The sequence below is a fragment of the Hyla sarda genome, chromosome 3 (assembly GCF_029499605.1).
Source record: "Hyla sarda isolate aHylSar1 chromosome 3, aHylSar1.hap1, whole genome shotgun sequence".
In the NCBI taxonomy this organism is placed as follows: Eukaryota; Metazoa; Chordata; class Amphibia; order Anura; family Hylidae; genus Hyla; species Hyla sarda.
This window is the reverse complement of record NC_079191.1, coordinates 120,316,903-120,893,618: the sequence shown is the minus strand read 5'-3', so window position 1 is coordinate 120,893,618 and position 576,716 is coordinate 120,316,903. Positions and strand designations below refer to the sequence as shown.

General features: G+C 44.0%; 6 protein-coding genes and 2 long non-coding RNA genes across 19 annotated transcripts; 3 read left to right on the top strand and 5 right to left on the bottom strand.

Moving 5' to 3' along the window:
- Positions 1–34,059: 34,059 nt before the first annotated feature.
- Positions 34,060–40,930, bottom strand: KCNE4 (potassium voltage-gated channel subfamily E regulatory subunit 4). The gene is made up of 2 exons (XM_056563165.1): positions 40,810–40,930; positions 34,060–35,891 (listed from the first exon to the last, which is right to left on the bottom strand). Exon 2 carries the CDS (start codon positions 35,867–35,869, stop codon positions 35,378–35,380), a length of 492 nt encoding a protein of 163 aa, XP_056419140.1. The 5' UTR covers positions 35,870–35,891; positions 40,810–40,930; the 3' UTR covers positions 34,060–35,377.
- Positions 40,931–101,693: 60,763 nt separating this feature from the next.
- On the bottom strand, positions 101,694–197,906 carry ACSL3 (acyl-CoA synthetase long chain family member 3). Of its 2 annotated transcripts, none has more exons than XM_056564918.1 (15): positions 197,753–197,906; positions 160,063–160,455; positions 153,863–154,040; positions 139,330–139,439; positions 134,462–134,594; positions 130,288–130,438; positions 129,962–130,085; positions 127,900–127,971; positions 124,476–124,615; positions 121,327–121,499; positions 118,563–118,637; positions 116,299–116,490; positions 110,843–110,957; positions 105,651–105,808; positions 101,694–104,314 (listed from the first exon to the last, which is right to left on the bottom strand). In XM_056564918.1, exons 2-15 carry the CDS (start codon positions 160,411–160,413, stop codon positions 104,157–104,159), a joined length of 2,130 nt encoding a protein of 709 aa, XP_056420893.1. In that variant the 5' UTR covers positions 160,414–160,455; positions 197,753–197,906; the 3' UTR covers positions 101,694–104,156. The 2 variants fall into 2 exon arrangements, with proteins under 2 accessions (XP_056420893.1, XP_056420895.1); XM_056564920.1 differs by lacking the exon at positions 197,753–197,906 and adding an exon at positions 197,671–197,741.
- A 150-nt stretch (positions 197,907–198,056) lies between these two features.
- Positions 198,057–221,929, top strand: LOC130361662 (uncharacterized). Of its 2 annotated transcripts, none has more exons than XR_008891102.1 (3): positions 198,057–198,086; positions 221,290–221,568; positions 221,819–221,929. It is a non-coding gene; the product is annotated as an uncharacterized LOC130361662 (long non-coding RNA). The 2 variants fall into 2 exon arrangements; XR_008891103.1 differs by lacking the exon at positions 198,057–198,086 and adding an exon at positions 198,581–199,247.
- Positions 221,930–221,993: 64 nt separating this feature from the next.
- MOGAT1 (monoacylglycerol O-acyltransferase 1) lies at positions 221,994–336,080 on the bottom strand. 5 transcript variants are annotated; one of them, XM_056564908.1, is made up of 8 exons: positions 335,994–336,063; positions 328,728–328,843; positions 321,594–321,772; positions 319,655–319,859; positions 312,196–312,370; positions 307,836–308,035; positions 303,707–303,872; positions 221,994–222,003 (listed from the first exon to the last, which is right to left on the bottom strand). In XM_056564908.1, the coding sequence occupies exons 1-7, from the start codon at positions 336,059–336,061 to the stop codon at positions 303,718–303,720; spliced, it is 1,098 nt and encodes a 365-aa protein (XP_056420883.1). In that variant the 5' UTR covers positions 336,062–336,063; the 3' UTR covers positions 221,994–222,003; positions 303,707–303,717. The 5 variants fall into 5 exon arrangements, 4 of the variants coding, with proteins under 4 accessions (XP_056420883.1, XP_056420884.1, XP_056420887.1 ...); XR_008891100.1 differs by lacking the exon at positions 221,994–222,003 and adding an exon at positions 302,239–303,369 and having other exon boundaries at positions 303,477–303,872; positions 335,994–336,062; XM_056564909.1 differs by lacking the exons at positions 221,994–222,003; positions 335,994–336,063 and adding an exon at positions 333,502–333,609 and having other exon boundaries at positions 302,239–303,872.
- LOC130361659 (diacylglycerol O-acyltransferase 2-like) lies at positions 243,654–278,446 on the bottom strand. 5 transcript variants are annotated; one of them, XM_056564914.1, is made up of 9 exons: positions 278,248–278,446; positions 267,805–267,915; positions 266,587–266,677; positions 262,451–262,558; positions 257,522–257,592; positions 256,876–257,080; positions 252,679–252,853; positions 249,219–249,421; positions 243,654–243,990 (listed from the first exon to the last, which is right to left on the bottom strand). In XM_056564914.1, exons 2-9 carry the CDS (start codon positions 267,859–267,861, stop codon positions 243,836–243,838), a joined length of 1,065 nt encoding a protein of 354 aa, XP_056420889.1. In that variant the 5' UTR covers positions 267,862–267,915; positions 278,248–278,446; the 3' UTR covers positions 243,654–243,835. The 5 variants fall into 5 exon arrangements, with proteins under 5 accessions (XP_056420889.1, XP_056420890.1, XP_056420891.1 ...); XM_056564915.1 differs by lacking the exon at positions 278,248–278,446 and adding an exon at positions 269,092–269,256 and having other exon boundaries at positions 252,679–252,823; XM_056564916.1 differs by lacking the exon at positions 278,248–278,446 and adding an exon at positions 269,092–269,255 and having other exon boundaries at positions 252,679–252,772.
- On the top strand, positions 290,489–321,821 carry LOC130361660 (uncharacterized). The gene is made up of 3 exons (XR_008891101.1): positions 290,489–290,620; positions 321,444–321,506; positions 321,619–321,821. It is a non-coding gene; the product is annotated as an uncharacterized LOC130361660 (long non-coding RNA).
- A 25,609-nt stretch (positions 336,081–361,689) lies between the features above and the next one.
- On the top strand, positions 361,690–446,301 carry FARSB (phenylalanyl-tRNA synthetase subunit beta). Its single transcript, XM_056564907.1, has 17 exons — positions 361,690–361,882; positions 365,856–365,911; positions 366,640–366,794; positions 372,116–372,188; positions 372,370–372,485; positions 375,980–376,130; positions 376,305–376,413; positions 378,259–378,329; positions 378,413–378,474; positions 384,484–384,535; positions 386,412–386,473; positions 400,875–401,082; positions 402,614–402,694; positions 402,822–402,914; positions 409,946–410,063; positions 423,796–423,948; positions 444,023–446,301. Exons 1-17 carry the CDS (start codon positions 361,825–361,827, stop codon positions 444,172–444,174), a joined length of 1,770 nt encoding a protein of 589 aa, XP_056420882.1. The 5' UTR covers positions 361,690–361,824; the 3' UTR covers positions 444,175–446,301.
- Positions 446,302–452,827: 6,526 nt separating this feature from the next.
- Positions 452,828–494,293, bottom strand: SGPP2 (sphingosine-1-phosphate phosphatase 2). 2 transcript variants are annotated; one of them, XM_056563163.1, is made up of 5 exons: positions 494,227–494,293; positions 478,554–478,706; positions 460,996–461,175; positions 459,040–459,129; positions 452,828–454,335 (listed from the first exon to the last, which is right to left on the bottom strand). In XM_056563163.1, the coding sequence occupies exons 1-5, from the start codon at positions 494,272–494,274 to the stop codon at positions 453,793–453,795; spliced, it is 1,014 nt and encodes a 337-aa protein (XP_056419138.1). In that variant the 5' UTR covers positions 494,275–494,293; the 3' UTR covers positions 452,828–453,792. The 2 variants fall into 2 exon arrangements, with proteins under 2 accessions (XP_056419138.1, XP_056419139.1); XM_056563164.1 differs by lacking the exons at positions 478,554–478,706; positions 494,227–494,293 and adding an exon at positions 464,263–464,360.
- Between the last annotated feature and the right edge of the window lie 82,423 nt (positions 494,294–576,716).

The following is a 576,716-nucleotide window of genomic DNA, read 5'->3' as shown; positions in this document are numbered from 1 at the left end:
GCCCGGTTTTTCCTTCCTAATCCTTTTTGGGGAGGAAAATAAACAAAGGAGGAAGCTTTTGACTTCATATGCAGTCCTCATATATTGTTGTCATATCCCGACCCCACATCCCGACCTCCTATCCCGACCTCCTATCTCGACCTCCTGTCCTGACCTCCTATACCGTCCTCCTATCCCATCATCCTATCCCGACCTCCTATCCCGACCTCCTATCCCGTCCTCCTATCCCGTCCTCCTATCCCCTCCTGCTATCCCATCCTCGACCTCCTATCCCGTCCTCCTATCTTGACCTCCTATCCTGTCCTCCAATCTCGAGTTCCTATCCTGACCTCCTATCCTGGCCTCCTATCCCGACCTCCTATCCTGACCTCCTATCCCGTCCTCCTATCCCGACCTCCTATCTCGACCTCCTTTCCCGTCCTCATATCTCGATCTCCTATCTTGACCTCCTATCCCATCCTCCTATCTCAACCTCCTATCCTGACCTCCTATCCAGACCTCCCATCCCGTCCTCCTATCCCGACCTCCTTTCCCATCTTCATATCTCGACCTCCTATCTTGACCTCCTATCCCGTCCTCCTATCTCGACCTCCTATCCCAACTTCCTATCCAGACCTCCTATCCCGTCCTCATATCCCGTCCTCCTATCTTGTCCTCCTATCCCAACCTCCTATCCTGACATCCTATCCCGACCTCCTATCCCGACCTCCTATCCCGACCTCCTTTCCCGTCCTCATATCTCGACCTCCTATCTTGACATCCTATCCCATCCTCCTATCTCGACCTCCTATCCTGACCTCCTATCCAGACCTCCTATCCTGTCCTCCTATCCCGACCTCCTTTCCCGTCCTCATATCTCGACCTCCTATCTTGACCTCCTATCCCGTCCTCCTATCTCGACCTCCTATCCCAACCTCCTATCCAGACCTCCTATCCCCTCCTCATATCCCGTCCTCCTATCTTGTTCTCCTATCCTGACCTCCTATCCCGACCTCCTACCCGACCTCCTATCCCGACCTCATATTTCGTCCTCATATCCCGTCCTCATATCCTGACTCATAATATGTGTACCAGGTAATGAAATAGCTCCAGCCTAACAGAAATTATATGGGAACATACATTTCCCATTGATTTGCATGGGACTTTAAAAATAAAACCCTGACCCTCACAAATGGGGGTAGTTAAGGGTTAAATTAACTATCCTATATTTTAAGTGGACATTTAAGTAACATATGACCAAGTATTATCGAAATATCTCCAGCCGTTTGGAAGTTGTGCAGTAACATATATTTCCCATTGACTTGCATGGGACTTTAAACATAAGCCCCGCCCCTGTCAAATGGGGGTGAGTAAGGGTTAAATTATCTATCCTATTGTTGTTGACATATAAGTAATATGTGTGCCAAGTTTCATGTTAATATCTTTAGCCGTTTGGAAGTTTTTGTGGAACATACATATATACATATATACACACACACGTTGAGTTTTATATATATAGATGATATAGAGGATGGTATTAACAGCTCTGTTTCTATCTTTGCAGATGACACCAAGCTTTGTAGCACAGTACAGTCTATAGAGGATGTGTATAGGTTACAAGATGACTTGGATAGACTAAGTGTCTGGGCATCCACTTGGCAAATGAGGTTCAATGTGGATAAATGTAAAGTTATGCATCAGGGTACTAAAAATTTGCATGCATCATATGTCTTAGGGGGTTAAACTGGGAGAATCACTGGTAGAGAAGGATCTGGGTGTACTTGTAGATCATAGACTACAGAATAGCATGTAATGTCAGGCTGCTGCTTCCAAAGCCGGCAGGATATTGTCATGTATAACAAGAGACATGGACTCAAGGGACAGGGACATAATACTCCCCCTTTATAAAGCATTGGTACGGCCTCACCTGGAATATGCTGTTCAGTTTTGGGCACCAGTTCATAAAAGGAATGTTGTGGAGCTGGAGATAGTGCAGAGACGCACAACTAAACTAATATGGGGCATGGAACATCTCACCGATGAGCAAAGATTAAAAGAATTACATTTGTTTAGTCTTGAGAAGAGACATTTAAGGGGGGGACATGATCAATGTATATAAGTAAATGGCCCATACAGAAAATATGAAGAAAAACTGTTCCAGGTTAAACCCCCTCAAAGAACAAGGGGGCACTCCCATCATCTGGAGAAAATTTGGTCTCAAGGGGCGACATACCTTCTTTACCATAAGAACTGGGAACTTATGGAACAGTCTACATCAGGAACTGGTCACAGCAGGAACAGTTGAAACATGGTTAGATAAATTCCTGGAACAAAATAATATTAATGTTTATGCAGAAATATAAAATCACATCCCTTCCTCTTCATCCCACCATACCCCTCCCCTTCAAACCCCTGGTTGGACTTGATGGACGTATGTCTTTTTTTCAAACATACTAACTATGTGACTGTGTAAAATTGAGATTTTGAGTTTTCTCCTCCACTTTGCAGTTATTCCTGTGAAACACCTAAAGAGTTCAATCAAACTTTCTGAATGTCATTTTGAATACTTTGAGGGGTGCCGTTTTCATAATGGGGTCAATTACGGGGGATTTCTAACATAAATACCCTCAAATTCACTTCAAAACTGAGCTGGTGGCTGAAAAATTCAGAATTTGGAATACCCATTTAACAATGATGCTGTGATGCTTAGGTTCTCTTTGGTTATTTGCTCTGTGATAAAACTAAGCAAATGTCAGGAAATCCTCCTAGAACAGCTAAACTTTCTTTGTGATTATTCAGAGTCACTTTAAATGATGGCAGGTGTGTAATGAATTCTATGTGATTGGTTTATTTTCAACACAGGCATATACAGTTATAAGAGGGTGTGCACACTTATGCAACCAAGTTATAATGTTATTTTTTTCCTTTCTCCCTCATAGATTTCAATTTGTTTTGCAATTGAATTGTTCACAGATGATCTTTGTTGTATTATTTAACATCGCAAGAACCTGGCATTTTAAAAAGGGTGTGTAGACTTTGCCTATCCACTGTATGCATGCACACATGTAGTGTACCATGCAGTTTTGTGTGTGCATGTGCAACATATAGTGCAAAGCCCACATGTGTGTACAGACCAGCTGTTAAGGTTAGTCTTATTCATTGGTAATGAATTTATCAACTGCAAATTTTTAAAAGAAAGTCACAAAAAAGTTGCAAAAACCACAAAAAACGACACCAGCCCAGACATAACTTAGCTTTTTTGTGTATGTGAAGAGTGAAATTTCAGAAAATGTGTATCCTCCACAAAATTTATAGTGAAGAGCGGCATGGGCCATATTCGAATTCAAGATATTTTTAGAATATATGGACGAATATTCGTCCTATGTTTGCGAAATTTGCATATTCGCTATGATCGTCCTCTTTTTTTTCCCATGCTTAAATTCGTAATGAAATTCGCATAGTGCACATGCACAATTATATCTCACCTAAAAGAAGGGAGGGATCAGTGTCCAGTCTAGAAGTGCTGATATTCGCATAAATATTCACATACATATTCGCATAAATTTGCATAAAAAAACTAATATATATATAATCTCAGAGGGCTGGACCAAAAACCAATGTGCTCAGGTTAGGGAAGTAGGCTAACCTGCTCCTGCTAGGAATATCAGTTTGATCAGAGTTTAAAGAGGTTACCCGGCCAAAGACATCTTATACCCTATCCCCTATCTATGCAGCGCCTGCATTCTATGGGAGGCTGCGCCGACCGTCACATCCCCTCCCATAGACATGAATGGAGGGAGTGTGGCATTACATCACGTCTCCAGTCCCAGAAATAAGGAGCTTTCTGAGACTGGAAATGCAGCAGGTGCTGCTCTTTGGCTGGATAGCCCCTTTAAACTGCTAGGCCCATTCAGTAAAATGTAGGCCTTGTCAGTAACCTGTAAATCCTTCTTCACTCAAAACAACCATAACTTGTCTACATGAGTGAACCATGTACTGTTTCAGTTGTAAGAATCTTCTCACCAGTGCACGTCTCTTAGTAGTTGTAAGCTAGCTGTTATGTCTGGTTGACCTTCCACACTAATATGACTGAAAGTTCTCCAGATGTTTATTTATTTACATAGCGCCTACAGATTCCGCAGCACTTACAATTATGGGGTACAAGCAAAGACAAGTATCAGACATAAAATTACACAATAACTATTCAAACAAGTGGTTCGGGGATATATTGAGGATATGTTGGGGATATGTTGAGGATATGTTGAGGATATGTTGAGGATATGTTGAGGATATGTTGGGGATATGTTGGGGATATGTTGAGGATATGTTGAGGATATGTTGAGGATATGTTGGGGATATGTTGGGGATATGTTGAGGATATGTTGAGGATATGTTGGGGATATGTTGAGGATATATTGAGGATATGTTGAGGATATGTTGGGGATATGTTGGGGATATGTTGGGAATATGTTGAGGATATGTTGAGGATATGTTGGGGATATGTTGAGGATATGTTGAGGATATGTTGAGGATATGTTGGGGATATATTGGGGATATGTTGAGGATATGTTGGGGATATGTTGGGGATATGTTGGGGATATGTTGGGGATATGTTGGGGATATGTTGGGGATATGTTGGGGATATGTTGAGGATATGTTGGGGATATGTTGAGGATATCTTGAGGCCAATTAGAGACTGTTGTAGGCCTGTCTGAAGAGATGTATTTTTAGGCCACGTTTGAAACTATGGATGTTGTTGTTGAGTCTGAGGGTTTGAGGGATAGCATTCCAGAGAACCGGTGCAGCACGAGATGTTCTACTGTTCTGGTGATAACCAATTGGTATGTACTGGGTGCAGTTGTTTCACGGTCTTGGTTGTCTTATATTTCCATGTACCCTCCCAGCTTGATGGGGTTTTGTCCACATTGATACATGTCTGATGATTTAAAACACTTTTTGTATTGCAGATGAAGCCACATTTTGAAGGCCAAATGTGTTTTGGAAAATAACCCTGAACTTGATTTACAATAAGCTGGCAGGATGTGATAATGCCTATGTGGCATGTTTGCCTTTAAGAGCTAGCAATTTGCTGGCAAAACAAATGATCTTTTTATGTTGGGTCTGCATTTTCTCATATATATTGTTTCTCCTTTTATACTCACAAATATTTCTCTAGATGTTTATCATAACCTTGACTGTTTTTCCAACAGTTTTGCTGCAGCAAATATAACCAATTTCTAAATCTTGTTAAACCATTATTGTCTTGTGTCAAGTACAGTGCCTTGCATAAGTATTCATCCCCTTGGACTTTTTGCCCACTTTTTCACAGTTACAAACTGGAATTCGAATAGATTTAAAAATAATTTTACTGTTTGATCAACACAAAATGCATAGTATTTTGAAAGATCAAAATACCCTTTATTCTGACTCAAACAATAATAAAAACAAAAAAGTTGACACCCCCCCCCCATCCCCTATATGGGCACAGTGTGCTCAGAGTGATGAGCAGTGATGGTTTTCCTCCACACTTAGCATTTTGCACTGAGGCAACGAAGTTCAATTTTGTGCTCATCTTACCAGAATGCCTTCTTTCACATGATTCGTGTGTCTCCCACTTGGCTTTTGGCATACTCCAAAGATTTCTTCCAGCTCTTCTATAACAACAGCCTTCTTCTTGCCTCTCTTTCATAAAGGCTTGATTTGTGGAGTACACGACTAGTATTTTTCCTGTGGATAGATTCTCCCACTTCAGCTGGCGATCTTTGAAGCTCCTCCAGAGTTACCATGAGCTTCCTGGTTGCTTTTTGCCCAGCTTGTCAGTTGGATGGATGGCTTTGTGGAATGCAGTTGTACCATATTCTTTCCATATTCTGATGGATTTTATGGTGTTCTGTGAAATGTTCAATGCTTGATATAGTTTATTTAAACCTGTTTGGAGAGCTCCCTGGTCTTCATGCTGCTGTTTGTTCAGTAATGCTCTCTAACAAACTCTGAAGCCTTCACAGAACAGGTGTATTTGTACTGAGATTAAATTGCAGACAGGTGGACCCTATTTAATAATTTTGGGACTTGTAAATGACTTGTGAAGGCAATTGGTCACACCAGATGTTTATTAGGGGTTTGAAATATGTGTAAAATCCCCCCTACTTCCAAATAATGGATTATCTTGTGTTGGCCCATAACATAATATTAATAATACTAATGCAAGTAACTATAGCTGAAGACTTTTTTTTTTTCTTTTTAAAACAGGACATATCTGGAGAAAAATACTTCTTTTTTTTTTTACCTCCCTCAGCCAGCAGGAAAATAAAAAATTAGAAGTTATCTACTGTAAGGCTATCTTCACACATAGTATTTTGGAGTATTGCTAATCAAAATACTGAGCAAAATACCATATGTGAACATAGCCTAAGAGTATGTACGACGTTAAAATGTTTCAATGATACAGTGGTGTATCAAGTAAATATGAGGCACCCAACAATATAAATAAGGAGAAACTGCAAACAAGAACATGGATCAGAAGCAATGTGAAAAAAATATTATTTACTGAAAGAGTAGAAGTGGTTGACAATTTCACAGTGATTTAAAAAATGTCTGGGATTTAATATATCTATCCTAAGATAAAAAAAATAAAAAGGAAATAATATATAGGCAGACTATGTGATCTTTTTCTGCTGTCAGTCTTCTATGTTTTTTATGACTTCTGTGGATAAGAATCTCTGGACAGTGCACATCAGCCTCGATGGTACCATAAAAGACGAAGCTGCATAAAGTGGGTTGTATATTTCAGTACTTGGCTAGCAATCTTCAGCGAGCTTACATAAATATTGTTTTATGATTTTCCCATTTTTAGAAGATAAGAAACAGTTGTAAGTAACATTGACTATCAATCCTTTATAATGCCCACACATTGTGCTTGTGCCAGCTTATGTATTCTGAACTTCATCAGCTATTAAAACACTCAGCATTTTTTTTTATTTTACCCTCACTCGTATTTTTAGTCTAGTGTAGTCTAGAATTTGTAGCAATCCTTGGATTTAATATACAATATTCAAAGCAGGCAACAAGCTCAAAGTTTCCTGCAATAAAACCCATGACTGATCATGAATTATACAGTAATTCTTCACCTAAGCTTACTTTACTTCTGTAGTGTTATTTAAAAGAAGTAAAAAGTCCAACTTGATAAATAGTCCTTTCATGGTCCCCTTTTACTTTGTTAGCTCCATTTTGTGATTCATCTGTCCACATAATAGTAATACCAAAAGCTTTAGGACATAGTAACATAGTTTGTAAGGCTCAAAAAAGCCATACTCCATTCAGCCTATTACCCCTTAGTGTTGATACAAAGCATTATCATCAAGGATAAATTTTTTCCACGTATTGTTTTGCTCTTGGGTGGGAGTGATCTCTGCCTTGCCACACTTGCCGGCCTGATGTTTTTGGACATACGTTTGGCTTGAATCTTGACCCTGGATGAGTTGACGCTACTACAGCCTTGGAGTTATTTATGCAGACCAGCCACATCTGCAAAATATTGAATATTTATTTGCAAATATTTATATTTTAATATATTTTGTTAAATTTACCCTCTAACTTTTATTGATTGCAGTATAGTGTTTTTACAGGTTTAGTTACCAAAGCACACAGCTTTGTTCTATTAGCAGAATTGAAAATAAAATTGAATTTGCTAACTAACAGGGCAGTTACTATATCCCCTGGGAGATACTGGTGGTGTTTCTTAGGCTCTGTTCACACTAGCATTAAAGGGGTACTCCACTGGCCAGCATTCAGAACATTTAGTTCCGAACGCTGTGTGTGCTGCAGGGGTCGGTCATGCCCCCTCGTGACATCAGGTCGCGCCCCTCAATGCAAATGTATGGGAGGGGGCGTGGTGGCCATCACACCCTCTCCCATAGACTTGCATTGAGGGGGCTTGGTGTGACATCACGAGGGGGCGTGGCCGACCCCCGCAATGTGCACACAGCGTACAGAACTAAATGTTCCAAACACTGGCCAGTGGAGTACCCTTTTAAGGCTTTTGCATGTGTAACTTATATTTTTAAACACTGGGTTCATCAGCAGTCTGTTTAACAAAAATTACTCCTGTCCTTCCCCAAGAAAAGAAGTTCTAAAGTCTTGCCCCAGTAAAATACTGTTCACATCTGCCACCACACGTCAGCTACAGTATACTGAAAATTAACCCCCAGCATAGTGCCTATATTTTCAGCCCAGTGCCTTTCCCCCAGCACTATGTCATGGCGCAGCATAGAGTTATGTGTGCTTTGTTGTGATTGGTCACTGACATACGGGAAGAAGTGACTGTACTCATGAAAAGAAGAGAATGAGAAATAGCTGTGCACCTTGGAGGGGACTCTCAAGAGTTTAAAAGATACTCTGCCCCTAGACATGTTATTCCGGTGGAACCCCCTCCGATCTCCGGGCCGGCGCTGCGGCGTTCATGAACACAGAAGCAAGCAGCTAGTACACAGCCGTCACGCCCCTTCCCATAGGCTTGCATTGAGGGGGCGGAGCGTGATGTCATGAGGGTCGGAGCTGTGACAGCACAATACTCCGACCCCTGTATCGTGAGTCATCACACACGGAGCAAACTTAGCTGCAGAAGAGATTACAGGGTCCCCAGCAGCAGGACTCCCGTGATCAGACATCGTATCCTTTGGATAGGGGATAAGATGTCTAGGGCGGAGTATCCCTTAAACCCCTTAAGGACATGGCACATTGTGGCCAAAAAGGGGTACTCCGGTGGAAAACAATTTTTTTCAAATCAACTGGTGCCAGTTTAACAAATTTGTAAATTACTTCTATAAAAAAAATCTTAATCCTGTACTTTCAGTACTTATTAGCTGCTGTATACTACAGAAGAAGTTGTGTTGTTCTTTACTGTCTGACCACAATGCTTTCTGCTGATACCTCTGTCCATGTCATGAGCTATTCAGAGCAGGAGAGATTTGCTTTGGGGATTTGCTCCTACTCTGGACAGTTCCTGATACAGACAGAGGTGTCAGCAGAGAGCACTGTTGTCAGGCTGAAATAACAACAACTCAGCTTTCTCTTGAGCATACAGCAGCTGATAAGTACTGGATTAGGATTTTTTTTTAATAGAAGACATTTACAAATTTGTTAAACTTTCTGGCACCAGTTGATCTGAAAAAAAATAGTTTTCCACCGGAGTACCCCTCTAAGGACCAGGACAATTAAAATGTTTCCGTTTTTGTTTTTTCCTCATCTCCTTTTAACCCCTTAAGGACCAGGGGTTTTTCAGTTTTTGCACTTTAATTTTTTTCCTCCTTACCTTTAAAAAATCCTAGCTCTTTCAATTTTGCACCCAAAAATCCATATGACGGCTTATTTTTTGCGCCACCAATTCTATTTTGTAATGACATCAGTAATTTTACCCAAAAATCTACGGCGAAACAGAAAAATAATCATTGTGAGACAAAATTGGAAAAAAAACCCGCCATTTTGTAACTTTTGGGGGCTTCTGTTTCTACGCAGTACATTTTTCGGTAAAAATGACACCTCTTTATTCTGTAGGTCCATACAATTAAAATGATACCCTACTTTTATAGGTTTGATTTTGTCGTACTTCTGAAAAAAATCTATATGTTTAAAATTGTAATTTTCTGACCCCTATAACTTTTTTAGCTCATTTTTTGTGCCGTGATCTGAAGTTTTTAGCGGTACCATTTTTGTATTGATCGGACTTGTTGATCACTTTTTATTCATTTTTTCATGATATAAAAAGTGACCAAAAATACACTATTTTGGACTTTTTTTGCATGTACGCCATTGACTGTGCGGTTTAATTAATGATATATTTTTATAAATTCGGACATTTCCGCACCCGGCGATACCACATATGTTTATTTTTATTTACACTGTTGTTCTTTTAATGGGTAAAGGGGAGTGATTCAAACTTTTCTTAGGGGAGGGGTTAAATGATCTTTATTCACTTTTTTTTTGCAGTGTTATAGCTCTCATAGGGACCTATAACACTGCACACACTGATCTTTCACATTGATCACTGGTTTCTCATAAGAAACCACTGAACGATGATTCTGCTGCTTGACTGCCCATACCTGGATCTCAGGCACTGAGCAGTCATTCGGCGATCGGACACCAGGAGGCAAGGTAGGAGACCCTGCTCGTGTCCCAGAGCTGTTCGGGATGCCGCAATTTCGCCACGGACATCCCGAACAGCCCCCTGAGCTAACCGGCAGTGATTTACTTTCACTTTAGATGCGTTCAACTTTGAACGCCGCATCTAAAGGGTTAATAGCGTGCGGCACTGCGATCATTGTCGCGCGCTATTAGCCACGGGTCCCGACCAGGCCCGACCCGCTATTATAAAAAAGGGAAAGGACTCAGGACGTTCCGGTATGTCCTTGGTCCTTAAGAGGTTAAAATCCGTAACTCTTTAATTTTTTCACCTACAGACCCATATGAGGACTCGTTTTTTGCCTTTGTACTTTGTAATGACATCTTTCACTTAACCATAAGATGTACCTTGAAACCAAAAAATGTATATTTGCGGGAGGAAATTTATAAGAAAACTACAATTTTGCAACTTTTGGGGGGGTTTGGTTTTTGCGCAGTGCACTTTATGTTAACAATGGTACATTATCTTTATTCTGAAGGTCAATGTGATTAAAACAATACCCAATTTATATTATTTTTCTATTATTGCTCTACTTTTACAAAATGCAAACTTTTTTAAACAAAATTTATATGCATGAAATTGTCCTATTCTGACCCCTATAACTTTTTTATAATTGCTAATTATTTGCACTGTGATCTGTAGTTTTTATTGGTACCATTTTTGCTTTGATGGCACTTTTTGATCGATTTTTTTTCTAATATATAAGTTTCTAAAATCAGTATTTTTGGTGTTTGATATTTTTTTATGTTTACGCCATTTACCGTGCGGGAGCATAAACATTATTGTGGTGTCTGGGGTGTTGCAATGGTGTAGCAAGGTCTGGTGGTATTAACCCTGTGGGGTAAGGTGTTAATAACCCCTGATTAGTCATGACGCCAGGATGTGGTTGTTTTCTGTATAAGGCCCTGCCGACAACCAACCCAAAACGGCAGGCAATAAAGGAATGTCCACTGCGGGAATTATGAGATAACTAGAACTTTAACTTAAACGTCTTATGGAACAGTCTTTACAATTATGCAGTTTCTCTAGAGGCCACCGGGATGCAGGATACTTCACAGGCTTTCTGGGACTTGTAGTATTTAGATGATTTATGCAGGCCACTGTGCTAATAATTGTATACATAAGTTGAGTAGTAGTCACTAGAATTGTAGATAGAGCTTGATAACTCACGTTTTGAAGTGGCTGCAGGTTCCTTAGGCTCTGGCCTAGCTGAGATGAATTTAGATGGTACAGGTATTGTGCTTGGCTGAAATCCAGGAGATAAGAGAATGAATTTAGAGACTACAGCCCCTTTTATACTAAGGAGGCTGGACTAAAGCCCATTGGTTGCAAAGCCTGTAGGTCCTGTACCCAGGGAACTCTGGGTAATGTCACATGACGGTAGATCACATGACCCAGGAAGGTCCTATACATTTGTACAACTTTATATACAAAGAACAATATGCAGGTAAGCAAGGGGTGAGCCCTGCTTTTGGACATTTACGCATGCAGCGATACCAATTATGTTCATTCTTTTTATTTCATTTTTGTACAATGTGAAAATAAGGATCATTTCATTTTTTATTTAGGGGAGGGCGATTTATATAATTTGTTAGAAACTTTTTTTTAAATACTTTTTAAGTCTCTAAAGGGGATTTTATATGCAATCATTAGATTGCATTTACTGTATAATGCTATGCCTATGGCATAGAATTATACAGTGTGATTGGCGATCCACTGATATAGGCTGGCTAAGCGCAGGTAGCAGGTAAGGGGACCCATTTTAGCTTACAGAACCCCTGCAATCATGTCACGAGGGTTCCGTGAGCCCCTCTGAGTTACTGATGATCTTTCACTTTCACGCTTTCACGTTAAAGGCCGTGATCAGCATTGATCACAGCTTCTAAAGGGTTAATGACTGGCAGCGGCAGGATCGTCTCTGCCTGTGATTTTATGTATAAAGCATCCATGCAGTAGATTCTTTACATTATATAATTTACTCAATCTACTGCATGGATGCTATATACATAAAATGTAGTCTATACTTTCTAGCTGTAGGACATAAGGAAATTGTAATTATTTAATCTACAACCTCTGGCCAGATGGCTACAGGTATCCAAATATAAAATGCTGTAAAATAAAAGACAGGTGAATTGGCCTCTGGAACCTAGGAAGCCCCAAAGACCCCTGGAAGAAAATTACAACGCAGTATCATTTCAATGGACTTGTCACTTTTCTGTGTCTGTTCTCCCTAAGTAACTTCGGTAATGCATGCTTGCCTCAGCCATGAATGAACAATAGAATGAACAAAGAGCACATTTCCCCCTATCTCTTGCACAGACTTTGGACTCCTGCTGGCCTGGCAGAAGTCCAAAATCAGGAAATGCAGTGTGGAGTGCTGAGGGGGGTGTAGCCTTATCCAATCAGAGCTCACCTCACTGCTCTGGGCTGTGTGTAGCAGAGTGAGGGAGATAGTTCTCCCCTGTATGGCTTCAGATGATGTCACGTCTGCTGGGGAACGCCCCTTCCCAGTCTGTGAATCTGTGAGACTGAGCAGAAAATACAGAGCAATATAAAAGTAGAAAACTAACAAATAATAAAAATAAAGGCAGGGGGTGGTTTATCATGATGGGGGAGTGAACTGGTAGGATTATACAATCTAATAAGATCATGAGAGATACTCTTTAAGGACCAAGGGCGTACAGGTATGCTCTTGTGTCTTGGTACTTAAGGACCATGGGCATACCTGTACACCCTGAATCCTTAAGTGGCTTTGAAACGAGCACAGGAGATATGCTCACTTCAGAACAGTGAGTGCCGTCTACTATCAGTAGCCGGACACTCACTGCTAATCACAGGCAGAAACGATCCTGCAGCTGCCAGCCATTAACCCTTTAGATGCCGTGATCAATGCCGATCACGGCCTTTAAAGTGAAAGTGGCTTGTTACTTAGGCTACCCATGCAGCAAGATTGTAACCTTTGGAATGCTCCAGCAGCTAGAGGGAATATTTTAGTTCATGGAATACATTAAAGAAGTTGGCCAGTTGCTAATAAATTGCCATCATATGCCATAAAATGCCCTATGTTAGTAAATACTGCTTTCTTTGCCTGTTCTGTAACATGTGCTGTTAGACATATAAACAACTATGATGGCAGTTGTTTAATGGATCGTGTAACCAAAGCATTCCTACTGCATAGAGGCAGCGGTTAAATAATAGTTACTATATGTGTGCACATTTACAGAGAGGAGACACAATGTATGCGGCAGTCATCTAAAACATCACAATACTGCAGCTTCCATTATTTCCACCTGAATTGTTGACATCCATCCTTCCACATGCACGTGTTACAGTCCAAGTATAGAAAGCTCATTTTACTGTCACTAAGCAATAATTAATGCTACTGCTATTCATTTTTATGCATATCATAGCTATTAATTAGAAATTGGTCAAGCTTAGAAATTCCCTTTGTTGGTCCGCAGTAAATGGGTGGGTGATCTGGAACCTCTGTTGGAGGAGGAGTGGGCTACTGCTCTGTCACATACCCCATTGCTTTCTCTTTCTGAGGCCAATTGCTTGTCAGAGTTGTTGTTGGTACACAGGGTGTATAAAACGCTGGTGCTCTTGCATAAGATTGATCTTAGACCTGATTCCACCTTCCCGCGGTGTGACTAGTCACAGGCCCACCTATTTCACATAGTGTGGGATTGTACTTGTTTAGTTCCTTACTGGAGGGATGTGCTCTTGTTCATTTGCACAGTATATGGGATTATCTTACCATTGGAGCCTAAACCATGCTTGTTAGGTCTTATAGGAGGTGGGACGGAGCCATCTGGGGTCAAACTGGGGGTTTTACGTATCACAGTATTGGATAAGAGTTGGTCTAACTGTTCGGGTCTCATTCATTGTCCGATTGGAGAGAAGCGAAAAGTATTTATGAGAAGAGCGAAAGGTGATTTGTAAGTTTCAGACTGTTTGGGGCCCCTGGGTGCATGCTTACAGATTGGGGTCAGACAGTTCAGAACAGGCTTTCTTCTCCTTTATATAGTGGGGCCTGTGGGGGGTTTCTTGGTACACAGATGTTTCACTAATTGTTTCCTAAGCACCACTGAGTTATTTTGTGTTCAGTGTTGTCTGTTGTCTTCCCAGAACTCTGGGAAATGTTTACTTGGTTGTGAAGGTGAATAGTGGCCAGTTTGCTTTGGCCAAACCTGGTAACGTGCCCCAATGCCATGAGAGAATAGGAGGATAAATGAGGAACACGTGGCTTTGCTGCCATTTGAGCATAGCAGCAGGAATTTGGATCATGTTAGGATATCCCAGTATACTTTACAATGAACAAGATAACAGTTAGCCACTAATGGCTTGCACACAGCTTCCAACCAATTAGAAGGCAATATAAGATTGGCTCAAATGCAGAAGAAAAGTCTTTGTACATAGCTGCGGATGCCTTTGTAGAGAGGGGAGCTGATAGAAGAACATTGTGTCTTTAAAGAGCCTAGAAAATACCAGACAAAGCACTATAACAGCTGCATTGGGCTTGTGGGTCGCATTTGCCTTCTTAGTTCAGGGTCAGTAAGTTTGAGGGATAGTAAGTGTGTTTTCAAGGCCCAAAGTACAATTTCTCCAGTTCTTGCATAATGCCACGGCACTATAGCAACTGCATTATGCTGGTCCGGGCTTGTGGGCTGCTTTTGCCACGGGCAGGCAAAAGGGTAAAGCTTTTTGGTTACTTTGCCGAGGGCAGGCAAAATCTGCAGTTTTAGGTGTGGCACACTATGGGAGAAAAAGGTGTGCAAATAAAGGTTTTATGTAACATTTGTAATTCAAGCCTAGATTCAAGTGCTGATTGAGATTAACCATGCCATTTTGTAGGGCACATGTATAGTTGATGAAAAATCCTCCACACTGCTTTTTCACTTGACATGTGTATAACCTGTTGCCACTCCCTAGAGGGAATCATTTTTGGACTATTTGGAAAAAGCCCTTACTTATAGCACTGCCTCCATGTGCGTTTAAACACCCGCAGGCATCTGCCAACGAAAAATAATTATTTTGGCACCTTTATTTTAGTGTTAAAAAGCATGCATAATCACAGTGTATTTTTAAAACAAGCTGTTAGTTACCATGGGTTAAGGAATGTTATCTTACCGTTGACATTAACTCAGTCTTTAAACCAGTTCAAAAGTACTTACCGTATATACTCGAGTATAAGCCGACCCGAATATAAGCCGAGGCCCCTAATTTCACCCCAAAAACCAAGGAAAACCTATTGACTCAAGTATAAGCCTAGGGGGGAAATACATCATCCCCCCTCCCCTGTCAACATACAAATTCCCCCTGTCATCATCACCCCCTGTCATCATCCAGACCACCCCCCTTTGTCATCATACAGACCCCCCTTTCATTGTCTACTCACCTCTCCAGTTGTTGCTCTCTCGGTCCTTTCCTTAGCTGCAGGGACCGTCCACATTCCGTTGGGGAGAGCGAGCTGGGCCGTCCATCTTCACCAGGATGCCCTCTTCTCCGCTCCAGGCTGGATCCGACTAATGATGCTGCATTGACGACGACGCGCAGGGACGTCCGTGTGCAGAAGACATCAGTGTGCACAGACGTCCCTGCGTGGCGGCGTCAATGCAGCGTCATTAGTCCGGGGCCAGCCCGGAGTGAAGAAGAGGGCATCCCGGTGAAGATGGACGGCCCGGACTGCCTCGCCCTCCCCACCGGAATGTGGACGGTCCCTGCAGCGTGGATGGGTGAAGATGGACGGCCCGGACCACCTACCCAGCCCACCCTCCACCCCACTGGTACGCCTGAAGCATTCTTTTTTTTTTTTCTGTTCACTCGAGTATAAGCCAAGGGGGACATTTTCAGCACGAAAGATCGTGCTGAAAAACTTGGCTTATGCTTGAGTATATACGGTAGATACATTTATAGTGACCTATCTTTGTTCTATAGGACTTTAGGGCTCTTGTTATAACTGTGTTTTAGGGTTATTGCTGATTTCTGGACTGAAATTTTTGACCATATATGGCAAATCAGACAAAGTTATTTTTTGAAAAGTTCACTCAAATCTAGTGGTCAGTGATAATAGTATGTTACTAATTAGAGGTGCACCGAAATGGAAATTTCAGAACCGAAACGAAACCGAAATAAAAAAAATGTCCGGCCGAAACCGATACCGATAACGAAAATGACTTCTCCCCGTCTTCGGGTAAAATGCAGCGCTCCGCTCATCAGATTAGATTCCCCCACATTAGATTGCCAGCTCCCCCACATTAGGTCGGGAGTTCCCCCACAATAGTAGGCAGCTCCCCCACAATAGTAGGCAGCTCCCCCACAATAGTAGGCAGGTTCCCAAATTAGGTCAGCATTTCCCCCACAATAGTAGGCAGGTTCCCCACAATAGTAGGCAGCTCCCACACAATATTAGGCAGCTCACCCCAACAATATTAGGCAGCTCCCCCCACATTAGGTCAGCAGTTCCCCCACAATAGTAGGCAGGTTCCTCACATTAGGTCAGCATTTCCCCCACAATAGTAGGCAGCTCCCCCCAACAATAGTAGGCAGTTCCCACACAATATTAGGCAGCTCCCCCCAACAATATTAGGCAGCTCCCCCCACATTTGTAGGCAGCTCCCCCCCCACAATATCAGGCAGCTCCCCCCAACAATATTAGGCAGCTCCCCCCAACAATATTAGGCAGCTCCCCCCACATTTGTAGGCAGCTCCCCCCCACAATATTAGGCAGCTCCCCCCACAATATTAGGCAGCTCCCCCCAACAATATTAGGCAGCTCCCCCCCCCCATAATATCAGGCAGCTTCCCCCCCCCCACAATATCAGGCAGCTTCCCCCCCCCCACAATATCAGGCAGCTCCCCCCCCCCACAATATTAGGCAGCTCCCCCCCCCCCACAATATTAGGCAGCTCCCCCCCCCCCACAATATTAGGCAGCTTCCCCAACAATATTAGGCAGCTCCCCCCACATTAGGTCAGCAGTTCCCCCACAATAGTAGGCAGGTTCCTCACATTAGGTCAGCATTTCCCCCACAATAGTAGGCAGCTCCCCCCAACAATAGTAGGCAGTTCCCACACAATATTAGGCAGCTCCCCCCAACAATATTAGGCAGCTCCCCCCACATTTGTAGGCAGCTCCCCCCCCCCCCCCCCCCACAATATCAGGCAGCTCCCCCCAACAATATTAGGCAGCTCCCCCCAACAATATTAGGCAGCTCCCCCCACATTTGTAGGCAGCTCCCCCCACAATATTAGGCAGCTCCCCCCAACAATATTAGGCAGCTTCCCCCCCCCCATAATATCAGGCAGCTTCCCCCCCCCACACAATATCAGGCAGCTTCCCCCCCCACAATATCAGGCAGCTTCCCCCCCCCCACAATATCAGGCAGCTCCCCCCCCCCCACAATATTAGGCAGCTCCCCCCCCCCCCACAATATTAGGCAGCTCCACCCCCACAATATTAGGCAGCTCCACCCCCACAATATTAGGCAGCTCCCCCCCCCCACAATATTAGGCAGCTCTCCCCCCCCCCACAATATTAGGCAGCTCCCCCCCCCCCACACACACACATTTGTAGGCAGCTCCCCCCCACATTAGGTCAGCAGTTCCCCCACCCCACAGACATACAGCTTCCAGCCATATACAGTGTATGGCTGGAGGCTGTATGTCTGTACTGCTGCCCCCACAGTGATCCGGTCATCGCTCCTCCGGCCCGGGGTCACATCTACTGCTATGGCCTATGGACCATAGCAGTAGGTGCCGATGCCGGGACCGGAGGAGCGATGACCGGAACACTGAAAAGATGATGCGGTCACTTACCAGGCCCCGGCCGGCGTGCGTTCTCCAGCGATGATCCTGCGGTCCTCCTACGTCTCTATGGTTGTACGCACGGGACGTCAGTGACGTCCCGTGCGTACGACCATAGAGGCGGAGAAAAGGACCGAAGGAGGATCGCGGGAGGATCGCAGGAGGACGCTGGGGAATGGTGAGTGACCGCCGGACATCCTTATGTCCCGAAAAGATTTTTCGGGACACAGGGATGTCCGGGATAGGATTAGGAATACTTCTTTTTATGTGCCCGGGCCGGCTCCCGTGTGTGGCTGCAGGCGGGGGCCGGCCAGAGCATATAAAAACTAATACTGTACACTAAAAACCAGGGGGCCTCCAGCTGTTGTGAAACTACAACTCCCAGCATGCCCGGACAGACTTTGCCGGTCCGGGCATGCTGGGAGTTGTAGTTTCACAACAGCTGGAGGCCCCCTGGTTTTTAGTACACAGTATTAGGTTTTATATGCGCTGGCCGGCCCCCGCCTGCAGCCACACACGGGAGCCGGCCCGGGCACATAAAAAGAAGTGTTCCTAATCCTATCCCGGAGAGCGCAACCCCCCCCCCCCCAGATGTTGCGGCCTGCCCCCCCTGCACCGCCCACGAGTACCTCTGCCACTGGCAGTGTTTGTAACTTGTGCTGTGGGCGGGCAGGGGAGGTGGTCATTATCGGCAGATTTTTAGTTGCTTCGGCATTTTGCCGAAATAGCTATTTTCGGCCGAATAATGTATCGGCCACCGATATATCGGTGCATCCCTATTACTAATAGTAAGTTCTCTTTTATATAAAGCCTATTGGAACAATATACAAGAACTAAAATCACAGATTTACTCTATAGTTTTCTATAGAGTAAAGAATACAACCAAGATTGATAAACCACTAGCTAAAAATAAATATCAAACACCGATATATTCACTTTTTTCTACAACTGCCAATTACTTTGAGTTCATTTGCATTTATTCATAACATTTCAAGAAGATGAGAACTGTAATAAGCTTTTTAGATAGGGAACAGAGGACAAGCCTGGCACTGTTCCCAGTAATATTCCATTGTAAATCTACAAAAAATGTAGATCCTTGCCCTTGGTAGGTAGGAGAATGAAATCTCTAAATGTGCACACAGCCTGTTTTATTTCAGTTAGTGAGACATGATCTGAACATGTTGTTTCCTTTATTCCATCCTAGACCATCTTCGGTAAAAATATCTATAAAATAGAAGCTTCATAAAAAAAAATATATTATTTTTCTGCTTTTCACTTTTCCAAGTACACTCCCATCCAATAAGATTTCAGTTCTGTTGGATAAGGAGTACTTTTTCAAGTGGGAACACCTTTAGGGTATGTTCACACTGAGGAATTGGAGAGGAATTTCCACGAGTAATTCTGCTCGCTTTTTCCTCTCCAAATCATTCAGCAGTGAAAACCCCTATAGAGCTGTGCAGAATTTCTGCCCCTCAGTTCACACTGAGGACTTTCCTCAAGCAGAATTCTGAAGAGGAAGTCTGTTCCGCTTGAAGAAAGAACATGTTCTTTCTTTAAGGCGGAATCAGCGTCTTACTCCCATAGAGATCAATGTTAATTTTATTTTTCAGTCAGAATCATTTCCACGCGGAATTGGCGCGGAATTGGTGTGGAGATGGCGTGGAATTGGCACGGAATTGGTGCGGAATTTCCGCATGAACAAAAAAAAAAAAAGAGGATAATATATATATATATATATATATATATTATACTCTTCTCCTCCTCCGCTTGAAATGTTCATTTCTGCGTGTTGAATTCCGCTCGAATCCCACGCCAATTCCGCACCAATTCCGCTCCAATTCCACGCGAAATTCCACCCAAAATCTCTTTGAGTTCTTGTGGAAAAGTAACAATATTTTGAGGCAGAAAATTTCTGCTTGATTTCTGCCCCAATTCCTCAGTGTGAACATACCCTTACATGTGAACTATGCAGAAAATAGAAAGAAGAAACATTTTGCGCTCAGTTGCCACACTATGACTAAGTGCAAATGAGAGTGAAACACATCAGGTACAGCACTGCTCCTCTGTATGTTCTGTCTGTAGCTTGAAATCCTAATCAAAGAAAGAAAATTTTACTTTCCACCTTTGTGCCAGACAAGTCTTTGTTTGCTGTATGTTACCAACATATTACACTCATACTGTATCTCCTGCTTCTAACCAGGGCCAGATTAACATAGGGACTGATGGAGCTGCAGCTCCAGGCCCCTACCTGAAAATAGGTCCGGCCGGCCCCCCCCCCACTCAAAAAAAAAAATCTAAAAAAAAAGGGCGGGGCTTGCTATGAGCACGTCTGGAATTTTCAGCGGGCTAGACACTTGTTGAGGTTAGTCAGGGCCGGTTTTAGACTAAGTGTGGCCCTGGGCAAAATTAAATATGGGGCCCCCGAAATGCATGACCAAAGATTTTCCTGGTTTCCTCTGTTTTGTGATACAGAATACACAGCACTAGGCTAATGATCACGCACCATGTGAATATGGCCTGAGATGCCAATGAGGGAAAAAGCATCTAAGGCCGATTCAACACATTTTTTGAAAAAATTAGTTTGAGGTTGAATTTATTTGCAGCGAATCTGTATTAAAACGGCTATTTCTGGCCTACAGAGAGCCTCAATAGGGGTGTAGAACAGTTTGCTTTGTTCTAACACGCATAGGGAGTGTGCTGTATTAGTGAAATAATACTGTTATACAGTATGACATGCAGATTACAGGCATCGCTATTAGAATCACTGGCTCAGAGCATCTGAATGTGGCAGCAGGGAGACCATATGGTGTCAAAATTGAAGAGAGTAAATATATTTTATTAATGTAACTTTTGTTTAATTTAATTTGAATTAATTTACCTTTTTTGAGTACTTACTCTTTTGTGGAACTGCAAATGTTCCATTTAATCAGTAATGGTTCATTGTTATTGCCCCAACTTGTTTCATTGGATTCTTGTGGTAATTCCACAGCTACTATATGATGTCGACGACCATAGTCTTGAAAAGATTACATCGATTTTTTCAAATTGAAATTTAAGATTTTTTCATTGAAATTTAAGATTTTTTTAAAAAGAAATTTTAGCTAACACTCAAAAGTTTTAGTGTCCCGGGCCCTGGCGTTTTGTTACAAAGGACCAAATCTAACAAGGAGTCACATGTCACATGGCGGCACAATGACAGAGCTTGGAGTTGGCATCAGTATGAGGAGACCATATAGTGGCTGAATGACCACCTGGAGTTTGTGGCAGCATGAGGAGACCATATAGTGTCTGAATGGTACAGCCTGGAGGTGGCTGGAGCATGAGGAGACCATATAGTGGCTGAATGGCACAGCCTGGAGGTGGCTGAAGCATGAGGAGACCATATAGTGGCTGAATGGCACAGCCTGGAGATTTATAGTAGCTAGTGCTACCATAAAATATTTTTAGGTAATGTCCTAGGCCCAGCTGCATCAGTAAACCATATAGTGGCTGAACGGCACAGCCTAGAGGTGGCTGAAGCATGAGTAGACAATAGGGCTTCACAATCCCTAAGATTAAAAGATGAATTTTAAAATTGAAATTGAAGATTTATGGTAGCTAGTGCTAACATAAAATATTTTTAGGTAATGTCCTAGGCCCAGCTGCATCAGTAAACCATATAGAGGCTGAATGGCTCAGCCTGGAGTTGGCTGAAGTTTGAGGATACCATTTTGTGGCTAAATGTGACAGCCTGGAGATGGCAGCAATATCAGGAGTCCTGAAAGTGACCCTAATGCAAAGCAATTTCTGAAACTGGGGACCAGCACCTTAATTATGTTTTGCAGTATCCATGGCAGCACAATGAGAGAGCCTGTAGGTGGTAGCATCAGCATGAGGAGACCATAGAGCTGCACAATTAGAGAGCCTGTAGGTGGCAGCATCAGCATGAGGAAACCATTGAGCAGCACAATTAGAGAGCCTGGAGGTGGCAGCATCAGCATGAGGAGACCATATGGCAGCACAATGACAGTGCCTGGAGGTGGTAGCATCAGCATGAGGAGACCATATGGTGGCAAAATGACAGAGCATGGAGTCGGTAGCATCAGCATGAGGAGACCATAGAGCAGCACATTTAGAGAGCCCCAGCGGTGGCAGCATCAGCATGAGGAGACCATATGGCAGCACAATGACAGTGCCTGGAGGTGGTAGTATCAGCATGAGGAGACCATATGGCGGCACAATGACAGAGCATGGAGGTGGTAGCATCAACATGAGGGGACCATATGGTGGCACAATGACAGAGCGTGGAGGTGTTAGCATTAGCATGAGGAGACCATAGAGCAGCAGAATGAGAGAGTCTGGAGGTGGCAGCATCAGCATGAGGAGACCATATGGCAGCACAATGACAGAGCCTGGAGGTGGCGGCAGCATGAGGGCCATGCCAAATGAGGGTTGAGTCTGAGGAACCCACCGACTGTTGACTGGGGGTGTTGGATGTCACTTGGGATGAAGTGGATGACCGAGTGAACCGATCAATCACGGCTGCTGGGTTGCTGGTCGTGACACGACCCCCAGCTGACACCGGGAGTTCAGACCTCTTGCTTCAACTCTGGCTGGCACAAACCCCTACTCTGCTGCAACCTCTGCCTGATGAATTTAGGCCTCTGCCACTCCTCTGTGCACATCCTGGCACTACTCTGCCTGACATACTTATTGTGTATATGAGGGGAGTACAAGACGCTTCACTATGCTTAAAACAGTATTTGTCTAGAACAGCAGCAGGTGTGTCCTATTGGCTGTCCTTTAACAGTATCTAGGCCCTTGATCGGTTCACTCGGTCATCTCATTAACAGGTACAAAATAGTACACTACTTAGCTGTAGGTATGTGGTATGCACTTATGAGAGGAGAAAATGCACTACAGTATGCTTAAAAACACATTTTAGTAAAGCACCAGCCGGTGATTAGTTTTCCCTGGCCTTTCACAGTATCTAGTCCCTTGAGAGTGTAACAGGTACAAAATAGTACACTACTTAGATGTAGGAATGTGGTATGCACTTATGAGGGCAGACAAATGTGCTACATTACGCTTAAAAATAAAAAAAAATTGCACAACACCAACAGTACAGAGTTGTTGTGTACTAAACGCAAAATTGCACTCTCTCACAGACTATTAGTAATGGACTGCTGGGTATGTATTATACCGTCTACAGACTAGTATAACCAGTAGATGATTTGTTGTGGAACAAAGAGGGCAGAAAAATGCGCTACAGTACGCTTAAAAATACCTATTGTAGTAAAATACCAGCCGGTGATTACTTTTGCCTGGACTTTGACAGTATCTAGGACCTGGACAGATTAACAGGTACAAAATAGTACACTACTTAGATGTAGGTATGTGGTATGCACTTATGAGGGTAGAAAAATGCGCTGCAATACGCTTAAAAAAGTATCTGAGTACAGTACGCTTAAAAATACGTATTGGAGTAAAATACCAGCCGGTGATTACTTTTGCCTGGACTTTGACAGTATCTAGGCCCTTGACAGATTAACAGGTACAAAATAGTACGCTACTTAGATGAAGGTATGGTGTATGCACTTATGAGAGCTGAATAATGTGCTACAGTACGCTTAAAAAAACTTATTTGAGTAAAACACCAGCCGGTGATTACTTTTGGCTGGATTTTCACAGTATCTAGGCCCTTGACAGATTAACAGGTACAAAATAATACACCACTTAGATGTAGGTATGTGGTTTGCACTTATAAGGGCAGAAAAATGTGCTACAGTAAGCTTAAAAAACTTATTTTTGCACAACACCAGCAGTACGCAACAGTGCTGCAGCACAAAGTCGCTGTGTACTAAACACAAAATTGCACTTTTTCACAGAGTATTAGGAATGGACTGCTGGGTATGTATTATACCATCTACAGACTAGTATAACCAGCAGACCATTTGTGGCGAAACAAAGAGGGCAGAAAAATGTGCTACAATACGCTTAAAAACATATTAGAGTAAAACACCAGCTGGTGATTACTTTCGCCTGGACTTTCACAGTATGTAGGCCCTTGACAGATTAACAGGTACAAAATAGTACACTACTTAGATGTAGGTATGTGGTATGCACTTATGAGAGAAGAAAAAGATCTAATATAAAGGGGGGCTGGAGAGGGGAGACCTGTTATAAAGGGGGGGCTGGAGAGAGGAGACCTGTTATAAAGGGGGTGGGGGGCTGGAGAGGGGAGACCTGTTATAAAGGGGGGGGGGTCTGGAGAGGGGAGACCTGTTATAAGGGGGGGGGGCTCTGGAGAGGGGAGACCTGTTAAAAAAGGGGGGGCTGGAGAGGGGATACCTGTTCTAAGGGGGGGGGGGCTGGAGAGGTAAGATCAATTATAAAGGGGGGAGGGCTGGAGAGGGGAGACCTGTTATAATGGGGGGGGGCTGGAGAGGGGAGACCTGTTATAAGGGGGGGGGGCTCTGAAGAGGGGAGACCTGTTATAAAAGGGGGGGCTCGAGAGGGGAGACCTGTTATAAGGGGGGGGGCTCTGGAGAGGAGAGACCCGTTATAAAAGGGGGGGCTTGAGAGGAGAGACCTGTTATAAGGGGGGCTCTGGAGAGGGGAGACCTGTTATAAGGGGAGCTCTGGAGAGGGGAGACCTGTTATAAGGGGGGGCTCTGGAGAGGAGAGACCTGTTATAAGGGGGGGGGGTCTTGAGAGTGAAGATATGCTGTTACTACTGTGTTAGGGAGGGAGCACTTTGTTTCTCTTTTTCTTTTTGCAATTCAAGTTGTTTATTGTCTTTTAAGTATATTTTAATATAGTTACTTACAGTTAAAGGGAACCTGTAATCAGTCTTATGCTGCCCAAACGACGGTCAATATAAAACAGGCATTGCGATTGCTATGATATATATCCTGTGTACAGGGAATAAGAAGTAAGGTAGGGGAGTACCCCTTTAAGCTCTGTAGTATACAGGATTTGATCAGTAATAATATGATGGTAATATGTATGGTGACATTTTCTCTTTCCTTCCTTCCTCATTGAACTCACGGGCTCTTGTTTTTCTTGTCCTGTGTTTAAAACATTTTTTTTATATGGATGATGGGGAAGATGGCAGTCATGCCGTGGGGTGGCTACAAGAGGTTGGGACCCAGGCTTTGAGCTGTGTAAGGGACCCCAAAATTTCTGATGGCAGCCCTGATAGTAGTTATAGTTGTAGTGTGTGGTGACTGGGTGAGGCAATGATGTTACAGGGTCTGGTATTAACCCTTGATCTGTCGTGACGCCGGGTGGGGTTGTTTCATATAGAAGGCCCTGCCGATAACCGGCCCAAAAACGGCAGGAGATAAATAATGGAATGTCCACAGCAGGATTTACGAGATAACTGGAACTTTTACTTAACTTCTTGTGCAACAGTCTCTACAGTTAAACAGTTTCTCTTGAGGTAACCGGGATGCTTTGCTGAGACTAGTAGTCTTGAGATTTGAGCAGGCCACTGTGCTAATTCTGTGCTTAGAGTTTAATAGTAGTCACTAGGAATTGTAGATAGAGCTTGGTAACTCACGTTTTTGTAGTGGCTGCAGGTTCCTTAGGATTTGGCCTAGGTAAGATTAATTGAGATATGCTGATTGGGCTTGGCTGAAATCCAGGAGATAAGAGACAAGAGCAGGAACCAAGAGAGAGAATTTAGAGATTACAGCCCCTTATATACTAAGGAGGCTGGACTATAGCCCATTGGTTGAAAAGCCTGTAGGTCCTGAACCCAGGGAACTCTGGGTACATCACACGACAGGATCCCATGACCCAGGAAGGTCCTATACCTCTGAACTTTATACAATATATCACGTGACCTAGGAAGGTCTTATACATTTATATTACCTTTATATACACAACTTTATACATAATTAACAATATGCCTAATACACTTATATGAGATGAGCAAGGAGAAAACCCTACAGGAGAGCCCTGTGGAATGGAGGAACTCTAACTGAGGGGACTTAGGACAGGGACAGGACAAGGTCCTGTACCGGGACACCACAAGTGCAACATGCTAAAAGTTGTAGTTTTGGTTTGAGACAACTACAGGCTGTATCAGGGCATTTTGGGAGTTGTAGTTACCTGCAGCAGATTTTTGGCAGCGGAATCTTCGCTGTTGAAAATCCGCCGCAGACTTAATTGAATTCAATTGGGTCTGCGGTGGATGTTAAATAGCAGAGATTCTGCTGCCGAATCTGCTGTGGGTAGCATGCGTAGATCCTGCCCCTTTCCAAACTCGCAGAGAGAAGTCCGCTGCAAGTTTAAAAGAAATACGTTCGTGTGAACGAGCCCTAAGGGTGCGTTCACACATGCATATTTTCTGCAGCAGATTTGCTTTAGCAGATTTTGCAGCCCATAGAATTTTCTATGTACGTATTTTTTCTGCTGCAGATTTTTCTGCCCATTGACTTCAACGGGTAGCAAAATCTGAGGAAGAAAATCGGCAGTTGATCTGCAGCAGAAAATATGCAAGTGTGAACTTACCCTAACGGCTCATAACATGAGCGGATTTTTGTGCTGATTTTCCACAGCTGATCTCATGCTTTTTATTTTATGCTGCTTACAGTGGGGATCAAAAGTTTGGGCACCCCAGGTAAAAATTTGTATTAATGTGCATAAAAAAGCCAAGGAAAGATGGAAAAATCTCCAAAAGGCATCAAATTACAGATTAGACATTCTTATAATATGTCAACAAAAGTTAGACTTTCAAAATAATAGAAAACCAAAAAAATGGCGTCTGCAAAAGTTTGGGCACCCTGCAGAGTTAATATATTGTACTGCCCCCTTTGGCAAGTATCACAGCTTGTAAACGCTTTTTGTAGCCAGCCAAGAGTCTTTCAATTCTTGTTTCAGGTATCTTTGCCCATTCTTCCTTACAAAAGTCTTCCAGTTCTTTGAGATTTCTGGGCTGCCTGTCACGCACTGTTCTTTTAAGATCTATCCATAGATTTTCAATTATGTTGAGGCCAGGAGATTGTGAAGGCCATGGCAAAACCTTCAGTTTACGTCTCTTGATGTAATCCCCCGTGGATTTCGAGGTGTGTTTAGGATCATTATCCATTTGTAGAAGCCATCTTCTCTTTATTCAGTGACCATATAGAGGTAGATACCAGGATCTATATGCCATATAAGTGGTTAAATACAGGACCAAATAAGGGTAGATATCAGCTGCACACAGGATTTGTACACCATATACAGGAAGTGATTATATACAGGACCATAGTGAGGTATATATCGGTTGTACACAGGATCTGTATACCATGAAAGTGATTATATACAGGACATATAGTGGTAATTACCAGCTGTACACAGTACTGTACACAGTACTCCCTTAAAGGAGATATCCAGTGGTGAAAAACGTATCCCCTATCCTCACACAGGGGAGGAGCTGCTAAAATTAATTCATCAAGAAATGTAATCCTGGCTTACTGCACGAAAACTGAACTGAACTGGAAGAGGAGGAGGAGGGGGAGGGGAAGGGAGACAGTGGAGCACAGTTTAGGATTCACGAAATGGGCAATTTTTATAGTCATCTGACAGGAGAGGAGGAGCAGGAGGAGCCAGAGGAGCTAGTGGGTGATGAGGAAGACAAGATAGAGGACACAGACACACCGTAGAAGTATGCAGTAGAGATGGAGGCAGGGAGTCCCTCCGAGTCATTTGAGCAAATGGCACGATGCATGCTCACTTGTGTAGTGACCGCCGAATTTTCACCATTCGGCAGCGGGATGACTTCTGGCTCTCCACCTTATTGGACCCTCACTACCGGCACAAAGTGGGGGCCTGTTTTACAACTACTGAGAGGGAGGACAAACTGACCTACTACGGAGACATCCTACATAGTCAGTTGGCCAATGCCTATCTGCACCATTGTCCATCCTCTCGCAGGTCTGACTCGAGGGGGCCCTCTGTGCTCACCTTCCACTGCCATGGCTGCTGGAAAATGGTGGGGTGACCTGAGCAGTACCAGCTCCATCAGCAGCAGCCTGGGTCTACAGTCGCTGATTAGTTCCTTTCTTCACCTGCATAGTGAAGCAACTCCTCAGCAGCAGGAAGACCTGGAGCAGGACCTGAACCAGCAGGTGGTGGCATACCTTGACATGACTCTGCAAACACACCTTGAAGATCCACTGGACTTCTGGGGAGCCAAACTTGATTTGTGGCCACAACTAGCAGAGTTTGCCCTGGAAAAGCTGTCCTGCCCGACCAGTAGTGTGCCATCAGAGTGGGTGTTTAGTGTGGCGGGGGCCATAGTCACCCCAAGGAGAACTCGTCTGTCCATGAAAAATGTGGAGAGACTGACCTTTGTGAAGATGAATCAGGCATGGATCAGCCAGGATTTCCACCCACCAATACCTGATGCATCAGAGTAGATTGACCATGGTGCCACACCAACACTTCACAAATATGGATAGAGCTAAACATATTTAAGGTGCTGCTCCCCGGTTAAAGACACTCATCCGCATCAGACCACAAGTAATTATTGAGGATATGCATTAGCTAAACCTTAACTTTTCTTAAGATAAAATATATGGACCTTGATTTTTTTTTTTCATATCTAAGAAAAGGAAAGGTGTACAAAAAACACCAGGTGCCACCTACACCAAGTATTGATGTGATGCAAAGACCTTTAAAAGGTAGAAGGGAACAACGTATGGTCCATTGTAACCAGTGGAGGTAAAAACTTCCCCTGTAAGGCCCTGCTCCCGCATTATTAATTCCCTTCTTAGCAAATGTTACTGGCCCTAAAAAGGGCTGCCCCACACAGGGACCTCTCCCTATTTCCATCTACAAACACTGCCATTTCCCAGGGTTTTTTGGTGGAAATAGGGAGAGTTTCCTGTGTGGGGCACTTGCCAAGAAGGGAATTAATAGGGCGAAAGTAGGGCCTTACAGGGGAAATTTTTACTCCCACCTGCTACAATGGACAATACATTGTTCACTTCCACCTTTTCGAAGAAAGTGTTACTCGTCTTAAACAGGGCGGCCCCACACAGGAAGCTCTCCCTATTTCCACTGAAAAACCCTGGGAAATGGCAGTGTTTGTTGGTGGAAATAGGGAGAGGTTCCTTTGTGGGTCCACCCTATTTAGGGCGAGTGACACTTGCCAAGAAGGGATTTAATAATGCGAAAGTAGGGCCTAACAAGGGAAGTTTTTACCCCCACCAGTTACAATGGACCATAGGTTGTTCCCTTCCACCATTTAGAGGTATTTTCCTCACATCAATACTTGGTGGTGTAGGTGATACATGGTGCTTTTTGCATTATTTTGCAATATTTGGGGTATATTATTTACTAAGAATATTATTAAAAGTTAAGTTTTATGTAATGCATATCCTCAATACTTACTTGTATTACACTAACGCTTTTACAAAAAAGACCATTTTCTTCTGCCTACCTGCCTCAGCTACTATTCTGATCCTGCCACCTGCCTGATGACAAGTTCTTTTTTCACCCATCTTCGTCACCGGGCACTGGTATTGCCACCCACCGCTCCATTCTGTCACCGTGTCACTTTCAGGACTCCTGATGCTGCAGATGCCACCTCCAGGCTGTTTCATTCTTCCACCATATGTTCTCCTCATGCTGATGCCAGCTCCAGGCTGTGTCATTCTGCCACCATATGTTCTCCTCTTGCTGCCGCCAAGTCCAGGCTGTGTCATTCAGCCACTATATGGTCTCCTCTTGCTTCTGCCACCTCCAGGCTGTGTCACTGTACTGCCATGTGGTCTCCTCATGCTACTGACACATAAAGAAAACTTTTCAGGTTCATCTATTTGAAATCATCAATTTAAATGTTAAAAAATATCTTTAATCTTTTCAATTGTGAGACCCTATGGTCTTGTCAGGCTGTTGTCACCTCCAGACTGGCCCATTCAGCCACTATATGGTCTTCTGATGCTGCCGCCAACTCCAGGCTGTGTCATATAGGCACTATATGGTCTCCCCATGTTGCCGCCACCTCCACGCTGTGTCATTCAGCCACTATATGGTCTCCTCATACTGATGCCACCTCAAGTGCCGCTCTGAGTGATTCTAATAGCGACGCCACTAATCTGCATGTCATACTGAATACCAGTATTATTTCACTAACCCAGCACACTCCCTATGCATGTTACAGCAAGGAAAAGTGTTCTACACCCCTATTGAGGCTCTCTGTAGGCCAGAAATTGCTGTTTTTAATAGCGATTCACTGCTAATAAATTTGGACCGAAACAATTTTTTGGGGAAAACTCGGCAAATTGGCCAAATCGAATTTTTCTAAAATTCGCTAATCTCTACCCTTATCCTTTCTATAGGGGAGTTTAGGGGGGTATAGGGGAGTTTTGCAGTACCCCTCTAAAGGCCCTTTAGTGGGGTTTCCATAGTAAATGTTTAAATGAGTGAGGGTGCAAGTAAGCATGAAACCATAGAGAGTCCTGGCCACTCCATGCAAAAGAGGACTAAAAGGTTAGAAGGGGAACCACCCCATAGAAGAGTTTTCCCCACAAGTTCAGTCCACAGACATTGCTGATCAGACACTCCACTTGTCTCTCACTACTGTACCTGTAGCCTTTCAGTCACACAGTCCAGCCCTTCTCCTTCAAAGGGAGCCAGTGAGTCTAGTGCTCCAGACTATCTGAGCATTTCAGGTCTTTTTGTCTTTAGTACACAAATGCACCTGTCAAACACACATGGAACCCAGACTTACGCATGTATACACCTTAAAGGGGGCTTCCCAGTTTAACTAAATATTGAGAGGGGCAAGGAAATGGGAAGGAAAATAAAAACTACTTATATTTACCCCTTGATTTCCTCCTAATCCAGCACTACTACTGCAATAAAGTCCCCGGGGGAAGTGCCGTGGTGATTTCATTGTACACTCTCCATGGAACGCTGCAGCCAATCCCTACAAGTGCACTGGGACTTGGAGAAAACAGAGTGGTGAATATAACTTTTTAAAATGTTTTCTTCCAATCCCTGCCTCCTGGCAATATTTGGTAAAACCAGAAAAACCCTTTAACTAATGTCACACACTTCACCCCCTAGTGACAGACACTGCAGTGTTCAAGGCTGGAATCTACTTGCCACACTAATGACACATGACACGCCATTAACAAACATTTTTCAAAAGATAAATAAAAAAAATTATAAGGCTGGGTTCACAAATATCAGGTGTCCGGCATTGTTTCCCTCTGGCATGCACCAAAGGGAAATTCGTGCTAGAACTAATCCCATTCATTTGAATGGGACAGTTCACAACCATTCAGCATCTCAATTTTGACACTGGATGGTTGGACATGCCAGAGGGCACTGGACAGGGGAACGCCGCTTGCAGAAAAAATGGACGCCGGATGCCATACAACAGATGACAACTTGTCATCAGTTGTGGCATCAGTTGTGTCGAGCTCACCTATGTCGGATGCGGGACATATGTGAACCCAGCCTAAATCTTGCTCTTGCTTTTTCACACTCATTAACTCTTGATCCGTGCAAAGAAAAAACATGTTCATTCTTTGCACGGAAGTTTATGTTGACGGCGCAGGGCCACATGGTCCTACCCCCAAAGTATTTTGGCGATGGCCAACAGATGTAAACTCTGCTTCCAGAATTCGTTCACATTACTCAATGTGAACGTACCCTTAGAAAATGAAGTCCCAAATAAATGAAGTGTGATTTTGTTCTAGCAAAGTAGTTATAGCAGTGTATAAATGTGATAAGACAAGTGTGTGGGGCTTTTATCTCTTTTTGTTGTCTCCAGATAACCCATTTAAAGTGGTATTCCCATTTACACAGGATATGTCATAAATATCTAATGGATGCGGGTGCCACCTCTGGGACCTTCACCTGCTTGCAGCAGACAGAGGTGGTTAGTTTCAAAGAAACAGCCAAGAGTGCTGTTTTACTCAGTTTACCTTACTCCCATAGAGGTAACTGGGAGTTAAAGGGTTACTCCACTGGAAAACATTTTCTTTTAAATCAACTGGTGCCAGAAAGTTAAACAGATTTGTAAATTACTTCTATTTAAAAATCTTAATCCTTCCAATACTTATCAACTGCTGTATACTACATAGGTAGTTCTTTTCTTTTCGCATTTCCTTTCTGTCTGAAGTGCTCTCTGCTGACACCTCTGTCTACTTTAGGAACTGTCCAGAGTAGGGACAAAACTCCATTGCTCTGGACAGTTCCTAACATGGACAGAGGTGTCAGCAGAGAGCATTGTGGTCAGGCAGAAGGGAAATTCAAAAAGAAAAGAACTTCGTCTGGAGCATTCAGCAGCTGAAAAGTACTGGAAGAATTAAGATTTTTTAACTTATTTCTGACCCCAGTTGATTTAAAAGAAAATGTTTTCCAGTGGAGTACCCCCTTTAAAGTGAATCTGTCACCTGGAAATTAAAGAAGCACTCCAGGTTTGTTTTTTTTGTTTTTTTTTTCCATGTCACGCACACTTACCATCATAGATAGTGCCATCAGTTTACTTCCAGCACAGCGGCATCCAAGCTTTTAATCACTGTAACTGGGTCATTCTGCTGCTATCTCTATGGTATCAGGATAGTCCTTATACACCTCCCCTGAAACTGTGTTCACATGTTGCGTTTTTTCTGCTCTTTTTTGCTATGATTTTCCCAAGCTCACAGGAAAATTGTGCGATTTTACTGCCACTGCATATTTCAGGCGATTTTGGAAAATCACAGCAAAAACATGGCCAGAACACAAAAACATGATCTCAATTGCTATTATAGGTAAAATCTTTTTCCTGCATGGCAATATTTTTTGTTTAAATAATGCAGTTTGAATAAGAAAATGCATCAAATCTGCATATAATGTGAACTGCCCCCCAACTTATAAGTCTAATCAATTCACCTGGCTGGACTCCAGCAACAGCAGCCTGATTAGGTTAACTGTAGTGAGGAGACTCCACCCTCTTTCTCTCCAAAGCCAGGGGCCTTTGGATAGGGGATACAATGTCTAGGGGCAGAGTTCCACTTTAATGGTCAATGTTGGCAGCTTTACACAATCATAGAGTTAAAAAAAAAAAAAACAACAACAGTTAAAGGGGTACTCCAGTGGAAAACATTTTCTATTAAATCAACTAATGCCAGAAAGTTAAACAGAATTGTAAATTACTTCTATTAAAATATCCCAATCCTTCCAGTACTTATCAGCTTCTGTATGCTCCACAGGAAGTTCTTTTCTTTTTGAACTTCCTTTCTGCCTGACCACAAGTGCCCTCTGCTGACACCTCTGTCTATGTCAGGAACTGTCCAGAGCAAGAGCGGTTTGGTATGGGGATTTGCGCCTACTCTGGACAGTTCCTAAAATTGACAGAGGTGCCAGCAGAGAGTACTTGTGGTCAGACAGAAAGGAAATTCAAAAAGAAAAGAACTTCCTGTGTATTATACAGCAGCTGATAAGTATTGGAAGGATTGGGATTTTTTTTATAAAAGTAATTTACAAATCTGCTTAACTTTCTGGCACCAGTTCATTTAAAAGAAAATGTACCCCTTTAAGCATAAAGCATAGCCTATACTGCACTATATAAGCACAAATAAATAAATAAAAATCTGGAGCCTAAATGACATGTCAAAAGTTGTTTTTAATAAAGTTAACACTTAAAATTTTAAAGTAGAAGTACATTTTATGTGGCCCTGGCTGGTACTACACAAATTGCACACAAATGTTAGCATAATTATTATCTTTAATTTACATAGCACCAATAACCTTACAAGTGCTTTACAAATCAGCATCACCAAGTGTAACACGAGACAACAAGACACTAAGTAATAAGGAAGGGGGCCGCTCTCTACACTATGTATACTCTAAAATAAATACATATGCAGCAATGTTATGTGGTTTTATTAGATCACATTTTACATTTTGTCCCAAATATTAGTAATTATACATTTATTGTAAATTATCCAAAAGTGTAATTAGTATTTTGCCTCTTAACGGGGTTGTCTAATTTTTATAGGAAATTGCCAGCTGTTTTTTTTTTCCCAGAAAAGCACCAAACCTTCCTGGAATATGTCTGGTACAACTCAGCCCTATTGAAGTGAATAGGTATGAGCTGCTATTCCAGACTCAATCCATGGCATGCCATCATTTCTTTTTATCTCAACACCATTAATAGGTAGGTTGAGGTGCCCAATAATGGCTTAGTGCATATTTTCCTAAAACTTTCTTTATCTTTGTAAAAGGCTGGCAATCCAAATGGTAATGATACATTTTGAGAGCCGTAGAGCAATGGTGGTTACATGGAGTCCTCCGGATAGTTTACTAGTATACCTCTTCACACCAGCCAGGAGGTGCACAACAGTATTATCTAGTATTCTGTAATAGAGAAGAGTGCTATATTCTCAACAATACATCTATGATAAGAACTCTAAGAACATGATAAATCTTGAGGACCAAGTTTCACAATCACTGCCATAAAGTAACAAAATGGAAATGTTTTTGTTTTCTGGGGAACTTATCTCTTTTTCCTCCATATATTTCACTATTTAGATTTTGGTCAGGTCAGTATTGTAAAAATCACTAGAAAAAAAGTATTTAGTAAGTGAATGAAAATTTACATGTCAAGTATAAGCTCTTCCTATGAAACATTTGGAATACTTTAGACAACTCCCAATTAAATGTCTTACTAGCAAATATAGCAACATTTGCAAAAAAGTGCTATACATCGGGATTTATTTTGTGTCATGAAATATGAAACAACAAAGTAAACTTAGTTTATATAACATCAGTTAATATACAACCTTTTTTCTTAATTCACAGTCTTTAATAAACCAGATATCCTAACAATACCATATAACCCTATCTACTGTACAACCCATAGCGATCTCTAGTCTCCAATAGCCATATTCCAACAACATATAGACTACTAGCAGAGTTGGGCAAATGTACAGTAAGATTCATTAAATGTCATGAATCTGCCATTGATTAATTTTGTAAACGTTGATGCTATTTCCTTGAGGAGTCTAGAACATTCTAGACTTCTCTAGGGAATCAGAACACTTGGAAAGCGGAACAACCTTTACAATATTTGCTCAACTCTACTAGCAGTAAAAATAATGCCATCTGTATCTTCGATGTAGTAACTCTGGTCTTGCTTTGTTATTTCTCTAAGCTTGTACCAAGCCATGCTATAGACTGTCTAAAGTACAGGACCAGCTCTTTCTTTGCTTCGAGGGCCAACGTCTATGCTAAAGCCTATGAAACCTTTTAGTTCACTGTATCTGAAAGGAAGATAATGCTATCCCTCTATATACAACAGTCCATCTTTCCATGCCCCACCTATAACATTTGCACTTCCTTTCCCTAAAAGGAGCTTTTTGGCAACACGACCCAAAACACAAGACTACAGTCTCATAAGCAGAGATCCTATAGATTCCAAAGCTTATGCTGTCTCTTTAGTTCATCGCTAGGAAATCTGTGTTGCTTCTTCAGGTTTTTTCTCATCTGCCCTCTCTTGGACAAGTCCTTCTGTAGGTTCTTCTTGGATGGTTAAGTGCACCTCAGAGGAGGAAGATTCTGAGCTTAGGCTACTGTCTACTATGTTGTAGTCAGTGCAGAATCGGCTTGAACCAAAAGTGTCCGGTAGGATTGTGAACATAGTGCTCTGCTGGGGAGGCTTGGACACAGACAGAGAAGATGTGCTTTTCCTGGTCTCCGTCCAAAGTTTCTCCTCATCCTGATAGAGTAGAAATAGTTTGGACTCTTTCTCCCTCTTTTTTGATCGCATGTAGACCAGCATGATGCCCATCAGAAATATTCCATAGAAGGACATGACGATCAGAATGTAAAAATACTCGTTGTTATCCTTCCCGTTGTTCACCTGGCTTGGTGGTTCCTGATGCGAGCCGAAGTCTTGGCTCGTCAGGGTCCCATTAGCCATATTTTCCATCCTCAACATTGAAGCAGAATTTCAGCTCGATCTACAAAGAAAAAAAAAACATTTTATTAAGATTTTTATACCACAAAGCAACATTCAGCTGCAGAACAGTTCAGAAGTCCACTCATATAATTTGTGTTTCAGAAAGATTTTCCTTTAAAATCAAACGATAAGGTGTCCTCTCCTGTAAACCATGCATGTGTTATCTAGAATGCTGGATAACCAAAAGACTGAATGTTTTTTTTCACAGACCCTGGATGGTATATAAGTCTCTATTGCTTTGGTAGAAACACAACCCTTATGGGCATTGGCATTGTTGCCATTTGGCTTTGTCACGTAGCTTATGTATACTAAGGTATTGGCTGAAAATAAAATATTGCACACAAGTGGACCACTCAGAGCCAAATATTTACAGGAATTAACCCCTTAAGGACCAAGCCCATTTTAACCTTAAGGACCAGGTCAATTTTATTTTAGCGTTTTTGTTTTTTCCTCCTCGCCTTCTAAAATCCATAACTCTTTTATATTTCCATTTACAGACCCATATAAGGGCTTGTTTTTTGCGAGACCAATTGTTCTTTGTAATTAAACCTCTTATTTTACCATAAAATGTATAGCGAACCTCCCCCAAAAACATTTTAGGGGGGAAATTTAAATGAAAACCAAAATTTTGCACATTTTGGAGGGTTTGGTTTTCACTCTGTACACTTTATGCTAAAAATGACATGTGTTCTTTATTTTGCGGGTCAATACGATTAAATGATAGCCATGGCTAGATACTTTTGTACAAAATCAATAATCTAAAATCCTATTTTGACCACCTATAACTTTTTCATTTTTCCGTATATAGGGCAGTATGAGGGCTAATTTTTTGTGCCGTCATCGGTACTTTTTATCGATACTACATTTGCATATATAAAACTTTTAGATAATTTTTTATAAATTTATTTGGAATAAAATGTGACAAAAAAGAAGCATTTTGGACTTTCTTTTTTTCCATTTACAACATTCACCGTACAGGATCATTAACATTATATTTTGATAGTTAGGACATTGACACACGCGGCGATACCAAATATGTTTATTTAAAAAAATTACGCTTTTTGGGGGTAAAATGGGAAAAACATACAATTTTCATTTTTATAGGGGGAGGGGATTTTTCTAATTTTTTTTAACTTTTTTAAAACTTTTTTTTTACATTTTTCAACTTTTTTTTTAACACTTTTTATGTCGCCATAGGGGACTATCTATAGCAATATTTGATTGCCAATACTGTTCAGTGCTATGCATAGAGCATAGCACTGATCAGTATTATCGGTGATCTTCTGCTCTGGTCTGCTCAATCTCAGACCAGAGCAGAAGACGCTGGGAGACGGACGGAGGCAGGTGAGGGAACCTCCGTCTGCCAGCGGCAGCGCTGCGGGGGATCCGATCCTCTATTTTAACAAGCGCATTGCTGCAGATGCTGTGATCTGTAGTGATCACGGCATCTGAGGGGTTAATGGCGGACATCCGCGTGATCACGGATGTCGGCCATTATCGGTGGGTCCCCGGCTGCTGCTAGCAGCTGGAACCTGCCGTGTATGACGCGAGCATAGCTCTGATGCTCGCGGTCATACACATGACGTAAATGTATGTCCTGGTGCACGAAGTACCGCCAAATCAGGACGTACATTTACGTCCGTGGTCTTTAATGGATTAACATTATTATTTTTGGGGAAAATGCTCTAGAAATTAAAAGATTGGCCCAGATTTATCAAACTGTGTGAGAGAAAAAGTAGAGGGATTTTTCCCACAACAACCAATCACAGCTCAGCTAACGAGCTCTGGTAAAGTGAAAACTGAGCTGTGATTGGTTGCTGTGGGAAAAATCCCTCTACTTTTTCTCTCACACAGTTTGATAAATCTGGGCCAATGTTCTCATTTATATTCATGGAATATTTCTCCATAGGAAGTGGTAAGTGTGGTTAGTAAGTAGTCCAGTTGTCACAGCTGCACCCCAATGTCACACAGGCTGCATTGTGTTATGACAAGAATTATCATATTATCATGCTATGCAATAAGTATATCTAACTATTATAATAATATAGTCAGATAACAATCATTATACTATAACAAAAGAGAAGTAGTCAGTGAAAGCCCTTGAACAATTTCTCCTTTTTCCCTTTCTCCATTACAACCCCAGGCCCGATTACACATTATAACTCTGTCATATCATTACAACTATAAGATGGATGTATATACCATTACTACTATATTACTAGTGAATGACTTTAATAAAGGTTTGGATAACACAGTACAGAGGGAGGAGGATGACAATCCCATTGCTGATACAGTGATCCCTCAACTTACAATGGCCTCAACATACAATAGTTTCAACATACAATGGTCTATTCTGGACCATTGTAAGTCGAAACCAGACTCAACATACAATGATACAGACAGTCCAGATCTGTGAAACGTGTCAATGGCTGGAAGAACCGACCAATCAGAATGGGCATTCACTGGTAAAACCCCTGTATTACTGAAGTGTATGCACTGACTGGGTGTCTGGTAGCGCCCCCTACAGTACAGGGAGGTACAACAGGTTCTTTACTCTTTACCTGTACCAGGGTTAGCTGCTCCTTTGAACACCAGGTGAGGGCGACTCCATGTTACTTTTTTGGGACATTGTGTGTACTGTACAGGACCCCGAAGAAGCTCCTGTCCTCTACATAGACCAGTGTTTTCCCAAGCAGGGTACCCCCAGCTGTTGCAAAACTACAACTCCCAGCATGCCCGGACAGCCTTTGGCTGTCCGGGCATGCTGGGAGTTGTAGTTTTGCAACAGCTGGAGGCTCCCTGCTTGGAAAACACTGACATAGACAATGATTTATGGCTCCCAGCAGATCTTTATTACTTTTATATGAAAGGATTTGCTTTATCTCTATTAGTTATCTACTTATTTTTCTTTAATCCTCACTTTTTCCTATTTTTGGATGACATCTTGGTGGCTTTAGAACCAATTACCAGGTTTCCATAGAGTTATTGTCTCAACATACAATGGACTCAACATACAATGGTCGTCCCGGAACCAATTAATATTGTAACTTGAGGGACCACTGTATATACAAGGACAGACAATTTTAAAAGTTTGAAATTTTTTGTAAAATTCTGCATACTGCATTACGATGCACTAAAAGATCTAATAATACCCTTTCACTGGTATGGATCGTAATTCATCAGTTTATTTCTTATTTTATACATCTCATTTTCTGTTTCCTGTCTGTATCAGATTCCATATAAACATAATTGAGATTGTGAACATGTTAGCGCAGTGGTCTCAAACTGTGGCCCTCCAGATGTTGCAAAACTTCAACTCCCAGCATGCCCGGACAGCCGTAGGCGGTCCGGGCATGCTGGAAGTTGAAGTTTTGCAATATCTGGAGGGCCACAGTTTGAGACCACTGTGCTAGAGGGAGACATTTTTTCTTCTAAAATAAGGCAATCGGCATCTATCTCATGAAGTTTTTTTTTTGTTTGTTTTTTTTTTTTGCCTTTTTCTGGGACTTAAAGGGGTACTCTGGTGGAAAACATTTTTTTAGGTCTTTTTAAGTCAACTGGCTCCAGAAAAATAAACAGATTTGTAAATCACTTCTATAAAAAAAATTTTTTTATCCTTTCAGTACTTATTAGCTGCTGTATACTACAGAGGAAATTCTTTTCTTTTTGGATTTCTTTTCTGTCTGTCCACAGGGCTCTCTGCTGACACCTCTGTCCATGTAAGGAACAGTCCAGAGCAGGAAAAAATCCTAATACAAAAACCTATCCTGCTCAGGACAGCAGGTGTCAGCAGAGAGCACTGTGGACAAACAGAAAAGGAATTCAAAAAGAACAGAATTTCCTCTGTAGTATACAGCTGCTAAGAAGTACTGGAAGGATTTTTTTTAATAGAAGTCATTTACAAATCTGTTTAACTTTCTGGCACCAGTTCTTTTAAAAATTTTCCACTGGAATACCCTTTTTATTGGAACCTTGTCTTTTTTTCGGCCGTCCTAACAATGTACAAGTGTACAAAATCAGTAACATTGACCCATTCAGCATTTTGAGTAGTGTAGTTTATATTGGTATTATGTAGTGTTGAGCAGCATAGGCCACATTCGAATTCGCGAATATTCGCGAATATATGGACGAATATTCGTCATATATTCGCGAATATTCGCATATTCGTAATATCCTCGTTTTATTTTCGCATGCGCGAAAATCGCGTATGCGAAAATTTGCATAAAAATTGCATAAACGAAAATTCACATATGCGAAAATTAGCATATGCTAATATTCGCATGTGCGAAAATTCGCACGCCAGTTTCACACAGTACTATTAGAGCCTTCTTCACACCAAACAAGCTAGAAGGAGAGAGGGATGATCACTGTGATGTGTACTGTGAAGAAAAAAGAAAAAAAAAAACGAATATTCGTAATTACGAATATATAGTGCTATATTCGCGAATAAAATTCGCTTTGCGAATATTCGCGAGCAACACTAGTATTATGCAGCGGGCCGCATATTTTTCAAATTATTTTGGAGAAAAGTATATGGTATATGTAAACTTTCAATAGGTTTATTAAAGTTGCAAGGTTTAAAAATTCTGCACATTTTTTACAATTTAAAGAAAAATTTTTTTTAAATGTAAAATGTTATTTGCATATGTATCTACAATGTCTGAATAGGGCACTACTGAAAAGGATGGTGCAATGTGCATATAGGCTGGAGAAGTAGCTAATAATTGTGACCTTATATACAGGGAGTTTGTCCTTTATATTACACATCATTGCCATATGCTATACTATGCTATACTGTACCTCAGCGTCACTTTTTAAAGCACTTACAGAAAGTAGTCCAGTAGGGCTACCATTAAGTAACATGATACTAAGTATACACGGAGATAAATGGCGTGGGATATTGTTTGATATCGACTTACGTGGGAGAAGGACTTGGAGTTCAATGAGTTCTGCAATTCTTGTTCTTTATATCTCTGGGAAGCTGTACTTGGTTTCCAGCTGATGTTCTGGGATCTGTCTGAGCTGCAGGGTCATATATAGCCGGCTGTGGACGTCTGCGTGACATGAGATAGAAGGGGGAGGGGGGGAGGCTTGTGCTAGAAGACACGCAGAACATCCCCCTGAACTTAAGAGGGGGGGGGGGGGGGGACAGAACATAGAGAAGTAGAAGAATGAGAGACTTCTGCGTCTAATTAAAATGAGCAAAGTAAATAAAGCCAAAAACGAATTATTACACAGGGTTATCCTCATATATTAGGGTGCGGACAGTAATGGTTCAGTCATGGAACACTTACATAAGTCATGGGTCACAAGTAGACTGCAAACGAAACGCTCATTAGAGAAGCTGAAGTTATTCCCTAAACTATCAAGTATTAACATAGAAAATTTGACACAAAAGTTGCTTGTTGCCATTGGTAAAAAACAAACAAACCCTTCTTCTACTTGCAGATATAGAAGCTGAAGAGCAACCTGAAGCATGCATCTCCCTCCATTGGGAATATCACAGCAGACGATAGTTAGGATAGTAACCAGGGACATAGTTAGAATCCCGTAGGCCCTTATGCTAATTTGAATACAATACAGGAATATGGGTGCACTACTGTGGTAGATGTATACAATGACATTGGCTAATCCCTCAACACTGATGTTAAAATTGAGACATTCGCCAGTGTATCCTTATATGAAGGACACACCAGAGCCCGCACACCAACGCCAAGGTTTCTCAAGATGGTGCGGGACCTACGCTAATCCTACCTGTGCTTGATAAGCAAAACAGGGGCCAGTGGGCAATTACGGCAGCATTCGGTCGACTCACAACTTCCTCCCAGATACCCTCCAGCGTGACTGAGCACACATGCAATGGGAGGAGGGAGGCAAGCTGCAAGCCCCACCTGAGTTGGCTAATATGGGGGCCTGGCCTCACAGGTGCTACCTTAATGCTGCCTTATGAGCCAACTCAGGTGGGGCTTGCAGCTTGCCTCCCTCCTCCCATTGTATGTGTGCTCAGTCACGCTGGAGGGTATCTGGGAGGAAGTTGTGAGTCGACCGAATGCTGCTGTAATTGCCCACTGGCCCCTGTTTTGCTTATCAAGCACAGGTAGGATTAGCGTAGGTCCCGCACCATCTTGAGAAACCTTGGCGTTGGTGTGCGGGCTCTGGTGTGTCCTTCATATAAGGATACACTGGTGAATGTCTCAATTTTAACATCAGTGTTGAGGGATAGCCAATGTCATTGTATACATCTACCACAGTAGTGCACCCATATTCCTGTATTGTATTCTAATTGTTACACATCCACACCGTTTATCTGGTGTAGGATTCTATTGTGGCACTTGTAGTCCGCTGCAGGCATCCTCCATTGTATGCATTTTTATGCTGGGGATTGCCCGTAGCAACGGACTACAAGGGCAGGATCTGCTCCCCCAGTATAAATGCACAACCGCATTTGGGGTTGAGCACCTCCAGCCATTTGAGACCACGTTTTTTGTTGTTTGCCTTATGCAAATTTACAGCACAGTCTTGCGTGTAAATTTCAGCTGCATGACTGGCAATGCCACGTGGAAGGATGGATTTTACTGGGTGAAAATTGCCACTGTATATGCACTATAATGTTATGTAATACTGCAGCAGGTTGAGGTATCTGCCTGAGATTTTCAGGAGTGGGCCCAGTAAATTTCGGGCACACTAACAGATTTAAACTGCATTAATTAATCAATAACCTGCATATGATATTTTGAAAAATGTTCTTGTGATGCATTGATAATATCCATACAGAGTGCTTTGTGTTATAACAGTACTGAACCCTATGCGCCAATTGTTTTTCATTGGTAGATCCTGTCTGTAGAGCTCTCTGTTTTATGATAATTATGCTTAATAAAATTGGATATTAATTTATCTATTTGGGTGTAAGCTCTACATTTTCCCAATCACAATCCTTGAGTGATGAATCCCCCATTTCATTAGGTCCAGATCAATGAAAAGTGGTTGGAGGAACACAAAAATGAATTATCAGACTGTCATTCCCTTGAGCATGTTTAGGACACGCTAGAACAGGCTGGGAGATCTGTTTCTATATTTCCAAAAAATATGCACTAACTGATAGAGCTGCTGCAGCAGGCGTGGGTCAACTTGAGTATGGAGGATCTTCGCCACCTTATGGAGTCTCTCTCCGGACATATTGAAAGGTGTCCCTACCTAGTAAGTAGGTATTCCTAATGCAGTGATTGTTCAGTGTAGTTGTCTTATAATGAGAATGAAAAGGGGACAAAGGTTTGTCGTAGAAAGGAAACTGAATATTAAAGAAATATCATTTCTATGGTAGGTCCTTCAAACCATAATTTCATATAAAAGTAAAAGATTGTAACAATCGACAGTTTGGGACTAGAGTTCCTTAACCCCTTAAGGACGGACCCCTTTTTTACCTTAATGACCAGGCACTTTTTATTTTTTTATTTAACATGTGTCTCTTTTTCTGAGCGGAAGGATTCTGAGATGGTTTTTTTGTGACATATTGTACTTTATATCAGTGGTGCATTTTTGTTGACACATGCAGCATTTTTTATGAAAAACTTCTGCCGTTTTTTTTATGGTGTACACTGTGCGGTACAAGTGATGTTATATTTATTCTGTGGGTCAGTACGATTATGGCGATACCCATTTTATAGAGCTTTCTATGTTCTTTTTCCTTATCTGAGCAAAATTATTTTTCTGCCATTCATTTTCTAACAGCCGTAACTTTACATGCCTCGGAAATTAAGTAATTACCTGTGCCTCAGTTACAAGTTCCTCCACCTCCAACACTTCCCTGCCGGATCTTCAGTGCCCCTAGCCAGAGATTAAGTGTTCCTATTGTCTGTTTGCCTTTCCCGTGTATTTTGACCCTTCTGCTACATTATTTTACTACGTACCTTTGCCGCCAGCCCTGACCTTCTGCTAAGTCTGACTACGCCTGTGTCTCATCCTTCTGTACCTCGTCTTGCCCGGTTACCTGTGTGGTCGAGTCGTATCGGGGGTAGCGACCTGGGTGTCCCCTGCCGCAGCAAGCCCATCCTGCCTGCGGTGGGCTCTAGTGAAGACCAGCGGCACCTTAAACTCCGCTCCCCGATATCGCCCGTTTGATCTGCCACACAGGAAGAAGAATCCACATCCAGCAGCGCTACTACTACTACCGTGAGCTATACAGGGGCATTTTTTTATTTTTTTTTTACACTTCATACTTTTATTAAATAACTTTTTATTTAATTTTTTACACTTTTTACAGGTTATACTATGCTGCAATGCATTTGTACTGCAGCACAGTATGACCCAATCAGCTGCACACAGTGCAGCCTGTGTGATCCAGCCTCTGGCTGGATCTCACAGGCTTCCATAGCAGGCAGGATCTGACCTCCTTCTGCCATAGCAACCAACGGCGACCCACAATTGTATCGAGCGCGCTCCCCCTGTCCACACAATAGATGCGTGATCAGGATTGATCACAGCATCTATGGGGCTAATGCTGTCGGGACCGGCACGATCGTGACCCCGGCAGCTGCGGCAGTGAAAGAGATTGCTAGAACGTATGCATACGTCCCAGCACGCAAACGTGTTGGATGCCAGGATGTATGCATACGTCCTATAGCGGGAAGGGGTTAAGCCCCTTTTCCACCTAAACAGTACATGTGACGTCCACTTGTAATAGCATTACAATCTTTTTATTACTATTGTGCACACAGGACATAGCATTAGTAAGATCTAATGGGTTATTTGTGGATTAACCCAAAATAATTAGAGGTTAGTGATTACCGTATTTATCGGCGTATAACACCCATTTTTTAGGCTAAAATTTTTAGCCTAAAGTCTATCTGCGTGTTATACACCGATAAGCTGATGCAGTTCAATGATTTAAAGCGGGCGCTTTAAATCAATGAACTGCAGCGGCTTTTGCCGGTCCAAAGACATGCCGTCACTGCCCGCTTCTCTGCCCCTGCCTATCCTGGGGTCCAGAGACTGCCGGCGCCACTGTCTCTTCTCTCTCTTAGTTCCTGAGTCTTTGCTGAGGTGCAGTTGAGCCTAAGAGTTTGTCCAGAGTCATAGGAGACTCAAGTCGTCTGCAGCCACAAGCTACAAGTCTACATGTAAGCTAAAGTCACAGCTTAGTCTGTCTCCAGTTGAGTCAAGTCAGTCTCTACATTGGTGTGTGATATGGTGTCTTAGGTAAATTAACAATATGTTAAGTTACTTTACATTTATATAGTCTTATGTGGTGTCCCAGTACAGGCTGTTGTCCTGTGGGCTTAATGTTGCTTCAGGTACATATGGTGTCTCTGTTCTGGACCCACTGCCCAGGGTATACTTTAATGTGTTATACTGCCATTTTGTGTTAGATGATCATTCCCAGTGTTACTCTTACTTTAATGTGAAGTCTTGCAGAATTACCAAGTGATCTTGATGCCTCAATGGGAGCCCCCTACCTTAGCCCTTATGTTGTGTAAGATGGGAGGAGTTGTACAGTGTTGTGTGAGGAGTGGAGGAGAACTAAGGTACAGTGTGGAGAAGTGTGAATAGTCTGAAGTGATGTGAGAAGGCTTTAAGAGAGGAGAAGAAACCTAAAATCTGCAGCCTGGCAATTCTCAGGAACCCCATCGCACAGGTGAAAGTCAAACCTGGTGGTAAACTCAAAGCTCCAGGATAACAATAATCTTCAGTCAGTCAGTCTACAGTCTCAATGTTAGAGTGAGTTGCTATTTCAAGCCAGTCACCATTCAGTTCAGTGCAAGCAACTACAAGTCCCAGCAAGGCTTCAATAGGCTTCCAGGGCTCACTCTGCACTTCCCCTGCACACGTCTGTACTGTGGAGGAATTATCATCTATTCTGCCTCAGTAAAGATAGTTTTCCATAACCCTGCATTGTGGTCCTTATCGTCCCAGCGTTTGGCCCAGGTGAACTATCTCAACCTTGGAGCGTGGAGATTAACGTTACCCTGGCGTCACAAACTGTACTGTCCTTCAGACAGTTAAGCACCAAACTTACAATTAGAAACAACCCTTTTAGAAAAACCATGAGGCTGATGTTGCCCTTGAAGAAAATGAGTTTGACACCCCTGGCCTAGGCCCATCAGAGGATATTATGGAGAGTCAGACCCTGCACAGAAGGAAGGAATCATTGTCTGCCCAACAATGTTAATCACCAAACAATAAGGGTCAATAAATGTTATAGGGAAGTACTGCAGCTAAAGAGAATGTACATTAAATGCTGACATTCTGCACACTAATATATACTGTATATATAACACATATACATCTCAGATAAGGATCACAGTAAAACCTCTTACTCAGTGTAACAACCTAAAGTAGTTTTCTTTATTAAAAACATCTTGCACTTTATAACCCATATGTTGTAAACAGACAATATAGCGGAAAATAGATTTATCATTAAACAGGTTTTTTTTTAGTGTGGATAGAGAAGTGCTTCATGGGGATGGATCATATGTATGGCTTGGTGTAGGTGGAGGTGAAGTATTTTAATGCTGCTTATTCAGCAATATATTCTGACCCCAATATGTTTTAATATGATGAAATACGTTTATGCTGCTGAGAAAGTGACAGATGTTCTCTTCTGTAGAACTTCTCATATGGTTTCAAGAGAATTTAGTAAGCTGACATAATCCCCAAACATAAAAGACTGATATCACGGCTAGATGGACCAGGTGCTCTTTCGCTGACGTCATTCTTCGATGTTTATAAAGCCAAAATGTAAATGGAAGAAGGGAGCATGGCACACTTTTCTGTAACTATTTCTACTTCAACAAAATCAGCTTTATGGATTCCATCCAGTTCACACATTATGGCTGGACGCTATCCATCTGCTCAAGTGGAATGAATCAGCACATTTCATTTGTATTCAGAAGTCACATTTGTCTAATACATAGTGTCAGTTTCCCACCAAATTGTCTCTGACAACGTTTTTCTTCTCTCAAATATCAGCACTGATATATTTCTACTGCAACCTGATAACAGTGTCATGGCTGGTGGGAAAACCCCCAAGTAAAGGACCACTGGAAAAGTGTGCATAGTACTGACCAATGGTACAGAGGGGGGAGGCTATTAAAGGGGTACTCCATTGGCCAGCATTCGGAACATTTAGGCTATGTTCACACTGAGGAATTCAAGAGTAATTCACAAGGAATAATTTCGGTCAGGAAATTGTTTCCTTCTCCATCAAGCGGAATTCGAGCAGAATTCAAGCGGAATTTTCATGCGGAAATGAAGAGGAATGAAGGAGGAGGCTATTTAATCTACTTTTCTGAATTCCTCTTGAATTCCGCTCGAATTCCGCTTGAAAACGATGTCGGGCAGAATTTTTTTTTACCATTGACTTCTATTGGATTCTGCTTGGGGATTCCGCTTGAAGAATGAACATGTTCTTTCTTCAAGCGGAAAGGAATTCAGTGTCGGAATTCCGCTAGCAGAATTTCTGCAGTGTGAACAGGACAGCAGAAATAACATTAAAGTCAATGGGCAGAGGAGATGTGCATTAATTTGGAGCGGAGAATTCAAGAGGAATTACTCTAGTAAATTCCTCTTGAATTACTCTGTGTGAACGGGGCCTTAGTTTATCATTTTATTATAATTAAAATTATGTAATGATTCCTATAATCAATATTCAAAAGATACAGGTTCTAAAGGGCTCAATATAACTGTATATTTATCTCATTCAGAGATTCATATAAAGAAGCACCAGCAGTGTGCTTTCTATAGAGACCTCAGGACCTAATTTAACCACTTAACGACCAAGGGCGTAAATTTACGTTCTTTTGCTGCAGTACGTATATTTATGTCCTGTACATGACCATGAGCATTGCAGCGATGATCGCAGCCAGGAACCCGCCAGTAATGGCCAACATCCGCAATCGTGCGGATGTCTGCCATTAATCCCTTAGATGCCGTGATCAATACAGATCCGCAGCGATCCGATCATCCAGAATGGCGCCGTCCTCCATGAGTCTTCTGCTCTTGTCTGAGATTGAGCAGACCAGAGCAGAAGATCACCGATAACACTGATCAGTGTTTGCCCTATGCATAGCACTGAACAGTATTAGCAATGAAATGATTACTATAAATAGTCCCCTATGGGGACTATTAAAGTGTAAAAAAAAAGTAAAAAAAGTTTTTTAAAAAAAAAAGTAAAAAAAATGTGAAAAATCCCCTCCCCCAATTAAAATGTAAAATGTCTTTTTTTTCCCATTTTACCCCTATAAAGTGTAAAAAATAAATAAATTAATACACAAATTTGGTATTGCCACGTGCGTAAATGTCCAAACTATTAAAATAAAATGTTATTGATCCTGTACAGTGAACGGTGTGAATGTAAAAAAAAAAAAAAAAGCAAAATTGCAGCTTTTTTGTCACATTTTATTCAAAAAACATTTATAAAAGTTTTATATACACAAATGTGGTATCAATAAGAAGTACAGAACATGGCACAAAAAAAATTGCCCTCATACCGCTGCTTATATGGAATAATGAAAAAGGTATAGGTTGTCAAAAGAGAAGGATTTTAAATATACTATTTTGGTTAAAAAGTTTGCAATTTTTTTAAGCGCAACAATAATAGAAAAGTACGTAATCATGGGTATCATTTTAATCGTATTGACCCACAGAATAAAGAACACATGTCATTTTTACCTTAAATTTTACAGCGTGAAAACGAAACCTTCCAAAGTTTGCTAAATTGCGGTTTTCTTTTTAATTTCTTAATTTAGTATTTTTTTTGGTTGCGCCATACATTTTATGATATAATGAGTTATGTCATTACAAAGGACAACTGGTCGCACAAAAAACAAGCCCTCATACTGGTCTGTGGATGAAAATAAAAAAGAGTTATGATTTTTAGAAGACAAGGAGGAAAAAACGAAAATGCAAAAATAAAATTGGCCCAAAGGATAGGGGATAAGATGTCTGATTGTGGGGGTCCCGCCGCTGAGGACCCCCGCATTATTGTATGCGGCACCCATGCTGAGGTTACGGACTTCCATTCCCGAAGTCGCGACTCAGGCCCTCCAGCGGTTCCGGTGAGAACACAGGTGGGTGCCACATGCAATAATGAGGGGGTCCCCATTGGCGGGACCCCCGCGATCAGACATCTTATCCCCTATTCTTTGGATAGGGGATAAGATGTCTAGGGTGGGAGTACCCCTTTAAGGTCAAAATGGGCTTGGTCTTTAACCCCTTAACGACGCAGGGCGTAAATGTACGTCCTGGTGATGTGGTACTTAACGCACCAGGACGTACATTTACGTCCTGAGCATAACGGCAGGCATCGGAGCGATGCCGGCATCATGCGCGGATCGCAGCCAGGGACCCGCCGGTAATGGCGGACACCCTCGATCCCGCGGATGTCCGCCATTAACCCCTCAGATGCCGTGATTAATACAGATCACGGCTTCTGCAGCATCGCGGTCACTTAACAGGATGATCGGATCGCCCGCAGCGTAATAAAAGTTTTTGTAAAAGCAAATATGGTATTAATAAAAAAGTACAGATCACGGCGCAAAAAATGAGCCCTCATACCACCGCTTATACAGAAAAATGAAAAAGTTATAGGTCTTCAAAATAGGGGGATTTTAAACGCACTAATTTGGTTAAAAAGTTTGTGATTTTTTTTTTAAGCGCAACAGTAATAGAAAAGTGTATAATCATGGGTATCATTTTCATTGTATTGACCCAGAGAATAAAAAACACGTCCTTTTTACCATAAATTGTACGGCATGAAAACCAAACCTTCCAAAATTTGCAAAATTGCGGTTTTCTTTTTAATTTCCCCACACAAATAGTATTTTTTTGGTTGCGCCATACATTTTATGGTAAAGTGAGTGATGGCATTACAACGGACAACTGGCCCTCATACTAGTCTGTGGATGAAAATGTAAAAGAGTTATGATTTTTTGAAGGGGAGGAGGAAAAAACGAAAACGTAAAAATAAAATTGTCTTAGTCCTTAAGGTCCAAATGGGCTGAGTCCTTAAGGGGTTAAGGGGTGAAAATCACTAAGTGTTAGCCTCCCCTACATGTTTCATGGTATCTGCCACGTTTTCAGGGGTGTTGACGTTTACTGAAAACTCCTTACAGTATTGCACTGGTTCCAGGAGCTTCAGGTTGAGAGTTACATAAATGAAAAGGTAAAAATCCATTGTCAGCAGGTGCAATCCAAAAAGAGGAGAATCTGTGATCTCCCTGAGTTTCCACCAGAAAGCTATAGACCACCATTAATGGCAGCCCGCCAGTAAGTATTTTTCTGGAATGTGGATCTTCAGGCCTCTCAACAGTATATTTGTACGTTCTGTAATAGCATCCAAACATCTTTGTGCTAACTTTCGTTCACTTCTAAACATACATTTTTTTCAATCTACTCATTGTTTTAATAGAATTGTCATAATAGGAAAGTAGACCTATTTATCAACCATTTTTCACTTTCATAAAGATACTTTTTCAGATCAGTTTGTCTATTTTTTACAAATTACCCGACATAGTTAGAGTACTTTGTCTTTTAATCAAACTGCCACAGTACCAGTACCGAAACACCAAAAACCATATGGATCCATGTCATTATGCTCTTTAAATAGGTTGTTTATTATTTTTTTTTAAACTGAGAAATCCACTAAAAACTTATGCACTAAGTTTTATTTTTCCAAAGGAAAAATAAAGCAACTTTCTAAATAATCGTCATTAAGAAAACATTATGGTTAAACATTGTGAAATCAGCACAAAACAAATCCCCCAAAGACTTTTAAAATGTCAAAAACATAGTTAGAACATGAAGGACCTTTAAAAAATAACAATGCAGAGATGGTCACTAAAAGAAAAAGTAAAAATCCATATATGGACTGTAATCTACAGGGTGGGGCCATTTATATGGATACACCTTAATAAAATGGGAATGGTTGGTGATATTAACTTCCTGTTTGTGGCACATTAGTATATATGAGGGGGAAACATTTCAAGATGGGTGGTGACCATGGCGGCCATTTTGAATCCAACTTTAGTTTTTTCAATAGGAAGAGGGTCATGTGACACATCAAACTTATTGGGAATTTCACAAGAAAAACAATGTTGTGCTTGGTTTTTACGTAACTTTATTCTTTCATGAGTTATTTACAAGTTTCTGACCACTTATAAAATGTGTTCAATGTTCTGCCCATTGTGTTGGATTGTCAATGCAACCCTCTTCTCCCACTCTTCACACACTGATAGCAACACCGCAGGAGAAATGTTAGCACAGGCTTCCAGTATCCGTAGTTTCAGGTGCTGCAGAATGGGAAAAACAAAAATTGGAACAGGACCCTCAGTTTACGCAGAAGATTTTGTTCAGTGATGAGGCAAACTTTTATGTGAATGGTGAAGTTAACAAACAAAACCACCGCTATTGGTCTGACACTAACCCACATTGGACAGATCCCTCCAAGACTGTTGGAACACAAAAATTGATGGTATGGTGTGGTATATGGGGTACAAAGATAGTGGGGCCATTCTTCATCAATGGAAACCTCAAAGCCACTGGATATGCGAAATTGCTACATGATGATGTGTTTCCCTCTTTATGCACTGAAGCCGGCACGTTCCCTGAGTTTTTCCAGCAAGATGGCGCACCACCACTTTATGGGTGTCAGGCCCGAGCATTCCTAGATGAACAGTTTCCTGGAAAGTGGATTGGTCATCGTGGGCCAGTTGAATGGCCCCCAAGGTCTCCCGATCTGACCCCCTTAGACTTTTATCTTTGTGGTCACCTGAAGGCAATTGTCTATGCTGTGAAGATACAAGATGTGGAGCACCTGAAACTACGGATACTGTAAGCCTGTGCTAACATTTCTCCTGCGGTGTTGCTATCAGTGTGTGAAGAGTGGGAGAAGAGGGTTGCATTGACAATCCAACACAATGGGCAGAACATTGAACACATTTTATAAGTGGTCAGAAACTTGTAAATAACTCATGAAAGAATAAAGTTATGTTAAAACCAAGCACATCATTGTTTTTCTTGTGAAATTCCCAATAAGTTTGTGTGTCATGTGTCACATGACCCTCTTCCTATTGAAAAAACAAAAGTTGGATTCAAAATGGCCGACTTCAAAATGGCCGCCATGGTCACCACCCATCTTGAAAAGTTTCCCCCCCTCACATATACTAATGTTCCACAAACAGGAAGTTAATATTACCAACCATTCCCATTTTATTAAGGTGTATCCATATAAATGGCCCACCCTGTATTTAAATGCCACATATTAGTTCACTACTGATGAGTTTGTAGGGATTTTCACATTACCCAGGCCTGCCTGCTCTATTTTCAGATTACCAATAATGTTTAAGTCTGTGTTTAGAAAGTTTGTGTTAATGGCTCTGGGCAATTTTGCAGTGAAATTTCTTATATGTTTCCAAAAAGCCAAACAATGTCAAGTTTTTAAATAATCTTCATAAAAAATTCCCTACTATTTAGTTGCTACTCAGTGTTGAGCACCATCAAACTAAATTTTCTAAACTAACGTAGATTGTATTCCCTAACTACTCCTAACACCCCTTCTGCCCTTGAATTTTTTTTCCCACCTTTAAAAAGCTTTGTATCATACCTTTCCCCATGCCCCGCATGCCAGGACAGGAGGAAACCAAACTAACAGTTTGACTTGCAGCAGGGAACAGAACAGAGCCACCTAGTGACCGTTTCTTCAATCCCATTAATAACAAAGTGTCTTATAATTACATAAGGAATAATATATTAAAAGTTTAGTTTAGGTGACAGGTACTGTTTAAAGATGGCAGCGGGGGGAGTGTTACACACCAGCTCAGACCTATGACCAGTTCCCAAAGGTAAAAGTGTACCTGTCATTAGCAAAAACTTTTTATACAATGTAGAAAATAACATTATATGTATATTTGTAATATACATTGGTTAAAAAAGTGTCCTTGCAGCTATTGCATGTGTGTCACTGTAAAAAGACCAAATACAGGAAGTGTGGGTGTACAAGCAGGACCCTCTGCACTAAGGACAAGCAGGACTCTCTGCACTAAGGACAAGCAGGACTCTCTGCACTAAGGACAAGAAGGACTCTCTGCACTAAGGACAAGCAGGGCTCTCTGCACTGAGGACAAGCAGGGCTCTCTGCACTGAGGACAAGCAGGGCTCTGTACACTAAGGACAAGCATGGCTCTGTACACGGAGGACAAACAGGGCTCTGTACACAGGACAAGTAGGGCTCTTTACACTGAGGACAAGCAGGGATCTTTACACTGAGGACAAGCAGGGCTCTGTACACTGAGGACAAGCAGGGCTCTGTACATTGAGGACAAGCAGGGCTCTGTGCACTGAGGACAAGCTGGGCTCTGTACACTGAGGACAAGCAGGGCTCTGTACACTTAGGACAAGTAGGGCTCTGTGTACTGAGGACAAGCAGGGCTCTGTGCACTGAGGACTAGCAGGGCTCTGTGCACTGAGGACAAGCAGGGCTCTGTACACTGAGGACAAGCAGGGCTCTATACACTGAGGACAAACAGGGTCTGTACACTGAGGACAAGTAGGGCTCTGTGTACTGAGGACAAGCAGGGCTCTGTGCACTGAGGACAAGCAGGGCTCTGTGCACTGAGGACAAGCAGAGCTCTGTACACTGAGGACAAGTAGGGCTCTGTGCAGTGAGGACAAGCAGGGCTCTGTGCAGTGAGGACAAGCAGGGCTCTGTGCAGTGAGGACAAGCAGGGCTCTGTGCAGTGAGGCTCTGTGACACGCTCCCGGCTCACACAGCAGGATGATTGACAAGCTAGGAGCCTGCACAGAGCCCTGCTTGTCCTCCCTCACTTCTTGTATTTGGTCTCCTAACAGAGACACGCAGGCAATAGCTCCAGGGACAGCATTTTTTCACCCAATAATATACAAAATGTTAACCAATGTATATTACAAATATGCATATAATGGTATTATCTTCATTATATAAAACGTTTTTGTTAGCGACAGGAACACTTTAAATAAAGGGTGGGAAGAATGAAAAGGCAGATAGCTGGGGAGAATCTCACACAGAAACTGAAAAGAAACTAAGTAATTTTTTTTTACCAAAGACCTATAGAGAAAATGTTTTTTTTGCACCATATTAACTACAAAGCAAGAATAGCAAATGCTTTTCATAGGTTTCCATAGTCTTTAAGAACTATTCATAAGGGATTTTGTTTATTTAGTTCTCTAACATTTTATGTAAAGTAAAGATAAAAAAAATTGTATTTCCATCCAAAGCTGAAAAAGGACATAAGCAATTAAAACAAAAGTTATAATTTTTACCTTTCAGAAATTTTTTATTATATTATACCTATGAAAAATAATTTTTAAATTTGACCTGCCAGATGCTGATTCTGGCCCTGAATGTAACATTTTATGTAATTCTATGAGTTGATTTCACCAGCAGTTTGGAGATTTACGTAATAACATTATAAATCTAAGGTTCCTGTTTGTTTAATTTTGCTAAATTTCCAGTGTTTTGGTGATTTGTGAATCTGACGCTTCACACTGCCGTATTATAGTCATGGAACAGACCCAGACTCCCTCTTTATTTATATCTGGCTGGCTTGTGGCTATATCGTAAGAAGCACAAGCGCTGTCATGGAAAATGTGAGCTGTTTTCAACATAAAAGAACAGATGAGTCCAGACAGGAGGCAGCAAGAACAATACACACTTCTCTTTATCGCACTGATTTTAAGGTGCCATATGACTGATCCTCCAAGAATACCCAGACGTCTTAGTTGAATCACAAATATTTAATGTCTTATAATCCGAGAGAACAGAACACAAGATACTGTATATACAGTATATTTACTAGACCCTTGTTGGTTCAGTGCTTATTTTCATATATTTGATAAAGCTTAATTGTGCCATAAATGAAGTTCTGCTGTAAAATGAGAGAACAAATATATGCTGCAAAATTACTGTAGTATTTCACCTGATAAACCAAAAATCACAAAATTCCAATGCCAAATCTGTAATGTACGCTCCCCAAGGTAACATTCAGTTTATCTGGTATCCTCTTATGTGGCAGCAGTACTGTTAGGCCACCTCAGACTCCATTTATCAGGTGCTGCATTAATAATCCCATTAAAGGGGTACTCCGCTGTTAGACATCTTATTCCCTATCCAAAGGATAGGGGATAAGATGTCTGATCGTGGGGGGGCCTGCCGCTGGGACCCCTTAGATCTCTTCTGCAGCAGCCCGGTACCTCAGGAGCCCGGAGCTAAGTTTTCTCCAAGGCTGATGACGGGCGGTGCAGGGGACAGAGCATCGTAACATCACGGCCTGCCCCCTTGTGACATCATGCCCCACCCCCTCAATACAAGTTTATGGGAGGGGGCGTGGCACCTCTTCCATAGACTTGCATTGAGGGGGTGGGGCCGTGATGTCACAGAGTGATGTCACAAAGCAGAAATAGCAAAAGCAATGATGTCAGTGTACTGTCATAGAAAAGAGTTATTGCACTCAGTGATGTCACAGTACAAAAATCATAGTCAAAGTGTACAATAAAAGCAATAAGCAATGTCACAGAACACAAATAACAAACAGTGATGCTACGGTACATGGAGAACAATCAATGTGAAATGGTAATTGCAAACAGTGATGTCACAGTATAGGAAACTATAGTATTGTCACAGCAGGGAGATAATACACAGTATCAAAATGAAGTGCAACATTTTACAGAACAAGGGTTAATAAGCGTAGTGTCGTCATAGATTATAAGTAAGAACTACAGTGATGTCAGCACAAGGGATAATAAACTCGGCAGCATAATACAGTGAGAATGCACACAGTGATGTCCCAGTAAAAAGGTTATGAACACTACTTCCAGATATGGCAGAAACAATAGCCAGGCATTTGCCCCTTATATTTATTCCAATTCCGAGAAGAACTCATAAAAAAAAATCCAAATGTAGCTTTTCTCCAGAATCACTAGGTGGTTTGTTGTGTTAACATTTAAGACATGTGGTTCATATCTGAGCGTTTCTAGACAGTACATGAAGGGATGAGGAAAAGCTATGTGTGGCTGCTAATGACCTGCCACATGTCCTGGGAGATCCCAACCAGATGTCCGTTTTAGAATATTTTAGTCAATACGAAAATTATATCTGTTCTGTGGTTATAATGATGTACATTCTAGAGTCACCCTGCTTTACTATTATAGTACTATTCCACCAATAGATCTACATGGAAAAGGATCGTCTTGGGATAACATCCTATCAATTTTACTGGTTCTACACTGAAATTTATCTTTAGAAAAACTGACTTAAAGGGGTAGTCCAGTGGTGAAAAACTTATCCCCTATCCTAAGGATAGGGGATAAGTTTGAGATCGCGGGGGGTCCGACCTCTGGGGCCCCCTGCGATCTCTCTGTACGGGGCCCCGGCTCTCCGCCGAGATAGCGGGTGTCGACCCCCGCACGAGGCGGCGGCCGACACGCCCCCTCAATACATCTCAATGGCAGGGCCGGAGATTGCCGAAGGCAGCGCTTCGGCTCTGCCATAGAGTTGTATTGAGGGGGCGTGTCGGCCGCCGCTTCGTGCGGAGGTCGACACGCCCCCTTCCCGCGGGCTGTCGGGGCTCCGTACAGGAGATCGCGGGGGGCCCCAGGGGTCGGACCCCCCGCGATCTGCAACTTATCCCCTATCCTTAAGATAGGGGATAAGTTGTAAACCACTGAATCACCACTGGACTACTCCTTTAAAGGGGCACTCCAACCCTTTACATTTGCATTTTGGTTTTTTGCTCCTTGCCTTTAAAAAATCATAACTCTTTCAATTTTGCACCTAAAAATCCATATGATGGCTTATTTTTTGCACCACCAATTCTACTTTGTAATGACATCAGTCATTTTGACCAAAAATCTACGGTGAAACGGAAAAAAAAATCATTGTGCGACAAAATTGAAAAAAAAACCCGCAGTTTTGTAACTTTTGGGGGCTTCCGTTTCTACGTAGTACATTCTTCGGTAAAACTGACACCTTATCTTTATTCTGTAGGTCCATACGATTAAAATGATACCCTACTTATAAAGGTTTAATTTTGTCGGACTTCTGGAAAAAATCATAACTACATGCAGGAAAATTAATACGTTTAACCCCTTAACGACGCAGGACGTATATTTACGTCCTGCGCCGGCTCCCGCGATATGAAGCGGGATCGCGCCGCGATCCCGCATCATATCGCGTCGGTCCCGGCGCTAATCAACGGCCGGGACCCGCGGCTAATACCACACATCGCCGATCGCGGCGATGTGCGGTATTAACCCTTTAGAAGCGGCGGTCAAAGCTGACCGCCGCTTCTAAAGTGAAAGTGAAAGTGACCCGGCTGCTCAGTCGGGCTGTTCGGGACCGCCGCGGTGAACAGCTGATCGGACACCGGGAGGGCTCTTACCTGCCTCCCCGGTGTCCGATCGACGAATGACTGCTCCGTGCCTGAGATCCAGGCAGGAGCAGTCAAGCGCCGATAATGCTGATCACAGGCGTGTTAATGCACGCCAGTGATCAGCATTAGAGATCAGTGTGTGCAGTGTTATAGGTCCCTATGGGACCTATAACACTGCAAAAAAAATGTTAAAAAAAAGTGTTAATAAAGGTCATTTAACCCCTTCCCTAATAAAAGTTTGAATCACCCCCCTTTTCCCATAAAAAAAATAAAACAGTGTAAAAAAAATAAAAAATAAACATATGTGGTATCGCCGCGTGCGGAAATGTCCGAACTATAAAAATATATCATTAATTAAGCCGTACGGTCAATGGCGTACGCGCAAAAAAATTCCAAAGTCCAAAAAAGCGTATTTTGGTCGCTTTTTATATCATTAAAAAATGAATAAAAAGTGATCAAAAAGTCCGATCAAAACAAAAATCATACCGATAAAAACTTCAGATCACGGCGCAAAAAATGAGTCCTCATACCACCCCATACGTTGAAAAATAAAAAAGTTATAGGGGTCAGAAGATGACATTTTTAAACGTATAAATTTTCCTGCATGTAGTTATGATTTTTTCCAGAAGTGCGACAAAATCAAACCTATATAAGTAGGGTATCATTTTAACCGTATGGACCTACAGAATAATGATAAGGTGTAATTTTTACCGAAATATGCACTGTGTAGAAACGAAAGCCCCCAAAAGTTACAAAATGGCGTTTTTTTTTTCGATTTTGTCGCACAATGATTTTTTTTTCCGTTTCGCCGTGCATTTTTGGGTAAAATGACTAATGTCACTGCAAAGTAGAATTGGCGACGCAAAAAATAAGCCATAATATGGATTTTTAGGTGGAAAATTGAAAGGGTTATGATTTTTAAAAGGTAAGGAGGAAAAAACGAAAGTGCAAAAACGGAAAAACCCTGAGTCCTTAAGGGGTTAAAATTGTCATCTTCTGACCCCTATAAATGTTTTATTTTTCCGTGTATGGGGCGGTATGAGGGCTCATTTTTTGCGCCGTGATCTAAAGTTTTTAACGGTACCATTTTTGCATTGATAGGACTTATTGATCGCTTTTTATTCATTTTTAAATTATATATGGAAAAGGGGGGTGATTCAAACTTTTAATAGGGGAGGAGTTAAATGATCTTTATTCACTTTTTTTTTGCAGTGTTATACCTCCTATAGGGACCTATAACACTGCACACACTGATCTCCTATGCTGATCACTGGTTTCTCATAAGAAACCAGTGATCAACGATTCTGCCGCATGACTGCTCATGCCTGGATCTCAGGCACTGAGCAGTCATTCGGCGATCGGACAGCGAGGAGGCAGGTAGGGGCCCTCCCGCTGTCCTGTCAGCTGTTCGGGATGCCGCGATTAGCCACGGCTATCCCGAACAGCCCGACTGAGCTAGCCGGCCACTTTCGGTTTCGCTTTTAGCTGCGCGGCTCAGCTCTGAGAGCGCGGCTAAAGGGTTAATAGCGCGCGGCGCCGCGATCGGCGCTGCGCGCTATTAGAGGCGGGTCCCGGCTTCACTATGACGCCGGGCCCGCCATGATATGATGCGGGGTTACTGTGTAACCCCGCGTTATATCAGGAGAGCAGGACCAAGGGCGTACCTGTACGCCCTTGGTCCTTAAGGGGTTAAGGATAGGGGATAAGGTGTCTGATGGTGGGGAGGTTTGGCCGGTGGGATTCTCCTTGATCTCTGACCGGCAGCCGGCGTTCTGAACAGTGGTCATGCCCCCTCCCTCCATAGACATGAATAGAGGGAGCTTAGCATGACATCATGAACATGGCCGCCCAAAGACGGCGTTTTGAACATAAATATTCAGAATGCCGGGGTGTTGGCAGGGGTCCCAGCGGCCGGACCCCAATGTTCTGACATCTTATCCCCTATCTTTAGGATAGGGGATAAGATGTGTAGGGGCAGAGTACCCCTTTAATAAGAAAACACAAAAACAGGCCACAGATGCAAATTTAGGCTACTATACTGCAGCACACTGAGAAGATGGTGATGTTATGGCGATGTTACGTGACAGGGTGATATAGCTAACTCAAAGTTACCCTGTGAGCCTAAGTAATTTTTTGTCAAAGGTACTGTCCCCATGGCATGGACTGCAAGAATGTTAACACTTGGATAACGTGGAAACAAGTTGTAAGTTTATTGAACCTTCTATGCAAATCCATACAAAATACAGTCTTTTTAGCCCATGGTATGCTACGTTTTTTTAAGCAGATGAGCCGTGAATTATGGTCCCTTTAACCCCTTAACAACTTTGGACGTAAATGTATGTCCTGGTATGGTGAAATGTAACGCACTAGGACGTACATTTACGTCCTATACATAATGCGAGCACCGTATGGGTGCTCGCATCATGTACGGCGGGACGCGACTACTATCAGAAGCCAGGGACCCACCAGTAATGGCGGACATCAGCAATTACGCTGATGTCAGCCATTAACCTCTCAGATGCTGTGATCAATACTGATCAAGGCTTCTGGGCAGTGCGGCACTTTGAACGGGTGATCGGATTGCCTGCGGCGCTGCAGAGGTCTCCGCACCTGCGTCCGGCCGTCATCCTGTTGTCTTCTGCTCTGGTCTGCAATTGAGCAAGCTGTTCAGCGCTATGCCTATGCATACAGTGGGGATCAATTTGGACACCCCAGGTAAAAATGTTTATTGATGTGCATAAAGAAGCCAAGGAAAGATGGAAAAATCTCCAAAAGGCATCAAATTACAGATTAGACATTCTAATATGTCAACAAAAGTTAGATTTTATTTCCATCATTTACACTTTCAAAATAACAGGAAAAAAAATGGCATCTGCAAAAATTTGGCCACCCTGCAGTATTTATAGCACGCACTGCCCCCTTTGCAAAGCTGAGACCTGCCAGTGTCATGGATTGTTCTCAATCATCATCTGGGAAGACCAGGAGATGTCAATCTCAAAGATTTTAAATGCCCAGACTCATCTGACCTTGCCCCAACAATCAGCACCATGGGTTCTTATAAGCAGTTATCTAGAAATCTGAAACTGAAAGTTGACGCTCACAAAGCTGGAGAAGGCTATAAGAAGATAGCAAATCGTTTTCAGATGTCAATATCCTCTGTTCAGAATGTAATTAAGAAATGGCAGTCATCAGGAACAGTGGAAGTTAAAGCAAGATCTGGAAGACCAAAAAAAATATCAGACAGAACAGCAAGCAGGATTGTGAGAAAAACAATTCAAAACCCACGTTTGACTGCACAATCCATCCAGAAGGATCTGGCAGACACTGGAGTTGTGGTACACTATTCCCCTATAAAGAGATACTTGTACAAATATGGTCTTCATGGAAGAGTCATCAGAAATAAAATCTAACTTTTGTTGACATATTATAAGAATGTCTAATCTGTAATTTGATGCCTTTTGGAGATTTTTCCATCTTTCCTTGGCTTCTTTATGCACATTAATACAAATTTTTACCTGGGGTGCCCAAACTTTTGATCCCCACTGTAGCACTGAACAGTATTAGCAATCAAGTGATCGCTATAAGTAGTACCCTATGGGGACTATATAAGTGTAATAAAATTTGAAAAAAGTTTAAATGTATAAAAAAAAATTGAGTAAGCCCCTCCCCCAATAAAAATTTCATTTAAAAAATAAATGAACATATCTGGTATCGCCACGTGCGTAAATGTCCAAACTATGAAAATGTAACGTTAATGATCCCGTACGGTGAATGGCGTAAACATAAAAAAAAATTAAAAAGGTCAGAAATTGCTGCATTTTGGTTACATCACATCCCAGAATAATTTTATAAAAGTGATCAAAAAGTCCCTAATACAGCCTCGTATACATAAAAAATGAGAAAGCTATAGGGTCATAATAGGTAGATGATCCCATACAGAAAGAAATAGATGGCACTTCGCAGTGTGGATAAGGTAAGGATTTTATTCACTTATGTGAGACAGGACAGCGACAACGGTGCAGGGGGAAGGAGCAGACAGGTTGGAACAATGGCCGTTTTGCAGCTACCTGCTAGGAACCAGTAGAAGCAGCAGGTAGCTGCAAAACGGCCATTGTTTATATTTCTGTATGGGATCATCTATATTCGTTAATTCCTTAAATTGAGCACCGCTACCAGTGGACTTTGCCGAAGTCACATACCTGTACCTCCTTAGGATTCACATACCCCATATTGAAGTCAGTAGTGCCTGCCCCCACTTCTTTTTTGTCTTTGTCATAATAGGTAGGCCTAAAACATACAAATTTTGTTTAAAAAAGTTTGAGATTTTTTTAAATTGGTACAACAATAGTAAAGCGTGTTAACATGGGTATCATTTTAATGGTATTGATCCACAGAATATTTAAAGTGCACTGCGTTGAAATGAAACCCTCCAAAAATGGCAAAATTCAGGTTTTCTTTTTAATTTCCACACAAAATAAATTATTATTGGTTGTGCTGTACATTTTATGGTAAAATAAAATGTGTCATTACAAAGTACACTTGGTCATGCAAAAAACAAGCCCTCTATTGGTCTATGAATGGAAGAATAAAAAAAGTTATATGGATTTTAGAAGGTGAGGAGGAAAAAATGAAAACACAAAAATGACAGCAGCTTATAAGTACTGGAAGGATTCAGATTTTTTAATAGAAGTAATTTACAAATCTGTTTAACTTTCTGACACCAGTTGATTTAAAAAAAAAAAGTTTTCCAGTGGAGTACCCCTTTAAGACCTAAATGGGCTTAGCCCTTAAGGGGTTAAGGGTACCTTCACACATGCAGGATCTGCTGCATATTTTCTGCAGCTAATTTTGCTAATCATTTAAGTTAATGGGTCGCAAAATCAGCTGAACAAAATATGCAGCAGACGCTGTATGCTTGAACATACCCTAAGATTTACTTTTACAGCAGATATATTTGTGGTAGCTTGGGGGTGATGGATACATGGGGTGTAGCTGTGCGGTGACTAAAGGGCGTCTGGTTAACCCTTTCTATTTGTGACGCCAGGGTGAGGGCTCCTCTGTAATGCTTTTCCTACCGCCACCCTTCCCAAGAGCGATAGGGAAGTATAGAATAATTGAATGTCCATAACCGGAGAGTTCGCTGAAAACAGTTGGAATTTTACTGAAGATTTTATGCAAGCTTCATAACAGGAACAGTCTCTATACATGCATAGTCTCTCAGAGATTGACAAAGGTTGGGACCTTAAGCGTTTTAGAGGAATTAACACAGTCACATGACCGAAGGTAAGCATACTATACATTATATTAAATATGAATTATTATTATTATTATTATTAAATATGTACATATAGAACATTATAGAATAGAAGAGAGGTCGACTAGGGCTGTCCCACCTGGGGGGCCCTACCTGAACGTAGTAACTCTGACTTTGGGGACCACCATACAAGGTACGGTATGCAATACGGTACCAGGACACCACATATTGACTCTGCTGTAGGTCACTGAAGAGATTAGTGTTCGCAGTGGGGACCCTGTTTAGCTTTCTCCTGCTCTGGCTAAGCAATACTGTTTCTTAGTGAGCATGATGCCTTCACAGTGTGAACTGCAGAATACCTTTTCTGTAACATCCTCTAAACTCTGTACAGTACCACGACCACTGCACACACAGGCCAGATCTGTTTTAGGTGTGATAGGAATTGCAAGCAGAACAGAATTTGGGACTTGCTTGAAGAAGACTTTTATCAGAATACTGGGCAATGGAGAGGCTTGAGCATGCCCCATGAGTTCCATTCAACTAGTTGTCTCTCTCTCTCTCATCACTTTACAGTACACTATATTCCTACCTATGAAGGAAATAAATTGCCACTGTTTTTCACTATATTGGAACCATTTTACTTTTAATATATATATATATATATGTGTCAATTTTCCATGCATTATAATACTGTATACGTCTAAATAAGTTATACATTTACCAAGTAGGATTAGTATAAGGGGGAAATGAAATATTACCACCATACTGTTACTGAGCAAATTCTTAATACTAAGCCCAATATTACCAATAAAACCAGTATACAAGGAGGAATATTACCATACATATTAGTATCAGTACTCCCCCTTTAGGCAGTATTATCAGCAACCCACTTTAGTTAGTAGTGGTAGCAGCCTCCTTTAGTTAATAATAGCAGTAGCCCCAAACATTTTATAGTATCAGTTCCCTTTTAGGTAGTATTAGCAGCCCCCCTTCTCCTTCCCCTTCGTAGGTAGGCAGGCAGACAGTTTTACCCCCCATAATATCTAAATAGGTTAAGTGAAAATTAAAAACAAATAAAACTCACCTTCCCACTGCACACACACAGAGCCGCCTGCTTCAGGAACATCCCCGCCATGCCGCACAGAAAGTCACGCCGGCTCAATGATATGATGTCAACGTGCCACCAGCGCCCTGACAGACATTCTGTGTGGCCTCCTGGTAGGTACTGGTAGGGCTGGGAGCTTATAGCTCTGCCACTCTGTACCCGCTGCACACAAGGTTCTGACACTAAATTCACCACCTTGAGTGCTAATGTAAGTCAGCTGCTGCTGGGTGGTTGGCCTATCAGGAATTTTCCCAGTATCCCCATAGGCCAGTCTGGCCCTATCGCTGATGGTTCTTGCCCCAGCTACTCTGCTCTAAACAAGAGGGGAGCCCTGTGGATGTCTCTGTCGGTGCTAAGACTCACTGACTGTCACAATGAGGGACCCCAGAGGGGGACATAGGGGTCTGGTGGTAGACAGAGGAGCCAGGAGGAGGAAAAGCCCCAAGGGGACACAGAGGATCCTAGAGGTGGAGGAGTTGGGGTTTGGGCGGATAACGACAGAAAATCCTTAAGCAGAACCTAGGGGTCAATGGTGGGGAGGAACCTGGAAGAAGACTTAGTAGTTAGGGGGTATAACAGAGGAGCCTGGAGGAAGACTTAGGAGTTTAAGATGCAGTTATGTGATTGGTCAGTCTGGGGTTAAAAGCACAGCTGTTGCACCTTCCAGCATGCCTTGACGCAGCATCACATGACGCAATACTAACGTGTGTTGGACTTATGACTAGTCCTCCTGTATTATTCTGCTATGGAGCAATAAAAGAACTGTTTTATTTGCAATAAACATCTGAGTGCCGTGGATTCTTTTGATGTAAGTGTCCGGCATTTCTGCTTTTGCGATCTCAATCAGCACCAGAGGATTTTGCTACATTGTTTGGTGTCTGTCTATGAGTGATCTCCTGAAGGGATTGCCGGCAGTGCGGTGCTGATCGTTCCTTTTTTTTTGCTTCTATATAGACCTCAGTGTATGCTATTATGGCAATGCAACACACAAAAACAATTATGCAAGTGAACTCATAGAACACCATACACAGATCTAAGCAGCTAGCAGAGGGGGTTTTCAGCCCCACAACAACTTCTTACATACTGTAGCTGTACAACAGGCAGGGCCAGACTGGCCATCGGGTACACCGGGCATTTAAGAGCTGTGGCCGGCAGTCGCCGATTTAGGAACTGCGGCCGGTGGTCGTTACTTTAAGAGCCGCAGGCAGTGGTCGCCGCGCAGGTACGTCTCTCTATACACAATGCTCACATCTGACATGGAGGGGTCTAGAGGAGAGGGACAGAGGGGTCTGGACAAGGGAACAGAGGGGTCTGGGGAGGAACAGAGGGTATCTTGGGGGAGGGGCAGATTGGTCTGGGTGGGCATAGGGGTCTAAAAGAGGGGGATAGATGAGTCGGAGAGGCAAAGGAGTATGGTGAGGGGGACAAAGGGGTCTGGGGGCATATGTGTCTCGAGGAGGTGGAGAGATGGGTATAGGAGGGCATAGAGGTCTAAAAGAGGAGGACAGAGGGGTCTGGGGGGCATAGGGGTCTGGAGGAGGGGGACAGAGGGGATGCCAATAACAGCTTTATGGAGGAGTACAGTACAGGGGTAGCAGTTATATTTTTAGGGCACAGTGTGTGGCAGGGTTATATTCAGGGGCGCAGTGTGTGGCAGGGTTATAATGATTATTATCTTCATATAGAGTAAATAATGTCTGGGCCTCAAAATCTGAAGAGGGAAGATAGTAGCTGGAAGAAGTCCTAGTGGCTGTACAAGATGAGGACTACAGGGGAGTATTCACCTGTGAGTCACTGATATCATTGTGTATTCTACCTGACTGTTCCATCACTGATGTAGTCAATTGTAAGCTCTGCAGCTGCCAATCTGTAGCTCTCCAGCTGTTACAACACTACAATTCCCATCATGCCTGAGGCTCTTCAGGCATGATGACAGTTGTAGCTTTGCCACAGCTGGAAAGCCACTTGAACCAAGGTGATTGGTGGGGGTCCCAGAAGTAAGACCTTACATAAAAAATAAATGGGCTGCTCAGTCTAAAATGTAAAATGCCGGGCATATTTTTGGACCCTGTCCAGGCTTGGCAATAGGTACCAGGACACTGTTATACAATGAGTATTATCTATATTTTTTCCCATTGAAATACAGATTAGGAAGATATACCAGAAAAGACATTTCTCAGGATGATTTATGATGTGTAATTTTGGCATGTGCATTGGGCTACATGTATCTTTCCCCGATAATGGTTAGAGCATATGACTGTGGTGTTTATTAGAAAAACATTTAAGGTTATGTCATTGATGATAAAATTGTAGAAACCCCCCTGTTCTAAATACTCAGGTCTTAACCTCCAAAAAATGGTTTCATTCTATAGAATCATCTAGCATTAGGTTTACTGCGCTTACTTAGACCTAATGGATAAGGCTCCCATAGAGTTTATGCAGTTTCATACCAGGGAGTGAATTACCATACAGGCTCTGTTTACATGCCTAGTGCATGCAATCTAAGGTGGTAACCATGCCTAGTGCATGCAATCTAAGCTGGTAACCATGCCTAGTGCATGCAATCTAAGCTGGTAACCATGCCTAGTGCATGCAATCTAAGCTGGTAACCATGCCTAGTGCATGCAATCTGAGCCGGTAACCATGCCTAGTGCATGCAATCTAAGCTGGTAACCATGCCTAGTGCATGCAATCTAAGCTGGTAACCATGCCTAGTGCATGCAATCTAAGCAGGTAACCATGCCTAGTGCATGCAATTTGAGCCGGTAACCATGCCTAGTGCATGCAATCTAAGCCGGTAAATGTGCCTAGTGCATGCAATCTGAGTCGGTAACCATGCCTAGTGCATGCAATCTAGGCTGGTAACCATGCCCAGTGCATGCAAACTTAGCCGGTAACAATGCCTAGTGCATGCAATCTAAGGCGGTAACCATGCCTAGTGCATGCAATCTGAGACGGTAACCATGCCTAGTGCATGCAATCTAAGCTGGTAACCATGCCTAGTGCATGCAATCTGAGACAGTAACCATGCCTAGTGAATGCAATCTAAGCTGGTAACCATGCCTAGTGCATGCAATCTGAGCCGGTAACCATGCCTAGTGCGTGCAATCTAGGCCGGTAACAATGCCTAGTGCATGCAATCTGAGTCGGTAACCATGCCTAGTGCATGCAATCTAAGCCGGTAACTGTGCCTAGTGCATGCAATCTAAGCCGGTAACCATGCCTAGTGCATGCAATCTGAGCCGGTAACCATGCCTAGGGCATGCAATCTAAGCCGGTAACCATGCCTAGTGCATGCAATCTAGGCCGGTAGACATGCCTAGTGCATGCAATCTAAGCTGGTAACCATGCCTAGTGCATGCAATCTAAGCCCGTAACCATGCATAGTGCATGCAATCTAAGCTGGTAAAGCTCTAATCCTGCCAAGAATGATATATCATTTGGGAACACTGGGTGGGGTGGGGGTGTTTGTATTTACAAATAATGGCTGTGGTATGTGTTTATTTACTCCTTTTTTAATGGGTGGCTTTTAACTCACTGCACCAAATTTACAAAAAGGTATACATTTGGTGCAATTTCATATGTGGGAATTTACCAACCTCTCGGGTGATAATTCCAGGAAGCTCTTTATGAGGTAATTCCTTGTATGTTACTGCAAGGCAGTTTAGTAGCTTCATTGTGAATGTCCTTTATTTTACATTTCATTTTACATCTTTTCATTAGTTCACACGGCTATAAATCCGATGAGGGGAAGAGGGCTTGTCCCTTCCTTGTGGTGGTGGGATGTGATTGGTGCACCTTCTCATGCAGCCTTGTCCATGAGTCATCTCTTGTCCATGACTCATGGACAAGCCTGAGGCTAAGTTTCCACTTGGTTTTTTACTGCAGTTTTGAGCCAAAGTCAGAAGTGGAACCATAAAGGAGGAGAAGTGTAAATCCTTCCATTATATGTCCTATTTATTTTTAATACACTTCTGGCTTTGGCTCAAAAACTGCACTGGCAGTTTTCCAAAAACTGCCAGAAAAAAAACAAGTGGAAACTTAGCCTGAGGCTGCTGCACGACTGGATAGTGTCCCAATAGGTATGGGGATCCCTAGTGGTGGGATTCTGATGAGCGTTTTGAACACTACTAGAACATTTTGAAACAAACATATTACAAAAGGTGTCTAATTTGCATCCGTAAAAACTTACAAATAACAAGGTGATCTGCTTATATTAATGAGTAATTTCAACAAATTTTTCTAATGTGTGTTTTTTATGGCACTTTTTTAAGGTGGTGATTAAAAAAAATCCCATTTTCAGAAATTCCTGATCACTGCAAAAAATGAACTAAAAACACGCGCGTACCACAGCCAAACACAGGAATGTGCGCATATGAAGTCACTAAAAAAGTTGCAAAAAACACACTGCGCTAAAATATTGAGACGATTTTACCCAAGAAAACAAGGGTAAAATTCCTCATAAATACCCCCCCCCCCTAGTCTTTTTTTCTTAGATAGAATCCTTAATCTAACTTAGATCATCTAAAGAGAACCTGCCAAGGAACTGATAATAGCAGCACAACTCAATGTTCAAACACTTCACCCTTCACAAATATGTACCCTTCTGTTCCAACGTTAGTTACTATGCACTTACCTATGCCTCATTGAGGCCTACTATAAAGTTGCTTGGGACCTCCTGTGTTCTTTAATATGTCCCTGATTTTAAATTGAACCATAGAAGGGTTTTGATTGTTCTTCTATGAATCATGGCATGCTCTGAGATGCCTTTCATCAAACGTTGCATTTAGGGGAGAATATCTCTTTACAGGTGGTATACCCTATGGACCCTATAAGGCTGCAAAGAGATGCTGGACATAAATGTACTCGAGAGACATTCCGCCTCCGTGCACTGCCCACAGGCTCCATTCACATGCTCTGCCTTGTGCATCACTTCTAAGTCTCTAAACTTTAACTAATAAATAGCTGCCCTAAATACAGGAATAGGGCAATGAACTGGATCTTTACCTAATTATGACATATTTTATGTGAAACCACTTACACCATTTCTCAGTCCTATTTCTCAATAGAATAAAAAATCCCCTATACTCAAGAGCATGAACATTCAAAACAAGAATAATACTTGCATTATACAAGAAGAATAGCCTCCAGAGGTTACCAGAATGTGTTAATAAAATGTCATATCCTGAGGGACTCAAAGTCTTAATAACAAGAATCAATAAAGCAATGCATGTTTTCTTAGGGAGAACCTTCTGCACAGATCATAAAGTTGGCCACCAAAGGAAATTTCTGGCCACTGTGCTATCCTATTTACCAAACTCCTATTTAAAGGGGTACTCTACAGTACTGTATACTGTATACTACAGGGGAAGTTGTGTAGCTCTTTCCAGTCTGACCACAGTGCTCTCTGCTGACACCTCTGTCCATGTCAGGAACTGTCCAGTTCTTCACACAGACAGTGGTGTCAGAAGAGAACACTGTGGTCAGACTGGAAAGAACTACACAACTTCCTCTGGAGCATACAGCAGCTGATAAATACTGGAAGGTAGAAGTAATTTACAAATCTGTTTAACTTTCTGGCACCAGAAAAAAAAAAATTCCACCAGAGTACCCCTTTAAAGGGACCTGTCACATTGAGTAAGCATATATACATAGTCCGCCCACATGACTACTCAGTCTGGAAGCAGAGATTTGCATGAATAAATGACAAGGTATCCTGGAACTGGTGATTTTATAAGATGCACTTTTGGGACGGAAAGGGCTAGCATAGACTTCTAGCTGTAAGTGTCTCCTGTCACTTCTAGGAAATTTGTCCCTTGTTTAAAGACTCCACAAAAAATTTGGTTCTAGGAAAATACACATAATTGTTGTTATGAACTATATATATATATATATATATATATATATACTTGTGGTAACTGCCTTGGGGTGTAGTGTAGTTGGGGTGTTGCTTCTGTATATGAGGGGTTAATTTCACCTCTGTCACTCGTGACGCCAGGGTGAGTGTTAATACGCTGAGGTAAATCTTCGGCATATCGCCACCCTTCCCAGAAACGATAGGTGCGTGCTTAAATGAATGAAGGTCCACAATAGAGATCAACTTGAACTTGCATAAACTTTACTGAGGTACTTGCGGTACATCCAACTAACAGCAACAGTCTTAGCAATACAGTCTCTATACAGCACGGCAGTGATTGACAGATGCTGAGGACCATTGACTTATCCAAAGGATTTTTAGAATTAGTGCAGAGATCCGTCCGGATTTAGGGGTCTATTTAGGTCCGGTGATCTTGCAGAGTTAACAGGGATTGAGATAACTCACAGTTTTGTAAAGATGGCCGTTGCCGCAAGGCTTGGGCCAAGTCACTGCTGATGACAGCTGCACAGATCATCCTTCATCAGAAGCCCACGAGCAAAGAGAGCGAGTAATGGCCGCCGCTCCCTTATATTGGCAGGGGCAGGGCCGTTTTGGATTGGTCCGTGTCAGCTGTCACTCACCGTTACAATGCATGGTGGGCGATCACCTGACTTCCTCCAAAGGTCCTTGAACCAGAAAACTAGAGTTTTTGGAACGCATCACATGACCCGCAGGTCCTGCGATGCCACAACAAGGTAAGTACACTTTATTTACATATTTACACATTGAATTTGAATAATTTTAACTATTAAAGGGGTGACAAGGGGCTAACTATTGATGAGGACCCCACCGGTACCTAGGGACTCTGACTTTGGGGACCTCACCACAAGGTAACAGATGTAATCCAGTACAGGGACACCACAAACCCCCTTACTTAAAACAAGTCGACCACGACGCCTGTCCCCTAAGGCAGAGGGACTAGGTCAGGTAGAACAGGATTGCTAACTAGATAGAATCTATATCCTGACAAAACTTTTATACACATTAGGTACTTTTAAACCTACTAGATATTTTTCTAGGCATTTTAAACATTTTTAGACTAGTAATTCTACTAGACACTTATAAAGGCTTCCAAGACATTTATGAAGCTACGTGGACAATTAGGAAGCTATCTAGACCTTTAGTTTCTAGCTTCTAAGACATTTTTATTAAGCTCACTATACATTTTAAAGCTTACTAGACAATTAGGCAGCTATCTGACATTTAGTTGCTAGCTCCTAAAACATTTTTATTAGCTCTCTACACATTTTTAAGAGGCTAACTAGACAGTAGCACAGCTCTTTATACCTTTAATTTCAAGCTGACAAAACATTTTTTATTATCTCAAACATTTTTTTTGCCAACAATGAGTTACCTGTTAGTACACGAAAGGTATCCTGGCTAGCCGGAAGCTAGGTCACAGTAAGATTGGCTACTAGGGTCTATCGGCTACACGCTACTTACCCCTAGAGCACTTCAAAATAACCTACCTATGTTACCTTTAGAACTAAGTGTTTCATTTTTAGCTCGCAAGAGAACCTACTGGTCAGGTAGAGCATCTCACACACGTACGGAAGAGAAAAGAGAAGCGTACCTAACAGTGGCAGGAATTAAATGACAATAGGCTACAATCCCTAAAGCGTTTTCTTAAATGAGATATATTCTGTTTTTGTGTATGTACTGAAGTAGACTGAAGTAGTACATTTAAGTGGGTAGTTGAGTGTACTGAAAAGATATAGGTAGTACATTGAAGTGAGTCATTGAAGGTACTATGTAGTGCAGGTACTGAATGTGAATCTTGGTACCTTAAGGGTAGTTTACCCTGTGTAGTCCTTTGAGACCTACTATTTTTTTCTTTGAGACAGGTGCTAGCGATTGGCGACAGCAGCAATACTACCCTCGGAGGAGCCGGGGTGTCACCTATTTAGCAACTACTAAACACCTTTAGCATTTTTATACATTTGTATGTACAAACTCTTACTTACTTTTTATGTACAGAGACATTAGATTTTTTTTTTCCTATGTGCAACCTTTACCTGTTTTTTATTTTTTATTTACACAGACACGAGGATACCTTCCTGTGTACATGAACCATATACATATTTATAATACAAATTTACTCAATTATAAACACTCCAACAGGGTTCAGGCGCATTCACCTGATAAGTGCAACATTCAGCATAAGAGTCCTTATGAAGCTGCTGGTGTATACATAAAACAGACGTGTAAGGATCAGCAGTCCACCTACACTAAGGGGAAACATGGCCTTACCACAAATCAGCCGGGTACAGTCCTTATGAATCTCCTACTGGCTAGGAGTCTCTTGACTTAATAGTCAGGCACAAAGCTTAGTGGTTACGTTGCTGAACTTTGAACTGGAACAGTCTTAGCACAGTCCTGCTAGGCACAATTCTTGAACTTTTCTGTTAGTGAAAAACAAAAGTGGTTAACAAGAGAAACAACAGGACATTACTTTAAAGTCTCTTTAGAGGATGGTCTTCCTCACTCTTCTTGTGCCTCTCTGGGTTCACTCCACATTGGTGAGGGTGGAGTGGTTAATGGTGGGATTCAAAGAGGCTATAGGCTTACTAGCCGGAATGTATGTGGGCAATAGGGCTTGAGCACCATCTCCAAATTAGGAGTGGGGCAAAACACTTTCGTCGGTACCCTGGAAGCAGGCAAACTCTCCATGTCAGAAGAGGGCCTTGGTACATACGTTGGTACCTGTGCAGGAGGCAAACTCTCATTGCTCTGAGAGGGCATAGGTACGTGCGTTGGTACCTCTGGAACAGACAAACTCTCATTGCTCCGAGAGGGTCTAGGTACGGTCTTTGGTGCCCGCAATTTAGGCTTACTTTCTTGAACTTGAGCAGGACTTGGCACTTTACTGTACACAGAAGATGATTGATGCTGTAGAGGCTCCTCCTCCTTGAGTACATTGGTGGAGGCATCAGGAGCAGACCATTTTGGCCTCAGGTTGAAGGGATCCGATTCCCAATCTGTAGATGGAAAGTATTTGAAGGGAAGCTGTGTTGGGGCTGTTGGTCTTGCAACCCCTGCAGCCCATTCTCCACAATTTCACCCACCTCGTAGAACCGCGTGCATATACTCGATGAGTCCCGGCTCGTCCCCGAAGATCCACTGGGTCAAACCAGGTGGGCACGGTCGCACTTGGCAAACTTGATCGGGGTATAGCTTCAGGGCTGGAGGAGGAAGAAAAGTCCGCCTCTGGTGGGGTACTCACTGCAGACTCCTCCGATGGGATCTCAGACCACGAGCCCCAAATTCTGTGGTGAGGGGACAGTCTCACCGGTGATGCACCTCCAGGTGTCCCTGCGCTCTCCGCTGGTGTCTCTGGCCAATCGTCGTCATCATCAGGCAGTGGGGGAAGATTGCAGGCCCCCTCTTCGTCCAATGACAACCACTGCAGACGGTCAGCAAGTTCTTGGAAAAGTCGGGCTGCGACTGCCACAACTTTCCGCTGTTCCGGCGCCATTTTGCCATCTTCACCACGTGGAACACTGCTCTCCGCCATGTCTGTACTCTCTGGCTCCCTGTGCCGACTGAAGAGGTCGCTGTGCATGGGGTCTTTTATAGTGGGCTTCCCCAAAATGGCGGCCGGCAGGAAGGATGCCATCGGTGCACCCCCGACCTCCGGTCCTTCCAGAGACGACTCCTGTATCTCCAAGTTCCCTTTCGGCTGTGACACAGCAACTTGGCAGCCACGCCCAGGGGAGGGGCGTGGCACAGCACGGGCCTTCTTCGCGCGCTTTTCCGGCAGCAGTTTAGCTCCACCTGTGCTGACCGGACAAGAGGATTGCAGCATGAACTCATTGCGCAGTTTACACATCTTAGTTGCAGATACATTTTTGCCTCCCCCCTTACTTTTCTCGTGGCCCCTTTGTATGGCACACCACGGACACCGCTCCCGTACACAACAACACGGTTCACAGCACATGAATAAAGTTTGTTACTTGGGGGGGGGAGTACACTTTCACTAGTGGCAATAGCAGAAGCACACACCCGAATCCTGTTCATGACGCCCAAAAAGGCTTTGTGGTAATGGCCGCCGCTCCCTTATATGGGCAGGGCCGTTTTGGATTGGTCCGTGTCAGCTGTCACTCACCGTTACAATGCTTGGTGGGCGATCACCTGACTTCCTCCAAAGGTCCTTGAACCAGAAAACCATAGAGTTTTTGGAACGCATCACGTGACCCGCAGGTCCTGCGACGCCACAACAAGGTAAGTACACTTTATTTACATATTTACACTTTGAATTTGAATCATTTTAACTATTAAAGGGGTGACAAGGGGCTAATTATTGATAAGAACCCCACCGGTACCTAGGGACTCTGACTTTGGGGACCTCACCACAAGGTAACGGATGTAATCCGGTACCGGGACACCACACACTGCTCAAAAAAAATAACAGGGAACACTAAAATAACACATCCTAGATCTGAATGAACTAATCGTATGAAATACCTACATAGTTGAATGTGCTGACAACAAAATCACACAAAAATTACCAATGGAAATCAAATGTATCAACCCATGGAGGTCTGGATATGGAGTCACACTCAAAATCAAAGTGGGAAACCACATTACTGATCCAACTTTGATGTAATGTCCTTAAAACAAGTTAAAATGAGTCTCAGTAGTGTGTGTGGTTTCCACGTGCCCTTATGACCTCCCTACAACGCCTTGGCATGCTCCTGATGAGGTGGCGGATGATCTTCTGAGGGATGTCCTCCCAGACCTGGACTAAAGCATCTGCCAACTCTTGGACAGTCTGTGGTGCAATGTGGCTTTGGTGGATGGAGCGAGACATAATGTCCCAGATGTGCTCAATCGGATTCAGGTCTGGGGAATGGGCGGGCCAGTCCATAGCATCAATGCCTTCCTCTTGCAGGAACTGCTGACACACTCCAGCCACATGAGGTCTAGCATTGTCTTGCATTAGGAGGAACCCAGGACCAACCGCACCAGCATGTGGTCTCACAAGGCATCTGAAGGTTTCTTCTCGGCACCTAATGGAAGTCAGGCTAACTCTGGCAAGCACATGGAGGGCTGTACGCCACCCCACACCATTTCTGACCCACCACCAAACTGGTCACGCTGGAGGATGTTGCAGGCAGCAGAACGTTCTCCACGGCGTCTCCAGACTGTCAACTCGGTCACATGTGCTCGGTGTGAACCTGCTTTCATCTGTGAAGAGCAAAGGGCACCAGTGGCGAATTTGCCAATCTTGGTGTTCTCTGCACAAGCACAACCCCCAACTTTGGATGTCAGACCCTCATACCACCCTCATACTACCCTCATGGAGTCTGTTTCTGACCATTTGAGTGGACACATGCACATTTGTGGCATGCTGGAGGTAATTTGGCTGGGCTCTGGAAGTATTCCTCCTGCTCCTCCTTGGCCAAAGGCGGAGGTAGCTGTCCTGCTTCTGGGTTGTTGCCCTCCTACAGCTTCCAAGTCTCCTGATGTACTGGCCTGTCTCCTGGTAGTGTCTCCATGCTCTGGACACTACGTTGACAGACACAGCAAACCTTCTTGCCACAGCTCGCATTGATGTGCCATCCTGGATGAGCTGCACTACCTGAGCCACTTGTGTGAGTTGTAGACTCCGTCTCATGCTACCACTAGAGTGAAAGCACCGCCAGCATTCAAAAGTGACCAAAACATCAGCCAAGAAGCATAGGAACTCAGAAGTGGTCTGTGGTCACCACCTGCAGAATCACTCCTTTATTGGGGTGTCTTGCTAATTGCCTATAATTTCCACCTGTTGTCTGTTCCATTTGCACAACAGCATATGAAATTGATTGTCAATCAGTGTTGATTCCTGAGTGGACAGTGTGATTTCACAGAAGTGGGATTGACTTGGAGTTACATTATGTTGTTTAAGTGTTCCTATATTTTTTTGCCATTGGAGTGCCGCTTTTCTTTTTTGGAGGTGTTTGAAGACGGGTTTAGAGTTTGAACCTGTGAAAGCTGAGCACCCGATTTGGACTTTAAGTCCTATTTTACAGTGCTGGTTCCCTTATTCTTTACTATATATATATATATATATATATATATATATATATATATATATATATATATTACTGTTTGCTGCACATCTATTTATACACTTCTCTAATGTTTCAGCCAATGTTTCTCAGGATCAGTCATGATAAATTGGGGTAACTGGAGATACATTGTAATGTAATGTTCCTACTTTGGCAGATTTTAAAAGAAAAAGAAAAGAATAATTCTCTCTAGATGGGAACTATTTGTTCTTTCTTTTAGTTGTCATGGAGAAGAACGTAATCTAGAGGAGATGAGCGCCAAAAATATGGTTGGATGTTACATACCTGATCAATTTTGGTTCCATACTGGATTTGACTAAACTTAAAGTTGCTGTACTTCAATAAGCTATTACAAGTTTACAACTATATATAGAAATGTTCACATATTTAGAAAAAACATGAGCTGCACTTTACCGGATTGAGTTTTTAGTAGGAGATTTATAAATACCAGTGCACCATATGAACAGTGCCCCAGTCTCCTCCCCAGTGCCATGCACAACAGATTCACAGGCTCAATACATTTCTCCAAATGCCATTTCCATATTCTTCCTGAAATGTGAAAAAAATATGTGGTTCCCCATTTTATATGTTGTATATTAAAAGATGTGTTATACCTTTAACCCCTTAATGACGAAGGACGTACATTTATGTCCTAAGCATAACTGCTGGCATCGGAGCGATGCCCGGATCATGCGCGGCAGGTCCCGGCTGTTGATCGCTGCCAGGGACCCGCCGGTAATGGCGGACATCCGCGATCCCACGGATGTCCGCCATTAACCCCTCAGATGCCGTGATCAATACCGATCACGGCATCTGCACCATCACGGTCACTTAATTGGATGATCGAATTGCCCGCAGCGGCGATCCAATCATCCAGCACGGTAGGTGGAGGTCCCCTCACCTGCCTCTGCTGCCTTCCCGGCATCTTCTGCTCTGATCTGCCTTCCCGCAGACCAGAGCAGAAGATGACCGATAACCTTGATCAGTGCTATGTCCTATACATAGCACTGAACAGGATTAGCAATCGAGTGATTGCTTTAAATAGTCCCCTATGGGGACTATTAAAGTGTAAAAATAAAAGTAAAAAAAGTAAAAAAATAAAGTAAAAAAAATGTGAAAACCCCCTCCCCCAATAAAAACGTAAATTGCCCCACTTTCCCTATTTCACCCCCAAAAAGTGTTAAAAAAATATTTTATATACATATTTGGTATCGCCGCGTGCGTAAATATCTGAACTATTAAAATAAAATGTTAATGATACCGTATGGTGAACGGCGTGAACGTAAAAAAAAAAAAAGTCCAAATAAACATTTTATTCCCCAAAAAATTTATAAAAAATGTATTAAAAGTTTTATATAAGCAAATATGGTATCAATAAAAAGAAAAGAAAATGAAAAAGTTATAGGTCTTCAAAATAGGGGGATCTTAAAAGTACTAATTTGGTTAAAAAGTTTGTGATTTTTTTTAAGTGCAACAGTAATAGAAAAGTATGTTATCATGGGTATCATTTTAATCATATTGACCCAAAGAATAAAGAACACATGTCACTTTTACCATAAATTGTACGGCGCGAAAACGAATCCTTCCAAAATTTGCAAAATTGCAGTTTTCTTTTTCATTTCCCAACACAAATAGTATTTTTTGGTTGCTCCATACAACAAGTGAGTGATGGCATTACAATGGACAACTGGTCGTGCAAAAAACAAGCCCTCATACTAGTCTGTGGATGAAAATACAAAAGAGTTATGATTTTTTGAAGGAGAAGAGGAAAAAATGAAAACGTAAAAATAAAATTTTCTGCGTCCTTAAGGCCCAAATGGGCTTAATCAAATGTACCATGTGATTGTTACCCAGGAGGTACCAGTGACCAGCTGACCCCCAGAGTGAGCTATGGACTCCCTGCTAGTCTCCCCCATATAAACCCTGGGTGGAACTCGCTTCTCTCTCTTGCTTCCTGCTGAGGTCAAGTACTGTCGTGCCCAGTGTGTGTGTCCAGAGTTGTGGAGGTCTCAAGTAAAGTTTTTTTTTTCCAATGGCACATGGCAACTTTTCTGCCAGATAACCTTATTAAGTAGATATGTCCCACAGTAGCTAGTTACCTTTTTAGCCAGCATAACCCCCCACCACCACCTCCATAAGCAGGTATGTCCTCAGGTAGGTATTCCTCCTCCCCCCCCCCAATAGGTTGGTAGGTTGGTGGATAGATAGGGGTAGGTAGTTAGGTAAGTAGGTAGGTGGGCGGGTGTAGTACCATAATAGTCATATGTGCCCTTACGTGCCCACTGCTTCTGGCGGTGGATCAGTGGAGCAATGTGCACGGAAGGCCGGGCAGAGTGTTCTAAGTGTTAAGTTACTGGACCAGAGAGTGACTTACCATTAGGCAGGATATTAGGAATTGACTCTTTAATAAAGTTACATGATGAGCGACACCCTTTTGTTCTGTTCTCCTGGATCCTGGTTTAAGCACAAGCTTTCACAAAGAGAACATTCTCTATTGTTTTCTTGAAAGTTGTGGTTTGTTGTGGTATTGAAGTTTTGCAACAGCTGGAATGCCATAAATTGGAGGCTATTTACAGCACAGAACATGCTGTCTTATTACAGTTAATATATGTCTAGGTACACTCATTGACAAAAAAACAACAAATCACCAAGAAGAGTTATTGAAATTGAATAATACTTTATATGTGAATGCAATGATGATTTATGTAAGTGAATACAATATTAGAGTGAAAGGACACGTTTATTGGAGAAAAACTGTTGGACCTCCTTTAGCCTTGATCCAGAAGGAGATTGGTTGTTTATGGACGTATACGAGTTCTGTATGGTATCCTATGGCACATTTGCTCACAGATGTTGCAGCTGGGCCTGTACTGTCTGCACACTTTTAGGTTCCTGAAGCTTTCTTGACATTATTGCTTGATTGGCAATAAATATGGTGGCTGGGTATGCCAAGGAAGAGTTGCAACCTGGCAGTGAGATGGGAAACAATTACTGTGTGGGGGTGAGCATTATTCTGCTGAAAGATGCCAGCTGGAAGCCCTGCCATGAGAGGTAACACATGCCTACAGGATGTCCTGTACAGTGAGCGTGTCCCTGTGTCCATCCTATTACTACTAGGGGTGACCGGCTGTCGTATACGATGGCTCTAAAGATCATTACACCGGTAGTTGGGACAGTGTATCGCTACACAACCAAGGCAGGATTAAAGCACTCACCACCAGACTGCCATACTCAAACCTTACCACCCAGGTCAGATCCCAAACAGAACCTGAATGTATGCAATAGAGAAGGAATATAGGGGAGAGCACTCCTATATGTACACAACTCGGAAACAATGGAACAAAAGAATATGTGCGCTGAGCTGTATGTGGATCCAGTGATGCAAATGACACCTGTGGGGTGCACACAATCAAGTTGAAGTAACAAGTAACAAACATACAAATGAACGATAGCAAGATAGCGACCGGAAGAAGCGCGCACTCTCGCGTATAATGACCGGCGTAGCCTCTGAGTGCTTCAGCATTACCTGCTATGCTGTCCCGTGATCCCGGACCTCCGGATGCCTAAACACTAGTTGAGCGGTGAGTGCATGCTATCGTTCTTTTGTATGTTCAGAACCTGAAAGTGTTGCCAAAGATGCAGATGCCATCTGCGGCCATTAAGATAGTAGATGCCACCTGTGCCTTTGATAGTGGACAAGGAAACTTGTGGGCAGGTTAAGTGATCCTGCTTTTTAGTGGTCTGTCTGGGTAGTCCGGAGGCTATTTGCTGTGTGTACGTGCCCTTACATAACCACTGCTCCCAACACCCCTTAACAGATTGGTCGAATGACCTAGTTGGCCGGCAGTTCATGAAACAAACATCCTGCTTCTCTCAGTCTAATGATGCCCACTCTCAAAGTCTGTCACCTGGGCAAAATGTGTTTGAGTGTGTCATAGAGGCATTGCTAGCAGTCAATGATCTCTCATCAAGAGATACACCACCCTAGAGTAGCCTCTGAGAGCCTTTTTATAGAGCAGTGAGGAAAGCTCTTGTATTCCCTCTTGTGGCAAGGCCCAGTGTCTTATTAGACCACTTACATATCTGCCTGAGACACCTGGATGCATTCAATTAGTGTGAATTCTAAGAAACGCTTATTTAAAATCTTTTGAAGGAACAGGAAAAGTATCTTTCGCATTCTGTTCTTCCTCACAGTTACAGCTACTGGAATAGGATTCTAAAGATTTGTTACTGGAAGAATGAACTGCCCTGAGTGACACATGGTTACAGACCGCCTGTCCATTGCTCCTGATGGGGTGAATAGAAGACATCTGCGGCCATCACTGCACGTGCTATGGATACGATCGCTGAATGACCTGCCATAATAGAGTGCTATGTCCCAAATGTCTAAATCTTTTGTTGAAACAGCTCTGGTAATAAACATTAATAAACATTTTTAGTGGTGTGATACCAGAAACAGAAGAAGTCTGGAGCTGCCACTGTATGTTACATTGTCTCAAAACTTTATAAGGCGCCATTCACATCTCCTCTCAGACACTGGTTAATGTCAGATTACCATCAAACAAGTTTTCAATTGTATACCACAGCAAAGCCATTGCCTTTAATAGACCAACATAGTCTTCTTGTGACTATGTTTGATCTGCTTTATGCTTGATTACTTATTATTTGTGGGGCAGAAAAGCATAATCTACTAGATGGTAATATAGTAACATAGTTCATAAGGTTGAAAAAGACCACAAAGTTCAACCTATAACCCTAATGAGTTCCTACTGAGTTGATCCAGAGGAAGGCAAATAAACCCTCATACTAGAGGTAAAAATTCCTTCCCGACTCCAAATATGGCATCAGAATAAATCCCTGGATCAACGTGCTGTCCCTATAGATCTAGTATACATAACCAGCAATGTTATTACTCTCCAAAAATGCATCCAGACCCCTTTTGAACTCTGTTACAGAGTTCACCATGACCACCTCCTCCGGGAGAGAATTCCACAGTCTCACTGCTCTTACAGTAAAGAACCCCCGTCTGTGCTAGTGTAGAAACCTTCTTTCCTCTAAACGTAAAGGATGCCCCCTTGTTATACATACAGTCCTGGGTATAAATCCAGAGCGCTGCCTTCGGCAATCTCCGGCTCTGCCATAGCGATGTATTGAGGGGGCGTGTCGGCCGCCGCTTCGTGCCGTGGTCAACATGCACTCTCTGGCCAGCGAGATGGGCCCCGTACAGGAGATTGCGGGGGCCCCAGCGGTCGGACCCCCTGCAATCTGAAACTTATCCCCAATCCTTAGGTTAGGGGATAAGTTTTTTCAGGACTGGACTACTCCTTTAATGTTTTATATTGGATTACAAATCTGTCCTCTCAAGGATATTCACCAGGGAGCGTTTCTGAAAGCAATATAATTCATAGCTCTTTGTGATGTCACTTGGAGAGCTGGAGACCCGAAACTCCCAGCCAATTGTAGGGTAATTACAGATCCCCAGGACAATATTGTGTTAACATTCAGGGAAAACAAAAAAAATCCTTTTAGTCTCATAAATAGATCTAAGAATGTTGTTAAAGGGGTACTCCAGTGGAAAACAATTTTTTTTTTAAATCAACTGGTGCCAGAAAGTTAAACAGATTTGTAAATTACTTTTATTTAAAAATCTTAATCCTTCCAGTACTTATCAGCTGCTGTATACTACAGAGTAAATTCTTTTCTTTTTAAATGTATTTTCTTTGTGACCACACTGCTCTCTGCTGACACCTCTGTCTGTGCCAGGAACTGTCCAGAGTAGGAGAGGTTTGCTATGGGGATTTTCTCCTGCTCTGGACAGTTCCTAAAATGGACAGAGGTGTCAGCAGAGAGCACTGTGGCCAGATAGAAAATACATTTTAAAAGAAAAGAACTTCCTCTGTAGTATACAGCAGCTGATAAGTACTGGAAGGATTAAGATTTTAAAATAGAAGTCATTTATAAATCAGTTTAACTTTCTGACACTAGTTTATTTAAAAAAAATATATATATATATTCCATCGGAGTACCCCTATGAGGTTCGACTCAATGCCAAAGTGAGAAGTATGAATTCCTAGTCTCTATGGCATAACTATAACTGAGTATGCCATCTTGACACTGATGTTGTCCCATAGAGCTAAATCTAAATTTATCAAGAGCCGTGCGCCATTTGATAAATTAGGCGCACAATAGACCAGACTAACCCTCTGTAGTTTGATCCATATTGATGCGGGACATAGACAACTTTGATAAATATCCCCCAATGAATGAATGCCATAAACTTTCTAAAACTGGCATTCATCGGTTCATAGCTGCATCTATAGTTATAATTTTAAATAATTTTAGCCACACACCAGTCAATCATAACATTTCCCCCTTGAGGGGTACTCCGCTGCTCAGCGTTTGGAACAAACTGTTCCGAACGCTGTTGCCGACGCCGGGAGCTCATGATGTCATAGCCCCGCCCCCTCAATGCAAGTCTATGGGAGGGGGCGTCCCATAGACTTGCATGCATTGAGGGGGCGGGACGTGAAATCATGAGGAAGGGGGGGGGGGGGCTATGACATCACAAGCTCCCGGCGCCAGCAACAGCGTTCGGAACAGTTTGTTCCAAACACTGAGCAGTGGAGTACCCCTTTAAAGGGGTACTCCGGTGGAAAACGTTTTTTTTTTAAATCAACTGGTGCCAGAAAGTTAAACAGATTTGTAAATGATGGACAATAGGATGTGTAGCTCACTTAAAGATAAAGGTAAGGAGAGTGTTCGTGGTTAAAGGTGATGCCTTCACCCAATCAGGCCTAGTCAAAAAATGGGAAAATATATGTATATACCAGTCCTCAAGAACACTAGGGATGTGTAGAATAAAGAGGAAAGAAAATAGTGGATCTAATAAGGATTTATTAATATATGTATATATGTAAGTAAATGCAAATAAATCACCAATCACTCTGCAGGGCCCTTGCAGGAATGAATTGGTAATAATCAATATATAAATAAAAATGCAAATGAAAATGCAGATAAAAATGCAGATAAAAATAATATAGCAGAAATGCACCAATGAATGAGCTGCTCCCAGATCTCCATTCACAGCCCCGGACAGCAGAGTTCCTGGACACATTCTCCCTAGGCCGGACGCCTCCCCGTGCCAGCCCAGGATACTTACAGCCTACCGGAGAACCACACACCTAGGCTACGATCCAGACCGGCAATACAAACAGCTTTTATCACCTACAGGACATCGCGGTCTGCCGAGATCGCTACCTGTGAACATCATTGCTTGCCGGGATCGCTAACAGCCGAGAAGAAGGGTGAGTGGTGCTGTGCACCGATACTCTACAAACTACTGCCATAATTGCTACAACTGTTGCTATTATCGCCACTATTGCTATATTTGGCTACAGTATCATAGGAGTTGATTACTGAACTGTGACTCTTTTAATTGGATATCCTTGGACTTAACTGTGACCAAGAGTGACTACTAACCAAAAGGGACACGTTGCTAACCACCGGAGTGGACATTGGTGCATTTCTGCTATATTATTTTTATCTGCATTTTTATCTGCATTTTCATTTATATATTGATTATTACCAATTCATTCCTGCAAGGGCCCTGCAGAGTGATTGGTGATTTATTTGCATTTACTTACATATATAATTATATTAATAAATCCTTATTAGATCCACTATTTTCTTTCCTCTTTATTCTACACATCCCTAGTGTTCTTGAGGACTGGTATATACATATATTTTCCCAGATTTGTAAATTAGTTCTATTAACTAGTACTTATTAGCTGCTGAATACTACAGAGGAAATTATTTTCTTTTTGAAACACAGAGCTCTCTGCTGACATCACAAGCACAGTGCTCTCTGCTGACATCTCTGTCAATTTTACGAACTGTCCAGAGCATCATATGTTTGCTATGGGGATTTCCTTTTACTCTGGACAGTTCCTAATATGGAGAGAGATGTCAGCAGAGAGCACTGTGTTCCAAAAAGAAAATAATTTCCTCTCTAGTATTCAGCAGCTAATAAGTACTGGAAAGATTAAGATTTTTTAATAAAAGTAATTTACAAATCTGTTTAACTTTCTGGCACCAGTTGATAAAAAAAAAAAGTTTTCCACCGGAGTACCCCTTTAACACCATCCACTGCACATTATAGTGTTAGTGCTATGCAGTTAGCACCAAGGATGGTGCAGCCACTGGAGCTAAGCCACAGTGGGTTTAGCCAGGATCAGAAATAACACCCATCCCAGCCATGTAACCCCCTCCTCCTTGCCATGTTCAATAACAAAGCAATTGGTTCCCATTCTTTGCTGTGTCTTTCAGCAGCGCAGTTTGCTCTGGATTACATGCATTCTCATATGCATTTTATATGTTTTTAAATGTATTCTGTTTGTATACATGTTTCAATAAAAATATCACTCACAGAGGGGACATCATAAATTACTCCTCCTTTGGCAAGTGCACAGTTGAACAGGAATATGCCAGGCCATTATGTGTCAGCTCTCATGTCATAGATAAAGTAATTGACTCGTAGCCAATAAATATGAGCGTAACATCTCATGACGGATGGTTGGAATGTTGACCGGGAGTTAGGCTGGCATTGGGCCACTGTGATTTTTGTTAGCGTATCTCTCAGAACCTACAAACATCTGCTGACAATCTATCTGGGATAGCCAAACTGTTCCCCACTTCTTTTGTTGGCAAAAACAAGGATTGTACAAGTTGGATTTTAACGTCAGGTAGGTCCCCCCCCCCCCCCTTAATAAACAGTTCAGAATGGAGGAGGGGGGGGGGGGTAGCTGTAGCCAAACAATCCTTATGTATGTGGCTTGTCAACATGGGCTCCTACTGACTAGAAAACCTATTCCTAAACATTGCAATTTTTTGGTTCTTTAGGAATTCAAGACATTTAGTAAGTTGCTAGATTTCCTGGATATTTCTAAACAATAGAATTTATAGAGGTGGAGTTTACAAGCTACTGTAGAGTAGAGTAGTATGGAGTCTCCCCGGAAGGGAAGAGGACCAATCTGCCCCTCGTCGGTACAGTGCAGGGTAATCTGGCTTGGCTGGAGAGAGGCCTGTTGTCTAAGCAAAATGGGTAAGTACCCTCCTTATGGAGACATCAGTTCTGGTGTGTGGAGATTCAAACAGTAATTTGGTACACTATGTCATGCACCCTATAGAAGCCTTTCCTGTGTGTAAGCAAGATAGTGAGTAGCTACGTTCTTCTTGTATATTGTGCATGTAAGTGGCTGATAAACAGTATTTTGATCACCTGAGTGATCTCCCTCATATAGCATTGGGGCCTGTATCAGTAAGTATGCCCCTCTTTTGTGATTTTAAAGGAAAACTGTCAGTAAACTCCCCCCCGCACTAACCAGAGGCACTGGCTGGTAGTGCAGGGGACGCTGATCAATTTGCTGCCTACCATGCCCGGATCTGTCCAGCCGTTCGTCTGTTATCATTTTTGTGGATATACAAATTAGCTGCTAACATGGGCGGGGTTACAAGGCTCCTGCTAGCACTCTGACATCAGAGCCGCTCATCCGCAAAACCGGCCGGCTTATGACTATTCATCCCCTCCCTTCTCAGTGGAGTCCAGTAAAGAGCGGGGAGGAGGGGGACAGTCGGAGGGAATGGATTTATAATCATAAGCCAGGCCCTGCAGCGCTGACGTCAGTGCCAGAAGGAGCCTTGTAACCCCACCCATGTTAGCAGCTCATTTGCACAAAAAAGAAGATAACGGGCAAACGGCGGGACAGATCCGGGCATGGTAGGCAGCAAATTGATCAGCGTCCCCTTCCCTACCAGCCAGTACCTCTGGTTAGTGCAGGGGATGTTTACTGCGTTTTCCTTTAAGTACATTTCCTGTGATGTGATTAGTAGTACAGTAAAAACTTATTTGGCCTACCGCCACCTTAACAATAAATAAATAAAGAAAATATATATTTCCTTTTCATCCAGAAGAGCATTTGTGAGAGGAGACACTGATGTTGGATGGAAGGGCCTAGCACCATCTCTGTTTTAAGTGTTTGGTGAGGTTGAGGTCAGGACTCTGTGCCAGCCAAATTCTTCCACACCAAATTCACCCAACTATGCCTTTATGGACCTTACTTTGTGCAGGCATGCTGAAACAGAAAAGAGCCTTCCCCAAAGTGTTCTAACTAAATTAGAATACAATGTCTTTGTCTGCTGAAGCATTAGTATTTTACTGGAACTAAGAGATCGAGGCCAACCCCTAAATAAACCCATAGAAATATCCCTTATATACTAAACTGTACAATTGGCACCATGTGTAATATCCTTCTATTACCTCCATGTCTTACTTTGGGACCCACTCCCTGAAGTGCTGTAGTGCAACTCTTTTTACTTAAAGGGGTACTCCGGAGCTTAGACATCTTATCCCCTATCGAAAGGATAAGGGATAAGATGCATGATCGCGGGAGTCCCGCTGCTGGGGACCCCCGGGATCTTGCACGCGGCACCCCATTTATAATCAGTCCCCAGAGCGTGTTCGCTCCGTGTCTGATTACCAGCGACCACAGGGCTGACGGCGTGTGACGTCACGCCTCCGCCCCCGTGTGATGTAACGCTCTGCCCCTCAATGCAAGCCTATGGGAGGGGGTGTGATAGCTGTTACACCCCCTCCCATAGGCTTGCATTGAGGGGCGGAGTGTGATGTCACACGCCGTCAGCCCTGTGGTCGCCGGTAATCAGACCCGGAGTGAACACGTTCTGGGGACTAATTACAAACGGGATGCCACGTGCAAGATCACGGGGGTCCCCAACGGCGGGACTCCCGCGATCAGGCATCTTATCCCCTATCCTTTGGATAGGGGATAAGATGTCTAAGCACCGGAGAACTCCTTTAACTGTTGTCTCTGGCCAATTTTATCATTTCATGCAGCCAGAGACAATACGTCATAAGTCACATGGTGTCCAGGTGCCGTGGGTATGCTGCCACATTGCTATCCACCCACCCACTGCAGCATAACCACATCCCCTGGAGACCATGTGACTTATGACATTGTCACATGGAATGCTGAGAAAGGTCAGAGACAACAGTAAAATAAATTCTATAAAATAAATAAAAAAACTTGCACTACAGCACTTCCAGGTGTGAGTCATGTAAATGAAAATGGGACAAAATGAAGATCTTGAGGGAAGAAATATCAAACTTGTGGCAGTGGTGGCGTTCTATTACAGTACCACACTGGAATTCACTGAGCTCTATGGAATGATTTATTCTTTCACAAATGTTTGTACAGGTAGACTGCAATGGTTGGAGAGGGTTTTACACACCTGTGGCAATGGAAACTGAATTTAAAGATTAAGGTGTGTCCCAATACTTTTTGTTCATATCGTGCAGTTAAGATGTGAACAACGATGAAGGTTGTGATTAAGGTTTCCATCTGCGAGTAAGGAAAAGGGATATTCCAAATAAAAAAAAAATTTATTCACATATACAATATGTCTACTTTATGTTTGCATCATAAAATTGACATGTTTTTACTTTTGGAAGACATCAGAGGGCTTCAAAGTTCAGAAGCAATTTTCCAATTTTTCACAAAATTTCCAAACTCACTATTTTTCAGGGACCAGTTCAGGTTTGAAGTGGATTTGAAGGGTCTTCATCTTAGAAATACCCCACAAATGACCCCATTATAAAAACTGCACCCCCAAAGTATTCAAAATGACATTCAGTCAGCGTTTTAACCCTTTAGGTGTTTCACAGGAATAACAGCAAATTGAAGGAGAAAATTCACAATCTTCATTTTTTACACTCGCATGTTCTTGTAGACCCAATTTTTGAATTTTTACAAGGGGTAAAAGGAGAAAATTTATACTTGAATTTGTAGCCCAATTTCTCTTGAGTAAGCACATACCTTATATGTCTATGTAAATTGTTCGGCGGGCGCAGTAGAGGGCTCAGAAGCGAAGGAGCGACAAGGGGATTTTGGAGAGTACGTTTTTCTGAAATGGTTTTTGGGGGACATGTTGCATTTAGGAAGCCCCTATGGTGCCAGAACAGCAAAAAAAAAAACACATGCCATACCATTTTGGAAACTAGATCCCTCGGGGAACGTAACAAGGAATTAAGTGAGCCTTAATACCCCACAGGTGTTTCACGACTTTTGCATATGTAAAAATAAATAATTTTTTTTCACTAAAATGTGTGTTTCCCCCCAAATTTCACATTTTTGCAAGGGTTAATAGCAGAAAATACCCCCCAAAATTTGTAACCCCATCTCTTCTGAGTATGGAGGTACCCCATAAGTTGACCTGAAGTGCACTACGGGCGAACTACAATGCTCAGAAGAGAAGGAGTAATATTTGGCTTTTTGAGAGCAAATTTTGCTAGGGGGACATGTCGCATTTAGGAAGCCCCTATGGTGCCATAACAGCAAAAAAAAAAAAAAAAAACACATGGCATACTATTTTGGAAACTAGAAATTAAGTGAGCCTTTATACCCCACAGGGGTTTCACAACCTTTGCATATGTAAACATTTTTTTTTCCACTAAAATGTGTGTTTCTCCCCAAATTTCACATTTTTTCAAGGGTTAATACCTTACTACCCCACAGGGGTTTCAAGACTATTCCATATGTAAACATTTTTTTTTTCACTAAAATGTGTGTTTCCCCAAGGGTTAATAGCAGAAAATACCCCCCAAAATTTGTAACCCCATCTCTTCTGAGTATGGAGGTACCCCATAAGTGGAGCTGAAGTGTACTGCGGGCGAACTACAATGCTCAGAAGAGAAGGAGTCACATTTGCAAACTTTGCTGAAATGGGGGGGGGGGGGGGGGGGGCATGTCGCATTTAGGAAGCCCCTATGGTGCCAGGACAGCAAAAAAAAAAAAAAAACACATGGCATACCATAAAGTAAGCCTTAATACCTCACAGGGGTTTCACGACTTTTGCATATGTAAAATACATTTTTAAAAATTCACAAAAAGTGGGTTTCCCCAAAATTTTACATTTTTACAAGGGTTAATAGCAGAAAAGACCCCACAAAATTTGTAAATACATTTCTTTGGAATAAGGACATACCTTAATTTTTGATGATTTTCGCTCCGCGGGTGCACACCAGGTCTTGGAGTGGGAGGTCAGTCAGGGGCCTTGAGCTTATTATAGCAGCCAGGATGTGGGACCCCCCCCCCCCTCAAGGAGCATTAATGGGGGGAGCACTGAGCCCTAAAATAGGGGAACACTATGGGGGACAATGGGCCGTAACTGGGGTAGACAGGTGGGGTACAGTGGGCCAGAAAACTAAATCATAAAATAATAAAACAGGATATGTTCCCAGAATGATGACCCAGAGCATAGCCAAAACTATAAAAAAAAAATATATGCCCGCCCCAAACCCTATGCTCATCATTCATCATCATTCATCAGTCATCATGTGTGTGGCCGTCCCTAACCTGTTGCCTCAAATGCGCACCCGCTCAGGTGGAGAAAGAGCGCTGCACATTTGAGGCAACATAAAGCCCCCATGATAGTGACTCAGTGACCTATGACCCATTATTGAAAAAACACCCCCAGAGGTCTTATCAGGTTTTTTTTTTTTCAGGTTTTTTTGGGCAATTTAGTGATTTATGGGGGTTATATTTTGGAATGTACTCTGGACTTGGTACATTGGTCAAATTATGGAAAATTCAAATGAAAGGGAAAATTTAGTGCTCCATGTAAGTGTGATACTCCCTGAAGCAGCCTATGCAGAGGCCCGGATTATCTGGGCAAGTGTCACATTGGTACCTGGTGTCCCTCCACATCCCCTTCCTGTAACACACACTGCATTTTTTTCTGGGATCGCCCCTTCTTTCCACTGTGGGGGACCTCACCTGGAAAGTGTTGGCCTGGGACGATCCTGGCGCCTATAACTCCAGACCCTTGGGAAGTCCGGCCTGATCTTTCCCGGTCAGCAAAGATCAGGAACCTTAGGACTTCTTCTTGGTACTGGAGGAATGTCCCTGTGTTGCCAGCGTACTGGGATAGTACAAAAGCGTTGTACATGGCAACCTGTACCAAGTAGACCGCAACTTTTTTGTACCAAACCCGTGTTTTCCGCATGGCGTTATATGGCTTAAGGACTTGATCCGAGAGATCAACTCCCCCCATATACCGATTGTTGTCCAGAATACAATCGTGCTTGAGGACCGGTCCCACGGTACCTCGCACAGGGACAGGGGTGCTGCCGTTCCCATGAATAGTGGTGAGCACAAGGACATCCCTCTTATCCTTATACTTCACCAACTACAGGTTATCATGGGTGAGGGCACGGGACTCACCCTTGGGGATAGGCGTCTTAACAAAATTTAGAGGGAGGCCTCTCTGGTTTTCCGCACGGTCCCACAAGCGGACGTGGATCTGGCGGAAAGGGATTTGAACAGAGGGATGCTGGTATAAAAGTTATCCACGTACACGTGGAAACCCTTATCCGGCATTGGGTGCACAAGGTCCCAAACGATTTTCCCGCTAACACCCAGAGTGGGGGAGCAATCTGGGGGTTTAATACGGGAATCACGTCCCTCATATACCCTAAACCTGCAAGTGTACCCGGAGGTACTCTCACAAAGTTTATAGAGCTTCACGCCATACCGTGCCCGCTTCGAGGGAATATACTGGCGGAAGATGAGTCTCCCCTTAAAACTGATGAGAGTCATCTACCGAGAGGTCCCTGAGCGGTATGTAGGCCTCCAAAAATTTGGCCCCAAAGTGATTGATGACCGGCCTCACTTTGTAAAGCCGGTCATGGGCGGGATCACCTCGGGGCGGACATGCCTCATTATCTGCATAATGCAGGCATTTCCGAAGCGCCTTGTACTGCTTCCGTGTCATCGCCATACTGTAAAGCGGGGTCTGGTAGAGGACGTCCCCGCTCCAGTAATGACGAGCACTTGGTTTTTTGTCCAGGCCCATATGCAGCGTGAGGCCCCAAAATGTCCTCATTTCCGCTGCATCAATGGCGCGCCATTCATTGGACCTGGCCAAAAAGGAATCTGGGTGGTGGGCAATGAACTGCTGGGCGTACAAGTTCGTTTGCTCCACCATGTGATTGACCAGGCTGTCACTGAAAAAAAACTTTAAAAAGTCAAGATCAGATCGGATTCCTGAGTCGCCAACAAACTCAGGAATCCGTGGCTGATAACCCTCTGGGGGGCTCCAGACAGGGTCACCGGAAGGGGGCTCTGGTGCACTTGTCTGAGGGGCCGGACTCCTATTACGAGCGGCATTGCCACTCGTACTAGTAAAGGAATGAAGAGAGTCCAGCTCACCTCCCGTGTCGTGCTGTGCACGGACCGATGCCCGGCCAGGCGCCCCGGATACTGGAAATGAAGAAGGAGTCCAGCACTGCAGTGAACGCAGCTTTATTATGTGAGGAGCAAGCATTAAAAGCACACTAGTCAGACATGTTTCAAGCGCGAACGCTCTTCCTCGGTGACGTCAGTGTAAGCACAGGTGAGCCATTATATACCCAATTCAAAGGGTGGGGCAAGGTGAAACAACGCCCATGTACCTGACATCACACTGATAGACAGGGATCGAGGTATACAGGTAAAATGCACATGCAGGATACAAAATACAAAATACAAAAAGAAGTATATATATGAAAGTGTATCAAAATACATAAGTAAAATGTATAATACCACATACCAAAAAGGCTAAAAACTAACAAAGGGTAACAGGACTAACAGGAAAAAATATGTGAAATTAATAATGGAACAACAGTTCCCGTCGGATATTTAAACCTGTGGGACTACGTGTTCCTAAAGTGAACTGCCAAAAAGCTTCTCTGTCAGCTAATTTTTTCCTGATACATCCTCCTCTAATGTTAGATTTAACAAGTTCGATAGCATAGATGGTAAAGCCACTCGTATTACCATGATGCACAGTTTGAAAGTGAGCAGATGCAGCTGATCTGTGTCTGCTCGATGTGGTAGTACTGTCATTCAAATGCTCTAACGCTCTGGTTTTTAACTTTCTGGTTGTGTAACCCACATACTTGAGTTGACAGAGTGAGCATTCTATGATGTACACCACATTGGTATAATTACAATTAATGTATGACTTTATGAAAAAAGTCCTGGTGCCATCGGCAGAGGTGAAAGTTTTTGTGGGTTTTGCATAATTACAAGTGCGGCATATTCTCTGTCTGCACTTGAAAAAACCCTTTTGGGCTAACCAGTGTGAGTGACTGGATCTTTCACTCACCACCACACTTGGCGATAGCTGATCACCAAGTGTGGGGGCTCTTTTGGACACTACTTGGCATCCCTCACTCAGAAGGGATGATAGCGTTTCATCCCTCCTGAGGAAGTGAAGGTGTCTATTAATAATTTGTTCGATGTTATTGAAATAGGGTGAATAAGTGAGTGCCACAATGGGTTTTTTACTTTGTTTTGTTGGTGCGTGTTGTGGATTAACAAGAGCACTTCTATCCTTGTTGGCTACAATACCTTCAGCCCTATTTAAGGTATGATGGGAATAACCCCTATTAGACAACCTATTCTTTAATTCCTCGGCCTGAGATTTGTATGTGGTCATGTCGGAGCAATTTCTCGAGTCTAGTGAACTCCCCTACTGGTATGGATCTGGTGGTGTGTAATGGATGATTGCTGTCAGCTCTGAGGACAGTGTTACCGGAGATGGGCTTGCGGTGAGTTGAGGTGGAAATTTGACTTGATGAGTTGGTGGTGAAGGTTAAATCCAAAAATGCCATGGTCTGTGAATCAAACTGGTATGTAAATTTAAGATTGTATGGATTATCATTCAGATATGCAGCAAACAGTGGTACGGTCGCGACATCCCCCCTCCAAATGAGGAGGTTGTCAATGAAGCGACCGTACCACTGTATGCTGTTGGCAAATGGATTATCAGTGGTGAAGATGTAATTAGACTCCCAAAAGGACATAGTCAAATTGGCCAGGGATGGTGAGTGTTTGGCTCCCATGGAAACACCACTAGTCTGTACGTAGAATGTTCTATCAAATATGAAATAGTTGCGGGACATGAGGAACCAGATGACCATTTTGATAAATTCTTTAAGATCTGATGAATATTGGCTGTGGGTGTTAAGGTGGAATTCAAGAGCAGTCATGGCAACTACCCAAGGTATATTAGTGTACAGAGACACTACATCACAGGAGAGCCAATATGCGCCTGATGTCCACTGTACATTTTCCATGGCCCTCAAAACGTCCCTAGAATCCCTGAGATATCCCGGAACACGTTGTACCAGAGGTTGCAGTAGTAAATCAACCCAATTGGACAGTCGCTCCAACAAGGACCCACTGCTGGAAACAATGGGCCTCATGGGTGGAGGGATCGTCCCTTTATGGGTTTTGGGCAGCGCATACATAACCGGAATGACTGGTTCATTCACGAAGAGATAATCTCTATCCCTCCCAGTGATGACCCCCAGTGCAACACCTTCATCTAGTAGTTTGGATAGCTCAAGTTGAAATTTCATGGTGGGATCATCAGTAAGTTTTTGGTATGTGGTGTGATCCCGCAACAGGGTATTGATTCCCTCAACATACATATCCTTATTCATAACCGTTACCAAACCCCCTTTGTCAGACATCCTGATGATAATATCATCATAAGTGGTTAATTCTTGTAGAGCAGTACGCTCCTTACGAGTAAGGTGGTCTGACCTGGGGGGGAGTGGCTGAAGCGGTGTTACCAAGGGAGATGAGATCCTCCTCTACCGCGGCCTGGAAAAGATCCATACCGTCAGTGCGGGAGGATAGGGGGTAAAATGAGGGATTTTTGTTGACATGCATGAAATTTTTGGATACAACCTCAACTTGTTGAACATTATGAACATTCAGCTCAGTGAGTTGACTCAAAGTAATCTGGTCAGGAAATGATTGTCCCTGAAATTCATTATTAGCATGCATATGGGAATGAGAATCAACTATTTCAATAGAGTCCTCCTTTTTGGATTTAACCTTCACCACCAACTCATCAAGTCAAATTTCCACCTCAACTCACCGCAAGCCCATCTCCGGTAACACTGTCCTCAGAGCTGACAGCAATCATCCATTACACACCACCAGATCCATACCAGTAGGGGAGTTCACTAGATTCAAGAGAAATTGCTCCGACATGACCACATACAAATCTCAGGCCGAGGAATTAAAGAATAGGTTGTCTAATAGGGGTTATTCCCATCATACCTTAAATAGGGCTGAAGGTATTGTAGCCAACAAGGATAGAAGTGCTCTTGTTAATCCACAACACGCACCAACAAAACAAAGTAAAAAACCCATTGTGGCACTCACTTATTCACCCTATTTCAATAACATCAAACAAATTATTAATAGACACCTTCACTTCCTCAGGAGGGATGAAACGCTATCATCCCTTCTGAGTGAGGGATGCCAAGTAGTGTCCAAAAGAGCCCCCACACTTGGTGATCAGCTATCGCCAAGTGTGGTGGTGAGTGAAAGATCCAGTCACTCACACTGGTTAGCTCAAAAGGGTTTTTTCAAGTGCAGACAGAGAATATGCCGCACTTGTAATTATGCAAAACCCACAAAAACTTTCACCTCTGCCGATGGCACCAGGACTTTTTTCATAAAGTCATACATTAATTGTAATTATACCAATGTGGTGTACATCATAGAATGCTCACTCTGTCAACTTAAGTATGTGGGTTACACAACCAGAAAGTTAAAAACCAGAGCGTTAGAGCATTTGAATGACAGTACTACCACATCGAGCAGACACAGATCAGCTGCATCTGCTCACTTTCAAACTGTGCATCATGGTAATACGAGTGGCTTTACCATCTATGCTATCGAACTTGTTAAATCTAACATTAGAGGAGGATGTATCAGGAAAAAATTAGCTGACAGAAGCTTTCTGTCAGTTCACTTTAGGAACACGTAGTCCCACAGGTTTAAATATCCGACGGGAACTGTTGTTCCATTATTAATTTCACATATTTTTTCCTGTTAGTCCTGTTACCCTTTGTTAGTTTTTAGCCTTTTTGGTATGTGGTATTATACATTTTACTTATGTATTTTGATACACTTTCATATATATATATATATATACTTCTTTTTGTATTTTGTATCCTGCATGTGCATTTTACCTGTATACCTCGATCCCTGTCTATCAGTGTGATGTCAGGTACATGGGCGTTGTTTCACCTTGCCCCACCCTTTGAATTGGGTATATAATGGCTCACCTGTGCTCACACTGACGTCACCGAGGAAGAGCGTTCGCGCTTGAAACATGTCTGACTAGTGTGCTTTTAATGCTTGCTCGTCACATAATAAAGCTGCCTTCACTGCAGTGCTGGACTCCTTCATTTCCAGCACTCGTACTAGTGTCGGCCACTGGGTCACTCTCATGGGGGGGGTGTGTGGCCTCGCCTGGCGGCGTCTCTGCCGCCATACAGGGTACTCATCATCACTGCTAGATGATGAGGAGGGCGAGGAAGAACACAAAAAAGTTGGATCTTCCTCGTCCTCACTGGCAGATTCGGAGTCGGAGGCTAAAAAAGCGTAAGCCTCCGCTGCCGAAAATGCCCGGCGAGCCATCACCTTTTTTCTACGGGGGCGGGGGTGGGGGTTAGTGGCGGGGGGAGGGGGTGTAGTATGTGGTTTAAAAAGTGTAATACAGTAATAGAAAGGATAAAAAATAAAAGCTGCGGCCAAAAAATAAAAAATAAAAAAAGGCGTGGTGCTCACAGCTCCCTGAACCCCTAATAGGACCCTGGGGGACCTATTAGGGGGGGGGTTCTATCAGGGAGCACCTGATAGCTGAACTAATTTATGCAGGATAAGTCATCAACTGAGGAGCCGAGAAGTTTGTGACAAATCAAATTTACTGTAAGTTCGCTCATCTCTAGAACCATTACTCAGAGTATCGGAGTGTGGATACAGTGATACATCAAGTGGCTGTGTACTCATAATTCACTTTTACACACAGTCATAATACTAACAATTCCTATGTATTGCACATTGTTTATAATGTATGGTAACGTCTATAGCAAGGGCCCTGCTTAGACACTTAGTATTTATTATAATTATAACACAATAGGTATCTTTATTATATACAACCAGCCATTTATTAGTCACATCTCATAAACATACTAGGTAAGTACCCGGCGGTGCCCAGTTTTTCCTTCCTAAACCTTGTTTGGGAGGAAAATCAACAAAAAGGAGGAAGCTTTTGACTTCATATCCCGTCCTCACATATTGTTGTCATATCCCAATACCATATTTCGACCTCCTATCCCGTCCTCTCTACACCTAATTTCCTGTCCTCCTATCTTGACCTCATATCCCATCCTCAGGAGGGACTGATTTGTGATGAAGATATTGTAAGCTGAAAATAGAAGGGGACGTGGCTTTGTGGGACTGGGCATGATTTGCAAGCCAGACCGATGCACAAAAAGGGTAGATAAAAGGGGTGTGGCTTAAAATGTGGGCGTGGCTTTGTGAGATTGGGTGTGGCTTGCAAGCTGGACTGCCACATTCACCGGGAGATGCAGAGCTTGTGGCGTAAGGTACTGGAAGTACCATATACTTGCAAGGGACTTGAAACAAAAACCCATGTTTTATATAAGGGTGTAGGTAACGGTTAATTTAACTCATTTTTGACATATATGTAATATGTGTACCAGGTATTATTGAAATATTTCCAGCCATACGGAAGTTATGTGGGTACATACATTTCCCATTGATTTGCATGGGACTTAACACAAAAACCCCGATCCTCACAAATGGGGGTAGTTAAGGGTTAAATTAAATATACTATATTTTTAGTGGACATATAACATGTGCCCAAGTATCGAAATATCTCCAGCCGTTTGGAAGTTATGCAGTAACATATTTCCCATAGACTTGTATGGGACTTTAAACAAAAAACCCAACCCTGGCAAATGGGGGTGAGTAAGGGTTAAATTATCTATCCTATGTTTGTAGTTTACATACAAGTAAAAAAAAGAAAGTGTATTTTTAAGTTTTATTTGTCTTTTTTTGGCACGAAGGGTTACCTGCAAAACAAGTACATATGTACACACACACACACACACACACACACACACATATATATATACACACATATATATATATATATACACACATATATATATATATATATATATATATATATATATATATATATATATATATATATATATATATATATATATATATACACACATACATAAATATATATACACACACACAAAATGGAAGTTGGATATATACACACACACACACACATATATATGAGTCCACCCAACTTCCATTTGTATTTAATAAAACACTAGCGATTCTCCTTTAAGCATCCAAGGAAGAACATAACAGGATAGGATGAAAAAGGTACAAAACATGTTCCCGCCACACTAGTACTGTAACACTGCCAAGTGGTAACAATAGGGCTGGGAATAGTAATGTTCTGTACTGTACTGTGCAGGACAAAAGTTCTGCATGGTTATAAACTTCCACGTGATAGAAACAAATGACAATGATACAAATGAATGTTAATTCACAGAGTTTATTTGAAAACCGCAAACCATTTAGATTAACCAATAAATAAACAACTTAATCCAAAAGTGACATTTGCCTCAATTCCTAGCAGAGCCAACACCTTCATATTCCTATGTTGTAACAAAAGCTCTGAAATCAGGTAACGATGGGGCTCAACTAAAAACACGAGGCCATACACAAAGATCAACAGGTAAAATGGGTCACATTTAGGTTGTGCACAAATATAAGGAAGATGTTTCATATAAAAAGATTTATTGGTTTCATAGAAAGAGACATCACACCATGATCCTTGTCTTATAAAAACGCCACTCAATGTCATTTATCAGCCAGGATATCGGACCTGCTTCATAGAAGCATAAAGATAATCATAATAGAATATACAGAACCAAGAATATATACTATAAGGGTGTACTGGCAAAATAGTTTGCTCTAAAAAGGAGAGGCACTGAACAAGGGAAGTTCTGATCCATGGAGAGGTAGGATACTCATCAATATGGAGATCGGGGAATTGTATGTTCCTGGGATTATATTAAAGAGGACCAAATATAGGTCCACAAATCTGCTAAGGTTTGCATTGATTTATGGACTTAAATACTTTAAAGGGATTTCCAAGGAATAGAAAGTTTTTTTATTTTTTTTATTTATCTACAAACAGCTCCAGTGTAGTCCGTTGGGTGTGTCTGGTATTGTGACTTATTCCCAATACAAGCTGCAATATCCAATACCACCCAGGGACAAAAGTGACACGGTTTCTGGAAAATAAGTAGACACTTTTTCTAATACCTTTTATAATTTTAATTAAATATTACAAAGGCTGGGTTCACATCACGATTTCAGCCATACGGGACCGCATACGTCTGGGGGGAGCTAAAACCTTGCGCTCCCGTATGTCGCCTGTATGTAATTCATTTCAATGAGCCGACCGGAGTGAAACGCTGACTCCGGTCGGCTCATTTTTGCCCCGTATGCGGTTTTCCCACTGGACCTAAAACCGTAGTCGACCGGAGTCAGCGTTCCCCTCAGGCAGGGCTACGGGAGCGCAAGGTTTTAGCTCCCCCCCCCCCAGCCGTATGCGGTCCCGTATGGCTGAAAACGTGATGTGTACCCAGCCTAACCCTGCATACATCCACATTACTAAAGTGAACAGTGTGATAATACTATGGTGTCTTACCGATAAAGTATGACGACACTAAACGAATGTCGCCGTATTATAATAGCCTTGGTTTGAACTGACTGAAGATTCACATTTGGCATCAAAGGATTCTTTAAACTACTCTATTATCTTTTCACCATGGATGTCCCTTGGATTGCTTATAAGACACAAAATACATCATGAACACACACAAAGAGGAAAAGCAAACAGTCAACCATTCACAGCATACAACTACTCCGATACCACTAGTGCTATAGAAGCCTGGAATACAGATCTCTCAACCAGGTATGAAAAGGTCTAAAGATTTAAAAATAAAAGCCGTCATGCCAGGAATGATTATAGTCCATCAAGTGTCTTGTGGTAGGCAGACATGTATGCAATCAAAAGGTATATTGGGGGTTTTAACCATTAGTAGTAATCTAGTAATCCTTATCTGTCATTAGCAATAAAGTGAATAAATTCTGCAATTTTAGTGTAGATTTTTAATGTGAATCTACAGGTGAATATGGCCGCAATGTGAGGAGCCTGCTGGATTAAAGCTATATATTATGGAAAAGCCTTAAAAGTCATCCGGGTTTTTAATGCGCCAACATTGTTATAGCCTACAAAACAAGCCCCATGTCCCATACTCCCTTGACCCCACCCCCTATGTTTTCCTAACTTTCCATTTATAATACAGCGTAGTAAGGAATAGAAGAATATGACTGCAGAATCTGACTACACAGGGCTGATTTGTAGTCTGTAACCATAGTGACATACAGCTGTAGACATAAATGGACCATTTTAATCACAGTAATCCCAAAGATTACACAAATTTGCTCAACATCACAGCAGATACATTAAAGCAATACATGGTTGTTGGTGTGGCCTTTATACTTTCTTGCATCAAATGGTTTATACTTTCAAGAGATATACTCCTACATATACAAGTCATCGGGACCTGCTGAAGTCAGCAGTTATGGTTGACTTGACTAGTCTATGGAAACCATTTGGTGCACATCTTTGCTTAGTGATCCCTTTCTAGCTTAAAAGTTTTGAGCAGATGATGAAAAGCCAAAACTCTGCTCCACTTGATTGGATTTACATCGCTCTATAGCTTAAAGGGGTTCTCCAACTTAATTGAAAAACAAAAACTAGTCTCACCCATGTGTATAATAATAAAATACAGTATATTCACCTCACCCAGTCCAGTCCCATTTGCTCCTGAGGACACTGCAGCCAATCACCGAGGCCAATCACAAAGAGTTAGGGTGAGTAAACAGAAGGACTGGTGGGGAGGCAGAGTAAAGTATTTCCTAATTTTACACCTAAAGCCATGCTGTATTTAATTTAATTTTTCTTTTTTATTAATAGGGAGGAGAATCCGTTTAAGTGCTAATGTGTACTTTGTAATTCTTTCTCTCACTTTAAACCATTATAAACACTCACTGCAGGCTCCTCTGTAGTGCATGAAAATCACAGATCTTAGTCACAGTATTTGCTAAAAAACAACATCTGAAAAAAACACAGGGAGGGGGAGGGGTCTTCAAAAAGTGTCATTTGCTCATGGTTATACCTCTCAAGTCATCATACATTTCATTTATAATCTCAATGTAACCATTGTTGCCCAATACTATACCTCAAGGCAACAAAAAAGGTGAGCAATCGCTGGAAGTATACATATTTGTAGAATGGGAATGATACAACTGGAGATGACCCACAGATGAGTTGTGAGAAGTTAAGTAGACTTGAGTTGTCTCAATGGGAAAACAAGTTCTGTGGATTTAGTGAAATTCTATCTGCCATGAATACGCACTGGATATAGGCACTCTGCAAGTAATATGAACTAGTGACATGTAGTGTAGCATGAAAAGCAATCTTAAAAGGGTACTTTGCCCCTAGGCAATCCAAAAAGGATAGGGGATAAAGTGTCTAATCCCCGCGATCTGGTCTGCAGCACCCCAGACATCCGGTGCATGGAGCGAACTTTGACTGGTGATGCGGTGACTTGCATTGAGGGGGCGTGGCTGTGACTTCACGAGCCACCGGCGCTGCACACGACGCTCTAAAGCCTGCCGGGTGCAGCAGGGAGATTGCAGGGGTCCCTAGTGGCGGGACCCCCCGATCAGACATCTTATCCTCTATCCTTTGGATAGGGGATAAGATGTCTAGGGGCGGAGTACCCCTTTAAGAGATCATTGCTTTAGCTATTGGATCAAGCATGCCTAAGTCCATTTACTATATATATATATATATGATCTGTTTCTATACACCTGTAACAAACCAATGACAATGGCAGACCACTACCGTATCTATGTACATAAATAACGTCTCGAATACAATTCCAGCACTCATATAGCCATATAAAATCCTGCAGCACTAAAAATACAGGGAAGAAGGCAGCAGTCTATATAAAGGGTAGATTTGGTGAAGGAGCATTACTTGGATGGGTTTTATTTTAATACCCACCTGACGGAACAAAGTATCTAGTAGACACAATCAAATGCAGTTACACACTATACAGTACAATTCTTGTTCACACGGCCTTGGAGGAAATTACCTAGAACCCTTAGTGGGTTTAATAAATTACACATCATTAGGAAAAGGTTTCCAATGAGTCTGGAACAAAGCTCATGTTAAGCACTTTACAAGTCATGTACAAAACAGGTTTGGACTGAAATATTAATTCGGAATTATTTAAAGCGGAAGCAGAAGATGCCTGATATATGTTATATGTAGTGTAAACATGGAACCTAACAAAAGAACTAAACACCGGGCCATTAGTATATTAGACTGATAGAATCAGACATACTAACAGTGGCCTTAAAGGGGTACTGCAGCGGAAAACTATATTATATTTATTATATTATTTATATTTTATTATAATAAAAAAATATATAAAAAAAAAAAACACAAAAAAAAATATATATACACCGTATATAAATTAATAAATATATATATATAAATATATATATATATATAAATATATATATATATATGTGTGTGTGTGTGTGTGTGTGTGTGTGTGTGTGTATTTTTTTTTTTAAATCAACTGGTGCCAGAAAGTTAAACAGATTTGTAAATTACTTCTATTAAAAAAATCTTAATCCTTACAGTACTTATTAGCGGCTGTATACTACAGAGGAAATGCTTTTCTTTTTGGATTTCTCTTCTGTCACAACCACAGTGCTCTCTTCCAACACCTCTGTCCATTTTAGGAACTGGCTAGAGCAGGAGAAAATCCCCATAGCAAGCCTCTCCTGCTCCGAACAGTTCCTAAAATGGAAAGCAGAGGTCAGCAGAGAGCACTGTGGTCGTGACAGAAGAGAAATCCAAAAAGAAAAAGCATTTCCTCTGTAGTATACAGCTGCTAAAAAGTACCGGAAGGATTAAGATTTTCTTAATAGAATTAATTTACAAATCTGTTGATTTAAACAAAAAAAAAAAAGTTTTCCACCAAAGTACCCCTTTAGTAAGGTCATATAACCAGGCATCCAGAGAAATAAAGGATAACATATTCACCATACTAGTACTCCTATATTGTAGCAATCTAGGTCGCGCTTCCATTTGGCTATGCCATGGCTTTGGGCCGTTCTCATGCACAATACTCCGCAGCAATCCTGGATCTGATGAAGGTCAATGTTTGACCGAAACGTTATCGGTTTTGGTTTGCGTATGAAAAAACTCACATTGCAATATTTGAGTGCCAAGTGTTTTGTTCTATGAATTTAGGGCGTGGAATTCTACTTGAGCACCATTGGGAGGATTAAGTGTGCCATTATCTACTATATAGAGGCTTTTTTTTATGTCATCACACAACCTGAGTAAAATTTTGAAAGAAAAAAATATATATATATGTTTTGCTGTATAACCGTTTAAGAAGGATTTCACTTTTTTGGGGGGGTATTTTTTTTTTCACAAAAAAAAATCCTACAAAAATGCGAAAATCCACATGGCATTTTTTTCGCAACTTCTATGGGAGAGAAATGACAAAGTCTTACCATGTTACAATATGGAAAACTGCCACTGAGTCAAAAATTGACCAAGAAGAGTGAAAAAACGCATTTCATAATTACCTATTGACTTACAGCTAAAATCTGGCCTCAGCATTTTTACTTCAAAAAAAAAATAAAAAAAAAGACGAAGTGAATGGGCATTTTTTAGTGCGTGTTTGCAAGATAAAGTGGAAACCTAGCCTTAAAGGGGTATTTCAGGATCATTTTTTTTTTTTTTTTTTTTATATGCTACAGGGGCTGTAAAGTTAGTGTAGTTCACAATATAGTGTCTGTACCTGTGTGTGACTATTTTCTCACAATTATTCTGTGATTTTCGGCCCAATATTTATTTTTAACAGCATACAAAATTACTCATGTCTCAGATTTCCCAGATTGCAGTGCGTTGAGACCTGACATCACTAGTCAGGTGATCAGAGGGAGTCTGTCTGCTTCAATGGGTGGAGTGACCGCTGGGTGGGAGAGAGTTCATTTTGCAACAGCTGTAGGCACCCTGATTAGAAAACACTGGTGCATTGCATTGAAGGGATCACAGGTGTGTTTCAATTGGTGGGGTGGATGATGTGTGGGAGGGAGGAAAGTGACCTCTTACTTACAAGCATGGTACTTTGGGATGTGTAGTTTAGAGAATGAAATTCAACAGGAAATACCCAGTTCTGGCAGGTACGTACTACTAAAATCACCTTATAGTGGATAACCCCTTTAAAGAATAGTAATGAGTTAATGGGCCTTCAAATCAATTGCAGGCAGGGCCACATGAATGATCACTGGATTACTGTGCAGCCCTTTAATGTCATTATTGTAGGCCGGACATCGCCTCTTCACATTGATCAGCTGACCAATGAGAATGAAGGTTTTCTCAATCTTCAGCTGATTGCTTGCCATTTTACAAGGGTAAATTATTTGAAACAAGTGTTCTAATGGGCGCTTATTTGCCCAAAAATCGACCTATGTAGATGAGGCCTTATAACAGAAGCTGACCGCTTAATATCTGCCAAGAAGATATTGCACAGAACAATTCTACAACAAGTTTGGGTTAAAAAGATATAAAAAACTTGACCTCATCTTAAAAACTTATTTTGTGATTTCTAATGTTTATCTTTCCAGTCAGTTTAGTGGAGCAACTACCTTATAAACTGGGTCTACATAGACTTATTGTAGCGCTAGTTCGTTGACTTCTATGTATCTTGTGGACAGTAGCCATCACTTGGAAGATAAAATCAAGCAGTAGTGCTACCAAAACAAAAAATAATCCTATTAAGCCTAAAGTTGTCTGTCACCTTCAAGTACCTTACGCAAACAAATGAAGCACATCAGCTGACCTGAGACGCCATATAAAATACTTTACAGAGAACTAGATTACTACAAATATATGACTGTATTGGCTGCCGCTTTAAATAATCCACTTAAAAAAAATAACATTTAACAAATCTATATATATATTATATACACACCCACATATACTAAAGACATCTCCCACACCACATAAAATAGGCATAAAAGGGTATACAGCATGGAGAGTTACCGATGTATGTCATGGGCAGAGGCCGCGTTAGCTCATGTATTCTCCCAAAAAAATGTAAAACATTCATTCCAACTGCATGGCCCAACCGCTGGGTGGAGAATCAGATCTGTACTATAACACTAGATCTACTGGCAACAAAAAAAAATATTAGATCAGAGTCCCATTTTGTCTTGTTTGTCCTGTATCTCGTAAATATAGGGATTTTCAAGATTTTCCATTGATCCCAGGTCTTGTTGCAGACAGACTCTTAGTCCAATCTACTGCAGCAAGGTCTAGAACTAACTGTTTGTTCCAAAGGAAGGAAGGACGGAAAAAAAGCGGGAGGAGGAGTATTGAAGAAAGGCGCCCAAGGTTTTATTTCCCCCCATACATCCTCTCAATATCTTCCTGGTAATGACTTTTAAGCTCTTTGCGTTTCAGCTTGAAGGCATCTGTAACCAATCCAGTCTCAGGAGTCCAAGGTTCAGAAACAAGGCGGATTTTAGCAGGGATCTCAAACTTTTCAAGGGTTCCTTAAAAAAATAAAAAATAAAATAAAAAATAAAGGATAAATAAAAATAAATTACATTATATAACTATACTACTAGCAATAATAATAATAATGCTAGCAATACTACTACTAGCAATAATACTAGCAATATTAGTAATAATTCTGGAATATTTGATATTGATATTTGACCGGCTCTGTGGAAGATTGGTAGACAATAGTACCATATGGAAGAAAGTGATCAGTACTAGGAAATGGTCTTGAAGACCGGGTTTGTGTAGCCACAACAATTGCATGGACTGGTCACGCATTTACTCCACCTAGAAAGGGAATATTGAGAGATGCACAAGCAAATGTATGCATCTTAGAAGGGGGAAATGCGAGTAGTTATATAGCTGGACAGTAACAACCTGCAACATAAGCAGGTATCTGTGTACCCAGCTATAAAGAGCCTGGGTAATTGGAGCAGACATAGGGAGTAGGTGAGAAAGCAGATGAGTTTCTCTGAATACCGCAACTAGTCCACCCATGGAGCATATAATATGGTGCTGGTGTAGCCAAGGCAGAATTAAATGTAGTAGAGGAGGGAACCTCTGTGTAACAATTTCACCAGGAGAGCGAGTAAAACGGCTGCTCACATAGCATGTCAGAAACTACATATAGCTGGAGGCAGCCTCTCTACCAAATAGAATTCTTGCGGAAATGTGGTTGCTGGTGCAGCATGTAATGTAATGCTATTATATGCGTAGAATACCAGGTACTATGGGAAAGGACACCTGTGGAAGAAGCAAGCATGGAATAGGTGACCAGCAGAGCAGGAAAGGCAGCAGAGCGCTGGCATTCTCCGGGGTAATAAGGACATTAAAGTGTCCCATGCCAACAACTTCCCCTGATCTGTACCTCTGCCAAAGTCAATTACTTCTCTTAATGAGGAGAATATGTGACTCCAAAAAAACAGGGTGACCTACAGAAAGGTATTCAATGAGAATGTCATCAAAGGCCAAAGACAGTAAATTGCTCCTCCAGCTACTAGGGGGAGCTAGAGTACAGCTCCAGTATGGCTAGGACACCAGCGGTGTTCACGCGCACTGCTGCTCTGGACATTCTGCATGGAGCTGCCGGCAGCTCAGTTGACACAGTGTCAGTGCGCATGTGACTCTCAGCTCTGGTCTAAAACAAGTCTTTGGTCCCTGTTCTTGAAATCGAAAGGGTCTTCGCAGTCAGACCACCCCACAATCTGACACTTATCCCCAATCCTGTGGATAGGAAATGTGCTGTAAGTTTGAATACCCCCTTTGAAGATGGCATAAAGAACATTCATGATTTTTCCCGGCATAGTTTCCTAAATATTATTCACATACCTGCAGCAGGAGATTCTGCCAAGACTCTCTGCACTTCCTTCTCCATTACTGGATTATTGCACAGAGATTCAAAGCTTCCTTGTAGTCCTTTCTTCTCTGCTAACTTCAATAGCTCTTTTTGGTTTGGCACCACAAAGCCAATAACATATGACTGATCGCTGGAACAAAAATGAAGCAAGAGAAGTTGGTAAATAAGTGGTTTTCACATTAGTCTCTGACCACCATTACCTACTAGGGCTGCACACTTTGGGGAAAATATGCGATTGCAATTATGGAGATTAATATTGTGATTTCAATATGCAGTCACAAAATGTAATAAACAATCGTATAATCTCCATTTCATGTGCAATCACCCCATTTCATAAAGCCATTCCCCTCATTTCATATAGCCAATGTAAACTGGAGGGGACTGGATATCAAATGGGGAGAAGTGAGTTTTATTCCTCCCCCACATTTCATGTGCCTGGTATAGTCCGCACACTCTCCGGTGTAGCCGCGTTGCTCCCTCCCACATGGCTGCGCTGCACCATGAACTGTTGGGAAGAACTGACTACCCATAGACTTCCCAATTTTTGCTGAGGAGGGTTTCGTTTTTTTTCTCCCTGCTCTCTCATAGCCATAACGCTTTCAATTTTCCACCTACAGAACCATATTTGTGAGGACATCACTCATTTTACTACAAAAATATATATTTTTCTGTATGCAGATGTTTGAGGGCTAATTTGTTTTATATTTTAATAGTTTAGACTTTTATGCACGCAGTAATACCAAATATGTTTATTTTTGCTTATATTTTATTTGAAAAAAATAAATAAAAATGGGGTAAAGGGGGGGATTTAAACTTGGTTTAGAGAATGGGTTTATTCACATTTATTACCTTATTTACTTTTTCTTCCACAATTTTTTTGACTATTACAATTTACATGCAAACACTAAACAATGCTGTGCCATAAAAGCCTATCATGGCAAAGCATTGATCAGTGTCATCAGCACTCCATTAGCTGAGGCTGAGCGCTGAACAGGTAGGGGCACTCCGCCCGCCCTAACAGCTGATCGGGATGTCGAGCTTGCCACTAGAGCCGCATAACCTGCCGCATGCAAACACATCCTAAAGTAGTTCTGACTAAATCAATGTGTGTATATATGTGTGTGTTCCAGCATCACGTCCAAACGGCTAAAGATCCCATATAAGATGTATATTCTACTGAAAAGAAATGACTCATCTGTAAGCAAGAAGAAAAACATGACAATACTAGCACGAGGATGATATCCAGGACACGATTCTAGATCATTACTACTGGGAAACATTCCAGACATTATTAAGTCAATGGAAAGGATGACTCTTCCACCAGGAGGGATAGTGTGGAGGAGAAAACACACAATAAGTCGAAGAACTATGCAACCTAAGAGCTACATTTTCTACACGGTAAAGCATACAACTGCGACATTTATGGCTTTGATGGTCATGATGCAAAATGTACAACAATGACCCAGATTTAAAACTATTGCAAAGTTCTTAGAGAAAGAAACTAGAAAAGATAGTTTTACTATATTCTGTTACCAAAACAAGGATTAACCTCTTAATGACACTGTATGTCCTGGTAATTAACTCACCAGGACGCACATTTACATCCTTTCCATGAAACAAGCGCAGGAGCTGATAACAGCTGGGGACCTGCCAGTAATGGCGGACATCAGCGATCATTTGCTGGAGGTCTCTCTATCTTGTGTGTTTTCTACATATTTTAAATAAATCCATAATATGTTCTTTTACAGAAAGCTGGTAACTGGAACCAACCCCTATCTGTGGATGGGGTCACATGTCAGTCACACAGGGATCAGTTTTTTTTTTTTTTTTTTAACTGCCCCATACATCAGTTGTCACAAGCTTTTTCTGATGAATAGGATAACGTTGCAAAATTATTCTCCTACATGGAGTCTGCACCAACCCAGCACCCACTGCATGTCTTCTTGGATGATCCCACTAACAATGGGATACGCTTTGGCACCAGCTTCCATCTGGTTTTCACACCATAGAGAAACGAAGTGTGGAGGACGCTTTAGTAGAATTGCATGGTTTTTAAATCAACTGGTGCCAGAAAAATATACAGATTGGTAAATTACTTCTATTTAAACATCTTAATACTTCCAGTCCTTAGCTGCTGTATGCTACAGAGGAAGTTGTGTAGTTGTTTCTAGTCTGACCACAGTGCTCTTTGCTGACACCTCTATCCATGTAAGGAACTGTCCAGAGTAGGAGCAAATCACCATGGCAAACCTCTCCTACTCTTGACAGTTCCTGACATGGACAGAGGTGGCAGAAGAGAGCACTGTGGTCAGACAGAAAGGACTACATAACTTCCACTGGAGCATACAGCAGCTGATAAGTACTGGAAGGATTAAGATTTTTAAACAGAAGTAGTTTTTTTTTTAGTATTTATTTGTAGATTTTTTTGGCAACAGTTCATTTGAAAAACATTTTCTTCTTCTTCAGGACTTTTAATGGGGTGGTCTCTCCCCATATGGTCTCTCTCTGCTGCTGCTGTCAACTCACACTCCTGGTGGAAGAGGCTGGGGTGAAAGACAGACCAGTCATTTAACCCCTTAAGGACTCCACCCATTCGGGCCTTAAAGGGGTATTCCAGGCAAAAACTTTTTTTTATATATATCAACCGGCTCCAGAAAGTTAAACAGATTTGTAAATTAGGAAAAAAAAGGGTGCAAGTGCAGCTCACAATTAATGTGTAGACACTACCTGAGGTCAACAGGGCATGCAACTATACCACAGCTGCAAAAAATAACGAAATATGTATAGAAAAATATTGCCCGGACCAAGATTTGTAAATTACTTCTATTAAAAAAATCTTAATCCTTTCAGTACTTCTGAGCTTCTGAAGTTAAGGTTGTTCTTTTCTGTCTAAGTGCTCTCTGATGACAAGTGTCTCTGGAAATGCCCAGTTTAGAAGAGGTTTGCTATGGGGATTTGCTTCTAAACTGGGCGTTTTCCGAGACAGGTGTCATCAGAGAGGACTTAGACAGAAAAGAACAACCTTAACTTCAGAAGCTAATAAGTACTGAAAGGATTAAGATTTTTTAATAGAAGTAATTTACAAATCTGTTTAACTTTCTGGTGCCAGTTGATATATATAAAAAAGTTTTTGCCTGGAATACCCCTTTAAGGACTCATATTTTCATCCACAGACTAGTATGAGGGCTTGTTTTTTGCGCGACCAGTTGTCCTTTGTAATGACATCACTCATTTTACAATAAAATGTATGGCGCAACCAAAAAAAAAATAATTTTTTAAAAACTGTGGGGAAATTAAAACCGGAAAGAAAACCGCAATTTAGCAAATTTTGGAAGGTTTCTTTTTCACACTGTAGACTTTATGGTAAAATAGACATGTTTTCTTTATTCTGTGGGTCAATACGATTAAAATGATACCCATGATTACATACTTTTCTATTGTACCACTTTATAAAAAAATTTTTTTTGCTGACCTATAACTCTTATTTTTATGTGTTCGCAGGGGTATGAGGGCTAATATTTTGCACCATAAACTTTTAATACATTTTTTTTTAATAAGCAACAATTTTGAACTCTTTTTTACATTCATCGTACAGGATCATGAACATTATATTTTAATAGTTCACGCGGCAATACCAAATGTTTATTAAACAAAATAGCTTTATAAAAAAAAAAATATATATATATATATATATATATATATATATATATATATATATACACACATATACACTTTTTTGGGGGTAAAATGGGGAAAAGGAACAATTTACATTTTACTGGGGGGAGGGGATTTTTCACATTTTTTTTACTTTTATTTTTACACTTTAATAATCCCCATAGAGGACTATTTATAGCAATCATTTGATTGCTAATACTGTTCAGTGCTATACATAGGGCATAGCACTGATCAGTATTATCGGCTATCTACTCTTCTGGTCTGCTCAATCTCAGACCAGAGCAGAAGATGCCGGGAGACGGACGGAGGCAGGTGAGGGAACCTCTGTCCGCCATTATGGATGATCGGATCCTCGCGGCAGCGCTGCGGGCAATCCGATCTTCCATTTTAAGTGACCGCACTGCTGCAGGTGTTCTGATCTGTATTGATCACGGCATCTGAGGGGTTAATGGCGGACATCCGCATGATCGCGCATGTTGGCGTTTACCGGCGGGTCCCTGGATGCAATCAGCAGCCGGGACCTGCCGCGCATGACCCGAGCATTGCTCTGATGCTCGCGGTTATGTATAGGACGTAAATGTACATCCGTTAAGTACCACCGCACCAGGACATACATTTACGTCCTGCATCGTTAAGTGATTAATTCTGTGTGACTGCTCCTAGGCTAAAAGTTTTGTACCTGCAACTGTCAGACATGATTAATGTGCTGAGAAAAGCCAAGTAGAGAGAGCAGAGAGCCTGATGCATGCTCAGCTAACAAGCCACTGTATCTAAAGCAGAGCTGGTGGATGGGAACCATGACAACCAGCTGTCAATAAGAGGGGAGATAAGAAGATATATCTACATAACCATGCTAAACTTGTTAATGCTGCCATGCTCTACAGAGAGGCATGATTAAAGAGTACCTGTCATGATCTTCGTAAATTTTATAGTCCTCCCATAGTACATTGCCTTTATTATTATTATTAGTTTTCTACCTTGATACTGCACTGTATTTTCTGCTCAGTCAGATTCATAGACTGGGAAGGGGTGTTCCCCAGCAGGCGTGACATCATCTGAAGCCACACAGGGGAGAACTTCCTCCCTCACTCTGCTAGACACCGCTCAGAGCAGTTCAGTGTGAGATAAGCTATGATTGGCTAAAGCAGCACCCTCCAACTTAGTTTTTTTTAAACAAAGTACATTAGAAAGATTTTTTTTATATACCATAAAGGAGTGAAATATAAAAAATAAGTTTTAATGACAGTGCCCATTTAAGAAAGTGGGAATAACCATTTAGGACACCAGAGTCATGCACATTTTGCCATCTTACAACCTTTACAGAATGGAAGGCTAATATATAGCACCGTTACTACTTCTACAAAAGAGTTTGATATTAGCTCCCATTATTATAATTGATATGAACAATTCTCTGCTACATCATTTATGAGAGCCTAGCTGACCTAGTACCCCCAATAATCTTAGATTTTTAACAAAGAGATGCTCTCACCTGCTAGCATATGTACAAATGTTGTCCACAATAGAGAGATTCTTCAAAGCTGCCTCCACTTTACCAAGGGAAACATATTCTCCTGCCTGAAGCTTTACCAGGTCTTTTTTCCTGTCTGGAGAAAACATCAAAGAATATTAAAGCTATATCGACAAGCCTTGCCCCTGAAACAGTTATACTGAGGCACGTGTGGTGGTTTCAGTATATAACAGGAACCATGACACACTGCCAGATGCCTTGTAAGACAGACACCACTGACTTACAATGGGGTCCTGAGGTTCTGTCTTAGTGTCCATCTTTTTGATGCGGAAATTAGTATTGTATGCAAAGATATTTTGCTCAAGAAATATGATTGAATCTGCAAAAACAGGCTCCAAATAAAGCCACTTGTGCAGATGTGAACATAGTCCAAGTACTGATAAACTATAGGGCAAGTTAGGAGCGCCATTCTGAAACACATAGACCTCTAATGTTTTTTCTAATGCTGTCGAAATGAATTGAATCTAAGAAAAGAGACAACGTTTATATCAGGAACCAATGTCTAAGGGAAACTTCAAATTTCCATCGCAATGACAGCCGATCTTACTAGGTGTAAAGGGGTACTCCGCCCCTAGACATCGTATCCACTATCCAAAGGATAGGGGACAGAATGTCTGATCACGGGGGGTCCCTGCAATCTCCCTGCTGCACCCGGCGTTCGTTTAGAGCGTCGGAGGCTCGTGACGTCACGGTCACATCCCGCTAGTGACATCAGGATCACGCCTCCTCAATGCAAGTCTATAGGAGGGGGCGTGACGTCCATCACGCCCCCTCCCATAGACTTGTATTGAGGGGGCGTGGCTATGACATCACAAGTGGGGTGTGACCGTGACATCACAAGCCTCCCAAGATGTCTGGGAAGCCACAGCAGAGATTGCGGCAGGACTCCTGCGGTCAGACATCTTACTCCCTATCCTTTGGATATGGGATAAGATGTTTTTCGCCGGAGTACCCCTTTAATATCATTGTGTAGAGGCTCCGCATCCTCCTTGCTGTACAGGAGAGGAGGACGAGTGTTCAGGGTCAGTGTGTTAAATGGAGCGCTCCGTTAGTAATGACCGTCATCTTCTCAGTACAGAGCAGCTACTATTAAGAGACAGTAAAGAGGAGATTATGGGAAATCTACGATTGGATTCTTTAGTAGTACACAGACTACAGGAAAACGTAGTTATTAAAAGGCATCGGATAATAACTTTGGAAACTAGTACCTTAAAGTGTCACCGTATACTCGAATTTATTTTTTGGGGGGGTTTAACATTTCATGCTAAAAACAAAAGAGAATCACCTTATTGAGTTAAACGCCATGTTAGTTTGTATATTGCACATCACTTGTTACACAATGGGAAAGATTTATCAAAACATGTGCAGACGAAAAAGTGGAGTAGTTGCTCATAGCAAATGCTCCGGCAAATTCGTCCGTAACATTTATTTTTTTTGCTACATTTTGCCGGCTGTAATTTTGCCGGAGCATACCGGCATATAATGGGTCCCGATGGACCCCATTGTATTCAATAGCAGCCGTTTTTTTTGGAGAGAAAAGCCTTGAAAAATAATTAAAGGGGTATTCCAGGCCAAAACTTTTTTATATACATCAACTGGCTCCGGAAAGTTAAACAGATTTGTAAATTACTTCTATTAAAAAATCTTAATCCTTCCAATAGTTATTAGCTTCTGAAGTGGAGTTGTTGTTTTCTGTCTAACTGCTCTCTGATGACTCACGTCCCGGGAGCTGTGCCGTTCCTATGGGGATATTCTCCCATCATGCACAGCTCCCGGGACGTGACATCATCCTTGAGCAGTTAGACAGAAAACTTCAGAAGCTAATAACTATTGGAAGGATTAAGATTTTTTAATAGAAGTAATTTACAAATCTGTTTAACTTTCCGGAGCTAGTTGATATATATAAAATAAGGTTAAAGCACCAATCTGTAGAAATTATAAATAAAAAATATTTATGTGAACCAGTCCTCAAAAGCACAGGGGAGAGAAAAAGGAAAAGACTAGTGGAGATGGGATCCAAGAAATGGTCTTTATTATATAAAAAGGATATATATGACCAATCGCCTAGCAGGGCCCTTGCTAAAGGCGAATAGAATATACTGGGTAAAAAATAGATATAATAAAAAATACAGAATATAGTAGGATTAAAATGAGATAAATATGATGGGTAAGTAGCACCAAAGAAAATTCATTAATTAAATATCTGCTGCATATATCAGGAGAAAACGTTCTCAGTCCATATAATTCATAGGGATATTTCAATGAAAAATCCACAAGAAATGTCCAGAATGAAAAGTCCCAATTAGTTTGGGTGTGTCCGGAGTAACGGTATATGGTAGTGAATGTAGCGACAATAGCTACAATAGGAAATTCATGGACAGGTAATGCAGACAATGTGGCAAACACTGTCAGCGATGAAGATGTCAAGTCTCGGTGCACAGCACCACTCACCCTCCTTTGTAGTCCTCAGGTCCGGGCTGGCACGGCTGAGTCCGGCACTCTGGATATCGATGCCCGCCTGGGTGGTATGCTGGGTGAATGGCTGAATCTCCGGGGGTCCGAGTGTCCTGGGCTTCCCACACCTATAGCTACTGAAGAAAAGGCCCGCGGCCTTGAAACGCGTCTAGCCCATTATCTGCACCTTATCCATAAGTGTATATCACTTCAAATAGACTGTATCTGCCATACTCCAATTGCAACAGCTGGATGCCCGCGATTCCGGGACCACTGCTGCATGCGCGCTGTTAGCACCTTATTCATACGTGCAATCCGCACCACCTGTTACCTGCATCCTCTCACAGCCCCGGTCGGCAGAGTTACTCCTGGACATCATCCTCCCCAAGGCCGGACGCCTCCCGTGCCAGCCCAGGACACTCGGACCCCCGGAGATTCAGCCATTCACCCAGCATACCACCCAGGCGGGCATTGATATCCAGAGTGCCGGACTCAGCCGTGCCAGCCCAGACCTGAGGACTCCAAAGGAGGGTGAGTGGTGCTGTGCACCGAGACTTGACATCTTCATCGCTGACAGTGTTTGCCACATTGTCTGCATTACCTGTCCATGAATTTCCTATTGTAGCTATTGTCGCTACACTCACTACCATATACCGTTACTCCGGACACACCCAAACTAATTGGGACTTTACATTCTGGACATTTCTTGTGGATTTTTCATTGAAATATCCCTATGAATTATATGGACTGAGAACGTTTTCTCCTGATATATGCAGCAGATATTTAATTAATGAATTTTCTTTGGTGCTACTTACCCATCATATTTATTTCATTTTTATCCTACTATATTCTGTATTTTTTATTATATCTATTTTTTACCCAGTATATGCCATTCGCCTTTAGCAAGGGCCCTGCTAGGCGATTGGTCATATACCGTATATACTCGAGTATAAGCCGACCCGAGTATAAGCCGAGACCCCTAATTTCAACCCAAAATCCCAGGAAAAGTTATTGACTCGAGTATAAGCCTAGGGTGGGAAATACCTCATCCCCCCCTGTCATCATCCAGACCCGTCATTAACATCCTCATCATCCCCTTGTCATCATCCCACACATCCCCTTATCCCACACATCCCCCCTTCATCATCCCCTTGTCATCATCCCACACATCCCCTTATCCCACACATCCCCCCTTCATCATCCCCTTGTCATCATCCCACACATCCCCCCTTCATCATCCCCTTGTCATCATCCCACACATCCCCTTATCATCCCACACATCCCCTTATCATCCCACACATCCCCCCTTCATCATCCCCTTGTAATCATCCCACACCCCCCCCTTCATCATCCCCACCCCCCTTCATCATCCCCACACCCCCCCCCCCCCCCCTTCATCATCCTCTTCTCATCATTCGCCCTCAGTGGTCTTCAACCTGCGGACCTCCAGAGGTTTCAAAACTACAACTCCCAGCAAGCCCGGGCAGCCATCGGCTGTCCGGGCTTGCTGGGAGTTGTAGTTTTGAAACCTCCGGAGGTCCGCAGGTTGAAGACCACTGCGGCCTTCAACCTGCGGACCTCCAGAGGTTTCAAAACTACAACTCCCAGCAAGCCCGGGCAGCCATCGGCTGTCCGGGCTTGCTGGGAGTTGTAGTTTTGAAACCTCCGGAGGTCCGCAGGTTGAAGACCACTGCGGCCTTCAACATCATCCAGCCCCCTCTCACCCCCTTTAGTTCTGAGTACTCACCTCCGCTCGGCGCTGGTCCGGTCCTGCAGGGCTGTCCGGTGAGGAGGTGGTCCGGTGAGGAGGTGGTCCGGGCTGCTATCTTCACCGGGGGCGCCTCTTCTCCGCGCTTCCGGCCCGGAATAGAGCCGTTGCCTTAACAACGACGTATCTGCGTCGTTGTCAAGGCAACGTGACTATTCTGAGGCCGGGCCCGAAGCGCTTAGAAGAGGCCTCCCCGGTGAAGATAGCAGCCCGGACCACCTCCTCACCGGACCACCTCCTCACCGGACAGCCCTGCAGGACCGGACCAGCGCCGAGCGGAGGTGAGTACTCAGAACTAAAGGGGGTGAGAGGGGGCTGGATGATGTTGAAGGCCGCAGTGGTCTTCAACCTGCGGACCTCCGGAGGTTTCAAAACTACAACTCCCAGCAAGCCCGGACAGCCGATGGCTGCCCGGGCTTGCTGGGAGTTGTAGTTTTGAAACCTCTGGAGGTCCGCAGGTTGAAGACCACTGCGGGTGGGGGAGTTCACTCGAGTATAAGCCGAGGGGGGTGTTTTCAGCACGAAAAATCGTGCTGAAAAACTCGGCCTATACTCGAGTATATACGGTATATCCTTTTTATATAATAAAGACCATTTCTTGGATCCCATCTCCACTAGTCTTTTCCTTTTTCTCTCCCCTGTGCTTTTGAGGACTGGTTCACATAAATATTTTATATTTATAATTTCTACATATTACATTAGGCCTTTTGGGTGAAGGCAACACCTTTAACCTCAAGCACATTATTTCTTTTATCCTAAGTGAGCTACACATATTTTACATTTCCTAAAGCACCAATCTGTTTGGTTGCTATTGGCAACTGGTCAACTTACCTTTGCAAAATGTCTTGGGCATTAAAACTTTACAAGCATCTTCTACAGAGATTATCGCTAAATCACAACATGACCTTTAATATGAAGGTCAGGCCCATAATAAACTGATCGATACACGTTGGGCCACATATAAGCGGTAGTTGTTGGAAGATACAGCTAACCGTACAAGTAAGTAGCCATCTATGAAACCTATGGATGGGCAAGTCTCCTAAGGCTAATAGAGGGGGAAACCGCTGACAGCCATATTATCTTCAAGAACAGACTACTAATAGTACAAATAAAATAATGCAAACTGCAAGTCTTCCGCTTTTATGTAGTAATAGGTTTTTCATGTTAAATACAATGGTCTTCAGGTAATACTCACCAATTATTTTTAAGCAGCCATCATGGTGGAATTCTCCAATATCCCCAGTACAGAACCAACGCTGGCCATTTTTGTCCACTAAAAAGTCTTCTTTGGTCTTCAGCTCATTTTTGTAGTATCCCATGGTCACATTGGGGCCACCGATCAGAATCTCTCCCCTGGGAAATGGTTTGTCAGTGTTGAAGTAGCCGCCTGAGTGATGAGTGGAGTTGTATGTTAGAAACTTGTTCCTAGTATGACCTTTAACCTCAGCACATAGCAGAAAAAGAAATTAGGAAAAATGACTGCAATGGGAATGAACATTTAATAGCTCCCACTGAGACTAATCTGCTCAAGCCTACACTTAGCAGGCTAACATGGGAAACTGCAATAAAGACATTAACAGTAGGAAGTCTTATGGCAACGAAGAAAAAAGGCAAGGAGACTGAACGGGGGGGGGGGGGGGGGGGGGATTTAGTGTCAGAGCCATGCCTAAAGAGGTCAGGAAAAACTCATGCAACGTGTTCGCAATACGATGATCCCGCAACTTACAATGGCCTCAACATACAATGCTATGGAATCTACGAAACGTATAAATGGCTGGAAGCGCCGACCGATCAGAATGGATATTCCACTGGTAAAACCCCTGTATTACTCAAGTGTATGCACTGACTGGTGTCTGGTAGCGCCCCCTACAGTACAGGGAGGTATTACATGTTCTGTACACTTTACCTGTACCAGGGTTAGCTGCTCCTTTGGACACCAGGTGAGGACGGCTCCATTTTATTATTTTTAGGATATTGCGTGTTCTGTACAGGACCCTGAAGAAGCTTCTGTCCTCTACATGGACCAGTGTTTCCCAAAGAGGGTGCCTCCAGCTGTTGCAAAACTACAACTCCCAGCATGCCCGGACAGCCTTCGGCTGTCCGGGCATGCTGGGAGTTGTAGTTTAGTAAGAGCTGGAGGCACCCTCTTTGGGAAAAACAGAAATAGACCGCAGATCTTTCTTACTTTTATATGTAAGCATTTGCTTTATCTATATTAGTCATCTACTTATTTTTCTTTAATCCTCACTATTTCCTATTTTTGGATGACATTTTGGTGGCTTCAGAACCAATTACCAGGTTTCCATAGAGTTATGGTCTCAACATACAATGGATTCAACATACAATGGTCGTCCTGGAACCAATTAATATTGTAACTTGAGGGACTACTGTATAATAAAGATTTCTGACTCCACATTCTCAGGCTAAGCACTAGGCATAACACAGAGCACTTCTTTAAAGAGAAACAGTTTCACCCGCACTAACCTGTTATACAGGATTGACACAGATAACAATACTAACCTACTCCCAATCTGTGGTCCTGTCTACCCGTTATCCCCCTCGTTCGGCTGGCAGGCTTGTTGTGCAGGCAGAGTTTCAGGAGCACGCTGATGACACTGCTGCTGCTTCTTCACTTGGCGCGGCTGGTAGCAGCCTTGGGGAAGCAGCAACAAATACGCCAGTGTACTAATGAAGCTACGCTTGTGCACCACGCCTGCCACCTATATGAGTTGGGTAAAAGGAGAATAGTTGAAGGAAAAAAGTTGGTTTTACAATCATTGTACTCATCGCTTAGTTATTCCCCACATGAGAAATTTTAAGTCTTTAACCCCTTAAGGCCCAAGCGTTTGATTTTGCCCTTTCATTTTTTCCTCCTTACCTTTTAAAAATCATAACCCTTTCAATTTTGCACCTAAAAAAACATATGAGGGCGTTTTTTTTCCCCCACCAAATACTTTGTAAAGACATCAGTAATTTAACCCAAAAATCTACAGCAAAATGAAAAAAAAAAAAAATAAAATCATTGTACAACAAAATTGAAGAAAAACCACCATTTTGTAAATTTTGGGGGCTTCCGTTTCTATGCAGTAAATTTTTAGGTAAAAATGACACCTTTTCTTTATTCTGTAGGTCCATACAATTAAAATGGTACCCTACTTATTGGCTTGATTTTGTTGTACTTCTGGAAAAAATCATAACTACATGCACGAAAATCAATACATTAAAAATTGTCCTCTTCTGACCCCTATAACTTATTTTTTTTTGCGTACGAGGCTGTATGAGGGCTCATATTTTGCACCGTGATCTGAAGTGATTATCCGTACCATTTTTGTTTTGATCAGATTTTTCGATCACTTTTTATAAAAAAAATTATGGCATAAAAAAATAAAAATAAAAAATAAAATTACCAAAAATACACTATTTTGCAATACTACAAAAATTCTAGGTGGCTTCAATTACCTTCTTCCCAGTTCTTAAGCTTTATCTCACAGCAGACCAAAGGAGCTCCCACTCTGCCCGTACTGTAGTCCCACACTAAAAAACAAATAAATATGATTGGTTAAATAAAACAAAAGATTTTTTGCAGCATAAAACCACAATGACGCCACAGATTATCAAAAGCCTACTGAACGGAATCATTTGACTAAAAACTCCAGATACTCCCCAAACACATGCACCTTTTTCAGGGCTGAACAGTTATGTGTTCTCTATGGAAGGCGGATGGGTAAACTACTGTCAGGCAGATAAAGTCCAATAAGACCAACCCTTCTCTTCCCCGACATCAGAAAAACCTCAATTAGCCAAGTCAGACCATCCCAACTACTTTTAGACTTAAAAGGGGTACTTCGGTGAAAAACTATAATTTTTTTTTTTTTTTTAAATCAACCGGTGCCAGAAAGTTAAATCAGATTTGTAAATTACTTATATTTAAAGATCTTAATCCTTCCAGTAGTTAATACATAAATCAGTATATCCTTAGATGAAGGACATACCTGAGCCCGCACACCAACAACAAGGTTTCTCAAGTGGCACGGGACCTAACACTAAACCTACATGTGCCGTATGGGCAATACCAGGGGCCAGTGCACAATTACAGCAGCATTAGGTCCGACTCACAGCCTGTTCCCAGTTCACTCCAGTGTGGCTGAGCACACATACAATAGGAGGAGGGAGGAAGGGTATGAGCCCCACCCAAGTAGACTGATATGTTGCCGCTGTAATTGCCCACATGGCACAGGTAGGTTTAGTGTTAGGTCCGGTGCCACTTGAGAAACCTTGGCGTTTGTGTGCGGGCTCCAAGTATGTACTTCATATAAGGATATACTGGCTAATGTCTAAATTTTAACATTTTGAGGGTTAGTCATGTTACTGTTTACATCTATCACAGTAGTGCACCTAAATGTATGTATTATTCTATATGTTACACATCCACACTGTTTATCTGGTGTAGGCTTCTATTGTGGCACTTGTGGTCTGCTGCAGGCATCCCCCCATTGTATGGATTTTTATGCTGGGGATTGCCCTTCGCAATGGACTACAAGGGCAGGATCTGCTCCCCCCGTATAAATGCACAACTGCATTTGGGGCTGAGCAGCTCCTGCCATGTGAGACCACATTTTGTTCTTGTTGTTTAAACTTCCAGTACTTATCAGTTGCTGTATACTACAGAGGAAGTTCTTTTCTTTTTGAATTTCTTTTCTCTGACCACAGTGCTCTCTGCTGACACCTCAGTTTGTGTCAGGTACTGTCCAGAGTAGGAGAAAATTTCCATAGCAAACCTATCCTGCTCTGGACAGTTCCTGACATGGACAGAGGTGTCAGCAGAGAGCACTGTGGACAGACAGAAAAATTAAAAAAAGAAAAGAAGAAGTGGAGCATATAGCAGTTGATAAGTACTGGAAGGATTAATATTTTTAAATAGAAGTCATATACAAATCGGTTTAACTTTCTGGCACCAGTTAAATTTAAAAAAAATTGTTTTCCACCGGAGTAAAATGGATGAGGACCTAAACTTGGGTTTATTTATGAAAGAGCTGTGTCCTCAAAAGTGAAAGCGCCCCCCTCACCCAGTAACTCAATTCTCTATGAAGAACATTTTATGCAATTCTTCCAACCAGCCCATCAGATACGACTAAGGCCATGTTCACACGACGGAATTTCAGAGCTTAATTCGCAGGTAAACTCTGCACAGAAATTTTATTCCAGCAGAATCCCATTGCTTTTAACAGGATTCTGTTGCACTGTGCATATGGCGGAATTGCAAGATTATGGCCACTGCAGAAAGAATTGACAAGTCGATTCTATTGGCAGAATCCGTGCCATCCCCATTAAAGGCATTGCCTTTTATGGAGAAGGAGCATTTCTCAGCAGTCCTAGCACCGGTGGAACATGCTATTAGCGGAACGTCTGCTTGTATTTCGTGGGTGGACATTTTGCTAATTTTTTGCTGCGGGAATGAGGCCTTATTGTTGATGCACAGAATAATCTATTAATCATATTCTCTGCTTTACCCAATAACACACTACCATAATTCTGCAGTGAACACCTAGGTTGGTGGTCTCCAAATTTTGGTGCTCCAGATGTTGCAAGACTACAACTCCCAGCATGCCCGGACAGCCAACGGCTGTGCGGGCATGCTGGGAGTTGTAGTTTTGCAACATCTGGAGATACACAGTTTAAAAGACCTAGGTTAAAGGGGTACCACACCCCTAGACATCTTGGATAGGGGATAAGATGTCTGATCGCGTGGGTCCCGCCGCTGGGGACCCTGCAATCTCTGCTGTGGCACCTCAGACATCAAGTGCATTGGCTCCGTGCCGGATGACTGACGATGCGGAGGCTTGTGACGTCCCGATCACGCCCCTCTCGTGACGTCACGGCCATGCCCCTTCAATCAAAGTCTATGGGAGGGAGCGTGACGGCCATCACACCCCCTCCCATAGACTTGCATTGAGGGGCGGCATGGCCATGACTTCACAAGCGGGGCACGGCCGTGAAGTCACGAGCCTTTGCTCTACACCCGACGCTCTAGACGAATGCCGGTGCAGCAGGGAGATCGGAGGTCCCCAGCTGCGGGATCCCCACGATTAGACATCTTATCCCCTATAAAAGATATCTAGGAGTGGAGTACCCCTTTAAGCTGTTTTACTAATAACTGCAAGTAAAGGCATTCCTAAAAGTAAACTGAGTACTATATGTCTTTTCTTAGCAAATCCACACTTACTTTCTGTGATTGTGCCGGCACCGCATGTTTCGGTAAGGCCATACCCTTGACCGACTGGGCAGCAGAAGCAGATGTTCATGAAGCGTTGGGTGGCAGCTGAAAGGGGTGCACCGCCAGAAAGCAGGACTCTCATCTTTCCTCCTAGTAACTTTCTCACTTTCCGAAACACGATCCTGGAAAGACAGGGAATTTACCAGAAGGATAACTCAGACTTCCTGATTTGATGAAGAAACAATGCGCTGGCCTGTACTACAACTAAAATGACAGACAGTAGTAAACGAAAACATTTAGTTGGCTCAGAACTCCTGATCATTTCCTTTAGAAGAGGCAGGTTAACAAGTATATACATTATACAGTGCTGGGAATGACTGATCTGTTTGCAACAACGTATAGAGATATATAACAGAGGATTTAGCAGATCCTAATGCTGGAAAAGCTTTATTTACCCAGCAGGGTCACTCTTCCTCTGAACAATGAGATTCTGCCAGACAACAGCTGCAAGAGGCCATTGCCTTGTAGAAGATACACAAGCAAATGCAGTTGACCACACATGCTCCATCTTGTGAACTCTAGACTCAACATTAAGCAATTAGGAGCTCCAGGATGAGAGATCCCGCTTCCCGAGAATACAAATGATGGCTTTTAGGCTGAAATCTTTGCTTATAATCTATGTCACGCCATACTCTACCGCACTGTGGCCTCATTTTTCCTGGCTTAGCTATACCGGACTTACAACCCCCTAACATTAACTCCCTCCAGGTCATACAAACTTCTCTTTTCACAGCAGAGAAAACATGGTCTGCTAATTTTAATTAAAAAAAAAAAAAAATGTTCCATATAGGTAAGCGGAGTAGAATCCAAATTGGCTGTAAAAAGGTGGATGAGTTGTCCCGAGATTGTGCCAACAGAACATGTGCTGTTTATTAAAGAGATTGTGTCAGTTCTAGATAATGCTCAGGGTGCAAGAGTCAAAAGAGGTGGTGCAGAGATGCAGGATGTATGCCTCCTCCCTCCCCCATCCTTCATTGCTTTGACTGATTGTACAGGGAGGGGTGGTGGAGGGAGGACGTATGCATCCTGCATCTCGGCAGGGGGCTTGGCCGTGATGTCAAGAGTGGGGCATAAGCATGACGTCACGAGCCTCCAGCGCTGCAGCCGACGCTCTAAACAAATGCCAGGTGCTGCAAGGAGATCGCGGGTGTCCCCAACGGCAGGAGCCCTGCGATCAAACATCTTATCCCCTATCCTTTGGATAGGGGATAAGATGTCTAGGGGCTGAGTACCCCTTTAAGCCCTAAGCATGATCTAGAGCTAACAGATTCCCTTTAAGTCTACTGACAGGCTGACATAGTATCAGTTAGGAATTTTAACTCCATTTGACTGCCACGCATTGTATTTCGAAAGGATGGAAATATCAATGGAGTTTGTAACTGCTTATTATCCAATAATATATTATGATGGCTTCACACCTCAACTGTGTCATCCGTGGCATGTATAAGTCTGCATGCTGTCAAATGGGATGTTGACGGAGTACGGACAGGGCCCAATAGTAATCAGCTATTTAATATGTTTGGATAATTTTCCAAGCATATACGCATTTGCACTCAAAGCCAGCACCATGCTTTAAGTACAAACATACAGAAAGTAGTCACTAGCTGACTACATTTAGGCCAATAACTGCTACAGAGCCCATGCTTTTCCATGCCAAGATAAGCTGGCATGCGATTTTAACAGGATGCTGACATATGTGTGGTCCAATCGTAACGTGGACCCTGGCCTTATTGAGAATGCACAACATGATGTTTTCAAAATGCATAATGCAGAGACCCAAGAGTGAATTTGACTACTGGCTCTTAACCCCTTAACGACCACAGACGTAAATGTACGTCCTGGTGCGGCGGTACTTAGCGCACCAGGACTTACATCTACGTCCTGTGTATGACCGCGAGCATCTGCCATTAACCCCTCAGATGCCGTGATCAATACAGATCACTGCATCTGCGGCAATGTGCATGTTAAAATAGATGATCGGATCGCCGGCAGCGCTGCCGTGGGGATCCAATCATCTGTAATGGCGGCCGGAGGTCCACTCATCTGCTTCTGGCTGTCTTCCGGTGTCTTCTGCTCTGGTCTGTGATCGAACAGACCAAAGCAGATGATTACCGATAATACTAATCAGTGCTACGCCCTATGCATAGCACTGAACCGTATTAGCAATCAACTGATTGCTATAGATAGTGTGTAAAAAAAAAAAAAAAGTGTAAAAAAAAAAGTGAAAAATCCACATCCCCAATAAAAACGAAAATTGTCCCTTTTTCTCCCATTTTAGCCCCAAAAAGCGTAACAATTTTTTTTTTTATAAAACATTTGGTATCGCCACGTACATAAATGTCCGAACTATCAAAATATAATGTTGATGATCCCATACGGTGAACGGCATAAACTTAATAAAAAGTCCAAAAATGCTGCTTTTTTTGTCACATTTTATTCCCAAAAAAATAAAGTGATCTAAAAGTTTTATATATGCAAATGTGGAATCAATAAAATGTACAGATGACTGTGCAAAGAAGGAGCCCTCATACCACCCCATATATGGAAAAATGAAAAAGTTATAGGTGGTCAAAATAGGTCAATTTTATATTACTGATTTTGTTTAAAAAAAAAGTTTGAGATTTTTTTAAGCGGTAGAAAAATAGAAAAGTATCTAGCAATTTTAATCGTATTGACCCACAGAATAATGAACACATGTAAGTTTTACCAAAAGTGTACAGTGTGAAAACGAAACCCTCCAAAGTGTGCAAAATTGTGGTTTTCATTTAAGTTTCCTCCCTAAAAAAAATAATTCTTTGTAATAAAACCTCATTTTACAAAAAATAATGAATGGCAAACCCAAAGTACAATTGGTCACGCAAAAAACAAGCCCTTATATGGGTCTGTAGATGGAAATATAAAAGTTATGGATTTTAGAAGGCGAGGAGGAAAAAACGAAAATGCAAAAATAAAATTGCCCTGGTCCTTAAGGTCAAAATGGGCTTGGTCCTTAAGGGGTTAACTAGATGTCATCAATCCCTTTGGCACTTCCACATGAATTCTATTACAAGATAAGGAAAGTAGTATAGTAACAATACAAAAGAGCACACTTGCATTACCTGTCACACAGTGGGGTGTTGTAACCTCTAGATATTTGCTTCATTTTGTAGTTGTACGCAAGGGAGAAGAGACCCTTCTGAACAGGACTCATAGTTGCCACTTTGCTCATGACGTTCTTATAAATGCGGTCCATGATTTCCTAAAAGAGACCGTGTGTTATTCAATGACCTTAAAAAAACTAAATCCACATGAAACATATCAATTTACCCCATGTGAACATACCCTTACATAGAAACCTAGGCGGAGATCTATCAAAACCTGCCAGAGGAAAAGTTGCCCAGTTGCCCAAAGCAACCAGCTCGCTTTAATTTTGCAGAGGCCTTTTCAAAAATGAAAGAAGCAATCTGATTGGTTGTTTTGGGCAACTGGACAACTTTTCCTCTGGACAGGTTTTGATAAATCTCCCCCATAGAATGTGTCGGCAGATCAGAACCATTCGGCCCATCTAGTCTGCCCAATAATCTGAATCCTATGAATAGTCCCTGGCCCTATCTTATATGAAGGATAGCCTTATGCTTATCCCATGTATGCTTAAACTACTTCACAGTATTTGCAGCGACCACTTCTGCAGGAAGGCTATTCCATGCATCCACTACTCTCTCAGTAAAGGAACACTTCCTGATATTACTTTGCCCCTCTAATATAAAACTACACAGCTCAAAAAAAATAAAGGAAACACTTAAACAACACAATGTAACTCCAAGTCAATTACACTTCTGTGAAATCACACTGTCCACTCAGGAAGCAACACTGATTGACAATCAATTTCACATGCTGTTGTGCAAATGGAACAGACAACAGGTGGAAATTATAGGCAGTTAGCAAGACAACCCCAATAAAGGAGCGGTTCTGCAGGTGGTAACCACAGATCACTTATCAGTTCCTATGCTTCCTGGCTGATGTTTTGGTCACTTTTGAATTCTGGCAGTGCTTTCACTTTAGTGGTAGCATGAGATGGAGTCTACAACCCACACAAGTGGCTCAGGTAGTGCAGCTCATCCAGGATGGCACATCAATGCGTGCAGTGGCAAGAAGGTTTGCTGTGGCAAGAAGGTTTGCTGTGTCTGTCAGTGTAGTGTCCAGAGCATGGAGGCACTACCAGGAGACAGGCCAGTACATCAGGAGATGTGGAGGAGGCCATAGGAGGGCAACAACCCAGCAGCAGGACCGCTACCTCCGCCTTTGTGCAAGAAGGAACAGGAGGAGCACTGCCAGAGCCCTGCAAAATGACCTCCAGCAGGCCACAAATGTGCATGTGTCCACTCACACGGTCACAAAGACTCCATGAGGGTGGTAAGAGGGCCTGACATCCACCAGTGGGTGTTGTGCTTACAGCCCATCACAGTGCAGGACATTTGGCATTTGACATCTTGGCAGAACTCCAAGATTGGCAAATTCACCACTGGCGCCCTGTGCTCTTCACATATGAAGGCAGGTTCACACTGAGCACATGTGAGAGTCTGGTGATGCTGTGGAGAACGTTCTACTGCCTGAAACATCCTCCAGCATTACCGGTTTGACAGTGGGTCAGTAATGGTGTGGGGTGGCATTTCTTTGGGGGGCCGCACAGCCCTCCATGCGCTTGCCAGAGGAAGCCTGACTGCCATTAGGTACAGAGATGAGATCCTCCGACCCCTTGTGAGACCATATGCTGGTGTGGTTGGCCCTGGGTTCCTCCTAATGCAAGATAATGCTAGACCTCATGTGGCTGGAGTGTGTCAGCAGTTCCTGGAAGAGGAAGGCATTGATGCTATGGACTGGCCCGCCTGTTCCCCAGACCTGAATCCGATTGAGCACATCTGGGACATCATGTCTCACTCCATCCACCAACGCCACGTTGCACCACAGACTGTCCAGGAGTTGGCGGCTGCTTTAGTCCAGGTCTGGGAGGACATATCTCATCAGGAGCTTGCCCAGGCATTGTAGGGAGGTCATACGGGCACGTGGAGGCCACACACACTACTGAGCCTGATTTTGACTTGTTTTAAGGACATTACATCAAAGTTGGATCAGCCTGTAGTGAGGTTTTCCACTTTGATTTTGAGTGTGACTCCATATCCAGACCTCCATGGGTTCATAAATTTGATTTCCATTGATAATTTGTGTGTGATTTTATTGTCAGCACATTCAACTATGTAAAGACTAAAGTATTTCATACGATTAGTTCATTCATTCTGATCTAGGATGTGTTATCTTAGTGTGTGTCCCCCCCCCCCCTTTTTTTTTGAGCAGTGTATATCCTCTTGTGGTAGTTTTTCTTCTTTTAAATCTACTATCCTCCTTTGCCGTGTAGATTCCCTTTATGTATTTAAAAGTCTAACATATCCCCTCTGTCTCTTCTTTCTTCCAAGCTATACATGTAAAGGTCCTTTAACCTTTCCTGATAAGTTTTATCCTGTAATCCATGTACTAGTTTAGTAGCTCTTCTCTGAACTCTCTCTAGAATATCTATATCCTTCTGGAGATACGGCCTCCAGTACTGCACACAATACTCCAAGTGAGGTCTCACCAGTGTTCTGTACGGCAGCATGAGCACTTCTCTCTCTACTGCTAATACCTCTCCCATTATCTTTTGTTCGGTTTTTCTGCTTAGAGTTTGTCTAAACATGGCAGTAACTTTGCAATACATTTGCATTAAGAAATGTGACCTTTCTGATACTTTTCTGTAACAATTGTGACATTTTATTTTTCCACCACATGTAAATGGACTATCCACTAGCTTCATACTGAACATAGCTGCAGATTGCTCAGTATGAAGACTGCACACAGAATACAAATACCATGTTCACATGGAACAGATTTTCAATGAGAAGGGAACTCCAACCTGGAGAAAGTCCAGCACCCAGGGATAATATTAAAACATATCCAGTTTTACTGAAGACTTCTTAAAATGTCCACAGAACTAGCATACAATGTAGAAAACCAACATGTTTTGTAGTCTTTATTAATGCTATATGCGCTCGTCCCTTCTCTCCTAAAGTCTCTGCATATTAAAACTTTAAAAGTCATGTTCCAGAGACAGCACCAATTTTGAATATCTCTCTCCTTTCAATATGAGGTCACAATTAAAAAATAAATAAATGATATCACAAAACTTTTCCAATAGAGACTCAATAAAAAAGGGAGAGAAGTGGCAGAGTGGGAGCATAACATTTCGTTCCAGACACCAGGTGACAATACATACTACATGTTCTAATAAAATCTCACAAAGTGACGTGGAAGGTGTCAGAAGACACATCTGAGCACTCGCACCAGTTCTATCGCTCATTCCAGAAGCTTGCAGAAAATCTGAGTAAATATTTGTACCTGGACGTCTTCACACAATGTACTGCAGCTCTGAGTCAGTCAGCGTAACGTCAGGGCAGCTAGTTTACTTACAGGAATTAGCACAATAGGGAACACTTTTTTCCCCAAATAACTTACAGGGACAGCGGCCATCAGGGTTGGCTGAAGTTCTGATGCATCGCCCTTGCTTCCTTTCTTGATCTTAGTGGACTGTGGAATATAAAAAGAGGTTTTAGGGTCTTTCTTTTTAGAGGTTACGGCATTACAGGATCAGACGTATACAAAGCTGACAGGAGGGAAAAGTAAATACACAGAGAGAGGTACATGGTTTGCGTCATTCCAACGTGCTCGCCGACCTAAATATAAAAGCCATACACTTCACTCATGTCAATATACTTCTTTTCTTGTCTGTGCTACATTAACAGCACCCATATACAAGCCTATATATTCTGTCCACTGGCAGACCTGAATTATTGTACTGTTAAGACACAGATGAATTATATATTGCTCGCCACATAAAACATTAGACAGGGAACAAAGCCGGTCCACAATGTTTATCTAAGCAGCTAAAGCGATGTGTATAATACTGATAGTCTATCCTAGGATATGCCATCTTCAGGCACCCTAACTGAGCAGCTGTTTGAAGGGGTGTGTACCTGTCCTTGTAGCAGTGCAAGGTAACAACAGCATCTGTAAAAGTCTGAACTACAATAAGTATTTATCCAAAAAACAGAAGGGATCCAGCGCAAATAAGGGGCAAGTAATATAGAAAGTCTTTATTCTTTAAAAGCAGGTATGATACAGGAACAACGTGACACGTTTCAAGTGCCGGTAAGCACTCTTAGTCATGCTTGTATGACTAAGAGTGCATACCGGCACACGAAACATGTCACGTTGTTCCTGTATCATACCTGCTTTTAAAGAATAAAGGCTTTCTACATTGCTTGCACCTTATCTGCGCTGGATCCCTTCTGTTTTTTTGGATTATGTTCTGTTTTCTGCTGCCATGCACTGATCCAGGCTGCAAACAGGTTTGCACGGTGAGCTGGAATTGAACTGTTCTTTTGTCTATACAATATGTTATTTATGCCACATGGTGAATGCTTTAAGATAAAAAAATATATAAAAATAAAAACCCTATGGTCACTATGGATTCTTCCCCCATATAGGTTTTCACATTTATCCTTCTCTAGGTAATTTTATGTTTCTTGAGTTTATTGTGTAGTCACATTGGAAAACACTGCACTAAAGATGAAGCCCAAACAGTGCATCTCCAGCTGTTGCAAAACTACAACTCCAAGCATCAGGGGCAGACACAGACAGCAGAGGGCCCTGTGCAAAGAATGTGCACCTTCAGGTAATGGCGGACATCAGAGCTGGCTCCGATGTCAGTCATCTAAATAGTTAAATGCCGTGATCAAGTAATAGTTAAAAAAAAAAAAAAAAAAAAAAATTTAATCCCCTGCCCTTTTCCTATTTTATTTTTTAAATAAAACCCTGTAAATTACAATGTTCCTGATCCTGCATGGTGAACGGCGTAAACGCGCCAAAAAATTTCAAACCCCAAAAATGCAGATTTTTGGTCACATCCCTGGAATATAAAGTGATCAAAATGCCGGACCTACATAAACTCAGTACCACTGAAATCTAAAGCTCATGGCGCAATAGATAAACCCTAATAAAGTTCCATAGGTGGAAAAATAATAAAAGTTATAGGGGTCAGAACATGGCAATGAACAGAGGTTTTATTTTTTCCTTCTTAATTTCAAGATTCCAAGTAGTTTTTGTCTTTTTTTTAATCTATTTTTTTACCCAGATTTGCTTGTTAAAATGGGTGTGTGTGGTATTCGCCGATAAATACGGTAATTCTTAGCACTCCTACTTCTTTTCTACTTCCTACATCATAATAAAGTTTGGTATATCATTGTAATACCTGCACAACTGAGGTATCCTTTTCTGCTATGATTATAGTCTGGTATGAGAGAGTGTCTCATTGTTCTTTTTGACCTGGATTATTTATCAGTTCAGCAATAGTAAAGTACTACTATTATGCCTGTCCCTTAGTTGTAATCCCCAGGGGATTGTACATGACCTTCTCTCACTTTACTATTGGGTGTGCATGTAGATGTAATGGCTGCTTTCTCTTTTTTTTTTTGCGATTTATACAGCAGTTAAACTAAACATTTCAGACATCGCTCACCTGATCAGATAGCGTCTGTGGTGAAGAATAGCCGACACCGCAGCCGCGTGACAGACAGACCAACTCTGCACTCAGCTCCAACACATGGGCCAGAGGCAAGTAGCCAATGTAGGTATCAGTCTCTCTGCAAAAGAGGATATTCCATTCAGTGCACAGGTACAAAGCTTTTCTGAAAACTATACAAGTAAAATTGTGGGAATCAGGTACTTGACAGGTTAACGTAATCTAAAAAAGGATCATTACTGATCAGTAAAATGCCAGCTACAGTGTACTCAACTGCACACTAAGAAGCAACGTGATATACGAAAGTTACCGTCATAACATACCCCAGATTTGGTATCCTTTGCGCCATCCCAGTTATTCCAGCTATGATGTTACTGTGGGAGATCATCACTCCTTTGGGCAGTCCAGTGGATCCACTTGTATACATGATGACTGCAATATCATGTGGCAGCGGGGAGGGTGGATGCTTGTTTGCTGCGGAAGAGTACATGGACGCTCATGAAAACATCAGGTCTGTAGTGTTTATGTAGAGATGAGCGAACTTACAGTAAATTTGATTCGTCACGAACTTCTCGGCTCGGCAGTTGATGCCTTATCCTGCGTAAATTAGTTCAGCCTTCAGGTGCTCCCGTGGGCTGGAAAAGGTGGATACAGTCCTAGGAGACTCTTTCCTAGGAATGTATCCACCTTTTCCAGCCCTCCGGAGCACCTGAAGGCTGAACTAATTTACGCAGGATAAGTCATCAACTGCCGAGCCGAGAACTTTGTGACGAATCGAATTTACTGTAAGTTCGCTCATCTCTATTTATATGCCAAACCCTAATAAATATTTTTATTTAGTGCAGTGAGGAGCAACAGATCCAGCCAATGCCCCAGCATAGGATTCCGATTCCCTAATGATCGATAAAACATTGTGACACGCTGCAGTTCACCTCTACCAAGCTACACCGAGTGTGCTTGTGTATGGGGGTATTAGGAGGAGTAGCCATCAGAATGAACACGAATAGGAAGGAAGTGCCGTCTGCTGGACGATTCTTTAGCAGACAGCTAATATAATCTTAAAGGGGTACTCCCCTAGAAAACATTTTATAGCAAATCAACTGGTGCCAGAAAGTTTGTAAAATTACTTCTATTAAAATATCTTAATCCTTCCAATACTTATTAGCTGCTGTATACTAGAGAGGAAGTTCTTTTCTTTCTGTCCGACCACAGTGCTCTCTGCTGACACCTCTGTCCATGCCAGGAACTGTCCAGAGCAGGAGAGGTTTTCTATGGGCATTTGAGCCTACTCTGGCCAGTTGTCAGCAGAGAGCACTGTGGTCAGAAAGAAAAGAAATTCAAAAAGAAAAGAGCTTCCTCTGTAGCATACAGCAGCTGTTAAGTACTGGAAGGGTTAAGATTTTTAAACAGAAGTCGATTTACAAATCTGTTTAACTTTGTCACCAGTTGATAAAAATAAAAAAATATATAAAAAAGTTTTCCAGTGGAGTACCCCTTTAATATATACCAGTGGGGTACCCCTGCATATATGACAGCACTACTACTGGTAAATGTATAGCTTATAAAGCTTTCCATTGAAAGCTAATGAATATGTGCGAGTATAGTTAAAATGGCCCCCACTCCTATCACAGGAACCCAAGACGACAAGAGATAAGGGAGTTCTAACTATGGCTGTCAAGCAGAGATGGAGAATAAAGAGGTCATCCAGGCATTTAGGCGTGACGTTCATCCCGGTCCCCACTCATCACTGCTGCAGTTAGTCATTGGCTGAATGGGTCATCATTGCCAAGACGGGTCTGTCTTAAGAAGCAGGAGACTGGATAAGGCAGTGTTTCCCAACCAGGGTGCCTCCAGCTGCTGCAAAACTACAGCTTCCAGCATGCCCGGACAGCCAAAGGCTGTCCGGGCATGCTGGGAGTTGTAGTTTTGCAACAACTGGAGGCACCCTGGTTGGGTAACACTGGGATAAGGTCACAATGGGAGCTGCGAGTTACAGAGGTAGGTATTTTTTTTTTTTATTTATTTATTTTGTGCCATACCAGCCAAATGTAAACTTTTTCTGATACCCAGATAATCCCTAATGGTGATAACTGGTTCATTTATTTCCCTTATTAATATAGCACCATTCCTGGTCCACAACTTAAAGCATCAGTGTCACTTTAAAAACTTGACATGTCCCAAGTCTTGATCCGTCAGGGTCTGGGTGTTTAGACCCCACACTAGAACAAACCCGTAGAAGCGAGCTGGTCGGCACTTCTCTCTCTGGCTTCTTGTGCTCCCATTCTTGTAGCAGGAGATTGTTCTACAGCAGTGTTTCCCAACCAGGGTGCCTCCAGCTGTTGCAAAACTAAAGCTCCCAACATGCCCGGACAGCCTGTAATCTCTATGGGGGAGTTGTAGTTTTGCAACAGCTGGAGGCACCCTGGTTGGGAAACACTGTTCCTACAGTAAATCTATAGAGTCCATTTCCTGCAGCAAAATGGGGAGAGCATTGTTCTGCCCTGCATTTCAAGAAATCCTTGGGGGTCTTGCCCGTTCAAAACTTCTGACCGGTCAAAACAATTCTTAAAGTGACAGTAACACTTTACAAAATAAGAACTCTCAGATTTTCATTACACTAAGGACCACAGCTCCCAAGCTCCTGAAGACAGGTCTCCTCCTCCCTTATGCCTGAATGTGTATATATATGACTATGTGGATTTTAAGGGTACGTTCAGACGAGCCGATTTTCGCAGCGTATTTTGCTGCGGATCCGCCGCTGAAGGACCCTCTGTATTCTGCCTTTACAGGTGCCTGCTCGGAGCGGCAATACGCCGCTATGAGCAGACACACTGATGTGCGAGTCGCCGCGCGCATGCGCAGTATACTCACATCAACGCAGCAGCTCATTAAGCAGAGGGAGCGGCCACCATGTGTGTGAGTACACCGCGCATGCGCGGCGACTCGCACATAGTTTCAGTGTGTCTGTACGTAGCTGCGTATTGCCGCTCCAAGCAGGCACATGTAAAGGCAGAATACAGAGGGTCCTTCAGCGGCGGATCCGCAGCGTAAAATCCGCTGCAAATCCACTCATGTGAAGGTACCCTAAGATGGGAAAGGATATAATACACTTCTTCCATATACTCAAACCTTCTTTAACATGATGCATTGCGGATTTATTTGTGCATATGTAATATGGTAAATAAAGATAATTCAGACAAGCGAATAGTGTTGACTTAAGAACCTAGCCATAAAAACGAAAACACAAACCTCCCAGAACAAATCTTCATCTCCACTGTAACAAAATGATAGCCACGTTCTTGAGTTTTATTCAGCATTAAAAAAATTCTGCCTATATCTTTAGGTTTACTGCCTGGAGAGGATCACAGTGATGAAAATACCAGCGCAGCATCCAAAACCTCTGCACCACCAAGTGAGCATGTGCTGGGAGTGTGTCAGGCACCAGTTGGTGCTGGGAACGAGTCGTGAATGACTTGATCCTGTTTGTATAATGTGTACCAGATGTTTGGGTCCTGAGACAGCAGCATCTGTTCACATGGAAAGAGAATCCTCCGCCATAATATAGAGGGGGGGATGGGTGGGATGTACCCAGTTAATCATACATCGGAGGATTCTGGATTTTCATGCTGTGTGTGAAAAAGCCTAGTACTGGGATGTCCTGATGTCTTCGCAGTTACGCACCGAAGACTGCAGGTTACTAGGATCTCTTTGCTGTAGAGCGGCATGCACACACAAATGGACTGCAGCAGTGTTTACGAACCAGGGTGCTTCCAGCTGTTGCAAGCCAAAGGCTATCCAGGCATGCTGAGAGTTGTAGTTTTGCAAAAGCTGGAGGCACCCTGGTTGGGGACTACAGAAAGGCAAAACAGAGCTGTCTAATCTCTATGGGGGAGATTTATCAAAACCCGTCCAGATTAAAAGCTGGTGAGTTGCCCATAGCAACCAGATGGCTTCTTTCATTTTTCAGAGGCCTTGTCAAAAATGAAAGAAGTGATCTGATTAGTTGCTATGGGCAAGTCAGCAACATTTCCTCTGGAAGGGTTTTGATAAATCTCCCCCTATATGTGATTGGCGATGCATAAAATTTGGAACATAAAGTTATATGGGGAGATTGATCAAAACCTGTCCAGAGGAAAAGTCAATGAGCTGCCCATAGCAACCAATCAGATCCCTTCTTTGAAAAGGCCTCTGAAAAATGAAAGAAGCGATCTGATTGGTTGCTATGGGCAACTCTGCAACTTTTCCTCTGGACAGGTTTTGATAAATCTACTCCTATTCTGGGTGCACGTGAAATACCATAGCAGTCCAGCTCTTATTAGCCATTTGTCCTAAAATACCATCATGATTTAAATCAACTATAGGGACAGGGAGTTAAAATGGAGTAAGATCAGCTTCCCACCTCATGTACAGCCATAGTTCTACCACATACACCTTCACTGCTGCTTGTTTTCAGCCTAACAAATCTTAGAAACAGACCCATCAATGTGACCCACTTACCCTGGCTGGCGCCCAGAGCCTGCACAGATGCCATGCTGTGTACTGTAGTATTGTTGGGGTAAACAGTCTGTTGTGTGCTACTGCCATCCACAAGGATAATATGCTTTAATAAAGGAACTTGGGGAAGAATGTTCTACGGGGGAAAAAAAAAAAAAAAGTCACTGCGTTAGTAGTCAGTCAATACAATACGGCAGTCACGCCCCCTTCCATAGATTTGCATAGCGGGGGCGGCGGATGCAGTCACATGGGGGCAGAGTCGTGACGTCACCATACTCCATCCCTGTGGTCGCCACCCAGCTGTTTGTGAGCTGGCACCGCGGCGTGCAGCTCAAACAGGTGGGTGGTGAACACAAGACTGCGGGGGTCCTCAGCGGTGAGACATCTTATCCCCTATCCTTTGGATAGGGGATAAGATGTTTCAGGGCCAGAGTACCCCTTTAAGGTCCCTTTAGACGCCGCTGATAGTTTTAACAGTGGCAATCTAAAGGGTTAATAGCTGTCCGCATGTCAGCTATTAGCAACGGCCGCCAGCTACTGAAATCAGCCTGGGGGGTCACCTGGTATGGAGCCTGTGACATACCACCGTAATGGCACCATAACGTCTATAAACGTCATAGGTCATTGTGGGGTGAATTACCAACTGTAACTTAAAATTTCCCTTTTAACCGGTTGCTTTATCAATCAAGCGCAGAGTACACAGATCAATGTGGTTATATGGACCCACATTGATCTGTATGAGGTCCTCCTAAAAGTCCCCTAAGGGGACTAAAAGTAAAAAATAAATAAATAAAAAAGTTCAAAAACACCCATTAACCCCTTCCATATTAAAAGTTTGAATCACCTCCCTTTTGCCAAATGCCATATAAAAAATATGTAAACATATAATAAACATATTTGGTATCGTCAAATGCGTAAATGTCCGAACTATAAAAATATATTTTAATTAAACCGCATGGTTAATGGCGTACACGTAAGCAAAATTCCAAAGTCCAAAATTGCGTAATTTTGGTTACTATGTATACCCTACATTTTTTTTTATAAAAAACGATCAAGAAAAGTCCCATCATAACAAAAATGGTACCGATAAAAACTTTAGATCACGGCACAAAAAATAGCCCTTATACATCCCTGTATATGGGGGGGGAAAAAAAAAAAAAAAAAAAAGTTATTAGGGGTCAGAAGATGACAATTTTACACATACTAATTTTGGTGCATGTAGTTAGGTTTTTATTTTACTACTTTAAAAAAAATTATATATATATTAGGTATACTTGTAACCGTATGGGCCTACAGAATAAAGATATGGTGTCATTTCTACGGAGATGTGCACTGCGTAGAATTGGAAGCCCCCAAAATTTACAAATATTTTTTTTCTGGCTTTGACGTAATTTTTTGGGTGAAATGATTGTTGTCATTATAAAGTACAATTGGTGGCGCAAAAAAAAATATAAATAAATAAATAAAAAAGGCCCTCATATGGGTCTGTAAGTGGAAAATTGAAAGCGGTCTGATTTTTAGAAGGAGATGAGGAAAAAACGAAAATGCAAAAATGGAAAAACCCTGCGTCCTTAAGGGGGTTAAAGGATACCCATCACTTTTACAAACTTATTGACAGTACTGGAACTCCCTCCGATTGCTAAAATGTCTGTCATTTGCAAAAGCTTTTTATATAATGTAGATTAGCGTTTCCCAATCAGGGTGCCTCCAGCTGTTGCAAACCTACAACTCCCAGCATGCCCGGACAGCCGAAGGCATGCTAGGAGTTGTAGTTTTGCAACAGCTGGAGGCACCCTGATTGGGAAACACTAAAAATGATATGTATGATTTGTAATATATATATATTGTATTTTTGGGTGTCAAATTATCTATGCCTCTTCCCATCCTCTTGTACATGCAGCTATTGTAGGGGCAGAAAGGTCATGCAACTGGGCACAGGACACATTGCTCAGTAGAGTGCTTGGTGCAGAGTACCCCTTTAAGCAATTGGTAGGGACATCAGAAGTTTGTAAAAATTATTGGTACCCTCTGAAAGAGTTGTGTTTCTGTACAAGCACTGGCTGGACAATTTGGGTATACTATGCACAAAGGGGAATGGGAAGACTCAATTGTCAATTTCTTCATACAGAGAGGAAGGCCACAATGCAGGGTCCTAATAAAAGGTGCTCCAGAACGGTTATTTCACAGCAAATTTGTGTGTCTGGCAAAATTGGTCAGGGGGAGCCCCAAATTCTATTTAAGCTAATGTTACTATAGAGAAAAACACTTCAAGCCTTTTAAAATATACATTGATTATACAAAGCAGGAGGCCGAGTGTATACTGGCCAAAGTGAGAAGTATCAGAGGAAGATAGGATTTGTATAGATGGGCTGTTAGAGCTGGCAAACGTTCAGCGCCAAAAGGACAAGGATACACAAAGAAGCTCCTCCAGGTCTGAGCACACATGATACAGATAAAGCTCCTGTTTACTTTAACTAAAAAGCTGCCACGCTGTGCACATTCTAAATATGGAGACGGATAATTACTACACCCGTAAAGTAAAATCTCCCTTAGTGGACACCTCCCAATAGCGAACAGTTTTTAAATCCCCGGCAGAGTCCCATAAGACTTATAATATTTGCACCCTCCGAATAGGGGACACTCCCAATAGCGGATGCGGGCACAGCCAATAGGAGACAAAAGCCCTCCCAGATAGGGGACACTCCCAGATAGGGGACAAAGCCCTCCCAATAGGGGACACTCCCAGATAGGGGACAAAACCCTCCCAATAGGGGGACAAAACCCTCCCAATAGGGGGACAAAACCCTCCCAATAGGGGGACAAAACCCTCCCAATAGGGGGACAAAACCCTCCCAATAGGGGGACAAAACCCTCCCAGTACAGACGGTAGGTACAGACAATATCCCAGTAAGAAGCCCAGGCCCCCACTGAACCTCCCTGCAGAAGCCTGAGCACAGAAGCAGAAGACCGCTGTTTGGCGGTCTCCTGCTTCTGTACTTCCGCCAGCCACATCATTCACCCCTCCTTCCCTGATCACCCCCCCCCTTATTATCCGGTGCCACATTGTTTCCTCTTGATCCCCCTCCTGTGCCATTTCATTAACCCTTTATTAGGGATCGAAAAATATAGTTTTTTTTTAGGGCTGATACCGATAATCGGTGGAGGTTAGGGCCGATAGCCGATAACTTATACCGATTTTCCGGTATAAGTTATCGGCTATTTATCCCCCCCGCGACACCGCTGCAGTTCATTGATTTAAAGCGGGCGCTTTAAATCAATGCACTGCAGTGGCTTTTGCGGTGCCATAGACCGCCGCCACCACCCGCTTTTCTCCCCCTACCTGTCAGGGTGATCCGGGCCATCCATCCTTCCTGTAGTGTCCGGCGGCATTCTGGGTGGCGGGTGAACCGGTCCGGGCTGTCCTTCTCCGAGGGTCACCTTCTCCACTCCGGGCAGGCTCCGGCCTAGCAACGGAGCATAGACGCCGCTGCACAGTGACGCCCGTGCGCAGCGACGCACCTGATGTCACGGCGTAGCGGCATCTATGCAGCGTACTAGGCCGGAGCCTGCCCGGAGTGGAGAAGAGGACCCCCGGAGAAGGACAGCCCGGACCGGTGCACCCTCCACCCGGAATGCCGCCGGACGCTACAGGAAGGATGGATGGCCCGGACCACCCCCATTACGGGTAAGTTTAATTTTTTTTATTGACTCGGGGGGTGGGGGAGGGGCCCGACCGGTATAGCGGTATGGGCAAAAATCCATACCGTGGGAGAAAAAAAAAACGGAACCGGATACCGCCCTGCACTACGGTGGGGGGTGCGTCGCGGTGCGGTCGCGGTGTGGGCGGGGCATTATCGGCAAGGTAATTGCTGATACCGATAATGCCCAAAATCGTGATTATCGGCCATACCGATAATCGGTCGATCCCTACCCTTTATTACATTCGTCACCCCCTCTTTACCACCATGTGCCATTTCATTCCCCTTTATCCCCCTGTGCCACGTCATAGAGGGGTGATGAATTTACACAGAGGGTAATGAAGGGGGAATGAAATGGCACAGGGGGATCAAGGGGGAATGATTTGGCACAGTGGGTAAGGGGGGGGGGATGATTTGGCACAGTGGGTAAGGGGGGGGGGATAATTTGGCACAAGTCGCTGGGGAATAAGGTGGCACAGGGTAAAAAGGAGTAATGAAATTATACAGGGGAGGGATAAGGGGCGATTAAACCGCACTGTTTATTGCTTTTTAGCATGTTTATATGTAATTACACTCTGGAGTGAGTATAGTACAATATTCCGTCATTTAGAAAGATTTTGGAGCTTTTTTTCCCCCAATAGGGGACATCTCTCAATAGTGGACACTTTAATCCCCAGTTAGTGTCCGCTATAGGGAGACTCTACTGTATTAGTACACCAGGTTACACCAGTATCAAACAGGAAAGTTAGGTCTACAATTAATCCAGAGTTGTTTGCTAAGGCTACGTGCACACCTATGTTTGGCACTGCTAAAGGGAGATTAGCAGAGAAAAAAAAAAATTACTAATGTCTGATATTTCTTCTCCAATCAACTCCTAAAATTATGAGCACCTGACGGACCCTGTCAAAGTCAATCGGATCAGTCAGGATCTATTGCAGTCAGTTATGCAAAGGGTCCGCTCTGCTTCTATGTTTGGCGCCAAACGGACCCTAAACGGGACAGAGCATAGAGAACTTAGCCTAATGTGTCAGTGCAGTAGCTACAGTGGTAAATACCCAGGGAAGACCAAGCCCAAATACTGCCTGAAGTAGTTCTCAGCATATTGTAAACCTGCTGAGGTTGGAGGAGGAGTATTGTAGTGTAACATCTACACTTGAAAAAAAAATTACTTACCTTTAGCTTGGTTTGCAGGAGCTCCTTGCTGGTAATAATGTGGGTGACTTCTGTTTCATATAGTCCATGGGCGATTGCAGAACCGCCAAGGGTCGCATATAATGTAACCACTGGGGGGAAAAAAAAAAAAAATTTAGCTGAATACGAAATATTGTATTACATTGTGAGAGGGTGAATAAAATAGTTTAGCGAGTGTGTGAACAAGGTCATATAGTGTTTAGAAAGTGTATTCCCATCGTGATTATTAAAAGTCAAAGCATCCCACATTGCTGAACACATAAGCCTCATATTTTAAACTAAAACTGGTCTTGTTGCTCATAGCAACCCATCACAGCACAGCGCTTGCATTTAAATTACGGGTCTAGACAATTAAATGCTGCACGGTGATGGGTTCCCACAGGCAAGATGGTGGCCTGAGCTCTACTCATCTACTCTATGCCGATCAACTGGTATGGTCTGCCTTCTGGTAAACTATACAAGTGGATCACAGATATCCCTGATCAGTGCTACGTCAATGTATAGCACCAAACAGTAACAGCAATCAAGTGATTGCTATAAAAATTACCCTATTGGGACATAAAAGATGCACATTAAAAAAAAACAAAAAAAAAAAAAACCACAACATTTGGTATCACATGCGGAAATGTCCAAAATATTTAAATTTTATCTCGTAAGGTGAATGGTGTAAACATTAAACATTTTACACCAAAATTGCTGATTTTGGGCACATCACATCTCAAAAAAAAAATATGAAATAAAATGTGATTAAAAAAGGTCACATATACACAAAAGTGGTACAGCTGAAAATTACAGATGATGTTGCAAAAAAAAGAGTATATGGAAAAATAAAGTTATAGGCATCAGAATACAGCTATTTTGAACACTTTTTTTTTTTTTTTTTTTTAAATAACAAAAGGGTCCTTAAAGGACCCCTTCCATAGGCTTGCATTGAGGGGGGCGGAGCGTGACATCACACGGGGTGGAGCCTTGACATCACAACGATCCGGCCCCGTGATCGACAGTAATCAGACCCGGAGCGAACGCGCCGTGGACAGATTTTAAACGGGGTGCGGCGTGCGAGATCACGGGGGTCCCCAGCGGCGGGACCCCCGCGATCAGGCATCTTATCCCCTATCCAAAGGATAGGGGATAAGATGTCTAAGCGCCGGAGTACCCCTTTAAGGGGTTAGGGCCTGAAAGTATCTTTAATTCTTGGGCGGGTAAGAAATTAATACACAGAGTAAAGCAGTTGTATCTTTATATTAAATATGTCGTTCTGCTCACATATAAGGTTTAATAGTCTGCCTTCCCATTGGCGGTAGTAGTAAATGAATATAGTGGTTTGGGTGACATTGTCTTCTGAAAGTGTTAGTTTTATGAGTTGGCATATGTAAAGCGCTCGTCTGAGAAGCATAAAATCAAAAGGTAAAAATGTAAAAACATACACGGTGCCTAGAAAGGCTCTGATCCTTGTGGTTAAGATTTCCATTGAAAAGTGTTCTATTTTAACCTTCTCTTGTAAAACCTTGGGAATGGGGCGTCAGGCCATGGTCTAAGCACTGTGCTGGAACATATTTAAGCTAATGCAGACCAGCTGCTGGAATCTCTAGCATGGAGGAAAAGCTGAAGGCCTTCTATGCGCCCTTTCACCAACTGAATGCAGAGCGGTTCTTTCTCCCCCACAGAGAGGAAGACACAAGGGGACAGCAGCTGCACTTCTGCCTGGGAGCTACAGATTGGTGTGGGAGAGAATTAAGTTGCTGGAGTACACACAGTCCTCTTCCTGGTGTTAAACTTCTGGAAGTAATAGTACGGCTCCATATTCTCTCCCCTACAGGCATTCAATGGGAAAATGCACAAACCGTGGCTAGAGGATCTACCCTGAAATCTGCTCTGGATGCCAGAGCTCTGAAACCTTAAAGGGGTACTCCGCCCCTAGACATCTTATCCCCTATCCAAAGGATGTGTGATCGCGGGGGTCCCGCTGATGGGGATCCTTGCTATCTCTCCCTGCTACACCTGGCATTCGTTTAGAGCATCGGGTGCAGCGCCGGAGGAACGTGAAGTCACAACCATGCCCCTCAATATAAGTCTATGGGAGGGGGGTGTGACGGATGTCACGCCCCCTCCCATAGACTTGCATTGAGGGGCGTGGCCCTGACGTCACATGCCTTCTCGCATCGCCATCCATCCGGCACGGAGCGACGTTCTAGGGTGCCACAGCCGAAAGCAGACATCTTAGGTCTAAGATGTCTAGGGGTGGAGTACCCCTTTAAGGGGGTAAAACCAGAATTTTACATTAAAACATTTCCACATAAAACAGTTTTGGCCAGTCTGGCATTGAAGGCTAATGCTGGACCGCAAAAATTGAATGAACTACTGTGCGTCATTGTCAGTTACGGAGCAGTTGTCCATGAAACTTCAAAAAGCCTCACCTCATTCTTGGCAATGCACAGTCTATTTTTGACTATTGGCACTAATGGTTGCCATATTTTAATACATTCGGTTCATTGGGTCAAAGCTGACGTGAGCCCAGACAAAAAGAAAATGTACTATTAATGGAGCATGAACCCACATCTAAAGCTGAATGCATTATTACTATTAGAAGGCAACGTGATGGAGCCTTGTAAGACTGCGACTAATTCAATGAAGGAGATGAGCCATGGGAAAATGGATTACGGATGACCTTTTGGACTAATTTTTTCCCTCTTCAATGTTTCCGATTAGTAAAAGCCTTTCAATGTTGGGATAGGAGCCATCTTTGTCATCAGAAGAAAGTTTTACTAAATTCATAAACCCTATAACGATTATGACTAGACAAGTGAAGTAGCTTTGCATGGAAATACAGATGCAATGCCATTACTTTTATGCTGCCAGAACCACAAATCATCAGGGTGGTTCCCAATTGTTTTTTTTATGCCCTGCCACCCTAGATTGGCAGATCTCTGTTTGGGTACAGCGAGAAATCCATCAAAGTTGCTGGGGCAGGAAGAAGATTCCAGGGACTGCCCCGATGACTTGTGGTTTGGGCAGCATGAAAGTGATGAGGTGGTCAGTAAAATAGCATGAGTATATACCCATCAAGAAAATAAAAAAAAGTTTGACTTGTTTCAGACCACAATGGTCTTTCCTCAAAGGGAAAAATAGCAGTACAGTAGAGAAGGGGTTACACTAAGCACTAAACTGCTGAAGATAATGACAAGCCTGGAGACAAAAGGGAGGGGGAGATTACATTTAGTAGGCAGCACTGTATACATTCAGTAGTACAGACCCGTATATGCGCAGGGACAGCTGCCAAGATCTTTACGGGTTGTGTGATGGGAGAGGGAAACCTCTCCCAGACAGGCTCAGAGATTGCAGGAACACCATTGCAATAAATAAGCCAACCACACTTTGTGTGCTGTCCTGGTCTCTGTAACTGGAGACAGTGAGCCTGACAGGCAGTGGACAGCAGTGAGAACGCTAATGGGCCCCACTTTTGTGTTTTTTTCTGGGGTAACCGTCTGTGATTACTAACCTTATCAAAAACTAATCAAAAGACAGAAAGTAGTTTGAAATGACAGTGACAGTCAATATGATCCCAATATAGCATGCAAAATTATGCTCCTGCTACACGACTATTGCCAAAAATCTAAACCTACTTTTGGTCACCAATCACACTTTATTTGAATTTTTCAATTTCCTTCAAGGCCAAAATGGTCTGGGTCCTTTAGGGGTTAGGGCCCGAAAGTAGGACTTTGCTATTAGGGACAGCAATATGACTTACTTGCGACCTGTCAGTGAGTGGGCAAATCGGAACTCTAAAAAATAGTCTTAGATAAATTGCACAAAAAAAAAAAAAATTAAACTCTTTGGTCATCTGACTTGTCACCAATTATCCCTAGCCTGTTCTACATAAAAAAGGTCTTACAACACTGCCATACATCTTATGTTACAGCAAATCTAGGCCAAGCAGACCATGTCTTGTGGGTTCCCCAGAAATCTCTGGCATCTGGGGATACACCCCAATACTGGAAGAGCCCAGGAATACTAACATCATTATGACTAAGGCTAATATTACAATTGTGATGACCTAGTACAGTACTTAGGCCCTGTCAGGTTGAGTCCCTCTGTGTCCTAGGGGCTCTCCAGCAGTGTCTCCCCCATAGTAAAATATATTATGTATGGTGTAATGTATAAAGGACCTTTAAGTTAGTCACAAGATAATGTGTTCACATGATGTGTTTGTTACCCAGAGAGCACCAGCTAACCCGGTGACCTGAAGCTTCACCTATGGGCTCCTGGTTCAGCCCCCCTTTATAAGAGGGGAGCCATTACAATCTCTTATCACTCCTGCAGAGGAACTGTAAAGACCAGACATCTCAGAGCTAGTGTCCAGCATATCTGGAGGCCTCAAGCCACATTCCACTAAGTCAAGTCTATGTCTGCTGTCATTACCTACATTCCAGTCGAGTCCAAAGTCTAGTCTATTTTAGTCTGCGTGGCTGAACTAAAGTCTATCAAAATCACTACAAGTCCCAGCAAGCTGTGAGGTCCTTCTGTGTTCCTGGCCACCTCTCTGGGATCCTGGCCTAGCTGTAAAGTCTATTTCCACCTGTCTACCTCAGTAAAGCTACAGCTAAAAGGAGAACTCCGGAATATAAAAATTGTCGCCCATAGTGCCGGCAGTAAAAAAAAATAAAGATGTACATACCTTCCTCCGCTCCCCCGGGGCCTTCGATAACCGGCTCCGGCCTCCGCCGTGATCCTCTTCCTGGTTGCCGGTGGTCGGAGAGTCTTACTGCGGTCAGCCAATCACCGGCCGCAGTGAAGTTCCGACTCGGCTGGCGATAGGCTGAGCAGCAGTGTGACGTTGTCGGCCCCGGTGTAGTGAAGAATTGTGTGTTCAGAAGCGTTTTCACACTGCCGCTCAGCCTATCGCCGGCCGAGTCTGACTTCGCTGCGGCCAGTGACTGGCTGAGCGTAGTATGATTCATCCGACCACTGGCAACCAGGAAGTGGATCACGGCGGAGACTGGAGCCGGTTACCGGAGGCCCCGGGGCAGCGGCGGAAGGTATGTACATCTTTATTTTTTTTACTGCCAGCAGTATGGGCGACAATTTTTATATTCCGGAGTTCTCCTTTAACACTTACCTGGTCTTGCACTATTATTGCCCTGCCTAACATTGGGATAGCGGTGCTACCGTTCGGGTGGTTACCGGGAAAACCACGACCTGGCATCAGGAACATTTAGGGGTTAATAACACTTGGCCCTGGGCTACAACATCTGCCCCATACACCTCACCTTGGCACCCCGAGACCCCCTGTGGCTTCGCCACACAATAACCAGTTACACAGGGTGAAGAATATAGTACAGTATATCATACAAGAGTCCATAATAAGCAGATATTCTGTATACTAGAACATTAATGTACGCTACATGCTTCATGCTGTGAGCCCCTAAGTAACATCCTCGGGATATATAAATGACCCATACAGCCCATACACACTCCACTTTTATTTATTTTCATGTCCATTACCAGATGAGAACCAAAGGCGAGCACACATGTATAGAGCTCTTCCTGCCTTGTCCTTCTGAACTAGTGGGACAAAGCAAAAATATAAAGTGGCTGGGATGTTTCCCACAAGCTGTCTTCACTCACTTCAGTGACCCCAGTTACATAAACAATGAATGGCAGGGAAAGCCTGCATCTATGGCTAAGTAATTGTGCTCCGTGCATGTCCTGCACCCTTTACACTCTGGACACTTGGAAAGGGCTTTTCCCTTAAACTGATGACTGCTTTACCCCAGGCTTCCCTCTAAGTTTATCGGAAGATTTAAAAAAAAAATTTTTTTAAATATGAAATTTTTTTTCTTCCATCAATTTGTTTAAAGGGGTACTCCGCTGCTCAGCGTTTGCAATAAACTGTTTTGAACGCTAGAGCCAGCGCCGGGAGCTCGTGACGTTACGCCCCACCCCCTCTATGCAAGTCAATGGGAGGGGGGCGTGACGGCTGTCACATCCCGTCCCATAGACTTGCATTGACTGGGCGGGGCGTGATGTCATGAGGGGGCGAAGTTATGACGACACAAGCTCCTGGCGCCAGCAGTCGGAACAGTTTGTTCCATACGCTGAGCAGCGGAGTACCCCTTTTTATTTTAATAAACTGGTGCCAGAAAGTTAAACAGATTTGTAAATTACTTCTATTCAAAAATCATAATCCTTTCAGTACTTTTTAGCAGCTGTATGCTACAGAGGAAATTCTTTTCTTTTTGAATTTCTTTTTTTTGTGTTGTCCACAGTGCTTTCTGCTGACACCTCAGTCCGCGTCAGGAACTGTCCAGAGTAGCGTAGGTTTGCTATGGAGATTTTCTCCTGCTCTGGACTTTCTGGCACCAGTTCATTTTTTTTTTTTAAATTAAGTTTTCCACCGGAGTACCCCTTTAAGCCTTTCCAATTGTTCTCTTTTTATGTGCCCACTGTTACAGCTCCTATACAAATGGTCACTCACCTTTCCTAGAGTCCTGAATGTCATACCTGCTCAGCTATGCAGACCCGTCCTCTGATATCTTAGAACCACATAAGAAATTAAGACCTGATGATATATATGGTTATTAAAAACAAATATTAAAAATACCTGAGATTTAATCAAATAAACCTTTCACTAAGACACATTGACGGTAGAAGCTTTGAGACAACCTGAAGATTTCAGGACTAGAAACATGTCTGGAAGACGTATGATTAAATACTTAAAGAACTGAAGCTCCAATCCTTACAATGGCCAAGAGACATACTTCTGACTGATTAGAGAAGCCTGTCCTGGCCCGGTGAGGTTTAATCATATGAGAATTCTGTAGACTTGCCAAAACCCCACACTGACGTCATAAGGAAAGAGGAAGAAGCCAGAGCTGCACTCTGTAGAGGCCTCACTTCTCTGTCCAAGTGCGGAGAGCTTTCATGCACTCGAGGATGACAGTCCTGCTGGAGTTCATGGACACTGTGCGATACAGATAACAGCACTTTGCTACAATTGCTCATAACAATCTCACAAAAGTCAGAGGGGAACAGGGTCTTCTTGCCCTGCTGCTCCAAAGTAATACATGCCACAATGGCACACGTGCGGCTCCACGCTGCTACATCTCCATTTTGACACGTAGCATATGAAGGAGAATTTGTATGTGATTAGTAAACAGCCTTCCTCACGTCATTTATTAAATAAAGACAACCAGGATGATAAATTAGGACTTCAAAAAAAGCTCTCTACAATGAAGGGACCACATTATTGTTATGGGTCCTGTGGAGGAAAAGTTTTGGCACTACAACAATATGTTAAAAGAAAGCGACTTGCAACTTTAATGGCTAAAATTCCAATTTCTATTTTTGTCCCCATTAAAAAGTATCACCACAAGCAGAGCCTACACATTTTGGACTTCTAGTCCATCATGGCTGCAATGCAACAATAACAAACATATTGTAGAATCAGGCACAATCTTACACGGCCTAGTCCAAGTTAAAACTAGCGGGTGTATGAATATCCGCCCAACTGTCCTCCCCCTGTGCTTAGAGAGGATGTCGACATGTTTAAAATGAAGTAAAAGGTATACCAATATATGCAGAAACAAAGATAGTATGCACTCACCGCTGGTAAGCTGCTATGGGCTCCGAGTCCGGGATCACCATGGCATGTATAGAGACGATAAGGGGTGCTCAGAGGCCTCTGAGCGTCCCTTATCGTCTCTATACATGCCATGGTGATCCCGGACTCGGAGCCCATAGCAGCTTACCAGCGGTGAGTGCATACTATCTTTGTTTCTGCATATATTGATACTTTACCTAGTGTGTGCACCCCGCAGGTGCTGAGTACATATTGAAGCGAGTCCGAACGCTCCTAACAGTTACCTCGCGGTATCGTATGTTTGCCTTTTCCACTTATTTGGTCTGCTACCTGGTGTGCGCTCTCCTTCTTGGAGTTTCTATGTATACCAATATATACCAGCCTGATGAAGGCCAAAATACCAATGTTTTGACTTCTATTAAGTACATTAATTCCTATACATATATTTTACATAAACCTCAGGAACTTTTCATGACCTCTAAACCAAAAATAGGGGTCAGACACTGAAAGCAAACAGCCTTATGTGGTCACTGCCAAATGGGACAGGTGTTTTCTGGCCGGCAGAGGCGGCTCTAGCATTAGGCGGGTTAGGTGACCGCCTAACTCGACCCCCTAACAAAGTTAAATTAGTGGCAATTGCTACTCTTTGTTATTACTTATTTTTGTACAAGAGCAGGGAACAAGATTCCCTGCTCATGGCACTTTACTACGGCTCCGTAGTGCTTACTGTGCAAGCCGCCCACGATGGCGTAGCATGCATAAGAAGTCCTGCACTGCCCCGCACCTGGGAGGAGGTGAAGAGGAGGTGCAACACCTCCAAAGCTGCGCCAGAAAGAGGACAACAGCACCTGACTGCAGGCGAGGAGACAGCACAGCCAGGGGGCAGAGACAAGAGGAAGCAGGAGACATGGGGCATATTAAAAGGGAGCAAGGACAGCAGAAGAGCAGTAAGATGAATAGGGGTACGAGTCTAAGGGGAGGCAGGAGGAGAAGGGGTTTTTAAGGTAGGACAGGATGGCTTTATATAGGGGGTACATGATGGTATTTAAGGGGGTACAGGAGGGCTTCTTGGGGAGGTACAGGATGGTATTAAAAGGGGTAAATCGAGAAATAAAGGAAATGTGTGCAGCTCACAACTAAACTAATCCAAGGTTATCCTGGATATCACCAATACCCTACGGTGCTATACTAGGTTTCAAATCACACACCAATCCAGACCTCAAGGATGTCACCAGATCACTAGTGGAGCTGGTGCATGAGGACCATCTATATATGTAAATTAATATGTAAGGGGAACCAGTGGCGTGAAGGGAAAAAAAATAAATAAATAAAAAAAATTTAAAAAAAAAGTCTACTTACCCAACAAGGGACTAAAGCAGGAGCACAATCTACTTGTACGGGCAGATTTACAGATTTAGCAAGTTTGGCTTTTTTTTTTTTTTTTTTTTTTTTTAAAGCCTTGTGGTCAAACGTGTTATTTTGATACTTCAGGCCGGCCTGGATACAGCAATACCAAATATGTATAGTTTGTCACATTTTACTAATTTTAAAACAATTCTGAACGTAAGAATTTTTTTCTTTTTTTTTTTTTTTTTTTAATTGCCATTTTCTGACCCCTGTAACTTTTTGAAATATTTTTTTTGTATACAAGGACTCATTTTTTGCTCCATAATCTGTTTGTATCAAACATTTTGGTATTCATCTGACTTTTTAAAATCGCTTTTTACTTTTTTCTAGGAGGTTATAAAAAATTGCAATTCTGGGGTTTAGTATTTTTTTTTACATTTACCGTACTGGATATATAATGTTATATTTTAATCGATCAGACAATTACACACATGGCGATACCAAATATGTTTATTTTTATTATGTTTATATGTTTTTTTTTTTATATAGGAAAACATTTTAATAGACTGCTCAAAAAAATTAAGGGAACACAAACAAACAACACAATGTAGGCCGTAGGAGGGCAACAACCCAGCAGCAGGACTGCTACCTTCGCCTTTGGGCATGGAGGAGCACTGCCCTGGAAAATGACCTCCAGCAGGCCACATATGTGCATGTGTCCACTCAAATGGTCAGAAACAGACTGCAGGAGGATGGTATGAGGGCCCGACGTCCACAGGATGGGGTTATGCTTACAGCCCAACACTGTGCAGGACGTTTGGCATTTGCCACAGGCGCCCTATGCTCTTCACAGATAAAAGCAGGTTCACACTGAGCACATGTGACAGTCTGGAGACGCCGTGGAGAACATTCTGCTGCCTGCAACATCCTCCAGAATGATTACAGAGCTTTCTTATAAGTTCCAACATCAGCTGCAATTTCAATATTCACAAGAAACGAATCTGTGAATATTCCCTGTTTAAACTGCCTGTTTCACCCGATGATGACGTAACCTTTCTTCCCCCACCTCCGGTTTGTCATCTCCATTCATGAAAGCTACCAGCGTTCTCCAAGGTGGGTGCTCAGTTTTTGTTTCTTCATAGTTATTGTTGAATATTGAACTGATCCTTCTGATGTGATGTGAGCACCATCTGATTGCATATAGCTTATACGGGAGACACTAGCCAATAGTTTCCTACTTGCAGTGGATATTTTTTCATTGTTAGTAGTGCCAATGTTTCTTCTCTATGGACCATTATTTTTTGTAAAAATATTTTAATATATTATCCTATGTAATTGAAACATTGTTCCCCTATTCCTTTACTTATATAAATGTTCAACATGCATCAACTCCACTAGTGATCTGGTGACATTCTTGAGGTCTGGATTTGTGTGTGGTTTGAAACCTGGTATTAAGAGTGGTACAGGAGAACAGGATGGCTTTATAAGGGGGTACAATATGGTATTTAATGGAATACAGGAGGAGGAGAAGAGGGCTTTATATAAAAAGGGTTCCAGAGGAGAAAATGGGTCTATAAAAATGGAGAGGGGAGGAAGGGCATATACAAGGGGAAGACTGAATAGTCTATGCACAGGTGCAGAGAGGGCACCCTTTAAAGGAGGATTAATTGGAGGGGTCCATATAGAGGAAAATATGGGGAGTCTCTGGGAGGTAGGCATTTATAGGGCTCAAAAGTGAGAAGCTGCAGTATGGGGAAGGTTCTTCAGGGGAAGGGCAGCAGATCCTTCTGCACCTCATAGCACCCTGCAGGCCGGACACATAGCGGTTAGTACTACTGTTACGCTTCCTGGTAGCAGGCTGACATCTCAGTTGTCTATTGGTTTACGACATTTATGTAGACTTTTATATAAAGGAACAAATGTACATTAGAAAGTATTTCCATTGGGTGCAAAAAGGGGTTAAAAAATACAGAACTGTAAATCTGGAGCCGCTAAGATGACAAATACAAAAGTTACACTTCATATAGCAAGGTGGTTCTATATTTTAACCAAATATTAAGGAGCAAAAATCCTCCAAAACTGCTGTCTACACATGTCTGTGGTTTGGCTGGTATCCCTAGTCATGTTTTAAGGCTTTTTTATGGGTCAGACATTACTGAATTACTGTACAGAGACAGTTTACTTCCTTCTGGACAAAAGCAAATGTGAATACTCTTTTCCTCCAGGGAGCATTGCCTGTAAGACTCCCATACACCAGCTGAATCTCCATAAAGCACCGAGTTTGGCTGTGCAGAAGCAACTAAGAGAATGCATGGAGTGGTGGCCATGCAGGTGGCTCCATTTATTTAGGGACAGATGACCGGTGGGTGCGCCTCGGTGGTCAAACCTCTACCGATCAGCTAGTTCTCCCCATCCTGTGAGGAGAGGATAAATTCCGAGAGAAAGTATACAAAGAAGCCAAGTATACGAACGGAGAACAAAATAAACTGAAAAACAGTAAAGAAAAGTAGAAAGTTACTTAAGTTTACTTTTTTTTTATTTATTTTTTTACACTTCAGCTGAAAAATGTAACTCCAGCTTGCACAAGCCTACAGACACTTCATTGACGCGTTCTAACATTGTGCATAAAACATGGTTAAAGCTGCAGACAGCTGACGTGTTAAGGGAAGAAGCCAGGAGTGAGAGAGAGCACGTTTCATGAACTCCATACTGGCTTACAGACCTCCTGCCCTGAACACAATGCTCTCCCCCTCACATCCTGCTGCAGGGCCTTGTAATCCTGTCCAACATGGTGGGAAAGCTCGAGCTGGGGTGACAAGGGGACCAAGGTTATTTATGTTATATAAAGTGCGGTCATGTCATACGGGGTGGAGGATGGGGCTTCTTTACGATGACTTCATACAGTAATTACTAAGATACTGAAAGCAGAAGGTAGGAAACTGTACTACACGATGAGGGGAAGAGGGATCGAAAATCATGACAGCAAATCACCCTCCTCCAAATGTCTGCTTAGTGTATATGACATGAACAGCCGGGGAAAGTACTGGATTGCATGGATTCAGGGAATAATAGTATTATGGAGATAAAGGGTAGTAGTTTAGCCAACAGCACTTGTGTCTGAGATAACAGGCTATAAAAAGGTTATTACACAAAATTCTATGACATTGATTTGTGGAAAATCATAAGAGATAATCGGAAATTCCATAAACGGGCCAAACCTCTCCAGAGCTTACGGTAAATGACAGCGTACGAGAAAAAAAAACGTATTCTTATCTTCGTATGCCAATAATAAAAAAAAGCCTGCATGCAAAACAAAGTACAGTATTGTGTTATGTACCATGTGAACAATGACAGCTGGAGCCTGTCCCAAGCACTTTGCTACAAGTCTATAGAAGGAACCAGCTTGGAAAATCTCCGGCCCAGAATATAACAGCATCCAGAGATCGCCATGTTTACACAGTGTCAGCGACTTACTGTACTATTCTACTGTCAGGCGTATGTCAACATCTAAATGACTGACGCAGGCAATGGGAACCGCTTATGTTAATATGCCATTAGGGGTTGGTAGCCATTGACACTCCTCCGTTGTGTTTATTTCGGTAGATGTGGGCACATAACCGAGGGTGACTGGAGCAATAATGTAACATGATGCAATGAAACCAGGCACTACGGAGAGCCAATATTTAAAGGGGTATTCCAGGAAAAAAAATTTTATATCAACTGGCTCCAGAAAGTTAAACAGATTTGTAAATGGTGGTGTGCCCCCGCATCTTGAGAGCGGCTGCTCTCGCTCCCCACGTGAAGTGACTGCATTTTATGTTCCACTTTGCCGGTGTGAATAAAGGAAAAGAATTTATATACTGCTACCGGATGGTGAGTGCGACTTCTTTATTCTTTGTATAAATACAGTGATATAAGTTATCTTGGATATAGTCAGCACCTCCACATAGCAGTACATGTCAGCATCGAAGGTCACAGCAGCACTTGTTACACCGTGCATCCACTGGGCTATTTGGCAACGGTAGTGCCTGGTGCTACACCTGCTTAGGATTAAGATTTTTTTATAGAAGTAATTTACAAATCTGTTTAACTTTCTGGAATATATATATAATTTTTTCCTGGATAACCCCTCTAACATTCATGAAGGATCTGGTGATAGAGCTTTGTGGTCTCTTGTACAGAAATGTTCACAGGATGCATGTTCTCTGCCTTTACCTCAAACATAATGAACCTTCATTATGTTTCCGGGTAGATGGCAACAGATGTCCATTTGTAGCCAAGCCTCTCTCTGTGCAAATAAAGGGCAATATGGTCATGAAAGCTTGTGGCATTACAGATAGAGATGAGCGAACTTACAGTAAATTCGATTCGTCACAAACTTCTCGGCTCGGCAGTTGATGACTTATCCTGCATAAATGAGTTCAGCTTTCCGGTGGGCTGGAAAAGGTGGATACATTCCTAGGAAAGAGTCTCCTAGGACTGTATCCACCTTTTCCAGCCCAAGGGAGCACCTGAAAGCTGAACTCATTTACGCAGGAAAAGTCATCAACTGCCGAGCCGAGAAGTTCGTGACGAATCAAATTTACTGTAAGTTCGCTCATCTCTAATTACAGAGTGATCTCCAATGGACCCAATAACAGGACATGCTAGGAGGTGATCACTGTGCTGGGGTGTTGCTCTAACTCACTGTTTCCCAACCAGCGTGCTCCAGGTGTTGCAAAACTACAACTGCCAGCATGCCCGACAGCCAAAGGCTGTCCGGGCATGCTGGGAGTTGTAGTTTTGCAACATCTGGAGGCACCCTGGTTGGGAAACACTGCTCTACCTATATGGTTCCCCGATGCACAGCACTTTCTTGCATTGGTGTTAGCATAAGGATCTGCTCACTAACCCAATCAGTGACTGAGGTAGGTAACCAAATTGACAGCAGGGAATCCTTAGGATAGGCCACCATTATTAGACCTGCGGGGCTCCAAGTCCCAGCACCCCTGCCAATCGAATGTCTGAAGGGACTGTGGTACTCCAGCAAGTGCGGCTTCCCCTTAATTTTTTACCATACACAATTTATTACCTTTAGTAGTGGCTAGGCCTGGTTTTACAGCATAGTCCTATTCATTTTTTCCCAATGCCGTAGCAAACTGTAATACTGGGTACAGCCACTCGCCAGAGCGTTGTGGTGCAGAAAGTCAGTACCACACTATTAGAAAGTTGATGGTCTAAATTGAATTAAAAGCAAAAAATGTAATATAAAAGTAAAATAATAAAAGACAATCCTGGATGTGAAGGGATTTTCTACTCGTAAAGTTCTACAATCTATTGGACCGTGAATCCCCAGAGGGGCTTTATGGAGGGTGTGTGAGTATATAAGGGAATCTTATCCAATATGTAGCATTACATAAAGTCCAGTAACTAGGGAAGAGTATAACATAAAGCAGATGTATTAAAGGCAGAGGACAACATATTTCAGTAAAGAAAAGCTTCTGGCAGCATTGCAAATAAGTTCATGGTGCAGCGTGTCCATGATACAGGACAAGGATTAGATTCCCAGAAAAGCAGCCAATTCCCCCAAGAGTGCCGAGTATTACTCACGTGGGAAATTGTACATGAAGCATGCCTGCGCTGAGATTATCCACTCTGCTCGGGTCTCGCAGAATATGGCGATATTAGACCTGGGTTTTTGGCCAAGTGCAGAAAGCCCACCTCCGAAGGTAGATGCTGCCATATAGGCCTCTTCATACGACATCCAGTTGTACTTTCCCAAGATCACCTGGTAATGACAGAAAATGACAAATCATGTACAGTATGAGTGCCAAACGCAAGTGAAGTAGACAACTGCGTTTTTCGACTATACACAATATATATATATATATATATTTTTTTTTCTCTCGACTATTTGTGCAATACACAAATGGATACTCCGGTGGAAAAAACTTTTTTTTTTTTAATCAACTGGTGCCAAAAAGTTACAGATTAGTTAATCACTTATATAAAAATATCTTAATCCTTCCGGTACTTATTAGCTGCTGAATATTAGAGGAAATTCTTTTCTTTTTGGATTTCTTTTCTGTCTGTCCACAGTGCTCTCTGCTGATATCTCTGTCCATTTTAGGAACTGTCCAGAGCAGGATATGTTTGCTATGGGGATTTTCTCTTGCTCTGGACAGTTCCTGACATGGACAGAGATGTCAGCAGAGAGCGCTGTAGACAGACAAAAGAAATCCAAAAAGAAAAGAATTTCCTCTATAGTATACAGACGCTAATAAGTACTGGAAGGATTAAGATTTCTACAAACCTGTTTAACTTTCTGGCACCAGTTGATTTTAAAGGGGTACTCCAGTGGAAAAATCCCCCCCTCCTTTCAAGTGTCCCTGTCATTTGAAATAAAAAGTTTTGATTTTTCAGGGTCTCAGCAATAACACCTCCCACTTATGTTAAGACCTCGGCTGAGTGGTTTTCTCCTTGGCTCACTACGATCTCAGTCTCACATCAGGAGAGGATCCCCATAGACTTATAATGAAGACAGTCTCTGGCAGAGAGACCGAAAGGGCAGTGAAGTGGGGAGTGAAGCACTTAGACGAGGTCTTCCTGCTCTGTCTCAACACAATGAAGTACCCAATTATTCAGTCCCTAGCGGACCACCACTGCAGTGTCCGGTCTTACTGTACCTCCATGTGCCTGCGAATTTATGCAGAAGCTCCTGGAGGCTGCAAATGAAGGACTATTCCATTCAATGCTTTATTGTTACCACATAGGCCTCAGGAGACCTGTACGGTGGGCCAACTGCACACAAGGACAATATGGAGCAACATAAACCAGGTTGAAGGCGCCTCTCCTCCAGCAACTATCTATGTGCGCACAAACATTAAGGCATTGCTGTAATTTATAGAAAAACTTTTGAAATTTTAGCTAGTTACAAGTCTTAGGCTGCGTTCATGCGGCCGTCTAGACCAGTGCCGTTCTTCTCCCTTCAAAAATAAAAAACAGACTTTTTAAAAAACTGTCAATAACAGATGCAAACAGATGGTATCCGTTTGTATATGTTAATGTTCTGATCATGCTCAAAACAAAAAATTAATAAGTAAAAACGGATCCAAAAAAAAAAAAAAAACGATTGAAAAAAACAGATGCAACCAGATGACATTAAAGGCTCATCAGTTGTCCATAGACTTCAATGTTACATTCACTGTATCTGTTTTTCTTCTTTTTGATGGTAGAAAATACTGCATGTGCCGTTTTTTCTGCCTTCAAAAAAAACAGAAATGAGTGCAGACGGGTACAAATGGATGTAAACGGAGTCTTTAATCGGTTTACAGCCTGCAAGAACGGAACCGAAACATGGATAAAAAAAAAAAAACAAATACAGACGGCCGTGTGAACGCACCTAGTCCCGAGACCTGCTGCGATCTTGAATTAAACAGTGTAAAGTGCAGTAGTGTGGTTAACGCTGCCAGTCACCAGATCCAGAAACGAAGAACATGCCCCTGTATCAGTAAGAAAAACAAATCCAGGCGACCCATTTCCTTCGAGTAACCTTCCATGTGCACAGTAACAAGCCGTGACGTTGGTGGTGTAAGAAGCAGCACGTGCACAGAATTCCTCATGTAGGATTATTTATCTAGTGACATGACCGTCCCTCAGTGAACTATAATGAACATAAGAGACAGTGGATGAGCTCAGTCTCCAGCGCTCTCTAATCTCTAGGGAGCGGTCTCACCGCACGTCAGTGCTGGTCCCATCGCTCAGCGTTCTGGTCTCCAGCTGCGATACATACTGCGCAAAAGTGGGCTGCAAGCTCTGGCTCTCTAGCTGCTGTAGAACTACAACTCCCAGCATGCCTCAACCTGTAGATGGCTCTTTGATTGTGGCTATAAAACGAAAACTGTGCACAATGATTTTTTATTTTTTTTATAGAGCCATGAAGCTTGCCAGTCAGCCATGCGCATGAAACAGGGGTACTCTGCCCCTAGACATCTTATCCCTTATCCAAAGGATAGGGGATAAGATGTCTGATCGCGGGGGTCCCACCGCTGAGGACCCCCGCAATCTCTGCTGCGGCACCGCAGACATCCAGTGCACAGAGCAAACTTGGCTCCGTGCAGGATGACTAGTGACACGGGACGGAGTCTCGCGACGTCACGGCCACGCTCATGATGTCACGGCCATTCCCCTCAATGCAAGTCTATGGGAGGAGGCGTGACTGCCATCACAAGCGGGGCGTGGCAGTGACTTCACGAGCCTCCGACACTGCACCCAACGCTCTAAACTAATGTCGGGTGCAGCAGGGGGATACCCCTTTAATACTTATCAGGTCTAAAGCATACTGTTATGGTTATGAATATTGTAATCGAGAAAGCTTCATTTTTTTTTTTAACCATACGTACAATTATGGTGCTGCCCTTTTGCAGGGAGTGTTGACCACTGTCTGATACAGATTGGCTCATATTGAATTTATTTTCACTATGTAGACCAGTTTCCCAACCATTATGCTTCCAGCTCTTGCAAAACTACAACTACCAGCATGCCTGGACAGCCAAAGAATGTCCGAGCATGCTGGGAGTTGTAGTTTTTCCACCAGCTATAGACGCACTAGTTTGGAAATACTGATGTAGCTTGATCAATATATTAAGACAGTTTTTCCTAAAAAGTGTGTCTCCAGCTGTTGCAAAACTAGAACTCCTAGCATGCCTGGACAGCTAAATGCTGCCCCTACATGCTGGTAGTTGTAGTTTTGTAACAGCTGAAGACACTGTTTGGAAATCACTGTATTAAGGCATACTAAAGTGGAAACACTGCCATCTGTTGGCAACATCAGAAATGGCATCACTGTATCTGAACACTAAAATTACCATGTACCGTTTATTATTATTATTATTATTATTAGTACATTTATTTTCTCTTTATACAAAAGTGTTCATGTTTATTACTTTTATACAGGGTGTAAGCACAAATGGTGCGCACACCCTGCCGTCATTTGCACTGATAATTAACCACCCACCATTGGGGCAGTAGAGGTCAAGTTTCCCTGTAATGTAAAGGTTGAAAAGTCTGCAACAAGTCTACGGCAGAACTGACATGGCGCAAAGCTGAATTCTATTGCATGTAGATGGGGTTTTAAAAGTCCCATAGGCATGCATTGTACTTTCTAGCAGGGCTGTGGAGTTGGTAGATAAATTTTCCGACTCCGGAGTTTTTTGTACTTCCAACTCCTCTGTATTAATATGTGAATGTATTTTATATATTCCTTGAAGGAAAGAAAGGCAACATACATGTCATTACCACAGGACTACTGGCTGGGAAGCCAACAGTCTACTGTATTGAACAGTTTGTGTGCCGATCTCCTGCTGAAGATAGGGAAGTGGGAGGATCCAGAAAGGGAAATTTATTATAAAACATGGTTTCCCTGTTAAAAGTTAAAGGGGTACTCCGCCCCTAGACATCTTATCCCCTATCCAAAGGATAGGGGATAAGATGTCAGATCGCCGGGGTCCCGCTGCTGGGGACCCCGGGATCGCTGCTGCGGCACCGCGCTTTCATTACTATACAGAGCGAGTTAGCTCTGTGCGTAATGACGGGCGATACAGGGGACTGTGCAGCGTGACGTCACGGCCCGCCCCCTTAATGCAAGTCTATGGCAGGGGGCGTGATGACCACGCCCCCTCCCAGACTTGTATTGAGGGGGCAGGCCGTGACATCCTTTGGATAGGGGATAAGATGTCTAGGGGCGGAGTACCCCTTTAAGCTTACAAGTTTTTATAGCCTTAGCTGAATGGCAGTAGTTTTTCCAATGGTTTACAGCTTCAGTCTTGGACTATTGACCCTCCATTCCCTTCACTTATACAAGTGTCTCTAGTCCTGCAAAAAAAACATATTTCCTTAATCCCTTATCGGTGAGAGACTATGTTACCCATGGGTTCCCTGTAACAGCAGAACACAACACTATGGAAAATATAAGTATTGCCGCTCCTAATTGTGCGTTGCTTGCTATATAGTGAAGCACATGAAAAGCATTCTTCTTCACAGTCACTTAACGTGTTCGTTTTGCGGTTACGTGAGGCACTGCATGCATTGGTCTTTATTCTTACAGTAGAGAAGTCATTAATTATAACTTTTTGTGAATTGGGACATTTAAATTCGGTAAAAATTGAATCCCTAGTACGTTCACATGTGGCAGATCTGCTGGGGATTTTCCGCAAATGATTTTAAATACATTGATTTCTTTAGGTGCAGGAATATTGCAGTTTCTACAACTGACCTGCCACAGATCCGCAGCATGTGAACATACTCTAAGGTGCTGATTTAGTAAACCAAAGTCAAAGTAAAACTGTACAACACAAATGAAGAAACACAGCCGCACATCCACCATTTGTGTTTAAAGTAAAACTGTTTATTGTCCATAGTTACCACAGCACAGCTTTATTTATTTAACTGCTCAGAAGTCTCATGCCCGACATTACAGAAAAACTTACCCCTATCCACAGGATAGAGGATACGTTTTAGATTACAAGGGGGGAGGTTTGGGTTCTGAGCGCTGTGGCCCCCTGCGATCATCTGTACGGAGCCCCGGCTCTCCCACAGAGTTGTGCGCCACGACCCCCGCCCGAAGCAGTGGACACCACACCCATTCCCTAGTTCTCTATGGGAGAGCCATTCGGCTATTTTCGGCTCTCCCATAGAGAGATATGGAGGGGGCACTGTGGCCCCATCTTCGGGCGGGGGTATAGACACGCCACTTTGTGGGAGAGCTTGGGCTCCATACAGACGATCGCAGGGGGCCACAGCACTCGGATCTCCCGTGATCTAAAACTTATCCCATATCCTGCAGATAGGGGATAAGTTATTTTGTAAAGTCAGGCATGAGACATGTCCTTTAAGCAGAGCTCTCAGTTACTATGGGCAACAAGACATCGATCTTAAGCGCAGATTCCGCAGGGTGTAAATTCACTCTTCGAGTATGTTCACACCATTCCTTTATGGCGTGTATTGAGGCGTAAAATGTCCACTGTACATTTTTTTTGTAAAGTCTTTGAAACTCAAGAACAGTGCATCTCCAACTGTTGCAAAACTACAACTCCCAGCATGCCCAGAAAGCCACAGGCTGTCCAGGCATGCTAAAAGTTGTAGTTTTGCAACAGCTGGAGACACACTGTTTGGAAAGCACCGTACAAGTCACCTGTAAAAAATAAAACTTGCACATAAAAGCGTGCACATAACAAGTGCACAAAAAAACCCTTACAAAATGCAAAAATAAATTAATAGAGCTTGAAAAGGCTCAATAAGCTTGTAAAACCGCATTACACCGGATCATGGCCTAACACTGCCCCACAACACACAGTTCCACTTTCCTGCACTGTTCATCCAGAGCAATCCTGCCCTCTACTGGAATTTGCTGGTAAAGCTACTATAATGTCTGAGACATTACAAGCTTTACAGTACTGCAGCCGTAAAAATCGCAAAGTTTCTTCATAGCAATGGCCTAGGGAGACACATGACACACCCTATGTAGTTAGTTATAGCTAGAAGTGGCATTAGGCTTAGTTCACACAGCGTAAAATTTACAACCAGTACTAAAATTTGCTATCAGATCCATATGTACTGCTTTGCAATGAACCAAATCTTTGTTGAAACACGTGTCACTTCCACCAACTAATAGGGAGTTTGAGATTTTTTTTTTTCTTACACTGAGTAAACGTGGTTTGTTAAAACCCCATTCATTAACATTGTACTGTGGCTTCTCCAACACATGCAAGAAGTGAATTCAGCCTTATAGTCCTGACGTTTTCTGTACTGACCTTCTTGAAGACTTTCCCGTTGGGCTGGATCTCATCTTCCTCGCTCAGCACCTCTCTAGTCCCCAGACATCCCTTGGTTTTGAACTGATCTGTGGCATGTCTGAAGACCTTGTCCAGGGTATTACAGCCCGGGTACAGGGAGGATGCCAGGCTGTCGAAGCTGTCCACAGATCGGTACGGGCTGCTTGGACCATCACTCACGGGCTTGGCTTTTACCCGTTCTGCTCTTCTCTGTCTCTCCTTTGCTCCAGAAAGCAAGAACCATGGCACAAATGTGATCACGCCGTAGAACCACATAAAGAAGTGAAGGATGTACCGCAGTACAGGATTTATGTCCTCTTTTATGTGCATCTTTAAATGGAGAGAAGTGACCTTACAAAGAACGAACTTCACCTTTAAAAGAAAAGAAAAAGTGTAAGTTAAGAAACAGAAAGAAGAAGAGGACACATGGCAAACACTGTAAAACAATACACATCCCAGAAAACAAAAAAAAGTGAATGAAGAACAGCTCACATGACTTCATACCAACTAACACAACATAATCGATCAGAAAACAAAGTGCAACATTAAAGGGTTACTCCGCCCCTAGACATCTTCTCCCCTATCCCGTGATCTTCCTGCTGCACTCTGCATTAATTTAGAGCGTCGGGTGCAGCACCGGAGGATCGAGACGTCACAGCCATGCCCACTTGTGACGTCATGGCCAAACTCCCTCAATGAAAGTCTATGGGAGGGGGCGTGACTGAAGTCACGCCCCCTCCCATAGACTTGCATTTAGGGGGCGTGGCCGTGAAGTCACGAGCACGGCGTGACCGTGATGTCAAAAGCCTCCACCCTGCATCATCAGTCACCCGGCATGGAGCACAGTTCGCTCCGTGCACTGGATGTCTGGGGTACCGCAGCAGACATCGCAGGGGTCCCCAGCGGTCAGACGTCTTATTAGGGCTGGGCGGTATGACCAAATATGTCTATCACGGTACAGTAACCCCCCGACATGCGATGGCTCTGACATATGATAAAATCGACATACGATGGCCTCTCAGAGGCTTTTATATGTCGGGCCATCGCATTAACTGCTCTCCGACAGCGCAAAATGCTTAAGCTGCTGTCGGATAGCAGTTTAAGTATCCCGGGCAGGTTCACTTACCTATCCCCGCTGCTCCGGGTCCACTTCGCGATCCAAAGGCATCTTCTGCATCTTCTCCAGGGTTCCGGGCCTCGCTTTCCAGCGTCGTTATTACGTCACTACGCACGCCGTGCCGGCGCAGCAGCGTAATAACGTCACCAGAAAGCGAGGCCCGGACCCTGCAGAAGATGCGGAAGAAGCCGGAGGACCCAGAAGAAGACACCGGAGCAGCCCCTGGGACAGCATCGGGAGCGGTGAGGACGCGGTCAGGAGCGGCGGGGACAGGTGAGTATAACTTCCTATACTTTACATTGCACGAATCCCTCAACATACGATTGATTCGACAAACGAATTACCATCGTATGTTGAGAGACCACTGTATTTTTGTAACTTATGGCGGTTCAATCACCAGCCTATCACCGGAACATCGCTGCTGCCGGTGATAGGCTGACGGCTGTCCAATGTTCCCGTCCCCAGGAAGAGCGTGAGGCCGACGTAGGAAAGAGCATTAAAGTTTATTTTGTTTACCTTTTGCAGCCCGGGCATAGGGATACAGTGTACAGTATAGAGTGTCAGCGCCGGCGGCCGGCAACAAGCAGGAGGATGAGGAGGGCAGCACTTGCGGGTGATATTTGAGTATTTACCCTGATGGGGACAGCGCAGCGCTGGACTGATAATTTTTTTTTTGGGGGGGGGGGGGGGGGGGGGGGGCCGAAAAGCGCTCGCAGATCACATATGATTAGTTTCCCAGTGTGGGGACAGCGGAGCGCTGGGTTGATAACTCATTCATTCGAGGGGGAGGGGCCAAACCGATATTGCGGTATGGGGAAAAATTCATATCGTGCAGCACAAAGATTTTGGTATTCGGTATGAACCGGTATACTGCCCAGCCCTACATCTTATCCCCTATCCTTTGGATAAGGGATAAGATGTCTAGGGGCAGAGTATCCAAAATATGACATGACCAGCCTGACCGCATTGCTAAGAGATAAGGCAACAAGTTGTGGTTCTGCTTCACTTTTTGGTAGGCAGCATCACAAAACTAGGATATTTTTGTGCTGAATTGCAACCACACCTGGTTCTAGCTAAAATATCAAGGCCCAGATTAACCAATCTGTCTGGTTTTGCCTATACCAAGCACAGCTCTGCTTTCGTATCGCAACAAGATCTGGTAAAATTATAACTGAGCTGGGCAAAACCAGACAGTGTGGATTCAGGCAGAACGACAAATCTGAACCCAGCCAAAATACTATATGGAGACCACTTGCAAACATGAAGCCACTGAAACACCACAGAGCTATGCGGATGAATGGTGGTCACACAATGCGCTCTTAGATTGTAGTGATGCAAAGTAGGGATCGACCAATATCAATTTTTTAGGGCCAATACCCATAATCTGTCACGGTTAAGGCCGATAGAAGATAACTTTTACCGATATTCCGGTATACGTTATCAGCTATTTCTCCAAAGGTCCAGACTCCTTCTCCTATTCAGCAGGGGTATCCTGTGGGCCAGACCTAGATCACGAGATGCACTTAAAGGACATACATGATGGAGTAAATACATGTTGTGAGAAGGGCTTCGTCCGGGTTCACACCACATTTTTGCTATAAAGTTCCCGTATACATTTTCAATTTGAAAACCGTACAGAACCTTATTGATAACCGTATGCATTGACTCTCCATTGATAACCATATGCATTGACTCCATTGATAACCGTATGCTTTGACTCTCCATTGATAACCGTATGCCAAACGATGCATCCGGTTGTGTACATTTTGCATCCTGTACGGTTTTGTCAGTTTTTTTCCCCGTACCCAAAACCGTAGCCTACCACTTTTTTGTCCGGGTGAAAAACTATTGAAAAGTACACTTTTTTTTTTTAACATGGGAGTCAATGGGAACCGTATGTGCGTACGGTTCCATCATCCGGTTTTTGACTATGCACAGTTTTCTTTCTTGGAATTTCAATCAAACAAGTGAAACTTTATTTATAATGGAATAAAAAGTTAAAAACACACTTTTTTTCCCCTTAAAAAAAAATGGATGCAACCGGACATAATTTTTCAAACCATATACGGTTTTCAACTGTATACAGACTAAAATTTGAACACACGTTTTGTTAGTTTAGTCAGGTTTTGAAGAATCAGTTTTTTTTTAATCAAAAACCTGATACAGGAACTGTATTGCAAAAACGTGGTGTGAACCCAGCCTTACACTAAGAGCTACAACACAGCTTCTTATATATTTAGTACCCAGCATGGGATCAGGAAAGATTTAAGACCATTGCTCTCTGACAATCATCTATACCAGTGGTCTTCAACCTGCGGACCTCCAGATGTTGCAAAACTACAACTCCCAGCATGCACCGACAGCCGTTGAACGAACATGTTCATTCTTCATGCGGAACGGAATTGTGAACTGAGGAGCGGAATTCAATTCAAATCAATGGGGTTTGGCACTGCTGAATGAATTGGAGAGGAATAAGCGGAGTAAATTCCTCTCCAGTTCCTCAGTGTGAGCATACCCTATAAAGGTGCTCCGTGTCTTTCTCTGTTCTGTGCAGGGGAAAAGTGGAGAAGGTGTCCATAGCAACCAGACAGCTGCATTTTTTTATTAATCGTTTAGAGGCCTTTAAAAAAAAATATATAAAAAAAAATAAAATTTATATATGGCCAATAAAATTATATATCTATGGCCAACTTTTCCTTTGCACAGGTTTTGATAACTATCCCCCCCCTTTATATTTAGTATGCACTGCTTTACTTTATAGGAAAATCATCATTGCAAAATCTGAAAGGTTTCTTCTGATGCATTCTGAAAATTTACCAACAGGTGGCAGTAGAGTATCAGATAACTGTGTATAGGGCTGTAGACGCGAATCTAAATTTTGTATGATTATACACATACAGATTCCCCATCCTCACCCCAGAGGTTACAAGCCAAGTGTTTGGTATATATTGGAAGATACCAGTATACTAGATAAATTCAAAAATAGTGAGTAAACTTTATTGTTCACCATTGTGGATTTAGTATTACTACCTTCTTTCTGTAGCTTTCATCTGTATAGTACCTTGTATTTTATGTATGATGGTTTTATGTAATTCACGTGAATAAAGTTTACTCACTATTTTTTGAATTCATCTAGTATACTGGTATCTCTTTTTTGGTGTAGATAAGTTATTATAGGAAGCAGTTTACGCAATTGCCCGTTAGCCAATTGTGTTTGTTTAGTGACAGATATATTGGGATATGCAGTAGGAAATTATGCAGTAGGAAATTATGCAGTAGGAAATATAAAAACCGCATTTACATTACGTCCTAAAAGTCTTTTGTAGTGTGTATGTGTCTATACATATGCCTACAGTCTAGTCCAGTGTTTCCCAACCAGGGTGCCTCAAGCTGTTACAATGCTACAACTCACAGCATGCCCAAACAGCCTTTGGCTGTCTGGGCATGCTGGGAGTTGTAGTATTGTAACAGCTGGAGGCACCCTGGTTGGGAAACACTGGACTAGTCCTTTTACAAACCACATTTGTAACTTTTGCAATGCATACATTTTACAGTTAAGTGTGCAACATCATATATAGTGCATAATATATTACCTGTCACTCGACCATAACAAAACCCTTATACTACCAAGTCATCATTGTAAGTCTGTCCTCCCACTATTCGTAAATATAAATGAGGAAGCAGAACAATGAGCGAGCGTCCCCCACATCCCCCATCTATAGATTCTGATACATCTATCATAAAGCAGCCTTTAGAGTTGAAGGAACATACAGTAAATTGGCTCGTAGCGAACCTCGCAGCTCGGCTGTTGATTACTTTAGTCTGGATAAATTAGGCTCCGGTTGCCTGGAACCGGAGCCCTTGGAAAGCTGAACTAATTTACGCAGACTAAAGTAATCAACAGCCGAGCTGCGAGCCAATTTACTGTAAGTTCGCTCTACTCTAGCGGCCTTACCCCAATACCAGACAGCAGTACCGTATGGGGGAGCTTTATCAAGACCTGTCCGGAGGAAAATTCGCTGAGTTGCCCAAAGCAACCAAATCGCTTTCATTTTTTTAGAGGCCTTTTCAAAAACGTAAGAAGCGACCTGATTGGTTGCTATGGGCAACTCAGGAACTTTTCCTCTGGACAGGTTTTGATAAAATCTCCCCCTATGTGTCGCTGTCTACTAGACAGTCTGCGGTGCTGTAGACGTTGCAGACTATTAACCCACAAACCAATTAGAAACTAGGGCATAATGCTGCAATGTGAATGCTATTCCATGTAACAAGCACACTGAGGAGCAGATTGGGTTACAGATGAGTGAATACGAGCCCAGAAGCCTGGATCACAACCAGCAGTAACGTGATTCTGGTAAGGCCGGCCGTGCTGTAATCCTGGATTGTTCACGAGCATCGCATTCATGGAAAATACAAGCACAGTGTATCCGAAACGAGACAGATGTGTGACTATGGGAGGTTAAAGAGGGTTAACCCTTATATTTAGGTTATTCTGCCACCCATCATAGACTAGAATGAATCACTGCACATGGAATCCACATTGGGGAATGTTTCTTCTTCACCTGCAAGTTCTGGAGCAGTGTTTCCTAACAAGTGTGCCTCCAGCTGTTGCAAAACTACAACTCCCAGCATGCCTAGACAGCCGGAGGCTACCTATTTGTGGTTGGATTTTTATCAAATCTGAGAAAGAACAAAAACAAAAAACATTCTATGGGGAGAGGTTCTCAAACCTTGTGCAGTTATCCATTGGTGACTATAGACAACTGCTCCACTATTCCTCCGCACAGGGTTTGTGAAACCTCCCAGTGTATAAAATAAGAAGTAACACAGAGTTAAAAGGGGTACTCCACTGGAAATAATAAAAAAAAAAAAAAAAAAAAAAAAAATTTACGGATGCCAAAAAGTTTAACAGATTTGTAAATTACTTCTATTAAAAAAAATCTTAATCCTTCCAATACTTATGAGCTGTTGTATGCTCCACAGGAAGTTATTTTCTTTTTGAATTTCTTTTCAGTCTGACCACAGTGCTCTCTACTGACATCTCTGTCCATGTCAGGAACTGTCCAGCAGGAGAGGTTTGCTATGGGGATTTGTTCTGCTCTGGACAGTTCCTGACATGGACAGAGATGTCAGCAGAGAGCACTGTGGTCAGACTGAAAATAAACTCAAAAAGAAAATAACTTCCTGTGGAGCATACAACAGCTAAGAACTGGAAGGAAAAAAATAAAATAAAACATGCACATGGCATGCTATTTTGGAAGCTACACCCCTCAAGGAACGTAACAAGGGGTACAGTGAGCCTTAACACCCCACAGGTGTTTGAAGACTTTTCGTTAAAGTCGGATGTGTAAATGATTCTTCCCCCCCCTCACTAAAATGCTGGTTTTCCCCCCAAATTTTACAATTTTGACTCTTCTGAGCATAAAAATAAAAAATAAAAAAACGCATATGTGGATGTAAAGTGCTCTGCTGGCGAACTACAATGCTCAGAAGAGGAGGAGCGCCATTGAGCTTTTGGCGAGAGAATTTGGTTGGAATGGAAGTCAGGGGCCATGTGTGTTTACATGGTGCCAGAACAGTGGACATGTGACCCCATTTTGGAAACTACACCCCTCACAGAATTTAATAAGGGGTGCAGTGAGCATTTACACCCCACTGGCATTTGACAGATCTTTGGAACAGTGGGCTGTGCAAATGAAAAATAAAAGTTTTTCATTTTCGCAGACCAATGCTCCAAAAATCTGTCAAGACACCTGTGGGGCATAAATGCTCACTGTACCCCTTATTACATTACATGAGGGGTGTAGTTTCCAAAATGGGGTTACGTGTGTGCGGGGGGGGTCCACTGTTATGGCACCATGGGGGCTTTGTAAACACACATGGCCTTCAATTTCTGACACATTCTCTCTCCAAAAGCCCAATGGCGCTCCTTCTCTTCTGAGCATTGTAGTGCACCCGGAGAGCACTTTACATCCACATATGGGGTATTTCCATACTAAAAAGAGATGGTGTTACAAATTTTTATTTTTTTTTCCCTTGTGTAAATGAAAAATGTAGGGTAACACCAGCATTTTAGTGAAATTTTTTTCTCTCTTTTTCACATCAAACTTTAAATGAAAATTTGTCAAACACCTGTGGGTGTTAAGGCTTGTTACGTTTCGAGAGGGGTGTAGTTTCCAAAATGGGGTCACATGTGGGTATTTATTGTTTTGTGTTTATTTCAGAATTGCTGTAAAATCAGCCACCCCTGTGCAACTCATCAATTTAGACCTCAAAATGTGCATAGTGCGCTCTCACTCCTGAGCCTTGTTGTGCGGCCGTAGAGCATTTTACATCCACATCTGGGGTATTTCTGTACTCAGGAGAAATTGCGTTACAAATTTTGGGGCTTTTTGTTCTTATACCAGGCTAGTGTAGACCCCCAACTTTACCTTTTCATAAGGGGTAAAAGGAGAACCCCCCCCCCCACAAATTTGTAACGCAATTTCTCCCGAGTACTGAAATACCCCATATGTGGCACTATACTGTTTCCTTGAAATACGATATGGCTCCAAAGAGAGTGCTGTGCGCATTTGAGACCTAAATTTGAGATTTGCATCCAACAAAATACCCTACGGCATTGTTTCCCAAACAGTGTGCCTCCAGCTGTTGCAAATCTAGAACTTCCAGCATGTACGGTCTCAATGCATGCTGGGAATTGTATTTTTGAAACAGCTGGGGGAACACTTGTTGCGAAACACTGAGTAAGGACACAAACTCTTTCATAACCAGTGTGTCTTCAGCTGTTGCAAAACTGCAACTCTCAGCATGCATTAAAAGCCGAAGGGCATGTTGAGAGTTGTGGTTTTGCAACAGCTGGTGGCACAGTGCTACAACCCCCAGCATGCCCTTCGGCTGTCCGTGCATGCTGGGAGTTTTAGTTATGCAACAACAGGATGCACACTTTTTCATAGAAAAAATGTGCCCCCAGCTGTTGCATAACTACCACCCCCAGCATGCACAGACTACCAAAGGGCATGCTGGGAGTTGTAGTTTTGCAAAAGCTGGAGTTACAACTACAACTCCTAGCATGCCCTTTGGCTGTGCATGTTGAGAGTTGTTAAGCAACAGCAGGAAGAGAACAGGAATCTCCTCCTGCTGTATCCTGCCACCTGCACCGCCGCTGTTGCTGCCACCGCTCCTGCAGGGACCCCTGCCGGGCCAGGCAATGGTAGGAGACCCCCCCCCCCCCCCCGGCCCCGAACACCGCCCAGAAGGGTCGTGTTTGGTCGGTCATTCTGAGCGATCAATCACGTGATCGTGAGGTGGCACCAATGCCACCTCAATCCTGCTGGGTAAGGGTGAATACAGTTCCCGTATATGGTTTCAAGTTAAAAGCTGTACAGAACCGTATAGAAAACCATATGCATTGACTTAACATTGTAAACCGCATGTCAAAACGCATCATTTGGTTTAGTCCGTTTTGAGTCTTTTACGGTTTTGTCCATTGTTTTTACCCGTGCCCAAAACCATAGTCTACCACGTTTTTTAGGTCCGGGTGACAAACCATATTAAACAGTTTAAGTTTTTTATTTTATTTTTTATTTTTTTTAACATGGGAGTCAATGGGAACCATACAGAACTGTATGTGCGTACGGTTCCATCCGGTTTTCACCATACGGTTTTGGACTTTACACAGTTTTTTTTTTTCTTGGAATTTCAATCAAAACAAGTGAAACTTTATTCAAAAATGGAGTGAAAAGTTAAAGTTTTTTCTTAAAACTGAAGCAACTGGACATCATTTTTCAAACCGTATAAGGGTTGAAATTTGTACACACGTTTTCATACAGTTTAGTCAGGTTTTGAGGAATCCATTTTTCATCAAAAACCTGATACGGGAACTGTATTGCAAAAACCTGGTGTGCATGCAACCTTAGGGTGAATGGGGCTGTCTCGGACAGCCCCATTCACAATTTTTTTTTTCCTGAGTCACCGGAGACACAGTTGACCCGGAATCGCCGGTCTGAATTGATGGGTACCCCTCCAGGGGTTTGCATGAGGTGCCTACTGAAAGATTTCAGCAAGCGTCCGGTCCCCAACCAGCGAGCGGCAGGGACTGGAATTCCCATGGGCGTACAGGTATGCCCGTACGTCCGTGGTCCTTAAGGGGGTAAATGTAGAACTGCAATGTACCGCCATGGCAGTGTACCCCTAAACTGTGACTCCCCAGCTATTCCAAAACTACCACTTCTATCATGGTGCATACATTTGTGCCCCAGTGGCTCAATGCATGGTAGCTGTGCGTCACACATGGTTAATATACATCCTCATGTGACTGGCAGGCTGTATACATTGTGGTGAATCAGAATCGTGTGCTATGTCTGATGTCAAAAATCTAAGAAACCAAAATGTTAAACCCTGGAACATGAGCAGAGCCGAAAGGACGATCCTTATGGCAGCAAAGGATTTTATCAGAATGCTCTCCCCTGTAGGGAAGCCTACCTGAGAAGAACATTCTACACGGCTATTTACAACGCACAACACCGATTCACCACAATGTATACAGCCCGCCAGTCACATGAGGATTTATATTAACCATGCGTGACGCACAGCTACCCCATTTACATATGTATGAACCTACGGCTAATAGCTGGAGTCATGCCAACATCAACACCTAATAAAAAGAAAGGAAGAAATAAAAGGCGTCTTACTGAAGAGAGTGTACAGGATTTCACAGTGAAGCAACCACAACGGGTTATGTAGTCTGCCCCTCCCTAAAAACATCCTTGTGGTTGACCCTTTAAATACACAGTAAGTTGCAGAGCAGTGATGACCTGACATGACCCTGAGATTACACAGTCTTATTACAGGCCTGTGCTGCTGCCAGACACCACACCATCCAAAGGGCCAGAATACCGCTGCTTACAGGAGGAGGCCGAAAATAAATGCATTCTGGTCTATGGAGAGTTGTTTTATTCCCAAAATTCAGTGGGGGAGATCAAAACCTGTCCAGAGGAAAAGTTGCCCATAGCAACCAATCAGATCACTTTCATTTTTAACAAGGCCTCTGAAAAATGACAGAAGTGATCTGATTGGTTGCTATGGGCAACATTTCCTCTGGACAGGTTTTAATAACTCTCCCCCAGCGTGTACTGGGTTCAGGGGTGCAGAGTTTTCATAGGCTTCCCACAATGGACATAAACCTTGATGATTCTGGGGTCACATTCCTTAATGTGAAGAAAAAATGAATGACAGTCAATGTCCTCTCCTCCATCATCAGGTCCATAAATGTGAGGGTCTGATGCCAAAACAAAGTCACTCACCACTGCTAGATATAGCCCAAACCCTTAGAACAGTGTTTCCCAACCAGGGTGCCTCCAGCTGTTGCAAAACTACAACTCCCAGCACAGCCAGTTGATTTAAAAAAAAAAAATAAACATTTTTTTTTCCTGGAATACCCCCTTTAAACCTTTGCCCTACAGTTTGAAGGTGTGTGTGCGTATGTGTATGTATGTGTGTCTCTCCAAATAAAGGGGTAGTAGGGGCTGCAGCTAACGATTAATTTAATAATCGATTATTTCATCAATTAGTTGGAAAAAAATATAAAAATGCCCCCCCCCAAAAAAAATATATATATTTTTTTATATATAAATAAAATAGAGGGGTTCAGCTGATTCAACTTGAAAAATTATGTACAATGGCCAAAGTTTCTAGCATGTGCTGTGACCAAACAGCAGCAATTTTGGATTATTTTTTTTTTTTTTTAATAAGGCTTACACCGGTTGCCGTACAGGATCACCATGTGTATAGCAGTGTGCGTGTAGTACATACTCACTGTTATACACATGGGGGTATGTGCAGAGCATTTTCCCCCCATGTGTATGCAGAGCATTTGCACCCTAGTGTCTGCAGAAGACACTAGGTTGCAATGCTCTGCGTGTACCCCCCATGTGTATAGCAGTGTGCGTAGTACACACTATATACGAATAATGGCCCCACCAAGCTTACTATTGCAGACTAATGACAGAGACACGCCACCCGTCTGTCACTATCTCCTTCCACACCAGGAATATCCGCAGCCCAGATGAAAGCCGCCCCCTGTCACTGGGTCACTTGCTCAGCTGTCCGCTGCTGCCGGAGTTACTGATGCCCGCTAGTTGCCAGGATTGGAGTAGTAGTCCCGGAGTCTGGGCAGCTCCCTGTCAGTCTCCAGCAGCTCGGTGTGCAGCTCCTGAGCTGTGAGCAGCAGCTGATCCCGCAGCAACAGTGCTGCAATCACTTCCAGAAGCACCCGCCCGGCTCTGGGACTGGGGTCAGGTACTTTTAACTTAGAGGCTGTGTAAGATTTGCAGGACCTGCAGACAGCGCCTGAACGCCCGCACCGCCTGCTGCTGCCTCATGACTGCCAGCGCCCGGCAAACCTTTGCAACGAATTGGCCGATTATTCGATAACTGGATTCGTCGAGAACGAATCCAGTTATCGAATTTTAATCAATAACATTGACTAATCGTTGCAGCCCCAGTAGGGTACACTAGGGTGTAAGGTAAAAATAAAATAAATAATTTCCTTTCAATATCATTTCATGTGAATGTTGTTTCTCCATTTACCTCCATAGCCATGAGCAGTGGCACAAAGGTCGTATGTCATGTCCCCCACATTTATCCGAGTGGCATGCTCTTCATAAATAGCAAAGTAGCTTAGAAGCCCAGACCGGGCATGCTGCACATTGAAGTTTAGCAACATCTGGATGGCCACAATTTAAAACCACTGGGGGAGATGAAAGGATTAAGTGGTTTACTAATGTAATTTGTGCAAACAAATGCACCTATACCAACCTCCATAAAGTCACATGACAGATCTGTAAAAACCCATTACTTCTAAGCCATGGAATAGGAAAAGGGAGTCTGACATCTGAAGGATTATGCAATACCGCAAATATTTTCTGCAGAGCCAACGTGAGTCGCTTCAATAAACTGCTCACTGGGATTTTATAGCCATCTCCACCTAGACAAGGCTGGAGGGCACACGCCCCGCTCCTCATGTGCGGCTGTCAAGGAGAGTGCCACAGATAGCCATGTACTTCACAACTCTGGAACCCAGATAGGCCAACACAGCCAGATATGATCATCCATACTGCTATCCTACAAGGACATGGCCAACCGTGTATGGAGGTAGCGGCAGCTATATTCCTATATCTTATACCTATTAGTCACTATACTTCGACAGTATAAGTGGAGCATTCAGAACTGCTTGGTGACAGCGGAGGATTGTGGGGGCTTCAGCAAACAGACCCTAAAGAATTCTCAACAGGAATTTAAATTGTTACTCAAAATGTGCAAACATCATATACCAAAAAAAAAAAAAAAAAGTCCATACAGGAGAAAATAGAAAGTACGGCACTGCCACTTACCTTTAACTCGAGCTGGCTGCTGTGCTGTAGTACGGGTTAAAGGGGTACTCCAGTGAAAACCTTTTTTCTTTTAAATCAACTGGCTCCGGAAAGTTAAACAGATTTGTAAATTACTTCTATTAAAAAAATCTTAATCCTTCCAGTACTTATTAGCTGCTGAATACTACAGAGGAAATTCTTTTCTTTTTGGAATGCTCTCTGATGACATCACGAGCACAGTGCTCTCTGCTGACGTTATTATAATAATAAGTCTTTATTTATTGTTGTCCTTAGTGGGATTTGAACCCAAGGCCCCAGCACCGCAAGGCAGCAATGCTAACCACTGAGCCACCATGCTGCCCTTAGCATACATCTGCTATGCACGGTTGATAAAATGGACAGAGATGTCAGCAGAGAGCACTGTGCTCGTGATGTCATCAGTCTTCCAAAAAGAAAGGAATTTCCTCTGTAGCATTCAGCAGCTAATAAGTACTAGAAGGATTAAGATTTTTTTAATAGAAGTAATTTACAAATATGTTAAACTTTCTGGCACCAGTTTATTTAAAAGAAAAAAGGTTTTCACTGGAGTACCCCTTTAACACCTGGGCACTTTGAAGGTAACGTTTTCCGTGCTCTATCCTCGGAATCCGAAGAAGCAAAAATTCCACTTGTAGTAGAGGAGGCACTGGAATTGCAGTTACTTGAATTTTATTCCTCAGGTCATGGATACAACTGTGGCCGAAGGCCACAGTTGTATCCATGACCTGAGGAATAAAATTCAAGTAACTGCAATTCCAGTGCCTCCTCTACTACTACTTCAACCAAAAAAAAAAGAAAATCAGCCCTTTCGATAAATAGGTTACAGTCAAGACAATCCAGGGATTCCGTCAGGGCAAGTCTGTACACCCCCAGCATTGTAATCCCCATATAATGTACTGGGAGGGGAGCAATGAAGAGTAATAGGACTGAAAGCAGGCAATTGTGTGAGGACAGGCAGGCACTATTTTTAGCTGCTTTTAATCCGAGACTCATGTACAAGCTCAAATTTGGGCCAGATGGCAACTTAAACCCCATTTAATCATCCTGAAACAGGCACAAAATGTAGATATTGTCAGTCTAATAGTCAGGTGACATGCGCTGCAGACAAGGGGACAGCCGTATATAGGTCTATACCACGAGAGCTCCTCCAACATATACCCCATAGAGGATACTACAACAAATACATGAAAACTGAAAAACTAAGCCAACTCCATGTGTAATGAAGGCTTAATATTTATCACGTCTATGATCAACACCGCAGGCAGCGCTTCCACAGTAGATATCTGCTCCCAATACAGCTTGTGTATGACACAATGAAGCCTAATGGCCCCATGTCTTAAAAGGTTGTGCCTAAGGCTGGGTTCACATTATAAAAATATTCTACTGGTATACATCAAACCTGTCTCGAGGATGCTGATATATACCGCAACATACTGGCACTGACCCCATTCGGTTAAATGGCCGCAGCATTGTCAACTATTGACTACATTCAGGTCACTTCCCATACACAAAATCCGGGTGAGAAAATGTATGCAAGGGTGCGTTCACACTACGGAATTCCACGAGCGGAACTCCGCAGTGTGAACTTAACATTAGTGTGAATGGGCCTCCGCGAGACCCGTCCACGCGGCAGACAACTCCGCCGCTGAAATAGTTCCGCGCAAAGAAAGAACATGTTCATTCCACAAGCACTGCATAGCTGTCAATAGTGACGGCTCAATGCCCCGCGGCCCTAGCGCTGAAGTAACGCAGGCGGTGGCTGCCAGGCGGAATACCCGCTAGCGAAGTTGAGCGAGCGGAGACTCTGTGTGAACGCACCCTAAGGCTAGATTCAGACTACGGAATTTCTGCCTGCAATTCCTCTTGCTAAAATGTACTGTATAGTGAATGGGTTTCCGTTCACAAATTCAAACTTCAGAATTTGTGAATGGAAAATCCACTTGGAAATTTTTGCCTGGAGAATGGGGTTGCTCTTTCTTCAGGCGGAAATACTCACAGAACACATTGCAGTCTATTGGAGACCGCAGTGTCCGCACGGTCCTACAACTGACCAATTCAGTCGGCGTTGGACGCACTTGGAATCTCCGGGCGGAAATTTTTCTGCCCAGAGATTCCGTTGTCTGAACCTAGCCTAAGTGTTTCTGTAAAATTATCCCCTACTGCTTTATGATTTAACAATATATAATATTCTGGGCATAGTTTGACGACCTATCATCAAGTACTTTTCCCCTGTACACAGGATCTTGTGGATAAGGGATAAGTGTCTGATCGGGAGAGTGTCCAACCACTTGGACAGATTACTTCTGTCCAAAACCCTATCCCAGTGTTTCCCAACCAGGGTGCCTCCAGATGTTGCAAAACTAAAACTCCAAGCATGCCTAGGAGTTGTAGTTTTGCAACACCTGGAGGAACCCTGGTAGAAAAACGCTGCCCTATCCATATGTAGAGTACTGTGTGTAACCTGTACATAATATACCCTAAGGCTCAGGGTGGCGGATGTTTAGAGTTTTTCGCTGCTGTTTGAGGGGCAGCTGGTTTTCCACTGTGGATTTTCAGCTGCTGCTCAAACCTACAGCGGGAAACTCTGTAACCATTTGCCCATGTGAAAATACCCTAAGGGTACGTTTACATGTGCCTCGCAATATGCCGATACGAGCAGACACACTACGATGTGAGAGTCACAGCGCACATGCGCAGTATACCCGCACATCACCAAAGCTCTCGGCCTAGCTTATGGAGCTGGGGGAGTGGCCGCGATGTGTGTGAGTACACCGCGCATGAGTGACAACTCACACATCACAGTGTGTCTGCTCTTAGCAGCATATTGCCGCTCCGAGAGGCATATGTAAAGCCACCATGTAGCGGTCCTTCAGCGGCGGATCTGCAGCGTAAAGTACGCTGTGGGTCCAATCGTGTGGACGTACCGTAAGGCAGTGTTTCTCAAGCGTGGTCCTCAAGACATGTTTTCAGAGTTTGAGAAACACTGTCCTAAGGCCTTGTTCACGAGTGGATTTCCATGCAGAAACCGCCCCAAAAAAAAACTCCGCTAGGAAATTCCATTGCAGCAGAGTCCCATTGTTTTTAATGCACTGCATACACGGCGGAATTTCAATTGCAGTGTTCGATGAAAGAAATGAACACGTTCATTGTTTCGGCAGAATCCGCTCAGAAATTCATTGCTGTCTGTGGAGCTGGCACGTTCTAGCTGTGTTATTCCACACATTTCCCACTGTGTGAACATAGCCTAGGGATGGTTTCACAAACTGTTTTAGAGGGGGAAACTACTGCATTTTTTTTTGGGGGGGGGGCAAAAAGCAAATGCAGCAGTAAAAAAGTAGAAGTGCTTCCACTATACTTCATTTCTTTTGAATTCACCAATTTTAACTAAAAGAACTGAACGAAGAACTACCCCAGAATGTTAATAAAGCCATAGGCATCCTAAGAGATACATTGCAGGCCTCTATTTCATTTTCCACTTTGAAAAAATGATCACTAGGGGGTCTCCCTACCAGTCCTGGCCGCAAGCCTTCAGACTCATGCTGGGAGTTGGGACACAGACAAGCTAAGCACTGCTCCCTGCCTGTCAGCCAGCCAGCACTGTGCTCATAGCAGAGCATAATCCGGACTCTGCCTTACTGCATGCCCTCATTCATTTTACTATCTGAGCTCTGATCTTTCTCCCTTCCTCTCTCACACTAGGACATCTGAATGAGCAGCCAAGAAGACAATAAATCAGGTAGAAAGAGGGGGTTTTGAATGAAAAGAAAAGACAGGGTTAGTGTCCGAGACAGATGCGGGTGGGGGGTGGATTAGGGAGAGTTTAGATCATCATTGGTACTCTAATGGAACTGAGCTACAATGCCAAAAGACAACCTGAAATAGGTGTGGTGCTATTTTTAAGAAATCCGCTATGTTTTTTTCTAATTTTTTTAAGCACAAGGTATCTACAGTTTACTCTTTAGGTGTATTGCAATGTATAAGATGAGAATATAGATTATATTCAGTGTTTTCTAACCAATGTGACTCCAGCTGTTGCAAAACTACAATTCCCAGCATGCCTTTGGCTGTCCAGGCATGCTGGGAGTTGCAGTTTTGCCACAGCTGGAGGCACCCTGGTTTGGAAACACTGGCTTATACGAACACTATCCTTCCAAACCTGTCTCTTCAGATGACTAAAATAGTCACAGTTGACAAGTCCTGAGAGCATGGAAGAATCTGGAAGACAGCGCGCAGATTAATGCACTAACCTTCCATGTGAAGCTGGGAAATCGAATTTGTACTCTGCGGAGGCCAAGAATTCATCATGTACACCAGATGGCTGTCTGCGAGAGCAGATATCGCTGTGTCAGGCCTTATCCAGACAGGAAACAAAGGCATCACAGGCAGGACTCCTAATAAAGGACCGCAGCCAGTGCACGGACCAGAACCACTCACCTGGGCTTCTTTATGGGGTGCTTCGTTACCATGGCCAGGTTATACATACAGGACCAAAGCCCCATGTAGATGGGAAGTATATGAGAGTTGATGGCAGGATTTTGAAAATACAAAACCCGTGGGCCAGCATTTTATTTTATCATATTTATGAAAAATATTTCCGCCATGGAACCAAAATTTGTTCAGAACGAAATATTTTAGATGATACAACAGTTTCCGACCTCAACCAGTAGAATGGGTCTAGCAAAACTCAAAAAAAGGGGACGTCTCATGAAAAAAAACACACACACTATATAATATATTATATATTATATATATATATATATACATATATACACACACACACCACAACAACAACAACCAACACGAGTAACTAAACCATATTAAGGCATACCGATGTTAGGCTGGGTTCACATCACATTTTTGCCACACTGTGTTCGATCAGGTTTTTAGCCCCTTAAGGACCAGGCCCATTTTGGCCTTAAGGACGCAGCCAATTTTATTTTGGCATTTTCGTTTTTTCCTCCTCACCTTCTAAAAATCATAACTCTTATACTTTTATCCACAGACTAGTATGAGGGCTTAGTTTTTGCATGACCAGTTGTCCTTTGTAATGACATCACTCATTTTACCATAAAATGTATGGCAAAATGTAAAAAATACTATTTGTGTGGGGAAATTGAAAAGAAAAATCGCAATTTTGCTAATTTTGGAAGGTTTCGTTTTCACTCCGTACAATTTACGGTAAAAATGACGTGTGTTCTTTATTCTGTGGGTCAATACAATTAAAATAATACCCATGATTACATACTTTTCTACTATTGTACCACTTTAAAAAAAAAATACCGTATATACTCGAGTATAGGCCGAGTTTTTCAGCACGATTTTTCGTGCTGAAAACACCCCCCTCGGCTTATACTCGAGTGAACTCCCCCACCCGCAGTGGTCTTCAACCTGCGGACCTCCAGAGGTTTCAAAACTACAACTCCCAGCAAGCCCGGGCAGCCATCGGCTGTCCGGGCTTGCTGGGAGTTGTAGTTTTGAAACCTCCGGAGGTCCGCAGGTTGAAGACCACTGCGGCCTTCAACATCATCCAGCCCCCTCTCACCCCCTTTAGTTCTGTACAGTACTCACCTCCGCTCGGCGCTGGTCCGGTCCTGCAGGGCTGTCCGGTGAGGAGGTGGTCCGGTGGGATAGTGGTTCCGGGCTGCTATCTTCACCGGGGAGGCCTCTTCTAAGCGCTTCGGGCCCGGCCTCAGAATAGTCACGTTGCCGTGACAACGACGCAGAGGTGCGTTCATTGCCAACGTAATTCTGCGTCATTGCCAAGGCAACGGCTCTATTCCGGGCCGGAAGCGCGGAGAAGAGGCGCCCCCGGTGAAGATAGCAGCCCGGACCACCTCCCCACCGGACCACCTCCTCTCCGGACAGTCCTGCAGGACCGGACCAGCGCCGAGCGGAGGTGAGTACTCAGAACTAAAGGGGGTGAGAGGGGGCTGGATGATGTTGAAGGCCGCAGTGGTCTTCAACCTGCGGACCTCCGGAGGTTTCAAAACTACAACTCCCAGCAAGCCCGGACAGCCGATGGCTGCCCGGGCTTGCTGGGAGTTGTAGTTTTGAAACCTCTGGAGGTCCGCAGGTTGAAGACCACTGAGGGCGAATGATGAGAAGAGGATGATGAAGGGGGGGGGGGTGTGGGGATGATGAAGGGGGGATGTGTGGGATGATAAGGGGATGATGAAGGGGGGATGTGCGGGATGATAAGGGGATGATGAAGGGGGGATGTGTGGGATGATAAGGGGATGATGAAGGGGGGATGTGTGGGATGATAAGGGGATGATGAAGGGGGGGATGTGTGGGATGATAAGGGGATGATGAAGGGGGGATGTGTGGGATGATGACAAGGGGATGATGATGAGGATGTTAATGACGGGTCTGGATGATGACGGGGGGGATGAGGTATTTCCCACCCTAGGCTTATACTCGAGTCAATACTCGAGTCAATAACATTTTCCTGGGATTTTGGGTTGAAATTAGGGGTCTCGGCTTATACTCGGGTCGGCTTATACTCGAGTATATACGGTAATCAAAAACTTTAACCAAATTAGTGCGTTTAAAATCCCTCTCTTGACGACCTATAACTTTAATTTTTCCGTATAAGCAGCGTTCTGAGGGCTCATTTTTTGCGCCTTGATCTGCAATTTTTATTGATACCACATTCGCATATGAAATGTTAATTTTTTGGGGAATATTACGTGACAAAAAAAACTGCAATTTTGGACTTTTGTTTACGTTTACGTCATTCGATGTACGGGATCAATAACATTTTGATAGTTCGGAAATGTATGCACGATACCAAATATGTTTATTAATTTATTTCTTTACACTTTCTGGGGGTAAAATTGGGAAAAAGGGATGACCTACCTTTTTTAGTGGTGAAGGGGATTTTTTATTAATTTTTTTAACCACTTTTTATGTCCCCATAGAGGACAATTTATAGCAATAATTTAATTGCTTAATACTGTTCAGTGCAATGCATAGGGGATAGCACGGATCAGTGTTATCGGTCATCTTCTGCTCTGGTCTGCTCGATCTCAGACCAGACGAGACCCGTGGAGATGGACAGAGGCAGGTCCACCGTTCTGCATGATCGGATCCCTGTGGCAGCGCTGCGGGCGATCAGATCATCCATTTTACCGACCGCATTGACGCAGATGCCGTGATCTGTATTGATCACAGCATCTGAGGGGTTCTTCGCTGATGTCCGCCATTGCCGGCGGGTCCCTGGCTGCTGATACAAGCCGGGACCTGCTGCGAATGACACAAGCACCACTCCGGTGCTCACAGTCATGTACAGGACGTAAATGTACATCCTGGTGCAGTAGGTACCAGGACGTACATTTACGCCCCGTGTCATTAAGGGATTTAAAACTTAAACTGTATGCCTCAAAAATGGACAAAACCGTATGAAACCATGTACCTTAATCAACCGTATGCGTTTTTTACCTGTACACTTTAAAAATATGTGTCCGGTTGCATACATTTTTTTTTTTTTTATAAAATCCAATAAGTTTTTAAGATTTGGAAAGTGGGTGGGACTTTAGGATCCCAATGGGCATGTGCAAAGTAAAAAAACGCGTACCGGATTGACCTGTAGACAACTACGGCCCTCATTGACCTTCATGTAAAAAATAAGTTAATTACGGATTGGATACGGTTTCCAATACGGTTGCATACAGTTTCGACAACGAAACCGTATACGGGAACCGTAGTGGAAAAACGTGATTTGAATCCAACCTTATAAGAGGGGGAACTCTCTGCTCGGGACCCTGTTCTATGAGCGAAAGTGAAAAGATGCCCTATTACCGTGGGCCACCAGATCATGCAAAACTACAACTCCCAGGATGCCAGGACAGCCATTGGCTGTCCTGGAATGCTGGGAGTTGTAGTTTTGCAATATCTGGAGGGCCACCTTGGAGACCACTGCATCTAGAAGATCCATTATTATATTACATAGAGTCATTCATCTGAATAGCCGCCATGTAATACTACAATTCAAGTTATGCTTCACAGTTCACTAGGGGATAAGAGTGGCTTTTTATGGAGGGTTCCCCCACATAACACTGGGTCAGAGGTCAGACACACTAGCTGGTCTCACTTTTTTGGCATATTAAATCAGAAAAAAACCTAAAATGTAATTTGTGGTATATTTAGGCTGCTTTCAGACTAGCAGAACAGAGGGCTATTTTTGCGTCCATAGTACAGCCCCGCACTGACCATGCGTCTAATGTCCCAAACTAAAAATAATATACATCCCTATAAATCTATTTGGGTCATTGGCTCGCAGTCAAACTGGAACCTGCAGCCAGTAATGCGGAGGAAAAAAAATGTTTAAACCAAGCCTTAGTCTAGTGTTTCCCAACCAAAGTGCCTCCAGCTGTGGTAAAACTACAACTCCCAGCATGCCCGGACAGCCGTTGGCTGTCCAGGCATGCTGGGAGTTGTAGTTTTGAAACAGCTGGAGACACGCTGGTTGGGAAACACTGATCTAAGAGTATTCATCTCAATCCAATGCTCTGCCAACAAACAGACGGGCACAAGTTATTCTTGGAAGTAGATGGCAGAAGCTACGTGCCCAGCAAACACATGACCCTGACTAATACAGGCAAAAGTAATGTTTGGAAACCTGTCAGCTTGTTATTCTGGTATTAATTGTGAATTAAAGGGGATGGTGAGGAGCTAAGGACTTTGATGTACCTAACTGTATCCAGCACCTGAACAGTTAAAAGCCTTCAAGCTTTATTCACCAATACAAGATGTATGTACAATGCACTAAAAAGCATCTAGTGGATAAAAATGTGAAACAGCATCTTACTGTACCCCAAGGATATGAAAAACTGATTCTCAATACTTTTATGCCGAGAGGCTCCCTTTTGTTCTATTAGGTGCTTTCATTAAAGGGGTACTCCGGTGAAAACCTTTTTTCTTTTAAATCAACTGGTGCCAGAAAGTTAAACATATTTGTAAATTTCTTCTATTAAAAAATCTTAATCCTTCCAGTACTTAGCTGCTGAATGCTACAGAGGAAATTCCTTTCTTTTTGGAACACTGATGACATCACGAACACAGTGCTCTCTGCTGACATCTCTGTCCATTTTAGCAACCGTGCATAGCAGATGTATGCTAAGGGCAGCATGGTGGCTCAGTGGTTAGCACTGCTGCCTTGCAGTGCTGGGGCCTTGGGTTCAAATCCCACTAAGGACAACAATAAATATAGAGTTATTAATATTATAATGGCGTCAGCAGAGAGAACTGTGCTCGTGATGTCATCAGAGAGAATTCCAAAAAGAAAAGAACTTCCTCTGTAGTATTCAGCAGCTAATAAGTACAGGAAGGATTAAGATTTTTTAATAGAAGTCATTTACAAATCTGTTTTACTTTCTGGCACCAGTTGATTTAAAAAAGAAAAAAGGTTTTAACCGGAGTACCCCTTTAAGGCTCTATTCACATGCACAGGATTTGAAACTGCAGATTTTATGTTGCAGCAGATTTCCCGCTGCGCAGCTCCTACGAGCAAGCACTGTGTCTACAGATGGAAATCCGCAGACACACAGAACTACCCACATGCAGCCGGGAGATAGCTGTTGTGACTGCCGTCTGCGCATCCGCAGTGTGAAATACGCTGCGGATACGCTCTGTGTGACCCTACCCCTTAGGGTGTATTCACATGAACAGAAGCCTGTACATATTTGATGCACAGGATTTGAAGCTGCAGATTTTATGAGTTCAATGTAAACTAAATGAATGAACACAGGATCAAATTTGCAGACTTAAATTCTGGGCATCAAATATTCATACGATACTGTATGTGTGATCATTAAGGAGTTATGTTTATTAAAGGAAGAAAAGATCCAGGCTGCAATCCCATAGGTACACACCCATTAGCTCATACATTAAAACCACAGCAGGTGAATTTTTTTTTATTTTTTATTACTTACGTATTTTTTTTTTTTTTACAACCACATGGGGTGGAATATAAGACAGAAAGTGATCAGTCAGTTCTTAATGTTAATGCAAAACGCGACATTGTACAACTGCGACAAGTCCTCTTTGAAGGACTTTTGGTTGTAGGCACAAGACTTAAAGGGGTACTCCACTGCTCCGTGTTTGGAAAAAACTGTTCCGAATGCTAGCGTCAGCAGCTCGAGACGTCATAGCCCCACCCCTCATGATGTCATGCCCCACCCCCTCAATGCAAGTCTATGGGAGGGGGCGTGACAGCTGTAGACTTGCATTGAGAGGCCGTGACATCATAAGGGGGCGGGGCTATGACGTCAAGAGCTCCCGACACCGGCTCCAGCGTTCGGAACAGTTTGTTCAGTGGAGTACCCCTTTAAATTAACAGTCAAATCTTGGCGTGACGTCACAGAGACCAAGCTGTACATGACACTGTATATAGACCGGTCACAGAGACCAAGCTGTACATGACACTGTATATAGACCGGTCACAGATACCAAGCTGTACATGACACTGTATATAGACCGGTCACAGAGACCAAGCTGTACATGACACTGTATATAGACCGGTCACAGAGACCAAGCTGTACATGACATCGTATATAGACCGGTCACAGAGACCAAGCTGTACATGACACCGTATATAGACAGGTCACAGAGACCAAGCTGTACATGACACCGTATATAGACCGGTCACAGAGACCAAGCTGTACATGACACCGTATATAGACAGGTCACAGAGACCAAGCTGTACATGACACTGTATATAGACAGGTCACAGAGACCAAGCTGTACATGACACTGTATATAGACCGGTCACAGAGACCAAGCTGTACATGACACTGTATATAGACCGGTCACAGAGACCAAGCTGTACATGACACTGTATATAGACCGGTCACAGAGACCAAGCTGTACATGACACTGTATATAGACCGGTCACAGAGACCAAGCTGTACATGACACTGTATATAGACAGGTCACAGAGACCAAGCTGTACATGACACTGTATATAGACCGGTCACAGAGACCAAGCTGTACATGACACTGTATATAGACAGGTCACAGAGACCAAGCTGTACATGACACTGTATATAGACCGGTCACAGAGACCAAGCTGTACATGACACTGTATATAGACCAGTCACAGAGACCAAGCTGTACATGACACTGTATATAGACCGGTCACAGAGACCAAGCTGTACATGACACTGTATATAGACAGGTCACAGAGACCAAGCTGTACATGACACTGTATATAGACCGGTCACAGAGACCAAGCTGTACATGACACTGTATATAGACCGGTCACAGAGACCAAGCTGTACATGACACTGTATATAGACAGGTCACAGAGACCAAGCTGTACATGACACTGTATATAGACCGGTCACAGAGACCAAGCTGTACATGACACCGTATATAGACCGGTCACAGAGACCAAGCTGTACATGACACCGTATATAGACCGGTCACAGAGACCAAGCTGTACATGACACTGTATATAGACCGGTCACAGAGACCAAGCTGTACATGACACTGTATATAGACAGGTCACAGAGACCAAGCTGTACATGACACTGTATATAGACCGGTCACAGAGATCAAGCTGTACATGACACTGTATATAGACCGGTCACAGAGACCAAGCTGTACATGACACCGTATATAGACCGGTCACAGAGACCAAGCTGTACATGACACTGTATATAGACAGGTCACAGAGACCAAGCTGTACATGACATCGTATATAGACCGGTCACAGAGACCAAGCTGTACATGACACCGTATATAGACAGGTCACAGAGACCAAGCTGTACATGACACTGTATATAGACAGGTCACAGAGACCAAGCTGTACATGACACTGTATATAGACCGGTCACAGAGACCAAGCTGTACATGACATCGTATATAGACCGGTCACAGAGACCAAGCTGTACATGACACCGTATATAGACAGGTCACAGAGACCAAGCTGTACATGACACTGTATATAGACCGGTCACAGAGACCAAGCTGTACATGACACTGTATATAGACAGGTCACAGAGACCAAGCTGTACATGACACTGTATATAGACAGGTCACAGAGACCAAGCTGTACATGACACTGTATATAGACCGGTCACAGAGACCAAGCTGTACATGACACTGTATATAGACAGGTCACAGAGACCAAGCTGTACATGACACTGTATATAGACAGGTCACAGAGACCAAGCTGTACATGACACTGTATATAGACCGGTCACAGAGACCAAGCTGTACATGACACCGTATATAGACCGGTCACAGAGACCAAGCTGTACATGACACTGTATATAGACCGGTCACAGAGACCAAGCTGTACATGACACTGTATATAGACCGGTCACAGAGACCAAGCTGTACATGACACTGTATATAGACCGGTCACAGAGACCAAGCTGTACATGACACTGTATATAGACCGGTCACAGAGACCAAGCTGTACATGACACTGTATATAGACCGGTCACAGAGACCAAGCTGTACATGACACTGTATATAGACCGGTCACAGAGACCAAGCTGACCCTGTGAACTACCTCAGAACTGGACTATGGAGCAATGGATGTGGATGGACAGGTAAATAAGTGACATGGTACCAGAATGCACTGAGGCAGTGTGATCACCCTGATCAAACATCTGTGACAGACATCACATACAGGCTGCACGTTCACATTAGAAAAGCAAGTCTGTTTCTATGTTTATTAGTTTTTTTTTATTAAAAGGGAAGAGGTCATCCTGTTCACCCACACTAAACCCAATACACTGAACAGGAGACTGAAGCGGGGTCCTGGACTCCAATAAGGACCTTTACTCCAGAGATCTGTCCCTCCAAACATCTGCTTCCATCTCCTGTGAATTGCGCGCTGAGTATATTGGGTTTAGTGTGGGTGAGCAGGATGACCGTTTCTCTTCCTTGTCCTTTCCGTATAAAAAATATTGTATACGGTACACAAAAACATAACAGAAGGAAATATGGCTATTGACCGGACCTAAAACCGTATCGTAGTATACTATGGTTTTAGGTCCGGTCAGGAAACCACATACGGGTCAAAACTGAGCCGACCGGAGTCACAGTTTGACTCCAGTCGGCTCATTAAAGTAAATGGAGTCACGGGCTGATCCAACTGGGGTACGGGAGCGCCCGGTTTGCCCCTCCCCCAGCCGGATCCGGCACCCGTATGTAAAAAACAAGGTGTGAATGCAGCCTTACTAAGATTATATTAAAAAGGAGTTCTATAGTGAAAAATAGCTTAAGATAGATCGTGGGGGGGGGGGGTCCCTCACATTGAGCACCTGCCCCCTCCATGTATCCCATAGAGATACATGGGGGGGGAGGGTCAGTGGTGGCTTCCTGCTGGGGGGGCTGGAATGGCAGACTGCTTGTTAAAGGGGTTATCCAGGAGAAAAAACTTTTTTTTTATATATATAAAAACTGGCTCAAGAAAGTTAAACAGATTTGTAAATGACTTCTATTAAAAAATCTTAATCCTTTCAGTACTTATGAGCTTCTGAAGTTTAGGTTGTTCTTTTCTGTCTAAGTGCTCTCTGATGACACGTGTCTCGGGAAACGCCCAGTTTAGAAGAGGTTTGCTATGGGAATTTGCTTCTAAACTGGGCGTTTCCCGAGACACATGTCCTCAGAGAGCACTTAGAAAGAAAAGAACAACCTTAACTTCAGAAGCTCATAAGTACTGAAAGGATTAAGATTTTTTAATAGAAGTCATTTACAAATCTGTTTAACTTTCTGGAGCCAGTTGATATATAAAAAAAAGTTTTTTCCTGGAATACCCCTTTAAGGAAATTGCAGGGGGTTATTTTTTGCTGCGCTACACCTTTAAAATATAATGGTCCTCAAACACCACAAAGTGATGGACACTTCATGGTGTTGGAGGACCATTATATGTTAATGTGACCTTAGTAAAAGTTCGGTTCTAATAGAGCCATATTTCCTTCTGTGATACGTTGTTTGGTTTGGCTCTTATCACTATGAACAGTCTTTCTTCTTTGGTCTGTGATGGTGTACTCACAAAAACTGGTAAAAGCAATGGGGCTCCCACAGTAATGTCATAGTATAGATAGGCATAACTTTCTGCACTTTTCTAATGTAAACTTGCTGTGCATGACTTTATATGGGCACTGTCAATACAAAGACTTTTGATATGTTGTAAAGGATGTATAACCAATAGGTTTTGCAATTGCTTTCATTTGGATTTTTCAGTATGAAATGCTGAACATTTTCTGCTAGTCAAACAACAGCCCCCCTGCCTGCTTGGACACATACTAGTCCTGCGGTGTCCATGCATCATCACCTATGTCATGGACACACTTCCTTGATTGACAGCTGTGAGTGCAGGGCTCAGAGCTGGAGGAAAAATCCTCCCACTGTCAGCTTGTGTCCCGCTGCTGTGAGTGAGGACAAGCTGGGAGTTGTAGTTTTGCTAATGCTAGGAGAGATGTGAGCAGACAGTATACTGAGGGAGGGGGCGGAGACCTGCACAGTGAGGCCTCGCCCCCTCCCTTTGAGAGGAATTCAGACTAGTGAGCTAAATTAACCCCTTAAGGACCGGAGGTTTTTCCGTTTTTGCATTTTCGTTTTTTGCTCCTTGCCTTTAAAAAAATCATAACTCTTTCAAATTTACACCTAAAAATCCATATGATGGCTTATTTTTTGCGCCACCAATTCTACTTTGTAATGACGTCAGTCATTTTGCCCTAAAATCTATGGTGAAGCGGGAAAAAAAATCATTGTGCGACAAAATTGAAAAAAAAAAACGCTGTTTTGTAACTTTTGGGGGCTTCCGTTTCTACGTAGTACATTTTTCGGTAAAAATGACACCTAATATGTATTCTGTAGGTCCATACGATTAAAATGATACCCTACTTATATAGGTTTGATTTTGTCGGACTTCTGGAAAAAATCATAACTACATGCAGGAAAATTAATACGTTTAAAATTGTCATCTTCTGACCCCTATAACTTTTTTATTTTTCCGTGTATGGGGCGGTATGAGGGCTCATTTTTTGCGCCGTGATCTGAAGTTTTTAACGGTACCATTTTTGCATTGATAGGACTTATTGATCACTTTTTATTCATTTTTAAATGATATAAAAAGTGACCAAAAATGCACTATTTTGGACTTTGGAATTTTTTTTGCGCGCACGCCATTGACCGAGCGGTTTAATTAATGATATATTTTTATAATTCGGACATTTCCGCACGCGGTGATACCACATATGTTTATTTTTATTTACACTGTTTTTTTTTTTTATTGGAAAAGGGGGGTGATTCAAACTTTTAATAGGGGAGGAGTTAAATGATCTTTATTCACTTTTTTTTTGCAGTGTTATAGCTCCCATAGGGACCTATAACACTGCACACACTGATCTTCTATGTTGATCACTGGTTTCTCATAAGAAACCAGTGATCAACGATTCTGCCGGATGACTGCTCATGCCTGGATCTCAGGCACTGAGCAGTCATTCGGCGATCGGACAGCGAGGAGGCAGGAAGGGGCCCTCCCGCTGTCCTGTCAGCTGTTCGGGATGCCGCGATTAGCCACGGCTATCCCGAACAGCCCGACTGAGCTAGTTGGGAACTTTCACTTTTAGCCGCGCGGCTCAGCTCTGAGCGCGCGGCTAAAGGGTTAATAGCGCGCTATTAGAGGCGGGTCCCGGCTTCACTATGACGCCGGGCCCGCCATGATATGACGCGGGGTTACTATGTAACCCCGCGTTATATCAGAAGAGCAGGACCAAGGACGTACCGGTACGTCCTTGGTCCTTAAGGGGTTAAAAGTGTACGAAAAAAGTAAATAAAGGTGCTAGACACATAAATAGATGTACATGGTCAGGGTTAGGTACTGAGTGATATATTAAAGATCTCCTGCCACGTACAAGATACTTCAGGGTCTATTCACACGTACAGTATTCTGCACAGATTTGATGTGCAGGATTTGCTGCTGCAGATTTCAATGTAAACTGAATGACTGAACACAGCTTGAAATCCTGAGCATCAAATCTGCACAGAACACTGTACGTGTGAATAGACCCTTAGGGTGCATTCACACGGGGGTATTTGTCAGCGGATCCGCAGCTGCGGATCCGCTGACAAGGCCCCTAAAGTGCTGCCCTCTTTGTGCCTGCTAATAACGGCAATCCGCCGCTACCAGCAGACACACTGTGAAGTGCGAGTCGCAGTGTATCCGCACATCGCGGCCGCTCCCCCGGCTCCCTGAGATACACAGAGAGCGGCCGCGATGTGTCCGAGTACACTGCAGGGTAACTCGCACATCGCAGTGTGTCTGCTGGTAGCGGCGGATTGCAGTTATTAGCAGGCACAAATAGGGCAGCACTTTAGGGGCCTTTGTCAGCTGATCCGCTGACCAATACGCCCGTGGGAATGCACCCTTAGGCTACATTCACAACTCGCAGCAGGTTTGCCATAACAAGAAATCTGCTTCAAGTTTTGCTACCATTTACTTCAATAGATCTGCTGAAAATCCTCAATAGTGGCAAATTTGGGAACTGTAGCAAAACTTGCAGTGGATTTTCTGCAGCAGGATGTAAATGTATCTTCAGAGGCCGTGAGAAGTCTGTGCCTCGATGGGTTAAAGCTGTCTTGGCCACACAAGGAAACATACTGAATAGTAGGCAGCTAAATAGCCTCGAGTCTGATCCGTTTAGGATCAATATAATATATTGTTTCCTAAAAATGGAAGGGGGGGGGCAAAGATACCTGACTCATACCCAGACTGTGAATGCTTCCTAAACAAATAGGGGGGAGATTCATCAAAATTTGTGCAGAGGAAAAGTCCACCAGTTGCCCATAGCAACCAATCAGGTTGCTTCTTTCATTATTGAAAAGGCCTCTGAAAAATAAAAAGCAGCAAATGTTCCCCCATAGTTCCTAGGACATTGTTTCCCAACCAGGGTGCCTCCAGCTGTTGCAAAACTACAACTCCCAGCATTTTGCTACAGTTTAGTCTGGTTTCGAGGAATCTGTTTTTCATCAAAAACCTGATTCGGAAACTGTATTGCAAAAACGTGATGTGAACCCAGCCTTACTGACTTGTCATCGGGGTATAAACCAGTGTTTCCCAACCAGGGTGCCTCCAGCTGTTGCAAAATTACAACTCCCAGCATGCCCGGACAGCCAACGGCTGTCCGGGCATGCTGTGAGTTGTAGTTTTGCAACAGCTGGAGGCACCCTGGTTGGGAAACCCTGTCCTAGGAAGTGATGGTGAATAGACAAATTGCTCTAAGACTCGAAGCAAAAAGGAACATGCAAACTACATACTGCCCGTATAGAGAAACACAATGATATTGCTAATAAAAGCATTACAGTATCTATTACTAATACAGCAGTGCCTTTATCTTAAGAAATGTCAGGTTGTCTTTTTATTAAGGGTAAGAACTAGGGATCGACCGATTATCGGTTTGGCAGATATTATCGGCCGATATTCACCTTGTTTGTTTTGTTTTTTAACATGAAAGTCAATGGGAACCGTACAGAACAGTATGTGCGTACAGTTCCATCCGTTTTGCACCAGACGGTTTTTGACTTTGCACAGTTTTTTTTTTTCTTGGAATTTCAATCAAACAAGTAAAACTTTATTCATAATGGAGTGAAAAGTAAAAAAACGTATATGTTGTTTTCTTACCAACGGATGCAACCGGACATCATTGTTTAAAACCTGGCTGTCAACCTTATATGGGGTAAAATTTGTTCACACGTTTTGTACAGTTTAGTCCGGTTTTGAGGAATCCGTTTCTCATCAAAAACCTGATGCGGAAACTGGATTGCAAAAACGTGGTGTGAACCCAGCCTTACTGGTATAAACAAATGTTTCCCAATCAGGGTGCCTCCAGCTGTTGCAAAACTACAGACCCCAGCATGCCTGGACCGCCTTTGGCTGTGCGGACATGCTGAGAGTTGTAGTTTTGCAACAGATGGAGGCAAACTGGTTGGGAAACACTGGTATAAACCCATCACCCTTTCTGATAAAAATCAAAGCGCAGATGCCAGGCGTGCCATCACCAACAAAGGCATCCAGAGACCACCGCTATGTTTCTATTACATCTACCATGTGCCCAGGAGTCTATTTATAGGAGAGGTGAGCGCCATCATATTACTTCAGTGTTTACTGAGAATACACTCAGGAGTAGTCAGCACAACCTCATTGTACAGACCTCTATAGTAAAAGATGTGCCAGGGCTGAGGTCTATAAAAATGTATATATATATATATATATATATATATATATATATATATATAGTGTGCGTGTGTGTATGTATGTATATGTGTGTGTGTGTGTGTGTGTGTGTGTGTGTGTGTGTGTGTGTGTGTGTATACACACACACACACACACACACATTACATATACACACACTATATATATATATATATATATATATATATATATATATATATATATATATATATATATATATATATACACACACACACACACACACACACTCATTATATATATATATACACGCACACACACTCATATTTTATATATATATATATATATATACACACACACACACACACACACACTCATTATATATATATATACACGCACACACACTCATATTTTATATATATATATATATACACACACACACACACACACACACACACTCATTATATATATATATATACACGCACACACACTCATATTTTATATATATATATATATACACACACACACACACACACACACACACACACACACACTCATTATATATATATATACACGCACACACACTCATATATATATATACACACACACACACACACACACACACACACACACACTATATATACACGCACACATACACGCCATTTCCTGTACATATTTGTTTAGGCATCCAGATCTTCAGGCATTTGCAATACACTAAAATCTGCAGCTTCAACCCAGCACATCAAATATGTACAGGATACTGTACGTGTGAATACACCCATATGATACGGTCGTACGCGCAGCTTACACAACATTTCACACTGCACAAAATCATCTGCAGCAGAGGGAAAAAATGATCATACACACAAGGCTAGCCGGCGGTAGCCCTGCATATTCAGTGACGATTGGAGGCGGGGCCGTGCGTAACAGTCACTCCGCCTCCAATTTCACTGAAAACGCAGGGATGCTGCAGGCTTGCCCTGTGTGTATGATCATCTGAGTATGCAGCGTATTTCCCTCTGCTGTAAACAATTTTGCGCAGCATGAAATACGATGCGTAAGCGGTATGTGGGACTGTACCCTAAAAAAACGGAGATCACATTAGGCAAGGTCAATATCTATACTAATATTCTACAGACTACAGTGCCATATACATGTAGAGGGAAATAATACATGGCAAGTCCTAGTTAGGCTGTATCGGCAGGTGCTGTTTTTGTGGGTGGGCACTGGCCGGAATACTCCTGGGCTACTATACAGCAAAGCTTGTAGGTGGCCCCACAGCACCTCCTTGCTCCAGTGGCGATGCAGCACTATACACTAGAAGGAATGGCATGGATACCCACCATGAGTTGCTTCAGAAAGGTAAAGTTGGCAGCCAGGGCATCAAGCAGACATCGACTTTGTTATGTTAGGGTTTGTGAAACTTTGTGTCAAAAATAACAGATAGCTTGACGGTAACCCCAAACAAACCACGTAGCAGTGGTGCACTAAAACTAAATTTGGGGCTGAAAAAGAACATAGATTGTGCTTAGAGATACACTGCTCTGAAAAAAAAAAAAAAAGAAACACTTAACACAATGTAACTCCAAGTCAATCACACTTCTGTGAAATCACATTGTCCACTCAGAAAGCAACACTGACAATCCATTTCACATGCTGTTGTGCAAATGGAACAGACAACACGTGGAAATTATAGGAAATTAGCAAGACACCCCCAATAAAGGAGTGGTTCTGCAGGTGGTAACCACAGATCACTTATCAAATCTTATGCTTCCTGGCTGATATTTTGGTCGCTTTTGAATGCTGGTGGTGCTTTCACTCTAGTGGTAGCATGAGACAAAGTCTACAACACACAAGTGGCTCAGGTAGTGCAGCTCATCCAGGATGGCAAATCAATGCAAGCTGTGACAAGATGGTTGGCTGTGTCTGTCAGCGTAGTGTGCAGAGCATGGAGGCACAACCAGGAGACACACCAGTACATCAGGAGACGTGGAGAAGGCCGTAGGAGGTCAACAAGCCAGCAGCAGGACAACTACCTCCGCCTTTGTGCAAGGAGGAGCCCTGCAAAATGACCTCCAGCAGGCCACAAATGTGCATGTGTCCACTGAAACGGTGAGAAACAGACTCCATGAGGGTGGTATGAGAGCCTGACGGCCACAGGTGGGGGTTGAGCTTACAGCCCAACACCGTGCAGGATGAACATCAAGATTGGCAAATTCGCCACTGGCGCCCTGTGCTCCTCACAGATGAAAGCAGGTTCACACTGAGCACATGTGACAGACGTGACAGAGTCTGAGACGCCGTGGAGAACGTTCTACTGCCTGCAACATCCTCCAGCATGACCAGTTTGGCGGTGGGTCAGTAATGGTGTGGGGTAGCATTTCTTTGGGGGGTTGCACAGCCCTCCATGTGCTTGCCAGAGGTAGCCTTACTGCCATTAGGTACTGAGATGAGATCCTCAGACCCATTTTGAGACCATATGCTGGTGCGGTTGGCCCTGGGTTCCTCCTAATGCAAGACAATGCTAGACCTCATGTGGCTGGAGTGTGTCAGCATTTCCTGTAAGAGGAAGACATTGATGCTATGGACTTTTTTGTATAAAGTTAGATAACTTTAGAATATTAAACAACTATTGGCTCTGCAGCTGACCTGAACCAAAACCACAACTCAGCGCAACATGCTGGGAGTTGTAGTTTTGGTGTGGGTCAGCTGCAGAGCCATAAGCTGGGTGAGGGCACGACGACAGTTGTACTAGTTTGTGGTAAGCTGCACTATACAGCAATAATCTGCAACCTGTGGCTCTGCAACTGGTGCAGAACTACAAATCACAGCATGCCCTGCTTACACCAGGGACACAGGTTGCAGGTCAATGCTATATGGATGCCAATCGTTATGGTTTATAAAAAAATAAATAAAAAAAAGCCTGCAAGGACTAAACTCACTGCATGAATTTATTTGGACCAAAAATGCTAAAACCAGATGTTATTAAGTGGGAGTCAAAGGGAAATATGAAACGCCACACCTACAGGAACTCCGACAAAGATGTGAACTTAACCTAAGCAATACTATATGTCTAACACTTAAAAACGGTAATGGATGACTGGTACCTCAAAACCAGAATGATACAGAAGGGCCCTAGGTGTATTAAATTAAGTATTAAAAGTAGAAGAAAACACCAATTAGGGAAAATCTAGATATTAGAAATTATTTACTCAAATATAAAGTGCCCAACATACAATATACAGAAATGAGCGTATAAAATATTAAAACACAGTCCACAAAGCGTGGGGGATGGGGGGGGAATAGGGTACAGGTGAATTAATACACTAGAGTTCCTACCTAAGGTGGACACTCCTGTAATCAGTGTGTATGGGGAATGGAAACAAAGAAATATAATGATAATAATACTAAATGAGCTAACCTCTCTACCAACGCGTTTCACCCGATAGTAGAGAGGGCTCATCAGGGAATGAGGAGGCGGCCAATGAGGTATCACAAACCCAATAAAGATATTAGATAGCAGGATTGGTAATCATATATATGTTAGATGACATGATTAGTAGGCACAACAAATGTTAATACAGAGTATTAGATACAAGAATAAGATGAGTAAAGATAGGTTAGTGCAGCGTCAGTGGGTCAGAGATAGTCAAGCGGTCACCAGGAGACACAGGTGTTTGTTTGGTCAAAGACTATTGTGCACATGGACAAGACTCCAACATTAGACCACATTCAGATAATAATATATTCAAATAGTCATAATGTAGCCATAACATAAGGTTATGTGCATGGCCAAATGATATCCCAACCAATTGAACAGTTGCTTGATGAAGGCAGGGATATTTCACACTGTTGATGTCAAGGTTACAATGTAGGGAAATCCCAGAAGATAAGGGAAACACCGAGAAGGCTGAAGTACAGTGTACTATGGTGCTGTCTTGCCCTTCATGGTGGCTGCTGGACCCCTAACCTCCACAGAGTATCGGCCCTAAAAAAACTATATCGGTCGATCCCTAATACCCATCAACTAAAGCACACTTCCACCTACTCCAGGGTTGTGGAAATCATATCGCCTGGCACCTGGGACATGCAGTTTCGGGCACCAGGCTGGTGATTTCCACAAGCATTCAGCAGTGCTTTGGGCAAGGAGAGCCATGGCCCGTGCCACTGGTCTGGAGTGCCCAAGAGCACCATTCAGAGATCAAGGACTCACATCCCTGAATACCCAAGCAAGCACTGCTTTAACCCTCTGCCGCAGAACGCCGTCTTTAAACGGGGAAGCAGGGGTAGAAAGCGATCTCAGGAGCTGAATGAGCTTCATACCCACTTCAGGCTGATGTCTGACATTAACCCTTTAGACACTGCGATCATCACGAAAATTGATTGTGGCATCTAAAAGTTCCAAAATCTAGTGACTGTGGCTCAGGATAGCTGGTCAAGAATAAGGACTGAGGGAAGTCTCTTACCTGCTGTCCGAACGGTGCCCTATGCTGCAGCCAGCCATTACAGGCTGTAGCAATGGAGTGCTGATAACACTGATCAATGCTGTGCTGTGTCAGCATTGTTCAGTGTATGCAATCTGAAAATTGCAGGTAATAGTCTCCTATGGGAACTAAAATACTGTGAATGACGTATTAAAAAAATAAAAAGTTGAATATGAATAAGCCCCTTCCCTAATAATTGAATTGCCCTCTTTTATTTAAATAAAATAAAAAATATTCAAAAAAAAATAAAAATAAAATTATGCATAAATTTCCTATCAAAATATAAAACTAACAAAATTTTGGGTACCTGGAGTCAAAGTCGGCAAACAATGCACCAACTCCGACTCCTTTAGATTGGAAAAAAAAAAAAAAAATGTCCCAATTCACAAGAAGTTATAATTACCGTAATGACTTCTCTTCTGTAAGAATAAAGACCAATGCATACAGTGTCTCACGTAACCGCAAAACGAACACGTTAAGTGACCGTGAAGAAGCATGCTTTTCATGTGCTTCACTATATGGCATAATTAGGAGCGGCAATACTTATACTTTCCATAGCGTTGTGTTCCGCTGTTACAGGGAACCCATGGGTAACCTAGTCTCTCACTGACAAGGGATTAAGGAAATATGTTTTTTTTGCAGGACTAGAGACACTTGTATAAGTGAAGGGAATGGAGGGTCAATAGTTCAAGACTGAAGCTGTAAACCATTGGAAAAACTGCTGCCATACAGCTAAGGCTATAAAAACTTGTAAACTTGATTGTAAGCTTAAAGGGGTACTCTGCCCTTAGACATCTTTTCCCCTATCCAAAGGATAGGGGATAAGATGTCAGATCGCCGGGGTCCCGCTGCTGAGGACCCCCGGGATCGCTACTGCGTCACCGCGCTATTATAACTGCACAGAGCGAGTTTGCTCTGTGCGTAATGACGGGCGATACAGGGGCCGGAGCATAGTTACGTCACGGCCCTGCCCCTCGTGATGTCACAGCCCACCCCCTAAATACAAGTCTGGGAGGGGCGTGGCATTCATCAAGCCCCCTGCCATAGACTTGCATTAAGGGGGCGGGCCGTGACATCACAAGTGACGGGGCTGTGACATCATGCTGCTCCGCCCCTGTATCGCCCATCATTATGCACAGAGCAAACTCGCTCTGTGTAGTAATGAAAGCGCGGTGCCGCAGCAGCGCTCCCAAGGCTCCCCAACAGCAGGACCCCGGCGATCTGACATTTTATCCCCTATCCTTTGGATAGGGGATAAGATGTCTAGGGGCGGAGTACCCCTTTAAACATGACTATGGGATTCTACTAGGGAAACCATGTTTTATAATAAATGTCCCTTCAGGATCCTCCCACTGCCCTATCTTCAGCAGCAGATCAGCACACAAACTGTTCAATACAGTAGACTGTTGGCTTCCCAGCCAGTAGTCCTGTGGTAATGACATGTATGTTGCCTTTCTTTCCTTCAAGGAATATATAAAATACATTCGCATATTAATACAGAGGAGACGGAAGTACAAAAAAACTTCCGAGTCAGAACATTTATCTACCGACTCCACAGCCCTACACACACACACACACACACACACACACTTCCATCCACCCATCACCTATACACACACACACTTCCATCCACCCATCACCTATACACACACACTTCCATCCACCCATCACCTATACACACACACACTTCCATCCACCCATCACCTATACACACACACACACACACACTTCCATCCACCCATCACCTATACACACACACTTCCATCCACCCATCACCTATACACACACACACACACTTCCATCCACCCATCACCTATACACACACACACACTCTTCCATACATCCATTCTATATACCCATCCCCTATTCACATACATTTCTATACATCCATCCTATATACCCATCCCCTATACACACACACACGTTTCCATACATCCATCACCTATACATACACTTCTATACACCCATCACCTATACATCCATCCTATATACACATCCCCTATACATACACACATTTCTATACATCCATCCTATATACCCATCACCTATACATCCATCCATCCTATATACACATCACTTATATACACATCACCATCACCTATTCTCACACACTTCTATACATCCATCCTATATACCCATCACCTATTCTCACACACTTCTATACATCCATCCTATATACCCATCACCTATTCACACACACTTCTATACATCCATCCTATATACCCATCACCTATACACGTAATACGGGGGGGGTGACGCAGTGGGCCCCTCACCCATGCCCGATCAGCCGCTAGCTATATGGCGCTACCAATAAAAAGACGCTGAACAATGGCGATCGGCCGCATGAATAATGCACAGTGCGATCAGACAGCAGCAGGCATGACTGAGCCAGTGACCGCCAGTTACCTCTGCAGCGTCATGTGTTATCGGTCTCCTTGGTAACAATGGCGGTGAAGATAGTGAGCGGAGAGTAGGGACGGTAACTCACCCCAGGGATGGAGCACCGGCTCTGCCGGCCGCTGATGGATGCCGCTCTACGTAGACAACACACGTACAAGATGCTCGTCTAAGCCGGTGCCTCCGCCGTGAACACGCACTACAGCCAGCGACGCCGCAACCACGTCTGCAACAGCCAATCAGCAGCCGGGGGTGCGACCCATACGTCGTGCCCCGCCCCCTCACGTCCTTCCTCTAGTGTCATTGAGGACACGCTGAGCCTTGCGCTGATTGGCTGCGGGAAAGTGGCGCGTTGTTGGGGCCTGGATGTGTGACGTCACGCGAGGCGGGGCCGGGGTTATTAGCGGTTAGAATGAAGAGGCAAGGTGAAGTAATATGTAGATGTGTAATGATCGCCCGGAGGAGGACACATCCCCAGACAGCGGACGGAAGGATGCTACACCCTCCTCTACCACAGGGGGCAGTGCTGAGCGGCAGTCACACGTCTGTGCCGGGCACGTGCTTATGACTGTATCCCAGCTGATCATAGCGTATCACAGTGTTTTCCGTGTGTCTCCTGCTCTTGCCTTTCCTGTCCGGGCATGCTGGGAGATGTAGTTTTGCAACTGCTGGAGTCACGCTATTTGGAAAACACCGCTGTATGAGAACAGCACCACTTATCATTACACAACAAAGGCTTTTTTTTTTCTTTTTTGTTACCTGAAACTGCTATAGCACACCTAAATGGGGGGTCCCTGCAATACCATGCACTGCCATCGACAAGAGTGGCGCTGACTCTCAGCACCCAAATACAGAACTGTTAGAAGAATTTTTAGGGTTTATAGCAGTGTTTCCCAATCACGGAGCCTCCATCTCTTGCAAAACTACGAGTCCCAGCTCTCTGGGCATGCTGGGAGTTGTAGCTTTGCAACAGCTGGAGGCTCCCTGATTGGGAAACACTGCTGCTTATTAAAGAAGTAGTCCTGTATCAAAAAACATATTCCCTATCTGCAGGTCCCTGGTGGCTGGTCTGATCTCTGTGACCCCCAGACATCTCCTGCCCAGTGCCGCAGCTCTCTGTATGAATGCAGTGCATCTCTATGGGACATTGTGCGAACACTGTATCTCCAGCTCTTCATACAGCTGCATGGAGGGGATGTGTCATCCACAACTTCGTGCGGTGGTCGACACGCCTCCATTCATGAGGAGAGCGAGGCATGGGGGGGATCAGCGGTCGGACCCCCGCAATCAGACACATCCCCCTATTTTTTTTTTTTTAAGAGCCAAGGCAAGTGCTCTCTATCACCCAAAGTGCAAGAATAAGTGCAAACATGTCAATCACCTGACCTGAATCAGATTGAGCATGCATTTCACTTTCTGAAGACAAAACTGAAGGGAAAATGCCCCAAGAACAGGAAGCAGGAACTGAAGACCGTTGCAGTAGAGGCCTGGCAGAGCATCACCAAGGATGAAACCCAGCAATGTCTGCTGATGTCTATGCGTTCCAGACTTCAGGCTGTAATTGACTGCAAAGGATTTGCAACCAAGTATTAAAAATTGAAAGTTTGATTTATGATTATTATTCTGTCCCATTACATTTGGTCCCTTAAGAAGTGGGAGGCACATATGCAAACTGTTGTAATTCCTAGAGATGAGCGAACTTACAGTAAATTTGATTCGTCACAAACTTCTTGGCTCGGCAGTTGATGACTTTTCCTGCATAAATTAGTTCAGCTTTCCGGTGCTCCGGTGGGCTGGAAAATGTGGATACAGTCCTAGGAGACTCTTTCCTAGGAATGTATCCACCTTTTCCAGCCCACCGGAGCACCTGAAGGCTGAACTAATTTACTCAGGATAAGTCATCAACTGCCGAGCCGAGAAGTTCGTGACAAATCGAATTTACTGTAAATTCGCTCATCTCTAGTAATTCCTACACCGTTCACCTGATTTGAATGTAAATACCCACAAATTAAAGCTGACAGTCTGCAGTTAAAGAACATGTTGTTCATTTCATTTCAAATCCATTGTGGTGGTGTATAGAGCCAAAAATGTTAAAATTATTTTGATGTCCCAATATTTATGGACCAGACTGTAAGTAATCCTAAAATAACCCTATATATTTCCAGTACCTAAAACAGTAAGCTTTGTTGTAATCTACACACACACACATTTAAAAATGAGGTGCTTATATCCTCTATTGTGGTATGATATCCAAAAAGCAGAGCCATCTGACAGAACACATGCGCCTAACTTGGTGCTATGCACACATCTAAAAATAATTCTAGGCCACCCTCAACATGTTTTACCACAACAGCAGTGGCTTTGTCAAGAAGCCTGTTTGCTTCTTGACAAAGCCACTGCTGTTGTGGCGAAACATGTTGAGTGGGGAGGGCCAAATAAAGTGTGTTTATTCCTGTAGGTTTGTAGTAAATCATCCTTATTATTACATTAATATTATTACATTATAATAAATGAAGCCATGTCAATTTTAGTGATGAGCGGAATTGCCCATATTCGAATTCACGATATTTTGCGAATATAGAGACAAATATTCATCCTATATTCATGAATTTCGCATAATCGTTATATTCGCATATTCGAGGAAGAAAACAGTGAGGGGTTGGGCAACTTTACTATTGGTTGCTAGGGATGTTGTTGATAACCTCTGACAAGTGTATTTGCATCATTCTAATTGGCCCACAAGTGAAAAGAAGGAATATGCGAATATGTGGGAATAAAGCAAATATTCGCAATTTTGAATATATAGCGAATATATTCGCAATATTTGCAAATTTGCGATATTCGTGATAAAAATGTGAAATGCGAATATTCGCGCCCAACACTAGTCAATTTATATTTATTACTCTGACTTTCCATAGACTTTTTTAACCACTTAGCCAAACCAGATAACCAGTCTACTAGTCAGACAGTGTAACACCTCACTTTACAAAAGGTTTTTCTGTTGTAGTTTTACTATTGTATCTATTTGCTTTTTGGGTGTTGCTATTTCAGAATCAAGTCAATGCAAACCGCAAACTGTTTTATTTGTAGCGGCAATGAAACAAATAGTCTGTGTATTGTGTCACTGGCGATATGATCTGGTGGATATAAGTATATGTGCTGTGGTTATGATATAATCCTCTAATGCCCTCTCTTGTAGGACACTGGTAGAGAATGGGCCCAAAAATTGGGAACATTTTTTTACTTTAATTTTAGCTAGGTCACATGATGCATGACTAGCAGCTTCCATTCCCAAAATATTTCTCCCTCTGATCAAAGTCGAGCTGAAGCAATATGGACTGGTAAATAGGAACATAAATGTCATTGAGATAGCAGTCACTATCTGCTAATAGAGAAACTATACTGATGATTCCAGGTATTTTAGGGGAAGACTTTATTATAACAGACATCAAATGAATGCTGGTGAGTCCTTAAAAGGGTACTCTGGTGGAAAACATTTTTTTTTTTTTTTTTTTAAATCAACTGATGCCAGAAAGTTAAACAAATTTGTAAATTACTTCTATTAAAAAAATCGTAATTCTTCCAGTATCTATCGGCTGCTTTATGCTCTACAGGAAGTTCTTTTCTTTTTGAATTTCTTTTCTGTCTGACTACAGTGCTTTCTGCTGACACCTCTGTCCATGTCAGGAACTGTCCAGAGGAGGAGCAAATCCCCATAGCAAACCTATCCTGCTCTGGACAATTCCTGGCATGGACAGAGGTGTCAGCAGAGAGCACTGTGGTCAGATGGAAAAGAAATTCAAAAAGAAAACTTCCTCTGGAGCATACAGCAGCTGATGAGTACCGGAAGGATTAAGATGTTTAAATAGAAGTAATTTACAAATCTGTATAACTTTCTGGCACCAGTTGATTAGAAAAAAAATTGTTTTCCATCGGAGTACCCCTTTAAGCCTGTGGTACCACATTTATAAAATAACCCATAGACAGGAATGTACTCACTTCAAATTTCATACCATGCTGCATCTTTTTTACATCAATGGCTTAATTATGTTCAGTGCATTACATAAGTGTTTATCCTCTTGGACATTTCTCAGTGACATGGTATACAAGATACGGTATGTTTCATTGCAACTATATGACCATATAAAAAGCCAATGATTGGCCTAAACAGTGATGCCACTGTGGATAGCTCCAGAGGCGTGGTTGTAGCTTTGGAGCCCCGATGCAATATCTGCAACAGGGCCCCATATTCCAACTATTGTTCTACTCTCTTATGGGGCAGATGTGCTTTGGGGCCCCCTTAGGCACCAGGGCCCCGATGCCACTGCTACCTTTGGACCCCCTATAGTTATGCCCCTGGATAGCTCTGTACTACTAAAGAAAATAATTGGTTACAAGGTCATGTGTCATTTGGCTGAGTAAGTGGTATACATATATCTTTTATTTATATATAGTTTTAACATTTGGATATGTCTTTAGACAAGTCATATGTCTTTCAGAGTTCAAAATGACCTTATGACATCTGTCACGAACCGAGACGTGCGGGTGGTAAGATTATCTCTAAAATCACTTTGTCTACACTAGACCGAAAATAATGATAAAAAATCCCTCTTACACCACCCAATTAAATGATATCGCTGCCACCACCTGCCTGCCTGTTTTAAGCCGACAGGAAGCTATCAATCCAATCTGGATATGCTACAATTCCCAAATATAATCTACTATCCCCAGTAGTATATAAAAACAGGAAAAAGATTAATCCAAATCTATAATGTAGCCGAACAGGTAAGTACATTTAAAGGGGTACTCCGCCCCTAGACATCTTATCCCCTATCCAAAGGATAGGGGATAAGATTTCAGATCGCCGCGGTCCCGCTGCTGGGGACCCCCGGGATCCCCGCTGCGGCACCGCACTATCATTACTGCACAGAGCGAGTTTGCACTGTGCGTAATGACGGGCGATACGGGGGACGGAGCAGCGTGACGTCATGGCTCCGCCCCTCGTGACATCACGGCCCGTCCCCTTAATGCAAGTGTATGGGAGGGGGCGTGACAAACGCCACGCCCCCTCCCATAGGCTTGTATTGAAAGGGGCGGGCCGTGACATCACGAGGGGCGGAGCCGTGACGTAACGATGCTCCGGCCCCTGTACCGCCCATCATTACGTGCAGAGCAAACTCGCTCTGTGCTGTAATGATAGCGCGGTGCCGCAGCGGGGATCCCAGGGGTCCCCAGCAGCGGGACCGCGGCGATCTGACATCTTATCCCCTATCCTTTGGATAGGGGATAAGATGTCTAGGGGCGGAGTACCCCTTTAAGACTATAACTTCAATCTCCTCAATGACAATGTAAGTCCGTTTTACCAGACGTAAGGCGGTACTTAATAAATGAATGATTTATTATGAGAGAAAAATATTCACAGTACATGTAAAAATAGATGTTAACAAGACAAAGTTTCACCACACAGAAAATAAAATAAAAGGGAAAAAACATAGAGTCCTTACTTACAAAAGTTAGAGAGTTCTATTCCATGGGGTCTGGTAGGAAATGGCGTCTGGCATCCAAAATTAGATCTCATCCCCCATGCAAGCGCACCTAGTCCCCCCAGGTCTGCAGTTTTATACCCGGCTATGGACAGGTGATCCCTCTATGTTCAGCCCCTGGGAAGGACAAGGAGGAGAGATAGATGCTGCCCGCTTCCTCATGATAACTTTATGCCCAAAGAATAGGAAATTACCCCTAACTTTTATCATGGGTCCGGCACCCACATTATTTTGTTATATTTGGGTTCTCCATCAAATCCTCTTTCTAAGGGTACCTGACATGACCCCCTTATTGTGTATAATTTACCCAGTGCATACAGTTCGGGCAGGGATCAATACACAAGGGTCATGTGAGGACTCATTTTAAAGGTAGTATGATGGAGAATCTAACCGTATAATATAGGGCTGCATACATACTACCCTGACCCCCATATTTCATATTGGAAGACATGGCATTTACACAGGGGGAATATGTCCCAAACATTCCTTTGATTTATTGACATCAGGCCTAGGAGTCTGCTTGGCTGTGAAGGCGTCAAATTTACCATCCAGGCAAGCAGTGTCCAATAATTAGCACAGTTATGTTAATCCCCCCCAAATGGCCACTGGAAGTCATAGCTTAGACTGTCGTCTCCTGGCAGTTTTGATCAAAACACAAGGGATTCTTTGAAATGTTAAACTAACACAGACAAGGGTAATTGGATTAAAAGTGTGCATACCGATGGACATATATTACAAATGACAATAATCACCCTGTAACATGGATATATTTTGCCATGGTATTTGACACCTCCCACCAATACGAGACACACTGGGAGGAGGCTCACACGCCTCTACCTTGCGTCGTTTACCAAGTCTTTCACTTGACATCGCACCACAGATAGGGCTGTAATTCTCCCAAAGCCCAAACAATTGCACGACACACTTTTTTCATTGTGGCACTCAATGACAGCATTCTCTGTCCCACTTCATACATTCTTTCTCGAGAATCCCAGCCATACCACTGCTTCTGCAAGAACTGATCGGTATTCATACTCTCTTCCTGCATACATATTGGATCTTGAGGCTGGGCTGTTCCTGACACAGACAGACAATCACTCACTCTCTGCCCTGCTTTACCGTCAGGTGGCCCTCCCACATTCTCACATGGCATCTCTGGCATCCCTGGTTCTGGCACAGACTCATTCTGCCCTATCTCCCAGTGGCACTGCCCCTTTCTGGCTGCAAACGGCACCACACACGCCTCTGGTTCTGGCGCAAACACGCTCTGCCCTACCTCCCAGTGACATGGTCCGCTCGCACTCCCAGCTGGCACCTCATGCATCTCTGGTTCAGGCACAGACTCAGAGACAGGGTAGGCACATTCTCACAGGGCATCTCGTACATCCCTGCTACCAAAATCTCCCCTGGCTCTGGCACAGCCGGGTACACATGCTTATTCTGGCCTCTTTCACTTGGAGACAGAGTAGGCACATTCTCACAGGGAATCTCATACATCCCTGCTACCACAATCTCCCCTGGCTCTGGCACAGCCGGGTATACATGCTTATTCTGACCTCCCTCACTTGGAGACAGAGTAGGCACATTCTCACAGGGAATCTCATACATCCCTGCTACCACAATCTCCCTTGGCTTTGCTAAAGCCGGGTACACCTGTTCACTCAGGCCTTCCTCCCAGCAGGTTAGGCCATGTAAACCTCCACACTCTGCTCTTCCCATAGCAGGACTCCTATGTGGTGGGGGTTGGTCATAGGTATCATCATCTGGCACATACTGAGATAACAATTTACCCAAGTCAGTACCTAGTAATACATTTGTAGGTTATCAGCCACCCCAACATCTCTGAGACCCTTCCCCGCTCCCCAGTCCAAATACACCCTTGCCATTGGCACTGCAGGACGTACTCCTCCAATTCCTCCGACTGCTAAAGTTTGTCCCGAAATAAAGTCCTTAGAACTCACCAGCTCTGGCCGCACAAGAGTCACATCTGCACCAGTGTCTCACAGTTCGACAGTTAACCGACCGTTTACTGTGACTGGTTGCATATTATTCAAATTGGCACTGCCCTTGGCTCGGGAAACAAACAAAACAGAATGTGGTAATCCTGAGGGACGCCCAGCTCCAGTGGAGGGTCTAGGCGGTAATCCTGAGGGAAGCCCCTCAACGGTAGATGGTGTAGGCCTCCTTTTCTCCGGGCATGTAGAACTCATGTGCCCAACTTTATTGCAAACATAACATCTGCGGTTATCCCCAGGTATAGCAGTGGTATCGGCTCCCACTCTCCTTGGCGTAGAAGCTGGTGCATAAGTGTCACGATTTGGCTTACAGGTTGTGGATCCACTGTGTCAGCGAGGGATTGGCGTGGACCGTGCCGGTGGACCGGTTCTAAGTGGCTACTGGTGTTCACCAGAGCCCGCCGCAAAGCGGGATGGTCTTGCTGTGGCGGTAGCAACCAGGTCGTATCCACTAGCAACGGCTCAACCTCACTGACTGCTGAGAAGGCGTGGGACAGAAGGACTAGGCAGAGGCAAGGTCAGACGTAGCAGAAGGTCGGGGCAGGCGGCAAGGTTCGTAGTCAATAAGGATAGCAGGAGATCAGGTAACACAGGCTTGGACAACACTAAACGCTTTCACTGGCACAAGGCAACAAGATCCGGCAAGGGAGTGCAGGGGAAGTGAGGTGATATAGCCAGGGAGCAGGTGGAAGCTAATCAGGCTAATTGGGCCAGGCACCAATCATTGGTGCACTGGCCCTTTAAGTCTCAGAGAGCTGGCGCGCGCCCGCCCTAGAGAGCGGAGCCGCGCGCGCCAGCACATGACAGCCGGGGACCCGGACGGGTAAGTGACTTGGGATGCGATTCACGAGCGGGAGCGTCCCGCTATGCGAATCGCATCCCCGCCGGCAATGTCAGTGCAGCGCTCCCGGTCAGCGGGTCTGACCGGGGCGCTGCAGGGAGAGAGACGCCGTGAGCGCTCCATAGAGGAGCAGGGACCCGGAGCGCTTGGCGTAACAGTACCCCCCCTTAGGTCTCCCCCTTTTTTGTCCGGCAACTGCTTTACCTGGGACGAGGACACCGGGAGTGAATGTAGGGTTTCCTCAAAGGCAGGCAGTACAGCCGGAGTGGGAAAGGGGGGGTATGGCAGAGGGTAAAGCTTGGCACGGGGCAGGGTGTCACCAGGACGGGGGCCATGAGGAGGCACTGAGGCTTGCCTGACGGGACTGGGAGGGGGGGAGAGGCATTTCTTGTGGCAAGCAGAGTCCCAGTTCTTGATCTCCCCGGTGGTCCAGTCAAGGGTGGGAGAATGAAGCTGGAGCCATGGCAGACCGAGGAGGACCTCAGAGGTGCAGTTGGGAAGGACGAAAAATTCAATCATTTCGTGATGGGGTCCAATGCACATTAAGAGGGGTTTTGTGCGGTAACGCACGGTGCAATCCAATCTAACTCCATTGACCGCGGAAATGTAGAGCGGCTTGACGAGACGGGTCACCGGGATGCAGAATTTATTCACCAAAGAATCCAGAATAAAATTCCCAGAGGCACTAGAGTCCAAGCAGGCCACGGCTGAGAGGGAGGAGTTGGCAGAAGAAGAAATCCGCACGGGCACCGTGAGACGTGGAGAAGCAGACTTCGAACCAAGAGACGCCACACCCACGTGAGCTGGGTGCGTGCGTTTCCTAGACGTGGAGGACGAATAGGGCAATCCACCAAGAAATGTTCGGTACTGGCACAGTACAGACAAAGATTTTCTTCCCTACGGCGATTCCTCTCTTCCTGGGTCAGGCGAGACCGATCCACTTGCATGGCCTCCTCGGCGGGAGGCCCAGGTGTAGATTGCAAAGGATACTGTGGGAGAGGTGCCCAGAGATCTAAGTCTTTTTCCTGGCGGAGCTCCTGGTGTCTCTCAGAAAAACGCATGTCAATGCGGGTGGCCAAATGGATAAGTTCTTGCAGGTTGGCAGGAATCTCTCGTGCGGCCAGCACATCCTTGATGTTACTGGATAGGCCTTTTTTAAAGGTCGCGCAGAGAGCCTCGTTATTCCATGATAATTCGGAAGCAAGAGTACGAAATTGGACGGCGTACTCGCCCACTGAAGAATTACCCTGGACCAGGTTCAGCAGGGCAGTCTCGGCAGAAGAAGCTCGGGCTGGTTCCTCGAAGACACTACGGACTTCAGCGAAGAAGGACTGGACTGTGGCTGTGGCAGGATCATTGCGGTCCCAGAGCGGTGTGGCCCAAGACAAGGCCTTTCCTGAAAGAAGGCTCACTACGAACGCCACCTTAGACCGTTCTGTAGGAAACAAGTCCGACAACATCTCCATATGCAGGGAACATTGAGACAAAAATCCACGGCCGAGTCTAGAGTCCCCATCAAATTTGTTCGGCAGGGACAAGCGGAGGTTAGGAGCGGCCACTCGCTGCGGAGGAGGTGCAGGAGCTGGCGGAGGAGATGGTTGCTGCTGTAGCAGAGGCAGAAGTTGCTGTAACGTGGCGGTCAACTGCGACAGCTGCTGTCCTTGTTGGGCAATTTGCTGCGATTGCTGAGCGACCACCGTGGTAAGGTCAGCGAGACTTGGCAGCGGCACCTCAGCGGGATCCATGGCCGGATCTACTGTCACGATTCGGCTTACAGGTTGTGGATCCACTGTGTCAGCGAGGGATTGGCGTGGACCGTGCCGGTGGACCGGTTCTAAGTGGCTACTGGTGTTCACCAGAGCCCGCCGCAAAGCGGGATGGTCTTGCTGCGGCGGTAGCAACCAGGTCGTATCCAATAGCAATGGCTCAACCTCACTGACTGCTGAGAAGGCATGGGACAGAAGGACTAGGCAGAGGCAAGGTCAGATGTAGCAGAAGGTCGGGGCAGGCGGCAAGGTTCGTAGTCAATAAGGATAGCAGGAGATCAGGTAACACAGGCTTGGACAACACTAAACGCTTTCACTGGCACAAGGCAACAAGATCCGGCAAGGGAGTGCAGGGGAAGTGAGGTGATATAGCCAGGGAGCAGGTGGGAGCTAATCAGGCTAATTGGGCCAGGCACCAATCATTGGTGCACTGGCCCTTTAAGTCTCAGAGAGCTGGCGCGCGCGCACCCTAGAGAGCGGAGCCGCGCGCGCCAGCACATGACAGCCGGGGACCCGGACGGGTAAGTGACTTGGGATGCGATTCGCGAGCGGGCGCGTCCCGCTATGCGAATCGCATCCCCGCCGGCAATGTCAGTGCAGCGCTCCCGGTCAGCGGGTCTGACCGGGGCGCTGCAGGGAGAGAGACGCCGTGAGCGCTCCGGGGAGGAGCAGGGACCCGGAGCGCTCGGCGTAACAATAAGAAGGCACAGTAGGCTGGGTGATGGGTGGTTGTGGTGCAGGGGTCCTCCATCCTTTGGTAAATCCTCTGACCCGGTCTGTGGATGCCCGGTTGGCGGTGTGGAAATCTGCCATCTCCCCAGCGTCCAATGCTGTTTTGGGTTCCCGGTCCAGCAGCCATTCCTGTACGTCTGCCGGACACAGCTGTAAAAACTGCTCCTTGATGATTAGATCCGCTAGGCTTTCAAAGGTGTTAATCTCCAGCCCTCTGGTCCACTGTCCAAATGCTGTGGTCAAGTGTCCGACAAGAGCGGTTTAACTCTCGGTGGATTTCTTCTGCAAAGTCCTGAATTTCTTTCAGTACACCTCAGGGGTAAGGTTGTACCGTTTCTGCAGAGCAGTCTTAATGGCATCACAGTCCTGGTCAGATTCTGGTGGTAACTCTGCAAATGCTTCCAGTGCTGGACATATGAGACCAGGGGTGAGGTACTTTGCCCATTGGCCTCTCGGCAGCTGAAATTGGCGGCAGAATTTTTCAAAACTGCGCAGAAAAATATCCAGATCCCCATCTTTGTCCAGGGTTGGAAAGTTCTCTGCCCGGGGTCTGGGTGCAGAAGAGTCTCTTGTGCCAACAGTGATAGGGGAGGCAGTCCCCCTTTCCAACTCTGCCAGTCTCAGTTCATGTTCTCTGGCCGCATGCCGCTCCTCTCTCTCTCTCAGCCTGGCGTTCTGCGGCTTCTCTCTCAGCCTGGCGTTCTGCGGCTTGGCGATCTGCGGCCTCTCTTTCTCTCTCAGCCTGCCACTTTGCTCGCTCCTCATATTGGTGAATTAGCTGCAGCCGTACATTAATATCCGTAAAGTCCACATATTTTAAAACAGTTTGCAAATAATATTCCAAGGGATCTGTAGATCGTGGTGCATCATTGAGGACAGCTGCAGGTATCTCCTCAGTAATCTGGCCTTCCGCAGCAGTATTGCAGGCCCTCTGGGAAGCTTGCTGTGTATCATAGTCCTCCAATGCTTGTATAAGTTCCTCTTTTTTCCCCCGACAGGGAATCAGTCGTTCCCGGCAAAGCTGCTCCAGAGCACTCCTGGACTGTGCTTGGTATGCATCCATCTTGCAGTCCAGCCAAACAAAAGATAGGACAGAAAAACAAAGATGGGGGGGGGGGGGGGTCTGTTGTGGTGAAACTTATTTAAATGTACTGAGTTCCGCCTTTGGAAATTGAAGATAAATAATCCCTCTTACACCACCCAATTAAATGATATCGCTGCCACCACCTGCCTGTTTTAAGCCGACAGGAAGATATCAATCCAATCTGGATATGCTACAATTCCCAAATCTAATCTACTATCCCCAGTAGTATATAAAAACAGGAAAAAGATTAATCCAAATCTATAATGTAGCCGAACAGGTAAGTACATTTAAGACTATGACTTCAATCTCCTCAATGACAATGTAAGTCCGTTTTACCAGACATAAGGCGGTACTTAATAAATGAATGATTTATTATGAAAGAAAAAAATTCACAGTACATGTAAAAATAGATGTTAACAAGACAAAGTTTCACCACACAGAAAATAAAATAAAAGGGAAAAAACATAGAGTCCTTACTTACAAAAGTTAAAGAGTTTTATTCCATGGGGGTCTGGTAGGAAATGGCGTCTGGCATCCAAAATTAGATCTTGTCCCCCATGCAAGCGCACCTAGTCCCCCCAGGTCTGCAGTTTTATACCCGGCTATGGACAGGTGATCCCTCTATGTTCAGCCCCTGGGCAGGACAAGGAGGAGAGATAGATGCTGCCCACTTCCTCATGATAACTTTATGCCCAAAGAATAGGAAATTACACCTAACTTTTATCATGGGTCCGGCACCCACATTATTTTGTTATATTTGGGTTCTCCATCAAATCCTCTTTCTAGGGGTACCTGACATGACCCCCTTATTGTGTATAATTTAGCCAGTGCATACAGTTCGGGCAGGGATCAATACACAAGGGTCATGTGAGAACTCATTTTAAAGGTAGTATGATGGAGAATCTAACCGTATAATATAGGGCTGCATACATACTACCCTGACCCCCATATTTCATATTGGAAGACATGGCATTTACACAGGGGGAATATGTCCCAAACATTCCTTTGATTTATTGACATCAGGCCTAGGAGTCCGCTTGGCTGTGAAGGCGTCAAATTTACCATCCAGGCAAGCAATGTCCAATAATTAGCACAGTTATGTTAATCCCCCCCAAATGGCCACTGGAAGTCATAGCTTAGACGAGGGATTCTTTGAAATGTTAAACTAACACAGACAAGGGTAATTGGATTAAAAGTGTGCATACCGATGGACATATATTACAAATGACAACACTCACCCTGCAACATGGATATATTTTGCCATGGTATATGACAACATCTTCAAAATGTCACATCAAAATGTGCCACGGAACCACGCTGTAAACAGTGGCCCAGATATTTATCAAGTTGTGTGAGAGAAAAACTGGAGGGATTTTCCCCCAGCAACCAATCACAGCTCAGCTAACGAGCTCTGGTAAAGTGAAAGCTGAGCTGTGATTGGTTGCTATAGGAAAATCACTCCAGTTTTTCTATCACACAGTTTGATAGATCTACCGTATTTTTCGCCCTATAGGACGCATCGGCATATAAGACGCACCCAATTTTAAAGGTGCAAAATCTAGAAAAAAAAGATTCTGAACCCAACAGTGATCTTCAACTTGCGGACCTCCAGATGTTGCAAAACTACAACTCCCAGCATGCCCGGACAGCCATTGGCTGTTGACTGGTATAGGAGATAATGCTCACGTGTCCCCGCCGCTCCAGACCCGTCACCGCTGCCCTGGATGTCACTCCATCGCTGTCGCCGCGTCCCCGTGGTGTCCCCGACAATCCGGACGTCTTCTTCCCCGGCATCCACGCTCTCTGTCGCCGTCATCACGTCGCTACGCACGCCGCTCCTATTGGATGACGGGACGGCGTGCGCGACGACGTGATGATGTCGAAGGAGAGCACCAGCCATGCAAGGGATCCCGGCACGGAGCAGACACCGAGGAGGCAGGTAAGGTCCCTCCCAGTGTCCTGTAAGCTGTTCGCCACGAACAGCCCGACTGAACAGCCGGGTTAGTGTCAGTTTCCCTTCAGACATGGCGGTCAGCTTTGATCGCTGCGTCTGAAGGGTTAATACAGGGCATCACCGCGATCAGTTATGTCCTGTATTAGCCGTGGGTCCCGGCCTTTGATGGCCGCAGGGACCGCCGCGATAGGGGTGTATTCGCCGTATAAGACGCACCAACTTTTCCACCCCAGTTTTGGGGAAGAAAAAGTGCGTCTTATACGGCGAAAAATACGGTAATTACTAATTTTAGCCCCTAACATCATGGCAAGCTTTTTCATTAGGCAATTGTAAAAAAAGAAAAATCACAATGTGTTTCTTTTTGTTATAAAAGGAGGTAAATTATTCCTTTATAATAACAGTAAGAGTCATTTGTGCCGGCAATGCAAAGGGACTCTTCATATATATCAAACAAGACTTTTGAACATTTATACATGTACTCATTTCTAATGTGTTCAGAATTAGCCATTGACTAATAACTGTCTGGCTGTTGTGGGCCCTGGCCCAGCATCCCTTGTGATGTCACTGCTAGCCTGTGACATCACTATGCCTTTTGGAACCTTCAATAGAACACAATTGGCAATGTGACTTACAGTAACCATTGTGGAAGCTATGCATATACTGGTCAACAGGGGACCCAACATTTTGTGTTCCTGACTATTTCTCCCAAATCACAGCTTATGTGATGTCATCAATTTAGTACCATCAGTCCTTATGATGTCAATCTCCACTAATGCAGCCTAAGGAGGAAGCACTAGACTTCTAGCATAAAATGGCGCTGTACTGAGCGGCCACCACCACTGGCCTAACACCAGTGCCCACAGGGGGAACGTCCTACTGGCAGAGCAGCCCCAATGCCACCCAACCAGGCCCTGGCCCACACCACCCCACAAACACTGCGCTGCAGTAGCAATGGCCGCCGCACAGCACTGTTGTGAACAGGTGACAAAACACACTTACCACGACCTGCTAGTTTAATAAATTTTGCTGAGAAGCCTAGGGCAGTGCCTGCCTGCAAGACACAGCCTGCAGTGCCCAATTTTGGGTTTATTTGATTAAAAATACTATTATTTAATCTGAGCAAGTAAGTTTATGCAAGTGAGATAGCTGTCAACCTCTTTGAATGGACAAGTTAAGCCAAAACTTTGCACATCTCTTTCTTTCTATCTAATGCCAAACATTGCATGCAAAAACTGTGCCAAAGGGCACTCTGCACAGGCGTTAGCGCTGGATTAGTGATCATATACCTTTGCTTCTTGGTTGCCCGTGCTGAAAATATGTACTGAACTACATAACACTTCAATAGAGTAAGTTTTTGTGGCTCCTAATATACCAATGATCACTTTTTTTTTTTTTTTGCTATCTGTGTATCAGATGGTTTTGGACATTTTGCCCTATTAAAATTCTCTTAACTTTTATCACAGCTGCATGTGGCTCCTTGTACATTCCATCACTTGTCTCCAACACTTAGATAAACAATGAGTTATTTTTCTTGGCGGTTTCTTCACAACTTGAAAAATATTTGCACTCTTATCAACTTCTTTACAAGACCCACAATATAGCTAGAATGTATTTATTTTGTATTAGACCTTGTTCTTTGTTCTAAAATTGTAATCATACAAGAGGCGCAGAGAGATATCGTCCTGCGTCTGACCACACTAGTGAGTATTTGATCACCCAGCTTAGAATAGAAAAAAATATAAGAGCACCAATAGTGTGTCTCGGGTGTGCCTAAAAATAACTTTTAATAAAGACTTTTTTAAATTAACAAATACCCAAATTTAGTGTACTTGTGTCCACAATCACCACAAATAACAAGGGATGTCGTTGGTGCCCAAGAGATGGCCCAGGTGAGCTCTGCTTGGCCTTGCCAGCTCAGCTAGGTCCCACATACATCAATTACTCCCACCAATTAAAGCCGCCGACGCGTCGGCGGCTTTAATTGGTGGGAGTAATTGATGTATGTGGGACCTAGCTGAGCTGGCAAGGCCAAGCAGAGCTCACCTGGGCCATTTCTTATGCACCAACGACATCCCTTCTTATTTGTGGTGATTCTAAAATTGTAAGAAAGAATTCATGTCTAATGTCACCAGATGTTTCTGTTCCATTTGCCTAGGAATCTCTGGTTCCATTTTGTTGTACCTACAGTGTTTGCTCAGGGTGAGTATGTGTATAGTTGGCATTGTGTGCTCAGGGCACTATAATTTATAGAGAAACCAGTCCCATCCCTGCTTGTGACACTGCCAACCAGAAGTTGATGAACAAGATTAGTCAGTGGGTGGGAAGACTAGAATCAGAACTACAAATCTCTCACCTTTCTTAACCCTTGTAATCTATTCACTACTCATAAGAATAAACCAGCCAAATTTGGTAGGAGCAGAGGACTATGTGATGTGCATTGGGTTGTGCCAACTTCCCCCCTGATAGATTATGTTGGGGGAGTGGGGATAAGAATCGGCATATTGAACTACGATGCCCAATCCTTTTGTTCCTGATGGAGATAAACCTTTGGCAGCTGCTTATTATTTCAGCATTAAAGGGGTACTCCGGCGCTTAGACATCTTATCCGCTATCCACAGGATAGGGGATAAGATGCCTGATCGCGGGGGTCTTGCACGCCGCACCCCGTTAAAATCAGACCCCCGAGCGTGTTCGCTCCCGGTCTGATTACTGTCAATCACGGCTCCGCCCCTGTGTGACATCACGGTCCGCCCCCTCAATGTCTCCCATAGGCTTGCATTGAGGGGGCTGAGCGTGACGTCACACAGGGGCGGAGCCGTGACATCACAATACTCCAGCCCCGTGATCAACAGTAATCAGACCCGGAGCGAACCCGGAGGGACCCCCGCGATCAGGCATCTTATCCCCTATCCTTTGGATAGGGGATAAGATGTCTAAGCGCCGGAGTACCCTTTATGTTCACATGCATGCCTGTCTGAACCAAATTTACATGTCTATGGGGAGAATGGGAGGAATAATTGTCAGCCAAACGACTGTTAGATCTTTTAAAGATGTATGTCTATCTCTACAACTTAGGCTAGGTTCACTCACAGTATTTAATCCTCATTTTGGTCAGTATTTTTACCAAAACCAGGAGTGGGTCCAAAACAAAGAAAAAGGTGCACATCTTATCATTTTTGTTTTCTCTGTGTTGGTTCCACTCCAGTGGTTTTTGTAAAACGAATGACTAAAATTATGTGTATTGAACCCAGTCTTAAAGTAAAGTTTTTTTTTAACCTATATTGGCCTAGTGTTCCATGCTGATTTTTTTTTTCTTATTTACTCCTATAGAGGTCAGAGTTTTAGTTCTCGTGCTAAGAGAGTCTAACCCCTTGGTGTATGACATCACAGCAGGGTTCACTTAACATGCATGTTGTCATTTTGCCCACCTGCAGTTGTTGTCAACCCCCCCCTCCAAAAAAAAACAAAAAATAAAAACACACGTTAGCCAGTAACTTGTATAATGAAATTGCACAAAAGCTGTGATCAAATGTTTGCAGGAACAGGTAGGATTGGACATGCATGTTGCAGGAGCGGGGGGTAAAGGTCAGAAATTCAAAGGGAGCGGGATTAAGAAAAAAGTTCCATGCAGGGCTCTAGTATGTAGACAGAAATTGTGCCATATGAAAATATAATTTCTTCTGCAATAAATCTGGCCCTCATACAGCTACATCAACAGAACGATAAAAAGTCTGGCCCTGAATCGCAGTGATACATTTTGACTTTCTGCAGCTACCACTAGGATGAGCTTAACCCCTTAAGGACCAGGCCATTTTATACCTTAAGGACCGGAGCGTTTTTTGCAATTCTGACCACTGTCACTTTAAACATTAATAACTCTGGGATGCTTTTAGTTATCATTCTGATTCCGAGATTGTTTTTTCGTGACATATTCTACTTTAACTTAGTGGTAAAATTTTATGGTAACTTGCATCCTTTCTTGGTGAAAAATCCCAAAATTTTATGAAAAAAATGAAAATTTTGCATTTTTCTAACTTTGAAGCTCTCTGCTTGTAAGGAAAATGGATATTCAAAATATATTTTTTTGGGGTTCACATATACAATATGTCTACTTTATGTTTGCATCATAAAATTTATGAGTTTTTACTTTTGGAAGACACCATAGGGCTTCAAAGTTCAGTAGCAATTTTGAAATTTTTCACAAAATTTTCAAACTCACTATTTTTCAGGGACCAGTTCAGTTTTGAAGTGGATTTGAAGGGTCTTCATATTAGAAATACCCCATAAAAGACCCCATTATAAAAACTACACCCCCTAAAGTATTCAAAAAAACATTCAGTAAGTGTATTAACCCTTTAGGTGTTTCACAGGAATAGCAGCAAAGTGAAGGAGAAAATTCAAAATCTTCATTTTTTACACTCGCATGTTCTTGTAGACCCAATTTTTGAATTTTTGCAAGGGATAAAAAGGAGAAAATTTTTACTTGTATTTGAAACCCAATTTCTCTCGAGTAAGCACATACCTCATATGTCTATGTTAATTGTTCAGCGGGCGCAGTAGAGGGCTCAGAAGGGAAGGAGCGACAAATGGTTTTTGGGGGGCATGCCGCATTTAGGAAGCCCCTATGGTGCCAGGACAGCAAAAAAAAACACATGGCATACCATTTTGGAAACTAGACCCCTCAGGGAACGTAACAAGGGGTAAAGTGAACCTTAATACCCTACAGGTGATTCACGACTTTTGCATATGTAGAAAAAATATATATTTTTTTTACCTAAAATGCTTGGTTTCCCAAAAATGTAAAATTTTTAAAAAGGGTAATAGCAGAAAATACCCCCCAAAATTTGAAGCCCAATTTCTCCCGATACAGAAAACACCTCGCATGGGGGTGAAAAGTGCTCTGCTGGTGCACTACAGGTCTCAGAAGAGAAGGAGTCACATTTGGCTTTTTGAAAGCAAATTTTGCTCTGGGGGCATGCCGCATTTAGGAAGCCCCTATGGTGCCAGAACAGCAAAAAAAAAACACATGGCATACCATTTTGGAAACTAGACCCCTCGGGGAACGTAACAAGGGGTAACGTGAACCTTAATGCCCTACAGGTGTTTCACGACTTTTGCATATGTAAAAAAATAATAATTTTTTTTACCTAAAATGCTTGTTTTCCCAAAATGTTTACATTTTTAAAAAGGGTAATAGCGGAAAATACCCCCCAAAATTTGAAGCCCAATTTCTCCCGATTCAGAAAACACCCCATATGGGGGTGAAAAGTGCTCTGCTGGCGCACTACAGGTCTCAGAAGAGAAGGAGTAACATTTGGCTTTTTGAAAGCAAATTTTGCTCTGGGGGCATGCCGCATTTAGGAAGCCCCTATGGTGCCAGAACAGCAAAAAAAAAACACATGGCATACCATTTTGGAAACTAGACCCCTCGGGGAACGTAACAAGGGGTAATGTGAACCTTAATACCCTACAGGTGTTTCACGACTTTTGCATATGTAAAAAAATATATATATTTTTTACCTAAAATGCTTGGTTTCCCAAAATTTTTACAATTTTAAAAAGGGTAACAGCAGAAAATACCCCCCAAAATTTGAAGCCCAATTTCTCCCGATTCAGAAAACACCCCATATGGGTGTGAAAAGTGCTCTGCTGGTGCACTACAGGTCTCAGAAGAGAAGGAGTCACATTTGGCTTTTTGAAAGCGAATTTTGCTCTGGGGGCATGCCGCATTTAGGAAGCCCCTATGGTGCCAGGACAGCAAAAAAAAACCACATGGCATACCATTTTGGAAACTAGACCCCTCGGGGAACATAACAAGGGGTAATTTGAACCTTAATACCCTACAGGTGTTTCACGACTTTTGCATATGTAAAAAAATATATATATTTTTTACCTAAAATGCTTGTTTTCCCAAAAATTTTACATTTTTTTAAAAGGGTAATAGCAGAAAATACCCCCCAAAATTTGAAGCCCAATTTCTCCCGAGTACGGCAATACCCCATATGTGGCCCTAAACTGTTGCCTTGAAATACGACAGGGCTCCAAAGTGAGAGCGCCATGCGCATTTGAGGCCTAAATTAGGGACTTGCATAGGGGTGGACATAGGGGTATTCTACGCCAGTGATTCCCAAACAGGGTGCCTCCAGCTGTTGTAAAACTCCCAGCATGCCTGGACAGTCAACGGCTATCTGGCAATACTGGGAGTAGTTGTTTTGCAACAGCTGGAGGCTCCGTTTTGGAAACAGTGGTGTACCAGACGTTTTTCATTTTTATTGGGGAGGGGGGTTGTATAGGGGTATGTGTATATGTAGTGTTTTTTACTTTTTATTTTATTTTGTGTTAGTGTACTGTAGTGTTTTTAGGGTACAGTCGCACGGGCAGGGGGTTCACAGTAGTTTCTCGCTGGCAGTTTGAGCTACGGCAGAAAATTTGACGCAGCTCAAACTTGCAGCCGGATACTTACTGTAATCCTCCGCCCATGTGAGTGTACCCTGTACGTTCACATTGGGGGGGGGGGGGGGGGGAAATCCAGCTGTTGCAAAACTACAACTCCCAGCATGTACGGTCTATCAGTGCATGCTGGGAATTGTAGTTTTGCAACCGCTGGAGGCTCCGTTTTGGAAACAGTGGCGTACCAGACGTTTTTCATTTTTATTGGGGAGGGGGGTTGTATAGGGGTATGTGTATATGTAGTGTTTTTTACTTTTTATTTTATTGTGTGTTAGTGTAGTGTAATGTTTTTAGGGTACAGTCGCACGGGCGGGGGGTTCACAGTAGTTTCTCGCTGGCAGTTTGAGCTGCGGCAGAAATTTTGCCGCACCTCAAACTTGCAGCCGGATACTAACTGTAATCCTCCGCCCATGTGAGTGTACCCTGTACGTTCACATTGGGGGGGGGGGGAACATCCAGCTGTTGCAAAACTACAACTCCCAGCATGTACGGTCTATCAGTGCATGCTGGGAGTTGTAGTTTTGCAACAGCTGGAGGCACACTGGTTGTGAAACACCGAGTTTGGTAACAAACTCAGTGTTTTGCAACCAGTGTGCCTTCAGCTGTTACAAAAGCTACAACCCCCAGCATGTACGGACAGCGGAAGGGCATGCTGGGTGTTGTAGTTATGCAACAGCTGGAGGCATACTACTTTGGCTGGGGATGCTGGGGATTGTAGTTATGCAACAGCTGGAGACACACTGGTTTGATACTTAACTCAGTGTGCCTTCAGCTGTTGCAAAACTACAACTCTCAGCAGTCACCGACAGCCAACGGGCATGCTGGGAGTTGTAGTTATGCAACCACCAGATGCACCACTACAACTCCCAGCATGCACTTTAGCTGATTGTGCAAGCTGGGAGTTGTAGTTACACAACAGCTGAAGGTACACTTTTCCATAGAAAGAATGTGCCTCCAGCTGTTGCAAAACTACAAGTCCCAGCATGCCCATAAGGGCATGCTGGGAGTTGTGGTGGTCTGCCTCCTGCTGTTGCATAACTACAGCTCCCAGCATGCCCTTTTTGCATGCTGGGAGCTGTTGCTAAGCAACAGCAGGAGGCTGTCACTCACCTCCAACGATCCTCGCTGCACCAGGTCAGTCCCTCGTCGTCTCCGCCGCTGCTCCTGGGGCCCCGATCCCAACAGGGGCGCCGGGGATCGGGGTCCCCAGCACCCGGGGTGTACGTCCCGCACCCGCTCACGTCCTCCGGAAGAGGGGCGGAGCGGGTTGCGGGAGTGACACCCGCAGCAGGCGCCCTGATTGGTCGGCCGGTAATCCGGCCGACGAATCAGGGCGATCGTGAGGTGGCACCAGTGCCACCTCACCCCTGCTGGCTCTGGCTGTTCGGGGCAGTCTCTGACGGCCCCGATCAGCCAATAATTCCGGGTCACCGGGTCACTGGAGACCCGATTGACCCGGAATCCGCCGCAGATCGCTGGACTGAATTGTCCAGCGATCTGCGGCCATCGCCGACATGGGGGGTCATAATGACCCCCCTGGGCGATATACCCCGATGCCTGCTGAACGATTTCAGCAGGCATCGGGGACCGGCTCCGCTCCAGATGGTTGCGGGGGGCCGGTAAAACACATGACGTTCTCATACGTCATGTGTCCTTAAGGACTCGGAAATGGAGACGTATGAGAACGTCATGTGTCCTTAAGGGGTTAAAGGAGTATTTCCATCTCAAATATTTCCAATAGATGGGGGTCCCACATGAATCTCAAGAACAAGAGCGCCCAGGCCCTGTCCAGCCTTTTTGCAGATATGCTGAAAACAACCAATGTTATGCAATTTACCTAACTACCATAGACATTACTGGGAGTTGCATAAATAGTGCAGTATCTGTGCTATTTCCATAACTGAGAAGTAACCTTATGTTCTGATCAGTACATAACTTTATCTTATCTCTCACCATTGATAGAATTCAGCTTTATAAGTTGTCTGTATTCTGATTGGAGAGCATTTGCTATATCTTTTTACCCAAAGTTTTCCTAAACATAAAGTAAGCAGTAAATGTTATTTAGTGATATTAGAGACAGCCGCTAAATACAGTCTCTTCTTATAACAGGAATGGTTCACAAGAGTATTTATATTTTTTTTCCTATTTGATCATGCTTCAGATGTTTTAGTTTATTATTGTACTCATGTGTTAGTCAGTCAATTACCAGGAAGTTATCCTAACTATTATTATGGAAAAGCCTTGATAATTTTGCCTTTGACATCAGAACAGTATGCAGTATTTATTCCTGGGATGACCATCATGTGACAATCTGCACGCAACAACCTATAATTTATTATAATTCATGTGAAGCCTAAGACACAAACAAGGAGAAATATTATGGCTGCATGAGAACAATATGTCAGAGAGCTCCTTATACTCAATATTTGCTCCTTGGGAGCCACATTCATGTTAAATCTGTCACTTGCATATTACAACCAAACCACCAACAGTGCACCATACCTCCTAATGAAAGGATACAAGAAATACCTTTACTTTTTTTGTCCATGTCTTTAATCCGGTGAAAAAAACCAAAACATCTTTTATGATGCATAGAAGTGTCAAAAAGGAGTGGCCCTGGGTCTGCAGTCTTAGGAAATGTTCATACATCGAAATGTCCGCACGGAGAATCTACATGCGGAGATTTTGGACACTGCGGGGCACCGCCATAATATGCCGGCGCTAGGACCGCACAGGAATGCGCCATCTCATAGATGGCTATGCATTCCGTACGGACTCCACACAAAGAATGAATGGAATTTCGGTGCCATAAACATGTAGCACAGAAATTCCGCCATGTGCACAGCGCAGCAGAATCTCGTTGAATTCAGAATTTCCATGCTGGATTCCGCATTGGCATCCAACACGGAAATTCTGCCATTTGAACATGTCCTGAGGCTTTAGCACCTCTCCACTTTGATTCCCTAACGTCTGCCAGGTTCAGCATTGGCCCCCTGCATGCGTGGGATTTTAACAGGGTCAGCTATGGAAGCCACTAATCTAATGGTTAGTTTTCCAGCTTTTCTGTTTTAAATATGTCTACAACACTCGATCTTTAAAGGGTGTTCCAGTATCAGAAAATTGCATTTATGTAGGGCTATTGATATCACTAATTGTACTTGCTTCAGCATGCTTTGTGCTTGAAATACCCCTCACAAGAAGTTGGGTAATTCTTTCATTTTCAGTGTGGTGTTGTCTCAACAGCTTAATGGCCCCGCCCTTTCCTGGATCTTGTCTCTGAGCTCTAGCCCTGTACCCCAAGTGATGTCATCACCTCTGACCAGACCCTACAGCCTACATCTACCAGTCATATATATCATCATTGGGACACTTCGGGAAAAATAGCTGTGATACAGTATGCTAGCTTGTGCTGAGCAATGCCACAGGCAGAGAAGCAGACAAGGAATCAATACAGAAAGTGCTGCAACCTCACTGTTTGTGAGTCTGCTGTAAAATGAGATGTTCTGCAGCAGCTTTGAACAGGTAATTGACGAGGTGCCGAGGGAAAGGAGTAGGCAAGGTGGGAGGGTTGTGATAAAGAGCAGAGAGGAAGCAATGCATTCTGGAAATTGTAGTACTGAGCAACTGCTCAACCAGAAAGTTTAGGACTGAGACCTCGAAAAACTATAGGTTTTGGTGTTTTCAGAACTAGGGCAGACCGGTAAGCAATGTGATATGGTTCTGTTGGATTTTTTTAACCAGATGTCAGAATACCCCTTTAACTCTTTTGCAGATCTTGTGTTGTCACACACTTTGGATAACCACCCTACCATCACAATCATCTCTACTTCTCTATCTTCTGCAAACCCCATGTCTCCTATCTGATAGATGACAGAAAATCTACAACAGCATCAGCATAGCTTATTTATTAAGGGAACATTGAAAAAATATAAAGAGGGGACCTGACAGTAGAACCTTCTCTCGACTGTTGGACCAGATTCCAGTACACATCTGCACTTTTCTTTCACATGTCCCTTTGCAAATAGTCTGTCTGTTTGACTTTATGTCATAATATTCATGTTCTTTATGTAACAAATGGTAACTTTTACTGCTAAAAAACAAAGCAGCATCTTCTAATCTTAAAAAGCTTTTCTACAATTCCTTTCATGCAGATGTACATTTATGTACTATTGTTAAAAATAAAACCGAAATAAGTGCCTGTTTTTTTTTTATTTATTATTTTCCCCCAACATAAAGCCAGAGAAAATGGGAAACAATTATCTGAATAACTAAACCAGAAAGCGCTTTATAGCTTAAAATCTGCATGCACTTGAATAGTTTAAAATCTGAACCTTATAGCTTAAAATCTAAAAAATGTGTCTGATCAGGGAGGATGGTAAATAACTTGGTCTGGAAGTGGTTAGAAGAGATTTTAAGAAACACATACAGACATTCATAAAAAAAGGGGGAGATTTATCAAAACCTGTCCAGAGGGAAAATTGCTGAGTTGCCAATAGCAACCAATCAAATCACTTCTTTCATTTTCCAGAGGCCTTTTCAAAAATGAAAGAAGCGAGCTGATTGGTTGTTATGGACAACTCAGCAACATTTCCTCCTGAAAGGTTTTCATAAATCTCCCCCTAAATCTCTATTATCCCTTTTATAAATAATATATAGAAAAAACTTTTGCTATCACCAACTTATCAATCTGTTTGGGACATTGAGATATTCCTGCAGCATTGTGCACACAGTAGTGTGGTCATCATCTATCAACACTCTGCCCCTCCTCCTCAGCCCAGGCCTATATAAATTGTCAGGAAGCTGCATAGGGCCCTATTCTTCCTGGCAGCCTCCAAGTCTCTCACTGGGAGCACATGATAAGTGAGCTTTTACACCTGTTCACACTGGTGCAGTGCTGTGTGGCATCCATTGCTGCTGTGGCGCCGTGTCTGTGGGGAGGTGCGGTCCAGGGACTGCTGGTTTCAGTGGCATTGGGGCTACTCTGCCAGTGGGTCGTTCCCCCTGTGGGCACTGGTGTTGCAGTGGTGGTGGTCACCGCTGAGTGCTGCGCTATTTTATGCTAGGGTCCCGCTACTTACAGGTGGCCATGACGTGGCTAGCGGGCTTGCATTTCATGATCATAAAGTACACTAACAACCTGTTAGTTTAATAAATGTCGCTGAGAAGCATTAGATCATTGTGCATGTTGTGCATGTGCGACCATGTCAGTTTTCTCTATTTGAATTCACATTGTGTTTTCTATCCCCCTCTTTTTTTGTTTTTACTTGGTCAGCACTCTGCCCCTCTTCCTCAGCCCAGGCCTATATAAATTGTCAGGAAGCTGCATAGGGCCCCATTCTTCCTGGCAGCCTCCCAGTCTCTGACTGGGAGCACATGGTAAGTGAGCTTTTACACCTGTTCACACTGGTGTGGTGCTGTGCTGTGTCCATTGCTGCTGTGGCGCTGTGTCTGTTGGGAGGCGCGGCCCAGGGATTGCTGGTTTGAGTGGCTGCTCTGCCAGTGGGTCATTCCCCCTATGTGCATTGGTGTTGTGGCAGTGGTAGTCGCCGCTCAGTGCTGCTCCATTACATGCTAGGGACGTTAGGGACCCGCTACTTACAGGTGGATGTGACCTGGTTAGCGGGCTTGCACTTCATGATCATAAAGTACGCTAACAACCAGTTAGTTTAATAAATGTTGCTGAGAAGCATTATATCAAGGTGCATGTTGTGGATGTGCGACCATGTCTGTTTTCTCTATTTGAAATCACCTATTATTGCGGCACATCCTATCAGCATACATATGCATTACATTGAGTGCCAGAGATATTAGTAGCATGATAAAACTCCAAATAAATCATTTACATAAATAAGGTCTATAATACATTCTTGCTGTTTAATATTACTTCCTTTAGCTATTGCATTTGATTTTTTTTTCTCCCTACGGTGCTAACTAAGCCTTTCCCATTAAACTAGATGAACATCTGTCTTTGTCCCTGCTGAGATGCTTGTAGTTCTTATAAAGATGGGAAGTTTATATACTAACATTCTGCATTCCCAGAGCATGGATGTGGTCTACATATGTTTGAGAAGTTGAACTATTTAAGTGTCCCTGTCATGAAAAAAAGCTTTGACATGTAGTAGAGACATGTCAAATGTTTTAATTGGTCAAATGATTTTCTTAGTGTTCAGACCCCACTAATATCCAAAACAACCCAGGAGAAGGGCGAAGATCAGCACTTTACTTCTCATCTCTCTGGACAAGACAGGTTCTATAGACTTATCATAGAGTTTGTCTTGTGCAGTAAGACAGAGAATGCAGCAAGCCATGGAGTGAAGAGCTTAAAGAAGAACTCTGGTACTTTTAGGGTACGTTCACACATACAGAATCATGCACAGGATTTGTAATTGCAGATCAGAAGCTGTGCTCAGTCATTTAGTTTACAATGAAATCTGCAGCAAAAAATTCTGTGCATCAAATCTGCGTATGTGTGAACGAACCCTTACTCTTATCCCGTCCTCAGGAGGAGATAAGTGTATGATCACAAGGGGTCCAATCGCTGGGACCCCCGCAATCTCCTGCCAGCTCAGAACACTGGCTCTCTTTGTGCACGGAGTAGCAGATAAGGGGATAAGATTATGGTAGCTCCTTCTCTGGAGGACTCATTTAAGCCATGGATGACATAGCCAGCACAATGATCACAATGGCTGCCACAGGGAAATAAGCAGTTGCCTTAAAGGGGTACTCCACCCCTAGACATCTTATCCCCCTCCCATAGACTTGCATTGAGGGGAGGGGGCATGACGTCACACGGGGGCGGAGTTGTGACGTCATGGACTTCCGTTCCCGTGGTCGCGACCCAGACCCTCCAGTGCTTCCGGACAAGAAACAGGTGGGTGCCGCATGCTATATTGATCAGATAGGGGATAAGATGTCTAGGGGGGGAGTACCCCTTTAACTAAAGGGACTGCTCTAATAAATGTTCTTGCTTTGTTTTAGCAGATTTTGGAAATAGGCCACCAGAACACTTTCATAAAATAAACTGTACAGCAACATTAAACAATGAAATGCTTCAAGAGTGTGCAGTTGTTTGGATCTATGAAAACCATGTGCCAAAAAGCAGACCTTTTACAGACCAAAGTAATGTATCTTGCTCATCTCAGAAAGGACCCCAGTCCATGACAGAACGCTAAATGCAGTAAGGAAGCTGTTGATGTGTCTATGTGTGTATCAGTCTGTGGGATCACAAATGCATCTATTACTAAGGATTTGTAATCGATCATGAATAGCTTCCAAGTCATATAGCAAATATTCTAGGTTGACAGGAAAGGATTATTTCCCTTGAATTAGTAATGAATTCTATCTAATTATTCAAATATTTGCTCAGATTTATGACAGCTCAGCTTTTATATTTTTGAGCTATAGGAAATTAAAAGCTTAGTTGTGATTGGTTGCTATGGGCAAAACCAGAAGGTTTTGGTTTCAGGAAGATTGACAAATCTGGGCCCTGGTACCGTGTTTCTCCGAAAATAAGACCGGGTCTTATATTCATTTTAGTCACAAAAAACACACTAGGGCTTATTTTCAGGGTAGGGCTTATTTATTTACGGTATGTACATTGAACAACATTTAACGATATTTACCCCCCCCATCATCATCATGTGATGGGTGCAGCTCTGCCCCCCCCCCCCCAACGTCCCCCGCCACCGGTTTATCAGCCTAGCGCTGCACCCCACATCGGGAGACTAATCGTATGTCACCCGCGAGCACAGCTTCTCTCCCCCCTTGCCAAATAATTATCACTACTTGTACTTTGTATTCCTGTGCACGGGCTGCAAATATAAAAAAAAAATTTTTAACTCTACCTTCGTCCTCCGTTGCTAAGGAACCGGCCTCATGGTCCCTACGCTGTTCTTGCTGCTTCCTGGGGATGGGAACGTCACAGAGCCTTCAGCCTATCACCGGCCGCAGCGATTTGTCCCGCCTTGGCCGATGATAGGCTGAGCCCACTGTCATGTAAGAAGCCGGCCGGCTCCTCACATGACAATGCGCTCAGCCTATCATCGGCCGAGGTGGGACATCGCTGCGGCCGGTGATAGGCTGAAGGCTCTGAGACGTCCCAACGGGGGAACAGAGGAAGACGGTACGATAAGTTAAAGTTTGTTTTTTAATATTTGCAGCCCGGGCATTGCCCAGGTCAGTGGTCTTCAACCTGCGGACCTCCAGATGTTGCAAAACTACAACTCCCAGCATGCCCGGACAGCCAAAGGCTGTCCGGGCATGCTGGGAGTTGTAGTTTTGCAACATCTGGAGGTCTGCAGGTTGAAGACCACCGGCCTAGGTCTTATTTTCGGGGTAGGGCTTATATTGCAGCCCACCCCGATAATCCAGCTAGGGCTTATTTTCGGGGTAGGGTGTATTTTCGGGGAAACTTTTAATATCAAATGGACTTGACAATTAGTCAATAAGCAATGCCAGTGTACTCTGTACTGAACCTCACTACCGTCTAGGGTTCATGACTTAAACCCAATAACACAAATTGATTGTCCGCCACCTACAGGGTCCTATTGATGAAAGGACAACCCTCCTTGAGCTTCCTCTAATCTTCTAGCCTTCTTTCCTTGTCTTCCCCCTCTATTTCTTTGTTGTTATTTTTTCAAAATTGCTTAATGTTAATAAAATATTATTTAAAAAAAATTCTGTTATATCGTACCAACACAGTCAATTCAAAAGATGATGTGCAGAGTTGAAGTGCTGTTTTCTAGTGCTCCTTGGTGCATTGCTAGGGTCAGTGATACATACTTCATGGCACATTTGTCCTTCCCCTCTTGCCACAAAAAATGATTTACATACATAAAGATTTTAAAAAATACAAATACCTTATACAAAGACCATTATTACCAATGATATCACTATACAATAGTGGTGCTCGCGAATATTCGCAATACGAATTTTATTCGCGAATATCGCCTATTCGAGAATTCGCGAATATTCGCGAATATAGCACTATATATTCGTAATTCCGAATATTTTTTTTAATTTTTTTTTTTTTTTACAGTACACATAACAGTGATCATCCCTCTCTGCTTCCAGCTTGTGTGGTGTAAAGAAGGCTCTAATACTACTGTGTGAAACTGGTGTGCGAATTTTCGCATATGCAAATTTTTGCTTGTACTGATTTTTGTATATGCTAATTTTCGCATATTCTAATTTTCGCATACGCAAATTTTTACATATGCGAAAATAAAACGTGAATATTCGCGAAGATATGACGAATATTCGTCCATATGTTCGCGAATAATCGCGAATTCGAATATGGCCTATGCCGCTCAACACTACTATACAGGGCCCTAATAAACAACTACTTCTGTTACCACTACATATATCAATATTATTACCAAAATGCTACTAATATTACCACAATAAAGTGAAATATAGCAGCCCTACATAGATATTCCGTAGACCATATAAGTGATAGTCCAGTTACATCCTTCGATATGATTCATTCACTTTTCCACTCTTTTCTATCCAATCCAAAATTATTTGAACACTTTCCAGCTATGACTTGTGTCTGCAGGGTTTGCTGCCCATACGTCTTTGGCTACTTACTTGTCTGGCCCCCTTCCTACCGTTTTACTACCTACAAAAACTTCTCATCCTGATGCTACACCCCAAATCTTTGCCTGTTGTTGCCATCTGCCCCTATTACTGTACCTGCTGTATTACACAATGCCCCAAATACTGTACTTTAAAAACAATGGTGTAATTCTTTTTTATATTGTGTTGTAATTTTTTGTGTGTTTCTGCCTGTTTCCTTATCCCCCTCCATATATCTATCCAATGACAACTGTACAGGTCATTTTCCAATTTTTATACACTCACTCTTGTGTCTCATTTATTGCACCTAACCTATCTAACCTAGAAAGAGCTTGGCTATATATTTTATAAGTATACAGTATAATCAGGGGTCAAGTCCTGGGGGGGAATAAGTGTGGGAACTCACCTAAGATTTCCACTCAAGGGCTGGTCCTGCTTATGGGAATGGTGTTCCTACTGTGGAAAAAGTGCAGGAACTCAGTACCCATGCATTCCTGCAGGACTTGAGCCCTGAGTGTAATAGTGCCTATACAAAATAATTGTGATCTTCTAGGTACACACATACAGAAATAGTGCCGTTTTTAGGCCATACACAGTAATAGTGCTCCTTTTGAGCCCCAACATTTAATAATTAGTGTTGAGCGGCATTGGCCATTTCCGAATTCGCGAATATATGGACGAATATTCGTCATATATTCGCGAATATTCTCGTTTTATTTTCGCATATGCGAATAATTCGTGTATGCGAAAATTAACATATGCAAAAATTAGCATATACAAAATTTGCATAAGCGAAAATTCGCACACCAGTCTCACACAGTAGTATTAGAGCCTTATTTAGACCACACAAGCTGGAAGCAGAGAGGGATGATCCCTGTGATGTGTACTGTGAAAAAAAAAAAAAAGAATATTCGTAATTACGAATATATAGTGCTATATTCGCAAATTCGCAAATATGCGATATTCACAAATAAAATTCGCATTGCGAATATTCGCGAGCAACACTATTAATAATCCCCACCTTTGTGCACATTAGTAATTGCATCCTTTTTGACTTAACATAGAAATAATGATCCTTTTTTTGCCCCTACATGGTAATAATGCACCATTTGTGCCCCATAGAAAATAAAAGTATTTTATTATGTCAAAGCACAAAGAGGGTTGTTGTTACTGGTTTGGGACAGTCTTAAAACAGGAATAACAATCTTCTTTGCTCCTTCACCTTTAAGCAACTTATTAGCTACATTTCCCTAGATTCAGTTTTAGGAACATTTAACACAGCTAATTCTATATAAAGTATCAACAATTACATCAAAATTGTATATATATGATCATGTTCATGGTTTTGGCCGAATCAGTTTAGAAACACATTGCGGTCTATGGAGACGGCACCTGTCCGAGCGGTTCTAGCCTGCTGTGTAGGAAATGCCCACCAGGAATTTCTTTGGGTAACTGTTCCATAGTGTTAACCCAGCCTAAGAAACGTTATCATATGGCGAGCATGAGGATAAGGGTGATGTACATTTAGGGACAGATACAGACACTCCAGTCATATGGAGCCTAAAATGGTGTCCATACAGGAGAGTGTTTAACAGATGTTCTTAGCTGTGTTGAGTGCTCCAGTAACTAACTGCAGATTTAACCCCTTAAGGACCGGAGTTTTTTCCGTTTTTTCCGTTTTTGCATTTTCGTTCCGGTGAAACGGAAAAAAAAAATCATTGTGCGACAAAATTGGAAAAAAAATGCTGTTTTGTAACTTTTGGGGGCTTCCGTTTCTACGTAGTAAATTTTTCGGTAAAAATGACACCTTATCTTTATTCTGTAGGTCCATACGATTAAAATGATATCCTACTTATATAGGTTTGATTTTGTCGGACTTCTGGAAAAAATCATAACTACATGCAGGAAAATTAATACGTTGAAAATTGTCATCTTCTGACCCCTATAACTTTTTTATTTTTCCGTGTATGGGGCGGTATGAGGGCTCATTTTTTGCGCCGTGATCTGAAGTTTTTAACGGTACCATTTTTGCATTGATAGGACTTATTGATCGCTTTTTATTTTTTAAATTATATAAAAAGTGACCAAAAATGCACTATTTTGGACTTTGGAATTTTTTTGCGCGCACGCCATTGACCGAGCGGTTTAATTAATGATATATTTTTATAATTCGGACATTTCCGCACGCGGTGATACCATATATGTTTATTTTTATTTACACTGTGTTTTCTTTTTTTTTATTGGAAAAGGGGGGTGATTCAAACTTTTAATAGGGGAGGAGTTAAATGATCTTTATTCACTTTTTTTTAAAACTTTTTTTTGCAGTGTTATAGGTCCCATAGGGACCTATAACACTGCACACACTGATCTTCTATGCTGATCACTGGTTTCTCATAAGAAACCAGTGATCAACGATTCTGCCGCATGACTGCTCATGCCTGGATCTCAGGCACTGAGCAGTCATTCGGGGATCGGACAGTGAGGAGGCAGGTAGGGGCCCTCCCGCTGTCCTGTCAGCTGTTCGGGATGCCGCGATTAGCCGCGGCTATCCCGAACAGCCGGACTGAGCTAGCCGGCCACTTTCGGTTTCACTTTTTAGGGTTAATAGGGTTAATAGGGTTAATAGCGCGCGGCGCCGCGATCGGCGCTGCGCGCTATTAGAGGCGGGTCCCGGCTTCACTATGATGCCGGGCCCGCCGTGATATGACGCGGGGTTACTGTGTAACCCCGCGTTATATCAGGAGAGCAGGACCAAGGGCGTACCTGTACACCCTTGGTCCTTAAGGGGTTAAACTCCTAGACCAACTAAAAAGGTGGTCGTTAAATACCCTTTATTTTCCCACACCACTTAAAAATGTAATCTTTATTGAAATTTCACACTAATAAATATTTAAAAAATAGTTTTGTCTAACCCTTAACCCCTTAAAGGGGTACTCCGGTGAAAACCTTTTTTCTTTTAAATCAACTGGTGCCAGAAAGTTTAACATATTTGTAAATTACTTCTATTAAAAAATCTTAATCCTTCCAGTACTTATTAGCTGCTGAATGCTACAGAGGAAATTCCTTTCTTTTTGGAACACTGATGACATCACGAGCACAGTGCTCTCTGCTGACATCTCTGTCAATTTTAGCAACCGTGTATAGCAGATGTATGCTAAGGGCAGCATGGTGGCTCAGTGGTTAGCACTGCTGCCTTGCAGTGCTGGGGCCTTGGGTTCAAATCCCACTAAGGACAACAATAAATAAAGAGTTATTATTATTATTATTATTATAATGACGTCAGCAAAGAGCACTGTGCTTGTGATGTCATCAGAGAGAATTCCAAAAAGAAAAGAATTTCCTCTGTAGTATTCAGCAGCTAATAAGTACAGGAAGGATTAAGATTTTTTAATAGAAGTAATTTACAAATCTGTTTAACTTTCTGGAACCAGTTGATTTAACCCCTTAAGGACCAGGCCATTTTACACCTTAAGGACCAGAGCGTTTTTTTGCAATTCTGACCACTGTCACTTTAAACATTAATAACTCTGGAATGCTTTTAGTTATCATTCTGATTCCGAGATTGTTTTTTCGTGACATATTCTACTTTAACTTAGTGGTACAATTTTATGGTAACTTGCATCCTTTCTTGGTGAAAAATCCCAAAATTTGATGAAAAAAATGAAAATTTTGCATTTTTCTAACTTTGAATCTCTCTGCTTGTAAGGAAAATGGATATTCAAAATAAAACATTTTTGGGTTCACATATACAATATGTCTACTTTATGTTTGCATCATAAAATTTATGAGTTTTTACTTTTGGAAGACACCAGAGGGCTTCAAAGTTCAGCAGCAATTTGGAAATTTTTCACAAAATTTTCAAACTCGCTATTTTTCATGGACCAGTTCAGGTCTGAAGTGGATTTGAAGGGTCTTCATATTAGAAATACCCCATAAATGACCCCATTATAAAAACTACACCCCCCAAAGTATTCAAAATGACATTCAATAAGTGTATTAACCCTTTAGGTGTTTCACAGGAATAGCAGAAAAGTGAAGGAGAAAATTCATAATCTTCATTTTTTACACTCGCATGTTCTTGTAGACCCAATTTTTGAATTTTTGCAAGGGGTAAAAAGGAGAAATTTTTTACTTGTATTTGAAACCCAATTTCTCTCGAGTCAGCACATACCTCATATGTCTATGTTAATTTTTCGGCGGGCGCAGTAGAGGGCTCAGAAGGGAAGGAGCGTCAAATGGTTTTTGGGGGGCATGTCACCTTTAGGAAGCCCCTATGGTGCCAGGACAGCAAAAAAAAAACACATGGCATACCATTTTGGAAACTAGACCCCTTAGGGAACGTAACAAGGGGTAAAGTGAACCTTAATACCCCACAGGTGATTCACGACTTTTGCATATGTAAAAAAAAAAAAAATGTTTTACCTAGAATGCTTGGTTTCCCAAAAATGTTACATTTTTAAAAAGGATAATAGTAGAAAATACCCCCCAAAATTTGAAGCCTAATTTTTCCCGATTCATAAAACACCCCATATGGGGGTGAAAAGTGCTCTGCTGGCGCACTACAGGTCTCAGAAGAGAAGGAGTCACATTTGGCTTTTTGAAAGCAAATTTTGCTCTGGGGGCATGCCGCATTTAGGAAGCCCCTATGGTGCCAGAACCGCAAAAAAAAAACACATGGCATACCATTTTGGAAACCAGACCCCTCGGGGAACGTAAAAAGGGGTAAAGTGAACCTTAATACCCTACAGGTGTTTTACGACTTTTGCATATGTAAAAAAAAACATATTTTTTTACCTAAAATGCTTGGTTTCCCAAAATTTTTACATTTTTTAAAAGGGTAATAGCAGAAAATACCCCCCAAAATTTGAAGCTCAATTTCTCCCGATTCAGAAAACACCCCATATGGGGGGTGAGAAGTGCTCTGCTGGCGCACTACAGGTCTCAGAAGAGGAGGAGTCACATTTGGCTTTTTGAAAGCAAATTTTGCTCTGGGGGCATGCCGCATTTAGGAAGCCCCTATGGTGCCAGGACAGCAAAAAAAAAACACATGGCATACCATTTTGGAAACTAGACCCCTCGGGGAACGTAACAAGGGGTAATGTGAACCTTAATACCCCACAGGTGATTCACAACTTTTGCATATGTAAAAAATAATAATAATTTTTTACCTAAAATGTTGGTTTCCCAAAAATTTTTGATTTTTAAAAAGGGTAATAGCAGAAAATACCGCCCATAATTTGTAACACAATTTCTCCCGAGTACGGCGATACCCCATATGTGGCCCTAAACTGTTGCCTTGAAATACGACAGGGCTCCAAAGTGAGAGCGCCATGCGCATTTGAGGCCTGAATTCGGGACTTGCATAGGGGTGGACATAGGGGTATTCTACGCCAGTGATTCCCAAACAGGGGGCCTCCAGCTGTTGTAAAACTCCCAGCATGCCTGGACAGTCAACGGCTATCTGGCAATACTGGGAGTAGTTGTTTTGCAACAGCTGGAGGCTCCGTTTTGGAAACAGTGGCGTACCAGACGTTTTTCATTTTTATTGGGGAGGGGAGGGGGGCTGTGTAGGGGAATGTGCATATGTAGTGTTTTTTACTTTTTATTTTATTTTGTGTTAGTGTAGTGTAGTGTTTTTAGGGTACAGTCGCACGGGCGGGGGGTTCACAGTAGTTTCTCGCTGGCAGTTTGAGCTGCAGCAGAAATTTTGCCGCACCTCAAACTTGCAGCCGGATACTTGCTGTAATCCTCCGCTCATGTGAGTGTACCCTGTACATTCACATTGGGGGGGGGGGGGGGGAACATCCAGCTGTTGCAAAACTACAACTCCCAGCATGTACGGTCTATCAGTGCATGCTGGGAGTTGTAGTTTTGCAACAGCTGGAGGCACACTGGTTGTGAAACACCGAGTTTGGCAACAAACTCAGTGTTTTGCAACCAGTGTGCCTTCAGCTGTTGCAAAAGCTACAACCCCCAGCATGTACGGACAGCGGAAGGGCATGCTGGGTGTTGTAGTTATGCAACAGCGGGAGGCATACTACTTTGGCTGGGGATTGTAGTTATGCAACAGCTGGAGACACACTGGTTTGATACTTAACTCAGTGTGCCTTCAGCTGTTGCAAAACTACAACTCTCAGCAGTCACCGACAGCCAACGGGCATGCTGGGAGTTGTAGTTATGCAACCAGCAGATGCACCACTACAACTCCCAGCATGCACTTTAGCTGTTTGTGCAATCTGGGATTTGTAGTTACACAACAGCTGAAGGTACACTTTTCCATAGAAAGAATGTGCCTCCAGCTGTTGCAAAACCATAAGTCCCAGCATGCCCATAAGTGCATGCTGGGAGTTGTGGTGGTCTGCCTCCTCCTGTTGCATAACTACAGCTCCCAGCATGCCCTTTTTGCATGCTGGGAGCTGTTGCTAAGCAACAGCAGGAGGCTGTCACTCACCTCCTGCTGCTGCTTGATCGCCGCACAGGTCAGTCCCGCCGCCGCCATCGTCGCTCCTGGGGCCCCGATCCCAACATTAACGCCAGGGATCGGGGTCCCCAGCACCAGGGGTGCACGTCCCGCACCCGCTCACGTCCTCCGGAAGAGGGGCGGAGCGGGTGCGGGAGTGACACCCGCAGCAGGCGCCCTGATTGGTCGGCCGGGAATCAGGGCGATCGTGAGGTGGCACCAGTGCCTCCTCCCCCCTGCAGGCTCTGGCTGTTCGGGGCCGTCTCTGACGGCCCCGATCAGCCAGTAATTCCGGGTCACCGGGTCACTGGAGACCCGATTGACCCGGAATCGCCGCAGATCGCTGGACTGAATTGTCCAGCGATCTGTGGCCATCGCCGACATGGGGGGGCATAATGACCCCCCTGGGCGATATGCCGCGATGCCTGCTGAACGATTTCAGCAGGCATCGGGCACCGGCTCCCCTCCAGCTAGCGGCGGGAGGCCGGGAATGGACAGGACGTACTCCTACGTCCTCGGCCCTTAAGGACTCGGAAACGGGGGCGTAGGAGTACGTCCATTGTCCTTAAGGGGTTAAAAGAAAAAGAGTACCCCTTTAAGGATCGAGGTCATTTTGGCCTTAAGGACCAGAGAATTTTTTGCACATCTGGCCACTGTCACTTTAAGCATTAATAACTCTGGGATACTTTTACTTATGAATTTGATTCAGAGATAGTTTTTTCGTGACATATTCTACTTTATCATAGTGGTAAATTTTTGTTGATACTTGCATCATTTCTTGGTGAAAAATTTCAAAATTTCATGAAAAATTGAAAATGATGCATTTTTCGAACTATAAAGCTCTCTGTGAGAAAAATAGACATACAAAATAAATTATATATTGATGCACATATACAATGGGCCTCATTTACTAAGAGTTTCGGGTTTTTACTAATGGGAAAAGTTGTTTCAGACATGCAGGATTCCTCTCTATTCACTATTGGGAAAAGTCAGGAACATTTTCTGACCAGCTTTTTCTATTTCTAGGTCGATATTTCCAGCCATTTACCCACAGGATTTTCTGTGAATTCCATAGTAAATCGGTCGGGTTGTGAAACCATGCCCCTTTTGATTAACCACGCTCCCTTTTGCAACAGACCATGCCCCCTTTTCGGGTTTGTCAGATTTTTTTCAGGCGCACACTGTCGCACACTGGCGCAGACATGTCTCAGACATGTCTCAGACAAAATAACCAGACAAAAACTGGTCGGTTTTAGCTTAGTAAATGAGGCCCAATATGTCTACTTAATTTTTGCATCATAAAGTTGTCTTGTTTTTACTTTTTGAAAACATCAGAGGGCTTCAAAGTTCAGCAGCAATTTTCCAATTTTTCACAAAATTTTCAAAATCGGAATTTTTCAGTGACCAGTTCAGTTTTGTGGGGTTTGAGGGGTTTTCATATTTGAAATACCCCATTAACTGCACCCCTCAAAGTATACAAAATTATATTCAGAATGTTTCTTAACCTTTTAGGTGTTTTATAGGAATAGCAGCAAAGTGAAGGAGAAAATTCTAAATTTCCATTTTTTACACTAACATGTTCTTGTAGAACAAGTTTTTGAATTTTTACATGGGGTAAAAGGAGAAAATGCCCCCCAAAATGGGTAACCCAATTTCTCTCGAGTAAGGAAATACCTCATATGTGAACGTAAAGTGCTCTGTGGGTGCACTAGAGGGCTCAGAAGTGAAGAAGCGACAATGGGATTTTGGAGAGTGAATTTTGCTAAAATGGTTTTTAGGGGGCATGTCACATTTAGGAAGCCCCTATGGTGCCAGAACGAAAAAAAAAAACACATGGCATGCTATTTTGGAAACACCGCTCAAGGCACGTAACAAGGGGTACAGTGAGCCTTTACACCCCACAGGTGTTTAACGACTTTTCGTTAAATTCGGATGTGTAAATGAAAATTTTTTTTTTACTAAAATGCAGTTATTTCCCCAAATTTACCAATTTTACAAAGAGGTAATAGGAGAAATGCCCCCCAAAATGTGTAACCCAATCTCTTCTGAGTATGGAAATACCCTATGTGTGGATGTAAAGTGCTCTGGGGGCGCACTACAATGCTGAGAAGGAGCTTTTGAAGAGATAATTTGTTTGGAATGGAAGTCGGGGGCCATGTGTGTTTACAAAGCCCACATGCTACCAGAACAGTGGACCCCCCACGTGACATTTTGGAAACAACACCCCTCACGGAATGTAATAAGGGGTGTAGTGAGCATTTACACCCCACATATGTGGCTGTAAAGTGCTCTGCTGGCGCACTACAATGCTCAAAGAGAAGGAGCGCCATTGGGCTATTGGAGACAGAATTTGGCTGGAATTGAAGGCCATATGCATTTAGAAAGCCCCCATGGTGCCAGAACAGTGGAACCCCCCCCCCCCCCACATGTGACCCCAGAGTCCAGTTTACATCAAAAATTTCACACCAGCTTTTTGATGTACTTATGCTGCAACAAAACTATTTTCTATAGGTGTTTATTAAAAATGTTGCTTGGTTTCTCTTCTATAGCTTCTGCAGCTTGCTATTTGAGCTCTGCTTTCTGTCTACACCTGTACACAGCCTATACAGTCAGGTCCATAAATATTGGGACATCGACAGAATTCTAACATTTTTGGCTCTATACACCACCACAATGGATTTGAAATGAAACAAACAACATGTGATTTAACTCTAGACTGTCAGCTTTAATTTTAGGGTATTTACATCCAAATCAGGTGAATGGTGTAGGAATTACAACAGTTTGCATATGTGCATCCCACTTGTTAAGGGACTAAAAGTAATGGCACAGAATAATAATCATAAATCAAACTTTCAATTTTTAATACTTGGTTGCAAATCCTTTGCAGTCAATTATAGCCTGAAGTCTGGAACGCATGGACATCAGCAGACATTGCTGGGTTTCATCCTTGGTGATGCTCTGCCAGGCCTCTACTGCAACGGTCTTCAGTTCCTGCTTCCTGTTCTTGGGGCATTTTCCCTTCAGTTTTGTTTTAAGAAAGTGAAATGCATGCTCAATCGAATTCAGGTCAGGTGATTGACTTGGCCATTGAATAATATTCCACTTCTTTCCCTTAAAAAACTCTTTGGTGCTTTTGCAGTTTGCTTTGGGTCATTATCCATCTGCAATGTGAAGCGCCGTTCAATGAGCTCTGAAGCATTTTGCTGAATATGAGCAGATAATATTGCCCGAAACACTTCAGAATTCATCCTGCTGCTTTTCTCAGCAGTCACATCATCAATAAATCCAAGAGAAGCAGTTCCATTGGCAGCCATACATGCCCACTATTCCATGACACTGCCACCCCCATGCTTCACTGATGAGGTGGTATGCTTAGGACCATGTTCCTTTCCTTCTCTATACTTTTCTCTTCTCATCACTCTCGTACAAGTTGATCTTGGTCTCATCAGTCCATAGGATGTTATTCCAGAACTGTGAAGGCTTTTTTAGATGTCGTTTGGCAAACTCTAATCTGGCCTTCCTGTTTTTTAGGCTCCCCAGTGGTTTCCATCTTGTGGTGAACCCTCTGTATTCATGCTGGTGAAGTCTTCTCTTGATTGTTGACTTTGACACACATACGCCTACCTCCTGGAGAGTGTTGTTGATCTGGCCAACTGTTGTGAAGGGGGTTTTCACCAGGGAAAGAATTCTTCGGTCATCCTCCAGTTGTTTTCGTTGGTCTTCCGGGTCTTTTGGTGTTGCTGAGCTAACTGGTGTGTTCCTTCTTTTTAAGAATGTTCCAAACAGTTGTTTTGACCACGTCTAATGTTTTGGCTCTCCCTCTGATGTTGTTTTTTTTTTTTTTTTTTTTCAGCCTAATGATGACTTGCTTCACTGATCGTGACAGCTCTTTGGATCTCATCTTGAGAGTTGACAGCAACATATTCCAATATGCAAATAGCACACTTGAAATGAACTCTGGACCTTTTATCTGCTCATTGTTATTGGGATAATGAGGGAATAACACACACCTGGACATGGAACAGCTGAGAAGCCAATTGTACCATTACTTTTGGTCCCTTAGAAAGTGGGAGACACATATGCAAACTGTTGTAATTCCTACACCGTTCACCTGATTTGAATGTAAATACCCTCAAATTAAAGCTGACAGTCTGGAGTTAAGCACATCTTGTTCATTTCATTTCAAATCCATTGTGGTTGTGTATAGAGCCATAAATGACAGAATTGTGTCGATGTCCCAATATTTATGGACCTGACTGTATGACCCTTCCCTTTAAACTGCCTTGTGTCTGCTTTTCTCCCTTTCTCCAGCTTGTGTAACACAGTTCATAAGTAACATAGTTCATAGGTTTGAAAAAAGACCAAAGTCTATCAAGTTCAACCCATAACCCTAATGAGTCTCTACTGAGTTGATCCAGAGGAAGGAAAAAAAATAAAACTCATACTAGAGGTAAAAATGTAGTCAGAATAAATCCCTGGATCAACGCTCTGTCCCTATAAATCCTGTAAATACTGTAGTCCTCCCACTCCCCGTATTACCCTGGTTGCCAGTCTTTGAACCCTCTCCAGCTCAACTGTATATTTCTTGTATACTGGTGCCCAGTACTGTACACAGTATTCCATGTGTGGTCTGACTAGTGATTTGTACAGTGGTAGAATTATTTATTTTACTGTTTATTGTTAACTAAGACTCCCAAGTCCTTTTCCTCGTCAGTCGTCCCAAGTGTGCTCCCATTCAATACATAATCCCAGCCTGGATTTTTCCTCCCCATGTGCATAACCTTACATTTATCAGTGTTGAACCTCATCTGCCACTTCCCAGCCCAAAGCTCCAACCTATCCAGATCCATTTGTAACAGTGCACTGTCCTCTATAGTGTTTACCTCTTTACAGAGTTTAGTATCATCAGCAAAGATTGCTACGTTACTATTCAACCCCTCTACAAGGTCATTAATGAATATATTAAATAGAACAGGACCCAAGACTGATCCCTGTGGTACCCCACTAGTAACAGTGACCCAATCAGAATAAGTACCATTAATAACCACCCTCTGTTTTCTATCACTGAGCCAGTTACTTATCCACTTACACACATTCTCCCCCAGCCCAATCCTTCTCATTTTATGCACAAACCTTTTATGTGGCACCTTATCAAATACTTTGGAAAGATCCAGATATACGACATCCAGTGATTCCCCCCTGGTCCAGTCTGGAGCTCACCTCCTCATAAAAGTTGATCAGGTTAGTTTGACAGGACCGATCCTTCATAAAACCATGCTGACATGGAGTCATACATTTATTTTTATCAAGATACTCCAAAATAGCATCCTTAGAGAACCCTCAAACAATTTACATACAACAGAGGTTAATTTAACAGGCCTATAATTCCCGGAGTCTCCTTTTGTCCCCTTTTTAAATATTGGCACCACATTTGCCATGCACCAGTCCTGGGGAACAGTCCCTGTTACTAAAGAGTACCTGGGTATTAAAAATAGGGGTCTGTCTATTACATTACTTAATTCCTTTATAACACGGGGGTGAATGCCATCTGTGCCTGGTGATTTGTCTATTTAGATTTTTTGTAGGCGGCACTGTACTTCCTGGGTTAGACAGGTGACCTGTACTAGGGAGTTTACCTTATCTTGCTGTATTTCACCTGGCATTTCATTTTCCTCAGTGAATACAGTGGAGAAGAATTTGTTTAATACGTTTGCTTTTTCCTGATCCCTGTTTATAATTTCTTCCTCATAATTTTTTAAAGGGCCTACACTTTCATTTTTGATCTTTTTGCTATTTATATAGGTAAAAATTTTGGGGTTAGTTTTACTCTCTTGGGCAATGAGTCTTTCTGTCTCTATTTTTGCAGCTTTTCTCTCTTTTTTACTCTGTTTATTTTTTTCTCTATAGCTTTTTAATGCTTCTTCACTACTACTGTTTGTAGTTTAAATGCTTTATTTTTGTCATTTATTGCCCTTTAACGTTTTTATTCATCCATATAGTTTTTTTTTATTTCTGACACTTTTATTCCCATAATGTATATACATCTTATAGTGAGAGTTTAAGATATTTTTAAAAGTCTCCCATTTAGTGTCAGTATTCTTGTTTATGAGGACATTATCCCATTTTATATTGTTAAGGGCTTCTCTGAGTTGGTCTAACTTTGCCTTACTAAATTTCATTGTTTTTGTGGCCCCTTGAGAGATTCCCTTATTAAAGAACAAGTCATAATGTATTATATTATGATCACTATTTCGTTGGTGTCCTTCTACTTGCACATTAGTTACTCTGTCGGGTCTGTTGGTTAACCCCTTAAGGACTCAGGGTTTTTCCGTTTTTGCACTTTCGTTTTTTCCTCCTTACCTTTTAAAAATCATAACCCTTTCAATTTTCCACCTAAAAATCCATATTATGGCTTATTTTTTGCGTCGCCAATTCTACTTTGCAGTGACATTAGTCATTTTACCCAAAAATGCACGGCGAAACGGAAAAAAAAATCATTGTCGAAAAATCGAAAAAAAAAATCATTGTCGAAAAATCAAAACAATCGAAAAAAAAAACGCCATTTTGTAACTTTTGGGGGCTTCCGTTTCTAAGCAGTGCATATTTCGGTAAAAATTACACCTTATCATTATTCTGTAGGTCCATACGGTTAAAATGATACCCTACTTATATAGGTTTGATTTTGTCGCACTTCTGGAAAAAATCATAACTACATGCAGGAAAATTTATACGTTTAAAAATGTCATCTTCTGACCCCTATAACTTTTTTATTTTTCCACGTACGGGGCGGTATGAGGACTCATTTTTTGCACCGTGATCTGAAGTTTTTATCGATATGATTTTTGTTTTGATCAGACTTTTTGATCACTTTTTATTCATTTTTTAATGTTATAAAAAGTTACCAAAATACGCTTTTTTGGACTTTGGAATTTTTTTGCGTGTACGCCATTGACCGTACGGCTTAATTAATGATATATTTTTATAGTTCGGACATTTACGCACGCGGCGATACCACATATGTTTATTTATTTATTTTTTTACACTGTTTTATTTTTTTTATGGGAAAAGGGGGGTGATTCAAACTTTTATTAGGGAAGGGGTTAAATGACCTTTATTAACACTTTTTTTTTACTTTTTATTTGCAGTGTTATAGGTCCCATAGGGACCTATAACACTGCACACACTGATCTCTCATCCTGATCACAGGCGTGTATTAACACGCCTGTGATCAGCATTATCGGCGCTTGACTGCTCCTGCCTGGATCTCAGGCACGGAGCAGTCATTCGTCGATCGGACACCGAGGAGGCAGGTAAGAGTCCTCCCGGTGTCCGATCAGCTGTTCGGGACGCCGCCATTTCACCGCGGCGGTCCCGAACAGCCCGACTGAGCAGCCGGGATACTTTCAGTTTCACTTTAGAAGCGGCGGTCAGCTTTGACCGCCACTTCTAAAGGGTTAATACCGCACATCGCCGCGATCGGCGATGTGTGGTATTAGCTGCGGGTCCCGGCTGTTGATTAGCGCCGGGACCGACGTGATATTATGCGGGATCGCGGCGCGATCCCGCTTCATATCGCGGGAGCCGGCGCAGGACGTAAATATACGTCTAGTAGGGCGCCCCCTCTGGTCGGGCCCTGCACCATTTGGGACAGATAATTGTCTTTAGCTATAGTCAAAAACCTGTTTCCTTTATGAGATTCACAGGTCTCAGTCTCCCAGTTTATATCAGGATAGTTAAAGTCCCCCATTATTATCACATCATTCTGATTTTCTTACTTGTTTATTTGCCTCAATAATTGATCTTCTGCTTCTCCCATTATTTTTGGTGGCTTATAGCAAATCCCTATCAGAAATGTTTTATTTTTATCTCCATATATTTCTATCCATAATGACTCCACATTATCATCCCTCCCATATATACTCCCGCAGTCCAGCCTTCAGACTCGATTTCACATACAGACAAACTCCTCCCCCTTTCCGTTTTGTCCGATCCTTCCTGAATAGACTATAACCCTGTATGTTGACCGCCCAGTCACAGCTATCGTACAACCAAGTCTCTGTTATACCCACTATGTCATAATTTTCCTCAGACATCAACCACTCCAGTTCCTCTGTTTTATTGGACAGACTTCCGGTATTAGTCAACATGCAATTCAATGGTGTATGTTTTTTTTTTCTTTCTATGAAGCCTATCCCTATTAACTATTCTAACCCCTCCCTCCGCTCCACCCCCAGGTACATTAATAAGTCCCCCCTCTCTATCTACACTATCTTCCCCCTCTATGTTGTAGGTTCCCTCCCCCCAGTCCCTAGTTTAAACATTCCTTCACCCTTCTAGCCATCTTCTCCCCAAGCACAGCTGCACCCTTCCCATTGAGGTGCAACCCGTTCCTACGGTAGAGCCGGTAACCGGCAGCGAAGTTAGCCCAGTTCTCCATGAACCCAAACCCCTCCTTCCTACACCAGCTTCTGAGCCACTTTTTTTTACCTCCCTAATCTCCCACTGCCTCTCTAGGGTGGCTCGTGGTACAGGTAATATTTCAGAAAATATTACCTTGGAGGTCCTTGCCTTAAGCTTGTGGCCTAAGTCCCTGAAATCATTTTTAAGGACACTCCACCTACCTCTTACTTTGTCATTGGTGCCAATATGTACCATGACTGCTGGGTCCTCTCCAGCCCCACCCAGCAACCTGTCAACCCGATCCGCGATGTGCCGAACTCGAGCACCAGGAAGACAACACACTGTTCGCCGATCCCGGTCTTTGTGAGAAATTATAAGAATGGTGGAATATCTTACTCCTATAGACTCAACCAATGTAAATGAGATAGAATCATTGGTCATAGCTATTCTCTAATAGTCTTTACTTTCTTTCTTTCAACCTAAAAGCAAAGAGAAAAACTGAACACTAACATTCTTCTTAACATCCTATATTTGGTGAATGTTAATTAGTCTTATGGAGATGCTGTTCGAAAGAGTACATTATTTGATAGTTGCTTATTCTTTTAGTTATTTTAGTACGAAGTTATCTACATTAGGAGGAAAAATACCAGAACAGGTAGACAATGCACAAAAAATAAAAAATGACCTGGGTACATTCATTCTTTATGTCAAAATTGATTATACAGAAGAATTTTTACATACATGTTACATTCTTACTGTTACATACTTCATGTCCTAACTCTTGTCATTGTCCATAGGCAACAGAATTACAATACTGGTGACACTTGTTCTTAAAAAACTTGTCACAAGTCACATGAATAGACAGTGCTTCATGCTGGACATCAGAGATGTTTCTCATTATTTTAGTTTTGTTTCCTGTGAAGCGCATTAAAGGGGTACTCCGCTGCTCAGCGTTTGGAACAAACTGTTCCAAACACTGGATCTGGCGCTGGGAGCTCGTGAAGTCATAGCCCCGCCCCCGATAAAGTTGCGCCCCACCGCCTCAATGCAAGTCTATGGGAGGGGGCTTGGTAACCACCATGCCCTCTCCCATAGACTTGCATTGAAGGGGCGGGGTGTGATATAATGAGGGGGCGGGGCTATGAGGTCACGAGCTCCCGGCACCAGCTCCAGCTTTCGGAACAGTTTGTTCCAAACGCTGAGCAGCGGAGTACCCCTATAAGTACCCCTGGATGTCTCAACTAGCGGGTGTTATGGAAAACCATAACATATTCTGATATTGCTAGCAGTCAAGTTCATCATCACTGCATTGTTGGCCTTTGGTCCATTTAGTCTCATTGGTCCACTCTGTTCTCATACCACCATCAAAGAGTCACTTTGTTGAAGACCAAACTGTTCCTTGTGAGCATTAAAAAGTTCTCGTAGACTTTTTATATACATTGTGTGATACGTGTCCACCTGCTGCTCGGAGGGATTTTCCACTTTAGGCACAGGGATAGGTTTACCAACTAAAAATAAAAACAAGAGTTCAGGTCAGGATATTTACTACAACAGTCCGAGGTGTCACCTAATAGAAAGGCCCCCTCCCCTGAAGAGAAAACACACCTTATGATTCATGTAGCCTTTCTTAATGTGTTATAGACAGTCTGTGCAAACACTTCGACCAATGTATGTTATACACATTTGCATAACCTTCAAATGTAGACTAATCTAAAATAAAAACAAAGGACTTTGCATATATTCATGATTGAAATATGCAGTTGTCTACTACCCTGTTCAATGGTAACCTACTTAGGAGCACTGCTGGAGTATTTGTGGTCACAGCAGGTTAATGTTAATGCTTCTCTTTAAAGGGGTACTCCGGTGAAAACCTTTTTTCTTTTAAATCAACTAGTGCCAGAAAGTTAAACATATTTGTAAATTACTTCTATTAAAGAAATCTTAATCCTTCCAGTACTTATTAGCTGCTGAATGCTAAAGAGGAAATTCCTATCTTTTTGGAACACTGATGACATCACGAGCACAGTGCTCTCTGCTGACATCTCTGTCAATTTTAGCAACCGTGCATATCAGATGTATGCTAAGGGCAGCATGGTGGCTCAGTGGTTAGCACTGCTGCCTTGCAACAATACAACAATAAATAAGAGTTATTATTATAATGACGTCAGTGCTCGTGATGTCATCAGAGAGAATTCCAAAAAGAAAAGAATTTCCTCTGTAGTATTCAGCAGCTAATAAGTACAGGAAGGATTAAGATTTTTTTTAATAGAAGTAATTTACAAATCTGTTTAACTTTCTGGCACCAGTTGATTTATAAGAAAAAAGGTTTTCACCGGAGTACCCCTTTAAGAGCACCAAAAAGACATATAGAGACGTATAGGCCATTCATTCTCTACTGGCAATTTAGGGAAAAACTATATCCCAAAAGGAAAAAAAAGAGCTTGCTCCTTGGTCCCACATTTTAGAGACAGCATGCCTTCAAGTCAATGCATGACCCCTCTAAGAAGCCTTAGAACATGACTGGGATTTTGATTTTGCCAAACTAGAATCTCTCCCAAAAGGTAATGTTACCATCTGTAAAAAGCTGTTTCTAGCTTCTTGACCCTTGTCAGTACAGAGACAGGCTACAGAACTGAGAAAATCATGGTAAATACAATTCACAAGTGACAACCTACCGAGCTCTGAACTTGCTGCTCCGAAAGCAAAACAGATATAACAGGTCTTGAAAATAAAAGAAGTAGAATGCAAAAACCAGCCAACAATATGTTGTTCATTCTCCTCTTCTTGCACGAACAAGATTGAAATTACAACATCAAGAAGGAAAAGTTGTAGGATTTTGGAAATCACAAAGACGTTTTAATGATATGCAAATTTTAAAAACATTTATTTGTATTCAGTACTGACTATACACACACTTGCACACATTGGCATGCTATTAATAAGGGCTGCCTGAGGAATGTTCTGCAATCGCACGCTAAATGCACTTGGTCACACAAATCGTCAAGATGCAGTGCTGGCAGCTCCCTTTGCAATTGTCACCCAATTACGTCCCACATAAGCTCAAGTCTTGAGATGCTGCAGGCCAAGGTAGCACGTAAAGGCCAAACAGGATGACTGGATGCTCACAGTAGCAGTAACACCATGCAGCCTGGCATTGCGGTGTTAGAAAACAGCTCCTGGGACACTTTGAAGAAATTGTCATATCACTGGTTCCATGGCCAAATCAATGTAACGCTAAGCTGAAAGTGTACCTGAAACGGAGACTAAAGAAGTTCAGCCACCATACATTATGCCACCCCACACCATGATCCCAGGGGTAGGATGGCTGTGTTTCTCTGGCTATCATTGCTTTTGAGACAAAATCAGGACTCATTGCTGAAGAGGATATCCCTACATTGCCATCTTGCTCTGCACCATGATAGCCTTTGGGAGTTGGTGGTGTGAGGTCAATGGAACTTTCATATCTGGACATCTGGCTCATAGCCCAAGATCAAGAAAGCGACTTCTGATGGTTTGTGTAGACATTGTTAGACACTTAGGCTGGGTATTTGACCTGCAATTTCACTCTCCATTTTTCTGCTCTGATGATCTGTCTGTACAACACCTAACCCCAAAGGAGTTAATACCCTCCAAACCCATGTACCAAAATTCTTTAGAAAATGGCTCTTTTAAAAAAAAGATGAGTATTTAAGAAGTGATTTAAAAACGCAGCTCCATTACTGTGTGACCAATGTAGAGATAGCCACCATCTGACTTCATCATTTTTAACCCCTCTGGGGTTATTTGTTGTACATAAATTGTGGTACCCTCCCATATGTTGTTGGAAATTTTTTGTTGTTTGAGGTTATCCACTGTGTATAGCTTACTGTTATACCAGTTCATCCTTAGTCTCCTAACTACTGAAACACACAAGGTTGAACAGGGCAGACATCTTTGCCTATGAGCATAGAGAGATATGCTGATAAACCAAGGTCTCTCAGTTCAAGGATTCTGTCCCTCTCAGTTTGTGACAAATGACAATACCTGGCATGAGACATTGTGCAAGCATGTACTGAAATGATTTACCTTCAATCTAGTTTTATACTACTTACCGTATTTATCGGTGTATAACATGCATTCTTCAAAACACATTTTAAGCTCAAAGTCTATCTGCGTGTTATACACCGATAAACTCTTTCTGGCCCCGCAGAGGCCGCTGTAGTTCAATGATTTAAAGCGGCCGGTTTAAATCATTGCCGCCGCTGTCCAATTCCCATGTCCCTCCCCCATCCCCGATTTTCATATTTACCTGTCCCGTGGGGGGTTCTCCTGCAGTCTTCGGTGGCATCCTGCGCTGTTGCTGTACACTGATGAGTGATGTCCTCAACGTGATGTCGCTAGTCAGTGCTCAGCACACAGCAACAGTGCAGGGCACTGCCAGAGCGTGCCAACAGGACAGGTAAATATGAAAACCAGGGATGGGGGAGGGACATGGGAATCGGGAGCAGGAGGACTCTGCCGCTGCAGTTACATGATCTAAAGCGGACACTTTAAATGATTGAACTGCAGCGGCTTCTGAGGGGCCTGAAAGAGTTTATCGGGGTATACATGTATTTACATAGATATTTGGGTAAAAAAAATATTTTAACCAAATTTCCTTAGAAAAATGAGGGTGCGTGTTATAGGCCGGTACGTGTTTTGCCCCGATAAATGCAGTAAGTCCTTTCACATGCCCCAGATTGGCAGTAAGTGGTTGAAACTGATCATTTGCAGATCTTAATGGCACATGCTCAATTTGTACAACCTTATGGCTCATCCTTCTTGAGGTTCTTGAGGTTAACATTGCAATTTTAATGTTGAGGAGTGTATTTATTGTATATCTATGCGCTGGGGACTGTTTGCATAAATAGGGAAACTAAGGAAACCTAGTCTGAACAAGGAAAATGGATCTTAGTCTGTAAATGAATGTCAAAGGGAATGTGGAATATTTAAGAGGAAACTATTTGTAATAATAACTTTGTCTGGCAATCCTACTCATCATCTCACACCTAGTGCTGTAAAACATGGTAGGGTGGAGAAACTACACAGATGTTGAAAGTTTAATAAATGCGTTTACAAAACTGAAATTTGCATATCCTGCAATTTAGAGACTCATAATGAACAGGAAAGCACATGTCATGTTTATCCACGCCTTACAAACTATATCATTATGATAACATATACTAAACCCGAGCTACATTAAAATGCTGATTTGGGATTCATGTTTATAGCTGAAAATAATCCGAGCAAAATTGTTTATATCTGAAACATTTTCCATGCAAACTGTTTTAATTCAATTTTGTGACCCACCTAACCAGTATCAAGATGAAAGTCCCCTGCTGTCATGCCCCCTCCCATAGACATGAATGGAGGGGGGTGGCGTGACTGTGACATGTCCCCATCTCAGAGGCAGCGCCCGGCACAGAATGCCGGGGGCTGTACCGAGATTGCGGGGGTCCCCACCGGCGGGACACCTGGGATCATACATCTTATCTCCTATGCTTTGGATCTGGAATACCCCTTTAAAACATACCTTGCTATAAGTTCTACTATAGTCTGAAGTCAGATAAATGTTTTAGAAACATTCTGCTACTTTTTCCAGTCTAAGCTAAGCAGGACAACTTCTTTCCCTATTAGATTGGCAACAGTAACTTCATCCCCAGTAAAATCCCATAATTTCAAAGGGATTTACAAGCAGGACCCTCAGTGATCATCGGATTGCAGGACTGTATTAATGTGAACAAAATATTCCTCAAAATGATGCATTCCTTTTTCTAGCAACAAAAGCCTATGTTTTCCCATAAGTCTATATTAAAAATGTTGCCCAGTTTTTCTTCTGCATCCTACATATTTTTATATACACTGCAGGCTGCTCTGTTTTCTTTAGAGTGAAATCCATCTACGTGGCTGACTGATCAGTCTCCAGCTTCTCTCTCTAATCTTATGATTGATGTTCTATACTGATTTATGACAAAATCAAAGTTCACATAATAAGATCTTTCAGGATAGCAGAAAGAGGGTCTGGAGACTGTGCGAGCAGGCAGCTTCCCTAATGGATTTGACACTGATGGGACTAAGCAGCTTGCACTGTAAAAAATTGAGCCACATGGGAAAGTACGTACTTTACACCATAAGGAAGGTACAATGGGGGAGATTTATCAAAACCTGTGCAGAGGAAAAGTTGACCAGTTGCCCATAGCAACCAACCAGATTGCTTCTTTCATTTTGTAGACGCCTTGTAAAAAAATTTAAAGAAGTGATCTGATTGGTTGCTATGGGCAACTGGGTAACTTTTCCTCTGGAAGGGTTTTGATAAATCTCCCCCAATGTATTTAAAAATGCATTCAATGGTATTCATAGCCTTTAATTTCTAGTCTTATTGAAAGGAAAGAACAATGTGGCATGTTGGGAAGGAATGATGGATAAAAAATCTGGTTAAAATAGTAAAAAATATATAAATTAGGAGAGAGACATGAAAATTAGGACAATGTTGGTGAGTTATAACTTGGTAAACTAGATATAAGTAGAAAGTTTTTTTTATGTTCATATTACTTCTGGTAATATGTATTGCTCTGTTAATAATGTTCATTTTGATAAGTATGTTTAAAATTTGGGGGGAGTAGAAATTTATTTGGCAATATCCACAAGAACTCACATGTTTAAACACAAATTCTTACGTTGCTATAAGCCAAATAGAATACATAAATGTTGCACTGACCCACGGTGTTGATGGCTTTTCGAAGGGGCATTATTCCTTTGGAAGCACTGGAAAAGAATCCTTGTCCAAAGAAGATACAAGGTGCAAAACCAATCCATTGCTGGAATGTTTCTTGTAGGGTCCTTTTCCAGCTACCGGGTTCAAAGTGATACTGCTCAAGTACTTCATTCTCTCCAAATGAATACACAGGGACCAAGGATGCCCTACAAAAATACATATTTCATAACAGTACTAGATGTCAGTCACCGATACGGGAAATTACTTTCCAAATAAAATAATTTCCATAATAATGGCTTAAAGACCATTTTGCACAATGCTTTCACCACTGCCATGGCACTATAGTACTGTATATACCTGTCTCTTAAAATAATAGAAAATCCTCCTCCCTAACCTTACTTTGTTTTCCTTCTGAATTAAAAAGTATTCTAGAAAATCAAGGATGCTGGAGGCCGCTTCCAAGTAACAGTCATATATAGCATGGCTACCTTACGCTAGACACGCACTGATGTCTACAGGATTTGGTGACAATCTAAAGTGTCTCAGGACAGCTCATGTCTGTGTTAGGGAAACAAGGATCCATATGTTTGATTTTAAAGGGGTACTACATTGACCAGCGTTCGGCAGTATATGTTTCGAATGCCGTTTTTGCGCTGCAGGGGTCGGCCGTGCCCCTCTTGACATTATGGTCACACCCCCTCAATGCAAGTCAATGGTAGGGGGCGTGACAACTGACACGGCCCCACCCATAGACTTGCATTGAGGGGGTGTGCCCATGATGTCACAAGGGTTGGAGTACCCCTTTAACAGGTTTGATCATTTGTTCATCTTAGAGATAAGTAGCACCAGAGCTGTTCCTATGGCAATATAAATGCACCACCAAATTCTAAGGAGAATTGCTTTCTTGTATGGAGCTTCATATTATGCTCTTTACATATTTTAGTGGTAATTTGTCACACTGAAAATGCAGTCCAGTCTGCAGGCATCATGTAATAGAGCAGCAGAAGCTGGGAAGAACGATAATATAGATAAAATAATATAGATAAAATATTTAGCACAACTTGCCATTTATTAATGTAAATGTCTGCTTGTTCTGGGCTTAGTGGTCAAGTTGGCGGTGATACTCAGTAATTAATAGTTCTCTGTATCTGCATACATATACTGATAACTAAGTAAGACCGCCCACTTGACTCCTTAGCCCAGAATGAGCAAAGACTTACATGAACAAAAGACCAGTTACTGTATACTGAATCTTTTCCAGTACATCTATATATGAATCTACTCATTCTGCTCTATAAAATGGACTGCACTTTCAATTTGACAAGTTCTCTTGAAGGTAATAAACCATTTATATTCGTACTATATGTTTTAAAGGAAAACTGTCAGCCTGTTCACCAACACTAAACCAAATACATTGGGTTATAGTGTAAGTAAACAGGATTCAAACGAGCGGTCGCTTATTTATTTTCGTCAACTGGCTGCCGAGATATCTTGTTCCGAAGTTCCGGAATTTTAAATGACAATAAGCGCACTGAAAGAGTCTCCCCCGCCGGCTGGCCGCCTCTCAATCCCGTAGTAAGGCTCCTAAGTCTGTCCCTCCACTATGCATATTCATTGGATTAAACTCCACGTCCTAGTGTAGAGTCCCACATCACGTGATGCAGCGCTCTGTCTAAAGAGTGCACGCGCAGCTATATTTTCCCCAGCTCTTATGTCCTGATGACGTGAGAGCTGGGGAAAATTACACTATAACCCAGTGTATTGGGTTTAGTGTGTGTGAAAAGGCTGACAGTTTTCCTTTATGTATGGTACAATATGCTTTAAAGGGGTACTCCGCTGCTCCAGCGTTCGGAACATTTTGTTCTGAACGCTTGGAGCGGGCGGCGGAGGTTGTGACATCACGGCCATGCCCCTCGTGACATCACGCCACGACCCCTCAATGCAGGTCTATGGGAGGGGGTGTGGCGGCCGATAAACAAATGCCGGGTGCTGCATAGAGATTGCGGGGGTCCCAGCTGTGGGACCCCCACAATCAGACATCTTATCCCCTATCCTTTGGATAGGGGATAAGATGTCTAGGGGCGAAGTACCGATCCATGACATTCACACCTGTCCATATTGCTCTTCCTGTGTAAGTGTAATTTGCTACTCTAGTTCTGGAATTTTATTTATACCCTAGGAAATATTGCTATGTATTCACCTTATCAACCTTCTATATACATGTACATAAATTGGTAAAAAGTATATGTGTATCGAAAATATGTCATTTAAACACGTAATAAAGAAATGTGTGTGACTGCAGTCCCGAAATGGCAAATTACGCGGAACAGTGTACGTGTAAACTCCAGGCTTTGGACTACAGCCTTAGTCTTTTATAAACCTCTACATATAATACTTTATTACATAGTTTATATTTATGATTCAATAAGCAAATTGTTTTATTGCTACAATTTTAAATGCATTTCTGTATAATATATTCTTGATATTTGGCACTGGATTTGTGAAGAGAATTCAAAAGCCTGCTGAAACTGGTCAACTAGTAATTTTCCATAAAGGAAATGCCAACGCTTTTACACCGCTATACATCAGAATTATACCATGCCTGCCTCTACAAATAAAAAAAATAATTGTAGCCGTGCACCAAAATTCTCTTTCTTGTCCTGGCTACAGTTATAATCATGTGGTACAGACAATTTAGCAAGTCTAAGGCCTTACAAACACAAATATGGCAATAAAAAGGGTAAACTACCGTATTTGGTTGTCACCCGGGTAGCTCCAATCTGAACTTCCCCTCCAGGTTCTTAGATCACAGAGAGTTCCAGTAGTAAGTGGGGAAACAAAAGGAATTCTCCAAAGTAGACAACCTCCTTAAAGTCATGAATTTTATGTGTGGGGGTCTGGGGGCTGCCTGAGACCCTCACCAATGGGCAGAAGTGCTTGTTTAAACAATTAATGTACTCATTTATAGAAAGTCTATCCCTCAGCTTTCCAAGGAGAAAGAAAAAAGGCACCATGATCAGTCCAGCACTACCGTACAGTAATTACAAAACTATGGAAGTCTTATAAGTTCATTGCTCCAACCTTGATATAATACAGCGGCGTATGTTTATGTAGATAAAACTGTGTTTGTGTCTACACTTAAAGGGGTACTGCGCTGCTCAGCATTTGGAACCAACTGTTCCGAATGCTGGAGCCGGGAGCTAATGATGTCATAGCCCCACCCCCTCATGACGTCACACCCCGCCCCCTCAATGCAAGTCTATGGGAGGGGGTGTGACAGCAGTTTGTTCCAAACGCTGAGCTGCGGAGTACCCCTTTATGTATTTGTCAAGTACATGGACCTATTTATTGACAGTGTGAGGAGCTTATGTAGCTCTGGTCAATCGGTTCTTCAACAGTGTTTACATTTGAATGGAAAGATTACTAGATAGCATGAACTTGTAGTTGGGTCGTAGTTACTTACCCATTAGCCAAGGCCTTCCTGATAAACCCCTTTCTCTTCTTCAAGGTCAGTATATGTTTATTCCTAGCGCAGTTCAATGCCTCTGCTGCTCCACCTATGACAATAATTACTGCGTTACCAGAACCATGGCTGGAGAGTAGGTAGTCTATGGAGGAGTGGGTAACAGAACACATACCTGTCACCAAAAACAACATATCAGAATCAGTAAGTTTGTTCATCATAACAATAAGATAGTGGCTTTTTTTTTTTTTTACTGTGACAATCTAAAATAACCATCCAGAATCCAAAATAAGCAAATGGAACTTGGGGTGCAAGCTGCTAAGATAACATTATAGAAAGCACATTATACTACCAAATAACATAAACCAAAGTGTGTAATACTCTGCAATAAGCAAAGCAGTGCATGTAAATCCCAAATTTTATATGGCGACAAGAAAATTATTTCCCTTTACTCCACCAGGACAAGGAACCCGAAATCTGGTGAACTGAAAATGAATTGTAAAGTATACATGCCCTACAAGAGATCACATTTACGTTCATATGATACTTTCTGCACAAGACATACCCTTTCATTCTTATTGCCCTCTTGGAAGCGATAGTGCAGTCTTCCATTTTGCACCCTTCGGTGACAGATAAATCATTGCTCTTTTTGAACATTTCCTATTTCATGAATCCCAGATTTACAAAAATTGGTTTATTTGAAAATTGCCAGATGTTCGTATTACCAGTGTAACAATAAAAAGGGTTTTATTGCTTTAAATAAGAAAAAGAAAATTATAGTCTTTTAGGTACAATACATTTTTATGGTTATCTGCATCAGCATCTGTTCATGTCATGAAAGGGAGCGGATGGTCAACAGAAAATGATCTTAGCCGGTGTCAACACCATATGACAAGAGTCCAAAAGCTAAAATATGAGCATTGGGTGTCCCTACCTAACCGAGGACACCTAATGTCCTCAGTTAGGTAAACCATTCAATTATTCAATTAAAGAGTACCTCTAATCATCTTGTTACATTTTATAATGCTTCCATCCTAAGCCCCCCATCATGGTAAACCACCCCCTGCCTTTATTTTTTTTTATTTTTTTTTAGTTTTTTACCTTGTTTTACCTTATTTTTTAGTTTTTTACCTTTTTTTACTCTGTATTTTTTACTCTGTATTTTTTACTCTGTATTTTTGCTCAGTCTCAGTAAGATTCACAGACTGGGAAGGGGCATTCCCCAGCAGGCATGACATCATCTGAAGCCATACAAGGGAGGACTTCCTCCCTCACTCTGCTACACACAGCTCAGAGCAGTTCAGTGTGTGAGATGAGCTATGATTGGCTAAGACTGCACCCCCTCCGCACTCCATACTGCCTTTCCTGGTTTTGGACTTCTGCCAGGCCAGCAGGAGTCCAAAGTCTGTGCAAGAGATAGGGCAAAATATGCTCTGGACAAGTAGGAAGACACCTAGCGGCAGCTTTTTTTTAAACACAAATAAAACATAGAAAACTTCATTTTTTTTTAAACAAAGTACATTAGAAAGATGTTTTATTTACCATAAAGGAGTGAAATATCAAAAATTATTTTTAATGATAGTGCCCATTTAAAGGGGTACTTTGGCAAATATTGTTCTCTTTTATAAAGATACCTTGGCTACCTGCTTTACAATAAACAAACAAACCTCCTGCGCTCCCCTGCTACCACTGGTAACCCTGCTCCTAGACTTCGGTGCTCTTCTCTACCACCATGTGCTGGGGGTCAATATGTCAATTGTCACACTGGTCGCAGGGTTGTCCTTCCTCAGCAGCAATGTGATGTATTGGGCCCAGCCCTGGTCTCATCCACACTCCCCTTTTCTGATTCTGGGGCCCAGTGCACCACAATGTCGCTGCTGATGCGGGACAAGTGATTAGTTGAGTGGCAATTGATGAGAAGAGAAGAACACCAAAGACCAGACCACCAAAGACTAAAAGAGGGGAACACCAAAGACTAGAAGAGGAGAACACCAAAGACCAGAAGAGGGGAACACCAAATACCAGAACACCAAAGACTAGAAGAGGGGAACACCAAAGACCAGAAGAGGAGAACACCAAATACCAGAACACCAAAGACTAGAAGAGGGGAACACCAAAGACTAGAAGAGGGGAACACAAAGACTAGAACACCAAAGACCAGAAGAGGAGAACACCAAAGACCAGAAGAGGAGAACACCAAAGACCAGAACACCAAAGACCAGAAGAGGGGAACACCAAAGACTAGAAGAGGGGAACACCAAAGACTAGAAGAGGGGAACACCAAAGACCAGAACACCAAAGACTAGAAGAGGGGAACACCAAAGACTAGAAGAGGAGAACACCAAAGACTAGAAGAGGAGAACACCAAAGACCAGAACACCAAAGACTAGAAGAGGGGAAAACCAAAGACTAGAAGAGGAGAACACCAAAGACCAGAAGAGGAGAACACCAAAGACCAGAACACCAAAGACTAGAAGAGGGGAACACCAAAGACTAGAAGAGGGGAACACCAAAGATCAGAATACCAAAGACTAGAAAAGGGGAACACAAAAGACTAGAAGAGGAGAACACCAAAGACCAGAACAACAAAGACTAGAAGAGGGGAACACCAAAGACTAGAAGAGGGGAACACCAAAGACCAGGAGAAGTTTTACAGGAGGCAGTGGAGAAGCATTGGCTAAGACTGCACCCCCTCCGCACTCCATACTGCCTTTCCTGGTTTTGGACTTCTGCCAGGCCAGCAGGAGTCCAAAGTCTGTGCAAGAGATAGGGCAAAATATGCTCTGGACAAGTAGGAAGACACCTAGCGGCAGCTTTTTTTTAAACACAAATAAAACATAGAAAACTTCATTTTTTTTTAAACAAAGTACATTAGAAAGATGTTTTATTTACCATAAAGGAGTGAAATATCAAAAATTATTTTTAATGATAGTGCCCATTTAAAGGGGTACTTTGGCAAATATTGTTCTCTTTTATAAAGATACCTTGGCTACCTGCTTTACAATAAACAAACAAACCTCCTGCGCTCCCCTGCTACCACTGGTAACCCTGCTCCTAGACTTCGGTGCTCTTCTCTACCACCATGTGCTGGGGGTCAATATGTCAATTGTCACACTGGTCGCAGGGTTGTCCTTCCTCAGCAGCAATGTGATGTATTGGGCCCAGCCCTGGTCTCATCCACACTCCCCTTTTCTGATTCTGGGGCCCAGTGCACCACAATGTCGCTGCTGATGCGGGACAAGTGATTAGTTGAGTGGCAATTGATGAGAAGAGAAGAACACCAAAGACCAGACCACCAAAGACTAAAAGAGGGGAACACCAAAGACTAGAAGAGGAGAACACCAAAGACCAGAAGAGGGGAACACCAAATACCAGAACACCAAAGACTAGAAGAGGGGAACACCAAAGACCAGAAGAGGAGAACACCAAATACCAGAACACCAAAGACTAGAAGAGGGGAACACCAAAGACTAGAAGAGGGGAACACAAAGACTAGAACACCAAAGACTAGAAGAGGAGAACACCAAAGACCAGAAGAGGAGAACACCAAAGACCAGAACACCAAAGACCAGAAGAGGGGAACACCAAAGACTAGAAGAGGGGAACACCAAAGACTAGAAGAGGGGAACACCAAAGACCAGAACACCAAAGACTAGAAGAGGGGAACACCAAAGACTAGAAGAGGAGAACACCAAAGACCAGAACACCAAAGACTAGAAGAGGGGAAAACCAAAAAGACTAGAAGAGGAGAACACCAAAGACCAGAAGAGGAGAACACCAAAGACCAGAACACCAAAGACTAGAAGAGGGGAACACCAAAGACTAGAAGAGGGGAACACCAAAGATCAGAATACCAAAGACTAGAAAAGGGGAACACAAAAGACTAGAAGAGGAGAACACCAAAGACCAGAACAACAAAGACTAGAAGAGGGGAACACCAAAGACTAGAAGAGGGGAACACCAAAGACCAGGAGAAGTTTTACAGGAGGCAGTGGAGAAGCATTTAAAGTGGGCAGCCTGGGCAGGTTTATAAAAAAAAACTTCCACCGAAGTACCCCTTTATCACCCACCTGTAATAAATAGATGTATGCCAAATGTATTGTTAGCCACAGGTTTTCAGTGGAATTAGGCTTTGAAATAGTATTTTAGTACAGTAAAACAGTATTTCAGTACAACAATTTGCAGAATTGCATTTACCTGCAGCCAGTAGATAATCTCGGTAAAAAGGCACCTTAAAATTTCCTGCTAATGTGGTCAGATGTGGCTTTATGTTAGGAAATATTTGGGAAAATCCAGTGCTCTCTGTTCCAAAGTTACAGAAGGCGCCAATGCTCATGATGCCGTGAGGGTGGTAGGCAAAAATATAGTTGTGTTTTGGGTCTAGTTCTGCCATTTTATGGAGCTGGAAGTGAAAACAGATCATTGTTAAAAATCTATTTCATTTATGTTATTGTCTAAGATCATTTCTAAGTAGTATAACTTTAAATTATAGAAAGACAAGATTATATAAAATAAAAAGATTAAAGAAGTTTTCTTGCATATAAAATTAACTGTTACAAATTAATTATACATGGGCCCCATACTGTATTAGGGTCTCCCATTTTTCATCTAGTAATCCATTGGTACATTTGGTCGATGCATCTTTTCCTTACAGAGCCATGTTTTCATAGCAAAACATATAACCTCTATATCGCTATCTCATTATTTAATTATATATATATATATATATATATATATATATATATATATATATATATATATATATATATATATATATATATAAATATATATACACATACATACACACACACATAGCCCCCCCCCCCCTGATATTTTCACCCACCTTAATTGGGAAATAATCTTTAAAATGTTTCCACATGGTCCATTTACTCATCCAAAGAGATTTTCTTCCACCTACAAAGCAGAAACCAATAATTCAATTCAAATTTGATAAAGATCTAAATGTTAAGATAAATGTCGCAAAGAGTGTTGGGTCATATAGTTGGACCCATCAGAAAATCAATCCCATGTGCTACTGCGCAACCACAGGCATGCATGCCCCTCCTCGCTGTGTTCAGCCATTCTGTTCATTGTGCTTCTCCTGACTGTGCTTCTCTTGCACATCTATGGCTAAATGCAAGTAGGGGTGGCAGTGTATAGGGTTAGAGATCGGAGTTACACTTTAGGGGTGGACCAGGTTTCAGGGTAGAGGTTAGTGTTAGATTACTGTTTACAGTTAAATGAGTACTCTGCCCCTAGACATCTTATCCTCTATCCCCTATCTAAAGGAAAGCCGGGTGCAGCAGGAAGATCGCAGGGCTCCCCATCGGCGGGACCCCTGTGATCTTCCGGCTGCACTCGCCGTTCCTTTAGAGCCTCAGGTGCAGCGCCAGAGGCCACACACCCTCAATGCAAGTTTTGCATAGGGGATAAGATGCAAGTTTTGGATATAGGATAAGATGTCTAGGGGCGGAGCACCCCTTTAAGATTTATGTTTAGGGTGGGAGGTTAGGGATTGTGTTTGGGGTTAGGTGTAGTCAACAGTCACTCCTAACTCTAATCCTATACAACCCCTCCCCCCCTCCAAACCCCCCCCCCCCCTCCCACCCCCCCAGTGCATTTAGTACTAGGTAAACAAGAGCACCACTGTCAGGAGAAGCACAACTTGCAGAATGGCCATTTATTGCTTCTACCTTTTTTTTTTTTTTTACAAACACAGGGGAGAGGAGCGTGGGTGTTCGCGGCTGCACAGTAGCATGTGGGACAGATTTTCTGATGGGCCCGATTATGTGACAACACCGGGGATCCCAGAAGGGGACATTTTGCAATCAGCATTTTGCACAAGAGACCCTTTCAACAAGTGTACATTGTCTAAAATAGAGATTTCCTTTAAGTAAACCAAGTCCTTTCACAAGTGGTAGCCAACAAAGAGGAAAAATGTTGTGATAAGAAAGGCTGTAAGCACTATATAAGCCTTTGGCATTCAATGGTCATAGGCATAATCAACCAGTATCCAGTACAGCATATGGATTCAGACTGTCTTTGAGCCACAACTGCATATTAGCAGGTTTTACATAAAACCAATTGTGAATTATACTGGTTTTAAGCTTAGTTCTTTGCGAAGTTACAGTGATTTGATTCTTCACGAACTTCTCGGCTCGGCAGTTGCTGCCTTTAGCCTGCATAAATGAGTTCAGCTTTCAGGTGCTCCGGTGGGCTGGAAAAGGTGGATGCAGTCCTCGGAGAGAGTCTCCAGACCACCGGAGCACCTGAAAGCTGAACTAATTTATGCAGGCTAAAGTCAGCAACTGCCGAGCTGAGAAGTTCGTGACGAATCGAATCACTGTAACTTCGCTCATCTCTAGAAACCGCTTTTAGACTATCCACCAAAAATTGCAATGTGGTCTATGTGGGCAGTCTTCTCAATCAGGATGTCTGGTATGTATAAAAGATATGGCTGATTGTAAAATCTGTTCTAGGATATCTAATCTGCAGAAGGGGTAATCTATTAGAGAGGTTTTATTGTATCTCTATTGTAATAAGTGTTACATACTGTATAATAAAGGAAAGAGAATATCCAGCCCAGCTTCTCGGATAAAATCTTGCATTAGTTTCAAATCAGCAGACATACACGGATTCACAAATACAGGTGACGAATTTCAGTTGCTAAGCAACCTTAGTCATATGACTTCTTGCTCAGCACTAAGGTGGAACGCGTCACCTGTATTTGTGCATCTATGTATGTCTGCTAATTTGAATGTATATCGTGATACCTCTAGTGTCATTATTTGCACTGCCTCCTTCAGGAGCAGGGGAGTTCAGGAAAATACAAGAGCTCAGTTCTTGGGATATCAGTTTTCTCATATTCAGGCCCCTAAGAAAATAGCAGCCATTTCCAGAACTGTACACTGACAATGTAGAGGAGCACTTGTAATAGCTGTCCTCACATTGGGGCTCTGTGTTTTAGACATACACGTGAACAAAGATAAATGTCTTCCAACTATTGCCATCTGTCTAACATTTTCTAGCTATTTGCAGTCATATTGCCATTTCCATTATTGTTACAAACAATGTACAACATTTTCTTCTTGTTCCCTTTAGAAGACCAGACAAGTACAAATATTGTAAAATAAAGCTCCAGTTTAGCCACTGAAGAATTTGGTTATGGAATTGATGTAATTGATTCCATACACTACAACTTTGCTAGTACTGTGACAAAGCAGAAATGCATTGGAAATAGAATGGAATAGTTTTTGAATGGGGCACGGCTGTTATGCTCATGGGGGGGGGGATTTATCATTAGTGGTAGAAGCGTTTTCTTTTCTATATGTAGCGCAAATGTTTAGTGTTAGAGTTATTTTGTGTCCTTTTTGATAGAGCAAAAAGCAAGTACTCTTTTTTTGCGTATTGTGGAATGCATTTTGCAGTGGATACTAATTTATCATGTGCGTTTTTTATAACAAATATACAGCTGTATACAGGAGCCGGCTGCACATGCGGCTCCACTGCGCTCCCCGCCGGCTCCAGGCTTCTGTATACGCTGTCATAATTCATAATCCCTGCCGCCAGGAGCCCTGATTGGTGAATAGCTATAGCTATTCACCAATCAGTGCTCCGGTCTCCCGGCGGTGGGGATTATGAATTTTGATAGTGTATACAGTATTTCCCGTCTGGAGCTGGCGGGGTGCGCAGTGGAGCAGCATGTGCCGCCAGCTTGTTAACTTAAAGGGGTACTCCGGGAAAGAAAAAGAAAAATGCCCCAAAGCCACCACAATACCTGTTCTGTGTCCCCTGTAGTCCCCTGGTTTTGGCAGCTCCTGTGGCCCCTGTTGTCTCCTAAATACTTGTTTTCCTTGTTTGCAGCACAGAACTCCCAGAAGTCAGTGCAGCTCTTTGTAATGGCTGTCAGCCAATTGCTTTCACTATCTGTGTGCATGTTCACACTGCAGCTCACACACTGTACAGGTGTTTTCATCCTTCCTCCAGCAATAAATCATGTTATGCTTTGAAGTGATAAGATCTACAGAAATCGTCACTGGCTTCTCTCATGGCACACAGAGAGGAGAGGGGAAGGGGAGGGGAGCTGTTGCTGTGAAGCCAGGAATCATGTGGTGCTTGTCTCTGTGGAAACCCCACACTGACCTAGCCCCCACTCTCCTGTCAAGACACAGTAGTTGGCTGGATGACGTTTGCCTCACACTTCCTGCATGTAAGTGAAAGCTGAAATAGGAAAACTGCTGTATATAGCTAATGAATGATATTTAGACAAATACATAGGTTGGTGAGAGGGAAAGGATGAGCTATGGGTTTAGTTCCCTGGAGTACCCCTTTAATAAATGCGGATCACAGTGGATCTCAGCAGAATGGATGCGATCTGCCCCTCAGCCCCTGGAATATAACTCCCAACATGGACAGAGTCTGTCCATGATGGGAGTAGTAGTCCTAACTGTCCAAAAAGAGTCCGGCTAACGGGGATGTGCAAGTGCCATCCCTTAGTGCTGCGGTACTTCAGCTACTCTCATCATGGGACAGACTCTGTCCCATGATGGGAGTAGTAGCCCCCTAGTGTTGACGTCATTAGGGGGCAGAGTTACACAGTCCAGGCCCGACTCTCTTCTCATTATGCGTTTTGCCTAATGGGAACAGAGCCTTTCTGGCAGTGTGTTCCCAAACAAGGAGACTCCAGATGTTGCTTAACTACAGCCCCCCATGATGGGAGTTGTAGTTTAGCAACAGTTGGAGGCTCCCTGTTTAGGAATACACAGCATTATGTGCATTATGTGCCCCCAGAGAGAGTGCAAAAAATGTACTAACCCATATTTCTTGTTTTTCTTTTCTTATTTCAGATGCGTGAATGCAGATAACTATGTCAGATTCAGTGGACTGCGACAATGACGAGCGTTTTTTTTTTATTTCAATAAAAGGGTTAACAAAGGCTGTAAGGGAGTGTTTAATTAAAAGTTTTTTTTCTATGTGTCGTGTTTTTTATAATAGAATTTTCAGGCTTAGTAGTGGAAGCCGTCTTGTAGGCAGAATCCATTACTAAGCCGTGGCTTAGTGTTAGCCCCAAAAACAGCTAGCGCTAACCCCCAATTATTACCCCGGTACCCACCACCAACAGTCCCGAAGCGTCAACAGGCCGGGCCTGTTGGTACCGCCTCTTCCCGGCACCCATATGGCGAAGGGTACTGGGGTAATAATTGGTGGTTGGCGCTAAATGATTTTGGGGCTAACGCTAAGCCCCAGCTTGGTAATGGATCCTGTTTACAAGACAGCTTCCACTACTAAGCCTGAAAATTCAATTATAAAAAACACGACACATTGAAAAAAAATGTTTCATTAAAAAAAACACTCCCCCCAGCCCTTGTTAACCCTTTTATTGACATTTTTTTTTTTTAAACGCTGGTCATCGTCGCAATCCACCGTATCTGACGTAGACTTCCACATTCACGTATATGAAATGTGAAAAAAAAAAACGCAAGAAATACTGACAACAAGCAAGAAAAAGCTGACAGTTTTTCTGGTGGACAAAAAACCTCAATGGTAATCCGAGCCTCAAAACAATAGAACAAAATCTGTGTCCACTTTTCCTGTGAGGTGCAGCTCAGGTGTACAAATAGAACTGTGTGGAGAATCAGAACTTTGCACAAAATTTGCCATGTGTCTTGCACAAGTAGGGTAGACCAACCAAAATGATCTACAAAAAAAAAAATCTTCTACCTACACCAACACTGATAAAATTTCCTCCATGGGGTATTTTTGTATTTCTTACCCCTCTCTGGTGTTTTCCAATCAGAGATCATCCAGATGATATAAATGGCAAATAACGGCCATAGTCTGCTGTATATAACCCAGCTGACCAGAAGAGCACACACTGGGCCTGAAAATACAAGAAAAGTGTGTAGTAGAAATATCGGAATAAACAGAATGTAAAAAGTTTGTAATATAATGTCTTCACAGACAGTCACGGTATCTTCTTTAAGTGCATAAAACAGAACTACCAGTATATAATAACCTTTATTTGTAGAAGATAGGATTGTGTTACTGTTCACCATTGATCTGTAGATGGATTCATGAGTATAAAACACAATCATTTACTGGCTTTTTTTCCCCCCATAGATACAGGTTTCCCAAAGACAAGCTAATCGTGCACAATCCAGCTGCAGCAAACATTAACCATTGCATGGCCCCAATGGACACCAATTATTTCATGCAGGTTGTGACGTCCACCACAGTCAAAAGTCGTATGTGTTCCAAAATGATAAGTGTAGGGACATAGGGGGAGATTTATCAAAACCAGTGCAGAGAAAAAGATGACCAGTTGCCCATAGCAACCAATCACATTTCTTCTTTCATTTTTGAAAAGGCCTCTGCAAAATTAAAGAAGCAATCTGATTGGTTGCTATGGGCAAATCAGCAACTTTTCCTCTGCACAGGTTTTGATAAATCTCCCCCATAGTACTATGCAATATGCAGGTGTAATATAAAGTAAGATGAGATCAATCCCAAAAAAATAATAAAATATATTAGAAGCAGTTATAGGATCAGGACCAACTATAATATAATATATAGCTGTTTATAGACATATCTCTTTTTTTTGGCAAACAATCTATGATTAAAATGCTTCTTGCTGAATTATTAAAGTGATATCAGAGCGGAAATAACCAATAAGGCTGCTATTATAACATACAGCAATGTCATATTCATTGCATATCATCCATGAAGTAGCTTCCCATTACTTATTTGGGTCTAACTAGAATTCTATATATTTATAAGTCTGTGCATTTAGGTATAAAATATACAACCTAACATTTAGTTATTACAATCATTTGGTTTGTGCACATTTTTATACTTGACTATGTTGAACAAAAATGACTCAGTTCTCTGTCTGCAAGTGTTTTTCACAAACATTTAGTGGGTGTTGTGGCTAGAGATGAGCGAACTTACAGTAAATTCAATTCGTCACGAACTTCTCGGCTCGGCAGTTGATGACTTATCCTGCATAAATGAGTTCAGCTTTCAGGTGCTCCGGTGGGCTGGAAAAGGTGGATACAGTCCTAGGAAAGAGTCTCCTAGGACTGTATCCACCTTTTCCAGCCCATCGGAGCACCTGAAAGCTGAACTAATTTATGCAGGATAAGTCATCAACTGCCGAGCCGAGAAGTTCGTGACAAAATCGAATTTACTGTAAGTTCGCTCATCTCTAGTTGTGTCATTAACCAGCACTAGGCAATTAATTCTTGTACTGTCTCTATAACTCAGCATTACAAGCAACAAGGCTGGTCAGGACAACTTTAGAACACACACGGATGTACTGTCCGACTGAGCAGACGCATACCACTGGGTTTCTATCAAAAAACTTGCAGTTTAAAGAGCTTATGTATCACTTTCACCATTTGTATGTCCTTTGTAAATTGTATTATGCCGCTCATTTGTTACTGATTTTCTCCATTGAAATAAATAGGGAAGACAAAAGCTTCAGCAAATCTTGGATATTTACCTTTGGATTTAATGCAGAAAATGTCTGCAGCAAATTGGCCTAGAGTGCATTTACCCTACATGTGACCCTTGTATATATCTTGATTTATTAGGCATATTTCTAGATTATATTTATCATCAAGCATACTATTATAACCCCTGGCATTATTGTTGTGTATGTTTATTTATTTTGTGGACTGCTCAAGCAAATAAACTGAGCAGTCACTAAAGCTGGGGAAGAATGAGTTTAGGACATGTGCTCGTGGCCATCTTGGTTCAGAGTTCAGCAAGAGAGGACACAGAGGAACAGCCTGTCAGGCTTTTGGTGCAAAGAGTGCTGCAGCATTTGAGAGGAATCTGCGAGCAGGTTGAACAAGATCTGTTTGCGGACATTTTGAAAGATTCAGCCAACTCCAAGTAACACTGTGGAGGAGGACTTTGTATGGGCTTCATCTATTCAATGTGCACCAACTAAAGATACCCAACGGTTTCTAGAGTTGCAAAGATTAGGGTGGGCCACAGGTGTGCTTGTGGGTGGGTGAGGCCTATATACACATTGAGACTGATTTTGTGTTATACTATACCTGTATGTATGCATGGTGTTTTTCCTGTATGCAATACAAAGTTAGTTCAAGTTAGCTTTGTGTCAGTCTCATGGTTTTCTCAAAGATTTTGCCAACGGGACCTCACATCCATACCCAGGATGATCCTTTGGGTGGAGGCACTACCGCAGATATGTACCCTAGTTCCCAGGTAGTGGCAGCTCAGAAATGGCCTGTGGAGTGCCAAAAGGTAACAAGGGTAAGGGACCACATTTAGGTGGTCACCCCAAAACCCTGTTTTACTATTGGGTTGTCCCGGTACAGGACCTTGTCCTGTTCCTGTCCTAAGTCCCCTCAGGAAGAGTCCCTGCAGTCCTTATGGCTCTCCTGCAGGGCTCACCCCTTGCTCACCTTATATAAATGTATTTCTGTATGTGTATATAAAGATAGTATAATTGTATAGGACCTTCCTAGGTCATGTGATATATTGTAAAAGATGGTATAAATGTTTAGGGCATTCCTGGGTCATGTGATAATGGCATGTGATGTACCCAGAGTTCCCTGGGTACAGGACCTACAGGCTTGGCAACCAATGGGATTAGTCCAGTTTAGGACCTTCCTGGGTCATGTGATAATGTCATGTGATGTACCCCGAGTTCCCTGGGTACAGGACCTACAGGCTTGGCAACCAATGGGATTAGTCCAGTTCCCCTAGTATATACAGTATGTATACAGGGCTGTAGTCTCTAAATTCACTTTCTTAGTTCCTGACTACAAAGCAGGCACAATCTCAGCATATACTGAATTCATCTTACCTAGGCCAAAGCCTAAGGAACCTGCAGCCACTTCAAAACACTTCCTAGTGACTACTATTCAACTCAGCATATAACTAGTAGCACAGTGGCCTGCATAAATCTCAATACTACAAGTCCCAGCAAGCCTGTGGGGTATCCTGAATCCCGGTTACCTCTTGAGAGACGGCATAACTGTAAAGACTGTTCTATCAGAAGTTTAAGTAAAAGTTCCAGTTATTTGCACAATTCCTGCTGTGGACATTCCATTATTTCCTGCCGTTTTTGGGCCAGTTGTCGGCAGGGGCTTCTATACAAAACAACTGCATCCTGGCGTCACGACAAATCAAGGGTTATTACCACCAGACCCTGTAACACCATTGCCTCACCCAGTCACCACACTATTAACAAACAATATTTTGCAGTATGGGTGCAGTATGGCTAATCGCATAGTTATGAGGGGAGCACCTCATGTGTACATACATACATATCCATGGCTGCTGTCAGTCACTGGTGAGGGGGGCAACAGAATGCAGGGCGGGAATGCCCCTGATTTATAAAGCAAAGTCATAACTATGGGGGCATTTATCATACCAAGTACTTTGTACGTTTTATAGTGTGCAAAAGTTGCAAGGAAACTTTTGTCCAAAACCTTAAACTTTTTGCTGGAGGCCAAGATCAGCATGTACAATGGCAGTCTTTAGTTAATTCTCTTTAAAAAAATCTGCTGTATTAGCCAAACAGCATAATATTGTTAGTGTAGCTGCTATGAGGGAGGTTTATCAAAACCCGTCCAGAGGAAAAGTTGCTGAGTTGCCCATAGCAACCAATCAGATCACTTCTTTCATTTTTCAGAGGCCTTTAAAAAAATGAAAGAAGCGATCTGATTGGTTGCTATGGGCAACTGCACAACTTTCCTCTCCACTGGTTTTGATGAATCTCCCCCTATGTCTCCATAATAGGGGTTCTTAAATAGAACAGCATATTTACATGACCGACTGCTGTAAACCTAGACAGGTCTATAAACAGAAATCAACAGATTAACCCATCATAACTGTTTAAAAAGAATTGGAATAAAAATAAATCCTAACACTTACCAAGTAGCAAAAAGGTCAATATCCACTGAAAGACGCTAAGAGTCTGCAGGAGTTCTGAGTATGTACAGTTGTATCTCTGCCTCTGTTCTCTCTGCAGGGATCAGAAAGCAGGTTTTTAGATGCCAGGGATCAAACAAAGGTTAAAGGATCAAATGATCTATGCGGTGAGGCTAGGATAGAGAGGCTGGGATTCTTTAAAGGAGTACACATTTTTTTTTCTCTCAATAGGCACAGGCTGCCACAATATAAAAAAATCTTGACTTCCTCCCACACTCCCCCAATGCCTCAGGTATCGCTCTTCCATTCTCCAATGTGGTCCTATTCCAGCTTTTAGGGTCTAACATACAACAATGCAGCTCAGCTATTCGCTGACCGCAGTGGTGTCCCGCCTTGGCTCAGCCAGTGATTGGCTGAGTGGCAATATTACACATTGGGTCTGGGCCCCGGTCTTCTTCTTGGTGCATGGGTTCAACCTATCACATTGGACACTGAGACAATTCTGGGAGGTAGGTCCAGGTTTTTCCCTGGAGTACCCCTTTAATGGGAACGTGTCATAAAAAAATGACCTATCGTTTAAATCAAGCTTTTAGGTTAAACATATTTTTTTAAAGAAATGTTGGTGATTTATTTATTTGTTTCTAATTTTTCCTTTTCAGTATCTATATTATAGAATTATCCTAAACTCTTGCAGTTTTCATTCTGACAAGGCCAAGGACTAAGCTGAGACTTCACAGATCACTTTTCTCCAACGTCCTACTTGGGCCATGTTCACACGGCTAAAAATTTACCTGCTTCATTCGGCGGCACTAGGACCAAAATCCACAGAGACATTGAACAGGTCAATGTTTCTGCAGATGCCGGAATCTGGATTTCAGCCATGTGCTCAGTGCAAGAAAATCCCACTGAAATCAATGGGACTCTGCAGCAGCTGAATTTCCGAGCAGAATATTCCTGCAGAATTCAACTCGGAACTTCTGCCATGTTTGTAGCCTAATAGCTAGTGCCTATGCTTATAGCCCTGTTCACACCAGGTTTAGGTTTTACTTTTAATATGTGTGGGGAAAAGTGCTTTTTTGGAAGGATGCAAAATCTGACATTACAAGGTAACGCGGGTCCATAAGACCCTCCTATGTAATATTTGAGTTTACCCACTGGAACCCATGTATAACATGACAGAACCCATATGTGAGTTGCATTCCTATTCCTCGTAGCGCTCACCTCCTGGTGGGAATCCATTTGATAGGCAGCTGTCGCTTTGGTCAAACATCTGAACATGGGATCCACATAAAAGGTCAGTGATAAGAATTCCAGTAAATGATGGACCTATAGCTAAAAGGGAAGCAAACAACATTATCACCAGTTCTTGTGCAGGTAGTCACTAATATATTATATATATATATATATATATATATATATATATATATATATATATATATATATATATACACACACACACACACACAAACACACGTGGTGAGGGTGTGATGAGGGCATGGAATTACCCTAGGGGCAGATGGCATTAACCCCTTGTGTTTGTGATGCCAGGGCATGGTTTAACCTCTTCACCACCCGAAGGTATACCGCTGGATCCTGGGCTAGGCACGGGGGGCAAATAATGACTCAGATGCCAAGTTACGGAACAACGGCAGCTTTACTGAGTCAGACAGGTGTAACAGTCTATACAGCTTGGATAGGCCCAAGGAGGTGACCAGTGACTTTAGAGACATCAGGGCTTTCTGGGACTTATAGTGGACTTGGACAATTTGATGCAGGGCCACGCTGACTTGATACAGAATACTTGACTGACTTCACCCAGGGCTTATATGGGGGAGACTCAGAAAGGGTCCCATAGGTCACCCTGTAGATCACATGGTCACTGGTACCTTCCCTGGTTACAATCACATGACAACCACACTTAAAAAGGTATAGAACAAATTATGTATATTACCATAGTTAACATAGGCACTGTTTAACTATCTAGGGCACATAGGTGAAGGGGGGGGGGGGGGGGGGGGCAGGGCTCACTGAATGGAGTCTGCCTGACAGGGCAGCAAGGGTACAGGGGAGCAACTCCTGTACTGGGCCACCACATACACACACACATATATATATATATATATATCATATACAGTAAGACTTCTTTTAGACAACCACCTGATGATAGAGTGAGAATGAGACATAGTATACATAAGAATAGAAAAACCATTACAGAATAAATCAGGGTGGAAAGATTTGATCATATTGTAAATTCTTATACTCCTCTAGAGCAGTGGTCTCCAAACTGTGGACCTCCAGATATTGCAAAACCACAACTCCCGGCATGACCAGACATCCGATGGCTGTCCAGGCATACCGGGAGTTGTAGTTTTGCAACATCTGGAGGTCCAGAGTTGAAAGATTGCTGTTCTAGAGACATATATAAATCCATGAATTTTTGCCCTGTAGTACACTTTTGCATAGGCCACAGCATTGGATCAGCTTGTCTCCTCTTACACTGACACCTACCTTCCCCCCAGTAGGGGAGGACACTAGACTGCAGTCCTCGGAGCGTGTCATTGGCAGGGGTCACCCACACATGGTCCTGAGCTTAGGATATTAGGGCAGATGGAGTGGTCTGGTACCCACACACACGCTCACACATACAGGATGCAAGACGGATCCTGATTTGCTGATCTCTGCCGCTTCTGATTGGGCAAAGTCTTTTTTTTTTCTTCGCCTGAAATACATCAGATGCTGTGATGTCTGCAGAATCTGGAAGAAAATTAACTCTCGCCTAGCCAAAGCATGTCAGAGGAAATAAAGGCTGGGCGGCTATTCTTCTAAAGACAGATGCCGAAATCTGATCAGCTGTGGTGAACACTGGGGGGCTATGTACATTTATACAGACTCTTGTACCTTGTCTGTTTGGGATTCACTTACAGTTTTCAATACAAATGTTTTTCACAGTACTGCATATTCTCTTTATCGCAACTGAACTAAAACAATAAAAAAAATAGTCAATTTATAACCCATTGATTGAAGACTGATCAACCTAATACTGTACACACCTAGGCTTGGTTCACATTGCCATTGTGCAGAGGTGTAATGTGTAGCTTCTGGGCCCCTAGAAAAATCTGCAACAGGGCCCAATGTACCATTTATAATACTGGTCTCTCATGGAGCAGATGTGCTTTGGGGCCCCTTTAGGCACCAGTCCCCCAGTGTGACTGCTAGCTCTGCACCCCTTATAGCTATGCCCCTACCATTGTGCTTGCTACCATTTCTTGTAGTCTGTAGGAAGAACAGGACTAGAGCAGAGAAAAAAAAAAATACTCGCCACCCAACGGACCCCATTCAAGTCAATGGGATCTGTCGGGACCCGGCGGTGTCAATTGAGCTCTGACCCATTTAGGGTCCATGGGGCGCAACCCCCCCTCCCCCAAAAAAAACAAAAGGACCCTAAATGGGTCAAAGCACAATAGCCGTGTGAGCTTAGCCTTAATTTAATTGTCATAGAAGTTTGGTCTATTGACAAATATAGAACAATTTATTGCAATCTCTTGGTGACTGCAGACACATAGACTCTGCGCTGGCTTTACCTATTACAGGTGTACGGTCAGTTGTAGTTTTGCCACAGCTGGGGGCTCACTGGTTTGGAAACACTCCAAAAGATAACAGACGAACCTTGACAATGTAAGGGCTCATCTGCTGGCAACATTCAGCTTCAGAATTCAACCTTCCATGCGATAATGCTGAACTGTTTACAATGCAGAATTTCCGCAGCTGAAAATTCTGCAGCAGAAATTCAAGATCCAGGACAAAGATCCATCAAAAGAAATGAACAGGTCCAGTCTTTCAGCAGAATTCTGCTGGACTGCCTTGTAGTCTTTGGAGACAGCACATTTCCGCCCAGTCCTGCCACAAGGATTTTGGTAACACAGAATCTCAGGCGACTCTTGATAAATCCAATGCAGTACTGCACTGGTGGGTGATTTTATTCTCTGGTCTTAAATTCCCCTACGTGTGAACACCTTAGAGGGAATACTTCCCCATCTTTGAACCTTAAAGCGCAACTGTCATGAAATCTGGGTGCAATAACCTGCACACAGCCTTTGTACTGTGTGCAGGTGGTGGGTATAGCAATGTTTTTAACTTATATTTGCAGGCTTTCATGACCCCAAAAAATGCTTTTGATCAAAGCCACTGATGGTCGGATAGGCATGGTGCAAGGTACGCAATGCCCGCCGCCACCATCCCCACCCCGTGTATGTCAGCGCTGGGAAAGCTGTGTGATTGACACAGAGGTCCCAGTGCATGCACCCTTCAGCCAATCTAACGTGCGCGCCGCTGCGTGTCATCCAGCAAGCTGCCTCCCGCCACCGTCTTCCTCCTCGGGGCGCCTGCGCAGTGCTAGCTGGATGACACGCAGTGGCGCGCACGTTAGATTAGATGAAGGGCGCACGCGCTGGGACCTGTGTGTCAATCACACAGTGGTCCCAGCGCTGACATACAGGGGGTGGGCATGGCGACAGCGGGGCATCGCGGACCTCGCGCCACGCCTATCCGATCATCAGTGGCTTTGATCAAAAGCATTTTTTGGGGTCACGAAAGCCTGCAAATATTAGGTAAAAACATTGCTATACCCACCACCTGCACACAGTACAAAGGCTGTGGACAGGTTATTGCACCCAGATTTCATGACAGTTGCGCTTTAATTTGTACAAACATTTTGGGCCACTCGTCCATGTTATACGTTTATCTACTGCTTCTCAGCACAATTTCAAAACTATCAAGGGAGTTTGTATACATATTCATTATTCTGTACAAGCCTACTCACTGTGGTGTCCCGGTACAGGACCTGGTCCTGTCTCTTTGTCTTAAGTCCCCTCAGCCAGAGCCCCTCCAAGTCAGTAGGGCTCTCTTGTAGGGCTAACCCCTAGTCACCTCATATAAATGGTATTTAATGTATAAATATATATAAATATTTAATATGTTATATAGGAATACCTCTGTATAGGACCTTAGAGGTCACGTGCCTTTAAGTAAATTGTATTATGTTTTAATGACCTTTGGGTCATGTGATACCCAGAGTTCACTGGGTCAGGACTGACAGGTTCTGCTGACCAATGAGCTTTGTCCCACCCCCTTAATATATAAGGGGCTGCAGCCACTAAATTCTTTCTCTTGTTCCTGCACTACAAAGCCAAGCACATCTCATATCATAAGCACCAATTCAAGCTAGGCCTGAAGCCTAATACCTAGCAGCCACAAAACCGTTATCCAAGCTCAATCTACTGAATCCTGTGTGACTACTACAAATCCAATTCTTCTAGAAATAGTAGCACAGTGGCTAGCACCAAAGCTCATTGATCCATTTGTGGAACAGTTGGCGGTAGGACCATTACATTGAGGAAACTTCACCCTGGCATCACGACAATTAAGGGTTAACACCAATATACCCTACACTATCCCTAATGGTGGGATTCTGACATACTGTTAACGGGAGCAGTGGACCCCATTCACTTTTACGGCTGAACTGAGTCACCCAGCTTTGACACAAACTCAACAGCCCCCACTTTTGAGTTTGCTTAAAATAGTGGAGCAACTCCGTTCAGCTATACAAATTAACGGGGTCCACTTCTCTTGTATGCTATGCTATGTTAACATGGCAGGTTATCCTCTACTTCTCCATGCAAAAAACATAGCACACGAGTAATTTGAAGCAGATTCCAAGCAGAATTTTTATGTGGAAATTCTACCTTGAATCCTTGTGGAATTAAAGTCCCATTGATGTCAAGGAAAGGTTCATATCCATTCTTGAAGCAGAAAATATTCCTTGTCAGGACCTTTCATTGACATCAATGGGGCTTTGAATCCAGCTTTAAATCTGCTTCAAATTACTTGTGTGCAATGGTTTTTGCAAAGAGAAGCAGAGGAAATTAAGTGAGGAAATTCTGCTGTGTGAACATAGCCGTATGCAGTCTCCTGCTAATTAAAAGCATCTGGGTTGATTGGGTGGAGTCCAGCAACCAAAAAACTGACACATACTGACATAACATTAGGAAAAAATAACATAGAATTGTTAGGTAAACCATATCAATACCCAATAGACAAGAGAGGGGTTGATCATGACCGCAGCATGTGAATAGTGTGATTTACCTTTAACAGCATCCCTGACAATTCCCAGCCCCTGCAATCATCAGCTTGTTTACATGGCATCTAGGGGACTTGTGAAGGTCCCAGGATTGCCATGGGTGTCAGTGTACCTGGCTGTGCAGGATGTCTGTCAGCATTAGGCCATGTTCACACGGCGGACTTTCCGAGTGGAATTCTGTGGGAACAATCTCCTCGGCAATTTCAATGGAATTCTGCTGCACTGTGCACAGGGTGAAATTTCCGCTACAAATGTTTCTGCCACAGAAATCCCTATTCCAGCGCCCGCAGAAAGAATAGACGTGTGAGGGTGGGCGTCCGGCCAATGAGGATTTTTGGAGCTGCACAATCCTAGTGATCAGCTGAACACTTGCTCGGTGATTGGCTGATCACTTGGTCTCAGAGTGTGTTTACATGTTCAGGTTTTTAACCCCTTAAGGACTGAGCCCTTTTTCACCTTAAGGACTCGGCCATTTTTTGCAAATCTGACCACTGTCACTTTAAACATTAATAACTCTGGAATGCTTTTAGTTATCAATCTGATTCCGAGACTGTTTTTTCGTGACATATTCTACTTTAACGTAGTGGTAAAATTTTTTGGTAACTTGCATCCTTTCTTGGTGAAAAATCCCAAAATTTGATGAAAAATTTGAAAATTTAGCATTTTTCTAACTTTGAAGCTCTCTGCTTGTAAGGAAAATGGATATTCAAAATATTTTTTTTTAATTCACATATACAATATGTCTACTTTATATTTGCATCATAAAATTGATGAGTTTTAACTTTTGGAAGACACCAGAGGGCTTCAAAGTTCCGCATCAATTTTCCAATTTTTCACAAAATTTTGAAACTCGCTTTTTTCCAGGGACCAGTTCAGGTTTGAAGTGGATTTGAAGGGTCTTCATATTAGAAATACCCCATAAATGACCCCATTATAAAAACTGCACCCCCGAAAGTATTCAAAATGACATTCAGTAAGCGTTTTAACCCTTTACGGGTTTCACAGGAATAGCAGCAAAGTGAAGGAGAAAATACACAATCTTTATTTTTTACACTCGCATGTTCTTGTAGACCCAATATTTGAATTTTTGCAAGGGGTAAAAAGGAGAAAATTTTTACTTGTATTTGAAACCCAATTTCTCTCGAGTAAGCACATACCTCATATGTCTATGTAAAGTGTTCGGCGGGCGCAGTAGAGGGCTCAGAAGGGAAGGAGCGTCAAATGGTTTTTGGGGGGCATGTCACCTTTAGGAAGCCCCTATGGTGCCAGAACTGCAAAAAAACCCACATGGCATACCATTTTGGAAACTAGACCCCTCGGGGAACGTAACAAGGGGTAATGTGAACCTTAATACCCCACAGGTGATTCACGACTTTTGCATATGTAAAAAAATATATATATTTTTTTACCTAAAATGCTTGGTTTCCCTAAAGTTTTACATTTTTAAAAAGGGTAATAGCAGAAAATACCCCCCAAAATTTGAAGCCCAATTTCTCCCGATTCAGAAAACACCCCATATGGGGGTGAAAAGTGCTCTGCTGGCGCACTACAGGTCTCAGAAGAGAAGGAGTCACATTTGGCTTTTTTGAAGGAAATTTTGCTCTGGAGGCATGCCGCATTTAGGAAGCCCTTATGGTGCCAGGACAGCAAAAAAAAAAACACATGGCATACCATTTTGGAAACTAGACCCCTCGGGGAACGTAACAAGGGGTAAAGTGAACCTTAATACCCTACAGGTGTTTCACGACTTTTGCATATGTAAAAAAAAATAAAAAAATTTACCTAAAATGCTTGGTTTCCCAAAAAATTTACATTTATACAAAGGGTTAAAGCAGAAAATACCCCCCAAAATTTGAAGCCCAATTTCTCCCGATTCAGAAAACACCCCATATGGGGGTGAAAAGGGCTCTGTTGGCGCACTACAGGTCTCAGAAGAGAAGGAGTCACATTTGGCTTTTTTGAAGGAAATTTTGCTCTGGAGGCATGCCGCATTTAGGAAGCCGCTATGGTGCCAGGACCGCAAAAAAAAACCACATGGCATATCATTTTGGAAACTAGAGCCCTCGGGGAATGTAACAAGGGGTTAAGTGAACCTTAATACCCCACAGGCGTTTCACGACTATTTCATATGTAAAAAAAATAAAAAAAAATTTACCTAAAATGCTTCTTTTCCCAAAAACTTTACATTTTTAAAAAGGGTAAAAGCAGAAAATACCCCCCAAAATTTGAAGCCCAATTTCTCGCGAGTACGGCGATACCCCATATGTGACCCTTAACTGTTGCCTTGAAATACGACAGGGCTCCAAAGTGAGAGCGCCATGCGCATTTGAGGCCTAAATTAGGGATTGCATAGGGGTGGACATAGGGGTATTCTACGCCAGTGATTCCCAAACAGGGTGCCTCCAGCTGTTGCAAAACTCCCAGCATGCCTGGACAGTCAACGGCTGTCCGACAATACTGGGAGTTGTTGTTTTGCAACATCTGGAGGCTCCGTTTTGGAAACCGTGGCGTAACAGACGTTTTTCATTTTTATTGGGCAGGGGAGGGGGGCTGTGTAGGGGTATGTGTATATGTAGTGTTTTTAACTTTTTATTTTATTTTGTGTTAGTGTAGTGTAGTGTTTTTAGGGTACAGTCACACGGGCGGGGGTTCACAGTAGTTTCTCGCTGGCAGTTTGAGCTGTTGCAGAAAATTTGCTGCAGCTCAAACTTGCAGCCCGATACTTACTGTAATCCTCCGCCCATGTGAGTGTACCCTGTACGTTCACATTGGGGGGGGACATCCAGCTGTTGCATAACTACAACTCCCAGCATGCGCTGACAGACTGTACATGCTGAGAGTTTTAGTTTTGCAACAGCTGTAGGCACACTGGTTATGTATCACGGAGTTTGTGACCTTACTCAGTGTTTCAAAACCAGTGTGCCTCCAGCTGTTGCAAAACTACAACTCCCAGCATGTACGGTGCATGGTGTAAGGTGACTGCTGGGAGTTGTAGTTTGCAACAGCTGGAGGCACACCGGTCGTGAAACACTGAGTTAGGTAAAAAAAAAAACTCTAAGTTTCACAACCAGTGTGCCTTCAGCTGTTGCAAAACTACAACTCTCAGCAGTCACCGACAGCCAACGGGCATGCTGGGAGTTGTAGTTATGCAACCAGCAGATGCACCACTACAACTCCCAGCATGCACTTTAGCTGTTTGTGCAAGCTGGGAGTTGTAGTTATACAACAGCTGAAGGTACACTTTTCCATAGAAAAAATGTGCCTCCAGCTGTTGCAAAACCATAAGTCCCAGCATGCCCATAAGGGAATGCTGGGAGTTGTGGTGGTCTGCCTCCTGCTGTTGCATAACTACAGCTCCCAGCATGCCCTTTTTGCATGCTGGGAGCTGTTGCTAAGCAACAGCAGGAGGCTGTAACTCACCTCCTGCTGCTGCTCCATCGCAGGCTGTCCCTCGCCGCCGCCGTCGCTCCTGGGGCCCCGATCCCAACATGGACGCCGGGGATCGGGGTCCCCAGCACCGGGGGTCGTCTTCCCGCACCCGCTCACGCCCTCCGGAAGAGGGGCGGAGCGGGTGCGGGAGTGACGCCCGCAGCAGGCGCCCTGATTGGTCGGCCGGTAATCCGGCCGACGAATCAGGGCCATCGTGAGGTGGCACCAGTGCCACCTCACCCCTGCAGGCTCTGGCTGTTCGGGGCCGTCAGAGACGGCCCCGAACAGCCAGTAATTCCGGGTCACCGGGTCACTGGAGACCCGATTGACCCGGAATCTGCCGCAGATCGCTGGACTGAATTGTCCAGCGATCTGCAGCGATCGCCGACATGGGGGGGCATAATGACCCCCCTGGGCGATATGCCGGGATGCCTGCTGAACGATTTCAGCAGGCATCCGGCTCCGGTCCCCAACCGGCTAGCGGTGGGGGCCGGAATTCCCACGGGCGTATGGATACGCCTTCGGTCCTTAAGGACTCGGGATGCAGGGCGTATCCATACGCCCTGCGTCCTTAAGAGGTTAAAGGAGATGTCTGACGCAGACTTTTTCTATGCCATCCTGCCCGGGCTGCAAAAAAAGACAAAACAAACTTTCACTTACCTCCCTACGTTCCCCAGGAGCTCCGCAACAGCTGATCGGTCGGCCGGGCTGTCTGCTTCCTACTTCCTTTAGCCCGGTACGTCACACGGCGCTTCAGCCTATCACCAGTTGCAGCGATGTCCCACCTTGGCCGGTGATAGGCTGAAGCACCGTGTGACGTACCGGGCTAAAGGAAGTAGGAAGCAAATAGCCCGGCCGACCAATCAGCTGTTGCGGAGCTCTGGGGGAACGTAGGGAGGTAAGTGATAGTTTGTTTTGTCTTTTTTTGCAGCCCGGGCAGGATGGAATAGAAAAAGTCTGCGTCGGACATCTCCTTTAATTGCAACTACTGAATACAAAGCCAAGAAGTGATTTTAATAGGGAAGTCTCAGCCTTTCATTTATATTTGACCTTCATTAATGAGCCATTCCTGGCTTTGCATTCAATAATTGCAATTAAAAACCTGAGTGTGAACACACCCTTACACAGCGCAATAATTTGGCCATGTGAAAGGCCCTTTCGTCGATAGGGTTAACTCTTTTAGGCCTTATTTACTGACAACTTATAATGTATTTTTATGTGAAGTTGTTTAATGGGATTTAATTATAGGTTAACTTTTAGGGTGTGTTCCCGAGTTTCATTTTTTTATGCAGTTTTTGAAGTCAATGCCAAGAATGGTTTTAAGAAACAAAGCAAAGAAGTCTCAATCTTTCCTTTATTTATGTCCTCCTTTATGATGCGTTAGGCCTCCTTTACATACATCAGTTGTCAGGCAGTGGAGGGAAACTGATGCTAGAACTGATCCCAATCATAGTTGGACGGCTTGCCAGACGCTGGATGCTTAAAAGGGTACTATGGCACAAGGCATCTTATCACCTATCATAGGGATAGGGGATAAGATGTTAGATTGCGGAGATCCCACCGCTGGGGACCCCCGCGATCGCCCGCGTGGCAACCCGGTCAGCCGTGCACAGAGCAAAAGCTGCTCCGTGACGGATGACTGGCGACTACAGCCGATGCTCCCCCTCCATTCAGGTCTATGGGAGGAGGCGTGGCAGCTACGTATTATCCGCCACGCCCCCTCCCATAGACATGAATGGAGGGGGCGTTGCATGACATCATGAACACAGGAGCTCCACGTTTCCGTGTTCCGGACGCCACTGCTGCCGGCCCGGAGATTGCGGGGGTCCCCAGCGGCGGGATCCCCGCAATCTAACATCTTATCCCCTATTCTTTTGATAGGGGATAAGATGTTTTGCATCGGAGTACCCCTTTAACAACTGATGACAACTGATGCTTGTTGTCATCAGTTGTGTCCAGATTTAGGCTGAGTACACCTATGGCGGACCCCGGACACAAGTGAACCCAGCCTTACTAGCTTTGGTTTCAAAACTGCATTAAAAAAAGCCTGAACTATGATGATAAATATTCTGCTCGTAAATTCTGGTGCAGCAGCCTACCATTGTTTTTCATGAGATACTGCTGCACAATGCACATGGCAAACTTTCCTCAGCGGAAAACTCTACCGTGGAAATCCAAATTCGACATAAAGAATGGACATGTTCATTCCTTCAGCTAAATCCTTTTGGAAATGCATTGCCGTCTATGGAGACGCCGCATGTGTGAGCAGTCCTTCCTAGCACCTGCTGAATTGTTGGCATCTGCCGCACACAGAGGGGGAGTTTTATCAAACCTGTGCAAAGAAAAAGTTGCTCAGTTGCCCCTAGCAACCAATCAGATTGCTTCTTTCTTTTTGCAGAGGCCTTGTTAAAAATGAAAGAAGTGATCTGATTGGTTGCTATGGGCAACTGGGCAACTTTTCCTTTGCACAGGTTTTGATAAATTCAGCCATGTGAATAGGTTCTTATGTTTATATGGCTGAAACTTAACCCTAAGTTCCACATCCAGTGTAGTTTTGCGTGACAAACCATCTTCCATTGACTTCAATGGGAAATTCCACACTATACTGAAAAATCTGTAAAAATTTGTAATGTGAACAAGCCCTTAACTGTCTTATCAATGATATCCATGTTTCTTTGTGCAAACTGATAGCAAGTCTGGTCAGTATGGTGACTGATGGGGGAGCCGAATGTACAGAAAGGTAGAGAATACACTCAATACACTAAGCAGGCGATATTAAAATTATCTTTATAAATTGCATATTTTAAGGCAAACTTTTATATATATCATAAACTCTTGCTCTTGAAATCTTATTTTTCTAATTAAACTATTCTACAGAATATCTATACACAAACATTGGGTATAGATAAAAAAAATGTGTCTGAATACTCAGTTATTTTTGTTGGTGTCTCCTAAAACTGATATAAAGTTGTCAACAGGGTATTCAAAGAACACTATAGAATCAGGAACACAAATGTGTATTCCTGACCCTATAGTGGTAAACTATTTAGCACCCCACATCCCCTTTAAATTTAGAAAAAAGGCACCTTAATTCTAGAGTTGCACAAGTCTGCCAGCGCTGGATGCGCCAAATTGGCTGACATGATCTAAATTGATGATCTCAGGCAATCACAGTGCTTTCCCATAGGAAAGAATTGGATTGGCTTAAAACTTCAATTCTGATGTCAGCCAAGGAGTCAACTTTTTATTGCTCTCCTTCCCTTTTCTCTGCTCTTATTCCCGTTTTCTTTACTCTCCTTGCCCTTTTCTCTGCTCCTCTTCCCCTTTTTTTGCTCTCCTTCCCTTTTTTCTGCTCTCATTCCCCTTTTCTTTGCTCTCCTTCTACTCCCCTTTGCTATCCTTCCTCTGCTCCTCTTCCAATTTTTTTTCTGCTCTCCATCCCATTTTGTTGTCTCTTCTTTGTCACGATGCCGGCTGGCAGGAGGTGGATCCTCTGTGCCAGAGAGGGATAGCGAGGACCGTGCTAGTGGACCGGTTCTAAGACACTACTGGTTTTCACCAGAGCCCGCCGCAAAGCGGGATGGTCTTGCTGCGGCGGTAGTGACCAGGTCGTATCCACTAGCAACGGCTCACCTCTCTGGCTGCTGAAGATAGGCGAGGTACAAGGGAGTAGGCAGAAGCAAAGTCGGACGTAGCAGAAGGTCGGGGGCAGGCGGCAAGGTTCGTAGTCAGGGGAGATAGCAGAAGTTCTGGTACACAGGCTTTAAACACACAAAACGCTTTCACTAGGCACAAGGGCAACAAGATCCGGCAAGGAAGTGCATGGGAGGAGGATAGATATAGTCAGGGACCAGGTGGAAGCCAATTAAGCTAATTGGGCCAGGCACCAATCATTGGTGCACTGGCCCTTTAAGTCTCAGGGAGCTGGCGCGCGCGCGCCCTAGAGAGCGGAGCCGCGCGCGCCAGCACATGACAGCAGGGGACGGGAACGGGTAAGTGACCTGGGATGCGATTCGCGAGCGGGCGCGTCCCGCTTTGCGAATCGCATCCCCAACGGCCATGACAGAGCAGCGCTCCCGGTCAGCGGGACTGACCGGGGAGCTGCAGGGAGAAAGACGCCGTGAGCGCTCCGGGGAGGAGCGGGGACCCGGAGCGCTAGGCGTAACAGTACCCCCCCCCTTAGGTCTCCCCTTCTCTTTATCCGGTAACTGCCTCCCCTGGGATGAGGACACCGGGAAAGGATGGAGGGATTCCTCAACGGCAGGCAGAACAGCAGGAGTAGGAATGGGGAGAGAGGGCAGAGGGCGAGACCTGGCACGGGGCAGTGTGACACCAGGACGAGGGCCATGCGGGGACACAGGGGCTTGCCTGATGGGACTGGGAGGGGGGGAGAGGCATTTCCTGTGGCAGGCAGAGTCCTTAATGACCTTAGGGGGACCGGATACAGGAGGAACCACAGGGTCACGGCAGGGAGTACTGGGAACCGGTTGAAGGCAGTCCTTGGAACAAGAGGGGCCCCAACTCTTGATCTCCCCAGTGGACCAATCCAGGGTTGGGGAATGGTGTTGAAGCCAGGGTAGTCCAAGGAGAACTTCAGAAGTGCAATTAGGAAGGACCAAAAATACAATTTCCTCGTGATGAGGTCCGATGCACATTAGGAGGGGCTCCGTGCGGAAACGCACGGTGCAATCCAACCTGGCTCCGTTGACCGCGGAAACGTGGAGTGGCTTGACAAGACGGGTCACCGGAATGCGGAATTTATTCACTAAGGACTCCCGAATAAAATTCCCAGAAGCTCCAGAGTCCAGGCAGGCCACGGCTGAGAGGGAAGAGCTGGCTGAAGTAGAAATCCGAACAGGCACCGTGAGACGTGGAGAAGCCGACTTAGCATCAAGAGATGCCACACCCACGAGAGCTGGGTGCGAGCGTGCGTTTCCCAGACGTGGAGGACGGATTGGGCAATCCACCAAAAAATGTTCAGTACTGGCACAGTACAGACAAAGATTCTCTTCCTTACGGCGATTCCTCTCTTCCAGGGTCAGGCGAGACCGATCCACTTGCATGGCCTCCTCGGCGGGAGGCCTAGGCGCAGATTGCAGTGGAGACTGTGGGAGAGGTGTCCAGAGATCTAAGTCTTTTTCCTGGCGGAGCTCTTGATGCCTCTCAGAAAAACGCATGTCAATGCGAGTGGCTAGATGAATGAGTTCATGCAGGTTAGCAGGAGTCTCTCGTGCGGCCAGAACATCTTTAATGTTGCTGGATAGGCCTTTTTTAAAGGTCGCGCAGAGAGCCTCATTATTCCAGGATAGTTCAGAGGCAAGAGTACGGAATTGTATGGCGTACTCGCCAACGGAGGAATTACCCTGGACCAGGTTCAGCAGGGCAGTCTCAGCAGAAGAGGCTCGGGCAGGTTCCTCAAAGACACTTCGAATTTCCGAGAAGAAGGAGTGTACAGAGGCAGTGACGGGGTCATTGCGGTCCCAGAGCGGTGTGGCCCATGACAGAGCTTTTCCAGACAGAAGGCTGACTACGAAAGCCACCTTAGACCTTTCAGTAGGAAACTGGTCCGACATCATCTCCATGTGCAGGGAACATTGCGAAAGAAAGCCACGGCAAAACTTAGAGTCCCCATTAAATTTGTCCGGCAAGGACAGGCGGAGGCTAGGAGTGGCCACTCGCTGCGGAAGGGGTGCAGGAGCTGGCGGAGGAGATGGTTGTTGCTGCTGTAGCTGTGACTGGAGTTGCTGTGTCATGGTGGTCAAGTACGACAGCTGGTGATCTTGTTGGGCGATCTGACGAGCTTGCTGGGCGACCAGCGTAGGGAGGTCAGCGACAACTGGCAGAGGAACTTCAGCGGGATCCATGGCCGGATCTACTGTCACGATGCCGGCTGGCAGGAGGTGGATCCTCTGTGCCAGAGAGGGATAGCGAGGACCGTGCTAGTGGACCGGTTCTAAGACACTACTGGTTTTCACCAGAGCCCGCCGCAAAGCGGGATGGTCTTGCTGCGGCGGTAGTGACCAGGTCGTATCCACTAGCAACGGCTCACCTCTCTGGCTGCTGAAGATAGGCGAGGTACAAGGGAGTAGGCAGAAGCAAAGTCGGACGTAGCAGAAGGTCGGGGGCAGGCGGCAAGGTTCGTAGTCAGGGGAGATAGCAGAAGTTCTGGTACACAGGCTTTAAACACACAAAACGCTTTCACTAGGCACAAGGGCAACAAGATCCGGCAAGGAAGTGCATGGGAGGAGGATAGATATAGTCAGGGACCAGGTGGAAGCCAATTAAGCTAATTGGGCCAGGCACCAATCATTGGTGCACTGGCCCTTTAAGTCTCAGGGAGCTGGCGCGCGCGCGCCCTAGAGAGCGGAGCCGCGCGCGCCAGCACATGACAGCAGGGGACGGGAACGGGTAAGTGACCTGGGATGCGATTCGCGAGCGGGCGCGTCCCGCTGTGCGAATCGCATCCCCAACGGCCATGACAGAGCAGCGCTCCCGGTCAGCGGGACTGACCGGGGAGCTGCAGGGAGAAAGACGCCGTGAGCGCTCCGGGGAGGAGCGGGGACCCGGAGCGCTAGGCGTAACATTCTTCCCATTGTATTTGCTCTCCTGCTGCTCTCCTTCCTCTTATCTGCTGCTCTAATATCCCTTTTCTTTGCTCTCCTTCTCTGCTTCTCTTCCCCTTTTTTCTGCTCTGTCCCATTTTGTTGTCTCTTCTTCCCATTTTATTTGCTCTCCTTCCTCTTATCTGCTGCTCTAATATATATCCCCTTTCTTTGGTCAACCTTCCCCTTTCCTCTGCTCTTCTCCCCTTTTCTCTGTTCTGCTTACCTTTTACTCTTTTGTGCTCTGCTCATGCTCGCTTTCCTGCAGCAGCAGCTAGTCTTCTTTCTTCCGTTTCTCTTTTTCCTCTTGGTACCGTGAGCGGGGAAATGCAGGGAGGGGTTACGTTGCGTCATGATGTAATCGGCATTGCGGAATGCAGATTGGTGGATTGTCAGGTCAGAAGGCGGATGGGAGGGGACTCACTCCAGCATCATGATGAAACAAACAGTAATATACCGCGGATGCGATCGGGCGGCGAGAAAGGAGCTAAACAATTAAAAATTATGACCGGGAAAGGCTGCGGACATATTTTTAATTACAGCAGCTTGCAGCTCTCTAATTACACGATTTAGGGGGCCGCGAGGCCTCCTAAATCGCCTAATTAGAATACACTGAAGTGACGCTGAAGGAATAATATAATCATGGATAACTAGAATGTTGTCCTTAAAACTCAGCACCTTGCAGTGGCATTGCTAGGGTTGGTGTCACCCCATACCTACCCCCTCCCCCCAAAGTAAGTTTTTAGCCTGTTGTAACTTCCAGTATAATAATTAAATATACCAATTGCCACAGAATGGGAAAGCGCTAAAGAAGTTTTTCCCCCATTTAAAACTGCAGCTCCCAGAATGACTTAAAGGTGGAAAACATTTTCTTTTAAATCAACTGGTGCCAGAAAGTTAAACAGATTTGTAAATTACTTCTATTTAAAAATCTTAATCCTTTCAGTGCTTATCAGCTGCTGTTATGATGCACAGGAAGTTATTTTCTTGAATTTTCTTTTCTTTGACTTTCCTTTCTGTCTGACCACAGTGCTCTCTGCTGACACCTCTATCCATGTCAGGAACTGTCCAGAGCAGGAGAGGTTTGCTATGGGGATTTGTTCCTACTATGGACAGCTCCTAAAATGGACAGAGGTGTCAGCAGAGAGCACTGTGGTCAGACAAAAATAGATTAAAAAAGAAAAGAACTTCCTCTGGAGCCTACAGCAGAAGGATTTTTAAATAGAAGTAATTTACAAATCTGTTTAACTTTCTGGCACTAGTTGATTAAAAAAAAAATGCTTTCCAGCAGAGTACCCCTTTAACCCCTTAAGGACCGGGGTTTTTTCCGTTTTTGCATTTTCGTTTTTTGCTCCTTGCCTTTAAAAAATCATAACTCTTTCAATTTTGCACCTAAAAATCCATATGATGGCTTATTTTTTGCGCCATCAATTCTACTTTGTAATGACGTCAGTCATTTTGCCCAAAAATCTACGGTGAAACGGAAAAAAAATAATTGTGCGACAAAATTGAAAAAAAAACGCCATTTTGTAACTTTTGGGGGCTTCCGTTTCTACGTAGTACATTTTTCGGTAAAAATTACACCTTATCTTTATTCTGTAGGTCCATACGATTAAAATGATCCCCTACTTATATAGGTTTGATTTTGTCGGACTTCTGGAAAAAATCATAACTACATGCAGGAAAATGAATACGTTTAAAAATTTCATTTTTTGCGCACACGCCATTGACCGAGCGGTTTAATTAATGATATATTTTTATAACTCGGACATTTCCGCACGCGGTGATACCATATATGTTTATTTTTATTTACACTGTGTTTTTTTTTTATTGGAAAAGGGGGGTGATTCAAACTTTTAATAGGGGAGGAGTTAAATGATCTTTATTCACTTTTTTTCACTTTTTTTTTTTTGCAGTGTTATAGCTCCCATAGGGACCTATAACACTGCACACACTGATCTTCATCATTGATCACTGGTTTCTCATAGGAAACCAGTGATCAACGATTCTGCCGCATGACTGCTCATGCCTGGATCTCAGGCACTGAGCAGTCATTCGGCGATTGGACAGCGAGGAGGCAGGTAGCCCTCCCGCTGTCCTGTAAGCTGTTCGGGATGCCGCGATTTTGCCACGGCTATCCCGAACAGCCCACTGAGTTAACCGGCAGCTTTCACTTTCGGTTTTAGGGTTAATAGCGCGCGGCGCCGCGATCGGCGCTGCGCGCTATTAGCGGCGGGTCCCTGCTTCACTATGACGTCGGGCCCGCCGTGATATGATGCGGGGTTACCGTGTAACCCCGCGTTTTATCAGGAGAGCAGGACCAAGGACGTACCAGTACGTCCTTGGTCCTTAAGGGGTTAAGCAGTGGTAAGGTTATGCTGGGAGTTGTAGTTTCACTCATCATTACTGTAGAACTTACAAGTGACTACAGCTCTGATAGGACATGGTGAGGAGAATACACAATGATATCAGTGACTACAGGTGACATCTTCTCTGTAGTGAGGAGAATACACAATGATATCAGTGACTACAGGTGACGTCTTCTCTATAGTCTTCCCTTATCTAAATCCGATGGAACATACCACCAGGACTTGTTTCAGCTAAATCTTCTCTCTGCAGAATGTGACGCCCAGATGGTATTGGCTCCTCACTATGTCAGCGGATTCTGATCCTCTACATGAAAACAATTATTATTATAAACTTGCCAGACACTGTATCCTCTAAATATAATACTACTAAACACTGCACTCTTTAAATATAAACCTTCCACACAACATACCCTCTAAATCTTAATATAAATTTGCCACATACTGTACCCTTTAAATATAATACCACACACTGTACCCACTGAATACAATACTACCAAACACTGTACCCACTGAATATAATACTATGACACACTGTACCATCTGAATATACTACAACACACTGTATATTCTGAAAATAATACTACCACACACTGTACATTCTGAATATAATACCATCAAACATTGCACTCACTGAATATAAACCTGTCACACACCATACACTGCGCTATTTGAATATAATACTAACACACTGTACCCTCTGAATATACTACCACACACTGTGCTCTCTGAATATAACATTGCCATACAGTGCACCCTCTGAATACAGTACCACAACATCATCCATTAGCTTAGCTGATGCTATTACCATGGGAGGGGGGGAACTGGTGGTGTTGCTGGTGGATGAGGGGGGTGCTACTGCTGGGGGGGGGGGTTGCTTGTCGATGATGAGGGTGCAGTAGCACCCCCATCATCCATCGGCAGCATCTTCCTCCTGGCAGTAGCACCCCCATCATCCACCAGCAGGATCTGCTGATGGGGGTGCTACTGCTGGGGGGGAGCATTAGGCAGGCAGCAGTTCCCTCACATTTGGTAGCAGTTTCCTCATGTTGGGTAGCAGTTTCCTCACATTAGGTAGCAGTTTCCCCACATTGGGTAGCAGTTTCCTCACATTAGATAGCAATTTTCCCACATTGGGTAGCAATGTAGTCTCCCCCTCTACCACCCACACCCCAACACAGACACATACACAGACCGACAAACACACACACATGTACACAGAGACACACACACATACAGGGGTGGACTGACCAGCTGGTCCGATCGGACAACGTCCGGGGGCCCGGCTAGGTTAAGGGTCTACCGCTACTGAGGATCTGGGACACTGTCCCAGATCCCGAGCAGACAGCGCTTCCTTCTCCGGTATGTGCGATACACGCACATACAGGAGAAGGCATCCCCTCTGTCTGAGCCACATCTGCAGCTTACACAGAGGAGACGTGACTTCGGCCCCCATGCAGCACGCAGTACAGGCGCCGATGACGTAACTCATTGGGAAGGAGAGACATCAGGTGAGCATCTTTTTTTTTTCATTTTTTTAACTCTGCCTATACCTATGGGCAAAGGGGGGGGGGGTAACTCTGCCTATACCTATGGGGAAGAGGGGGTTTAACTCTGCCTATACCTATGGGGAATGGGGGGGGGGTAAATCTGCCTATACCTATGTGGAAAGGGGAGGAAAGGGGGGAGGTAACTCTGCCTATAACTATGGGGAAGGGGGTGGTAACTCTGCTTATAACTATGGGGAAAGGGGGGGTAACTCTGCCTATACCTATGGGGAAGAGGGGGGGGGGTTACTCAGCCTATACCTATGGGGAAGGCAGGGGGGAACTCTGCCTATACTTATGGGGAAAGGGGGAGGGGGTAAATCTGCCTATACCTATGGGGAATGGGGGGGGGGTAACTCTGCCTATACCTATGGGGAAGAGGGGGGTAACTCTGCCTATACCTATGGGGAAGAGGGAGGGGGTTACTCAGTCTATACATATGAGGAAGAGGGGGTGGGGTAACTGCCTATACTTATGGGGAAAGGGGGAAGGGGTAACTGCATATACCTATGGGGAAAGGGGGAGGGTTTACTCTGCCTATACCTATGGGGAAAGGGGGGGTAACTGCCTATACCTATGGGGAAGAGGGGGGTAAGTCTGCCTATACCTATGGGGAACATGGGGGGTGGTAACTCTGCCTATACCTATGGGGAAAGGGGGGGGGGGGGTAACTCTTTCTATACCTATGGGGAAAAGGGGGTTTAACTCTGCCTATACCTATGGGGAATGGGGGGGGGGGGTTAACTCTGCCTATACCTACAGGGAAAGGGCGGTGGGACTCTGCTGCCTATACCTAAGGAGAAAGGGGGGTTAGCTCTGTTCCTATACCTATTGGGAAGGGGGGGTAAAGTCTGCTGCCTATACCTATGGGGAAGGGTGGGGGGCTAACTCTGCTGCCTATACCTTTTGGGGAAGGGGGGTTAACTCTGCTGCCTATACCTACAGGGAAGGGGGGGCTACCTAACTTTGCCTAACTACGGTACTTACCTACATACCAGGCTATCTAACTACCTACATACCCAGCTACCTAACTATATACATACCTGGCCTTCATACATGGCTGCCTAACTACTTAGCTAGCCCTCTACCTACATGGCTTGTCACCTACCTACATATCTGGCTTCCTGATCTACCTACCTAGTTACCTATTTACCTGGCTACCTACCTGCCCTTTTACTGTGCAGGACAGCAAGGAGGGCATTATTACAGTTTGTGGGCCTATCAATGGAAAGATTGTGTAGAGGAGGGGAGGGCACTTGAAAAATGCAGAGTCTGACATGTTTGTCCTGCAGATGTTAAGAGATCCATATGGCGGTTTTATCCGGACGGAGAAGAAAAGGAAAGAGGACGCCGCTGATCAGAAAAGACGTAATTGGGAGTCCCAAAATGTAACTGCAATCACTTATAAGGTATACACATCATGTGTACAGCTGATATCTACCCCCATATGGTCCTCTATATAATCACTTATATGGTATACACATCCTGTGTACAGCTGATATCTACCGCCATATGGTCCTGTATATAATCACTTTTAAAGTATACAGATCCTGTATAGTATTCTGGTCTGTGTATAGTGGTTTTATTCAGTACAATATGGCGGTATTATCCGGTTATTGTGTGGTGGTATATATTTACTCCTTGCATACCAGTATTATTGTTCATGGAAATGTACCTACGTTAAGTGTTTCTTACATATATAAATTTTTGTTTATTGTGTGTGGGATTTGGGTGGAATAGGGGCGTGGCAGAAGATTGACGAGCTGCAGAGACTAGTTGCCTTTTTTTAGTCCGGGGGCCCAGAGTGTTGTCAGTCCGCCCCTGCACACTTACACAGAGACACACACACATACATAGAGAGACACACAGACAGACAGACACACACTCACCTGGCCTGTGCATCGCTCCGTCTCTCCGGCGGCGGCCTCATCAGATCCAGGGCGGCCGCCAGCGGAGGTAATGGGGTTCCGCTCAGCACACACAGGTCATCTTGACTTTTGTTCACTTTACAGTCATATAAACACAATTGGACAAGGTGCACTGTACAGAAGATTTTGTTCCAGAATAGAAGACAAAAGGAAAATAATTCTTGTAAAAATATATTCAAGGACTGAGCACCTGCATGATGAATTATTGGAACATGCAGATTGCTTATTCTCTAGAGCAGAGTACTCTGGTAAGGAGGAATAGATATGTTGGCCTTTACATCCAGATTGCATAAATGTCCAGTTTGTGACACCATTGTGTTGTCTATGTAGGCCAGTGTTTCCCAACCAGGGTGTCTTCAGCTGTTGCAAAACTACAACTCCCAGCATGCCTGGACAGCCTTTGGCTGTCCGGGCATGCTGGGAGTAGTGGTTTTGCAACAGCTGGAGGCACCCTGGTTGGGAAACACAGATGTAGACTGAAGAGTAGGATAAGGGTTGGACCGTTGTATTATTATGTGGCTGGAGTGGCGCAACCCTTTATCACGATATAGATCAGAATACAAACCACTGTTTTACATAAGATCTCTACATAATCTGCCTATATAAGACAGCTACACTTAGACTTGTAGTTCCGCTGAGATTTAGGTTTGCTCCTCCTTTGCTGTATATGTTAGGCCATGTTTACTTACACAGCATAATTTCCATGCTGAATTCCGCACAGATATTCCGCTTCAGCATTCAATAGGATTCTGCTGTACTGCAGAAATTCTGATTCCTGCAGAAAGAATAGACATGTCTATTTTTTTGCAGATTCTGCAAGGAAATGCATTGCCGTCTATGAGACGGTGCATTTCCGAACGGTCCTAGTGCTGGCATATTCTCCGATGTCAGAAGAATGTCTGCACAGTATGGTTGGCACCTGCTAATTTGCATAATTATATATGCTTGACATCACAGGAAGCTCCGCCCATGTCCAGACACATCATGTCACATACCAGTTAAAGGGGTACTCCCCTGGAAATTTTTTTTTTTAAATGAACTGGTGCTAGAAAGTTAAACAGATTTGTAAATTACTTCTATTTAAAAATCTTATTCCTTCCTGTACTTATCAGCTACTATATGCTCCACAGGAAGTTCTTTTCTTTTTGAATTTCCTTTCTGTCTAACCACAGTGCTCTCTGCTGACACCTCTGTCCATTTTAAGAACTGTCCAGAGCAGGAGCAAATCCCAATAGCAAACCTATCCTGCTCCGTACAGTTCTTAAAATGGACAGAGGTGTCAGCAGAGAGCACTGTGGTAAGACAGAAAGGAAATTATAAAAGAAAAGAACTTCATGTGGAGCATTCAGCAGCTGATAAATACTGAAAGGATTAAGATTTTTAAATAGAAGTAAATTACAAATCTGTTTAAGTTTCTGGCACCAGTTGATAAGAAAAAAAAAATATTTTCCAGTGGAGTACCCCTTTAACCTCTTCAGGACGCAGGGCGTATGCATACGCCCTGCATCCTGAGTCCTTAAGGATGTAGGGTGTATGGATACGCCCGTGGGAATTCCGGACCCCACCATTCGCCGGGCGGGGACCGGACCAGGATGCCTGCTGATATCGTTCAGCAGGCATCCCGGCATATCACCCAGGGAGGTCCTGAGACCCCCCCATGTCGGCGATCACGGAAAATCGCAAATCAATTCAGATCTGCGATTTGTCGCTATTCCGGGCTGATCGGGTCTCTGGTGACCTGATCGCCCGGAAAATAGAGATAATCGGAGCTGTCAGTGACAGCCCCGATCATCCTGATGGATAGGAGCGAAGTTGCAGTGGTGCCACCTCCTCCTATCCCCTGCCATTAGTCAGCAATGACTACTGACCAATGGCAGTTGAAGACAGGGGGTTACCATGGAAACCCCCCGCTCTGCCCACCCCTCGATGTCGGGAACATAGGGGGGAGAAGATGGCGGCCGGTACCTGGGAAGATGATGCAGTGAGGACCGCCGATCATCAGTGGCATCAGCGGAGATCAGTGGCGGAGGTAGGGAGGCGATGGCGGGGAGCATCAAGGAAACTGGCAGTAAAGCGATATTTACTGCTGCCTTCCTAGTGGTTGCTAAACTGCAACTCCCAGCATGCCCAGACAGTCAAAGGCTGTCTGGGCATGCTGGGAGTTGTAGTTTTGCAACATCTGGAGGGTCACAGTTTGGAGACCACAATATACAGTGGTACCCAAATGGTAGCTCTCCAGATGTTGCAAACTACAACTCTCAGCATGCCTAGACTGCCCCGGCATGCTGGGAGTTGTAGTTCTGTAACATCTGTCCCTTCAGATTTTGACATTTTCATGAAAATTTTGAAAATTGCTGCTCTAATTTGAAGCCCTTTAATGTCTTCAAAAAGCAAAAATAGGTCAATTATGATGCCAACATAAAGCAGACATATTGTAATTGTGAATCAATATATAATTTATTTGGAATATCCATTTTCCTCACAAGCAGAGAGCTTCAAATTTAGAAAAATGCAAAATGTTCAACATTTTCATGACATTTTGGGATTTTTCACCAAGAAAGGATGCAAGTAACGACGAAAATTTACCACTAAAATAAGGTAGAATATGTCACGAAAAAAACAATATCAGAATAATTGGTAAAGGCATAATTGGTAAAGAGTTATTAATCCTTAAAGTGACGGTGGTCAGAATTGCAAAAAATGGCCGAGTCCTTAAGGTGAAAATGAGCTGCGTCCATAAGGGTTAAAGAAAAGCTGTCAGCCTGTTTACCCACACTAAACACAATACACTGGATTATAGTGCGGGTGAACAGGAGTCACTTACCTAAATATGTCCAGTAGGTTCTGAGATATGTTCCCCATAAGATCCTCTGCAGAATTGAGTGAATTGCGCTCAGGAGGACATGGAGTCACAGACTATGAATATGTAAATTGGGCCGTCGGAACCCGCCTCCTGAGTGCGATTTACTGAATTTAGCGGAGGACCTTCTGGGGGACATATCTCAGGACCTGCTGGACATATTTAAGTAAGTGTCCCCTCGACGGACTCCTGTTCACCCACACTATAAGGAAGTGTATTGTGTTTAGTGTGAGAGAACAGGCTGACCGTTTTTCTTTAATATTCTGCCAGTGCTGGTCCCCGCTCATCATTTCAGGACATGGTTGTTGGTCAGGAGTTGTGTGTATGAGTAGCGGAAGTGTGTGTGTGAGTAGCAGTGCTGTGTATGTAGTGGTGCTAAGTGTGTATGTAGCAAAGCTGTGTATGTGTCAGTATTAGAACTGTGTAGTAGTATGTGAGTAGTATAGTTGTGTGTGTGGTTGTACTGTGTGTGTGTGTGTGTGTGTGTGTGAGTAGCAAAGCTGTGTATGCTGGAAAAAGAGTTGGCTGTTTGGGCATAATAAGAGTAGTAGTTTTGAAACAGTGGGAGAGGCACAATAGAATAAGAGTAATGCATACTGTATAATGTGCAGATTGATGACAGAAATGCAAGCTGTGGCTCACAAGCTGTTTTACAACTACTACTCATTAGTGTTGAGCGGCATAGGCCATATTCGAATTCGCGAATATTCGCGAATATATGGACGAATATTCGTCATATATTCGCGAATATTCGCATATCCGTTATATTCTCGTTTTATTTTCGCATATGCGAAAATACGCGTATGCGAAAATTAACATATGTGAAAATTAGCATGTACAAAATTAGCATATGCGAAAATTAGCATATGCGAAAATTAGCATATGCGAATTTTCGCACGTCAGTCTCACACAGTAGTATTACAGCCTTCTTTACACCACACAAGCTGGAAGCAGAGAGGGATGATCACTGTGATGTGTACTGTGAAGAAAAAAAAAAAAAAAAAAACGAATATTCGTAATTACGAATATATAGCGCTATATTCGCGAAATTCGCGAATTCGCGAATATGCGATATTCGCGAATAATATTCGAATTGCGAATATTCGCGAGCAACACTACTACTCATATCATGCTAGGGCAGTCTTTGTCATAGCATAATGGAAGTAGTAGTTTTGCCACAGCTTTTGAGCCACTGGTTGTCAGACTTTTTCTGGAAAGGTTGCTCACTGAAATAAAGAAATGTTGGAGTGTGTGCTCCAGCGCTTATCTAAGCCCTCCTCCCTGTGCAGATCGTAACAACGCAAACACAGGAGGCAGCGGCAGCCGATCAGAAAGCCCTGGAGGGGACAGAATAGGACCGGAGGGGCGCATGACAGGGGGATTATGCAGTATGGAAACAGTTAATAGTGGCAGGATTTTTAAGTGAGGAAGAGGAGGAGTTTGGTAAAGGGTTAAAAGGCCGGGTTCAGGGGGAGGGACTTCAGTCGGCGCGTGGCCAGGAACGTTGGTGAAGAGCTCCCTACCTGTGTGATGTTGGCTATGGAGGAACTGCTGCGGAGGGTGAGGGAGGAGGCCCTTCGGTGTGGGCCCCAGTGGCTGGAGGAGCAGTTTCCTTCACTTGCAGCTCCTGTAGCGCTGCCGGCGTGGGAGCCCGGGCCCCGGTTCAGCGGCTGGCGCTCTCGCCCGCCGGAGCAATTGTCTCCTAATGCCTCCCCTCGTTCCTGGCACAGGCGGGTTATTCCCTCTCCGGCCACCGCTGGTCGCCGATCCGGTGAGTCTGGTGGATGGCGGTCCGGGGGGCCCTCGTCGGTGGCTCTGCTGCTGTTGTGCGAGATGCGGGACGTGCATGTCCCAGGGCCATCGGGTGGAGCGTGGAACTGGTGCGGCGGTACGTCGATATATCTTCGCTGCTGCTGTTTGAAAAGTTCAATTTGGATAGGTGGAGGTGTGGCAAAAATTTGGAAGTGGAAGTAGGTCAATAGATTTTCGCTGCTGCCGCTTGAAAGGTTCAATTTGGATAGGTTTCCGGCCGGATGAGTCCAAACGGATGGAGAAGGTGGAGGAGGAGGGGCATTGGCGGTATCGTTGATACCGCAAACTTTCTCCAATTGGCTTCAGGCCTCTGCAAATTCTGGCCAGCGTAGTGAGGGAGAAGTCGCCAGAGCAGTGCTCCGGTCTCTTTGCTACATAGAAGCAGTGGGGGAGGTGTACCAGGTTTACGGGGGAATGGCATTGCTGCGGTACGACGAACAATTCTGGCGGCGGATGGCGGTGCGTCCCGACTTGTAGTGGGACCATAAGGATACAGGTTTTTGGATGCGGCTTATGGCCGCTCCACGTGGGGGTGGAGGTCTGCAGTCCTTTCGGGACAGTGCCAGTGGCATGGGGATCAGGGCTGGGCAGTCGGCTGGATCGGGGCACAGAGTGTGCTGGCAATTTAATGAAGGGAGCTGCAAGTTTGGGGCTGATTGGCGCTTCAAGCATGAGTGCTCCAGCTGCGCAGACGGACATGGGCTGTCCTGCTGTTTAGTCGGGGGAAGGGTAGGCAGGGAGAGGCTGACCAAAAGAGGGGCAACGCTGGTTCAGGTGTCAAGAATGGAGCCTTTCCTCAGCCTTTATCCAAATAAGGCGGCTGCGGAGCTGTTGCGGAGAGGTTTTTGCGGATGGGTTTCGTATCCCATCTTTCGTGGTTGGCACCTACGGGTGGGGTGGTGCGTAATCTGGTCTCGGCTTTGGCTCACCCGGAGGTAGTGGAGGAGAAGCTGCTTAAGGAAGTGTCTCTTGGCAGGATGGCTGGGCCGTTTGAGTCTCCTCCGTTAGTAGGGTTGTGAGTCTCGCCGTTGGGCTTTGCTCTCAAGAAGGAGGCCCTTTGTGCCGTGTCTTACACCTTGTTTGAGGCTCCATTGGTGTGGGTGCATAGGTACGGGAGGGGGGGCTCTTTTGGCAAAGACGCATATTGAGGCGACCTTCCGTTTGTTGTTGGTCCATCCGGACAGTTTTGCGTTGTTGGGTTGCTGTTTGGGTGATCGTTTTTTTGTGGACCTCTGTTTGCCTAAGGGGTGCTTCATCTCTTGTGCATATTTTGAACAATTCAGTGTGTTTTTGGAGTGGGTTGTGCGGCGAGAGTCTCAGTTAGACTCTGTGTTGCACTACCTTGATGGTTTCCTCTTCCTGGGCCCGGCAGGGTCGTGGGTATGTGCTGTTTTGTTGTAAGTGAAGGAGCGGGTGGGGAGCTGGTTTGGCATCCCGTTGGCACCTGAGAAAAAAGAGGGGCCGACCATACATTTTTGGGCATCGTTATTGACACCCTGGCCATGGAGTGGCGGCTTCCCGAGGACAAGCTGGGCGAGCTGAGGAGGAGATGACAAGGGCGTGTCGGGTCGCAAATTGCGGTTGCGGGAGGTTAAGTCTTTAACGCCCATGGGGAGGGTTTTTTGCCGTTGCCTCGCTGCGGCTACTGCGGGCGTCACCAGACCTAATCACTATGTGCAGTTGTTCGGCTTGCGTGCAGATTTGGGAGTTTAGCAGGAATTTTTGGGGCGGTACAACGGATGGTCGGTGGCAATGGATTGCCCGGTCTCTAGTAGGGACTTGGAGCTGTTCCCCAATGCGGCCGGTGGCTGCGGCTTTGGGGCGTATTTGCAGGGTCAGTGGTGTGTTGGGCAGTGGGTGGCAGCTTGGCAGAAGGCGAGGTTTACACGAAATCTGGCCCTACTGTAGTTGCTCCTGATTGTGGTGGCTGTGGAGGTGTGGGGGGATGGTTTTGGCCATTAATAATCAGACGGCAAACTCCTCCTCGGTGGTTAATTTGCTTCGTCAGGGGCTGTTTCCCGAGATGTGAGGTAGCTGGTGTCTTTTCCTCAACTGATGCGGCTGGGGGCTTTGATGGAAGAGGTGTGCTTTTCTGATTATGAGTTGCGTTTATTTCATTTAGCGTTTGCGCTTGCCTTTTTTGTAGAGTTCTGTATTTCGGAGTGGGTGCCCCTAGTCAGAGGCGAGTAGGGGGGGGTTTACTTTTTTCGGATGTTAGCCTGTAGGATGGCATTTTGCGGTATTTAAGTCGGCAATCCAAGACGGATCAGTTGGGCCGGGGGGGCGGTGTTGCTATTGGCGCGGCTGAGGGGCTCGGTCATATGCCCCGTGGGCTGTTATACTGCCTTTTTGGAAGTCCGGGTGGGGGTTGTGGGCCCCCTTTTAGTTCACATAGATGGGTGATTCTTGTCCCGTTTTCTGTTCATGGGGGTGTTTAGGAAATGTCTACGGGAGGCTGGGTGTGTGGCAGAGGAATATAGCTCCCATTCCTTCCTCATTGGAGCGCTACCGAGGCACCTCGGTGGGGCTTGGTGCCGGAGGTGATCAAGCGGATTGGGAGGTGGTAGTCGGAAAGGTTTTGGGTTTATGTTCACCCTTCATTTGTTGTACTGGTCTTTGTTGTTTTTCCTGGGGGGGTCTTTGCCTGTATTGTTTGTCTGTTTTTCTTTGTCATTTCAGGTGCCCACCCCGGATTAGTGTGGATCATCGGACACTCTTATGTCACGCAGGGTGGGTGCGGGCTGGTGTGCGGCTGGGGGGCCAGCAGTTGGGTTTGGCTAGTTCTGAGGTGCAGGTGTATCCGCTGGGAAAAGGTGATATGAGACGGTCAGAACTGTTAGTGAGGGTCCCGTTTTTTGTACAGTTGGACATGTCCCCTGATGTGCTTGTCAATCATTTGGGAGGGGGGGGGGAATGATCTTGGAGTCCGGAGGTCCCGTGATTTAATGTGGGATATTAAATTTGATCTGCCCCGATTGTGGTCATCTTTTCCGGGTTTGATCATAGTTTGGTCAGAGATAGTGGCTCAGAGGAAGTGGCGGCAGGCTCGCTCTGTGGTGGCATTGAATAGGACAAGGATCAAGATGAATAAGGTGGTGAGTACGTTTGTGGCAAGGAATGGTGGCCTTGTGGTAAGACATAGGAAGTTAGAGGAGGGGGCGCCGGAGTTTTTGGTGGCTGACGGAGTTGGGGATGGATCTCTGGATCCTGGAGTTGAGGGAGGTGGTGGAGCGAGCTGTTCAGTTGTGGAGGAACGTGGAGGTAGGCTGAGAGCGGTTCCCAGCCCAGTGGTGAAGTCCATATGGACATGGAAGGTTTTTGGGCTTCACAAATGGTGCTCCTGGGCAGGTGAGCTACAGCTAGGAGCAAGTGAAGATCCCCCTTTGGTTCGGTAACGGTGCCTTCAGGTTCTTCTCCTGCACTAGTGATACTTAAAAAAGTTGTTTTGCTATGGTTTACGTATAATGTTCATACGAATTGTTATGATTACAATGTTTTAATTGGTTTGTTAATAAAGTGGGCTGCTTTGGCCTTTTTGTACCAACACCTTGTCTTGTTTTGTTTAAGGGAGGGGGCTTATGGTGAAGAAAATGTATGGTATAGATAGGTGGTATAGGTGGTTGGTGGGACATAGCAGCTATAATATTCCCTAGTCATGCTGCAGTCCCTGCTCACTACAGAAACTCTACTGTCAATAAAACAAATGTGGGAACAAAAGCTCCCAAACACCAAAGGTAATAATGTTATCACTGCTAGGGGACACCATATTATATACCTGTTGTAAGAAGCATCAGCAGACAGCTCAGCAGTGCACCAGACATCTATATGCTGTGCTGTGTGCTCCTCCGACTAAGCAGGAAGAGAGAAAGACACGTCATGATGTCACTGGGACCTGCACTTTCTGCCTGTGTGCAGCATTTCTGCACCCAAAAGCAGAAGCAAAGGCATTAATTTGATTGGCCTTGGGCACCAGACCCGGGGCTTCTGCCCCTGGGCTCATTCCTAAAATATACTGGACTTTGCATGGCCGGTATTTTAGCTGCAAAATTACTGGCAGAGGGCGTAAAATACCAGCTGTACCGGTAAAATACCGGCTGGGTGGGAACCCACCGCACAGAGATTTTCCGTGTGAACATAGACTTAGACTCAAAGGATAGGTCTACCCTGGGTGATATATTTGTTGTAGCTCAGCTGCTTGTTCACCATACTGGGATAAGACTTAGTTGCAGGATTTAGACTTGACTTGTGACTGGAACACTGAGCTAGTTTTATAGTCCAAAATAACAGAGAAAGCTATAAGCTACCAGGGCTGTTTACTGGGGAGGTGTGAAAGCATCCCTTCCCTCATGTACATTTCCTTCTGTTATCAGTGACCAGATTTTCTTCAGTGTATTCAGAAAGGAAATCCCAAGATGTTAGTCTATCACAGACTAGGCCAGGTCTGTAGGAATAACACATCTAGTCTTGTAAAACTACAACTTCAACTTCAAGCATGCTGGGAGCCAGTGGCGGTGCTGGGGGGGGGGGGGGGATGGGGCTTGCAACCCGCACCGGGTGACACCCTGACTAACCCAGGTGCTATCCCAACCAGCATATCCATCCATACAGAAGTGAATAATCACCCTTACATTCATTCCCTCCTGCCCCCCGTGAAGCTTAAAGCCTATCTGACAGACCTGTATCAGGGACACAGAGCAGCAGGAGAACAGCTCCGCACAGGCTGCAGGGCTAAAGAACCTTCCGTGACCTGTGACCATGTGATTAGCCACATGTGGGGGAGGAGTCAGGCTTAGTATACTGTGGTACTGTACTCCTAGGTATTTGACTACTGTGGCTATAGAGTGCATGTGGAGAGCTGTGTGTGTGTGTTTGGGGGGGGGGGGGGCTTTTGGAGGCATAAGGCACAGTAATGTGGGGGGGCCTGGGGTACGTGGTGCACAATAAAGTAGGTTTTTTTTTTTTAATGCTTACATGAGGCACAGTTATGGTGGGGGTGTTTGAGATGCTGACACAAGGCAGTGGGCACAGTAATAGGGGGATTGCTGACCTGAGACACAGTATATAAAATGGGAGAGGGCAGACGGTCATGAGACACAGTATATAAAATGGCAGGGGAGTGCGGGCATAAACCCTAAGGCAGTTTATTGTATTCAGAGGGAGCACTGTGTGGCAAGGTTATATTCAGAGGGCGCAATGTGTGATAGTTTTATATTCAGAGGGCGCAGTGTGTGGTATTATTATATTCAGAGGGCGCAGTGTCGGGTAGTATTATATTCAGAGGGTACAGTGTGTGGTAGTATTATATTCAGAGGGTACAGTGTGTGGCAGTGTTATATTCAGAGAGCACAGAGTGTGGTAGTATTATATTCAGAGGGTGCAGAGTGGTGTAGTATTGTATTCAGAGGATACAGTGTGTAACAGTGTTATAATTATTGTTTTCATATAGATGATCAGAATCCACTGTTGAAGTGAGAAGTCAATACCATCTGGGTGTTAAGTTCTGCAAAGTGAAACTTTAGCTTGAAGAAGTCACAGTGTTATGTACCAGCTGAATTAGATAAGGAAAGACTATAGAGAAGACGTCACCTGTAGTCACTGATAACCTTGTGTATTCTCCTCACTATAGAGAAGACTTCACCTGTAGTCATTGATATCATTGTGTATTCTCCTCACTATAGAAAAGACGTCACCTGTAGTCATTGATATCATTGTGTATTCTCCTCACTATAGAGAAGACGTCACCTGTAGTCACTGATATCATTGTGTATTCTCCTCACTAAAGAGAAGACGTCACCTGTAGTCATTTGTGGTGTCCCGGTACCGTATTGCATACCGTACCTTGTATGGCGGTCCCCAAAGTCAGAGTTATTATGTTCAGGTAGTGTCCCCCAGGTGGGACAGCCCCTAGTCGCCTCTCTTCTACTCTAATTTTATAATGTTTCTATGTACATATTTAATATAATGTATAATATACTTACCTTGTTAGCGTCGCAGGACCTTCGTTCATGTGACCATGTTGATTCCACTATGGTACGTTAGAGGACCTTTGGAGGTCCTTGGGTCACATGCTACCAATAATTCTATGTGAAGGTGATTGACAGAAGTATTGGACCAATTAGCTCTAGTCCAGCCCCTGCCCATATAAGGGAGCTGTAGCCAATTATTGCTCTCTTGGGTTGCTGCTCTCTATGGGGGGGATCACGGGGTGTAGCGGTGTAGGTAACAGGGCCAGATGGTATTCACCCCTGGGGCAAGATGTTGTTAACCCCTAGTGTTCGTAATGCCAGGTTGTGGTTGTCTGGTGTAAGGTACCGCCAACAACCAACTCAAAACAGCATATAGTAAATCAGAGTACAAAGCAGGTTTTGATGCAACTGGAACTTTACTGAAGAAGGCAGAAAACAGTCTTTACAAATAGCCAACTTCCACAGAGGTGACAAGGACACAGGGAACCTCTCAGGCTTGCTTGGACATGTAGTTGCAGTAATGATGCAGACCACTGTACTGTTATCACTTTGGTAGGGACAGTAGAGACTTGGCTCACAGATTTGATGTGGCTGCAGATTTATAGGCTTTGGCCTAGATATGCTGGACTTGACTAGTACAGTACTTGTGCTTGCTTTAATGTCCAGGTCTAAAGAGAAAAAGAATAGAGACTACAGCCCCTTATATATCAGGGAGCTGGACGAATGCCCATAGGTAGCTGGTTGCCTGTGCTTCTGGAACTCTGGTATACCATGTTATCACATAACCTTAGGAAGGCCCTCTACAGTGTAAACATCCTAACAACCTTCATATATTACTTACATTCACTGTACAATATGTATAATAGATGTATATACTCAATATACAATACAATACCATATAATGACTTAGGGGACCCTGCAGGAGAGCCCTGTGGACTTGAGGGACTCTACATGAGGGGACTTTAGGACTGCACAGAACCATGTTCTGTACCGGAACACCACATAGTTTTCCAAAACTGCACTCATCCTCCCATCCACATACGTCTGTATACTACAATATACAGCAAAGACCCTCAAAGTTAACAATGCAAAAACATCCAAATGTATACCCTATATAATTATATACATATATATATATATATATATATATATATATACACACACACACACACACGATACTTCTCTTACTAAGAGAAACATCAATAAAGAAACACCTTTCAGAAAGGCATTTTATTATGCAATAATACTATAACGTTGTATTATTATTAGAGTAGATGTGTGACAAGACAAGCTACAGCTTGTTTATTATATTTTATACAGTCAGAAGTGTTACTCAAATAGAAAAATAGATTACTTGGTACAAATACAGTTATAGTTACATTGTAGTCTGAAAGACGACAAGATATCCAATTTTATTGTAATCACTGTATGTAATAGGAGTTTTATTACAAATGGGATATACATATGGTAACCAATTCTCCTTGTGGATTTCTATCATCCAAAAGAGCATTCCTTTATCATTACATAAGCACACATGTTCATCCAATACTTTAGATATTAGCATTACTGTGCACGGTTGCAGAATTGCACAAACATTGCATGATGTGACATTGTAACATTGCAAATCTAAAATAGAAGTGGTCAGGTGATTTTGAGAACTGTGCCACCTAGTGTTTGGTAGAGAGAACACATTTCTAGTATGATTGATGGGTTTCCCTATTTTGTTGTACCAACCTGTATAACTAAACCAAATTGTAGAATATTTTATAACCTATTTAATAAGCTGTTTACCAAAGCTAACAGGTAGGTTTACATTTTATATTATAAATCATTGTGGGAACCTTTCATATCAGCACAATATTTTCAGGTGTACAGTATTAAAAAGGAAATTTGTTTTTGTTTTCATATAAAACCACGTGCAAGTGTGTTTTCAGCTGGTTTTTAACCTGCTCTAGGACAACACTTGATGTCTAGGTGCTTGAGGTAATTAATTATATAGGGGGAGATTTATCAAAACTTGTGCAGAGCCAAAGTTGCCCAGTTGCCCATAGCAACCAATCAGCTTGCTTACATTCCTAACCAGGCCTGTGAAAAATGAAAGTAGTAAGCTGATTGGTTGCTATGGGCAACTGGGCAACTTTGTCTCTGCACAGGTTTTGATAAATCTCCCCAATAGTGTATATACACATGTGGAAGATTGCAGTCATTGCAAAAAAATAAAAAAAATAAATTAAAAATAAAAGCAGGCACACCAAACTCTGGAACCAGACAAGTCAAGTATTCAAGAATAAAGTCATAAAGGAAACCTAAGAATACAGTCCATTCTGCATGCAACATGTTATTAGTACGGGAGGAGTGGAGAAAAGACCATATATTATGTATAGTTATATAAAATAATTGTCAAAATAAGAGAGCGTGACTGGTTAGGACCGCCCACTGGGCTCCTAAGCTTGGAAAGAGCATAGAGTTTAATTTAGCCAGTTATGCCAGATTCACGCAGCATATTTTATGTGTAAAACCCTATTCTCATTGTGTCTAAGTGACATGTCACTTAATTCAGTCAAGGGAAGCTTCAGGCGCGACCCCCCTGTGCTGCCTGTGGCGCTCCGCACAGATGCGTTTTGTGCCTGTGTAAATGTACCCTTAGAGTTCTTCAACAGCTACAGATTTAAGGGGTTATCCACCATAACATGATTTTAGTACTTAGCTGGCAGGCAGTAATGGACAGTAATGGACAGTAATGGACATGCTTAGGAAGGATCTGTGCTCGTCTTGGGGCTAAATTACTATGTTGTGAGATTACCATAATGCTGTGGCTAGATTTTTGTGAGTGGGTATTTCTTGTTTGAGTTTTCTTCTTTTGCCTACAAATCCCATAATTCAATTTTCCTCCCTCCTACGCAACAGCCACCCCACCCATTGAAACATAAATGAGCTGCATCCATTAAAAAGACCTGTGGTTTTCAATCAGGGTGCCCACAACTGTTTCATTAGTTGCAGGTTGATCTCTCTCCCACCAAGCGATCCCTCCACCCATTGAAGCAGACAGGCTCCTTGTCATCAGCTGACTACAGAGTCAAATCTCGGCCGCATTGCAACCTGGGAAAAATCTGAGACAACAGTCATTTTGTATGCTGTTAAAAATAAATAGTGGGGTGAAAATCACAGAAGAATTGTGAGAAAACAGTCACACACAGGTACAGACACTATATTATGAACTACACTAACTTTACAGCCCCTGTAGCATAGTCAAATAAAAAAAATCCTGGAATACCCCTTTAAGGCTAGAAGTCTGCACTTTTGAGTCAAAGCTGCAGAATACAGCAGGAAGTAAAGGTACAAGATCTTATATATTCCATTCTTTTTAATGCACTCCTGGTTTACTGCTTATAAGTAGTATTCACAGAGAAAAAAGCCATATACCCTGAACTATCAAAGTCATTGCAGCAGCAACATGAGGGATGATGAAGATTCCCTGAAGCCATCATTGCAAGGCTTCCTATGGTAGAACATATGCAAAGTAGAGATACTTTTTCCCATTGAGCATTGTATGGCTTGTAAGACTCCATACATCACTTTGGTGGTCTCATTTAGGGGACACACTACCTCCCTAGTCCCTAAATAAAATAAAATTTTACAAGCGAAGACCTAGAACCAAGAAAACACTGAACGAAGTTAAAAGCTACAAAGGGATTACTTCTAAACAATATGATTCACTATCCAAACTAGACTGCATTACAAGCATTAATAATAGCCTATAGTTGCATATATTGACAGTTTTGCAACAACGAATGAGGAAAAAATCTGAGCTGACAATGAAGCACAATTGAGCTGTAAGTGAGTAGCAGTATAAAGTAAAGAAATGCATTTGCACAGTTTATATACTTTATTACGGTACCTTCTTTATTACAAACTGTATGTATCACTTGTGCCAAAACTTCACCATTCATGTTCTCATTATAACAATTAATAATTCTCATGAACTGAATACATTATTTTTAAAGGGTATTCCCATCTTAGGTATTTATGGCACATCCATAGAATAGTGGGTTCTCATGTTTTCATTATTTCAGCCATCCGTGGCCTTCACATCAGGGCCAAAGAGAGGTCAGAGGGGCCAGATCCAGAGATAGGCGAGTCCTATGAATAGGTTATAAATGTTGGAGATACCCTTTTAACATGCTTTATGATGTTACTCTGAATGAATGAAATGGTGGCAAAATATTCCACTGGTAAACTAATCGAACCTCGTGGCACAGACAGTACATGATCACAGCTCTAAAGCTTTCCAGTTCTGTTGGTATATACAGTATGTAAATCTTTACACGGTGGAGTGTACTTCATAAATTAGGGTGAGGGTGATGAACACACTAGTTTTCCAGGCCTACTGATCTGCATGGATGATCTGAAGCTGGAGGCAAATGAGTTTTGAATCAATAAATTTAAGTGGTTCCATTTCCACATATACAGTAGAAACATATATGGAGGTCATGTGAAGAGGAGACTTTTATGCTCTGGGATCCCATACTCTCCCTTGTTCTCTTCAAAGAGATCCTGAAGAGCTTTTAGGTACTTTTGATGCAGCTCTTCAATTTCTTCTTGTGTGGGATTTGATGTCTGCACCACTGGGATGGGTTTCCCAACTGTTTAAAAAAAATAAAAAATATGCATATTAACATTTAATCACAGCAATTTTTCATTTTTGCGTTTTTATTTTTTCTCTCTCTCCTTTTAATAGCCATAGGTTTTTCAAATTTTTCACCTGCAGGCCCATATGAGGGCTTGTTTTATGTGCCACCAATACTTTGTAATGACATCACTTATTTTACCTCAAAATCTACAGCAAAGACTCCGAACAATTTTGTGGAACAAAATAAACAAAACAAAAAAAAAAAAAAAAAAATTTGAAAATAAAAATAAATGACATGCTGCTATTTTTATTCTGTGGGTCATTATGATTACAATACCAAATTTATATAGATTTTGTTCTATTTTACTACTAAAGTCAGCAAGTCTTCCCTTTTGTTGTTTTTAAAGTTTGCACTGTGGAGGCCTCGGTCAGCCCCCCTTAGCTAACTGGCACATGTATTTTACACTTTTAGATCCCGAAATAGACTTTGTTTCAAATAAACCTTTGAGATCCGTCAATTATTTTTTTTGAGTCTTTTTTCTTCATGCCAACCGTTCTTAATTTCCAAATTATAGTCCTTTTTAATTATTGGTCTTATGAGGTGTTCATCTTTTCAAAACATTAATCTTTCTAATATACTTCATATGAAAATGTTATTTCCTTTTTATAGATATCATGGCTTATCCAAAGCTGACAAAGTCCAGTAAGTGAGAGCAAGCTTGCACTCCTCTGTGCTCTCTCCTGTCTGATAGGAGCGCTACGGGACAGGAGAGCGCACAGAGGAGCGCTACGGGACAGGAGAGCGCACAGAGGAGCGCTACGGGACAGGAGAGCGCACAGAGGAGCGCTACGGGACAGGAGAGCGCACAGAGGAGCGCTACGGGACAGGAGAGCGCACAGAGGAGCGCTACGGGACAGGAGAGCGCACAGAGGAGCGCTACGGGACAGGAGAGCGCACAGAGGAGCGCTACGGGACAGGAGAGCGCACAGAGGAGCGCTACGGGACAGGAGAGCGCACAGAGGAGCGCTACGGGACAGGAGAGCGCACAGAGGAGCGCTACGGGACAGGAGAGCGCACAGAGGAGCGCTACGGGACAGGAGAGCGCACAGAGGAGCGCTACGGGACAGGAGAGCGCACAGAGGAGCGCTACGGGACAGGAGAGCGCACAGAGGAGCGCTACGGGACAGGAGAGCGCACAGAGGAGCGCTACGGGACAGGAGAGCGCACAGAGGAGCGCTACGGGACAGGAGAGCGCACAGAGGAGCGCTACGGGACAGGAGAGCGCACAGAGGAGCGCTACGGGACAGGAGAGCGCACAGAGGAGCGCTACGGGACAGGAGAGCGCACAGAGGAGCGCTACGGGACAGGAGAGCGCACAGAGGAGCGCTACGGGACAGGAGAGCGCACAGAGGAGCGCTACGGGACAGGAGAGCGCACAGAGGAGCGCTACGGGACAGGAGAGCGCACAGAGGAGCGCTACGGGACAGGAGAGCGCACAGAGGAGCGCTACGGGACAGGAGAGCGCACAGAGGAGCGCTACGGGACAGGAGAGCGCACAGAGGAGCGCTACGGGACAGGAGAGCGCACAGAGGAGCGCTACGGGACAGGAGAGCGCACAGAGGAGCGCTACGGGACAGGAGAGCGCACAGAGGAGTGCAAGCCCACCCTCACTTACTGGACTTTGTCCATGCCTGTGCTTCATCTTGGACAATGCCATGATTTTATAAGCCATGCAGGGGCGGATTGACTGGCCAGTCCATTCGGTCGTGGTCCAAAGGCCCGGCCAGGAAAAGGGCCTGCTGTCCGCCGCCTGTCATATAAAATCTTTAAAAAATATATTTTTTTTTTTGCCCAGAGCCGTTACAGTTATTCTGCTCCCAGACAGCCACTGTAGCGGCAGTCCTTTAAGAGAGCCGCAGTGGCTGCCTGGGAGCGGCGCTTAGGTCATGTGAACTTCACGTCCGGCAGTGCCGGAGTTTACTGCTGCCGCCGAAGACCAGTGCGCCCGGCCTGCTTGTTCTCTGTGCAAAGAGCCCCGCTTGTCCTCACTGTACGGGAGCCCCGCTTGTCCTCACTGTACGGGAGCCCCGCTTGTCCTCACTGTACAGAGCCCTGCTGAAGAAGTGCCCTGATCTCTGCCGGCTTTCTCAGTCAACATCTGCATGGACCCAAAAACAGGCTAGCCTGGCCAGGCAGGTGGGTGGCTTATGAATTGTATTGTTTTATGTATCTTATCCTTTCACAGCTCCCTACATGATGGCACAGTCTGACTTATAAGTTATATGTGAAATATAACATATCTTACTGTGCCGTCATGTAGGGGGCGGTGAAAGGCAGGTAGAAGATGGAGTAGGCTTCCCAGCAGCACAGAGTATTTCTGGAAGGGATTGCAGTGAGGCAGACAGTCTGCCTCACTACAGTTCCCTCCAGAAATACTCTGTGCTGCTGTGCTAATTCTGTAATAAATCTAAGAGGCCTCAGCCTCATCCAAGCAAGAGGCAAAGGTAAAGTGTGTGGCTTATGAATGGACTAGTTACTATTTTCTACCTGCCTTTCACTGCTCACTATATGATGTCACAGTCAGAGATGAGTGATATACAGTATCTGACTGTGCCATCATGTGGTGAGCGGTGAAAGGCAGGTACTCAGGTGGAAAATATATATATATTTTTTTTTATCAACTGGTGCCAGAAAGTTAAATCAATATGTAAAATATTTCTATCAAAATTTCATAATCCTTCCAGTACTTAGCAGCTATATACTACAGGACAAATTCTTTTCTATTTGGGATTTCTTTTCGGTCAAGGCCACAGTGCTCTCTGCTGACACATCTGTCCATTTTAGGAACTGTCCAGAGCAGGAGAAAATCCCCATAGCAAACCTTTATTGCTCTGGACATTTCCCAAAATGAACAGGGGTGTCAACAGAGAGCACTGTGGTCATGACAGAAAAGAAATCCCAAATAGAAGAGAATTTCCTCTGTAGTATACAGCAGCTAATAGGTACTGGAAGGATTAAGAATTTTTTTTATAGAAGCCATTTACAAATCTGTGGGGGGAGTCCATAAAAGGCCCAGTTCACCAGTCCTTAGCAGGTCAAGAACAGGGGTTAAAACAGAAAGACATTCAGACAGCAGGATCTTTAAAAGTCCCAGACAGTAATGTGATAATTAAATGTACCGGAAGTCCCATAGACTTGCATAGGACTTTAGACAAAAACCCCACCCTTACAATTGGGGGTGGTTTAGGGAAGATTTATTTCTACTATATATCTCCAGCCATTTGGAAGTTATGCTGGAACATACATATGTTGACATCTCAAAACATGTATGTACGTATGTATGTATCAGGATAACTTACAAATGGCTGGAGATATTGGCACTCATGTTACTTATATGTCAACTTAAAATATAGTGCAGAGAAAAGTTAGGGGTGTTGGATATGAGGACAAGAGAGTCATTGTTGTTTTTCCTCTCCCAGAAGATTTATTTAGGAAGGCCAAGCTTATGGTGATCCTAAAGACTTGTTTCCATCCAGTCTCAGTTTTGTAACAGTTTTATCAAGGCTCTTAAGACATGTTAAAGGGGTACTCCAACCCTAGACATCTTATCCCCTATCCAAAGGATAGGGGATAAGATGTCTAATCATGGCGGGCCCGCCGCTGGGAACGACCCGTGATCTCTCCTGCAGCCCCCCTGTCATCTGGTGCACGAAACAAACTTCGCTCAGTGCCTGATGACTGGTGATGCATCACTGCCCCACCCCCTTGTGATGTCATGCCCTGCCCCCTCAATGCAAGTCTATGGGAGGGGGCGTGGCTAGGGGAGATAATATACCTAGGGGTGGAGTACCCCTTTAAAGAATGTTTTGCAATTCAAGGGCATCAGTATTAAACCAAAAAAAAAAAAAAAAGCAGACACTATATTCTCAAAAGAAAGTTTTGCCATGCAGTTGTATAAACTTATGGTTCACCTACCCACTGTGTTAATGGGCTTTCTGAAGGGCAACAATCCAAAGCTATACTGAAAGATCCCACGGGCATGGAAGAGGGGTAGGGCAAAGCCCATTATTTTCTGAAACCTCTCTTGGACACTCCGCAGCAGGGAACCTTTTGGGTTTGATACCTGGAAGAACAGCTCATTCTCTCCAAAAGAGAAAACTGGAACCAAGTGTGCACTGAAAAAGAAAGATACAGTTTGAGCACATACGAGACCTAGTTATTATATTTAGCCTTTTTGTATGTAGTTTTGATGGCGAAATAACTAGACACTAAAATAGTTTACAGTTTCCAATTCTGGGTTAACAATGAAAGGCAAGAGCTAAGAGTAAGTCCATAAAACTTTTATACATTTTTGTCATTAAATGTCTTCTTTATATGAAAGGTGGGTAAAAGGTAAAATGAACCCCAAAAGGAGATCTCCTGGATATAAAAACTTATAAACTAAAGATAAGGGATAAGTGTCAGATTGCAGGGGGTCCCAGTGGTTGGACACCCCCCCCCCTCCAACAATCTGACACTTATTCCCTATCCTTAGATCCTTCTAAAGGAGTATTCCAGGATATAAAAACTCATCCTATTTTGCTGGAACAAAACAGCTAACAGTCTGTATATTTCTGCCATTTAACAGCTGTTGTGGCCCAGCACAGTTGTACCAACCCCTCTAGTGGCTGAAGTATCATAAGGTTTGCTGGACAGTAAAGTGCTGAATATTTAACTATTTTCTGCATTGCATACATTCTTTTCTCTGGTTTAACACGCATAAAAATATTTTACTAAAACTATTGTATTGCACTTGTAAGAAATGTTAAAGAGTAGAATCTGGTCACATGTCAGTCTCCTGTCCAATTAGAGCAGGAGATCTCCCAGCTCCCAGCCTAGGTAGCCAAAAGTAAGGCACACCTCAAACCAATATGCTCTAATCCTATCTACAAGCAGAATCCAAGCATATTTCCCTAGCCTATAGTCTCACAGCAAGGATTCAAGTAAACTCAGAATTAAAGATGCAAAAGTCCCCAAAAGGGGTAGCACTGAAAATAAAATATACAGCATGTCATTTGCCTTGATCCAGTGCCACACTGTTTGGTCAAGGAACTTCTCCTGGATCTGCCTAAGTGCTTGTAGAGTGCCCACCCTACCTCTGTCCATGGAAATCCTTGCCAGTTAGCTTAAGAAATTAGACCACCAAGATATTGCACATAATCCGTTTACATCTACAGGAGATATTACAAGGACATGTGCATAAGCACTAAAGAAAAGTATCTGCTAAAAGCATAGTCTGCAAAAGCACAATATTAAAGGGACAGTGACTAATGACAACATTTTACTTTTTCTGTATTATATTGGACTGCTTCTGGAGTCAAGTAAAGTTTACAGGGGTTCGTCAAAACCCTGGCTCTCAGAAGTATTTTTCCTGTGCTTTGTTAAAGGGGTTATCCAGGAAAAAAAACATTTTTTATATATCAACTGGCTCCAGAAAGGTAAACAGATTTGTAAATTACTTCTATTAAAAAAATCTTAATCCTTTCAGTACTTCTGAGCTTCTGAAATTAAGGTTGTTCTTTTCTGTCTAAGTGCTCTCTGACGACACGTGTCTCGGGAACCGCCCAGTTTAGAAGCAAATCCCCATAGCAAACCTCTTCTAAACTGGGCAGTTCCCGAGACACGTGTCATCAGAGAGCACTGAGACAGAAAAGAACAAAATTAACTTCAGAAGCTCATAAGTACTGAAAGGATTAAGATTTTTTTTAATAGAAGTAATTTACAAATCTGTTTAACTTTCTGGAGCCAGTTGATCTATATAAGAAAATGTATTTTTCCTGGATAACCCCTTTAAGGGGGAACAGCTTTATTTGGAAAAAAAAAAAAAGGCAGTGGTGGGGTCTACCGAGGAACTTGACAAATTAGGGAATACTACCCAAAGGTAGTTATGCAGATCTTTAAGTGATAGTCACTGAGGGAGGAATGGCTGCAATTATGTGCCAGCATACTCCATCATTATAACCTTTGCTGCCTATTTTCAAGAAAAAAACAACAGAATAGAGAATTAAAAATAAAATCATATACTGATATTTTATATTTTTTATATAACTGTGTTGGATCAATGTATTTAACCCAGCTTTCTTGCATAAATACATTCAGAAATAAGGCATTCTAGCCAAATCTCATATTTATGAAGTCCCTTTGCCATTCCTTCCTAACACATGAATGTATCAAAAGAGCAGGCAGAGATTCAGAGTTGCACAGAGGACGAATCATTTATGATCGCTTACGGACACTTTCTAGAGACGTGTTGGAAAACATTGTCAGGTCCGAGCTATCTGCATAAACATTTATCCTTAAAAAGGGGTACTCCAGTAAAAAACTATATTTTATTTATATAATATTTTTTTTTTTAATTAACTGGTGCCAGAACGTTAAACAGTTTTGTAAATGACTTCTATATAAAAATCTTAATCCTTCCAGTACTTACCAGCTGCTGCATGCTCCACCACGGGAAGTTCTTTTATTTTTAAATTTCTTTTCTGTCTGACCACAGTGCTCTCTGCTGACACCTGTCTGTCTCAGGAACTGTCAAGAGTAGAAACAAATCCCCCAAATAAAAAGTATCCTGCTCTTGACAGAGGTGCCAGCAGAGAGCACTGTAATCAGACAGAAAAGACATTTAAAAAGAAAAGAACTTCCTGTGCAGCATTCAGCAGCAGTACTGGAAGGGTTAAGATTGTTATATAGAAGTAATTTACAAATCCGTTTAACTTTCTGGCACCAGTTGATAAAAAAAAATAAAAAAATAAAGTTTTTCACCTAAAACATTTCAGGCACCCAGGAATATCACCTGGGTGTCACACTGACAAAGCACATTTGGGCGGATTACTATTGCTCTTGTGCCAAAATGATGGCACCTTCTAAGCTAAACAACTGGTTTATGTGACTTGCACCACATTTAACAAGCGTTTTAGACACATTTCTGCAAAACATTACTTTTTATTCAATATATAGATATCCTAAAAAGACAAATAGTAGGAAATAATGTGCCACACAGAGAAAGAGGTAACAATTAAAAAAAGTGCAAACCACATTCTTTTACATGGGCAATTCTTTTATGTTGGGTAATGTGCACAGATTTCATTGTACAGTGGTCCCTCAAGTTACAATATTAATTGGTTCCGGGACGACCATTGTATGTTGAAACCATTGTATGTTGAGACCAGAACTCTATGGAAACCTGGTAATTGGTTCTAAAGGTACCAAAAGGTCATCCAAAAATAGGAAAAAAATTAGGATTAAAGAAAAATAAGTAGATAACTAATATAGATAAAGCAAGATCGTACATAAAAAAGTAATAAAGATCTGCTGGGAGCTGTAATCACTGTCTATGTCAGTGTTTCCCAAGCAGGGAGCCTCCAGTTATTGCAAAACTACAACTCCCAGCATGCCCGGACAGCCAAAGGCTGTCCGGGCATGCTGGGAGTTGTAGTTTTGCAACAGCTGGGGGCACCCTGCTTGGGAAACACTGGTCTATGAAGAGGACAGAAGCTTCTTCAGGGTCCTGTACATTACACAGTGTCCTAAAAAAGTAACATGGAGCCGTCCTCACCTGGTGTCCAAAGGAGCAGGTAACCCTGGTACAGGTAAATAGTAGTACAGAACATGTAATACCTACCTGTACTGTAGGGGGCGCTACCAGACACTAGTCAGTGCATACGCTTCAGTAATACAGGGGTTTTACCAGTAAATTGCCCATTCTGATTGGTCAGATCTTCCAGCCATTGACACACTTCAGAGATCTGGACTGTCTGTACATTGTATGTTGAATCTGGTTTCAACTTACAATGGTCCAGAAAAGACCATTGTATGTTGAAACTATTGTATGTTGAGGGATCACTGTATTAATTAATATGATATTTTATTAATCTAGTTTTCTGATTGCAACATTTGGGATTGCATGTTTGACTTGTTTTCACAGCCACATTTGTATTTTTCTGGATAGGTTTCCAATAGGTTTTGTACTGTCTGCATTTAGGGGCGACACCACATGACAAACCATGAGTCTAATTCAGGCACAAAACGATATTGCAGTTTAAACCAACTAATATAGTTTGGCTGAACTTACACCAGGCAGTCTAGATCTGGTTCATTCATAAATGGTCTAGTTTTTGGGTGTGACATCGCACACAGAAGCGAAAAATGATAAATCTCCCCCACTGTTCCTGTTCAATGGCTGGAAACTGGATAATAGGCTCCTACTAAAAAGTCTCTGTGCTTCCCAAATGGAATCAAAAAAGCAAAATCGCCTTTTCATTTTACCAACATCCATTGTACATGTATTAGCACCCACCCTCTCTTCAATGCCACTTTAATGAATCCTTTCCTCTTCAGGATATGGAGGGTCAGATTTCCAGGGTGGGCATCCAGCGATTCTTCCGCACCCCCAATGACTATAATGGCCGCGTTTCCTCCCTTCTCTTTGCTAAGTACATGTGTCACGCTCTTCTTGGATGCAGACACCAGACCTGGAAACACAGTAAAAGCAAAAGGAACAATGGGGGAGATTTATCAAAACCTGTGCAGAGGAAGAGTGGTGCAGTTGCCCATAGCAACCAATCAGATTGCTTCTTTCATTTTCCACAGGCCTCTAAAGAGGCCTGTGGAAAATGAAAGAAGCAATCTGATTGGTTGCTATGGGCAACTGCACCACTCTTCCTCTGCACAGGTTTTGATAAATCTCCCCCAATGTGTATAAAAGACAAGTAACAGTGCCTGTGTGTTATTCCCATGCATTCCTGCCTACATTGTGCGAGCATATCGGGGGGCAAATTCATCAAGGGTGGTGCACGCGATCGATTTTTTTTTGTGTGATAGCAATGTGTATGTGCGCCAAATGTATTAAATGTTTCATGGCATATGCTAACTATGGTGCCGGTTCCTTTTCATTTTTTTATTACGCTTCAGTTCACCACTTTGTACGATTCCATTTCTGTGACTTTGCAGCTCATTTTAGGCAAAAGTGCGACTTTTTACACATGCTGTCCAAAGCCAGTTGTGTAACAGGTTTGGGCTTGTGTAGATTTGCGCCAAATTGAGGGCTTTAAACACTGCATTAAACCCCCCAAGGACCAAGCCCATTTTAACCTTACGGACCAGGCCAATTTTATTTTAGCGATTTCATTTTTTCCTCCTCGCCTTCTAAAATCCACAACTAGGGTTGCCACCTTTCCCTCAGAAAAATACCGGTCATGGGTGTGGCTATGTGGGGGTGGAGCTACAAAAGGGGAGGGGCCAGATTGCACAGGGGCTGAGGGATCAGGGGTTTAAGAAATGGCATGGGGGATGGGAGGGGGGTTTAAAAATGGCATAGGGGATTGGAGGGATACAATATATATGCGGGGGGAATTTTCCTATATCGCACAAAAAAATTAACATTTAGAGAATACCTACCAAAACCCTATTTATGCCAGCGGCGGCGGTAGTGGTGGTGCGCGACAGCAATGCTGGCTCTCTCTGATGACGAGTGACGTCCCCCTGCGCAACGTCAGATAAACAGGCTAATCAGACAGTATCACACATGACAGATATAGATACACAGGATCAGCAGACAGTATCACACATAACAGGATTAGATACACAGGCTCAGCAGACAGTATCACACATGACAGGATTAGATATACAGGCTCAGCAGACAGTATCACACATAACAGGATTAGATACACAGGCTCAGCAGACAGTATCACACATGACAGATTTAGATGCACAGGCTCAGCAGACAGTATCCCACATGACAGGATTAGATACACAGGCTCAGCAGACAGTATCACACATGACAGATTTAGATGCACAGGCTCAGCAGACAGTATCGCACATGACAGATATAGATACACAGGCTCAGCAGATAGTATCCCACATGACAGATTTGGATATACAGGCTCAGCTCACAGTATCACACATGACAGGATTAGATACACAGGCTCAGCAGACAGTATCGCACATGACAGGATTAGATACAGAGCGCAGCAGATAGTTTCACACATTAAATCAGTGTTTCCCAACCAGTGTGCCTCCAGCTATTGCAAAACTACAACTCCCAGCATGCCTGGACAGCCAAAGGCTGTCTGGGCATGCTGGGAGTAATAGTTTTGCAACAGCTGGAGGCACCCTGGTTGGGAAACACTGCATTAAATACACAATTTTGCAGAGAGGTCTCACCAGTCTCTTGTCTTCACTTTCTCCTTTCCCCGGGCGGCTCCAGGTTAAGGAATGTCCGGGGTGGAGGAGGAATGGGGGGGGCAATTATTTATCCCATGGGGCCACATGAGAAACTAAAAATATCATGGAGGGCCGGGTAGTTGTCCCCCAGATCAGGCAGCATAGTTGTCCCCCAGATCAGGCAGCATAGTTGTCCCCCAGATTAGGCAGCATAGTTGTCCCCCAGATTAGGCAGCATAGTTGTCCCCCAGATTAGGCAGCATAGTTGTCCCCCAGATTAGGAGCATAGTTGTCCCCCAGATTAGGAGCATAGTTGTACCCCAGTTGTCCCCCAGATTAGGAGCATAGTTGTACCCCAGTTGTCCCCCAGATTAGGAGCATAGTTGTACCCCAGTTGTCCCCCAGATTAGGAGCATAGTTGTACCCCAGTTGTCCCCCAGATTAGGCAGCATAGTTGTACCCCAGATTAGGCAGCATAGTTGTCCCCCAGATTAGGCAGCATAGTTGTCCCCCAGATTAGGCAGCATAGTTGTCCCCCAGATTAGGCAGCATAGTTGTCCCCCAGATTAGGCAGCATAGTTGTCCCCCAGATTAGGCAGCATAGTTGTCCCCCAGATTAGGCAGCATAGTTGTCCCCCAGATTAGGCAGCATAGTTGTCCCCCAGATTAGGCAGCATAGTTGTCCCCCAGATTAGGCAACATAGTTGTCCCCCAGATTAGGCAGCATAGTTGTCCCCCAGATTAGGCAGTTTACCCCCCCTACACACACACACACACACACACACACACACACACATAGAGACACAGACACAGACACATATATACAGACACATATAAACACAGACACATATATACACACAGACACATATATACACAGTACACACAGACACATATATACACACAGACACATTTATACACATACACACACACACACACACACACACACACACACACATATATATACACAGACACTCACCCGCCCTGTGCAGCAGAGGGAGACAGGATACATGGCCTCTCCTCTTCTCCCCTCCCTGCTCTGCCTATGGAGGGTTGTAAGACTGCACGGGGCACAGGGGAGAGAGGAGACAGGAGGTCACGCCCCCTCCCCAGCACTGCACAGTCTCTTCCTGTCATCGCACGGAGCTCTCCCTGTCACAGGCTGTTGGTGTCAGACCTGGGCATTGTACGGCCGGTCATGAAAGAAGTGTTCTTCTGGGGATGCTGCTCCGTCCGCCCCCGTCAGTGAATAAAAAATACCGGCCATTGCATGGCCGGTATTTTTCATCCAAATTTACCGGCACAGCCCGGAATGTAGATGAAAATACCGGCTGTGCCGGTAAAATACCGGCAGGGTGGCAACCCTATCCACAACTCTTATATTTCCATCTACAGACCCATATAAGGGCTTTTTTTTGCATGGCCAATTGTATTTTGTAATGAAACCTCATTTTACCATAAAATGTAAGACGAACCCCAAAAAATTTTATTTTTTTAGGGAGGAAATTTAAATGAAAACCACAATTTTGCACATTTAAGGGTTTTGTTTTCACACTGTACACTTTACGGTAAAAATGACGTGTTCTTTATTCTGTGGGTCACTACGATTAAAATGATACCCATGGCTAGATACTTTTGTACCGATTAAAAAAAAAAATCTAACTTTTTGTACAAAATCAGTCATCTAAAATCGCCCTATTTTGACCACCTATAACTTTTTTCTTTTTTCCATATATAGGGCGGTATTAGGGCTCATTTTTTGTGCAGTCATATGTACTTTTTATCGATATAACATTTGCGTATAAAAAACTTTTTTATAATTTTTTGGGAATAAAATGGGACCAAAAAAAAGCAGCATTTTTGGACTTTCATTTTGTACGTTTATGCCGTTCACCATATGGAATCATTAACATTATATTTTGATAGTTCGGACATTTACGCACGTGGCGATACCAAATATGTTTTTAAAAATTAATTTTAAATTTTTATTTTTTTTACGCTTTTTGGGGGTAAAAATTGGAAAAACTGACAAATGGAGATGAGCGAACTTACAGTAAATTCGATTCGTCACGAACTTCTCGGCTCGGCGGTTGCTGACTTTTCCTGCATAAATTAGTTCAGGTTTCCGGTGCTCCGGTGGGCTGGAAAAGGTGGATACAGTCCTAGGAGACTCTTTCCTAGGACTGTATCCACCTTTTCCAGCCCACCGGAGCACCGGAAAGCTGAACTAATTTATGCAGGAAAAGTCAGCAACCGCCGAGCCGAGAAGTTCGTGACGAATCAAATTTACTATAAGTTCGCTCATCTCTACAGACAATTTTCATTTTTATTAGGGGAGGGGATTTTTCACTTTTTTATTTTTACATTTTTCAATGTACATCCTGGTGCACGGAAAAGGGGCAGCAGGGATGTGGCGCTCTGAGGGGTGTATGGAGCAGGCTCCTGACTCCTGTCCCCTCCGTACTCTGCAGCCCCCGGCTGTTTTCAGTAGCTGGGGGCCACCGCTAGTAGCCAGCATGCGGCTGGCTATTAACCCTTTAAATCCCCTGTACTAAGGATTCCTCCTTAAAGTCCCCTAAGGGACTAATAGTGTTAAAAAAAAAAAAAAAAAAAGTTTTATTAAAAGTTTAAAAGACACATTAACCCCTTCCATATTAAAAGTTCAAATCACCCCTTTTCCTATATAAAAACCATGTAAACATAAGAATAAATATATTTGGTATCGCTGCGTGCACAATTGTACGAAATATTAAAAATATAACATTATGTATCCCGTACGGAAAATGACTTAAATGTAAAAAAAAAAAAGAAATAAATAACTAACTATTTTTGTAATATCCCAGAAAAAAAGTTAAGAGCGAGTAAAAAAAAGTCAGATCAATACCAAAATGGTACCAATACAAAAAACAGATTATGGTGCAAAATATTTGCCTTCATACTGCCTCGTATGCGGGGGGGAAAAAAGCTACAGGGATCAGAAAATGGCAATAAAAAATAAAAAAAAATTATTCGTAAAAAGTTCATTTTTTTAAAATTAGTAAAACATGACGGAAACTATACAAATCTGGTTTTGCTGTAATCAGCCCTAAAGTACCAAAATAACATGTTAGCTCAACCACAAGAAAACCACCACATTTGCAAAATTATCTTTACTATTTCAATTTCACTTCACCAATATTTTTTTTGTTTTGGAGCATATGTTATGGAACAATTAAAAAGGTATCATAATAGTAGTTATATATGGCTATTATAGGGCGAGGAGGAAAAAACGAGAGCGTGTAAAAGCGAAAGTTGCCCAGGACAAGTGGATCGTCATGAGGGACAAGTAGATTTTGCTCCATTTCAGTCCCGTGGACAAGTAGTGTTTTTTTAAATTAAATTTCCACACCCCTGGGCAGATATAAGATCAGGGGTGTATGAAGTGTCCCATGGCAAACTCTGTACAATACACAGATACCACAGTCACCAAAAATACCGTATACAAGGAGGAAAATCCTCACCATACATATTACCATATTATTGTTACTGACCAAATCTTGTATACTGAGACTAATATTACCAGTACAAAAACTGAAAAATGGTCAGCACCTCCAGACAAAATTAAATATGTACACAAGAGCACACTGCTAGTTGCCAGCAAGGAACACATAATACTGCCACACCATGACCAAGGCTACCATTGCAAATGACTAATGACTAACACCCCAATACCGAGCAATGCACCCTAGTGTCTGTACATTTTTATATAAGTGGTAGGGGGTGCAGAGCATTGCACCCCCTACCCCTAATATAGGAATTCACAGACAAAACTCACCAGCCGACGGGTGTTTCCAGTGTCTGTAGAGTAGTTGAGGAGGCATAGGCAGCCCAGCACTGGGTTTGCATCTGATCTGACAGCCTGAGCTACAGGGAACACGGATGCTGGCTGTGCTGGTTACAGGAAGAGGCTGCGGTTAAACGTGCAGTGTTTTGCGGCCAGAGTGAGGCCTTAGGCGGTGGCCTGTGTGGCCTAATGCTGGAGCCACCTTTGTCACTATGCCCTTTATGAATGGTGATGCCATGTGACAACTCTACTTTTGGTAGGCATGGTAAAAAAAAAAAAAATAAAATACATTAAAAAAAAAAAAGCCCTTTTATGTGTTGCTATTATTGCATTTGCACCATAAAAATTGCTTTTGTAAGCCAGTTGTCTGAACAGTTTGAGCTCGGGGTCTGCTATGCTCAGGGGCCACACCGCCTCTCTCTCCCCTTACATCAGCCTGTTGAAATATACAAAGACTGCACGTGTGCATGAGAACTATATAGGGCTGCCGCTGGCAGGCGAGCCGTGTGTCCAACAGCAGCATGATGTTAGCACAGAGAGGTGGTGTGGCCCTGGAGCATAGTGGACTCCGCCTCTCTGACTATTTGGACAACTACTGGGCAGTTTACAAAAGCAAATTTTACAGAGATAACACACCCTACAATAAAAGCAAAATGTATGGCTGGATTAGACTTGTTAAGCTCTAATGCACTGTGCATGCATCTTAACAAGTCTAGTTTATGTGACAGATGCACTTTAAGTTTTGATCTACATCTGTTGTCCACAATGCAATACAGCCACAATACAGCCTTCACTCAATAGTAACTCAGCTGTCACTCAATCTTTCAGCGCTACAAGAAGTCACAGTGTAGCCACCAGCTGTAAATGTCAAGAGATGTGGATTCATCTTTTTTTTCCTCATGTTTGTGAATTTATAAAGATTTCTTTCTAATGTTCATCATATTTTCAGTATATGTAAAACTAAACCCTGTAGTGTGTTATATATAAATAATGGATAGTGAGGGATTTAAACTTTTTGCAGTCTGGTATTTAAATTTTGAACTGTTTGTTTGGAGCCCACAATGATGTTGAGAACACCTTTGTCTCTGAATGGAGATGTATATAACTCAATCTGCTGTGAAACTCATCTACTGAACTATGTGCATTTCTGCACTTAAGAAAATGCGTTATATGTGGTAGAATGTTCTTCCTTACCATCCCTGGTGGATGTTCCTGCCCACAGGGATGAGGAGGATATGAAGGTAATAAGTCTACCCCCCCCCCCCCCAATCGGCCCATAAGTAGTCCCCTGGGTGGGGAGCTATACTTACCTAGTCCTGTAATCTACGGCTGTAATCACGCCCCCTCAGCGCTATTGACAGCACTTGTCACCGTTCTGTCAATAGAGCGGTGATGAGGGCTGTCAATCAAGCTGAGGGGGAGATGTTACAGCCAGAGAGGTCAGGACTAGGTAAGCATAGCTCTCCGCCCAGGGGAAACTTCTAAGATCATATCCTTGTCATCCCTGTGGACAGGAACATCTTCCAGGGATGGTGAGGAAGAAGATTTTACCATACATAGATGCGTTGCCACATGTTATGTGTGGTTAAACCTTATCAAAGGTTCCCTTTAAATGGTTTTCATATCTGATCCTAGCAGACAGTTCTATACTGAACACAGATTGCCCCGTAAATGCATTGTTTGGGTTTCCAGCTCCTTGATCCCTAATGACATAAGGTTCTAGCATATTCCAAGATTTGAAAAGTGAAGAATCAAGTTGAATACACCAACTTACCCACAGACATTGCATACTCCCGAAAGAAGGGGCATCGGAACCAGAAGGGGAGTATGTGCAGGTATGGGGTCAAGCCTGGAAATTGCTCCTTAAAGCCTGTGTAGTTGGTACAAAAGTTTCCGAAGGCCCCAGCAACAAGGACACCATGAGGATGAAAGCCAAGAAGATAATTGTGCTGGGCATCTAAATCCGCTGTCTTTATTATCTGGAAAAATAGCACAGGGACGATTAACTATAGAGCAGTGACAAAAAGTGGCATCTTCATAGTTTTATATGAATTCTTCCTGTACTCTCTCTTTGGCCTAGATTAAGCAATACCTTTGAAGCACTGACAGTGGTATCCATATGCAGATAGGATACATCAGTAGAGATATGGGCCTTGTCTAACTTTCCCTATTCACATCAGTTAGGGCATATTCACCCACTGATAGCAAATCATGGTTTATTGAGGTATCTAGCAACAAAATTGTTACGCCAAGCGCTCCGGGTCCCTGCTCCTCCCCAGAGCGCTCGCGGCGTTTTCCTCTCTGCAGCGCCCCGGTCAGACCCGCTGACCGGGAGCGCTTCACTGACACTGCCGGCGGGGATGCGATTCGCATAGCGGGATCGCAACCCAAGCTACTTACCTGTCCCGGTCCCCGGCTGTCACGTCCTGGCGCGCGCGGCTCCGCTCTCTAGGGCGCGCGCGTGCCAGCTCTCTAAGATTTAAAGGGCCAGTGCACCACTGATTGGTGCCTGGCCCAATCACTGTAATTAGCTCCCACCTGCTCCACGCCTATATAACCTCACTTCCCCTTCCCAGCATTGCCGGATCTTGTTGCACTTGTGCCTAGACAAAGCGTTTCCTGTGTCTGCCATACCAGTGTTCCAGACCTTCTGCTATCACCATTGACTACGAACCTTGCCGCCTGCCCTGACCTTCTGCTACGTCTGACCTCGCCTCTGTCTAGTCCTTCTGTCCCACGCCTTCTCAGCAGTCAGCGAGGTTGAGCCGTTGCCGGTGGATACGACCTGGTTGCTACCGCCGCAGCAAGACCATCCCGCTTTGCGGCGGGCTCTGGTGAATACCAGTAGCAACCTAGAACCGGTCCACCGGTACGGTCCACGGCAATCCCTCGCTGACACAGAGGATCCACATCGAGTCTGCCGAATCCTAACAAAAATGCCACAATTTTACTGTTAGCCACATCAAAGAATACATCCACAATATTATATCAATGGAAAAATTAGCAGAATTTCTACAAGTAAATCAGCAGTCACAATTTTATACCAAAAAGTGCAGACTTCAGTGCGGATTTAAAACAACAATGAAGAACCCAGCCTTACAGAGGAAAGCAGCCCTAATAATCACAATCCAGGTCATGCTAGTCTACTTAGACAGTAGATTTGATAGATATCCTGGCAGTCACAGGAGCGCTGGGACCAATAATGGCAGATAAATAATAGGAGTGGTTTTCACAGTCGCCTAGGGCTCATAGCCACCCTAACAGACAATATTCTCTGTGACCCCCACTCTGGGAAACCAGGACACCAGTCCTGTCCGTTTCGAGTACCCTTATTCTGCCCCTAAATTGATATCTACAGTGAAGCTGAAAACACTGATTTGCCCACTCCTTTAGGTGCCCACTCCCAACCTTTGACTTCACAATCCTTCATGCAGTATCTTTTCTGCAGTGGAAGGAAAGCAGAACACAAGAAGGAGCCCCTGAACCATCACTGTAAAAACACTTATTGCTAAGGGATTAAAAGGGATTGTCTTGTTAGTACAACCTTTTTTTTATTTTGACAGATCAGGACCTTCATTGGAAAGAGCCAACTGGAGCACAGATTGTGACCATGTATTACATTGCATGTATGCATCTGTATATTTCCGAAGATAATGAATAACTGCTGTAGATGTAAATACATACTTATCTATGATTTTCTTTATTAAAAATACCTTTATTGGAAAATAATCCTTGAAGTACCTCCAGACTGTCCAGTTCCGCACCCACTCGCACCGGCGCCCTCCAGTCTGTGGAGTCTCCCAGTCAAGGTACAGCCAGAGCACATAGAGTGCCACAAGAAGCCAGAGTCTTGCAAGAACCAACAAGAGGAACAGTCCCACACAGCATTGTGCTACAGAAAGAGAAATGTGAAGAATTGTAAAATGAGGATATTACAGCACTTTAAAGGCTATGTAATGAAATGAAAAACAAATGTCTTATTTTGTATCTATAGCTATGGTGCAGACCAACTTTTTCCATAGTAACAAACACAGCCTATAAAATATGATTCTGCAGTTATTCTCTTTGATTTATCCTTCATTTACTTTATTCATCCCAATTGGGTTTGATTGAGTGGTAAGAATTTGAAGCCCACTGGGCATTTCCATTGCCTGCTGAAGCATAGCACCAGTCAGTCACTCATGTCAAATGGGCGGGTGGGGTAGAGGAGGTGACAAGCGCAGAGAGGGCAGTAAATTACTGGTGAAGGGGGCAGGGATCGAATTGTGCTAAGCTCTAACAGCAGAGGGGAATGCCCAGTGCTCAAAAGCCTAAATCTGCATATCTTTTAAAACCCTGATATCTTGGCGATGGTGGGGTCAATTTTGTAGGGAGATGCATGCACAACTTCAGGGTCAAATGCCCTATACAGCCATGAACAAGCCAAAAACGTAGCATATAAACTACAAGCAGATTTCCTATAGTATTAGCTTCCATTGTGTCTTCTGCTCTGTTACTGGAAGAGAAAAAAAGGCCTAATATAACAAGCAAAGGCGAAGATTTAATCAAAATTTTTATATATATTAAAAAAAAAAGTGATTTTACCGGTATGAGGATATTATTGTTGTGGCCCAGTACAGGAGTTTAACCCCTGTACCCTTGCTGCCCTGTCAGGCAGACTCCATTCCGTGACCCCTGCCCCCCCTCCCCCCTTGTACCTGTGTCTTCGGTATAATCTTAAGTGCCTATGTTATGTAGTGCAATGTACATATATAGTTATATGCCTTTAAATAATGTTGCTATGTGTTGTAACCAAAGGAAAGTACCAGTGACCATGTGACCTACAGGGTGACCTATGGGACCCCTCCAGAGTCTCCCCCATATAAGCCCTGGGTGGAGCTAGCTCAGTCTCTTATGCTCTTCTCTACTAAGTGCAGCAAGGTCATGTCCTGAGAGTATGTCTGGTGTCCTAGGAAGGGCCAAAGTCTACCACGCAGCCACGAAAGTCTACTAACCCAGAGGTGAAAGTCAAAACCTGGTAAGCTACAAGACAGGGTGAAGTCTGTCTAGTCAGTCCCAGTCAAGTCAGCGTGGCCCTGCATCAAATTGTCCAAGTCCACTACAAGTCCCAGCGAGCCCTAAGGTCATCTCCTTGGGCCTAGCCCAGCTATATAGACTGTTACATCTGTCTGACTCAGTAAAGCTGCCGTTATTCTGTAACTTGACGTTATTTGCCCCTGTGCCTAGCCCAGGATCCAGCCGTATACCTTCAGGTGGTGAAGCGGTCAAACCATGCCCTGGAGTCACAAACACAAGGGCTTAATGCCATCTGCCCCTAGGGTAATAACATCTGCCCTTATCACATTATCACCTTTAAACCATTTTATAGTGCCATTTATAAGGAGGTCTTCTGTTGGTTACGTCTAGTGTAGAGAAGCCCATGTTGTACAACTTACCATTCAGTACAAGTTTAAAGACCAACTTAAAACGTAGAAGTGCATTAGAGCTGTTAACTCCAATACCCATTTCCCCTATGATCATGGGGGTGGTTTCATAGGCCCCAGATGCACATTAGTAGATTAATGGGAGCAGCCAAAACTCAGAGAGCCATTAGTCACTGGAGAAGATTACTGTCAAACTAAACAACAGGACACAAATAAATACTAAGGGGGAGATTTATCAAACTTGTGCAAAGAAAAAGTTGCTCAGTTGCCCATAGCAACCAGATTACTTTCTTTTTGCAGAGGCCTTGTAAAAAATGAAAGAAATGATCTGATTGGTTGCTATGGGCAACTGGGCAACTTTTCCTTTGCACAGGTTTTGATAAATTCTGCCGTAAGTGACTATTAACCCACTTGTTGCTTGTGCAGTCTATGAAGTTTATAGGCCCCATATTTTAAATGGGCACTGACAGTGACCATTTAACATCATATCTCAAGTCCCTTACAGCAAAACTATCTACAATGACTTATCTAAGGGTCATCTACAATTTACTGTCTATTTGGCTAATGGCTAGAGGTCTCCATTGGGGTTGGGATCCTGCTAAAATACTTGCAGGTGGTATTAAGTATGTTGCGGACAGGAGCGGGCAGTCACAAGCTATACTTGCAGGTCCTGCTAATCCCATGGACTCCTGCACCGCAGAGACGACCTCTTTGTACGTTATATGTCCAGGAAAAAATGTCAAGCCACTTTCTCTTATTTTACCTCTCCCAGGGTCCAGAGTGCAGTGAAAGCCATTAGGTAGAGTCAGACACTAGATGGTCATGCTGTGTGCAGCCTCTAGTGTGTGACTCTCGGCTGCGCTGCTGACTCCTGTCATAAGTGCAAGTCCCTTATGTACTATGGCCATGGTGCTCCGCCTCTCAGAGTCACTATAGGGGATATGAATAGGAGGACTTCCGTCAGAAGGACTCGGTGCACACAGCTGTTTTAGTGCTCACCAGTGCCCTGTGACATTTCTATAGTACCTGAGGGTGCTTATTGAGAGCATAGAAAAGCTTTTTTAATGCTTCTGAATGGCATATCTTCTTCTAGAAGTGTGTAACAGACTGTAATTGTGGTGTCCCGGTACCGTATTGCATACCGTACCTAGTGTAGAGGTCCCCAAAGTCAGTAACTACGCTCAGGTAGGATCCCTCAGGTGGGACAGCCCCTAGTCGCCTCTCCTCTACTCTTATTCTCTAATGTTAATACTAGAGATGAGCGAACTTACAGTAAATTCGATTCTTCACAAACTTCTCAGCTCGGCGGTTGCTGACTTTTCCTGCATAAATTAGTTCAGCTTTCCAGTGCTCCGGTGGGCTGGAAAAGGTGGATACAGTCCTAGGAAAGAGTCTCATAGGACTGTATCCACCTTTTCCAGCCCACTGGAGCACCTGAAAGCTGAACTAATTTATGCAGGAAAAGTCATCAGCTGCCGAGCCGAGAAGTTTGTGACGAATATAATTTACTGTAAGTTCGCTCATCTCTAGATAATACCTGTATATATTTGATTATAATCTATATTTAAATAATGTATAGTACTTACCTTGTTTAGCGTCGCAGGACCTTCGGTCATTTGACCATGTTAATATCCTCTATGGTATGTTGGAGGACGTTTGGAGGTCCTTGGGTCACATGTTGCCCACAATCCTTTGTAATGGTGATTGACACAAGTATGGACCAATTAGCACTAGTCCATCCCCTGTCCATATAAGGGAGCTGTAGCCAATTATCGCTCTCGTGGATGCCGGACAAGCAGGATGGATCTGCGCAACTTGCAAAGACACGCTAGGCCTGAAAACCTACCGGCCTCAGCTGAACTAAAACCGTGAGTTCTAAACTACCCCCACTAAAGCTAGCGTGACTACTGGACCGCAACTAAATCCCCTAAGTCCCAACCTTTGTCAATCTCCAAGGAAAGCAGTTGTATGCAAAGAGACTGTTCCGTTTATGAAGCTTGCAGAAAATCTTCGGTAAAAGTTATACCTGTTTCAGAAAACTCTTCGGTTGTGGACATTCTATTATTATCTACCTCCCTATCGCTCTTGGGAAGGGTGGCAGTAGGACAAGCCTTACTGGAGGAGCCCTCACCCTGGCGTCACGAATAGCAAGGGTTAACAAGCACCCTTTAATCACCGCACAGCTACACTCCCCATACCCTACTCCCCCAAGCTATCACATAATGATTACATAGCCATGAGTAATTATAGGGTCTCACAGGCACACACAGCTTTTCCAGGCTGCTAAATGGCACATCTGCTTAGCATAGCAACCATTAGTAGCCCCCGGCAAAATTACAGGGACTATTATATGAGTTCTGACGTGTGCCTGTGAATAAAGTGATACGGCTATAAACAGATAAGTCATTCAGGAGCATAGAAAAGCTAGGTCAGCCATTCTCACCTAGCTTTTCTATGCTCCTGAATGGCTTATCTGCTTATAGCCGTATCACTTTATTCACAGGCACACTTCAGAACAGAATTACTGGCAGCCATGTTGGTAACAGTACTAATGAGATATGCCATTAATAAACCTGGAAACGCTGTGTGATAGTGTTAAGGCATGTTCACAAGGCAGTAAAATGTGCAAAATGTCCACCCAAAGCATGTCGAACGCTGGGACCGCTCGGAAATACGCCGTCTCAGACAGCAATGCATTTCCGACCAAAATTCACAGAAAGAATAGACGGACGCTAGAATCAGGATTTCAGCAACAGAAACATCTTCTGTGGAAATTCTATGGTGTGCACAACGCAGCAGAATCCTATTGAAATTAATGGGACTATGGCCGAAATATTCCAGTAAAATTCCGCAGACATTCCGCCGTGTGAACATGGCCTTAAGCTGCCTGCACCTATTATCACTTTATAACTAGGCAGAAGGTGTGCAGGAACAGGCAGGATTGAAAACATGCTGCAGAAACGGGTGATAATGGTGCCGGCAAGAGCGGGATTAAGAAAACCGTCTCTCGCAGGGCTCTACAAATACTATAGTCCCATTTCACAACATGGTGACATTTTACTGTCCACCTTTGCTAATATGGGAGGGTTTCTTGTAGTATGGTAAATTAATATTTACTATACACCAAGAAAACCACAGATCTCATGAAGAAGACAACTCGTTTCATTCATGACAACACTGGTGACTTTCTAATAACACAGCCACTTCTCAACTTCACCTTTATCCCATATACAAAGCTCCTGTACTGAAGATATAAATAGACCTTACCAGTCACTCTGGTTTCTAGAGATGAATTGCAAGCTTAGGTCTAACCCCAAAACCCAATGAGACTGCCATCAGGTTGGACTCACACATGCAGTTTTTGATGCCGTTTTTTCCGCCCCCCCCCCCCCCCCCATGCCAGAATTAGAATGAAAAAAAAAAATATAATAAAATTTAAAAAAAATAAAGGGAAAAGAAAAAAGTATAATGAAAAGACTAATACTTCTGATTTCCTATTTTTTATTCAAAAACGCTGCATCAAAAACTGAATAAGTGAGTGTTACACGACCACAAACTTCCCTCTCCTATCAAGACACTCTCAGTCATCTAGTTATCTAGTTCTGGTTCAGTAGGCTCCTCAGAGCTTTTATCATTGGGAATATATTTTATTGAACTTGCTAAAATGTTATTTAGATAAAGAAAATCATCAATAACTATTGGCTCTACAGACAACTCCCCATATGTTAGCTGCTGGGACCCATGTGACAAATACAGTAGGATACTAAGATTAAATGGAGATAGGCACATGAATAAAGTTGGATTCCAAAAAGACACAGAACAACGTGTTACCTTTATTTATAACTTTAGTGTCAAGATCTTTAAATGTGGGATAAAGGTGAGGCTGGAAAGTGACCTTGTCATGTTACACAGTCACAAGTCAGTACTGTGCCTGCCTGAGAAAAACTTTTCCTGGGTAATTTTTTTAGTCCCCAAAAAAATCTGCATAATTCTTAAAATGTATAAAAAGGGGTTATGCAGTGAAAACTAACCTATCCCTTGGGTTTAAGTGTCTGATCGCGGGGGTCCGACCGCTGGGACTTTCCACACATCAAAAGTTTTTTTTTTAATGACAGTAGCGTTTTAATACTGAATCCGGAGATCCCATATATTTTAGGAATGTGTGATCAGAAAAATAATCTATTGTTTTCTGAAGTGGGCAGGGCTTAGCAGAAAGGGCTTGTCTTTCTGTGGTTGGGCAGACTTAACATTACTTGTGCCAGAAATTGGTGTAAAGTACTTTATGACAAGTCTTCTCTAGCTCATAGCCAAAGTAGATTTCCATTATAAGTTTTTGGAGTCCATCTAGATTGCCGAGACAGATTGGCGCACTCAGCTGTGTGCTTCTCTCAGACCCTGACCATTCAAAACTTGACATGTTAAATAACAGGGACACTAAGATTGATGTGTGAAGGGCTGGTCTTAAAATTCCTTAAAGGGTAGCTCCCACCATCCTATTTTTTTTTTCTGTCCCTGCCTATTGCCAATCTATCCCTAACCCCATCCCTGCTTTTAATTTTTATTTTTACTATATTAAAAATAACTTCCCCAGCAGGCACCATGTCACTGATGCATACCCCGTTCCCTCAGAGTCCGGCAGCGGGCGTGCATGGACAGCGGCAGCGGCGATGTGCGGGAGGAGTGGCCTCCCAGCCAGTGGCCGGGGAGCCAATACGCTCGCTCCCGCCTGTCTGATTGACAGGCAGGGAGCGAGTGCAGCCTAACTGAAAAAGGACTCATTGCCAGGCCAAAATCAGTCCTTTTTCAGGCGTGGCGTCACGCCAGGCTGCAGCCGGCCACTAGGAGGGTGACCCCTAGTGGCCGGTTTTTAAATGTAAATTAAACCATTTTAATGAAAAAAATAATAATAAAAGTATATTAGAGATATGTTGTAGTACATAAGTACTACAGCATATCAAAAAATAAAGTTGGTGACAGTGCCCATTTAAAGGGGCACTACAGATAGCAAAGATTATTCATATGTTTGTCCCCTCATGGCAAAACCAACTGTATTGTAATATACACTGATTATACCAACAAGCCACACGCCCTTTCTAATAATCTTGGCAGTAAGGACTGCTGGAAAATGTAGTTTTAATAGAGAGTGCAGGAGGAAGGAGCAGAGAACAAATGAAGAAGTGGACATTGGAGGAAAGTGCAACGGAAGGCAGCAAATGGTGCCAGAAACAAGCCAGGGGGACTATGTTAGTACATTCCACACCTTGTGGCCTACTTATCTATGTAAGAGGAAGTTACTAAGAAACAACCGCTCAACTAAGAATTGATTGGTCAGGAGGTTGTCAGGGTCATTTGTATAGCAGACCAGCTTGTATTTGTTAGGTCACCTTATAGACCTAATGAAAGCGTATGTGCTAATGGACCTACCCAGCAGTAAAAAAGAGAAAACCCACTGCAAAACAGCTACTGTTTGTAACCGTCTGACCAATGGGATGTTCAAAGGTGCAAACTCCACTTTCATCCTGAATGGGCGAAGGTTTTCTCTGCAAAAGAAATACAAATAAAAGACTATACTTTCAGATTATTAAAATGTAAAAAAATAAATAAATAAATAAATAAAGTTAGGCTAGCAAACATTTGTAACTTTTTTTGTTTATACCAGAAAACTGGTATTCACGCATTGATAAAATTTCCCAATTGTATACACAGAATGTGCAAATTTAGGCTCCTTTACACAAAACAGCAGGAAATAAAATAGTAAAAAAGATGCTTGATTTAGCATTTAGTGACTATGAAGCCAATGTTAAAGAGTAACTAACAGCAGGGTTCACCCTACTTTCCTGACTATACACGTAGATAGTGCAGATGACCCTGTTTCTAATGCTTTTTACTTTGTTTTGCCTCCTGAAATCCTCATTACTACAGCACTGCTGTGTGCAAATGAGGTGGGGAGCTGGCTTGCCAAGCTCCCTTGCCTCCTCTAAACGCAGCGCTATGATGAATATTCTAATTTCTTCACTCATGTCCTAGTGACGCGAGAGCCTACATGGGTGCGGCACCCCCACCGCACAAGAGCAGAGCACTCATGTGCCCGCAGGCTTTCACGTCACTAGAAGTTGAGAGTTAAGAAATTAGAATATTCATCAGATGTTTGGACATTGCGCTGCATATAGAGGAGGCAGGGAAGCTCAGCTCCAAGCCTCCACTGTGCACAGCAGCGCTGTAGCAATAAGGATATTGGGAGGTATAACCCAGTGAATTGGGTTTCGTGCGGTGGAACAGCCTGTCAGTTTCCCCTCTTAAAATTCTGTGTGAAATAGTTGCTGATTCCAGGCATAGTGGAGCCACTAAAAATATTCTGTAGTGTGCATGTCCCTTAGTATTTATTGTACATTACAGTTTTTGTGCCAGATGGAATAACCCAACGTGAGTAGGAACTTAGTGACAGTAAGGCCAGGTTCACACTGAGGAATTTCAGTGAACACTGTAGAGTTCTCAAGGCGGACTTTCCACCCGGAAAATCTGCTCAAAAAATTCCTCCAGAACAATGAACTTATTCAATGTTCTGGCGTATTTTCACTACGAAGACATTGCCGATTATGGGGATGGCAATGTCTGCGAGATCCTAGAGCAGACTAGGAACCCGTACTGAGGATTTAAAAGGGGTTCTCCAGTGCTTACACATCTTTTCCCCTATCCAAAGGATAGGGGATAAGATGCCTGATCGCGGGAGTCCCGCCGCTGGGGACCCCCGGGATCATGCACGCGGCACCCCGTTTGTAGTCAGTCCCCCGAGCGTGTTCGCTCCGGGACTGATTACAGGTGACCACGCTCCCGGGACTGATTACAAACGGGGTGCCGCGTGCATGATCCCGGGGGTCCCCAGCGGCGGGACTCCCGCGATCAGGCATCTTATCCCCTATCCTTTGGATAGGGGATAAGATGTCTAAGCACCGGAGTACCCCTTTAAAATAGCCTGCCTCTGGGAGGCTCAACCACCGGCGCCACAGCTGATTGGCCCAGTGCCTGCACTTTCTCATTGGCCAGGCCGGCCACACCACTCAGTGACAAGCGGCCCTGAAACACAGAAATGCCATCACCACACTGAGCAATGCCACATCCAGAGCGAGCATCCAGCAGTGTCTGTTGCGCTTTAACCTGTTTCAGTCACAAATTCCAATTCCCTTCAGGGTCGGAGACCCATCCGGGACTAAGACCCCCAACTAGGGTCACCCTTTTAAAACTTCACTTTTATTTATTATATTAAAATTAAACCAAATTATAGTGCAAAAATAATACAAAAAAAGTAGTGTGTTTTAAAAGCACAATATATAGGATTGGTCCAATAATGGTTCCACTAATTAAATTTTCACTCTGGCTTCTATGTTAGGGACTCTTTATTCCATTATTCTGGGTCCTAAGACTCCAATTTTAACGGTCCACATCACATATAGCTTCCTCTATTTTATCTACCAATTCCTAATATTGCTAGTTAAAATTAGTTACTCCCTAGCATCCCCCCCGACGTTTCGCTGGAGAGACCCAGCTTTATCAAGGTATAGGTATAGGTAGGTATAAAGCTATGAAAAATGTTTAATCTTTCCAGTACTTATTAGGGTCTGTATGCTACAGAGGAAATGGTTTTCTTTTTGGAACACAGAGCTCTCTGCTGACATCATGACCACAGTGCTCTCTGCTCTCACCTCTGTCCATTTTAGGAACTGTCCAGAGCAGCATCTGTTTGCTATGGGGATTTTCTCCTACTATTGGACAGTTCTTAAAATGGACAGAGATGTCAACAGAGAGCACTGTGGTCATAATGTCAGCAGAGAGCTCTGTGTTCCAAAAGGAAAACCATTTCCTCTGTAGTATACAGACCCTAAAAAGTACTGGAAAGATTAAGATTTTTTAATAGAAGTAATTTACAAATCTGTTTAACTTTCTGGCACCAGTTGATAAAAAAAAAAAAAAAAAAAAAAAAGGTTTCCACAGGAGTACCCCTTTAAGCAAAACTACAACTCCCAGCATGCCCTGACAGTGAAAGGCTGTACGGACATGCTGGCTGTTGCAGTTTTGCAAAAGTTGTAGGCACCTTGATTGGGAAACACTAAAGTAGAAAAAAAAATGAAAAATGATCTGCAGTTTAGCATGTGGATTTCAGACAGCAATGAAAAAGAGGTTTCTATGACAACAGATTTTTTTTTCACTGTCAACCATCTAGGTTTTAGAAGTTGCATTTTTTCCCCCCATTATGTATCTAAAATGAAGTAACGTTGTCATAGGTTTTGTTTAGATTTGTGTTTCCATTGTAACAAACAACAGATGCACTGTTTAGTGCAGTGGTTCTCAACCTTTTTCACAACTGTACCCCCAAAGGGTGAAAGTATGTCCGCAGGTACCCCTCGTGCGTAAAATTTGTGCAGAGGGGGTACCCACTGATAAGTCATAAAATTACTTATGTTCATAATGGCGTGTGCATACCTTTTATACTAATGCGATATTTAATCCCCCTGTGCCATTATACCCCCCCTCCCTCTGATCCCCTTTTGCCATTATCCCTCCCCCTCCATCTTAATGCCCTTGTGCCATTTTTTATCTCCCCCCGCCATCTCCCCGGGCTAATATATACATACAATAACATCCCTCCCTCCCATACTCATTTTATTTTATTTTTTAAACATTACCTGGCCTGTTTGGGTAAACAGTGCATCCCATCCCCAGAGTCCCTTTTGGCGGGCCGCACAGATGGGTGACATCTAGAGATGAGGGAAGTTACAGTAATTCGATTCTGCCTGAACATCATGGCTCGGTGGTTGCTGATAGAGATGAGGGAAGTTACAGTAAATTCGATTCGTCACGAACTTCTCGGCTCGGCAGTTGATGACTTTTCCTGCACTCTTTCCTAGGAATGTATCCACCTTTTCCAGCCCACCGGAGCACCTGAAGGCTGAATTTACGCAGGATAAGTCATCAACTGCCGAGCCGAGAAGTTCGTGACGAATCAAATTTACTGTAAGTTCGCTCATCTCTAGTTGCTGACTTTAGCCTGCACAAATGAGTTCAGCTTTCAGGTGCTCTGGTGGGCTGAAAAAGGTGGGTACAGTCCTAGGGAGAGTCTCCAGACCACCGGAGCCGAACTAATTTATGCAGGCTAAAGTCAGCAACCGTCGAGCCGTGAGGTTCGTGCAGAATTGAAGTACTGTAACTTTGCTCATCTCTAGTGACAACCTCCTGCAATGTGCGGCACCTCCGCGCAACGTCAGGGTACGTCACATGTCTGCCTGGCAACCATAAAGTAGCCGCAGACGCTGTACTTTACAGAGAGCTGCCACGGCCATTCCCAGCTCTGCTCTGACAAATATTGGCCAACGCATGGCCGGTATTTGTCAGCACATCGGCGTACCCCTAGGGGTACGTGTACCACTGGTTGAGATCCCCTGGTTTAGTGTGATCCATACTTACTGCTACTACATGTAGTGCTGGGCGTTATACCGGTTCATACCGAATACTGAAAATATTTTTCCTGCACAATATGAATTTTTCCCATACTGCAATACCGGTTGGGCCCCTCCCCTCCCCCCCTCAAATGATACACATTTTTGGTCATACCGCCCAGCTCTAACTAACTAACTACATGTATAAAGATTCAATGGAAGGGATTAGTTTTAAACTAAACAGCTGGACTCCTAATTGACACATGTAGAAGCAAAGTAGTAAATTAGAGCTTAGGCTGGATACAATTGGATAATAAATACTACATTATTAATTGGTAATACTGTAATACATTTTTATTTATTATTATTATTACTAAAGTTATTTTCAGAATATTATATCCACAGAATGGTGAAAAGTATCTGATCGGAGGGTGTCTAATAGCTAGACCCCCTCACTTTAGATTCACTTGAAAATAAAGAGAATATAAGTCACAACCAGTGGTGGTACACCAGATCTGCAATAAATCAACCGCCTCAAGAATTAACAGAAAACTGACCTTTTCTAGACAGTAAGTTGTGGCAGGATAGATATTTGACATAATGCAGACACCTCAATGTGAAAAACAACAACTACTTTTAGGAAGATGGTAGTCAGAGCAATAAGGGCCCTTTAGAAGTCAGTAACATGCAGTACAGCAATCTACAGATATCACATAAGAAAGTGAAGAGAGTGCAGGGAGTCCTTGCAGCACATGGCATTCACTTACCTCCTCACAAGAAGTGTCTGCCCTGTACTAGGGACTGGGGACTGGGAGAGCTTGCTGCACTTCCTTGCATGGGTGGGATATACTTTCCCTAGTACTAGTGAGGCTTGTTCTGTGGAGCACTAGACACTGGGGGTGGTGCTGGGAGCCTGACACCCAGCTGATGCATATCTTAACCCCTCCCGCACAAGCCAGCTAGGGGTGTTGCACCATCTGGTTACTCAGTGTAGTGAAAAAATGTAAAACATATGTATATGCAATATATATATATATATATACACACGTACACACACACACACACACACACAGTAGAATCTCCCAACAGCGGACACTCAAGGGAAAAAAAAACTGTCTGCTATTGAGAGATGTCCCCTATTTTGGGAAAAAAGGCTAAAAAATCTTTCTAAATGACCAGATTCTGTACTGTACTCACTCCAGAATGTAATTACCTATAAAACATGATAAAAAGCAATATTACAGTGGAATCTCCCAGTGCTGTTTAATCACCTTTTATCACCCCCTCTTAATGCCTCCAATGCTACTTCATTCCTCCCCCCTTGAACCCCCTGTACTGGAGCCCGCGGGATCCAACCCAAAACATACGGGCAGTCAGGCGCTATGCCTGTGGGTCCCGTAAATCCCGCAGCAGCCTCAGTGACTAAGTCTCACCCTCCGCCTAGGCTGCTTTCACACTGTAAAGTTGCTCCATTTTAAAGACCTGTTATAATGCCCCGTTAGGAAAACCCTTAAAAACGGACATTATAAAATCCCATACGGCCGTTACAAAATCCCATTCAAGTCTATGGTATTTTGTGATTATCCGTTATCACCCGTTATGAATAACGGACGTTATTTGTGACGGGAGAAAAATTTGTGCATGTAACGTCTTTTCTCCCGTCACAAATAACATCCGTTATTCATAACGGTTATAACAGGTGATAACGGCTAATCCCAAAATCCCATAGACTTCAATGGGATTTTGTGACGGCCGTATGTGCAGACTGAAGACAAAGCAGGGTATGTGCAGACTGAAGACAGAGCATTGCACCCTAGTGTCTTCTACAGATTCTACAATGTTCTGCAGTCTGCACATACCCTCCCATGTGTAAAGCAGTGTGTGTGTACATTCCTATACACTACAGGTGGAGGTATGGGCAGAGCATTGCGCCCTTATCTGAAGTACAGACTCTCTGTACTACAGACAAGGATGCAATGCTCTGCCCAAACCTAACCTGTATAGAAATGTACACACACACACACACACACACACACACACACACATACACACTGCTATACACATGGAGGTATGTACAGACTGCAGAGCATTGCACCCTAGGGTATTCAACAGACCCTAAGGTGCAATGGTCTACAGTCTGCACATACCCTATGGGAGCTCCCCATGGGAGCTATAACTAAAAGTAAAAAGTGTAAAAAAATTTTTACCCCTTCCCTAATAAAAACTTGAATCCCACCCCCGCCATTCCCATTTTTTAACAAAAATAATGTACAAAAAAAACACAAATACATATGTGGTATCGCTATTAAAAAATAATGTTAAAGGGTTAGTCCAGTGCTGAAACACGTATCCCCTATCCTAAGGATAGGGGATAAGTTTCAGATCACAGGGGTCCGACCGCTGGGGCCCCCTGCGATCTCCTGTACGGGGCCCCGGCTCGCTAGCCAGATAGCGGGTGTTGACCACCGCACGAAGCGGCAGCTGACACGCCCCCTCAATACATTGCTATGGCAGAGCCAGAGATTGCTGAAGGCAGTGCTCTGGCTCTGCCATAGAGTTGTATTGAGGGGGCGTGTCAACAAGCGTGTGCGTTGGTCAACACACCCCTTCCCGCGGGCTGCCAGGGCCCTGTACAGGAGATCGCGGGGGGCCCCAGCGGTCGGACCCCCGTGATCTGAAACCTATCTCCTATCCTTAGGAAAGGGGATATGTTTTTCAGCACTGGATATCTCCTTTAATTCAATTGCACGGTCGATGGCGTACACATAAAAAAAAAGTCCAAAATTGAGCATTTTTGGTCACTTCATGTGCCATAAAAAAAATTATAAAAAGTCCCATTAAAGCAAACATTGTACCTTTAAAAACTGAAGACCATGGAGCAAAAAATGAGCCCTCATACATCCCACTATACGGAAAAATAAAAAAGTTATAGGGGTCAGAAGAGGACCATTTTAAGCATACTAATTTTAGTGCATGTAGTTATAATTTTTTTAAAGTAGTAAAATAAAATAAAACCTATATAAATAAAATAAAACCTATATAAATGCACTACACACACTGCTATACATCGGGAGTATGTGCAGAGCATTGCACCTTAGTGTGACCCTCCAGATGTTGCAAAACTACAACTCCCAGCATGCCCAGACAGCCTTTGACTGTCTGGGCATGCTGGGAGTTGCAGTTTGGCCTTCCTAGTGGTTGTCACAGTAAAGATCGTTTTACTTTCACTTTCAATTCCCCCCCACCGTCGATTCCCTACCTGATCCAGCAGGCTCCAGCGAAGATCCCGGGTCCCCAGGCATCTTCTCCTGCAGGTACGGCCTCCATCTTCTTCCCAGATCCCCTCGACATCCAGGGGCGGGCAGAACGGGGGGTTGCCATGGCAACCCCCTGTCCTGCGCTGCCATTGGTCAGAACTCCGTTTTGACTAATGGCAGGGGATAGGAGGATATCGCAGCTCTGCGACCTCACTCCTATCCCTTAGGCTGATCGGGGCTGTTGCTGACAACTCTGATCAGCCCTATTTTCCGGGTGATCGGGTCACCAGAGACCCGACCAGCCCGGAATTGGAGAAAATCGCATGTCTGAATTGACATGCGATTTTCTCTGATCGCCGACATGGGGGGTCTCAGGACCCCCCTGGGCGATGTGCCGGGGTGCCTGCTGAATGATTTCAGCAGGCATCCGGCTCCGGTCCCCAACCGGCTAGCGGTGGGGACCGGATTTCTCACGTCCTGTGTCCTGAAGAGGTTAAAGACTGTTTTCTGTTTGCCATGTGTGAATACAAAAACACTGAACTTTGATTTGAAAAGTATTGTTTCCTTCCCACTATACTGCAACCGCACCTATCTGCAAGAGCGAGTCATCACAATATATATATATATATATATATATATATATATATATATATATATATACATACATACATACACACTGCTCAAAAAAATAAAGGGAACATTTAAACAACACAATGTAACTCCAAGTCTATCACACTTCTGTGAAATCACACTGTCCACTCAGGGAGCAACACTGATTGACAATCAATTTCACATGCTGTTGTGCAAATGGAACAGACAACACGTGGAAATTATAGGTAATTAGCAAGACACCCCCAATAAAGGAGTGGTTCTGCAGGTGGTGACCACAGACCACTTCTCAGTTCCTATGCTGGCGGTGCTTTCACTCCTGAAGCAGGAGACAGAGTCTGCAACCCACACAAGTGGCTCAGGTAGTGTAGCTCATCCAGGATGGCACATCAATGCAAGCTGTGGCAAGAAGGTTTGCTGTGTCTGTCAGTATAGTGTCCAGAGCATGGAGGCGCTACCAGGAGAGAGGCCAGTACATCAGGAGACGTGGAGGAGGCCGTAGGCGGGCAACAACCCAGCAGAGGACCGCTACCTCCACCTTTGTGCAAGGGGGAGCCGGAGGAGCACTGCCAGAGCCCTGCAAAATGACCTCCAGCAGGCCACAAATGTGCATGTGTCCACTAAAATGGTCAGAAACAGACTCCATGAGGTTGGTATGAGGGCCCGACATCCACAGGTGGGGGTTGTGCTTACAGCCCAACACCGTGCAGGATATTTGGCATTTGCCAGAGAACATCTTCACAAATGAAAGCAGGTTCACACTGAGCACATGTGATAGATTCTGGAGACCTCGTGGAGAACATTCTGCTGCCTGCAACATCCTCCAGCATGACCGGTTGGGCGGTGGGTCAGTAATGGTGTGGGGTGGCATTTCTTTGGGAGGCCGCACAGCCCTCCATGTGCTTGCCAGAGGTAGCCTGACTGCCATTAGGTACCAAGATGAGATCCTCAGACCCCTTGTGAGACCATATGCTGGTGCGGTGTGCCCTGGGTTCCTCCTAATGCAAGACAATGCTAGACCTCATGTGGCTGGAGTATGTCAGCAGTTTCTGCAAGAGGAAGGCATTGATGCTATGGACTGGCCCGCCCGTTCCCCAGACCTGAATCCAATTGAGCACATCTTGGGCATCATGTCTCGCTCCATCCACCAACACCACCACTTTGCGCCACAGACTGTCCAGGAGTTGGCGGATGCTTTAGTCCAGGTCTGTGAGGACATCCCTCAGGAAACTATCCGCCACCTCATCAGGAGCATGCCCAGACATTGTAGGGAGGTCATACGGGCACGTGGAGACCAAACACACTATTGAGCCTCATTGTGACTTGTTTTAAGGACATTACATCAAAGTTGGATCAGCCTGTAGTGTGGTTTCCCACTTTGATTTTGAGTGTGACTCCATATCCAGACCCCCATGGGTCAGCACATTCAACTATGTAAAGACGAAAGTATTTCATACAATTAGTTCATTCATTCATTCAGATCTAGGATGTGTTATCTTAGTGTTCCCTTTATTTTTTTTTTTTGAGCATCTTTATTGCATTAGAGCATAAGGTGCAACGTTTTGGCTGACAAGCCTTTTTCAAGCATGCTTGAAAAAGGCTTGTCAGCCAAAACGTTGCACCTTATGCTCTAATGCAATAAACATTTTTAACCTGCATCTAACCCGGACCCAGTGACTGGTGCTGTTTCCTTGAAGGGATGACTGTTTGTATATCCAGCCTGGCAAGCTGGGGGATACCTGCACCGCACTGATGGCCTTCCTGTGCTGAAACTTTTCACACACACACACACACATTATATATACACATATATATATATATATATATATATATATATATAGTGATGACTCTCTCTTGCAGGTGATGTTGCAGTATAGAGGCAAGGAGACAGTGCTTTTCAAATCAAAGTTTATGGTTTTATTCAAACTAAGCACACGGCAAACAGTCTTTAAATGCAGAACAAAAGGAAATGTAACAAAAGTCCACCTATAATTCCTAGGTGTTTGTTCACACCTGAGTTCATGCCGTGCAGCATCAAGCAGGACTTTTCCAGGCGTCCAACTAGGCTGTTCAGCAGCTTCCACTCTTGGAGCAACCACTGGGAAGAACACCACACACAGCTTTCTCTGGCACTGTGAGCTGCAAAAAGCAAATCCACCTCAGCTGGTGAGGCAGCCTAGCTTTAAGGCCAACAAAAGCCGGCCTGGATTGTTGGGAATGACCCCCACCCTACACTTGATCATTCCCAGCAAAAGCCGTCCCGGATTGGCCTTCCAGCCATACTACTGCCATAGTGTCAGTCTGCATCGCAGCACAGACACTGAATAATACCGGCTCTTACTTCACCAAAGCCAGGAACCTTGTTGATACATATCACCCATCAACCACCATGCCTTTTACCTTCTCACATACCCCCCCCCCCCTTTGTTAAAGCCCGAGGGGGTGAAGAGTGGGGGTGAACAGTGGACTCGTGACAGGGCATCGGCGTTGCTTAGCAACCAACCAGCCCTGTGTTCAACCGTGAACTTAAAGATTTGTAAGGAAAAAAACATCGGGTGCCCCTGGCATTTTTGTCCTTAGCCTGGCACACCCACTTGAGAGGGGAATGATCCGTCATGAGATGAAACTTCCTCACCAACAAATAATAGCGGGGAGACTAGACTGATCACTTAATGGCCAGGTACTCTCTCTCCACTATACTATACCGGCCAGGGTAAGTATACGGCTGAGAAAGACAACAGGATACTCCTCCCCGTTGATTTCCTGTGAAAGTACAGCACCGAGACCTACCTCAGAGGCATCCGACTGTACTACAAACTCCTTTTTGAAGTCAGGTGTCACCAAAACCAGAGACCCACATAGGGCCGACTTCAAAGTGGAGAAAGCCTGCTCTGCCTGTTCATTCCAACGCAACATTACCGTCCCATCAGGAGGTCTGTTAAGGGTGCAGCAATTGTAGCAAAGTGGGGGATAAACCTAATAAAGTAACCCACCATCCCCAGGAATGACTTCACTTGTCGCGTAGTGACAGGTCGTGGCCAATTCCGAATGTCCTCTACTTTGTTTACCTGGGGTTTGACAACTCCATGCCCAATGACATAACCCAGGTATTTGGTCTCTTCTAACCCAAATGCTCATTTTTTTGCTTAGCAGTTAAGCTAGCTTTCCTGAGGGAGTCTACAACGGCCTGCACTTTTGGTAGGTGACTTTCCCAGTTTGTACTGTGAATGATGATATCGTCCAGATAGGCTGGAGTACAATATCCATTAGCCTTTAGAATGTAGCGGGAGTGCCATGTAGACCAAAGGGTAACACCTTGTATTGAAATGGTTTTCTCTTTGGCAGCCTCCATCAAGGGTACCTGCCAGTACCCTTTTGTGAGTTCCAAAACAGAAAAGTACCGGGCTTGACCCAGCTTCTCAATAAGCTCATCAACTCGGGCATCAAACTTGGAAACCTCATTCAGTTTCCGGAAATCGTTACAGAATCATAATGTACCGTCTGGTTTGGGTGTTAAGACTATCGGACTGGCCCACTCACTTTTCGATTCTTCGATGACATCTAACTTTAACATTTGTTGCACTTCTTCCGAAATGGCTTGTCGCTGTGATTCAGGTACCCGGTACGGTTTCAACAGTACCTTTACCTGGGGCTCAGTGACAATGTCATGGCGGATGACAGAAGTGCGTTCAGGGAGGTCCGAGAATACATCGGTGTTCCTGCTGATGAACTTCCTGGCCTCCTGAGTCTGTGCAGAGGAAAGGCTGTCAGCAATCCTTACTGTGGCAACTGCTTCCCTTGCACCAGACTGAGGGAAGGGGAACTCCACCCCTAACAAACCTGGCCGGGGGCTGTCACCCACACTAGTTTCCCTATCTCTCCAGGGTTTCAACAAGTTTACATGGTACACTTGCTCTGGCTTCCTTCACCTGGGCTGGTGTACCCTGTACGTCACCTCCCCTACTTTTTCGATCACTTCGTAGGGACCTTGCCACCTAGCCAGAAATTTACTGTCGACCGTTGGTACCAGAACCCGATCTCCTGGGTTAAAATTCCAGACCTGAGCCTAGCAATTATAGACTCTGCTGTGGGCTAGCTGAGCTGCTGCCTCCATATGTTCCCTAACCAAGGGCAACACTGTTTCCATCCGTTCCTGCAACTGAGTGACATACTCTACTACACTTTTGTGCGGCGTGGGCTGTGGTTCCCACGCCTCTTTGGCTATGTCTAACAGACCACATGGATGTCTGCCGTACAGCAGTTCAAAGGGCGAGAACCCAGTAGAGGCCTGGGCACTACTCGCACTGCTAACATAAGATAGGGCAGCAAAAGATCCCAATTCTTTCCATCTCTAGCCACCACCTGCTTTAACATATTTTTTAATGTTTGGTTAAACCGTTCTACCAGGCCGTCTGTTTGCGGGTGATACACGGAGGTCCGTAGCTGTTTTACATGCAGTAACTTACTGAGCTCTTTCATTACTTTTGACATAAATGGGGTGCCTTGGTCAGTCAACACCTCTTTGGGTAAGCCCACTCGGTATGTCGCAAAGGTAGCGCCTCGGGATACCGAGTCGCATAGTCCAGGACTACCAAGATGTGTTGGTGCCCCCTAGCGGGTTTCGGCAACGGGCTTACCAGATCCATAGCGATCCGTTCAAATGGGACCTCAATAATCGGGAGGGGGACCAGGGGACTACGGTATGGTGGCTGAGGGCTAGTTATTTGACAGGTTGGACAAGATTCCGCAATACCTCTGGACCTCTTTATACACACTGGGCCAGTAAAAATGCTGCAAAATTCGGTCCTGCGTCTTCTGCTGGCCCAGATGCCCCCCTAGAACATGTTGATGGGCTAACTTTAACACCAATCTCCGATGTGCTTTATGCACCACCAACTGTTCCACAATCTCACGTTGAGGTCTGCCAACTTGGGACCTGACGGCAGTTCCTCCACATCTCCCACCATTACATGCAGTGGAGACGATTCCGTTTCTTCCACTGTAGAAGTGGTCACCCCAACCGTGATTGCTTCTGACTCAGGATCCCAGGGTTCCAGGGTCACTGCTGGGTAGGGCCAGTCTATTGGGGACACCCCTGCCTCGCTGGTCTGGGGAACTCTTATCTGGGGCCACAAAGACACAAATCCTGGAAAGTCCCTCCCAATAATTAGTTTGTGGGGAAGCTTTGTAGCCACGGCAATCTCATGAGTCCATCGGCTTTTTGGGGTTGTCACGGTCACCAGGGCAGTGGGGTAGTCTCTTAAGTCCCCGTGGATACACAATACCCCTACCTGTCGTCCCGTGTAGTCCATGCGCGGCACCAGATTAGACATCACCATGGTCACCATACTCCCCGAGTCCAACAATTCCTCCACAAAATGCCCTCCCAGCTCCACCGGGTGGAAGTGACCCGAGTCTCCTGCCCTGGGGATACCCGCGGCACACAGTCTCTGGGCATACAGGGACGGGCAGAGTGCATAGTTTGTGTCCATGGGCTCTTCCCGCTGGGGACAGTTGGCTCTAACATGTCCCGGCTGCTGACACTCCAACACAGCAATGGGGCGGGGCCCTTGGGAACCACCTCCTGGGGACTTTTAGGGTTTTCTAGCCACCTGGGCAAGGGTGGGGACCTCCTGGGTTTAACTGCCCCCTCCTGCAGCTTGATGGTGGCCTTGTACTTCTCCACGAAGTCTACCATATCCAACGCAGTGCTTGGGGACACCTGGCCAATCCAGCTCTGGAGGGTGTAAGGCAGAGCCCTCCAGACTATATCGGCCAGGAATTGGTCCAGTATGGCAGTGGCACTCATGACCTCCGGCTACAACCACTTCAGCAGCCGCCGGAACAGGTCATATTGCGGCCGGGCAGGCTCAGCCGGCTTATACTCCCACTGCCTTACTTGCTGGGCCAGGACCCACACATTTACCCCTAGTCTTGCCAATATCTCACCCTTGACAGTGTCATAGTTAGCCATCTGGTCATCAGCTAAGTCAAAATATGCCTGCTGGGGCCCTGACGCCAGGAATGGAGCGATGACCTCAGTCCCGGGGTAACCTCTCCCTCACGGCCACTCTTTCAAAGACCGCCAGGTAGGTCTCAACGTCATCCGCTGCAGTCATCTTTGGCATGGCCATCTGAACAGCCTTCTGGGCATCAGGGTTGGTCCGGGTCGTCGCTGCGGCTTGGAGCGCCATCACCTGCTGTAGCAGTAGCTGGTTGGTCTCCTGCTGGTGCTTGTTGGCCTCTTGCTGTTGCCTGAAACTCCTGCTGTTGCTTGGTGGACTCCAGCTGGAGCCTGTTGGTCTCCTGCTGTTGCAAGTTGGCCTCCATGAGTGCATTTATAACCGCCTCTATTTTGGCCACACTGCTTGGCCTTGACTCTCTGGAGAAACACTGCTGCTGTACAGTCAGACACTTGTCGGCAGTATCGTTGACCCTAGCAACCACTCCAACAGATTATCCTAGGCTCAGTTCTTAGCAAACAAAGTGCTGCAACTCAAATGCTGACCTCACTGCGTTGCCCGCATCCTCCACCAAATGAGATGACTCACTCTTGCAGTTTCCCCCCAGATGTTTGCTAAAGGCCAGTAGTTAAAAATAAAACCTACTTAGTAGCCACATCTCCTGCCACTAGCTGTCACTTTAAAGTAGTATTCCCATAATACACATTAATGGTGTGGATTTTATGAATAGGTGAATGCAGGAACAAGCAGAGAAGAGCAGGGACTAGAAGGTGCTGTAATGGGAGTTGCTAGGAATCAGGGTAGGTGAGTATCACTTTTTTTTTTTTTTACTTGAATACAGCTTCAGGGTAAGTTTACACATAGCTAATCAGCTGCGGGTTTCCCGATGCTGAAATTCTAATGATTATGTTACTAATCATTGACTTCAATTCTGCAGAGTGATAGGTGCACGCATCAACCAACTGAGATCCTGAGCTGTGTATTGCAATAGATCCTAGTAGAGCACTGAGTTTCTTCTGGATCTTGTTATATCAGAATCTGTGTTATATTATTGTTGAGAAACAGAGACAGCGATTCACTGAGAGTTGATGATGTGACTGTGAAATGTCCCTGTTAAGATTTTTAACAGTGCCAACTTCTAGTACATATGCTGACAATAAAAATAAGGTTGTGTTTCTCTATTAAGGAGGAAAAAGTTAAATACTTTGCCTTTCCATCTTCCTAGCATTTCTGTTCAAAGAACAACAAAACACATTTCATGAAAATATTTCCCAAAACACTGCTAAGTCACCAATTCTGCCCGGTAACACTGCAAAACACCCCTTTTTGTAAATGAATGAATAAATCAATTAAAGAATAAATAAATAATTGAATGAATTTACTTGCACTTAATCTCCTTTGCAAGTCTGGTTCATGGAATAGTGTTTTCTATGTCCCAGTTGAGCCCTTTACATATTGGCTCTGATTTACTATTAGGTGCAATTGAAAAAGAGGGAACATACCCTCGAAACGTGTCTTGCATTTTCCTGTACTGGTTCCGTATATGAATAAAATACATGATACTTGTACCAGAACCTGACTCTGCATGTGAATCCACCAAGGCAGTGCCACCACAGAAGATTTTTTCTCCAATTTTTTATGCCTAACCCACTACCGACCCCTAAGAGGTAAACCGGTCATCTCTGCAGGCAGCAGCCGAGGATCCCACATCACTACCCCATGTTCCAAGAGGTGATATGCATGAAAACAAGTTTCACACAAGGTAAGCACAATTCCTACCTTAAGGGCATTTGGGACATTTAGCCCACAGAATTACGCGAGGAGCTGCCCTCTTTTTTTCACTTCCTTACCCTGATTTACTTTTGTAAAGGTTTTTTTGTTATTTTTTCTGTTGTGCAACATTTTTCAGTTGCGCAGACATCGTGCGACACCATTTTCCGATCAACCCGAAAAAAGGGCGTTTCCCGACAAATCTGACATCTTCACACTGATTTCTCAACTTTCCCAACCTGATTTTTCGGATTTGAAGCTTTTTTTCCCACTGCTCTAACCTGTTGCAAAATGACTAGGGTCACTTTGTGTAGGTTTGTAAAACCTAGAACAAGCCTTTTATTTCATTTTCTTTGTGGTGTGAGTGCAAAGTATACATGGCTGATTTTATTTTTAATGTAAAAAAAACTAGACACTTCAATATTTTTAATTTTTGTGTTTCATTATTATTTTTTTTGACTAATGATTAAGTCCAAAAAACAAACAAACCCTACTTCCACCACAATAAGATGTTTATCCGCCATAGTAAACCTTTTCTTTCTACCTTGAGAGTCCTCCTCAGGACCATCATCCTCATCAAACTCCTCAATTTCGTCAGTAACAACTTCCTCATTAGGAATTACTTCTGCCTGAGAAATCCCTGCTCCAGGTATGGTCTGGGTATCTGACATATGTACAGAGGAACAGGAGAGAACAGGTAGATTTTCAGTTTCTATTACAGGTCCGTCATCCGGAGGGAAATGTCAGTTAAAGAGTACCTATTAACAACTAAACTTTCCCTAATCCCCCTCCCCATCTGTCCCTGACTCTAACTATCTCTCTCCCTGTATTTATTTTAATGTTAAACCTGTAAATACCTTTATTATAACATCTTCGGTAGCTCAACAATTATGTTGATATTGCTGCGATGACAGGAAGTGGGCGGGGCCCGGAGGCGCAACGTCATCTGAGGACTTGCCGGGCGGCTTCCGCCCTTTTTCCTGTATGCTTTAAGCTGTATGTATGAATTATATTCAAATAAATTATGCATATATATATATATATATATATATATATATATATATATATAAAATATATATGGAAGAAAACTTGCATTCCTAATGAAATGCTTTTTGAAGACCTCGATCATATGTGGCAGACCCAGAGTACAACACAATAAATGATTCTTCTATCTTGCAGAGCTGCGCTCAATTGACTCTCAGCCAGCAGGCGCCGACTCTCCTTGTCAGCGGGAGGAGCCTGAAGATGCCGCTGGCCGGCAGAGTGAGGAGTGCGCCCTGCAGGGGTGTGCGCACAGCACTCGCTCCCGCCTGTCTGATTGACAGACGGGGAGCTGCGCTGAGTATGAGATTTCGGACTCACCAGGCCAGCGTGAGTCTGAAATCACTAAAAAAGGGACTCCTAGGGAGACCCCTAGTGGACAAAAGTTTAAACACAAAAAACACATAAAAGCATACTTTTTTTTTAATAAAACCCAATTAGAAAATGAATCTAGAGATATTAAACTATAAAATACAAAAAGTTTTTTTAATGAGAGGTACTCTTAAAGGAAGGCCTGAAAGGCCTCCGAAATTTGGTCTTTTCTACGTGACATAGCTGACAAAACGGAGCTCCAAGATCACCTCACAATCTCCCGCTATACAGACAGAAGAAATTCTCACTTCAAGAAAGCAATTGGGGCTGCGAAAAATATACGCATGTGCGACAAAAGACAAAAAAAAAACGCACATAATAATAAATAACAAGAGAAACAAGAGAAAGCCCAGAGTCTGGTTGGAATACACAGTACAAACACAACCCGATTTTCTAAGTAAATCAGGGCCATTGACTCCTGGTTCAGGAAACTATATGGGATTACATCAGTTTAGAGGGATGTAAGGGATGTACACAGGGGTAAAATCCACTCAAGGGCTGGTCCTGCTAATGGGAACGGTGTTCCTGCTGTGGAAAAAGTGCATGAACTCAGTTCCCACACGTTCCTGCAGGACTTGAGCCCTGGATGTACGGTAGATGGGAGACCACTGCGGCCAATGATTGGCTGAGCCGGCATGTATTGCATTGAGCTTTCGTCTCAGAAGCAGCCAGAAGACATAAGATTGTGAGACTATTCGGTGCCCAACGACCAACAGGAGCTGTGGGGGAGAAGAGAGGACCAGGGTTAAATAAATATATATATATATATATATATATATATATATATATATATATATATATTTATTTTAATTTTTTTTTATACCCCCACCCCAGCAGTATATAATTTCTTATTTTAGAAGACACTAGAATACCCTTTAATCTTCATGAATTACATTTTAAAGGGGTATTCCAGGAATTGTTTTTATTTGACTATGCTGCAGGCAGGGCCGATTTTAGGCTTAGCAAGGCCCTAGGCAAAGTCAAAAGAGGGGCCCCAAAAGTCGTAATAGTGCACTAACCAGATTTGCACATTTTTGGTCACTTAAAATACCATAAAGAATATCTGAAAAGCAATTGAAAAGTCCCATCAAAACAAAAATGGTGCCGATAAAAACTATAAATCAAAGCACAAAAAATGACCCTCATACATCCCCATATACAGAAAAATAAAAGAGTTATAGGGATCAGAATTTTATATTATATATATACTCCCCCACATTAGGTTGGCAGTATAGTTCCCCCACATTAGGTAGGCAGTATAGTTCCTCCACATTAGGATGGCAGTATAGTTCCCCCACATTAGGTTGTAGTTCACCCACATTAGGTTGGCAGCATAGTTCCCCCACATTAGGTAGGCAGTATGTTCCCCTACATTAGGTAGGCAGTATAGTTCCCCTACATTAGGTTGTAGTTCCCCCACATTAGGTAGGCAGTATAGTTCCCCCCACATTAGGTTGGCAGTATAGTTCCCCCACATTAGGTTGTAGCTCCCCACATTAGGTTGGCAGTATAGTTCCCCCCACATTAGGTTGTAGTTCCCCCACATTAGGTTTTAGTTCCCCCATATTAGGTAGACAGTATAGTTCCCCCACATTAGGTTGGCAGTATAGTTCCCCCACATTAGGTTGGCAGTATAGTTCCCCCCACATTAGGTTGGCAGTATAGTTCCCCCACATTAGGTTTGCAGTATAGTTCCCCCACATTAGGTTGAAAGTATAGTTTCCCCACTTTAGGTTGGCAGTATAGTTTCCCCACATTAGGTAGGGAGTATAGTTCCGCCACATTAGGTTGGCAGTATAGTTCCCCGACATGAGGTTGTCAGTATAGTTCCCCCACATGAGGTTGTCAGTATAGTTCCCCCACATTAGGTGCAGTATAGTTTCTCCACATTAGGTGCAATATAGTTCCCCACATTAGGTTGGCAGTATGGTTCCTCCACATTAGGTGCAGTATAGTTCCCCCACATTAGGTGCAGTATAGTTCCCCCACATTAGGTGCAGTATAGCTCCCCAACATTAGGTGCAGTATAGTTCCCCACATTAGGTGCAGTATAGTTCCCCACATTAGGTTGGCAGTATAGTTCCCGACATTAGGTTGGCAGTATAGTTCCCGACATTAGGTTGGCAGTATAGTTCCCGACATTAGGTTGGCAGTATAGTTCCCCACATTAGGTGCAGTATAGTTCCCCCACATTAGGTGCAGTATAGTTCCCCCACATTAGGTGCAGTATAGTTCCCCCACATTAGGTTGGCAGTATAGTTCCCCCACATTAGGTTGGCAGTATAGTTCCCCCACATTAGGTCCCCCCTCTCCCCCTGCTTTTTCTATTTTTCATATTTCCTTTACCTGGCCGCGCTCTGCAGGCTCAGGTAATGCGGTGCGTCTTGTGGGCTGTGTGGATAATATGACGAGTGATGTCTCCTGCCGGTTCCTCTGTGCGGCATCAGGGACGTCACTCATCATTTCCTGCAGCCACGGCCGGATTGCTAAACTTAAGCAGCCGGCGCTGCAGGGAATGAGGAGTGACGTCCCTGACGCCGGGCAGAGGAACCGGCAGGAGACGTCACTCGTCATATTATCCACACAGCCCACAAGACCCGCCGCATTACCTGTGCCTGCCGAGTGCAGCCAGGTAAAGGAAATATGAAAAATAGAAAAAGCAGGGGGAGAGGGGGGACCTAATGTGGGGGAACTATACTGCCAACCTAATGTGGGGGAACTATACTGCCAACCTAAAAATAGAAAAAGCAGGAGAAGTGTCCGGGCCCGCTGCTGATCCGCTACTGAGCAGCTGGCAGGGGGCCCCCTGGGGGATGGGGGCCCTAGACAATTGCCTGGTTTGCCCCGACCTAACGCCAGCCCTGGCTACAGGGGCTGTAAAGTTAGTGTAGTTCATAATGTAGTGTCTGTACCTGTGTGTGACGGTTTTCTCACAGTTCTTCTGTGATTTTCACTCCAATATTTATTTTTATCCGCATACAAAATGACTGTTGTCTCAGATTTTTCCCAGGTTGCAATGCGGCCGAGACCTGACTCACTAGTCAGCTGATGACAGGGAGCCTGTCTGCTTCAATGGGTGGAGCGATCGCTTGGTGGGAGAGAGATCAATCTGCAACTAATGCAACAGCTGTAGGCACGCTGATTGAAAACCACACTGACTTGAATGGTTGCAGCTCATTTATGTTTCAATGGGTGGGGTGGCTGATGTGTGAGAGGGAGGAAGATGTAATTGTGGGATCTGTAGTTCACAAACAGCTAGCCACAGTGTTATGGTACGGTAATCTCACAACATAGCCATTTAGCCCCAAGACAAGCACAGATCCTTCCTAAGTAATGTCCATTACTGTCTGCCAGTTACGTACTAAAATCACCTTATGGTGGATAACCCCTTTAAGGATTCAACCTCAGGTTGGTGACATCCCTTATTTGAAAAGGTGGCCATGACTAGTACAGGGATTTTCAGGAAACAGGAAAACACGTACATATGTTTGGAGCCTATGAAGGTGATAAGGAGCAAACAGTCAACACGTCCTAACCAGATGCTGGGCAGATTGGGCCATTTTATTCTCCACTATGGGGCCTTTCACTCCTGTTTACACCTGTGTCTCAAAAACTGTCAGCACAGCACTACCTCCACTACCCTTATGCATAGTATAATAATCGGATTGGTCAACACTGCACAGGCTTCTACCAGGGCAAAGGAAGGCAAGTCTAATGACAACGTTGTCTAGGTGATACATTACTGTCCCAGTAACTTCTCATAAAAAAGTCATTTGAGGTTACACATGTTGCAATGTAGATGGTGACATGATGATTTAGAAATAAGTTTGCGTAATGGTGTGGGCAGTCAGATATTGCAATATTCATACACAGCAGGATTCACAAGAAATCCAGCAGTATTGAATAAAAAAAAAAAAATTAATTGCATAAATGCACTTAAAAATCCTCCCCTTACTTACAAATATCACAGACAGCGGGGGGCGTGGTGAGGCGCTGAGGAAGATGGCCACATGCTGAATGAGCTGGTGACCGGTACCAACCTAATGGGGAGAACCTCCTGCCAGCCCCAGAGGCGCTCCTCTTCCGCCCGGCTGTCCTCCGCTTCTCCTGTGGGCATCGCCAGGTTCCTCTACCCGCCTCCTTCTCCGGCTGCAGGCCTCCCGCCTGCCATTACTGGTCTGGCACTGCTGCAGTGCTCGGATCAAGGCTGCTCTGTTTGCCGGTCAGATCCTTCTGGGGGTACTGTTCTTGATCTCCTGACGCCAGGCCCTAGAGCACTGTGGGTGCCATCTTCTTCCTCCGCAGCTGGTGTTCCAGGCGGCCCCCCAGTTGTCTCTGCGACTGGAACTCGACAGGACTCCTCCGCTGCTCTTGCTGGGCCTCTGTCACCTGGGATATCCCCTACTTGACAGCTTGAGGTGAGCACCCCTCCCTGCCAGATGCTCCCGGCCCTTGGTCTCCCTGCCTCTCCCCCACAGGCCATGCGGCTGCCATCTTGGGCTTCCCTGGTGGCTGAGACTGCATCGTCTCCATTGCAGGACTAGGGAACCCCTCTTCATCTGCCTCAAACCCCTGTCTGTGGATTGGACCCTGCCTCCTGCCCAGGTCCCTCGGGCCTCTCCAGCCTGCTCCCTCAAAGACCCTACACGGCGATCACTGGACCCTCCTGCTTCACCTCCTAAGCCCCAAAGGATACTGACATCTAGCATATTGAATGCAGGGGCCCCTTGCTTCACCTCCCAGAGGGGTGCTGCTTCCTCTTCTGGAGCCTGTGCTGCACCACCACCTGCGGGTGATAATCTGCCCTGGAATGCCTTGTCCAATGCTGAACTGGACTGCTCAGGTGTTCCTGCTCCCTCTCCCACTCCTTCTGACTAGAGCCAGCTTCTTTCTCAAATCTCTACTAAGTAGGACTTTCGCTCTTTGATTTCTGAAGTTAAGGACACTTGTCAGGCTGAAATATCTTCCCTCCAGCAGGACTTACAGCTTGTCTCTGACAGAGTTGAGGAGGCCCATGATTCTACCAGAGCCTATGTGGCGCAGCTGCAGTCTACCATTGCTTCTCAAACAACCTTTCTCAACGACCTCCATAACCATGTGGCGGATCTTGATAACCATAGATGGCACAACAACATTCGGGTCCGTGGTCTCCCGGAGGTGGCTCAGGAGGAGGACCTTCAGCTTCAAAATAAAGCTGGACAGAGCACATTGGGCTCTCCACCCTAAATCCTCCACGGGATCTCCGAGGGATGTTATTTACTGCATGCATGATTTCCAACTCAAGGAGGCCATAATGGCGAAGGCCCGTACCCTGTGTAACTTTGACGGAACCCCTATTCAGCTGTTTCAGGACTTGTCAGAGACGGATGCTCCAGCACTTTCTTGCTACGCTGCAGAGCCATCAAGTTGCCTATAGGTGGAATTTCCCATTTGAACTTCATGCTCACAAGGATGGCCGCTCTGCTGTTCTGTGGTCCGTGTCGGACCATCTGACCTTCTACTCTGCCCTTGATGTCCCCATCCCTCCAGTGGTGGACTGGGGATTGACCCCTCCCCCGCCATTCCCTCCAGTGTGGTAGCCGGTTCCCAAGCGGTGATCTGGTGCACAGCCGGGTCCTGCCTCCCCTGGTCAGTGGGGATCCACTCCTTCCCCACCCTGAGGATGTCTACGTTTGAGCCTGGCTGTCTTTGCTTCTCCTTGGACAAGCGAAGCCTCCTATTTCTGGTTCTCTCCTGAGCTGTGATCAATAGTTTGCATGTCTTCAGTTGTGCCTTCATCTAGTTGAATATTGTTTAGTGACATGCTTTGTTTACCTTCAGGTCACGTTTCATGGTTGCTGCTTACCATGGCCTAGGGGGGCGGAGTTGGACCTTCTCTGGTCGTTCTCCCCTCCTTTGTCATTCTCTCACCTCCCCTCTGAGGCCATGTCAACTGGCTGGATTCATATAAGGTGTCCGTTTTACCTGCCACTTTACTGTCTTTTGGCCTCCTCTTTGACCTCTGGGTCATTGGTCTGTTTTTGGATTTGTTCCTTATTTGCTCTCTTCTTATGTGTCTTGTTTTGTTCTGTCCTGTCTGTTTTACCATCCCTCCCCGGACCTTCCCCTTCCTTCCTACTTTTTCAGGCTCTTCGGGACCAGATCCCTTCCGCTGGGCAAGTGTCCTTCCTCTGGATGTATTTGTATGCTTTATGGGTTTTTGTGAGTGGCTATTTTTGCTTATGTTTTTCCTTCTTTGTGTTCCATCATGGTCAAATGCGTCTCCTTGAATGTTAAGGGACTCAACTCCTCCCCCTAAGCGGCACCTTGTACAGCGGGAGTTGACTTAGCTGAGGGCCGACATTGCGTTTCTTCAGGAGACGCACTTTGACCATTCTGGTAACTTTAAGTTTTTACATCACCTTTATAACCAAGCTTTTTTGGCCACCTCTGATAGGAAAGTAGCAGGTGTAGCTATATTGATTTTTGAGTCCTGCCCTGTAAAGGTTACCTCCTCCTTTATTAACTTTGAGGGATTTACGTTATAGTTGAAGGCTCTTTGGGCGGTAAGCCCCTCCTTCTCTGTAATGTGTATGTTCCGAATGTCTCCCAGATGCCCTTCTTGCATAGGGTTTTGGCTAAGCTCCATAGGTATCCTCCCTCAGCTTTACATCTCTCGGGGTTATTTTAATCTGGTTTTCTCCCCTTCTATGGACCACCACTCTCTTACAACCAGTCCTTCCTCCCCTGCTCAGCTGCATCTTGCATCCATTTTTCTCAGTCGCTCCTCCTCTCTATACAACCCTTGGCGTATTAATCATCCGATGGACCGGTATTTTACTTTCTACTCCAATCCCCATCAGTTGCAAATGCTTATTGATTATTTTTTTGAAAATCTCCCGTTGTTGTGCATGCTGTCTCTGGAACTGATCTTCTGGCTGGGTCATAGCCCGGTCTTGCTCTCTTTTTCTCCTCAGTACTCCTCTCCCTGGCGCGGTCATTGGCGACTGAATGACTCTGCCCTATGCTTAAATCTATGCCCTCCTGGGACTCGATCCAAGCTTGTATGTCTGAGTACTTTGCCACTAATGAATGCTCTGTCACCTCCCAAGCTGTCTTATGGGAAGCACATAAATCGGTTGTTCGGGGTGATTGTATTGCTTTCATGCTCTCATGTTAGTCTCCCCGTTAGTCTCGGAGCTACCATGATGGCTGGTGGCATTGTGGGCTCAGTAAGGTGATCTGGCACTTTGCAAAGTTGAACACCTTCTCCTCTATGCTAACCAGAGGTTTTATGAAAAGAGTAATAAGGCCCATACCATGCTTGCTGGGCACCTGTGGGACCATGCTGCTGCCCAGTCCCCCTCGGCTCTGAGGGATTCCTCGTGTACTCTTCACTATCATCCTGAAGTTATCTCCTATCCTTTCCTGGCCTACTATTCTAAGCTCTACTCTCTTCCCTTCCAGCTCACGTCCGACCCGGTGGAGCGCATGCTGCCCTGAATACCTTTCTGGTTGAGTGTCGCTTGCCGACCCTCTGTGACGCTGATCGCTTTGAATGCGCCAATTACTTTAGATGAATTGGGGAGGTTCTAAATCTCTTCCCACGGGGAGCTCCCCCGGTCTGAATGGCGTTACTTATTTGAGCTATAAAACTTTTGCTCCCATTCTGCTCCCTAAACTTGCTTCTCTTTTCAACGCTTTAATGGGGGGTGGGGGGCGGAGGTTCCTCAGTCTTTTTTTGCACTCTCTGATTACTCTCATTCCTAAGCCGGGCAAGGACCCTCACGATTGTTCTAGTTATTGGCCCATTCTGACTTAAAGATGTTAGCTATGGTCTTGGTGGCACACCTGTGTTGTTTCCTTCCCTCCATTATTCATAAGGATCAGGGGGGGGTTTAATTCCTTGCCGTCAGGGAGGAGATAACACAAGATGGGTAGTGGGCCTTATTGACCTGATCAATCAGCATTCTGAGCAAGCCCTAGTCCTCAGCCTTGACGCGGAAAAGGCTTTTGATAGATTGGGTTGGCAGTTTCTCTTTGCTACACTCTGTAAATTTGGAATTACAGGTAATTTCCTGACTGCACTGCGGGGCCTCTACTCCTCTCCCACTGCTTATCTCAAGTTTCCTCATGTGAATTCTCCGAGCTTTCCTCTCTTTATTGGTACTAGGCAGGGATGTCTGTTGTCTCCCCTGATCTTTGCTCTCTGCATTGAGCCTCTGGCTGCTCTGATTTGGGGGGACTCGAACATCTCTGGGGTGCGGTTGCATGAATTGGAGTTCAAGATTTGTCTGTTTGGGAACAAAATCCTTCTTACTTGCTCTATACACTCCCTTCCTATTCTCTATAGAGTTTTGCATTCCTATGGTGTGATCTATGGTTATAAAGGTGACTCTCTCCAAAATGGAGGCACTGCCTCTAAACCTTCCCTCGTCTCTGTCTGCTCTTCTCTGTGCTAATTACTCTAAGTGGTCCCCTTCTGCTCTTAAATACTTGGGTGTCTTCCTCACCCCACGCTATTCTTTACTATACTTGGCTAATTTTCCTTCCCTATTCCGCAAGCTTCAGGCCCTCATAGTAAAATGGTGGTCCCAGTACATCTCGTTTGTTGGTCGTATTGTGAAAATGACGGTCCTCCCTAAATTGCTTTACCTTTTTGAGACACTTCTGGTTCGGGTGCCGCTATCTGCTTTTCACTCTCTCCAATCTGCCATCTTCCACTTTATCTGGAATGCTAAGAGACATCGTCTTCCGATTTATGTTATGATGGCTGGCAGGTGGATGGGGGGCTGGCTGTCCCGGACGTGGCTAAATACTATTGGGCAGCCCCCTTACGCCACCTAGCTGCATGGTCTTCTTATCACACTTACAGCACATGGATGGAGCTGGAGAACTTGTGGCTCACCCCTGTCCACCCAAATTCCTTCCTTTGGAGTGTCTCCTTTCCCTTGGGCTCCCTCTTAGGACTGATGTCTTTTTTCCGCTATGTCTGGGGTACTGCTCAGGAAAGTTTAGGTTGTTTTCTCCGTCCTGACCTATGCAGTCATACTTGTAATCATCCAGATCTCCCAGTTGGTTGTATGGTGCGGGAGTTGGGTTTGAGGGGTCTTTTCTGTTGGGCTGATGTAGAGGATCCTTGCTCCCATGCTTTATTTCCCTTTGAACACTTAGGGGGAGATTTATCAAAACCTGTCCAGAGGAAAAGTTGCCCAGTTGCCCATAGAAACCAATCAGCTCGCTTCTGTCATTTTTAACAAAACCTCTGAGAAATGAAAGTAGCAATCTATAGAACAGCATAAGACAACCTCAGCTCTTCCTCATAAGACAACCTGCAGACACACCTGAGGGCTCAAATATCCACGCAGCTGATTCCTACACCGGCTGAACCGTTTTGCGTGCTCTGACGCTCCAACTGGTCAGGACCAGTTGAAGCGTCAGAGCATGCGAAACGGTTCCGTTGTCCAGAAGCACCCCTGCTTGTCTATCCGTTGTCTCCCTGCCGTGTCACCCGGTGAATAAAGTAGTTTGAAGCATCTCGGTGAGTGCCACGGTCTTCTTTTCTTCTAGTTGGAAAGTAGCAATCTGATTGGTTGCTATGGGCAACTGGGCAACTTTTCCTTTGCACAGGTTTTGATAAATCTCTTCCATAGTTTGGTCTTCCCTCTTTTTTGAGCAGTTGTGTCATTTGGGGCCACAGGCGAAGGGTCTCCTTTCTGATATTCATTCGATTCTCAATTTCCCTTTGGATGGAGCTGCTCTTTTGCATCGTTATATGGGCCACTGGGAGGAGGTTTTGAATACCCGTATTACTCTTTTGTAGTGGAGGGTGGTTTGGAAAAGGGTCTTTAAGGCCCAAATCTGTACAGCCTATAAGGAAACTCAATTTAAAATGCTAATGGATTGGTACCATACCCCAGAGCTGCTTAACAGACTGAACCCATCTATTCAACCGCAGTGCTGGCGTTGTGGGGTGGATAAACCTTTCATATCTTTTGGTGTGGGCTACTGGAGGATGGTGGAGCATTTAGCTGGTAGGGTCTTGGTTGTAGTTGTCCCCCTAGATCCCTTGGTCTATCTACCACACCTGTCCCATAGAGGGGGGGGGGGGGGGGATTTATCAAAACCTGTGTAGAGGAAGAGTGGTGCAGTTGCCCATAGCAACCAATCGGATAGCTTCTTTCATTTTTCACAGACCTCTTTAAAAATGAAAGAAGCATGCTGATTGGTTGCTATGGGCAACTTCATCACTCTTCCTCTACACAGATTTTGATAAATCTCTCCCAGGTGGTATGTGTGGTGCCGGGAGAGGGTAATGGTGTTTAGAGTGCTGTGATAATAGTGTAGGGTCTGATGGTATTAACCCTTGAATGTTGTGACGCCAGGGTGTGGTTTCCTCAATAGTAATGTTCCTACCCCCAACCGTCCCACAAACGGCAGGGAGAAATAACGGAATGTCTACAGCAGATTTTATGAAGTAAACTGAAGAAACTTTACTTGCAGATTTTATGCAACGGTATTGAACATAACAGTCTTTTCAAGAGTGAACCGGGATACAGGTTCCTCACAGGTTTGCTGGGCCTTGTAAGCAATGAGCTTTTGATGCTAGCCATTGTGCTACTATTTTACAATATTTGAGCTGATAGTAGTCACACAGGATTCAGTAGTTTGAGCTTTGAGTAACTCACGTTTAGTGGCTGCAGGTTTTTAGGCTTTGGGCCTAGCTTGAATTGAAATGATGCTGATGAGATAATGAGATGATGAGATGTGCTTGCTTTCAGGTACAGGTCTCAAGAGAGAAGAGAGAGTTTAGTGGCTGCAGCCCCTTATATATTAAGAGGGCTGGACAAAAGCTCATTGGCTGGCAAACCTGTCAGTTATGAACCCAGTGAACTCTGGGTACATCACAAGAACTCCAAAGGTCTATAAGCATATCATACATTGCAACTGTGTATCACGTGACCACTAAGGTCCTATACATATATTTCCTATACATTAATGTGGTGTCCCGGTACAGTATTGTATACGTTACCTATGTAGAGGTCCCCATAGTCAGAGTCCCTAGGACGTCGGGGTCCCTCTTTTCTAGTCTTCCCCTTGTCACCTCTCACTTAGCCACTAAATGTATAGTAGTTCTATGTGATATTTATACAGTTAAGTATAAAAAGTGTATATAGTGAATTGTCTACCTGTTTGTAGCGTAACAGGACCTGCGGGTCATGTGATCAGGTGGAAAACTCTAAGGTTTTGCTTTAGGACCTTAGGAGGTCCAAGTGACGTGTTCACCCACCATGCCTTGTAACGGTGAGTGATCTGCTAATGATCTAAAGCTAAAATCTTCTATAATTCTAACTTCTCACTCCCAACAAAGGTTTGCTTATGCTCATGGTTAAACCCAACATCAACAGTTTTAAATGTGCTCTTAAGAAACATCTCTTCAAGCAGGTCTATAACATTGCCTAACTAGTCTTCCTACTATCATTGGATCCCTTTTGAGACAACTGGGTCTTGGCAACGTCTAAAGTGCCTTAGGCTGCTTTAACACTACAGAATGAGTTCCGTTATAATGATCCGTTAACAAAACCATTACAAACGGACGTTAAGCGGCCTTTACAAAATCCCATTATAGTCTATGGGATTTTTACATTATCCGTTTTAACCCGTCATAGCCCGTTATTAATAACGGACGTTATTTTGTGATGGGAGAAGGTAAGGGAAGAAATAGTGCATGCACTATTTCTTCCGTTCTTTCTCCCGTCACAAAATAACGCCCATTATTAATAACGGGTTAAAACGTATAATGTAAAAATCCCATAGCCCATAATGGGATTTTGTAACGGCTGTTTAACGTTCGTTTTTAATGATTTTGTTAACGGATCATTATAACGGAACTTTAAAATGGATGAATTTATAGTGTGAAAGGAGCCTTATTTGGCAGTCTACCCCTAGATATTCAGAGATTAGGTTATGACTGGATCACCCTCCTTTATGTAATCTCCCCTATTTTTAAAACATGACTAGACCATTGTATCAATAAAGCACTTTGGGGGAGATTTATCAAAACCTGTCCAGAGGAAAAGTTGCTGAGTTGCCCATAGCAACCAATCAGATTGCTTCTTATATTTTTGAAAAGGCCTCTGAAAAATGTAAGAATCGGTCGGATTGGTTGCTATGGGCAACTCAGCAACTTTTTCTCTGGCCAGATTTTGATAAATCTCACCCGTCATGCCTTTTGTCACAGCCCCATCCCACAAGCAGGGCCCTCACTCCTGTTTGAACATGTAGTGTGTAATATCTAATACTTGTCTTTATTTGAACCCCCAAAATTGTAAAGTGCTGCGGAATATGTTGGTGCTATAGAACTAGACAGCCAGGTCATACAAGTACTTTCTGTGTCCTCTAGGGATTAAAAGGTTTGGATTGCTTTTTTAAATTAGTAAGCTGCAGAACAGAGTTTCCCAACTAGGGTGCCTCCAGGTCCAACTCCGAGCATGCCCAGACAGCTTTTTGCTGCAATGTGTGAACACAGACTTAGGAGCACTCCCTTTAAGAGAGTGATCCTAATCTCAGCTTCTTACATGTATAAAGACACCTGGGAGCCAGAGCTTTGCTAAACCTCTTTGAAATATATATATTTTTTTGTTATTCTTTTTCTCACTCTTCAAATAAAACTACCATTTAAAAATAATAGACTGATCATTTCTTTGTCAGTGGGCAAATGCATGTTTATTACCAGAAGGACAGATGTAGTAACATTTATCTTATGTAGCCCAAAGCCTCAGGCATATTGAGCATTGTCATCTTTGGTTCCTGTGCCCGAGTTTGTACCTGCTCTTCATGTTTGCAGGTACTCCAAATTGTCCTCCTATATAAGTGGACTCTGCCATGCCTGAAAAATTAATGTTAGCTGCTCTAGGGACAGGGAGTGAAGGGTGACAACCTGTGCAGTGCTATATTAACCCCTTAAGGACTCAGCATTTTTCTGTTTTTACATTTTCGTTTTTTCCTTCTTACCTTTTAAAAATCATATCCCTTTCAATTTTGCACCTACAGACCCATATGATGCTTGTTTTTGGCGCCACCAATTCTACTTTGTAATGACATGAGTCATTTTACCCAAAAATCTACGGCGAAACAAAAAAAATTTGTGGAACACAATAGAAAAAAAAAACATCTTATTGTAAATTTTGGGGGCTTCCGTTTCTACGCAGTGCATTTTTAGGTAAAAATTACACCTTATCTTTATTCTGTAGGTCCAAACGATTAAAATGATGCCCTACTTATATAGGTTTCGTTTTACTTTTGGAAAAAATTATAACTACATGCACAAAAATGTATACGTTTAAAAATGTCCTAGAATTTTTTTTACGTACACGCCATTGACTGTGCTGTTTAAATAACCTATTCTTATAATTTGGACATTTACGCACGCAACGAGACCACATGTGTTTATTTATGTTTACATTTTTTTTAAATGAGAAAAAGGGGGTGATTCTTATTAGAGAAGGGGTTAAATCACATTTATTAACTTTTTTTTACTATTTTCACACTATTTTTTAGTCCCCATAGAGAACTATTACATGCAATTTTCTGATAGCATACACTGTTCAATGGTATGCTATAGCATAGCATTGATCAGTGTTATCCACGCTCTGCTGCTCCAGTCTGGATCTCAGGCATGGAGCAGTAGAGCACCAATCGTACTGAGATGGAGGCAGGTAGGGACCCACCCCCACCCATTAAGCTTTTCAGGACGCCGCGATTTTACCGCGGCGGTCCCGAACAGCCCGACTGAGCTGCCAGGAAGTTTTCTTTGGTTTTTCGACTTCGATCGCCACATCTAAGGGGTTAATGCTGGCTATCACTCGATCAGTGATGTCCGGCATTAGCCACAGGTCCCGGTGGCTGATAGCTGCTGGAACCACCCGGCTATGACGCGGGTTCAGCTCCTGACCCCGCGTTATAGCATGGAAGCGGGACCAGGGCGTACAGGTACGCCCTTGGTCCTTAAGGTGTTAAAAAAAAAAAAAAATGTAAACAAACAAACATGTGGTATAGCTAAGTAATAATAATAATCTTTATATTGCGCACACAGATTCCGCAGCACTGAAAAGGGGCAGTCTTGTAAGCCAATTAGGGAATGTTATAGGCCTGTTGAAGAGGTGTATCTTTAGGCGCATTTAAAGGGGTACTCCGGCCCTAAAACATTTTATCCCCTATCCAAAGCATATGGGATAAGATGTCTGATCGCGGGGGACTCCCGCAATCTGTCATTCAGCACCCACCTTTTCGAGCTCTCCGCAGTGCTGGAGGCTCCAAGTGTGCAGCGTGACGACCACGGGGTCGGAGTATCGTGATATCCTTTGGATAGGGGATAAGGTGCCAGGGGCGGAGTACCCCTTTAAGAGTGCAGGGGTGATGAAGGAAGAGGTATGGAGTTGGGTGTCTGGAAACCAAATCTACTGATTTTTTTTTTTTCCAATGGCGGATGGGTAGCGAGAAAGATTAGAGGACCTAGGACTGATCCCTGGGGGACCCCAACAGCAAGGGGAAGAGAAGTAGAGTCAGAAAATGAGACACTAAAGTGAGCCAAGTGTGCAAATGTCCAAACTATATAAAATATAATGTTAAAAAAAAAAAAAAACGCACAGTCATTGGCCGAAATAAAAAATATCCAAAATGGCACGCTGACATCATCTTTGCCGGGCAGGCGCTCTGCCCAGCTTATCAATATTCTTATCCCCCTCCCTGCTCTTGTGCCCTGTGTTAGTGTACAGCGCATGCGCCGTACACTAACACAGGGCACAAGAGCAGGGAAACGGGTTGTGAAAATATATGAGCCGGGCAGAGCGCCTGCCAGGCAAAGATGACGTCAGCGTGCCCATGGCTCAGTTCACAGCTCCGCCCATGCCCCAAGGCCCTCATTTGCATAAAAAGAAAAAGGAGAATTGTAGCGGAACGGCTGGACGAATCTGGACGCCGTATCGTTTTGAGCATCACTCGCACTACAAGCCTGTGTGACAGCTTTAGTGCGGGTAATACTTCTGACAAATTTCCTTTAAGGGGTTAACACATACTTTTAATGGGGTACTCCAGTGGGGGGGGGAATTATTTTAAATTAACTGGAACTAGAAAGTTAAACAGATTTATAAGTTACTTCTGTTAAAAAAAATCATAATCCTTCCAGTACTTATCAGCTGCTGTATGCTCCACAGGAAGTTCTTTTCTTTTTGAATTTCTTTTCAGTCTGACCACACTGCTCTTTGCTGACAACTCTGTCCATTTTAGGAACTGTCCAGAGCATGAACAAGTCACCATAGCAAATCTCTCCTACTCATGGACAGAGAGGTCAGCAGAGAGCACTGTGGTCAGACTGAAAAGAAATTCAAAAAGAAAAGAACTTCCTGTGGAAATCTGTTTAACTTTCTGGCACCATTTGATTAAAAAAATAATAATAATGTTTTCCACTGGAGTACCCCTTTAACATGCATTATTTTTTCACTTTTCGTGTCCTACAGAGAAGCCTATGTGGGAAAACTCTTGGGCAAAAAAACTAACAACAAAAAGTATTTGCTATAGGGTTAAAAAAAAATAATAATAAAAAACAAAATGAATCATTAAAACAACCCTGGAAACCCGAGCTGCAATCACAAGAGCTGCAGCAAGCACTACACACCACTCTAGCTATGTCTGCCTAATAAGATCACAGTTTCCGGTTTCAGCTCAGGACCCCCGTCTTGCGTTCCAAGCCTCCATATGACTCCATATAGCGATTGGTCAAGCCCTGCCTAGTCCATTGTGATTGGATAAAGTAAAAGACCGCACGTGTAAGTGATGCAATGGATAGTACTGTGCGGATGGGTGGCCATGATTCTGCCTGATTCCAGACCGAAAATAATATACGACACATGATTAAAGAGTATAATTTAAAGTGTGTAGATGTAACACAATATGTAATGTGAAAAGTCCACAGAATGTTACACCGGACATTACACTCGGTAGTCGCACTTCTATTTGATCAGGCGCTGTGGACACACCAGTGTGGGGAGAGGTTTACCAGTGTGGGGAGGACCTTCCCTACCGGGATAGAAGTTTCACCATGCCGACTGTCAGTGTGAAGAGGGATCTGCTGTACCAGGCCCTGGGCCGGACATACAGTATGTGCCGCTCTGTATACAGGGGGAGGCTTATGTATAGATAATTACTGTGTGAACTGTGAATGTGACTTCTCATATGACACGTTGTGATGATGTAGCAGGTTATTGAAGCGCCATAAAATCATTCATATGTGATGTATAGCAGCTGTGGGTTAGTTTTTAGAGCAGTGGTTCCCAACCAGTGTGCCTCCAGCTGTTGCAAAACTACAACTCCCAGCATGCCCGGACAGCCGAAGGCTGTCCGGGCATGCTGGGAGTTGTAGTTTTGCAACAGCTGGAGGCACACTGGTTGGAAACCACTGTATTAGGCTGCTTTCACACTATAAAAATACCTCTGTTATAAACGCCCATTATAAAAACCCTGGAAATTGGCCGTTAGAAAATCCCACTATAGTCTATGGGATTATTCCAATTCCCGTTATCGCCCGTTATTTTGTAACGGGCGAATGAACTGAAGAAATGGTGCATGCACTATTTCTCCCATTACTTAAGGACAACGGGTTTTTCCGTTTTTGCACTTTCGTTTTTTCCTCCTCACCTTTTAAAAATCATAACCCTTCCAATTTTGCATCAAAAAATCCATATGATGGCTTATTTTTTTGCGCCACCAATTCTACTTTGTAATGACGTCAGTCATTCTACCCAAAAATCTACGGCGAAACGGAAAAATAATCATTGTGCGATGAAATTGAAGAAAAAACACCATTTTGTAACTTTTCGGGGCTTCCGTTTCTACGCAGTGCATTTTTCAGTAAAAATGGCACCTTATTATTCTGTAGGTCCATATGGTTAAAATGATACCCTACTTATATAGGTTGGATATTGTCGCACTTCTGGAAAAAATCATAACTACATGCAGGAAAATTTATACGTTTAAAATTGTCATCTTCTGACCCCTATAACTTTTTTATTTAACTGCGTACGCTGCAGTATGAGGGCTGGTTTTTGTGCCGTGATCTGAAGTTTTTAGCGGTACCATTTTTGTATTGATCGGACTTTTTAATCACTTTTTATTCATTTTTTCATGATATAAAAAGTGACCAAAAATATGTTATTTTGGACTTTGGAATTTTTTTGCGCATACGCCATTGACCGTGCGGTTTAATTAATGATATATTTTTATAGTTCAGACGTTTATGCACGCGGCGATACCACATATGTTTATATTTTTAATTACATATTTTTTTATGGGAAAAGGGGGGTGATTTGGACTTTTATTAGAGAAAGGGTTAAATGGCATTTATTAACTTTTTCTTTTGCAGTGTTATAGCTCCCATAGGGATCTATAACACTGCACACACTGATCTTATACACTGTTCACTGCAAAGCCATAGCTTTGGATTGATCAGTGTTATCGGCGGTTGATTGCTTAAGCCTGCATCTCAGGCTTGGAGCAATCAATCCCCGAACGGACACACAGGAGGACGGTAAGAGGACCTCCGCTCATGTCCCAGCTGATCGGGACACAGCATCTTCACTGCGGGGGTCCCGATCAGCCCCATTGAGCAGCCGGGAAGGTTTCACTTTTGTTTTAGACGCGGCGTTCAACTTTGAGCGCTGCGTCTAAAGGGTTAATAGCGCGCGGCACCGCGATCGCTGCCGCACGCTATTAGCCCCGGATCCCGGCCTCAGATACATGAGGCCGGGACTGACCCGATATGACACGGGGTCATCGCGTGACCCCGCGTTATATCGCAGGAGCTGGCCAATGACGTAAATATACGTCCTTGGTCATTAAGGGGTTAATTTCGGGGGGGCGATAATGGGTTAAAACGGCTATTGGAAAAATCCCATAGACTATAATGGGATTTTCTCACGGCCTATTTCCAGGGTTTTTATAACGGGTGTTTATAACGGAGGTATTTTGATAGTGTGAAAGCAGCCTTTAGAGTGTGCCAGCTTTCCTATGGAAGTCAGTGCTTTCACCATGTTTGGGGTTTCAGTGGCTTGGACACAGCCGGTGATCTTCTGAGTGTAAACCAGTCTCATTCTGTAAAGTGCTGCAGTCTACACATATACACTTGGAAAATGATCTAAAAGTAGTCACTAGCTATGCTCAGGCCTCTGAGATCAATGGGGCCCATGCCCATCTGCAAGGATACATTGAAATCCTATTTTCCTGGTGCCTTGAAATACACAACCATGACCTGAAAACAGTCTCAGTGAAATTAAAGGGGTACTCCCCTGATTTTTTTTTTTTAAATCAACTGGTGCCAGAAAGTTAAACAGATTTGTAAATTACTTCTATTAAAAAATCTTAATCCTTCCAGTACTTATGAGCTGCTGTATGATGCACAGGAAGTTCTTTTCTTTTTGAATTTTCCTTTCTGCCTGACCACAGTGCTCTCTGCTGACACCTCTGTCCATTTTAAGAACTGTCCAGAGCAGGAGCAAATCCCCATAGCAAACCTATCCTGCTCTGGACAGTTCCTAAAATGGACAGAGCTGTCAGCAGAGAGCACTGTGGTCAGGCATAAAATCAATTCAAAAAGAAAAGAACTTCCTCTGGATCATAACAGCAGCCGATAAGTACTGGAAGGATTAAGCTTTTTTTAATAGAAGTAATTTACAAATTTTGTTTAACTTTATGGTACCAGTTCATTTAAATTTTTTTTTTCCAGTGGAGTAACCTTTAAAGGGGTACTCCGTTGCTAGACACCTTATCCCCTATCTACGTGCACACCCATAGACATGAATGGAAGGTGCTTCACGTGACCTCACAAGGGGGTGTGGTATATCGTCACAACCACAGCCTCCCAAACCCAGCTTTCTGAACACAATGTTCAGGTCACGGAGGGGTCCCAGCGGTGGGATCTCCACAATCGGAAGCTATCTGATTGGTTGCTATGGGAAACTGGGCTTTTGATAAATCTCCCCCCAAAGCCTTTAAAGGGGTACTCTGTTGCTAGACATTTTATCTTCTAATCATAGGATAGGGGATCCTATGATTAGGGGATAAATTGTCTAGCAACAGAGTACCCCTTTAAAGGCTTTGGGGGGGAGATTTATCAAAAGCCCAGTTTCCCATAGCAACCAATCAGATCGCTTCTTTCATTTTTCAGAGGACTCTATAAAAATGAAAGAAGTGATCTGATTGGTTGCTATGGGCAGCTTGGCATCTTTCCTCTGCTCAGGTTTTTATAAATCTTCCCTTTTGTCCAGGATTATAAAAACGCCACTTCTAAACTCGCTCATGTGCACCACTGCTCCAGTCATTGCCTGTGGTGCTACTGAAGAGAGTGCACACTGTAGCAGAGAGCCGAGTGGAGGTCCATTTTAAAATCTACCATTTTATATTAAGAATGTATCTGATTGTGACTTATATAAGTAAAAACAAATGATGACAAACTTCAGGAGACCATGAGTAACTACTAGCATATTTGATCAGTAGACGACCAGCCAGATACAAAAATGTTTTCATTGAAAGCCCAATGCAAATTGAGTACAATCACCCCAGCCCCCCCCCCCCCTTTTAAAGGACATCTGCAGAGTGATTAACACTTATCCCCTATCCACAGGATAGGGGATATGTGTTTGATCGCGGGGGGTCCGACCGCTGGGACCCCCTGTGATCTCCTGTACGGGGCCGCGGCTGTCCCGTGCAGGGGGCGTGCCAGCCGCAGCATGACGTTGCAGCCGGCACACCTCCTCCATACATCTTTATGGGAGAGGCGGGGAGGCAGCGTTCGTGCCTCCCCGTCTCCCCCATAGAACTGTATGGGGACGAGGAGGAGACGGGGCGTCACAGTCGACCTCTAGGTTGACGCTACGTGCCTTAGCGCTCACCATGAGTACTAATGGCGGCGCCCTGTTAGGGAGATAGCGGGGGGTCCCAGCGGTCAGACCCACCACAATCAAACACTTATCCCGTATCCTGTGGATAGGGGATAGGTGTCATACCTCTGCAGTTGTCCTTTAATCATCTGCCAAACTTCTATGTACATAAAGTAAATGATTCTCTTTCTCTTTGCAGCTGATGAAGAATTTGATGAACTCTGCTTTCAGTTTGGACTGGAGTTAGATGAGATTGTAAGTAATACTACTTTCTTAAAGGAGTTGTCCAGTGAAAAATAACTTATCACTTATCCACAGGATAGGGGATAAGTAGCGGATCGTGAGGTTCGAGCACTGGGATCCTCAGTGATCTCCTGAATGGGACCCTGGCTCTCTGTGAGAAGCACATGCATGTGAAAGACACCTAAGTACAGCAGTAGGGCATCTCTAGCCCTCCCATAGAAATAAATGGAGCGAGATACGTGCGAGCGAGACATGTTATAATTGGTGCAAAGGATAAGTGAGGTAGTCACCCAGTTGTGTCACCACTTTATTTTACACAGGGCCTCTAAAAAACTATTTGAGGTGGAATCTGATTTTTCTATTCACAGTTGTAATGCATCTTCCCCTGTATGACACGACAGATCAGGACCACTACAAAACACATTGCGGCCCAAAATATTATTTGGCTTTGTGAAGACTAGTTTCCCTTTAGCTGTAAGAGGCCAGAAAACTGTGATTTAGGGGGTACAACTGACCTAAAGGGAGTAGGAGGATCACCAGTGATGATTCTTTCTTGGTTTTGCTTCTTAGTAAGGCAAAGCCACAAATTTTGTTAACTAGTCAAACACAATTTGTGATAGACAGGACGCTAGATCTTGGCTTTCTCTTCTGAAGATAAGATTGGTAGGAGGAAGGAATTCTGAAGCAATCACTGGTAATAGTTATTTCTTTCCAAATAGAATATTTGTTTTCTATTGCAGACCTCTGAGAGAGAAATCCTTAGCAAAGAGAAAGGTGATGATAAAGTGGAAGGAGCGTCCGATGTTGTTCTTTTCAAGATTGATGTGCCTGCCAACCGCTATGATCTGTTGTGTCTGGAGGGACTGGTTCGTGGGCTGCAAGTGTTTAAAGAAAGGTCTGTATTTATCCATCTTTACATTCAACTGTAGTGAGGAAATAAATCCCTTACAGATACACAGCCAAAAGAGTTTATTGAGAATTTATGCTCCCAGTGGCTCTTCTGTGTTTATCCATCTTTGTTTTTAGGGACCGTTTCTTAATTTTAACATCACCATGTGAGGGCTTAAAGTGTAACTCTGATCACACTCCAGTCACAGGATATCTGTTTAAAGACTACATTGATAAGGATACAGAGTCATTGGAATACCTTTGCAAGTCTATGGCAAATCCGTATTCTGATCACTGTAGTCTAAGGGAAAGTTTCTGTAGATTTAATTGGGGTACTCCGCTGTTCAGTGTTTGGAACAAACTGTTCTGAATGCTGGCGCCGGGAGCTTGTGATGTCATAGCCCCCCACCCCCCTCATGACTTCACGTCCTGCCCCCTCAATGCAAGTCTATGGGAGGGGACGTGACAGCCGTTTGTTCCAAACACTGAGCAGCGGAGTACCCCTTTAAACAGATATCCTTCTGCCGTAGTGTGATAGGAGTTATGCTTTAAATTTGTGGTCATAGGTTGTTTTCCTAATGGCGCCATTTGTGGGTATTGACAAACTCATTATTTATTTTCAGCATTTACTGGGTGATATAATTTACATGTTATCTTTATTCTGCAGGTTGTTTACAGCCTTACCAAATTTTATATATATATATATATATATATATATATATATATATATATATATATATAGATTAGTTAGGAGTAGCCGTATTAGTCCAGTGATGCAAAAAGCAAAATCATCGGTAGTTGCAGTATCTTGTAATACCTTTTTTATTGGACTAGCAAGATAGCTATAGGACGATAGACTACAGATAAGGATGGGGGGGGGGGGGGGGGGGGGGGGCTGGAGAGCAGAGGTGAGAATGGTGGTTACGCTGGACAGAGGATAAAGGACAATTTTACTACAGAACCCCATAGACTGAAGATAAGACTTAGACAGGGGGAAGGGGAGCAGGGGTGTAATGGTGTTAGAGCAGGGAGAGGGAAGACAGTTTAGAAACTTGCCTGCCAACTCCATATTGGTAACAGTGGATGTAGAATCTGTATAGCAACATCCCACACAGAGATGGAATTGAGGCCTGCTCACTGTTCCTCTCCTCCCAGACCCACAATCAGAAATACAGCCCTCAGATCATCACCAAACTAATAGAATTCATTCTCACACACAACTACTTCAGCTTCAACAGTGAAATATACCTAGAGATGATGGGAACTGCTATGGGGACCAGGATGGCACCACAATGTGCCAATCTGTTCTTGGCTGACCTTGAAGAGCGATTCCTGAATACCCAAATTCACAAACCCTACAGATACTACAGATACATTGATGATATTTTCATTGTTTGGACTGAAGGAGAGGATAAACTCAAACAATTTCATGATGCCTTCAACACATTTAATCCATCCATCAAACTCAAAATGGACTTCTCTACAGAAAGTGTAAACTTTCTGGACACCACTGTAACTATAAACAAGGACACAATACAGACATCTGTATACAGAAAACCCACAGACCGATCCAGCTATCTACACAATTCAAGTTCCCATCCGTCCCACACCAAGAAAGGCATCATATACAGCCAAGCCATCAGGTACCACCGCATCTGCTCCAACCCTGATGACAAAAAGGTTACAAACCAAGGACCATCCATAGGAAAATCCACTCTGCTCATCAAACACCACGTAAACACCTGCTGCAATACAGAGAGAAACAAACCTCATCACACATACCACTGGTAACCACATACAATCCCACCCTTGAGGAAATACGCAAAATCATCAAGGACCTGCAGCCAATACTAGCAGAAGATGAGGTGTTAAAGCAAATCTTTCCTGAACCACCCATCTTGGCCTTCAGACAACCACCCAACTTAAAACAAAAGCTGATCAATAAGAAACTATCCACAGACACATCAGATACAGACAATGGGACCAAACCATGCACCAAACCACGCTGTAAACTCTGTCAAAGCATCTGCACAAATTCTGAGGCCTCCCACAACAACAAGACATACAACATCAAGGGACAATACTCCTGCACCACAGAGAATGTAGTCTACATGATACAATGCACCAAGTGTGACCTGGGATGTTACATAGGTGAGACCAGCCAGCCACTCAATAAAAGGATGAACCTCCACAGATCGTCCATCAACAACCATAGAGAAAAGGACTATTGCACCCCAGTTGGACACCACTTCACTCAAACAGGTCACTCCCTACAGGACCTCAAAATCAAGATCCTGAAAGGAAACTTCAAGAACACCCAGGAAAGAAAGAGATTTGAAGCCAAAATGATAGTTTTTTATGACTCCAAAAATAGAGAACTTAATGTGGATTTAAGCTTCTTATCCAATTATCAAAATGTCCTATAACCTTTGCTAAACTGTCTTCCCTCTCCCTGCTCTAACATCATTACACCCCTGCTCCCCCTCCCCCTGTCTAAGTCTTATCTTCAGTCTATGGTCCTGTAGCAAAATTGTCCTTTATCCTCTGTCCAGCGTAACCACCATTCTCACCTCTGCTCTCCAGCGCCCCCGCCCCCTCCTCATGCTTATCTGTAGTCTATCGTCCTATAGCTATACAGTTTATAGCCCAACTTAATGTCCATTCTCCACATATGTTGTTTTAACCCCTGCATATTTTGTGAGATAGAACGTGTGTTTTCTCCTTGTGAGCTCAGAAATGCTTATGACTTGATAAAGGGAGGAATCCCAAAAGCTTGTCTCTACATAATCTTGTTAGTCCAATAAAAAAGGTATTACAAGATGCTCCAACTACCGATGATTTTGCTTTATATATATATATATATATATATATATATATATAATTTTTTTTTTTTTTTTTTTGCCCAGTGTAAACACTTTAAAGGACAACTGCAGCGGAATTACACTTATCCCCTATCCACAGGATAGGGGATAAGTGTTTGATCGCGTGGGGTCCGACCGCTGGGACCCCCCTCGATCTCCCTAACTGGGCGCCGGCATTAGCGCCCATGGTGACGTACCGTCGACCTAGAGGTCGACGGTGACGCCCCATCTCCTCCTCGTCCCCATACAGTTCTATGGGGGATGCGGGGAGGCACGAATGCTGCCTCCCCGCCTCTCCCATAGAGATGTATGGAGGAGGCATGCCGGCCGCAATGTCATGCTGCGGCTGGCACGCCCCCTGCACGGGAGAGCCGCGGCCCCATACAGGAGATCGCCGGGGGCCCCAGCGTTCGAACCCTCAGCGATCAAACACTTATCCCCTATCTTGAGGATAGGGGCTAAGTGTTGGTAACGCTGCAGATGTCCTTTAAAGGTGCATTCACACACACACCATGTCCTCTGGGGATTTTAAATTGCAGATTCACGGTTGTTTAAGGGGAAAACTATTCCTCGTGGTTCTGGGGGGCCTAAGACCTTTGACTGTCATAGCAACCCATTGGCCCCTTGCAATCATGCTGTGGCCAGACCATTGCATCTAATGTGTAAAATGGCTACAGCTAAGATTAAAGGGGTACTCCGGTGAAAACCTTTTTTCTTTTAAATCAACTGGTGGCAGAAAGTTAAACATATTTGTAAATTACTTCTTTTAAAAAATCTTAATCCTTCCAGTACTTATTAGCTGCTGAATGCTACAGAGGAAATTCCTTTCTTTTTGGAACACTGATGACATCACGAGCACAGTGCTCTCTGCTGACATCTGTGTCCATTTTAGCAACCATGCATAGCAGATATATGCTAAAGGCAGCATGGTGGCTCAGTGGTTAGCACTGCTGCCATGCAGCATTGGGGACTTGGGTTCAAATCCTACTAAGGACAACAATAAATAAAGCGTTATTATTATAATAACGTCAGCAGAGAGAACTGTGCTAGTGATGTCATCAGAGAGCATTCCAAAAAGAAAATAATTTCCTCTGTAGAATTCAGCAGCTAATAAGTACAGGAAGGATTAAGATTTTTTAATAGAAGTAATTTACAAATATGTTTAACTTTCTGCCACCAGTTGATTTAAAAGAAAAAAGGTTTTCACCGGAGTACCCCTTTAATGTTATCGCTGCAGATTGTGTAGGCTCAGTTTGTTCATCATCCCTACTCCATACAATTACATTGCTTTATGCTATGAGCCTGACACAAAGGCATTAAAAGAGTTGTCTAGGAATAGAATATAAAGATTACTCTTGGTCCAGGCATAGTTCTCTTTCTGTTATTGGCTTTTTGTAATACCAGACACAGCTTCTGGACATGAGTGGTGCTCTGTAATCTTATCCTGGACAACCTGCATATTTTAATCATGTGTTTCTTCTACCACCCAAAAGTGCCATCTAACCAAACATATTAGTAGTTCCCTTACTACCCATTATTTGATTTCTCTTCTGGCTGTGTGCAAATGTGCATCTATATGAGCATCTGCCTAACTTGTATCTGTGTGGTATGTATATGTGTGTGTGTATATATTAGGGATCGACCGATTATCGGTATGGCCGATATTATCGGCCGATAATCACCATTTTGGGCATTATCGGTATCGGCAATTACCTTGCCGATAAGCCGATAATGCCCCGTCCCCCACACCGCACCGCGACCGCATCAACCCCCCAACACGCCGCACCACGACCGCCCCCCCCACCCTCCGAGTCAATAAAAAAAATTAAACTTATCTGTAATGGGGGTGGTCTGGGCCATCCTTCCTTCCTGTAGTGTCCGGCGGCATTCCGGGTGGAGGGTGAACCGGTCCGGGCTGTCCTTCTCCGGGGGTCATCTTCTCCACTCCGGGCAGGCTCCGGCCTAGTACGCTGCATAGACACCGCTACGTCGTGACTTCAGGTGCGTCGCTGCGTACGGGTGTCACTGCGCAGCGGCGTCTATGCAGCGTACTAGGCCGGAGCCTGCCCGGAGTGGAGAAGAGGACCCCCGGAGAAGGACAGCCCGGACCGGTGCACCCTCCACCCGGAATGCCGCCGGACACTACAGGAAGGAAGGAAGGCCCGGACCACCCTGACAGGTAGGGGGAGAGAAGCGGGTGGTGGCGGCGGCGGCCTATGGCCCTGCAAAAGCCACTGCAGTGCATTGATTTAAAGCGCCCGCTTTAAATCAATGATCTGCAACGGTGTCAAGGGGGGATAAATAGCCGATGACTTATACCGGAATATCGCTATAAGTTATCGGCTATCGGCCCTAACCTCCACCGATTATCGTATCGGCCCTAAAAAAACGATATCGGTCGATCCCTAGTGTATGTATGTGTGTGTATATATATACTCTTATGTATTTTCCTTTTTCTCCTTTACAGTATTGATGCCCCTAGATATAAACGTATTACACCCGCAGACAGTCAGCTACAAAGACTCTTCATCACAGAGGAGGTGAGTATTTGTTGAGCAGTTTCCTTCATTTATACCTCTGCTTTATAATTTACGTAGCAGGGGTGTTGTCATTTTAGCTTCCTGTTTTTATCTGTTACCATATTTTAAGGGATAATACTTTCCATCGGTCTGTATGTTGTAGTATGCAGAAGACTAATGCATTTGGTATTATGTATGTTAGACAGCTGCAGTTCGCCCCTTTGCAGTGGCTGCTGTGCTCCGGAACATAACATTCACCCAAGAGCGATATGAAAATTTTATTGATCTACAAGAAAAACTTCATCAGAACATATGCAGGTACATTTTTTCCCATCATGTGCAGTTTTCCTTATTGCTCTTATTATGGGGGGCTGGAGACCGGGCTGTCAGGAAGCTCCTCTGACTGATTTTACTCTGAGACAAAGTAAAAATAAAAAGATTTCAAAGTTGTCCATAGAATTTAAATCTGTATTCCAGTGACTGACATGTATGGCCTATCAACGTTTCTACCATTACTGCACTAAACCCAGGTCAAAAGGGAGCAGAGGAATCGCTTATGTAGGTTTCTGTGAAACAAACTATTGAACAAAAGTGGCATTGTGCCATGAGTTTGCCAGGTTTTTTGAGATGGGTTTCTTTTTCTTGAAGCTATGGAAATATGATGGCAGCTACAAGGTTTTTGATCATCTTCTGAACATAGCAGCAAAGACAATGCAACTAATTGTCAAAACTATGTGGTCAAATCTCATTATACCCACAGATCTGTATCGTGGACTGTACATTTCTGTTGCTTATTATCTGTAGGGATGTTTAATTGACTGCTTAAAGTGACCAACCCCCTGAAAATGACATTGCATTGAAAAATAGCTTGGGGTGCCCTGATCACACACCTTTTTACAGTTTCTTGATACGTCTTCCATTCCTAAAATATGAAGGTTTATAGTTTGTCTGGCCACCTTAGTTCTATGGGAGAACCAAAGATTGCTGAACGGCTCTCCCATAGAACTATATGGAGGGGGCGTTGCGGCCTCCTCTTCAGGCGGGGGTTGTGACACACTCCTGTGCTAGCACACAGGGGCTTCAAACAGGAGAGCTCTCGGACCTTATAAAACTTATCCCCAAAACTTATCCCCAATCCGATGGATAAAGATAAGTTTTTGAGCATGAGACTTATCCTTTAATTTTAGTAATGAGATTTCAGGTGTTGGGTTCAGCTGTTCACTAATAGCCATTCATTAAATAGCATAGGGAGTCCTGCTGAAAGCTCTTTTTACAGTTTCTTAATATGTCCTTCTGTTCCTGACATATGAGGGGGGGATATTTTGCCTGACAATTCAGTGAATCGTTATCACCGAGAAAATTCCTCCTGATCGACTAAATTAGAGTACAATATAAAACATAGCCTTTAATAATTAAAAAATTCTAAAGATCAACACACATCAATACAGTGAATAAATGAAAATGTGTACAGTGGTGTCAAAAAATTTCAAAAAGGTCAATAGATGAGCCCGGAGGTATACCATCCCAATATAAGATAAATCTAAGAGAGGGACAGCATGTTTCTCAGATAACAAAATTGATGGGAGGGGCATATAGATGTACAGCTGTAATATATGCGTATAGCGGGTAAATATCCAATACCTACAGATATATTGATGGAAACTTGAAACAAGGTAAAAGTGCCCACTAACGGCTAAGATTCCCACTCTTCTGTCCCTGCCTTTTGAGGGACCCACCTCCTTAACAGGGTGGCCTCAACCACGGTGCCGGGCCCTACTCTAAGTGAGGGAGAAAATTAAAAATTAAGAGGCAGTAGGCAGCAGACTATGTTGATGTGGGTGTATACCCCGGGGCTCAAAATATGACCAAAAAACAATGATTTATTGGTGCTAGAAAAACGTGCCAGAAAGAACAACAAATACAAGTAGCCAAGACAAAGAAGTTATATCCCAGATAACAATTCCTATGCGTTTCACCTGCCTAATAGTTGAAGGATCATCAGGGAACAGAACTTGGCACAAAATTGTTTAAAATACAAGATACAGATGTAACACCATTATTTGTATAGTTACAATTTGTATATGTCAACAACAGGCTCAGCAGCAAAAACAATGAGAAAATATATTAGTAGCTTAGTTGCGTGGGATAGGTGCGATAGCTAGTGAGGTTAAATAATAATAGTGTGTGGACTGTGATGGTCACAACAGCCACAAGATGTATTCAGCCTCATAAGGATGGTGCTACCATTTCAACTACCAACTGCAAATATCTAGAACCACAATGATGCCCATAGAGAAAGAATAGTATAAATGACCTGTGCAGATATATATATCGCTTTACCCTTTTAGGTTAAGCTACACTATGGGGGATCTAGGCCGCTTTATGTCCCCTAGCAAAATAGTAGGTGTAAACACTGTAGCTAAGGGGATACAGAGAAAGCATACAGATGACAGCTTAATGCGACAGTCCATCAAAAATACATAGTCCTATGCTTAGAACTAGACAAATCCCTCATACACATCAGATAATGATACACACAGATGTGTACGCTAATTAGTAATACATAGATGAGCGAAAAACGCTGTGGTGTGTAATGGCACACACACGGGGAATATACTTATGCATCCCCGATAGTTTAATGGTCTGAACCAAGGGCAACTCTTAGTTGGTATACATGATCATGTGCAGGCCCGATGGCATGCTGCAGGCTAATGTGTCCGCAGACACCAGGGATTTTAAAGTCCCGTGGTATACCTGCTTTCCGGTGATGTCAGGAGATATGAAGGGAACACCACTTCACGGTGGAACGCACATGTGCTCAGAACTAGCACGCATATGCGGCGCTCATTCACCGACACGCACAGGACGCCAGTGCGTCTCAACATGACATATGCGCTCCAAACACCGGAAGTGTCCAGAAGCAAATACACCTACGGTAATAGGCAATTATTAATATGTTTCAATTACGGGATATATTCATAGAGGGAGCTAACATTTATTTACCCACTATACGCATATATTACAGCTGTACATCTATATGCCCCTCCCATCAATTTTATCTGAGAAACATGCTGTCCCTCTCTTAGATTTATCTTATATTGGGATGGTATACCCCCGGGCTCATCTATTGACCTTTTTGAAATTTTTTGACACATTTTTTTGATTTTTGTGACACCACTTTACACATTTTCATTAATTCACTGTATTGATGTGTGTTGATCTTTAGAATTTTTTTATCGATTATTATTAAAGGCTATGTTTTATATTGTACTCTAATTTAGTCGATCAGGAGGAATTTTCTCAGTGATTACTGTTCTATAATCCTCATGACGTCCATCATGATGGGTACTTTGACCATGTAAATTGGCGTTGTTCGAGATCGGTGATATTACAATTTAGTGAATCAGTCAGATCGGTGTGAACTTAATTTAAAAAATGGGAGTGACTATCAGGTGTTTGGTGGGATTATACAGTCAGGGGGTGTGTAAAACATTCACACCCCCTGACTGTATAATCCCACCCAAAACCTGATATTCACTCCCATTTTTTAAATTAAGTTCACACCGATCTGACTGATTCACTGAATTGTCAGGCAAAATATGCCCCCCTCATATGTCAGGAACAGAAGGACATATTAAGAATCTGTAAACAAGAGCTGTCAGCAGGACTCCCTATGCTATTTAATGACAGTAAAATCATAACTTTTAGGGAGTTGGCCACAGGTCCTTTTTACCATTGTCTATCGGTCTGCTTTCTGCATTATTGGAGGTGACAAGCTGATAGTTTGTTGTATCAATCTCTTTGTCTCCTAGGCGAAGAACATTGGTGGCAATTGGAACCCATGATCTGGACACCATCACAGGACCATTTATTTACACTGCAAAGCCTCCCTCCAGTATAAAATTCAAGCCACTTAACCAAACAAAAGAGTACACTGCACCAGAGTTGATGGAGCATTACCGGGTGAGTGATGCTTCTTACAACATGTTGCACTTTTGTACATGTTGTTCCTGGAGGCAGGACGTTATAATCTGTAAAGATAATAATTGCAGAAATGTAAGTGTATTAAATAAATCTGCTGTCTAACCTGTGGCTTAGCACTCATGCCACACAATAATATGATATCATTGTTCTCAGACTGACAGCCATCTGAAACATTTCCTGCACATCATTGAAGACAAACCAGTCTATCCTGTGATCTACGACAGCAATGGGGTGCTGCTTTCTATGCCACCAATCATCAATGGTAATTTAGCAACTATGTGTTATGTATGCAAAAGAAAAAGCTCCGCTGGCCTTAAGCCAACCAAGCACATGAGAGTTTTGGGCCAAATGTTATCTCTCCCCACTCAAACTTAAAATCTTGCTTGTTTATTTCAGTAGGGAGACATATACACTGTTGCCAGCCTCCTCTAGCAGTGGTTTATCTCTTGTGGGAGCAAAGGATTGGGCATGTAGAAAGCTCCTTCTCCTCCAACAACAGATGTCAGAAAACTCTTGAGCAGCCCCCAGACACATTATATTGCCTGCCAAACCCACTAACATTGGCAGGGTTGGTTGATATCGAATATGCATAGCCGGCTTTACTGAAGAAAAAAATGCCACATAAAAGTTGATCCCTCGATTAGTTTCATCTTTGGCTTAATGAAAAATACATGTTATTTCTGTGGGAAGAGGAGGGGCAAGCTAAAAAAGACAAAATTGGGTTGCCCAAAAACTCAAATGAACCCTTCCACCTATATATATTATATGAACAGTTTTAGATTGTGTAAGAAGATTTTTGCTACAAGGCTGACCAACAATGCCCAGGAGAAATGCTGAAATCACAGGAACTATTCTGCAACGACAACTTCATTTGGGTCGTCTGCCAAGAGATGCGATTATATAATGAACTGTTACCTTTTACGTAGCTATAAACTTTCAACAGCTGCTTTCTTGGCCAAAAGTGGTTCCTCTTGACACTAACTTACTGGCTAATGAAAGATAGGCTAGCTCTCTACTGGGACAATACCCTATTTGTTACTCTTATACACAGTGTATGAACAAATATTGGCAGCATGTGAGTCACATACACCAGTGTAGTGTGTACAAAAACACCTCTAATATATGCCCGTTAATAGACTCTGTAATAAATAGCCCTCTTATCAGTATATCGAGGATGCCATGCAACATATGCAAAGATAATTAGAGGGATACGATAGATGGTTAAAGTGAGAGCCACCAGTAAACATAAGGCAGGTGAATAGATAGCAACCGCAGAGTTTATGCATTCCAAATAAAAAACAGAACATACTGAGTATAAATCAAGAGATAAAAAAGGAGGCCGATACTTATGTATTCTGATGTCAGGGCTTCTGAAATTCTCATCTTAACGCGTTTCCTATATCCATATCATCAGGAGACAGATGAGGATATCTGATACTGAGCACAACATTGCAGGATTTACACTGCTCTGGATGTAGCAGAAGTCTCTGGTGCGGCCACAGAGAGCTAGTCTATCTTTGATCAGCCAGTGAGTTAGTGTGTAGCAGGGTTTGGTAGTTATACAGGGGAGGTTCTGGTGCGGGGCCGTCCTTTTTAGGGCGACCACTCCGCCTATGGGTAGGCTATCTAGGGATAGCATAATATCATAATATGCACCCCTGCCAACCCTACCTGTTTTCCCCCCCTAGAGTTAATGAGGCTGATCCTTCTTCTTGTGTACCATGCTACCATAATCTTCATCGCCTATACCTTGGCAACTATTTGCTGGGTGGACTTTGGAGCAAGCCTTTAATATCACTTTATTTTGTTTGGTTTGTACACGTGTGTTGTGTTCTGGTTGTCCTGTTTTGAGTGGGCAATTGTAATAGTACTAAATAAATGCTACGTTTTAGACTACATTTCTATAGCATGAGAGGTGAAGTAAGTCACTGCTACATTTAGTCGATTAGAACAATACATGGTGGCTATTACCATAGTACTATCACTTACCAATGTAAAGAAATAGGTATTCTCAGTTGTTTTCACAGCAAGTTTCACTTACTGCAGTTTATAGTTTTTCTTTTTACCTTATTTTAGATTTACTACATTTTTCTCTGTTATCTTCCAGGGGATCACACAAAAATCAACCTGAATACTCACAATGTATTTATTGAATGCACAGCCACAGATCTTACAAAGGTGATAGAGATAACACAACCATTGTTTTTGCAGTGATGACTTTTAAGTTGGTTGTGTTACTTATAAACATTATTTTCTTGTAGGCTAAAATAGTCCTGGATATGATGGTCACTATGTTCAGCGAATACTGTAATGAGCCATTCACGTGAGTAGAATAAACTAAAGTGATAACAATATAAAAATACTGTCATAAAGGCACAATTTTGGATATATTGTTCTCTTTCAATAAAAGGGTACTTTGGTGAAGTAATTATTCCTACAGCGATCTCCTGTACAGGGCCTAGCAACCAGTCCTCAGATCGCTCTGGCCCCCTCCTTCCAAAATGAGCAAGAGTGACTGCCCACTCAGCCAATTACCGACCGATACAGGGATCACGTTCCGTCATTCCCGCCATTCTGCAATGGATAGAAGTGGATAGGGGATAAGTTGACTTCCCTGGTGTAATCCTATAAACCTAGGTTGTACCCTCTCCAACCTGTTTGATCACCTTCTATCATGGCTTAAGTGAATAGTCATACTGTTTCAGATTTGTTAGCTCTTTATTTGTATTGTTGTTATAACATGACATTATTCCATTGAATTAATTTTGTATTGCAATTGGCACTGTCATGCCTTTTGTTATCCCCTATTCAGGGTTTCTGATCTTTGTTACCCCTGTTTTTAAAGTATGGAAGATAAATACACTAATATACTATCTTGAAGGGGTTATACACTAACATTTCATGTGAGCATGCACCCAGAATGAACCTTCAGGTCTGTGAATTTAAAAGTTTACATCTCATTACCATGAAGTGTTCTTATTTGGATCACTTTGTGCAGTGTTTACTGATTTATCATGTGCGACTTTCTGTGAAACGTCGCACAAATGTGGCATGGGCCCGATGTAGAAGTTTTCACAGGGCAGGTCAACCCTGCCCTATTGAACTATTGAAATGGCTCTATGCGATAATTGTATTAAGGTCTTTGCCACATTTTATACAATTGTCGCACAGCCGCCACTTCTCTGCGACATTTTAACCACAGTGAAGTAGAACAGTTCTGTGGGAATTCATCAAATTGATAAATTTGGCACACGGCCACCACTTTTTCTGTGACATTTGTGCTCTAAACAAGTTCAAAACTCGCACCAGTCTTTATAAATGTCTCTCATAAACTCTAAGCCAGCTTTCAGACATCAGTCTAAGTTTCTATATTCCTTAGAAAGCCGTTGTCTTATTACAACATTGTCTGTGTTAAAGTGCATTGATAAAACCAGTCTCCTGGTGTAAGTTATGTCAACAACTCTATTGTACAGTTAATTTGTTCTGTGCTATTCAGCATCCCACAGTGTCTATTAGCAATATCTTCCCCCATCTTCTCTCACCTTCTAAATTTGAAAATTGAGAAAATGCACAGAGGTTCACACAGGTTTTGATAAATCTCCCCCTTGTTCATGCCCTTGTCATCTGCTGTCTAAACTAATGCATCATCCTCCACTGTGGCCTTCCACCCAATACTCTTATGCCTCTCCAGATCTAGCCTCAACTTTGCTTCTCAGTTAATTCGCCAAAACCTCTCTTGTTCTTCCTCTGTCAATCCCTTCCATACTTACCCATAACCCAACAAATGCAATTTACTCTCTCAACAATCACATACAGCAATGACATACAAGGCTGTCCATAGCCTGTCCCCTCCATACATCTCAGCCCTAACCATCGTCATACCTGTCCTCACACAATCTCCAATCCTGAAATCACATATTTTCAGAAAAGCCTACAAACCCCCTGTTGCATCGGTGCTCCGTTATGAGCAGCTTGTACCCTCACCTTGTTTCTCCTCCTCCTTCCCTTGTAGGTTGTAAGTCTTCCCAACCAGCGTCCTCTCTCCATGCCAGTCTCACACTTCCTTACATCATATTTATTGTACTTGTTTTTTGTTATACGTTATGAATTTAAACTCTTGTTTCTTGGTCGGAACCATTGGGGGACACAGAACCGTGGGTATATGCTCTTGCCACTAGGAGGCGCTGACACTAGACATACAAAGAAGAAAAGGCCTCTCGGCCTCTCCTGGCAAGGATATACCCCGCCTAGAGCTCTCTCAAGACCTGGTCTTCTTCCACGTGTCTAAAATGCTGGCTGAAGATGACTGATACGTAAGTATGGCGGAGGGAGGGTAAGTATACCATATACCCACTGAATCCACCTGCTCCGCCAAGCTTGCCATGCCGCCTGTCCCGGGATCGCAAGATGTTCCCCTGGAATGCGTGGGGTCCGTCCCTCCCCCAGAGTGGGTTTCTTCCCTTACCCAGTCGATTTCTGAACTGGCTAGGGTCTCTAAATCAGTGGCTTCTGCATTGCAGCGGTCTTCCCTGCGTGCTTCTCCCAGGCAGTCTCGTTCTGTATCCCCTGACCCCCTGTTGCAACGCGCTCACAAGCGCTCTAAGGTGGTTGCCTCCGGCTCTACTCCAGAGTTGCGCACTCGGGTTAGAAATTCTTCCCGCGGGTCTCGCTCCCCTTCCCCGGTTCACCGAAGCGCCCCCTATCTAGGGGTTGCTCTCTGGGTCATCATCATATGTCTCAGTCTCCTCGTTCCAGGTCTTACACTCCTCCGTCCAAGGCTACCTCCGCAGATTCCCACTCCCAAGGGGAAATAGCGGATTACGGAAGACCACTCTACAGTGTCTGAAATGGTGGACTCTTTGATGTCAGGGACACTTTTCATCTAGGGACCCAGGAACTTCGGATCCTGATCCAGAAATTTCCTTCTGCCGGTCTCGGCGTTCTCCTAAGGCTTTCAGTTCTCATGCGGAATTTGAAGCTTTGTTGGACACAGCTTGGAAACACCCGAACAGACGTCTTCAGTGAACCAAGAAGATTCTTACTCAGTTCCCCTTTCATCCGGACCCTCTGTCCAAATCCACCACTTTACCTCTTGCAGATGCAGCATCACTCAAGGATCCTGCAGACAAGAAGATGGAGAACTTGCAGGGCTGTCCTTGCTTCCCACCTTTGCTTCCGTTTGGGTAGCAAAGGCTGTTTCAGTTTGGGCTTCTCAGCTTCACCAGGGCATCCTTTAGGGTGCTTCTCGGTAGGACTTGGCAGATGTCGCTCGCCAACTCTCTGTCTGGAGAATTTCTCTGCTCTGCAGCCCTGGAGTCTGCTCGTTGCACGGCTTTTGCTTCAGGTAACTTGGTTGCCATTCTCCGCTCCATGTGGTTGAAAGGTTGAAAGCATGGGATGCGTATGCGGCCTCAAAGAGATCTCTTAACAGAGCTTCCCTTCTCTGGTTCCTGGCTTTTTGGGAAACTGAAGAGTAAGAGTTCTCTGCTTCTGCAGAACAAGTCTCATTGCTCTGATCCCCGTCAGAAGGCAACTTCCTTTCGATCTTTTCGGCCATTTGCTTCAGGTTGTCCTCCCAAGCAGGCGCCCTCCCAAGCTTGGAAAGCCCCTTGCTTCAGATCACTTCCTTCCTAGAAGTCTGGCAACTGCTTCGGTGGTTTTGCTGCAAAGTCTGGTACCCGTAAGCCTTCCTCTTCCTGAAGGGGCGCCCCCACCTGCGTCGTCTTCTCGGGTGGGAGGTCGTCTGTACTTTTCCGGGACATTTGGCTGGCTCAGGTTCAGGACTCGTGGGTATCGAATGTCATTTCGGAGGGTTATCGGATAGAAATTGCTTCCATCCCAAGGGATCGCTTCTTCCGCTCACACCCTCCTCCTTCCCCTTCTTTGGCAAGGGCGTTTCCGGTCACTTTAAGTACACTCCTATCTCAGGGAGTGATAGTTCCAGTTCCACCAGGGGAGCATTTTTCAGGGTTCTACTCGAATCTTTTTGTCGTTCCCAAGAAGGAGTGCACGGTCCGTCCTATTCTGGACCTCAAGTTATTCTACAGTCATTTGCGACTGCGTCACTTTCTAATGGAGTCTCTCCGCTCCGTAGTGGCCTCCATGGACCAGGGGGAGTATCTTTTGTCGGTGGACATCCGGGACACCTACCTCCACATCCCTATTTTCCCAACTCATCAGCATTTTCTGCATTTCGCTGTCCCGGCGGGCCGTTTTCAATTTGTGGCTCTCCCTTTTTGGCTTAGCTACGGCTCCCAGGGTCTTCACCAAGGTCATGGCAGTAATTGCCATCCTTCGGACCCGGAGTATCTTAGTTCTCCCCTACTTGGAAGACCTCATGATCAAGGCCCCGTCCCAGGCCCAAAACCTGGAGAGCCTTCATCTCACTCTACAGACTCTGTCCACTTTTGGATGGGTGAGCAATCGAGAAAAGTCTCCCCTGTCCCCATCCCAGTCTCTGTTTTTTCTGGGTCTCCTTTTCGGCACAGCAGCAGCCCGTGTTTGCCTTCCGTTGGACAAACGGTGCTCTCTGCAGCAGGGTGTCCGACTTTCTCAGCCGACTTTCTCAGGGAAGCAGACTTTCTCAGCCGCTCTTCGGTGGATTCGGGAGAATGGTCCCTCCATCCGGAGGTGTTTGCACAGATCTGCGATCTCTGGGGGACCCCGGACGTGAATCTCTTTGTGTCTCGCCACAACAACAGGGTTCCCAGCTTTGTGGCGAAGTCGTGAGATCCTATGGCGGCGGACGCCCTGATCATTCCGTGGTCATTCTTCCGTCTTTCTTACCTTTTTCCACCTCTCACCCTCCTGCCCAGGGTTCTGCGGAAACTCAAGGCGGAGGGCGTTCTTGCCATTCTGGTGGCACCAGACTGGCCCAGACGCACGTGGTACGGGGTCATTCGCACCAAGCTTTGAGCTCGAAAGCCCGCCTCCGCCAGGATTTACCACCGCACTTGGAAGGCTTATTTACGATGGTGTGAGGCGCAGTCAGTTTCCCGGTTGTGTTTTCTTTTCCGCGCCTTCTGGCTTTTCTCCAATCTGGGTTGGGTCAAGTGTCTGCTCTTTCTATTCTGTTCCAATGGCAGTTAGCTTCTAATTCTCATGTCCGCACCTTTCTGCAGGACGTGGCCCATGCGGTGCCACCCTTCAGGTCTCCCACTCCTCCTTTGGATCTCAACCTGGTGCTTGGGGCTTTGAGGGAAGCTCCGTTCGAACCTCTTCGTGACACTTTTTGCATCCTTTCGTGGAAGGTCGCCTTTCTCATCGCTATCACTTCCATTAGAAGGGTCTCGGAGTTTGCGTCTCATTCCTATCGCCCTCCTCTTTTGGTCCTTCATCAGGACAAGGTTGTTTTTCGGCCACCTCCTTCTTTTTTGCCAAAGTGGTTTCCCACTTTCATGTGAATGAAGAGCTTGTTCTTCCTTCCAATGCTAAGGAGTGTTGCCTGCACAGTCTGGACGCGGTACGGATCTATCTCTCGGTCACCTCCTCTTTTCGGCAGGGTGACTCCTTCATTGGGATTCTAGAGGGTAGTCGCATGGGTTTTCCAGCTTCCAAGGCGACCATTTCGCGCTGGATCCGTTCTGCCATTTCAGGAATCGTATCGTCGAAAAGGGAAGGTCCGGCCCTGTCTGGTGACTGCGCATTCCACTTGTTCCATTGGGGCTTTTTGGGCTCTCCGCAATAGGGCTTTGGCCCTGCAAGTTTGCAAGGTGGCCACCTGGTTGTCCTTGCACACTTTCAACAAATTCTACCAAGTACGCATCTTCACGTCAGCTGACGCCGGCCTAGGCCGCAAGGTATTTCAGGCGGCAGTGGCTCAGTCCTCTGCCTTATTCTATGGGGTACTTTTTTCCCACCCCAGGGACTGCTTTGGTTTGTCCCATGGAACTGTGTCCCCCAATGGTTTTCTTTCTCTGAGGATCCATTGGGGGACACATCACCTACCCATTGTTTGTAGTTTCGTTTGTTTTGTACGAGGGGTGGTTTGGTTCCTTTTTTGTCTGGTTTCCCTCGGACTACTGCTGGTTTGCTTTCTCTGTCAGTTGCCTCCTACTGCTTCGGGACTAAATTGATTAGCTCAGAGTCAGTAGGTGGGGTATATCCTTGCCAGGAGGGGCCGACTTTTTTTCTTTGTATGCCTAGTGTCAGCGCCTCCTAGTGGCCAAAGCATATACCCACGGTTCTGTGTCCCCCAATGGATCCTCCGAGAAAGAGATTTTACGGTAAGCACAAAAAAAATCTACTTTTTTACATATGTTCAGTGACCTGCTATTAATAGTGCTTTAAAATAATAAAAATATATATTTTGATTGCTTTTTATTGTTTTCAGTGTGGAGGCTGCTGAGGTTATTTACCCTGATGGAAAAAGTTATTTCTACCCGGTAAGAAATTAAATTTTCTTTTGATATGTCCATCCTGGTACATTTAGCCCTTGTAAAATTTTATTTATTTATTTTTTAGAGTATTTTTGAGTATATCGAGTCTTGCTGACAGTACACCTATGTCCATGCTGGGTGGTGGTGCTCACGCTCGACAAAAAGCTATTGCTATAAAAACGATATTGTGTAGAAATAAAGCGCGGATGTTGGAAATGCTTTTTTTTTTTTCTATGTAGATAGACTGTGATGGCTTTACATGAAGCGGTTGTGGTGGCAGGGTAGAATGAACAGGGAGCACAGTCCGGAGCGACGGTGCTGTTTCACGGCCGCAGGGCTCCAGACGGGCATGAAACTGCGCCTTCACTCTGGACAGTGCTCCCTGTTCATTCCGCCCTGCCACCACAACCGCTACATGTAAAGCCATCACAGTCTATCTACACAGAATAAAGAAGCATCGCAACAGTGGTAAATGATCCACGCTTTTTCTACACACTATCACTTTTGTGTGTTACCCTATATAGTTTGAGATATAAGAACAAAAAAGTAATTACTGAATTACACTTGTGATACGTGCTTTAGTTTATAATAACCGTAACATTGATTTTGTTGTAATGATCGTAGGGGGTCCAAATATCCAGCCCCCTACTGGTCACACATTGATGTCATATCCCAAACATGTCATTTAGCATTTTCACCTGAAATCAAATGTTTTAATACTGTAGTGAAATATACCTTATCCCCTCTCCGAAGGATAGGGGATAAGTTATAGATTGCGGGGCGTCCGACAGCTGGGGGTCCCCCTGCGATCTCCTGTACGGGGCTGCGTCAGTTCGCAGGAAGCGCTGTGGTGTCCCCAGCAAGAAGACGCGGCAGACACCCTCCCCCCTCCCTGTATCTCTATGGGATACATGGAGGTCGGCGTGTCGACCGCCACGTCATGCGGGAACGGAATGCGCCCTTTGTGCGGACTGCCGCGGCCCCCATACAGGAGATCACGGGTGTCCCAGCAGTCGGACCCTCCGTGATCCTTTAAGGCTATGTTCACATCAGCTTTGGGAGCTTTGTTCGCTGATTCCGTTGAAATGAGTGGACTTGCATGTCAGGTTTTTTTTTCTGTTACTATCATAAAAAAAAAGACATCTAACGGAACCCCAATTCAGAATGAACGGGACCTGTAGAGTTCCATTGGTGTACAGTGTCACAACCTTTCAGCTCCATTGTCAGCAGTTGAAATGGAGCACTATTACATGCAATCTGTAGGTTGCATACACTAATCAATGATGTGCCATAGCATAGCATTGATCAGTGTCATCGGCGCTCCTTCACTACTGCCTTCCCTGGCTGACAACAGTAAAAGAGCTACCATTGGACGGCGCGGAACACGGGAAGGGACCTCCGGCTGTCCTCACAGCTGATTGGGACATCGGAATTTCATCGTGGTGATCCCGAACTGCATCCCTAAGCTAACCAGAATTTAACTTCAGGACTTTTAAATGCCACGCTCAACATGGATTTCGGTGTCTAAAGGGTTAATGCCCGACATCACCGCAATCGTTGATGTTCGGCATTAGCCACAAGTCTCTGCATAGTTCGACACCTCTGTGACACCCTCTGGTATTGGTATTGAGACATCCCTAACGGTTGGTCAATATTTTAAGCCAAAAGCAGAAGTAAACACAAAACACAGAAACATGTGCAATTCTTTTTATTTAGTTTTTCTCTGTTTTGGTTCCATTCCTGGTTTTGGCTAAAAACACTGAGCAAGATCCTAAGTGTGAACTCAGCCTAAGAAAGCATTCACATGTATGCATCTTCAGATCTCAACAGTGCAAAGCAGTACCATCTTTCTTATATTAATATGATGTTGTTTGGGATACAGGAGCTGGAGTACAGGACAGAAACTCTCGCTGCAGACAAAATAAACAGTAAAATTGGGATCAGGTAAGAGATGTGAAAGGAATTTCCTAATCCAACAGTTTATAGTCCCTATAGATTTTACGTAGCTGCCCCCTATTCACATTCTGTTAATCTCTATGAGATGTTTCTAGCTGCCAGTAAACTACTTTTATGTTGATCTCAGCTTCTCTTAAGTTTCACGTCTGTGTATGCAGATCCCCTTCTGTGCCAGGAACAGCACCTGGCAGCCCAGTTGTTGGGATCAATAAGCATTCCCGTAAATGAACCCCCACCATTTGGTCAATAAGCGTTAAGAGTATTGCCCAATCCTATATTGTATTTGTCTTATATGCTGATTATTATCCCCTCCAGAACCCCATCCTCTTGGCAGACAATATAATTGCTACCAGGCACTTGCTGGGTGCAGATTTTTGGTATACATCCAGTCTTGATAACATTTTCAGAATTTTGGATAACTAAATGTGAATGTGGTTATACACATTTTAAATTTGTTTTCTTTCCCTGGACTAGACCTAACTCAGATGTAACGAAGTATATAAAAGTAGTTCCTCAAAATATTCATCACAGTAATAGTTGATGTTCCTTTAATGGGAAACTGTCAGCAGGTTAGAAGAATCTAACCTGTTGATATGAGTTACTAGGGCAGAGGACAGACACAGTGCTGTTTTTGTGTAACATTAAGTTTTATTATTCTGCTTATAATGTGGGGACGTTACTTTACCCCTAGGTTCCTAAATCCACCCACTGCTGTACCTCATAATAACACGCACCCCCATTTTAACAGGGAAATTTAAGTAAAAAAAATAAAATGTAATATAAATGACTTGGACTAAATGCCACATCATCCCCCCAACTTCGTTTTCTTCTGCACCTAAGTTTGGTCCCGTCCCTTCCAGTGCCCCATCATTCCTTCCCTTTTATCAGTCCCTGTGCCACATTTACCCCTCTCATCGCCACCCTCCATGTCTCATCATTTCCCCCTGTCATAGACCACCACTATCCATACACACATTAAGCATTTAGTGCCTCCCCCACCATCATTTCCCCCTGTCTCATCATCCCCCACCCTGTCTCATCATGTCCCCCATCATTCCCCCTGTCTCATCATCCCCCACCCTGTCTCATCATCCCCCACCCTGTCTCATCATGTCCCCCTCATCATCCCCCACCCCATCATTCCCCCCCCCCTCATCATTTACGGTCGCATCATCCCTAGAGTGGTCTTCAACCTGCGGACCTCCAGATGTTGCAAAACTACAACTCCCAGCATGCCCGGACAGCCAACTGCTGTCCGGGCATGCTAGGAGTTGTAGTTTTGCAACATCTGGAGATCCGCAGGTTGAAGACCACTCTTCCCCTTTCCTTACCTGTCTGCACTTCGGCAGGTCAGGTCAGGCGGGGGGGGGGGGGGGGGTCTTGCTGGCTGCGGGGTCAGTGAAGCTGATGAGTGACTTGCCGGCTTCTCTGCGCGCCATCACAGATCTCACTTTTCGGCGGCGACTACAAGAAATGAAAAGTGAGAGCCGTGATGCCGCGCAGAGAAGCCGGCAGAGAAAGTCACTAATCAGCTTCACTGACCGCAGCCTGCAAGACCCCCCGCCTGACCTGACCTGCCGAAGGGCAGACAGGTAAGGAAAATAAACAAATCTATAAAAAGCAGGCAAAAGTGGGAATGATGAGGGACGGGGGTGGTAGGGAAAAGGGGGAATGATGAGGGAGGGGGGAGGTAGGGAAAAGGGGGAATGAAAAGTGAAACTGACTTGTTTTCTCCCACACTATCCGCAGGAACTGGTGTGGTGGATAGTGCGGGAGACGCTGATTAAAAGGTAGGGCAGATCCGGACAAGGTAGGGCTCAGCATCTCCCGCACTATCCACCACACCAGTTCCTGTGGATAGTGCGGGAGAAAACAATTGACAGTGCGGGGAGGAGACGCCGCTGGTCACTGATTTAAAGTGGCCGCGGCTGTGCTGTTAATACTGAACAAGCAGACGCTGCTGCTGCCGCTTTAAATCAGTGACCAGAAGACTTATCGGCGTATAACATGCAGGCAGACTTTTTGCCTTAAATTTAAGTTTTAAAAGTGCGCGTTATACGCCGATCATTTCCCCCACCACTTTCTCTCATCATCCCCCCTTGCTAAGTCCACCATTACACAGATAACACATTGGCCCTGATTTACTAAGAGTGTTGTGTAGTTTTGTTTGTGGGTTTTAATTCCCTACAATTTTCCACAGTATTTTCTAAGGTTTTCCTACACCCCTTACATTTTTTGCTTTTTTTTATTTATTAAAATTTTTATTTTTTTAACACATGTTCTGATCTGTAGGGTTTTCCTCAGCTCAAATCCACAACATTTTCTGTGGAAACCTTAGTAAATATGTTGGGTTTTTGTGAAAATGTCAGGGACACCCCTTTTTCGTTACCCATGCCCCCTTTTTCAGATTTTCCAGACCCCTTTTTCTTGGTTTTCTCAGTAAAGTGGAGAGTTTTTCGTTTTTTTTTCAATTCTGGCGCAAATTCTGGTGCAGGCAGAATTTCTGGCGCAATGGGCCAGAATCTGGCGCACGACTGGATGATTTCAATGAGAACTGAAGCCAATTATTTCAATGATAACTGTGTACTGCTTTATTTCTCCAGTAAAGTGAACTCCTATTTCCAGGTTCCAGCAGGAGAATATTTGTATTTTTTTTCAGGGGTGGGGAGGGGGGGCGCGTTATGAAGGTGTGCACCTGGTGCGTATGGGTCAAATGTCACAAATATTTGCACAATCCTCAGCTTTGCACAAAAAATTTGGGACATTTGGCTGGTCAGCACCTCATTCACCAAGAAAGGCTGCTTTCACACTAAAATGCATCCGTTTTAAAGATCCGTTATAATGTTCCGTTGTGAAAACCCTGAAAATCGGCCATTACAAAATCCCATCCAACCGTTAGAAAATCCCATTATAGTCTATGGGATTTTTACATTATCCTTTTTAGTCCTTTATAGCCCGTTATTAATAACGAACGTTATTTTGTGATGGAAATAGTAACGGGAGAAATAGTGCACTCTGGTTGCCCATCTTTGAACCCTCTCCAGCTCCATTATATCTTTCTTGGATACTGGTGCCAAGTACTGTACACAGTATTCTTTTTGTGGTCTGACTAGTGATTTGTACATCGGTAGAATTATTTCCTTGTCATGGGCATCTATATCCCTATCGATGCACCCCATCATTTTAATTGCCTTGGCAGCAGCTGCCCGACACTGGTCACTACAGCTAAATTTAATATTAACTAAGACTCCTAAATCCTTTTCCATGTCAGTCGTCCCAAGTGTGCTCCCATTTAATACATAATCCCAGCCCAGATTTTTCTTCCCCATGTGCATTACCTTACATTTATCAGTGTTGAACCTCATCTGCCACTTCAGCCCAAACCTCCAACCTATCCAGATCCATTTGTAACAGTGCACTGTCTTCTATAGTGTTTACCGCTTTACAGAGTTTAGTATCATCTGCAAAGATTGCTACTTTACTATTCAACCCCTCTACAAGGCCATTAATAAATATATTAAATAGAACAGGACCCAAGATGGACCCCTTTGGTACCCCACTAGTAACAGTCACCCAATCAAAATAAGTACCATTAATAACCACCCTCTGTTTCCTATCACTGAGCCAGTTACTTACCCACTTGCACACATTCTCCCCCAGCCCCATCCTTCTCATTTTATGCACCAACCTTTTATGTGGCACCGTATCAAATTGTTTTAAAATATTGGTACCACATTTGCCATGCTGCCCCTTACATATTTATATATATCTATCAATATGATCTCCCCATACACATAGCGTTTTATACATCCCTGCCTACTTATACATGCATCAACAATTTTTGACTGCAGAACATGTGCTTCTGACACCACACTCTGCTTTCCCAGATGCGGACCGCAGTAGACAGTATTCTCCGATGTGCCTTGTTTACACAGCGCTCTACTATTCATGCCTCTGTATCCATATTGGTCGCCAGCGGTCACATGACCAGCTGAATAGCAAAGCGTCCATAGTTACAGCTTCTGCTTACCAATAGAAGCCTCAGCGTGCTGGAGTTTATCTCTGTGACATGCATCAGCACAGCGGCGGTATCTCCCCAAGCCTCGCTATTGATCCTGCACCGAACACAGTGCCAATACATTTAAAATAGGACGTACATGATGCCTTTTGTTCTACTTGTGTCTTCATGTTTTTATGGTTCTATATGTATTGCTGTTTCTTTATTGATTTTAGATGCATCCTTATTGGTTTTATGCTATTACTTACCAGAATATGTTGTTTTTTATCATTGTGACCTTTTCCCTTTGCACTGTCCTCCATTTTGATTGTTAATGAACATGCCTATATAAACCCGTTATGTATGTCCTCGGTCAGTTGAAATGCGTCATTGCTGTACATCAATAAAGTAGCTAATATTTTATCTCCGTAACTCAAGTGTGATACTTCTGATGGACTTCTGAGCGGCTGCTGCCAAGGTCTTTTCACTCCATTCCCATTCCAGTAATCCACAGAACACCGGCCAGTTGCTCCTGAACCTTTGGGCTGCACAGGATGCACAACCATCTTTCATACCCCTATACGGGGTGATATGCGTATTTCTCTATCGGCTCCATTGGGGGACACAGTCCTTGGGGTATATGCTGCTGTCTCTAGGAGGCTTGACACTATGGTAACCAAAAAGTCTGCTCCTTCCAGCAGGATATACCCGCCTCCAGGCCACTGAGCAATTCAGTTTTTGCTTAGTGTCTTAAGGAGGTGGACACTGGTCTGGTGTTCTCCAGACCAGGTCTCATATTTTTTTATTTTTTAGGTTTAGAGAATGTGTTCGTGCTTTATTCGTTTTTCTTTCTGTTTTCAGGTGAAGACTCAGGAACTGCGGTTCACTGTTTCCCCATTGCGAGAGGTCGCAGGCATCTTGGATGTACTGTTAACCCCCTCTCGCCAACGGTCAGCGCCATGGGGTTGTACCTTGTGGGTCCGGGTCACCCTACCTCCCTGTTAGCCTCGCTATGAGCTTGGCTTGCTGCAGATGACAATGCTGACTGAAGACTACATTCTGAAGACTTCTTTAGGTAAGTTCTTCAGCATAGGTGAGTATTTTTCTCTCCTTAGGTCTTGCAACAGCTGGAGACCCCTGTTTTTGGACCTATCCTTACTGAAGCTGGGGCTGGCCGAGGGATACTTTATTCTTCCCTGCAGGGGGATTGTTTTTTTATTATTGAGGGAGCAGTTGTGCTAAGGGGCAGTGTTTCACAGTAAGGGGCACTTTATTGGGCAATGTGTGTTACTTGTACGTGCCGCTTCTTCCTGCGGGCATGTGCGCCTTTTTACTTTCACTTTCGGCAGCCGCGGCTGCCGACCGCACTTCGCCCACTCTGTTCCCTGGGCGCATAGGAGCTCACTACAGGCGCCGTGTGCACTCGGGGTTCGGAGCGGGCGCCATTACTAAGTCCTGCTGTATTTCTTCGGCGGCCCGGTGGATGTTAGCTCCGCCCACCAGGCTGCATAAGCGCTTCAGCAGCGCGAAATGAGCCGCCAATCAGCACTGTGCGCGCGTTTGGGGCCGTGCAGGGGCCAATTACAGCGCCCTTGCCTCTGACCCAGCCTCTTCCTCCTATTGGCCGGCGTCTCTTCTCTCTCCTCACAGCAGCTGCCTAGGGACACAGACTTGGGTGAGACTGTTCATTTTTTTGCTATGTCCGTGTCCAGAACTGTTCCTCTCTCAAAGCAGATATCGGGAATATTAGTTACCCATTACGCTTGGAAAACCTGCTCTGCAAAAATGCCAGGTTCTGCTGAACCCACTTGTTCTGCCTGCTCCCCCAGACCCCCTGCTATATCTAACCCAGGTGCTCCTTCAGACCCGGTGGGTTCGGCTGCCCCTCCAGCCTGGGTTTCCTCCCTCTCCCAGTCTATATTTGACTTGGCACAGGTCTCCTGTTCAGTGGGGACTGCCTTGGAGAGGTCTACCCTTCACCGGCCCTCTAGAAGGTCCCGTTCCCCTTCTCCCTATGCTTCACATAAGCATAATAGGGGTGTCTCCTCTGACTCATCCCCTGAATCTTCTGGTAGACACGGGTGTTCCTCTCGCAGGTCTCGCCCGACCGCTTCTTCAGACCACACGCATCACTCTTCCAGAGGACGTTCCCGTGGTCACCGCTCTGGCTTGCCTGAGCCACGTACCAGGTTGGAGTCTCCCTCTTCTAGGGCCACCTCCACTCGTTCGCACTCTCCTGGAGAACTGGCGGACAAGGTTTCCGATTCGGCATCCGATTCTGAAGACCGTTCGGACTCAGTGGACACGGTGAACTCATTGGTTATGGCCATAAGAGACACCTTTAACCTAGAGGACCCAGGAACTTCGGACGTAGCTCCAGAAGTATCCTTTCATCGTGCCTGACCGGCACCCAAAGTGTTCAGCTCTCACGCTGAATTTGATGCCATTCTACAATCTGCTTGGAAGCACCCTGAGAAGAAGTTTCAGGGACTGAAGAAAGTTCAAGCACGATATCCTTTCGCCAAGGACCTTGTCTCCAAATTGGCTTCCTCTCCGTCGGTGGATCCTCCGGTTTCCCGCCTCTCTAAAGCTACTACTTTCCCGCTGGCGGATGCATCTGCCTTCAAGGATTCAGCAGACAAAAAAGGTTGAGTCTTTAGCGAAGTATGCCTTTGAAGCAGCGGGTTCCTCCCTGCCTTCGCCTCCACCTGGGTGTCTAAGGCCCTTTCGGTTTGGCATTCCCAACTCTGTCAGGGCATTCTTTCGGGATCTCCCCCGGAAGAACTGTCTGCTCTGGCCCTCCAATGTTCCAAAGCTGGAGACTTTCTGTGTTCTGCTTCCTTGCACTCAGCTCGCTGCGCTGCCTTTGCCACCTTTAATCTAGTGGCCCTCCGTCGTTCCATTTGGCTTAAAACATGGAACGTGGATGCTGCATCTAAGAAGTCTCTCACCGAGATTCCTTTTACCGGTTCCCGACTTTTCGGCAGGCGCCTGGATGAGATTATCTCTGAGGCAACAGATGGCAAGAGCTCTTTATTACCTCAAAACAAGTCTAGCACTTCTTTCCGCAGAAAGTCTTCTTCCTTTCGGTCCTTTCGGACTTCTGGCCCCTCTAAAGGGTCCAGCCAGGCGCCTCCACGTGACAAGAAGGTCCCCTTTTTCAAGGCGCGTCCCTCTTTGAAGTTGGACACCAACCATTCCGACTGGTTTGCGGCCAAATCGGGCAACCGCAAACCCACTTCTGCATGAAGGGACGCCCCCACCCGCAGCTTTTTCTCGGGTGAGAGGTCACCTCTTGCTCTTTTGAGACGTTTGGACCACGCACATTCAGGACTCCTGGGTTAGGGATGTGGTGTCCAATGGATATCGGATACAATTTTCCTCCCTTCCGAGGGATCGTTTTTTTCAGTCCCGTGCTCCCCGATTTTCCCTCGCTTGCGAGGGAATTTCGGGAGGCTCTTCAGTCCCTTCTCATCCAGGGTGTCATTGTCCCGGATCCTTCAAGGGAACGCTTTTGGGGTTTCTATTCCAATCTTTTCGTGGTTCCCAAGAAAAACGGTTCTGTGCAGCCAATCCTGGATCTCAAACGTCTCAACCAACATTTTATCTGCCATTTCTGAATGGAATCTCTCCATTCGGTGGTGGCGTCTATGGATCAAGGGGAGTTTGTTTCCTCGGTGGACATCAGGGATGCCTACCTCCACGTTCCAATTTTTCCTGGACACCAGAGGTACTTCCACTTTGCAGTTCCGGAAGGTCATTATCAATTTGTGGCTCTCTCCTTCGGTCTGGCCACAGCGCCACGAGTCTTTACCAAGATTCTGGCGCCCGTGATAGCTCTGTTACGGTCAAGAGGGGTATCAGTGATACCCTACTTGGACAACCTCCTCATCAAGGCCTCCACCAGAGCTCAGGCTCTGGAGAATGTGAGCCTCTCTCTTCAGACCTTACGTCGCTTCAGGTGGATGGTCAACCGAGACAAGTCAGTTCTCTCCCCCACCCAATCTCTGGTCTTCTTGGCGCTTCAGTTCGACTTGGCCTCGGCTCGGATTCGCCTCCTGCCGGACAAACCTCTGCCCTCTTGTTGGGAGTCCACTCCCTCCGGATACCATCCCCGGTCACCATCCGTACTTGCATGGAAGTCCTGGGTCGGATGGTGGCAGCCATGGAGGCCGTACCCTTTGCCCAGTTTCATTACCGTCCTCTTCAGCTGGCGATTCTTGCCGGGTGGGACAGGTCTCCTCTCTCTCTCGATCGCAAGATTGCTCTCCCTCTCCCATCGGTCTCTGCGCTGGTGGCTCCGCTCCCCCCTTCTTCAGGGGTGTTTGTTCCTTCCCCTCCACTGTTAGGTGGTCACGACAGATGCCAGTCTGTCGGGCTGGGGGATGTTTTCAGGGATCAGACGGTTCAAGGCCTCTGGCCTCCCCAAGATGCCCTTCTTTCCATAAACATCCTGGAACTGAGGGCGATATATCTTTGTCTGAAGCATTGGGAGTCCCTGCTTCAGGGCCACCCTGTCCGGGTCCAGTCGGACAACGCCACGGCTGTGGCGTACATCAATCGGCAGGGCGGCACTCGCAGCTCAGCAGCCATGTCCGAGGTGATAAAAATCCTCCTCTGTGTGGAACAAGCAGTTCCAGACATTTCGGCGATTCACATTCCGGGAGTGCTCAACTGGGAAGCGGATTTCCTCAGTCGATCCTCAGCCGACCCCGGAGAGTGGTCCTTTCTTCCGGAGGTGTTTGCACAGATCTACGACCTCTGGGGGACCCCAGACGTGGATCTCTTCGCGTCTTGACACAACCGGAAAATTCTGACGTTTGTGTCAAAGTCCAGGGACCCCCTGGCTCTAGCCATGGATGCCCTTGTAATTCCGTGGTCAGGCTTTGTCCTTCCCTACCTATTCCCTCCTCTCCCCCTCCTTCCCAGGGTTCTGAGGAAGCTCAAGGCAGAAGGAGTCCCCGCCATTCTGGTGGCTCCAGACTGGCCTCAAAGGGCATGGTAGGCCGACGTGGTCTGGCTTCTGGACGATGTTCCGTTTTCCTCTTCGTCCAGACCTACTGTCACAGGGTCCTCTTTGCCACCCCAATTTACAGTCGCTGCATTTGACGGCGTGGCGGTTGAGACCGCGGTTCTAAGGGCCCGCGGCTTCTCTTCCCAGGTAATTCGCACCATGCTCAGGGCTCGCAAGCCCTCCTCTGCAAAAATGTACCTTTTCTGTTCCCCGTCTCCTCTCCTTTTTGCAGTCGGGGTTGGAACAAGGGCTGGCTCTCAGCTCCCTTAAGGGTCAGGTTTCGGCCCTTTCCATTCTCTTTCAGCGTCCTCTGGCTTCCAATTCGCATTTCCGGACCTTCCTTCAGGGCGTGGCACACGCTGTCCCCCCTTATCGGTCCCCTTCTCCCCCTTGGGACTTGAACTTAGTTCTAGGCTCTCTCCAGGATGCTCCTTTTGAGCCTCTTAGGGAGGTTCCCCTCTGCCTCCTATCCTGGAAGGTGGCTTTTCTTATAGCTATTACTTCCATTAGGAGAGTATCTGAACTGGCAGCTCTCTCCTGCCGTTCTCCTTTCCTGATAGCTCATCAGGACAAGGTTGTTTTCCGGCCAGATTAGTCCGTCTTACCTAAGGTCGTTTTGGCTTTTCTTCTCAACGAGGACATCGTCCTTCCGTCCTTTTGTCCCGCTCCTTCTCATCCCAGGGAGCGCCTGCTCCACAAGTTGGATGTGGTACGGGCTGTTTGGACTTATCTTTCTGTCACCTCTTCCTTTCGTCAGTGCGATTCCTTTTTCGTCCTTACGGATGGTCGTCGGAAGGGACAGCCTGCTTCCAAGGCCACCATTTCTCGGTGGATCTGATGTGCTATTTCGGAAGCTTACCGCTGCAAGGGGAAGATCCCACCCTTCAGGCTTTTGGCTCATTCCACCCGCTCTGTGGGAGCATCCTGGGCTCTCCGAAACAAGGCCTCGGCCTCGCTGATCTGTAAAGCGCCCACCTGGTCTTTGCACACTTTTTCGAGATTCTACCAGGTTCATACTTTCGCATCTGCTGATGCTAGTCTGGGCCGTAAAGTGTTGCAGGTGGCGTTGGTACAGCCGACTGTCTGACCTTTTTTCTCTGCCCACCCAAGGGACGGCTTTGGTACGTCCCAAGGTCTGTGTCCCCCAATGGAGCCGATAGAGAAAAGGTGATTTTTTATACTTACCGTAAAATCTCTTTCTCGAAGGATCCATTGGGGGACACAGCTCCCGCCCTTTTCTGGGGTTCCTATTCGGTTTTCTGTCCGAGGGAGTGTTCAGTTAATTTTTTCTTCTGGTACTCGGACAGTTCATGTTTTTTTTCCTTTGACCTGTCGGTCTCCTCTTATTGCTCTGGGACTAAAACTGAATTGCTCAGTGGCCTGGAGGCGGGTATATCCTGCTGGGAGGAGCAGACTTTTTGGTTACCATAGTGTCAAGCCTCCTAGAGACAGCAGCATATACCCAGGGTCTGTGTCCCCCAATGGATCCTTTGAGAGAGAGATTTTACGGTAAGTATAAAAAAAATCTCCTTTTTCCCTACGCACAAGGTGAGCGGCGATTCTATAGAGCCTGCACCTCCCTCTCTATAGAGGGTGCACAACTCCCCCTTCCCATTGAATTATTGGGGTAAAGCACAAGGCGCCGTCCTTTTGGTCTCTTTTTTTTCTTGTTCACATCTTAATAAATCCAGCGTGATTGTACACTGGCGTGGGTTTATGCAGGATCTTTGTATGAAACACCAGTCTTAGTAAATTCCCCTCTTTATTATCAGCTTGTTATCAAGAAACTTTTCATAAAGATTGGCCAAAGCAGAGAACCTCTTTAGAGGGGTACTCTGCTCTAAACATCGTATCCCTATCCAAATGATAGGGGGTGAGATGTTAGATTGTGGGGGTCCCGCTGCTGGGGACCCCCTCGACCTCTGAGACTACAGCGGCAGCGTCCGGAACACTGAAGCTTGCACCTTCCGCATTCGTGATGTCACGCCACGCCCCCTCCATTTTTGTCTCTAGGAGGAGGCATGACAGCTAGTACATAGCCGTCACGCCTCCTCTCTTAGACCTGAATGGAGGGGGCATGGCGGCTGGCATCGCTAGTCATTGGCACAAAGCGGAGTTTACTCCATGCACCGAATGACTGGTGCTGCAACGGAGATCGTGTGGGACCCCCTTTGGATAGGGGATAAGATGTTTAGAGCAGAGTACCCCCTATAAGGTGTTCCTAACATTCTGCTGAGATCTCATGGTGCTGCCAAATCTTTGAAGGAAATCTGTCATCAGTGTCACCTACACTAACCTTTCGGTACAGACAGGTAGTGCAGGTGACACTGATGACAACGGTACTTACCTTGTCTTGTTCCGTGCAGTTGTTCTTTGGTAATTGTCTCCGGTATCTTCAGCTCTGGGCCCGGCTTGGAGCATTGGCAGAGCTTAGTGACATCACCGCTGTTCTCTAGCAGCGGGACCCAGCAGAGAACAGTAGTGGTGATGTCACTAAGCTCCACCCATACTCAAAGCCGGGCCTGGAGCTGAAGATACCAGAGACAATTACCAAAGAACGACTGCACAGAACGGGACAAGGTAAGTACCATTGTCATCAGTGTCACCTGCACTACCTGTCTCTACCAACAGGTTAGTGCAGGTGACAGTAATGACAGATTTCCTTTTAACTCTGACGCCTTTCCTCCCAGTGGCTTAACCCCTTAATGACAATGGAGGTAAATGTACGTCATGGTGCCGTGCTACTTAACGCACCATGACGTACCGGACCGGTGTTCGCTTCATGCGCGTCAGGTTCCCGCTGCTGTCAGCAGCCAGGGACCCGCCGGTAATGGCGGACATCCGCGATCTCGCAGTTGTCTGCCATTAACCTCTCAGATGCCGTGATCAATACAGATCACGGCATCTGCGGCAATGCAGTACTTTGAATGGATGATCGGGGGATACGATCATCCAGCATGGCAGGCGGAGGTCCCCGCACCTGTCTCCGGCTGTCTCCCGGGTCTTCTGCTCTGGTCTGAGATCGAGCAGACCAGAGCAGAAGATCACCGATAATACTGATCAGTGCTATGTCCTATACTTAGCACTGAACAGTATTAGCAATCAAATGAATGATATAAAAAAATGTGAAAAATCCCCTCCCGCAATAAAAAAGTTAAACATCAGTTTTTCCCATTTTACCCCCCAAAAAGCGTAAAAAAAAATTATGAATACACATATTTGGTATCGCGGCGTGCCTAAAAGTCTGAACTATTAAAATATATTGTTAATTATCCCGTACGGTGAATGGCGTAAACGTAAACAAAAGTCCAAAATTGCAGCTTTTTTGTCACATTTTATTCCAAATTTTTTTATAAAAAGTAAAACCTAAGAAAAAGTGGTGCTGATAAAAGTACAGATCATGGCGCAAAAAATTAGCTCTCATATTGCCCCATATATACGGAAAAATGAGAAAGTTACTAATTTTGTTAAAATGGTTTTAGATTTTTTTTTTTAAGCGGTACAATTATAGAAAAGAATATAACATGGGTATCATTTTAATCGTATTAACCCAACCGTATTAAAGAAAACATGTCATTTTTACCGTAATGTGTACAGCGTGAAAACAAAACCTTCCAACATTTTGTACATTGCGTTTTTTTTTTCAATTTTCCCACATTAATAATTTTTGGGTTGTGCAGTACGGTACATTTTATGGTAACATAAGTGATGTCATTACAAAGTAAAATTGGTGATGCAAAAATCAAGCCCTTATATGGGTCTGTGGATGGAAATATAAAAAAGTTATGATTTTCAGAAGGCGAGGAGGAAAAAACGAAAATGCAAAAATAAAATTGGCCATGTCCTTAAAGGGGTTCTCTGGTGCTTAGATAAGATGCCTGGTCGCGGGAGTCCCATCGCTGGGGACCCTCGTGGTCTTGCACGCGGAACTCCGTTTGTAATCAGTCCCCCGAGCGTGTTCAATCCGGGTCTGATTACTGTCGATCACGAGGCCGGCGGCGCGTGACACCACGCCTCTGCCCCCGTGTGACCTCACGCTCCGCCCCTCAATGCAAGTCTATGGGAGGGGGCGTGGCAGCTGTCACGCCCCCTCCCGTAGGCTTGCATTGAGGGGCGGAGCGTGACGTCACACGGGGGCGGAGGCGTGACGTCACACGCCGTCGGTCCTGTGGTCGCCGGTAATCAGACCTGGAGCAAACACGCTCCGGGGACTGATTACAAACCATTACAGATCATGGGAGTCCCCAGCGGCGGGACTCCCGCGATCAGGAATCTTGTCCACTATCCTTTGGATAGGGGATAAGATGTCTAAGTGCCGGAGAACCCCTTTAAGGGTTAAACCTCAGTTGAGCTTTCGTTCACATACAAAAGATTTTAGTTGCCATAAGATTTTGTTTGCTTCTTTGTCCGAAGTGTTATCTTAAATGTGACATTGTCCATAGTATGTATAAAGGGTGTGCACTTTAACCACACACAGTACTTGTGTAATCTCTGCCTAAAGCAGGGCATTAGTCATTGAGATGGTGCAATATGTATGGAGATTAGATCTACACGAGTTAAAGTGAAACCTTCCTTTTCACTGAAAGGAAGCACATTTATTTGAAAAGCGGTGTATAGTCTTGTCTTAGAGTATGTTGTGTTCATAATGTCTATCAGGTCTTTATTTTCGTGATCAGCCATTTTGATTAGAAACCTGTTCCACACGATTGACCGACAGTAGGACATTTTATCATCAGCCTGGTTTGGCTTATACTGAATAAGCAGCATTCTACAAGTTTTAATGTACTGGTGCTGGTAAAATCACTGTGCTCACACTTTTTGGCCAGTAAGGTCCTGTAAACATACTTGCAGAGCTTTGCACATAGCAAACAGAATATATTGCATTATAACCAGAACAGTAGTTGAGCGAGCAGGAAAACTCCACTTACTATGGCTTCTCTTCCCTCTTTTAATGACTACCTTGTTCTGTCGTTTCTAAATGACAGGTAGTTTAGCAGGGCAGGAACCTTGCAGCTTCTCAGCTTTATTATGGAATTGCTGATGCACATAAGTATATTTATAATACGGCCGCATGCTCAATATACAAGTGGAGTTTGACCAAGGCTGCATCTATAATCTCGTCCTTGTTTTTTTTTTTAAATCCACACATTGATTTTAATTTTTAATTATTTTTTATTTTAAATTTATATATATTTAAATGTTAATATTTTATATATATATCATTTTTATTATTATTAATTATTATTATTAAAATATAATGTAATTTATATATACATTTTAATATATATACATGGCGAAATTCTATCAATGACAGCCGATAAAGAATCAATATATAGGTATATGAAATATATATATATATATATATATTATTTCTTCAGAGAGACTCCGGACAAGTTGGCTAAACTACTCACACGGATGTGTCTGAAATCTCACGTGTTGGAAGATGGCGAGCAGCTGGAGATTGAGATCCCGCCTACGCGAGCCGACATCATTCATGCCTGTGACATTGTAGAGGATGCAGCCGTAGCCTTTGGCTTCAATAACATTCAGATGACCATCCCTAAAACTTACACCATTGCTAACCAGGTGAGCGACCCTGATGGCCTGCACCCGTACATGTATTATTGAGGATCTTTTGGCTCTCCTGACCTGTTGGATTTTGCGAAATCTTGTAGTCTTCATAAAATAACAATTCTGGAACATCTTTCTTTAGAACTCTGTGGTACGCTGTTACTACATGGTTAGTACTTCTGAAAAAGAAGCAATGTCCAAAAGTTCAACTAGGGGATGGGTGAATGTGGATGAAGGAAAGGGGGAAAACTGCCTGTAAATGTATATGGACAACTGGGTATTAACTATACCCTTTTGAAAAGGTTGTGTCCCTACACAGTCTGACAGTAGTTAGGGCTGTTCAGAATGAGACATTCTATTAGTTTTGGAAAGCATGGCTGCTGTCTGACCTATGTGACCCACACCAGTCGTGAGAGTTATGGTGATGCAGCAAAACATCCAAATTATGTCCATTTTAAGCCCCCCAAAAAAGGCCTCAAATTCCATCTGTATGACCTCTAAAATGGCAGTTTTTAAATCTCAAAATCATTTAAAAAAGGCTTTATTTTCTTATTTATTTCAACGGGAAGACAATAGTCAACTCACATGTAATTTAATTTAACAGCCATCATTATTAGAGATAGAGCTTTATTAATAGAGCAGAGCATTTGCTGTAGATATAAATAAATTAAAAACCCTGGTTCAAAAAAATTTACAAAAAGAGAGTCTGAAAGATTTAGGACTCATTGGTTCAGATTTATTAATCTGTGTGAGACCAAAATATCTGAGCAACCAGTCAAGGGTCTGGTTTCAATTTTTACCAGAATTTTTTTTTTAGCTGTAATTGGTTGACCAAAATCTGGGCTATTTTGCCTTTTTTCAGCATTTTTCCAGCAGGTGGTTGGGCCTAAACTATGCAAATTTAAAAGGGGGGCACATCATGATTCCACTGCTGCATATTTTTCATTCTTAGGGTTAAAGGGATACTCCGCTGCTCAGAGTTTGGAACAAACTGTTCTGAACGCTGGAGCTCGAGCCGGCGCCGGGAGCTCGTAACATCATAGACCCGCCCATTGTGACAGCATGCCCCGCCCCCTCAATGCAAGTCTGTGGGAGGGGGCGTGACAGCCATCACGCCCCCTCCCGGAGACTTGCATTGAGGGAGTGGGGCTATGTCGTCACGAGGCACTGGCTCCACCATTCGGAACAGTTTGTTCCAAAGGCTGAGCAGCGGAGTACCCCTTTAATTCAGGGCCTAGTGGTTAGGCCCCATGATTTAAGTAATGGCATTGTCCTAGGTATGTGCTATCACTTTACACAATGAGAATATCCCTTATGCGTATATATTCTTATTATAAGGTTAGCTGTTTACTCTTTGATCAGTACTGTTTATTAGAAGCAGACATTTCAGAAGTCTTTTGACAGTTCAGTTTGTGACAGGATCTGTGTAAAATTCTGGACTTTTTAGTTATCTTTTAACAAGGAATTGTAACTTATTAATATTCGCTGCACAGGTATTGTACCTGGAGTATCTCCTCTTAAGTATCCTTTTTGTCTTTATGCCTAGTTTCCTCTAAACAAGCTGACAGAACTGCTGCGTCAGGACTTGGCTGCTACTGGCTTTACTGAAGCTCTGACATTCGCCTTGGTAAGCAGCCGTTGTTTTGTCGGCCTCAGTGAAAGGCAATATTTAACTGCTTAAATGTCTGTACATTTTTATGTTATAATTCAGTATAATTTTGTCTGAAATGATCCTATTTTCTTTGTAACCACAGTGTTCAGTCGATGATATTGCAGATAAACTGGGTGTTCCTGTTTCCGCAACAAATGCAGCACACATCGCAAACCCCAAGACTGCAGAGTTTCAGGTCAGTTATGGCAACAATAGAGCAATTTGTTTGGCTGGGTTCTTAAAGGGGTTATCCGAATTCTAGAAAGTGCTGGGGCTGCAATGACAATTAAAAAATTAAAATACTTACCTACCTCACTGGATCAGGGATCCTGTGAAGTCTTCCAGTCCCCCACTGAATGCTCCAGCTGCTACTTCCGAGATGCACCCCCCTTGACAGTAATGGCCCGCTTAGCCAATTACCAGCTGCAGCGATGTCCCGTTTTAATCAGTGATTGGCTGAGTGAGCCGTCACTGGATCCTGCTTAAATGGGCACTGTCATTAAAATTATTTTTTTGCATATTATACAGCAGGTAAAATAAGTATCACTTCCATGGCCTTATAAATCTGGCCACTAGGAGTCTCCCCTCTGGTCCAAACTGCATTCCATCTGCTGAAAAGCACAGACTTTGGTCTGTTGGACTGGCAGGAGACCAAACTCAGGAAGTGCGGTCTGGCCATAGGCAGTAAATAGAACTTGCTCTGTGCCTGTGTATGAGACAAGGATGAAACACGGAGAGCGAGTGCTATTCACTGCCTATGGCCAGACCGCACTTCCTGAGTTTGGTCTCTCGCCAGTCCAGCAGGAGACCAAAGTCTGTGCTTTTGAGCAGACGGAATGTGGTCTGGACCAGAAGGGAGACCCCTAGTGGCCAGATATATAAGGCCATGAAAGTGGCATAAAAATATATATATTTTTTTTACAGGGAGTAAATTACAAATCTTATTTTACCTGCTGTATAATATGCAGAAAATGTTTTGACTGTGCCCATTTAATGTATTTATTTGCTTAATGTAATAGCACAGACTTCTCCACTATTCCAAACTATTGTAAACCACCCTACCGGTTGCCAGAATGCCACTTTTGGCCCTGTCAGGTAATTGGGTCTATGGATATCTTTACTATACAGGCCAGGAGATTTCCAGATGCATACAGAAAATGGTGCCCCACATATAGCCTTAGACTATGCTCGCACACAGTATTTTGGTCAGTATTTTGAACCATAAAAGGGTTTCAAGACAATATTAATTAATAATTAATGCATCATACTATGTTTTTTTTCTTAGAAGTTCTGACGTTTCAGAGAAATCATAGTCTTAAAAGCCACCGGGAATAGGGTAATCACAATGGGCTATCTCTAGTGGCTTCTGTCCACCAGCCTTGAACATCATTACTATGCCAAGTCATAAAAAGAGTTAGTCATTCCCATGAAGTAAAAAGGTCCTTCTTTTGGTTAGTAGTAGCCTGGAAAGTCTTATTTTTGGAACATTTGTCCCCCCTCCAAAAATGGCTGTTTTCCAATTTGCATATAAGCATTTGCTGTAGCAAAAAGTTATGAAAAATGTCTGACAAAATGCAAGAAACTGCTCAAAAGCTGACCAAATTGAAAAAGAAAATGCTGTAATTTTTAGGGGTTTATCATATTATAATCGCCCAAACAATTGCAGTGGCACACGTTTTAGAAAAATTTAAATGTAGTTCTTTATTGAAAATATAAATAAATACATAAAAAACACATAAAAAGATAAGCACCAGGGTTGGTAACAGTACAGAAAAGTTGACAATCAATATAAAAAAAAAGCCAAATAGTTGCATAACAGTCTGTATACAGCATAAACAACACCGTGTGACCCCTACGATCGTTTCGCTCACACTGAGCTTTGTCGGGGTTAATCATATTATATGAAAAAATAAAAACATACAACAAAAAACGTGGTCTCAAATGGCTGGAGGTCCTCAACCCCAAATGCGGTTGTGCATATATACTGGGGGAGCAGATCCTGCCCCTGTAGTCCGTTGCTAAGGGCGATCCCCAGCATAAAAATGCATACAATGGAGGATGCCTGCAGCGGACTACAAGTGCCACAATAGAATCCTACACCAGATAAACGGCGTGGATGTGTAACAATTAGTGCACCCATATTCCTGTATTGTATTATATGAAAAAATAGAAAAGAAGATGCTCCTAGTTTAATACCAATGTTTAAGGAATAACACTCACTTGGAGAGGTTGTGCAATGAAAAAGCACAACTCTTCATCCTCCCATTACTCTCTTCAGAATGCAGCCTTCAAGAATTCTTGAAAGGGTGAATCCTTATCCTGGAAAGTTGAAGCCTTGGCAAGTGGGCAAAGTTCCAGGAAATCCACGGGTTGATCCTAATAAATTAAAGTTGCTCTATTGCAATCATGCTGTGGATTTTCTGGAATAGTACCAACTTGCCAGGGATCTGACTTTCCAGGGTAAAGGTTTACCCTTTCTTTTTGATGCACATAACTTTACACTGCTTGATCCCCATACTGTGATGGCAAGGAAACAGTAGTGTAAAGACCTGGTGACCCCTGCCCTGGAATTTCAGTGGCAGCAGCTGAAAAGAAACACTACCGCAGTCTAGTGGAGGAAAAGATGTCAGTCCTGGAGTCACTTTAGGGATTAGTAACTATAGGAAAATAATACACTTTGATTTATTTAACGGGGTACTCCTGCCCTAAGACATCTTATTCCCTATCCAATCCAAGTCTATGAGAGGAGGAGGCGTGACGGCATAGACTTGGCAAAAGCAACTCCACCTCATTCATTAATGCTGCCTGCGGTCTGCCTTCCCTTCATCTATCCACTGCTTAAAATATTTAATCTGAGGATATTAAACTCTATGTACTCCATTCTGTTTGATGTTCTCAGCAGAGTAAATGAATGAGGTGATATTAATCTCCTATCTGCTGCATTAGTTATCACGCCCTAGCATTATTTGCTTTGTACCTTGTAGAGTATTGTTTTCCTCCCCTGTGCCTCCAGCTTTTGCAAAACTACAGTAACCAGCAAGCCGAGCATGATTAGGAAACACAGTTGTAGAGTGTCTGCGGGTTCTTTAAGAGATGATCCACCCCAAAAAATTTTTTTTAATATATGTGCCCAGGCTGTTGAATATCAGGAAAGAAAATCCTGTACCTCCCTCGCTCCCCTGCAGTCTCATAATCACGGCACTCAGTCTGTGCTAAACTTCACTTCCCATCGCTGCAGACAGTACGTCACATTGCCACTTAGCCAATCACTGGCTGCAGCCGTGTCCTGCCTCAGCTAGAGATTGACTGAGCGGCACTGCAACGTGCCATCTGCAGCGATGGGAAGTGAAGTTTAGAACAGACTGAGTGCCGTGATTATGAGACTGCAGGGGAGCGAGGGAGGTAGGTACAGGATTTTTTTATGTTATGCAACAGCCTGGGCACATACCGTATTTTCCGGTACTTTTTAAGCCAGGGAAATGTTCTCAAAAGTCGGGGGTCGTCTTATACGGCAGGTGTCGTCTTATAGGGCGGGTGCTGCAGTAGGCCGGGATGCCCAGGATATGTATTATCCATACCCCGGGCGTCCCTGCCATGATTAATTTCCCCTTTCACATTCGGGACATTCCTATGTCCCGAAAGATCTTTTCGGGACACAAGGATGTCCCAGTTACCTTTCTGCGGCCCCGCGTTAACTCTAAAAATGCTAGCGCGCGCAGGGAAATCACTAACTTCTTGTGCGTGCAACCATAGGAGCGGAGCAGCGAGGACACGCGCATGGTAAGTTACCAGCGGCACATCATCTTCAGTTCTCCAACCACTGGGGGAACTATACTGCCAACCTAATGTGAGGGAACTATACTGCCAGTTTAATGTGGGGGAACTATACTGCCAACCTAATGTGGGGGAACTATACTGCCAACCTAATGTGGGGGAACTATACTGCCAACCTAATGTGGGGGAACTATGCTGCCAACCTAATGTGGGGGAACTATGCTGACAACCTAATGTGGGGGAACTATGCTGACAACCTAATGTGGGGGGAACTATGCTGACAACGTAATGTGGGGGGAACTATGCTGACAACCTAATGTGGGGGGAACTATGCTGACAACCTAATGTGGAGGAACTTTACTGCCAACCTAATGTGGGGGAACTACAACCTAAAGTGGGGGAACTATACTGCCAACCTAATGTTGGGGAATTGTACTGACAACCTAATGTGGGGGGAACTATACTGCCAACCTTATATGGGGGAACTACAACCTAATGTGGGGGGAACTGTACTGCCAACCTTATATGGGGGAACTATACTGCCAACCTAATGTGGGGGGAACTATGCTGACAACCTAATGTGGGGGGAACCATGCTGACAACCTAATGTGGGGGGAACTTTGCTGACAACCTAATGTGTGGGAACTATGCTGACAACCTAATGTGGAGGAACTTTACTGCCAACCTAATGTGGGGAAACTACAACCTAATGTGGGGGAACTATACTGCCAACCTAATGTGGGGGAACTGTACTGCCAACCTTATATGGGGGAACTATACTGCCAACCTAATGTGGGGGAACTATGCTGACAACCTAATGTGGGGGAACTATGCTTACAACCTAATGTGGGGGGAACTATGCTGACAACCTAATGTGGGGAGAACTATCCTAACAACCTAGTGTAGGGGAACAATACTGCGTACTTAAAGGGGTACTCCACTGCCCCAGCGTTCTGAAGCATGGAGAGTTGACCAATCCAAGCAGGCTTTGTATACAACAACCAGCCAATCACTTGTAAGGTACCGTACATTACGGTAGAGGGGTTGTCTTATACGGCGAGTGTATCCCAAACTCTATATTTTAACTGTAAAAGTTGGGGGTTGTCTTATAGGCTGGAGAATACGGTATATTGAGAAAAACATTTTGGTTTGTTAACCCCCTTTGATTCTTTTGATGACAAAAAATGCACATGTGTAGTATATGGGTTGTGTATTCAAAGGCTGATCCACACGTATCAGAATATATCAGGAGGGATTTCAGGACACTCAATCTGTTGCTGATTTTCGCCATATTTTGTAATGAAGAGAGAGAAATCCACATAAAAATGCACATTTTGCAGTGCGTTCGTGGCAAATGTCACTGAGAAATATATACAATAAATCTGGAATTGCTCAACATGCCCAACACGTTTACAGTCTTCACAGCTTTATCTTTCCAATTTTCATGTTACTTCTGTAGTCCCTTCTCTGACTATGAATGGAGACATTACATTATTCATATAAGGCAACTATAGGCACAAGCTCTTCAAAAGATTACTGGAAATACATTTAAAATCTGCTATCTTTTCCTGACATTTGGCACAAGTTGGGAAAGGGATTGTGTAGTGGGCTCAGGAGTTAAGTCAGCTTTATATACAGTGGGTTCTGGTTGTGTATTACAGCGAACACTTAAAATTCTTAATCCTTCCAGTACTTATTAGCGGCTGTATACTACAGAGGTAATTCTTTCTTTTCTTTTGGGATTTCTATTCTGTCACGACTACAGTGCTCTCTCCTGACACCTCTGTCCATTTTAGGAACTGTCCAGAGCAGCATATGTTTGCTATATGGGGAGTTTCTCCTGCTCTGGATAGTTCCTAAAATGGACAGAGGTGTCAGCAGAGAACACTGTAGTCTGACAGAAAAGAAATCCAAAAAGAAAATAATTTATTCTGTTGTAGTATACAGCCGCAAAAAAGTACTGGAAGGATTAACATTTTTTAATAGAAGTAATTTACAAATCTGTTTAACTTTCTGGCATCAGTTGATTTAAAAAAAAAAAATGTTTTCCAGGGGAGTACTCCTTTAACCCCTTAAGGACCCAGCCCATTTTCACATTAAGGACCCGGCAATTTTTCTACTGTCACGTTAAGCATTAATAATAAGGATCAACCGATTATCGATTTGGCCGATATTATGGGCCAATATTCACGATTTTGGACATTATCGGTATCGGCAATTACCTTGCCGATAATGCCCCACTCTGCCCCCCTTCCCCGCCTGCCTCGCCTCCCCGGCCAGAGACCACCGCCGCCGCTGCCCCATTGCCTCCCCCATCCCCGGTTTTATAATTACCTGTTCCCGGGGTCCGCGCTACTTCTGGCTCCTGCGACGTCCTGCGTGCTACGCATTGATGAGTGACGTCCTCAACGCGACGTTACCGTCAGTGCGCTCAGTGACAGCTCAGGACGCCGCCGGAGCCAGAAGTAGCGTGGACCCGGGAACAGGTAATTATAAAACCGGGGATGGGGGAGGCAATGGGGCAGCGGCGGTGGTGGATGGACTAGGGAGGACCCCGGGGGAGGCAATGGGGCAGCGGCGGTGGTGGTTGGACTAGGGAGGACCCCAGGACAGGCAGGGGGAGAGAAGCGGGTGGCGGTGGTGGTCTGGCCCCGCAAAAGCCGCTGCAGTTCATTGATTTAAATCGCCTGCTTTGAATCATTGATCTGCAATGGCTTCTGTGGGGGGGGGAATGGCCGATAACTTACACCAAAATATCGTAATAAGTTATCGGCTATGGGCCTAAAAGGTCACAGATTATCGGTATTGGTATCGGCCCTAAAAAAAATCGATATCGGTCGATCGCTAATAACTCTGGAATGCCTTTATCTTTCATTCTGATTCCGAGAATGTTTTTTCGTGACATATTCTACTTTATGTTAGTGGTAAAATTTCATTGTCCCTTGCATCATTTTTTGGTGAAGAATTCCAAAATTTGATGACTGTTTTTAGGGTACATTCACACGGTCGGATTTACAGCGAGTTTCTCGCTGGGAGTTTGAGCTGCGGCAGAAAATTTGCCGCATCTCAAACTTGCACTAGAAAACTCGCTGTAAACCCGCCCGTGTGATTGTACCCTGTACATCCACATTGGAGGGGGGGGGGGGGCAAACCTCCAACTGTTGCAAAACTACAACTCCCAGCATGCACTGACAGCTCTGTTTCGCACGGCTTGCGTGCTTCCTCCGGTCATCATGACCGGAGGAAGCACGCAAGCCGTGCGAAACAGACCTCGGTCGTCTATCACTGTCCCCCCACCAACCTCTTCCGATCAATATGTGTATGTGAGTATGCTTCAATAAAGAAGATACTATTTGCTGAAACCTGGTGAGTGGCCGATGTCTTCTTTACTTTCTTCTTGTGAACATAATTTGGGTCTCACCTCTTGACTTTTGTTGTCTTTTCTCTGTTCAGGTGGCTCGTACGACCTTACTGCCCGGCTTGTTGAAGACTATTTCAGCCAATCGTAAAATGCCTCTCCCTTTAAAACTGTTTGAAATCTCTGATGTGGTGACAAAGGACAACACTAAAGGTAAAATACTATCACTTCCCAACATATGTATTTGTTTGCCAACTGCTGCTTAGGTTACATGTATAGGTATCTGGTATATAGGGCCAGGTATCGTACAGTATCCATTCTAGGCTGGTTCAGTTAACGCCATAAATTTTGTGTAACATAAATCACGTAGCCGGCAGGTTTCTTCTCTGCTATTGATATATTTCTTTGCCGGTTTTAATAAAAGGATAAAGGAGAACAGTTGCCTTCGGGTGAATGTCCCCGCTCCATCCTGACTGTGTAGGCTGCATGGAGAAGCATACAGATGGACTGCACATCTATGCTTGATTTTTTTTTTGCAATGTTTTTGGCTGACTGTATAGATTTTAGTTTCTGTAGACAGCTCGAGTCTGTTGTCAGCCTGGTGTTCACTGTAGTTGAAGTGCCATAGGAGTTAAGTGTAAAGACATTTGGGGCTCCATCTTTGACCCTACAGAACCTTAAAGGGGTACTCCCCTGGAAAACATTTTTTTATATAAATCAACTGGTGCCAGAAAGTTAAACAGATTTGTTAATTACTTCTGTTTAAAAATCTTAACCCTTCCAGTACTTATCAGCTGCTTTATGCTCCACAGAAAGTTATTTTCTTTTTGATTTTACTTTGTCTGACCACAGTGCTCGCTGCTGACACCTCTGTCTATTTTAGGAACTGTCTGGAGGAGGATAGGTATGCTTTGGGGATTTGCTTCTACTCTGGACAGTTCTTGATATGGACAGAGGCGTCAGCAGAGAGCACTATGGTCAGACAGAAAGGAAATTTTATAAGAAAATAACTTCCTCTGGAGCATACTGCAGCTGATAAGTACTGGAGGGGTTAAAATTTTTAAATAGAAGTAATTTACAAATCTGTTTAACTTTATGGCACCAGTTGATTTAACAATTTTTTTTTCCAATGGAGTACCCCTTTAAGTACCTGCAGGGTTGGTTAAGGGGGTATTCCTATATCTTATTTCAGCATACTGCTAGGATATTATATCACTCCTTAATCAAAGTGGCACGAGAGCACTTGCGTAAAAGAGCTGCGGCACAAACACTGCAGTTCCTTTTTTGTTAGGATTAGTGAAGGTTACTCCCTAATAATATTCCATCACTTCTAATTGTGGAAAATTCCTGTATCATTGTGCGTTTTTTTTCTTAGATTGCTATACCCTTGCTGGCTGCTAGGTGGCAGCACTTCCTAATTCATTGGTAGAGATACAAGCTAATGCACTATGAGTTAATGGTGTTTGATTTTAATTTACATTTTGTGGTGTAATAGTGTTATGTTTTTTTGTGGAATTGTTATTCTCTTGTATGCAGCATTTTCTTTTTTATAATTTTAGTAGCAATGATTTATTTCCCTTCATACCTATGCATTGGTGCAACCAAGGTATATCTGATCTTTTTCCATTTTGCACCACCAGGGGGCAGGGGAATATAAGTAATAATTATTCTTTCTTTAGCACCAGCATAGACCACAGTACTGAACAGAGGTTGTTACCGCTCACTGTCTAAACTCTAGTGCCTTGGTTTGTAGTTATAACTACAGTATTGCTATCCATCAGTGACCATGTACTATTAGGACTGTATTCTCCTGTAATGTGTATATTTTATATATCAATGCATATAAAATGAGCTGTATTAGGGCTGGGCGGTATGACCAAATATGTGTATCACGGTATTTTTTTTAACTTATTGCGGTTCCACAGTATATAACTGTATTGCCGCCCCCCCCCCAATCATGTGACCCGCCAGCACTGTTCTGCTCCCCCAAATTAATGATCAGCCCAGCGGGGTACTACTCACAGATGTCACCTTCAAGCCCTCCTACTTTTTGTTGGGGGCCGCCGGCCGATGGAACTCACTGTACGCCAGTGGTCTCCAACCTGCGGACCTCCAGTTGTTGCAAAACTACAACTCCCAGCATGCCCGGACAGCCAACGGGCATAGGGATACAGGGATATCTTTTGCAGCCCGGGCATAGTGATACAGTGTACAGCAGTGGTCTCCAACCTGCGGACCTCCAACTGTTGCAAAACTATAACTCCCAGCATGCCCGGACAGCCGTTGGCTGTCCGGGCATGCTGGGAGTTATAGGATTAGTTCCCCCGATGTGGGGACAGTGCTGTGCTGGACTGATAATACATTCCCGAGGGGGAGGGGCCCAACTGGTATTGCAGTATGGGGGAAAATTCATATTGTGCAGCTCAAAAAATTCGGTATTCGGTATGAACCGGTATACCGCCCAGCCCTAAGCTGTATACCCAATTTCCAGGCCTTAATGTGTGTACAATGTCCAAGGTTTTGTGTGAACCATAGCAGAGGGATAACATCGCTGAGTGGCTGAAGGGTCTTATTGCATTTGGCACAGCAAAAGGACAATCCTCATCAAAGGGGGTTGACAAATTTGCTTTTATGTTGCAGCAGATGGTTTAGCTGGCCCGGAGACAGTGGTCAAAATCAGTAGGGGCCTGAAGACAGAACAGGGGCCAAAAGCTCCTTCATACTTCATGACTGTGAGCAATTCTTAACACGGCAGGAAGTACGCTGGTTTATGAACAAACTCTGCAAAAGAATCCACATGTCCTCAGTATTGGGCTGTGTTCACACCATTGTCCTGGGCATTGCTGGATCTTTCAACCCGCATATGGCAACAGCACTGGATAGACCCCACTTGACTTAGGCTGCATTCACACTACGTTTTTGCAATACAGTTCCCGTATCAGGTTTTTGATGAAAAAAGTGATTCCTCAAAACCTGACTAAACTGTATCAAAACGTGTGTACAAATTTTAACCCGTATACGGTTTGAAAAATGATGTCCGGTTGCATCCGTTTTTTAAGAAAAAACCATATACAGTGGTCCCTCAACATACAATGGTAATTCGTTCCAAACGACCCATCGTTTGTCGAATCCATCGTATGTTGAGGGATCCGTGCAATGTAAAGTATAGGAAGCTGTACTCGCCTGTCCCCGCCGCTCCGGACCAGGTCCTCACCGCTCCCGATGCTGTCCCAGGGGCTCCCGATGCTGTCCCGCTGCTCCAGGTCCACTTCGGGATCCTCCGGCTTCTTCCGCATCTTCTGTAGGGTCCGGGCCTCGCTTTCTGGTGACGTTATTACGCTGCTGGGCCGGCACGGCGTGCACACGACGTAATAACGACGCCGGAAAGCGAGGCCCGGACCCTGGAAAAGATGCAGAAGATGCCGGAGGATCGCGAACTGGACCCGGAGCAGCGGGGATAGATAAGTGAACCTGCCCGGGATGCTTAAACTGCTATCCGACAGCAGCTTAAGCATTTTGCGCTGTCGGATAGCAGTTAATGCGATGGCCCCGACATATAAAAGCATCGCATGTCGATGCCGACATCGACATGCGATGGCCTCTGAGAGGCCATCGTAAGTCGATTTGATCATATGTCGGGGCCATCGCATGTCGGGGGGGGGGGGGGGGGTTACTGAACGTTTTTAACTTTTCACTCCATTATGAATAAAGTTTCACTTGTTTTGATTGAAATTCCAAGAAAAAAAGCTGATGTAACAGAAAAACCAGATGTAACAGTACGCACATACGGTTCTGTACGGTTCCCATTGACTCCCATGTTTAAAAAAGAAACGTATACGGTTTTTTACCCGGACCAAAAACCATGGTAGGCTTTGATTTTCGGTACGGGAAAAATAAAGACAAAACCGTACGAGATGCAAAACAAATGCAACGTGATGCATCTTTTGGCATACGGTTTTCAATGGAGAGTCAATGCATACGGTTTTCAATACGGTTCCGTACAGTTTTCACATTGAAAACGTATACGGGAACTGTATTGCAAAAACGTGGTGTGAATGCACCCTTACAATGGGATCTGTCTGGTTTTGTTGTGGTGTCTGTTATCTTGACAGAGAGAATAATGCTTCAAACTACAGTATTCTTCTATCAAACCTGATGGAACTACTGACTGGCTCTAAGCCTATGACTATAGTGTGAACACAACTCAAAGGGGTATTCTCTACTAGCTGATTGGTGGGTGTTTGACCACTGGTACCCCCACCAGTCCCGAAAACGGGAAGAAATTTTTCCCCAGAATAACCAGAGCGCGCACACATGCGCAGTCTACGCTTTGTTTATTCTCTATGGGTCTTCTGAGCATTGCCAAGCGTAGAATGAATAAAACACTGGCTGTGCATGCTTGGTGCACTCCATTCCAGGGGACATTCTGGTGATTGTTGGGACGGTCCCCTCCCCAGTTAGCTTCTTATCCTTTATCACAGTGTTTCCCAAACAATGTGTCTCTAGCTGTTGCTAAACTACAACTCCCAGCATGCCCGGACAGCCTTTGGCTGTCCGGGCATGCTAGGAGTTGTAGTTTTGCAACAGCTGAAGACACACAATGCCATATCCTGTACATAGAGACTGGACTACCCCTTTTAAATCCATTTAAACTTGAAAATATCTGTAGAATACAGTATAAGGCCTAAAGGAGTCAAAAAAGTTTTTTTTTACACAGCAGGCCCAACCAACAACCTATAAGTGTGAGAAGCCTACAGAAATACCTCTTAGGGTGCTTTCACACCACGTTTTGTACTTACGGTTTCCGAATACGGCTGGGAGGAGGGGGGGGGCTTAATCGCGGCGCCCGCACTCAGCCGTATTTGGGAACCGTATTTAATGCATGTCTATGAGCCGACCGGAGTGAACCGCAGCCTCCGGTCGGCTGCGTTTTCGGCCGTATGCGGTATCCCGACCGTAGGCAAAAACGCGGTTGACCACGTTTTTGCCTGCAGTCGGGAAACCGCATACGGCCGAAAACGCAGCCGACCGGAGGCTGCGGTTCACTCCGGTCGGCTCATAGACATGCATTAAATACGGTCCCCCTATACGGCTGAATGCGGGCGCCGCGATTAAGCCCCGCCCCCCTCCTCCCAGCCGTATTCGGGAACCGTAAGTACAAAACGTGGTGTGAAAGCACCCTTATTCCTTCATTAACGTCCATGAGATTTACATGGTGTACAGGCGGATATAGTCTTATCTAAGACATTTATAACCACTTTGAAACTCCTTCTCGGGAGAACATGGATATTTCTGAGTATTTCAAAATGCCCATATGCTACAGTCATGGCCGTAAATGTTGGCACCACTGAAATTTTTCAAGAAAATGAAGTATTTCTCACAGAAAAGGATTGCGGTTACACCTGTTTTGCTATACACATGTTTATTCCCTTTGTGTGTATTGGAACTAAACCAAAAAAGGGAGGGAAAAAAAGCAAATTGGACATAATGTCACACCAAACTCCAAAAATGGGCTGGACAAAATTATTGGCACCCTTAACTTAACCCCTTAAGGACCACGGGTTTTTCAGTTTTTGCACTTTCGTTTTTCCTCCTCACTTTTTAAAGATCATAACCCTTTCAATTTTGCACCTAACAATCCATATGATGGCTTATTTTTTGCGCCACCAATTCTACTTTGTAATGACATCAGTCATTTTACCCAAAAATCTACGGCGAAACAGAAAAAAAAAATCATTGTGCAACGAAATTGAGGAAAAAACGCCATTTGTAAATTTTGGTGGCTTCCGTTTCTACGTAGTAGATTTTTCGTTAAAAATGACATCTTATCTTTATTCTGTAGGTCCATATGATTAAAATGATACCCTACTTATATAGGTTTGATTTTGTCGTACTTCTGTAAAAAATCATAACTACATGCAGAAAAATTATACGTTTAAAATTGTCATCTTTTGACCCCTATAACTTTTTTATTTTACCGCTTATGGGGCGGTATGTGGGCTCATTTTTTGCGCCGTGATCTGAAGCTTTTAGCAGTACCATTTTTGTATTGATCAGACTTTTTGATCGCTATTTTTTCATGATATAAAAAGTGACCAAAAATATGTTATTTTTTTGAGCGTACGCCATTGACCGTGAGGTTTAATTAATGATATATTTTTTTAGTTCGGAAATTTACGCACGCGGCGATACCACATATGTTTATATATATTTTTATTTCCATGTTTGTTTTTTTATGGGAAAAGGGGGGTGATTCAAACTTTTATTAGGGAAAGGGTTACATGACATTTAATAAAATTTTTTTACACTTTTTTTTGCAGTGTTATAGCTCCCATAGGGGGCTATAAAACTGCACACACTGATCTTATACACTGTTCACTGCAAAGCCATAGCTTTGCATTGATCAGTGTTATCGGCGATCGATTGCTCTAGCCTGCATATCAGGCTTGGAGCAATCAATCGCCGAAGGGACACGCCGGAGGAAGGTAAGAGGACCTCCGCTCTTGTCCCAGCTGATCAGGACACCTCAATTTCACTTCAGTGGTCCCGATCAGCCCCACTGAGCAGCCGGTCAGCTTTCACTTTCGTTTTAGACGTGGCGTTCAACTTTGGTTAATAGCGCGTGACACCACGTGCCGCGTGCTAATGCCGCGTGCTATTAGCCCTGGGTCCCGGGTTCAGATACATGCCGGGAACCGACCCGATATGACGCGCGGTCACCGCGTGACCCCTTGTTATATATCGCTGGAGCTGGCCAAGGATGTAAATATACGCCCTTGTTCGTTAAGGGGTTAATATTTGGTTGCACACCCTTTGGAAAAAATAGCTGAAATCAGTCGCTTCCTATAACCATCAATAAGCTTCTTACACCTCTCAGCCGGAATGTTGGACCACTCTTCCTTTGCATACTGTTCCAGGTCTCTCTTATTGGAAGGGCGCCTTTTCCCAACAGAAATTTTAAGATCTCTCCACAGGTGTTCAATGGGATTTAGATCTGGACTCATTGCTGGCCACTTCAGAACTCTCCAGTGCTTTGTTGCCATCCATTTCTGGGTGCTTTTTGTCATATGTTTGGGGTCATTGTCCTGCTGGAAGACCCAAGATCTCGGACGCAAACCCAGCTTTCTGACACTGGGCTGTACAGTGTGACCCAAAATCCATTGGTAATCCTCAGATTTCATGATGCCCTGCACACATTCAAGGCACCCAGTGCCATAGGCAGCAAAACAACCCCAAAACATCATTGAACCTCTACCATATTTCACAGTAGGCACTGTGTTCTTTTCTTTGTAGGCAATCAAACTTCTTGATAATGTTGCGCACTGTGGACAACGGCAAATCTAGATCTCTGGAGATGGACTTGTAACCTTGAGATTGTTGATATTTTTCCACAATTTTGGTTCTCAAGTCCTCAGACTGTTCTCTTCTTCTCTTTCTGTTGTCCTTTCTTAGTGTGGCACACACAGACACGCAATGAGTAAGGGAACTTCTCTCCTTTTTATCTGCTTTCAGGTGTGATTTTTATATTGCCCACACCTGTTATTTGCCCCAGGTGAGTTTAAAGGAGCATCACATGCTTGAAACAATCTTATTTTGCCACAATTTTGAAAGGGTGCCAATAATTTTGTCCAGCCCATTTTTGGAGTTTTTTATGTGATATTATGTCCAATTTGCTTTTTTTCCTCCCTTTTTTGGTTTAGTTCCAATACACACAAAGGGACTAAACATGTGTATAGAAAAACATGTGATACGGCAATCCTTTTCTGTGAGAAATACTTCATTTTCTTGAAAAATTTCAGGGGTGCCAACATTAACGCCTATGACTGTATAGTACTAGCTACCCTGTGCCCTCCAGAGTGCTATCAACACAGTGCCCCCATGACAGTGCTGACAACAGTGCCCCAATGGTGTTAGCTGAACAGTGCACCAATACCTCTTGCCTATTGCTGCTTGGCTGCCACCTAACATTTGCCTGCTGTTCTCTGCATCAGAAGAAAGCTGTGTCTCTCTGAACTATCAGAGCACAGACAGGCTTGTATGGATCCGGGAAGTTGGGCCACACTGAATGGCATCATGGACAGGTTGTGCACCCCTGCTGTTTGTAAATTCTAAAGTGTAATGCTGCGAGAATGGTTTAGAATGGCTTGGTTGTTTTTATACAATGGAGGCATTCTAGGACTTGTAGTTATAAGTAGCCAACATCTTTAGCAATGGTTGCTAAGGGCAACTGGTCAACTTTTCCTCTGGACATGTTTTGATAAATCTTTCCCATAGTGCTTAAAGATGTAAAAAAAAAAAAATAAAAAAGTTTAGCAAAAGAAAGGAAGCCTGATATTTGGTAATAAGCCCAAAGGTTACTAATCCGGGTAATAATATCTTAATCATCTTAATCACTTTGCCGTCATCATCGGTAGAATCCTTTCAGTACATTCGTTTCCAGGAAGACCTATATGGGATGTCCTTCTAGTGTAGAATGAATCATACATCAGTAATGTGTTTGTACATGATTGTTTTTTCCTTTTATCTTTTGTTACCCTTGAACAAGCTGCAGTCACACAAGTCATCTGAGGTCTGATTCTCATATGAATCACCCTGAATACATCCAGCTATGGCAACCTCTCAGAACTACTGATCATGATCCGTTTTGGGTGTTATAAACTACAATGAGGAAATGCAATGGTAAAGGACAGCTAACCTAAAAACACCGTGTAATGTGTAGTCACATTACATAACATGGTGGACTGAAAAACCTATTTCATGAAATCTGGTTTGGATAAGGGGTGGTTTTCTGAAAGCGTAGGTCATTTGGGGAGGTTTTAGTGTAGTTTGAGAGTTTGGAAGAAAGAAACAAATATGTTCCTCCAGTACAGCCTGTTATTCTGCAAGTAAAAAAAAACATTAGATAGAAGCCAGTTTGCTTCATCTAAGGGAAAACATCTTCCTGATCTGGCAGATCAGATCAAGATGAATCCTTGGATCACCAGAGTCTAGTAACTATAACCTGTAATGAACTTACACTCGAGAGAGAATCCTGGCCTCTATTGACCTTCCTCCATAGTATTACTGCTTTTACTGTAAAGAATCATCATCTGTGTTTCTTTAGAAATCTCCTTTCCTCTGTATGGGAAATTAATGACAGAATCTGTTCTCAAGGGCAAAAGAAATCATAGTATGTTCTAGCTAGACACATGTGAAGTGTATGCAACATTTGTTACATGACCCCTTATATTGTATGTTACCGCACTGATGTGTCCCTGTGAAAGTGCTAAGCTGTTCAGCACAGATCTTCAGAATCCTTCTCTGGCCATTGGGAAGTAATGAATAGAAGTGTGCTCTGTGCTTCTGGACGCCATTATCCTGGCTGTCAGATGATATCCGTCTTGTAATAGCACAGAATCACTAAATCCAATAAGCAGTGATTGTATGCTACAGGGTACCAGCCCTAACTAAGAACACAACTTGCTACTGTATATCAGATACATCTATAACATTCATTGTTTTGTCCTTTTATTTAATGCCGTACAATTGTGCAGCCCATATCACAACATATGTAGGTTTTCTTCTCTCCCTTAGGTTTTGTGCTCAGCGGGGGCCCCTTTTAAAGCTAAAAGAGAAAATCCAGAGAATGTTCTCAGGTTGTGTATAATAACATGACTTGGATCTATTCACTGCAATGGAATAGAGCTACAATACCACACACAACCTAAGGCCAGAGGATGGTGCTGTTCTACGAAGAGTTCAGCTCTGTATTTCTAATTTATTATAAACCCTCCAACTTTTTGTATGAGCTAGGGGGAGTCTGTGGAAGGAAGTGACCCCCCCCCCCTGAGTATTATTATAACTAGAATTAGTCCTGTCACATTTCAAGCCAATTCAGTTAGAGTACCTATCATGAATGTCCCTAATTCCCTCCCCCCTTCCTCAATCTGTCTCTGACTCTTACTGACACTAACCCTGCATTATTTTATTTTTTCTAAACACCCACTTTATACCTGAATCTGTCCTTGCATGGCTGCTCATTCTTCGGCCGTGTGTGAGAGAAGAAAGGGGAGTGGCCCAGCAGGTGCGACTTCATCTGAAGCCTGTCTGGGCTCCCTTCAGCCCTTCTACCTCTATGCTGGGATCCTATTCGGGAGCGCCGCATAGAGGCTCTGCACACAGCACGGCCGGCAGCTGCTGAGTCTCTTCCTCTCTGTTTAGCACTCACTTTACTTGCCCTACAGAGAGGAGGAACTGGCTGGACATGTCAGGAGCTGTGCTGTGGGCACAGCGCTTGCTACCGCCTGTCTGATTGACAGGCAGGGAGCTGTTCTGTGCTCGTCATGTGTCCCAGCTGCAGTATGAGATTTCTGACTCGCAGGCCAGCATGAGTCCGAAATCTATGAGACTTGCGGCTGGGACATGTAGGGAGACCCCTAGTGGTCAGTTTTTCAAGCCGAACACAAACATAGAAATACATTTTAAATTTTTTTAATTACTTCCAATTAGAAAGTTGCTTGGCATACTTTAATATACAAAATATACTCTTTAATAATGTGACACAATAATGGTAATGCCAGATGTGGGGCATATTTTCTACTTTAAAGGGGTCCTCCGGTCCTCCAGCGTTAACATTTTGTTCAGAACACTCGGAGCCGGAGGACTGCCGATTTGTAGTGGATTTTATCTCCACTTTCTCCCTTTGCATTGCGCTGCTATTTTTGTGCATAAAATACTCTGTGGATCCGCCCGTGTGAACGTACCCTTAATGTAAAAAGGGGTGTTTTTGTAAGAGAAAGGGCTTTTATTATACTTTTTTGAAAAGGGGGATGATTACATTTTTTATTGGGAAGGGGTTAATTCACATTTATTATTTTTTCACTTTTTTTGTCCCCATAGAGGACTATTACATGCAATCTGTAGATTGTATACACTAAGCAATGCTATGCCATAGCATAGCAGTGATCAGTGTTATCGGCTCTCCTTTACTAATGCCTGCCATGGCTGGCAGCAGTAAAGGAGCGACGATCGGACACATGGAGTACGTTACGGGACCTTCGGCCGTCCTCACAGTTTATCGAGACACAACAATTACACCACGATTACACCACGGTGATCCCGATTAGCATCCCTGAGCTAACCGGCAGTTAACTTCAGGACTTTGATCAAAAAGTTGATTGCAGTGTCTAAAGGGTTAATGCGGGTCACGGCTATGATGTGCGCTCAGCTCGGGAGCGGAGAGTGCAGGCGGCTTACCGAACCTCCGTGATACCTGCCGGCGGGACTCCCGACGGCAGGTGTCAAATTAGGTATCGGGGACATTTGCACGAGTACAAGTACTCGTGCAAATGTCCAGTATCGGTATTGGGACATTCCTAGCATAAACAGAGGAACAGTTGCCTATAGCAACCAATTAGATTCCAGCCTTAGTTTTTCAAAAGGCCTCTGAAAAAATGAAAGCTGGAATCTGGTTGTTATGGTCAACTGCTCCACCGTTCGCCTCCACAAGGTTTGATAAATTTCTCCTATTTTATTTTGTATTTTGTATTGTATTTATTTTGTATTTACTCTATTCTAAGTCTATGGAGCTGGTCTAGTGTAGTATTTTATTTAGTATTTTGTATTGTATTTATTTTGTATTTACTCTATTCTAAGTCTATGGAGCTTGTCTAGTGTAGTAAAGCGCACAGCCACACTCCAGAGGTTGAAGGTGTCCTGGACTGGCACGGAAGAGCGTCCGGCCTCGTGGAGGTGATGTCCAGGAGCTTGGCCGTCCGGGGCTGTGGATGGTTAGCAGGAGCAGGTGCGTGTGAATGGAGCGCTAGGCAGCGCGCGTGCAGCTGTGGTCACGATTTGTAGGGGCTCCAGCGGTTGCAATTTGAAGATAGAGATTTGCAGATATGAACTTATAAAAGTGATATACACTTGATAATAAGGTGCACTATCACAATTGATGAACTGTAATCTGGGACTTATAGCAGATATTAATAAGTGATTAGGTGCTATTGATTCATTTTATTTTTGTCACTATATTTATTGTATTTATACTTCTCACTCATGCAAGGGCCCTGCTGAGTGAGTGGTCATCATATTACATATTTTTAGTCTATTTTATTTAATTATTTAATAAATTACATCATTGGATCCTCAATCTTCACTTTCTCTTTATCCTGTATCCCTGTATGCTCTTGAGGACTGGTTCATATAAATAATCTTTATTTATGTAGTGTTAATATGCAATGGGATTCCGCCATGAAATTCCGCTATATTAAAGACAGGTCTCAAAATTTTGGGGAATGCGTAAGTGCCGAATTGGGCAGTGGAATCCCATTTAAGTCAATGGTAGTAGATTTCAGCAGACATTCTGCCCGGTGAACATAGCCTCAGAATGAGATGAACTGGACAGTTCCAGAAATGTTTGCTTCTAATGTGTCAGATTTTTATATACTCTGATAATCGATCTTGAATTATAAGGCATTTTTAGCTTAGTAGGTGTGCGGAAATGACTCGTCCACTATACAGATGTGATGTTTTGTCTGAGGCGCTTACATATGTGCTCTTAATATATATGCCTCATGCTTGCGGAGCCTCCTGTCATGTATAGATGTGGTGTCTTGAGTACTTACTGTTCACTGCAGGGGTTGTTATAAGAACTGATAAAGTGGTTCAGGCCTCCGTCCTCCGGACATGGAGAGCGCGCTGCAGATACAGAGCGTTTGAAGCCTGACAATGTGCAGCTGGAGAATGACTCTCCTACGTCTGTTCCCAATTTCTCCTCTTACTTCTACAAAGAGCGGGTCTGCAGCTGATTTGGGATTTCCCTTATCTTGTACGTCTACCGTTTACGCCATTCTCATGTTATTTTAATCTCTCACTCCTAATTTTGGTGATTTCTGCTTGACATGCTCGCCTCCATTATTGCGCTGTTTCTGCATTTCCTCTTTGAAGCTTTAAAGGGGTACACGGCCCCTAAACATCTTAACCCCTATCCAAAGGATAGGGGATAAGTTGTCTGATCGCGGGAGTCCCGCCGCTGGGGTCCCCCGTGACCTCTTCTGCAGCACTCCCGTAATCTGGTGCACGGAGCGAGCTCCGTGCACCAGATGACAGGCGTGCTGCAGGAGAGATCTCGGGGGTCCCACCACTGGCTCCCGTAATTGGACAACTTATCCCCTATCCTTTGGATAGGGGATAAGATGTCTAGGGGCGGAGTACCCCTTTAAATGCTGGTATACACTAATCCATATTGGGTCTACGTGTACCAATTGTTAGTATACTGCAACCAATTGTAACAAACTTAAAAATTTTTGTTTTTGTTCTATCTGCTGCAATAGATTGTTGACATGGTCAGCGATGCTGATGCAATTTGGACTGGAAATTATAATTAGATGTAGCAGCTATTTCTAAAGTGTTTGCATTCTTGCAAATTATTATTAGGTGTGAGCGGTCTGCCCATTGACTAAGTGTTGGGGATTTATGGGTAGCCCAGATTTGCAATATCCCAGGATAGTGGTTGTAGAAGATGTCCACTCTATTCCAAAAATGACACATTTTGAAGGGAACAGCATCACCATAGATTTGAATCCAGCTTTCCCTTCTATATAGCATGTCTGCCTAGCTATCAAATGATTCAGGGATTGGGATGCATTGCTACATGTCGAAAGTTTGTGTGACAGCCCCTATAGTAGCTATAATGGCAACCATCAAGGACACACCTCAGCCCTCATATAAATCAGGGGGTATAAAGAATAAATCCCACAGTAGCACAGTAGTCCTCCATCATTGATAAGCTCAGGGCACCATTTGGGCAAATGTTTGCTATCATTTACCTGTCAAAGGTGGGTTAAATATGAGCAAATGATAAAGTAATGGTGTCCAGATGTCCTCAGCTGACTATCGTTTTCCATCTTATGCAGGTAATATATTTGATATGCAATAACCTTTTATACTTCTGATCTCTTTTTAGATGTTGGTGCACGGAACCATCGACACTTGTGCGCAGTGTATTACAACAAGAACCCAGGGTTTGAGGTCATACATGGCCTGCTGGACCGCATCATGCAGCTCCTTGCAGTCAGTCCTGGCACAGAGAAAGGATACCGAATCAAAGCAGCCGAAGGTAAGAGGCATTAATATTACCTACAGAGTGTGTATTGTTATGCACAAGTCTTATTTAGTCATAAAAATATTACATGTAAAGGAGTTCTGGCCAAGAAAATAAACTAGAGCTCCTGAAACTGTTTTGAAAGTTAAAGTGAACCTGTCACTAGTTTCATGCTGCCTGAACCAAGAGCAGCATAAAACACATGACAGGCTTTCCTATCACAACAATCTAGGATTCATCATTTTCACCTGGCAATGGGGCTCCACATCATTGGAGTAGTCCGCTGGCCCTGAGTGAGAGCTCTCTTTCTGTTTGCATCTAGGGAGAGATCGGTCAATATGGGCCGGGCACTAGTCACTAATTCCCCTTTAGGATAATTTTTTAAAGATTGATCTGGATTTAAATCTGGTCTACACATCCTCTTTCGGTTACCCACAATCATGGTAAATTGTCAGAGTTGCTATGACACACAATTCCTGCCATTGCAAAGAAAACAACTTGAATACCCAAATCTTAAAATGTTGGATATTGGAATACAGAGTTCTTTAGTTTTGACATGGATCACATGCCTTGCACTTTTGGTTTTACATTGTACTAAAACCATCCTAGCAGAATGTGCTCAATGTATAGGACTGAAAGGTTGAACAAAATGTTTTGTTCTGAAAGGATACGTTTAAAGCATACCTGTCATAGTGCAAAAAAAAAAAAAAGTGAGGTTACTCAGTAGGGATCGACCGATTATCGGTATGGCCGATATTATCGGCCGATAATCACGATTTTGGGCATTATCGGTATCGGCAATTATCTTGCCGATAAGCCGATAATGTCCCGCACCGCGAGCGCCACCCCCAATCCCCCCCCCCCGACCCGCCGCACTGCACCCCCGACCCACCGCACCCCCCACCGTGATGCTGGGCGGTATACCGGTATGGATTTTTGCCCATACCGCTATACCGGTCGGGCCCCTCCCCCACCCTCCGAGTCAATAAGAAAATGTAACTTACCCGTAATGGGGGTGGTCCGGGCCATCCATCCTTCCTTCCTGTAGTGTCCGGGGGCGTTCTGGGTGAAGAGTGAACCGGTCCGGGCTGTCCTTCTTCTCCAGCTGCCCACGGGCGTCACTGCGCAGCGGCGTCTATGCAGCGTACTAGGCCGGAGCCTGCCCGGAGTGGAGAAGATGACCGCCGGAGAAGGACAGCCCGGACAGGTTCACCCTCCACCCGGAACGCCCCCGGACACTACAGGAACGATGGATGGATGGCCCGGACCACCCTGACAGGTAGGGGAGAGAAGCGGGTGGTGGCGGCGGCATATGGCCCCGCAAAAGCCACTGCAGATCATTGATTTAAAGTGCCCGCTCTAAATCAATTATCTGCAGCGGTGTCGCAGGGGTTAAATAGCCGATAACTTATACCGGAATATCGGTATAAGTTATCGGCTATCGGCCCTAACCTGCACTGATTATCGTATCGGCCCTAAAAAAACGATATCGGTCGATCCCTATTACTCAGTACCTAATCCTGATCATGTACATATAATTTGTATGTGTCTAGGACCTATATATCCCTAACAAATAGCATTTATATGTTGCTCATTTGCTTTGTCTTCTTGTCTTCTGGAGGGGAAGTGTCCATCTCTCATCTGCACTGAGTCTGGGAGCAGCCTGGCAGTCTGCAAATCACTGCACAGTAGTTTTTATGCTTACATTTTGTATCTATTCCTAGTAAAGCTGGATGCTGATCAACATAGCTGTCACTATGTGTGTCTGATCAGCTTCTTTGTCATTCAGGAGTCAGAGAAAGCCTTGGCTGTTCAAGCATGCTTGGAGTTGTAGTTTTGCTTTGCAACAGCTGAAGACTGTAGTGATGCAATGGTGATCTCCTATACTGGATACCAACACACTTTATGGCTGGTATCCAGTATGCTGCAAAATACAGAGTAGTCTGTCTTCATAATGATAGATGACCCCTAGTGGCAGCTATTTTAATTTTAAATTTTTTTGTAAAATATAATTTTTTTAAAAATGTATATTTTAAAAAGTCACCTTAAGTAGTACTACAAAATATAAAAAAGTTTTTCATAATGATAGTGCCTCTTTAAGAATTTAAGTGGCTAAATAAGAAGTATGAGTAATTTGCACATTTAAGGAGAAAACATTATCACAGATTGCTTGAAGTTTTTACTCAAAGGTGAGTATAAATTCAAAATTGACTTTGTGTCTTCCAGTCGAGCATCTAACACCTGTCTCCAGCTGCTCACTTCTGCAATGGCGTCAGCTTATTCCTTCCAGAACAATAGGGCTAGGTGGTGAAAATTCACCATGCCTGTCAGTGGAGAGTCTGGAGGTTGTCATACTCCTTAGACAGATTTAAGTCTTAGGCATATGGGCAGCTTTAGTCTGGTGGACCAAAATTACCCGCGCTGCATCTCATTCATTTAAATGCGCCGACTGGAGTCAGATAGTGACTCCGGTCGGCCCATTTTTTGCACCGTATCCAGTTTTGCGGCCTTTTTGGACATGACTTTTCGGTCCATAGACTGTATTGATATAAACATTGTCCATGCTTTCTTCCATGGAAATTGCTGTCACAGCTCTGACTTTAATATGGCCACCATGGGTAGAATGATCTGTTCTCTTGTGTGTCTTTTCTTTGTATGAATGTGAAGCTCCCAGACGGACGAAGGTTCTGATGGAAAAAAAATGGTGTTTATCACAACAATTTCAAATGAGATTCCATTTGATTTAAATAGCTGAAAACCCTGAAAACCCACACATCTCAGGAACAGAAAGGCATATCAATAAACTGTAACGGTGTGTGATCAGGGCAGATTCTGACATGCATTTGTCACCATAGTTATAACATATCATAAATTGCAATGACAAATAAAAGTTGATCACAACAATAAAATAAGGCATTTAAAAAGTCCTGTATATATATCTAGTGACTCTTATAGATCCACATGGGTGTAAAGTGCGTGCATATACCATGCATATCACCATATCGTTGTCAATTTGACTGTATGTATGTTTTGTTCCTGGGAGGGAAAAATAAGTGTTTTCTATAGGGCCCTTATCTTTTAGGTAGACTGCAGACTAAATGCAAAGAACATCTGGCCAGAGGATCCTAAATGTTTAAAGGGGCTTTCTGGCCCTATTCAAAAAAGGAAAGAGCAGGACACAAAAAAGTAAAGAGCCCTCCTTTCTGCTAATGTGAGTTGAGTGTTGAGTGTGTGTGTGTGTGTGTGTGTGTGTGTGTGATTTTTATTTTTAAATGCCCTGCCCATGCCTACTAGCAGGCCCTTCTCTGTGTCGGGTTCCCGCACGGTTTACAATTGCTTGCTAGGATTCCATGGCTTCTGTGATCAGCTTTTTATCAGGATGACCTTGTGTGATCAGCTTTTTTATCAGGATGACCTTGAAGCAAAGTATAGTCCTAAGCAGACAGCCCAAGAATTGGAGAACCATCTGATTGTTATTGATTACACTGATCAATAAAACAATCTAATATTATGTAGGTCTCCCTTTATGCCACCAACACAGCTCTCACCCATCGAGGCATATAAGTCCTTTAGTATCTGGCACCAAGAAATGAGGAGTAGATCCTTAACAAATAAAACTTTTTATTATAGTGTTCCTTGTGTAATTAGCAGACACTTTTCCATTTACTTGCTTTTAAAATTATCAACATAAATATGTTTAAAATGTAATAGAAAAAATGGCCACTAGGTGGCTCTGTTCTGTTTCCCTGCCACAATTAATACAGTGAGTTTGGTCTCCTCACTGCCTGGCAGGAGTCCGAACTCAGGAAGTTTTTCTCTGCACGGAGCTTGATTGTCAGCTGCACAGAAATTGAAAGCTCCAAAGATTCTCACAGAAAGCTGCACAGACTGAAACCTGCAGGAGAGCCTCACTGATAGCAACACAGACTGAAACATGCACAGAGCCTGAGGTCTTCTAATCATCACAATGCTGCAACAATATGACGGCAGAGGTTGTCCCCCAGCAGGCTTCAGAGATGTCATGCCTGCTGGGAAACGCTCAATTTCTTCTGCTGGGAGATTTCGCTATGCAAGCAAGAAGAAAGGTAAGATACACAGGTTTTTAACCCCTTAACGACCACGGACGTATATTTACGTCCTGTGGTCGGCTCCCGATCTGTGAAGTGCGCGCTTCATATCTGCGGGATCCCGGTTGCTATCAGCAACCAGGACCCACAGCTAATACCGAACATCGCTGATCAGGCTGATGTCCGGTATTAACCCTTTAGACGCCACGATAAAAGTTTATTGCGGAGTCTAAAACGGGAGAATACACTGCCGGTTAGCTCAGCGGAGTTGTTTGGGATCGTCGTGGTGAAATCGAGGCATCCCGAACAGCTGACAGGACAGCGGGAGGTGTATGACCTTGCTCCCGGCTGTTCAGTCGGCGTTTGATTGCTCCAAGCCTGAAATCCAGGCTTGAGCAATCAAGCGCAGAAAACACTGATCAATGCATTCCTATGGCAATGCATTGAACAGTGTAAGAGATCAGTGAATGCAGTTTTATAGCCACTAGAGGGGGCTATAACACTGCATAAAAATCCCTAATAAAAATCAGAATCGCCCCCTTTTCCCATTTAAAAAAAAGTGTGTAAATAAAAACAAACATATGTGGTATTGCTGCGTGCATAAATGTCTGAACCATACAGAATTTGGGGACCAAGTTGACACATCCTGTTCCTCACACCGTTCTTATGTCATTTTTGCAGTGTGGTTGGGGCATTATTATGCTGAAATATGCTATTGCCATTAGGTAATACTGTTTCCATGATGGGTTGTACTTGATTGAAGGTAAGAGGCACTCATATCGCTCACAGAGTGTGTATTGTTATTAGGGATCGACCAATATGGATTTTTTAGGGCCGATACCGATAATCTGTGGAGGTTAGGGCCGATAGCCGATAACTTATACCGATATTCCACCCCCGCCCCCCCCCCCCCCGCGACACCGCTGCAGATCATTGATTTAAAGTGGGTGCTTTAAATCAATGAACTGCAATGGCTTTTGCTGTGCCAGAGACCGCCGCCACCACCCGCTTCTCTCCCCCTGCCTGTCCGGGGGTACTGAGACCTATCACCGCCATAGCCCCCCCGCCGCTGCACCGCACCCCCCACCGAACCGCCCTGGCCAGAGACCGCCGCTGCCCCATGGCCTCCCCCATCCCCGGTTTTATAATTACCTGTTCCCGGGGTTCACGCTACATCTGGCTCCAGTGGCGTCCTCCTGAGCTGTCACTGTGCGCACTGATGGTGACGTTGCGTTGAGGACGTCACTCTTCATTGCGCAGCAAAGAGCGTAACACAGGAGCCAAAAGTAGCGTGGACCCCGGGAACAGGTAATTATAAAACCGGGGATGGGGGAGGCAGTGGGGCGGCGGCGGTCTCTGGCCGGGGCGCTGCGGTGGGTGGTGTGGCGCGGGGGCATTATCGGATTATCGGCAAGGCAATTGCCGATCCCGATAATGCCCAACGCCTGTCCGGGCATGCTGAGAGTTGTAATTTTGCAACATCTGGAGGTCCACAGGTTGGAGACCCCTGGCCTACACCAACTTGTCTGCTTCCTGGTGCCATCAGTCTCTTTCAGTAAATCACGCACCCGCTCGTGCACAAGTGTGCATCGTAGGCATTTTTAGTGGTGGACAGGAGTTGGAGAGGACTCTCTGATTGGTCTGTGTCCCCCCGCAAGCTGTGATGCCCTGTGTGTTCTGACACCTTTATTTATAGCCAGCAGGAACTTTATCAGAAATGTGCACAGCAGTAACTTCTATAGGACCTGAAGGGCCAGCCTCACTTCTCTCGTGCAACAATGATCTTGCAGATCCATTGGTTGTCTTGCCTTGGACGACCTGCCATGTTGGAGATGCCCTGACCGTCACACTTTGGTCCTTGTCAAGGTCACTCAGCTCCTTACATTTGCTCATTTCACTTGCTGCCAAATATGTCCCACCCGTAGACAGGTGCCAATGTCACAAGACAACACGTGTTATTCACTTTCCCTGTCAGTGGTTTTATTGTTCTGGCTGAGATGTGTATGTAACCACATGGTCTGAACATGAGCGTTGTGTACACCACTTACCAGGTTCTGATGCTTGTTTGGTCAGCAATCAAAATGTTGGCACTAGAAGAGAAATCCAGCCAACTTGCTAATGCCTCCAGAGTAGGGTTTCCTAACCGGGGCTCCTACAGCTGTTGCAAAACTACAACTCCCAGCATGCTAGGACACTGCTGCAGAGTAAGGCTATGGTGGAAACAACCATTTTAATGTATGAATATCTGTAATTAATCCAAGAAAATGGGTTTAGATTGTGCCGGGTACAATGGTCATGTACAGGAATTGACACCAACATCAGTTTATCTTTAGGCATGAAGACTATATAGATTGTGGTTACCCTCCATATGTATACAGGCATCTCCTATTATGAGCATATGCATAATAGTCAGTTTTTTCACGCACCTTCTGTCCCTTTAACATGCTTAAGGAGCGCACACCTATCCTGGGTCATAACCTCTGCTCCTCTCTATGGGAAGGGAGCTGTAGAGATGTCACGGTGGAGCTGTGATGTCTTGGTGCTAGTTTTACAGGATCAGTAATTGTAACCCAAGCCTTGTTTTAGCTGCTGTCTAATTCTATTAGGGATTGGAACATTCTCAACCAGGCCAAGATCTCCAGGAATTGTCTCGTATAAATGATATTATCTCCTCTGCTTTTGTACCCAGGACGGCATTGATAATACATAGAAAGCAATAGGAACATCAGCTGCACTTTTAGCAAAAGATACAACATGGTTATGGTAAATAATTGAAATAATTGCACATTTATTTTCAGTTTTTAAGATTTGGCGATTTGTTTCTGTCATCTTTTCATTAGAAACATAGGACCCTGTTAGTATTCTGAGAACTACTGTGCTAACTCTAGGAAGAGTTTATAAAAAACTATTACATACCTGATGTTGAAAAATGACAAGTTAAAGGGGTACTCCACTGGGAAACATTTATTTAGTTATTTATTTTTTTCAACTGGTGGCAGAAAGTTAAACAAATGTGTAAATTACTTCAATAAAAATCTTAATCCTTCCAGTACTTATCAGCTGCTATATTCTCCACAGGAAATTTTTTTCTTTTTGAATTTCCTTTCTACCTGACCACATTGCTCTCTGCTGACACCTCCGTCCATTTTAGGAACTGTCCAAAGCATGAGAGGTTTGCTATGGGGATTTGCTTGTACTCTGGACAGTTCCTAAAATGGACAGAGGTGTCAGCAGAGATCACTGTGGTCAGATAGAAAAGAAATTCAAAAAGAAAAGAATTTCCTGTGGATCATAACAGCAGCTGATAAGTACTGGATGGATTAAGATTTTTATAAAGTAATGTACAAATCTTTTTAACTTTCTGGCACCAGTTGGTTTAAAAACTTTTTTTTTTAAAGGGAATACCTTTTAAAAAATTATTTTAGGAGCTGATAGTTCTGTGTTTGACAAGAGTAACAATGATTGTATGTGAACTGAGGTCTCCTTTACGCAGCCGAGGTTTATGTGTTTTCTGTTTCTGTTTTATTATGCTGTGTTTGTAGTATTTTTCCAATATAGTGTGTTTTACAGATGGTGTTAGATTGTGTTTATCTGTAGCATATTTCTTTTTTAAAAGTCATGAAAATCTTAATTTCTCTTGAAGAATGTGAAAAAAAAACCCATAAAAAAACAACGTCACAACAGACATTTACACGTACGCTTTTTTTGAGCAGGCACAAACTGGCAGGAAAAAAAACACCACCTTAGGGTACATTAGCATGCCAGTAACTAGCAGCAGAAATCCACTGCGAGTTATGCGAACACATATTTGTATGAGTCCATGTACAGTCCGAGTTATGCTAACACATATTTGTATGAGTCCATGTACAGTCCGAGTTATGCTAACACATATTTGTATGAGTCCATGTACAGTCCGAGTTATGCGAACACATATTTGTATGAGTCCATGTACAGTCCGAGTTATGCTAACACATATTTGTACGAGTCCATGTACAGTCCGAGTTATGCTAACACATATTTGTATGAGTCCATGTACAGTCCGAGTTATGCGAACACATATTTGTATGAGTCCATGTACAGTCCGAGTTATGCTAACACATATTTGTATGAGTCCATGTACAGTCCGAGTTATGCTAACACATATTTGTACGAGTCCATGTACAGTCCGAGTTATGCTAACACATATTTGTACGAGTCCATGTACAGTCCGAGTTATGCTAACACATATTTGTATGAGTCCATGTACAGTCCGAGTTATGCTAACACATATTTGTATGAGTCCATGTACAGTCCGAGTTATGCTAACACATATTTGTATGAGTCCATGTACAGTCCGAGTTATGCTAACACATATTTGTATGAGTCCATGTACAGTCCGAGTTATGCTAACACATATTTGTATGAGTCCATGTACAGTCCGAGTTATGCTAACACATATTTGTATGAGTCCATGTACAGTCCGAGTTATGCTAACACATATTTGTATGAGTCCATGTACAGTCCGAGTTATGCTAACACATATTTGTATGAGTCCATGTACAGTCCGAGTTATGCGAACACATATTTGTACGAGTCCATGTACAGTCCGAGTTATGCGAACACATATTTGTACGAGTCCATGTACAGTCCGAGTTATGCGAACACATATTTGTACGAGTCCATGTACAGTGCGAGTTATGCTAACACATATTTGTACGAGTCCATGTACAGTGCGAGTTATGCTAACACATATTTGTATGAGTCCATGTACAGTCCGAGTTATGCTAACACATATTTGTATGAGTCCATGTACAGTCCGAGTTATGCTAACACATATTTGTATGAGTCCATGTACAGTCCGAGTTATGCTAACACATATTTGTATGAGTCCATGTACAGTCCGAGTTATGCGAACACATATTTGTACGAGTCCATGTACAGTCCGAGTTATGCGAACACATATTTGTACGAGTCCATGTACAGTCCGAGTTATGCGAACACATATTTGTACGAGTCCATGTACAGTGCGAGTTATGCTAACACATATTTGTACGAGTCCATGTACAGTGCGAGTTATGCTAACACATATTTGTATGAGTCCATGTACAGTCCGAGTTATGCTAACACATATTTGTATGAGTCCATGTACAGTCCGAGTTATGCTAACACATATTTGTATGAGTCCATGTACAGTCCGAGTTATGCGAACACATATTTGTATGAGTCCATGTACAGTCCGAGTTATGCGAACACATATTTGTATGAGTCCATGTACAGTCCGAGTTATGCTAACACATATTTGTATGAGTCCATGTACAGTCCGAGTTATGCTAACACATATTTGTATGAGTCCATGTACAGTCCGAGTTATGCGAACACATATTTGTACGAGTCCATGTACAGTGCGAGTTATGCGAACACATATTTGTGAGTCCATGTACAGTCCGCTGCAGTAGCAGAAGTGCAGACTGCCAGTGGGCCCATTCAAGTGAATAGTAGCGTTACCTGCAGTCGATTTCCCACCTTGGGACCCCCAAAACTTTGTTATATTCTTTTAGAATAGTTATTTCTGATAGAATTAATGTATATGCCCATGTAACTGATTAAATTATTGCTAATAATTGAGGAGTGATGGTAGAGCTCCACACCGGGGTGTAAATATATGAAACATGGTGCGCACATTGGAACTTTGTTGCAGGATATAAAACTTGTCTGATGTGCGGGGGGATTCCCAACACCAACAGACCGACACCACACCCAACATTTTTTTACCATATCTTTAAAGAAAATATATGGGATTGACCTGTACAGTGTTAATTGTAAATATTAAGATGATAGGTGTAGAAGGATGAAGGCATGCATTATCGCCTAGTGTGTAAAGTGTCACTTAAATGATTCTCCATGGCAGGTGTATTAATGCTACGTGCACCTGCTATTAACCCTCCACCCTAGCACACCGGGCTGGGTGGCACCCTCTTGGTCCATTAAGCGTGTCACAGAGTTTAGACGCCAGCAGGCACAATTACACAAGCTGCACCTGTAATGGCTGGGGACCGCTGGAAGGAACCCGTGTTTTTCTGGGGTGTTAAGCAGGCATGAAATGCAGACAGCATGTTACATAATAATTAAGAAGAGCAAGTGAAACTCCAGATAGAAGAGTCGGCTATGGAAGCACAGCGGGAGAGCCAGCCTCGCATAATACAGCACTGACAGTAGGTACAGTTTCATGGGTAATTATTACCAGCTCCCTGTGGGGTCTGGCAGATTCTAGGCCTTTGATCTGCATTGCATATTACATTAATACCAATCTTGTTATTCTCTTATTCCCCACCCTTCTCCCTGCTGTGTATCACATCCCCCAGCTATTAGCCCCCTTTCCTAACACTCATACTATTTAGCAGTATTCTGTGCCTGCTACATTTACATTCTAGAATAGTGTAAGAAATATGGCTGTATCTTGTGACTGTTGCAACGTAGAACTACCCAATAATAAGCATTCTTACATCGGTCTTTATTAAACCTTCTGGTGGCGAGAAAATAATACGTTACTAACAACGAGCGGCGTTCATCTGTCATGTTAGGGTGCATGAATTTACCAAAAATTCTAAAGCTTGTAAATGCATCAAACTAATTGGCACAACTTTGCTATCTGTGTGAAATGTATTTTACTTGTGCCGCCTTATGGCTGGCGTACGTAAGTGAGTATTTCCAACCAGAACTGTTTAAACAGATGTGTACGGGGCGCATATCGCACAATAAACTTATGAGTACAGTGGTCCCTTAAGTTACAATATTAATTGGTTCCAGGGCGACCATTGTATGTTGAGACCAGAACTCTATGGAAACCTGGTAATTGGTTCCTAATGCCACCAAAATGTCATCCAAAAATAGGAAAAAGTGAGGATTAAAGAATAATAAGTAGATAACTAATATAGATAAAGCAAGTCCTTACATATAAAGGTAAGAAAGATCTGCTGGGAGCTGTAATCACTGTCTATTGTAGTGTTTTCCAACCAGGCTGCCTCCAGCTGTTGCAAAACTACAACTCCCAGCATGCCCGGACAGCCTTCGGCTGTCCGGGCATGCTAGGAGTTGTAGTTTTGCAACAGCTGGAGGCACCCTCGTTGTTGGTCTATGTAGAAGACAGGAGCTTCTTCAGGGTCCTGTACAGTACCCGCAATGACCTAAAAAAGTAATATGGAGTCGCCCTCACCTGGTGTCCAAAGGAGCAGCTAACCCTGGTACAGGTAAAGTGTACAGAACATGTAATACCTCCCTGTACTGTAGGGGGCACCACCAGACACCAGTCAGCGCATGCACTTTAGAAATACAGGGGTTTTACCGGTAAAATGTCCATTCTGATTGGTCGGTTCTTCCAGCCATTGACATGTTTTGCAGATTCCATAGCATTGTATGTTGAGTCTGGTTTCAAGTTACAATGGTCCAGAAAAGATCATTGAATGTTGAAACTATTGTATGTTGAGGCTATTGTAAGTTGAGGGATCACTGTAGTTGATCTGCCAATCAGCAGCAGCGGAAATAGTGCAGGAAGTCAGGAGCCCCAGCTTTGTACACCGTTGCTAGTGGTGGCACTGGATAACTGCAGAACAGCTCTCATTTACTTAAGTGGATAGGCCATGAATAGCTTAAAAACACTTTAACTAATAGGCTTCAGCCTAACGATTGGGGTGGCCCCAGCAATCAGACCAGCATTAGTAATTTATGGTATATCCTATTGATCTGCTATTATTTCCTTTAGTAAGAAGACCCCTTTAAGGTTTCAAGTGCTATTACACCAAGATGTCTTATCCTCCTGACATACATCTAAAATCTTCTTGGCACATGTCTCTGGTGCTTTAATGGGGTACTCTAGTGGGGAAAAAATTGTTTTCAGATCAATTGATTTGTAAATTAATTCTATTAAAATTTTAATCATTCCAGTACTTATCAGGAATTTGTGTAGTTCTTTCCAGTCTAACTACAGTGCTCTCTGCTGCCTCCTTTGTCCATGTCAGGAACTGTCCAAAGCAGGAGAAATTTGCTATGGGAATTTGCTTTTATTCTGGACCGTTCCTGGCGGAGAGCACTGCGGTCAGATAGGAAAGAACTGCTCAACTTCCTCTGTAGTATATAGCAGCTGATAAGTACTGGAAAGATTAAGATTTTTAATAAAAGTACTTTACAAATCTGTTTAACTTTATGGAACCAGTTGATTTGAAAAAATAATTGTCTTCCACCTTTAACTTGCTGGGAATGGTCTGGTTACTCCGTTCCTGGCAGTAGCAGCAGGGTCCCTGCTTTGTATTTCAGCTGGAATTCTACTACTCCAGCATTACATGGTAGTGTACAGAGACAGAAGGAGCTCCTCTGTCATTCCTTTTTACATGGCGCAGTCTCTATTGACAGCAAATTACAGCTGGTCTCCTGCGGCTTGATCTAATGGGCACAGTGATAGATCCCTGCCATGAGCTATGCTTGGGCAAATCTGTCATGCCAAGCAGAGCTCAGCAAAACTGTAAAAGGATTAAAGGGGTACTCCACTGGCCAGCGTTCGGAAGTAAATGTTCCAAACGCTGTTTTCGAGCTGCGAGGGGTCGGCCACGCCCCTCGTGACATCACGTCCACGCCCCCTCTGCATGTAAGTGGGAGGGGACATGACTGCCATCAAGCCCCCTCCCATAGTCTTGCATTGAGGGGGCATGGACGTGATGTCACGAGAGGCGTAGCCGACCCATCAGCGCTAAAACAGTGTTTGGAGCATTTACCTCCGAATGCTGGCCAGTGGAGTACCTCTTTAAGGGAGGTTTCACACACAACAGTTTTTGCAGTTTTTAGCTAAGGTCATAATTGCATCCATCAGAAAAGCATCAGTCCCTTCTTGATGTTTTCCACTTCTGGCTCTGGCTTCTGCTCAAAAAACTGAATCAAAAAGTTCAGCGATATAAATAACAAAAACAAAACAAAAACTGTGTGTAAACAACCCCCCCCCCCCCCCCCCCCCCCCCCACCAATACCAATACATGTTCATTTTATGTACCGGATAAGTGCCAAGCAGTGACTGTACAATGGCCTGGCTGAATCTGAGGATGTCTGCAGATCTGACTAGAAATGTTACCAGTGGAGCTCAGCGGAGATGAAAGCTCATGTTAAGTGTTTCTTAGATTTTAGCCTTTAAAGTGGCTTCTCAATTGCTGCCTGTAAGCCCCCATTTCCGCACATCCTATCAAATTATAGGACTGCTAAGGTATGTCTAAGCCTATAATATTACCCTAAAGTTTTTTGTTTTTTGCTTTTTTATTCCTAGTTTTCATTCTAAAGCTAAAATGCCTGATTTCAGCGGATAAGAAGAACCATCCCTTTGATATTTAATTGTCCATAAAATGTGATAAAGATTAGTCGATACAAATGACATTTGGCCCCCTCCAGCTCTTAACTCTTTTTATGCCCGGGGCAATGATGGCAGGGTCTCCTATGTGTTCAGGCACCTGCCATTCATGGGTTAAAGTGGCCCTGTCTTTTAAAGTTTCCTAGGACCGGCTGTAGAAGTTGTAATTATGTGATTATTCACAGCCCAGTGGACTTTCGAAGAAAAAAAAAAAGGTGACATATATGGCTTAAGGGAAATGAGTGTCTATCTCCTTGTAGTGGAGTTCAGCCGTCACCACACATCTGTTCATAGACGACCAGTGCACGGAGTCTGAGGAGCAGACACATCTGTCAGGTCTCCAGAACTAATCATACAGAAGACTGATGGCTGAGAGGTGCGAGTCCTCATGTCAGCAAACATCCTACTCACTTTTCCCCCCTTGTGTATTATAAAATGATGCTTAAAGCAGAGCTTCATATTAAGAAAACTATTAGGGAACTGCATGAAATACTGCTATTATTGGCCTTGAATCTTTTTGATAATGGTCCATGTGTGTATTTGGCCTATAAAAAGAATCTAGACTGCTGCATCCTGCTGACAGGTCTACGACACAAGCAGAAGAAATGAGAAATTCCACGGTTTTCGAGATTGTGCTGTGTTTATAAAGTGCGATGTAAACTTTTATTAGAAGTATTTGGGGTTATGAGGTTATACATATAAGGTAATGATCAATGTTTTCCTTTCTTAGTGTATTATTATCTATCTATATAAAACTCAACGTGTGTGTGTATGTATGTATGTGTGTGTGTGTGTGTGTGTGTGTATGTGTGTGTGTGTGTGTGTGTGTATGTATGTATGTGTGTGTGTGTATGTATGTGTATGTATGTGTGTGTATGTATGTGTGTGTATGTATGTGTGTGTGTGTGTGTGTGTGTGTGTGTATGTATGTATGTATGTATGTGGGTGTGTGTGTGTGTGTGTGTGTATGTGTGTATGCTCCAGCATCACTTCCAAACAGCTAAAGATATTAACATAAAACTTGGCACACATGTTACTTATATGTCTACAACAAACATTGAATAGGAAATTTAACCCTTACTCCCCTATTTGCCAGGGTCAGGGTTTTTGTTTAAAGTCCCATACAAGTCTATGGGAAATATGTTACTGCATTAACTTCCAAACGGCTGGAGATATTTCGATAATACTTCGGCACATGTTACTTATATGTCAACAACAAACATAGGATAGGTAATTTAACCCTTACTCACCCCTATTTGCGAGAGTCTGGGTTTTTATTTAAAGTCCCATACAAGTCTATGGGAAATATATATTATTGCACAACTTCCGTATTGCTGGAGATATTTCGATAATACTTGGTTAAATTAACCCCCTAACCTGCCCCCATACGTGAAGGATGGGGTTTTATGTTTCAAGTCCCATGCAATTATATAGGACTTCTGCTGCCTAACTCCACAAGCTCCGCTCTGCATCTCCTGGTGAATGCGTCAGTCTGGCTGGTAAGCCACACCCCATCTTACAGACATGCCCACCTTTTAAGGCATACCCCTTTTATTTTCAGCTTTCAATATCTTTACATATACACAGCCCCACCAGAGGACAGGATATGAGGATTAGCGATGGGGATATGAGGTCGAGGTATAGGGACAGGATATGAGGATTAGCTATGGGGACGAGATATGAGGACGGGATATGGGGTCAAGATATGAGGACAGGATATGAGGAGGGGATTTGGGGTCGGGATATGGGGACAGGATATGAGGATTTATGTGGACGAGATATGAGGACGGGATATGGGGTCAAGATATGAGGACAGGATATGAGGAGGGGATTTGGGGTCGGGATATGAGAAGGGGATATGGGGACAGGATATGAGGACAAAAGCTTCCTCCTTTGTTAGTTTTTCTCCCCCATAAGCATAAGGTACGAAAAACCAGGCAGCGCCGGGTACTCAGCTAGTTTAGAATAAATGTCATTTTCTATTTAATGAGGAATTCTATACTTCTGTATACCACATTATATATACTTCTATACCACATCCAACCATGCATGTATGTGGTGATGGACCCCAACAGCAACATGTTTTTGAGGTAACAGTGTTGATAGTGTTACCATTTTGGGCAGAATGTGATATATATTTTTTTAATTATCCTGAAAACCCTATTATCGCTGTTTTGTTTACTTATTATATATGAGCACTGTTGTTTCAAACTACTTCCCCTTATTTGATTCTGTCACTCTTTACCATAGGAAAACAACTTTAGCATCTTGGCCACTAGGTGCCTGTTGTTAAGCTGTCTGTCTCTAGTTATAGCTAGATCAGGACAGAACACAGGAAGGGGAGGCAGGGCTTAGCTTGCGCTGTGTGCAGGAGAGAATGGTAGGGAGTCTGTGAAGGTCTGGATTGTGTAACTGCAAGCTTACCCAGTCTTTCTGCTGAACATGATGCACACTGTTCCTTAAAAAGTTACTCCGCTCCCCAGCGTCCGGAACATTGAGTTCCTGAACGCTGTGTGCGGGCTTCCGTGTTCACGCCCGCCCCCTCGTGACATCACAGCCTGCCCCCTCAATGAAAGTCTATGGGAAGGCTGCGCGACGGCCATCACTTCCCCTCCGATAGACTTGCATTGAGGGGGCGGGATGTGACGTCACGAGGGGGGGGGGCGTGAACACGGAAGCCCGCACACAGCGTTCAGGAACTCAATGTTCCGGACACTGGGGAGCGGAGTAACCCTTTAAAGGCAACCCAATGAGTACCAATACCCATAGCTGTATGTCCAGAGCGCTGCAGTGTGATCTCCTCTCCTTGTTCCTTTAGCTTGCCAGCAGCAGCAGCAGTATTTCAGTGTTTAGCGTAACACCTTTCTTGCTGTGATCCTGCTACTGTTACTTTCATTTTTGAAGTAGCCTCTTCTCACTCCACATGCCATCTATAGTTGTGTACTCTGTAAATCATCCCCCAGCACAATTCCAGTCCATTATAGCACTATCTCAGGGCATAGCAGAGTGGAGTATGTGCTGAGCTGTAATTGGCCAGGGCAAAAGGAAGCCCTGTGTATGTACTGCTGGCAAACGGCCTAGCTCTGGTCCCACCCTCTGAACTGGGGAGAATGGCAAATAGCTGTGTACTATGGAGGTAACTCTCGGGGGCTCAATAACAGCAGTAAAATCACCCTGTCATCGCTCTCAAGCGTTAATCTATCAAAACCATGCTTTTTGAAACTATGTTACACTTTAAGGCTAGTGCTCTTTGAGTCAAGACTCTTCCACAATTATTGGGAATAAACGGGTAGTCACTGCACTGTATGAGCATGTATAGAAGATCCTCAGTGATAATTGTCATCTCTTCCTCTTCTTGACTTTTGATTTTAATATCATTCTTTGGTGTCTTATTCTGTGATTCTTCTGGTTTTTCCATTAGAATTTGTCACATAGTTAATAATGCGCTCAGTACAGATGTAGTTGTGATCTCCACAGCACATTTGAATTCACTTGTGACTTTCCGCTGCTATAGGGCTTAAAAAATCTACACGCTGTCTGCAGTCTGTATTTTGTAACCGCTTGTTCTAAGCACCGATACCAGATGTTTCTACACACGACTAAGCACAGATTTGCTGGTCAGTATAATTTATGTTGGCTCTGGTTAAATTGAATTCTACAGAACTATTGAGCAGTTTACTATATCCTATATACAGCTGGTTGTGTGAGCACCAGTGCAGGATCATGTCACTTCTAATGGTCCTTACTATACCTGAATCACTGTCACTTTTTCTTGGGTTATAAGAACAATGCTTTAATTATCAGGATAGGTTCTCCAAGCAAAGAAGCCACAGGCCAAATTGTATTATCCTAAACCCTTTATTGTGGGTGGACCCTAAGCCTATTCCACAGCTATAGCCGGCTGTGCATTAGATGCACCAATTTCACACTTCTTTCCAAACTAAATAGCCCCAAAACGAAGCGTTTCTAGAGCAGCTCTTGCCTGGTGTCAGGCAGCACAGTCCAGCATCTTTTCTTTTTACTCCAATTCTTTCTACATGTCCTCCTGTTGTCTGAGTCTTGTAGCTGTACAGCACATGGTGGGCTTCATACTGGGCTGTTTTATTACCATGAGATTCCAACTAATTACCGGCTCAACCTGTGGATTTCACTGATGTTTAGTGCACCGCAAACCGCCAGAGCTACTGTACACACAAGATTGTTCAACCGTCACCACTAGAGATGAGCGAACATACAGTAAATTCGATTCGTCATGAACTTCTCGGCTCGGCAGTTGATGACTTATCCTGCATAAATGAGTTCAGCTTTCAGGTGCTCCGGTGGGCTGGAAAAGGTGGATACAGTCCTAGGAAAGATTCTCCTAGGACTGTATCCACCTTTTCCAGCCCACGGGAGCACCTGAAAGCTGAACTCATTTATGCAGGATAAGCCATCAACTGCCAAGCCGAGAAGTTTGTGACTAATCGAATTTACTGTAAGTTCGCTCATCTCTATTGGCTTATCTTATGTGTATGGCAAGCTTTTTTTTTTTTTGGGGGGGGGGGGGTGCAGATCCACAGCTAACTGGTGTTTGTGTCTGCATTTTCTTGTCCTAACATTTTATTGATTTCTGTTTTTCTTTATTCATCTTAAATCGCCCCATAAAATACACTTTCTCTCCAAACACAGTAGTACATAGAGATGTCAATCTTTAGATATAGCTGGGTGAAGCGCTCAGTCCGTCTGGTAGCAGGAGGAGTAAAGCACGCTGCTGTGCACTTCACTCAGCTGTATTTACAGCAGTGTTTCCTGGCCACGGTGCCTCCAGATGTGGCAAAACTACAACTCTCAGCATGCCTGGACAGCTGGAGGCATGTTTGCATGACATTAACACAGGGTTTTAGATATAGATGACAAATGTGTGAGGCTCAACTGCTGGGACCCACACCAATCACTAGAATGTGTGCTTGACAACTGCTCCATTATGTGGCCACCCCAATGTTATAATGCAGGGATAAGGAATTTTCTAGCGATCAGTAAAGTCCCTTTAAGTCATACATTTTATTACCTTTCCATTAAAATACAGGATTATTCAAAAATGATGGTGCAAAGTTATAGCCTCCAAATTCATAGAGAGCATAAAATACATAACATGAACAGACAAACAAATGTATACAATATCAATGTACAGTTTCCCTTTAAGTTTAATATCCATCCTCCCCAGAGTGCAAAGTGTCCAGTTTTGCAATGATACATTACTTTCCTATGTACTGCTGCATTACAAGGCACATTTGTACAGCAGTCTGAGTGACTACCAGTACTCCAGCGGAAAACAACCTTTTCAAAGCACCTGCTGCAAGAAAGTTAGACAGATTTGTAAATTAGTTCCATTTAAAAATCTTAAAGGGGTATTCCAGGAAAAAAAATGTATATATATCAACTGGCTCCAGAAAGTTAAACAGATTTGTAAATTACTTCTATTAAAACATCTTAATCCTTTCAGTACTTATGAGCTTCTGAAGTTAAGGTTGTTCTTTTCTGTCTAAATCCTCTCTGATGACACGTGTCTCGGGAAACGCCCAGTTTAGAAGCAAATCCCCATAGCAAACCTCTTCTAAACTGGGCGGTTCCCCAGACAGGTGTCAGAGAGGATTTAGACAGAAAAGAACAACCTTAACTTCAGAAGCTCATAAGTACTGAAAGGATTAAGATTTTTTTAATAGAAGCAATTTACAAATCTGTTTAACTCTCTGGACCCAGTTGATATATATATAAAGGTTTTTCCTGGAATACCCCTTTAAGCCTTCCAGTACTTATTAGAGGCTGTATACCAGTGGTCTCAAACTGTGGCCCTCCAGATGTTGCAAAACTTCAACTCCCAGCATGCCCGGACAGCCGTTGGCTGTCCGGGCATGCTGGGAGTTGAAGTTTTGCAACATCTGGAGGGCCACAGTTTGAGACCACTGCTGTATACTACAAAGGAAGTTGTGTAGTCCTTTCCAGTCTGACCACAGTGCTCTCTGCTGCCATCTCTGTCCATGTCAGGAACTGTCCAGAGTAGAAACAAATTCCAATATCAAACCTTTCCTGCTCTGGAGAGGTTTGTCAGCAGAGAGCACTGTGGTCAGACTGGAAAGAACTACACAACTTCCTCTCAAGCACACAGCAGCTGATAAGTTCTGGAAGGATTAAGATTTTTATATAGAAGTAATTTACAAATCTGTTTATTTCAAAACGTTTTTTTTTTCTCTTTGGAGCACCTTCGTTAACAGTCTTGTCTAGAGATGACCTAAGTTATAACTAGAGATGAGCGAACTTACAGTAAATTCGATTCGTCACAAACTTCTCGGCTCGGCAGTTGATGACTTTTCCTGCATAAATGAGTTCAGCTTTCAGGTGCTCCGGAGGGATGGAAAAGGTGGATACAGTCCTAGGAGACTCTTTCCTAGGACTGTATCCACCTTTTCCAGCCCACGGGAGCACCTGTAAGCTGAACTAATTTATGCAGGATAAGTCATCAACTGCCGAGCCGAGAAGTTCGTGACGAATCGAATTTACTGTAAGTTCGCTCATCTCTAGTTATAACTGAATTCACGGCCTATTGCTCCTTCAGTGATTCTATGTATCTCACTGCCATGTATTGTGCAATGCTTTTTATACATTTGTTTTCTTCTTGCAGATCCAGCTTTTTTTCCTGGTCGCTGTGCGGAAATATTGGCGGACGGCAAAACCATAGGAAAACTGGGCGTCCTTCACCCCGACGTCATCACAAAATTTGACTTGACTCTGCCTTGTTCTGCCCTGGAGATAAACGTGGAGCCATTTTTGTGATCTAGAATCTGCATTGGAAATAGATTTTAATCAAACGGGGAGTTAATACTTAGTCATCATGATCTGTGTCACCTCCGGGTGCACTTACCTCCAGGGCAGTGGCACCTTCTGACCTGTATGTGCTGTTCAGTTTATTTCATTGACTATGTACTTTGTGTAACAAATGATATCACTGATTGGTTGTATTTTAACAGAATTCTAGGAATAGCGTACTTATCATAGAAGTACGTGGTGATCTCTGGGAAAGGTGCTAAAGATAAGAAGATTTATACCTAGGAAATTCTAGTGTTATTCATAGATTTCATGGGGAAGTCTAATCTTACTCTAGAGCCTTATCCTTCTTCCCACGTGGTGTATTTGTTGGTAAATTCAACCAATTTGCATAAGATCTGCCAGAAACTTAAAGGGGTACTCCGGTGGGAAACTTTTTTTTTTTTTACATCAACTGGTGCCAGAAAGTTAAACAGATTTGTAAATGACTTCTAATTTTAAATCTTAATCCTTCCAGAGCTTATCGGCTGCTGTATAATACAGAGAAAGTTCTTTTATTTTTGAATTTCCTTTCTGTCTGACCACAGTGTTCTCTGCGGACACCTCTGTCCATTTTAGGAACTGTCCAGAGCAGGAGCAAATCCCCATAGCAAACCTCTCCTGCTCTGGACAGAGGCGTCAGCAGAGAGCACTGTGGTCAGACAGAAAAGAAGTTCAAAAAGAAACAGCAGCTGATAAGTACTGGAAGGATTAAGATTTTTAAAAATAGAAAAAATTAACAAATCTGTTTAACTTTCTGGCACTAGTTGATTTAAAAAAATTTTTTTCCACAGGAGTACCCCTTTAATGGTCTATGGCCGGTTAGTATGACATCATCTGTAGCTCCCTACACCTAACACATATCTGTGGCCACCTTCACACATTCGTACAGTGTTTCTGAAACAGCTGTTGCAAAACTACAACTCCCAACATGCCCGGACATCCACATAAGTCATCTTAACCACTTAGCACTGGTTCTGCAGAACACCCCTTTAAAAGTAAAGTCATCTTCTGTCATACTAATGCAGTGTTTCCCAACTAGTGTGCCTTCAGCTGTTGCAAAACTACAACTCCCAGCATGCCTGGACAATGAAAGGCTGTCCGGGCATGCTGGAAGTTGTAGTTTTGCAACAGCTGGAGGCACCACGGTTGGAAAACACTGCATTAGTATGACTTTACCTTTAAAGGGGTCTTCTGCAGAAAAATAAAAAGTTATACAGCTTTGTAAATTATTGTTAAAAAAAAAAAAATCTTAAAAAGGGGTTATCCAGGATAAGAAACAGAGCTGATTTCTTCCAAAAACAGCACCACCCTTGTCCTTAGGTTGTGTGTGTGGTATTGTTGCTCAGTTCCATTGAATGGAGCTAAGTTGTAGTGCCCCACACAACCTGAGGACAGGGGGGGGGGGGAATACTGTTTCTAGATAACCCCTAATAATAAGCTTTCTTGTATTGTTATGCCCCAATCACACACAGCGCTCTCTGCTGCCACTACTGTCCATCTCAGGAACTGTCCAGAGCAGCCCTCTTTTGTTCTCCTGTGTTGAGCTGTTCCTAACACAGGTGGCAGCACAGAGCAGTGTCAGATTAGAAAGTACATACACGTCTTCCTCTGGGACATACAGTAACTTAACTAGTGGGAGAATTGAGGTTTTTTTTATGGAAGTAGTTAATAAATATTTACAACTTTTTGGCATGGAGTACCCCTTTAAGACTGGATTAAGATGGACATTACTGATTGATGGAGCTCCAGACACAAGCAAAAAAAATGGAATTACTCATTATGGTATCTGTCACCTTCCGACATTAATACGTTTTTTTGGCCTCACTTTTTGTTCACATATTTTTGCTGTTTAGTAAAGCAAGTCACCAACCATACCGGACGCTATGCTTGTGTGGGCATAAGAAGATGTTGCATTCGGGTAAGCCTTGGGTCTCCAGTTCACAATTTTTGCTTCCATACATGAGCGATTTGTCTCATACACGTCTTTCTTGAAAAGTTTTATAGGTGTGTAATGCAGGCTGAGCGACCTTGACGTTCAGTATTTATTCCTTTAAATGATACGAGGCTCTTCACAATAAAATGCTTTGTTACATTGTGGTAAAGTTTATGGCTCTGTGTAATGTACACTTCGCTTTTACCGTCCATGGACATGAAGCTGCAAGGTGAGCACATTTATATGGACTTGGCATTATCCACTTCTATGGTTACCACGCTATTAAAGGGTCTACTTGACCCCTAACCAGGGTAGGTAAGGGGACTATGTACAAAATCTCCTGGGCCGAATGCCTGCAGTCACTAAACCTTGTTTATTCATACCCCTTAAATATTAGATTTTATTGAATATAAGTAAAAATGTTACAATTTTTTATTTATACCCAACCAAAAGCTATATTTAGGAGTGGAAAATAAATAGGGGTTATCGACTCCAGGCTTCGGCTCAGGAGTTTTTAGGGGATTTAAGCTACAGCCATACACAGTCTGAACGAACACAAGCCAACATATGATTTACCTGGAAATCAACAAAGGGGTACTCGCTGGAGAACTTTTTAACTTTCTTGCACTAGTTGATTTAATAAACAGATTTGTAAATTATGTTTAAAAATTGTAATCCTTCCAGTACGTAGTAGCTGCTGTATACTACAGAAGAAGTTCTTTTTTTTTCCATTTCTGTCTGACCACAGTGCTCTCTGCTGACACCTCTGTCCATATCAGAAACTGTCCAGAGCAGGAGAGGTTTATTATGGGGATTTTCTCCTGCTCTGGACAGTCCCTGACATGGACAGAGGTGTCAGCAGAGAGCACTGTGGTCAGACAGAAAAAAATTTCTAAAAAGGAAAGAACTTCCTGTGTAACATACAGCAGCTGATAAGTACTGGAAGGATTAAGATTTTTAAATAGAAGTAATTTACAAATCTGTTTACATTTCTGTCACCAGTTGATTTAAAAAAAAAAAAAAAAGTACCCTTTCATAGAAACACAGAATTGTTGTTTAACCCATTAAGGACAATGGACGTACTCCTACGCCCCCGTTTCAGAGTCCTTAAGGACCGTGGACGTAGGAGTACGTCCTGTCCATTCCCGGCCCCTCGCCGCTAGCCGGAGGGGAGCCGGTGCCCGATGCCTGCTGAAATCGTACAGCAGGCATCGCGGCATATCGCCCAGGGGGGTCATTATGCCCCCCCATGCCGGCGAAGGCCGCAGATCGCTGGACAATTCAGTCCAGCGATCTGCGGCGATTCTGGGTCAATCGGGTCTCCAGTGACCCGGAATTACTGGCTGATCGGGGCCATCTCTGATGGCCCCGAACAGCCATAGCCAGCAGGGGTGAGGTGGCACTGGTGCCACCTCACGATCGCCTTGATTAGTCGGCCGATTTCCCGGCCGACCAATCAGGGCGCCTGCTGCGGGTGTCACTCCCGCAACCCGCTCCGCCCCTCTTCCGGAGGACGTGAGCGGGTGCGGGACGTGCACCCCGGGTGCTGGGGACCCCGATCCCCGGCGTTAATGTTTGGATCGGGGCCCCAGGAGCGGCGTGGATCAGCAGCAGTAGGAGGTGAGTGACAGCCTCCTGCTGTGGCTTAGCAACAGCTCCCAGCATGCAAAAAGGGCATGCTGGGAGCTGTAGTTAGGCAACAGCAGGAGGTAGACCACCACAACTCCCAGCATTCCCTTATGGGCATGCTGGGACTTATAGTTTTGCAACAGCTGGAGGCACATTTTTTCTATGGAAAAGTGTACCTTCAGCTGTTGTATAACCAACTCCCAGCTTGCACAATCAGCTAAAGTGCATGCTGGGAATTGTAGTGGTGCATCTGCTGGTTGCATAACTACAACTCCCAGCATGCCCGTTGGCTGTCGGTGACTGCTGAGAGTTGTAGTTTTGCAACAGCTGAAGACACACTGAGTTAAATAGCAAACCAGTGTGTCTCCAGCTGTTGCATAACTATAATCCCCAGCCAAAGTAGTATGCCTCTAGCTGTTGCATAACTACAAGACCCAGCATGCCCTTCCGCTGTCCGTACATGCTGGGGGTTGTAGCTTTTGCAACAGCTGAAGGCACACTGGTTGCAAAACACTGAGTTTGTTACCAAACTGTGTGTTTCACAACCAGTGTGCCTCCAGCTGTTGCAAAAATACAACTCCCAGCATGCACTGATAGACCATACATGCTGGGAGTTCTAGTTTTGCAACAGCTGGATGTTTCTCCCCCCCCCCCCCCCCCCAATGTGAATGTACAGGGTACACTCACATGGGCGGAGATTTACAGAAAGTATCCGGCTGCAAGTTTGAGCTGCGGCAAATTTTCTGCCACAGCTCAAACTGCCAGCGAGAAACTACTGTGAACCCCCGCCCGTGTGACTGTACCCTAAAAACACTACTACACTAACACAAAATAAAAAGTAAAAAACACTACATATACACATACCCCTATACAGCCCCCCCTCCCCAATAAAAATGAAACACGTCTGGTACGCCACTGTTTCCAAAACGGAGCCTCCAGCTGTTGCAAAATAACTACTCCCAGTATTGCCAGATAGCTGTTGACTGTCCAGGCATGCTGGGAGTTTTGCAACAGCTGGAGGCATCCTGTTTGGGAATCACTGGCGTAGAATACCCCTATGTCCACCCCTATGCAAGTCCCTAATTTAGGCCTCAAATGCGCATGGCGCTCTCACTTTGGAGCCCTGTCGTCTTTCAAGGCACCAGTTTAGGGCCATATGGGGTATCTCCGTACTCGGGAGAAATTGTGTTCCAAATTTTGGGGGGGTATTTTCTGCTATTACCCTTTTTAAAAATGTAAAATTTTTGGGAAACCAAGCATTTTAGGTAAAAATTTTTATTTTTTTACATATGCAAAAGTCGTGAATCACCTGTGGGGTATTAAGGTTCACATTACCCCTTGTTACGTTCCGAGGGGTCTAGTTTCCAAAATGGTATGCCATGTGTTTTTTTTTTTTTTTTTTTTTGCTGTTCTGGCACCATAGGGGCTTCCTAAATGCGGCATGCCCCCAGAGCAAAATTTGCTTTCAAAAAGCCAAATGTGACTCTCTCTTCTGAGACCTGTAGTGCGCCAGCAGAGCACTTTTTACCCCCATGTGGGGTGTTTTCTGAATTGGGAGAAATTGGACTTCAAATTTTGGGGGGTATTTTCTGCTATTACCCTTTTTAAAAATGTAAAATTTTTAGGAAAACAAGCATTTTAGGTAAAATTTTACATATGCAAAAGTCGTGAATCACCTGTGGGGTATTAAGGTTCACTTTACCCCTTGTTACGTTCCCCGAGGGGTCTAGTTTCCAAAATGGTATGCCATGTGTTTTTTTTTTTTGCTGTCCTGGCACCATAGGGGCTTCCTAAAGGTGACATGCCCCCCAAAAACCATTTGTCGCTCCTTCCCTTCTGAGCCCTCTACTGCGCCCGCCGAACAATTAACATAGACATATGAGGTATGTCCTTACTCGAGGGGAATTGGGTTTCAAATACAAGTAAAAAAAAATTCTCCTTTTTACCCCTTGCAAAAATTGGGTCTACAAGAACATGCGAGTGTAAAAAATGAAGATTGTGAATTTTCTCCTTCACTTTGCTGCTATTCCTGTGAAACACCTAAAGGGTTAATACACTTATTGAATGTCATTTTGAATACTTTGGGGGGTGTAGTTTTTATAATGGGGTCTTTTATGGGGTATTTCTAATATGAAGACCCTTCAAATCCACTTCAAACCTGAACTGGTCCATGAAAAAATAGCGAGTTTGAAAATTTTGTGAAAAATTTCAAAATTGCTGCTTAACTTTGAAGCCCTCTGGTGTCTTCCAAAAGTAAAAACTAAAATTTTATGATGCAAACATAAAGTAGACATATTGTATATGTGAACCCAAAAAAAAAAAATTTTGAATATCTATTTTCCTTACAAGCAGAGAGCTTCAAAGTTAGAAAAATGCTAAATTTTCATTTTTTTCATCAAATTTGGGGATTTTTCACCAAGAAAGGATGCAAGTTACCATAAAATTTTACCACTAAGTTAAAGTAGAATATGTCACGAAAAAACAATCTCGGAATCAGAATGATCAGTAAAAGCATTCCAGAGTTATTAATGTTTAAAGTGACAGTGGTCAGAATTGCAAAAAAACGTTCTGGTCCTTAAGGGGTAAAATGGCCTGGTCCTTAAGGGGTTAAAGGTGCTGCTTAAGCCACTAGTCTTTAGAGAAGTCCCAGATTGCTTCTTTCTGCCCCACCAGCCTTGATTAATCTATTTCTCATGCATAAGCCAAGGGGTGGTTCAGGCAGCATGAAAGACCGTTCCCTCTGAATTTCTGTAGCTGAAAGGGGTAATTTCAAATGTAGTGGCCCAAATGTATTAAACTGTTGGAGACAAAAACTGTCTGAGTTGCACATAATAACCAATCACAGCTCAGCTTTCATATCTAAAGAGGACCTGTGACGAACCCCTAAACATTTAATTGAATTAAATAGATTAGAGTATCCTTATCACACACCTTCTTAGGCTGCATTCACATCTCGTTTTTGCAATACGGGTCCTGTATCCCGTTTCTGTACAAAAAAACGTATGTCTCCAAACCGGACCAAAACGTATGAAACCGTATATTTCTCTTCACGTTTTTAAACTGTATACGGTTTAGAAACGGATGTCCGTTTGCATACGTTTTCCTTGGAAAAAAACGGATACGGTTTTAGGTTTGTCAACATTTTAAATAGTGTTTTTTTTATTATTGAATTTCAAAAAAAAAAAAAATGGAATGAAAAACAGTATTGTGCAAACTGGATGTAACCGTACACACATACGGTTCAATACGGTTACCATAGAACTCTATTTTAAAATATGCGTATACAGGTTGAATATGGTTTTTGACCGGGACACAAAACCGTAGTAGACTACGGTTTGGTTACTGTTAAAAACCGTATATACACGTAAATGATGCAAAACGTACACAACCTGATGCTACGGTTGGCATACGGTTTACAATGAAATAAATATTTTATATTATATATATTCAGTACTTTTTTTCAGGGTCACAGCCAAGCCAGATCACCCTGCTCTGTACAGACAAGGGGCAAAAACCCCGAAACAGCTGTCTGCAGATGGGTCGAAACTTCCCTTTTGGGGAGTAGTCTGGCTTGGCATTTATCCCGTTGAGCTTTTTATATTCCTTAACAGGAGCTAAGCTGATACCAGGGAACACTACCTGAAAAGGTTGTGTAATGAGCTGATTTGCATATTTATATATATATATATATATAGATAGATAGATAGATATATATATTATTATTTTTTTTTGCAAAAACGAGATGTGACTGCAGCCTTAGATTTTCTTGAGATGCGAGTTTATAGAGAATTAGATGGGTGTGAACTTAATTTTTTAAAATGAGTGAAGACCAGGCGATGGGTGGGATAATAGACAGGGTGTGTGTTTTAGGCATACACCCCCTAAAAGGTATCCACATTGTGGGTTGAATTGGTTCTTAACATAAGCTCGCTGGGAAAGCAAAACTATTCTGTATCCAGAACAGAGCTCATCAAAATTCAATGGGTGAAGCTGTCCTTATAGTTATATAGTATAGTCTGTGCTTCTTCTCTGACTTATTAAATGAGCAGTCAGATTCAAAAACTTTATACGTTGTACATCTTACAACATTTTATTTCCTTTTTATATAAATCATCACTTACAAAAAACAAACACTAGGGGTCCCAGTACCATCCAGAACATAATCCTTTCTGGCTGCAGCATCATCTTTGTCCAAGCTGAAACACAGGCATAGGAAAAAGTCCAGTAAGTAAGGACAGAGCTGGCCCTTCTGTGCTCACTCCTATCAGACTGCAGCAAAGAGGAGGGGGTTACTGAGTAGCCTGCAGTGATTGGATGAAGAGGCACAACAGACTCAGGGAGGAAGATCAGTGATACAGAATAAGAGACATGGCCCACCAAAGCATAGAATGACAAAGCAAGTGAGCAGCAGAAATAAGAAGTGTGAGACAAATATAGCCCCAAAAAATGATAGGTACATGACCAGGATTAGGTACTGAGTAACATATAGCTTTTTTTTTTTGGGGGGGGGAGAATATCATAGGTATGCCTTAAAGGGGTACTCTGCCCCTAGACATCTTATCCCCTATACAAAGGATAGGGGATAAGATGTCAGATCGCCGCGGTCCCGCTGCTGGGGACCCCCTGGATCGCCGCTGCGGCACTGCGCTATCATTACTGCACAGAGCGAATCCGCTCTGTGCGTAATGACGGGCGATACAGGGGACGGAGCAGCGTGATGTCATGGCCCAGCCCCTCGTGACATCACGGCTCGTCCCCTTAATGCAAGTCTATGGCAGGGGGCGTGACAACCGCCACGCCCCCTCCCATAAACTTGTATTGAAAGGGGCGGGCCGTGACGTAACGATGCTTCGGCCCCTGTATTGCCTGTCATTACGTGCAGAGCGAACTCGCTCTGTACAGTAATGATAACGCGGTGCCACAGTGGCGATCCCGGGGGTCCCCAGCAGCGGGACCGTGGCGATCTGACATCTTATCCCCTATCCTTTGGATAGGGGATAAGATGTCTAGGGGCGGAGTACCCCTTTAATGTAGATTTTAACATTTGAGAGCCTTGTAAGTAGTTTTTCCCTAATTTATTATTAATGTACAATATCTTTTAGAAATTTAGAAAAACTTTATTAGAGCAGGTATGGTGTAGACATACAACTCACCATCTGGGTCATGTGTACAGTCACCCCCATAGTATGATTACTATCAATCGCTAGGTTTATACGCTGCTTTGGGTATATACAAAATCAAACCTGAAGCCACAATAGACAGACAAACAATAGACTGCTGCTTCATAAGGCACTCATTACTTCATCCTGTGTAAATGATAAGTCAGACAATCAGTGCAGTATAAATATTGTAAACCTTCACTTTGTGCATACAAAATATCCATTCTGTCTGCTTACACACTTTTGTGTTTCGCTCCCCCCCCCCCTCCCCCCCTCTGAATACTGCAGTTTCTACAGAATACATTTTCCAGGTTTCTGTAGCAATATCCAAAAAGGAATAAATATTTGATATGAAAAGGGGTTATTCAGAAATTGAAAAGCAGAGCTAAGTTCTTCCAAAGACAGCACCACACTTGTCTTCAGGTTGTGTGTTATTACAACTTGGTTCCATTCAATTGATTGGAATGGAGCTGCAATACCACACACAACCTAAGGACGCATGTGGTGCTGTTTTTTTCCCCAAAAAAACATCTGTTTTTTTAGTTCTGGATTACCCTTTTAAGGTGTCTTAAAAATTTTTTTGACCAGTCGTTTCTTGGGGAACATATTGGAGTCCAGTCTCATCGTCCATGAGGAAGAGAACTAATGGAGTTTGGAAGTGTCCATTAAGACAAATCATAGAAGAGCCTCTTGCTTAAGATCTCAACCGATGAGTAGAAAATCATCATGGAGTCATAATACTGTCCATTATCCGTGTTTTGTATAGATCTCCAAATTTTTGTTTTTTAGAATACAACCAAATTTAGGAACCAGACTCTTTGGATCGATACATCTTTTATATTTGCTTCCTTCTTCTGAGGAAACTTATAATTTTACCAGATAATAGATCCAAGGAACAACTGATGTGGCAACCAAACCAATGGATGTATAAGTCACAAATTTATAGGGAACCTCAATCTCCAGCCTTTGCCTAACCAGTACATCCTGCGTTGAGACTTTGTACCATGAACCTAGAGCTTTGAGAGACAGTGTCTTAGCAATGTATCGAGTTAGTACCAAGAGTGTAACACCAAGAATAAACCTCAGCAGCTGCTTAAACAGCAAAGGATAGGAAAGCGGAGGTAAGGGGAGCGGGAGCACGCCAGAAGGCATATAAGTCAGTCCTATCAAATTGATGATCCAAACACCTACACAGGTCCCTGCACCCACACCCAGTATAACAGTGGTATCTGCTCGCGTAGTGCTGTAGTGATCCAACTTTGGGTAGTTGTAGCTCAGAAGGAAACCAGCAACAACAACAAGTACAGGAAATATTGGGTTGGTCAGAATCAGATGATCAACTGCATCCCACAGTGGAAAAGTCAATGCTATAAACAGCAGGGCGATCAGAGCGCCACAGATCACATCCTGTAATAAAAAAAGAAAAATGTAAGACTTGTACCACACATGCATGTTCATTTATAAGAACTGGCTCTATAGAATTTAGGCATTGGGTTTATAAGGACAGAATAGGAGGAATAAAAGGACTTTATGATTGTATCCACACTTAACTTTACCCTTAGTGGTTTCGAGGAAGTACAGAAGACCAAATATCCTGATCATATATTACTTAAATAGGTACTACCACTTTAAAAAGCCCTTGACGTGTCGTATAGACATGTCAAAATTTTTGTTTGACCAATTGTTAGAACAAACTGGGAGGAAAGCGTGCTAAGCTGTGTGTCACATTGCCAAGATGGACTTCTAATGTAAGGGTATGGGTCTGTCTGAGGATGCATTCAGATTTCTTACATGCCGGGACTGGAGGCACGGTTTTTAGTCTGGTCACAAAACCGGGGTAAAAATTAGCCGATCGGAGTCATTATCTGACTCAGGTCGGTTCCTTTAATTGAATGAGATGGAGGCCGGGTCCGGCTGGGATACCGGAGGGCCTGGTTTTCCCATCTCCCAGCCGGATCCGGTCACCGTATGTAAGAAACGTGATGTGAATGCCGCCTTAGTCACACGCAGCACAGAGGGCAGGGAAAGAAGTGCCCAGAGATGATTTCAATGCAGCATTGAGTGTGTAGAAATGATAAAACTAGATACAGGGACACGATTCCACTGTGAACCTCCTCACAACTCTCTTTGGGCCTGTCCTTTGACATGCAGTCTTGTAGCTGACAATATAACAATACTGTAATTCTAGAAAGCATTCCCATCTGAATTTCAAAGCCTAGATTTCATGGAAGCGATCTCACGAGACCTTCACATGATTCTCTCTTAAACATCCTTTATATGGCTCTTCCAGCATTGCTTTCAAGACTTATTGACAATTTCCAATTGCCTGGTAGCCACACGAACTATGGTAATGTATGTGCCTCTGAAGTTTAATCCGTTCCCTGCTGGAAAAGGCAGCAAATCACTGGATTTTACTATATTACCCAGCACCCCTGCTGTGAAGGGACCAATGAATGCCATTGTTCCTCTCTGAGTAATCATTTCCATTGAAATATCCATGGTACATTCATTATGTGCTTCTCTTGCCCAGGGCTTAGAATGGCAATGGACAAGGCACACTAAAGTATTGAGATATGGAAGAGGTCTATTCTTCAAGTTAGAAAATCACCCCACCAGCATTTAGGAGAAAGGCAACAGGGTCAAGAATATAGACAGATAGTTGTCACACATCTTTACAAAGATGACTGGGGCCTGACTGACTTCAATAGGTCAATCCCATTAAACACTACCATGGGGGCAGACTGGCAGAGTCAGATTGAAAGAGAACAATAATGCATTTATATTAGAATTATTTTAATATAGAATACACTGCTTACTTACTAATTGTCACTGTTAATAACTTGTCAATGTCATTTTTGTACTTAAAAGATAGGGAGATTTACAAGGGGTCATAAAGGCGCAGCCGCATATGCATATAGGATATATCACTCAAACAGTAATTGTGTCCCCCATAGTCATGTAGGTTATGTAACTGTACCTTGCACTATGAATCAGGCTATTTAACTTAAAAAGGGGTTGCTTCATAAAAAAACAAAAACATTTTCCAAAACCTTAGTAAGGACCCTTATCTTTTATCCAGAGCTTAGAGTGTCGAGACAATTTATCAAAATCTTTTTGGATTAATAAGTTATCTAAAATGAATGGCTAGCTCTAGATTTCAGCATGTTCAATGCTTTGTCCCTATGGAGGTAAGTTTTAAAAGGGGTACTCCGATGGAAAACTATATATTTTTTTTTAAAGGAAAACTGTCAGCTTGCTCCCCCTGCACTAACCAGCAGTACTGGCTGATAGTGCAGGAGACAGTGATCAGTTTGATACCTACCATGCCTGGATCCGTTCGACCGAAATCTTTGTTTTTCCATATATGCTAATTAGTTGCTAACTAGCACAGGTGGGCTAACTGGCACTCTGACGTCAGCGGCCACAGCGCCGCCCAGCTCATCAATATTCCTCCCCTCCCTCAGCCTCTCCCTCTTCATTACAGAGCAGGGAGAGGCGGAGGGAGGGGAGGAATATTGATGAGCTGGGCGGCGCTGCGGCCGCTGACGTCAGAGTGCCAGTTAGCCCGCCTGTGCTTTGTTTTTAAACCGAATATAAAACCGTGGTCAACCACGTTTTGAGTATGGGAAAATACCATATTGCAAGCAATCCGTACGCGACCGGATGCATCCAGGTGCATACGGTTTTCAATTATTTGTCTATGCATACGGTTTTCAATATGGTTCCGTATGTTTTCATTCGTGGAAACGTACTTGAAAAACGTGGTGTGAACCCAGCCTAAAACAGATTTGTAAATTACTTCTTTTTAAGACTTTTAATCCTTCCAGTACTTATCAGCTGCTGTATAATGCAGAGGAAGTCGTTTTCTTTTTGAATTTCTTCTCTGTCTGACCACAGTGTTTTCTGCTGACACCTCTGTCCATGTCAGGAACTGTCCAAAACAGAAGCAAATCCCCATAGAAAACCTATCCTGCTCTGGACAGTTCCTGACATGGACAGAGGTGTCAGCAGAAAACACTGTGGTCAGACAGAAAAGAAATTCAAAAAGAAAAGAACTTCCTCTGCAGTATACAGCAGCTGATAAGTACTGGAAGGATTAAGAGTCTTAAAAAGAAGTAATTTACAAATCTGTTTTAGGCTGGGTTCACACCACGTTTTTCAAGTACGTTTCTACGAATTAAAACGTACGGAACCGTATGCATAGACAAATAATTGAAAACCGTATGCACCTGGATGCATCCGATCGCGTACGGTTTGCTTGCAATATGGTATTTTCCCATACTCAAAACGTGGTTTACCATGGTTTTATATCCGGTTTAAAAACCGTACTGCAACCACATAAGATTTTTTTTTTTTTTTTTAAACATGGACGTCAATGGGAAACGCACATGTATGTATACGGTTCCATTACGGGAAACAGTATATGGTTTTTACTTTGCACATGCGCATTTGCATCCTAAAGTCCCCACCCAACACCCCGCCCCCCCCCCCCCCCATTAAAAATTTAAATTTTTTGAAAATGTAGGTTTTAAAAAAAAAACGGACAGAACCGTATGCATTTTAAAAACAGTAAACGGTTTAAAAACACATACGGTTTACTTTTTCCCCATACTGGAAGGATTAAGATTTTTAAATAGAAGGAATTTACAAATCTGTTTAACTTTCTGGCACCAAATTGAATAATTCTTTTTCCCCCACAGAGTATACCTTTAACAGCTTCTCTACTGCAATATATGCAAATAACTTTCGTATGTAAATGAGAAACGTTAAAGTTTTTCCCCCATGGATGGCACTCAGAACCTATTCCCAGGATAGATTATAGGGGTCTGGTAGGCCTGACCACTGAGACACTCACTGATTATGAAAACTGGTGTCCTGTGCATCCCTGGATGAAGGTAGCAGTGGACGGACTCATTTGATGCCACTACCTCCAACTCAATGGGCCTCATGAAGATAGCCGAGTGTCTGGTTACATTAGGCAACATCATGGCAGTCTGACACTGTCCAGGAGGACAGTTTTTCTAACACCTTATAAGACACAAATCAAGCACAACATCAGGACCTTTTTTTTTTTTTTTTTTTAAATCAGTTCGTGTCCCAGCCATTGGAACCCCTCCAATAAGACATCTAGTCTGTGGATTAGTAATGAGTGCCGTTCATGTACAACCCATGTGTAAAAACTTTCAGCAGGTTAGGGTATGCTAATAGGGGACTTTACAGTGAGGATTTTAGTACTGTTAATATGGTGCTCCTATGCGCAGTTCATCTGTAATATTTATGTAATTCATATGCAGATTAGGCCGTTTGGTGCACTGGGGTTGTTCCTTTACCCCTCTGGCCGCCTGCAACTTAAACAAGGCCTCCTCATGAATACTGAACCTTGTAGTGGCCCTGAATTACTGCAGAGGGGTGTCTCTAAATTCGTATGGGGGTGTTATTAGAGGAACAGGTGGGTGGCTGTATGAGTGCACCTAGGGGGTGGGGGGGGGGGGGGTAAAGGAACACTCCCAATGTACTGAACAAACCAATTTGCATTAAAATAAAACTGTTACAGGTAAATGGAGCACCATATTAAAAAGGTACTATAAATGTAGCGTCACTCAAAAGCCTCCATCAGCCACATATTAGAATGCCCTAACCTGCTGATAGATTCCCTTTCCTGCTGGCCATCTGTATCAGTTTAGGATCCAGGGAGCATCTAAGCATTTGGGGCGAATTATATACAATGAATACGTTACCAGTAGGTCTTTTCAGTAAGAATTGTAAATTATTTCTATGTGGATATATAAGTGCACACTGTAGCAGTTTGCAGACTCTTCCTGCTTTGATTATCTTGTCTGTACTGTCTACGATTCTGCTCATTTTCAATGTCAAACTTATTTAACCAATAGAACTGTCATGGCTGCCATATAAGACAGCTTATGCAGTGAAAATTAAGCAGCTTGGAACACCGAGTGGATTTCATTTCCATAATCTAAACTTCATGCTGTTTCATGGCACCATGTCATGTTATAATGTTATACATGGTTTGTCGGCCTATAGAACATATCAGCCACATGTACATATGGAACCCATCAATGCCAGTGTCTGACAATGGACCTAACAACTCACCAGCACTGTGTGCATCCCTGTATACAGCCGGCTGAGGGACACTAGGGTAGAGAGGCAAAGAGCAGCCACAAATCCAAGCACAAAGGGAAACTGTAGAAAAAAAGGCAAGTATTAAACGAACTCCAAACTACACCTTCTATTCCAGCACAGAGTCAGATACACTGGCCATACATGGTGTAATGTAAAGAAAATTAGAATATAATATAAAGCAATGACAGTATCTTTGGCTGAGGACATTTTATTGACTTCTGCCATGTAGGACTGATGGGTAACTCTTCCTTCTGGAGAAGATTCTGGCTTTACTAAAAATCCCCAGTAAGGTTATTAGACTCTTAAAAAGGAGTTGGGCACTGACATAGGGATGCTACCGCTAACAAGTGGCACCAGAAAGCAAGAGCTACTTTGCGTATTTTTTTTCCCCAGTGAACTATTACAAGGCCAATAAAACTCCACATGCCACTTTAGCCTTCTCATAAGCCTGATTCAAAGGGCTTACCACCAATTCACATATAATCAGCTATAACAAATCATAAGACAAATCATTGCCCCATGTATAGCATCTTTATTGCATGCAAAGTATAACAAATATGCTATAAACAAATAACTTAAGTGTGTTTTACCTAATATAGAGCCGCCCTATGTGCACATAGCCCTACTGTGGGTGCTAATAAGAGAACAGAAAGGAATGGGTGGGTTATCTATGGCAGATATGTCCACACCTTGTATTGGCAAAATGCAGAACTAAAGAAAAACTAAACTGAAATAAGAAAAAAATAATCATTGGTCCATACAATGCGAATCGCCCTGATATGTAATGTAGCTAGTGAATGGATTCGATCTTCTTTATCAGTGCTCTATTCTAGTAGTCAGTATTATAAAGCAGAAGAAAATTCCTCTTTCAAATTATTTTCTGGTGGCTTTTACTGGCTGCCACTTAAAGCTCTTCTAAGTTTACCCGAGTTGTACATGTTGCCTAGATATTGCTATCCCAGTTTTCCATCAGTAACGTATGAATCCATATTTGACCTTTAGATGCCTCCCGTAAAATGAATATACATTTTTAAAAATATTCCTGCTGAGTTAATGTCTGCCAGCGACACTGAAGGCCAAAAAGAGCCAGCAATAGCGCAGTCAGCAACACACTTAATAGTCGGAAATCAATAGCTTCTTATACCCTTATTTATTCTATACATCCTAATCTCTAAAACATTAAAATGGAGGAATATATATAGATATATAAATAAATAAAGTCAGAATAAAAGCCCAGGAAAATAAAAAAGGTGGCCAAAACAATTTTTTGTCAAATACTGGGAATGTGTTGGAAAGAAATTAGCGAATTCTCAGCATTTAGAACTTTGCGGATCATGTTTCTGGCTCCAGAAAATTAATAGGGTTTTCCCTATAAAATGCTTTTATGATAAGGGGACCCCCCACTAGGAGCCCCAGTGGTATGCCTAATCCCAATTAACAGTAGAAACATAGGTCACATGGCATGCACAGTCACCCTCCACTAAAGTCAAGCAGAGACACGGTAACAGGTACATGATCTGCTCAGCCACTTTTATGGACATCCACGTTTTTAGGATTCATTGGCCTCATAGCAGTGACTCCATTCCCAAGACCTGACTTTTATGGGATATCTAGTCTTAAACATATGTCCTAAGAGTAGTTTTATCCTAGTGCATGCAGCTATATAGTCTGGACTCCACTGACAACTCTACACTATTCTATAGTCTACTGATTCAGAAACTACGGGAACCTAGAAGAAAAATCCTGGCAGCCCTGCTTACCATTAGATCACTCCTACAGCAAATTATGCAATCCCCTAATATTTCTGAACACATCCTTCCAAAGAGGAGCTTGGCTTTTAATGGATTATCCATCAAATAACATTTTCTGTTTCAATGTAGAAATCAATCCATCCATATTCAAAACAACTGTGAAACCATCTCCAACCTGGTATCGTTCCATGGCAGCCAACAGGAAAGTGAAGGAGATTGCAGTGGCGGCAATGGCGTGTGTGGATGGCATGCCGTACTCAGCTTCTACTCTAGTCTCAAGCTTCACCACTGGAGGAGAGGACGGACGAGGCCACTTTAAAAGATCTTTAGAAGCTTGACCTACGTACATGACAATCTGAAAGAGAAAATGTATGTTTGAGTTCAGTGAGTACTCTCACCAGTCCTTCTAATCTGCTGAAAACCATTGGGTGATTGGTACAGAGCAAGAACTTGGGTGTTCCATTAGGGTAGGGTATTTGCTGCTGCGTATTTTCATACCCATTGAAGTAAAAAAAAATATGCAGCAAAATACGGCACGTGTGACCCTACCCTTAGTGGTCCAACAAGGAACCTACAGAACAATAGCAGTGCTGTACAGACCACGATGGCAAACCATTGGAAATAATATAAAAAGCAAGTATTATCATTATTTAAAAAACAAATGTAAAAAGGGTCATATTTTTAAATTAGCAGTTTTCAAGTTACTCTCATATACTTCCTAGGTCAAGGGACTAGATGACTGCTAATCCTAGTATAAACCTTTCAGTGTATTCAGTGTATTCTGTTTCATACACATTTCTTTTGACCACATTTTCTGCTATAATCAATACTTTTCATTGATTTCTACAAGATAGTTCTCTGCAATGATTGTCTGAAGGTTACGTAGTATAAGACTAAGCTATTTTGTCCTGGTTTGAGAAAACGCCTGAAAAAACGGCAGTGCAATTTCCTGCGTCTGGTGTTTTTTCATTTGTGTGGAAATTGCATTTTTGGCACCTTGGCAGTTTTTTTTGGTACCCAAAATTTGTTGGGTACCCAAAAAAAAAAAAAAAAAAAAGGTGCAGTAGTGATGGAAAAAAAATATAACAAAATGAATTTTTTTTTTTAAACAAAATATTAATTTTTAATAAAGTGTGTGTTTCACTTTTTTCCCCCTCTATTTTTTTTTACATGTTTTACGTAGTACTACTACTTCCAGCATGGAACACAGACTGTTCCATGATGGGAGTAGTAGTACCTGTACTAATCGTGTCAGTCGTGACACCCGATGCGATCGTCCATAATATAGCAGAGATGCGGAGAGGCTCTATACAGCGCTCGCATATCTGCATTATACTCCGGCCAGTGATGTGAATAGAACATCACTCATTCATATTTTCTGCCCAGAGTGGTGATTGGCCGGATGGTTGCAGCCAATCACAGCTCTGAGGGAAATATGAACGAGTGATGTTCTATTCACATCACTGGCAAGAGTATAGTGCAGAGATGCAGAACGCTGTATAGAGCCGCTCCGCCTCTCTGCTATAGACAGGACGATCGCAGCGGATGTCAGAAGTGATACCCGCTGTGATCTGTTCTTACCTGCAGGTACTACTACTCCCAACATGGAGCACACTCTGCTCCATGATGGGAGCTGTAGTACCTGCATTAATAGACAGATCGCAGAGTGTGTAACTTCTGACACCTGTTGCTATCTGTCTGTTAATGCAGGTACTACAACTCACGCATGGAGCAGAGTGTAACCTGCAGTTAAGGAAAGATCACAGTGGATGTCACTCCTGACACTGTGATCCTCCACTATAATGTATAGATGCGGCTGCTCTTCTATGGTCCCCTACACTGACGTATATATACACATATTCATATTTCCCACAGAGAGCTGTGATTGGCTGGAACCATCTGGCCAATCACAGCTCTCTGCGAGAAATATGAATAGGTGTATATATACGCCAGTGCAGGGGACCATAGAAGAGCGGTCGGCCACATCGAAACATTATACAGGAGGATCGCAAGGGGCAATCTGTCATTTAGTACAGGTACTGCTACTCCCATCATGAAAAAAAAAAAATGTAAAAACTAAAGAAAAAAGTGTGAAAAACACCATTAATGCCGGCTACATTTTTAGATCCCTGCCCGCACACAAATTGATCCCAGTTTAAAAATTAAAAAAAAATTTTGTAATAAAAGATACATTTCATTAGATACAATTTTTCCCCCATCACTACTGGATCTTTTTTTAAATGGTACCCTACGAAATTTTATGAAAAAAGGTATCTCCATCGCCTTTTTGAATTGCTAAAGTCTAAAAGAGAATAAAAACCAAAGTTAAAATCCACATGGCGTTTTTTCTTGGCATTTTCTTCATTTCCATAGACTTCTGTGGGAGAAAAACACCACGATTTCACGGAAAAAATACGCTTGTGGCTCAACATTTTGCAAAACCGCCAAGGATTAAAAAACGCCAAACTGAAAAACACGGAAAAATAAATTTTGCGATTTCTCATTGATTTACAGCTTACATCTGGCCGCAGCGTTTTTTTGGGCCAAAAAAAGCCATGCGGCAGAATTGGCGTTAAAAAATAAATAAATAAATAAATAAATAAAACACAACAAGTAGAAGCTTAGCCTAATGCAAACTAACAAATGACTAGGCATCTTCACCCGGAGTGTGGCCAGACCTTCCGTCCAATAACTAACAGGTGCCTACAGATTTAACAAGGACATTTGGTAAACAGACAGAAGCTTTTAACTAACAGCAGATGGTTCAGCAGATTGTATTAAATTTATTATAACAGGCGTAGACATTCACAGATGTAGAGTGTACTTTATTGCCGCCAAGTAACACTTCATCTGTAAGCTTTCTAACTTATCTGTATAGCTTTACCCGTGTAACAACAGGGTCAGGATAACAAATCCCAAGTAATATTTTTTTTATTATGAAATATTACAGTATATTATAGTCTTGAAAACCAAAACAAACTAAATAAATTCAAAATACAGTAGCCTCCAAAACCACATACTATATATACTGTATAGATAAACTGAAAAAAGTTAAAAATAAATAAAATTTAAAAAATTAAAAGAAAGAAAGAAGGGGACCTAGTGATATATGCCTGGGTCCAATATAAAGATACAAAAACTACCAGAGCACATAGATATGAGTGAATAAACTCAGTTTCATTGCACAGAACCTTTGGAGTGTTTCAGTACGAGAGAGATAGAGGGATAGATACCTGAAATTTTTCAAGAAAATGAAGTATTTCTCACAGAAAAGGATTGCAGTAACACATGTTTTGCTATACACATGTTTATTCCCTCTGTGTGTATTGGACATAATGTCACACCAAACTCCAAAAATGGGCTGGACAAAAATTATTGGCCCCCTTTCAAAATTATGGAAAAATAAGATTGTGTCAAGCATGTGATGCTCCTTTAAACTCACCTGGGGCAAGTAACAGGTGTGGGCAACATAAAAATCACACCTGAAAGCAGATAAAAAAGGAGAGAAGTTCACTTAGTCTTTGCATTGTGTGTCTGTGTGTCACACTAAGCATGGACAACAGAAAGAGGAGAAGAAAACTGAGGACTTATAACCTTGAGATTGTTGATGATTTTGGTTCTCAAGTCCATCTCCAGAGATCTAGATTTGCCTTTGTCCACAGTGCGCAACATTATCAAGAAGTTTGCAATTTATAGCACTGTAGGTAATCTCCCTGGGCATGAACGGAAGAGAAATTGATGAAAAGGTGTCAACCCAGGATAGTCCAGATGGTGAATAAGCAGCCTCAAACAAGTTCCAAAAGATATTCAAGCTGTACAGCAGGCTCAGGGAGCATCAGTGTCACCGCGAACTATTCGTCCACATTTAAATGAAAGGCTACGGCAGGAGACCCAGGAGGACCCCACTGCTGACACAGATACATAAAAGCAAGACTACATTTTGCCAAAATGAACTTGAGTAAGCCAAAATCCTTCTGGGAAAACGTCTTGTGGACAGAAGAGACCAAGATAAAGTTTCTTGGTAAAGCACATCTTTTCTTTGTAGGCCTCATTCCGTTTTCAGTAAACAGGTGAATGAACACAGTACCTACAGTGAAATATGGTAGAGGTTCAATGATGTTTTGGGGTTGTTTTGCTGCCTCTGAATGAATGTGTGCAAGGCATCATGAAATCTGAGGATTACCAACGGATTTTGGGTCTCACTGTACAGCACAGTGTCAGAAAGCTGGGTTTGCATCCAAGATCTTAGGTCTTCATGCAGGACAATTACTCCAAACATACATCAAAAAGCCCCCAGAAATGGATGGTAACAAAGCTCTGGAGAGTTCGGAAGTGGCCAGCAATGAGTCCGGATCCAAATCCCACTGAACACCTGTGGAGAGATCTTAAAATTGCTGTTGGGAAAAGGCGCCTTCTAATAAGAGAGACCTGGAGCAGTTTGCAAAGGAAGAATGGTCCAGCATTCCGGCTGAGAGGTGTAAGAAGCTTATCGATGGTTATAGTAAGTGACTGATTTCAGTGATTTTTCCAAAGGGTGTGCAACCAAATATTAAGGGTGCCAATATTTATGTCCAGACCATTTTTTTTTTTGGAGTTTGATGTGACACTATGTCCAATTTGCTTTGTTTCCTCCCTTTTTTGGTTTAGTTACAATACACACAAAAGGGAATAAACATGTGTATAGCAAAGCATGTGTTACTGCAATCCTTTTCTGTGAGAAATACTTCATTTTTCTAGAAACATTTCAGGGGTGCCAACATTTATGGCCATGACTGTGTGTGTGTGTGTGTGTGTGTGTGTGTGTGTGTGTGTGTGTGTGTGTGTGTGTGTGTGTGTGTGTGTGTGTGTGTGTGTGTGTGTGTGAGAGAGAATATTATATATATACACATACATACATACACACACACACATATATATATATACATACATATACACATATACACACACACACACACATATATATATACACACACACACATATATATATATATATATATATACACACACACACATATATATATATATATATATATATATATACACACACACATATATATATATATATATATATATATATATATATACATATATATATATATATATACATATATACATATATACATATATATATATATATATATATATACATATATACATATATATATATATATACATATATACATACATATACACACATACATATACATACATATATATACATATATATACATACACACACACACACCATATTTATCGGCGTATAACATGCACTTTTTAGTCTAAAATTTTTAGCCTAAAGTCTACCTGCGTGTTACACGCCGATAAGCTGCTGCAGTTCAATGATTTAAAGCGGGCGCAGGTGCAGAGACCGCCACCACTGCCGGCTTTTCTGCCCCTGCCTGTCCTGGGGTCTAGAGCCCTGCTTCCGGCCCTTCTCTTCCCCTGGCCATCGTTGCCGCTGCCCGTTCTCTCCCCCTGGCTATCGTTGCCACTGCCTCATTGTCGGCGCCGATAGCCAGGGGGAGAGAAGCGGTGCCGGCAGTGGGGCAGCGGCGCCAACAGACAGGGGGAGAGAAGGGGCAGCAGCACCCATTGCCCCGTTTCCTCCCCCATCCCCGGTTGTATAATTACCTGTTGCCGGGGCCGGGTCCGTGCTGCTTCAGGCCAACGGTGTGCGTCCCCTGCGTCATTGCTTTGCGCTGCGAGACGCAATGATGTCACTCGTCATTGTGCCGCGCCGTGCAGCGCATAGCAACGATGCAGGGGATGCACACCGGAGGCCTGAAGCAGCGTGGACCCGACCCCGGCAACAGGTAATTATACAACCGGGGATGGGGGGAGGCAACGGGGCAACAGGGCAGCGGCGCCGGCAATGGGTGCCACTGCCCCTTCTCTCCCCCTGGCTATCGGCGCCGGCAATGGGGCGCCGGCACCGATAGTCAGGGGGGGGGGGAACGAGCAGCGGCGCAAATAGCCAGCGGGAGAGAAGCGGCGGCAGCAGGGCTCTAGACCCCAGGAAAGGCAGGGGGAGAGAAGCGGGCAGCGACAGCCCCTCTCCCCCTGCCTTTCCTGGGGGTGTATTGGGGTATACGCATGCACACACACGCACCCTCATTTTACCAAGGATATTTGGGTAAAAAACTTTTTTACCCAAATATCCTTGGTAAAATGAGGGTGCGTGTTATAGGCCGGTGGTATACCCCGATAAATACGGTATTTATATATATATATATATATATATATATATATATATATATATATATATATATATATACACACACACACATATATATATATATATATATATATATATATATATACACACACACACATATATATATATATATATATATATATATATATATATATACATATATATATATATATATATATATATATATATATATATATATATACACACATACATATATATATTATATACACACACACACATATATATAGGGGACAGATAAGGGACACCGGGGTCTCCTAGCAGGAGTGTGTGTGTGTCCCGATCCCCGTGATCGGGACACACGGTGCTGCTCAGGATTTTTCTGTGCAGCACGCCATCAGCTAGTCAGATTTGACTAGCTTATAGGAGCGATCGCTGTGTGTGTGTGTGTGTGTGTGTGTGTGTGTGGGGGGAGAGGGGCAGGGTTATGGTTTGAGGGACGAAACCCCCCCTAGGTCCCGAGGCAAGATGGCTGGCTATTAGTGATAGCCACCATCTTACCTGGCGCGGCGGGATGCAGCTAGTGGCAGCCAGTATCTGCATGACGTACATATACATCATAGGTCGGGAAAACCTTCTCGGTCATGACGTACATGTGTGTCATGGGTCGGGAAGGGGTGAAAGGGGTACTCCGATGGAATTTTTTTTTTCCTCAAATCAACTGGTGCCAGAAAGTTAAACAGATTTGTAAATTACTTCTATAAAAAAAAATCTTAACCCTTCCAGTACTTATCAGCTGCTGTATACTACAGAGGAAGTTGAGTTGTTCTTTTGTGTCTGACCACAGTGCTCTCTGCTGACACCGCTGTCTCTGTCAGGAACTGTCCAGAGCAGGATGGTGTTTGCTCCTACTCTGGACAGTGGAGTTTAGATATGGAGACTGGCTAGGTCACTCCAGGACCTTGAAATGCTTCTTACAAAGCCACTCCTTCATTGCCCAGGCGGTGTGTTTGGGACCATTGTCATACTGAAAGACCCAGCCACGTTTTATCTTCAATGCGCTTGCTGATGGAAGGAGGTTTTAACTCAAAATCTCACGATACATGACCCCATCCATTCTTTCCTTTACACAGATCAGTCATAATGGTCCCTTAGCAGAAAAGCTGCCCCAAAGCATGATGTGTCCACCCCCATGCTTCACAGTAGGTGTGGTGTTCTTTTGGATGCAACTCAGCATTCTTTCTCCTTCAAATATGACAAGTTTTTACCAAAAAGTTCTACTTTGGTTTCATCTGACCATATGACATTCTCCTAGTCCTCTTCTGGATTATCCAAATGCTCTCTAGCAAACTTCAGATGGGCCCGGACATGTACTGGTTTAAGCAGGGGGACACGTCTGGCACTGCATGATTTGAGTCCCTGGTGGCGTAGTGTGTTGCTGATGGTAGCCTTTGTTACTTTGGTCCCAGCTCTCTGCAGGTCATTCACTAGGTCCCCCCATGTGGTTCTGGGATTTTTGCTCACCGTTCTTGTGATCATTTTGACACCCCAGGGTGAGATCTTGTGTGGAGCCCCAGGTCGAGGGAGATTATCAGTGGTCTTGTATGTCTTCGATTTCTAATAATTGCTCCCACAGTTGATTTCTTCACACCAAGCTGCTTGTCTATTGCAGATTCAGTCTCCTCAGCCTGGTGCAGGTCTACAATCTTGTTTCTGGTGTCCTTTGACAGCTCTTTGGGACTTGGCTGTAGTGGAGTTTGCAGTGTGACTGAGGTTGTGGACAGGTATCTTTTATACTGATAACAAGTTCAAACAGGTGCCATTAATACGGGTAACAAGTGGAGGACAGAGGAAACTCTTAACCCCTTAAGGACCAGGCCATTTTATACCTTAAGGACCGGAGCGTTTTTTGCAATTCTGACCACTGTCACTTTAAACATTAATAACTCTGGAATACTTTTAGTTATCATTCTGATTCCGAGATTGTTTTTTCGTGACATATTCTACTTTAACTTAGTGGTAAAATTTTATGGTAACTTGCATCCTTTCTTGGTGAAAAATCCCAAAATTTGATGAAAAAAATGAAAATTTTGCATTTTTCTAACTTTGAAGCTCTCTGCTTGTAAGGAAAATGGATATTCAAAATATATTTTTTTGGGGTTCACATATACAATATGTCTACTTTATGTTTGCATCATAAAATTTATGAGTTTTTACTTTTGGAAGACACCAGAGGGCTTCAAAGTTCAGTAGCAATTTTGAAATTTTTCACAAAATTTTCAAACTCACTATTTTTCAGGGACCAGTTCAGTTTTGAAGTGGATTTGAAGGGTCTTCATATTAGAAATACCCCATAAAAGACCCCATTATAAAAACTACACCCCCTAAAGTATTCAAAAAAACATTCAGTAAGTGTATTAACCCTTTAGGTGTTTCACAGGAATAGCAGCAAAGTGAAGGAGAAAATTCAAAATCTTCATTTTTTACACTCGCATGTTCTTGTAGACCCAATTTTTGAATTTTTGCAAGGGATAAAAAGGAAAAAAATTTTACTTGTATTTGAAACCCAATTTCTCTCGAGTAAGCACATACCTCATATGTCTATGTTAATTGTTCGGCGGGCGCAGTAGAGGGCTCAGAAGGGAAGGAGCGACAAATGGTTTTTGGGGGGCATGCCGCATTTAGGAAGCCCCTATGGTGCCAGGACAGCAAAAAAAAAAACACATGGCATACCATTTTGGAAACTAGACCCCTCAGGGAACGTAACAAGGGGTAAAGTGAACCTTAATACCCTACAGGTGATTCACGACTTTTGCATATGTAAAAAAAATATATATTTTTTTTACCTAAAATGCTTGGTTTCCCAAAAATTTTACATTTTTAAAAAGGGTAATAGCAGAAAATACCCCCCAAAATTTGAAGCCCAATTTCTCCCGATACAGAAAACACCTCGCATGGGGGTGAAAAGTGCTCTGCTGGCGCACTACAGGTCTCAGAAGAGAAGGAGTCACATTTGGCTTTTTGAAAGTGAATTTTGCTCTGGGGGCATGCCGCATTTAGGAAGCCCCTATGGTGCCAGGACAGCAAAAAAAAACACACATGGCATACCATTTTGGAAACTAGACCCCTCGGGGAACGTAACAAGGGGTAATGTGAACCTTAATACCCTACAGGTGTTTCACGACTTTTGCATATGTAAAAAAATATATATTTTTTTTACCTAAAATGCTTGTTTTCCCAAAAATTTTACATTTTTTAAAAGGGTAATAGCAGAAAATACCCCCCAAAATTTGAAGCCCAATTTCTCCCGAGTACGGCGATACCCCATATGTGGCCCTAAACTGTTGCCTTGAAATACGACAGGGCTCCAAAGTGAGAGCGCCATGCGCATTTGAGGCCTAAATTAGGGACTTGCATAGGGGTGGACATAGGGGTATTCTACGCCAGTGATTCCCAAACAGGGTGCCTCCAGCTGTTGTAAAACTCCCAGCATGCCTGGACAGTCAACGGCTATCTGGCAATACTGGGAGTAGTTGTTTTGCAACAGCTGGAGGCTCCGTTTTGGAAACAGTGGCGTACCAGACGTTTTTCATTTTTATTGGGGAGGGGGGTTGTATAGGGGTATGTGTATATGTAGTGTTTTTTACTTTTTATTTTATTGTGTGTTAGTGTAGTGTAGTGTTTTTAGGGTACAGTCGCACGGGCGGGGGGTTCACAGTAGTTTCTCGCTGGCAGTTTGAGCTGCGGCAGAAATTTTGCCGTACCTCAAACTTGCAGCCGGATACTAACTGTAATCCTCCGCCCATGTGAGTGTACCCTGTACGTTCACATTGGGGGGGGGGGGGAACATCCAGCTGTTGCAAAACTACAACTCCCAGCATGTACGGTCTATCAGTGCATGCTGGGAGTTGTAGTTTTGCAACAGCTGGAGGCACACTGGTTGTGAAACACCGAGTTTGGTAACAAACTCAGTGTTTTGCAACCAGTGTGCCTTCAGCTGTTGCAAAAGCTACAACCCCCAGCATGAACGGACAGCGGAAGGGCATGCTGGGTGTTGTAGTTATGCAACAGCTGGAGGCATACTACTTTGGCTGGGGATGCTGGGGATTGTAGTTATGCAACAGCTGGAGACACACTGGTTTACTACTTAACTCAGTGTGCCTTCAGCTGTTGCAAAACTACAACTCTCAGCAGTCACCGACAGCCAACGGGCATGCTGGGAGTTGTAGTTATGCAACCACCAGATGCACCACTACAACTCCCAGCATGCACTTTAGCTGATTGTGCAAGCTGGGAGTTGTAGTTACACAACAGCTGAAGGTACACTTTTCCATAGAAAGAATGTGCCTCCAGCTGTTGCAAAACTACAAGTCCCAGCATGCCCATAAGGGCATGCTGGGAGTTGTGGTGGTCTGCCTCCTGCTGTTGCATAACTACAGCTCCCAGCATGCCCTTTTTGCATGCTGGGAGCTGTTGCTAAGCAACAGCAGGAGGCTGTCACTCACCTCCAACGATCCTCGCCGCACAGGTCAGTCCCTCGTCGTCTCCGCCGCCGCCGCTGCTCCTGGGGCCCCGATCCCAACAGGGGCGCCGGGGATCGGGGTCCCCAGCACCCGGGGTGCACGTCCCGCACCCGCTCACGTCCTCCGGAAGAGGGGCGGAGCGGGTTGCGGGAGTGACACCCGCAGCAGGCGCCCTGATTGGTCGGCCGGTAATCCGGCCGACGAATCAGGGCGATCGTGAGGTGGCACCAGTGCCACCTCACCCCTGCTGCCTCTGGCTGTTCGGGGCCGTCTCTGACGGCCCCGATCAGCCAATAATTCCGGGTCACCGGGTCACTGGAGACCCGATTGACCCGGAATCCGCCGCAGATCGCTGGACTGAATTGTCCAGCGATCTGCGGCCATCGCCGACATGGGGGGTCATAATGACCCCCCTGGGCGATATGCCCCGATGCCTGCTGAACGATTTCAGCAGGCATCGGGGACCGGCTCCGCTCCAGATGGTTGCGGGGGGCCGGTAAAACACATGACGTTCTCATACGTCATGTGTCCTTAAGGACTCAGAAATGGAGACGTATGAGAACGTCATGTGTCCTTAAGGGGTTAAAGAAGAAGTTACAGGTCTGTGAGAGCCAGAAATCTTGCTTGTTTGTAGGTGACCAAATACTTATTTTTCCCCATAATTTGCAAATAAATTCTTTAAAAATCAGACAATGTGATTTTATGGATTTTTTTTTTCTCATTTTGTCTCTCATAGTTGAATTATACCTATGATGAAAATTACAGACCTCATCTTTTTAAGTGGGAGAACCTGCACAATTGGTGGCTGACTAAATACTTTTTTGCCCCACTGTAGATTTCTCCTTAGTAGATGAATATAATCAAGTTCTAACATGTGACAATTTGCATGGATATCTTAATAATGAATTTTCAATTATATAAACTTTGAAATACTATGAAACATAAAAGTAAAAATTAGTGAGAAGTACCGTATTTATCGGCGTATAACACGCACTTTTTAGGCTAAAATTTTTAGCCTAAAGTCTGTGTGTGTGTTATACGCCGATACACCCCCAGTAAAGGCAGGGGGAGAGAGGCCGTCGCTGCCCGCTTCTCTCCCCCTGCCTTTCCTGGGGTCTAGAGCGCTGCTGTCGGCCCTTCTCACCCCCTGGCTATTACCTGAGTCGGGTCCGCGCTGCTGCAGGCCTCCGGCGTGCGTCCCCGGCGTTGTTGCTATGCGCTGAACGGCGCGGCGCATGACGTCAGTGCGCTGCGCCGTGCATAGCAACGACGCAGGGGACGCACGCCGGAGGCCTGCAGCAGCGCGGACCCGACTCAGGTAATTATGCCACCGGGGATGGGGGGAGGCAACGGGGCAGCGGCGCCGGCAATGGGTGCCGCTGCCCCTTCTCTCCCCCTGGCTGTCGGCGATAGCCCGGGGGTGAGAAGGGCCGGCAGCAGCGCTCTAGACCCCAGGAAAGGCAGGGGGAGAGAAGCGGGCAGCGACGGCCTCTCTCCCCCTGCCTTTCCTGGGGGTGTATCGGGGTATACACGCGCACACACGCACCCTCATTTTACCATGGATATTTGGGTAAAAAACTTTTTTTACCCAAATATCCTTGGTAAAATGAGGGTGCGTGTTATAGGCCGGTGCGTGGTATACCCCGATAAATACGGTACATGTAGAAATATAAATAAAATAAATAGAATAAAAATAAAATAAAAACAAATCAAATGAATAGAAGTTAAACATCCTATTCGTGAATATTATAACAAGCATATGATTATCTAACTCCAGTGGTCACAACTTTATTCAATAGTTTTGTATGTCTTTATTATAAAAAAAACAACATTATAGATAGAAATCAAGTGGGTATTTAAGTGATGGCAACACAGCAGTATATTGCATCTCCCCGGCCCATCTCCTCACTAGGTGATAATAAGGGCAAATCCCTACCAGGTGAATATTAGCTTATTGCTGCATTTATTCTGCATTTTACCCTTAGATGGAATGAGGAAATTGACAATCATAGGGAGCAGAGGATATTCCCTGCATGGAAAACATAGGAAGATGCCTTTGGCTCTGACTCTGGTACCTTTAACAGACGTTTCTATGGAAACAAAACCAGAGAAGACTCTGGGCTGACGAAGTCTCTAAAAATAAGTCTGGCTGGAGAAGGAGAAACATAGGAAGTGAGCGAGTTCAGGCATAGACTGGAAACCAGACAGCCAGATGACTGTGTGTGCGTAGTAATGTCGTAGGTATGGGGTGACCTGCCGTGCCCATTCTTATCACAAGTACATGATGAGCATTATAAAGAGGCACGACTCCTCCGCAGCCTTATACAGATAACTTCATAGTCTGCAGAAAGTCAGGACATCCTGGAAGATTTGTAGGACTAACATTTTCTGGACTTCATGCCCGTAATCCCCTTAAAGATCACTAAATGCTATTGTCCCCATTTTAAAATGGTTAATGACAGGGAACAATAGATTGTTAGACTATATAGCAACATAGATAATAAGACTGTTACATGGGATAAATTGCACCAAGTATATTAAAAAAGACATGCACCTGTTACTAAATGTGACACATTTTACATTGTCTTAAAGGGGTACTACGCCCCTAGGCATCTTATCCCCTTTCCTAAGGATAGGGGATAAGATGTCAGATCGCCGGGGTCCCGCTGCTGGGGACCCCCGAGATGTCGGCTGCGGCACCACGCTATCATTACTGCACAGAGCAGACTCGCTCCGTGAGTAATGACCAGCGATACAAGGGCCGGAGCATCGGGACGTCACGGCTCCACCCCTCGTGCCGTCACGGCCCGCCCCTTTAATGCAAGTCTATGGGAGGGGAGTGCACGCCACGCCCCCTCCCATAGACTTGTATTGAGGGGCGGGCAGTTATATCACGAGGGGGCGGAGCCGTGACATAACGATGCTCCGGCCCTTGTATCGCTGGTCATTACTCACGGAGCGAGTCTGCTCTGTGCAGTAATGATAGCGTGGTGCCGAAGCCGACATCCCGGGAGTCCCCAGTAGTGGGACCCTGGCGATCTGACATCTTATCCCCTATCCTTAGGAAAGGGATACGATATCTAGGGGCGGAGTACCCCTTTATAATTGGAAAATAAAATTGCCGCTATGAGCATGTACACACGTGCTGTAGCATCCTACATCATATTGAAGTTAAAGCAGGTGCCTCATAATTAGGGTTGCCACCTTTCTTGCAAAAAAATACTGGCCATGCTAATTTGCATAATTATTATATATGCATGACACCCCATAATACACATATGCAGGGGAAAGTTTGCCCTATTCGGACCCCTATAACTTTTTTTTATTTCTCTTTATATGGGCCTGGATGAGGCCTATTTTTTTTAGTTTTTAACAGTACTAATTTTGTTTTGATGTGACTTTTATTTTATTTTTTTATATTAAATTCAGGAGTTGCAGTTAGTTACTAACTACAACTCGCAGCATGCCCTGTGGCTCTGGCTCAGCAGCTGTCCCAAACAAAAACTACAACTACCAGCATGTTGGACTATATAGTAGTATATAGTATAGGTCAGTGTTTCCCAACCAGGGGTGCCTCCAGCTGTTGCAAACTTACAACTCCCAGAATGCCTGAACAGCCAACGGCTGCAGTTTAGCTACCGCTAGAGGTGCTCTGGTTGGAAATCACTAGTATAGTATATGGTGCAACATTCCGGGAGTTGGAGGATTGGTTGGATAAATACCGGCCATTGCATTGCCGGTATTTTTTATATAAAAATATTGTCAGGGTGGCCAAAATATCGGCCAGGTGGCTACCCTACTCATAACGGACCCCTTTCAAAATGCAATCACCATAGCAAACAGGTGATCACTATGGGTCCCACCCAGGCAAACATCTGTCTTTGCAAGGGAACGGCATTGTCCTACAAAAAAGTGGCCACTTTTTTCTTTTCTTAGTACCAGGTATACTAGAAAGAACAATATATTATACTGGCCCAAAAATATACACCCTTCAACATGTATAAAAGCTTTATTATTAGATTTATATAGACATCAGGGGATGGTTGTAAGCCATGTAGGACTTCTGTGATCACATTTGTTAGTTACTCAGGTGGTCCCCATGAACATCCAGACACTTGTGATTTTGAGGAACTATTGCACAATACTGATGACAATGTCCACAGGGATTGCTCTGCACAACATTGGCATTTCTTCAGGTATTGTAGCTGGTTTTATATAGCACATCGCAGTACCTCTCTGAAAGAACTCAAGGGATGGCAAGTCAGGAAAACAAGAAGGGACTTCAACAATCTTTATCATCTTATCCATTGTACTGGCAGAATGTCATCTCACATCTCAGTGGTAGTGTGGCGGTGCGCCATCTTGCTGTAAGAAAAATTTCGGCATAAAGTGCACAATGGATGTGCGAGGCATGTTAAAGAACCCTGGGCCAGTGACTATCTTTAAAAAAAATAAAAAAAAACCTGGATGACAGCCCACACCAGACATTGAGCCCCGGTGCACTAACTGCCTTGTCCACAAGAATATAAAAATGTTGTGGGGCCCAATAAACACAATGACGATAAGTAACTGGACCATTTAGTTTAAATAGTGTTTCATCAAGAGAAAAGTGGACCTCACCATTAGATCATCAGCCTTTATTCCAAATAGTGCAGCATACAAAGCATCCGAGTAAGGTATCAAGTGTACAGGAGAGTTTCACTTGTTTCGCATTCAGACATTGCTTCTTCAGGTGTAATCTGAAGAAACATTGTGATTGCCGCTTATCTCTAACATGGTTGTTGGGTTATGTTATTGTGAAGCTCAGCATCACTACGTTGCCTGATGAATTGTGGTCACCCGAGGATGTAATCGCTTATGCTTGGCCCTGGGATAGAGCTGTGCAACTGCTTTTGCTACTGTGTTGGACCCACTCACAGTACTGCTTTCTTTAAACAGGGTCATCTTCATTCATGACATGTAACTATGTCGGGATCGTGCTCTCAAGACCATGCTAGTCTTCTATACTTCTCCTGGTTCAACAAGTTCCCTTTAAATGAAATTTCTGCAGTTGTCACTGACATATGTAGCTTAGGCTTTGTTCACATCTGTGATGCAGACTCCATATAGATATACACTACATACACATCCAATTTCTGATTGGTGGGGGTTCCATACCCCTAACTCTCACCATGCAGCTGATTGCCAGCGCCCACATTTATAAAGTAAATTGGAGAACAGTTTCTGTATGGAGCAGTGTGCTTCTATCTCATAATGTATGTTCACACTGCGGAATCTCCGCTCGCAGAATTCCGCAAGCAGAGTTTCCATCTGGCGGCTGCCGCCGAAAATGCTTCAGCGGTAGGACACCATTGATGGCTATGCAATGCTTGTGGACTTCTGCGCAATGAACGAACATGTTCTTTCTCTGCGGTGAACAATTTCAATGCCGGAATTGTTCACTGCGCGTAATTCCACATGCGGAATTCCGGAGTGTAAACATACCCTTACTGTGTATGCAGGCGCTGCCCCCATGGCAAACTGTTGATTGGTGGGAGTGCTGGGTGACAGACACTCACCTATCTGATATTGGTGGCCGATTCTGAGCATAGTCCATTAATCAAAATGTCATGGGAAATCCCTGTTATAGGTGTGATGTGAAACTATTAATTCTAATAATCTTTATCACCTAACATCCAGAAAATATACAGACCAAGTAAAAGGGCGTACAATAGTCTCAAGAAATGTAGAGCATGCGATCTGTCAAATGCATGCAAAAAAGTCATGTATTACATCTCTCTATTATTGCAGACAATCTTCTATAATCCAAGAAAACAATCAACAGTGTAATAAGATGTTATCAAAACCACAAGTGTTGAGAAAATGAGAAATCCCACAAGCCCAGTGGGAAAAGAGGAGCAGACCCACAATTCCCACGAGGAGCCCAATGTGTATCAGATGACTTCAATATCATAAGGCTGACCTGTGAGCGCTTCCCTATGGTGTTCTATGTAACACTGTCATAAGTTTATTGCAGGAATCATTTTTCACAGAGAGGATTCATTACCCACAGAAGTTCACTCTACATATAATAAATATGTTCATTTGTTTTAGTTTTTTCACACGTGTTTTCATATACTTTGTGTATATACTCATTAAATTCAAAATGAAACTTGTTTAAAGGGAACCTGTTATATTGAAAACACAGTCCAATCTGCAGACATCATATTATAGAGACATTTGTGGGGAAAGTTCCAGGATAACTTGTCCTATATTTGTGTAAAACTCTTCTCATTCTGGGCTAAGTAGTCAAGTGGGCGGTCCTACTTAGGGATTATCAGCTCTCTATGTATAAAAGTGTCTACTTAAAGGGGCACTCTGGGGAAATAAACAGGATTGGGGTTAAGTGTCTTATTGTGGGTGATCCCACCACTAGGACCCTCCAGGATCTCCTGTACCGGGCTCGCCACTCTCCGCTGAATTTACCATTCAGCTGCTTCTCCTGAGCACTCAGACCCCCACTGTTGGAGACGTGCTTGGGTGACGGCCTGCTCAGTCGGGGATTGGGTAAATGGACCATCACTCCTGCTTGTCTCTGAAGGAGGGGGCAGGAGTGCTTCAGGGACTGGTTAGAAGAATGGTGATAGCCGGGCCCCTTATAGGAAATAGTGTTGCGGTAGTGTAGGGCAGCAGGAAAAGCTGGTAGCCTACTTGCATATAGGGAGAGAACTGTAAATCAGGGTTGGGGGACCGCCACCATGACCTGTTCCCCGCCAAGATTACACAGAAGCAATGCAACGCTTCAGAGTGAGAATAATAAGAGAGAATGCCAGTGTTTTATGCTGCTAATGGTTCGTGAAGCATAAGGGTTCCCTTTAAATAATTAAGATTTTTGCTTTTGTCACTGAGGTATGTAGCTTAGGCTTTGTTCACATCTGTGACACAGATTCCATCAAAAATCATAGAAAAAAAATGATTGTGTAGACATTGTGAGATTTATTAAATCACATTGGCAACATTTTCTAGTACAGCAATATGTGAGAACATAATGATACTTACACACCAGACAATGATCAGTCGTCTTGCAATATAAGAATCTATATTCCATAATGTAAAAGGAAGAAATGTAATATAAAATACTTCCTGGCCCAGTGCAGCAGCAAATCTGAAGAGGTAATAGAGCAAGTAGTTGTGGACCACGTACTTTCTAACCTGCAAAACAAACAATGGGGACATTTTAAGTATTACCATGGAAAAGAGAGCATGTAAAAAATATGTATAAAAAGGTATATCTAATATTTGTCTATTGCATTTAATTCTCACATGTGATATAGTTAAACGCATTCAAAAAATACAAGTTAATGCTTTTTTTATTGCTACATTTTTTAATTTTTTTTTTGCCCTTTACGTAAAGTAAAAAATGATGACGATCGTAGCGACCTGAAAGGTTTCCTGTGTAAAAAACAAACTTTAGTCTCCATGAATATTCTCCTAGGCTGAAGTCCATACAGAAAGTACCCTTTTAAACAGATATGTAAATTCCTTCTATTTAAAAACTATATTTCCAGTACTTATCAGCTGCTGTATGCTCCACAGGAAGTTGCGTAGTTCTTACCAGTCTGACCACTGGTGTCAGCAGAGAGCACTGTGGTCAGACTGGAAAGAACTACACAACTTCCTCTGGAGCATACAGCAGCTGATAAGTACTGGAAGGATTAAAATGTTTAAATAGAAGTAATTTACAAATATGATTAACTTTCTATCATCCATTGATTTGAAAAAAAAAAAAAAAAAAATCCACAGGAGTACCCCTTTAAAAAGGTTTGGGTTTATAGTAAGTGCAATATCTATAGTGTAAAAAAATTTATAAAGAAAAATCCATCAACATAAAGGTCTATTAATCACAAATTTGCAGCGAACGTGTGTCCTGACAAGACGACGAGTAGCAAAGCTAGTTGGCTCAAGAACCTGTGTATATTGGGGAAAGCAATTGTAAAGGGTTGTAGGAATCTCACACTTTTTTTTTAGCATTAAAAGTAGTTAGAACAGCGACTGTGGTGAACACGAATGGCTTAGAACTGTTCAAATTCCTTGGGGGCTGTTTGTACCTGTGCTATCCCTATACAGAAGCAGCTGAGTAATTTCCCATTTTAACACTACAGATCAGATGTATCTAAAATGAACAATCCATGCAGCAGGAGTTGGGCTAACCAGAGGCTTCGTTTCCTCAGGAAAAAAGAGAGGTGTGGGCTCTTGGCTAGGCAGAAGGCAAAATTCTGACTTACTACATAATAATGTGCTCAAGCTGGGGGGGGGGGGGGGAATAAAGCACATGCAGAGATCATGCTGTGTTTGGGGTCAGCGCTTTCACTGCCGCAGGTGTCCTGTCCTGGCTGTGTAGACAGACAACTGAAAACACAATGGGGTCGGCTTCGGGGAAAGTATGGCAAGTATGTGCTTTTTTGTGTGCATTTTCTCTCAGGCTGAGCAGATTCGATACAAAAAAAAAAAAATACCCCTTTAAAAAGGGTACTTCGGTGAAAAAAAAAATTAAAAAAAAAAATCAACTGGTGCCAGAAAGTTAAACAAATTTGTAAAAAGGAGTTTTTTTTATATAATATATATATATATATATATATATATATATATATATATATATATATATATATATATATATATATATATATATTCCTATATAATGTTTTAATAAATTTACTTTGATATCATCAATTTGAAGCACGGTTCCTCCCTTTTGTATAAATTCAACATGTATCAGGCTATCTGGTATAAGTCTTGAGGTAATGGTTTTTTCTATTGCCCTTTTTATTTATTTTAATTTTTTTATTCTTACTGTACTTCTTTGGGTGTAAGTACTATACCATATATCTACCTCAACTCATTTTTTGTGAGCTGCACATTTCCTTTTTGCTCCACAGGAAGTTATTTTCTTTTTTAATTTATTTTCTGTCTGACCACAGTGCTCTCTGCTGACACTCTTTTTATTATAAAAATACAAAACTTATCCAATACAACAAAAAACAAGCTTAACCAGCTATAATATAAATCAAAAACAAAACCCTGCCTAACCGGCCAGCCCAGCTTTACAAAGCAAAAAGAAAACAAACAAACAAAAACACACTGACACACATACCAAAAATGAACATAAAAACAGCACAACTTGGCTTAAACATAAACATAAAATTAGCACTATCTGGCTGTAACTCAAACCATCCATACTCGGGGGGGGGGGGGTAAAAAAAAAAAAAATAAAATAAAATAAAATAAATAAATAAATAATAATTATAAAAATAAAGAAATAAATAAATAAAAATAAACAGCACAACTTGGCTTAAACATAAAATTAGCACTACCCGGCTGCGACTCAAAACCATCCATACTCGGGAAACAAAACAAAAGGGGAAAATAAATAAATTAAAAATATAAAAATTAAAAATATAAATAAATAAACAAAAACACATAACACAACAACTGGTCCGACTGCCATAACTATAATATGAGACAATATAAAACGATGTAGATACAAAACCAAATAGATACAAAATCACTAATAGAAATTAATAAAATATAGTATATAAACATAAATATATGCACCCTATTTACAGAAACCTACAAAAAAAAAAAAAAAAAAAAAATACAGGAAATCCCTACACTAGAACTGTGCCCTCACCCACACCACCCCCCCTGCACATGGGTCAGAGTCCATACCGTTCCTCTACAGTTTACAAAGTTCTGTCCTTAACTGACCCATGTCAGGTCCCCCAAAAACACGAAAACACACCACCACCCACAAATACACCCTCCCCACCTAGCACTCCACCCAACCAACTTATTCACAAATTTATACATACTAACTAACAGACACTGAACCACAACCCACTTTAGGCCCAAGTTTGGTCGCCTGTAAGCCCTTCATGCCATATCAGCTTAAAACAAAACAAAAAAGCTAGCGTGCACATGCATTAGCCCACCACCAGAAAGAAGGATGGCAGACTTGATACACCAAAATAATTTTTAACTCTTTTCCTAACTCCCCCTACAATTCTCCCTAATTCTATCCCTCCATTAAAGCTAACCCTACTCTCACCCTATCTCTATCCCTATCACACTTCCCCTATCCAAAATAAAGGTACTCTACCCAAAAGATCTAGTACCTAGGGCACATCAAAAGAAAACCCTCTCCACAGGAGAGAAGCCCTACTGGTACCAAGACTGCCATACTCCAAAGACCTGATCTTCCCGAGGTCACCGGTGATATTCCTACAGACCTCCACCTCGGAGAGGATTTTCTGCTGGGTCGACACTAAACACCGTGCGTTCCACGTGTAGTACCTAACCACTAAACTAACTAAGAATAAAGTGCCCCGGTCTCGGTCACCCAGTGTCCTGAATGCCCCATAAGCCCACTCCGGATAGGTAAGGCCGGCAAGTTGACTCCAGCCGATGGAAGCGCCCACCCGGTTGTAAACCCCTATATTAAAGGGACAATGAAGCAGGAAGTGGTCCATGCTTTCCAGCGTGTCCCCACACTCTTCTCGGGGACATCCCCGGTCATCAGAGTTCCTGCACTTCAGGTTGTCCCTTACATATAGCTTTCCCTGAAAGCAGCGCCAGGCCAAGTCCCAAAACTTCTGGGGGATCCTTTTCATGTTTAAAAGGTACAACCCCACCCTCAGATCCCGACCTGGGCAGTCCCTGAGTGCCAGAGGCTTCTGGAAGTGGGTCAACAGAACCCGTTTGTCAAGGAACTGCCTTGACTGGGTCCTGATCTCCCACACTCCCAGACCCCACCGACGTATCGCCTTCAGAGTCGGGGTAGCGTAAGCCGGAAGATATCCATGGGGCGTACGGAGGTCCTTCACTTGCCCTCCTGTCTCCCATTCCTGGAAGAAAGGCCGAAACCACTCCCTGCAGGAGAGTACCCACGGAGGAGCCCTCTCTGACCAGAGGTTTGAGATGTTAGCTTTTAAAAAGGTGTTTGTTAAGAACACCACAGGGTTTACCATAGATAAACCCCCTAGTCTCCTCGTGCGGTACGTAACCTCCCTCTTGACTAGGTTCATCCTGTTCCCCCATAACAGTTGAAAAAACAGGCTGTAGATCCTAGTGTAGTAAGCCTCTGGCAAGATACATACGCTGCCCAGATAGATAAACAAGGGGAGCAGGTACGATTTGATCAGGTGTACCCTTTCCCTGAGGGTCAAAGACCAACCCTTCCACTGGTCCACCTTCTGAGTGGCATCCTGGAGCTTACCATCCCAGTTTTTGGTGGGATAATCATCCTGGCCAAATGTGATGCCTAAGACTTTTGCTGATTCTTGGGGCCCTGGAAGGGTGTCCGGGAGATCAAACGTGGGATCCCCCCCTCCCAGCCAGAGACTCTCACACTTATCCCGGTTGATCTTAGACCCGGATGCCTCCGAGTAGCGTTCCACCTCCGACATCACCACATCAACCCCCTCTCTCGAGGAGACGAAAATAGTGACATCGTCGGCGTACGCCACTACCCCCTGGATGGCCCCCGGCTCCGCCAAACTCATCCCGACTCCCGCCAACGGTCCGCAACTCACCCTCCTAAGGAAGGGATCGATTGCGAACACATATAACAGCGGGCTCAAAGGACAACCCTGACGGACTCCAGACCCCACTCCAAAAGAGTGGCCAGACCACCCGTTCACCAGTGGGAAACTCTCTGCCCCTGCATACAAGATCTTAAGCCAATTAACAAAAGTACTCGGTAAGCCATATCTCAGGAGGACGGACCAGAGGTACTCGTGGTTCACCCGATCAAATGCTTTGGCCTGATCCAAGGACAGCAAGTACCCCTTCCAGAAACCCGCACTACTCCGCTCCACTGCCTCCCTGACACTAAGGACAGCACTTATGGTGCTTCGGCCTGGAACAGTGCAGTGCTGGGCCTCCGAAAGGAGCCGGGGTGCAAACTTCACCAGCCGATTAAACAGTATCTTGGCCAGAAGCTTCCTGTCCGTATTGAGAAGAGCTATGGGTCTCCAATTCTCAATACGGCTGGGATCTTTACCCTTTGAGAGAAGAATCAGGGCTGACCTCCTCATTGACTTTGGCAGAGTGCCCGAGGAGAGACACTCATTGAATACCTCAGTCAAGAGGGGAGCTAAAGACTCCTTAAAGGTCCTGTACCACTCAGATGTTAAGCCATCCGGACCTGGCGACTTCTTGGGGGCAAGCCCCTCGATCGCCAGTCTCACTTCCTCTTCCCTGATCTCTTCTGCCAAAACGCCAAGAGAGGGGTCTACCCCTGGCTCAGGAATGGTTTCAGCCAGGAAACCCGACATCACATCCCGATCCAGATCCTTCCTTCCCAAGAGGTGAGAGTAGAAGGATCTGACGATCTCCAAGATCCCTGATCTGGACCGATTCAGAGATCCTGTACTATCAATCAGTCCTGAAATGACTTTACTACTCACTGACATCTTACAGTTTCTGTAAGGGTCGGGCGAGCGGTACTTCCCGAAATCCCTCTCAAAAACCAAAGATGCGTGCCTATCGTACTGACACCTCATCAGCAAGGACTTCACTCTGGAGATATCCTCTTGGCTACCTCCAGTCGAGACAAGAAGCTCGAGTTTCCTCCTCAGACCCTGATACAGGCGATACCTGTTCAGGGACCTGAGGCTCGAGAGCTGGCGGAAGAACCCCGCAACCCGCTTCTTGAATATCTCCCACCACTCTGACTTACTACTACATAGGCCCAGTAAAGGTACCTGACTCTGAAGAAAATCTTCAAAGGACTGTCTTATCTCCGCTTCCTCCAGGAGGGACGAATTCAGCTTCCAATAACCTTTTCCCATCCGGGGGGTTTCTGAAACATTCAGGGAAAACAAAATCATACAGTGATCGGAGAACTCCACCTCAACCACGGACACTGCAGAAGAGACGGCTTCCTCCTTTAAATAAAACCTATCTATCCTAGACCTGCGACTACCTTGATGATAGGTGAAACCCGCGTGGCCCGAGGGGCTCCTGATGTGGGCATCCTCTAGGCGAGCTTCTCTGGCTATGCTAATCAGCGCCACACTATCGCAAGTCAGCGGACTATTGGAGCCTCTCCTATCTTGGGACCTTGTGACATTATTGAAGTCCCCTCCAAAGATCACCTGCCGACTCGTAAAAAGAAAGGGCTTAATCCTCATAAAGAGATCTTTACGGCCCCGCTTACTTTGCGGGGCGTAGATGTTAATGAGCCGGAGCTCTTGTCCCTTCATGAAGACATCTAAGATCAGGCACCTCCCCATTTCTAATTCAATAACCCGTCGGCATTCAACCGGAGCGGTAAAAAGGACCGCCACCCCACTATACGGCTCAGCCGCAAGAGACCAGTTTCAACGCGGCCGAGAAAATCAAAGGCTGCGAATCTAGCCGTATCCGACTTTATGCTGGCACAATTAATAGATGCCAGCGTCAATGGGGTGAGTGCCGCCATACAGGGTGATTAAATTAGACGGCCACACCCTTTACTTTTGTTTTCCCTTCTTTTTTGCCCCCTCATCCCCCGAAGAAGACGAGAGGGCAGGACCACTCTTGGATCTTTTTTTCGATTCAGATAGATCCATATTATCCCCGTCTCCGTCCAACCCCGGTCTAGCCCTGCCCTCTGAGGAAGGTGCCTCAATAGGACAGGGCCCAGTTCCTCCCAGAGGCTCTTTCTCCCTAGGCACCTCGCCCTCACCCTCCCCAGCCAAGGAGGGGGAGGAGATGGTATCGAGGACGAGGTACCGGTTTGACAGGTCAACCAGAGGGGGGGCAGTCAGGCTTCCGTTTTGAACCTGGCCCGTAGTACAAGGAACAGAGGGCTCTGACCTCTTCTTTCTCCCTTTCCTTTTGCCCTTGTCTTTCTTTTTAGGCCTCTCCCCACTCTCCTCATCCACACTTTCATAGTGGGAGGAATCGGAAGGGTCGGCCATATTGCCTTCCTCTCTGTGAAGCCTCCTGATCTCCCCATCCAGCACATCCTCCTCCAGGGCTTCAGCGGTTACAGGGCCAGCTTCAGGAGCAGAGGCCGGAGCTACCCCCGTCACCTGGGCACTCTCCAGCTCCCTACTCCTTCTACGATTTTCCTCCCGCCTTAGTTTGGCGGGGCCCTTTTTCCTCCTCACGAGCCCTGTTGCACCCCCATCCCGGCCCATACCCTCCCCGGCCGAGGCAACTTCACAGCTCTCCTCAGCCGGAGCGGCCGCTGCACGGGCGAAGGCGCTAGGACAACGGCTAAATGGGTGCCCAAGGACACCACACAGGTGGCACCGGATCTGCCTACAGGATGCGGCCAGATGTCCCACCCCACCACACAAAGCGCAGACCTGTACAGTACAGGCTGCGCTAAAATGGGTGGGGCTACCGCACCTGTGACAGACCTTAGGCTGCCCCTGGTAGAAGACCTGGATCCTATCACGTCCAAGGAAGGCGGCTGACGGAATGTGGGCAACCGTACTCCCTGAACGCTTGAGTTTGACGGAAAACGTCCAGGCCCCGGACCAGATCCCGTGCTCATCCAAGTTTTTCTTGGGCATGTCCGTCACATCCCCATACCGTCCGAGCCAGGTCATGATGTCATAACAAGAAAGTGACTCGTTACGGGTCAAAACGGTCACCTTCTTGACAGCATTCTGACGGGAAATCGCCTTTACGGCGAAATCCCGCCAGCCGGGCTCGTTTTTTGCCACTTCGTAATTCGACCAGAAGAGTTCGAGACCCTCTGGCCGAACGAAACTGACGTCAAACTCAGACGATCCGTAGGGGTGAATCAGGGCAAAGATGTCACTCGCCCTGAATTCCATCTGAAGGAGGAGCTCAACCACTTTAGCGCGAGGTGGGCACGCATCCTCGCCCCTCCAAATCAGACGGACCACATTCCTACGGTTATTGTCCTGCCCGGTTGTCGGGAGGGACCAGACCACCTCCCCATTCCGCTCTCGGAAAGCCCCCAAACCGTGCCTCTCTATCCAGAAAGACAGGTCGACCTCACCCCTTCCCTCTACCTGGATCGACCGGTCACCCCTGCGTAGAGCCTCCAGGAGGCGCTGTTGCAAATGGCCCCCAGGGCCGGACGGAGACGGGGACCCCCCTGAACCCCCGGCAGCGACATTAGCATAGCTCCTAGGAGCAGTCACTGCCGGGGGGGCAGCCGGACCAGACCCAGAACCACTTACAACACCATTCACACCACAACTCTCAACCTCTTTATTTCCAGCCATACTACTACCACTCCCATCAACATTCAATCCACTGACACTCCCACATACACTCCTCTCACCCACAACACTACTACACCCATCAATATCACATCCTACATTCTTGTCCTGACTAACAAATTCTGGGCTGGCTGGGACTTGTAGTATGGCTGGCTTTAGTAAAGTCCTTTGTGCTGGCTTAGCCGCTGCTGGGGTCGACGCCGATGGTTTCGCCTTCATGGCTGATATCATATCTTGATTCTGGGGCTGCCCCACCGGGCGCACCCCAGCTCCTCCCACAGCGCCAGCACCTGCTTCACCCAACTTCACAGGCTCTGTGGATAATCCCGGCGCCCGGACCCTCCCCCCCCTCACAGGGGAGTGCCCCGCAGTGCCGGTAATGCCCACAGTACTCGGGGAACCGCCCCCCGAGCACACAGGGGCATAACTCGCGCTTCCCACCATAAGCCCATCCTGCCCCTCCCTACCGGCAGGATGGGTGGGCTTCACATCTATTGCGTCTGCAGCTTTTACTGACGCCATGCTGTACCCCCCATGCTGGCTCCGTTCCACCACAGAAACGGAGTCTGGCAGTCTGGGGGGCCCAGCAGCCTGAACCAGCTTTGCAGCTGGCCCAGACTGCTGGAAAGGAACAAACACGTACTTCACTGATTCTTGTGTCTTTTGCTTTTTCCTCTTAACTGCCACATCATCACAGAGATCATCACCAAAGGTGAAATGCTGGAGGTGGGCTGGGGACTCCTGCATGACTATCGCCCTTAGCAATCCCCCAGCCTCACTCTCCACATCATCCTCCTCGCTCTCACTTGAAGGAAGAGCCACCTGGGCCGGTTCAATATAGCTGTCCTGGGTGGCCTGGGTGTCACAGGGAGCAGCCACAGGCACAGCGTCTTCCTCCACATTCTCATCCTTTTCCTCATCACCACCATCCTCACTTTCTTCACCGCCACTACTCTCCCCATCATCCACCTCCACCTTACCTGGGGATTTCGTGGCGGCAAACCGGTCTTCATTAATCAGCTTTTCCTGGAAAAGACCGCTTCCCTCCAGGATCTCGTCTCTCCTCTCCTCCAGCTTCACAATCTCGCTTTTCAGCGCTGTGATCCTCTTTCTTAGCTCTGGCCTGTTCTTTTTGGACCCCGTGCTCACCAGATTCTGAGCCACACGTAGATCCTCCCTGGCCATCCTCAGCTCCTTACCGCACTGGTCATATTCCGCAAAGCGTGCGGCCATGCGGGAGCAGTATGTATCGCTCGACTCCTTGGGCCCTCTCTCTGCCCACATCTCCACTTTTTTCCTCCTCGCCTTGCTTCCTCCAGATCTCTGGTTGGCACCCGTCGCCGTGGAAGCAGAGCCTGCATTGCTGCAGACTCTGCCAGATTTTCTTCCTCCGGCCGGAACAATGGCTGTTGCAGTTTTCTCTCCACCCCCCGCCAGCCTGGAAGAACGGGAAGTGGAGGCTCGAGATTTCCGGGGCTCCATGCAGGGGAGGCTCTCCCCAGGAGTCTGCCACCCTCCTGGGAAAAGCAGTTAGAACACCTGCCTCTGTAGTTCTCTTGGAAGTCCTGGAGAGCTCAAACAGGGACACACCCGCACACTTCTCACACTGAACAGCTGTGTTTCACAGGATGTGCTCACTGCTGACACCTCTGGCCATGTCAAGAACTGTCCAGAGCAGGAGAGGTTTGCTATGGGGATTTACTCCTGCTCTGGACAGTTCCTGACATGGACAGAGGTGTCAGCAGAGAGCACTGTGGTCAAACAGAAAATAAATTAAAAAAGAAAAGAACTTCCTCTATAGTATACAGCAGCTGATAAGTACTGGAAGGAAGGATTAAGATTTTTAAATATAAGTTATTCAAAAATCACCAAATAAAACGTTTAATATAGTGTTCCTTGTGTAATTAGCAGACACTTTACCATTAACTTGCTTTTAAAATTATCGACATAAATATGTTTAATTAGCAGGATACTACATAAAAGGGTTACCTCCATTCTCCCAGCCCCCTCGTAGGGAGCACATGGTAGCTGTTCGCACTGCTGTGGTTCTCTGTGGTGGCCATTGTTTCTGTGATGCTTTGTCTGTGGGATGGTGTGGGCAGTGGGGCTGCCTGGCCATTGGGTAGTTCCCCCTGTGGGCATGGTGTCTCGGAGGCAGTGGTCGCCGCCCGGCGCTACGCCAGTGTTAGGTTAGGGACTCACTGACTAGGTGGCCTTGACGATGCGAGTGGGCTTGTACTTTTTGATTAAAAAGGTATACTAAACAACCTGCTAGTTTTTTTTATTATGTTCAAAACGACTATTCCCAGCATGCCTGGACAGCCGAAGGCACACAGATTGAAAGTTGAAGGAGAGCCTCACTGAAATCTGCACAGACTGAAACATGCACAGAAGCCTGCTGGGGCGGAAGTTGTCCCCAGCAGGCTTCAGTGATGTCATGCCTGCTGGGAAATGCCCACATTCTCCTGCTGGGAAATTGAACTATGCGAGAAAGAAGAAAGGTAAGGTTACTGAGAAGCATTAGATCATTGTGCATGTTGTGGATGTGCGAACATGTCTGTTTTCTCTATTTGAATTCACATTGTGTTTTCCCCTCAGCCCAGCCCTATATAAATTAGCAGGAAGTTGCATAGGGCCCCTTCCTTTCTGGCAGCCTCCCAATCTGACTGAGAGCACATGGTAAGTTAGCCTTTACACCTTGTTCACACTGGTGTGGTGTTGTGTGGCATCCATTGATGCTGCGGTACAGTGTCTATGGGAAGCCGTGGCCATGGGACTGGTTTGAGTGGCATTGGGGCTGCTCTGCCAGTGCGTCATTCCCCCCTATGGGCACTGGTCTTGCGGCGGTGGTGGTCGCCGCCCAGTGCTACGCCATTTTATGGTTGGGATGTTGGGGACCCACTACTTACAGGTGGCCGTGACGTGGCTAGTGGGCTTGCACTTCATGATCTTAAAGTACACTAACGAGCTGTTAGTTCAATAAATGTTGCTGAGAAGCCTTAGATCATTGTGCACATGTTGCGGATGTGCGACCATGTCTGTTTTCTTTAAATTCCCAAAGGTAAGATACACAGCTTTTTAAAGCTCTGAAATTGTTATTAAATGGGCACTGTCACCAACTTTATTTATTGATATGTTGTAGTACTTATGTACTACAACATCTCTGTAATATATTTTCATTATTTACTTTTTCATTTTCATGGTGAATTTTACGTTTGAAAACCGGCCACTAGGGGTCTCCCTCCTAGTGGCCGGCTGCAGCACGGCGTGAAGTCACGCCCAGAAGCGTAACGTGGGGGGAGCAGGGGGGGCCGGCCGCACCGGGCGCAACATCTGGCCCTGCCTGGCTCACTCACTCTCTCTGCAGTGCTGGCTGTGCGAATCCGATCCGAGCCGCCGCCCACTGTGGAGGCAGTGGCGGATCCAGGGGGGTGGGCAACGGGGCAATTGCCCCCCCCCCCCCCCCGAGATTGTTGCCCCTCTTCCTGAACTATCGCATGGTGGAGCGGGAGCTGTTGGCTGTCCCGCTCCACCACCCCTTTCTCACGCCCGTCACCTTGCTATCACACGCCGCGGCTGCTCCATTCCTGCAGTCAGTGAGAGCCAATCAGGGCAGGCCGGTGCGATGACATCACATCATCGCGCCGGCACCCGGAGATCACGTCCCTGCGGCTCTCACTGACTGCAGGAATGGAGCAGCCGCAGTGTGGGAGAAAGGTGACGGGCGTGAGAAAGGGGAGGGGGGGGGGGGGAGCAAATTATAAGTGAGGAGGGGCAAATGATGAGTAAGGGGCACATGTCAGGGGGGCATTATATGTGGGGGCACATGACAGGACCCCCCCTGTCATGTGCCCCTCATATATAATACCCCATGTCCTGTGCCCCTCACATATAATGCCCCCCCCCTAACATGTGCCCTTCACACATAATGCCCCCTGTCCTTCCCCCAAGGGGGCATTATATGTGAGGGGCACATGTCAGGGGGCAATATATGTGGGGGCACATGACAGGGGCCCCCTGTCATGTGCCCATATAATGCACATATAATGCCCCCCAGACATTTGCCGCTTACTTATAATACCCAAAGTCATGTGCCTTGGATCATCTCCAGGGTATGGTTCCATTTTGATGTTTAGTTTTTGTTCTTGATATTTTTTGTCGTGTACGATGGTTGTGAGACGACATATAATAGCATGGCCCATGCTAGGTTACTACATTTGTAGATTTGTATTCATAGACCTGCTGAAAATATTGAGAATGTGTAATGCATGTTCGCACTCAATAAAGTGTTTGAAAATAAACTTTTATTTAGATGTATTTTACTTTAATTACATCAGTATTTTCATAACAAACAATACATGTGCTTAGGGGGTAAGTGTCTCTTTAACTAATCTAGTGGAAGAGACTCGAGTGCTAAAATCCACGGGTTAGGGGGCACAAATTACTTGACTTGCCCCGGCTGCTGACAACCCACGCTACGCCACTGGTCACGCCTGAATTCGGACAGATTGCGGCCGGGCAATTGGTCCTAATTCATTTACACTGCGCTCGCTCCCTTCCTGTCAGACAGGCGGGAGCGAGCGCATTGGCTCCCCGGCCACTGGCTGGTATGCCACTCCTCCCGCACATGTTGTCACCGCCGCCACTGCCCCTGCTGGACTCTGCAGTATCAGTAAGTATGGAGGAGAGATGTTTAGGGGAGTTGGTGGTTATAACGGGGGTTGTAGGAGACTGGGGTTCTGGGTTTCAGAAGGGGGCAGTGACAGAGGGAACGGGGTAGTGCCGCATGGCACTAACTTCTAGTTCATCTACACAGGGTGCCTCCAGCTGTTTCACTACTACAACTCCCAGCATGCCCTGACAGCCATTATTGGACATAATGTCACACAAAACTCCAAAAATGGGCTGGATAAAAGTATTGGCACCCTTTCAAAATCGTGCATGAATAAGATTGTTTCAAGCATGTGATGCTACTTTAAAGCTCACCTGGGCCAAGTAACAGGTTTGGGCAATATAAAAATCACATCTGAAAGCAGATAAAAAAGGAGAGAAGTTCACTTAGTCTTTGCATTGTGTTTCTATGTGTGCCACATTAAGCATGGACAGCAGAAAGATGAGAAGGGAAATGTCTGAGGACTTGAGAACCAAAATTGTGGAAAAATATCAATGATCTCAAGGTTACAAGTCCATCTCCAGAGATCTAGATTTGCCTTTGTCCACAGTGCGCAACATTATCAAGAAGTTTGCAACCCATGGCACTGTATCTAATCTCCCTGGGTGTGGACAGAAGAGAAAAATTGATGAAAAGGTGTCAACGCAGGATAGTCAGGATGGTGGATAAGCAGCCCCAAACAAGTTCCAACAATATTCAAGCTGTCCTGCAGGCTCAGGGAGCATCAGTGTCAGTGCAAACTATCTGTAGACATTTAAATGAAATGAAACGCTATGGTAAGAGACCCAGGAGGACCCCACTGCTGACACAGAGACATCAAAAAGCAAGATTACATTTTGCCAAAATGAACTTGAGTAAGCCAAAATCCTCCTCGGAAAAAAGTCTTGTGGACAGATGAGACCAAGATAGAGCTTTTGGCAAAGCACATCATTTTACTGTTTACTGAAAACAGAATGAGGCCTACAAAGAAAAGAACAGTACCTACAGTGAAATATGGTGGAGGTTCAATGATGTTTTGGGGTTGTTTTGCTGCCTCTGGCACTGGGTGCCTTGAATGTGTGCAAGGCATCATGAAATCTCAGGATTACCAATGGATTTTGGGTTGCACTGTACAGCCCAGTGACAGAAAGCTGGGTTTGTGTGCGCGAGATCTTGGGTCTTCCTGCAGGACAATGACCCCAAACATACATCAAAAAGCACCCAGAAATGGATGGCAACAAAGTGCTGGAGAGTTCTGAAGTGGCAGCAATGAGTCCAGATCTAAATCCCATTGAACACCTGTGGAGAGATCTTAAAATTGATATTGTGAAAAGGCGTCCTTCCAATAAGAGAGACCTGGAGCAGTTTGCAAAGGAAGAGTGGTCCAATGTTCCGGCTGAGAGGTGTAAGAAGCTTATTGATGTTATAGGAAGCGACTGATTTCAGTTATCTTTTCCAAAGGGTGTGCAACCAAATATTAAGTAATTCCATGCCTAACACCCAGTTACCACATACTGAAAATAATTCTAAAACTCTGTTCTAAGATGAGTGACTGCTCAACTGGAAAAAAGTGCCCATAGAGTTTAAACAATGATAAAAAGGTCAAAAGTGATGAATAGTTAATAGAACTAGTAAATTCTAGTGTGTCTTCTGGTTAGGACATGAATCTCTGGTATTGTCATCGATGACTGTGGCCCTGTGCCCTATCAAGTTCCTAGTGACATGTGATGCTGCAGAATTAATAGGCATCCTTAATGCTTTAGTACCGTCCATATTTCCCCAGGAAGCACAGTGTCAGCTGCTGGCATATTAAATCCTTCCTTTCCTAGACTTCATCTGAATTTCTGAACAAATAGGCAGGAAGTCTCGATCATTTTAAGACATTAGAGATAACAAGGATCTATGTGGAAAGGGTGGAGGATCTGTTTATGAGAGCATGACTGGTGCCGAAGCCATTCCACTGAAGCTCGGATAAAGCTGCTCATTGTCAGAGCAAAACTAATGACATTTAACACTATGCTTAAAAAAGAAAAACAGCTACGTTTCCTATCACCCCATAGAGCATGGAAAGAAAACACTTTACAGAGCCATTTACCGACTTCATAAACATTACTTCAAGAAATTAAATACATAAAATATGGAATTCTAAAATATTTGTACACACAAGTCACATTTTATGCCCCTAGTGGCTTAATGTGGTAATGCAGTTAACAGATTGCCAGTCTGCAATACTTAATCCCATCAAAAAGTATTAAACTTGACTTCTCATCGGAAAAGAATTTGCATATGTCTAACATTTAAAATCCCGACCATGTAGGAACTTTTAAATATATCAGCCAAGACTAGATTTGAGACCCTGTTCAGTTCTCAAGTTCAAAAAGTTTTTGTACATAGCCAGCAAACCATGAAAAGTTAAAAGAGGTACTTCGGTGGAAAAAAAAATTTTTCTTCATATCAACTGGCTTCAGAAAGTTAAACAGATTTTTACTTCTATTAATCTTAATCCTTCCAGTACTTATCTGCTGTGTGCTACAGAGGAAGTGGAGTTGTTCTTTTCTGTCTGACCACAGTGCTCACTACTGATGCAATGGTTTGTGTCAGGAACTGTTCAGATCAGGAGCAAATCCCCAAAGAAAACCTCTCCTAAGATGTTAGTTTAACCAGTTTTTCTTGTTTGTTTTTTTTCTCTTAATTTTGCTCTATTTTGTTTGTATGTTTGTTCTCTTATTTAAAGAGTACCTGTCAGGATCTTGTTAAATTTTATAATCCTCCCAGTTCACTGCCCCATCATGATAAAAACAGCCCCTTTATTTTTTTATTTTTTTAAGTTTTTTACCTTGATTTTGCTCTGTATTTTCTGCTTAGAAAGAATGGACAGGTTCATTCTTTCTGCGGACACAGAAATTCCGCCGTGGGCACAGCACGGAAATTCCGGACATGTGAACATGGCCATTGGGGGAGATTTATCAAAACCTGTCCAGAGGAAAAGTTGCCGAGTTGCCCATAGCAACCAATCAGATCACTTCTTTCATTTTTGAAAAGGCCTGTGAAAAATTAAAGAAGCGATCTGATTGGTTGCTATGGGCAAATCATCAACTTTTTCTCTGCACAGGTTGATAAATCTCCCCCTTTAAGTGTACACCATTCATAATAAAAAAGATAAAAACAACAACAACAACATATACAATACTTTTGTATTGCATATGTGATCATCATTATGAATGTAATCTAATAATCACATAACAACCTCCCCCTCATATATGACCAACTACTGAAGGAGAAGATTAAAAACAAACATTACATTAGAACCAGATCAATTCCTGTCTGTGGGTAGTGTATATGTGATAGCCTGGGGGATGTAGGTATGGGGAGTGTAGCTGTGCGGTGATTAAAGGGTGCTTGTTAACCCTTGCTATTCGTGACGCAAGGATGAGGGCTCCTCAGTAATGCTTGTTCTACCGCCACCCTTCCCAAGAGCGATAGGGAGGTAGATAATAGAATGTCCACAACTGGAGAGTTTTCTGAACCAGGTATAACTTTTACTAAAGGTTTTCTGCGAGCTTCATAAACTGAACAGTCTCTATGCATACAACTGCTTTCTTTAGAGATTGACAAAGGTTGGGACTTTAGCAACTTAGAGTCTTTAAGTGTTAGGCGCTGTTCCACTGGATTTAGGGGATTTAGTTGCAGTCCTGTAGTCGCGCTAGCATTAGCGGGGGTAGTTTAGAGCTCACGGTTTTTGTTCAGCTGAGGCCGGTAGGTTTTTCAGGCCTAGCGTGTCTTTGCAAGTTGCGCAGATCCGTCCTGCTAGTCCGGCATCCACGAGAGCAGCAACCCAAGAGAGCGATAATTGGCATAGCTCCCTTATATGGGCAGGGGCTGGACTAGTGCTAATTGGTCCATACTTGTGTCAATCACCATTGCAAAGAATTGTGGGCAACACGTGACCCAAGGACCTCCAAAAGGTCCTTCAACATACCATAGAGGATATTAACATGGTCACATGACCGAAAGTCCTGCGACGCTAAACAAGGTAAGTACTTTACATTATATATACATTATTTATTAAATATATACACTTATTAACATTAGAGAAATAGACTTAAGGAGAATCGACTAGGGGCCCTACCTAAGCGTAGTTACTCTGACTTTGGGGACCTCTACACTAGGTACGGTATGTAATACGGTACCAGGACACCACATATATAAGAATCCAATTTTTCCTCATCAGAATTCTCATTTTCTTTATAACAAATTGCTTTCTCCGATAACATTTGAAAAACAAGTCTCAGCCATCATGAAAACATTGGTCTGCCTGAGACATCCACCACTGTAATACTTATCTTGCCAGCATCAATAGATAGAGTCGATAAAGTAGTACCATTTTGTGTGTATGTACGAATATAAAGTGCACTGTTCTGTTAAATGAAGGGATCAGGTCTTGGGAACAATGTAAAGAAAGGGGGGGGGGGGGAGGTCGTACATTTAGAAGGGTTGAGATTAGGGAGTATGAAAGGCCTACCTATTCATGCTTAGTAAAGTAACTGCTTCAGTTTACAATAATCTCTTGTGAGGCTAGTTCCGGGATTACCTTTCATTTAGTGTAATTTCTATTTATTCATTTTCTTGTATCACAACAAATTAAGTGCATAAAGGGAATCGACAATTTATATGCAGTTCATATTGAATTTAAGTATGTAAATTACATAGTTATAGTTTCCACCGTTTCTCACTGTATGAATTAAAGGAGTACTCTGCCCCTAGACATCTTATCCCCTATCCAAAAGGATAGTGGATAAGATGACTGATCGCAGGGGGTACCGCTGCTAGGACGTCACAACCACACCCCTCGTGATGCCACGGTCACACCCCCTCAATGCAAGTATATGGGAGGGGGGCGTAGCAGCTGTCACGCCCCCTCCCATAAGCTTGCATCAAGGGGCATGGTGTGATGTCACAACCCTCGCAGCCCGCTCCAAGCTTTCAGAACAAAATGTTCCAAACACTGGGGCAGCAGAGTACCCCTTGAAATTTATACATACTAAGTAAAAAAAAAAAAAAAAAAAAAAAAAAAAGAAAAAGAAAACAGAAGCATATATTTAATACACTTAACATACAACATTTAACTCACTAGACACATTAGAAAAGTTACCTTTGGAGAGAACAAAAAAAAATAAAGAAATAAAAAAAAAGGGAGAAAAAAAGAAAAACCATTACCTGACTACGAGTCATATGTTTATCTAATTTGTAATGATACCAGAGTTCTGCCCACTCCCTCACAGCTTTTGACTCGAAGTACTATCCATTCAGACCAATTATTCCAATACCCACTAAGTTGGTCATTATCTGAAGCTCTTAGTTCTCCCATTCTTTGCAATTGGTCCAATGCCTCTATTCATAAGAACTGTGAAGATATGCTCTTCAGATTCCATGCTTTTGATAGAACTTGTTTTTTCACTGTAACGAAATAACCCAAGAGGTCTCTCTTCCCTCTGTCTATATAAAATAGTAATATTCGGGGACATTTATCATCGTTGCTTTGGTAAGCAAGTTCTGTAGTCATTTTTTTCTTGCTATTTTTTTTTGCTCATGTATGACATATTTATCATACTATAACAGGGGGGTTGATAAATTTGGCTTACATGAGCAAAAACCAAGAAATCACTTTTAAATACCATTTTTTTTAGCACGCATAAGCAAAAACCAAATAATGACTACAGAACACCACTTTAAAAATTTTGCATATATACATAGTGTGTGTGTGTGTTTGTTTATAAAAATTTCTTTAATACTGTTTTTTCTCCCTAAATGTGCTTTTTTTTGTTACTTCTTCTACAGATCCGTGCATCCTGTGGACTCCTTCGGATTCGGTGGACTACTTTGACGACCAGCGTTTTTCTTTGCTTGATGTTAATAAAATGGTTAACGAGGGCTTGTGGGGGAGTGTTTTTTTATAATAAATTTTTTAAACCTGTTGTGTTTTTTTTTTTTTGTTTTTTTTTACTTACTGGACAGGCTTAGTAGTGGAAGCTGTCTTACAGACGGAGTCCATTACTAAGCTGGGCTTCGCGTTAGCCACAAAAACAGCTAGCGCTAACCCCCAATTATTACCCCGGTACCCAACACCACAGGGGTGCCGGGAAGAGCCGGTACCAACAGGCCCGGAGCGTCAAAAATGGCGCTCCTGGGCCTAGGCGGTAACAGGCTGGCGTTATTTAGGCTGGGGAGGGCCAGTAACAATGGTCCTCACCCATCCTGGTAACATCAGGCTGTTACTGTTTGGTTGGTATTTGGCTGAGAATAAAAATAGGGGGGATGTAAGTCAGTGCAGTGTAGCGAAGTGAGGGTAGCGGGGAGAAAGTATGTCGGAGCCCGGGTGGCAGTAGCTTTTCCTGCTCCATGTTGGAGCCGGAGTAAATTAAGTCAATTTTTACGGCCGTTGCAACTTTTTATTGCACAGCTGCAATTTTCTTGCTTTTCTTGTTCTTCACGCAAATTGTCGCACAATAACACACGTAGTTGCAGTTGCGACAAGTTTGTGACAATTATAGTAAAGAAAACCTGACTAAACCCCTTGATCAATGTCCCCCAATGACAATAAAGCTATTGCTGGGGATGGCTGAACACTGCTTCCTGTTACAAAATTGTACAGATAGAAAACATCCTTCCATTGACTGAAGACTCCTATACACCCCCACCAGGTATGTAACATGTTACCTGGTAGTATAGGAGTAGTATTTAGTGATTTTAACAGGAGTAAAATACCAATGGGTTACAATTTAGTTATTGTATTTTTGTTGAAATTTATTTTTATGGGTTAAAATATAGGTTTTTCGTTAATCATTTTCTGTTAGATTTATACCTATTTTTTTTTGTCCAGTTAACCTCTAACTGTGAAGCGTACCCTTTCAATTTTTCATTTATTATGTCCTGTTGGAGCTCTTCTATGTTGGCCAAGTACTCCAAGTTATTCATAGTAGCATTTTCTTGAGAAGACCAATCTCCTTTTAATGGAATTTTGCATTATCTTCTTAAAGGGGTACTCCGGTGGAAAGATTTTTTTTAAATCAACTGGTGCCAGAAAGTTAAACAGATTTGTAAATTACTTCTAATAAAAATTCTTAATCCTTCCAGTACTTAGCAGCTGTATACTACAGAGGAAATTATCTTATTTTGGGATTTCTTTTCTGTCACAACCACAGTGCTGTCTGCTTACACTTCTGTCCATGTCAGGAACTGTCCAGAGCAGGAGAGGTGTGCTATGGGGATTTTCTCCTGCTCTGGACAGTTCCTGACATGGACAGCGGTGTCAGCAGAGAGCACAGTGGTCATGACAGAAAATAAATAAAAGAATTTCCTCTGTAGTAAACAGCAGCTGATAAGTACTGGAAGGATTAAGATTTTTTTTATAGAAGTCATTTACAAATCTGTTTAACTTTCTGGCATCTGTTGATTTATAAAAATATAATAAAAATTTAAAAAAAAGTTTTCCACTGGAGTACCCCTTTAAGCAGATTTTACTGTATATATGCCTTATTTTGACTGCAATCAGAGACATAGCTTGTAGCTTCTGGGCCCCATATGCCAATTATAATACTAGTCTCTTATCAGACAGTTGTGCTTTGGGGCCCCCTTAGGCACCAGGGCCCCGGTGCGACTTTTACCTCTATAGTTACGCCCGAGTGCAATACAGAGGTCCCTCAACATACGATGGTAATCCGTTCCAAATGGACCATCGTTTGTTGAAACCATCGTATGTTGAGGGATCCGTGCAATGTAAAGTATAGGACAGTGGTCTACAACCTGCGGACCTCCAGATGTTGCAAAACTACAACACCCAGCATGGTCCGCAGGTTGAATACCACTGGTATTGGAGGTTATACTCACGTGTCCCTGCCGCTCCAGACCCGTCACCGCTGCCCTGGATGTCGCTTTCACTGTTGCGGCGTCCCCGACGCTCCGGCAAGGCCTCTGCTTCCCCGTCTTCCTCGCTCTCCATCGCCGCCATCACGTCTCTACGCACGCCCGAAGAGGACATGCCAGAGCCCGAGGACAGGTAAGTGATAGTCAGCGGACCACACGGGCACCGTAAACGGCTATCCGGTGGCAGCTGAAGCAGTCTGCGCTGCCGGATAGCCGTTTATGCGATGGCCCCGACATGCAAAAGCATTGTATGTTGATGCTGCCTTTAACATGCGATGGCCTCTGAAAGGCCATCGTATGTTGAAATGATTGTCACTGTATGTGTGTATTCGAGGACAAAAATAAAAAAAGGTATGGGCCAAGATGGACTACATGGTCTTCTATGCTTCAAGATTTTATTAAAAGTTTTTCTGTTATTTAAAAAAAAAAAAAAATAAATAAACTTTTGACATGTTTCAGAGACATGTCAAAAGTTTTGATTGGTTGACGTCGGGGTGGTCAGACCCTGACCAATTATTAAATAAAGTTGGGGAAAATTGCATGTCTGTACTAGTTACTCCCCAGCTTGCTGCAATCTGTGCAGGAGATTGTCCTTATAGACTTACAATGAATACCATCTCTTGCAGCAAAATGGAAAAAGCAGTGAGCCGGAAAAAGAAGAGCTTTGCCAAGTGCTTCTCCCATCTCTATGTAACAATCGGTGGGGGTCTGAACTCTCAGACCCTGACTGATCAAAACTTTTGACATCTCTATGACCTGTCAAAATTATTATTATTCATTTTTTTTTTTAATTAACAGCAACAATTTAACTGTAGTGCATATATTTGCATTTTATTGACAGTCATGCATAGGGCTATGCTTAGGAGAGCCTCCAATGACTCAATGAAGTAGACATGTTCTAAGGTTCTGTTCACACTGTCGTCATCCCTGCTGTTATTACAGGAGCCAAGACAATATCATGGTGCATTGGATCCCACTGACTTATTAATGGTCTGTCAAGTTACCATTTTTTTGTTGTAATACAGTGACCCCCCGACCTACGATGGCCCTGACATACGATCATTTCAACATACGATGGCCTCTCAGAGGCCATCGCATGTTGAAGGCAGCATCAACATACAATGCTTTTTTATGTCGGGGCCATCGCATAAACGGCTATCCGGCAGCGTTGACTGCTTTAGCTGCCACCTGATAGCTGTTTACGGTGCCCCGTGAGCTCCGGTGACGTCTCTTACCTGTCCTCTTCGGGATCCTCTGCATCGTCAGCGCTCTCCATCGATGTCGCTGCGCATGCCGTCCCGTCATCCAATAGTAGCGGCGTGTGTAGTGACGTGATGGCGGCGACGAAGAGCGAGGATGCCGGGGAAGCAGAGGCCTTGCCAGAGCGTCGGGGACACCTCGGGGACGCGGAGACAGCGATGGACGGCAACATCCCGGGCAGCGGTGACGGTCCGGAATGGCGGGGACAGGCGAGTACAACTTCCTCTAACAGTGGTCTACAACCTCCTCTAACAGTGGTCTACAACCTCCTCTAACAGTGAGTACAACTTCCTCTAACAGTGGTCTACAACCTCCTCTAACAGTGGTCTACAACCTCCTCTAACAGTGAGTACAACTTCCTCTAACAGTGGTCTACAGGTTGTAGACCACTGTCATATACTTTACATTGCAGGGGATCCCTCAATATGCGATTGTTTCAACAAACGATGGTCTGTTTGGAACGGATTACCATCGTATGTTGAGGGACCACTGTACCAGTGTCAACATAGTTTAAAAAGATACCTATAGGGTATACACTTTAAAATTCACTTAGTGGGCACAAATATTTCCTGCCACAAGTAAGGGTCAATTGTTAAACATTCAGCTTTTGTGTTGTTCATTACTGCTAAATGTAAGGGTTATGGTTCATCACTCACCACAGACTGAAGCAGCCTAGATGGAGTTAACCATATCAGAAGGGAGTGCACTAGCACTAGCACATGCTGAAGTCAGCTTAATAATTGCACTGTTATCTTATACTTAGGGTGACAGATGTGATTTAATGGTTGGTAATGAATGTAGCATACAGCAGCACAGAGATGTATTATCTTCAGACAGAGGATTATCTCATTGACAGTCATATGAAATGCCCAGCTCTACAACACCGCCCTTGTCACCAATTAACCCATGTGTATTAAACATGTACAGTAAACACCATTGTAAGAAGATCTAATGCTTTTCTTATATGTAGTGAAAAGTGATCAAACCCATTACATCGAATGTGGGTTTTCTGCTTTTATAACCCTCGATTGTCCTAAATAGAAGTGAGTGCCAGATTTATCGTTCACCTAACCCTATAATCTCCATTTGGCATGGCCTGTTGCAGAGTTTGGGCGACAAACAAGCACATCTCTTGCTGTAATTCTATTCATGCATTAGCATGTGTTCCATTTTCATCTTTGCTACCCGATTATTAATGCCCATTCTAATTGTGTATATTAATAAAAATGTATCTGTCCCATTGACTGGTTCCCTTTCTATGCAAACTGCATTTATATAGGCCTAGATTCTTTTTTACAAGTGCATTTTAATTACATGCCTAGTCATGCACAAATACAGACTCAGTATGTATGGAAGAGAGTAGAAGAAGTCATTTTCGCTCCATTAAGGCACAAGATAATCGTATAAGCGCACAATATGCAGACTGCATCCATCATCATTATCATCATCAGGGCAGATCTGCAGCTCTAACATATGCATAGTGCTTTATTTTAATGCTCAGCTCTAAAAGCATTTGCAACGTCATCTCTGCAAAAATATAATGACCATGAGAAAAGGCAGCAGACATATAGGCCGGCATTTATCATTGGAGGTGTACGTGAAACATTTTTCTACACCTTTATTTTGCCTGCTGGTAATGTGTAGGAGCGCCAAGTTTATTAACTGGTCACATTTTCTGACATTTCTCTCTTTACATACACCCAAAAGCTGAGCGAAGTCTGGGCTGGTGAAGTTTTAGAGACTTTTCAGTGGCTTTGTGCCTTTTACAAAAAGGCACAGTTCATAAAACCCTCCCATATCAGACTGTTGAGACCCAATTAGCTCCTAGCAGGCTATAACTACCCCTCCCCCATACTACAATAAATAATTAAATAATAACTGACACAACAACAATTCAACTTTTCCGTGGGTGGGGATCGGCCACAGCTTTATTTATAAAATTACTTATATAAATAGCAATTTAACTGCAACAAAGACACCGATTGGCTTCTTACCAACCCGAGAGGTGCTGCCACACTGTCCTGTATGGAGGTCTACCCCGGGTTGACCCCGGTTTCACCGTCTTCTTACCGCCAAGCTGTTACTTACAACAAACAGAGATACAAAAAGGGAGGGCAAAACTCCAGGTCCTGGGCAGATTGAGGGGGGAAGGGAGCACCCCAGCTATAAATACCATGGGGAGGGCCCCTGAAAGCCCAGGAAACTATTAAACCCCTGATTGGTGCACTCCTTCCCCCCCACCCATGGGACATACCACTATAGTTACCAACAAGTTTTACAGGCGGGGGGAGGTGGCCAACAACCTTGCCTGTATATTTCTTAACCCCTTAACTGCTCACCAGTCAGGGGGCAAGCTAGTTATGCACAGCTTGCCCCTCCATGTGTATTGCAACTCAAAATCAGCAGAAATGTGTAAACCAAAAGGCGCAAATAAACTCTGCTTGCGCCTTTTTTGCGCTTTTTCTAGACACAAAAAAAACAAACAAAAAAAAACAGTCTAAAGACAATGATAACTGTTGGCCATTGTACTGTACAATACATGTAGAAAATATATGATGCAAAGTGTTTGAAGTAAAGCCCCACTACAACTGTGCAAGTTTCATAAAGTGACACATACTAAATATTTGGAAAACGTTATCCGATTCTCATTTTACATATTTTCAATCTTCACATTTTGGTCCTACTGGGTCAGGAGATCGATAGCAGAAATCACAAGAGTGTATTCAGAAGCCAAGAAGAAAGGCAGCATACTAGAAAAGCAATAGGCTAACACAGTACTTCCCAACCAGGGTGCCTCCAGCTGTTACAAGACTACAACTCCCAGCATTCCCAGACAGCCAACGGCGGCGACAGAGATGGATCCAGGGCAGCGGTGACGGTCCGGAGCGGCGGGGACACGTGAGTATAACCTCCAATACCAGTGGTATGCAACCGTTGGCTGTCCGGGCATGCTGGGAGTTGTAATTTTGCAACAGCTGGAGGCACCCTGGTTGGGAAGCACTGTGATAACATATAGGGGGAGATTTATCAAAACCTGTGCAAAGAAAAAGTTGCCCATAGCAACCAATCAGATAGCTTCTTTCATTTTGCAGAGGCCTTGGAAAAAATTAAAGAAACGATCTGATTGGTTGCTATGGGCAACTGTTCCTCTGGACAGGTTTTGATAAATCTCCCCCATAGTGCCACATTGCTGATCCCTGTCCATTTAGTTCAAAACCCCCGCAGAGGAAAAGTTGTCCAGTTGCCCATAGCAACCAGACTACTTCTTTCATTTTCCAGAGGCCTTGTTAAAAATGAAAGAAGCGATCTGATTGGTTGCTATGGGCAACTGGGCAGCTTTTCCTCTGGACAGGTTTGGGTAAATCTTTCCCTATGTTTGGTCCGTTTCTGAACGTTTACTATAATTTTGTGGGACACCAAAGTGCAAGTGGCTGCGCATGAGCCCCAGAAAATTACAGTATAAGCTTGGAAATTGACTGAATAGAGTTACTAGTAGACTATGTTCAGTCCCTTGAACTGAATGGGCACAGATTGGATCTACCATTCTGGATGATATAGTAATGTGAACCTAACCAGTGAACTGTGTGGAAAGTGTTTGTAACTAAACTCGTAGGTGTAGCTAGAGGATAGGGTACTGGGTGTGATAGGGTACCGATATGGCATTTTTCCAATCGATTCTGGGTATCACTTATCCCCTATCCCCTAATTATTATGTATTTATTCTGGTGACCAAAAAGGCCCAGCCCCACCCTGACTGTACAGCTTCTCTCTTTCATGTGCTTACTACAGTTGCCATCTTACAAACTCCTCCATTTGCTTGGAAGTTTGTGTGGTAGCCCTTGGGGGGGGGGGGGGGGGGGGTGTATGGTAGTTGGGGTGTTGTTTAGGTAGATGTGGGGTTAAGGTTAACCCTATAATTTGTGACGCCAGGCTGAGGGCTAGTATGCCAAGGTAATTCTCCGGCCTATCACCGCCCTTCCCAGTAACGATAGGTGCATGCACAAAATGACTGAAGGTCAACAAGGTACTTGAACTTCAACTTGGATAAACTTTACTGAACTTGCGGTACATCCAATGCACAATAACAGTCTCAAGCAAACAGTCTCTATATAGTTCAGTGACTGACAGTTGTTGCGGACCTTGAAAAGTAATACAAGTCTCTGAATTTAGGGTAATTTGCGAAGATCCATCCGGATTTAGGGGATAGATAAGGTCCGGTGATCTTGCAGAGTGCTTAGGGATTGATACACTCACGATTCTGAATAGATCAGCCGTTGCCGCAAGGCTCGGGCCTAACTCACTGCGGAAGACAGCTGCGCAGATCCTGCTCGTTTGACAGCCCGGGAACAAGAGAGATGCTTACTGCTTGGCAGCGCAGGAACAAGAGCGATGCTTACTGCTTGGCTGCACAGGAACAAGAGCGATGCTTACTGCTTGGCTGCACAGGAACAAGAAAAAGCATGGCCGCCGCTCCCTTATATGGGCAGGGGCGGGGCTATTTTGATTGGTCCGAATATCTGTCACTCACCGTCACAAAGCATGGTGGGTGCAATACGTCACAGGGACCTCCAAAAGGTCCTTAAGCAAAAACCATAGAGTTTACCTGATCCCGTGACCCGCAGGTCCTGCTACGCTCCGGACAGGTAATTAACTAGTCATATACATTAGTACTATTATATTTACATAAATTCTGAATAAACTATTAGTTTAATGACTATCTAGATGAGAGGTGACAAGGGGCAGACCAGACAAAAAGGACCCGACGTCCTAGGGACTCTGGCTATGGGGACCTATATACACAGGTACCGGATAGGATGCGGTACCGGGACACCCCATTTGTAAAGTGCTAAAAATCAGAAGAGATTTAGGCCATGTCCACACAGCCTAATGTGATGTCCCAGTACGGGATTTAGTCCTATACAGTACTTAGGTCCCGTCAGGCTGAGTCCCTCTGTGTCCTAGGGGCTCTCCTGCAGTGTCTCCCCCATTGTGTTATCTGTATATTAGGTGTGTTATGTATAAAAGGACCCTTAAGGACCTTTAAGTTAGTCACATGATAATGTGTTCACATGATGTGTTTGTTACCCAGAGAGCACCAGCTAACCAGGTGACCTGCAGCTTGACCTATAGGCTTCTGTCTCACCGCCTCCCCTTTATAAGAGGGGAACCATTACAATCTCTCTCTTAGATCCTGAGGTACAGTAAAGACCAGACATCTCAGAGCTAGTGTCCAGCACATCTGGTGGAATCAAGCCTAACCAACAGCCACATGCCGGTAAGTCAAGTCATTCCTGTCTGCTGTCACTACCTACAGTCAAGTCAAGTCGATTATAGTCAGCATGGCTGTGCTAAAGTCTGTCAAAGTCACTGCAAGTCTCAGCAAGCTGCGATGTCCCCTGTGTTACTGGTCACCTCTCTGGGATCCTGTCCTAGCTGTAAAGACTTACCATCTGTCCACCTCAGTAAAGCTACCGTTAACTAACCTGGTCTTGGACTATTATTACCCTGCCTAACCTAGGGACAGCGGAGCTACCTTCGGGTGGTTAATTAGGAAAACCACACCCTGGCATCACGAACATTTAGGGGTTAATAAAATCGCACCACACCAATGTATGCACAGAATTCTGATACAAATATTCCACAGCAGAATTTGGCTAAATTTACTGCCCATTATCTTCAATGTGGATTCCACTGTCCCATTCACACAGCGGAATTTCCACGGCGGACATTCTGCTGCATAAATTCCACATTCTAGAATTCAGTTCAGAGCCCCATTAAAGTTAATAAGACTTTGTATTTGAGCGCAATCAGCGATTTGAAAGCACAGAAATTTCTGCTGGAATTCCACAAAACTGTGAAAAATCTACAGTCTGCTTTTCTGAGCAGAATTTAATAGAATTAGCAGAAATTCCACCGTATGGGAAAACATTTCCGGATAATGTGGGTTACATTTTGTCAAATCTCATCCACTATACACCTTAATGCACATATAGCTAGTTATCCCTAAAGATAAATATGTAAGAGGAACATTGTCACGCTGCACTGGGCAAAGTTGAAGTCACGTATTGTACGACAAGCATACAGTAAAGACACACGCCATGAATTTTGCATGAACAGTTCTTGCAAACAACTATCATATTATGCAGCTAGAATTCTAGACTTACTGGAGCTATAACTGTACATGGCTATTCACAGTAAACATACAGCAAGGAATAGCATGGAACTGTATTATCCTGAAAAATCTAGTTAATGTCAAATACTTTCAGGAGGGATTGCTTTATTGGCTACCCAGAAAAATGGTGTCAGCGAGCTATTGGAGCAGAGGCCCCTTTATCAGGCAGGGTTCTAAAAGAATCACAGAGACCGGCTCAACATTCAAAGGAAATGTGGCATTAGGAAAGGATTTGGATTTGTTAAACTTCTTCCATCTCACTTATCAATGTTGAAAAAAAATTATATACAGTGACCCCCCCGACCTATGATGGCCCCGACATACGATAATTTCAACATGTGATGGCCTCTCAGAGGCCATCGCATGTTGAAGGCAGCATCAACATACGATGCTTTTTTATGTCGGGGCCATCGCATAAATGGCTATCCGGCAGCGCAGACTGCTTCAGCTGCCACCGGATAGCCGTTTACGGTGCCCCGTGTGGTCCGCTGACGATCACTTACCTGTTCTCGGGGCTCCGGCGCGTCCTCTTCGGGATCCCCTGCATCGTCGGCGCTCTCCATCGACGTCATCACGTTGCTGCGCACGCCGTCCCGTCATCCAATAGAAGTGGTGTGCGTAGCGATGTGATGGCAGCGACGGAGAGCGCGGATGCCGGGGAAGCAGTGGCCTTGCCGGAGCATAGGGGACACCCCAGGGACTCGGCAACAGCAATGGACGGCGACATCCTGGGCAGCAGTGACGGTCCGGAGCGGCGGGGACACGCGAGTAGAACTTCGTCTAACAGTTGTCTACAACCTGCGGACCTCCAGATGTTGCAAAACTGCAACACCCAGCATGCCCGGACAGCCAACGGCTGTCCGGGCATGCTGAGTGTTGTAGTTTTGCAACATCTGGAGGTCCACAGGTTGTAGACCACTGTCCTATACTTTACATTGCACGGATCCCTCAACATACGATGGTTTCAACAAATGATGGTCCGTTTGGAACGGATTACCATCGTATGTTGAGGGACCACTGTATATATCATCCTGGCCACCAAGCCTTATAATAAAGCTGACCCTTCCGGTTCAGGAGTGATCTCATTATCATCACATGCAGGATGTTACATAAGGTAACACCTCTATATAGGTAACACTAGATCCACCATTCACAACAGGTGATGTCACATCTCACTTCCTCATTTCCCTGCATAATAATAAGTCATCTTCTTTTGTTGAGGGATCCGTGCAATGTAAAGTATAGGACAGTGGTCTCCAACCTGCGGACCTCCAGATGTTGCAAAACTACAACTCCCAGCTGGGAGTTGTAGTTTTGCAACATCTGGAGGTCCGCAGGTTGGAGACCACTGGTATTGGAGGTTATACTCACGTGTCCCCGCCACTCCGGACCGTCACCGCTGCCCTGGATGTCACCCTCCATCGCCGCGTCCCCGACGCTCCAGGAAGGTCTCTGCTGCCTGGGAACGTCGTTCTCTGTCATCTCCATCACGTCGCTACGCACGCCGCTCCTATTGGATGACAGGACGGTGTGCGCGGCGACGTGATGACGACGATGGAGAGCGCCGACGATGCAGGGGATCCTGAGGAGTACGCTACGGAGGACAGGTAAGTGATAGTCAGCGGACCACACGGGGCACCGTAAACGGCTATCCTGCACCAGCTGAAGCAGTCTGCGCTGCCGGATAGCCGTTTATGCGATGGCCCCGACATAAAAAAAGCATCGTATGTTGATGCTGCCTTCAACATGCGATGGCCTCTGAAATGATCGTATGTCAGGGCCATCGTAGGTCGGGAGGTCACTGTATAGAGGGTACATGTACAGACAGAAATAGACACAACCGAGTAATAAGGCTGGGTTCACACCACGTTTTGTTAAATACGGTTCCCGTATACGGCTGGGAGGAGGGGGCGGGGCTTAATCCCATATTTAATGTATGTCTATGAGCCGACCGGAGTGAACCGCAGCCTCCGGTCGGCTTCGTTTTCGGCCGTATGCGGTTTCCCGACCGCAGGCAAAAACGTGGTCGACCGCGTTTTTTTGCCTACGGTCGGGAAACCGCATACAGCCGAAAACGAAGCCGACTGGAGGCTGCGGTTCACCCCGGTCGGCTCATAGACATACATTAAATACAGTTCCCGAATACGGCTGAGTGCGGGCGCCTCGATTAAGCCCTGCCCCCTCCTCCCAGCCGTATACGGGAACCGTATTTAACAAAACGTGGTGTGAACCCAGCCTAAGGACTCTTTTACACGTCCAGTTCAAGCAATGTGCAGGGAGGGCTGCCCGGATGATTGTTGGATCATTCATGCGCCCACACATCCCCTATTACACTGGCAAGCCTGCTTCCCCAAAAAAACTTTGTATGTGCTTTTAGGGCACACCTAAAATCTATGGATGTCAGGAATAAATATGAATTGCAGAAAACTATGGTCCATGTGGATTCTGGGAAGCATACCTCTATGCTTTTAACAGCAGCTCAGACAAGATGGCCACCCGCGTAGTCATGTAAAGAAAACTGTACCTGTATCTGCTGAACCTGCCCATTTTGCTGGGACCAGATGACCATCTAATGCATATAGGGTGGGGGGGGGGGTGGTTACAGAATGTTCTCCGAAACAAAATGATTGAGAGATAGTTGTCTGCTGACAAGCTATTGTGGTGTCCCGGTACCGCATCTGTTAGGATTCTTTTCTCCCTGTGATCAGTGTACTCCAGCCGTGTTGATTATCAGACAGATTTAATGCACATGTATCGATACAGGTGGATGATCTCTTACAAGCAGAGAAAAAGCTCCGCAGAAGAAAATCATACCCCAAAATAGATTACAGCTCTTTTATATGGCGACACTCTAAGTGTAAGTTCATTGGCTAAGGAACCCCCAGTGGCTCATAGTGTTAAACTTTATTACCAATCACAAGGTTCCTGTACACTTTCATAGAACAAGCTTGTTATCCAACAAAAGCCTCATTATTTACCAAGGGCATTTGGATAGTTTTCCACCTTCTGGGTGCTGGCCAGGACTAGGACAGTAGTTAATTGAAACTAGATAAAACCGGCCAACACCATCTAAAGTTAGACATTATATACATACATCTATCTATCTACACATATACACAGAGAACATAGATATCAAAATATAATTTTCCCAACAGCATCCTATACGGTACCTATGTACGTGTGGGTCCCCATAGCCAGAGTCCCTAGGACGTAGGGATCCCTGTGATGTAGTTTACCCCTTGTCGCCTCTATTCCAGCTCATAGACCAGTAATTTATTTAAGGTTAATGTAAATAGGATAATATATATGTAAATAAATGGTTAATTACCTGTTCCATAGCGTTGCAGGACCTGCGGGTCACGTGACTAGGTAAACTCTATGGTATTCTGCTTAAGGACCTTTGGAGGCCCTGTGACGTAAGCAATCCCATTACTCTCAGTAATGGTGAATGACAGATGTTCGGACCAATCGGATTCACCCCACCCCCTGCCCATATAGGGGAGCGGCGGCCATGTTTTCTCTCTCTTGTTCCTGGGCTGTCAAACGAGAAGGACCTGTACCGCAGCTAACACAGTGAGTTAGGCCCGAGCCTTGCGGCAACGGCCGAATCATTAAAAATATAGAGTGTATCAATTCCCAGACACTCTGCAGCATCACCGGACCTAATAATACCCCTAAATCCGGACGGATCTGCAAATATCTACCCCAAATTCAGAGACTGTATAAATAGCTCAAGGTCCGCAACAACTGTCAGTCACTAAGCAACACAAGGACTGTTTGTACGAGACTGTTACTGTGCCTTGGATGTATCGCAAGCACTTAACCCCTTAAGGACCGGAGGTTTTTCCGTTTTTGCATTTTCGTTTTTTGCTCCTTGCCTTTAAAAAATCATAACTCTTTCAAATTTACACCTAAAAATCCATATGATGGCTTATTTTTTGCGCCACCAATTCTACTTTGTAATGACATCAGTCATTTTGCCCAAAAATCTATGGTGAAGCGGGAAAAAAAATCATTGTGCGACAAAATTGGAAAAAAAAAACGCTGTTTTGTAACTTTTGGGGGCTTCCGTTTCTACGTAGTAAATTTTTCGGTAAAAATGACACCTGATATGTATTCTGTAGGTCCATACGATTAAAATGATACCCTACTTATATAGGTTTGATTTTGTCGGACTTCTGGAAAAAATCATAACTACATGCAGGAAAATTAATACGTTTAAAATTGTCATCTTCTGACCCCTATAACTTTTTTATTTTTCCGTGTATGGGGCGGTATGAGCGCTCATTTTTTGCGCCGTGATCTGAAGTTTTTAACGGTACCATTTTTGCATTGATAGGACTTATTGATCACTTTTTATTCATTTTTAAATAATATAAAAAGTGACCAAAAATGCACTATTTTGGACTTTGGAATTTTTTTGCGCGCACGCCATTGACCGAGCGGTTTAATTAATGATATATTTTTATAATTCGGACATTTCCGCACGCGGTGATACCACATATGTTTATTTTTATTTACACTGTTTTTTTTTTTTATTGGAAAAGGGGGGTGATTCAAACTTTTCATAGGGGAGGAGTTAAATGATCTTTATTCACTTTTTTTTTGCAGTGTTATAGGTCCCATAGGGACCTATAACACTGCACACACTGATCTTCATCATTGATCACTGGTTTCTCATAAGAAACCAGTGATCAACGATTCTGCCTCATGACTGCTCATGCCTGGATCTCAGGCACTGAGCAGTCATTCGGCGATCGGATAGCGAGGAGGCAGGAAGGGGCCCTCCCGCTGTCCTGTCAGCTGTTCGGGATGCCGCGATTAGCCGCGGCTATCCCGAACAGCCCGACTGAGCTAGCCGGGAACTTTCACTTTCACTTTTAGCCGCGCGGCTCAGCTTTGAGCGCGCGGCTAAAGGGTTAATAGCGCGCGGCGCCGCGATCGGCGCTGCGCGCTATTAGAGGCGGGTCCCGGCTTCACTATGACGCCGGGCCCGCCATGATATGACGCGGGGTTACTGTGTAAACCCGCGTTATATCAGAAGAGCAGGACCAAGGACGTACCGGCACGTCCTTGGTCCTTAAGGGGTTAAGTAAAGTTGTTCAAGTTCAAGTTCAATCTCCTTGTGGACCTTCAGTCATTTCATGCACCTATCGTTACTGCGAAGGGCGACGATAGGCCGGAGCATAGCCCTCAGCCTGGCGTCACGAACTATAGGGTTAACTTTAACCCCTCATATACCGATACCATACCACCACTACCATACACCCCCCAAGGGCTACCACAGTATCTTGTGCCATCATAAAGCTGGCATTACCCATTAGAAAGCTGTTGGGCAATTTCTCCCAGCTCCCTTTACACATGTACACTCAGCTGAGCAAGCATATATTTTCAATGGGGAGAAAGTGGTAAGCTGCTGCCAGACACCTCTTTTAGTGGCTTTTCTCCCTTGAGAATAATATATACTGCTCAAAAAAATAAAAGGGGACACAATGTAACTCCAAGTCAATCACACTAATGTGAAATCACACTGTCCACTCAGGAAGCAACACTGATTGACAATCAATTTCACATGCTGTTGTGCAAATGGAACAGACAATAGGTTGAAATTATAGGCAATTAGCAAGACACCCCCAATAAAACGAGTGGTTCTGCAGGTGGTGACCACAGACCACTTCTCAGTTCCTATGCTTCCTGGCTGATGTTTTGGTCATTTTGGAATGCTGGCGGCACTTTCACTCTAGTGGTAGCATGAGACGGAGTCTACAACCCACACTAGTGGCTCACGTAGTGCAGCTCATCCAGGAGGGCACATCAATGCGAGCTGTGGCAAGAGGGTTTTCTGTGCCTGTCAGCATAGTATCCAGAGCATGGAGGCGCTACCAGGAGACAGGCCAGTACATCAGGAGACGTAGAGGAGGCCGTAAGAGGGCAACAACCCAGCAGCAGGACCGCTACCTCCACATGTGGGGATTGTGCTTACAGCCCAACACTGTGCAGGACATTTGGCATTTGCCAGAGAACACCTATATTGGCAAATTTGTCAATGGCGCCCTGTGCTCTTCACAGATGATAGCAGGTTTACAATGAGCACATGTGACAGACATGACAGAGTCTGGAGACGCTGTGGAGAATGTTCTGCTTCCTGCAACATCCTCAAGGATGACCGGTTTGGCGGTGGGTCAGTAATGGTGTGGGGTGGCATTTCTTTGAGGGTCCGCACAGCCTTCCATGTGCTTGCCAGAGGTAGCCTGACTGCCATTAGGTACATGGAGGCCACACACACTAGTGAGCCTCATTTTGACTTGTTTTAAAGGGGTACTCCGGTGGAAAACCTTTTTCCCCCCCTTTTTTTAAATCAACTGGTGCCAGAAAGATACAGATTTGTAAATTACTTCTATTAAAAAATCTTAATCCTTCCAGTACTTATTAGATGCTGAATACTACAGAAGAAATTATTTTCTTTTTGGAACAGAGCTCTCTGCTGACATCACGAGCACAGTGCTCTCTGCTGACATCTCTGTCCATTTTAAGAACATTCCAGAGTAGGAGAAAATCCCCATAGCAAACATCTGCTGCTCTGGTTAGTTCCTGAAATGGACAGAGATGTCAGCAGAGAGCACTGTGCTCGTAATTCAGCAGAGAGCTCTGTGTTTAAAAAAAAAAAGAAAATTAACTCTGTAGTGTTCGGCAGCTAATAAGTATTAAGGATTAAAATTTTTAAATTATTTCTCTAAAGTATCAGTGAGGGAGCGGAATATGGGACTGCTTTAAATCACTGTGACCTAGGAGGATAATCCATCTCAGATGAAGGAAAGCGTTACTTTCCAAAATGCATTAGATGCATTTTGGCCTCGCGCTTTCCCTGTAGTAGTGACGTCACTCCTGCGCTAGGTCACAGCACTCCGTAATCTACCAACAGTACAGCACGCTGGTGAGATGCCACCGGCCTGGGCAGATCTCCCGGCTAATAGGCTGACTGGAGCCACGAACTCCTGAAAACGACTCTAAGCTCAAAAAGCAAGTACAACGGGACAAGCTCCATACTATCAAGGACACAGACTTACAGCTTTGCGGGATCTTTAATAAAATATTTATATATTTACAAATCTATTTAACTTTCTGGCACAAGTTGATAAAAAGAAGAAAAAAAAAAAAGTTTTCCACCGGAGTACCCCTTTAAAGGACATTAGATCAAAGTTAGATCAGCCTGTAGTGGGGTTTTCCACTTTGATTTTGAGTGAGACTCCATATCCAGACCTCCATGGGTTAATAAATTTGATTTCCATTGATAATTTGTGTGTGATTTTGTTGTCAGCACATTCAACTATGTAAAGACGAAAGTATTTCATACGATTAGTTCATTCAGATCTAGGATGTGTTATCTTAGTGCTCCCTTTATTTATTTTTGAGCAGTGTAATCAGGTATGTTGAAGTCCAACTGCCTGATCCTTCTCTTCATTGACATCATCTGTTGGGGCCGAGACATGAGGCCACCATATAGGCAAAAGTGTACATAAGTAATCATAGGGCTGAATATATATATATATATATATATATATCTCTATCTATCTATCTATCTATCTATCTATCTATCTATCTATCTATCTATCTATCTAATCTATCTATCTATCTAATTAAAAGCAATAAAACCCAGTCAGTCATTTTGCCTCTATACTCCAAAAGCTTGCATATCACTTGTAGAATAATTTTGTCTTTTTACACACACACACACACACACACACACACAAAATACAAAAATAATAGTAATAAAAAAAAAAAAAAAAAAAAAAACACATCATGCAGAGAATATGGAAAAATCCAGTATTTTAAAGCAGGTCTTTGCACAGTACACACCTAGGCAACCGCCATAAAGGGGAAAGGTTTGTGTGGTCAGACCAGAAAGATTGGTTTACAACCACATTCCACCAGACCAGGAAGAGGTAGTGAACACTCCATTACATGGCAGCCAGTGACAGAGATGGGTATCTATATTGTCTACAAAACACAATTAATAATGCTACAGAACTGAATGCAAAACAGAGGGAAGTCAGCGATAAACCTGAAAGCGTGCAATCCCCTCTAATATTCATCCTCAAGGGCAATGCATGATGCAGAACAAATCTTCAGTGTTTATCTAGCATGTGCGATCTTCATGTACGATGACAAGAACTGTCATTTCTGTGTGTTCTTAAATGTCATCCAAAAAAGTAGTAAAGCCTGGCATTTCTGTCAGGGAAGATGAAATACCTAAACAGCATTCATATTAAACGTTGTGAGATGTGACGGAGTTCACAAAGACAGGAAGGTGATCATATGATCAGATCCTGACAAGACTTCTAGTACTTCAAAAGGGAGCGTGGCAATCATTCCTTCTCTGCCCATTACCCAGCAATGAGGTGTGACATTCTCTCATTGGGAAAAGGATTTTTGTGGCCCAGTCTGTACCCTAGCTGCCCTGTCTGGCAGACTCCATACAGTGACCCCTGGGGCCCCCCTGCACTTGTGTTCTACCTACTCCATTAAGTGCCTATGTTATGCAGTATGATGTACATAAAATGTGTTATAGCTTTAAGACATGTTATGTGAGTGTAACCCAGTGAGGTATCAGTGAACATGTGACCTAAGGGTGACCTATGGGACCCCTCCTAGTCTCCCCCATATAAGCCCTGGGTGGAGCTAGCTCACTCTTTTTTGCCCTGGTATGCTGAGTTGCATTGAGGTCAAGTCCTAGAGTGTGTCTGGAGTCCAGAGGAGGCCTAAAGTCAGTCAAGCAGCCACGTAGTCTCAAGTCCATTGCCCCACAGATCAAGTCCAAGCTTGGTAAGCTACAGAAGGGGGGGGGGGAGTCAGTCATAATCGGTCATAGTCAAGTCAGTCCAAGTCATCCTGTCTCAAGTCAGCGTGGCCTGCATCCAAATTGTCCAAGTCCACAATAAGTCCCAACAAGCCCTAAGGTCTCTGAAGTCACTGGTCACCTCTGTGGGCCTAGCCAAGCTGTATAGACTGTTACACCTGTCTGACTCTGTAAAGCTGCAGTTGTTTCATAACTTGGTGTCGGAGTCATTATTTGCCCCCGTGCCTAGCCCAGGATCCAGCTTCAGGTGGTGTAGAGAATAAACCACGCCCTGGCATCATGAACACAAGGGGTTAATGCCATCTGCCCTCATCACACCCTTACCACAGGATATTGTGCAGTCTTCCTAAAACACTATCCTCATTTACTTAATAGACAATTTATTGTGGCACTTCAAGCTGCCCTCTGGCAAAGGTCACAAAGAGGCAGACACAGCTGAGACCCTTAAGTGGATGGCAGGGCATAATTGTATACCACTGCGAGAACAACATGCAAAACCTCTGTATAGATTTTCATTAGAATGTCCACTATACTGGGCAAAAATGTATTGCATTAGCACAATGCTCCTGTAAAGATCATGCCCCCCCCCCCCCCACATTTATGCAAAAACAACCCACTAGGTGCATATCTACAACATAAATGCATCAAATCCTGGAACACTACATATTGGAAGTAAAATAAACCTTCTGTTATTGGCAGGGTAAGGTTTGTAAAGAGCCGCATATGGACCAAGTGTAATGTAAAATCCAACAAGCAAAGCTTCTCCCTGGCACTAGGGTTGCCACCTGACTGGTATTTTGCAAGCACAGACGGTATTTTGGCCACCCTGTTGGTATTTTTTATATAAAAAAATACCGGCAATGCAATGGTCGGTATTTATCCAACCAATCCTCCAACTCCCGGAATGTTGCACCATATACTATACCAGTGTTTCCCAACCAGAGCGCCTCCTGCTGTTGTAAAACTACAACCCTTCCTGGGACCTATATCAAGGGGAGTCCCTTTTGGCTGGCACTATACAGAATTTACACAGCATAAAGGAAGACCTGCATGCCGAAACAGTTCATTATGGATTTGCCTTGGACTTTGTTGTATGTTGGTCTATGGCGAGTATGAAGGAGCTCAACCCAAGCAAGTATACCATGTACCTCTGGGTAATGCGGCATTATACAATATATAGTCACTGTTCTGAAATTGGGAGATTTTAGAGCATCTAATGCATCATTTTGGTATCACATCATAAGAACACGTTATTGTCAGGGTATCTAAAGGCATGGGCAGGGTGAATGCATACTTCCATGACTACTCTGGACCCCAAGTAGCAGCAATGATTATTTTGGACTGCAAAAGAAGGGTGCCCTGTGATACAGAAGGGACAATCCTATTTTACATGCATTAATATATTGGAAGTACTATGGGGCATTGTATCCAACCTGTCCAATCCCTGTTTTCCATGACATAAGTACCTATAGACACTCTAGTCTTAAGTAACTATGACTAGGTACTATACATCAATCTGTGGTTATAAAATACACGCAGAAGATGATTTCATGCTGCTACTTGTCATGGTTGCAACATGTACGTATGCTTAAAACCGTCTTAATAAGCTTAATTTTACTGTATGACTTATGTAAAGAAGCTGCCTGGCTAGAAAATCGCCCTCATCTCTTAAGGTGTGCCCAACATTATCAGGCTGGCAAACTGCATGTGGTAACATTCAGTAGTATTGCCTTAGTTTTCACTCCTTTAGCCTGGTTTAGCATGGATATAATACAGCCGCAGTTTTGCATCTGTCCTGCAAGTCCTGGCTGACTGCATTTCTGATGACCCAAAGTGACAGCTGTCAGTTCAGGCCATCAGATCATTCCCGGACTTTCTACATTTGTGTGCAACAGACCTAAATGTTGCAGCTCTACCCAGTTTTAAGCCTGATTTACATGAATTGTCTTTATACAGCATTGATCTTAGATATGGAGCCTTGAAAATACAGAACCCAGTATAGGCAAGAACAAAATAATGATGACAAAAAAGTACAGAGCTCAAATTCCAAAGTTATCCCCTATAGACAGAACAAGTTGATTGTAAGGAACTCACTGTATAGACCCCCCCCCCCCCCCCGATCACGAGAATGGGGCACTCCATTCATTTGGGTGTGCAGTTTTCTACTAGGGGTCTCATTAAAGGGTACCTCTCATCAAAAAAACTTTTGATATATTATAGATTAATGTATGCAGAATAACTTTACAATTGCATGTTATTAAAAAATATGCTTCTTTCTATTTAATTTTCCACTTTGAAGAAATGACCACTAGGGGTCTTCCTACCAGTCCTGGCAGCAAGCATTTCAGACTCATGCTGGAGTCCTAAACACTACGAGCTGCCAGTCTGCTTTGTTCACAAAGGAGAACACTCAGAGCTGCCAGCCTGCTTTGTTCACAGCCTGTTTGTCTGTGAACAAAGCAGGCTGGCAGCTCTGAGAGTTTAGGACTCCAGCATGAGTCAGAAATGCTTGCTGACAGGACTGATCGGGAAAAATACAATAGAAAGAAGCATATTTTTCATTAACATGCTATTGGAAAGTTATTCAACATTCATTAATCTAAAATATATCAAAAGTTTATTTGATGAGAGGTACCCTTTAATAAACTGACTGTAAAGCTTTTTATTCACTTTTCTGTTACTGACCTACATGAAGCAGAACATTCATGTTTCCTGTCACTTCAGTTGTTAAGATATGTTCTGTATGTACAAATTCATGAAAGCAGAATACTACTAGACCCAGAAGGTGCCTTGCAATGTTTTATTTCATTTCTGAATCTTCAAGATAGAAACTGTTGAGTCCTAGCAGTGGGATCTTCTATGATGGACTTGTAAATGGAGCGAGAAAGATGTCTATCCACGTGTGGTAAGGGTGTGATGAGGGCAGATGTTATTACCCTAGGTGCAGATGGCATTAACCCCTTGTGTTCGTTACGCCAGGGCGTGGTTTAACCTCTTCACTACCCAAAGGTATACTGCTGGATTCTGGGCTAGGCACGGGGGCAAATAATGACTGACGTCAAGTTACGGAACAACGGCAGCTTTACTGAGTCAGACAGGTGTAACAGTCTATACGGCTTGGCTAGGCCCAAGGAGATGACCAGTGACTTCAGAGACCACAGGGCTTGCTGGGACTTATGGTGGACTTGGACAATTCGATGCAGGGCCACGCTGACTTGAGACAGTGACTTTGACTGACTATGACAGACTTTACCCTGTTTGTAACTTACCAGGTTTTTGCTTTGACCTGGGGTAGTGGACTTGTGGATCCGTGGTAGACTTTAGGCCTCTTTAGGACACCAGACACACTCTCCAGACTTGACCTCACTGTAACTCAGCAAAGACTCAAAGAGAAAGAGGAAGCTCCACCCAGGGTTTATATGGGGGAGACTCTGAAGGGGTCCTATAGGTCACCCTGTAGGTCACTGGTACCTTCCTTGGTTACAATCACATGACAGCAGTACCTAAAGGCATAGAACAATTATGTACATTGCATTGGATAACACATACATATATATTTAACTATTCAGGGCACACAGGTGAAGGGGAGGCCCAGGGGTCACGGAATGGAGTCTGCCTGACAGTTCAGCAATGGTACAGGGGTGCAACTCCTGTACTGGGCCACCACACTAAAATCTTAAATATAGTCAGTGGTTAACATTCTTGCATTTACCTATACAAAAGAATAATGCCTTTGTCCTATGATAATAGCCAATGATTGCAGAAGAAAGTCCTTAGTCCAACTTCTCTATCCCAGGGGAAGGAATGGTCACATGCATCTCCTAGCTCTGCTATTGCTAGGCATACCTACACATTCAACAATCACAATAAAGTCACTGTTCCTGCTCCGGTCCATGCTGTGAGGATATTTTGGTAGAGGGTGTGATGCAGGGCAGATGGAATCACTCTAGGGGCAGTTGGCATTAATCCCTTGTATTTGTGACGCCAGGGCATGGTTTATCCTAAATACCACCCGAAGGTATACCACTGGATCCTGGGCTAGGCACGGGGGCAATAAGGACTCCAACACCAAGACAATGGTAGCTTTACTGAGTGACAGATGGAACAGTCTATACAGCTTAGCCAGGCCCAGGCAGATGACCAGTGACTTCAGAGACCTCAGGGCTTGCTGGGACAATATTGCTGCAGGCCACGCTGACTGAAGACAGATGACTTTGACTTGACTGACTCGAATGGGACTGACTATACCCCAATTATAGCTTACTTGAAGACTTTGTGGCTGCTGGACGGACTTGGGGTTTCCTATGGACTCCAAACACACTCTTAGGACTTGACTGGACCTCAGCAAAGGCTCAGAGCTGAGCTCAAAGAGAAGAGAAGAGACTCCTCCCAGGGCTTATATAGGGGAGACTCTGGTGGGGTCCCATAGGTCACTGACACCTCACTGGGTTACACTCACATGACAAATATTCTTAAAAAGGTACAACACTCATATACAATACATAGAAAAAAAAAACTAATTGTACATAGGGAACAGGTGAAGGGGGCCCAGGGGACACTGCAGGGAGGCTGCCTGACAGGGCAGCGAGGGTACAGAGGTACAACTCCTGTACTGGGCCACCACAATATAATTTTACAAGATTCCTGTGTCCGAGAGGGAGAATTTTGTCTATCTTGGAGAGGAGAAAGCTGAACAAGGGCCTCTCTGAATACACTAATCTTTCTGTTTGCCTTTAGTCAGAGTTAGTACTGCTTGTCTGCCACAGCAGGAAGACTTCCCTGGATATGTCCTTCCAGGTATCATATCACAGGGCCACCACTAAGCAGGGTTTTGGGTGGTTTTCCATATCAAAAGCCACATTAATTTTGTCAGTGTGAACGCATCTCACTATACAAATAACATTTCTTTAGTCTACATCAGTGGTCCCCAAACTGTGGCCCTCCAGATGTTGCAAAACTACAACTCCCAGCATGCCTTGACAGCCAACGGCTGTCCAGGCATTTTGGGATTTGTAGTTTTGCAACATCTGGAGGGCCACAGTTTGGGGACCACTGGTCTACATAGTGCCCTAACTAATGGTTGAAGCTGATGACACTAGCTACCAGGGAACTTTGGGGGAAATTATCATTTGTGCAGTGCAGAAGTGTGTGGTTTTTCCCCAGTTCATGTACAAGTTACAGGAAGTCTCTGGATAGTTTGAAAAACCTCCCATTCATTCATATGCCAGAGTGTCACAAGAGTACATCTACACGAAAAAAAAAAATATTGATGCAAAAAAAATTGTGCAAGTGATAAATTCAGTGCATCTGATTACCATACCGGAAGCACACAACAAGAAAACAATGATGAGGCCAGCGCAGACAATATAAAAAGAAATGATTATTTCAGTGCAAGTCAATGTGCAAAATACACAGGTACATGCCAGTTGATAAATCCTCCCCTCCCCCCCAGACAGATAGCAACCAATCACAGCTCAGTTTTCATTTTACCAGAGCAATCTGAAAGCCGAGTCTAGGACAGTGGTCTTCAAACTGTGACCATCCAGATGTTGCAAAACTACAATTCCCAGCATGCCCGGACAGCCGTTGGCTGTCCGGGCATGCTGGGAGTTGTAGTTTTGCAACATCTGGAGGGCCACAGTTTGAAGACCGCTGGTCTAGGACCAAAATCAGACATGTTTTTGTATGAGATAGATATAAATTTGGCGGCTGCAATAACACATCCTTAAATGGTGTGGCTATCAGACTAAACCAGGTAGAAGTACCTTTTTGCCACTAGTTGGGAGCACTTTATTAACCTCTGCTTTTACTTCGGCTGCGTTCACATCCCGATTTCTCCATCCGACTTGAGTACACGATTTTTATAGCTTGAAGTCGTATGCAATTGTATAAGTCCCATTAAAAAAAATAAAATCCATTACACACATCCGATTTGATCCTCATCCGATTTCACACGATTTTTGTTCGGGTCTGAAATCGGGGGTTGACCACGGTTTCATACCTGAACAAAAATCATGTGAAATCGGACGTGGGTCAAATCGGATGTGTGTAATGGATCCGATTTTTTTAATGGAGGTCAATGGATCCGACTTTATATAAACGATTTTAAGCTATAAAAATCGTGTACTCAAGTCGGATGGAGAAATCATGATGTGAACACAGCCTTACTGACGTGCAAAGAAGTGACATTTATAGCCGGTAAAATGACTTTTGCTCCTATTTGTTCTGTTGTCATAGGATCCGAATGACAGCTTTAATGACAATAAACACACCTCTATATACCCTGTGTTTAGGATACGGTGCGCTGAGCTGAGTTTGTCACCATGCCACACCCATTTCACATGGGTACATAGGTCTGCTACAAAGTAGCAAAATGTGTCAATATGAAGCACATTCCTGATATCTGCAGGGAAGTAGTTTAGGTCAATTTGGGGATATTCCAACACACAGAATTGTGAAACTGTCATCGTAATACAACACCGCGCATAAAAAAATTAAAATCTTTAATAAAATAAGGAGAATGTTACCCAGAGGCTCGATTTTCTTGGATCTGTGAACAAGTCTCAATAGAACAATTATTATTTTTTTAAGGTAATCTCCTTACCTGTTTATGTGTCCCATTTGCACACAATCCATTCATGTAGGGCTTGTAGCCATTTTCTTGGGGAACACCCTTGACCCCTGCAGTCTTCTCTCTGTGTCCCTGAAAGGTCTGTGGAGAGCTGTGCCCTGAGGCTACTCCATTAGCCTCACCCTTTGGCTTTAGGGTCAAACCACAGAACCTTTGGAATTGGGCCACCAGCTGAGGGTCCTGCAGAGTTTCCAGCATGTCCATGGTCTATGTAAGTGGATAGGAGGCTATAGAATAGATCCAGACCTTACCTTGCCCTTTGATCAGTATAGATACAGCAGAGTACACACCGTGGGAAACAGGTGTACAAGGCGGTCCTAGTGCCGGCACACACCTTACTCACCTTGCAAATTATTCAGCAGCATTAACACTTTCACTGCCAAATACTTTAAGGGTTTGTTAAAACATTTCCACAACTGAAAATGAGTTCCATTCGCTTAAAAGAGGTTGTTTGGGTGTCAAGCACACAAAACTCTAAAAATCTATTGCAGATAAATAAGACAATCACAGAAATTTCTGCTACAAACATACAGACATTATACAGAAGACAATGAGGTAACAACTGTCCTCTGTATGCTTCCTGCAGAGACAAGCCCAACCAGTTCTGTCCTTATACCAGGGCAGGATTGATGGAAATGAAACCACCAAGTCTAATTCATTTTCCTCCCCCATACTGCAAAGATCATGGGGGGATTTCTTTTTAATCTGTGTAAATTTTTCTAAATGTGCTCCGAGCTGGTATGAGATTGTGCCAAAATTTGAGGGCTTGCGAAAAGATTTGCTACAATTCGCAGCTGATAAATCCATGGCTACTGCAAAAACCTAAACATTCTGCACTACATTCAAGTTGTCTTCCGGAACAAGTCAAAATGCACTGAGACCTAGCCTTGGGCACTGGAGGGAGATTTATCAAAACCTGAGTAGAGGAAAAGTTGGCCCGTTGCCCATAGCAACCAATCAGACTGCTTCTTTTATTTTTCAGAGGCTTTTACATAGGCATGAATGGGGAGGACATGACATCACAAGGGGGCATGGCGTGATGTCACGTCTCCAGTCCCAGAAACACAGAGGTTTCTGAGACTAGAGTAGCAGCCCAGCATAGAATGCGGGTGCTGTATGGAGATAATGGGGGCCCCAAGGGCAGGCCCCCCACGATCAGACATCATCTCTTCTATCCTTTGGATCGGGGGATAAGATGTCTATGGCCGGAAAACCCCTTTAAAGCATAAACCACATTTCTGATGACCCAAACTAAGGGCTGTCAGCTTGGGCCATCAAAACAAAATCAGGCCAGGATGTAACACATCAGACCATGTAACATGCTATAGACCCCATTCACTTCTATATCCGAATGGATATATAAGTGAATTTGGGAATAGTCCATTTGAGACCTATGCACTATTTGAAAAGCCGGCGCCCACCCTTCTGAGTCTGCTTGAAATAGTGCATAGGTCACAAATTGAGTTACTAGGAGAATCCTTTCAGCCATAGAAATCACTGGTGTCTGCTTCAGTTAACAGTATACACCAGCATCGTGTTTTTGGTTGGATGCCGACAGATACGTCTATGAAGCTGATTTTCTACCCATTTACTTCAATGGGTAGGAAAATACGCTGCAGCAAAATACGGCATGTGTGATCCTACCCTAAAGTAATGGCCAAATGCTGTGAAAATGCTGTGAATTTGCACCAAATTATGTGCAGATTTGTTGCTTCAGATTTGGGGACATGCATGCTAATATTTTAAAGATAAAAAAAAAAGTCATAGCCCTGGCATAGGTTTACACTGCATTAGGGCTTCTGTGAGATGTATCCGTCAGCATCCCGCCGAAAACTGAATCCTGGCATATACTGTAATGGAGGCCAGCGGACGCCATTCATTTTAATGGCCTGAACGGAGTTACTGTTTGGGCCATATGCATTATTTGCAGTGGACTGGATAACGCAGCAAAGCACATTATTGAGTCCGCTGAAATAAACACATAAGGCCCAAATGGTCACATTGAAATGAATGGCATACTCTGTCCTCCAGTGTTAGGCTATGTTTCCACTTGGTTTTTTTTCTGGCAGTTTTTGGAAACCTGCCACTGCAGTTTTTGAGCCAAAGCCAGAAGTATACTCAAAAGGAATAGGACATACTGTATAAAGGAAGGACTTACATTTCTCCTCCCTTATGGATCCTCTTCTGACTTTGGCTCAAAAACTGCAGTGGCAGGTTTCCAAAAACTGCCAGAAAAAAAAACCAAGTGGATATTTAGCCTTATGCAGAAACAAAAAACAGACAAATGAAGCGCTGCCTTGTGCCGTTATCAGGGATGAGAGAGGTAATATAAAATTGTGCCAATTCCTCACGTACCTGGTGATGGTGGGCTCAGAGCTAAACATCTATTGTAGCATTAAGATTACAGTGCGTGGCGGTAGCTAAAGCATACTTGCCACACCGCTGGCGGATTCCAGACGTCTGGAATACTCTGTCCTCCGTTACAGTATATGTTGGTGTGGTGAGGGTGTGATGAGGGCAGATGTTATTACCCTAGGGACAGATGGCATTAACCCCTTGTGTTCGTGATGCCAGGGTGTGGTTTAACCTCTGCACCACCCAAAGGTATGCCGCTGGATCCTGGGCTTGGCGCGGGGCAAATAATTACTCCGATATCAAGTTATGGAACAAAGGCAGCTTTACTGTGGTAGACAGGTGTAATAGTCTTGACAGCTCAGTTAGATCCAGGAAGGTGACCAGTGACTTCAGAGATTCTAGGGCTCACTGGGACTTGGGATTTGGACAATTTGCTGCAGGCCTACGCTGACTGTATACAGACTGATCTTGACTGACTTGACTTCACCCGAATGTAGCTTACCAGGTTTTGATGTTCACCTGTGGGTCACTGGATTAGTGGAAGGCGTGGCTGCATGGTACACCTTGGGCCTCCTCAGGACACCAGACACTCTCTCAAGACTTGACTTCACTGTAGCTCAGCACTCAAGAGACTGAACTAGCTCCTCCCAGGGTTTATATGGGGGGAGACTCTGGAGGGGTCCTATAGGTCACCCACAAATCATCTGATCACTTGTACCTTCCTTGGTTACAACACATGGCAACAGTATTTAAATGCACATAACAATATTAATACATTATAATAGATAACACCAGGCATAATTAACCATTTACATATATTAACCCCTTAACGACGCAGGACATATATTTACGTCCTGTGCCGGCTCCCGCAGTATAACGCAGGAGCAGTCGATTACCGAAAATACTGATCAATGCTATGCTATGGCATAGCATTGATAAGTGCTGTCAATCCGAGTAATGCATGTTATAGTCCCCTATGGAGGCTATAACATTGCAAAAAAAAAAAGTTAATAAAGGTGATTCCCTAATAAAAGTTTGAATCACCCCCCCCCCCTTTCCCCCCAAAAAAAGTGTAAATAAAAATAAATATAAACCTATGTGGTATCGCCGAGTGCATAAATGTCCAAACTATAAAAATATATTGTTAATTAAACTGCATGGTCCATGACGTATACGTAAGAAAAATTCCAAAGTCTAAAATAGCGTATTTTTGGTCACTTTTTATACCATAAAAAAAATGAATAAAAAGCGATCAAAAAGTCCAATCAAAACAAAAATGATACCAATAAGCCAATAAAAATTTCAAATCATGCCTCAAAAAAGGAGCCCTCATACATCCCCGTATGCTCAAAAATAAAAAAGTTATAGGGGTCAGAAGAGGACATTTTTAAATATATAAATTTTCGTGCCTATAGTTATGATTTCTTTAAAGAAGTAATACAAAATCAAACCTATATAAGTATGGTATCAATTTAATCATATGGACCTACCGAATAAAGTAAATGTGCAATTTTTTACCGAAAAATGCACTGCGTAGAAACGGAAGCCCCCAAAAGTTTGGCATTTTTTTTTCAATTTTGTCACACAATGATTTTTTTTGTTTTGCCATAGATTTTTGGGTAAAATGACTGATGTCATTACAAAGTAGAATTGGTGGTGCAAAAAAAAAGCCATCATATGAGTCTGTAGGTGCAAAATTGAAAGGGTTATGATTTTTAAAAGGTGAGGAGGAAAAACGAAAGTGCAAAAACGGAAAAACCCTGAGTCCTTAAGGGGTTAAAGAGGGACTCAGGGGACACCGCAATAGAGTCTGCCTGACAGGACAGCAAGGGTACAGGGTGCAACTCCTGTACTGGGCCACCACAAACATCTCATCTTAACAACAGCCATCCTCAGCACCCAGTCCTGGAGGGCAGATGTTTATAAGGTGGCCACTGAGGCCATGAGATAGCAACAAAAAACAGTTCCTGGGGTATTGCACCAATGTCTTTCACAGGGCTGATGAACTAGGGAATAGTCCATGTGGCATTACAATCAATGTCCTTACATGCTCCATCTTTTTTTTTTGTGTGTTTGACAACTAGGACAAATGAGATGAAAACATATGAGATCCTTTTGGTCTTGTAACTGCTCTTTGATGAATATTTGGTTCCGATCGTAATGCCTGAGGCTCTCTACCCTGATGCCTGTGCTAATGGGGCCCTTCTACTTTTAGCTACTTCTCCCCATAACAATAGGATAGCAGTTATACATTTTTTTTCTTTTTCTGTTTTGACATCACATAAAATGTTATTTATATACACAGCAGCTCTGTCACTTTACGGGTTACTTACACCTCCAGGAGAACTCTCTGGCCACAAGAGAACCCTGTACACGATGGACAGGAAACAATTAGACATTATACATTTGATGATAAATGTGGACTGAATATATAGACTGGTTAGCTACAGTCCTGACTAATTATATGACATTTGACTGTATTAGATACATAAAATATGCTATGTACATTACTGACTATGCATGAAATCAGCTAGAAGCAATTATTCTATAGTGACTAGACATTATTATACTATAGACCAGTGATGGCGAACCCATGGCACGCATGCCACAGGTGGCACGCTGAGCCCCCTCTGTGGGCACGTGGCCATAGTTCACCAGGCGGGCAAACTGGGACATCCCTGTGTCCCGAAAGATCTTTTCGGAACACAGGGATGTCCCGGTTACCTTTCTGCGGCCCCGCGTTAACTTAAAAAATGCGGGAGCCGCTGGGAGGTAGTGCACGGAGGGACGTCACTGACGTCCCGTGCGTGCGCCCATAGGAACGGAGGATCGGAGCATCGAGGTGGAGGATGCGCACTGGCCGGCATGGTAAGGCACCAGCTACACTTCAGCTTCAATGCATCAACCACCGCTCCTCCGGTCCCGGGACCTACTGCTATGCATAGGCCATAGCAGTAGGTCGTGACCCCTGACCGGAGGATCGGTGGATGAACCCTTTAGACGTGGCGTCCAAAGTTGATCACCGCGTCTAAAGTGAAACTAAACTACCCCCAGCAATCTCAGTGGGCTATTCAGGACCACAGCAGTGAAATGGCGGCATCCTGTACAGCTGTAGGACACGAGGAGGGTCCTTCTAGATCCAGATCCAGGAGATCCAGGCATGAGCAGTCAAGCGGTAGAATCATTGATCTATGTTATCCTATGGGATAACAAAGATCAATGTAAAAGATCAGTGTGTGCAGTGTTAAAGCCCCCTATGGGGGCTATAATATTGCAAAAAAATGTTAATAAACATCATTGAACCCCTTCCCTTATAAAAGTTTGAATCACCCCCCTTTTCCCATTTAAAAAAAAACCAGTGTAAATAAAAATAAACATATGTGGTATAGCTGCATGCAGAAATGTCCGAATGATGTACCACTTTTTATATCATGAAAAAATTTATAAAAAGCAATCAAAAAGTCTGATCAATACAATAATGGTGCTGCTAAAAACTTCAGATCACGGCGCAAAAAATTAGCCCCTTTCCGCCCTGTACGCGGAAAAATAAAAAAGTTATAGGGGACAGAAAATGACAATTTTAAACATATAAATTTTCCTGCATGTAGTTATGTTTTTTTTTCCAGAAGTACGACAAAATCAAACCTATATAAGTAGGGTATCATTTTAAATGTATGAACCTACAGAATAAAGAGAAGGTGTCATTTTTAACAAAAAAATGTACTGTGTAGAAATGGAAGCCTCTAAAAGTTACAAAATTGTGTTTTTTCTTACATTTTGTCGCACAATGATTTTTTTGCCATTTCATTGTAGATTTGTGGGTAAAATGACTGATGTCATTACAAAGTAGAATTGGTGGCACAAAAAATAAGCCATCATATGGATTTTTAGGTGCAAAATTGGAAGAGTCATGATTTTCTAAAGGTAAGGAGGAAAAAACAAAAGTGCGAAAACGGAAAAACCCCTTAGGGTTTAAATGCACATAACAGTATTAAGACATTATAATAGGTAACTCCAGGCATAATTAACCATTTACATATATTAAAGAGGGACTCAGGGGACACCGCAATAGAGTCCGCCTGACAGGACAGCAAGGGTACAGGGGTGAAACTCCTGTACTGGGCCACGACATTGGCATCACATTTTGGGCAGATTTCTTTTAAAGAATTATGGGAAAAAGCAAGAAAAAAAACTTCACTAAAGGGTAAAAAAATGCCATGGGGGTATGATACTTCATATTTCCATATTGACTCCCAGCTAGCATGCGGCTAGTATGTTTTTTTTTTTTATTTAATTATTTTTTTTTTTTTTACAGAATTGCTTTTTTACAGATTTGCTTCTTTCATTTTTAAAAAGGCCTCTGACAAATAAAAAAAAAAAGCTATCTGATTGGTTGCTGTGGGCAACTGGGCAACTTTTCCACTGCAGAGGTATTGATATACCTCCCCCATTGTGACTGTTTTCAGCCTCAGGGTATGTTCACACTAGACTTGAATGCTACAGATTTGTTCAGGATTTTCCCAATGAGCTTCAATAGGAAAGTCAACATTGGCAACTTATCCCAAAAAATCTGCAGCATAACTGCAAGTAGGCCAGTTGCATATGATTGCGATACAGCTGCTTTTCTGTCTGTATTATGGTCGCAAGTAGAGATGAGCAAACCTACAGTAAATTCGATTCGTCACAAACTTCTCGGCTCAGCAGTTGATGATTTTTCCTGCGTAAATTAGTTCAGCCTTCAGGTGCTCCAGTGGGCTGGAAAAGGTGGATACATTCCTAGGAAAGAGTCTCCTAGGACTGTATCCACCTTTTCCAGCCCACCGGAGCACCGGAAAGCTGAACTCATTTATGCAGGAAAAGTCATCAACTGCCGAGCCGAGAAGTTCGTGACGAATCGAATTTACTGTAAGTTCGCTCATCTCTAGTCGCAAGTCCTACTATATGTCAAATGACCTAAACTGACAGAATCATGGATCCCTGAGGTAGGCTGTACTAGAAAGCCCCCATGGCAGACATTGGAGACCTTTAAAGGCCTCTGGCTGCTGCACTAACCGATTGGCACCCAGTGATCAAGTTGGTAGGGTGTTGTGGTGTCCCAGTACGGGAAGATGTGGCCCTGTACTGTCCTCCTGCCTTGTCAGGCAGAGTCCCTGCATGTCCCCAGGGCCCCCCTTGCAGTTCACCATGTTGTACATAGGTTTTGTATATATAATGTATCAGGTGACCCCCACAGTGACCAGGTGACCCCCCCAATTGGCCTCCTTGTTTTTATGCTCAAGGCTCTCTGGAAATGATGAGGTCCTAACTTAGCAATAGCGAGCCTCAGCTTTCAGAAAGCTTGCTCAACTCTAATGTCTACCATCAATGCCTCACACTTTGTGGTATAAAAAGGGCACAAATCATTTCCACTTAAAACAATTGGATCAGTTGTGCTGTCTCCCCCTCAAGCATACTGGAGGAGAGTTATTAAAACCTGTGCAAAGGAAAAGTTAACCAGATTCCCATAGCAACCAAACAGATCGCTTCTTTCATTTCTAAAAAAGGCCTCTAAAAAATAAAAGAAACAATCTAATTGGTTGCTAGGGGCAATTTGTCCACTTTTCCTCCGCACCAGTTCTGACAAAACTCCACCCGCTGTGATTTAGCCCCTAACCAACATAGTACATTTACATTTTTTTACTTATGTTTTATCCTCCTCGCCTTTATACAGTAGATAAAATAGGGGGAGATTCATCAAGACCTGTGCTGAGGATAAGTTAGCCAGTTGCCCATATCAACCAATCAGATTGCTTCTTTCATTTTTCAGAGGCCTTTTTAAAAATTACAGAAACGATCTGATTGGTTGCTATGGGCAACTGGTGAGTTTTCCTCTGCACAGGTTTTGATAAATCTCCCAAATAATGTATTTCCACAGACAGAGTTGTATGTAGGCTTATTTTGTTTGTGGGACAAGTTGTACTTTTTATTGACATCCATTTTTTTATTGCAAATCAATAATTTGTGGGGTTAAATAAATAAATATATACATAAAAAAACAGCAAAACAAACAAACAAAAAAACAATTGTGAAATTTTGTGGGGAATTAATTTCATTATATGATAAGACTGATGTTACATAGTTACATAGTTAGTATGGTTGAAAAAAGACATACGTCCATCAAGTCCAACCAGGGAATTGAAGGGAAGGGTGTAAGTGGATAAGGGGAAGGGATTGCAAGGGGATAAGGGGGAGTGTGTTATCTTCATTCTATGGGTCAGCACAATTCCTTTTTCATTTCTTTTACTACTTAAAAAACAAATAGAAAACTTTTTTGCATGTTGTGACCCCTATAACCAATTTTTTTAACCCCTTAAAGGGGTATTCCAGGCAAAACCTTTTTTTATATATATATCAACTGGCTCCGGAAAGTTAAACAGATTTGTAAATTACTTCTATTAAAAAATCTTAATCCTTCCAATAGTTATTAGCTTCTGAAATATTCTGTCTAACTGCTCAATGATGATGTCACGTCCCGGGAGCTGTGCATGATGGGAGAATATCCCCATAGGAACTGCACAGCTCCCGGGACGTGAGTCATCAGAGAGCAGTTAGACAGATAACAACAACTCAACTTCAGAAGCTAATAACTATTGGAAGGACTAAGATTTTTTAATAGAAGTAATTTACAAATCTGTTTAACTTTTTGGAGCCAGTTGATATATAAAAAAAAGTTTTGGCCTGGAATACCCCTTTAAGGACTCAGGGTTTTTCCGTTTTTGCACTTTCGTTTACCTTTTAAAAATCATAACCCTTTCAATTTTCCACCTAAAAATCCATATTATGGCTTATTTTTTGCATCACCAATTCTACTTTGCAGGGACATTCACGGCGAAACGGAAAAAAAATCATTGTGCGACAAAATCAAAGAAAAAACTCCAGTTTGTAATTTTGGGGGCTTCAGTTTCTACACAGTGCATATTTCAGTAAAAATGACACCTTATCATTATTCTGTAGGTCCATACGATTAATATGATACCCTACTTATATAGGTTTGATTTTGTCGTACTTCTGGAAAAAATCATAACTACATGTAGGAAAATTTATACGTTTAAAAATGTCCTCTTCTGACCCCTATAATTTATAATTTCCTATCGCGGGAGCCGGTGCAGGACATAAATATACGTCCTGCATCATTAAGGGGTTAATCTTTCTGCCTACGGATCTGAATAAGAGCTCCCTGTATGCACCATGGTCTATAGTTTTCATCAGTATCACATCTGGGTAGGTGGTACGTTTTGATCACTTTCAATTAATTTTTTTCTGGGATGTGATGTGACCAAAAATCCGCAAATCTATGTATGGTATTGATCATAAGGGGCTATTCATACGGCAGAATTTCCGCTGGCAGAATTCCGCCTAAAGTGAATGTCCATAAACTTCTATGTGTTTCCGCACTCCCGTCGACACTTCGGAGTTTCCGCTCAACGGGACAGCGGAAACCCATAGAAGTGTATCAGGCTTTAACTTCAGGTGGAATCCCCTTAGGGTCTCTTCTACGGGCAGAATTTCCGCTTGTAGAATTTTGGTTGCGGAATTCCGCCTCAAATGGAAGACCAATAGACTTCTATGGGATTCCACACACGGAATTTCCACACAGATTCCGCATCAATTCCACACAAAATCCACACAACCCAGAAACCACCCAAGGAAACGGAAGCAGAATTGGTGCAGAAATTCCACCCATGTGAATAGACCCTAAGGAATTAATAATCTTATATTTTATTAGTTCTGACAATTTCTCATGCACCAATACCAGATACTGAAATAGAGGGGTAATTAAAATATTTATTGAGGTATTTAAAAAAATTATTTTTAAAACTTTTTTTTTAAAATACTTTTTATGGTCCCTTTAGATAGGCTCTATTAACAGACACAATCAATGAAAAATAGGTCAAAATGCCTCAATGTTACAAAAATGCTTATCAATTACACATAATGTCCAAAATTACAAGCTTAAACAAATTAAAGAACAAGAAATATGTGCAAAATAATGTAAAAGTTTATTTAAACATGATAAGATACACACCCCAAATATTACCCGTAAAAACATGTGTACAAAAAGACATAGTTAGAAACACTGGGGGAGCCAGAAATTAATGTGAAATCAATAATGCATGATAAAGTATCAATAATCAGAACATGAGAGCAGCATGCATGGGGTTAATTAAATGCCAATGCACCAAAAATCCAATCAATATTATACACTACATGGTATGATATGTAAACATGATAATCTTAAATCTAATAGTAGCATGATAACTATTGAAAATACAGCCTGCACTTGTGCTCAGTACTGTTATTGCCATGCACTTTATATACGAGCTTGCGGCTATCAGCTATCAGGCTGTATTTTCAATAGTTATCATGCTGCTATGAGATTTATGGTTATCATTAGAGATGAGCGAATCGAATCTGATGAATCCAAATTCGTTACGAATTTCATGAAAAATTCTATTCCCAACAAATGTGAATATCGCCACAATTCTATCGTGCAAATCGCTTCATTAAACTCCATTTAGAGCGGTCCAGGCTCCAGGGCATCTAAAATGGTGGATCCACATGTGAGAACATAGGGCAAGGAACTTTGGGAAGGCAGGAACGAGGGTAGGCGGGATGACCCTGAATCACATGCAGGATGCAGCATATCAGCAGCCAGTCACCCCTGTGATGTCACAGCCCTATATAATCGGCAGCCATATTCCGGCACGTCACTTCATACTTTCACTGCAGAGAGATAGGACAGCGCTATGTGTCACACAGAAAACCTTTTTACAGCAGCGTTTCACCTCATAGTCACGTCAGCGTTCTGGTGGACAGAGAGCAGTGCATTTTTCACAGATTTTTTTTTTTTTTTACTGCAGCCATTAACCTCCCAGTCATTTTCTACAGCATTGTATTACAGAGAGGGGCAGAGAGCTGTGTGTTGCCTCTTACATTTGAACAAGCTGTCTCAGCTTGAGAAACAGCAGAGGATGGAGGAATAATTTTTCTGCGCAACTCTGTGTCTTTGTTCCACAACAAATGGCCTGCTGGTTATACCCATTGTAGATGGTATAATACCCAGCAGTCCATTCCTAAAAGTCTTTGAGAAAGTGAAATTTTGGGTTTAGTACACAGCAACAGTGTGCTGCAGCACTGTTGTGTACTGGTGGAGTTGTGCAAAAATATGATTTTTAAGCATACTGTAGGGCATTTTTCTGCCCTCATCTAAGTAGTGTACTATTTTGTACCTGCTAACCTTTCAAGGGCCTAGATACTGTGAAAAGCCAGGCAAAATTAATCGCCGGCTGGTGTTTTACTGCAATCAATTTTTTAAGCGTACTGTGGGGCATTTTTCTGCCCTCATAAGTGCATACCACATATGTACATTTAAGTAGTGTACTATTTTGTACCTTATAATCTGTCAAGGGCCTAGATACTGTGAAAGGCCAAGCAAAAGTAATCACCGGCTGGTGTTTTACTCCAATACTTTTTTAAGCGTACTGTATCGCATTTTCCTGCCCTCTTTGTTTCACAACAAATGGACTGCTGGTTATACTATTCTGTAGACTGTATAATACACACCCAGCAGTCCATTTCTAATAGTCTGTGAGAGAGTGCAATTTTGGGTTTAGTACACAGCCACTGTGTGCTGCAGCACTGTTGTGTAATGCTGGTGTTGTGCAAAAATAAGTTTTTTAAGTGTACTGTAGTGCATTGTTGTGCCCACATAAGTGCATACCACATACCTACATCTAAGTAGCATACTATTTTGTAACTGCTAATCTGTAAAGGGCCTAGATACTGTGAAAGTACAGGCAAAAGTACTCACTGGCTGGTGTTGTACTCAAATACTTTTTTAAGTGAACTGTAGCACATTTTTCTGCCCTCATAAGTGCATACCACATACCTACATCTAAGTAGTGTACTATTTTGTACCTGCTAATCTGTCAAATGTTACGCTATGCGCTCCTGCCACACACGCTGGCTGTGAGTGCATGGTCCCCTTACCTTCTTCTGCCGATGGGGCTGGGACTCACATCGCGGGACGCGCCCGCATGTGAGCCCAGGTCCGTCACTCTCCGGGTGTTTCTCCTGCCTCTGCCTCTCTGCTCTGACACGCGTGTCGCCGTCCCTTAGGGCGTGCACGCACCAGAGCTTTAAGATTTAAAGGGCCAGTATGCTCATTGGTGTAATCCACCTGTGGCTTGTTCTAAATTTCTCCACCCATCTCTCTGCCGGATCTTTGGTGCCTTGTGCCCTAGAGAAAGCGTTCCTTTGTATTGCCTTGCTGTGTACCAGATCTCCTGCTTTTGTGACTTGACCTTGCTCCTCTGCCGCCTGCCTTCTGAACTCCTGCTACATCCTGACTACGCTACTGTGCAGCCTGCCCTGACCTCCTGCTATCCAGACTACGAGTTGCCTCATCCCTCCTGTACCTCGCATCTCCTCAGCCACCTGTGTGGTCGAGCCGTGCTAGGGGTAGCGACTTGGGTGTGGCATGCAGCAGCAGGGCTCTAGACCCCAGGAAAGGCAGGGGGAGAGAAGCAGGCAGCGATGGCCTCTCTCCCCCTGCATTTCCTGGGGCCTTCTGCGGGGGTCAGAAAAACCGGGGATGGGGGAGGCAATGGGGCAGCGGCGCCGGCAGTCTCTGGACCCCAGGATAGGCAGGGGCAGAGAATCGGGCAGCGACGGCAGGTCTCTGGACCTGCAAAAGCCGCTGCAGTTCATTGATTTAAAGCGCCCGCTTTAAATCATAGCACTGCAGCGGCTTATCGGCGTATAACATCGGCGTTATACGCCGATAAATACGGTAATTTGCTGGGGACAATCCTGTCAAAATTTTTGCCTCCAACCTGTTCTGCGTAAAGTTATTTCTCGTCTCCCTCCTTTACCCGGCCTACCACTGCCTTACCAAGATTTCTCTGATGTTTTCTGCAAGAAGCAGGGTGAATCTCTGCCTCCCTATTGATCCCTGGTACCACCCCTCCTCATGGGCGGATATAGCCTTTATCAGTTCCTGAGACCAAAGCCATGGCTGAGTATATCCAGGAGAATCTCCAAAAGGGATTCATCCATAAGTCCTCTTCCCCTTCTGGAGCAGGTTTTTTCTTTGTAGGGAAGAAGGATGGCTCACTTCGTCCATGTATTGACTACAGCGGACTTAACAAAATCACTGTTAAGAACCGTTACCCTCTTCCTCTTATCTCAGAACTTTTTGACTGTCTACGTGGTGCCAAGGTCTTCTCCAAGTTGGACTTACACTCTGCGTATAACCACATTCGTATCCGCAAGGGAGATGAATGGAAAACGGCCTTCAATACTCGTGACGAACATTTTGAACATCTTGTAATGCCTTTTGGTCTCTGCAATGCTCCAGCCGTTTTCCAAGAGTTCGTCAATGATATCTTCCGTGATCTTCTCTACACCTATGTTGTCGTATACCTAGATGACATCCTGATTTTCTCTTCCAACCTAGACGAGCATCATACTCATGTTCGTATGTTCCTTCAGCGAATATGGAAGAATCATCTCTACGCCAAACTGGAGAAATGCCTGTTCGAGAAATCTAGTCTTCCGTTTCTTGGCTACATTGTCTCTCACCAGGGCCTGCAGATGGATCCAGATAAATTGTCTGTAGTATTGGATTGGCCTCGTCCGTCCGGCCTACGTGCTATTCAACGCTTTCTGGGATTCGCTATTATCGTCAGTTCATCCCAAATTTTTCATCCTTGGTTGCTCCTATTGTGGCTCTTACTAAAAAGGCATCTAATCCTAAATCTTGGCCACAAGAGGCTGAAGAGGCCTTCTCCCGTTTAAAGTCTGCGTTTGCCTCTGCTCCCGTGCTTACAAGACCTGATCCAGAGAGGCCCTTTGCTTTGGAGGTTGATGCCTCATCTATTGGAGAGAGTGCCGTTCTCACTCAGAAAAACGCAAAGGGCAAGAGTGTACATTTGGGATGAAAGTTTGGGCACCCCAGGTAAAAATTTGTATTAATGTGCATAAAGAAGCCAAGGAAAGATGGAAAAATCTCCAAAAGGCATCAAATTACAGATTTGACATTCTTATAATTTGTCAACAAAAGTTAGATTTTATTTCCATCATTTACACTTTCAAAATAACAGAAAACAAAAAAATGGCGTCTGCCAAAGTTTGGGCACCCTGCAGAGTTAATATCTTGTACTGCCCCCTTTGGCAATTATCACAGCTTGTAAACGCTTTTTGTAGCCAGCCAAGATCTCCTGCTTTTGTGACTTGACCTTGCTCCTCTGCCGCCTGCCTTCTGAACTCCTGCTATGTCCTGACTACGCTACTGTGCTGCCTGCCCTGACCTCCTGCTATCCAGACTACGAGTTGCCTCATCCCTCCTTTACCTCGTATCTCCTCAGTCGCCTGTGTGGTCGAGCCGTGCTAGGGGTAGTGACCTGGGTGTCGCCTGCAGCTGCAAGTCCATCCCACTTTGCGGCAGGCTCTGGTGAAAACCAGCAGCACCTTAGACTCCGCTCCCTGGTATGCTCCGAGTCATCTGCCACACAGGTCCAGTGGATCCACATACACCAGAGTTCCTGTCTTCAGAAATGTGAGTGTTATATCAAGGGCCTAGATACTGAGAAAGGCAAGGCAAAAGTAATCACCGGCTGGTGTTTTACTCAAATAAGTTTTTTTAGCGTACTGTAGAGCATTTTTCTGCCCTCATAAGTGCATACCACATATTTATATCTAAATATTGTACTGTTTTGTACCTGTTAATCTGTCAAGGGCCTAGATACTGTGAAAGTCCAGGCAAAAGTAATCACTGGCTGGTGTTTTACTCCACTACTTCTTTAAGCGTACTGTAGTGCATTTTTATGCCCTCATAAGTGCATACCACATACCTGAATCTAAATAGTGTACTATTTTGTACCTATTAATCTGTTAAAGGTCTATATACTGTGAAAGTCCAGACAAAAGTAATCACCAGCTGGTATTTTACTCCACTACTTCTTTAAGCATACTGTAGCGCATTTTTATGCCCTCATAAGTGTATACCACATACCTACTTCTAAATAGTGTACTATTTTGTACCTATTAATCTGTTAAAGGCCTAGATACTGTGAAAGGCCAGGCAAAAGTAATCACCAGCTGGTGTTTTACTCCAATACATTTTTTAAGCGTACTGTAGCGCATTTTCTGCCCTCTCAAGTGCATACCATATACCTACATCTAAATAATGTACTATTTGTACCTGTTAATCTATCAAGGGTCTAGATTCTGTGAAAGTCCAGGCAAAAGTAATCTCCGGCTGGTGTTTTACTCCACTACTTCTTTAAGCGTACTGTAGCACATTTTTGTGCCCCCATAACTGCTGTGACACTGTGGCAAGGGAAGGGTGCATTTCCCTAGCTAACCCTGGAGAAACCTCCAACTGTTGCCTAATTAATGAGGTAGCAGAAAAGGAAAGTGTGTTTAAAAGGAAGTCAGACAGAATAGTTTGTGCTCTCCCCAGAAGACAGCAAGGTGGCTTTGGGGGGAGGCAGGGGTCCTGGTGAGGAACACACAGCCCGAGCTGTGAGTGACAACCAAGAGTGATGTGGACGAGACCCACAGCAAGAGGTTGCAAACGCTGTGTGTGAACAGTGAGTAGAAGGTTGCAGAAGGCATAAGTTTAACTGGCCGGGAAAAGCCCACCAGTTGATTTTCAGGGCACGCTGGATTGTTTAGTTAGTGACTAGACGGTCTAGGGTTCTGTTTGTTCCTGTCTTATGTTTTTATTTATCCTGCAACCTGTCTAATAAAGCTGGCGAGGGGCATGACTTGCATAAAGAACTGCTGTTTGCCTGCTGATTGAAGTGGAAACATGTCCTGTGGCGGTGTCAAGGACGTTAACAGATCTATCCCCGGAGAGAAATCCTTACAATTGGTGGAGGCTTGGGGCAGGACATTGCTAAGAGCAACCAACGGTCAAGTTCCATTGAAGTTGTTTCCAGGAGCAACCAACCGTGCATATTGCAAGTGGGACAAGCCCAGTGGTGGAGTACAAGAGCAGGTCTAAGCCTGTGGTGAAAGCATTGCTAGGGGCATGGATCGCATCAAGCGAGTGAGCGCTCTCTCAGGTGAGGAGACAGGTGGACGGGCCACCTGCACCGTGCAACAGCAGTAAGCCGTGCTGTTTTGTTTTGCAAAGATGGGTCAACGTAGAAATGCTGTTGCTAGGAGCAACCGACGTGGACAGCAACCGGTTGTCGCCAAGAAGGATGCTATGGTGAGCACCTTAATAAAATTGTCTGCAGCTCAGCAAGAGGACTACTTCATACCTGATGATACTCTAGTCAGGAGGCCAGAAAAGATGGATGTGAGGATCCGTGAATTGATGGTTGGTGGTATCCCGCTGTACGTGGCATTGGACTGTCACCAGGCTGTATTCAGAGTCATGTCGGACACAATACCGTTTGTGAAGATTCGACCAGAATCTGGTAAGACTGTTCTAGTTGACTTTGAAACCTGTTATGGAACAGTGAGCCTTTTTTGGAGGTGTGTGCCAAGCTTGAGATAGAGATTATACTGGGCAGAGACTTCTCATATTTTTGGCAGTTGTGGAATGAGGAGAATGTGCCAGAGAAGCCGCACACAAAAGTTCCTGAGGTAATGAGGGGTGGTGTGTCACTACTTGACTGTGTGAACTGTCCTGTAAATTTTGAACCTATGCAGTGTGATAATGTTTTTTGCCTATGTGTTCTGAAGTAATGTGTACTGCTGCCAACTCTGACGGGACAAAAGAAAACCTGTGTGAGCTGGCAGTAGGTGGTAAAAAGATGATTGCTTTTGCTAGAGCCTTGGGGTATAATAAGTCTGGTGAAGCCGGACCCTGTCATTGTGTCTATAGAGGCATTTATTTGGGGTTGTAAAACTGTTAATGTCTGTTTTTCTACCCCCTATGGTACTGTGAGTCACAAGGTTGCAATAGAGCCCTCCTTGGAGTATGATGTAGTACTGGGGATGGATTTTCCATTTTTTCGGCAGTTATGGGTAGACTGTCAGGTAACTAGAGCAGGTACACCTGATAGGCCCACAACACTTGACTTGCACCACTCACTAGTTAAGAGTTAATCAGCAGAGGCTGAGGAGTGTCAGCAGTCACTAGATATGTGTCAGATAGGGGTCTGCCAGACTGCTAGGGGAACTGAAGAACAGACTGTGAGTCAAGTCCAGGAGGATCCAGAGACTCAAGTGACAAGTGTGCCTTTGTCTGAAACAGAATCTTCAGTAAAACCAGAAATGGATCAGGTACAGGAACATGGCTTCCATCCGCCTGCTGAAGATGAGCCCAAGGTGGGGCTAGAATTGCGTGGCCATCTGGAAGAGGTGACCAGAAAAGAAGCTAAAGAGATGTCTGTGGATAATGCAAAAGTACTGAAGAGAGTACACGTGGAGCTGGGTGCTGTGCTTACTGTCATAGACAGAGTCCTGAGGGAAGGAGATGTGATGTCTGGACCAGAGATGGATCGTGACCAGGAAGGTCGAACCACTGGACCAGATGTTGTTGTTGCAGACCCAGGAGCTCTTGACGTTTCTGCAAGTGAGCGGAGAGACGGCGGTGAAGTGAAAGAGAAATCTGCCGAAGAGCAGAGAAACAGTCCAGAGAGACTGTCCGGGGACTACCCTGAGGCCCAAGGGTCCAAGATCCTTGCAAAGTTGACGACAACCCCTAAAGGAGGAGAAGAGCTGGAACAAGTTGGCTTGAAAGAGCAGGAAGCAAAGCTTCAGCTGCAGAAAAATGAGTTTGTGGCTCTGCAGGATGAACTGTCCCACTCCCAGGATCTTGTGAGCAGCAAGGAAAGAGAATTGGAGAGTCTGGCCAAGCAGGTCTTATTCAATGATGAAGAAGTGAATGTCCTTTGTGAGGCATATCTGGCTCTACAAAGTGATCACAAAGCTAGGTTGGTAGCCATGGAAGAGCTGGAGAAGGAGAAAGTAGTAATGGCTCATAAGGTGCAGAGCCTGGAGGCGCAGAACGAAACGCACCTTAAGTCTCACGCAGATGCCTTGGATTCCCTGGGAACGCAGCTCTCTGAACAAGAGGTTCAGCTAAAAGTCTATGAGCAGAAAGTGTCCAAGATGGCGCAGCTGAATAAAGACAATGAGCAGATGAGAGAACAATTGCTGTCCCTGGAAGATACTGTCAAAAACTTGACAGAATTGCTGGAAAGTGAGAAGGTGAACTCTGCTAAGCTCAAGAGTGAGCAGCAGAAACATTTAAAGCTACTGGAGACTGAGATGCTTTCTCTAAAAGTGGTGGAGTCTGAGCAATGGACTCAAGAAACGGTAGAGTCTGAAGCCATATGAGAAGTCCTCTGAAGCGGAGACTGAGGTGAAACCCTATGAAAGGTCCTCTGAAGCTGCAGAGGAATGGACATTGGATAGTGAATGTCCATATCTCTGCAGATAACCACAGAAGTCCTGAAAATGGGTGATACAGGCTTGGTTGGCCACCAGCAAAGTTTGGGCGATGGCCGTACCGGTGACAGAAGAAGACAAAGGCCTGGAGCATCTGCCTTGTCTGGACCTAGTGTCCAGAGCACTGCACAGACCAAAGTGAAGAACCTGGCTTTGGAAAGGTGTGACATGAATAGAGCCTTTTACAAGGAATTTGTCAAATGTGACCAAAAGTCTTGTGCTTGGTGGCTCATGAAAGTGCGAATGAAAGAAGGGTGTGTCATAGAAGTGGTGCATATAAATTCTGCTGAAAAAGTAAGCCAAGTGCCTCAAAACCCATTGGACGAAGTTGTTCAAGGAAAAAGAAAGACAGTTGGACTCTGCCTTTTAAATAACAGTGCTCCCTCCTGGTGGTCTGAGCAGGGGGGGGGATATGTGACACTGTTGCAAAGGGTGTATTTCCCTAGATAACCCTGGAGAAACCTCCACCTGTGGCTTATTTAATGAGATAGCAGAAAGGCGAAGTGTGTTTAAAAGGAAGTCAGACAGAATAGTTGGTGCTCTCCCCAGAAGACAGCAAGGTGGCTTTGGGGGGAGACAGGGGTCCAGGTGAGGAACACACAGCCCGAGCTGTGAGTGACACTAAAGAGTGATGTGGATGAGACACACACAGAAAGAGGTTGCAAACACTGTGTATGAACAGTGAGTAGAAGGTTGCAGGAGGCATAAGTTTAACTGGCTGGGAAAAGCCCACCAGTTGACTAGACGGTCTAGGGGTTTGTTTTTTCCTGTCTTATGTTTTTATTTATCCTGAAACCTGTCTAATAAAGCTATCAAGGGACCAGACTTTCATTAAGTACTGTTGTTTGCCTGCTGATTGAAGTGGAAACGTGTCCTGTGGCGGTGTCAAGGATGATCCCAGAGCTATCCCCAGGGAGAAATCCTTACAGGGCCTAGATACTGTGAAAAGCCAGGCAAAGCCAGTACTCACTGGCTGGTGTTATACTCAAATACTTTTTTAAGTGTATTGTAGCGCATTTTTCTGCCCTCATAAGTGCATACTGCATACCTATATCTAAGTAGTGTACTATTTTGTACTTGTTAATCTGTAAGGGCCTAGATAAAGTGAAAGTCTAGGCAAAAGTAATCACCAGCTGATTTTTTAGTCCACTACTTCTTTAAGCGTACTGTAGCACATTTTTCTGCCCTTATAAGTGCATACCACACACCTATTTCTAAATAGTGTACCATTTTGTACCTGTTATTCTGTCAAGGGCCTAGATACTGTGAATGTCCAGGCAAAAGTAATCACTGGCTGGTGTCTTACTCCAATACGTTTTTTAAGTGTGCTGTAGCGCATTTTTCTGCCCTCATAAGTGCATACCCAATACCTACATCTAAATAGTGTACTATTTTGTACCTGTTAATCTGTCAAGAGCCTAGACACTGTGAAAGTCCAGGCAAAAGTAATAAACGGCTGGTGTTTTATTCCACTACTTCTTTAAGCCTACTGTAGTGCATTTTTGTGCCCACATAAGTGCATACCATATAACTACATCTAAATAGTGTACAATTTTGTACCTGTTAATCTGTCAAGGGCCTAGATACTGTGAAAGTACAGGCAAAAGTACTCACCAGCTGGTGTTGTACTCAAATACTTTTTTAAGCGTACTGTAGCGCATTTTTCTGCCCTCATAAGTGCATACCACATAACTACTTCTAAACAGTGTACTATATTGTACCTGTTAATCTGTCAAGGGCCTAGATATTGTGAAAGGACAGCCAAAAGCACACACCTGTTGCTAGACAAATACTGTTTTAAGCATAGTGAACATTATTGCAGAGAAGTGCTAGGACGTGCACAGAGGAGTGGCAGAGGCCTAAATTCCTCAGGAAGAGGTGACAGAAGACTAGGGGCGAGTGGCAGTAGTAGTCACAGCGAGAGGCCTGAGCTCCCGTTATCAACTAGCAGTCATATCTCGACAGCAACCCATCTGTCGTCATCGATTGGTTAACATGGTCATCCACTTTATCACAAGTTACATCTGATACCCCCAGTCAACAGTGGGTGGGTTGCTCAGACACAACCCTCAGTTGGCATGGCCCGGGAGCATTCCTTGTCCTCCCATTACCTCTGTCCTATGCTGTTCCCTCCCCTAAAGAAGGGAGCGCAAGAAGCTGAGTGTGCTCCGGTCCAAGTTGCTGGTGCTGCAGTCCCTCCCTTTTCAAGTGGCGGACTCTGCACCTTTCAGAGAACTGATGGTTTGTGCCGAGCCGAGGTGGAGAGTGCCAAGCCGTCATTTCTTTGTGAAGAAGGCAGTACCAGCCCTGCAAAATTTTGTGGAAGAGAAGGTGAGCCAGTCCTTCAGCCTGTTGGTGAGTACCAAAGTGCACGGCAGTGCTGACATCTGGAGCTGTAACTATGGTCAGGGACAATACATGTCCTTTACGGCTCACTGGGTGAATGGGGTTGCTGAACAGCCACAACACCAACTTGGAGAGGTCATGCCGCTTTCTCCTCCACGCTCTCAGGCCGTTGGTCCTGTGACAGTGTGCGACTCCACCTCCTCATCCTCCACCGTGTCCTCAGCCTCCACTGCATAGACAAGTCTCAGTGCCCCTCTAGCATACCATGTGTGCAGGGCACCACGGTGTCACATTGTTCTTCACATGGTTTGCCTTGGTGAACGGGTCACACAGGGGAGGAACTGCTAAAAGTCATTCATAAAGAAATCGGAGCATGGCTTACTCCAGGAAAACTGGAAATGGAAACCATGGTGACTGACAATGGGAAGGACATCTTGTCTGCGCTGCAACAGGGAGGGCTGAGCCATGCACCCTGCATGGCACATGTGTTCAATATGGTTGTTAACCGGTTCCTGAAGTGTTCCTCCCCCATTTGCAAGACATGCTTAAAATGGGAAAGAAACTTTGCATGCACTTCAGCCCCTTCTACACTGCAAAGCACACCCTCCTTAAGCTGCAGCGTCAGAACTGTATCCCCAACATAATCTGATTTGCGACGTTGCCACACATTGGAATTCCACCCTCAATATGTTGGACCGACTATACGAACAAAGAAAAGCCATCACCAATTTCCTGATGATCCAAGAGGATAGTGTTACTCCCCTGTGTAACTTCAATGTCAACCAGTGGGAGCTCATACGTGACACCTGCCGTTTGCTCAAGCCCTTTGAGGAAGCCACATTATTAGTAAGTCACCAGGATTACGGGATGAACGACGTCATTCCACTGTTTCATTTCCTACAACACGTGTTGGAAACGATGGCTGGTTAGTGCAATGTAGACATGGCACCTACATCTCATGGCCACATGAGCCCTGTGGGGGCTGAACTGGAGGAGGAAGAGGAGGGGGAGGGGCACAGTGGAGCACAATTTATGTTTTGCCAAATGGGCGGTTTTTCTAGTCATCTGACAGGAGAGGAGGAGCAGGAGCAGCCAGAGGAGCTAGAGGGTTATGAGGAAGGTGAGACAGAGGACCCAGACACACCGTGGCAGTATGCAGTGGAGATCGAGGTAGGAAGTCCCTCCGAGTCACTTGCACAAATGGCATGATGCATGCTCACTTGCTTGCATAGTGACCGCTGAATTGTCACCATTCGGCAGCGGGATGACTTCTGGCTCTCCACCTTATTGGACCCTCGCTACCGCCACAAAATGAGGGCCTTTTTTACACCCATCGAGAGGGAGGACAAACTAACCTACTACAGAGACATCCTACTACAGAGACATCCTATGTAGTCAGTTGGCCGATGCCTATCGGCGCCATTGTCCATTCTCTCGCAGGTCTGACTCGTGGGGCCCTCTGCGCTCATCTTCCACTGCCATGGCTGCTGGGTAGGGGTGGGGTGGCAGAAGAAGTACCTGCTCCATCAGAAGCAGCCTGAGTCTACAGTCTCTGATAAGTACCTTTCTTCACCCACATAGTGAAGCAAATCATCAGCAGCAGGTAGACCTGGAGCAGAACCTGAACCAGCAGGTGGTGGCATACCTTGATGCCGTCGCACCTTGAAGATCCGCTGGACTTGATTTATGGCCACAGCTAGCAGAGTTTTACCTGGAAAAGCTGTCCTGCCCGGCCAGTAGTGTGCCATCAAAGTAGCTGTTTTGTGTGGCGGGGCCATAGTTGTTACGCCGAGCGCTCCGGGTTCCCGCTCCTCCCCGGAGCGCTCGCTTCTCTCTCGCTACCGCAGCGCTCCGGGCAGCTCCACTGACCCGGTGCGCTGCGATACCGTCTCCAGCCGGGATGCGATTCGCGATGCGGGTAGCGCCCGCTCGCGATGCGCATCCCGGCTCCCGTACCTGACTCGCTCTCCGTCTGTCCTGTCCCGGCGCGCGCGGCCCCGCTCCCTAGGGCGCGCGCGCGCCGGGTCTCTGCGATTTAAAGGGCCACTGCGCCGCTGATTGGCGCAGTGGTTCCAATTAGTGTGTTCACCTGTGCACTCCCTATTTATACCTCACTTCCCCTTCACTCCCTCGCCGGATCTTGTTGCCATTGTGCCAGTGAAAGCGTTTCCTTGTGTGTTCCTAGCCTGTGTTCCAGACCTCCTGCCGTTGCCCCCGACTACGATCCTTGCTGCCTGCCCCGACCTTCTGCTACGTCCGACCTTGCTTCTGTCTACTCCCTTGTACCGCGCCTATCTTCAGCAGTCAGAGAGGTTGAGCCGTTGCTAGTGGATACGACCTGGTCACTACCGCCGCAGCAAGACCATCCCGCTTTGCGGCGGGCTCTGGTGAAAACCAGTAGTGACTTAGAACCGATCCACTAGCACGGTCCACGCCAATCCCTCTCTGGCACAGAGGATCCACTACCTGCCAGCCGGCATCGTGACAGTAGATCCGGCCATGGATCCCGCTGAAGTTCCTCTGCCAGTTGTCGCCGACCTCACCACGGTGGTCGCCCAGCAGTCACAACAGATAGCGCAACAAGGCCAACAGCTGTCTCAACTGACCGTGATGCTACAGCAGCTACTACCACAGCTTCAGCAATCATCTCCTCCGCCAGCTCCTGCACCTCCTCCGCAGCGAGTGGCCGCTTCTGGTCTACGACTATCCTTGCCGGATAAATTTGATGGGGACTCTAAATTCTGCCGTGGCTTTCTTTCCCAATGTTCCCTGCACTTGGAGATGATGTCGGACCAGTTCCCTACTGAAAGGTCTAAGGTGGCTTTCGTAGTCAGCCTTCTGTCTGGAAAAGCTCTGTCATGGGCCACACCGCTCTGGGACCGCAATGACCCCGTCACTGCCTCTATACACTCCTTCTTCTCAGAAATTCGAAGTGTCTTTGAGGAACCTGCCCGAGCCTCTTCTGCTGAGACTGCCCTGTTGAACCTGGTCCAGGGTAATTCTTCCGTTGGCGAGTACGCCGTACAATTCCGTACTCTTGCTTCAGAATTATCCTGGAATAATGAGGCCCTCTGCGCGACCTTTAAAAAAGGCCTATCCAGCAACATTAAAGATGTTCTGGCCGCACGAGAAATCCCTGCTAACCTACATGAACTCATCCATCTTGCCACTCGCATTGACATGCGTTTTTCCGAAAGGCGTCAGGAGCTCCGCCAGGATATGGACTTTGTTCGCACAAGACGTTTTTTCTCCCCGGCTCCTCTCTCCTCTGGTCCCCTGCAATCCGTTCCTGTGCCTCCCGCCGTGGAGGCTATGCAGGTCGACCGGTCTCGCCTGACACCTCAAGAGAGGACACGACGCCGCATGGAGAATCTCTGTCTGTACTGTGCCAGTACCGAACACTTCCTGAAGGATTGTCCTATCCGTCCTCCCCGCCTGGAAAGACGTACGCTGACTCCGCACAAAGGTGAGACAGTCCTTGATGTCTACTCTGCTTCTCCACGTCTTACGGTGCCTGTGCGGATATCTGCCTCTGCCTTCTCCTTCTCTACTATGGCCTTCTTGGATTCCGGATCTGCAGGAAATTTTATTTTGGCCTCTCTCGTCAACAGGTTCAACATCCCAGTGACCAGTCTCGCCAGACCCCTCTACATCAATTGTGTAAACAATGAAAGATTGGATTGTACCATACGTTTCCGCACGGAGCCCCTTCTAATGTGCATCGGACCTCATCACGAGAAGATTGAATTTTTGGTCCTCCCCAATTGCACTTCCGAAATCCTCCTTGGACTACCCTGGCTTCAACTCCATTCCCCAACCCTGGATTGGTCCACTGGGGAGATCAAGAGTTGGGGGCCCTCTTGTTTCAAGGACTGCCTAAAACCGGTTCCCAGTACCCCTTGCCGTGACTCTGTGGTTCCCCCTGTAACCGGTCTCCCTAAGGCCTATATGGACTTTGCGGATGTTTTTTGCAAAAAACAAGCTGAGACTCTACCTCCTCACAGGCCTTATGATTGTCCTATTGACCTCCTCCCGGGCACTACTCCACCCCGGGGCAGAATCTATCCTCTGTCCGCCCCAGAGACTCTTGCTATGTCGGAGTACATCCAGGAAAATTTAAAAAAAGGCTTTATCCGTGAATCCTCCTCTCCTGCCGGAGCCGGATTTTTCTTTGTGTCCAAAAAAGATGGCTCTCTACGCCCTTGCATTGACTACCGCGGTCTTAATAAAATCACGATAAAGAACCGCTACCCCCTACCCCTCATCTCTGAACTCTTTGATCGCCTCCAAGGTGCCCACATCTTTACCAAACTGGACTTAAGAGGTGCTTATAATCTCATCCGCATCAGAGAGGGGGATGAATGGAAAATGGCATTTAACACTAGAGATGGACACTTTGAGTATCTGGTCATGCCCTTTGGCCTGTGCAACGCCCCTGCCGTCTTCCAAGACTTTGTTAATGAAATTTTTCGTGATCTCTTATACTCCTGTGTTGTTGTATATCTGGACGATATCCTGATTTTTTCTGCCAATCTAGAAGAACACCGCCAGCATGTCCGTATGGTTCTTCAGAGACTTCGTGACAATCAACTTTATGCCAAGATAGAGAAATGTCTGTTTGAATGCCAATCTCTTCCTTTCCTAGGATACTTGGTCTCTGGCCAGGGACTACAAATGGATCCAGACAAACTCTCTGCCGTCTTAGATTGGCCACGCCCCTCCGGACTCTGTGCTATCCAACGTTTTTTGGGGTTCGCCAATTATTACAGGCAATTTATTCCACATTTTTCTACCGTTGTGGCCCCTATCGTGGCTTTAACCAAAAAAAATGCCAATCCCAAGTCTTGGCCTCCTCAAGCGGAAGACGCCTTTAAACGGCTCAAGTCTGCCTTTTCTTCGGCTCCCGTGCTCTCCAGACCTGACCCATCTAAACCCTTCCTATTGGAGGTTGATGCCTCCTCTGTAGGAGCTGGAGCGGTCCTTCTACAAAAAAATTCTTCCGGGCATGCTGTTACTTGTGTTTTTTTTTCTAGGACCTTCTCTCCGGCGGAGAGGAACTACTCCATCGGGGATCGAGAGCTTCTAGCCATTAAATTAGCACTTGAGGAATGGAGGCATCTGCTGGAGGGATCAAGATTTCCTGTTATTATTTACACCGATCACAAGAACCTCTCCTATCTCCAGTCTGCCCAACGGCTGAATCCTCGCCAGGCCAGGTGGTCTCTGTTCTTTGCCCGATTTAATTTTGAAATTCACTTTCGGCCTGCCGATAAGAACATTAGGGCCGATGCTCTCTCTCGTTCCTCGGATGCCTCGGAAGTTGAACTCTCTCCGCAACACATCATTCCTCCTGACTGCCTGATCTCCACTTCTCCAGCCTCCATCAGGCAAACTCCTCCAGGAAAGACCTTCGTCTCTCCACGCCAACGCCTCGGAATCCTCAAATGGGGTCACTCCTCCCATCTCGCAGGTCATACAGGCATCAAGAAATCTGTGCAACTCATCTCTCGCTTCTATTGGTGGCCGACTCTGGAGACGGATGTCGTGGACTTTGTGCGAGCCTGCACTGTCTGTGCTCGGGATAAGACTCCTCGCCAGAAGCCCGCTGGTTTTCTTCATCCTCTGCCTGTCCCCGAACAGCCTTGGTCTCTGATTGGTATGGATTTTATTACAGACCTACCCCCATCCCGTGGCAACACTGTTGTTTGGGTGGTCGTTGATCGATTCTCCAAGATGGCACATTTCATCCCTCTTCCTGGTCTTCCTTCAGCGCCTCAGTTGGCCAAACAATTTTTTGTACACATTTTTCGTCTTCACGGGTTGCCCACACAAATAGTCTCGGATAGAGGCGTCCAATTCGTGTCAAAATTCTGGAGGGCTCTCTGTAAACAACTCAAGATTAAATTAAACTTTTCTTCTGCATATCATCCTCAATCCAATGGACAAGTAGAGAGGATTAACCAGGTCTTGGGTGATTATTTACGACATTTTGTTTCCTCCCGCCAGGATGATTGGGCAGATCTTCTACCATGGGCCGAATTCTCGTATAACTTTAGAGTCTCTGAATCTTCCTCCAAATCCCCATTTTTCGTGGTGTACGGCCGTCACCCTCTTCCCCCCCTCCCTACTGTTACGCCGAGCGCTCCGGGTCCCCGCTCCTCCCCGGAGCGCTCGCTTCACTCCCTCCGCTGCAGCGCTCCGGTCACGTCCTCTGACCCGGGGCGCTGCGATCCTGCTGCCAGCCGGGATGCGATTCGCGATGCGGGTAGCGCCCGCTCGCGATGCGCACCCCGGCTCCCCTACCTGACTCGCTCCCCGTCTGTTCTGTCCCGGCGCGCGCGGCCCCGCTCCCTAGGGCGCGCGCGCGCCGGGTCTCTGCGATTTAAAGGGCCACTGCGCCGCTGATTGGCGCAGTGGTTCCAATTAGGGTTTTCACCTGTGCACTTCCCTATATTACCTCACTTCCCTTGCACTCCCTTGCCGGATCTTGTTGCCTTAGTGCCAGTGAAAGCGTTCCTTGTGTGTTCCTTGCCAGTGTTTCCAGACCTTCTGCCGTTGCCCCTGACTACGATCCTTGCTGCCTGCCCCGACCTTCTGCTACGTCCGACCTTGCTTCTGCCTACTCCCTTGTACCGCGCCTATCTTCAGCAGCCAGAGAGGTGAGCCGTTGCTAGTGGATACGACCTCGTCACTACCGCCGCAGCAAGACCATCCCGCTTTGCGGCGGGCTCTGGTGAAAACCAGTAGTGGCTTAGAACCGGTCCACTAGCACGGTCCACGCCAATCCCTCTCTGGCACAGAGGGTCCACTACCTGCCAGCCGGCATCGTGACAGTAGATCCGGCCATGGATCCCGCTGAAGTTCCTCTGCCAGTTGTCGCTGACCTCACCACGGTGGTCGCCCAGCAGTCACAACAGATAGCGCAACAAGGCCAACAGCTGTCTCAACTGACCGTTATGCTACAACAGTTGCTACCACAGCTTCAGCAGTCATCTCCTCCGCCAGCTCCTGCACCTCCTCCGCAGCGAGTGGCCGCTCCTGGGATACGCTTATCCTTGCCGGATAAATTTGATGGGGACTCTAAGTTTTGCCGTGGCTTTCTTTCCCAATGTTCCCTGCATCTGGAGATGATGTCGGACCTGTTTCCCACTGAAAGGTCTAAGGTGGCTTTCGTAGTCAGTCTTCTGTCCGGAAAAGCCCTGTCATGGGCCACACCGCTCTGGGACCGCAATGACCCCGTCACTGCCTCTGTACACTCCTTCTTCTCGGAAATCCGAAGTGTCTTTGAGGAACCTGCCCGAGCCTCTTCTGCTGAGACTGCCCTGTTGAACCTGGTCCAGGGTAATTCTTCCGTTGGCGAGTATGCCGTACAATTCCGTACACTTGCTTCAGAATTGTCCTGGAATAATGAGGCCCTCTGCGCGACCTTCAAAAAAGGCCTATCCAGCAACATTAAAGATGTTCTGGCCGCACGAGAAATTCCTGCTAATCTACATGAACTTATTCACCTAGCCACTCGCATTGACATGCGTTTTTCTGAAAGGCGTCAGGAACTCCGCCAAGATATGGACTCTGTTCGCACGAGGCGTTTCATCTCCTCGGCTCCTCTCTCCTCTGGTCCCCTGCAATCTGTTCCTGTGCCTCCCGCCGTGGAGGCTATGCAGGTCGACCGGTCTCGCCTGACACCTCAAGAGAGGACACGACGCCGTATGGAGAACCTCTGCCTGTACTGTGCTAGTACCGAACACTTCCTGAGGGATTGTCCTATCCGTCCTCCCCGCCTGGAAAGACGTACGCTGACTCCGCACAAAGGTGAGACAGTCCTTGATGTCCACTCTGCTTCTCCACGTCTTACTGTGCCTGTGCGGATGTCTGCCTCTGCCTTCTCCTTCTCTACAGTGGCCTTCTTGGACTCTGGATCTGCAGGAAATTTTATTTTGGCCTCTCTCGTCAACAGGTTCAACATCCCAGTGACCAGTCTCGCCAGACCCCTCTACATCAATTGTGTAAATAATGAAAGATTGGACTGTACCATACGTTTCCGCACGGAGCCCCTTCTTATGAGCATCGGATCTCATCATGAGAGGATTGAACTTTTGGTCCTTCCCAATTGCACCTCGGAGATTCTCCTTGGACTTCCCTGGCTTCAACTTCATTCCCCAACCCTGGATTGGTCCACTGGGGAGATCAAGAGTTGGGGGTCCTCTTGTTCCAAGAACTGTCTAAAACCGGTTCCCAGTAACCCTTGCCGTAACTCTGTGGTTCCTCCAGTAACCGGTCTCCCTAAGGCCTATATGGACTTCGCGGATGTTTTCTGCAAAAAACAAGCTGAGACTCTACCTCCTCACAGGCCTTATGATTGCCCTATCGACCTCCTCCCGGGTACTACTCCACCCCGGGGCAGAATTTATCCTCTCTCTGCCCCAGAGACTCTTGCCATGTCCGAATACGTCCAGGAGAATCTAAAAAAGGGCTTTATCCGTAAATCCTCCTCTCCTGCCGGAGCCGGATTTTTCTTTGTGTCCAAAAAAGATGGCTCCCTACGTCCTTGCATTGACTACCGCGGTCTTAATAAAATCACGGTTAAGAACCGCTACCCCTTACCCCTCATCTCTGAACTCTTTGATCGCCTCCAAGGTGCCCACATCTTCACTAAATTGGACTTAAGAGGCGCCTATAACCTCATCCGCATCAGAGAGGGGGACGAGTGGAAAACGGCATTTAACACCAGAGATGGACACTTTGAGTATCTGGTCATGCCCTTTGGACTGTGCAATGCCCCTGCCGTCTTCCAAGACTTTGTCAATGAAATTTTTCGTGATCTGTTATACTCCTGTGTTGTGGTATATCTGGACGATATCCTAATTTTTTCTGCCAATCTAGAAGAACACCGCCAGCATGTCCGTATGGTTCTTCAGAGACTTCGTGACAACCAACTCTATGCCAAAATTGAGAAATGTCTGTTTGAATGCCAATCTCTTCCTTTTCTAGGATATTTGGTTTCTGGCCAGGGACTACAGATGGATCCAGACAAACTCTCTGCCGTCTTAAATTGGCCACGCCCCTCCGGACTCCGTGCTATCCAACGCTTTTTGGGGTTCGCCAATTATTACAGGCAATTTATTCCACATTTTTCTACCATTGTGGCTCCTATCGTGGCTTTAACCAAAAAAAATGCTGATCCCAAGTCCTGGCCTCCTCAAGCAGAAGACTCCTTTAAACGACTCAAGTCTGCCTTTTCTTCGGCTCCCGTGCTCTCCAGACCTGACCCTTCCAAACCCTTCCTATTGGAGGTTGATGCCTCCTCAGTAGGAGCTGGAGCTGTTCTTCTACAAAAAAATTCTTCCGGGCATGCTGTCACTTGTGGTTTTTTCTCTAGGACCTTCTCTCCAGCGGAGAGGAACTACTCCATCGGGGATCGAGAGCTTCTAGCCATTAAATTAGCACTTGAGGAATGGAGGCATCTGCTGGAGGGATCAAGATTTCCTGTTATTATCTACACCGACCACAAGAACCTCTCCTACCTCCAGTCGGCCCAACAGCTGAATCCTCGCCAGGCCCGGTGGTCTCTGTTCTTTGCCCGATTTAATTTTGAGATTCACTTTCGTCCTGCCGATAAGAACATTAGGGCCGATGCTCTCTCTCGTTCCTCGGATGCCTCAGAAGTTGATCTCCCTCCGCAACACATCATTCCACCTGACTGCCTGATCTCCACTTCTCCTGCCTCCATCAGGCAGACTCCTCCAGGAAAGACCTTTGTTTCTCCACGCCAACGCCTCGGAATCCTCAAATGGGGTCACTCCTCCCATCTCGCAGGTCATGCGGGCATCAAGAAATCTGTGCAACTCATCTCCCGCTTCTATTGGTGGCCGACTCTGGAGACGGATGTTGGGGACTTTGTGCGAGCCTGCACTATCTGTGCCCGGGATAAGACTCCTCGCCAGAAGCCCGCTGGTTTTCTTCATCCTCTGCCTGTCCCCGAACAGCCTTGGTCTCTGATTGGTATGGATTTTATTACTGATTTACCCCCTTCCCGTGGCAACACCGTTATTTGGGTGGTCGTTGATCGATTCTCCAAAATGGCACATTTCATCCCTCTTCCTGGTCTTCCTTCTGCGCCTCAGTTGGCTAAACAATTTTTTGTACACATTTTTCGTCTTCACGGGTTGCCTACGCAGATTGTCTCGGATAGAGGGGTCCAATTCGTGTCTAAATTCTGGAGAGCTCTCTGTAAACAACTCAAGATTAAATTAAATTTTTCCTCTGCATATCATCCCCAGTCCAATGGACAAGTAGAAAGAATTAACCAGATCCTGGGTGATTATTTGCGACATTTTGTTTCCTCCCGCCAGGATGACTGGGCAGATCTCCTTCCATGGGCCGAATTCTCGTATAACTTCAGGGTCTCTGAATCTTCCTCCAAATCCCCATTTTTCGTGGTGTACGGCCGTCACCCTCTTCCCCCCCTCCCTACCCCCTTGCCCTCTGGTCTGCCCGCTGTGGATGAAATTTCTCGTGACCTTTCCATTATATGGAGAGAGACCCAAAATTCTCTCTTACAGGCTTCTTCACGCATGAAGAGGTTCGCGGATAAGAAAAGAAGAGCTCCCCCCGTTTTTTCCCCTGGAGACAAGGTATGGCTCTCCGCTAAATATGTCCGCTTCCGTGTCCCTAGCTACAAGTTGGGACCACGCTATCTTGGTCCTTTCAAAATTTTGTGTCAAATTAATCCTGTCTCTTATAAACTTCTTCTTCCTCCTTCTCTTCGTATCCCTAATGCCTTTCACGTCTCTCTTCTCAAACCACTCATCCTCAACCGTTTTTCTCCCAAATCTGTTCCTCCCACTCCTGTTTCCGGCTCCTCGGACGTCTTCTCGGTCAAGGAAATTTTGGCTGCCAAAAAGGTCAGAGGGAAAAATTTTTTTTTAGTAGACTGGGAGGGTTGTGGTCCTGAAGAGAGATCCTGGGAACCTGAGGACAACATCCTTGACAAAAGTCTGCTCCTCAGGTTCTCAGGCTCCAAGAAGAGGGGGAGACCCAAGGGGGGGGGTACTGTTACGCCGAGCGCTCCGGGTCCCCGCTCCTCCCCGGAGCGCTCGCTTCACTCCCTCCGCTGCAGCGCTCCGGTCACGTCCTCTAACCCGGGGCGCTGCGATCCTGCTGCCAGCCGGGATGCGATTCGCGATGCGGGTAGCGCCCGCTCGCGATGCGCACCCCGGCTCCCCTACCTGACTCGCTCCCCGTCTGTTCTGTCCCGGCGCGCGCGGCCCCGCTCCCTAGGGCGCGCGCGCGCCGGGTCTCTGCGATTTAAAGGGCCACTGCGCCGCTGATTGGCGCAGTGGTTCCAATTAGGGTTTTCACCTGTGCACTTCCCTATATTACCTCACTTCCCTTGCACTCCCTTGCCGGATCTTGTTGCCTTAGTGCCAGTGAAAGCGTTCCTTGTGTGTTCCTTGCCAGTGTTTCCAGACCTTCTGCCGTTGCCCCTGACTACGATCCTTGCTGCCTGCCCCGACCTTCTGCTACGTCCGACCTTGCTTCTGCCTACTCCCTTGTACCGCGCCTATCTTCAGCAGCCAGAGAGGTGAGCCGTTGCTAGTGGATACGACCTGGTCACTACCGCCGCAGCAAGACCATCCCGCTTTGCGGCGGGCTCTGGTGAAAACCAGTAGTGGCTTAGAACCGGTCCACTAGCACGGTCCACGCCAATCCCTCTCTGGCACAGAGGGTCCACTACCTGCCAGCCGGCATCGTGACACCTACTCCCTTGCCCTCTGGTTTGCCCGCTGTAGATGAAGTGACTCGTGATCTTTCCACCATATGGAAAGAGACCCAAGTTTCTCTTTTACAGGCTTCATCTCGCATGAAAAAGTTTGCCGATAAGAAAAGAAGAGCTCCCCCCATTTTTGCTCCCGGAGACAAGGTATGGCTCTCCGCTAAATATGTCCGCTTTCGTGTCCCCAGTTACAAACTGGGTCCACGCTATCTTGGTCCCTTCAAAGTCTTGTGCCAAATTAATCCTGTCTCTTACAAACTTCTTCTTCCTCCTTCTCTCCGTATTCCTAATGCCTTTCATGTCTCTCTTCTTAAACCACTCATCATCAACCGTTTCTCTCCCAAATTAGTTTCTCCCACTCCTGTCTCCGGTTCTTCTGACGTCTTCTCAGTGAAAGAGATACTGGCCTCCAAGACGGTCAGAGGAAAAAAGTTCTTTTTGGTGGATTGGGAGGGCTGTGGACCTGAAGAGAGATCCTGGGAACCTGAGGACAACATCCTAGACAAAAGTCTGCTCCTCAGGTTCTCAGGCTCTAAGAAGAGGGGGAGACCCAAGGGGGGGGGTACTGTTACGCCGAGCGCTCCGGGTTCCCGCTCCTCCCCGGAGCGCTCGCTTCTCTCTCGCTACCGCAGCGCTCCGGGCAGCTCCACTGACCCGGTGCGCTGCGATACCGTCTCCAGCCGGGATGCGATTCGCGACGCGGGTAGCGCCCGCTCGCGATGCGCATCCCGGCTCCCGTACCTGACTCGCTCTCCGTCTGTCCTGTCCCGGCGCGCGCGGCCCCGCTCCCTAGGGCGCGCGCGCGCCGGGTCTCTGCGATTTAAAGGGCCACTGCGCCGCTGATTGGCGCAGTGGTTCCAATTAGTGTGTTCACCTGTGCACTCCCTATTTATACCTCACTTCCCCTTCACTCCCTCGCCGGATCTTGTTGCCATTGTGCCAGTGAAAGCGTTTCCTTGTGTGTTCCTAGCCTGTGTTTCAGACCTCCTGCCGTTGCCCCCGACTACGATCCTTGCTGCCTGCCCCGACCTTCTGCTACGTCCGACCTTGCTTCTGTCTACTCCCTTGTACCGCGCCTATCTTCAGCAGTCAGAGAGGTTGAGCCGTTGCTAGTGGATACGACCTGGTCACTACCGCCGCAGCAAGACCATCCCGCTTTGCGGCGGGCTCTGGTGAAAACCAGTAGTGACTTAGAACCGATCCACTAGCACGGTCCACGCCAATCCCTCTCTGGCACAGAGGATCCACTACCTGCCAGCCGGCATCGTGACAATAGTCACCCCAAGGAGAACTCGTCTGTCCACAAAAAATGTGGAAAGACTGACCTTTGTGAAGGTATGGATCAGGCATGGATTAGCCAGGATTTCCACCCACCAATGCCGGATGCATCAGAGCAGATTGACCATGGTGCCACACCAACACTTCACAAATATGGATAGTGCCAAACAGATTTAAGGTGCTGCTCCTACTTTACAAACATTCCCCTGAAATAGACCTTTTTTTCATCCACCTTTGTCACCCACCACACCGCTCTGTCACCGGGCACTTTCAGGACTCCTGATGATTCTGCCAACTCCAGGCTGTGCCATTCAGCCACTATATGGTCTCCTCATGCTTCAGCCATCTCCAGGCTGGGCCATTTAGCCACTATATGGTCTCCTCATGCTTTAGCCAACTCCAGGTTGTGCCATTCAACAACTATATGGTCTCCTCATGCTTCAGCCACCTCCAGGCTGTGCCATTCAGCCACTATATGGTCTCCTCATGCTTCAGCCAACTCCAGGCTGTGCCATTCAGCCACTATATTGTCTCCTCACGCTTCAGCCAACTCCAGGCTGTGCCATTCAGCCACTGTATGGTCTCCTCATGCTTCAGCCAAATCCAGGCTGTGCCATTCAGCCCCTACATGGTCTCCTCATGCTTCAGCCAACTCCGGGCTGTGCCATTCAGCCACTATATCGTCTCCTCATACTTCAGCCACCTCCAGGCTGTGCCATTCAGCCACTAATTGGTCTCTTCATGCTTCAGCCACCTCCAGGCTGTGCCATTCAGCCACTCTATGGTCTTCCCATGCTTCAGCCATTACCTACAAATTTTCATGGTAGCACTAGCTGCCATAAATCTTCAATTTAAATTTTAATATTCATCTTTTAATCTTAGGGATTGTGAGGCCCTATCATCTCCTCATGCTGCTGTGAGCTTCAGGCTGTGTCATTCAGCCACTATATGGTTTAATGATGCTGCTGGGCCTGGGACATTACCTACAAATTTTCATGCCACTATATGGTCTCCTTATGCTTCAGCCAATTCCAGGCTGTGCCATTCAACCACTCTATGGTCTCCCCATGCTTCAGCCAACTCCAGGCTCTGCCATTCAGTCACTATATAGTTTACTGATGCTGCTGGGCCTTAGACATTACCTACAAAATTTTATGGCAGCACTAGCTACCATAAATCTTCAATTTAAATTTTAAAATTCATCTTTAAATCTTAGGGATTGTGAGGCCCTATGGTCTCCTCATGCTGCCACGAGCTTCAGGCTTTTTCATTCAGCCACTATATGGTTTAATGATGCTGCTGGGCCTGGGACATTACCTACAAATTTTCATGCCACTATATGGTCTCCTTTATGCTTCAGCCAACTCCAGGCTGTGCTATTCGGCCACTATATTGTCTCCTCATGCTTCAGCCAACTCCAGGCTGTGCCATTCAGCCACTATATGGTCTCCCCATGTTTCAGCCAACTCCAGGCTTTGCCATTCAGTCACTATATGGTTTACTGATGCTGCTGGGCCTGGGACATTACCTACAAATTTTCATGGTAGCACTAGCTAACATAAATCTTCAATTTATATTTTAATATTCATCTTTCAATCTTAGGGATTGTGAGGCCCTATGGTCTCCTCATGCTGCCGCGAGCTGCAGGCTGTGTCATTCAGCCACTATATGGTCTCCTCTTGCTGCCACCAATTCCAGGCTGTGTTATTCTAATAATTCTGTTTACATATTATACCATGTAGTGTATAATATTGATTGGATTTTGGTGCATTGGCATTCAATTATCCCCATGCATGCTGCTATCATGTTCTAAGTATTGATACTTTATTGTGCATGATTGATTTCACATGAATTTCTGGCTCCCCCACCATTTTTAACTATGTCTTTTTGTGTACATGTTTTTACAGGTAATTTTTGGGGTGTATATCTTATCATGTTTAAATAAGCGTTGACTTTGTTTTGTACAGGGATGCAGATTAGAACCTCCAATTTGCTCAGCACCTGTCAACTAGCCTATGACTGATCTCAGATTTTGGTCAGTAACTGTGGGTGTTAGCTGCAGTCAGCACCCATGTTTGAGTGGACTTAGCTCCTGAGCCCGCTCCATACTTCCACAAAAGGTTACTGACATCACAAGACAGCAGTTCTCTCCAGTACCATTTCCCTCCTCCTTCTACGTATGCCAGTGGTGTAGCTATAGATGTCACAAAGGTCGCAATCGCGGCTGGGCCCCCCTGCCACTGCCCTATACCATACTTAAATGCTGTAGCGACCTGGCCCTGGGCACAGCCCAACATGTCATTGCACTATACAATACCCATATGCTGCAGCGCTTGGGCCCTGGGCGTAGCCCGATGGCCCCGGCCCGCCGCTGCCAGCCCTTTTTTTAAAATTACCTCTAATCCGGCAAGTAGTGGACGGACAAGCCAGGGGTTGATGGGAGTAGACATGCCCCGCGTAGGCACGCACGTTGACCAAGCCTCTGACGTGTTACCGGCCTCGCGATAGCTATGCTTGGCAGTGGAACAGTATCAGCCACCTCCCCGGCCTCACAGCACAGCACCGCTGATCACTGTGGATATCTGGGAAAGGGAGGAGACTAAGGATCGGGTGCAGGGGGTGGTGTAATGAAAGGAGAATGAGGATGGGGTCCGGGGTGGGGTGGGAGCAGTGGTGGCGATTAGTAATAATGAGCATGGGGTCCGGGGGGAGGGGGGTGATTGCAATAATGAGGAACAGGGTACAGGGGGGAAAAATTGCAATGATGAGCAGAAAAAGGATGGGAAGGGGGTGGGGCAGAGTGAGTGTAATGATGAGGAGACTGAAGAGGGGGTTCTGTTGGGGGGGGTAGGATGGAATTATGTGGAGACAAAGGATGGAGTCCCAGGGGGGGGGGGGGATAACAGGATAATGAGGGAAACTGAGGGTGGGGTGGGGGGGGATATGGAGTGCAGAGGCAAGGAGACCAAGGATGGGTGGGGTGGGGTTGAGGGTATAGTGGTTGGAAGTATTGTATTCAAGGGATACAGTGTGTGGCAGTATTATATTCAGGGGTACAGTGGTTGACATTATTATATCCAGGGGGTACAGTGTGTGGCAGTATTATATTCAGGGGGTACTGTGTGTGGCAGTATTATATTTGGAGGTATGGTGTGTTGCAATAATATATTTCGAGGGTACAGTGAATGACAGTATTATATTCAGGGGTTACTGGGGTTGGCATTATTATATTTAGGGGGTACTGTGTGTGGCAGTATTATATTCAGGGGTACAGTGTGTGGCAATAATATATTTAGAGGGTACAGTGGTTGGCAGTATTATATTCAGGGGGTACAGTGGTTGGCAGTATTATATTCAGGGGGCACAGTATTTGGCAGAATTATAATGATTATTGTCTTCATACAGAAGATGAGGATCTGCTGAAAAATTAAGAAACTAATGATGTCTGGGTGTCAGACTCTGCAGAGAAGATGTAGCTGGAAGAAATTCTGGTGTCTGCACCAGAAGAAGAAGAAAAGAAAAGACAACAGAGAAGACGTCACTCAGGTCACTGATATCATTGTGTGTTCTGTCTGACCCAAACTGTGGCTCTCAAGCTTTTATAAAATGTCAACTTTCATAATGCCTGAGGCTCTCTAGACATGATGGGAGTTGTAGCTTTGCAACATCTGGAGAGCCACTTGAACCAAGGGGATTGGTGGGGGTCCCATCAGTCAGACCCCCAGTATAAAAATGAGCTGCTTATTCTAAAATGTCTGGGTTTATTTTTGGTCCCATTCCTGCCCTGTCTGTCAGTGACTTATATTCATCGCACTGTGTCCTATGAGTGCTGTAGTCACTGATATCTTTTGTGCGGCCGAGAAAGTGGTTGTCAGGGATTAGGGAAGTGGGTCGTCAGGGAGTAGGGGGGCCCAGGAAAATTTTTCGCATCGAAGCCCTGTGGTTTCTAGCTACGCCCCTGACATATGTCATTGTAATCTTTGTGTAAACCTGCACTTTGCTCTGTAGATAGAGATGATACCAGCTTGTATCAGGTAAGATGAAAATGATCATACTCGACAAGCTCTCAACACTTTTATGGTCTGAAACTGTACTTCCTTTCATTGATAATGTCCCAACCCTTCTTTCCTGGTTCTTATACGTAGGGTTTATGTTTTTTTTTTAATCTATAGAAGCATAGATATGTCTGATTTCCAGTGGCACGACTGGTTTTGTAGAAAATAAAGCCGTAGGCAACAAGGAAAATAATATTCAACAACATTTTTTGGATCTATGAAGCGCGCTCAGAAGCTGAGCTTGCTTTGTATTTGCGGGCTCCTAGTTGCTATCAGTTGATCGGGCTGATGTCCAGTATTAACCCTTTAGCCGCCGTGATCAAAGTTGATTGCGGCATCTAAAACGGGAGAATACACTGACGGTTAGCTCAGCAGAGCTGTTTGGGACCACCGCAGTAAAATTGCGGCATCCCAAACAGCTGGAAGGAGAGCGGGAGGTGTCTTACCTTCTTTCCAGCTGTCCAATCAGCATTTGATTGCTCCAAGCCTGAAATCGAGGCTTGAGCAATCAAGCACACAAAACACTGATCAATGCATTCCTATGGCAATGCATTGAACAGTGCCTACAATCAGTATATGCAGTGTTACAGCCCCTAGAGGGGGCTATAACACTGCATAAAAAAAGTTTTAAAAAAAGTTAATAAATGTGATTTAACCCATTCCCTAATAAAAATCAGAATCACCCCCTTTTTCCCATTTAAAAAAAAGGGTGTAAAGAAAAATAAAAACAAACATATGTGGTATCGCCGCGTGTGTAAATGTCTGAACCATAAAAATATAATGTTAATTAAACCGCATGGTCAATGACGTACACGCAAAAAAAATTCCAAAGTCCAAAATAGCATATTTTTGGTCACTTTTTATACCATAAAAAAATAAAGAAAAAACGATCAAAAAGTCCATTCAGAACAAAAATGGTACCGATAAACACTTTAGATCACGCCGCAAAAAATAAGCCCTCATACCACCCCATTTGTGTAAAAATAAAAAAGTTATAGGGTTTAGGAGATTTTAAACGTATTAATTTTCGTGCATGTAGTTATGATTTTTTCCAGAAGTACGACAAAATCAAACCTATATAAGTGGGGTATCATTTTAATAATATGGACCTACAGAATAAACATAAGGTGTCATTTTTACTGAAAAAATTTACTGCGGATAAACAGAAGCCTCCAAAAGTAACAAAATGGCTTTTTTCTTCAATTTTGTCGCACAATGATTTTTTTTTCCGTTTCGCCATAGATTTTTGGGTAAAATGCTTGATGTCATTACAAAGTAGAATTGGTGGGGCCAAAAAAAAAAAGGCCATCATATGGATTTTTAGGTGCAAAATTGAAAGAGTTATGATTTTTTTAAATGTAAGGAGGAAAAAACGAAAGTGCAAAAACCCTTAAGGGGTTAAAGAGATACATGTAAAACAGTGCTCTCATAAAATATCTAAAGAAAATCTGATACCATATCCATATGCAGTGTTCTGGTGCACGTCCCAGCTCGTGCACATGTCCAAGTATGAAGGGTATTACAAATGTGTAAGGGTTAATGTTTGCATTTTTTGCTATCATGAATGGTAGAATACTGGATCTTTGGTCACAAAACACTCCCCTGTCAGTTTCCATGTAGAAATGTCTTAGAGGGCTGGGCCCAAAACCTGCTAGGTACACCAGTATAGTCAAAATTCACCCTGCTAGATCTAGCCAGTGAATTTCAGGCCTAGTTAGTAATGGAAGATTTCACCCAAGGTTGTCTCCTGTCCACGCTGTGAGGTCATCTTTCTTCAAGAACCAGCTGAGCAATAACATTTCTGCAAACACTAATCTCTTTGTGGGCTTCTAAAAGAAGTTAGTGCTGTGCGGCTAAATACCGTATTTATCGGCGTATAACACGCACTTTTAAAACATAAATTTAGGGCAAAAAGTCTGCCTGCGTGTTATACGCCGATAAATCTTCTGGTCACTGATTTAAAGCGGCCGCAGCAGCGTCTGCTTGTTAAGTATTAACAGCACGGCCGCGGCCACTTTAAATCAGTGACCAGCGGCGTCTCCTCCCCGCTCTGTCACTTGTTTTCTCCCGCACTATCCACAGGTATTGGGGGATAGTGCGGGAGACGCTGATTAAAATGAGCCCTACCTTGTCCGGATCTGCCCTACCTTTTAATCAGTGTCTCCCGCACAATCTACCACACCAGTACCTGTGGATCGTGCCGGAAACAAGTGATTTTCACTTTTCCTTTTCCCTCCCTCCCTCCCTCTCCCCCCCCCCCTCATCATTCCCCCTTTCCCAGCTTTTTATTGTTTTGTTTATCTCCCTTACCTGTCTGCGCTTCGGCAGGTCAGGTCAGGCGGGGGGGATGGGGTCTCACGGGGTCAGTGAAGCAGATGAGTTACGTCCTCTCCCGGCTTCTCTGCGCGGCATCACTTCACTTCCTGTAGTCGCCGCCAAAAAGTGACATCCGTGATGCAGCACAGAGAAGCCGGAAGAGGATGTAACTCATCAGCTTCACTGACCCCTCAAGACAGCCGAAGCGCAGACAAGTAAGGAAAGGGGGGGATGAGACAGGGGGAAATGATGAGAGGGGGATGAGACAGGGGGAAATGATGAGAGGGGGATGAGACAGGGGGAAATGATGAGGGGGGGATGAGACAGGGGGAAATGATGAGAGGGGGATGAGACAGGGGGAAATGATGAGGGGGGATGATGGGGGGATGAGACAGGGGGAAATGATGAGGGGGGGAAGGATGGGGGACATGATGAGACAGGGTGGGGGGATGATGAGGGGGAATGATGGGGGACATGATGAGACAGGGTGGGGGGATGATGAGGGGGGAATGATGGGGGACATGATGAGACAGGGTGGGGGATGATGAGGGGGAATGATGGGGGACATAATGAGACAGGGTGGGGGATGATGAGGGGGGGAATGATGAGGGACATGATGAGACAGGGTGGGGGATGATGAGGGGGAATGATGGGGGACATGATGAGACAGGGTGGGGGGATGATGAGGGGGAATGATGGGGGACATGATGAGACAGGGTGGGGGGATGATGAGGGGGAATGATGGGGGACATGATGAGACAGGGTGGGGGATGATGAGGGGGAATGGTGGGGGACATGATGAGACAGGGTAGGGGATGATGAGGGGGAATGATGGGGGACATGATGAGACAAGGTGGGGGGATGATGAGGGGGAATGATGGGGGACATGATGAGACTGGGTGGGGGATGATGAGGGGGAATGATGGGGGACATGATGAGACAGGGTGGGGGGATGATGAGGGGGGAATGATGGGGGACATGATGAGACAGGGTGGGGGATGATGAGGGGGAATGATGGGGAACATGATGAGACAGGGTGGGGGGGATGATGAGGGGGGGGATGATGAGGGGGGAATGATGAGGGACATGATGAGACAGGGTGGGGGATGATGAGGGGGAATGATGGGGGACATGATGAGACAGGGTGGGGGGATGATGAGGGGAATGATGGGGGACATGATGAGACAGGGTGGGGGGATGATGAGGGGGAATGATGGGGGACATGATGAGACAGGGTGGGGGATGATGAGGGGGAATGATGGGGGACATGATGAGACAGGGTGGGGGGGATGATGAGGGGGGGAATGATGAGGGACATGATGAGACAGGGTGGGGGATGATGAGGGGGAATTATGGGGGACATGATGAAACAGGGTGGGGGGATGATGAGGGGGAATAATGGGGGACATGATGAGACAGGGTGGGGGGATGATGAGGGGGAATGATGGGGGACATGATCAGACAGGGTGGGGGATGATGAGGGGGAATGATGGGGGACATGATGAGACAGGGTGGGGGATGATATGGGGGAATGATGGGGGACATGATGAGACAGGGTGGGGGGATGATGAGGGGGAATGATGGGGGACATGAGACAGGGTGGGGGGATGATGAGGGGGGAATGATGGGGGACATGATGAGACAGGGTGGGGGATGATGAGACAGGGGGCGGGGATGATGAGGGGGGAATGATGGGGGACATAATGAGACAGGGTGGGGGGATGATGAGGGGGGAATGATGGGGGACATGATGAGACAGGGGGAAATGATGAGACATGGGGGGTGGCGATGAGAGGGGTAAATGTGGCACAGGGACTGATAAAAGGGAAGGAATCATGTGGCACTGGAGGGGACGGGACCAAACTGAGGTGCAGATGAAAACAAAGTTGTGGGGATCATGTGGCATTTAGTCCAAGTCATTTATTTAAATTTTTTTTTTTTACTTACATTTTCCTGTTAAAATGGGGGTGCGTGTTAATATATATATATATGTGTGTGTGAACAATGTCAGAGAGGGAGCTAGGCACTGCATTTCCCTATCTGGGCATCCAGCTCTTGAGCAGGAAATGATACAGACCCTTGATGCTCAGGTGCGGTGCAAGCTTGAAGATCGGTGACTCAATTGCAAAACAATGTAGAAAGAAAACGCTGCGACTGACCACCTTGTTGCTTGTCTTTATTACCATGTAGACATCTTACAATCAGTATGTGGACATCTGGCTGTGCTGGGGGGGGGGGGGGGTGAGAGAGGAACGTGTGGACGGTGCGGGGAGGTTCCAAGACGACCAGCTAGTTTCGCATCAAATGATGCTTCTTCCGGTCTTGGTCAGGTACAGGTGTGGGGTGATTAAATACCCAAGTCCCAATACTGGGCGGGGTAAATTCGCTTTTAGCAAAAACGGACAATGTGAATACAACACATACAAAAACCGTTCACCATATATATAGAGTGTACACCTTTAAAACAAACTAACAGCAAACTTATTGCAGGTAAGGGGAAAGATCGTTCCTGTCATTAAAACCTGCAGCGCTTAACGCGTTGAGGTAACTTATCCATCTTATTTCCTTTTTTAGCAGGATCTTATCCCAATCCATCCCCTGTCCTGCAACAGTTACTCTTTCGATACCTGCAAATTTGAGATGTGAAACATTGTTTCCATGGACATCTTTCATATGGGCTATGAACTTCTGTGACCCTTTGCCTGTGTTCAGACTATGGAGGTGTTCCTCAATCCCTTTATTTCGATTTCTTTTAGTCTTTCCTACATAAAACATGCCGCAAGTACACACTAGCACATAGACTACGTGTGTACTGTGGCATGTTATAAATTGTTTGACTTGAATGGTTTTGCCACTTAGAGTAAACTCAGCTTTTTGCATATTGTACTGACATATATTGCAACTTTTGCATGCATGATTGCCTCTAGGGGCTACATTATTCAGCCATGTGTTTTTTAGTTTTTTCTCCTATTGATGTAACCTCCTATTGTCATATTCCTTTTATAGGTTATTATGGGGCGATTTTTGGCTACTGTGGCTATATCCGGGTCGGATTCTAAAATGTGCCAATGGTTTCTGATAATTTTATTAATGGTGTTATTTAGGGGGGAATTATGGAAGCTGAATACAAATCGTTTTTCGATTTCCTGCCTCTTATTGAATTTATGGATCTGTATCTCTTCCCTAGTTTTTCTCTGTACTTTATCAAAAGCTTTTTAGATAACGCTATTAGGGTAAGCTCGCTCTTTAAGCCTCACTTTCAATTCCTCGGGGTGCTATCGGGGTAAGTCTTTCGGCTGTCTTGTCAGTGATCTGACCTAGTTTGACATATTTACTGAGGAAACTCCTCAGTTTGCCCATGACTCTTCCTGTAGGATTATCCTCCAGTTTAGTGTAAACTGTACTCAGCTAATTGGCATTGGACTTGTTGATCATATTGGTCTTTGCCCCAGACGACTATTGAACCCCCTTTATCAGCTTTTGACACAATTAGTTCGGGTTGGTCAGCTAACCAATCAAGGGCCCTCTTCTCTTCTTTAGTGATATTAAACTCCTTTCAGGGGTAAATTAGGGCTCTCATATCCTTCAAGACAGCTCGCTGAAACTGGTCTACTGCCCCTCCTGGTATTGGTTGGGGATTATAAGTGGAGGGGTTAACTCCCGAGAAATACAACGGCTCTTTAATTTCGTGTACCTCCTGTTCTCCTCCCTGCAGTTCACACAACATGTCAAGGCAATCTTGCTCATATCGTGTGAATTCAGGGACTGCTGGAAAATTAAATCTCAATAGATCACAGGGGATTTCTCCCTCTTTTTCAATTGCTGTGCTAGATTTAATATTAGTGAAAAATGTATGGATATTCATTTTACGCAGTGATTTGTAAAGTTAAATTTCAAAATGATGATAGCGGAAGTCCTCAGTCAAGCCTAAATTAAGGCCCTTGGATAGTGCTGTCAGACATGGTTCAGACAAAGCGGTATTGGAGAGGTTGATGACATTCTGGTATTTGTTCAATTCAACCAAGTCACGATCTTGCGTTTTTTCAGTTTCTGGTGGGCGGCCATCATGTTTCTTTCTTTTGCTCCTTCTTGTTCTCCTCCTAAAGGGAAAGCTTGTTCACCTTTTGTCGTACTCTCGTTTCCATGTACTTGCGACTCATCAGAGGAACTTGTATCAGTCTCAGTTGTCAAATAATCTGTTTTGGGTTTCTTTTTATAATTAGGTTTTTTATAATTAAACTTGTGACGTTGATATTGTGATTGTTTCAATTTACCCAACGTGAATATAGCATCATCATCAAAATCCTTTTTGTCCCGGATATATTTGCCGCGCTTCTGCGCTTTAATCTCGTCTTGAAGCTTGGCTAGCCGATTTTCCAATGTTTTCATGAAATGTTTGAATTTGTCCTCTGCTATCCTTGTTCGCAGCTCCGCTTTTGCCCTCATTAGCATGGTTGTGACTGTTACATAGTCTTTGTTGTTTTTTTCCAATACGAGGCGTTGTAAATTCATGGGCAAACTGAGGAGATTCCTCAGTAAATATGTCAAACTAGGTCAGATCACTGACAAGACAGCCGAAAGACTTACACCGATAGCACCCCGAGCTTCTAATTGGTATTTAGTTCCTAAGGTCCACAAATCGCGGACCCAACCCCAGGGATGACCTATCGTTTCGGGGATTGTGTCTGCTACAGAACCCCTCTCGTCATATCTTGAGTGGCTCTTGTCTCCCCTCCTCCCCTCGATACACGCTTTCCTCAAAAACACTGATGAGCTGTTGAGGGCGCTCCAGGGTTTTCAGTGGGAAGATACATACAGGTTGGCATCAATAGATGTCGAGAGCCTATATACCCGCATCCCTCACGATGCGGGTATGTTGGCTCTCAGGGCTTTCCTCCAGAGCTCAGAAAAATCTTTAGATTTTCAGAATTTTATAGCGGAAGGCATGGAATTGATACTAAAGCAGAACATCTTCCAACAGGAAGGTGTATGGTATGTGCAAGACCGGGGTACCGCGATGGGTACCCCGGTATCTTGCACATACATATGCAAATATATTCTTGGCGATTTTGGAGAGCAGGTACATCTATTCTTCCAGTAACCCTTACATAAGAAACATAAAACTGTACCTGCGATACGTTGATGATGTGTTTGTTATCTGGGACGGTATGGCAGAATTGTTCACACAATTATTACAGCATTTGAATGATACTAATGACCAAAATATGTTTTTCACCCACCAGTTTGGGGGACAGGAACTTGATTTCCTGGATGTCCATATGTGGGTAGAAGAACATGAAATAAAGTCCACAGGTTATAGAAAAGAGATCACCCCAAACTCCTTACTTCACTATAAAAGCTCCCATCCGAAACATGTACAACACAGTATTCCCTACAGCCAGTTCTTCCGCCTGAAGAGGGTTAATACTGACAACACTTTGTACCCAAATCAGGCGGAGGAATTGAAAGTGAGGCTTAAAGGGGTACTCCGGTGGAAAAACACTTTTTTTTTTCTTTTTTAAATCAACCGGTGCCAGAAAGTTAAACATATTTGTAAATTAGCTGTGAAGTTTGCAAGAACAGATACAGCACCAGGCACTGCTAATCCAATATATCAGCCTCAATGCATGGGGTGAAAAGCGCTGCTGTGACCTTAAAGGCGGATCTTCCTAGCTACGTGGAGGTGCAGACCAAACAGGCAGGTAATTCAGATCAATAAGTTAGACAAAGAAGAAAGAAGTCGCACTCACCACTGGAAGCAGTATAAAAAGTCTTGTCCTTTATTCACACCGGCAGAGTGGAATGATAAAATACGGTCACACACGCTGGGAGTGAGAGCAGCCGCTCTCAAGATGCGGGGGCACACCACCAGCGGCAACTAGTTTCGCGTCACAGGCTTGACGCTTCTTCCGGCCAACAAGGTCACTTTGTTGGCCGGAAGAAGCGTCAAGCCTGTGACGCGAAACTAGTTGCCGCTGGTGGTGTGCCCCCGCATCTTGAGAGCGGCTGCTCTCACTCCCCCCGTGTGTGACCGTATTTTACCATTCCACTCTGCCGGTGTGAATAAAGGACAAGACTTTTTATACTGCTTCCAGTGGTGAGTGCTACTTATTTCTTCTTCGTCTAACTTATTGATTTATATTTGTAAATTACTTCTATTAAAAAATCTTAATCCTTCCAGTACTTATTAGCTGCTGAATGCTACAGAGGAAATTCCTTTCTTTTTGGAACACTGATGACATCACGACCACAGTGCTCTCTGCTGACATCTCTGTCCATTTTAGCAACCGTGCATAGCAGATGTATGCTAAGGGCAGCATGGTAGTTTAGTGGTTAGCACTGCTGCCTTGCAGTGCTGGGGCCTTGGGTTCAAATCCCACGAAGGACAACAATAAATAAAGACTTATTATTATTATAACATCAGCAGAGAGCAGTGTGTTCGTGATGTCATCAGAGAGCATTCCAAAAAGAAAAGAATTTACTCTGTAGTATTCAGCAGCTAATAAATACAGGAAGGATTAAGATTTTTTAATAGAAGTAATTTACAAATATGTAAATTTTCTGGCACCAGTTGATTTTAAAAAGTTCTTCCACCGGAGTACCCCTTTAACCCCTTAAGGACCAGGCCATTTTACACTTTAGGACCAGAGAGTTTTTTGAACATCTGACCACTGTCACTTTAAACATTAATAACTCTGGAATGCTTTTAGTTATCATTCTGATTCCGAGATTGTTTTTTCGTGACATATTCTGCTTTAACATGGTGGTAAATTTTTGTGGTAACTTGCATCCTTTCTTGGTGAAAAATCCCAAAAGTTAGAAAAATTTGGGCATTTTTCTAACTTTGAAGCTCTCTGCTTGTAAGGAAAATGGATATTCCAAATAAAAAAATTTTTGATTCACATATACAATATGTCTACTTTATGTTTGCATTATAAAATTTACAAGTTTTTACTTTTGGAAGACATCAGAGGGCTTCAAAGTTCAGCAGCAATTTTTCACAAAATTTTCAAACTCACTATTTTTCAGGGACCAGTTCAGGTTTAAAGTGGATTTGAAGGGTCTTCATATTAGAAATACCCCACAAATGACCCCATTATAAAAACTCCACCCCCCAAAGTATTCAAAATGACATTTAGTCATCGTTTTAACCCTTTAGGTGTTTCACAGGAATAGCAGCAAAGTGAAGGAGAAAATTCACAATCTCCATTTTTTACACTCGCATGTTCTTGTATACCCAATTTTTGAATTTTTACAAGGGGTAAAAGGAGAAAATTTATACTTATATTTGTAGCCCAATTTCTCTCGAGTAAGCACATACCTCATATGCCTATGTAAATAGTTCGGCGGGCGCAGTAGAGGGCTCAGAAGCGAAGGAGCGACAAGGGGATTTTGGAGAGTACATTTTTCTGAAATGGTTTTTGGGGGGCATGTTGCATTTAGGAAGCTCCTATGGTACCAGAACAGCAATAAAACCCCACATGGCATACCATTTTGGAAACTAGACCCCTTGAGGAACGTAAGAAGGAATTAAGTGAGCCTTAATACCCCACAGGCGTTTCCCGACTTTTGCATATGTAAAAATTATTTTTTTTCACTAAAATGTGTGTTTCCCCCCAATTTCACATTTTTGCAAGGGTTAATAGCAGAAAATACCCCCCAAAATTTGTAACCCCATCTCTTCTGAGTATGGAGGTACCCCATAAGTTGACCTGAAGTGCACTACGGGCGAACTACAATGCTCAGAAGAGGAGTCATATTTGGCTTTTTGAGAGCAAATTTTCTCGGGGGCATGTCGCATTTAGGAAGCCCCTATGGTGACAGGACAGCAAAAAAAAAAACCACATGGCATACCATTTTGGAAACTAGACCCCTTGAGTAATGTAACAAGGGGTAAAGTGAGCCTTAATACCCCACAGGGGTTTCACGACTTTTGCATATGTAAAATGTTTTAATTTGTTTTCACTAAAATGTGTGTTTCCCCCAAAATTTCACATTTTTGCAATTGTTAATAGCAGAAAATACCCCCCAAAATTTGTAACCCCATCTCTTCTGAGTATGGAAGTACCCCATAAGTTGACCTGAAGTGCACTACGGGCGAACTACAATGCTCAGAAGAGGAGTCATATTTGGCTTTTTGAGAGCAAATTTTCTCGGGGGCATGTCGCATTTAGGAAGCCCCTATGGTGACAGGACAGCAAAAAAAAAAACCACATGGCATACCATTTTGGAAACTAGACCCCTTGAGTAATGTAACAAGGGGTAAAGTGAGCCTTAATACCCCACAGGGGTTTCACGACTTTTGCATATGTAAAATGTTTTAATTTGTTTTCACTAAAATGTGTGTTTCCCCCAAAATTTCACATTTTTGCAATTGTTAATAGCAGAAAATACCCCCCAAAATTTGTAACCCCATCTCTTCTGAGTATGGAGGTACCTCATAAGTGTGCCTGAAGTGCACTACGGGCGAACTACAATGCTCAGAAGAGAAGGAGTCATATTTGGCTTTTTGAGAGCAAATTTTCTCGGGGGGCATGTCGCATTTAGGAAGCCCCTATGGTGCCAGGACAGCAACAAAAACAACCACATGGCATACCATTTTGGAAACTAGACCCCTTGAGTAATGTAACAAGGGGTAAAGTGAGCCTTAATACCCCACAGGGGTTTCACGACTTTTGCATATGTAAAATGTTTTAATTTGTTTTCACTAAAATGTGTGTTTCCCCCAAAATTTCACATTTTTGCAATTGTTAATAGCAGAAAATACCCCCCAAAATTTGTAACCCCATCTCTTCTGAGTATGGAGGTACCTCATAAGTGTGCCTGAAGTGCACTACGGGCGAACTACAATGCTCAGAAGAGAAGGAGTCATATTTGGCTTTTTGAGAGCAAATTTTGCTCGGGGGGCATGTCGAATTTAGGAAGCCCCTATAGTGCCAGGACAGCCAAAAAAAAAAAAAAAAAAAACACATGGCATACCATTTTGGAAACTAGACCCCTCAAGGAATGTAACAAGGGGTACAGTGAGCATTTACCCCCCACTGGTGTCTGACAGGTCTTTGGAACAGTGAGCTGTGCAAATTTTTTTATTTTCACCAACCACTGTTCCAAAGATCTGTCAGACACCTGTAGGGGGTAAATTCTCACTGCACCCCTCATTACATTCTGTGAGGGGTGTAGTTTCCAAAATGGGGTCACATGTGTTTTTTTTTTTTTTTTTGTCAGAACCGCTTTAACAATCAGCCACCCCTGTGCAAATCATCTCAAATGTACATGGTGCACTCTCCCTTCTGGGCCTTGTTGTGCACCCGCAGAGCACTCCATACACGGGAGAAATTGCGTTACAAATTTTGGGGGGCTTTTTTCCCTTTTACCTCTTGTGAAAATGAAAAGTATAGGGCAACACCAGCATGTTAGTTTAAAAAATATATTTTTTTACACTAACATGCTGGTGTAGACCTCCAACTTCACCTTTTCATAAGGGGTAAAGGGAGGAAAAGCCCCCCCCCCAAAAAAAAATTTGTAAGGCAATTTCTCCCGAGTACGGAGATACCTCATATGTGGACGTAAACTGTTGCCTTGAAATACGACAGGGCTCCAAAGTGAGAGCGCCATGCGCATTTGAGGACTAAATTAGGGATTTGCATAGGGATTTGCATAGGGGTGGACATAGGGGTATTCTACGCCAGTGATTCCCAAACAGGGTGCCTCCAGCTGTTCCAAAACTCCCAGCATGCCTGGACAGTCAATGGCTGTCCGGCAATACTGGGAGTTGTTGTTTTGCAACAGCTGGAGGCTCCATTTTGGAAACAGTGCCGTACCAGATGTTGTTCATTTTTATTGGGGAGGGGAGGGGGGCTGTGTAGGGGTATGTGTATATGTAGTGTTTTTACTTTTAATTTTATTTTGTGGTAGTGTAGTGTAGTGTTTTTAGGGTACAGTCACACAGGCGGGGGATCACAGCGAGTTTCCCAGCGCAAAATTTGCTACATACTCACTGTAACCCCCTGCCCATGTGAGTGTACCCTGTACATTCACAGGGGGGGGGGGGGGGGGCGGGCAGCCTCCAGCTGTTGCAAAACTACAACTCCCATCATGCCCAGACAGCCGAAGGGCATATTGGGAGTAGTAGTTACGCAACAGCTGGAGGAAAACAGTTTGCTGACCACTGTAGCCCTCCAAATGTTGCAAAACTACAATCCAAACCATGCTCAGGCATGCTGGAAGTAGTAGTTCGGCAAAATCTTTAGAGCCAGATGTTGCTGAACTACAACTCCCAGCATGCTTGGGCAGTCTGAGCATGATTGGAGTTGTAGCTTTGCAGCATCTGGAGGACTACAGTTTGGGAACCACTGTGCTGTTCCAGATGTTGCAAAACTACAACTTCCAGCATACCAAGACTGTCCAGGCTTGCTGGGAGTTGTAGTTCTGCAACATCTGGAGGGCCAGATGTTACAGAACTGGGCATGCTGGGACTTGCAGTTTTGTAACTGCCAGTAACAGCAGGGAGCGCCGCTTTACGGCGGTGCTCCCTGCTGCAAAGAAGACGCCATTGAAGAGCAGAAGACAGAAGACCTACTTACCTCCGCCAGCGGTTCCGCGTCGTCTGCGCCGATCCTGCGGTCCTCGGACAGGTAAGTGTACCCGCCGGTCCCTGCTCCGTCGCCGCCATCTTCCCCTGGCCTGTCCTGACATCCAGGGGCCGGGAATAGCAGGGGAAGTAACCGCCCCCCCCCGCGCCTGGCCTTCGATTGGCCGGCCAAATCGGAGGGGACAGGAGCAGGTGGCAAGCTTGCCACCGCGTTCCTATCCTCCGAGATGGTCCCGGCTGTCTGTGACAAACGGGATCATCGGTATTTTCCGGGCGATCGGGTCCCAGAGACCCGATCAGCCCAGAATTGCCGCAGATCGCTTGTGTGATTTCAGCGATCATTTGTACGGCATGCCTGCATTTGTACGGCATGCCTGCTGAACGATTTCAGCAGGCATGCCATTCCAATCTCTGCCCGGCGCGCGGCAGGGATCGGAAAACGCCAGGGCATAACATTACGCCCTTGGTCCTTAAGTACCAGGGCGCAAGGGCGTAACATTACGCCCTTGGTCCTTAAGGGGTTAAAGAGCGAGCTTACCCTAATAGCGTTATCGAAAAAGCTTTTGATAAAGTACAGAGAAAAACTAAGGAAGAGATACAGATCCATAAATCCAATAAGAGGCAGGAAATCGAAAAACTATTTGTATTCAGCTTCCATAATTCCCCCCTAAATAACACCATTAATAAAATGATCAGAAACCATTGGCACATTTTAGAATCTGACCCGGATAGAGCCACAGTAGCCAAAAATCGCCCCATAATAACTTATAAAATTAATATGACAATAGGAGGTTACAGGCAGGTACAGTGGTAATAATGGGAGATTTTAACTATCCAGATATAGATTGGGGTCAGAGGTTGGCTAAAACTACAAAGGGGAGAAAATTCCTAAATTTATTGCAGGATAATTTTATGGGCCAGTTTGTGGAGGACCCAACAAGAAGTGATGCCTTGTTGGATCTGATCATTTCCAACAACGCAGAGCTGGTTGGTAATGTAACTGTGCGGGAAAACCTTGGTAATAGCGACCACAATATAGTTACTTTTGACTTAAAATGTAGAAAACAAAGACAGACGGGGAAGGCAAAAACATATAACTTTAAAAAGGCAAATTTCCCTGGGCTGAGATCTGCACTACAGGACATAGCCTGGTGTTCTCAAATACTGATACAGAAGGTAAATGGGAAATTTTTAAATCAACTCTAAATAACTATACAGCTAAATACAAATGATGTTAAAAGAGCAATAAACAACAAAAAAATGGATTTTAAAAAATACAAATCTGAGGGGTCAGATATAACATTTAAACAGTACAAAGAACTTAATAAAATCTGTAAAAATTTAATCAAAACGGCAAAAATTCAAAATGAGAGACAAGTGGCCAAAGAAAGCAAAACTAATCCTAAATATTTTTTTTTTATATATAAATACAAAAAATCCAAGGACAGAGCATGTAGGACCCCTTAATATTGATAATGGGGAGGTTGTCACGGGCGATCAAGAGAAGGCGGAGCTACTGAATGGGTTCTTTAGTTCTGTATATACTATGGAAGAAGAAGGAGCTGACATTGGACAGGTCAGTGCTGGTAACACATCATGTAATATACTGAACTGGCTTAATGTAGAAATGGTACAAGGTAAGTTAAGTAAAGTAAATGTAAGCAAATCTCCAGGACCGGATGGACTACACCCAAGAGTTCTTAGAGAGGTAAGTTCAGTAATATCTGTACTCTTGTTCATGATATTTAGAGATTCTCTGGTGTCTGGTATTGTGCCAAGGGACTGGCGCAAGGCGAATGTGGTGCCAATCTTCAAAAAGGGCTCTAGATCTTCGCCAGGCAATTATAGACCGGTAAGTCTAACGTGCATTGTGGGTAAATTGTTTGAAGGATTTATAAGGGATTACATACAGGAATACATAGGGGATAATTGTATTATAAGTGATAGCCAGCATGGGTTTACTAAGGATAGAAGTTGTCAAACCAATCTAATTTGCTTTTATGAAGAGGTGAGTAGAAGCCTTGACAGAGGAATGGCTGTGGATATAGTGTTTCTGGATTTTGCTAAAGCGTTTGATACTGTCCCTCATAGACGTCTGACAGGTAAGTTAAGGTCTTTGGGCTTGGAAACTTTAGTTTGTAACTGGATTGAACACTGGCTCATGGATCGTACCCAGAGTGTGGTGGTCAGTGATTCGTACTCTGATTGGTCCCCGGTTATTAGTGGTGATACCCAAGGTTCAGTACTGGGCCCGCTGTTGTTTAATTTATTTATCAATGAAATAGAGGATGGCATTAACAGCTCTGTTTCTATCTTTGCAGATGACACCAAGCTTTGTAGCACGGTACAGTCTATAGAGGATGTGCATAAGTTACAAGATGACTTGGATAGACTAAGTGTCTGGGCATCCACTTGGCAAATGAGGTTCAATGTGGATAAATGTAAAGTTATGCATCTGGGTACTAATAACCTGCATGCGTCATATGTTTTAGGGGGGATTAAACTGGCAGAGTCATTGGTAGAGAAGGATCTGGGTGTACTTGTAGATCACAGACTACAGAATAGCATGCAATGTCAGGCTGCTGCTTCCAAAGCCAGCAGGATATTGTCATGTATCAAAAGAGGCACAGGGACATAATACTCCCCCTTTATAAAGCACTGGTACGGCCTCACCTGGAATATGCTGTTCAGTTTTGGTCGCCTGTCCATAAAAGGGACACTGCGGAGCTGGAAAGGGTGCAGAGACGTGCGACTAAACTAAGATGGGGCATGGAACATTTTAGCTACAAGGAACGATTAAAGGAGTTACAATTGTTTAGTCTTGAGAAGAGACGTTTAAGGGGGATATGATAAACGTATATAAGGATATAAATGGCCCATACAAAAAATATGGAGAAAAACTGGTCCAGGTTAACCCCCCCACCCCCACCCCCAAAGGACGAGGGGGCACTCCCTCCGTTCGGAGAAGAAAAGGTTTAGTCTAAAGGGGCGACACGCCTTCTTTACCATAAGAACTGTGAATTTATGGAACAGTCTACCTCAGGAACTGGTCACAGCAGGAACAATTAATAGCTTTAAACAGGGTTAGATACATTCCTGGAACAAAATAACATTAATGTTTATGCAGAATTATAAAACAACATCCCTTCATAGTTACATAGTTACATAGTTAGTATGGTTGAAAAAAGACATACGTCCATCAAGTCCAACCAGGGGATTGAAGGGAAGGATGTAAGGGGATAAGGGAAAGGGATGTAGTTTTATAATTCTGCATAAGCATTAATGTTATTTTGTTCCAGGAATGTATCTAACCC

Bases quoted from the DNA above. Each gene is read 5' to 3' on its own strand.
- KCNE4 (XM_056563165.1), bottom strand. From the start codon at position 35,869: ATGTTGAGGATGGAAAATATGGCTAATGGGACCCTGACGAGCCAAGAC.
- ACSL3 (XM_056564918.1), bottom strand. From the start codon at position 160,413: ATGCACATAAAAGAGGACATAAATCCTGTACTGCGGTACATCCTTCAC. The intron at 127,972-129,961 runs GTGAGCGATGTC...TATATTCCACAG, and splicing joins CACAGACGCTATCTGATCAG to TCCACTAAGATCAAGAAAGG. The intron at 118,638-121,326 runs GTAAGTGTGGAT...TTTGTTTTTTAG, and splicing joins TGCCGGCACAATCACAGAAA to TGTGGGACTACAGTACGGGC.
- LOC130361659 (XM_056564914.1), bottom strand. From the start codon at position 267,861: ATGTTCAGATGTTTGACCAAAGCGACAGCTGCCTATCAAATGGATTCC. The intron at 262,559-266,586 runs GTAAGTGTTAGG...TTGTATTTTCAG, and splicing joins ATTGACCTTTTTGCTACTTG to GCCCAGTGTGTGCTCTTCTG. The intron at 249,422-252,678 runs GTAAGTAACTAC...GTATTTTTGTAG, and splicing joins AGGAAGGCCTTGGCTAATGG to GGCATCCTTGGTCCCTGTGT.
- MOGAT1 (XM_056564908.1), bottom strand. From the start codon at position 336,061: ATGGAGGCCGTACCTGCAGGAGAAGATGCCTGGGGACCCGGGATCTTC. The intron at 328,844-335,993 runs GTAGGGAATCGA...TTTCTTTTGCAG, and splicing joins GCTGGAGCCTGCTGGATCAG to AGAAAACCTTCGCCCATTCA. The intron at 303,873-307,835 runs GTAGGTGAACCA...TTTTTTAAACAG, and splicing joins AAAGCCCATTAACACAGTGG to TTGGGAAACCCATCCCAGTG.
- FARSB (XM_056564907.1), top strand. From the start codon at position 361,825: ATGCCGACTGTCAGTGTGAAGAGGGATCTGCTGTACCAGGCCCTGGGC. The intron at 384,536-386,411 runs GTAAGAAATTAA...TTTGGGATACAG, and splicing joins GAAAAAGTTATTTCTACCCG to GAGCTGGAGTACAGGACAGA. The intron at 410,064-423,795 runs GTAAAATACTAT...ATCTCTTTTTAG, and splicing joins GACAAAGGACAACACTAAAG to ATGTTGGTGCACGGAACCAT.
- SGPP2 (XM_056563163.1), bottom strand. From the start codon at position 494,274: ATGAACCTGTCCATTCTTTCTAAGCAGAAAATACAGAGCAAAATCAAG. The intron at 461,176-478,553 runs GTAAGTATCATT...TTTCTCTTTCAG, and splicing joins GACTGATCATTGTCTGGTGT to ATTGTCATGTACGTAGGTCA. The intron at 459,130-460,995 runs GTTGGAGATGGT...TTTTTTCTACAG, and splicing joins CTGCCATGGAACGATACCAG to TTTCCCTTTGTGCTTGGATT.